The following is a 524,265-nucleotide window of genomic DNA, read 5'->3' as shown; positions in this document are numbered from 1 at the left end:
CTCACTGGAAGACAATCTGACCCCGCCCACCTGTGGATAGCTGCAAGAAAGAAGAAATTTACACATCCCCTCACCGAGGCTGGCCACTCCAGGAGATATTTGCAAAACTTATGGCCTTTTTACTTTACTTCCTCATCTCCTCCCCCTCTCTGTGCTATAAAGGAAACTGGCATCCAAACCCTGAGAAGACGGTTTTTCAGAGACAGTAATCTGCTATCTTCTCGGTCTGCCGGCATTCCGCATAAAGTCGTATTCCTTGCCTCATCACCTCCTCTCCGATTCATTGGCCTGTCGTGCAGCGAGCAGAGCGAGCTCGGACACGGTAACGTGGGGATCTGCTCACGAGCAGGTTGCCCCACAGGGCCGCTGGGCTTGATCGGAAGCTCGGGGATCTCTCTCTACGCCAGCCTCCTTCAGGAGAGCAGAGGGTCGGAGAATATCTCTGAGTCCAGATTGCCAGGGACTCCCTGCCACAGGGCTGTGCCCGGGTCACACCCCGCCCGCCGACTCGGCTGTGGAACTCCGAGGCTGCGGCGTAGAATGGGGGAGAGGCTAACCTAGCAGCTGCCGAGGCTCCTTTTGCCTTGAGGACACCTTCTCTTCTCATGCCCGCGTCGGCCTGGACTTCCACTCCAAGAACACACTAAATATTGGAGGATCAGAAAGAGGGCGTTTGGAAGTCGAGACGCACCTGTCAGCACCTACGGTGAGTCTCCCGGAGTGTACTCCATGACCTTTGACTGTCCCCGTACGGGAACTTCGGTTCCAATTTGGGAATTTCCCTGCAAGGGGAAATCCTTATGTGGAATTCTCCCTGCAAAGGGAAAATTCTGATGTGGAATTCTCCCTGCAAAGGGAAAATTCTGATGTGGAATTCTCCCTGCAAAGGGAAAATTCTGATGTGGAATTCTCCTTGCAAAGGGAGATTCTGATGTAAGGCGCCGCTTTGGGGCAACGGTCCAGGTTGAGTGGGACTCGGAAGTCACGTTTGGGTGCGGCTCCGCCATATGTTTCTCCTTTTTCTTTTTGAGCATCCCTTTGCTGTTTCGTCTTACGGTTTATGTTTTATGTGCGACTTCCAGCTGACGAGGTGAAGGTTTATGTTTTGATTTGAGCGCGCGAACATCTAACGTCTGTTACCAACTGCTCGAGCCAAAACAGGAAGCGCTTCCCCTAAGGTTCCACCCCAACATGGGAACCCTTGGGGAAAATTTTAAATGACTGGTCGACCTATAGCTATGATCCAATGACAAAGAAAAATGACCTGAAAATGGGTCTCCTACAATTAAATCTCTATTGCCACAGGATGGGAAAATGGACTGAGGCTCCCTTATGTTCAAGAATTTATGTCCCTTTTATTATAATCCTGCTCTGGGTGGCTGCATAATCAAAAGCCTGAGGGAAAAAACCCCAACTCTCCTGACATTCTAAATGATCCCCTTCTAACTTCTCCCAACTCTCAGGATGGGGGAACCAAGCTTCCCCCACTCCTACAAGTTCCCTTACTCCTTCAGATTCTTCTGATCATACTAAGACCCCACCTCCCCAGAGGGACAATCCCTGCTGGGACAACATTTTATCAGCCAGTCTGCCCCTGTTATCAGAGCCAATTTGAGCACTATCTGGTTTAACTTTTAGCTATGAAACCATGACCACAGAAAGAGAAAGATGATTTTCGACAGTATGGCCACAATATTGTTTAGACTCCAGAGAAAATTGGGTAAAATAAATTTTTTCTTAAAATTGCAAAAACCAGTCCTTTTGGCATGTGCAATTAGAAAAAGCTACCTTGTTAAACTACTTCTCTTCAAAATTCTGACCCTGAGAGAACAAAAATATGCCTAGGACAAAGCTTGAAGTTAACTCTTATCATGTCCTTGAGCTACAAACACAGCCCACTTACCTGAGACTTCAGCCTTGGGTTAGTTAGTAGAACTTCAAGCCAAGAAGAAAAAAAAAAAAAGAGGCAAAGAGACATTTTAAATCTCAAGTGAAAACTATGAGAGCTCTCTCTGGATATATGTGTATGTCTCAGTATGTGTTTTTGTCTTTGGATAATATTGCTGAGGTTAATTTGTAAATGAGCTCTATTTAATTGGCTTAAAAGAAAAATAAACAATTCTAAATACAAGAAAAATCAGGCTAAATAAATTTCAGGTTCATGTGACCTGGGAAATATTCAATATTAAATTAATACCTGGTATTAATGTTTAAGTTTGTTGATCTAATCAATATAGACATGTCTTTAGAGCCAGCAACATTAATTATAATACTTTTATTGTGCCTAGGTTTAATATAAACTAAATAAGATCTTATTATATGTGTTACAAATTTGTCAACAATGAAAATAACTCGATGTGAAGAAACTTCCAAGACAAAAAAATGCAAATAAGATAAGAGCCTTGGGTGAACTTTTTAGGAATAATTATGCTTTAGGAACGTCTACTTAAGAATAATCTCTCTAGATATTCGACAACATAAAACATTTAGAGTTGTGCTAAATTAAGTTAAAGGATGGAAGTTTATTAAATAACTAGTCCATTTCCAAATAAAATAAGATACTGAAACTGTAATTACTGAACATTGGCTTCCTTTTACAGAGAATCAAAAGGTTTAGAACTATTAAAAAATGTGTTTGGTGCCACACTGAGATGTTTTCTATAAGAAAGCACATTCTTCAAAAATTATTATTTGGATGTATATTTACCAACCTACAGAGTGCTGATATAAAAGGATAGTTCATGGTTGCTTAAGGAAAGTAGGATGTATGTTTTTAGTAAAAAAGGTATGAGGGGGCTTCCCTGGTGGCGCAGTGGTTGAGAGTCCTCCTGCCGTTGCAGGGACGCGGGTTCGTGCCCCGGTCCGGGAGAATCCCACATGCTGCAGAGCTGCTGGGCCCGTGAGCCATGGCCGCTGAGCCTGCGCGTCCGGAGCCTGTGCTCCGCAATGGGAGAGGCCACAGCAGTGAGAGGCCCGCGTACCGCAAAAAAAAAAAAAAAAAAAAAAAATCCGCTACCAATGAAGGTGACACGGGTTCGAGCCCTGGTCCGGGAAGATCCCACATGCCACGGAGCAACTAAGCCCGTGCGCCACAAGTACTGAGCCTGCGCTCTGGAGCCCGCGATCCACAACTACTGAAGCCCGTGAGCTACAACTACTGAAGCCAGCGAGCTACAACTACTGAAGCCCGCGCACCTAGAGCCCGTGCTCTGCAACAAGAGAAGCCACCGCAATGAGAAGCCTGCTTACTGCAACCCTCCAGTTCGCCACAACTAGAGAAAGCCCGAGTGCAGCAGCGAAGACCCAATGTAGCCAAAAATAAATAAATTTATTTTTAAAAAAGGTATGAGGAATGGAATTGCATTTTATTAAGGAAAAAGGAAGTAGGACTAACTTACAGGTGGCTGTTTCTGAATGGGAAAATAAAGTGATGGATACAGAAAGTGATAAAAAAAGTTTGTGGAAAGTGGACCCCAAGAAAAGAGTTTTGTGCATGGTACAAGTTTTCTTAAGATGTTGAACTGCCTTGGATGACAGATTTTAATTCTTTACCTTTTAAGTGATCAGGTCTATATTTGCCTTTAAAATCTTTTACTGTTACTTTGGCTAAGTGAATAATTGTTGTTTCACAGTGACATATGATCTTATCTGACTGAGTGTTCTAAACCCTTTTGTTTTTTTGATAAAACTTCCCAAACCAAACTGTAGTGGAGTTTCTTTGACCTCTAGCTAACTTTGGGATGCTTCAAAGGGCCACTGAAACATCCCAAAGAGAGATATTACACTAATTAGGTTCATTTGGTATTTTAAAAGTACGTGGGAAGTATTGTCAAATGTGTAATAAATCTTCTTAGGTTATATTGTATGGTAATTGTTACTAATACAGATATTCTAGAAATTATATATGGAATTTCAAAAAATTCTGATATGTCGTGGTAAACTGTTATCAGTTATAATTCTAGTTATTATCGTAAGTGTCATATGTCACAACAGTAACCAAGTTACCTTGTTAATTACATTGTAATCAGATTTTAAACGTGCCTTAAGTCTTTTGTCATTATAGACACTTACACGGTTTTACTCTGATGCCTTTGCAAAAATGCTTCCTCTTCAAGAAGATTTATAAAAAGGACTTTTGGATAAACACAAGTTTCTGACTTTCAGACCATAATGATAAACTGGATATAAAGAAGCTCTTCTCCTCAAGGTACTTATGATTTACAATAATTTGGTAATTTACATCTGTGTGTAAAATTAAAGCATTTATCTTTTCTCTCTATCTGCTCCCTCCAGAGATTGGAAACTCTTAGGTCCCCAGCAGCTTTATCAGATAAATTAGGAAAGCTATCTCACAGGTACAGAAACCTCAAGGTATTTCGGAGAACTTGAAAAGGGAGGAATTCACCTAGATCTGGTAAGCAAAATCTGTGACAAGCCCTTGGTGTGACTTTCCTGAGAGGTCTTTTAAAAGTTCACTCTGAGACCCCTTATAAAAATTTCAGCAAGCAAAAAAGCCTATATGATCAATTACAGTTATATAAATCATCAGGCCAAGTTTGTTGAGACCAGACTGAAATTTGGTTCTCTCTCTCTCTGTTAAGAGAACAAAGTTTTCTTGGAGTGCTGCTTTTAATAACAGACTATGTAAATTTCTTTGCCTTCAAGTGATTTGTATGTGCTTTTAAAATCTCTCGTTATTTTGGTTAAGTAAATAAGTATTATTTCACAATGATCTATGAAGATTTTGACACATGTAGATAAAGTTCATTTGGCTTCTACACAAATTAACCCCTCATTGTCAGACTTTTGCTATCCTGATGTCTTTGTAGCATGGCAACGGTCTATTCCTAAGTCAGAAAGTTTAAAATGGGTAAACAATAGCTGTAAATTAAACAGTCAGGGCTATGGAAAATCCAAGATGGCCACTTGGCTTTTTCTGTCTCCCTGATAAATCTCACTTTATTTGATAGGATAAAGCCTTCCCTGGCTACAAGATTAATGCCCTCACAATGGAAAAAAAATTATGTTTCACTAAATATTAAATTCTAGTTTTGTTAATTAAGGTCTGTGTTTACCAAGACTCACTTCCCAGATAGTTCCTTGCTGTTATGTTATATTGCTAAAAGTTTAATTAGATTATTAAAGGAAACTCTTAAGTTTGTTTGTAAAGCTTATCTCAGTAGTCTATCTTTAGATGAAGATCGGATGCCCTATGACTTACAACCAGGGGATTATACATACTGGAAAAGACACAATTTAAAGGACTATCTCCAACCTGGATGAAAGGACCCTTATCAGAGAGAATGGCTGACCTCAAAATCACCTTAAAACAACGCTCAAGGGCTTCCCTGGTGGCGCAGTGGTTGAGAGTCCGCCTGCCGATGCAGGGGACACGGGTTCGTGCCCCGGTCCGGGAAGATCCCACATGCCGTGGAACGGCTGGGCCCGTGAGCCATGGCTGCTGAGCCTGCGCGTCCGGAGCCTGTGCTCCGCAACGGGAGAGGCCACAACAGTGAGAGGCCCATGTACCGCCAAAAAAAAAAACAAACAACAACGCTCAAACAGAGGAGAAACTACACTCACACCAGGATGAGAAGAAGACATCAAAAGTAGACAGCTTACCCATGATCCTGGACCTAACTTGTATGACCATTTATAATGTTTTCTTGTCTTCTTGGACCTTTGTATATGAATCAAATGTTTTTCTATGATAGGCACGATCCTATGCTAGTTTTAAAAATCAATCCAATTGTTGATTTGTGGCCAATTACCTACGTCTAGTACTTCTGGGTTACCTGAGTGGATTTCTCTACTCCAAGGCTATAATTGGTTGACTCTTAGGAAACTTATCTTAAAAGGAAAATTATAGTCATGTTCAGGCCACTATTGATATTACTAGATGAGATCCCCTCACCTGACCAGTTAATAGTACCTGTTCTGATGCTGACCATAAGTATGAATTTTCCTCTGTTACTCAAAGTTCAATCAGAACAACAAGCAAAATTTCAGCCAAGGAATAAAACCTCCCACAATTATGGGATGGATTTATGTAATTAACACCAGGCTATGGTAACTTAAGTTTAAAGACTCCTCTATGCTAGGAACAAATAAATCATACTAAGGATAATCAGTCTAGTAACGCTAAGAAACTGGACTGGATGCCTTATGGACAGGGCTAATATATAGTTTCCCTGAAAGATAAGGATTGGTACAGAAGACACTAATAAGTTAGATGACGTGGGATATACTGGGCTGCACCTAATGGAAGTTCTTGGCTTAATTCTTGCTTATGACTTTACTAATACTGCTAGCTATGTTGTTTGTATTTTGCCTATTTCAAAAGAAAATTGTTGTTTCTTACGTTACCAAATGTGTGACTGATCCTCTGATAAAATGGTGATATATAGTTCCATATGAGATCAATGATTGCAGTAGTCTAACTCTAGATATGGGGAAAAGCAACAAGAGGGATTATTCTCCTGGACCATGAAAGACTAGGAAGACAGGTCCAGAGACTTTTGGATACAGTAAAGGCCTAGTCCAGTAATAGCACATGGAGTGCCCTATCAGCAAAATCTTTGCCAGACCTGGGAATGAGCATTCCTAGCACCATGGGACAAAAACTGGTCATGAAATGCACCAAACCATGGTTGAACTTATGACCATAAAGGGGCCCTGCTGACTAAAAACTGACACTTGCCATCTACTTCTACAAGGCTTAAATCATGAGCCGCTGTAGCTGGTGACCTTCCACACCCCCTGTTCAAAATCAGTGCTGTTTTATTGACCAGCACTGATTCCTTCAAAGGAATTCAGGGTGGAGATCAGGAATGAGGCACTCTGTGCTCTGGGAAAAACAGAACAGTCCTTCAGATGGTTAGATATTTTCAGGAAAAGATTTTATGAGCCCCAAATCTTGCATCTTCTCATACCTAGAGAAGCATAAAAAATTGTTAATGGTGACAACTGCTTTGTTTTTTGTGTTAATACCACATCAAAGATTAAAACCTACTTGGATAAACCTAGCCAACTGGCTACCTGCTTACAGTTCTCCTCAAAGTACCAAGTCTCGACTGCGATTCAGGCTTATTCTCCTAAAAAGAGATAAGATCTATTTTGTCTATAAATGTTCAGGTTGTCACTCCTCCAACTACTTCTGAGTCTGTTACACCGACATCATTCACACTGGGTTAATAAAAAGGACATCAAAAATTGGGCTTCCCTGATGGCGCAGTGGTTGAGAGTCCGCCTGCCCATGCAGGGGTCATGGGTTTGTGCCCCGGTCCGGGAAGATCCCACATGCCGCGGAGCGGCTGGGCCCATGAGCCGTGGTCGCTGGGCCTGCACGTCCGGAGCCTGTGCTCCGCAATGGGAGAGGCCACAACAGTGAGAGGCCCGCGTACCGCAAAAAAAAAAAAAAAAAATGTACATGACCATGCCAAATGGCTCCATTCCTTTGGACAGGGTAACCCAAGTGCTGACTTTATCTGGACTAGGATCAAAATTACTACCAAACAAAACGTGGCTCTTACTCTTGCTTGGGCCCCTGGTTACAATAATTCTTTTACTAATCTTTGACCTCTTTTTTTTTTTGAACTACTTGTTAAATTCTGTCTCCTCCAGAGTACAACAGGTTCACATCAAGATAATGATGATGCAAAGATTCCAGCTATTTCTAAGAACAGATCCTGCCAAAATAACAGCAGAAGTCACCGTGGGGCCCCTTTATAAAACAGGGCAAGAGCTCCATGACCCCAACTAGGTGGGGTCTGTGAGCCCCTTGCCAGCCTGATGAAGCTACAGAAGACAGACCGTAGTCCCTCATCCTCCCAATAAAGATTTCTTGGGGTTCATGTCTCGGGGGATTTGAAATGGAAGATAGATTGGCCTCTGGGCTGGACAGCTGGTGTTTGTCAAATGGAGCAAAACTGAAGTTTTGTCCTCAGTCAGACAAGAAGGGCGCCGTTTCCCTTCCTCCATTGATATGGAGGGAATGAACTAGCAGTGGGGAATTTGTTGCAGCAAAAATAGAAATGAGACTTCTGATAAACAAGGAAAACAAGCAACAGTGAACAGGTTGGGAAAACAGCGTAAACAGGCCTGAAAGAGTTAAGCAATCTTGGTTATTCTTTAGCTGTTACTACTAATGAACACTTGTAACTAGACTTGTACTTCACAAAGCTAAACAAAGCTAATTACTCTGATTCCATATGAATTGTTCCCTGCCTCTAGCATTTACCCTCGCTGCATTCTCTTGTAGCAAATCACCCCCTGTAACTGTTTACTCAGGCCATAACCCAGAGATAAACGGACCCAATTACCAGGTTGCCTGACGCCAGCAGTGACTGTTTTAAAATACTGCAAGAAGAAGAAGAATGCAAGACCTTCACCACTTTGATCCTTATCACTTATCCTGGACTGCGAGTTCCACCTATAAGACACCCTGTGATTCCCCAGGACAGGAGGGCACAGTTCTTGCGGCGCTAGCCTGCTGTGTCTTCCCTTCTGCCTGGCAGAAAAATAAAGCCATCTCTCTCTTCCTCCAAAATCTCTGCCTCCGTGTTTCTGTTCGGCATCGGTGCACAGGGAAGCCGATATTTCGGCAACATCAACACCTCGTCTCCGATTCATTGGCCTGTCTGCGGCGAGCAGAGCAAGCTTGGACTCGGTAACAAGTGCAGGTGTAAGATATGTCTATTACAGAAAGTTTTATTGAACAGCACTGATTTAGAATTACATTTCTTTACCATTCACCTTTAGATCTATAATCCACATACTATTGAAACTGAGTCCTCCTAAAATCAAGTTCTGCTGACAAATTTATGATTAACCTCTCTATCCAAAATGTTATTCTCTTTCTTGTTCAACACCTGTTCCCCTCAAGATTGAAGAGTATCAAAGAAAAGGTGGGGGGCGGGGGTTGAAACTGAGCAGGCCCCTGTGGGGCCCTCTTGGGCCCAAAAGACTTTTTGTGTCCCCCGTTTCTGGTTTGTAGGAAGAAGGTTTTCAGACTCCTAGACCTTACCTGAGTTCCAAAGAGCATTATCAAGTAGTTACTAATTAGGGCAGTGAAAGAATACAGAAAGAAACGGGAGTACAGCATGGGGCAGGGTCCTGGTTCCTCCTCAAGGAATATGCATAACAATATGTCTCTGCGTTCTTCTGCAGGAACTAGCCTCCCCGCCAGCAGGTGGAGGATGGTAACTTCAGGCTGAGCACAAGCACCTGGGCCCAGACTGGTAGGAACCAGGAGACTGATGATAGAGATTCTTGGAACCCCACCCCGTTACCTCACCACCAACCAAATCAGGAAGGTTACACACCCTGCAGCCCTTCCCTCAACTTTTTCCTGTAAAAACTCTTCCTTGAAAACTATTGGGGAGTCTGGTCTTTTTGAGCACAAGTCACTTGTTCTCCTTGCTTGGCCCTTACAGTAAACCTTTCTCTGTTCCAAACTCCGATGTTTTGGTTTGGGCTCATTGTGTTTTGAGCACACTAACTAGGGTTCAACAACACTATTAAGTTTGTGAATAAGATAAGGAAAGGATCAAGTTTTATTTTTTATATATATATACACGAAAATGCAAGTGAAAGAATATTCATAGCGGCATTCTTCTTAATAGCCGACAACTGGAAACAACCCAAATGTTTGAAGGGATAAATAAATTATGATGTATTCACATAACAGAGTAATGGGCTGCAATATACAACAATATGAGTTTATCTCCAAATATAATGTTGAATGAAAGAAGCCAGACACAAGAGAATATATACTGTATACTGTAGTTATTTAAAGTTTTTAAAATGCAAAAATAATCTACAGTGTTAGAAGTCAAGATAGTGGTCACGTTAGCTAGGCAGCAGTAGGGAAAGGATAGAGTTAAACCAAAGTGTGATTTGTTTTGCAGAAACTATCAGTTAAATGGCAGAAACACACCATGTTCCAAAAAGGTTACAGTGCATTCCAGTCAAGATACCACAGTGCTAACAACCAACCAAGAACCTGCTTGCTTGCAGTTTTTGGCAACCTAGCATAACCTTTGCCTCATTATAATGATCATGCCTACCCTTTCATGAATATGTGTGATACCCGCAGGCTTAAAACTTCCCCTGTCCAGCTGTTCATGGAGAGTTATGTCCCTGTCTCCTTACTTGTCAAAACTAATAAATGCCTCTGTTTCAATGGAAAGTACTTGGTGTGTTCATTGGCTATGCACCCCAAGGAGGGACCAATAGTGTCTAGTAACAGTTACCTTTGGGTAGAAGGGATGAGGTAGTTGTTGGGAGGGCATGAGGGGAGTATTTGGAGTACTGAAAACATTCTATTTCCCTGCATGGCGGTTATATAGCTGGATGGTGGTTGTGTTATGGAACCAAACTTTGGTCTGCTAGCCTGCAGGCAGTAAACCAATCTACTATACTGGGTTGTGGTGAAGGAAAGTGCGGTGTCTACTGTAAGGCACCAGACAAGGAGTCTGGGACAGCTAGTGCTCAAAAAGCCCAAACTCCCGGATGGGTTTCAGCAAAACATTTTTAAAGGCAAGGTGAGGGAGGAGGAGTCCCAGGTCTGTGATCAGTTCATGCACAATTTTCTGATTGGTTGATGGTGAGGTAACAGGGTGGTATCACTGGGGTTAACGTTACCAATCCTCAGCCACCAGTAGGCCTGGTGGCCACATGCTCATGGTCATCAGGTAGTTAATTTCTTCCATTTGGAGGGGTTTTAGCATTTGCAAAACAACTCAGGAAATGTGCATCAGATACTATTATATAGGTACTTCAGAGAGGAGCTACAGCAGAGGATATAGGGGAGGGATCTGTCCCAGGAAGGTCCCATAGGGTCCTGCTTGGTTACAGTTATATAGCAGTGTTAACTTGTGATGACCCATTAAGCAGTATGCTATTAAAGAATAGGGCTTCTTTTTTTAAGGTAAAATTATGACTGTCATATAGGTATAAAATGAACAGATTTTAAGTTAACTAGTGAGGGAACAAACAAAAAGTTACAAATGGTGCAAAAGACGTGAAATGAATTTATAAACAGATACAGAACTGGTTTTTTTTGTGTGTGGGGGGGGTGCTGGAGGGAAATCAGTTGTCGCTCCACCAGACAATTTATTTGCCAGTGTACAGAAAAGAATAATTTGTATTGTTTTCAGCTGTCTACTGATATTTAAACTTACAGACTTTTAAAATAGCTCAAAGATAATGAAATGTTCATACCTTATAGAATCAGATAACCTGGAAGGGCATGCTCTAGACACATAGTTTTCTCCTGCAGACACCAAATAATCCTTTTGGTCCATTTCACAGTCTTTTACATAACTTAAGAGTTGTCAGTCTGTATATTATACTTCCATGTTAAAAAAGTTTATTAAAAAATAAAATTAAATAAAGGAAAATAGTTCTGTAAACCATGCATCAGCTTTCTCAGGTGTTCCCCAGGGCTACTTTAAATTCCTGAGACTTCCGCACTGACCAGCTTTCTTTAAAGCTTCAACCTCTTGCCACATGGTTGGCCTCTGTCTTACTTCCCTCTTCCCAATTCCCTCTCCAGAGACTAACTATCCAGATGTCTACTTGGTGGGGCAGGGGAAATTGACTGTAATGTTGATTGGGAAAGGAGATCTAAAGATTTGCCTCAAAGAGTTTTCTCCTTGCCCTCTATATCTTTTTTTTGTTTTAGCCTCCACCTTCAGTCCCACTTCTAGAAGTATCTGGTATTACCACTCCTGTTTGAGGTTTCTGAGATATAAAGTCAAACTGGCTTTCAGCTTTTTTTATAGCTGTCTGGGGATTTGGCATTTTTCAGGTTTGCCAAGAAAATAACATCCGTCTACTTTTCAGGTCCAAAATGTTGCTGGTGTGTCCTTGCCTGATTCTTCCTGAACTTGTGAGTTAACTTTTCAAATAATACCTTAATTTTGGCTTTACTAGGTTTTGGAAGGGAACAAAATTTGCTGTATTGTTAGAGCAAAAAGTATTATCCTACCTGTTAAAAAAAATTGTTCATGATATTTGTTAAAGAACAGTAAGGCAGAGTTTATTCAAGGGGGGCCATTGTGATTGGGTATAGGGACCACTGCAATGGAATCTTGCAGTTGGGAAGAGGGACTGGGATCAATTCCAAATACAGCATAAGCAAGTAGGAATTTATAGCCAATGAGCCAGGTGGGGGTGGTCAGAGAATAGATAATTACTACGAGGAAACATCAGGGGTGAGGGGGGACCAAACTAACAGAATACTTGCTGAAAACAGACATCACCTGAGGCATGGTGGAGGAGGAATTACCAGATATCAAGAGTGATAAGATATGGAGGATGGGGTATTCTGGCTAAACTGATTTAGTAATATTCTTGCTAAAATTTGACAATGCAGAAACAAAAATGAGAACCCGACTCTTGAGGCCTAGTTGAAAAAGAGCTCAGAGGAGCCTGATTAGAGTGTGACCGGCCTAATCTCTAAATATTCCGTTTACCTAAATTTTTAAAAACTTTTCTGGTACTTTTAAAAATGTCTAATTGTATTGTTGTCAAAGAATGTGGTACTTATGATACCAGTTCTTTGAAATGTGTTGAGACTACTTTTATAACCTAGCATAAGGTCATTTTTTATAACCATATGATTAAAACTTATTTTCATTAATTTGGGGATGCAATATTCTATGTGTTTGTCCATTAAGTAAAACTTGTTAATTTTGCTCTTCAGATATTCTATATCTTTAGTGATTTTTTTGGTGAGATTTTCTGTCAATTTCTGAGAAAAATAGTTTAAAAATAACTCAGTAGATTTGTCAGTTCTCTTCTGTCAATTTTTGCTTTATATATTTTGAAACTCCATTATTAAATACATAAAAGTTTATGAATATTTTCTTTTCTTGGTGAATTAACTTTTATTGTTATGTAATTACCTTTTCCACATCTAGCAATATTTTTTGCTTTAATGTGTGTGTGTGTGTGTGTGTGTGTGTGTGTGTGTGTGTTAGTAGCTACATTAACTTTCTGGGGTTAATATTTGCCAGGTTTATCTTTTGCCAGTTTTCCACTTTCAAGGTTTGTGTATCCTTATGTTTTAGCATATAGCTTAGATTTATAAAAATGTAGTCTGCCAGTATTTTTCTTTCAATTGGAAAGTTCGGTTCATGTGCATGTGTAGTGATTACTAATAGACTTGGCATTATTGCTATCATCTTCTTGCATATTTTTTATTTACCTGAGTTTTTATGTTTGCGGGTTGTTGCGTTGTGGGGGGGGGGTGTTGGTTTCTTTTGGTCCTTCTCCCTCTCCCTATTCTACATTCTCTGCCTACTTGTTGGGAAATTGCACACTCTTATGTTGTGAATTTTATCAAGGGCCATTTCTCCCCAAACCATGATGAATATGTTCATGCAGTTTCTGATGTACGAATGACCTTGTAGTCCTGGAACAACTGTCTGATTCAAGGTATTTGAATCGAAAAATACAGTGGTAGATTTTTACTTTGTTTGTTGCTATCTGGGTTACCTTCACTTGATTAAATGAACTGTGATTTTCATGTTTTTCAATATTTTGAAATAGTTCAAACATCTCTCAAAAAGAAACAGAGTTGGACACTAGTTTAACAGAGTAAGGACATATTTTATTCAGTACTATTGCAATAGGGGCTTCAGTAAAACTGAACTCAACTCCCAGTAGAGCAAAGACAGCTGGGGATTTACAGCTCCAACAAGCAGGGTAAAGGGGGTCAGTGGATGGAAAATTACTAAAAAGGAGACAGCAAATTTGGGGGGATCCTTGCCAAAGGCTGGCCAAGGACTTAGACATCAAGAGTAGGGGATGAGGAATTTGATCAGATATTAATAATGCGGGATTCTACCTAAACTGACTTAGCGGTATTCTTGCTAAAACTGGGCTCCACAAGCCAAGGACAGGGCTCAAGGAGGAGACCTAGTAGAAAAGAAGTCTCATAGGAACCTTCCTAAAGTTTAGTCAAAGGTGGAGTCTTTGTCACATCGACAGAAAGAGGCAGATGAAACTACCGGTTATTTTTAGAAAAACAAATATTACAATCCAAGCTACCATATAGATCTGCCCCAAATGTCATGTACTTCTCCAAATTCCAGCGGCAGACCCAGCTGTAACTGACAGCTCTGGCCACACATTTAATTAGAGATTTTGTCTGCATTCCTTTTTTTAAAAAAATTAATTTATTTTTGGCTTCGTTGGGCCTTCTTTGCTGCGCGTGGGCTTTCTCTAGTTTGCGGTGATCAGGGGGCTACTCTTTGTTGTGGTGCTCAGGCTTCTCATTGCAGTGGCTTCTCTTGCTGCAGAGCACAGGCTCTAGACGCATGGGCTTCAGTAGTTGCAGCACGCAGGCTCAGTAGTTATGGCACACGGGCTTAGTTGCTCTGCCGCATGTGGGATCTTCCCGGACCAGGGCTCGAACCTGTGTGCCCTGCATTGGCAGGTGGATTCTTAACCACTGCGCCACCAGCGAAGCCCTTGTCTGGATTCTATACAGTGATAATTCTGAAGCAAATACGGCAGCACCTGACACTGAGCTAGGAAAGGAGGTACAGTAGCCACCATTCATGGAGTGCTCACTCTGCATCTGGTATGTTAACTACCACATCTACTCAGTCTTCTGACAACTTTGCAAGGGACTCCTCTAGGCTCCCTTTATTTCAGAGGAGGAAAGTGAGGCTTATCCAAGGCTGTCTGCCCTTTCTTCCTTACCCATGGGTTAGGAACCCACAGGTTCTAATGAGAGGCTTCTTTAGGGTTGCCGGGGTAAGGTTACCGCGCAGTCAACTCCTGGCTTGGCAAGCCACAACCCCACCAAAATGAGGTAGCCATTCGGGAAGCCACCACCTTCCGTCCCGCTGGAACCGCCCCTCCCCCCACCATCCGAGGCCCGCGCCTGCGCACTCCTGACGCCCGCGCCGCGCCCCCGCAGCTTTGTGGGAAATGTAGTCCGGCTCCCCGGGGTGGAGATGCTGGGAGGGGCGGCATTGGTCCGCTGGTTGCTCTGGCTCCTGCTGGGAGAGGGTGAGTGCGGGGCCACGGCGGGAGGCACCGGGTCTGGAGGGCGTCGGAGGGCCTGGCGGGAGGAGTCCAGTACAGCCGGGCAGGCCCCTTAGGGGCGGGGCGGGGCGGGGCGGGGCGGGCTGCAGATGGGCCGCGACCTCTCGGACCCTGCGCAGCGCCGGGCTTCTAGCTCCAGATGTTCCTCCTCTCGCCCCGGGGGCCCAGCCGGGTTGGGAACACCGAGAGCTGAGGCGCCGGACGCGGTCCTTCCACCACCTGTCCCCCGAGTGGCGAGGGCAGGGGACCCGACGCGGCGGCCCCGGGTCCCAGGGGCAAGTGAGGGACCGAAGGCTCTGGAAGTCTCTCGGACCCTGGGTTCCTCCCCGTCGCGGGCTGTCCCCCGGACCCACGTCGAAAGTCTCGGGGGATGCTGGACCGGGGTGCGGGTCTCCGGGCTCCAGCACCTGCCCTTTGTGTAAACCGCATCTCGGGGACCGCCCTCAGTGATTTACGATTCCTAAGGGTGATGGCGTGGGCTCCCCTTAACTCATCTCTCTGTAAGAATGGGGAGGCCAACCCTGTGCAGATTTCTGCTTCAGGGAATCCTTTTCTTTCTTTTCTTCCTTCCTTTATTTATTTATTTAAAGCAGTTTTTCTCTTACCAAAAAAAAAGTTCACTGTAGGACAACTAGGAGGAGCAAAAAGGAAAAAATCATTTGAAAACTGTCAGAATCTGCATGTCGGCATGTATATACGTATAAACACAGAAACGCTTTGTTTTTAAGCAAATATATGGATATTAGTATTCTTTTCTCCATTTACTTCAAAAATGAGTGCACAAGTCTTAAGCTCCGTGATTTTTTAATAAATATTTTTATCTGTGTAGTACCACTTAAGATGCAGAATAAACTTTTGTAAGTTTTGAAACTATCTACTTATACCAATTTTTAAGAACAGCTAAGTCTGCTTGTTAATGAACATGAGGAAAAGCATGTCTGTGCCATATTTAATCCTCTCTTTAGGCCTTTGTGTTCTTTCTCAGGGCTGTTGTGGGGTTTTTTGTTTGTTTAGTATTATAAACAATATAGGCCATCTGGCTACATATATCTTTGCATTCTTGTCTCATTCTATAAATCTCTTCAAGTGAAATTTCTAGATCATACTGTAAGGCTTTTGATACCTCCTGTCCTATTCTCTCTAGAAAAGTAGTAGTTTGTAAACATTGCAAGGTAAGGGTGCCTGATAGACCCACAGCAAGTCTGAGTGTTACTATTCTCTAACTTTCTGAGAGGTGCAAACAATAGGGTTGTTTAGATTTGCTTATTGAAAACTAGTGAATATTTTTATGCAGCTTGCATTGTGTTTTTAAATTGTGTCTGATACACAAGTATATTTCCAATTCCTATGCAGAAATGTTACATTTTCATATGTTCAGATGTGCAAACCTTCCCTTCATGTTTGGGCCTTTGACATCATTGTTAGGGCTCTTCTATTCCGTATGTTACAAAATGTTCATCTTCATTTTCTTGTAGTACTTTAGTTTCACTTTATATGTAAATTTTTATTCTTTTCCAAATGGTAAGTCCTTGTTCCAAGTTACTGAATCATTCATCCTTTCTTCATTGATGTGAAATGCAACTTTTTTCATATCCTGAATTCTTATATATAAATTTTTTTTCTGAACTGATTGTGTTGGTAGGATTTTAATTTGTTCTATTCACCCTTTTCCCTGGTAGACTATAACATCTGCGAGGGTAGAGAGTTTATCTATTTTGTTTACAGCTGTATTCATCCCTTGCCCTAAGAATGGTGCCTGGTACACAGTAGGTGGTCAATAATATAGCTGGTGAATGAGTGACACTATACAGTAACACTATGTTCTAATTATCATAGCTTTATAATATCTGGAGGGCAAGTTCTCACATCCATTGTTATACAACACAATTAACTTTTTTAAAAAAATCATTTTTTCCATAATTAACTTTACAAGATTATTATTTAGCTGTAACTTGGTTGGGAATATGTTAAGTTTATAAATTAATTTCAAAGAAGTGACAACTTAGGATACTGTGACATCCTATCCAGGAGTATGGTATGTCTCTCTCTGTTCAGCTTACTTTATATATCTAAATAAGCTTAATAAATAAAAAGTATAGTTTTCTCTACATTAATACTATACACTTCTTATTTGGCTTATCTGTAGGTATTATATTGTCAATGAGAAAAGATATTCACAACCTAAAAGTTGAGAGTTATGTTTTATTCGGCAGGAATTTTTAGGACTTCAAGCCCAGGAGGCAGCATCTCAAGTAACCCTGAGAGAACTGCCCCAAGGAGGCGAGGGGTGGGTGGGGGCTGGGGGGGGCAGGATATATAGGAGTTTTGCAACAAAGGGTAGTCTGAATGTCAGAAGATTATGGTTAATTAAAGAAAACCAGATATCTCAAGTTGAGGAATTTAGCACTTTTCTATGTATGGGAAGATGTAAGAGTCTGGGTTCACTGAAATCATTCCTTTGATATCTGGGGCCAGTATCCTGTGTTTTCACATCCTGAGTTTCCTCAGGGCTCACTGTGGGGAGTGGCTGCAGTCTGATGGCTGCTAGACGACAGGTATTCTCTTCCTTGCTAAGTTCCCTCAGGGCTCACCAGCTCACTGGTGGTGGCTGCAATCGCTGATGACTGTGACATCCTTTGTTTACTGATATGGCAGGCAGTATTCCATTTCTCAATATTTTTTGTTGTTGCTGGAGTCTTGTTTCTCACATCTTTTCCTTTCCTCAGCTCTGCCTCCTCTGATCCTGCCCACCGCCTGGGAAGGACACCACAGGAAGGAAGGAGAAGGCAGTGGCTGCTGGGCCTCTACTATTGGGAGTTCAGGTGAGCTCATTTTTCTCTCTTAAACCTCTCCCTTACTCCTTGTTCCTATACTGTAGGTGGGCCTCACCACAGAAAACAGGGCCATTGAGATCTCTGAATGTTGGATGTTTTCCACAAAACTCCCCCTCGGCATCCCTCAGCTAGGTTCTCAGCTTCCAGTTCCTTATTCAGCAGGATGCCTTGGCCTGCTGAGCTGTTGGTATTGTCCAAGTGTCAGAAAAGGAACAAAAATCATGTGAGAGATGGTCCTGGTGCTTATAGGGCTATGGACTTTCAGGGAACATAAAAGAGGTCACATCTCTACAAGGAACAGTCATGATGATTGCACGTGTATATGATAATAAGAACAAGTATGGTTAAGTACCCACATTGTCAGTGTTCCAAGACCTGGAAAGAGAGAAGATCAGTGTGGTGACCAGAAGTAGGGTTGGGTAGGGATACCTGGAGAGGATTTGCTGTAATGGAGTCAGAGTGTCCCAAGTTTAAATTCCGACTACCATTTAATAGCTGCACTGTCTTGGGCGAGTGACTTGACTTCCCTTGAAGCATCTGTTCCTCATGTGATGATAGAAATAACAGCATTAACTGAGTGTTTGCCACATACTTGACATTGATAAGAATTTCACCGGACTTATTTCATTTGAACTCTCAACAAACTTATGAAGTAGGTATTATTAAATGAAATAAGTAATGTAAGTAAAAAGAGCCCAGCTTTGGTTCCTGGAATGTTGAAGGTACTAGCTCAGCGGTAGGCATTCTTAGCGTTATTCCAGCCACTAACTTGGTGTTTTAGAGTTTGTCGACTGAAAAAAAAAAGCACAACATGAGGGTTGTGAGTTAAGTTTTATTTGGGGCAAATTGAGGACTATAGCCTGGGAGACAGCATTTCAGATAGCTCTGAGAAACTGCTCCAAAGAAGCAGGGGGGAAGGTCAGTATATATGTGATTTTGGTGAGGTGGGGGAGGTGCATGCAATCAAGCACATATTTTTTTTTTGTAGAAGGTTTCTGCTAGTCTTGTGAAGGTTACTGCTAGTCACGAGGAGCAGACGTCACCATGAAGGATTTTAGTGCTTTTCTAGATGTGAGGAGATATAAGAATTGGGCTCATAAAATTGTCTCTTGAAAATATCTATCTGAAGACCTGTACTAACAGTTTTTCCCAGAGCAGAGTGCTGATCTCCACCCTGAACTCCTTTCAGGGGATGTTGAAAGTCAGCAGCTGTAGTGGCTCGTAATTTGATCCTTGTAGGGGTAGATGGCAAGTGCCAATTTGTAGGTGACAAGTTTTAGAGGTGGAGCGAAGGTAGAAGGGACTGGAAGGGAGAGGGAATCAGATACAGTTTGGGGTCAAGTACCAGGAAGGAGGAGTTTGTGTGTTTGGTGGGGTGGTAGGCATGGGAGTAGAGGAGGAGTCAGAGGAATTTAAATAAGGGAGTTGGCATGATAAGAGCTTTTCTAAGAAGTGTTAGACCTCCCTGGTGGCGCAGTGGTTGAGAATCTGCCTGCCGATGCAGGGGACACGGGTTCAATCCCTTGTCCAGGAAGATCCCACATGCTGCGGAGCAACTAAGCCTGTGCACCACAACTACTGAGCCTACCCTCTAGAGCCCGTGAGCGACAACTACCGAACCCGAGCACCACAACTTCTGAGCCTGCCTGCTGCAACTACTGAAGCCCACGTGCCTAGAGCCCGTGCTCCGCAACAAGAGAAGCCACTGTGATGAGAAACCCGCACGCCACTCACCGCAACTAGAGAAAGCCCGCATGCTGCAGCAAAGACCCCGCATAACCAAAAAAAAAAAAAAAAAAAAAGAAGAAGCAGTGTCTGTCAGCTAGAGGAAATCATAGAGGAAAAAAAGTGAGTAAGGAGCCTAGGCTTTTTTTGCCCTGTGAGATTGCTTGAAAATGGAACCTGCTAGTTTTTGCTAGAACCTGGAGTTGTTCCTTCTCTGGAAAAGGAAATAAGACATCGGGGCACTTTACCCAGGAAACCTTAAGTTCTTGGGTTGTTTTTGTTTTTGTTTTTAGGATTAGGTTTACTTAACTTTGTCTGCCATCCCAAAGGACTTGTGGTTTTTTTTTATTCATAAGATCATATGTTAGGATTCTCTTAAATATGTCACTTGGTTATTTACAAGAGGAACCAGTTTAAAGGCTTCATGAAGACAAGCACTAACTGTTGTGATTTTTTTAAATTAATTAATTTATTTTTGGCTGCATTGGGTCTTCGTTGCTGTGTGCGGGCTTTTCTCTAGTTGTGAGAGGGGGCTACTCTTCGTGTGGTGTGTGGGCTTCTCATTACAGTGGCTTCTCTTGTTGAGGAGCACAGGCTTTAGGCGCACAGGCTCAGTAGTTGTGGCACACGGGCTTAGTTGCTCCGTGACATGTGGAATCTTCCCAGACCAGGGCTTGAACCTGTGTCGCCTGCATTGGCAGGTGGATTCTTAACCACTGTACCACCAGGGAAGTCCAACTGTTGTGATTTCTATTTGTACTACTTTCTCTTCTCAGTGTTATCAAGCTCAGTTTTAAAAGGCAACATAACTCACAAAAATAGGTATCAGAGAGAGGGAGTTTCTGGAAGAGGGGAAGCTTTAAGAGGGGAGCACTCAGAAGATTTTGGTTGATGTAGGTTGTGGTATGGTTGTCAATAGCCTTGATTTTATTTTATTTAGTTAAAATAGCACTAACTAAATTTTTAAATCAGCTTTATTTTTCAGGTATAATTTACATAAAATAACCCACTTAAAGCATATAATTCATTGAGTTTTGACAAATTTATGCACCAACATCATCACCACCCCAGTCAAGCTATAGAACATTTTTATCACCCCAGAAAGTATCCATACCCTTCCTGTCCACGATCCCCATCCCAGGCAACCACTGGTTTGATTTCTGAATACTTCAGTATGTGTTTCCTAAAAATAAGGACCCTGGTTTTTTTTTGTAAAAAAAGGCACATGTTTATTTTTCACTCAGGCATAAGCAAAGCAAGGTCATTCCTGGGAGAGGGGCATGACCCACCAGCAAAAGGGCTGTCATAGTGTCAGAGGGTGGGAATGGTGATAGCTTGAGGCCTGCAGTAAAAATATATATAGTGTAAGGGCTGTGCTGAGCCCCACCCAGGGAATGCAGTGGAGAATATATTGGCTATTATTAACTTGACAAATATTTAATAGTTTAGCCAAAAGGCATTTGCTGAGCAAAGGACCCTGTTTTACATAACCAAAATATAATTATCAAAATGAGGAAACTTACTCTGATACACTACTGTTAACTAATCTACAGACCTTACTCCTAATTTGCCACAAATGTCCTTTATCTGGTCCAGGAACTAATCCAGGTCACATCTGGCATTTAGCTGTCCTGTCTCCTTAGTCTCCCTTAACCTGGAACAGTTCTCAGTCTTTGTCTTTGATGACTTTTGACACTTTCGAAGAGTATAGTGATTGATTTAGGAGGTATCAGTGCAGCATTAGAGCTGTATTCCTTTTGTCATCTTTACTAATATTTTCATCTTTCCTACATTGGCCAGTGATGTGCCTGTGAATTGCCCGAGTATGACTTGTGTTTGCCTTTAAATTTTATCTTCCTTTTCTGAATATAAATATTAGGCATATAGTTCTAAGAAAAAATTAAGGCCATAAGATATATTTCTAGGTCTCAAATCCTCAAAAATAACTATGGATGTACATTCTTCTAGCCTTTAAGATAGCTTTTTATATCCTTTGCCCCTTTTTATATTGAGTTGTTTATATATAAAAGAAGCCTTTTATATAATGTGGATATTAGTCCTTTCCCATAAATTGTCATTCTTGTTCTCTGTCATTTTTCTTCTAAAATTTTTTATAATCTTCTACAAATAAGTTTTGAAGTCCTATGCAGTTAACTTTCCTTTTCCCTTGTTTGGCTTTGGGATCGTTGCTGTGAAAGGCTTTCTGTACCCTAAGGTTATAGAAATACTTTTCTACATTTTTTATTAGTTTTATCATTTTAACTTTAGATTCTTGAGCTATCTGGAATTTATTGTATATATGTGAGGTTGTATTCTAGCTTCATTTAACATGGTGTGGTGAGGCATTTCATCATCCATCCTTTCATTTAACAGATTTTTAGCACCTCCCTACCATGTGCCAAGCAGCGTTCTGGGTGCTAGGAAGGTAGCAGTGAATGAAACAGGTAACACCCCTTCCTCCTGGATCTTCTCTTCTAGAAAGAGGAGGCAGCAGTGAAGAAGAAATACTGCTGAGGACGAGGTTACGTGCTGTGATGGCCACGCAGCAGGGTGGCCTGGCTGAGTGTGACGGGGCACCTTTGAGGAGATGGCATTCAAACTGTTGTAAATCTCTTGAAATAATCTATTGAATAATCTGCTTATTCTCCATTTATTTGAAATGCTACCTTTAAAATATACTAAATTTATATATGTATATAAGATGTGCACATATAATATATTCACACACATACATACATGCATAAGTTTATTTTTCTGGATTCTGTTCTATTGCTCTATTTCTACTATAGTAACACACTGTTTGTTTTAGAATTTATTTTGTTATTTTATAAAGAAAATCCACCCCCCCCTTGTTTTTCTTTTCAAAATTTTGGTTACTGTACTGTTCTTATACATTTATCCTTAGGGTCAAATTTTGTTAACTGTAATCAAGTTCTAACAGAAACAGTTAAAAAGAAAAAATATGCAATTTGGATTTGGATTCATTAAATCTGTATCAATTTGAGGAAGATTACCATATTTACAACGTTTATTCTTCCTACTGAGTAAAAAAATTAACCCTTCATTTTATTTGGATCTTTCATTATGGATTTTGTTAACTTTGATCATGAGGCTCTTGCTTATTCCTAGTAAGTATATTCTGAGGTGTTTCATTTTTGTTGCACTGTGATTGGGATTTATCCATGATTGTGACTTTGTTAAAAAAAAAAAGAAGAAATTGGGTTGCTAAGAATTATATTTGAAGACACTTTGCTGTTGTGGTGCCTAAAACTTCATCGCTATTGTATCTTCTTTATAAAGTATACTTTCATTATTAAAATATCCCTATTTATTCCATTTGATAATTCATCTTTTTAAAGAATAACAATATCAAAAAAGCCCGTGTTTTAGGTTTAAGAAAACCTCTGCATAAAGGAGATAAACCCATGAAGCTGCTTATTTCAAACACCCTGAGCTACCCCGTGCTTAATGTAGTGCTGGGGAGAAAAAACGCATAATAAGTGGAAAGGAGAAGGGCAGAACACATTTTAAGGGATTAACAACAAATACATTTTATGAACGATACAGTTAAGTTTCACTTCAGCCTTTTAAAATGCCTTTCTGTACTAATCTACCCAGGGCTCCATAGTACGTTACATAGTAGGGACAAGCTCTGCAGCACGAGGGCTGGAGGTTGGGGGTGGGTAGGTTCTGCACTTAAGGGAATCTAGGGAATAGAAGAATCTAGGGAAGTGGGGAAGACCAGCATATAGTCCATAGGTGTCTGAGTTTGGGCTTTTAATTTTGCCCAATATGTTCAGCTAAAAAGACGATTGCCTTGTAATTAATTTACTGAAAGTAGAGTAATTTTTGGAAAGAGTGTCATATTTCTGATCTGTTGTTTTTCAGAAAGAAGGGGCTTATGTTTTGTTTCCACATATATTCTACCTTATCTGATATTGATATGGTCTCCTCCATGCCTTTTTGTTTGTTTGCTTTTGTCTGCTATATCTTGTCTCTATCACCACCCCTTTTTAACAATTTTTTGGTTTGTGTTTTAGGTGTATCTCTTGTATGTGCCATATAATTGTGTTTTAAACCAATTTTACAGTTTTGTCTATTAATAGACAAAGTCAACCCATTTACATTTGTTGTTATGCATGTATCAAGTCTTTTTCTGGTTATTTAATGATTTGTCCTTATGATGCTTTCTTGTTTCCTTTCTTCTCCTTGCTTTAAATTTTTGAACCGATGATTTTTCTTGTTTCCTTTTCTTCCTTTCATAAGATGAAAATTCTGCCATGTATTTATATCCTGCTAGTAGCTACTTTTACTTTTCTTGACACTATTTGTCAGTGATTTTTAACATATTTTTGTTATTTTGATATATTGATTTAAAAGTATTAGGAGAAAATAATGAGGTAGAAAGATATATGATAAATTCTGTGCCTCAGGGTTGACACTTTTTCTGGAGTTCATAGCCAGTAGGATGTAAAATACACAACTTGCTTGGAAATTGATTTCATTCCATCTCTGGTCTCTCCAGTCCTTTTCTTTCCACTAACTTTCTCCCCTTTGCCTATTCACATATTACAGTGCTCTCTGTCCTTAAAGGAAAACCTTTTCCATTGCTTTATTTACATGACTTATTCCTTACTTCTTTTCATACAGTGTTATCTCTCATCTTCACAAAAAGTTTGAAGTAATTTCATCTGGCTGCTTCTGATTCCTGATCCTATCTTCCTCATCTTCTCCACTGTAAGCTGACTTCTTCCTTCACGACTCTTCTGAAATTAGCTAATTTTCGAATCAGCAGATTCTTTTCAATCATCATTCTGTTTGACCCACCCAGCTTCTGATAGTGTTGACTAGTCTCTCCTCTTTGAAACCCTCTTTCTCCTGAGCTTCAATCCTGAGCCTCCTTCCATCTCCCTTTCTGTCTTTCTCTCGCTCTTCCTCTTGCTGAGGATTGCTAGGGTCTTTTCTTGGCCTTCTCCTCACAACATGAGGAGTTGGATGGCCTTGGGTTCAAGCTGTATGATCTTGGAGAGGTTATTTAACCTTTTTGTTCCTCAGATTCCTCATCTGTAAAATGATGACTTTAATTCTGTCACTTTAGCAGGTTGTCCTTTGGATTAAATGAGCTGAGGCATACGAACCTCCTGTTAGTACAGAACTGAGTACAATGTGAGTTATCATTTATGGTAACTGCCACTCAGTTAGTGTTCCCTCCTTGTATTAGTTAGGGTTCTCCAGAGAAACAGAACCAATAGGATACATGTAGATATACAGAAAGAGATTACGAGGAATTGGCTCACACAATTATGCAGGACGAAGAGTCCCCATGATCTGCCATCTACACTCGTAGGGCCCAGGAAAGCCAGTGCTGCAGTCCCACTCCAAACGCGGAGGCCTGAGATCCAGGGACCAATGGTGTTAAGTCCTGATCTGAGTCTGAAGGCTCAAGAGGTAGGAGCATTTATGTCTAAGGGCAGGAGAAAATGGCTATCTCAACTCAAGCAGAGAGAGCAAATTCACCTTTCCTCAGCCTTTTTGTTCTATTTGGGCCCTCAGCAGATTGGATGACGCCCTCCCACCTCTTTGCTCAGTCTACTGATTCAAATGGGAGAACTCTCACAGAAATACCCAGAAATAATGCTTTACCAACTCTCTGGGCATACCTTAGCCCAGTCAAGTTGACACATGAAATTAACCACCATACGCATCAAACAAATAGTGAATGCTTACAGAGTTTTATTTCCTAGTCTAAGGGCTAGAAAACAAAGCTCAAATGGGCTTATAAATTTGAAATGCCATTTTCAAGTCCAGCTGGGTGTTTTGTTGGTTGTCTCATAGACCAACCACAGTCTAGATTTATCCTGTTTGCACATGCTTTCCCCGCATTAACGGGAATTCACACCCAGTGATTGTAAAGCCTAAAATTCCATGTGCTGCTTCTACAACTCTGAGCCTTAGGGAGCTCCAAAGACCTCGTTGTGAGTTCCCCTGCTCTCCCTGGATAGGCCCCCACCCACTGGGAAAGGCTCCACACCCAACTAGCTCCCCTGTCAGCCTGGCCAGGTACACCCCTCCTAATCCTCAACCTAATGGTTTTCACCTCCCTAGCAGCCCACGAAAGTGTTCAAACAAGCCAGTCACATCTTCCCGTGGGAACCAAGGGTCACCTCAGCCTCCTGTCAGTACCAAGTCTGCCTCCCACAGCCCCTGCGGTTCACTGTGCCTGAGTACAGGCCCCGAGTGGTCTTGCATGGCGTGGGGTTGTGAGGCCAACTTGTGACTAATGAACTCCTGTCAGGCTCATCTGTCCAGTGCTGGGTGTCATATATTCGGTCACTGTGTGCTATTTAGGGTGGGGAATCCCTCCTTCATCAATGGAGCGAATAGGGTACAATCAGAACACCACCTACTCTTCTCCAGCGCTAATCTAGAGCAGCCTTCACTATCCTTCCCTATGACTCCTTCTGCCTCCTCTTCCTGTCCTTAAATGTCAGAGCACTTTGTATATTTGTCTCCGATTATTTCATGATAATGTCGGTTTTTGTTGCGGATGTTTTGTTTCTTTTGGAGGATAATATTTTTCTCTCACAGATCTCTTCTGTCCCTTCTAGTGCTGCTTGTTTTTTTGTTTTTTAATTTCCATAGAGGGTGTTATTGGCATAATCCTTTGTTCAGCAGAAATTTATAGTTTCAGGAATCAGTGACATTCAAGGATGTGTCTGTAGAACTTACCTGGGAGGAGTGGGTCCAATCTAAATTCTGCTCAGAGGAACTTGTATGGGAAAGTGATACAGTAACCTGGTTTCGCTGGGTAAGGACTTCGCCTTGTAACTCAAGACCTACCTATTGCCATCTTCCCCACTATTGACATCTTGTACAGCCTCTGAAATTTGTGAATTTGGACTTGAAATCCTGATAGTACAGGACATTGTTTTAGGGTAGTTCCTTAGTGTCCTGTCTTTCAAGGTGAAAGGCCTTCTCTATAGAGAATGGAAAACTGGGAAATCTCAGAAGCCACACCTTCCTTTGTTACAGAAGCCCTGAAGATGAAGGGATAAGACATATGCTGGGAGTGGTTTTTATACTCAGTTCAGAAGTCAAATTTAGTGTTTTTCCTCCCGAGCAGGGCATCAGCTTTCCAAACCAAATGTGATATCTCAGCTGGATTGAGAACTGAGCCTGATGACAAAAGAACATCCAGGGTGCATTTCCCCAGGTAAGCATCTGGCTGCAAGAACTTGTTCCATGAGTGTCACCTTGGGGAGAAACCACTACAGAGGTCCCTGGGTCTCTTGAGACCTGTACCATTTGCTGTGTGTTTCTCAAATGCCTCTGCATTGTTGATGTCACTCATCCTGCCGAGGTCTTGCATGTGTCCTTACCTCAGTGGGAGGTAATATCTTATGAGGATTAAATGAGTTACTACATTTGTGACTCTTTTAAATTGCCTGGAACATACTGAACATTCAGTAAATATCAGCAGTTATTATTTCCTCTTGTCATCTTTTACTTTTTTTTTTTTTTTTTTTTTTTTTTTTTTTGGCCATGCTGCGCAGCTTATGGGATCTTAGTTTCCTGACCAGGTATCCAACCCGGGCCCTTGGCAGTGAGAGCGTGGAGTCCTAACCACTGGACCACCAGGGATTTCCCTCATCTGTACTTTCAATCCCTGTCTTTCTATCCCGCTCTACTTTATTCTCTTTATTTTCTTTCGTGAATCTTCTCGGCCATTACCTATATCCATAGCTTCCTTTCCATTATTCATTTAAACATTTGTCAGCTTTTTAAAAGGAGACTAACATTTCTCTTCCTGTGAATTATATAGGTGTTTTATACAGTCTTCATTTAAAAACAAATGACGAGTGAGTTTAGCCCTGTTCTTTTTACTAGTAACCTTACATTTTATGTATTTCCTTTCTCATTCCTAAATTTTTAATCTGAATCTACTAATTTAATCCCATTCTCCTCTAAGCATTTAATGCTTCGTAATCTTTGTTATCTGCCTACTAATCCCCCTCACAACTGAAATTTCTTTATTAGATGTTATCGTGACTTTTCTCTGAAAAAATGCATTTTACACCTTTATCTTTTCTACTCATGTGAAAGTGTTGATCACTTCTTTTCATACACTGTTTAAAGAGTTAGGCACATATTTTTTGGTGTCTGGATGGTGTATGGCTATCTAAGTACAGAGCAATAAAAGAAATCAGTAAAAGAACGTTGATAGGAAAAAAATCATCTTGTGACCATCGCTGCTTGTTTCCATTAAGCTTTCTAAAGAACAGGATTCTGGAAGAGTCTCTGTGTCAAAGGATATATACATTTTTCTGGCTCTTGCTACACATTGTACAACTTTGGATATTATCTTATGCTTTTCATGCTAATTTTTAGGTATAGAATGATTGCTTAAGGTAGCTTTAATTAACCTTATTACAGATTTCTGTGGATTCAATTACTATTGCTATTTGTATTCTTACATAAATAACAAACAAATGTTTTTTGAGCACTGGGCCCTGTTCCTAACATTGGGTGTAGAGCAATGAGCAAAACAGGCAGAGTTTCCACGTGGAGTTTATAGTCTAGTCAGGGAAACAATAAATTAATCAAGAAAGAAGGCAGGGAAGGAGAAGGGAGAAGAAAGGAAGGAAGAAGGGAGGGACTGACTATTCATAGAGTCAGGTGCTGCGTAGAAAAACAAAGCATCATAAGGGAAGTAATCAGTTAACAGGAGTGCTGTTTTGTAGGGGTGATCAGGGAAGGCCTCTTCTTTAAGGTGACTACTGAACAGATACTCAAAGTGATGGTCATGTGGGAGCAGATTCTGGGCACAGGGAGCAGCAGGTGCAAAGACCTTGTGGTAAATTGCATGGCATTGTTTGAAGGGAAAATGTGAGATGTGAAGATTTCTTTAAACTTTGTCTTTCAGTCCTGTGAAAAAATTGATTTCTACTATCGTATTTTTTATTTCTATGAGCCTTCTCATCTCTAAGTGCTCCTTCTTTTTTAATAGCAATCTTTTAAAATGCATGTATTAACTTCTCTTGTCTGTATGAGGATATATAAATTATATTTTTGGTAGGGGTTTTTTGTTTTGGTTTTGGTTTTCTTTTGCAGCATTTTGCTCCCTAGATTATTTTAGTGCATTTATTTGTGACTTTTTCATTCTTTCACTGTCATGTTGGTGGGTTTTCTAGAAGCATCAAAGGCAAACAAAGGTATGGCTCATACTGGATTTTCCTCTCCCAGTTTTTTACCCACCTTCCAACTTCTCTATTGGGCTGAATCCTAAAGATTTATCACTTGAATATGATTACATTTCACACTGTATTTCTCTTGTCTCTTTGAATATCTATCTAGCCACTAGTATGTAGGCTCACTGAGTTGTCATGATTGAGCTTACTTTTATTTATATCCCCTGCCTAGCATGTTGTCTGCGAGAGTAGGTATTTAATATCTTTGTTGAGTGAATATTAGATGACATCAAGTAGAATTTTTAGTAATCAGGTAAAACTATAGCTTTGAAAATTATATTTATTACACTCATATCAATGAATATTTTAATTATCAGGAAGAGCGAATAAGAAGGGCAAAGCAGCAAGGATGGAATCTTGAGGAATAACATTTGACTGGGGGCCAAAGATGCTCTAGCAAAAGTGACAGAAAAAGTGGTCAGAGGGAGAGGAGAGAGTTATGGAGAGCTGGGCCAAGGGAAGAGAGAAAAACAGAGAAGAGTGCAACAGTGCTAAGTAAGAAATGAGAAACGCTATTGGTCTTAGTGTAGAGGAAGTGGCCTGTAACCCAGGGAGGAGCACTCTGGTGCTGCAGGACATGTGCCTGGGGAGAAGAGTGAAGAAGTAAACGAGGACTTTTATGGGGAATTCCCTGACGGTCTAGTGGTTAGGACTCTGCACTCTCATTGCCAAGGGCCTAGGTTCAATCCCTGGTCACGGAACTAAGATCCCACAAGCCGTGTGGCAAGTCCCACCACCACCACCCCGCCCCCCACCTCCCCAAAAAAGAGAGACTTTTAAGTACAGACTATCCTTTCAACAAAGTTAACTTTGAAGGAAAAGGAAGAAAGGGCAGGACCTGAAAGAAGTCAGATGTAGAATGCCTCCGATTTGTTTTTTACTGAGATAGAGACTTGAATGTATTTACAAGAGCAGAGAGGTACCTGTTGGAGAGAAGGAAATAAAGACACAGAAAAGTGGAGGAAGAGAACGGAGCTCAGAAAACATGATGATGTGCAAATTCCAGATCTTGTTCTTTCTAGATTTTCTTTGATGTTACTGCCAGTTAGTCTCATTATGCTGTCCAAAACCAAGAGGGGAAAGCGGCAACCAAGTGCTGTGCTCAGCTCTTCCCCAGGTATCATCTGATTTACCTCCCTGTGTGAGTAAATGTATATGTGTGTACACATGCACACACAAAGGGAGAGAATTTATGTGCTCTTACCGAGTCCCCATGTACCTTCATGCCACCTTCATAATGAGCCTCATTAATGGTTAGTACAGGCACATATCTTTGCTTCCAGTAGGAAAACTAATCTAAAAGACTGTAATCAATGTAGGTGAATCCAAAAAGTTTGTTCATCCTTGCACAGGCTCTCAGCACTGGTGGTTCCTTCTGCCTGGGATGCTCTCCCTTTGATAGTCCTGTGACACCCTCCTTGGCCCCTAACGTCTTGTCTTCAGTGTCACCTTGTCAGTGAGGCCTTTCCTGAAGATTGTATCTAAAATTACAAACTTTTCCCCTTACCCATCATATTCCCTATTTCCATTTTATTGCTTTTATTTTTTCCATAAGGTATACCACTTAAATACTAAGTGTTTTACTTATTTATTATGTTGATTACCCTTCTTCCTCTCACTAAAATATAAGTTCCTCCAGGGCACTTTTGTTCATTGCTGTATCCCTAGCACCTTGAACAGTGCCTCACTCAATAAATAGTTATTGAATGAATGATTTATCATGTTCAGAAGATCGATCTGGCTGCTTTGTGGAGAATGCACTGTAGGGTAGCGAGAGTGTTACGTAGGAAGTCCAGTCAGGTGAGTACTGAAATAGTCTGGTTGAATGGAAGGAGTAACTTAACTGTTAGGCTGGAAGAAATATAAAAGGAGAAAAGAAAGAAATCAGCTTGCTCTAGGAAGAGCAGGGCCTGCTGCCCAAGTCTCTCACCCAGGCCCCCAACCCCTGGTCAAATACTCTGCAGGCTCTTGGCCTCTACTATGGCCAGTCCCAGCCATAAATACTGAAAGAGCTGTGCTTTCCCATACCCCTTGGTCCTGGGGGCTCTTATGTCCTGATGAGTACCAAAGTTAATATAAATCCTAAAGGACTATAAGGGAGTATGGGCCATCACTTGAAAGAACTGCTTAGGAATAAAGGAACGGAAGAGAGAGCTGTATATTGTTTGACATAAAATAATAATGATAACCTCTAACAATCATTGACCTCTTATTGTGGCCAAGCATAAAGCTGTGCATGTTACAGGTCCTTATTTAATGAGAGCAAAATGGTAAGGATTGGAAATGTCGTCCAATCCTGAAAGAGCTATGGTTTTGATATTTAGTGCTCAGTTCCAGGCTTCAATACTTCACTAATATGAGTAAAGCCACCTTAACAAGTTTATGTTTTCCACAGAGACAGTTATGTAATCTGGGAAAAATGAAATTTCCTCCCCTCTCATTTGTCTAAAAGTGGTCACACTTTTGGAACAATATTAAATAGTTGCAGTAATAGTAAGCATCCTTTGCTTGATTCTGTTTTTTAGTGTGAATTCTTCTAGTGTTTTCTTTTTATGCTTGGTACAATGCTAATATTTTTGTCTTTGAATCAGGATTGGATGTTGGATATTATCAAACACTTTGAAGCATCCATCAGGTTGATCATATGCCCTTTTTTCCATGACCTATTAATATATTACTAGATTCCTAATAGTGAGCAGTCTGGAATTCCTGGATAAATCCTTTGTTCAAACATATAAACATTTAAGTAACATTTCAGGAATGCTTTAGGAGTATTGCAGTTTCTGAATCTTTCATATTTAAGAACATGTATTGTTTTTTCCTATGCATGTATAGCGTACTGGCTATGTGGAATTCTTGAGTCACATCAGTTTTTCCTCAATCCTTTGTAGACATGACTCCACTGTCCTTCGCCATCCCATGTTCTTGGAGAGATCACTTAGGCCAGTTTTAAAAAAATTTGTAGGGCAGTCTATTTTTTTTCTTTTTCTTAAGCAACCAATCTTCAGAGGTAACTTTTTAAGTTAGGTCTCTAAATTCCATGAAGATATACTGAACCCTTACTATTAAGTTTTCTGCAGTATATGTTTCAACTTAAAATGATCAATATTTTCCAAAATAGAAAATATTTTGTTGTTCTTCTCATTTGTTTTTTGAAATGTCATATATACAGAAGAATGTGTAAAATATGGGTACTACTTAGCAAAAACCTGCCTAGTCTTCTAAGCCCTTTATAAATATCAGCTAATTATTGTTCACATATCAACACTAGATAGGTACCATTTAACAGATGAGGAAACTGGAGCACAGGACAGGTTAAGTAATCTGCCCAAGGTCGCACAGCTAACAGTGATGGAGCCAGGCGGTCCGGCTCCAAAGTTGTTGTCTTAACTGTACTGCTTTTCTTATAGTTCATGATGATAAAAATGAATGAATAATAACAAAAGAAAACACCCAGGCACCAGAGCCCAGAGTCAGATTCAGAAACGGAACACTGCTAGTACCCTAGTAGCTTTATATGCACCTCCTCATTCCCATCCTCTTCCTCTACCCAAGACATAACCACTGTTCTCACTTCTGTGATAAATCCCTTCCCTTGCTTTTCTTTATAGTATTGCTATCCACAGATGAACAATATATTTATAGTCTGTTTTTAAACTTTATCTAAATGGACTCTTACTGTATTTATTTTTCTGTGACTTTGCTTAAATTATTCATTTATATTGATATGTGTGGCTTTAGTTTATTAATGTTTACTGTCTTAGGCAGTTCAGGCTGCTATAACATAATACCATAGACCAGGTGACTGAATTTATCAGACATTTATTTCTCATAGTTCCAGACGCTGGAAGTCTGAGGTCAGGGTGCTAGCATGGATGGGTTTTTGGTGAGGGCCCTTCTCCTGGTTCACAGAATAGAGCAAGTTCCCTCATGTGTGCCACTTCTTATCAGGGACTAATTTTATCAGGGCTTTACCCTCATGACCCAAAGACTCCCACTTCTTAATATTGTCTCACTGGGGATTAGGCTTCAACATATGAATTTTGGGGAAAAGCAGACGTGAAATCCGTAACATTCACTGTTTTCATTTCTCTTGTATAAGTATTTGACAATTTAGTTATCCTTTCTCTTGTTGGTAGACATTTGGGTTGTTTCCAGTTTTTTGCTATTGTACACAATGCTACTTTAAAAATTATGAATCATGGTGAACCTTTACAATATAGATTTACCTAAGTGTATGTACCTACTAGTGGATTTGCTAAATCTTATAGTCTGTGTGCCTGTTCTACATTCTAGGTAGTGCTAAACTGTTTTTCAAATACTTGAACAAAATTACACTCCTACCAGCAGTATGTGAAGCTCCCCATACTGCACATCTTTCTAAATTCTGAGGCTGTCAGTTTGAATTTTTGAATTTTGTTTCTCAGGTGGATGTGGTAATAGTATCTCACTGAGGCTTTACTCAACCTTCTCCTGGTTACTGTTGGATTGGCATCTTTGCTTACGTTTACTCACTATTCAGGTTTCCTTTTCTTTTTCTTTTTTAAAAATAAATTTATTTATTTATTTTTATTTTTGGCTGCATTGGGTCTTCGTTGCTGTGCATGGGCTTTCTCTAGTTGCGGCGAGCAGGGGCTCCTCTTCGTTGCGGTGCGTGGGCTTCTCATTGTGGTGGCTTCTCGTTTCAGAGCACAGGCTCTAGGCGCGCAGGCTTCAATAGTTGTGGCATGTGGGCTCAGTAGTTGTGGCTCACGGGCTCTAGAGTGCAGGCTCAGTAGTTGTGGTGCACGGGCTTAGTTGCTCCACAGCATGTGGGATCTTCCCAGACCAGGGCTCAAACCCATGTGCCCTGTGTTGGCAGGCGGATTCTTAACCACTGCGCCACCAGAGAAGTCCCCAGGTTTCCTTTTCTTAAGTGTCTATTCAAGTCTTCTGTCCATTTCTCTAGTGGGCTTAGTGTTAAACAGATATTGTTTTCCAAGTCTAAGTTCTAGAGCTCTTTTTGGGTCATGTGTTGCAAATCCCTTCTCCCAGTATGTAACTTTTTTTTTTTTTTACATCTTTTTTTTTTTTTCACATCTTTTGATGACTGGAAGCATTTATTCTTCCAATGTTTATTCTCCCATTTGGTTTTAATGCTTTCCCCCCAACCCCTTGTTCTCCTGCTTTTATTATTTTAAAATTTTCTTGAACCTCTACCTAGTTTCCAAATTTGATATTTTCTGTGTGTCATTCATCTTTGAATAGTTTTGTCTGTCTGGACATTGTATTTGTCTAACAGTGTGAATAGATGTCCCATGTCCTTTATGTTGTTTACTGGGTAGCACTTGGAATGATCTCAAAGAACTTCAGTTGGATAGCTGGATATGATAGAGTGAAGTGGGGCAGGAGGCAGCCTCCAGTTCATGTGTTGCCTGTTGGTATTTCATGCTTGACTGGATAGGTCTTCTCTGAGGTTACTTGGTGGTGTGTGTGTTTTACAGGTGGAGCCTGCTTGGCTTTCCACTTTTTCTGTTTTATGTAACCAGGTCAGATTGGAAGGAGGAAGTCCAGTTCATGTGTATCTTTTGCTTCATAGTAAACCTCCTGCCCACAGACCTTTGGTCTGTTGGTTCAGTGTTGATAATTTTGATCAAGCCGACAAGGTGATTCTTGGATTGTAGTCCCTGTCCTCTGCCTCTCTGCCTCCAGGATGTTTTGTCTGGGATAAGAAATGGGATCTGAGAAAATAAAGTCTGAGTGGCTACAAGGCCTTTCCTTCAGCCCCATCTCAAGCAGTTCAACAGATTCTCCCCTACCTGCCTCTGCCACCAGTTCTTATCTGTAAGGAATGGATATTTAGGAAAGGGTAGGGCCCTTTAGGACTCTCTTACCTAAAGAGAGTGAGAAAATCACATGCTCCTTGTGGAGAAGAGGAGCTTTTAGATTTTGCCATCCTCCCTTGAGAGTTTAAGTTTCAAGTATGTTCTGGTATTTTATGTTCCAGACAAGTATGTTCCCTAAGCATAGTTTATATACATTAATTTACTTAATCCTTATCAGATTATTTTATCCTCATTTTATATCTCTGAAAACTCAGAGAAACAACTACTTAAGATGATAAGTGATTAACAGCCAGTGTTTAAACCCACGTTTGTCTGACTCTGGGGTAAACAATCTTTTCACTGTGTCACACTGTGATGTTTTATGAAGATTTAGTATCAGAATTATAGGCAGCCTTCGGGAGGGAAGAAACTGCTGGTAGGAGTACCAGATAAATGTTCCAGGGCTTTGTGATCTGCCTCTCCCAATCCCAGCTCGTCTGTATATCTTCCCTTAGTTCCATCTTCATTATTTAGTCTTGTCCAGTGGTCAGTGATTTCAGTATCTATCCCTCCTGCATAGGCTCACTCTTTCCTCTGCTTACCCTGCTTCTAGTTTCCCTGTTATTTATGGACGGCTCACTGTTTTTCCCTCCCTTCCAATTCTCTTCCTAATTATAGGGACATCTCTGAAAGCTCTCAGATGTGCCCTATAGTTATTCTCAGTTTCATTCTCTTCTTCCTGCCTTATACAGTTTTCAGCACAGAAACCAATGTGTATTTGAATTTTTATTTTTTTCAGACTGGGAGATAAGACTTGAAACCAAAGAGTCAACTACAAAGCCCTAATTACTGAAGATTTATCTTATGGGGTAATAATGGAAAGAGAAGGTCTCTGGCATTCTTCTTTAGGGGAAACCTGGGAACCTGATAATTGGTTAGAGGGGCAACAGAAAAACCAGGATAGACATCTGGGCCAAGTGCACATTACGCATAAGGAAACCCTCACTGTGAGAAGGACATGTGGAGGTAATGAATTTGAAAGATGTTTCAGTCAGGGTTCAATCATTGATACACAACAAACTATTCCTGTGGGGAAAAGTCCTCACAGTTGGAATTCACATGGAAAAGACACTAAACAAAATGCTGAATTAATTAAAACTCAAAGAATGTTTGCAGGAAAGAAAATCTATGGATGTAATGAGTGTGGGAAAACCTTCAGCCAGAGTTCATCCCTCCTTAAGCACCAGAGGACTCATACAGGGGAGAAACCCTATAACTGTAATGTATGTGGGAAGCACTTCATTGAACGCTCCTCGCTTACCATACATCAAAGAATTCATACTGGAGAGAAACCTTACAAATGTAACGAATGTGGGAAAACCTTCAGTCAGAGCATGAATCTTACTGTTCATCAAAGAACTCATACTGGAGAGAAACCATATCAATGTAAAGAGTGTGGAAAAGCTTTCCGCAAGAATTCATCCCTTATTCAGCATGAAAGGATTCATACTGGAGAGAAACCCTACAAATGTAATGAATGTGGTAAAGCTTTTACCCAAAGTATGAATCTCACAGTGCATCAAAGAACTCATACAGGAGAAAAACCCTATGAATGTAATGAATGTGGAAAAGCCTTCAGTCAAAGTATGCATCTTACTGTACATCAGAGAAGCCATACTGGAGAAAAGCCCTATGAGTGTAGTGAATGTGGAAAAGCCTTTAGTAAGAGTTCAGCTCTTACCCTGCATCAGCGAAATCATACTGGAGAAAAACCCTACAAATGTAACAAATGTGGGAAGTCCTTTAGCCAAAGTACATACCTTATAGAGCATCAGAGACTTCATTCTGGAGTAAAACCTTTTGAATGTAATCAGTGTGGGAAAGCTTTCAGTAAGAATTCATCTCTTACTCAGCATCGGAGAATTCATACTGGAGAGAAACCTTATGAGTGTATGATATGTGGGAAACATTTCACTGGGCGATCATCCCTTACTGTACATCAGGTTACTCATACTGGAGAGAAGCCTTATGAATGCAGTGAATGTGGAAAGGCCTTCAGCCAGAGCGCATACCTTATTGAGCATCAAAGAATTCATACTGGTGAGAAGCCCTATGAATGCAATCAGTGTGGAAAAGCCTTCATTAAGAATTCATCCCTTATAGTGCATCAGAGAACTCATACAGGAGAGAAACCCTATCAGTGTAATGAATGTGGAAAAGCCTTCAGTCGGAGTACAAATCTTACACGGCATCAGAGAACTCATACGTGAGGGAAGCTTCCATGGGATCCTTCACCGTGGTGAACCCTTCAGTGATAATCAGATCAGTCATGTGATGTAGAAACCTAATAAATGTAACGATTGTAGTAATCTTTTAGTTGAAGTATAATATACCATATCAGAAAATACAGACCACTGCAGAGAAACCATATAAAAGTGGAGAAATCTTGATTCAGAAAGTAAAACTTTATACCAGGTTTAAGTAGCTAATGTTCTAAGCAATGAGGATTCATGCTGAAGATAAGTTCTATTGTATTATACTGCAGATCCTCCTTTGGACATCAGAGACTTCACACTGGAGAGGAAATGTGAGAGTGCTTAACTGGATAGCCCAAAGACCTGGTATGTAGTCCTGATCTGCCACTAACTTGGACAAGTCACCTACTTTCACCAGGTCCCAGTGTCCTTATTTGGTAAATGAGGGATTTTAGATTTAGAAGGCTCCAAGATCCCTATAAGATCTAAAATGCTACAAACATAAATATGCTTGATTTTTCACCTATGTTATCTAGATGTTCCTATTCCATAATCTGGTTTCTCTGAATGTTTTGAGTCAAAACTCTCTACCTCTACCAACTTCTATTATCCCTCCATGTCCTTCCCCCTCTCCCTGTTATTTTCTCCTCTGAAATATTGGCTGCTTGCTACCAGATGATAGAATAATTGTGCAAATCTTAATGCAATAGCATGCTGTTTTAAGTTCTCAATTAACAGTCATTAAACTATTGTTAAATAAGCTAATTACTTAGAAAACAATATAACAAATATAGTCTTTGAGTACATAGGATTCAAATACATCTTTGTGTTGTACTCTAACTATCAGAGTGGAAAGCAGAAGAGGCTGAACACTAACAGACATGAAAATTTGACATATTAACAAAATCTTTGCTACTCACAACATATTCAAAACAATCATAGAGAAAAATTTTATAGATCTATAGTTATGAGAATAGTTAAGGCAATTTATTTTATACACATTTAATAAGTGCTAAATAGGTGCTAAATATGATTAGGAAATCAAACTGCATAAGATTGTTTTGTTTTCTAAGGGCTGAACCGAGAAACTGGCAGTGGGATGGGAGAGGAAGGGAAGAATTCAAGCAATAATAAGGCAGAATCTAGGTAATGTAATCAATTAAATGTGAGCACTTGAATTTATCTGGGTGGATGGGTGCCATAATTAAGAACACAAAACGTTGACTGACTTTGTGGGGCAATGATGAGTTTGGTCTGGGGGTATTTTATGAGTCTGTGGGTATCCAAGTGAAGATTCCTGATAGGCAGTAGAATAAGTAGAAGGGGCAGTGATAAAGGGTTTTTTGGGAGTACTGTCTTTGAATGAAGTGGAAGGCATCATCAGTAGAAGCTGAGGGGAAACAACAGGCAAAAGAAAAATGAAAAACAAAGAAAAATCAGGAGAAGGTGGTGGCATAGAAAAAAGAATTTTAGCATAGGGATAGGAACATTTCATATTTTCAAATGTCACAGAGGATTAAAGTAAGATAAAAATAGAAAATGGCCTTTGGTTTTGGTTATTGGTAACCTCTGTAAATTTTAGTGGGTTGAAGAGTGACTTAAAGGTTGAAAAGGACTTAGTAGTTTGAGAAAGGAGAGATTTAGGAAGATAACTAGAGAGAGATTGTGGTTGAGAGAGGGTGTATATATCAGAAGAGCTTTTGGCTACAAATAATAGAAAGCCCAGATAACAATGGCTTACAAGCAAATAGGGATTTGTTTTTCTCCCATAACAAATCTGGAGGTGGTTGGCATTGGTTCAGACAAAATAATTCAATGCCTTGAGTTTCATGACTTTTTCATCATGTCACATGATGGCTCCTATAGCTTCAGGTAAAATATCTGCATTCAGAGCAGGAAGAAAGGGGGTGTGTAGCACCAGCAACATCTGTGCCTTTTATCAGAAAAGGTTTTCCCAGAAGCCCCTCAGCGGACTTCTGCCTAAACCTCACTGACCACAGCTGTGTTGCATGGAGGCTAGGAGCAAAGGAGGCCGAAAAAAATAAGTACTTAGCTCTTCCAGCCTCTATAGAGGAGGTAGGCAAGGAAAAGGGGGGATTGAGAAAGGTGGTGATTTAGCCAATGAATAATCTGCCAAGAGCATTTGTATGATTTAAGGTAGAAGAACTGAGCATGTTTATCATCACTGCATGGGAGAGTCTGAAGGTGCAGAAAGGAGGGGATGTGCAGCTCAAAGTGGGGAAATAAGATTTGGGGCACAGGTGGAGGCTGCAGGGACCTTTTTTCAACAGGAGGAAGGAAACTTTCCACTGGGAGAGGTGGGAATCAAGAAACGATGGGTACAGAAGATATCTGTGGGTGGCAATGGAGGAGGTTCCCCATGGACTCTGAGTGTTTGGAATTTGAGCAGTTTGGTCTCTTTGGGCTACAGGACCTCTATGGAATTAGAAAAGGCAAGGACTAAGGAGGAATGAAACACTGAATTAATTGTAACCTCAGAAACTTAAGATTTTAAATAATGTCTCTCCCTTGCATCCAGCTTCTTCCTTTCTCTTCATGTATCTTCTTGTTCCCCACCTGATCTCGAGACAGAAATGGAGGGGAAGAAGGAGGCAGAGAGATGGGTAGAAAACAGATGGAAGATTATAAAGACAGTAGCAAAATTAAAGGCTCAAAAGAAGGCAGAAGACAAGGGGGATAGGAAGAATAAAATGTGTTGAAGCCTAAGATGGATGCAATAACCCCAAACTGGTAAAATATTAACACTTAGAGGGAGCAGCAGGAGAAATGGGTCAGACAAATGGGTCAGTAGAAGGTTTCACTACTTTTTCAGGAGTTTTGGAAGCTTCGGGCCCTTGTATGTCAGTGCTCAGCCATTCTGGGCAACAAGTCAGGAGGAAACTTCTGCACCTTTCCTCTATCAGCAGGAGCAGGACTCCTGGTCCCACTTACTAGACATGAGACCTTGGGCAAGGCACTTAATATATCGCTGTCTCAGTTTTCTTATTTGTTAACAGTGCAAACCTCATAGCTTTGGATTACATTCAATACTAATGTAAAGTGCTTATGAAAGTGCCCAACACATATTTAGTGCTCAATAAATATTTTATTATTATCCTTACATATCTGAAAACAGAACAATATCCAAACTCCTTAGCATGGCATCCACAACCCTTAGTTATCTTAGGCTCTCAAAGCAAATGCCTTGTAGGAAGGTGATATAATTGTAGGAGGCTCTCTCTTCCCCCCACCCCACCCACACTGGTGTAACAGCCTCCTAACTGGTTTCCCTGTATTCCCTCTAGCCGCACCACAGCCTGTTCGCCCCACAGCGGACCAGTGATTCTGTCAAAATGTGTTCAGCCAAGCCACTCTTTTGCTCAAACCCCTTCAATGGTTTTCTGTCACACAGAGAATACATGCAAACTTTTTACGATGTCCTTCAAGCCCTCTAATTACCCTTCCAACCTCCTCTCCCACTCTCCCTTGTTCACTATGCCCTCTCCTGTCACACTGGCCTTGCTAAACCACAGGCTCACCAAGCACACTTCTATCTCTGGTCAGCATCTGTTCTCTTCCCAGATATGCACATGGTTTCCTTCCTCACTACATTCAAATCTCTGCTCAAATGTTACCTCCTCAAAGAGAACTTCTCAAAACGCTGCTGAAAATAATTCCCACCTCCCCACCCCCGTCACACTCTAAACCGTAACACAGCCTCAATGTGTCATCACTACCTCATCAATATTTTCTGTTTATTGAGTACCCCCTCTAGTAGAATTCCACCTGCATAAGTTCAGGGTTTCACTATTTCTCCAGCCCCTAGAACAATGCCTGACACATAAATGCTCCAAAAGTGTCTGTAGAATGAAATCTTCAGTAAAAGCCAAAACAGAATGCCATAGTGTTACGTAAGTAAAGTCACTGACACTGCTCACTAAGAGGTCCATTCTTGGCTTTTTTTCCGCCACCGACAAAGTTAAAACTCTCTCATCTTTCCTTCCGGAGCTCCGTGAAAATTCAAAGGCAACTAAGTATCTCCAGTCGGATCTTTCTATATTTTACCTCATCCTTGCCCGCCTCCGCAAAATACTGTCCACAAAAATAAATACCACCCAGTTGTACAAGACAGACTCCTTGGCATCCAGCTCCTTCCTCCTGATAAGTCGTGGAGAACCAAGTTTATTCTACCTGTCGACGTTTCTCGCGCCGTGCCCTTGGTCCCGTGGCCACCACTCTGGTCCCAGCCACTATCCGCTGGGTCCTGAACTGCCGCAGCAGCCTCCTCACTGGTCCGCAGGCCTTCTGCCCGCACCTCCGTCCTCCCGGTCCCCGGGCCCCACTCATCGCCCGAACCACGCCCCAGCACGAACGCCAGGCCACACTGTTAGCTTTTTTTGCATCCCCGTGGCCGAGGCACAGTCCCGCTGCCTTCTCAAGTCATCTCCGCGCGGTCCTCCCTCAGGAACGCTCCTTTTCGACTTGTCGCCTCCTTCTGAGTCCTTGGGGGCCGTCCTGGATCAGCTCTACTCACCGGATCAGGTGCCACTTCCTCGGACTGACCTTCCTCATCCCTTTGTTAACTTTTCGTTGGTCTCTGCCTTCCCTAGTCTGCCCCAAACGGAACCAAATCCTCACGTGCGGGTTAGCGCGCGGGTGGTTACCTGCCTAGGGAACCGTGACGCCTCCGCCGAGGTCCCTGGGAAATGTAGTTTCTGCAAGGAAACCCCCTTGGCCTGGGGCGGGTGGGGGGTGGGAGTGTTGAGCGGCGGGGCCCTAATCTGCTCAGGCGCGAAGTATCAGTTTCTCCGCCCGGCGCTGGTGCGGGCGCTTGCCGCCGATTCGCCCTCTGGGAAGTGGAGTCTGCGAAGCAGAAGCGCTGCAGCTCTCTGACTTGAGGGAATCCGGCTCGGCGGGTCTCCCGGCAATGCGCAAGCGCAGTTCCGATACGGACTGCAGACTCCACTTCATTGTGTTCTGCCTGCGATGTGGCGGTGGCGGTCTCTCGCCGCGGGCAGAGGCTCCTCGAAGGGCAACCCAGTGGTGACTAGACACGGTGGCCGAAGCCGCATCGGGAGAGCGGGAGCAGCCTTGGGGTGGTGGAGCCCGGTGGGAAGGGCGGATGAAAACCGAGTAGGTCTGGGTCGTGGTCCGTTCTGAAGGACGGTAATCTGATGCCCCAAACTTCCCGGGACGTATGGCTAAGGTTTGATTCCAAAGACAAAAAGGCCAGGTGTGAGCTCTCGGGTTTAGGGTCCGAATCTGCGGGTGCATGTGGAAAAGGATGCGGTCAGGGCCTCTGGCGTGTGTTTTGGAAACGACTCCGGGAAGCCCATTTACGCTCTGTGGTAGATGCTCCCGGTGTGGTCCGGATCACAGTATCCGGAACTCGCTGAGGCCGGGTCAGCAGCTGCGCAGCCCCTGCAGCAGCTTCCCAGGGGACCTGGCAGAGGGCGGGAGGGTGGGTTGTACGATTAACATTCGTGGCGCCCAACGCCCACTCCCACCCCCACCCCGCACAAATACACAGCTTCTCTCCCACCTTTGACTCCAGGTCTCCCAAACTGGGCGCCAGAGAAGGAGAGGCTTGAGGCCAGAGAACGGCATGGCCTTGAGAGACGTCTCGACAATGAAAATCCAGCCTTCTTAGCTTCTTTTCTAGGAGAAAGAAGACGACCCTCCTTCTCTACTTCTTTCACTCCCCGCCCCAGGATTAGGCAGCCGTCCAGGCAGGAGACACACTTTTCTTGAGATCTCTCAGCATAATTTAAGGGTAAAAGGCTGGAGAGTGTGTAGAAAGTGTGAAAACGGGCTGGAGGATGCTTTCTTCAAGAAAAGTCAAAGTATTTAAATACAGAAGGGAAGATATGGAGGATCTGACTCAGATTGCTAGGGGGAAAATTGGTGCGGGGTGCTGGGAGTAGCTGCAAGGTGAGCTATTCCCTTTACAGGGGAGACCATCAGAAAGACCCTCCAGGAGGAGAGAGGATTGGGAGCAAATAGGGACTAAGAATTCACTACCTGGAGTATTGGAGGATTCCCAGGGTGTGAATGCTCAAAGCCCCACTCTGGACTGCTGTGTGGTATCTTTTGACCCAGTCCTCTCCTCATAAACAGTAGAAGGTGTTACCAGCCTGAGGCTCATCAGAGAAGAAGGAATGGCAGTCAGGTGCCTGCCAACCGTGGTCCAGGTGAGTGAGGGATTGCTGTGGGCTTCCCCCTCTAAATTGCCTTAGGAGATTTGAATGTAGTAGTTGAGGAGGGTGGGCCTGTTTCTTTGCCCTGACCAGGAGCTTTTCTCCCAGTCCAGTCTCACTCAGGAGCCTGACCCGCTCCTGCCCACCCCCCCATCTTGGGCACATCCTGGTGGGTGTCAGAGCTCAGGAACTTCCTAAAGCTCACCTAAGTGACACAACTGGAAGTGAAACCCAGGTTGGTCCAAAGTGGAAACCTGTGCTCTTTCCACTAGCAAGTAAAATAAGGGTCTAAAGTGGTAAAGGCAGTACCTAACATAGGAGTGATAGAAGAGAGAAATTGGAATGCTTTCTTAGAAAGGTGGGATTTACTGGGCTTTTAAAGAAAATTATATTTGGCTTTTTACTTCAGAGGAATATTGGGTACAAATGAAATCATTCAAGTGGTATGTTTTCAATTTCAATAAATTACTGAAAAGCTTTGAGCAGTGCTAACTTCATTAGAATAAGGGTATGGACTCCACTTTGAAGGAGACAACATTCATTTGAATGTACAAATTCTGATGAATTTGGTAAATTTGTTCTAATTCATTCACACTTAAACCTGTCCAGGGCAGGAATCTGTGGCAGAAATCACTGGAAGGGCTGAGCAGCCGATTGAAAGTACCATGTCAACCCAGTCCCAGCTCACTGGTTGCTCACCCTTCTCCTTGGTTTCTAGCTTGTCCTTTAGAACCCATCTCAGGCACCACTTTTGTTTTGAAACCTGTCTTCACGGTGCCAGTCCACTGTGATATTTCTCTTCCCTAGCCTTTTCCTCAAATTCATTGTTGGTGTCACACAATTATCTTGTGTTTACAGGCTGCCATAATTTTGGTTGCCATTCAGCAGACCTGTATTAGGGATGTAAAATGTGCCAGGTATTAGATCTATGCCCATGATAGAAAGGTGAACAATGTTCCCTGACAGATTGGTTCATGGGTTCAGTCCAACAAATGTTCCTTGGTTCAGCCTACTTTGTGCAAGGCTCTGGGTGCAGGTAACAGAAACCTAACTCAGACTACCTTAAGCAAAAGCAGGTCTTTATTGGAAGGACACTGGGATATTGCCCAAAATCCAAAGGCCAAAATGCACCTGTACTTCAGCTAGGCAAGTGGGGTCTAGAATAATCTAAAAGTCCTTTCTCTTGGACCCTTGCCTTTCTTCTCTGGGCTTCTACTTAACTCTTCCTTCTCAGTTCACACCAGCTCTCTTGGCCTCTCAGCCAAGTGTTTCCACAGAAGGTACTAGCTGTGATCAGAGGGAACAAGGTCACATTGTCCAGAAGGACTGTTTCCATGGGAACCGTGTATGTGTGTTGGGTTCAGCTGAAGAAAAGCAGGAGTTGCTGAGTAACACATTTGTAACAGGTGCTGGGTACATCGGCCATGTTCTAGAAGACATGATGGGAAGACAAGGGAGATGTGGAAATGGTCCATAGCTTCTTGGAGTTAACACTCTAGTGGGGGAAACCAAAAGTAAACCAAAACTCAGTAAAGTGGGACAGTGCTTGGATGGCCTTGCACAGGTGATCTGGGAGCAGTTGAGGAGGGATGCTGAAGAGGTAATGCTGAAGCCAAGACCTGGGTAGGATTGGTCATAGGGGTGGGGGTACAGGCAGGGCTGTGCAGATTGATGGAGATGGGAGAAAATGTTTTGGGCAAGATGAACAGCCAGTGTGAAGTCCCAGTGCTGAGGAGGCCTGTCCTCTCCACAAGGTATTTTTCTTCAGGGGAACGAAGTCTGATAAAAGCTTGACCCCTAGGAGACCCTGAGGAAGTGCTTCCCTTGTCACAGAACACCATCCCCCTTCTATGCTAACAGCCCTGCAGACGGTCACAGCATTTCCCAGAGAGTCATGTGGGGGAGTAGCCACCAGTCAACGGGGATGGGTTTGCCCTTACAGGAATCAGTGACCTTCAAGGATGTGGCCGTGCTTTTCACCCAGGATGAATGGGTGCAGCTGAGCCCTGCTCAAAGAGCCCTGTACAGGGATGTAATGCTGGAGAACTACAGCAACCTGGTGTCCCTGGGTAAGTGGGAGCCTCTGAAGTCTCATCTTCATATTTGGAGATTTCTTTGGGACCCGTAAACTGGTTCCATACAGAAGTTTGGGCTGGGAGTGAGCTGTTCTGAGGATGTTATCTCAGTGCCTATCCTTTGTGTCCTGGGCACAGGGCTCTTTGGAGTCTAAGTGCAGATGTCTCAAAGGTGACTAGAGGTCGAATCCTCCCTCCCTTCCAGCAGAGAGAAAGACGGGAACAGATTCTCTGTGTCAGGCCCAAACCATCTCTTCCTCCTTCTGGGAACTGTTGTCTACCCTGGGCCCCTATCAGGTCACCTTTTCCAGGAAGTTCTATGGACCATACCTCATCCTTGCAATGATTTTATCTCTGGTATGAACAGATATGGCCCATTTTTTTTTTCCCCTCTAAAACAGGACTCTTAGGACCCAAGCCAGATATGTTTTCCCAGCTGGGAAAGGGGGAAGAATGGATGCCGGAGGACTCCTTGGGAGGCTTCTGTCTTGGTAAGCATGCTGCATGTGGGAGGCATTGGGAGGAACACAGCACGTGCGCCAGGCCTGTGGACTGAGAAACGAGCATCTTTTCCCTTCATGTTCACCCCAATACCTTGTTGCCATATTTGTCCCCACGTGCATGTGGCACTCCTTTCTTGTGGCAGTTTGTGCTTCCCTGGATCCTCCTCCCCATGATTTTTCTTCTCTCTCTATTTGGCATAGATGGACAGCTCCCCACTGTGCTTGTGTGTCCTGTTGTTCCCTTCAGCATCTGACCGGGCAGTCTCTGCTCACACTTCTCCAGTGAGGAGGAACAGCATAGGTTACACACAGCTGAGCAGCTTCTGGTCCTCAGGGCCAGTCACCATGTGCCTACTGAGGCAGCTCTTCTAGCTAAACATTGCACATTTCTTCAACCACCTTCACATTTGTTCATCCATGTGTACCTACATTCAGCATTTAATTATTCTCCACCTTCTGCTGGTGCTGCACTGGGCTGTAAGCACCATACGAGCACAGCCAGATTTTTTGCCCATTTTGCTGTATTGCTCATGCCCAGCACAGTGCTTGGCACCTAGTAAGTGGCAAAGACTTGGTGCCTGGGGATACAGAGAACACGACAGTTTAGTGGCTGTTACTTGTTTTGAGGAACCCATTGGATCTGGTAGCTTAAGAACGGGAGCAGGGGTGTCTTTCCCTAAATCCCCCAATATTTTAGAGAGCTATTGGCATGTTCAAGACATTACATTTCACTTTCTGCCAGCATTTGGCCAATTGTAAAATATTTTTAAAAACCTTTTGTTACTGATTTTTCACAGGAGCCCAATGAAGTAGGCAGGACTTTATATTCCTACAGTAAGTAACTGTTTACTGGAATGTCTAGGATCTAATCTGTTATGGAATTTATATGTCTTAACTCCAAAACTCAGTTATCAAAAAAATCTTTTAACTTACCCCAATAGCATTCTGAATTTGTATGTTCTATTACACCCAAACTAAGGCATTTTTAATATTTCACTCAGTATTATATTATACAAGCAGTGTTATAACAAAAAAAGACAAGGGATGGGAATTAAAAGAAATTAATCCACTGTCCCAGTACTCTGGCCTAATAACATCATTTATTCTTCCATTATTCATCATTGACACTAATTCTTTATTGCACTTCTGAGGGGGGATTGTGAAGATGAAGAGGACTTTTATGCCTAGAAGGGATTTTATAGTCAGGTATGAGTAATGACATGAAAAACCATGAGGTCATGGTTCAGTCCTTCCCAGATGCCTTTCACGATCCTCTGTTCCAGCACCTCTTGTTTCCTGGACACCCTAAGCTGTGAGCTGATTCACGAAGGATGGTTAGTGGTCAGCCAGTCAGACATGGAAAGAAATCTTATATTTCCCAATAAACTTTTGTGTTGCTGTTGTTGTTGTTTGTTTGGTGGGTTTTTTGTTTGTTTGTTTTTAGTTTTTGGCTGCACCATGCGGCTTGCGGGATCTTAGTGCCCCAACCTTAGTTCCCCGACCAGGGATCGAACCCAGGCCCACAACAGTGGAAGCACAGAGTCCCAACCACTGTATCACCAGGGAATTCCCCCAGTAAAGTTTTATAGTTGTTCCTTCAATTTCCTATTAAAATTATAGTTCTGTTTTTTAATAGAACTACCTCCTTGTTTTTCAACTGGAAATTGCTGCTGTAAAGAAGTGGTAGTCATTTCCAAATATTTATTCCCCTTGTCACTCTCCAATTCTTAAAGTGTTCACTGAATCATTTTTAGTATAGTTTTTTATTTCTGTTTCACTTCTTAATGACTGGCTAGGACTTGAAAAACCATGTAGAACAATGATAATAGGTTTATCTCTTCCCTGGGCCATGATCTAGTGTAGGCAGGGAGCTGACATTTGAGCCCCTGTGGATCAGCACTGTGCTGGGTGATCTCCGGGGATTTGTTAGCTGCCCCATTTCAACCTTACAACCTGTGAGGCAAATATGATTAACCCCACTACAGAAAACCCAGAAAACTCAACTTCAGGGTGGTTAACTAATATCAATGTATTTAATGTTGCCATTTTGTTGCAAGTCAGGATGAGGGTTAAACCAGTGTGACCCTCAAATGGTGTCATTCCCCCCCGCTTCTCCAAAATAGCTTTAATTTTACAGAAATTGTTTACCCAGTAAACCTAAAGAAAATGACCTGATCCCTTAATTTGAGTAGATTGCTAATAACTTTTTACATTTCTTCCTTATTTATTAATCTGTTTAGTTTCTTTTTGTTATATCAATTGTACATTTGCCCTTTAGCTTTAAATTATCTTTTCTTGAGCCATAAAATGTATTCATTTACAACTGTGCATGGTATTCATCTATAATTTTTTTTTACATCTTTATTGGAGTATAATTGCTTTACAATGGTGTGCCAGTTTCTGCTTCACAACAAAGTGAATCAGTTATACATATACATATGTTCCCATATCTCTTCCCTCTTGCGTCTCCCTTCCCCCCGACCCCCACCATCCCACCCCTCTAGGTGGTCACAAAACACCGAGCTGATCTCCCTGTGCTATGCGGCTGCTTCCCACTAGCTATCCATTCCACGCTTGGTAGTGTATATATGTCCATGCCACAACTCCCGCCCTGTCACAGCTTACCCCTCCCCCTCCCCATATCCCCAATCCATTCCCCAGCAGGTCCGCGTCTCCATTCCAATCCTACCCCCAGGTTCTTCATGAAATTTTTTTCTTTTTTTTTTCTTAGATTCCATATATATATGTGTTAGCATACGGTATTTGTCTTTCTCTTTCTGACTTACTTCACTCTGTATGACAGACTCTAGGTCCATCCACCTCATTACAAATAACTCAATTTCATTTCTTTTATGGCGGAGTAATATTCCATTGTATATATGTGCCACATCTTCTTTATCCATTCATCTGATGATGGACACTTAGGTTGTTTCCATCTCCGGGCTATTGTAAATAGAGCTGCAATGAACATTTTGGCACATGACTCTTTTTGAATTATGGTTTTCTCAGGGTATATGCCCAGTAGAGGGATTGCTGGGTCATATGGTAGTTCTATTTGTAGTTTTTTAAGGAACCTCCATACTGTTCTCCATAGTGGCTGTACCAATTCACATTCCCACCAGCAGTGCAAGAGTGTTCCCTTTTCTCCACACCCTCTCCAGCAGTTATTGTTTCTAGATTTTTTGATGATGGCCATTCTGACAGGTGTGAGATCATATCTCATTGTAGTTTTGATTTGCATTTCTCTAATGTTTAATGGTGTTGAGCATTCTTTCATATGTTTGTTGGCAGTCTGTATATCTTCTTTGGAGAAATGTCTATTTAGGTCTTCTGCCCATTTTTGGATTGGGTTGTTTGTTTTTTTGTTATTGAGCTGCATGAGCTGCTTATCAATTTTGGAGATTGATCCTTTGTCAGTTGCTTCCTTTGCAAATATTGTCTCCCATTCTGAGGGTTGTCTTTTGGTCTTATTTATGGTTTCCTTTACTGTGCAAAATCTTTGAAGTTTCATAAGGTCCCATTTGTTTATTTTTGTTTTTATATCCATTTCTCTAGGAGGTGGGTCAAAAAGGATCTTGCTGTGATTTATGTCATAGAGTGTTCTGCCTATGTTTTCCTCTAAGAGTTTGATAGTTTCTGGCCTTACATTTAGGTCTTTAATCCATTTTGAGCTTATTTTTGTGTATGGTGTTAGGGAGTGATCTAATCTCATACTTTTACATATACCTGTCCAGTTTTCCCAGCACCACTTATTGAAGAGGCTGTCCTTTCTCCACTGTACATTCCTGCCTCCTTTATCAAAGATAAGGTGACCATAAGTGTGTGGGTTTATCTCTGGGCTTTCTATCCTGTTCCATTGATCTATCTTTCTGTTTTTGTGCCAGTACCATACTGTCTTGATTACTGTAGCTCTGTAGTATAGTCTGAAGTCAGGGAGCCTGGTTCCTCCAGCTCCGTTTTTCGTTCTCAAGATTGCTTTGGCTATTCGGGGTCTTTTGTGTTTCCATACAAATTGTGAAATTTTTTGTTCTAGTTCTGTGAAAAATGCCAGTGGTAGTTTGATAGGGATTGCATTGAATCTGTAGATTGCTTTGGGTAGCAGAGTCATTTTCACAATGTTGATTCTTCCAATCCAAGAACATGGTATATCTCTCCATCTATTTATATCATCTTTAATTTCTTTCATCAGTGTCTTATAATTTTCTGCATACAGGTCTTTTGTCTCCTTAGGTAGGTTTATTCCTAGATATTATATTCTTTTTGTTGCAATGGTAAATGGGAGTGTTTTCTTGATTTCACTTTCAGATTTTTCATCATTAATGTATAGGAATGCCAGAGATTTCTGTGCATTAATTTTGTATCCTGCTACTTTACCAAATTCATTTTTTAGCTCTAGTAGTTTTCTGGTAGCATCTTTAGGATTCTCTATGTATAGTATCATGTCATCTGCAAACAGTGACAGCTTTACTTCTTTTCCTATTTGGATTTCTTTTATTTCCTTTTCTTCTCTGACTGCTGTGGCTAAAACTTCCAAAACTATGTTGCATAAGAGTGGTGAGAGTGGGCAACCTTGTCTTGTTCCTGATCTTAGTGGAAATGCTTTCAGTTTTTCACCATTGAGGACGATGTTGGCTGTGGGTTTGTCATATATGGCCTTTATTATGTTGAAGTAAGTTCCCTCTATGCCTACTTTCTGCAGGGTTTTTATCATAAATGGGTGTTGAATTTTGTCGAAAGCTTTTTCTGCATCTATTGAGATGATCATATGGTTTTTCTCCTTCAATTAGTTAATATGGTGTATCACATTGATAGATTTGCGTATATTGAAGAATCCTTGCATTCCTGGGATAAACCCCACTTGATCATGGTGTATGATCCTTTTAATGTGCTGTTGGATTCTGTTTGCTAGTATTTTGTTGAGGATTTTTGCATCTATGTTCATCAGTGATATTGGCCTGTAGTTTTCTTTCTTTGTGACATCCTTGTCTGGTTTTGGTATCAAGGTGATGGTGGCCTCATAGAATGAGTTTGGTAGTCTTCCTCCCTCTGCTATATTTTGGAAGAGTTTGAGGAGGATAGGTGTTAGCTCTTCTCTAAATGTTTGATAGAATTCGCCTGTGAAGCCATCTGGTCCTGGGCTTTTGTTTGTTGGAAGCTTTTTAATCACAGTTTCAATTTCAGTGCTTGTGATTGGTCTGTTCATATTTTCTATTTCTTCCTGATTCAGTCTTGGCAGGTTGTGCATTTCTAAGAATTTTCCATTTCTTCCAGGTTCATCTATAATTTTAACATTTTATATTATATCCTCTTTCTCATTTCCAACTTTATCTGTGTATTTTTCCTCTAAAATTTGTTGAGACTTTTTGTAGAGAACCAGCTCCTATTTCTCTTACATGCTATAATTTTATTTCGACACTTAGCATTATCATTTCCTTTTTTTACTTAAAGCAAATATATTTTGATACTGTAATCCTATCTACAGAACAGAATATGTAACATTTTTGAGCAGCCTGAAGAATGGGCAAACACCCTCCATACCCCGCTCTCCAGCTGAAGAAACAGAACAAAGCTGCATATGTGAAATTCGATGTGTCCCTCCTCATCAGTTCTTCCTCCTTTCATACCAGAGAGCCGCTAGCTTGAATTTTACATTAGCTCCTGTGCTGCTCTTCTTGCTCTTTACCACTTTTATCCATAGCTCTGAGCAATATTGTTTAGCTTTGCACACTTTAAAGTTGATATATATGTATTGTACTATAGATACCTTTCCACAGCTTGCATTTTTTTTAATCCTTGTTGAGATGTGTAGCTCTAGTCATTTTTAACTGCACTCTGATACTCCTTCAATGGCTATACCTTTATTTAACTATTTTCTTGCTGATAGACCTGTACGTTGTTTCCAGACTTTTTGCTGCCTTTTGAGTGCTGCTGACCTGAATATTCTTTTTTTATAAATTTATTTATTTAATTTTGGCTGCGTTGGGTTTTCATTGCTGCACACGGGCTTTCTCTAGTGGTGGTGAGTGGGGGCTACTCTTTGTTGTGGTGCGTGGGCTTCTAATTGAGGTGGCTTCTCTTGTTGCAGAGCATGGGCTCTAGGCGTGCAGGCTTCAGTAGTTGTGGCACGAGGGCTCAGTAGTTGTGGCTCGTGGGCTCTAGAGTGCAGGCTCAGTAGTTGTGGCGCATGGCCTTAGTTTCTCCACAACATGTGGGATCTTCCTGGACCAGGGCTTGAACCTGTGTCCCTTGCATTGGCAGGTGGATTCTTAACCACTGCACCACCAAGGAAGTCCAGACCTGAATATTCTTGTACATACTTCCTTATACACATGGGCCTTGTTTGGGAATTTCTTTAGGTGTATTCGTAGGTGTAGAAATAGTGGGTTTAAGAGTATATGCTTCTTCACGTCTACTACATGGTCCCAGATTGCTGATTAAATTAGTTGATCCAAATTATACTAATAGTTGATGCAGGTTAGTTGATGTTACTTTGGCAAGTAACAGGAACTGAACCAAAATTCCTAAGAAATGGTATCTCATTGTGGTTTTAATTTGCACTTCCTTGTTTACTGGTGGACTTGAACATCTTCATATGTTGATTATTTGTGTTCTGTGACACATTCTTATTCTTCATTCATTTTTCTGTTATAGTTTATCTTTTTCTTATTCACTTGTAAGACTTCTATATATAATTAGGAATTGAATACTTTATCAGTTAATATGTGTGCCAGTCTATAGCTTATCTTTTCTCTTTCTTTACTAGCAGAAGTTTGTAATCAGTCTTTGTCTTAATGATCTTTATCTTAGTGCTTTCTGTGTCCTGTTTAAATAATGCTTTCTATCCTTAGCTCCATGAGGGAAGGACTTGGTCATGTTTGCTCTTGTATCTCAGCTCACCAGGTCCCAGTATGTATTTGTTGAATGAAATCATGAATTTTTTCTAATAATAATTTACTTTTGTCTTTTTTTTCTGTATAAATCTTATCAGAGGTTTGCCTTTTTAATAAATTTAATAAATAATTTTTGACTTTACTGATCGTTTCTATTTTATCTTTATTTCATTAATTTTTGCTCTTCATTATTTCTTTCCTTTGAATTTTTTGGAGCTTATTCTGTCCTTTTTCTTTATTTTTAGTATTAAATGTCATCACAATAATGCATTTAGTTTAACGAAACTACAATGTTTATTATGAAAAGTGATGGCCTCTTATCCCCCCTTATCCCCATTCTCTCCTCTTTAGAAGTAACCATTTTCTCTTCTTTCAGTTGATTATTTGGTACATTTGTTTCCATGTCTTCAAGGAATGTGTTTATATTGCTACCTCTTGACTTTTCAGTTTTAGGCATTATTTACTGAATTCCTTCTATAAAAGTGAGGATTAAACTCACCTCCCCGACTATTCGTCTTACTACCTTTTCCATTCCCTGTCCTTCCAGTAGGGTTATAGTGTACTTAATGGTCAGAGAAATAGTCATTGTTTACATTCTGAAGCACTATTCACAGCTGATCCATGAAGTAAATCCTGGCAACTTTTGCTTTTGCTTTCCTAAGCAATCTTTCCCAGGGTTCATTTAGTTTAATTTAATTTAATTTAATCTCAGACCTTCTCTAGTTGTCTGCATCTCGATTCTCAAGACTTTTAGATCAGAAGTCATTCTGACAATTTCATTTTCCTGGAAAAGTCTCTTCTGGAGCCATCTGACCTGCTCCTTTCTGGAATGGCAGGTGCCTAGCTGTCATCCTCCTGCAAATCTCGTCTTTCCCGGCCTGCACGTCCCACATCATCCTTTTTCTTGGCTTATCTCTTCATTTGCACATGGCTTCCAGTAGCTTCCTAAGAAAGGATGCACAGGAATAAGTTTTTGGTAACCTAGCAAGTCTGTAAATGTCTTTTTCCTGCCCTAACACTTTCTGGATAGTTTGACTAGATAGAATTCAACACTGGAAATCTTTTTTCTTCAGAATTCTGAAGACATTGCTCTGTTGTTTTCTAGACCTAAGTCTGCTATTGAGAAATCCAAAATCTTCAGGTTCTTCATCACTTGTGACCTGAAAGCTTGCATGATCTCCTCATTTACTCCAGTGTTTCTCAGTGGTGTACCCTGGTTCCTATACTTGGATCCACTGAGGATTGGTGAGCCTTTCCATCTAAATTTCTGCCCTGTGGATCTTGGACATTTTCTTCTAGCATTTTTTAATTTCCACCTTCAGTTTTCTCTGTTTTCTCTTGATGGAATGTCTGATACCACCTGGACTGGTCTTCTAATTTTATCTTTTTATATATATATATAAATCTTACTGTATATATATATAAATCTTACTGTATATATATATATATAAATCTTACTGTATATATTTATATATATATATAAATCTTACTGTCCCTAGTAAGTTTTTTTTGTTTTTTAAAAAAATGTATTTATTTATTTATTTATGGCTGGGTTGGGTCTTCGTTTCTGTGCAAGGGCGTTTCCGTGCGTTTCTGTTGCGGTGAGCGGGGGCCACTCTTCATCGCGGTGCATGGACCTCTCACTGTCGCGGCCTCTGTTGTTGCGGAGCACAAGCTCCAGACGCGCAGGCTCAGTAGTTGTGGCTCATGGGCCTAGTTGCTCTGCGGCATGTGGGATCTTCCCAGGTCAGTGCTCGAACCCGTGTCCCCTGCATTGGCAGGCAGATTCTCAACCACTGCAAAACCAGGGAAGCCCTAATTTTATCTTTTTATTAAAATTTCCATCTTTATTTTTTTTTGTTCTACTTTTGACAGGTTTCTTCAGTTATGTCTTCCAGTTCATCTATTGAGATTTTAAAAATATTTTTAATCAGCTTCATTAAAGTATAATTTACATGCAATAAAATTCACCATTTTAAGTGTAATATTTGATCAGTTTTGACAAATTTATCACCAAATCAAAGGAATAACATTTTTGTCATCTCTAACTAAAAATGCCTTCTTACCTCTTTGCAATTAATCCCGTCCCCTGTTCCCAGCCCCTGGCAACCACAGGTCTGCTTCTGTCACTGTGAGTTTACTTTTCCAGGATTACTTTTCCATTGCCTAAAAATAGTTGTTTCATTTTTTCCCTGGTTTTCTAATTGTTTATGGTGGGAATTCTCTGTTGAGTTTTCAAATTCTGCCATCCTTTTTAATTTCCAAAAACTCTTGTTTTATTTGTAAGCTCTTATTCGTGTTTTACAATTGTAATATCTTACCTCTAAAGGTAATGATTTCCAAAAACACTTTCATCTCCCTTTATAGGCACTGTGTTCTCAAATTTTCTCTTTGATTGTTTTGATATCTCTTTGGTATCTCTTTCTTGTTAGAGGCTTTCCTCAGTTGGGAGAGGGAAACCTTCCAGCTCCTCTGAGTTGGGGAAGGGATCTGAGGGCATAAAGGCTTCATAAACTGACCTTAATCCAAAACTCCTTATTTTATCTACCCCCACTCTCAGATGTACTTGATAGTGCGAAGTCTTGAAACTTTTGATGATTTGGAGGAAATTGGGTCAGTTTCTGGTCCCTCCCTGGGGGTGACCTCTTGACTACATTGTATAGGGTTTGGATCATACTACTTGCATACCTTGTTTGATACCCTAGAGTTATCGATATATAGTTTAAAACCATACTTTTTTTTTAGTGTGGCCCAATGCAGCTACAGGTACTGCTCCTAATTCAGCCCACATGAAGTAACCTGGGCCCCAGTGAGAACTGACTCTGAGGGTCCAGTCTTTCCCCATCTCAGTTCATCCTCAGCGTCGTGAAACCAGGGTGTGTTTGACCCCCTCTTGATAACACAATTAGATGAGTGTTTTCCTGTAACACAAAACATTAAAAAGCCAATTTTCTCTTATATATAGGTGATATGTTTTATGATCACAATCAAGAAAAGGCTTTAATAAACATAGCTATCTAATAGCTGCTAGAAAAGAAAGCTAGCAATTGGTTGTTTTTATTGAGCCAAATTATTATTTTTGAAAGCCACTCCCAGATTTTTTAAACTTTTATTGAAGTAATACTAACACAGGAAAATACATAAATTATAAGTGTACAGCTCCTCAGATTTTTACAGTATAAATACATCTGTATAACCAGCACCTATATCAGGAAATAAAATGTTCCTAGAACACCAAATATCCCCTCCCATCCCCTCTGTTTCTTTTGTCCTGAAGATAATTACTACCCTGACCATAGCTTTGTTTTGCCTATTTTAAAACTTTTTATAAATGGAATCATATGTGTCTACTCTTTTGTGTCTGGCTTCTTTGCTTTCACAGTGTATTTGAGATTCATCCATGTTGTCTTATGTAGCAATAGTTGGTTCATTCTCATTGAGGTATGATATGTCACTCTGTAGACCTACCACTATTTATACATTCTACTGTTACTAGACATTTGGTATATTTCTGACTTGGAGCTATTATCAGTAATACTGGAACTATTATGAACATTCTTGTACATCTTTTAGAGAATGTACGTTATACATTTCTCTTGAGCATATAGCTAGGAGTACTATGTTCATGAGTAGACAAGCTTTTTTTTTTAATTTATTTTTTTTGGCTGCGTTGGGTCTTAGTTGCAGCGCACGGATTTCTCTCTAGTTGTGGTGTGAAGGTTTTCTCTTCTCTAGTTGTGGCGCACAGGCTCCAGGGCACGTGGGCTCTGTAATTGTGGTGTGGGCTCCAGAGTATGTGGGCTCCATAGTTTGCGGCATGCAGGTTCTCTAGTTGAGGGATGTGAGCTCAGTAATTGTGGCTTGTGGGCTTAGTTGCCCCGCAGCATGTGGGATCTTAGTTCCCTGACCAGGGATCGAACCTGCGTCCTGTGCATTGTAAGGTGGATTCTTTACCACTGGACCACCAGGGAAGTCCCTGCAAGCTTTAATAGACACCGCCAAATAGTTTTTTTAAGTGGTTATACCAGTTTATACTCCAGCCAACAGGATACGAGGGTTCCATGTCCTCTTATATACTTAGTATTGTCATTAAAAGTTTGTTTTTCACCATTCTAGAGGATATATGGAGTATCTCATTGTATCTTAACTTATGACTAATGAAGTTGATCATCTTTTTATTTTTTTATTGATCATTTAAATATCCTCTTTTGTAAAGTATCTATAAGTCTCTCCCCTATTTTCTATTTAGTTGTCTAATCTTTCCTTATTGATATATTTTAGGGGTGTACATTTGGGATTTGATCCTCTGTCATATAGATACATAATGCATTATAAATATTATTTCACACTTCGAATAATGGTGTTATTTGGTAAACAGAAGTTCTAAATTTTTAGGATAGTCCAATTAATTGGGGGTTTTCTTAAAGTTAATGCTTTTTGTGTCCTACTTAAGACATTTAATGCCATGAAGATCTTCTTTGTTTTCCTTTATTCTTTTGTTTTTCATATTTAGGTCTACAGTCCACATGGAAGATTTATTTTCATTATTTTCCATAAAGGTATTCAGTTGACCCAGGATCATTTACTGAAAAGACTATCCTTTCTCCCATTGTACTGCAGTGTACCTTTGTCATACATATGGGGACTGCATGGGCATAGGTCTGATTCTGGGTCTATAATCTGTTCTGCTGGCCTGTTTGTATACAGACTGGACTTCCTTAAATGTTCAGAAGAATTCACTAGTGAAGCCATCTCTGCTTGGAAATTTCTTTGTGAGAAGGTATTAAATGGAAGATTCAATTTATTTATTAGATGTAGGACCATTCAGATTTTCTGTTTCTTCTTGCATCTGTTTTGATACACTATACCTTCCTAGAATTTAGTCTTTTAGTTTATTGGCATAAAGTTTCCTCATTATGCTATTATCTTATAAATCTCTTTAGAATTTGTCTTGATGTCACCTTTATCATTCTTGATAGTGGTAATATGTGCCTCCTCTCTTTCTCCATTAGTCTTGATAGAGGTCTATCAATTTTTTATTAAGTTATCGATTTCTGTTATTTTTATTATTTCTTTCCTTCTCCTTTGTATTTAATTTGCTATTTTTCTGATTTCTTGAGATTGATAATTGATACAGATAGATAGATGTACATTTCCTTCTAACCATGCTGTAGCTGCATTTTGTAAGTTTCATTTCATGGTTCTATTATCATTAAGTTTAAAATATTATCTAATTTTTGTTTTGATTTCTTCTTTGCTTTATCAGTTATTTAGAAATGTATGGACTAGTTTTAAAATATATGGATTTTCTAACCATCTTTTTGGTATTTTGTTATTCACTTCTGGCATAATTCCACTGAGTTCAGAGTACACATTCTGAATGATCTCTGTCCTGTGAAATGTGTTCATACTCCTTCACATCCCAGTATATGTTCAGTTTTGGTAAATGTTCTATATGCATTTAAATATGTATATTCTGTCATTGTTGGGTATAGTGTTATAAGTATATCATTTAGATCAAGTTTGTTTATCTTGTTATTCAGATCCCCTATTCTTAATGGTTTGATTTGTGAGTTATTGAGAATGGTATGTAAACATATCTCACTATCATTGTTAAGGTTTCTCTATTTTTCCTTTATACATTTTGAAGTTATATTATGTGAAAATGTAGATTTGTTATATTTTCCTAGATAATTGAACCTTTTGTCAATATGAACTATCTTAAAGCCTGTTTTCTCTAATATTATGAGATTTGTCTGATATTAGTATAGGTATACCAGCTTTCTTGTGGTTAGTGCTTGCTTGATAAATCATTTTCCATTCTTTTCTTTCCTTTTAATTCTGGATCTATATTTTTGATATTTCTCTCCTGAGTGCCATATAGTTGGATTTTATTTTTTTAATCCAGCCTCACAACCTTAGTTTTTTATTTGTTTGTTTGTTTGTTTGTTTTTGCAGTACGTGGGCCTCTCACTGTTGTGGCCTCTCCCGTTGCGGAGCACAGGCTCCGGACTCGCAGGCTCAGTGGCCATGGCTCACGGGCCTAGCTGCTCTGCGGCATGTGGGATCTTCCCGGACCGGGGCATGAATCCATGTCCCCTGCATCGGCAGGCGGACTCTCAACCATTGCACCACCAGGGAAGCCCAACCTTAGTTTTTTAATAGGAGAATTTAGACCAATTACTAATATGTATAGGATTGGACGTCTGCTATTTCATTATTTAATTTTAATTTTACTCACCTGCTTTAAGTCCATTTTTTTTCTTGTCTTCTTTTGAATCAACTATTTTTATTGTTGCATATTCCAATGAGCTTGTACCTTCTTTAACTAGTCTTAAAGACTGTATGAGCGTGTATCTTCTTTAACCAGTCTTTTATTGGTAAGTCTAATAAGTAAAACCAGCTTATTACTATCCAAAATAAATAATTCCCAGGCAATGCTAGTAGCTTAAAACAATACTATTTTCTTTCTTTCATGTCTTGTGGTATTTTTGCTATGTATTTTAATTATGTATATATTTTCAACCTCTCAAGACATTATAATTATTGTTTTGTGCAATAATATTTTTATTTACTCTTTCCATTGCCTTTTCTTACTTTTACACCTGGGATTATCTTTCTTCTGCCTCAACACTCCTTTTATTGTTTTTTTTTAATATGGGCCTGCTGGTGACACAATCCCTGTTTTTATTTGTACAGAAATATCCATTTCATATTTACCTTTTTGGGACATTTTGTTTCTATTGGGTTCTAGTTTAGCAATTATGTTCTTTCAGCACTTCAGATGCTATTTCATTGTCTTCTTCTTTTTTTTTTTAAGACAATTACAGAGCTATTTTAAAAAATTTATTTAATTTATTTTTGTCTGCGTTGGGTCTTCATTGCTGCACGCAGGCTTTCTCTAGTTGTGGTGAGCAGGGGCTACTTTTTGTTACGGTGCGTGGGCTTCTCATTGCCATGACTTCTCATTTTGCAGAGCACAGGTTCGAGGTGTGTGGGCTTCAGTAGGTGTGGCATGAGGGCTCAGTAGTTGTGGTTCATGGGCTGTGTAGCGCAGGCTCAGTAGTCGTGCTACACAGGCTTAGTTGCTCCACGGCATGTGGGATCTTCCCAGACCAGGTCTTGAACCCATGTACCCTGCATTGGCAGGCAGATTCTTAACCACTGTGCTATCAGGGAAGTTCCTATTTCATTGTCTTCTGTTTTCCCTTGTTTTTGGTTGAAAAGAGAGCTATCCGTTTTATTTTTTTCTCTTTTAAAGGTAATATATTTTTCCTCTCAAGGAAATTTCAAATTAGTCTTATGTTTTCAGTAGTTTGACTATGGTATATCTAGGTGGATTTTCTCTGAATTTATCCTGCTTGCAGTCTGTTGTGCTTCTCAAATTCATTTTTCAACCTTTTTTTTTAAAAATAGTGTTTTTTGCCCCATTCTTTTCCTCCTCCCATTCCAGAACTCCAGTCACACATGTGTTAATAAATGTTTTCACCATGTCTTATATGTCTTTTTAAATTTTTTCCTCCAGGTTTTACCATGGATATTTTCTGCCTATGTATTTTTTTTTTAGTTCACTATTCCTCTCTTCTGCTATGTCCGATATACTGTTTCTTAAAATATTTATTCATTTTATTTATTTATTAAAAAATTTTTTTTTCTCTGTGTCAGGTCTTTGTTGTGGCATCCAGGATCTTCTTGTTGCAGTGCAGAGGCTCTTCGCTGTGGCACGTGGGCTTCTCTCTAGTTGTGGCGTGCGTGTTTTTTCTCTCTCTAGTTGTGACACTTGGGCTCCAGAGCACATGGGCTCTGTAGTTTGTGACACACGGGCTCTATAGTTGAGGCACACAGGCTCAGTAGTTGTGGCACACAGGCTTAGTTGCTCCGTGGCATGTGGGATCTTAGTTCCCTGACCAGGGATCGAACCCCTGTCCCCTGCATTGGAAGGCAGATTCTTTACCACTGGATGATCAGGGAAGTCCCAATGTCCAATATACTGTTAAAGCTATCTATTGAGTTCTTAATTTCAGTTATATTTTTCAGTTCTAGAGTTTTCATTTGATTCTTTGGTTCCAATTCTCTGTTAAAGTTCTCGTTCTTATCTGTTTTATTGAACATGTTAGTCACACTTATTTCAAACCCCATGTCTGATAATTTTGGTATCTGAGTTCTGAGGGTCTTTCTCTATTGTCTGTTTTTTCTCTTGATTCAATAGTTTCTTAGTACTCCTGGTACTTTTTGACTGAATCCTTGACATCATGTGTGAAGGAGTGAATACACTCTGGATGATGTTATGTTCCTCCAGAGAAGATTTTCCTTCCCTCTGGTAGACAGCTGGAGTACAAGCAAACCACCCTAATCCATCCACCCAGGGACCCATTAGCTGGAGATTGGGTTGAATGTTTATGAAGCTTTACCTATCTCTTGTTTGCCCTTGCTGTTAGGTTGTAGCCCTCCAGGAGTCCCAACCGAGAGCTTTACATGTTTATTCTGACCACTGTTCACCCCACAGCCCCCCAGAAGGTCCTGAACTCCAGTTTTTGGCTCAACAGTACTATAAGACTATAGAGAATTCTGAATTTCTGCTTAGCTTAGTCTCTTGCCCTGAGAAGTTTAAGAATTCAGCAAATTCTCTGACGAAAAAAAACACTGTTAGAATCACCTCTATATTTCCCTTCTATCCCAAATATTAGACTATCAAGTTGGCCTCAAGTGATATCTGATGCCTTTAGACAGATTTTTTTTTTTTCAATTCAGATTTTTCGGGTGTTTTTTGCAAGAATCTGGTCTTCCACAGGCTACTTTGTCAGGTCCAGAAGCGAAAGTCAGTTCTTAAGATTTTGAGATTTGGCAAAACTGGTGTTTAACTTTAAACATTCTTTGTTTTGAGCAAGGATATATTATTGTAAGCTCACAAGGATTTTAGCCTTTAAGTGCACCTGTTTAACTTTCTTTTCCAGGTAAGTACAAGGAGTTTTATTATTATTATTATTATTATTATTATTATTATAGTTCTTTATAGATTTTCTGGAGTGAGTAGGAGAAAAAAGCATTGAGGGAGGCTTGTTCTTGATAGGCTTTCCCAGGAATCTTTGCATCATCTGTGTTAGTATCAAGTCCTTATCATTGCATTTCTTAGTACAAAGTCTTAAATAGACTTAACACAAAAGACAGATATTCACAAATACGTACAGAAAACTAGTATGCATTCAGAACTCTACTTGTTAATATCAGGATACCCATGAGACCAAGTGAGACTGTTGTTGAGTAAGTGTGGAATTTGTTTTTTGGGAGAGGAATCATTTTGTCAGACAATTCATGGGACCTTGGGCCAGATCCCAGTAGCAGAGTCCCATTTCTTATGACTATTATACTCCTTTCCCCAAATTCAGGGCCTTGCCTCCAAGACATACTGGATATATCCTGGCAGATTTGCTGCTTTGTTCCTAATTTTTTATGCTCACATATACATCCTCATGGTACATTTTCCTTATATCAATGTCACATTATTCATATAGGTTTGAAGATGTTGCTTCCTCACTGGTAGCAGGAGGTTCTAACTTTATTAGTAGGTATCAGTGTTTCACAGGCTCTATAGTAGCCTAAATTTTATTTTCCATCTGAATGCTAAAATGTGTCTATAAAACATAAATGCTGGTTTTAGTAGTTACTCTGAAGCTGAACTTTTTTTCTACCAAGAGCTGACCTCTAGTTTCAATGGTTTCTTAAGGTCACATCTAGGTTATTTTAAAGACCATATCACGAAAACAGATAAGGTACATTTTTTTCTTATCTGTTAGCATAGTGTGGTCTTAGAGGTGTTTTTGAGGCTTCAAAATTCAGGTAACTTCTCTGTAATCACAAAGAAAATAAATATTGTACTCAGGATCCCAGCTCAGGCCTGTAACTTCTGAATGCCAGCTCCAAGCTCTCCTGCTTCATACATTGTATAGTTGTCAACCCCTTCCTGCCATGTCCTCTGTTCACCTCTTCTCCCTTTTCCTGTTTTATCTTCACTTCAAGAAATCTTCAAAATTACAACCTCTCTGTTAGCATTATAAACAAGGTCACGTTCTTATCCCAACTAGATGTTTTACTAGGATAAAACAGACATTTGAATTTTTGATGTCTTTCAGATTGGATGACTACACCTGTGGGTAAGAAATCAACTCTCAAGGCAGATATTCCTGAAGGAGAATTGGGTCAGTGGATGATAAAGGAAAAATTCACGAAAGATACTCACTGGAAATATGATACACTGTTGGAATGGCAGCATGGAAGCCAGGAGATAAAGTTGCAGCAAGTGATGCTTGCTCATGAGAAAACTTCATCTGTGGTTGGTGTCCAGAAATGTGATGAATCTGGGAAGCACTGCACCATGAGCTCATCCTTTGTTCAGAGTCAGGGATTTCAATCTAGCAAAAAAGCCTTTGAGTGTAGTGAGTGTGGAAAAGTCTTCACTAAGAGTTCAACCCTCAATAAACATCAGAAGATTCATACTGAAAAACTTAATGCAAATCGGAAAATTCTTATTAAAGAGAAGCGATATGAATGTAGAGAATGTGGGAAAGCCTTTCACCAGAGCACACACCTCATCCATCACCAAAGAATTCACACTGGTGAGAAGCCATATGAATGTAAGGAATGTGGCAAGGCCTTCTCAGTGAGCTCCTCACTTACTTATCATCAGAAAATTCATACTGGAGAGAAGCCTTTTGAATGCAACTTATGTGGAAAAGCTTTTATCCGAAACATACACCTTGCCCACCATCATAGAATACATACTGGAGAGAAACCTTTTAAATGTAACATATGTGACAAAGCCTTTGTGTGCAGGGCACATCTTACCAAACACCAGAATATTCATAGTGGAGAGAAACCCTATAAATGTAATGAATGTGGGAAGGCCTTCAATCAGAGTACAAGTTTTCTTCAGCATCAGAGAATTCACACTGGGGAGAAGCCTTTTGAATGTAATGAATGTGGGAAGGCTTTCAGGGTGAACTCTTCCCTTACTGAACATCAAAGAATTCATACTGGAGAGAAACCTTATAAGTGTAACGAATGTGGGAAAGCTTTCAGGGATAATTCATCCTTTGCTCGACATCGGAAAATTCATACTGGAGAGAAACCTTACAGATGTGGTTTGTGTGAGAAAGCCTTCAGGGACCAATCAGCCCTAGCCCAGCATCAGAGAATTCATACTGGGGAGAAACCTTATGCGTGTAATATATGTGAGAAAGCATTCAGTGACCATTCAGCCCTCACTCAACATAAGAGAATTCATACTAGAGAAAAACCTTATAAATGTAAAATCTGTGGGAAAGCCTTTATCCGAAGTACACACCTGACTCAACATCAGAGGATTCACACGGGAGAGAAACCCTATAAATGTAATAAATGTGGGAAAGCTTTCAACCAGACTGCAAACCTCATTCAGCATCAGAGACATCATATTGGAGAAAAGTGATATGGAAGAGCTTTGAGACTAAGTGTATTAATTATTGAATGCAAGAGAATTTCCTTTCTACAGAATAACCATGAAAGCTTACATGAAGATAGTCATTTTATTTACTGAGAGTCAAGGCTCACAGTAGTGTGGGTTTTGAGAACTTAAGAATGTCAAACACTCCTCATAATTCAGAACTGCCTCAGTTGAATAGTCTGAATTAGTCTGAATTACCAAGTATCAGAACCAACATGGACCTTCATTAACAACATAGAAATTAGTTGACCATTAAGATAAATTATAAAATTGTAAAAATTGAGAAGCACGGGAACAAAAAAGTAAGAAAATGGTCTATAAGCATTTTACTGTACTTGATTCTCTTATATAGGAGGGTTTCTACCTTTAATGGAACCCTTTGTTTTCCTCACCCCCACTGCTTACACCCAGTGTAAAGAAAGTGCAGTCACCTGTGCATTGGCCCAGGAGTTACTTAAATTATGCTTCCCGCCTTCTGCTTCAAACCAACTTTTGTCAGATTTCCCTGGTTCGTGTGTCCACTGGCTTCTTACCTGTATTCTTCTCCTGGGACAATTCATTTGAACTGTGTGTCCCTTTTTGATTTAGCAACTCCTAACTGATAACATCACGTCAGTTACTACCACCCAGTTTGCCCTTGAAGACTGTGGTTATCTGACCTCACACACAGTCCATGATTCTGGATGTTGTTCCAAACCCAGCTTTCAGAACTCAGGACCCCTATCTGGAAGGCAGAGGTTGATAAAAATTCCTGAGTAACCCAGGTCCTCTGGGCTTCAGTTTGACTCTGACCCTCGGATAATCCCTAAAGTAGGGGCTTAATCTGTGCACACATTCCCCCCGCCAGTTGTTCTGCACTGTAGTTATGCTACACACGGCAGTCAGGGGCATGCTCAGCTTCGGGTGTAACGATCCCAGCCACCTAGAGATGTTCTGGGCACTGCTACTTCTGTGACTTGCCATTTCCTGATGTGCATCTGACAAGGGAGGTTAGAGCCTCAAGGGAGTTGTCAAAAGGCTCTCACCCACTTTTTCCCTTGGCTGGGCAAACCTCTGTGTCCACTGCATTAGTGTATATTTGTTACTCCCAGAATATTGAACTGCTGCATCCTGGTTCTTGCCCTGCTTTGTCTACTTTTCTGAAGGTATCAACTCTGTTCACAGAAAACACAGAGAGCTTTGAATTTCTGATGTTGCATTTGGAAGTGGCCATTTCGTGTCCTCCACCTGGGTATTCCACACTTAAAGATTACCCCGTTCTGACAGTGGTGAGCAGCGTGTTGAGTAATTCCATGGAGTAGTCAACAGCACCATGACATTCTCTGGCAGGGGCAGTGTCCATGCCCAGAAGTCTGAGTAATACTCTAGTCCTGCAGGTACAGTTCCTTCACTATCTTTAATTCTTCAGTGCTGTCAGTAGAAGTCACAGATAAAATAACATCTGTGTCCCTTCACACACAGCCTCTGGGGGCACCTCCCCTTCCCCACCACAAAGAATGTGGAGCCTGCACTACTGCAGACTGGAGCATACTACAGCATGAAGATGGAAGAGCAAGTCAACTGTTGTCTGGGAAGCAGTGTGACAGGTTCCTGGTCTGTGGAAGTGCTCTCTATCAATTTGGGGAACTGCCGGCCCCTACGAATGCTGCACCTCAGCTCCAAGTTACAGGAGAGGATAGTCTGTCATGGTGGAATCAGGACTTCAGGTTGAACATGGACTTGGAAGCTTCCAGCAGCTTTAAATACCCAAGTTCTCTAAATTCAGCTCCCACCTAATAAAGGCCACCAGTGTGGGTAGGCATCTCCTGTTAGATCAGCAACTCATCCTTTCTTCCCTATTGAGCTTCAGGTGAAGCAGCATTTCAAGAGATTGCTTGGAACTCTCCATGCCCTGGGCCCACACATGTTCATCTGCAGCCTTACATGGCTGGCAACTCCAGATTCCACAATAAACTTGGAAAGCTGCTCACTGCTACAGAGATCTGCCTTCAGTACTATCCCTATGGCCCTCCTTGTCCTCGCTATTACCTCCTTGCCCTGAATCCCTCACAAGGAACATATTTCTCAGCTAACTTTGTTGTTCCTTTTTTTTTCTGTATGCAGGCCTCTCACTGTTGTGGCTTCTCCCGTTGTGGAGCACACGCTCCAGACGCACAGGCTCAGCGGCCATGGCTCACAGGCCCAGCCGCTCCGCGGCATGTGGGATCTTCCCAGACCGGGGCACGAACCCGTGTCCCCTGCATCGGCAGGCGGACTCTCAACCACTGCGCCACCAGGGAAGCCCATTCCTTTTGTTTTTAATGAGAGCTGCTGCCCCTTGGAATGTGCTTGCATTTGGGCTAAGGCCAAGACCTTCTGCCACTCATCCCAGTGGCAGCTCCAGCAGCTGTGCTTCCACCAGCATTAGTGCAGTCTGAAGGCCCTCCATATGATTACAGTCCACTTTCCCTGAGCCCACCACTGTCAGGCTTGGGTCTTCATGAAATTATACCTCTGAGATGCCTCTGAGATGCCCCCTGGCTGGGGAGGCAAAAAGTAAATGGCCTATTAGAAATGCCTGAATCAACTTGGATATATTTATGATAGTACTGGTCATCTGACCAGACCATTAGCACTGGCTTTATTCCATTGTGCCATATGATTAACACCTTATGGTATGACCACCTCAACTAAGTGAGCCAAAATTTGCCTGGGTGCTATTTCATACTTTTAAAATCTGAAGTAGGTTCTCCACACTGACAGTCTGACCTTTGGCTTAACCCCCCAAAAGTGCGTTTTTGAGAACTCTGAGTTAAAGTCCCTCAGCCACCTTTTCTTCTGCCAGCTGATCTGCATGGTATTAGACAAGAGTTGAGCAATTATTTATTTTTTAAAATTTCTTTAACATACTTTATCTCAAAGTATTTTTCGTGAATACATTGTTATAGAAAAAGTCTAAAGTAATGTAGATAATATTAAGCTTATATTGGTGAATTAGTTTATAAAAAATATATTCGTATGAATTGTCTTATCTGTGCCTAACAAGAGTTGAGCAATTATTGACAGGGACTTTTCTCTACCCCAACCTCCTAGGAGAAGCAGTTCATTCTGCACCTCGCTTTTCTAGTTTTACTGATAGACACCATGACAGAAGATGAGGACCACTGTTTGGGACACTCCAGGGTTAGATGTGCCGTCCTTAGCCCATCCAGCCCATCCCCCACTACTCCCTACTGGCACAAACACTTCCCAGCACACCCACGACTATGCCATCTCAAGATAATGGGTCTGGGGCTTCCCTGGTGGTGCAGTGGTTAAGAATCTGCCTGCCAATGCAGGGGACATGCATTCGAGCCCTGATCCAGGAAGATCCCACATGCCACAGAGAAACTAAGCCCGTGTGCCACAACTACTGAGCCTGAGCTCTAGAGCATGTGAACCACAACTGCTGAGCCCGTGTGCCATAACTACTGAGTCCGCATGCCTAGAACCCATGCTCTGCAACAAGAGAAGCCACCGCAATGAGCCCGTGCACTGCAAGGAAGAGTAGCCCCTGCTCGCTGCAACTAGAGAAAGCCTGCGCAGCAACGAAGACCCAACGCAGCCAAAAATAAAAAATAAATAAAATTTTTTTAAAAAGTGGGGCGTGTGGGTAGAGAGAGTTGGGAACCATGTGAGCAAGATGAGATTGGATGGGAAGAGGCAAGACCACACAGCCGGACCAGCCTGTGCGATGAGCTTTGGCAGTTTAACACAAAGGAAGCTACTGCCAGGTTTTAGCTTTTGCATTTCAAACTTCTAAGCTACAGAGAGTTCCCACTGATATATAAATTTTACTAGAGCATAAAAGATTGTAAATTTTTCTGATTTTTTTCTTTCCCAATTAATTTCCCTTGTAATGAATAAGAAATTCCAAAATTGGAAAAACTATTTAACCACCTAAAGTTCAATTGCTAATTTATTTCAGCAATATACCTTAACCAACGTACAGGGTTGCTCTCTGACACAACCCTGATTATTGCCTGATGTTATTTTATAATTTCTAGCTCTTAGATACAAAAAATAAAGAATTATAAATATATTTTCAGGCAGGCATATGCCAGATTACCCCTGGTAAGTTGCCCCAGGCTCCTGACCAATTTTCTGGTGTGCTCCAGTCCATCTTCCACTCCAGCAACCAGTGATGTGTCCACCCTGTAGATGGTGAGGTCTCACCTGCTTAAAAGCAAGGCCTTCAAGACCCTTCACAACCAGATCCATGTAGACTCTCCAGCCTCATCTCCCTACCTTACCCTGCAAAAATGGAACTGCCAGTAGCTCCTGGCATGCCAGATTGGGTTATCATCATCTCTTTGTCTAGTTCCTCAAGAAGGCTGTGAGCTAATGTTAAGAACTTGGCCCAGAACCCAACTCAAATTGAGCACATAGTGGTGTCAACAGATATGTGTTAAATTAGTAAACAGGTGATCCTCACTATTTCCAACAAATAATTTGCTGAGGCCTGTATGGTTTATGACATATCTCTTTAAAGTAAAATGCCTTCAGTTGGCTTATGGGTTATAAAATGCACTTCTATTCCCAGGGCTACATTATAAGGGAAAATTCTGTACTCAGCCAGCTACCCTGTGTATAAATGTTGGGGAGGAGAAAGGAAGTGGGAGGAGTGGCTGCGTTATCCTCTGAGTGTTATTCAGTAGATATATCACTGTTTTTAAAGTGATTTCTTTTTTTCCTTTTTGATAGCACGTGGTACAAATTCAAAACTTGTACAGTGAAAAGCAACTGCCTCTCTCCCATTCCTCCACCTTCCCAGTTTCTCTCCCCAGAGGCAACAGCAGTTACCAGATTCTATGTGTCCTTCCAGAGATAGTCTATACATATACAAACCGCAAATTTTTTTTTTTTTTTTTTTTGCGGTACGCGGGCCTCTCACTGTTGTGGCCTCTCCTGTTGCAGAGCACAGGCTCCGGAGGCCCAGGCTCAGCGGCCATGGCTCACGGGCCCAGCCACTCCGCGGCATGTGGGATCTTCCCGGGCTGGGGCACGAACCCGTGTCCCCTGCATCGGCAGGCGGACTCTCAACCACTGCACCACCAGGGAAGCACCCCCCAACTTTTTTATAACGCAGATACTAGATATGTTGTCCTGCGTTTTGCTTTTATTTAACAACATATCTCAAAGATGTTTTCATTGTAGTACATATAGAACTTCCTCATTCTTTCCGGTGGCTGCAAAATATTCCATTGCTTGTGATAAAGGAAATATTCACATATTGAAGTATGGGGAAGTCATTCTGGCTTATACATGTGTTAACTTGAATTTGATGCTAACTAAAACAGCCTGTTTGTGGCCTATCAAACATACATTGTACATCTGCTTTAATTATTAAAGAAAAGGACACATTGACCAAAAGTAATGTCCATATTAAAAATAAAGATTAAATGCCTCCCTTCCTGGGACACCAATGCTGGTACTCCTTCTATGATAAGGCCGCTTCCCAGGTGCCAAGGCCATACTGACTTACTGTGTATGTGCTGATCTGTTTTTTGAAAACTTGAAGGAATGTATCCCTGCCTTGTTTAATGTTCTTTGTTCTAACAAGATATAAAACTGTGCTGAAAGCCATGCTTCTCCGGAGCAGTTCCTCAGAGTTATCTGAGAGGCTGTCTTCTGGGCTATGGTCCTCAGTTTGGCTCAAATAAAACTGTTTTCTATTCTTATTATAGATTATTTATTGGTTGGCCTCATCGACACATGGATGCACCATAATACACTTAAATCAGTGCTCCCAACTGAGGTGCAGTGAGGTTGTTTTCAATCTTTCATTATTTCAAACAATGCTGCAATTAATGTTCTTAGATATGTGCCATTTCATGCAAGTATTTCTGGTGGAAAAACTCCCTGAAGTGAGCTGCTAGGTTCAAAGGGTGTGCGCATTTTTAAATTTAGCAAAACAGTGCCATCTAGCTCCCCTTAGAGGCTGTACTGTGTGTATTCCACGGGCCATGGGAGGTGGGGGCCATGCCCCACAACTTGCCAGCACAGAACAATAGCTAACTCTTTGATCTTTGCCAATCTGATAAAAAGGGTGTCTTAAGATGGGTTTTTGTTCCAGCTTGATTGAGATATAATCAATATACAGCATTCTGTAAGTTTAAGGTGTATGATGTGATGATTTTTTTGTTGGTGGTGTATAATTTCTTTACAATATTGTGTTAGTTTCTGCTGTACAGTGAAGTGAATCAGCTATGTGTATACCTATATCCCCTCCCTCTTGGACCTCCCTCTTACCCCACCCCCAATCCCACCCATCTAGGTCATCACAGAGCACTGAACTGAGCTTCCTGTGCTTTATAGCATGTTCCCACTAGCTATTTTACGCATGGTAGTGTATATATGTCATTCTTAATCTCCCAATTCGCCCCACCCTCCCCTTCCCATCCTCTGTCCACATGTCCATTCTCTACTTCTACATCTCTATTCCTGCCCTGCAAATAGGTTCATCTGTACCATTTTTCTAGATTCCACATATATATGCATTAACATACGATATTTGTTTTTCTCTTTCTGGCTTACTTCACTCTGTATGACAGACTCTAGGTCCATCCACATCTCTACAAATGACTCAATTTCGTTCCTTTTTATGGCTGAGTAATATTCCATTGTATATATGTACCACATCTTCTTTATCCATTCATCTGTCATTGGACATTTAGGTTGTTTCCATGTCATGGCTATTGTAAATAGTGCTGCAATGAACATTGGGGTACATGTGTCCATTTGAATTATGGTTTTCTCAGGGTATATGCCCAGTAGTGGGATTGCTGGGTTGTATGGTAATTTTATTTTTAGTTTTTTAAGGAATCTCCTTACTGTTCTCCATAGTGGCTGTATCAATTTACATTCCTATCAACAGTGCAAAAGGGTTCCCTTTTCTCCACACCCTCTCCAACATTTATTGTTTGTAGATTTTTTTGATGATGGCCACTCTGACCAGTGTGAGGTGATACCTCATTGTAGTTTTTATTTGCATTTCTCTAATAATTAGTGATGTTGAGCATCTTTTCATATGCCTCTTGTCTATCTGTACCAATGGCATTCTTCACAGAATTAGAACAAAAATTTTTGTTCTAATTTTCTAATTCCATACAATTTGTATGGAAACACAAAAGACCCTGAGTAGCCAAAGCAATCTTGAGAAAGAAAAACGAAGCTGGAGGAATCAGGCTCCCTGACTTCAAACTATACTACAAAGCTACAGTAATCAAGACAGTATGGTACTGGCACAAAAACAGAAATACAGATCAATGGTGCAGGACAGAAAGCCCAGAGATAAACCCACACACCTATAGTCACCTAATTTATGACAAAGGAGGCAAGAATATACAATGGAGAAAAGATAGCCTCTTCAATAAGTAGTGTTGGGAAAACTGGACAGCTACATGTTAAAGAAAGAAATTAGAACTCTCCCTAACACCATACACAAAAATAAACTCAGAATGGACTAAAGACCTAAATGTAAGACCAGACACTATAAAAACTCTTAGAGGAAAATCACTCTTTGACATAAACCAGAGCAAGATCTTTTTCGACCCACCTCTTAGAGTAATGAAAATAAAAACAAAAATAAACAATGGGACCTAATTAAGCTTAAAAGCTTTTGCACAGCAAAGGAAACTATAAACAAGACGAAAAAACAACCCTCAGGATAGGAGAAAATATTTGCAAATGAAGCAATGGAAAAAGAATTAATCTCCAAAATATACAAACAGCTCATGTAGCTCAATATGAAAAAAAAAGCCCCAAACAACTCAATTAAAAAATGGGCAGAAGACCTAAATAGACATTTCACCAAAGAAGACATACAGATGGCCAAAAAGCACAATGTGATGATTTGATACACATATATATTGCAAAATGTTTACCACAATAAGGTTAGTTAACACAGCATTCACCTCACATAATTACCATGTTGTTCTCATTGTATGGTGAGAACATTACAGCTCTACTCTCATAGCAACTTTCAAGTGTAAAATGCAGTATTGTTAACTCATTCACCATGCTGAACATTAGATCCTGGCACTTACTCATAACTGAGAGTGCAGTTGTCTTACTATGAATTAGATTGGGCATCATTTCGTGTGCTTAAGAGCCACTGTATATCTCATTCTAGGTTTGTTGGTTTCTAGAAATCAATTTGTAGGTTCTCTTCCATAACAAGGTGATTAGCCCATTGTCATGAGTTGCAAATGTATTTTATAGTTTTGTTTTTGGTCTTTTAACTTTGTACATAATGGTGTTTTTATTTGTTACAAAGCTTTATTTTTAAACAAAATTGATTAATTTTTTCTTTCATGGCTTCTGAGTTTTAAATCACAGGTAAAAAGTACTTATCCACACCAAGATTACTTTTTAAATTGTCCACTGTTTTCGAGTTTTATTTTTTACTTTAAAATCTTTGAGCCCTTGAAATAATTTTGGTGTAAGATGTGAGACTATAGGACAAATTTAAATTTTTTCAAGATAGCTATCCAGATGTCACAACATTGTTTATTAATTAAGCCATATTTCCCCCCACTGATTTAAGATGTCATCTTTATCTTTTACCACATTTCACACATATTTTGGTCTTTTTGGACCATTCTGTCCCATTGGTCTATGATCTATGAAGCAGTACTTTGAATTATTATAGCTTGATATATATGTGTGTATATATGTATATATGTTTATATAGATTGACCTTAAAATACAGACAATAAAATTTATGTATTTCTGAAGTAATTTATCTCAAAATCTTTCTTCACTTTACTTAAGAGGATAATTATAACTTGATTTTTTTTTTTTTTTTTTTTTTTTGCGGTACGTGGGCCTCTCACTGTTGTGGCCTCTCCCACTGCGGAACACAGGCTCCGGACTCGCAGGCTCAGTGGCCATGGCTCACGGGCCCAGCCGCTCCACGGCATGTGGGATCTTCTCAGACCGGGGCACGAACCCGTGTCCCCTGCATAGGCAGGCGGACTCTCAACCACTGAGCCACCAGGGAAGCCTTATAACTTGATTTTAATGCTGGGAAGAATGTCGATGAAGATTTTAAGTCTTTCACTTCAATGGAGATTTAAAAAGCGAAAAACTGGGTCTTACCTTTTAGACCCAGTTTTCAAGGATGTGTTTCAGTCCTTTGTACACATCCTTTTCCTTCACAGTTGAATTCCCTGACAACCAACCTAGTCTAGGGAGCATCTCTGAGTCTAAGGAGTTCAAGAGTCACTGCTTTTGGCACATTTAAGGGTGTCCATGTGTCTTTGTTTCTATGTGGTTTTAGCCCTTTATCTTTTCTTGCTTTATTTTTAACTTGAGTCATTGGACAAAAAGTCAGTATGATATAAAAAATCATGGTTAACAAACTTGACCTTATGGGACTATATACAGAATGCATCATTGACCCCTGCAGAAAACTGATGGTAATGAAATGTTACATATCAAAGCTAATGTAGACCTTTTATTCTACTTGAAATGCTAGATTGTGTGTGATCCCCTTCATGGATGATATTTTCAAGCTTGTCTTCATAATAAGCAGGTTATTTTATTATTTTTTCTTGAAAATGTGGTCTTTTTTTTCATGTGAATACTTCAAGGGAAGTCATCACTAGCTTTTGTTTAGTATAAAAAAGGAAAAAAGAAAGCTACAAAAAATAACCTTGGACTTAAAGGAAACCTAAGTCTGTCACTAGGAGCCTGGTTGAAGAATTCATATTTTTATAAAGGTAATAGAATTCAGATTTTTCTACCTAGCAGTTTTTAAAGAAGCAATGTTAGTAGAGGGTTTGAAAGGCTTATTTCCGAGGCTCAAAGTGATTTTGGGAAGGTGTAGCAGGTTATTTTTTAATTTGTGTCTGATAATTTCAATATCTGGAGTATTTGCTCCAGATAGTTTTCTGCTGGTTGTTTATCATGGTGCTTTATTTCCCTCTTTGACTGATTACTTTTTGATGCTATGCTGTTCCTTGTCTTTGAATAACTATATTGGAGGAATTCTGAAGCCTAGTTGAAGGTGCATTCTTCCAGAGAAGATTTGCATTTGCCTGTGTGAAGCATCTCATGATCTGGGATATTTAAAACACTCAAGGGAGGTAATAGCTCTCTTCACTAATTTCTTGGATTGGATCCATTGTTTCTTGGATCCCATGTACCCTTCTCTCTTGGTTTACCCTGTAGGTTTTGTTTGTTTTTTTATAAATTTATTTATTTATTTTTGGCTACGTTGGGTCTTTGTTGCCACGTGCGGACTTTCTCTAGTTGTGGTGAGCAGGGGCTACTCTTTGTTGCAGTGCGCGGGCTTCTCATTGCGGTGGCCTCTCTTGTTGCAGAGCACGGGATCTAGGTGCGAGGACTTCATTAGTTGTGGCATGTGGGCTCAGTAGTTGTGTCTCACGGGTTCTAGAGTGCAGGCTCAGTAGTTGTGGCGCACGGGCTTAGTTGCTCCGCGCCATGTGAGATCTTCCTGGACCAGGGCTCGAACCCATGCCCCCTGCATTGGCAGGTGGATTCTTAACCACTGCGCCACCAGGGAAGTCCCTACTATGTAGTTTTTGTTGGAGGATATCCTCCAAAAGCATTCTAAGGAAGCATGAGAGATGAACTTCATGTCCTTGCATGTCTGAATATGTCTTCATTCTGCCTTTGTTTCAGATTGGTAGTTGATTGATTATAGAATTCTAAGGGTGGGTGAGGGGCAGATGAATTTTTCTGTAATTAGGTTTGTAAATAATACCCTTGTTTCTAGTCCCCTGCCTCACCCCTGTACCCTGCCATGCCCTGCCCCTGTATCTAAGACCTCAGTCTTTCCCAGTCAATGTCTCTAAGAAAAAAATCTATCTTCTTCTCTCATCCCTGGTGAGTAGGTGTCTGTTGATGGCTTTCTGCATCTGGTGTGAATGTAGAGGTGTACTGTGTCATAGATGGACTTTCAAAATAACTTCCTGTTTTCTCTGCCCCTGCCCAGGCACACTCCCCCTCTTTTCTTTACCTACTACTTCTAAGCATTCAGTCTTTATGGGAGACTCTTGTGCAAATTAGCCCTCTCTGCTTTCCATTTTCCATAGTACTGTTGCTTACTTTGTCCCTTTTTATACTCTCTTTGTTCATCTGAGTTTATATAATTTTTATACGTGTCATTTGAGTGGGGCCTTAAGTAGGTGAGAAGATAGGTGTGTGTTTAATTGGCCACTTAAACCAAAAGGTTATGTATCATTTTACTGAGGTGAAGACAAAAGAAAAGTAGGCCTTTGTCATAGCTTTGTGTTATGCTATTTAGAACTGAAATTTGTTCTGTATGCACAAGTCCACCCTCATTCTTTTCGTGACATTATATTAAAAGTTGAAATGGGCATTAATATCCAGGGATCAACATTGAAACCTAACAGTATAGCAAATCAGAAGCTTTCCATAGGTCAGTACATTACATGGAAATTATATTTTAGGCAAAGAATATCTAAAATTGGAGTAGAATAGTTGTAAGTAGAGTCTGGCTTTCATGTAAACAAGGATATTCAGTAACCTGTTTCTGGAAAATATGTGTTTCCAGAAAACTAAGGTACTTCATTTGGGAGAAATTGTGTAATAAGTTTTGAACATAAGGTGAAGTTAAATTTCGATCAATTCTAATGGGGCCAATCTTGATTAGTTAATCATATTGCCTCTGATGTTACTGTATTATTATGAAGCATTTGTATGAAAAAATTCTGAGATGAATAAATACTGAATGAAAATTACTGGGCCTTAGTATCAGCAGAAGTAATTCCTCCACCTTAATGTTATTGTTCACACAGTTCTGTTATTTGTCCTAATACTAAGTTTTACCCAATTTGTTTTTTAGAGATGAGAATTGTTAAAAAATTAAGGGTTTAAATTTAATATATTTGCAAGTATTTTCTCCTGAGATTTGATTATGAATGTTCAGAATCACTGGGGATGAAAAAGATGAATGAGCCATGAACTATTAGAGGTCATTTGGTTTGATGGTCACAAGCAGCCACAATACATGAGGTGCCATGAGGAGATAAGAACAAATTGTTGTTGGAATTCACAGAAATGACAGAAGTCTTGGCAAAGGCTTCATGAAACTTGGTTACATACAGTAAGATCTTTAAAACTGAAATCAAGTGGTAAGCAATGTGGAAGAAGCTATGCGTGGGTACTTTTGAAAGAGTCATGCTGTTTTTGTAGGGGTGATGCACTCAGAGACACAGACTTGCCTTTCATTTCTGGCATTTCCTAGGTGTGTTACTTGGGGCAAATCTTATATCTTCTAGTATTTAGTTTCTTTACTGATTAAAAAAAAGGAGCAGACCAGAGAATTTTAAATATCCTATCCACTTATATTATTTCTGCCATTCTTTGTCAATGAGGATGTAGTCTGAGAATGGATCTTAAAGGGCTTTTGTTACCAATGTTACGTGTTTGATCTTATTAAGTAGGCACTGGGGATGGACTGGGATGATAAGAGCAGAGAAGGTCATGATTATGCATTTTCATTAGGGAAGTGATTTGTTAACAAGGATGGTTATCAGGATTACCTGTGGAGGTGTTAAAAAATGCAGCTATTTATATCTTTGGCCCTACTCCAACAGATTCTGTGGTAGGAAATTATTGTGGATACCTGAAGTTAGGGGGAGACTGGATCTTGAGAGTCCAGTTATGCAGCTGTTACTATAATTTGTGTGAGTTAAATGATAATATCGGTAAAGAAAGTGTCTATGGCTATTCTTTGAGAAGTAAGCCGTGATCCTCATCTTCATCCTCATCTTTTAGGTTTTCTTTAATCATCAACTTTTCTTACCCTTTCTAGTTGTTTTTATTCATACCATCATAGAGTCACAGATGTGTTCACATCATAGGTAATATTCACTAAGCACGTACTATCGGTCAGGCTCTGTACACTTTACCTACATTACGCCAAGAAATTTATACAAAACCCTCAGGTTTGTGGGGATGGATGATTATCTATCAGCTAGATACGATTATCATACTCACATTATAGATGAGGCATCTGTGAGTTGTCCAAAGTCACAGTGTTAGAGTAACAGAAGTGTTTAAATGTGAAGTCTTTTTGAGTCTAGAAACCAAACCCCTAAACACTAAGCTGCACTGCCATGGATTGGAGACTTTGTCACTCTGGCTGCCAGAGTCCTCCACTCACCTCTTCTCTCTCTTCCTTTTTATACCCTTCCCAAAATATAAGGTGACATCAAAAGGTGTTTCTAAGAATGCTAGTGTGTACGTGATTGAGAACAGTGTTATTTCAATGAATGAATGTGTCCACCACACTGGTCTGCATGTAATATACTCTGAAAAGACACATGCACAGAAGATGTTTCTCTCTCTTTTTTTTCTCCAACATCTTTATTGGAGTATAATTGCTTTACAATGGTGTGTTATTTTCTGCTTTATAACAAAGTGAATCAGCTGTACATATACCTATATCCCCATATCTCTTCCCTCTTGCGTCTCCCTCCCTCCCACCCTTCTAGGTGGTCACAAAGTACCGAGCTGATCTCCCTGTGCTTTGCGGCTGCTTCCCACTAGCTATCGGTTTTACCTTTGGTAGTGTATACATGTCCATGCCACTCTCTCGTTTTGTCCCAGCTTACCCTTCTCCCTCCCCGTGTCCTCAAGTCCATTCTCTAGTAGGTCTGGGTTGTTATTCCCATCCTGCCCCTAGGTTCCTCATGACCTTTTTTTTGGATTCCATATATATATGTCAGCATATGGTATTTGTTTTTCTCTTTCTGACTTACTTCACTCTGTATGACAGACTCTAGGTCCATCCACCTCACTACAAATAACTCAATTTTGTTTTTTTTTATGGCTGAGTATAATTCCATTGTATATATGTGCCATATCTTCTTTATCCATTCATCTGTCGATGGACACTTAGGTTGCTTCCATGTCCTGGCTATTGTAAATAGAGCTGCAATGAACATTGAAGTACATGACTCTTTTTGATTTATGGTTTTCTCAGGGTATATGTACAGTAGTGGGATTGCTGTGTCGTATGGTAGTTCTATTTTTAGTTTTTTAAGGAACCTCCATACTGTTCTCCATAGTGGCTGTATCAATTTACATTCCCACCAACAGTGCAAGAGGGTTCCCTTTTCTCCACACCCTCTCCAGCATTTATTGTTTGTAGATTTTTTATGATGGCCATTCTGACTGGTGTGACATGATATCTCGTGGTTTTGATTTGCATTGCTCTAATGTTTAATGATGTTGAGCATTCTTTCATGTGGTTGTTGGCAATCTGTATATCTTCTTTGGAGAAATGTCTCTTTAGGTCTTCTGCCCATTTTTGGATTGGGTTGTTTCTTTTTTTGATATTGAGCTGCATGAGCTGTTTATATATTTTGGAGATTAATCCTTTGTCAGTTGCTTCATTTGCAAATATTTTCTCCCATTCTGAGGGTTGTGTTTTCATCTTGTTTATGGTTTCCTTTGCTGTGCAAAAGCTTTTAAGTTTCATTAGGTCCCATTTGTTTATTTTTGATATTATTTCCATTTCTCTAGGAGGTGGGTCAAAAAGGAACTTGCTGTGATTTATGTCATAGAGTGTTCTGCCTATGTTTACCTCTAAGAGTTTGTTAGTGTCTGGCCTTACATTTAGGTCTTTAATCCATTTTGAGCTTATTTTTGTGTATGGTGTTAGGGAGTGTTCTAATTTCATTTTTTTACATGTAGCTGTCCAGTTTTCCCAGCACCACTTACTGAAGAGGCTGTCTTTTCTCCATTGTATATTCTTGCCTCCTTTATCAAAAATAAGGTGACCATATGTGTGTGGGTTTATCTCTGGGCTTTCTACCCTGTTCCATTGATCTATATTTCTGCTTTTCTGCCAGTACCATACTGTCTTGATTACCATAGCTTTGTAGTATATTCTGAAGTCAGGGGGTCTGATTCCTCCAGCTCCATTTTTTTCCTTCAAGACTGATTTGGCTCTTCAGGGTCTTTTGTGTCTCCATACAAATTTTAAGATTTTTTATTCTAGTTCTGTAAAAAATGCCATTGGTAATTTGATAGGGATTGCATTGAATCTGTAGATTGCTTTGGGTAGTAGAGTCATTTACTCAATATTGATTCTTCCACTCCAAGAACATGGTATATCTCTCCATCTGCTGGTATCATCTTTCATTTCTTTCATCAGTGTCTTATAGTTTTCTGCATACAGGTCTTTTGTCTCCCTAAGTAGGTTTATTCCTAGGCATTTTATTCTTTTTGTTGCAATGATAAATGGGAGTGTTTCCTTAATTTCTCTTTCAGATTTTTCATCATTAGTGTACAGGATTGCAAGAGATCTCTGTGCATTAATTTTGTATCCTGCAACTTTACCAAATTCACTGATTAGCTCTAGTAGCTTTCTGGTGGCATCATTAGAGTTATCTATGTATAGTATCATGTCATCTGCAAACAGTGACAGCTTTACTTCTTCTTTTCCAATTTGTATTTTTTATTTCTTTTTCTTCTCTCATTGCTGTGGCTAGGACTTCCAAAAGTATGTTGAATAATAGTGGTGAGAGTGGACATCCTTGTCTTGTTTCTGATCTTAGAGGAAATGCTTTCAGTTTTTCACCATTGAGAATGATGTTTGCTGTCAGCTTGTCATATATGACCTTCATTATGTTGAGTTAGGTTCCCTCTATGCCCACTTTCTGGAGATTTTTTATCATAAGTTGGTGTTGAATTTTGTCAAAAGCTTTTCCTGCATCTATTGAGATGATCTTATGGTTTTTCTTCTTCAATTTTTTAATATGGTGTATCACACTGATTGATTTGCATATATTGAAGAATCCTTGCATACCTGGGACAAATCCCATTTGATCATGGTTGGATTCTGTTTGCTAGCATTTTGTTGAGGATTTTTGCATCTATATTCATCAGCGATATTGGTCTGTAATTTTCTTTTTTTGTAGTATCTTTGTTTGCTTTTGGTATCAGGGTGACGGTGGCCTCATAGAATGAGTTTGGGAGTGTTCCTTCCTCTGAAATTTTTTGGAAGAGTTTGAGAAGGATGGGTGTTAGCTCTTCTCTAAATGTTTGATAGAATTCTCCTGTGAAGCCATCTGGTCCTGGACTTCTGTTTGTTAGAAAAATTTTAATCACAGTTTCAATTTCATTACTTGTGATTGGTCTTTTTGTATTTTCTATTTCTTCCTGGTTCAGTCTGGGAAGGTTATACCTTTCTAAGAATTTGTCCATTTCTTCCATGTTGTCCATTCTATTGGCATAGAGTTGCTTGTAGTGGTCTCTTAGGATGCTGTGTATTTCTGTGGTGTCTGTTGTAAGTTCTCCTTTTTCATTTCTAATTTTATTGATTTGAGTCCTCACCATCTTTTTTTTTGATGAGTATGGCTAATGCTTTATCAATTTTGTTTATCTTCTCAGAGAACCAGCTTTTAGTTTTATTGATCTTTGCTACTGATTACTTGGTTTCTATTTCATTTATTTCTGCTCTGATCTTTATGATTTCTTTCCTTCTGCTAACTTTGGTTTTTGTTTGTTCTTCTTTCTCTAGTTGCTTTAGGTGTAAGGTTAGATTGTTTATATGAGATTTTTCTTGTTTCTTGAGGTAGGCTTGTATTGCTATAAACTTACCTCTTACAACTGCTTTTGCTGCATCCCATAGGTCTTGGATCGTCGAGTTTTCATTGTTTGTCTCTAGGTAGTTTTTGATTTCCTCTTTGATTTCTTCAGTGATCTCTTGGTTGTTTAGTAATGTACTGTTTAGCCTCCATATGTTTGTGTCTTTTACGTTTTATTCCCTGTAATTGATTTCTAATCTCATAGCGCTGTGGTCAGAAAAGATGCTTGATATGATTTCAATTTTCTTAAATTTACTGGAGCTTGATTTGTGACCCAAGATGTGATCTATCGTGGAGAATGTTCCATGCACACTTGAGAAGAAAGTGTAATCTGCTGTTTTTGGATGGAATGTCCTATAAATATCAATTAAATCTATCTGGTCTATTGTGTCATTTAAAGCTTCTGTTTCCTTATGAATTTTCCTTTTGGATGATCTGTCCATTGGTATAAGTGAGGTGTTAAAATCCCCCACTATTATTGTGTTATTGTTGATTTCCTCTTTTATAGCTGTTAGTAGTTTCCTTATGTATTGAGGTGCTCTTATGTTTGGTGCATATATATTTATAATTGTTATATCTTCTTCTTGGATTGATCCCTTGATCATTATGTAGTGTCCTTCTTTGTCTCATGTAACATTCTTTATTTTAAAGTCTATTTTATCTGATATGAGTATTATTACTCCAGCTTTCTTTTGATTCCATTTGCATGGAATAACTTTTTCCATCCCCTCACTTTCAGTCTGTATGTGTCCTTAGGTCTGAAGTGGGTCTCTTGTAGACAGCATATATATAGGTCTTGTTTTTGTTTCCATTCAGCAAGCCTGTGTCTTTTGGTTGGAGCATTTAATCCATTCACGTTTAAGGTAATTACCAATATGTATGTTCCTATGACCATTGTCTTAATTGTTTTGGGTTTGTTTTTGTAGGTCCTTTTCTTCTCTTGTGTTTCCCACCTAGAGAAGTTCCTTTAGCATTTTTTGTAGAGCTGCTTTGGTGGTGCTGAATTCTCTTAGCTTCTGCTTGTCTGTAAAGCTTTTGATTTCTCCATCAAACCTGAATGAGATTCTTGCCAGGTAGAGTAATCCTGGTTGTAGGTTCTTCCCTTTCATCATTTTAAATATATCATACCACTCCCTTCTGGCTTGTAGGGTTTCTGCTGAGAAATCAACTGTTAACCTTATGGGAGTTCTCTTGTATGTTATTTGTCATTTTTCCGTTGCTGCTTTCAATAATTTTTCTTTGCCTTTAATTTTTGCCAATTTGATTACTATGTGTCTCGGCTTGTTTCTCCTTGGGTTTATCTTGTATGGGATTCACTGAACTTCCTGGACTTGGGTGGCTATTTCCTCTCCCATGTTAGGGAAGTTTTTGACTATATTCTCTTCAAACATTTCCTCTGGTCCCACCTCTCTCTCTTCTCCTTCTGGGACCCCTATAAATGCGAATGTTGTTGCCTTTAATGTTGTCCCAGAGGTCTCTTAGGAGGTCTTCATTTCTTTTCATTCTTTTTTCTTTATTCTGTTCTGCAGCAGTGAATTCCACCATTCTGTCTTCCAGGTCACTCTTCCGTTCTTCTGCCTCAGTTATTCTGCTATTGATTCCTTCTAGTGTAGTTTTCATTTCAGTCATTGTATTGTTCATCTCTGTTTGTTTGTTCTTTAATTCTTCTAGGTCTTTGTTAAACATTTCTTGCAGCTTCTTGATCTTTGCCTCCATTCTTTTTCCAGTGTCCTGGATCAACTTCACTATCATTATTCTGAGTTCTTTTTCCAGAAGTTTGCCTATCTCCACTTCATTTAGTTGTTTTTCTGGGGTTTCATCTTGTTCCTTCATCTGATACATAGCCCTCTGCCTTTTCATCTTGTCTATCTTTCTGTGAATGTGGTTTTTGTTCCATGGGCTGCCGGATTGTAGTTCTTCTTGATTCTGCTGTCTGCCCTCTGGTGGATGAGGCTATCTAAGAGGCTTGTGCAAGTTTCCTGATGGGAGGGACTGGTGGTGAGTAGAACTGAGTGTTGCTTTGGTGAGCATAGCTCAGTAAAACTTTAATCTGCTTGTCTGCTGATGGTTGGGGCTGGGTTCCCTCCCTGTTGTTATTGTTTGGCCTGAGGTGACCCAACACTGGAACCTACCTGGCTCTTTGGTGGGGCCAATGGCAGACTCTGGGAGGGCTCACACCAAGGAGCACTTCCCAGAACTTCTGCTGCCAGTGTCTGTGTTCTCATGGTGAGCCACAGCTACCCCCTGCCACTGCAGGAGACCCTCCAACACTATCAGGTAAGCCTGGTTCAGTCTCACTGCTTCTTCCCCCTGGGTCCCAATGCACACACTGCTTTGTGTGTGCCCTCCAAGAGTGGAGTCTCTGTTTCCCCATGTCCTGTCAAAACCCTGCAATCAAATCCTGCTTGCCTTCAAAGTCTGATTCTCTAGTAATTCCTCCTCCTGTTGCTGGACCCCCAGGTTGGGAAGCCTGTCGTGGGGCTCAGAACCTTCACTCCAGTGGGTGGACCTCTGTGGTATAAGTGTTCTCCAGTTTGTGAGTCATCCACCCAGCAGTTATGGGAATTGATTTTATTGTGATTGTGCCCCTCCTATCATCTCATTTTGGCTTCTCCTTTGTCTCTGGATGTGGGGTATCTTTTTTGGTGAGTTCCAGTGTCTTCCTGTTGATGATTGTTCTGCAGTTACTTGTGATTCTGGTGCTCTCACAAGAGGGAGTAAGCACACATCCTTCTATTCCACCACCTTGAACCAATCTGGGAGCCATTTCTTAAAGTATATGTCTTGACATTATGCATAAACACACACACACACACACACACATCCTATTAGGTATAAGTTAGACAGATAGTTAGAAAGATGATAAGATAGATAGATAGATCGATCTATCCATCTATTTTTTAGCCTTTCTATCTATATCTATACATACTATATATTTTCTCTATCTCTATCTCTATCTAATCTATCTATCAGCGTTCTCCAGAGAAACCAATATGCTCTATTGGTTCTGCTTCTCTGGAGAACTCTGACTGATATACCTCACCTACCTTTCTCACATTGTTTCCTCCACTTGGCCTGCTGCAACCACACCAGCCTCTTGACTGGGTCTTCAGACACACATGCATGCCCTTGTCCTAGGGCTTCTGCACTGGCCACTCCCTCCACTAGACCGTTCTTCCCCCAGATAATTCCATGGCTCACTCCCCACTTCCTTCAAGTTCCACCTTCTCAAGGAAGCTTATACTAACCACTTTATTTAAATTGCAGCCCATCCCCTCTAGTCTTTCCCTTTCTCCCTACCCTGCTCTGCTTTCTTTTTTCCACAGCACTTTATCACCTCCTAACATATTTCATAATTTATTAGTGTTACATATTGTTTATTGTTTGTCTCCACAACTAGGATGTAAGTTCCATGAAGGAGACAATCCTTGTCTATTTTATAGACTGATGTACCCCAGGTGCTTAGCACAGAGGAAATACCCAATGATAATTGTTGGAGCAGCAATGAATGAGCAGTCTGTGGAGGTCAGTGAATCAGAGGGCTAGTGGGTCTGAGATGGGGTGATGGGACTTGTCAGCTGAGGACTTCGCTTAATGAATGGGGTCTGCATGGACAGTGATTGGTAGGGCTAGGAGGGTCAGTAGTAGGTAAATGGGGTCAATGGCTTGGGCATCTCTGTGGAGATCATTAAGGAGACTGGCTATGGGAGAGGCTAATTATCTTGCCCAAAGTCACCCATCTAGTAAGTGGCAGAGCTGGAATTGATCCCAAGATGTCTTAACCTCAGTGTGGTACAAGTCAAGATGTGAAAGCTGAGTGAAGGAAGTATACAGGGGCAGGGGCAAGACAAGGTCTGTGGATCCTGGAAATTTTCCCTGTGTAGCAAATCAGAATGGGGAAAAAATTAGAAAGTTGATACTACAGGTAAATTCAGCACTCAAGAGCTCTGGTAGAATAACCTAATGATGCTTAATCTGTCAGATTATATCAGTGAACAGTGCATGAGGCCATGATTCTCTAGACTAATGCACCCTTCCTGCGATTTCTGCCTCTGAGTCTGCAGGTAAATATGAGAATGAATCACAGCCTGATGCAGGTGTTGGGAGAGGGCAGGACCCACAGCAATGTTCCTATAAATGTGGGTAGCTGGTGCCCTGGCATGATGATTTTGATACTGGTGTGTAGGATGAGAGGGGGGAAAATACAGAAAGCAGAAAGACTAAAGTTTTGCAATAGTAATCCATGAATGAACTGATGAGGCTAAAAACGTCCAAACCCAGTCCCATCACCATTAGTGCCTCTCTCCACCTTTCTTTGCCTTTTCCATCCAATCCTCCCACTCAGTCTTCCCCTTTCAGAGCTGCAGCCCATCTTGATTCCTACTCTTTGCTCCACAGATTAAAATGTCATCTCTGAAACTCCCAACCTGCTTGTCATAGCTTTCAGTACTCTGCTCTGTCCACACTGGAGCAGATTTCTCCCCTCAAAGCCCAAGAGGTAGGAAATGTTTACACTTAGGAATTTTTCATATTTAGAGGCAAAGACGTCAATATAACAGTATTCCTGAAGAGGTTTCCTTCTATAAAATGATGGCGAAAAGATTCACTTGGAGTTATCATTTTATTCCATTTTACAGGGAGTCTTGTAAATCAATAACTATATACAAAAGGAACAGAAAACCCAAGTCAAACGTTTGGGAAAAGTTACATTTATTTACCAAGAAATTACTGAATAAGGTGAGAGACAATGAATGTAATGAATTTGGGGGAAATTTCCAAAGACCACAAAATGTAATAAATGTGACAAAGTTGTAATAAATGTTATAAATGTGTCCACTAAAAACTACACTAGTGAAAATGCATAAGAATATAAGTAATATAAAAAAATCCCTCCTGTATAAGTCTCAACACATTGAACATGGTGAATAAAAGCTTATAACAAAATGTAATCTTACTCTACTTTAGAGAACTCACACTGGAGAGAAATACTGTGATTGTAATGTGGAAAAGCCTCCAACCAGAATCCCATTTTCACTGGAATATATAATCCATACTGTGAGAAATCATTCAAGGACAATGAATGTGAGAAATCCTATAGGTATAGCCTGGCTCTTATTCAACAGAAAATGAAACACATAGGCAGAATGCCTTATAAATTCCACAAATTTGGGGGAAAATCTTTTTTCAGTGGTTCAAATTGATTGATTGGACATTGGAGAAGGCAAACTATGCATGCAAAGAGCATGGAAAAACCTTCAAGGATTTTTCAACCCCCGCTGAACATCAAAGAAATGATCCAAGGTAGAGACCTTATGTACACACTGAATGTGGAAAAGCCCTCTTCCAAGAGTCAGAACTTTTTGTACACATTAGAGAATTCAGAAAGGAGAGAATCTCACAAATGTACTAAATATGACAATGCCTTTAGCAATAGAGGATGCCCCCACTGCACACAAAATGGTGCATGCATCTTCTACAAGTGGACTGAATGTGAGAAGGCCCAGAAGAAGACGACAGAACTCACTGTGCATCAAAGAATCCACATCAGAGAGACCAGTCTGAATGAATGTGGGGGTGTATGAAAGTCTTCAGCAGGAATCCAGGACTCTAAGTCTGAAACTTCACATGGGGAGAAAACCTCTAAATGTGGAAAAGGTTTTACTAAGAAATCATCCAAAATCTAAGTCACAGAGTTCAGAGTGGGGAAAACCACAAAAATGTAAAAACTGTGGAAAAGTTTTCAACTAGAAGTCAAGACTAACTGCACATCAGATAATTCATACCAAGAGAAACACCAAGAAAATAATAAATACAGAAAAACCTTCATTTGGAGATCAGAGCTCATTTTTCTCTAAGAGTTAATATAGGAGAAAAACCCTATCAAAGCACTAATGTGGAAAAGCCATTAGTAAGAAAACACATCTTATTGTACACCAGGAAACCCACACAGGAGCAAAGCTGTATGAAATAATGAATTTTGGTAAGCATCCAGCAATATATGAAATGTCATAGTTCACACTGTGGAGAATTCCTAGGAATGCAACAAATGTGAGGAAGGAGAATCTGTACACCAAAAATGTTATTCTGAGGAGAAGCCCTATTAAAGAATGCGGAAACACCTAGTCCCAAGGTCAAAATGGATTATGCAGAGACTCTGTCTAGGGAAGAGTCTCCATGTTGTATGAAGTGTTGTTGATCTTCAAAATCAGTTCCAGGCATTAGATACTAGAGAATTCATACTGATAAATAAAAAGTGTCAATTTAACAAATTTAAATTCTACCCCAGGGAAATAAAATTCCATTAACTTAAACTGAACTTCTTGTTAAAAAAAGATTACTGAAAAATACATTTGAAGTCCAAGCATCTTCCTTCCCATGCCTCATGCTTGCCTTTCAAAGGGGATCTCCCCAGGAAATATTGGAAGAGAACGGTTTTGATGTTCATCCTAAGTTATCCACTTGGAATTAATCTTTGCCATGGACACAACTCTCTCGTCACTGGTCCCAACCTAGAACTTGTGAACACCATCCCTTACAGGCATCAGAGGAGGGCAAACACCACCCTTGCTAGTTTATTCTCACACCCCTACCACCACACAAGTGTATCTGATTTTCTTAAAGTTCAGGGTTCATTTAAGGGAATACACACGGGAAAGGAAAAAAAAAGCAGTTCTCTAAGTGTGACATTCCCCAGATTCCAGGAGAAAAGATCTCGAGGAAAAGACCCTGCCACAAATAATCTCATGGGAGCAACCCAGTTCCCTCTGCTCATTCCCCTGTCCTGTGCAGGCCCATCTTCTCTCACAGGTCTCTCACCCAAGGCTCGATCCCTCTGTACCAGCAAAATATTTACCCAAGCCCAAGTTACTCAGTCCAAAATACAGACCCACAGAGCTCTTGTGGAAACTGCTCCTTCTTAACTCCAACCCTGAATTTCATTCTGGGGTCTACATATTCTTACATGCTGCCCAATCCCCAAATTCTGGTGGTTGATCAAGGGGTGGAAATCCACTCACACTGGGCCAAGCCCAGGGCTTCATCATGATCTCTGAACTTCAAACCAGTGAGTATAAGTTTAGTCCCTCTCCAGAGTAGGATTCTCTCAGTGGCTGTTTCCCACCATGAGTAGAAAGTCTGGTCTGCAGCAAGGAAGTGTGAAGCCATCATGCACAGAAAAACAGAAAAATGTGTCATGTGGGTCCAGGCCAGCTCCATCCTAGTGGCCGTGGCCTTTGTGGACTCCCCACCCTGATTGCTCACTGCAGATCTGGACTCTTCACAGCTTCCGCCATGAAGCGAGGGAAAGAAAAGAACAGAGGACGAGGTGCAATTGTCCCATTCATCCCCTACTTGCTACTTGGGGGCCTCTGTGCCTTCGCCCTTGGGTGGGGCTACCACTGTAGAGGTTGTCTTGAGGCTCCGTTTCCGCTTCTGCACGTTCTGCTCCGGGTGGAACAGGATGACGTAGGTTTTGGGTACATAGAGCATGCCGAGGGACACCGACGCACTCAGGCTTAAGGACACAGTCAGTGTGGTGGTTTGGATGTAGATCTAAGCCACAGAGGAAGGGGCCAGGTGGGACTCAGCCCAGGTGTCTCCCGCCCTCCACCCCCACACAGCCTGGAGGTGAGTCTATTTCAGTCAAGTGACTGGGAATGAGCACTCAATAAAGGAGAGCAGTGTAAGCAAAGGCCCAGTGGCATGAAGAATTGGTAGTCACTGTTTGGCTCTGGTATAGGCAGGAAGAAGGGTAAACGACACAGGACTGAGTGGACAAGTGATCAAGGGAAATGAGAGATTCATTCACAGAGAGCGACACCTGGGGAAATGGTCCATATGCCTAAAAAGTGTTAGAGAATGTTAATGAATGAATGAACATGTTTTCAAATGTACAAATGAATGGATGAACCAAACCTGAATAAAGGAGCAAGTAGGCAAACAAAGGGAAGACGAAGGTGAATAAACAAATGCTCCACTGTACACATGAATAAATGACTGTCAAACAAATAGACCGACAGATGAATGGATTGGCAGATATAAAGTATATGAAAAGATAATTGAATAAAATAAAGTTAACTGATGGTTGGAAGAAGCATGGATGAAAAAAATGAATGAATAAACAATGGAAAGGGGACTGAGAGAACAACTGGAGGGAGACTGGAAAGACAAATGAGTACATGAATTAATCAGCCAACCAAGCAAGCATTCATATGGGTGGCCCAGCTCTTGGAATAATCGAGCCCTTCCATGGACAGGCAGGAAACAAACGAGGTCATGAAACTGACGGGGGACCCAGATTACCTTTTCAGCTGACTGGGCAGTGCCAAAGAAGATAGGCACAAAAGCCAGCCAGATGATGCAGGTGGTGTACATGGTGAAGCCAATGGGCTTGGCCTCATTGAAGGTCTCAGGCACGCCACGGGCCTTGATGGCATACACCGTGCATGTGACCATGAGCAAGAGGCTGTAGCCCAGGCAGCCGACAAGGGACAGATCTGACATGTCGCACTTGAGCACCCCTCTGGCCTGCTCTGGCTCCACCGTCCGCTGCTCTTCATAGTCAATCACACTGTGTGGGGGCTGGGCCCCCATCCAGGCCATCACTCCCACCACCTGCAGGAGCCAACATGGTATCAAGGACACACCCAGCCTCACCCTCGACTGAGATCTCTAGCAGGTTAGGGTCGCTTTTAGGCTCCTGCCCTATTGAGTGGGATGCTCAGGCCTGAGAGCCACTGTGGAGAGGGGAGGGTTGTCCAGGAGGGGACTGCCTGGGCAAAGGCCTGTGACACAGGCAGGTGGAGAGAAGGGGCTGCAGTGGAAGTATGTGCTGGGGACATCTGGGCTGATTGGGGAAGGGGCCCTGGATGTCCTCTTCCTGTATTTCAGCCATTACCACCACCGTTTACTGAGCCCAGCAAGGTGCAGTGACTGCAGGCAGAGGCTCTGGAAAGGTGACCCTAATCACATCTCCTCTATCTACCAAGTGGGAACCCTCATAATCTGTTGTGAAGACATGATGCCAGCTTGGGGGAGGAGTCAGTGCATGTCCCACTGATTAGAAACCAGGCCCAGCAGAAATGTTTCCCTTGACAACCGTCCAGGGAGGCAGTATCATGTATTCCGTAGGTGGGAAAACACTAGCTTTATCTAATCTAGCAATATGGCAAACCAAGTTCCTGAGGACCCCCTTCCTTCTCCAGATCCAGAGAACTGTTGAACAAGATATAATGAAATTGTGTGTGAATGCATAGTGAGGCTCAAAATATAGAGGCACTGAATAGAGAGCAGTAAGAATGTGAACTGATGCCAGGTGGCCAGGGAGGTCAGAGTCAGACACAGGCCCTAACAAGGAGAAGATGGAGTATGAATTCCTTCACAGTGAGGGGAGACATGACCTCGAGCCAAGGGAAGCTGGGGAGTAGGAACTAAGACACCTGCATAAAGGCAGGACCCTGGAAGGGCCGTCCCCTACATTTGTGCAGGTGGTTCACTGCACAAGATGCTTGACTTGGGAGGAGCGGGGCTGAAACCTAGCCAACACTTCAGTGCCATACTGTGCACCTGGAGTAGGGCCATGTGATCCTAGAGGAAAGGATGCTTTTTAAATAATTTGTACACCCAGAAGGAGCACCTTTTTGTGATTCTCCCAAAGGCAGCAGCTCCATGAACAAGGGACTAATAAAATAAAACTCCACCCACTGTCCAGGAAGGAAACATGGAGGCTCCTCTTAGAAATCCTCTAGCTGGGGGGAAAAGTTGCCCAAGAGAAACTAAAACCCAAGGCCTATGATACACGGGAGTAGCAACCAAAATGCGCCCCACTGAATTTGCAACCCACGTACTTGGTAAAAGAATTAGCATCCAGTACAGATAACAAAAGCCTACAAAATAATAGAAAGTGACCAAAGCACAGGAAGAGGCACAGACACATCACAGAAGAGGAGAGTACAAAGGCTAGCTGCACTAGTAAGTAGAGACAAATTAAAACAATGAGATACCATTTCACATCCATCATATTGTTGAATAACCTTGTAAAGTTGAAGGTGTGCATCTTTGAAAAGATTTGGGATTTCTAGAAAGAGAGGTATAATGTGGGGAGTCCATAGGTGAGCCGGACGGGGGTACTGAATGAAGTCTAAACAGCTCTATCCTGGGGCAAGAGGTGCCACGGGGGTTTCAGGCAGGAAGCAGTGAGGTGCTTTCTGAGGATGGGCTGTGCACTGAGATTCCAGCCCTGACAGAGGACGCTCAGACCCTGCTATGTGTCAGAAAATGGCAGCACCTTCCAGTTGTGAAGAATTGCATGGACTGAGGCCCATGGGTGGGAATGACCATGTTATATGCAGAGCTGGGTAGGAAGAAGGGCTCTCCTGGGGTGGAGAGTGAGCCGTGTCCAAATGAGCTGAGCATGGGCCATCCACCTGGCCCTGAGAACTGGGCTGGCTCTGCAATGTCATACAATGTCACACACACTTGTCTCTTAGCACCCTTTACACAGAAAACATCCAGTGCTTTCCAGACCACAGGAGCCATTTCCAATGTTGTAATATTACCATCTCAGAGAAAACCCTAAAGGAACTCTGCTTTTGCGGCACATACAGCATGAAATTCTGGCCATCTATGGAATTGGATGCTTCACTCCACATAGTATCATTAGACCCTGTGCCTCTTATCCAAGTTACTCAGTGACTGGGCAGCAGGAACTGCCTTTATGGAAACAGATTCTCTGCTTGGGGGAAACTCATCAGATTGTCTTTGCCCTGGGAGCCAAATTATGGAAGAGCACGTTCACTTTATGAAAATAATTTCACTGTCTTACAGAAAAATAACGGGATGCTTGCACTACCCACCTTACTGATCCATTTTCCTTCAAGGATGAAGCAGGAGGAAACAGCTGCTCCTAAATGAGTTCTTCTAGTTACAGAAATAGTAGCGCCCTATCTCCTGGGACTTTTTCTTTTTTTTTTTTTTTAACATAGAGGCCAAAATAGAAGAGGGACTCTGTTTGTTTTTTTTTCCCGGTACGCGGGCCTCTCACTGTTGTGGCCTCTCCCGTTGCGGAGCACAGGCTCCGGACACGCAGGCTCAGAGGCCATGGCTCACGGGCGCAGCCGCTCCGCGGCATGTGGGATCTTCCCGGACCGGGGCACGAACCGTGTCCGCTGCATTGGCAGGAGGACCCTCAACCACTGCGCCACCAGGGAAACCCGGGACTCTGAGTTTTAAGGTGGAGGTCAGTGCCCGTACCCCCAGCCCCGACCCCGTCTGCCCACCCCGTTACTCTGGGAGCCCAAGGACCCACCTGCACGGAGGTGAAGCTGAAGGTGATGACGAGCTGCGAAGTGGGGCTGATGAAGGGCGGGGGCGTGACCGAGCGCTTCCCTTGCTCAAAGATGCGGTAGATGCGGTTGGTCTTCGTGAGCAAAGCAGAGTAGCTGAGGGTGGTTCCCAGGCCGAGGAAGAGCCTGCGGGCAGCGCAGACAGCCGCCCCGGGCTCAGCCACCATGAGGAAGGTGACCGTGTAGATGAGGAAGATGCCGGTGAGGAGGACGTAACTGAGCTCGCGGCCAGAGGCCCGGACTATGGGCGTGTTGTTGTGCCGCACGAAGGTGGCCACCACTGTGGTGGTGGCCATGATGCCCAGCACGGCCAAGAGGAGGGGCGGGGCCGCCCAGGGCGAGGACCAGGACAGGCGGACCACTGGCGTGGGGCGGCAGCCCGTGTGGTTGCGCGTGGGCCTCATGTCCCCGGGGCAGGCCTCGCAAGTGAACTCGTCCACCTGGAAGCGGTACCCGTCGCAGGCCTCGCAGTGCCAACAGCAGGGGACGCCCTTCACCATCTTTTTCCGCTCTCCCGGCCCACAGGGGAGGCTGCACTGAGATTCGGGCACCTCTCGGGGGTCTCCCGACCACTGCAGGGCTTCCACCTGGGACACAGGGGACACCGGGACCTGTGACTCCCACCTCCAGGAAGGTGGGTCCGCCTCCCTGTGCCCAGAGCTCGTCCTGTGCCACTCACATCCAGTCTGAGGGTCTCCGCCCACTGGCCCACAGCCTGGTAGCTGCCACTGCCCGCACTGCCATTGGTAACCTGGTACTGGAAGATGTCGTATCGCCCGGGTGCATCCCCGTTCTCATTGAACATCACAGGGGTTCCTGCGCTGCCTGGAAGGAGAGCCTGTCATCCTCAGCTGGTTCTCGAGCCCATCAAAGGCCCAGCCAGGACAAAGGAAGAGCTTAGCAAGCACGTGAAAAGGTGCTCAGCATCACCTATCATCAGGGAAATTCGGATCAAAACCGCAGTGAGATACCACCTCACACCCACTTAGGATAGCCACTGTCAAAACAACAGAAAGTAAGTGTTGGCAAGTGTATGGAGACATTGAAACCCTATACTTCACTGGTGGGAATGCAAAATGATGCAGTCACTGTGGAAAACAATATGGTGGTTCCTCAAGAAATTAAACAGAATTACCACACAATCCAGCAATTCCTTTTCTAGCTATATACCCAAAATAATGGAAAGCAGGGACTCAAAGAGATATTTGTACACTTATGTTCACAGCAGCATATTCACAGTAGCTAAAATGCGGAAGAAACGCAAGTGTCCATCAACGGATGAACAGATAAGCAGATTGTGGTCTATACATACAATGGAATATTATTCAGCCTTAAAAATGAAGGAAATTCTGACACATTCTACAACATGGATGAACCTTGAGAACATTATGATAAGTGAAATAAGCCACTCACAAAAGGACAAATACTGTGTGATTCCACTCATATGAGGTACTTAGAGCAGTCAAATTCATAGACAAAATGTAGAATGCTGGGGGAGGGGGAAATGGGGAGTTAGTGTTTAATGAGTAAGAGTTTCAGTTCTGCACAATGAAAAGAGTTCTAGAGATTGACTGCACAACAATGTACACCACTAAACCGTACACTTAAAAATGGTTAAGATAGTAAATATTACGCTATGTGCATGTTACCACAATTTAAAAAGAAATAAGAAAGAGCTTAACTGCGCAGGCGAGAGGATGAGTTCAGACTTACAAAGGTACTGATTTGAACAATCAGCGTGCCTTATTTCTTTTAGAATCTTGTTCTACCAGCTTGCAGAGCTGTTCTGGAGTGCTATTAAGTCATGCTCTTTATTTATTTATAACTTTTTGGCCATCGGCATGAGGGATCTTAGTTCCCTGACCAGGGATCGAACCTGTGTCCCCTGCAGTGGAAGCACAGAGTCTTAACCACTGGACCGCCAGGGAAATCCCTAAGTCACGCTCTTTAACAGAGAGCTTGGCAGAGGAAAGGTGCTCAACATTTGGTGGAAGAAGAGAGTTCTTAATTTACTAAAGGATAGTAATTGAACACAATGCGAAGCCCCCCCCCCAGCAAACCATAAGCACAGCTGAGTCCATCTGGGCCTTTTCAGAAACCCTTATTCTGAGCCCTGACCATGTGCCAGGCCCTCCACTCGTATTGGAGGGACACAGACTCATGCCTTGTGCTCAGGCAGCACAGGGCCTGGCTGGGGAGGCATTCGGAAACCTGAGACTCGGAGTGGGCTGCCTGTCCACTGTGTAAGCAGTGCCTTTGCACAGTCTGCACTGTGCCCCGTGCGTGCCCTCAGAGACCAGACGACTACAAACTCTGTGCAATGGAGAGGAGAGTTGTGTGTGACCCTCTGAGGGATCCAGGCAGAAGGGGTCAGAGAGAAGTTCCCCAACACATGGAATTTGCAGCCTGTGGCAGGAGGTACTGAAGCCTGGAGAAGGAGGAGTGCTAAAAACTGTTCCCCAGAACTTGGCTCGAGCCTCCAGCTCTCAGGCCCAGATGCTCCCACTATACTCTTGTGCTCTCCCATTCCTTCCATCCTGAGTCGTCCCAGGTCCCAAGAACTCCATCCCAGCAGGCTTCCCCTCATTCACGTAGGGGCTCTGGCTCCCACTCACCATTGAAACGTACAGCTCGAATATACTGCAGCAGTGTCCGCCCGTCGGTGGGCTCCATTGCCGGGCACAGGCCTGTGTGCCCGGGGCAGAGAGCCTGGTGCATGCTGTGGAGGGCGTGGGCAATGGCATACACAGCATCAATCACAAACTGCACCTTCCCTTCCTGCTCGTAGGCAGAGTCCCGGCCGATGCGTTCCTCACCTGTCCTAGGGATGCCCAGAGGAAGTGTGCCTGGCTCCCAGATGCCCAACCTGGCCTCCCACCTTCTCCCTCACCACCCTCGCCACCCTGGGCAGCTCTCACCTGTGCATATGCGGGTGGAATCGTCTGACTGGGTACCTGAGCTGGTCAGTTTGCAGTTAAAATTCTCTTCCCAGAACTCAGCAAACCAGATGTTCCGGCGGTTGTTCTCCAGGGAGCGAGTCATGAAGTACTGGTCAAATCCTGAGAGACGGGAAGGAGGGAGGGGGCTGGCAACAGTCTGAGCTAGCCACAGCTCACTACTTGTGTCCCTTCACCGCTTGCTCACCTTGCAGCTGGGGATACCCATGTGACCAATTTCTGGCCTGGCCAATGAGTTCAAAGCCATCTAGGGGCTCCACAGTAAATTTGCATCCTGATACAAGCTCAGAGCCTCACCACATGAGAGAATTTTTTGCTGCCTTTTCTTTCCTGGTTAGGATGCTGCTATGAAGATGTAATGGGTGGAGCTTCAGCAGCCACTTTGTGAATAAAACACCACAATCAAGAAGGCACATGGGACTTCCCTGGTGGCACAGTGGTTAAGAATCTGCCTGCCAGTGCAGGGAACACGAGTTCGAGCCCTGGTCCAGGAAGACCACATGCCGCGGAGCAACTAAGCCCGTGTGCCACAAATACTGAGCCTGCGAGCCACAACTACTGAAGCCCGCATGCCTAGAGCCCGTGCTCTGCAACAAGAGAAGCCACCGCAATGGGAGGCCCATTCACCGCAACGAAGAGTAGCCCCCGCTCACCACAACTAGAGAAAGTCCGCACGCAGAAACAAAGACCGACCGCAGCCAAAAATAAATAAATAAATAAATTCATTAAAAAAACAAAAACAAAAACAGGTTGACTTTTAAAAAATAGAAGGCATATGGCAACTACAGAGGATGGTGGAACAGAAGGGGAGACAGAGCTCAGGGCTCTGAGAACATCATTGACTCACTGCCCCAAGCATGAAGTTGCCCCTACTTTGAAACCTCTTGCCTTGTAATGAAATGCCTTTATTGCTAAAACCACTCTCAGTCTAGTCTGTTGCCTGCAACTGAATGCATTCTAAGGGAAAGAAAGAGCGTAAGCGTGGGTGTACACCTCCAAAAGGCTGGGAGCCCCTGCAAGTCAGGGCTCAGCATTTACAAGGGTCTGCACTTCATAAAATACCCCGAAGTGCCTCATCAAAGCATGTTCAGTTTAGCCTTTGGGGAAATGAGCAATCCTAGTGTAAAGTGGCCATCTTTCCTGCATTCTTCCAGATATTCACAGGCGGGATGGTGGAGGAGGGGTGGAGAGGAAGGCCTCATTAATTGATCAACAGGACAGTATGACCCACATCCTTGGTTTCTATCCCTCCCACAGTCACCCTCAAATTAGAGTGCCTTTGGCAGAACCAGGAATACAGGCATTGAATTAACACAAAACTAAACAAACAAACAAAACCTAACAATTCTTCACCCTGTAGAGTGGGATGTGCATTTCCTCACTTGCCAATTCATTCAAACACTGCTTGGAGGGATGTATTCACAGAATCTCAGAATTCTAGAATCTGGGAATCCTAGAAGGGACCCTGGATCATGGTACAATTTTATAGAAGGGGAAAATGAGCACCCCCAAGAGGGGATCATGGGGAAGGATAAATATGGGTGGGAGATGCAGTAGGGAAGGGCGTTCCCCCACTCACCATCAATAGAGGCCCTTTTGGGCAGGATGGTGATGGCTCCCACGGCCACGTCCTCGAGGTTCAGGATGGGTGAGATCTTGGCTCCCCAGCTGTCTGAGCCAACCCACAGGAAGTAGCTGGTCAGGTTGGCCTGGCGTGCAGCCTCCAGGACCCTCCTGGTAAGGATAGGGTAGGGGTGAGCGAGGGCCAGGGAGCCTCCTCCAACTTAACTCTGGTCACTTTCCATTCTTCTCTCTCCATCTACCCCATTCTGCATCACTCATCAGACCCTTTGTTTATCAGGAAAGGTAGGATGTAGGGAGTTTAGGACACTTGCCTTGGGTTTTTCAGGTAGTAAAGTGTCCAGCCAGGCTCTGACCCCAGGCCTGCCCTCTTGTTCTGTGAACCATAGTCCACTGCCTGCTGCCTTTAAGAAGGGCCTACCTTCTCTTGCTGGGGCTCATGGCCTTCTGCTGATACCCTCCTACCCCTGGGGGTCCTTCCCTGACAGCTCATTTTCTGCACTTACATGCACCCACCAGTCTCTCCCCCACTGTTAATTATAGAAACAGACATATATTCTTGTGTTTCCCTGGCTAGGTTTGGAGCATCTTCACCCAGACCAGGCCTGGTTCATTTCTGGGGGCACCAGGCAGAGAGGTGGCAGTAGAAAAGATATGTGGGGGCAGGAAGGTAAGGCGAGGTGAGAAAGAGGGAAAGGAGGATGTACGTGGCTGGGATAGAGAAGAGGCGGCAGGGTCTTCAAGGACAGCCTCTGAAGAACACGGTGATTGAACATGCCATCTGTCCCACCTGATGTCATCCTCGTTGGCAAAGATGATGATGCCCCGGGCATTTGGTGTCTCCATGAGTCTCCTGATCACCTTATTGAATTCTCCTGGCTTTGGCTCCCTGGGAATCTTGATGGACTGGGCAATACAGACCCCCCCTGGGTGTCGGAGATGCCAAAGTCAGCTGCGGTCCCACCCATTCACCCACCAGGGCCACCACCACTCATGACTGTGGCAGGGGCTGAGTCTTCCAAAGGACCCCCACAGGGGGCACCATCCAGGCTCCCCATCATGAACCCAGTGCCCTACCTCACTGCTTATGCCCTGTCCAACGGACCCTCTATAGGCTCCTTCATGCCTCAGATCCCCCTGCCCCAAGCTCACCAGCCTCTCGGGAGATCTGCACAAAGGCGTCAACCCCACTCTCGCCATAGTTGCCCTCGGAGGCCAGCGTGGACACGTAGTTCCATCCCAATGCCCGCACGATGTCCACCATGGCCTGGGCCTGGTAGGAGTCAGGTGGCACCACGCGGGAGAAGAAGTCATAGCGTGTGGAGTCGCTAAGCTCAGGGGCCGTGGAGGCGTAGCTGATCTGGGGTATCTGGAGTGGGGAAGGACATCAGGGCTGTGAATGGAGGGTCAGTGACCCTAGGGAGGGAGGGCAGTGAGGACCCAGGACAAGGACGTTTGGGGTTACAGTGCTGGGGGCAAGCTGGAACAGCCACAAAGAGAGGCCAGGAGGGGCAGATCAGGCAGGAGAGCTGGGGAGGGGTTATTTGATTGAAGGCTGTGTCTGGACTAATGGAGGGGCCTGTTTAGAACTGGGTTTATCTGTGTGCATTAGAGTGATTAATAGCAGGGATTACAGCTGAGCTGATCCAGGAGAAGGAGTGGGGGCAGTAAGTGTGAAAGCAGAGTGGAGAATGGTGGCTGGGGAGGCTGGGAAGAGGGCGGCTAGCAGAAAGGGGGTGTATCCCTCATGTTAAAGAAAAACTCACGAGCAAAAAAAAAAAAAAGAAAGAAAGAAAACAACAAAAAACACACACATAAAAGGGAGCATGTGGGAGCTGGTATGAAGGTCAGAGATGGGGAGGTTCTGGAAGAAGCGGGCTGGAGCTGGTCTAGGGAAGACAGAGATGTTTGAAGCTGAAACAGAAAGGAAGGGTGGAGTGTGAAGACGTTATGGAAAGGAGAGGGGAAGAGAGAGACAGGGAGATGGAAAGAGAAAATCAAGAAGAAAGACAAAGAAAGAGGGAAAATGAGAGAAAACGAGGCAGAGAAACGCTCACGGGCTACATTGCAATTAATGGCCGACTTAGTTACCCCGGGCACTCTAGACGCTTTAATTCCGAACAACCTTCCCTGACAGGCTTGTGTCTGGCCCAGGGGACAAGGTTTCTTTGCGAACTAGAGTGATTCTCGCAAGGAGGCCAGACCTCAGCCACGCCCAGGGCAAGGACGAGGGAGAGAAGCTGCAACCCGGGCGCTCCCCCGGGCCCTCACCGCAAACAGGCGCAGCACGTTGGCGACCATGATGGAGACGGAGCTGGCCGAGGCGCCCACGACAGCCACCACGCGCTCAGGGGGCGCGGCGCGCACCGGGGGGACGCCGCCTGGGCAGCGCACGGCTGCCGCGTCGCCGTCGCCGCGGCCGCGGATCAGCGCCTGCACGAAGCTCAGCGCCTGCTCCAGCGCGTACGTGTCCCGCGAGCAGGTGTCGAGCAGCCGCGCGCCCAGGCGCACCCCGGGCAGCAGCTCGGGGTCGGCGTTCACGCGGTCCAGCGCGTACAGCATGGCCTCGAGCCTGTGCACTCCCTGCTCCTTCTTCAGCGGCCCGCACGCTCTGCCCGCCGCGCCCCGCGCGTGCACCGGGAACAGGCCGCCCAGCGTGAGGCCGCCCGCCAGGCGCACCGAGCCCGCGGCGCCCGCCACGCGCGCCTGCGCCAGCGTCAGCAGCAGCGTCAGCAGCGGCAGGATCCCGGCCATCGGCTCGGGGGCTGCGGGAGGAAGACGGGGTGGGGACGGGAACAGAACGGGAGAACGCTCTGAGCGCCCGGCAGAGGAAGGACTCGGGTCGGCGGAAAGGCGAGTGAGCCCCAAGCCTTCGGGAGAGGGGAGGTGCGCAGTATATAAATATTGGCCGAGTCAGCTGGAGGAGTTATGAAGCATTAACTCGGCCAGCCTTCCCGGGCCACATGGCTCTCACACCCTCTGAACCTCATTACCTGGGTCCCCCCTGCTCGACCACTGGCTCCAGTCCTACCCCTGCCCTCCCCGACAGCCCTGGGCCGCTCTTACTGGGAGTCCACCCCCAGCGCACACCCAGGCCCCCTCTGTAGCCACACTCACCCGCGCCAGCCGCTGTCGGTTCAGGACGGGACAGTGAAAGATGCCGAGGGCCCTGAGGGAGAGAGGATTTAAGGATTCTGGGGAAGGGATGAGAGGCCGCCCTGAGGGCGGAGACCCGTCCTGAGCAAGGCGTGTGCGCAGGACTGGCTCTCTCCACATCTCCTTTCCCTCCCTTTCCTACTCCCTGGGTCTGTTTCTTTCCTGTCTTTGGATATGTGTCTGACATACACACTCTGTCCTTTTCTGTCTTCTGGTCTCTCTATTTCTCATCTCTGTCTCCGGCTTCCTCTACCCACCCCTCTCCCTTCTCTCTTTCTTCTCTTTCTGTCTCAGTCTCATTCTCTCTCTCTCAGTGTCTCTTTCTCTCATTGTCTCTCTCTCTGTCTCTTACCCGTTTTCTGTTACTCTTCCTCTCTTCTGGCCACCAGTGTCTTGGCTCAGGCTGCTTAAGGCACTTCCCAGCTTTCTCCTTGCAAATCCCTGCAATAAACCCATGAGTGGAGTGAGAAAGGAACACTGGCTGAGCAAACAGGATTGCGCCTGAACAGGAGGAGGGAGAACAGGGCTGAGCTGGAAGAAGGCAGGAGCAAGCAGACCTTTAATGGTAGCACACACACAACCCTACAAAGAAGAGACTTCTACCATCAGGCCCATTTCACAGTTGGGGAAGTAGAGACCTCAAGGAGTTAAGTGACTCACCCAAGGTCACACAGTGGACATGTGTCAGCATCAGGATTTGTACTCAGGTTGGTGTGAAACGAGCAGCCCTCACTGCCTTTGATGGAGGGAGGGGACAGGGCAGGCTTGCCCTGCAGTTCCCACCCCTGCCTCTTGCATCTGATGATGGAACCCTAAGGAGTTGCTCTTCTGGCGGTTCATAAAGCCTTCCTGGCTCTGGGGTCTGAAGCAGTGACACACCGTGTGAGGCTCTTGGTACCTGAGTTTCCTCATCTCAGGTTTTGGGCCAAGGTGATGGACACTTTTACCGCCATCCCCATCTGAGGCCCTGGATTTGCCTTTCTGACACTGAGAGCAAAGTGCATCCTGGAGACAGCTGGTGCGCTCCAAGCCCCAGGGATTAGCAAGTTCGTGCTAAGGGGGGCTGAGCCGGCTTGGGCTCCATTAGAGAGGGTGGATTAGGGCAGCCACAGGGATTTGGGCAAAGCTGGCAGAGGGAGCAAGCAAAAGCTATGTCACCCTTCTGCCTTCCCTCACCACATCCAAGGGCCCTGATTGTCTCTGTTTTCAGAGCTGTCCAGACACCTGTCCCCGGCAGAGTTGGGAGGTCCAGCTTGGCCTCCACCCATTTTACCAGTTGGGAAGGATGGAGCACTTAGCTGGTGTTAGGCCCCAAGCTTGATGTTGCAGAAGTCTGTACAAACTGGGCATTTGAGGTAGTAGTTTCCTGCCGCTGGGCTCACACAGCCCCCCACAGCCCTCCCCTGCTCAGGACAGGTTAGACAGGGCCACAGCTGACTTCACAAAACAGGTTCCTGACTTACAGGATGAAAGCATCTCACTGGTTCCCTGAGTGTAGGATGGACCACCAGGGAGCTGGGGCAGTAGCCCTCACAGTGGTACAGGAGGGAAGTGAGTGTCTGACCAGAGTGCGGGAGGTGGAAGGGGAGAGAAGTAGGTGAGTTCCAGGCAAGGGGAAGAACCAGCTCTGAGGATGAAGAGGGGGGCATCATGGCTGGGGCACCTGGGAGGAGGGAGTAGCCACCCGTGAGTATGTGAGGACCAGGACCAGGGCAGAGCAGATCAGAGGAGGGCAGAAACCAAGACTTTGGTTTTGGACACAGGAAAGCCAAAAATTTCATTTGAGATTTGAGAGGTTAGGTCAAGCTCCTGGTTAGATTCAGTAAAGGGGGAAATTTAATATGGCAGATTCCACAGTTTAAAAATTTCAGTTCAATGTTTTGAGTACCAGTGTCTAGACTCCATAATGTTCTATTCTGTGGCTTATAGGAAGTGTTGAGGATAGTAATTAAATAATTACAATGAGTGTTAAAAGCTTACACTTACTGTGTGAAATATATATATATATATATATATATATATATATATATATATAAATCTCCTTAATTCTCACAACACTCTCTGTGAAGTTGGTGTCAGTATCATCCCCATATTACAGATGAGAAAACTGAGGTACTGAGGAGCACAGAGAGGTAAGGAACTAATTTACCCAGGATTGCACAAACGTTAAGTAACGGAGTTGGGATAGTGAAGCCAAGTCAGGCTGACTCTGAACTAGGCTATTACTCACTGGGCTATACAGATGACATCAGTGCATATACATCTTTCTAACTATACATTTCTCTTTGCACCTCCCACCACGCCCCTGCTTGTTGTAGATGTAATCTTGGCAGAAAGGGAAGAGAGTGTTACAGAAATGACAATTTGTTTATTTTGAACATGTGGTTTTTTGGTTCCTGGGGAATTCCAACACTGGAATTCCTTTGGAAGCAATAGTCTCTCACCACATATATTTTGATAGAGCTGCCATAACAAAGTACCACAGATCTGGTGGCTTAAACAACAGATGTTTATTGTCTTATGGTTCTGGAACCATAGACAGGGTTGGTTCCTTCTGGAGGCTGTGAGGGAAGAATCTGTCCCAGGCCTCTCTTCTTGGCTTGTCTTCTCCCTGTGTCTCCACATTGTTTCCCTATGTACATCCAAATCCACTTCTTATAAAGACACCAATCATATGGGGACAGGGCCCACCCTAAAGACCTCATTTCACCTTGGTTACCTCTGTAACAACTCTATCTGCAAATAAGGTCACATTCTGAGGTACCAGAGGTTAGGACTGGAGGTTAGGACTTCAACATACGAATTTGGGTGCAGAGGGGCAGGGGGTGACACACACAGATCAGCCCATAACACCTCGAAAAACTTTGCAAATGAGCTTTCTCCCTAGTCTGCCAGCCCTTTGCTTTGGGACAATAATAACTGATAACATGAGTTGTGATGTGAGTAGAGGCAGCTTGAGCCAAGGATTTGACACTGTGGACTCAGTGATATTACTCAGGTGTGAAATATACTTGAGAAACTGTTCATTTTAAGGGAACTATTTGCTAAATAGCATGGTATTCATTGGGAGATACTGCCTAATTATTGTTGTTGTTGTTGTTTATGATGGCAAACCTTTAACCAGAGTATACATTTTCTTCAAAATTAGAGAAATCAAATTGAGGAAAGCCATAGAATGAATCTCAGGGAAGTTATCCCTGATATAGTGTAGAACAGCAGTCAGAAAAAAGTTTTTTTAATTAATGGAACTTAGATTTAATGGAATTTTCTCCATAATACATGGTGTCAAGGTATGATGATCACAGCAAAACACTTTTTTTAAAAGGGCCATATGGTAGGCCGAATAATGCACCCCCCCCACCTCAATCTGTCCAAGTCCTAATCCCCAGGACCTGTGAATGTTACCTTATATGGCAAAGGGGACTTTGCAGATGTGATTAAATTAAGGATTTGTGATGGAGAGATGATCCTCGATTATCCTGGTGGGCCCCATGTATGCGTAAGTGTCCTTATAAGAGAGAAGGTGGTGTGAATATGGAAGCAGAGAGAGATTTGAAGATGCTAAATGCTGGCTTTGATGACGCAGAAAAGAGCCACAAGCTGAGGAATACAGCCCTAAAACCTGGAACAGAAGAGGAAATGGTTTGCCCCCTAGAATCTCCTGAGGGAGAACAGTTCTGCTGACACCTTGATTTTGACCCAGTGATATTGATTTTACAACTTTGTAGGAGGATAAATTTGTGTTGTTTTAAATAACTAAGTTTGTGGCAATTTGTTGCAGCAGCAATAGAAAACTAGTGCAGGCCAGGTAGTAAATATTTTAGGCTTTGCAGACCATACAGTTTCTGTCATAAGTATTCAACTCTGCTGATGTGGTGTGAAAACAGTCACAGACAGTTCCCAGAGTCAGCCTCAGGGTCATGGCCAGGAATGCAAACAAGGCACTAGCTGGTTGTGTGAATGGGATTCCCCTTCTCTGTATCAACTTGGGTCAGGAGCCCCAACTAGTAGGCCTGATTTGGGTTCTGGAGGGCCAGCTGGAGGCTGAGAGAAAGAGGGAGAAAGAGTGACAGAGAGTGAGGAAAGTGGCACTGCAGAGATTTGGATAAAAGACAATCTTTTCAGTAAATAATGTGGAAAAACCGTGTGTCCATATGAAAATAAATGGAACCTGAACCGTACCTCATTCCAGATTCCAAAATTAATTCCAGATGCATTATTGACCTAAATAGGAAATGGAAACTTACAAAGCAGGTAAAAGATTATATATGAGCATGTTTCATGACCTTAGGGAAAGATATCATAAAATGAACATGAAAAGTACTAACCATAATAACTATAACTATAATTCGACAACTTTAAAATTCAGAACTCTATCAAAAGATATAAGGATAAAATGTTGATAATTATAGAAGATAAGTGATAGGTTTATGGGAGTTTATTACACTATTTTCTCTATAAAACAAAACAAGAGAAAAAGACAACAAAATGAGAGTGAAAAGGAAAGCCACAGTGGGAGAATATATTTAAAACTCATATAACCAACAAATAACTGTATCCAGAAAGTAATAAAAAGACAAATTACACATGAGAAAAATGGGCAAAAGATTTGAGCAGTCACTTCACAAAAGAAGATATCAAAATATGAAAAACCAAATGAAAAGTTATTCAACCTCATTAAAAATTAGGAAAATTTAACTTAAAATTACAATAAGCAGGACAGGCCAACTAGCAACTGGAAACTCCATGTGTTAATGCAGATGGGGAGTAATAGGAATTCTTAGACACTGCTAGTAGGAGGATAAATTGATATAATCCTAAGGAGCACAGTTTTGCATTATAACTAAAGTTGAAGATATACATGCCCTATTTCTTAGCGATTTTACTGCTAAGTATCTTCCCTGGAGAAATGAATGCATACATGCATGCAAAAGAATATTCAAAGTATTATTATTCACTAGAGAAAAAAATTAAAAATAAATCAAAAGTGAGTTAACAGTAGAGTGGATAAATAACTTGTGATATATTCATGTAATGGACTGGAATATTACATAGAAAAATGAGTGAGCCAAAACTATGAATAACAACACATCTTACATATTGTTGAATACATACACTGTGATTCCATTTTACATAGTATTCATAAGTAGGCAAAGTAAATCATAGTGTTTAGAGATACATACTTCAGTGGTAAAACCACAAATAAATGCAATGAAGGATTGTAATAGGGAAGTGGTTTGTGAGGATGCTTAGTTCTGCTAGGGATCATACAGGTGTTTGATTTATACTAATGAGTTACACTGCACATTTATTCTCTTACATTTTAAAAATTTATGTGTTATTTTCACAATTAAAAGATAGTAAAACATGGAAAATGTAGAACAATTAGATAGGAAAAATAAGATGTGAGAACTAAATTGAAATATATCAGTAATTAGAATAAGTGTAATTGGACTAAGTGCTTCCTTTAAAAGAAAAAAAATTGAGGTTGGGTAAAACAAAATCCATTTTGGGTTGCTTTTAAAGGACACACCTAAAACATAAGAGTACAAAGTTGTGTTCCCAAAGTTGTGTACCTCTCTGACCTATCTGATGGTTCCCTGGAAGACCCTACTTGAAAGGCTTGTCTTTACTTTACCTGATTTGGTGCTCAACCAGTGCTAAAAGTCTTTCCCTGAGGAGCACTTGTGAAAAAAATTTGCAAGCAAATGTCAAAATATTGTGGCTAAGGTGATGGATAACAGTTGGAGCAAAAAATAGACAAGCCAAATAAGGATTTTTCTAAAAACTGACAACTGAGATGACTACTGGAGCTTTGAAAGGCTCTGACATATTCCTGGGAATCTAGAAGTCCACACACATGTGTAGCCTGTGCACATACTGAGGAAAGATATGAGAAAGCCCTAAGCCCTCAACTCTGGCTGACCTTGAGGCACTGCAGAAGCAGGAAGCAAAGGTAAGGCAGAGTTATCAACTGCCTGAGTGCTGAAGATGTACACCAAAATGTACCCAGAGCCTCTTGGCAAGGACTGGGAGATTATTAGTTCCAGGTGTTTGAATAAATCTCCATCCAGTCATTAACTGATCACTAAGCTCACCAACAGGCAACAAAGAGTACAGACTTTACAGAACTAGTTCAAAATAGTCACTAAACAAGTACAACAAATAAAAACAACAAACCCTGGGGAAGGGGAAACTCTGATTCTAAGAGCTATCACATTTTAATATCCAGTTTTCAACAACAACAAAAAAAATGAGGCATGCAAAGACAAGAAAGTATGGCCCATTCATGGGGGAAAGAAAAATAAATCAACCGAAAATGTTTCTGAGGCAGAACGGATATTGAAATTTCTAGACAAAGCCGTTAAATCATCTATTTTAAAAATGTTCAAAGAGCTAAAAGAAACCACATCTAAAGAACTAAAAGAAAGCATGAGAACAATCCCTCACCAAATAGAAGATATCAATATTGAGATAGAAATTATAAAAAGGAAACAAGTAGAAAATCTAAAGCTGAAAGTTATAATACCTAAAATGAAGAAGTCACTAGAAAAGCTCAGTAACAGATTTGAGAGAGCAGAAGAAAGAATCAGTGAACTTGCAGAACTTGCAGGACAATTGAGATTATCCAATGTAAGGAAGAAGGGGCAGAAAAGGAATGAAGAATAATGAACAGAGCCACAGAGGTTTGTGGGATACCACCAAGGATACCAACATGAGAGAGAAATGAAAATGAAAGCACAACATAACCAAACTTATGGAATGCAGCATAAACAGAGCTCAGGGGGAGATTTATCATTGTAAATGCCTACATTAAAAAAGAAGACAATCTCAAATTAATAACCTAATTTTACATACTAAAGAACTAAAAAAAGAATAGTAAAGTAAATTGAAAGAAGAAAGAAAATACTAAAGATTAGAGCAGGCATCATTGAAATGAAAAATAGGAAAAAATGATAAAAATGAGTAAAACCACAAGTTGGTTCTTTGACAAGATCAATAAAATTCAAAAACCTTTAGCTAGACTAAGAAAAAAAGGGAGAAGATGCAAACAATTAAGATGAAATAGGTGCGTGCACACATGCATGCATGTGTCCTGTTGTTCTGTTTCTCTGGAAAACCTTGATTAATAAAAGCAGGATTGGAGGAAGTTTTTGGGAAAATGCAACATCTGACAAATTTATGAGACATGAGCAGGATTTATACGCAAGGGGAAATATTAGGTTAAAAACTGTGCTCTCAAAGTATGAGGAGATTCAAGATGGTGGAGGAGTAGGTGGACGTGGAGTTCATCTCTCTCTATGGATGCATAAGGAATACATCCGTAGATGCAACAATACTCACAGAACACCGGCTGAAAACTAGCAGAAGACCTTGGACACTGGAAAGGACTATAAATATCCCTGCATAATTGGGTAGGATGGAAAAAAAGAAGGGAGAAGGAGGAGGAGAGGAAGTGGGACAGGACCTGCACCCCTGGACGGGGTTGCTGAAGCAGAGGAGAGATTTCCAAATTCGCAGAAACCCCCTCTCTGACAGGGGAACCACCTCTCCGATGGGGAAATGGACTGGGACAGAAGGGAAGCATTTGAGGCTGTCATAAGTGGGTGAATTGGCTTATCTGTAGCAGACGGGACAGAGTGAGAAATACACAGATGGTCCGTACCTCAGCCTTATGTGCCATGGACTGGGACGTGTGTTCACAAGTGTGCAACGGGGCTGGGAGCTGGTTCATGGGGATTGGAGAACAGGCACCGAGCAAGAACTGCTGCTGGCTGTGGGGAGACAGACTGATGGGGCAGGAGGGAGGAAATCTGCAGCAGGGAATGCCTATGGAGGGAGACTGGACTGCCATGAAAGCAGGGCGCTACTGCTGAGTCACACGCAGGAGGAGGAGCCACTATTGTAACCTCTCTCTCCCCACATGCCGGTTCCTGCTGATGACAATAAAAGAAGCCTGCTCAGGGCTGGCTCTTGTGCGCTGGCTGCTGAGCAATAAAAACAGCCCCCTCAGAGCTGACCCTCACATGCCAGCTGCAGGGCAATAAAAAAAAAAAAAGAGTCCTCTCAGAGCTGGCCCTTGCAAGTCTGCTGCTGGGTGCCAGAAAAATCCCGGCTTGGGTTGGCCCTCATGTGCCTTATGCCAGGTGCCAGAAAAATCTCTCACTAGGGCCATATCTCTTGTGCCTGTGGCCACTGGCTTCCCTGTGCATTTGGTGCCACTAGGGCTCCTGCTATCCAAGCAGTCATACCACCTCTGTACCAGGTCCTCACAGGGGCAGACCCAAGAGCTCCAAGGCAGCCTCAGGACCAGACTCCTGTGGGTGGACCACATGCAGAGGTGGGGATAAAACCAAAGCTGAACCCCAGGGACAGGGTGACTAAGGAAGAAGATCAAAAATCTTTCCATCAGCTGTACAAGCTGCAGATTAACCCACTGTGATCAGCTAGGTATACCCTGTGTCTATGGAATATCTGAGTAGGCAATGAGTGTTCCCACAGATGAAAATGGTCTAGCTCTGGCAGCTGTGGACTTTGGGGTCAAGCACAGACAGGAATTGGGCTGAATCAGAGTCTGAATGGTGCCCACAGGGCCCACAGCAGGTCCAGAGTCCAGCCCAGAGGCAGAGGAGAACTTCTTGGGGAGGTGGAGGTGGGCTGTGGCTCATGGCATGTTCAAGGACACTTACAGCAGAGACCCCAGGGAAGCATAATTATTACTATTAATTTTAGGATATTTTGATTCATTCTGTTGTTTGTTCTAGCTCTTTTTTGTTTGTTTTATAACATATTTAAATTTTTAAAAAACATTTCTATTTTTACTTTCCTCTTCTGTTGTTCTGTTTTTTTCCTTTATTGTTTTCTTCCTCTCTCTCTTTCATATATATATTTATGTTTATATTTCTACTTTGCTTTTCTGTTGTCCTGTGTTTTTCCCTTTTTATTTTATTATTGTTATTTTAAATCACTTTTATCAGTTTGTTCTGTTTCCTTGCTTTATTCTTCAGTTGGCACACTGCTTTTGTTTTGTTTTTAAGTTATGTGTTTTTGTTAGTTTTAGTCCTAATTGTTTGATTTCATTTTTTGAGTTCTTCTATTTGTCTGGTTGTTCTCTTGCTTTTTGTTGTATTTGGTTCTATTTTTGTTTCTTTTACGTGTGTGTGTGTGTGTGTGTTTCTTTGTTTCTATTTTTGTTTGTTTTTACCATTTTTTCCAGGGTTTTGCTTATCTTTTTCTTTCTTTAATATATTTTCTTTTTTTATATATATTTCTGTTTCTACATTGCTACCAGAATGCAGGTAGCAGTCCCTTCCATCAGGAAGCCTACACAAGACACTGGGCCAACCCCACCACTGGGGGCAGAGAACAGAAGCAAGAGGAACTACAATGCTGCAGCCTAGGGAAAGGAGACCTCAAATACTGTAAATTAGACAAAATGAGAAGACAGAGAAATATCTTACAGGCAAAGGAGCAAGATAAAAATCCACAAGACCAAATAAATGAAGAACAAATAGGCAAACTACCTGAAAAAGAATTCAGAGTAATGATAGGAAAGATGATCCAAAATCTTAGAAATAGAACAGAGAAAATACAAGAAATGTATAACAAGGACCTAGAAGAACTAAAGGGCAAACAAACAAAGGTGAACAACACAATAACTGAAATTAAAAATCCTGGAGAAGGAATCAATAGCAGAATAACTGAGGCAGAAGAATGAAAAAGTGAGCTAGAAGACAGAATGGTGGAAATAACTGCCACAGAGCAGAATAAAGAAAAAAGAATGAAAAGAATGGAGGACAGTCTCAGAGACCTCTGGGACAACATTGAGCACACCAACATTTGAATTATAGGGGTCCCAGAAGAAGAAGGAAAAAAGAAAGGGTCTGAGAAGATATTTGAAGAGATTATAGTTGAAAACTTCCCCAACATGGGATAGGAAATAGTAAATAAAGCCCAGGAAGTGCAGAGAATCCCATACAGGATAAACCCAAGAAGAAACACGCCAAGACACATATTAATCAAATTAACAAAAATTATACACAAAGAAAAAGTATTAAAAGCAGCAAGTAACATACAAGGGAATCCCCATAAGGTTAACAGCTGATCTTTCAGCAGAAACTACAGGCCAGAAGGGAATGGCAAGATATAGTTAAAGTGAAGAAAGGGAAAAACCTACAACCAGATTACTCTACCCAGCAAGGATCTCATTCAGATTTGATGGAGAAATCAAAAGTTTACAGACAAGCAAAAGTTAAGAGAATTCAGCACCACCAAACCAGCTTTACAACAAATGCTAAAGGAACTTCTCTACGCAGGAAACACAAGAGAAGGAAAAGACTTACAAAAACAAACCAAAAACAATTAAGAAAATGGTAATAGGAACATACATATCGATAATTACCTTAAACGTAAATGGATTAAATTCCCCAACCAAAAGACACAGACTGGCTGAATGGCTACAAAAACAAGACCCATATATATGCTGTCTACAAGAGACTCACTTCAGACCTAGGTACACATACCAACTGAAAATGAGGGGATGGAAAAAGATATTCCATGCAAATGGAAATCAAAAGAAAGCTGGAGTAGTTATATCTTCTTTTTCAATCCAAGAAGAAGATATAACAATTGTAAATATCTATGCACCCAAAATAGGAGCACCTCAATACATAAGGCAAATGCTAACAGCCATGAAAGGGGAAATCAACAGCAGCACAATAATTGTAGGTGACTTTAACACCCCACTTACACCAATGGAGAGATAATCCAACAGAAAATAAATAAGGAAATACAAGCTTTAAATGACACATTAAACCAGATGGACTTAATTGATATTTATAGGACATTCCATGAAAAGCAACAGAATACACTCAAGTGCACATGGAACATTCTTCAGGATAGATCACATCTTGGGTCACAAATCAAGCCTTGGTAAATTTAAGAAAACTGAAATCATATCAAGCATCTTTTCTGACCAAAATGCTATGAGATTAGATATCGATTGCAGGAAAAAGCCTGTAAAATATACAAACACATGGAGGTTAAACAATATGCTATTAAACAACCAAGATATCACTGAAGAAATCAAGAGGATATCAAAAAATACCTAGAAAAAAATGACATTGAAAACACAATGACCAAAAACCTATGGGATGCAGCAAAAGCAGTTCTAAAAGGGAAGTTTATAGCAATACAATCCTACCTCAAGAAACAAGAAAAATCTCAAATAAACAACCTAAACTTACACCTAAAGCAATTAGAGAAAGAAGAAGAACAACAAAAAAACCCCCAAACTTAGCAGAATGAAGGAAATCATAAAGATCAGATCAGAAATAAATGAAAAAGAAATGAAGGAAACTATAGCAAAGATCAATAAATCTAAAAGGTTGTTCTTTGAGAAGATAAACAAAATTGATAAACCATTAGCCAGACTCAACAGGAAAAAAAGGGAGAAGACTCAAATCAATAGAATTAGAAATGAAAAAGGAGAAGTAACAACTGACACTGCAGAAATACAAAGGATCATGAAAGATTACTACCAGCAACTATATGCCAATGAAATGGATAACCTGGAAGAAATGGACAAATTCTTAGAAAAGTACAACCTTCCAAGACTGAACCAGGATGAAATAGAAAACATGAACAGAGCAATCACAAGCACTTAAACTGAAACTGTGATTTAAAATCTTCCAACAAACAAAAGCCCAGGGTCAGATTGCTTCACAGGTGAATTCTATCAAACATTTAGAGACGAGCTAACACCAATCCTTCTCAAACGCTTCCAAAATATGGCAGAGGGAGGAACTCTCCCAAACTCATTCTATGAGGGCACCATCACCCTTATACCAAAACAAGACAAAGATGTCACACACACAAAAAAAGGAAAATTACAGGCCATTGTCACTGATGAACATAGATGCAAAAATCCTCAACAAAATACTAGCAAACAGAATCCAACAGCACATTACAGAATCCAACAGCACATTACAGAATCCAACACCACATTAAAAGGATCATACACCATGATCAAGTGGGGTTTATCCCAGGAATGTAAGGATTCTTCAGTATACACCAATCAATGTGATACACCATATTAACAAACTGAAAGATAAAAACCATATGATAATCTCAATAGATGCAGAAAAAGCTTTTGAAAAAATTCAAAACCCATTTATGATAAAAATTCTCCAGAAAGTGGGCAGAGAGGGAACCTACCTTAACATAATAAAAGACATATATGACAAACCCACAGCCAACATCATTCTCAATGGTGAAAAACAAAGCATTTCGTCTTAGGTCAGGAGCAAGACAAGGATGCCCACTATCACCACTATTATTCTACATGGTTTTGGAAGTTTTAGCCACAGCAATGAGAGAAGAAAAAGAAATAAAAGGAATCCAAACTGGTAAAGAAGAAGTAAAACTGTCACTGTTTGCAGATGACATGATATTATACATAGAAAATCCTAAAGATGCCACCAGAAATCTACTAGAGCTAATCAATGAATTTGGTAAAGTAGCAGGATACAAAATTAATGCACCAAAATCTCTTGCATTCCTATACACTAACAATGAAAAATCAGAAAGAGGAATCAAGGAAACAGTCCCATTGCAACAAAAAGAATAAAATACATGGAATAAACCTACCTAACGAGAATAAAGACCTGTATGCAGAAAATTATAAGACACTGATGAAAGAAATCAAAGATTATACAAACAAATGGAGAGAGAGACCATGTTCTTGGGTCAGAAGAATCAACGTTGTGAAAATGACTATACTACCCAAAGCAATCTGCAGATTCAATGCAAGCCCTATCAAATTGCCAATGGCATTTCTCACAGAGCTAGAACAAAAAATTGTACAATTTGTATGGAAACACAAAAGTCCCCGAATAACCAAAGCAATCTTGAGAAAGTAAAGGAGAGCTGGAGGAATCAGGCTCCCTGACTTCAGACTATACTACAAAGCTATAGTAGTCAAGACAGTATGGTACTGGCACAAAAACAGAAATATAGATCAATGGAACAGGATAGAAAACCCAGAGATAAACCACACACATATGGTCACCTTATCTTTGACAAAGGAGGCAAGAATATACAATGAATGAAAGATGACCTCTTGAATAAGCAGAGCTGGGAAAACCGGACAGCTACATGTAAAAGGATAAAATTAGAACACTTCCTAACACCATACACAAAAATAAACTCAAAATGATTAAAGACCTAAATGTAAGGCCAGACACTATTAAAACTCTTAGAGGAAAACATAGGCAGAACACTCTTTGACATAAGTCACAGCAAGATCTTTTTAGACCCACCTCCTAGAGTAATAGAAGTAAAATCAAAAATAACAAATGGGACTTTATGAAACTGCAAAGCTTTTGCACAGCAAAGGAAACCATAAACAAGACAAAAGACAACCCTCAAAATGGGAGAAAATGTTTGCAAATGAAGGAACTGACAAAGGATTAATCTCCCAAATATACAAGCAGCTTATACAGTTCAATATCAAAAAAACAAACAACCCAATCCAAAAATGGGCAGGAGACCTAAATAGACATTTCTCCAAAGAAGACATACAGATTGCCAACAAACATATGAAAAGATGCTCAACATCACTAATCATTAGAGAAATTCAAATCAAAACCACAATGAGGTATCACCTCACATCAGTCAGAATATCCATTATCAAAATAATCTACAAACAATAGATGCTGGAGAGGTTGTGGGGAAAAAGTTACACTCCTACACTTTTGGTGGGAATGTGAATTGATACAGCCACTATGGAGAACAGTATGGAGGTTCATTAAAAAACTAAAACTAGAACTACAATATGACACAGCAATCCCACTACTGGGCATATACCCTGAGAAAACCATAATTCAAAAACAGTCAGGTACCGCAACGTTCACTGCAGCACTATTTACAATTGCCAGGACATGGAAACAACCTAAATGTCCATCGACAGATAAACGGATAAAGAAGATGTGGACACATATATGCAATGGAATATTACTCAGCCATAAAAAGGAATGAAAGTAAGTTATTTGTAATAAAGTGCATGGACCTAGAGTCTGTCATACAGAGTCAGAAAGGGAAAAACAAATACCATATCCTAAGGCACATATATGGAATCTAAAAAAACGGTACTGATGGACCTAGTGGTAGGGCAGGAATGAAGACGCAGATGTAGAGAATGGACTTGACACAGGGAGGGAAGGGTAAGCTAGGACGAAGTGAAAGAGTAGCTTTGACCTACATACACTACCAAATGTAAAATGGATGAGTTGTGGGAAGCTGCTGTGTAGCACAGGGAGATCAGCTCAATGCTTTGTGATGACCTAGAGGGTGGGATAGGGAGGATGCGAAGGAGGCTCAAGAGGGAGGGGATTTGGGGATATATGTATATTTATAGCTGATTGACTTTGTTGTACAACAGAAAGTAACATAACATTGTAAAGCAATTATACTCCAATAAAGATATATAAAAAAAGATGAAATAAAAGTGGGGACAGTACTACTAACCTCACGGAGATAAAAAGGATTATAAGAGAACACTACGGACAATTGTACACTGACAAATTAGATAACCTAGCTGAAATAAACTACCAAAACTGACTCAAAAGGAAATAGAAAATCATAACAGATATATAGTATTATCAGTAATGAAAAATTTTCCAAGAAAGAAAAATCCAGGGTCAGATGGCTTCTCTGGGTGAATTCTACCAAACAGTTAAAGATTAACAACAATCCTCCTCAAACTCTTCTGAAAATAGAAAGGAAAAAGCACTTTCTAAACCATTGTATGAGGCCAGCATTAACCTGATACCAAGCCAGTCAAAGACTGATGTAGAGGAAAACTATAGACCAATATCTCTTATAAATCCAAAACCCTCTTGACAGAATACTAACAACACTGAATCTGACAGTGGATAAAAAGGATTGTGCACCATGAGTACATGGGACTTATGCCAAGAATGCAGAGTGGTTCAGCATAAGAAAATCAATCAATATAATACAGTATGTAATAGAATGAAAGAAAAAAATAATATATTATCATCTCAATTGATGCAGGAAAAGCATTTGACAAAACTGAACACCATTTTACTATTTTTTTTTTACTATTTTTTTTTTTAAAGTCTTTTTTGTGTGTGAATTCTAGGTATCCTTTTTCCAAAAAATTATTTATTTATTTTTGGCTGCTTTGGGTCTTCAATGGTGTGCACGGGCTTTCTCTAGTTGTGGCGAGTGGGGTCCACTCTTCATTGTGGTGTTTGGGTTTCTCATTGCGATGGCTTCTCTTGTTGTGGAGCACAGGCTCTAGGCAGGTGGACTTCACTAATTGTGGCATGCGGGCTCAGTAGTTGTGGCTTGCGGGCCCTATAGTGCAGGCTCAGTAGTTTTGACACATGGGCTTATCTGCTCTGCAGCATGTAGGATCTTCCTGGACCAGGGATTGAACCCATGTCCCCTGCATTAGCAGGCAGATTCTTAACCACTGCACCACCAGGGAAGTCCAACACTCTTTTACTGTTCAAAATATTCAGAAAACTAGAAATAGAACATGGTAAAGGGAATTTATGAAAAACCCCCAGCTGAGGCTTCCTCTGGGAAGAGTGTTTGCAGCAGAAATGCCTTGGGCCTGAGTCCATGGTTCTCTGAGCCACCCATGGGGTTTGGTGAATCCCAACCGACCCTCTCCCTGTGGCTCCATAGGACCTGCAGTTACTGCCTGAACATACCTGAGACCACTTAGCGCACCCTGCAGGCTCCAGCTGTGCCCTGTTTGCCCCATTCCACCCACCCAAACCAAGCCCCACCCAGGGCCTGCAGGCAACCCTGGTAAAGCAAGAAAATAAATACTTGCTGGTTACTCAGAGAAGTCCACTGTCAGATAGTTTTTACATTCAGTCCTCTATAGTTTGGGAAATACTGACCAATATTCAAGTGATCTAATTCTTTCCTCAGCTGTGACCAGTCTACAGTTCAGCTCATCCAAGTTGTTTACAAATATAAATTCCCCTCTGAACACTGCTTTCACTGTTTCCCATAAATTCTGATGGTGGAGTAGAAGCTCACCTCCTCTATGGGCACAGCAAAATCACAACTAACTGCTGAACAACCATCAATAAAAAAAACTGGAACCTACCAAAAAAGATATTCTACATCCAAAGACATAAAGAAGAAACCACAACGAGTTGGTAGGAGAGGCACACTCATTATATAATCACATCCTATACCCCCCAGGTGGGCAACACACAAACTGGAGAATAATTATATTGCAGAAGTTCTCCCACAGGAGGGAGTGAGAGTCCTGAGCCCCACATCATGCTCCCCAGCCTGGTGGCACTGCATTGAGAAAATGAGCCCCCAGAGCATCTGGCTTTGAAGGCCAGCAGGGCTTAACTGCAGGAGCTCCACAGGACAGGGAGAAACAGAGACTCCACTTTTAAAGGGTATACACAAAATCTCATGCACACCAGAACCCAGGAGAAAAGCAGTAAATTCACAGGAGCCTGGGCCAAACCTACCTGCTTGTCTTGGAGGGTCTCCTGGGGAGGCAAGGGGGAGCTATGGTTCACCATGGGGACATAGACACTGATGGCAAAAATATCAGGGAGTATTCATCTGCATGAATTCTTGCTAGAGGCTGACCTCTTGCTTGGGTCATTAGCACTGGCCCAATGCAACAGCCTGTAGGCTCAGTGCTGGGATGCCTCAGGTCATGCAACCAGCAGAGCAGGAACACAGCTCCACCCATCAGCAGGCAAGCTGCCTAAAGACTTCCTGAGACCACAGACACCTCTAGATACACTCCTTGACATGGCCCTGCCCATCAGAGGGCCAAGATCCAGCTCCACCCAAAAGAGAGCAGGCACCAGTCCCTCCCACCAGGAAGCCTGCACAAGCCTCTAGACCAGCCTCACCCACAAGGGTACAGACACCAGAAGCAAGAAAACTAAAATCCCACAGCCAGTGGAACTGAGTCTGCAAACACAAGTCAGAACCTACCTGGGGACCAGCTGGTCCCTGGCCCTTGAGTGAAGAGAGGGGAGTGTACTTCTGGGACACATACGACATCCTTAGAGAGGGCCACTTCTCAAAGGTCAAGAAACATAACTAACCTTCCACATACATAAAAATACAAATAGAAACTTAAACAAAATGAAAGGGCAAAGGAATATGTTCCAGATGAAGGAACAAGATAAAACACCAGAAGAACAGCTAAGTGACATGGAGAGAGGTAATTTACCTGAGAAAAAGTTCAGAGTAATGATCATAAAGGTGATCCAAGAGCTTGGGAAAAGAATGGATGTACAGAGTGAGAGGTTACAAGAAATTTTTAACAAAGAGAAAATATAAAGAACAACCTAACGGAGTTGAAGAGTACAATAACTGAAATGAAAAATACACTGTAAGAAATCAATAGAAGAATAAATGAGGCAGAAGAACAGATAAGTGACATGGAAGACAGAGTGGTGGAAATCACTGCCACAGAACAGCATAAAGAAGAAAATAATGAAAAGAAATGAGGACAGTTTAAGAGGCCTCTGGAACAACATCAAAGCACCAATATTCACATTATAGGAGTCCCAGAAGGAGAAGAGAGAGAGAAAGGGCCTGAGATAATATTTGAAGAAATAATAGCTGAAAACTTCGCTAACATGGGAAAAGAAACAGTCACCGAAGTCCAAGAAGTGCAGAGAGTCCCATAGAGGATTAATCCAAGGAGGGACATGCTGAGAAACATAGTAATAAAGTTGACAAAAATTAAATATGGAGAGGGCTTCCCTGCTGACACAGTGGTTGAGAGTCCGCCTGCTGATGCAGGGGACACAGGTTTGTGCCCCGGTCCGGGAAGATCCCACATGCCATGGAGCGGCTGGGCCCGTGAGCCATGGCCACTGAACCTGCACATCTGGAGCCTGTGCTCCGCAACAGAAGAGGCCACAACAGTGAGAGGCCCGCGTACCGCAAAAAAAAAAAAAAAAAAAATTAAATTAAATATGGAGAGAAATTTTAAAAGCAACAAGGGAAAAGCAACAAATAACATACAAGGTAATCCCCATAGGTTATCAGCTGATTTTTCAGCAGAAATTCTGTAGGCCAGAAGGGAGAGTCATGATATACTTAAATTGATGAAATGGAAAAACCTACAACCAAGAATACTCTACCCAACAAGGCTCTCATTCAGATTTGATGGATAAATCAAAAGCTATATAGACAAACAAAACCTAAAAGAATTCAGCACCACCAAACTAACCTTGGAACTTGTCTAGGTGGAAAAGAAAAGGTCACAACTAGAAACAAGAAAATTATGAAATGGGAAGTTCTAAAGGCAAACATAAAGTAAAGGTAGGAAACCATCCACACACAAATATGATATCTAAACCAGTAATTGTGAGAGGAGAGTACAAATGCAGGATATTTGAAATGCATTTGAAACTTAAAGATCAGCAACTTAAAACAATCATATGTTTATATAGACTGCTGTACCAATACCTTATGGTAACTGCAAACCAAAAATCTGTAATGGATATACATACAAAACAGCAAAAGAAATCCAAACATAACACTAAAGATAGTCATCAAATCACAAGAGAATAGAACAAAAGAGGAAAGGAAAAAAAACCCCTACAAAACCAAATCCAAAACAATTATCAAAATGGCAATAAGAACATACATATCAATAATTACTTTAAATGTAAATGGATTAAATGCTCCAACCAAAAGACATGGATTGGCTGAATGGATACAAAAACAAGAGCCATATATATGCTGCCTACAATAGACCCACTTCAGATCTAGGGACACATACAGACTGAAAGCAAGGGGATGGAAAAAGTTATTCCATGGAAGTGGAAGTAAAAGAAAGCTGGAGTAGAAATACTCGTATCAAACAAAATAGACTGTTACAAGAGACAATGAAGGACACTACATAATGACCAAGGGATAAGTCCAAGAAGAAGATATAACAATTGTAAATGTATATGCAGCAAACATAGGAGCACCTCAGTATATAAGCGAATGTTAACAGGTATAAAAGGAGAAATTTTAAGTGGGGGAGCTTAACACCCTACTTACACCAATGGACATATCATTCAGACAGAAAATCAACAAGGAAACACAGACCTTAAATGATGCATTAGACCAGATGGACTCAATTGCTATTTATAGACCATTCTATCCAAAAGCAGCATAATACACATTCTTTTCAAGTGCACATTGAATATTCTCCAGGATAGATCACATGCTGGACCGTAAAGCAAGCCTTGGTAAATTTAAGAAAATTGAAATCATGTCAAGCAACTTTTCCAACCACAATACTATGAGATTAGAAATAAATTACAAGAAAAAACTAAAAAACACAAACACATAGAGGCTAAGCAATATGCTGCTAAACAATCAATGGATCACTGAAAAAATCAAAAAATACCTAGGGACAAATGAAAATGAAAACACAATAATCCAAAACCTATGGGACACAGCAAAAGCAGTCCTAAGAGGGAAGTTTACAGAGTTACAGTCTTACCTCAGGAAAGAAAAATCTCAAATAAACAACCTAACCTTATACCTAAAGCAACTAGAGAAAGAAGAACAAACAAAACCCAATGTTAGCAGAAGGAAAGAAATTATAAAGATCAGAGCATAAACAAATGAAATAGCGAAGAAGAAAACAATGGAAAAGATCAATGAAATTAAAAGCTAGTTTTGAAAAGATAAATAAAATTGATAAACCCTTAGTCAGACTCATCAAGAAAAAAAAGGGAGAGAGCTCAAATCAATAAAATTAGAAATCAAAAAGAAGTTACGACTGACACCACAGAAATACAAAGGATCATAAGAGATTACAACAAGCACCTATACGCCAATAAAATGGACAACCTAGAAAAAATGGACACATTCTTAGAAAGGTACACTCTCCCAAAACTGAATCAGGAAAAAATAGAAAATATGAACAGACAAATCACAAGCACTGAAATTGAAACTGTTATTTAAAAACTCCCAACAAACAAAAGTCTAGGACCAGATGGCTTCACAGGTGAATTCTATCCAACATTTAGGGAAGAGTCATCGCCTATGCTTCTGAAACTCTTCCAAAAAATTGAGGACGAAGGAACACTTCCAATCTCATTCTCTGAGGCCACCATCATGCTGATACCAAAACCAGACAAAAATACCACAAAAGAAGAAAATTACAGGCCAATATCACTGATGAACATAGATGCAAAAATCCTCAACAAAATATTAGCAAACGGAACCCAACAATACATTGAAAGGATCATACACCATGATCAAGTGGAATTTATTCCAGGGATGCAAGAATTTTTCAATATCCACAAATCAGTCAGTGTGATACCCCACATTAACAAATTGAAGAATAAAAACCATATGATAATCTCAACAGGTGAAGAAAAAACTTTTGACAAACTTCAACGCCCATTTATGATAAAAACTCTCCAGAAAGCAGGAACAGATGGAACATAACTCAACATAATAAAGGCCATATATGACAAACCCACACCTAACATCGTATGCAATGATGAAAAGCTGAAAACATTTCCTCTAAGATCAGGAACAAGACAAGGATGTCCACTCTCCACTTTTGTTCAACATAGTTTTGGAAGTCCTAGCCATAACAATCAGAGAAGAAAAAGAAATAAAAGGAATCCAAACTGGAAAAGACGTAGTAAAACTGCCACTGTTTGGAGGTAACATGATACTATACATAGAAAATCCTACAGACACTACCAGAAAACTACTGGAGCTCATCAATGAATTCAGTAAAGTTGCAGGATACAAATTTAATACACCGAAATCTGTTGTATTTCTATACACTAACAACAAAAGATCAGAAAGAGAAATTAAGGAAACAATCTCATTTACCAACACATCAGAAAGAATAAAATACCTAAGAATAAACCCCTAAGGAGGCAAAAGACCTGTACTCCAAGAACTATAAGACAGTGATGAAAGAAACAAAAGATGAGAGGAGCTTCAAGATGGCAGAAGAGTAAGACACAGAGATCACATTCCTCCCCACAGATACATCAGAAATACATCTACATGTGGAACTACTCCTATAGAACACCTACTGAACGCTGGCAGAAGACCTCAGACCTCCCAAAAGGCAAGAAACTCCCCACATACTTGGGTACGGCAAAAGAAAAAAAAAAGGCAACAGAATAGGGAAGGGACCTGCACCAGTGGGACCTGTGAAGGAGAAAAGGTTTCCACACACTAGGAAGCCCCTTCATGGGCGGAGACTGCGGGTGGCGGACGGGGGAAGCTTCGGAGCCACGGGGGAGAGCGCGGCAACAGGGGTGCAGAGGGCACAGTGGAGAGATTCCCGCACAGAGCATCGGTGCCAACCAGCACTCACCAGCCCGAGAGGCTTGTCTGCATACCTGCCGGGGCGGGCGGGGGCTGGGAGCTGAGGCTCTGGCTTCGGAGGTCGGATCCCAGGGAGAGGACTGGGGTTGGTTGCGTGAACACAGCCTGAAGGGGGCTAGTGCGCCACAGCTAGCTGGGAGGGAGTCCGGGAAAAAGTCTGGACCTGCCGAAGAGGCATGAGACTTTTTCTTCCCTCTTTGTTTCCTGGTGCACGAGGAGAGGGGATTAGGAGCGCAGCTTAAAGGAGCTCCAGAGACCAGAGCGAGCCACGGCTATCAGCGTGGACCCCAGAGACGGGTATGAGACGCTAAGTCTGCTGCTGCAGCCACCAAGAAGCCTGTGTGCAAGCACAGGTCACTATCCACACTGCCCCTCCCGGGAGCCTGTGCAGCCTGCCACTGCCAGGGTCCCGTGATCCAGGGACAACTTCCCCGGGAGAACGCACGGCGTGTGCCTCAGGCTGTTGCAATGCCACACTGGCCTCTGCTGCCGCAGGCTCGCCCCACATCCGTACCCCTCCCTCCCCCTGGCCTGAGTGAGCCAGAGGCCCCGAATCAGCTGCTCCTTTAATCCCGTCCTGTCTGAGTGAAGGACAGATGCCCTCAGGTGACCTACATGCAGAGGCGGGTCCAAATCCAAAGCTGAATCCCGGGAGCTGTGCGAACAAACAAGAGAAAGGGAAATCTCTCCCAGCAGTCTCAGGAGCAGCGGATTAAATCTCCACAATCAACTTAATGTACCCTGCATCTGTGGAGTACCTGAATAGACAACGAAGCATCCCAAATTGAGGAGGTGGACTTTGGGAGCAAAAATATATTTTTTCCCCCTTTTTCTCTTTTTCTGAGTTTGTATGTGTATGCTTCTGTGTGCGATGTTGTCTGTATAGCTTTGCTTTTACCATTTGTCCTACGGTTCTATCCATCCATCTTTTGTTTTACTTTACAAATGCTTTTTCATAATAATTATTTCTTATTTTAATAACTTTATTTTATTTCATTTATTCCCTTTCTTTCTTCTTTCTCTCTCTTTCTTCCTTTCTTTCTTCCTTCCTTCCTTCCTTCCTTCCTTTCCTTCTTTCTTGCTTGCTTGCTTTTTCTTTCTTTCATTCATTTTTTCTCCCTTTAATTCTCAGCCGTGTGAATGAAAGGTTCTTGGTGCTCCAGCCAGGAGTCAGTGCTGTACCTCTGAGGTGGGAGAGCCAACTTCAGGACACTGGTCCACAAGAGACCTCCCAGCTCCACATAATATCAAATGGTGAAAATCTCCCAGAGATCTCCATCTCAACACCAGCACCCAGCTTCACTCAACAACCAGCAAGCTACAGTGCTGGACACCCTATGCCAAACAACAAGCAAGACAGGAACACAACCCCATCCATTAGTAGAGAGGCTGCCTAAAATCATAATAAAGCCACAGACATCCAAAAACACAGCACAAGACATGGACCCATCCACCAGAAAGACAAGATCCAGCCTCATCCACCAGAACACTGGCACTAGTCCCCTCCACTAGGAAACCTACACAACCCACTGAACCAACATTAGCCACTGGGTACAGACACCAAAAGCAACAGGAACTACGAACCTGCAGCCTGCAAAAAGGAGACCCCAAACACAGTAAGTTAAGCAAAATTAGAAGACATAAAAATACACAGCAGATGAAGGAGCAAGGTAAAAACCCACCAGACCTAACAAGTGAGGAGGAAATAGGCAGTCTACCTGAAAAAGAGTTCAGAATAATGATAATAAAGATGATCCAAAATCTTGGAAATAGAATAGAGAAAATACAAGAAACATTTAACAAGGACCTAGAAGAACTAAAGAGCAAACAAACAATGATCAACAACACAATAAATGAAATTAAAAATTCTCTAGAAGGGATCAATAGCAGAATAACTGAGGCAGAAGAACGGATAAGTGACCTGGAAGATAAAATAATGGAAAAAAATACTGCAGAGCTGGAAAAAGAAAAAAGAATGAAAAGAAGTGAGGACAGTCTCAGAGACCTCTGGGACAACATTAAATGCACCAACATTCGAATTACAGGGGTCCCAGAAGAAGAAGAGAAAAAGAAAGGGACTGAGAAAATATTTGAAGACATTATAGTTGAAAACTTCCCTAATATGGGAAAGGATATAGTTAATGAAGTCCAGGAAACACAGAGAGTCCCATACAGGATAAATCCAAGGAGAAACACACCAAGACACATATTAATCAAACTGTCAAAAATTAAATACAAAGAAAATATATTAAAAGCAGCAAGGGAAAAACAACAAATAACACACAAGGGAATCCCCATAAGGTTAACAGCTGATCTTTTAGGAGAAACTCTGCAAGCCAGACGGGACTGGCAGGACATATTTAAAGTGATGAAAGAGAAAAACCTACAACCAAGATTACTCTAACCAGCAAGGCTCTCATTCAGATTTGATGGCGAAATTAAAACCTTTACAGACAAGCAAAAGCTGACAGAGTTCAGCACCACCAAACCAGCTTTACAACAAATGCTAAAGGAACTTCTCTAGGCCAGAAACACAAGAGAAGGAAAAGACCTACAATAACAAACCCAAAACAATTAAGAAATGGGAATAGGAACATAAATATCGATAATTACCTTAAATGTAAATGGATTAAATGCTCCCACCAAAAGACACAGACTGCCTAAATGGATACAAAAACAAGACCCATATATATGCTGTCTACAAGAGACCCACTTCAGACCTAGAGACACATACAGACTGAAAGTAAGGGGATGGAAAAAGATATTCCATGCAAATGGAAACCAAAAGAAAGCTGGAGTAGCAATTCTCATATCAGACAAAATAGACTTTAAAATAAAGACTATCAGAAGAGACAAAGAAGGACACTACATAACGATCAAGGGATCGATCCAAGAAGAAGATATAACAACTGTAAATATTTATGCACCCAACATAGGAGCACCTCAATACATAAGGCACATGCTAACAGCAACAAAAGGGGAAATCGACAGTAACACAATCATAGTAGGGGACTTTAACACCCCACTTTCACCAATGGACAGATCATCAAAAATAAAAATAAATAAGGAAACACAAGCTTTAAATGATACATTAAAAAAGATGCACTTAATTGATATTTATAGGACATTCCATCCAAAACCAACAGAATACACATTTTTCTCAAGTGCTCATGGAACATTCTCCAGGATAGGTCATATCTTGGGTCACAAATCAAGCCTTGGTAAATTTAAGAAAATTGAAATTGTATCAAGTATCTTTTCCGACCACAACACTATGAGACTAGATATCAATTACAGGAAAAGATCTGTAAAAAATACAAACACATGGACGCTAAACAATACACTACTTAATAACGAAGTGATCACTGGAGAAATCAAAGAGGAAATCAAAAAATACCTAGAAAAAAATGACAATGGAGACACGACAACCCAAAACCTGTGGGATGCAGCAAAAGCAGTTCTACGTGGGAAGTTTAGAGCTATACAAACCTACCTTAAGAAACAGGAAACATTTCAAATAAAAAACCTAACCTTGCACCTAAAGCAATTAGAGAAAGAACAAAAAAAAAACCCCAAAGTTAGCAGAAGGAAAGAAATCATAAAGATCAGAGCAGAAATAAATAAAAAAGAAATTAAGGAAATGATAGCAAAGATCAATAAAACTAAAAGCTGGTTCTTTGAGTAGATAAACAAAATTGATAAACCATTAACCAGACTCATCAAGAAAAAAAGGGAGAAGTCTCATCAAGAAAAAAAGGGAGAATTTAAATCAATAGAATTAGAAATGAAAAAGGACAAGTAACAACTGACACTGCAGAAATACAAAGGATCATGAGAGATTACTACAGGCAACTCTATGCCAATAAAATGGACAACCTGCAAGAAATGGACAAATTCTTAGAAATGCACAACCTTCCAAGACTGAACCAGAAAGAAATAGAATATACAAACAGACCAATCACAAGCACTGAAATTGAAACTGTGATTAAAAATCTTCCAACAGGGCTTCTCTGGTGGCACAGTGGTTGAGAGTCTGCCTGCCGATGCAGGTGACACAGATGCATGCCCCAGTCGGGGAAGATCTCACATGCCTCAGAGAGGCTGGGCCTGTGAGCCATGGCCACTAAGCCTCCGCGTCTGGAGCCTGTGCTCTGCAACGAGAGAGGCCACAACAGTGAGAGGCCTGCGTACAGAAAAAAAAAAAAAAACTTCCAACAAACAAAGGCCCAGGACCAGATGGCTTCACAGGCGAATTCTATCAAACATTTAGAGAAGAGCTAACACCAATCCTTCTCGAACTCTTCCAAAATATAGCAGAGGGAGGAACACTCCCAAACTCATTCTACAAGGCCACCATCACCCTGATACCAAAAACAGACAAAGTTGTCACAAAGAAAGAAAATTATAGACCAACATCAGTGATGAACATAGATGCAAAAATCCTAAACAAAATACTAGCAAACAGAATCCAACAGCACATGTAAAGAATCATACACCATGATCAAATGGGGTTTATCCCAGGAATGCAAGGATTCTTCAATATAGGCAATACACCATATTAACAAACTGAAGGAGATAAACCATATGATCATCTCAATCGATGCAGAGAAGGCTTTCAACAAAATTCAACACCCATTTATGATAAAAACCCTGCAGAAAGTAGGCATAGAGGGAACTTTCCTCAATGTAATAAAGGCCATATATGACAAACCCACAGCCAACATCGTCCTCAATGGTGAAAAACTGAAAGCATTTCCACCAAGATCAGAAAGAAGACAAGGTTGCCCACTCTCACCACTCTTATTCAACATAATTTTGGAAGTTTTAGCCACAGCAATCAGAGAAGAAAAAGAAATAAAAGGAATCCAAATCAGAAAAGAAGAAGTAAAGCTGTCACTGTTTGCAGATGACATGATACTATACATAGAGAATCCTAAAGATGCTACCAGAAAACTATTACAGTTAATCAATGAATTTGGTAAAGTAGCAGGATACAAAATTAATGCACAGGAATCTCTGGCATTCCTATACAGTAATGATGAAAAATCTGAAAGAGAAATTAAGGAAACACTCCCATTTACCATTGCAACAAAAAGAATAAAATATCTAGGAATAAACCTACCTAAGGAGACAAAAGACCTGTATGCAGAAAATTATAAGACACTGATGAAAGAAATTAAAGATGATACCAGCAGATGGAGAGATATACCATGTTCTTGGATTGGAAGAATCAACATTGCGAAAATGACTCTACTACCCAAAGCAATCTATAGATTCAATGCAATCCCTGTCAAACTACCACTGGCATTTTTCACAGAACTAGAACAAAAAATTTCACAATTTGTATGGAAACACAAAAGACCCCGAATAGCCAAAGCAATCTTGAGAACGAAAAATGGAGCTGGAGGAATCAGGCTCCCTGACTTCAGACTATACTACAAAGCTACAGTAATCAAGACAGTATGGTACTGGCACAAAAACAGAAATGTAGATCAATGGAACAGGATAGAAAGCCCAGAGATAAACCCATGCACTTATGGTCACCTTATCTTTGATAAAGGAGGCAGAAATGTACAGTGGAGAAAGGACAGCCTCTTCAATAAGTGGTGCTGGGAAAACTGGACAGGTACATTTAAAAGTATGAAATTAGAACACTCCCTAACACCATACACAAAAATAAACTCAAAATGGATAAAGACCTAAATGTAAGGCTGGACACCATAAAACTCTTAGAGGAAAACATAGGCAGAACACTCTATGACATAAATCACAGCAAGATCCTTTTTGACCCACGTCCTAGGGAAATGGAAATAAAAACAAAAATAAACAAATGGGACCTATTGAAACTGGAAAGGTTTTGCACAGCAAAGGAAACCATAAACAAGACAAAAAGACAACCCTCAGAATGGGAGAAAATATTTGCAAATGAAGCAACTGACAGAGGATTAATCTCCAAATTTTACAAGTGGCTCATGCAGCTCAATAACAAAAAAACAAACAACCCAATCCAAAAATAGGCAGAAGACCAAAATAGACATTTCTCCAAAGAAGATATACAGATTGCCAACAAACACATGAAAGGATGCTCAACATCATTAATCATTAGAGAAATGCAAATCAAAACTACAATGAGATATCATCTCATTCCGGTCAGAAAGGCCATTATCATAAAATCTACAAATAATAAATTCTGGAGAGGGTGTGGAGAAAAGGGAAGCCTCTTGAACTGTTGGTGGGAATGTAAGTTGATACAGCCACTATGGAGAACAGTATGGAGTTTCCTTTAAAAACTACAAATAGAACTATCATAGGACCCAGCAATCCCACGACTGGGCATATACCCTGAAAAAATCATAATTCAAAAAGAGTCATGTACCAAAATGTTCATTGCAGCTCTATTTACAATTGCCAGGACATGGAAGCAACCTAAGTGTCCATCAACAGATGAATGGAGAAAGAAGATGTGGCACATATATACAATGGAATATTAGTCAGCCATAAAAAGAAATGAAATTGAGTTATTTGTAGTGAGGTGGATGAACCTAGTGTCTGTCATCCAGAGTGAAGTAAGTCAGAAAGAGAAAAACAAATACCGTATGCTAACACATATATATGGAACCTAAGGGGAAAAAATGGTCCTGAAGAGCCTAGGGGCAAGACAGGAAAAAAGACACAGACCTACTAGAGAATGGACTTGAGGATATGGGGAGGGATAAGGGTAAGCTGTGACAAAGCGAGAGAGTGGCATGGACATATATGCACTACCAAACGTAAAATAGCTAGTGGGAAGCAGCCGCATAGCACAGGGAGATCAGCTCAGTGCTTTGTGACCACCTAGAGAGGTTGGATAGGGAGGGTGGGAAGGAGGGAGACGCAAAAGGGAACAGATATGGGAACATATGTATATGTATAACTGATTCACTTTGTTATAATGCAGAAACTAACACACCATTGTAAAGCAATTATACTCCAATAAAGATGTTAAATAAAAAAGAAACCAAAGATGGCAAAAACAGATGGACAGATATACCATGTTCTTGGACTGGAAGAATCAATATTGTCAAAATGATTACCCAAGGTTATCTACAGATTCAAAGCAATCCATATCAAATTACCATGGCGTTTTTCACAGATGTAGTACAAAAAAATTTTACATTTGTACGAAAACACAAAAGACCCCAAATAGCCAAAGCAATCCTGAGAAAGAAAAACAGAGCTGGAAGAATCAGTCATCTGGTGAGTTTGAGTTGAAGCCAGAGCTTATTTACTATTCCCCAAATCCTAGGGCCCTTAAAAATTACACTAAATCTACTCTGCTTATGTTCTATAAATGGAACAACAAAGCCTGGATGACAACACAACTATTTACCCCACGGTTTACTGAATATTTTAAGCCCACGGTTGAAACCCACCACTCAGAAAGAAAAGATTCTTCTCAAAATATTATTGCTCATTGACAATACATCTGGTCACCCCTGAGCTCTGATGGAGATGTACAATGAGATTAATATTGTTTTCATGCCTTTAACACAACATCCATTCTGCAGCCCATGGAAGAAGGAGTAATTTGAATTTTCAAGTCTTATTATTTAATAAGTACGTCTTGCAAGTCTATAGTTGCCATAAATAGTGATTCCTCTGATGGATTTGGGCAAAGTAAGTCGAAAACCTTCTGAAAAGTATTCATCATTTTAGATGCTATTAAGAATATTTGTGATTCATGGGAAGATGTCAAAATATCAACATTAACAATAGTTTGGAAGAAGTTGATTCCAACCCTATGGATGACTTGGAGAGGTTCAAGATTTTAGTGGAGGAAGTCACTGCAGATGTGGCAGAAATAGGAAGAGAATTAAAATTAGAAGTGGAGGCTGAATATGTGATTGAATCGCTGCAATCTCATGGTAAAACTTTAATGGAGGAAGCGTTGTTTCATGTGGATGAGCAAGGAAAGTGGTTTCTTGAGATGGAATCTATTCCTGGTAAAGATGCTGTGAAGATTGTTGAAATGACAACAGAGGATTAAGAATATTACATATTACATAAACTTATTTGATAAGGCAGTGGCAGGGTTTGAGAGGATTGATTCCAATTTTTAAAGAATCTCTACTCCAAGTAAAATGCTATCATTGCATGCTACAGAGAAATCATTTGTGAAAGGAAGTCAATGAATGTGGCAAACTTCATCATTGCCTTATTTTAAGAAATTACCACAGCCATCCCCAAACTTCGGCAAACACCACCCTGATTGGTCAGCAGCCATCAACATCAAGGCAAAAGCCTCCACCAGCAAAAAGATTATGACTTGCTGAAGGCTGATGATGTTTAGCATTTTTTAGCAATAAGGATTTTTTTTTTTTTGCGGTATGCGGGCCTCTCACTGTTGTGGTCTCTCCCGTTGTGGAGCACAGGCTCCGGATGCGCAGGCTCAGTGGCCATGGCTCACGGGCCCAGCCACTCCGTGGCATGTGGGATCTTCCTGGACTGGGGCACGAACCCGTCGACAGGCAGACTTTCAACCACTGCGCCACCAGGGAAGCCCAGCAATAAGGTATTTTTTTAATGAAGGTATGTACATTGTTTTGACATAATGCTATTACACACATAATAGATTACAGTATGGGGTGAACAAAACTTTTATATGTACTGGAAAACCAAAAAAAGTTGTGTGACTTGCTTTCCTGCAATATTCACTTTATTGCAGTGGTCTGGAACCAAACCTGTGATATCTCTGAGGTACACCTCAGAGGTGTGGCAGAGGTTCAGCTTCAATTTTTTGCAAGTGGATAACCAGTTTGATATGTAGATCTCTATGGCAGGTGGTACTTGGGCAGAGACTGAATGAAAAGTGTGATAAAGCAATGTTGATATCTACCAGGCAGAGGAGACAGCAATTGGAGACTTCAGGTACAGACAGGTGACACAAATTAATCAAGGAGTGAATATAGGTGCTTCTGCGGGAGTACAGTATAGATATCTCTGAAAAATCTTCTGTTGAGTAAAAATTCAGACAAAAAAATAACTGGAGTTATGGGAAGAATAGGATTTGAACAGAACACTCAAACCTTAGCAGGTTTGGAACAATCCTAATAAAAAACAGCATAATTTAAAAGACATAATTAGTTATTAGATACCTATATATGTACACGCATGAGAGAGAGAGAGAGAAAGTGAGAGAGAGAGAGAACTTCTCCTATTAAGAAAGGTGAAAGTGGGAGTTCTCTGGTGGTCTAGTGGTTAGGATTCAGCACTTTCACTGCTGTGGCCAGGGTTCAATTCCTGGCCAGGGAACTGAGATCCCATAAGCCCTGTGGTGTGACCAAAAAAAAAAAAAGGGTGAAGGTACGTTGGATAAAGAGAAATTGATGAAGGGTTGATGCCACTGAGTCATGAAGACTCAGAAGTGTTTCTGAGAGAGAAAGCAGGCGGCCACACTGAGTTAGGAGAGAGATTGTGAGAATTAAAGGCATATCAGGAACAGTCCTATTTTCTCCAATTGCACTGCTCTCAGCTGTGTTGGTTTACCTTCACTCAGAATCCTGTTAGTTAAGACTAACATATTAATGTGCTAGAGGAAAAAATCTCCTATGAACCAAGAAACCTTCCACATCACACTAAACTGATGCATAATACAGAAGCACCTGTTGCAGCAGAACATATTCTTCATAAAAATTCAAAATAGGCAAAGAAAACATCTTACAATATATTTTATAACATATTATAAAATATATTATATATATTTTATATAATATAAATACTAATAATTACCTAGGACAAGAAATAAAATTTACATCCAAACCAAGGAGCACAAATACAAAAATCCTCGTCAAACATTTGCAAGCTGAAGAACATAAAAATATCATTATCAAGACTGGTTTGTCCCAGAAATGCACTTTAGCAGATTAAGGACTTAGGAAATTATTAATGTAATTCATGGCATTAACAGATTAAAGGAAAAAACATTATCTAAATGGATGTGAAAAAGCATTTGAGAATATCCAATATTCATTCATAATTTTATAAACTTAGTAATCTATGGATCTTCTTTAACCTGATAAAATTATCTACCAACATCCTCCAGAAAAAATTGTATTCAGTGATGAGTCATTTCAAGTGTTTATTTCCTTTAAAACCAGAAGAAGACAATACAGTTGATCCTTAACAATACAGGGTTTAGGGACACTGACCCCCTTCACATGTATAACTTTATGTTTAACGACTGACCTGCATCCACAGATTGAACCAACCACAGACTGTGTAGTTCTGTAGTACGAATTCACTGAAAAAAAAGTCTGTGTATAAGTGGACCCATGATTTCAAAGCTGTGTTTTTCAAGGGTCAACTATAATTCCAATTATCACCCCCTGTAGGGGGCCCTAGTCAGTGCAAGAAAAATAAGCATAATAATCTAATTTAAAAATATACAACTATCGGGGAGCATCCGGGCACTTCCGCAGCCAAGTGGTGATCCTGGCGATGGCAGCAGCTGTGGCGGAAGCAGTTGAGGAGCTCCCACGCCTGGGACCAGGAGGGGGGAAGGCAAAAGGGGGGCGAGGCCTTAAGCCTGAGCCACAGCGGGGTGGGTCCCGAGGGAGGTGGAGTGGGAAGCACTCTTGTGGGTGGAAGGGAGCAGAGAGTGGGGCTCATTGAGTCTCTAGTGCATTCACCTGGCCAGCCGGGGCTCCAGAGATGCATTTGCATCAGGTACTCACCAGAGCTGTCAACCCTGGAGACAACTGCTATTCCATGGGCAGCCTTGAGGATGTCCCCTTTACGGAGAGAGGAGCCTGAACCAAGATGGTGGAGTAGAAGCATGTGCTCTCACTCCCTCTTCTGAGAACACCAGAATCACAAATAGCTGCTGGACAATCATCAACAGGAAGACACTGCAACTCATGAAAAAAGATACCCGACATCCAAAGACAAAGCAGAAGCCACAATGAGAAGGTAGGAGGGGTGCAATCACAGTAAAATCAAATCCCATAACAGCTGGGTGGGTGACTCACAGGCTGGAGAACACTTATACCACAGAAGTCCACTCACTGGAGTGAAGGTTCTGAGCTCCACAACAGGCTTCCCAACCTGGGGGTCTGACAACAGGAGGAGGAATTCCTAGAAAATCAGACTTTGAAGGCTAATGGGGTTTGATTGCAGGACTTTGACAGGACTGGGGGAAACAGAGACTCCACTCTTGGAGGGTACAAACAAAGTAGTGTGCGCACTGGGACCCACGGGGAAGAAGAAGTGACCCCATAGGAGACTGAACCAGACCTAACTGCTAGTGTTGGAGGGTGTCCTGCAGAGATGGAGGGTGGCTGTGGCTCACTGTGGGGACAAGGACACTGGCACAAGAAGTTTTGGGAAGTACTCCTTGGCATAAGCCCCCCCAGACTCTGCCATTAGCCCCACCAAAGGGCCCAGGTAGGCTCCAGTGTTGGTTTGCCTCAGGCCAAACAACTAAAGGGAGGGAACCCAGCCCCACCCATCAGCAGTCAAGAGGATTAAAGTTTTACTGAGCTCTGCCCACCAGAGCAAGAGTCAGCTCTACCCACCACCAGTCCCTCCCATCAGGAAATTTGCACAAGCCTCTTAGATAGCCTCATCCACCAGAGGGCAGACAGCAGAATCAAGAAAACCACAATCCTGCAGCCTGTGGAACAAAAACCATATTCATAGAAAGATAGACAAGATGAAAAGGCAGAGGGCTATGTACCAGATGAAGGAACAAGATGAAACCCCAGAAAAACAACTAAATGAAGTGGAGATAGGCAAACTTCCAGAAAAAGAACTCAGAATAATGATAGTGAAGATGATCCAGGACCTCGGAAAAAGAACGGAGGCAAAGCTCGAGAAGCTGCAAGAAATGTTTAACAAAGACCTAGAAGAATTAAAGAACAAACAAACAGAGATGAACAATACAATGACTGAAATGAAAACTACACTAGAAGGAATCAATAGCAGAATAACTAAAGCAGAAGAACGGATAAGTGACCTAGAGGACAAAATGGTGGAATTCACTGCTGTGGAACAGAATAAAGAAAAAAGAATGAAAAGAAATGAAGACCACCTAAGAGACCTCTGGGACAACATTAAATGCAATAACATTCACATTATAGGGGTCCCAGAAGGAGAAGAGACAGAGATGGGACCAGAGGAAATATTTGAAGAGACTATAGTCAAATACTTCCCTAACATGGGAAAGAAAATAGCCAACCAAGTCCGGGAAATTCAGTGAGTCCCATACAAGATAAACCCAAGGAGAAACACACCGAGACACATAGTAATCAAATTGGCAAAAATTAAAGACAAAGAAAAATTATTGAAAGCAGCAAGGGAAAAATGACAAAAAACATACAAGGGAAATCCCATAAGGTTAACAGCTGATTTCTTAGCAGAAATTCTACAAGCCAGAAGGGAATGACATGATATACTTAAAGTGATGAAAGGGAAGAACCTAAAACCAAGATTACTCTACCCGGCAAGGATCTCACTAAGGTTCGATAGAGAAATCAAAAGCTTTACAGACGAGCAAAAGGTAAGAGAATTCAGCACCACCAAAGCAGCTCTACAACAAATGCTAAAGGAACTTGTCTAAGTGGGAAACACAAGAGAAGAAAAGGACCTACAAAAACAAACCCAAAACAATTAAGACAATGGTCATAGGAACATACATATCAATAATTACCTTAAATGTGAATGGATTAAATGCTCCAACCAAAAGACACAGGAGTGCTGAATGGATACAAAAACAAGACCCATATATATGCTGTCTACAAGAGACCCACTTCAGACCTAGGGACACATACAGACTGTAAGTGAGGGGATAGAAAAAGATATTCCATGCAAATGGAAATCAAAAGAAAGCTGGAGTAGCAATACTCATATCAGATAAAATAGACTTTAAAATAAAGAATGTTACAAGAGACAAGGCAGGACACTACATAATGATCAAGGGATCAATCCAAGAAGAAGATATAACAATTATAAATATATATGCACCCCACATAGGAGCACCTCAATACATAAGGAAACTACTAACAGCTGTAAAAGAGGAAATCAACAGTAACACAATAATAGTGGGAGACTTTAACACCTCACTTACACCAATGGACAGATCATCCAAAGTGAAAATAAATAAGGAAACAGAAGCTTAAATGACACAATAGACCAGATAAATTTAGATTTAATCAAAGAGGATTTCCAAAAATACCTAGAGACAAATGACAATGAAAACACGACAATCCAAAACCTATGGGATGCAGCAAAAGCAGTTCTAAGAGGGAAGTTTATAGCTATACAAACCTACCTGAAGAAACAAGAAAAATCGCAAATAAACAATCTAACATTACACCTAAAGGAGGTAGAGAAAGAGGAACCAAAAAAACCCAAAATTAGTAGAAGGAAAGAAATCATAAAGATCAGAGCAGAAATAAATGAAATAGAAACAAAGAAAACAATAGCAAAGATCAATAAAACTAAAAGCTGGGTCTTTGAGATGAAAAACAAAATTGATAAACCATTAGCCAGCCTCATCACGAAAAAGAGGGAGAGGACTCAAGTCAATAAAATTAGAAATGAAAAAGGAGAAGTTAAAACAGACACCGCAGAAATGCAAAGCATCCTAAGAGACTACTACAAGCAACTCTATGCCAATAGAATGGACAACCTGGAAGAAATGGACAAATTCTTAGAAAGGTATAACCTTCCAAGACTGAACCAGGAAGAAATAGAAAATATAAACAGACCAATCACAAGTAATGAAATTGAAATTATGTTTAAAAATCTTCAAACAAACAGAAGTCCAGGACCAGATGGCTTCAGAGGTGAATTCTATCAAACATTTAGAGAAGAGCTAACACTTATCCTTCTCAAACTCTTCCAAAAAATTGCAGAGGAAGGAACACTCCCAAACTCATTCTATGAGGCCACCATCACGTGATACCAAAAGCAGACAAAGATACTACCAAAAAAGAAAATTACAGACCAATATCGCTGATGAATATAGATGCAAAAATCCTCAACAAAATACTAGCAAACAGAATCCACCAACACATTTAAAGGATCATACACTATGGTCAAGTGGGATTTATCCCAGTGATGCAAAGATTCTTCAATATATGCAAATCAATAAATGTAATATCCTATATTAACTAACTGAAGAAGAAACACCATATGATCATCTCAATAGATGCAGGGAAAGCTTTTGACAAGATTCAACACCCATTTATGATAAAAACTCTCCAGCAAGTGGGCAGAGAGGGAGCCTACCTCAACATAATAAAGGCCATATATGACAAACCCACAGCAAACATCATTCTCAATGGTGAAAAAGTGAAAGCGTTTCCTCTGAGATCAGGAACAAGACAAGGATGTCCACTCTCACCACTATTATTCAACATACTTTTGGAAGTCCTAGCTACAGCAGTCAGAGAGGAAAAATAAATAAAAGGAATCCAAATTGGAAAAGAAGAAGTAAAGCTGTCACTGTTTGCAGATGACATGATACTATACATAGATAACTCTAATGATGCCACCAGAAAACTACTACAGCTAATCAGTGAATTTGGTAAAGTTGCAGGATACAAAATTAATGCACAGAAATCTCTGTCATTCCTATACAGTAATGATGAAAAATCTGAAAGAGAAATTAAGGAAACACTCCCATTTACCATTGCAACAAAAAGAATAATATACCTAGGAGTAAACCTACCTAGGGAGAAAAAAGACATGTATGCAGAAAACTATAAGACACTGATGAAAGAAATGAAAGATGATACCAGCAGATGGAGAGATATACCATGTTCTTGGTTTGGAAGAATCAATATTGTGAAAATGACTATACTACCCAAAGCAATCTACAGATTCAATGCAATCCTTATCAAATTACCAATGACATTTTTTGCAGAACTAGAACAAAAAATCTTAAAATTTGTATGGAGACACAAAAGACCCCAAGTAGCCAAAGCAGTCTTGAGGGAAAAAAATGGAGCTGGAGGAATCAGGCTCCCTGACTTCAGACTATCCTACAAAGCTACAGTAATCAAGACAATATGGTACTGGCACAAAATCAGAAACATAGATCAATGGAACAAGATAGAAATCCCAGAGCTAAACCCACGTACCTATGGCCAACTAATCTATGACAAAGGAGGCAAGGATATACAATGGGGAAAAGACAGTCTCTTCAATAAGTGGTGCTGGGAAAACTGGACAGCTACATGTAAAAGAATGAAATTAGAGCACTCCCAAACAGCATACACAAGAATAAACTCAAAATGGATTAGAGACCTAAATGTAAGACCAGACACTATAAAACTCTTAGAGGAAAAGATAGGAAGAACACTCTTTGACATAAATCACAGCAAGATCTTTTTTGATCCACCTCCTAGAGTAAGCGAAATAAAAACAAAAATAAACAAATGGGACCAAATGAAACTTCAAAGCTTTTGCACAGAAAAGGAAACCATTAACAAGACGAAAAGACAACCCTCAGAATGGGAGAAAATATTTGCAAACGAATCAATGGACTAAGGATTAATCTCCAAAATATATAAACAGCTCATGCAGCTCAATATTAAGAAAACAAACAACCCAATCCACAAACGGGCAGAAGACCAAAATAGACATTTCTCCAAAGAAGACATACAGATGGCCAAGAAGCACATGAAAAGCTGCTCAACATCACTAAATATTAGAGAAATGCAAATCAAAACTACAATGAGGTATCACCTCACACCAGTTAGAATGGGCATCATTAGAAAATCTACAAACAACAAATGTTGGAGAGGGTGTGGAGAAGAGGGAACCCTCTTGCACTGTTGGTGGGAATGTAAATTGATACAGCCACTATGGAGAACAGTATGGAGCTTCCTTAAAAAACTAAAAATAGAATTACCATATGATCCAGCAATCCCACTACTGGGAATATACCCAGAGAAAACCATAATTCAAAAAGATACATGCACCCCAATGTTCATTGCAGCACTATTTACAAGTGCCAGGTCATGGAAGCAACCTAAATGCCCATCAATAGACGAATGGATAAAGAAGTTGTGGTACAATGAATATTCTGCAGTGTAGATCATACCCTAGAACATAAAACAAACCTCAACAAAATAGAAAGAACATACAAAATATGTTCTCAAACCACAAAGGAATTGATTTAGAAATCAATAACAAATAGAATTTGGTAAGTTCATAAATATGTAGAAACTAAACAACACAATCCTAAATAACCAATGGCTCAAATAAGAAATCAAAAGGGAAATTAGAAAATTTTTTTTTTTTTTTTTTTTGCGGTATGCGGCCTCTCACTGTTGTGGCCTCTCCCGTTGCAGAGCACAGGCTCCAGACACGCAGGCTCAGCGGCCATGGCTCACAGGCCCAGCCACTCCGCGGCATGTGGGATCTCCCTGGACCTGGGCATGAACCTGTGTCCCCTGCATCGGCAGGTGGACTCTCAACCACTGTGCCACCAGGGAAGCCCTAGATAATATTTTGAACTGAGTAAAAGTGAAAACACAGCATACCAAAATTTATCAGATGCAGCTAGAAGGACATTTATACTGGTAGATGCCTCCCTTAGAAAAGAAGTAACATCTGAAATCAACAACCTTACTTTCCAAATTACGAAAATAGGAAACAAAGTGCAACCTAAACCTAAAGCAAGCAAAATGAAGACAATAAAATAGGACGTAATAGCTAACGGGATAGATTTCTCTTTGAGGTGAGTAAAACATTCTAGAATTGACTGTGGTGTTTGTAATTGTGCAATTTAAATGCGTGAATTTTATGTTATGTAAATTATATTTCAATAAAGCTGTTTTTTAAAAAAACTTAAAAAAAAGAAGTTGTGGTACATATATACAATGGAATATTATTCAGCCATAAAAAGGAACAAAATTGGGTCTTTTTTTGAGACGTGGATGGATCTAGAGACCGTCATACAGAGTGAAGTGAGTCAGAAAGAGAAAAACAAATATCGTATATTAACGCATGTATGTGGAACTTAGAAAAATGGTACAGATGAACCAGTTTTCAGGGCAGAAATTGAGACACAGATGTAGAGAACAAATGTATGGACACTAAGGGGGGAAAGCCACAGTGGGGTGGGGGTGGGGGTGTGATGAATTGGGTGATTGGGATTGACATGCATACACTGATGTGTATAAAATTGATGACTAATAAGAACCTGCTGTATAAAAAAATAAATTAAATAAAATTAAAAATAATACAACTCTCATCATTTATATATATGATTGTCTACTGTATTATTCGGGGTTCTCCATAGAAACAGAACATGACTATATTAAGAGGAATTGGCTCATGTGATTATGGGGGCTGAGAAGTCTCAAGATCTTCAATTGACAAGCTGGAGGACCGGGAGAGATGATGGTGTAATTTCAGTTCGATTTCAAAGGTTTGAGAACTAGGAGAGCCCATGGTAAAAATTCCAGAACAAAAACAAAGAACCTCAAGATCCAAAAAGAGCCAATGTTTCAGTCTGAATCTGAAGGCAGGGAAAGACCAATGTTCCATCTTAAGACAGTCAGGCAGAAGTTCCTTGTTCATCATGGGAGAATCAGCCTTTTTCTTCTATTCTGGCCTTCAATTGATTGGATGAGGCCCACTTACATCATGCAGGGTAATCTGCTTTACTCAGTCTGCCAATTCAAATGTTCATCTCATCTAGAAACACCTTCACAGACATACCCAGAATAATGTTTGACCAAATATCAGGGCGCCCTATGGCCTATTCAAACTGAAACAATAAATTAACCACACTTTGTCAACTTGGCCCCCATATGCATCTCTTTAAACCATATTCAATCTTGTCAACTTGGCCCCCATATGCATCTCTTTAAACCATATTCAATCTCTAAATAAAGATAGTAACAAGGTCATACTTCTACCCCAAATGATACAAGTATCCTGCCTACAATCAAAAACTCACTAAGCCCTTCCACAAAAGAGTAGGTAATGTCCTTGAGGAATGTTTACTCTTCCTGATATCTTGTAACTTAAATACTATGATGTAAAATCAATACATCTTATGTTACATGATAAGAGTATAAGATAAGGAAGAAAACATATTCATAACCAAAAAATGAACTCATAATATTACAGTCCTCATTTCTATAACTCTTCACTTGGTCATAGTTGGTATTTATAACAATCTTCTACTACCCATTTTGTATTCCCTTTGCTTTCAACAAGCACCTCAGCTGGTATCAGTTTCTGATGTGGTTGGGTGACCTAAACCTTCATTCCTAAAGGGTCTGGGCAATTAGTAATCTTGCCTGGATTTGCTTGTTGTAGTTTTCCACTGACCTTAATTGCAGGACACGGTAATACTAAAGACATCCTAAGGGATCTCCTGTATTCCAGACATACTCTTCTTTATGTCCACTTGGAGTAACTGTTTAATTTCCCCTTGGTAGTCAGAATCAATCACCCAGCCAACATCATAACTCTTCTTTGCCTGATGATACAGAGTCATGAGGAACTCAAAGTGACCATCTTAACTTCCAGTTCAATGGAATCATTGTGTCTTCTGGTGAAAGTTTTCCTCCCTCTGGAACAAAGACCTCTAGTCCAGTAGAATGTAAATTTGCAGGAACAGGGAGCAAAAATTTTGCTCGTGGCTTACTAGGGGTAATAGTGGAGGGTGCCACTATTTCCCATGTCCTCCCCTTGATTCCTGGACCTGTGAATTTTGGCTATGGGAAAAACCGAACTGTATATTGGATGCTGATTCAGAGCATATACAGCCTTAGGGAGAAACTTGCCTCAGCCCTGCTAGGTATTCACCTAGTTGGCAATGTAACTAGATCTTCAAAAGGCCATTCTGTCAAGCTGGCTACTTCAGGATTGTGAGAAATATGGTAAGACCAACAAATTCCATGAGCATGGGCCCATAGCCACACTTCATTTGCTGTGAAGTGAGTTCTTTGATCACAAACAATGCTGTGTGGAATACTATAATGGCGGATAAAGCATCAAACTGCCTGATCACCATGGGAATGGTGCTATATCAAGGACTCAGTGTTGGCCTCTACTGCTGGCAGATTGGGCATTCAACAATGGCCATAGCCAGGTCGGGCTTGGTGAGTAGAAGTCCATGCTGCTGAGCCCGCATGTAACCCCCATCTTTGCTACCATGACAACTTTGTTCACGAGCCCATTGGTTGATGACAGAGGTGGCTAGAGAAAGATACTGACTGGTTTCCACAGAACAGGTTACCTTATCCACTTGATTATTGAAATTCTCCTCTGCTGAAGTCACCCTTTGGTGAGAAATCACATGGACACAAATACCTTCACATTTTTTGCTCATTCAGAAAATATATCCATGTATCTCTTCCCCAGATTTCCTTGTCATCAATTTTCCAATCACGTTCCTTCCAATTCCCTGACCATCCAGCCAAACCAATGGCCACAGCCCATGAATAGGTATATAACCTCACATCTGGCCATTTCTTCTTCCAAACAAAGTGAACAACTAGGTGCACTGCTAAAGTTCTACAGGGAGGATTTCCCTTCGCCTAAGTCCTTCAGGGATGTCCCAGAGAGGAGGAGTAGTGCTGCAACTATCCACTTCCAGTGATGCCCAGGACACTATGGACTTCAGACATGCAGGTTGATGTTGGAGAGCAGAATAAAGGAGTGCTGCAGGATGTGGAAGATGAAAATCAGTGAGACATAAAAGCCAACAAGAGAAACCATCTCTGACCACCCCACACCTTCCCATCCCACCCCTATTGGAAATTCCCCCATTGTCACTGAGAACCACCAGATCTGACTTTTACAGTTGGTCTCAGAATTTAGGTTCCTGCCCTGTTGTGCTTTTGTTTGTTGGTTTGTTTTTTAAACAGTTTTCAAAAGTTCTTAAAGGCAAGGGTGAATTTCTGTGGATTTTACTGGTCCCAGTTTTTAGGCTCTTTAAGACACTAACAGGACTGCATAGAGGCTTTTTCAGCATTACTGTATTGTCTCCTGCCAGATGTGGCAAGATCACCATTAGAAATGGAAATTTTATTGAACAGTCAAAAGTGATTAGACTCCTAGGTGATGCAAGCATCTAAGAAAAAGGTTAATCACACTGTAGAGGCATAAGTGGTATATCATTTTTACTTTTTCTAATTGTTTAAATTTAATTTGATACCAATGTTTAAAATTAATTGGATGTTAGCTTGAGGTGGTTAAAGGTCGTTTGGGGAGACTGTTGTAATGGTTTTGCTATAAGAAGTGTTTCAAACTCTGCTGAAATGTTGCTGAAAAGCATGGTGCTGGTAACAGTTCAATAATCCATGGCTGCTCATTCTTGCCTACTTTTACTTTCCCTCTGAAGCAGGTTAGCACTGAAGGTGGTATGGAAAAGCCTGCATGCATGTTCAATTCTTTGTTTCTTCTCTTTCCCTCTCCCCCTGGGCCCCGCCCCTTCCTCGCTCCTCAACCTCTTTTGTTAAGTATGTATAACTTGAAGCTATTTGTACTACTGGATATCTGACTGGAGCCACAGATACAGAATCTGTACTGTTCTTACTGAAACACTTCCAGTGATGCCTCCATATTGTGCAGAACCATCTGCAAACCAGGCCCAAATTTTCTTTTCCTTTGTCCACTGATCAGAGGGAACTCCCTATGAAGGCATGGGTGCAGGCTGTGAGAGAAAGGCAGTGTAGTAGGAGTGGCGACCATAGGACAACTGACAGAATAATGGATAAATAAATTGTAGTAAAGTCACACAATGGCATCCCAAAGAACAATGAAAATTAAGAACTTCAGTCACGTGTATTAAGATAGATGAAGCTTCCAAACAAGGCTATGAGAAAAATATTTAACTACGGGAGACTAGGCAGATATTTTAGGGATACGTATTTGTAATATTTGTTTTTAAAAAGCAATGGTATAATAAAAATGAATCCAGGAGAATGGTATCACTGGTGTGGGGGGAGGGGAGGAGGGGTGTTGATGGTTGGACTGAGAATGGAGATAAAAAATAATGACAATAATAGTATAATAATGTCTAATACTTGTATAGTGTTTAAAATTTGCCAGTGTTCTAAGTGCTTTTTATTCTTTAGCTCATTTAATCCTCACAAGTCCATAAGTAGTTACTAGTACTTTCTGCATTTTACAAAGGAGACCAAGATATGCTTCCGGACCATTGTACCAAATAATTCCTAAATTAAAAACAAATGAAACCATGGATAAAACATTGTCAATATTTAATATCTTAAAGTAGAAAAATAGCAGCATAAGTTTGCTTTTGCTTTTGTTTCATTTAATTTGGAAATGTAGAGGTAAATTCCAGGAAAAACAAGGGAACTTGAAAGAGGTTTCCTCTAGATATGGTACTCCATTTTGGGAAGGAGTTGTATAGGGCCCTGCCTTTTGATGATAAAAATTGCCCCTCCCATTTGACATATATACTATAATCATGCATTTTTTTGATAGAAGGAAATTACTGAAAAATATAATTAGAATAAAAATATGCGAGATCTAGCTGGTCTCTGAATGGTAAAGGTTTTTTTATGTTTTCCTCAATGGCATAAATGACACAGAAAATATTGTGATACTTGAGTTACAAAAGTATTTTAAATTTCTGAATATCATATAAGAAAAATTAAAAGCCTAATAAAATATTTGAATGATTCAAAAAATGAGAGAAACACAAAGGCCTTGTTAAGGAATAAAGAAAACAGGTAAGACCATGGCTCTCATAGAAATATAAAATGAATGCATGCCAAGGATTTTATTTAACTTATTAACTAATGAGGGAAAAAGTAAGATTTTAAAATCAACTCACAGGAAAATTCAAAGGACCACACATATATAGGCAAATCCAGAATGCGGAAATCTGGATCTACAAATAGATGCACAAAGTTTCTATTCATAGGAATGAAGAATCAATTGCACTCCCCAGACACAATTTATTTGCATTTCTGTAAATAAGAACAGCTTGCATTATTAACAGTTTTTTACAACTTTCAGAACTGTGAAATGGCTGAAAGACAATGAAAGGCTTAAATAACCCAAAAGGACATTCAGTAAACTTTTTGGTCCATTTCAAAGTCTGTCTCATTTTTTTCCTATAGCTTACAGAGATAAGCAGGAAAAGAAAGGACTATTTTTTTTTTTTACAAAAAGGAAATATAAATGAAAATAAGAATATGAGAAAATGTTTTATAAATCAAAGAAATCCTAACTGTTCTATGAAAATATTTAAACACATATAATGCTCTTCTGCTTAAAATTAAAGCTAACTCCTTATATTGGGCCAGGACTCATTTTTAAAATAAATTTTTATTTTAAAAGTTGCAAAAATAGTACAGTTACCATACAACTCAACCCATAGTATGAACATCTTGCATTCACACAATGAACCAATATTGATAAATTATTATTAACTAAAGTTCATACTTTATTCAGAATAATTTCTTAAGTTTTTTCCATTCCAGGATCCCATCCATGACAAATTACACTTAGTTGTCATGTCCTCCTTAGGCTCCTTTTTGCTGTGACACTCTCAGACTTTCCTTATTTTTGATGATCTTGCTTGATAGTTTTGAGGAATACTGGTCAGGCATTTTGTAGAATCTCCCCTTATTGTGATTTTTTTGATGTTTTTCTCATTACTAGGCTGGGGTTATGGGGTTTTGGGAGGAAGACCACAGAGGTAAAGTGCTGTTTTCATTACATTGTTTCAAGGGTACATACTATCAACATAATTTACAACTATTGATGTTGACCTGAATCACCTGGCTGACATGTGTTGTCATGTTTCTCCACTGTCAAGTTATTCTTTTTTTTTCTTTAAACCTTCCTGTACTGTCCTCTTTGGAAGGAAGTTATGTTCCACTTCCTTGAAGACAGAGTTTCTATAATAACTGCATGAGTGATTTATCTATTCTCACCCATTTACTTATTTATTCAAACATTTTTTGTGTCTCTGGGGGTGAGGCCAGGAAATGTGTTTCAATTAGTCCTCCAGATGATTCCTATGTGAGCTAAAATTTGAGAACAACTGAGATATTGGGGTTGTTAACTATAGCATAACTTCTTCTAAACAGACTGATGCAGGATCCAGTTTCTTTTTTTCTTTTCCATATGGTATCCAACTATCCAAATTCCATTCATTGAGTAGTTCATGCTTTCCTCAGTGATCTGCCATGCTAAAACTGTCATATATTAAGTGGCCAATTACACATAGGTATGTGTTTGGGCTCTTCAATTCATTTCACTCATCTGTTTATGTAATCTTGCAACAACACATGTCATAACTATTCTATCTTTATCATAAGGCTTGGTATCTTAGAGAGCAATTCCTCCCATATACTTCTATTTCATTATTGTCCTCACTATTCTTGACACTACGCACGCTGATACAAATTTTAGTATCAACCTGTTAACTTCAGCAAACAACCTGTTGGGATTGCACTGAATTGGTAAATCTTTTGGGGGTAATTGAACATACTTACAATTTTTAGGTTTATAATTTGTGAATATGGTCTCTCTCTCCATTTATTTAAAATTTTTAAATATCTGCCAATAAAGTTTTATAATTTTCTTCATCGAGGCCTTGAACATCTTTGTTAGATTTATTCTTAAGGACTGCATATTTTTGATGCTATTATAAATGGTGTCTCTTTTATTTCACTTTTTGATAGTTTGTGGCTGATATATAGGAAAACAAATTATTTTATATCAGTTTTACAGCTATCAATTTCACTAACTCATTAATTCTAATAATTATCAGTAGAATTTGCTGGATTGTGTATATACAGAAGCATATCACCTACAAATAATGTGATTCCTTTCATTAAATCCTTATGCCTTTATTTTTTTAACCACTCTTGATTGTTTATGATCTCTTAAAAAACTCAAATAGAAGGGATGATACCAGAACCATTGTCCTATTCATGATCTCAAAAGGAAAATTTTTTTCACTATTTCATCATTTGGAATGGTGGTAAGCTGGAGATATTTGATAGAAATCCAGTATCAGATTGAGTTCCCTTCTATCCTAATTTGCTGCAAATTTTTATTATGAATGGTTGTTGAATTTCATGAAACTTCTGCATCTATTTAGACGACCATGTGATTTTTCTCCCTTCATTTTTTAAAAAGTGTGGGGCCCCTTATGTAAGAGTGGGCCCCCCTTAATTTTTAGAAAAAATACGTATTAATTTATTTGGCTGCACTGGGTCCTAGTTGTGGCACGCGGGATCCCCATTGCAGCATGCAGGATCTTTTAGTTGCGGCATGTGAGATCTTGTTCCCTGACCAGGGATCAAACCCAGGCCCCCTGCACTGGGAGCGCAGAGTTTTAACCACTGGACCATGAGGGAAGTCCCTTTCTCCTTTCATTTTTAAATATGAATGATTATATTAATTGCTTTTTTTTAGGGATGTACTCATTTTTAAAATTCAGGTTTATTGAAGCATAATTTACTTACAGTAGAATACACCTGTTTTCAATGTTGTTTGTTGAATCTTGGCCTACAGTCATGTAATTGCCAGAAAAATCTAGATGTAGAACATTTACATCACCACAAAAAGTTCCCTTGTGCCCCTTGGCAGTCAATCCCTTCCTCCTCCTTCTACTCCCTGCACCAGGGAACCACTGATTTGATTTCTGTCCATATAGTTTTGCATTTTCTTGTTTGTTGTATAAAGGGAATTATACACTATGTATCCTTTTTCTGTCTTGCTTATTTCACTTAGCATAATGTTTTTGAGATTCATCTACATTATTGCATGTAACGGTAGTGGGGTTTTTTAAGAAAAATGTATACCAAAATTTGTTTATTCATTTATCAGTGGGTGGACATTTGTGTTTCCAATTACGGGTTATTATGAATAAAGCTGCTGTAAAATTTTCATACAGCTTTTTGTATGGACATATATTTTCATTTCTATTGAGTAACCTAGAAGTGAGATTGCTGAGTCACATGATAAGTGTATGTTCAACTTTATAGAAACTGACAAACTGTTTTCCAAAGTATGAGAGCTCTAGTTGCCTCACATTTCACCAGCATTTTGTATTATCTTTTAAATAATTATTTAAATAATTTTAATAGGTGTATTGCTGCCGAAATTCAGTGGCTTAAAAAAACATAAATTTGTTCTCTTATAGTTCTGGAGGCCAGAAGTCCAAAAAAATTGTTTCACTGAGCCAAACTCATGCTGACTCTAGATTAGAATCCATTTCCTTGCCTTTTCCGAATTATAGTGGCTGACTGCAACCTAGTGGCATACTGCAATCTTGCTAAGCTTACTTTCTAGTTCTAGTAACCTTTTCATAGATTCCATCAGATTTTCCTATAAAGAATATCGTGTTGGTTGCAAATAAAGGTAGTTTTACTTTTTCCTTACCAACCTTGATGCCTTTTCTCTCTTTTTCTTGCCTTATTGCAGTGACTAGAACCTCCACTAAAATGATGAATAGAAGTAATGAGAGTGACATCCCTGTGTTGCTCCTGATTGTAGAGCATTTTGTCTTTTATCATCAAGCATGATGTTAGCTGTAAAACCTACTGTTAACATTGCAGATGAGGAATCTCCTTTCTATTTCCAGTTTGGTGAGTGTTTTTAATTAGAAATGGATGTTGGGTTTTGCAAATGCTTTTATTGTGCCTTGACCTGAAAACTCTGTCAAAGAAGTAAGCTTGGACGGTTTTGTAGGGCTCTTCTCCTTTGTTTCTTGTCTCTCAGGAACCAATGTCCTTTGTCGCCTGATGTCTTGTGTCTAGAAAATATTATTTCATATATCTCATCTGTGTTTGTTGTTATTGCTGTTGTTTAAGGTGGGAAGATAACTCTAGTTCCTTTTACTCTGTCTTAGCCAGAAGCACAGGTAAACAGATTTTTCTGGCATCAGATGCATTTCAATCCATTGTAGTTAATATTCTTTTCTGATGCCCAAATTTTTCCATCTTTGTCCAACAGAAACTCTTCAAGTTGCTTCCTGTGTCCTTTTGACATGACCCAGTAGTCGTGGATAGTTTTCCAGCTTTCAAGCACCAGACTTATTTTGTGAACTCCCTGTCTTGGATTTGTAATCAGCCATTTCTCTATGGAAACTTTTCTTATTAAATGCTACTTAGAGACCATAATTTGTTATTGCTATTGGATTGTCATTCTTTCTAGTCCTTTACAGTAGATAGAGACAGGAAAAACCTTTTTTTTTGAGAACCAAACTTTGATTTCTGATATTTTCCAGTTCACATGTTAGGCAAAAGGCTTTTCCACTTAAGTTCTTTGAAGTAACATTTAAAAAAATCTCAATAAGATAATTGAGAGCCGGCCCTGGAGGTCTCCACCTTCTCCACAAGTCTTGCCTGGGCCCTGAGCCTCTGCACAGAATCCGGGTGGGGGTGTGGCACCAGGGCTGCCTAGCTGCTCTAGGTGGGGAGAAGAGCTGAGTTTTAGGGTGCCCCAGTTCTGAGCGCCCTCTCACTGCCCTAGGACATGCCAGCCCATCCAACATTTCTGCGTTTGGAGGCGTGAGCCTGAGACCTTGGGAGGTAATGCTGGCTAGGCTTTGAGTGGGCTTGGTGAGAGTGAAGAAACACCCTAAAGGAGAACTTTTCTACCAGGACCTAAGGCACCAGTGGCTTGGACCACAGGCCTCTTCCGAGAAACCTCAGCTAAGGAACAAATTAACACTTTAGTGGTTGGCAGTTTAACATCCTTATTGATTCTAGCTCATCAGTGCTTTTGTTTCCCCTCAACTACCTCCAAAATCCTGGAATGTATTTTTTGCTGTCTGCATCTCGTGGAGTAGTATTACTGATACCAACCTGGGTTCTTGAACTCTTTAATCAATGGAAATTTATAAGGCCAGATGAGAAATCCAGGCAAGGCTTTATTGGGACTGGTGGGACATGAGGGAGCAAAAACAAGTAACAGGTTCCCTTGCTCACACCCCAAGGGGTAGCAGGAGCAAGCTGGTTCCTTAAATGGAGTGAAGGTGGGGCAGACCAGTGGGTCCAGCCAGAGGAGTGGCTTAGGTCGTCTGCCCACCCATTTGGTGGTGCTGTGTGCAGGGATCATGCACAGTACCCTGCTTTTGCTCAGGGAACCTCAGAAGTGGCTGTTGGGCTTCCCTGGTGGCGCAGTGGTTGAGAATCTGCCTGCCGATGCAGGGGACACAGGTTCGTGCCCCGGTCCGGGAAGATCCCACATGCCGCAGAGCGGCTGGGCCCGTGAGCCATGGCCGCTGAGCCTGCGCGTCCGGAGCCTGTGCTCCGCAACGGGAAGGGCCACAGCAGTGAGAGGCCCGCGTACCGCAAAAAAAAAAAAAAAAAAAAGAAGTGGCTGTTAGTTTGTGCGCTTTTTATAGTTTATTGTTCATAATTGCCCCAATTGCACAAGAGTGTTGCTAATTTTAGTCCCATTTAGTTTCTTTGTATTTTGTTGCTGGAGGAGACCTTTGTCCAGGTGCAAGTGCAAGCACTCCGGTAAAGGGTCCCAGGTCCCAGTCTATCTTATTACGGCCAGCATACTTAAGTACTAATATCAACAAGGAGACTTAGAACTGAAATTTAGAGTGCTAACTTAGTGATTTTATTTTCTATTACCATGTGTACGTGGGAACCTGTGCTTCCATATGTGGGAAAGTGAGGTTGGCAAGGTACGTACCAGGTATAGGACTATGAATATGCTGGAGAAGGTATGCTGAAGAATCTCCCACTGAAGTCTGATACAAGATTTTCATGTTAATTGTATATCTAAATACCCTCTTGCAGGGGAGACATATCATAGATCATTTTGCTTTGTCTTTAAGGAGCTGATGTTGTACTTAACATTCCAACCCTTAAAGCTCAAACAGCACAAGTAATTGTCACTTTGAAACTGAACTTTTTTATACTGTAATTGCAAGGCCAAAGGCTATGTAACAATCTTGCATTTTCAGACACGAATTCTTTTATTTCTGTTAAACTGAATATACAATTTTTGTTTCCTAGGCAAACAAATTTGCTTATAACTACCATTTAATTTCTTGTTAACAGAACATAGTGAAAAGACAACTTTGATTGTAAAGATATAATTACTATAATAAATAAAGTAATTTATATTAAAAAAGAATGTTGAATGTAGTTTAAGATTACTCAGGGGAGTCAAGATGGCGGAGGAGTAGGAGGACGGGGAGTTTACCTCTCCTCACATATGCATCAAGAATACATCCACAGGGACTTCCCTGGTGGCTCAGTGGATAAGAATCCACCGGCCAATGTAGGGGACACAGGTTCAATCCCTGGTCTGGGAAGATCCCACATGCCAAATAGCAACTAAGCCTGTGTGCCACAACTACTGAGCCTGTGCTCTAGAGCCCACATGCCACAATTAATGAGCCCGCATGCTGCAACTACTTCAGCCTGAGCTCCTAGAGCCCATGCTTCACAACAAGAGAAGCCACCATAATGAGAAGACTGTGCACCGCAACGAAGAGTAGCCCCCACTTGCCACAACTAGAGAAAGCCTGCACGCAGCAACAAAGACCCAACGCAGCCAAAAAAATAAAAATCAAATCAAATCTTTAAAGAATACAAGTGGAAAAATACAGAGCACCTGCTGAACACTAGCAAAGGAAATTAGACACCTAAAAGGACAAGAAAGATCCTCGCGTAAGTGGGTAGGATGAAAAAAAAGAAGAAGGGAAAAGGAAGAGGAGAGGAAGCAGGATGGAACCTGAACCCCTGGGAGGGAGCTGAAGGAGAGGAGAGGTTCCCGCATCTTGGGAAGCCCCCTCACCAGCAGGGAGATCAGCTAGAACAGAAGAGGAGCTTTGGGGGCTCGGAGGAGAGCACAGCCACCAATCTGTGGCAGGTAGGACAGAGTGAGACCTACACAGATGGTCTGTGCCACAGCCATGTGCGTCCCAACCTGAGACATGTGTCTGCCAGTGTGGACGGGGTCTGGGTGATGGAACACGGGGATTGGAGAGTAGACCCAGGGAAAGGACTGCTGTTGGCTGTACAGAGATAGACTGAGGGTACAGGAGTGAGGAGCTCTGCAACCAGGAATGCTCGTGGAGGAAGTCCAGACTGCCATAGAAGCGAAGTGCCATTGCTGAATGATGTGCAAAGGGCAGGGCTGCCATTGCAGCCTCTATCTCCATGCACTGGTCCCTGCCTCCTTGGACACTAGAAAGTGCTCCCACCAGGGCAGGCTCTCATGCCCCTGGCTGCCTCCTCCTCCTCTGCACCTCATCTCCCATAGGGTGGGCTTTTGTGCTCCAGGGCATCCTTGGGAGTAGATGCCTGTGGGCGGCCCATATGCAGAGGTGGGGCTGAAACCACAGCTGAACCCCAGGGGCCATGCAACTAAGGAAGAAGAGCTGAAATCTCTCACAACTGTACAAATTGCAGATTTACACCCCTGCTACCGACTTTGTAAACTCAGCGCCTGCAGAACATCTGAACAGGCAATGAGTGCTCCAACAGCCAAGACAGGTCTAGCTTTAGTAGCTATGGACTTTGTGGGCACGTACATGCAGGGGTTGGGCCAGGCTAGAGTCTGAGTTGCCCCCACTCACCCAGAGCAGGTCTAGATCCATGATTACTGCAATCAGGGACCTGACTTCAGTGGGTCTGTACTGGTGGTCTGCTGAAAACAACATCTGAGAGGCACCAGGACCAATTGCTGACATACTCACAGTTAAGATGGGGCCAAGAGCAGTGCCAACAACAGTGAAATCAGAGAGTTCACACAACAGGTGAAAGGTGACACAACAGAGCACACCCACAGGTGAACATCTCCAGAGGAGGAACACTCAGTGTCTTCTCTCCCAGTGGGAGTTCTCCAATCCCACCTACCTCACACCACAGATCAGAAACACAGCTATGAAACAGATCTGGGGTCCTCTACTCCAACAACTAGGGAGCGGACCCAGCCCCTGACAGGGCAGTGGCAACCACAGAGCAAAAGGGAGACCCTGCTCAATATTCAGTGCAGGCTCTGGTCACCACAACATCATTTGCACCTCCTATCAAGGGGGTAATGGCAGCATAAACTGAGGAAAGAGGTGGCAGACTTCTATACTAAAAACAGCCCTTGCACCAAAAAATATTAAACCCACACAGGCTACACAGGGATATTCTCACATAAAAATAGCCCTCCAAGAGTGTCTGATGGTCTGGCATTGGGGGGAAGTACCCCCAGAGCATTTAGCCTTGATGGCCAGTGGGGCTTTAGGGCAGGAGCCCCACAGAGCTGGGGGAAACAAAGACTCCACTCTTGGAGGGCACACACAGGTTTCATGTGCACTGGGACCAGCACAAAGCTGTACATCCACAAGAACCTGAGCTAGACCTACCTAGGGGTTTTGGAGGGTCCCCCAGGGAGGCAAGGGTCAGCTGTAGCTCACTGTGGGGGCAAGTACACTGGTAGTAGAGGCCTCTGGGAATATTGATCAGCCTGAGCTCTCCCAATTTGGCATCGAGGCCTGGCCCCACCCTACAACATGCAGACTCCAAGTGCTGGAAAGCTTCAGGCCATACAACCAATAAGATAGGAACACAGCCCCACCCAGCAGCAGACAGGCTGCCTAAAGTCGTGCTGAGCTCATAGCCACCTCAAAACACTCCTTGACATGGTCCCCCTCACCAGAGGGGAAAGACCCAGCTCCACCCACCAGAGGGCAGGCACCAGTCCCTCCAACCAGGATGCCTAAACAAGCCTCTGGACCAACCTCATCCACCAGGGGAAGACACAAGAAGCAAGAACTACAATCCTGCAGCCTGTGTAAAGGAGACCACAAACACAGAAAGTTAGACAAAATGAGACAACAGAGGAATATGTTGCAGACAGTGGAACAAGAAAAAACCACAAGAACAACTAAATGAAGAGGAGATAGGAAATCTACCTGAAAAAAAATTCAGAGTAATGATAGTAAAGACGATTCAAAATCTCAGATAAAGAATGGAGTCACAGGGCTTCCCTGGTGGCACAGTGGTTGAGAGTCTGCCTGCTGATGCGGGGGACACGAGTTCGTGCCCTGGTCTGGTAGGATCCCACATGCTGTGGAGCGGCTGGGCCCATGAGCCATGGCTGCTGAGCCTGTGTGTCCAGAGCCTGTGCTCCACAATGGGAGAGGCCACAACAGTGAGAGGCCCGCATACCACAAAAAAAAAAAAAAAAAAAAAAAGAATGGAGGCACAGACCAAGAAGATACAAGTAATGCTGAACAAACACATAGAAGATTTAAAGAAAAACCAAACAGAAATGAACAACACAATAACTGAAATGAAGAATGCACTAGAAGGAATCAATAGCAGAATAACTGAGGCAGAAGAACATATAAGTGACATGGAAGACAGAGTGGTGGAAATCACTGCCACAGAACAGAATGAAGAACGAAAAGAAAAACACACCAACATGAATCCAGGAGAATGGTTATCACTGGTGGCGGGGTGGTGGTGGTGGAGGGAATGTTGAGGATTGGATTGAGAATGGAGATTAAAAAAATAATTGAAATAATAGTATAATAATGTCTAATATTTTTATAGTGGTTACATTTGCCGGGGCTCTAAATGCTTTTTGTACTTTAGCTCATTTAATCCTCATAAGTCAATGGTAATTACTAGTACTTTCTGCATTCTACAAAGAAGGAGACCAAGTTATACTTCCTAACCATTGTACCAAATATTTCCTAAATTAAAAAAAATAGAAACAAATGAAACCATGGATAAAACATTAAGATATTTAATATCTTTATTTATTTATTTTTTTTGCTGTATGCAGTCCTCTCACTGTTGTGGCCTCTCCTGCTGTGGAGCACAGGCTCTGGACACACAGGCTCAGCGGCCATGGCTCACGGGCCCAGCCGCTCCACAGCATGTGGGATTCTCCTGGACTGGGGCACAAACCCATGTCCCCTGCATCAGCAGGTGGACTCCCAACCTCTGCACCACCAGGGAAGCCCGAGATATTTAATATCTTAAAGTAGAAAAATAGCAACATAAGTTTGCTTTTGCTTTTGTTTTATTTAATTTGGAAATGTAGAGGTAAATTCCAGGAGAAACAAGGGAACTTGAACTTATAGGGGTCCCAGGAGAAGAAGAGAAAGGAAAAGGGCCTGAGAAAATATTTGAAGAGATTATAGCCAAAAAATTCCCTAACATGGGAGAGGAAACAGTCACCCAAGTCCAGGAAGCACAGAAAGTCTCATACAGGATAAACCCAAGGAGGAACACACTGAGATACATATTAATCAAACTCACAAAAATTAAATACAAAGAAAAATTATTAAAAGCAACAAAGGAAAAGCAACATACAAGGGAATCCCCGTAAAGTTATCAGCTGATTTTTCAGCAGAAACTACAGGCTGGAAGGGAGTGGCATTATATATTTAAAGTTATGAAAGGGAAAAACCTACAACCAAGAATACTCTACTCAGCAAGGTTCTCATTCACATTTGAAGGAGAAATCAAAAGCTTTACAAACAAGCAAAAGCTAAGGGAATTCAGCACCACCAAACCAGCCTTACAACAAATGCTACAGGAACTTCTCTAAGCAAGAGGGAAAAAAAGAGGCCACAACTAGAAATAAGAAAATCACAAATGGGAAAGCTCATGAGTAAAGGCAAACATAAAGTAATAGTAGGGAATTATCATACACATATATGATATCAAAACAAGCAACCATGAAAAGAGGAGAGTACAAATGCAGGAAATGGGAAATGCATTTGAAATTAAGAGACCAGCAACTCAAAACAGCCTTGTGCATATACAGACTGCTATATCAAAACTTCATGGAAACTGCAAACAAAAAACAACAATAGATACACACACAAAAAGAAAAAGCAACCCAAACACAGCACTAAAGATGGTCATCAAATCACAAGAGAAGAGAACAAAAGCAGACCAACAACAAAAAAATCCAATACAATTGAGAAAATGGCAATAGGAACATACATACAATAATTACCTTAAATATAAATGGATTAAATGCTCTAACCAAAAGACATAGATTGGCCGAATGGATACAAAAACAAGACCCATATATATGCTGTCTACAAAGAGACCCACTTCAGACCTAGGAACACATACTGACTGAAAGTGAGGGGATAGAAAAAGATATTCCTTGCAAATGGAAATCGGAAGAAAGCTGGAGTAGCAATACTCATATCATAAAAAGTAGACTTTAAAATAGAGACTGTTACAAGAGACAAGGAAGGACACTACATAATGATCATGGGATCAATCCAAGAAGAAAATATAACAATTGTAAATATATATGCACCCAACATAGGAGTACTCAATATATAAGGCAAATGTTAACAGCCATAAACAGGGAAATGGACAGCAACACAATAATAGCAGGGAACTTTAACACCCCACTTACACCAATGGACAGATCATCCAGTCAGAAAATCAGTAAGGAAACACAAGCCTTAAATAACACATTAGATGGACTTAATTGCTATTAGATGGACTTAATTGCTATTTATAGAGCATTCCATCTGAAAGCAGCAGAATACACATTCTTCTCAAGTGCACATGGAATATTCTCCAGGATAGTTCACATCTTGGGCCACAAACCAAGCCTCAGTAAATTTAAGAAAACTGAAATCCTATGAAGCAACTTTTCCAACCACAATGCTATGAGATGAGAAATAAATTATAAGAAAAAACTATAAAAAACACAAGCACGTGGAGGCTAAACAATATGCTACTAAACAATCAATGGATCACTGAAGAAATCAAAGAGGAAGTACCTAGAGGCAATTGAAAATGAAAACATGACAATCCAAAACCTATGGGGCACAGCAAAAGCAGCTCTAAGATGGGCGTTTATAGAAATACAATCTTATCTCAGGAAACAAGAAAAATCCCAAATAAACAGCCTAACCTTATACCTAACGTAACTAGAGAAAGAAGAACAAACTAAACCTAAAGTTAGTAGAAGGAAAGAAATCATAAAGATCAAAACATAAATAGTTGAAATAGAGATGAAGGAAACAATAGAAAAGATCAATGAAACTACAAGCTGGTTCTTTGAAAAGATAAACAAAATGGATAAACCTTTAGCTAGACTCATAAGGAAATAAAGGGAGAGAGCTCAATTCAATAAAATTAGAAATGAAAAAGGAGAAGTTACAACTGATACCATAGAAATACAAGGATTATAAGAGACTAGTACAAGCAACTATACACCAATAAAATGGACAACCTAGAAGAAATGGACAAATTCTTAGAAGGGTACAATCTCCCAAGACTGAACCAAAAAGAAATCGAAAATATGAACAGACAAATCACATGTATTAAAATCAAAACTGTGATTTTAAAACTTCCAACAAACAAAAGTCCAGGACCAGATTGCTTCACAGGCAAATTCTCTCAAACACCTAGAGAAGAGTTAATAACTATCCTTCTGATACTCCAAAAAATTTCAGAGGAAGGAACACTACCAAGCTCATTCTATGAGGCCACCATATCCCAGATACCCAAACCAGACAAAGATACCACAAAAGAAGAAAATTACAGGCCAACATCACTGATGAACATAAATGCAAAAATCCTCAAAAAAAATACAAGCAACCTGAATCCAACAACAAATTAAAAGGATTGTATACCACGATCAAGTGGAATTTATCCCAGGAATGCAAGGATTCTTCAATATATGCAAATCAATCAATGAGATACACCACATTAAAAAATAATAAAAACCATATGATCAACTCAATAGCTTCAGAAAAAGCTTTTGACAAAATTCAAAACCCATTTATGATAAAAATTATCCAGAGAGCTGGCACAGAGGGAATATACCTCAACATAATAAAGGCCATATACAACAAACTCACAGCTCACATCATTCTCAGTGGTGAAAAACTGAAAGCATTTCCTCTAAGATCAGGAATAAGACAAAGATGTTCACTCTCACCACTTTCATTCAACTTAATTTTGGAGGTTCTAGCCACAGCAATCAGAAAAGAAAAAGAAATAAAAGGAGTCCAAACTGGAAAAGAAGAAGTAAAACTATCACTGTTTGCAGGTGACATGATTCTCTACATAGAAAATCCTACAGACACTACCAGAAAACTACTAGAGCTCATCAATGAATTTGGTAATGTTGCAGGATACAAAATTAATACACAGAAATCTGCTGCATTTCTATACACTAACAACAAAATATCAGAAATAGAAATTAAGGAAACAATCCCATTTACCATCGCATCAAAAATAATAAAATAGCTAGGAATAAACCTACCGAAGGAGGCAAAAAACCTGTACTCTGAAGGCTGAGATGCTGATAAAAGAAATGAAAGATGACACAAATAGATGGAGAGATACACCATGTTCTTGGATGGGAAGAGTCAATATTGTCAAAATAACTATCCTATCCAAAGCACTCTACAGATTCAATGCAATCTCTATCAAATTACCAATGACTTTTCAACAGAATTAGAACAAAAATTTTACAATTTGTATGGAAACACAAAAGACCCCGAATAACCCATGCAAACCTGAGGAAGAAAAATGGAGCTGAAGGAATCAGGCTCCCTGACTTCAGACTATACTACAAATCTACAGTAATCAAAAAAGTTTGTTACTGACACAAAAACAGAAATATTGATTAATGGAACACTATAGAAACTCCAGAGATAAACCCATGCACCTATGGTCAACTAATCTATGACAAAGGAGGCAAGAATATACAATGGAGAAAAGACAGCCTCTTCAATAAGTAGTGCTAGGAAAACTGAACAGCTACATGTAAAAGAATAAAATTAGAACAGTCCCTAACACCATACACAAAAATAAACTCAAAATGTATTAAAGACCTAAATGTAAGGCCAGATACTATAAAACTCTTAGGGGAAAACATAGGCAGAACATTCTCTGACATAAATTGCAGGAATATCTTTTTTGATCCACCTCCTACAGTATGGAAAATAAAAACAAAAATAAACAAATGGGACCTAATGAAACTTAAAAGCTTTTGCACAGCAAAGGAACCCATAAACAAAAAGAAAAGACAACCCATAGAATGGGAGAAAACATTTGCTAATGAAGTGACAGACAAGGGATTAATCTCCAAAATATACAAAGCACCTCATGCAGCTCAATATATTAAAAAAATGACCCAATCAAAAAATGGGCAGGGCTTCCCTGGTGGCGCAGTAGTTGAGAGTCTGCCTGCCGATGCAGGGGACACGGGTTCGTGCCCCAGTCCGGGAAGATCCCACATGCTGTGGAGCGGCTGGGCCCATGAGCCATGGCCACTGAGCCTGCGCGTCCAGAGCCTGTGCTCCACAAGGGGAGGGGCTACAACAGTGAGAGGCCTGCATACCGCCTAAAAAAAAAATGGGCGATGATCTAGATGGACATTTCTCCAAAGAAGACATACAGATGGCCAAAAAGCACATGAAAAGATGCTCAACATCACTAATTATTAGAGAAATGCAAATCAAAACTACAAAGAGGTATCGCCTCACAGTGGTGAGGATAGCCATCATCAAAAAATCTACAAACAGTTAAGTGCTGAAAAGGGTATGGAGAAAAGGGACCCCTCCTACGCTGTTGGTTGTAATGTAAATTGGTACAACCATTATGGAGAACAGTATGGAGGTTCCTTAAAAAACTAAAAATAGAGCTACCATATGATTCAGCAATCCCACTGCTGGACATATATCTGGAGAATATACTTTGAAAAGTATACATGCTAGTTTGAAAAGATACATGCTAAAGCAACTATACTCCAATGAAAATTAATTTTAAAAATATAAAATAAGATACGTGCACCCCAATGTTCATTGCAGTAGTATTTACAGTAGCCAAGACATGGAAGCAACCTAAATATCCATCGACAGATGAATGGATAAAGAAAATGTGATATATTACTAAGCCATAAAAAAAAAAGAATGAAATAATGCCATTTGCAGCAACATGGATGGACCTAGAGATTGTCATACTGAGTGAAGAAAGTCAGTCAGAGAAAGACAAATATCATATGATATCACCTATATGTGGAATCTAAAAAAAAAAAAAAAAGGTACAAAATGAACTTATTTACAAACAGAAATAGAGTCACAGATGTAGAAAACAAACTTATGGGCTGAGGTGGTGGTGGCAGCAACGGCGGCTCTGGAGGCCACAGTCCCAGTCCTGGTTTTGGCCCCAGCCCCACCATGGTGACACTCGCTGAGCTGCTGGTGCTCCTGGCTGCCATCCTGGCCATGGCCTTGGACTACTTCGTCAGCATTGACGTGCATGCAGAGGAGTGCTTCTTCGAGTGGGTCACCTCTGGCACCAAGATGGGTCTCATCTTCGAGGTGGCCGAGGGCATCTTCCTGGGCATCGACGTGGAGATTACAGGGCCTGATAATAAAGGAATTTATAAAGAAGACTGGGAGTCCAGTGGGAAATACACATTTGCTGCTGACATGGATGGAACATGTAAGTTTTGTTTCAGCAATAGGATGTCCACCATGACTCCAAAAATAGTGATGTTCACCATTGGTATTGAGGAGGCGCCCAAAGGACAAAACATGGAAACAGAAGCTCACCAGAACAAGCTAGAAGAAATGATTAATGAGCTCACAGTGGCAAAGACAGCTGTAAAGCATGAACAGGTATACATGGAAGTTCGGGAGAGAATACACAAAGCAATCAATGGCAGAACAAACAGCAGAGTGGTCCTTTGGTCCTTCTTTGAAGCTCTTGTTCTAGTTACCATGACATTGGGACAGATCTACTACCTGAAGAGATTTTGTGTGTGTGTTTGTGTGTGTGTGTGTGTGTGTGTGTGTGTGTTTTCTTCTTTAATCTGTTAATGTGGTGAATCACATTATTTTTAGAGTTAAAATTATCTGTATTCTGGAAAAGCCCAACATGGTTATCATATATTATTACCATTTTTATGTATTGCTAGTTTGTGTGTCCTAATATATTTTTTTTAATTTTTGAATTTTATTTAATTTATTTTTTTATACAGCAGGTTCTTATTAGTCATCAATTTTATACACATCAGTGTATACATGTCAATCCCAATCGTCCAGTTCATCACACCACCAACCCCACCCCACCGTGGATTTCCCCACTTAGTGTCCATACATTTGTTCCCTACATCTGTGTCTCAATTTCTGCCCTGCAAACCGGTTCATCTGTACCATTTTTCTAGGTTCCACATGCATGCGTTAATATACAATATTTGTTTTTCTCTTTCTGACTTATTTCACTCTGTATGACAGTCCCTAGATTCAACCACTTCTCAACAAGTGACCCAATTTTGTTCCTTTATATGGCTGAGTAATATTCCATTGTATATAAGTACCACAACTTCTTTATCCATTCGTCTGTCGATGGGCATTTAGGTTGCTTCCATGACCTGGGTGTTGTAAATAGTGCTGCAATGAACATTGGGGTGCATGTGTCTTTTTGAATTATGGTTTTCTCTGGGTATATTCCCAGTAGTGGGATTGCTGAAAAATATGATAATTCTATTTTTAGCTTTTTAAGGAACCTCCATACTGTTCTCCATAGTGGCTGTATCAATTTACATTCCCACCAACAGTGCAAGAGGGTTCCCTTTTCTCCACACCCTCTCCAACATTTGTTGTTCGTAGATTTTCTGATGATGCCCATTCTAACTGGTGTGAGGTGATACCTCATTGTAGTTTTGATTTGCATTTCTCTAATAATTAGTGATGCTGAGCAGCTTTTCATGTGCTTCTTGGCCATCTGTATGTCTTCTTTGGAGAAATGTCTACTTTGGGCTTCTACCCATTTTTGGATTGGGTTGTTTGTTTTCTTAATATTGAGCTGCATGAGCTGTTTATATATTTTGGAGGTTAATGCTTTGTCCGTTGATTCATTTGCAAATATTTTCTCCCATTCTGAGGGTTGTCTTTTCGTCTTGTTTATGGTTTCCTTTGCTGTGCAAAAGCTTTGAAATTTCATTTGGTCCTATTTGTTTATTTTTGTTTTTATTTCACTTACTCTAGGAGGAGGATCAAAAAAGATCTTGCTGGGATTTATGTCAAAGAGTGTTCTTCCTATGTTTTCCTGTAAGAATTTTGTAGTGTCCAGTCTTACAATTAGGTCTATAATCCATTTTGAGTTTATTTTTGTATATGGTGTTAGGGAGTGTTCTAATTTCATTCTTTTACATGTAGCTGTCCAGTTTTCCCAGCACCACTTATTGAGGAGACTGTCTTTTCTCCATTGTATATCCTTGCCTCTTTTTTCTTAGATTAGTTGACTATAGGTGTGTGGGTTTATCTCTGGGCTTTCTATCCTGTTCCATTGATCTATGTTTCTGTTTTTGTGCCAGTACCATATTGTCTTGATTACTGTAGCTTTGTAGGATAGTCTGAAGTCAGGGAGCCTGATTCCTCCAGCTCCGTTTTTTTCCCTCAAGACTGCTTTGGCTATTTGGGGTCTTTTGTGTCTCCATACAAATTTTAAGATTTTTTGTTCTAGTTCTGTAAAAAAAATGCCATTGGTAATTTGATAGGAATTGCATTGAATCTGTAGATTGCTTTGGGTAATATAGTCATTTTCACAATATTGATTCTTCCAATCAAAGAACATGGTATATCTCTCCATCTGCTGGTATCATCTTTAATTTTTTTCATCAGTGTCTTATAGTTTTCTGCATACAGGTCTTTTGTCTCCCTAGGTAGGTTTACTCCTAGGTATTTTATTCTTTTTGTTGTAATGGTAAATGGGAGGGTTTCCTTAATTTCTCTTTCAGATTTTTCATCCTTAATGTATAGGAATGACAGAGATTTCTGTGCATTAATTTTGTATCCTGCAACTTTACCAAATTCACTGATTAGCTGTAGTAGTTTTCTGGTGGCATCTTTAGGATTCTCTATGTATATTATCATGTCATCTGCAAACAGTGAAAGTTTTACTTCTTTTCCAATTTGGAGTCCTTTTATTTCTTTTTCTTCTCTGACTGCCATGGCTAGAACTTCCAAAACTATGTTGAATAATAGTGGTGAGAGTGGATATCCTTGTCTTGTTCCTGATCCTAGAGGAAATGCTTTCAGTTTTTCACCATTGAGAATGATGTTTGCTGTGGGTTTGTTGTATAAGGCCTTTATTATGTTGAGGTAGGCTCCCTCTCTGCCTACTTTCTGGAGAGTTTTTTATCATGAATGGGTGTTGAATTTTGTCAAAAAGCTTTCCCTGTATCTATTGAGATGATCATATGGTTTTTCTTCTTCAGTTTGTTAATATGGTGTATCACACTGATTGATTTGCATATATTGAAGAATCCTTGCATCCCTGGCATAAATCCCACTTGACCATAGTGTATGATCCTTTAATGTGTTGTTGGATTCTGTTTGCTAGTATTTTGTTGAGGATTTTTGCATCTATATTCATCAGTGATATGGGTTTGTAATTTTCTTTTTTTGTAGTATCTTTGTTTGCTTTTGGTATCAGGGTGACGGTGGCCTCATAGAATGAGTTTGGGAGTGTTCCTTCCTCTGCAATTTTTTGGAAGAGTTTGAGAAGGATGGGTGTTAGCTCTTCTCTAAATGTTTGATAGAATTCACCTGTGAAGCCATCTGGTCCTGGACTTTTGTTTGTTGGAAGATTTTTTTTGTTGTTGTTGTACACGGGCCTCTCACTGTTGGGGAGCCCAGGCTCCAGCTGCACAGGCTCAGCAGCCATGGCTCACGGGCCTAGCCACTCCATGGCATGGGGGACCCTCCCGGACCAGGGCATGAACCCATGTCCTCTGCATCGGCAGGCAGACTCTCAAGCACTACGCCACCAGGGAAGCCCTGTTGGAAGATTTTTAATCACAGTTTCAATTTCATTACTTGTGATTGGTCTGTTTATATTTTCTATTTCTTCCTGGTTCAGTCTTGGAAGGTTATACATTTCTAAGAATTTATCCATTTCTTCCAGGTTGTCCATTCTATTGGCATAGAGTTGCTTGTAATAGTCTCTTAGGATGCTTTGTATTTCTTCGGTGTCTGCTGTAACTTCTCCTTTTTCATTTTTAATTTTATTGATTTGAGTCCTCTCCCTCTTTTTCATGATGAGTCTGGCTAATGGTTTATCAATTTTGTTTATCTCCTCAAAGAACAAACTTTTAGTTTTATTGATCTTTGCTATTGTTTTCTTTGTTTCTATTTCATTTATTTCTGCTCTGATCTTTATGATTTCTTTCCTTCTACTAACTTTGGGTTTTGTTTGTTTCTCTTTCTCTACTCCTTTAGGTGTAAGGTTAGATTGTTTATTTGTGATTTTTCTTGTTTCTTGAGGTAGGCTTGTATAGCTATAAAATTCCCTCTTAGAACTGCTTTTGCTGTATCCCATAGGGTTTGGATCATCGTGTTTTCATTGTCGTTTCTCTCTATGTATTTTTTGATTTCTTCTTTAATTTCGTCAGTGATCTCTTGGTTATTTGATAACGTATTGTTTAGCCTCCACTTGTTTGTGTTTTTTATGTTTTTTTGTTGTTGTTGTTGTTTTTGTTTCTTGCGGTACGTGGGCCTCTTACTGTTGTGGCCTACTCCCGTTGCGGAGCACAGGCTCCGGATGCGCAGGCTCAGCGGCCATGGCTTACAGGCCCAGCTGCTCCGCGGCATGTGGGATTTTCCTGGACCGGGGCACGAACCCGTGTCCCCTGCATCAGCAGGCGGACTCTCAACTGCTGTGCCACCAGGGAAGCACTGTTTTTTATGTTTTGTTTCCTGTAATTGATTTCTAATCTCATAGCTTTGTGGCCAGAAAAGATACTTGATATGATTTAAATTTTATAAATTTACTGAGACTTGATTTGTTACCCAAGATGTGATCTATCCTGGAGAATGTTCCATGCACACTTGAGAAGAAAGTGTAATTTGCTGTTTTTGGATGGAATGTCCTATAAATATCAATTAAATCTATCTGGTCTATTGTGTCATTTAAAGCTTGTGTTTCCTTATTTATTTTCACTTTGGATGATCTGTCCATTGGTGTAAGTGAGGTGTTAAAGTCCCCCACTATTATTGTGTTACTGTCGATTTCCTCTTTTATAGCCGTTAGTAGTATCTTTATGTATTGAGGTGTTCCTATGTGGGGTGCATATATATTTATAATTGTTATATCTTCTTCTTGGATTGATCCCTTGATCATTATGTAGTGTCCTGCCTTGTCTCTTGTAAAATTCTTTATTTTAAAGTCTATTTTATCTGATATGAGTATTGCTACTCCAGCTTTCTTTTGATTTCCATTTGCATGGAATATCTTTTTCTATCCCCTCACTTACAGTCTGTATGTGTCCCTAGGTCTGAAGTGGGTCTCTTGTAGACAGCATATATATGGGTCTTGTTTTTGTATCCATTCAGCACTCCTGTGTCTTTTGGTTGGAGCATTTAATCCATTCACATTTAAGGTAATTATTGATATGTATGTTCCTATGACCATTGTCTTAATTGTTTTGGGTTTGTTTTTGTAGGTCCTTTTCTTCTCTTGTGTTTCCCACTTAGAGAAGTTCCTTTAGCATTTGTTGTAGAGCTGCTTTGGTGGTGCTGAATTCTCTTACCTTTTGCTTGTCTGTAAAGCTTTTGATTTCTCCATCAAACCTGAATGAGATCCTTGCCAGGTAGAGTAATCTTGGTTTTAGGTTCTTCCCTTTCATCACTTTAAATATATCATGCCACTCCCTTCTGGCTTGTAGAATTTCTGCTGAGAAATCAGCTGTTAACCTTATGGGAGTTCCCTTGTATGTTATTTGTCACTTTTCCCTTGCTGCTTTCAATAATTTTTCTTTGTCTTATTTTTTGCCAATTTGATTACTACGTGTCTCAGCATGTTTCTCCTTGGGTTTATCTTCTATGGGACTCACTGCATCTCCTGGACTTGGGTGGCTATTTCCTTTCCCATGTTAGGGAAGTTTTCAGCTATATTCTCTTCAAATATTTCCTCTGGTCCCATTTCTCTCTCTTCTCCTTCTGGGACCCCTATAATGCAAATGTTGTTGCATTTAATGTTGTCCCAGAGGTCTCTTAGGCTATCTTTATTTCTTTTCATTCTTTTTTCTTTATTCTGTTCCACAGCAGTGAATTCCACCATTTTGTCTTCCAGGTCACTTATCCGTTCTTCTGCCTCAGTTATTCTGCTATTGATTCCTTCTAGTGTAGTTTTCATTTCAGTCATTGTATTGTTCATCTCTGTTTGTTTGTTCTTTAATTCTTCTAGGTCTTTGTTAAACATTTCTTGCAGCTTCTTGATCTTTGCCTCCATTCTTTTTCCAATGTCCTGGATCATCTTCACTGTCATTATTTTGAATTCTTTTTCTGGAAGGTTGCCTGTCTCCACTTCATTTAATTGTTTTTCTGGGGTTTCATCTTTTTCCTTCATCTGGTACATAGCCCTCTGCCTTTTCATCTTGTCTATCTTTCTGTGAATGTGGTTTTTGTTCCACAGGCTGCAGGATTGTAGTTCTTCTTGATTCTGCTGTCTGCCCTCTGGTGGATGAGACTATCTAAGAGGCTTGTGCAAGTTTCCTGATGGAAAGGATTGGTGGTGGGCAGAGCTCAGTAAAACTTTAATCCACTTGACTGCTGATGGGTGGGGCTGGGTTCCCTCCCTGTTGGTTGTTTGGCCTGAGGCAACCCAACACTGGAGCCCATCCGGGCTCCTTGGTGGGGCCAATGACAGTCTCTTTGAAGGCTCATGCCAAGTTGCATTTCCCAGAACTTCCACTGCCAGTGTCCCCGTCTCCATGGTGAGCCACAGCCGCCTGCCCCCTGTCTTTGCAGGAGACCGCCCCCTCCCAACACCAGCAGGCAGGCCTGGCTCAGTCTCCCCTGGTGTCCCCGCTCCCCCTCCTGGGTCCCGATGCACACACTACTCTGTGTGTGCCCTCCAGGAATGGAGTCCCTGCCTCCTCCAGTCCTGTCGAAGTCCTGCAATCAAATCCCAGCAGCCTTCAAAGTCTGATTCTCTAGGAATTCCTTCTCCCATTGCTGGACCCCCAGGTTGGGAAGCCTGATGTGGGGCTCAGAAACTTCATTCCATTTCGTGGACTTCTGTGGTACAAGTGTTCTGCAGTCTGTGAGTCACCCACCCAGCAGTTATGGGACTCGACCCTACTGTGATTGCACCCCTCCCACCATCCCACTGTGGTCTCTCCTCTGTCTCTGGATGTGGGGCATCTTCCCTGGTGAGCTCCAGTGTCCCACTGTCAATGATTGTCAAGCAGCCAGTTGTGATTCCGGTGCTCTCACAAGGGGGATTGAGAGCACATCCTTCCACTCCTGAAGAGACTTTTTTGAAGTCCAGAGGGTTGTTTAAAAAGGCTTTTTCTAATGATCCCAAACTCATAATTCGCTGTTTACCAAACGTCTTGGTCGTAATAATGTCATTAGTTTCTATGTTTTTATTTTCTAAACTGTACATTCACAGCTTATGTTTCTTTGTGATTAATATATATTGGGGAGAAACATTTTTTAGGAAAGTCATAGTGAAATTTGAAATGTGATTGGCATGATACAGGTCCTTCCAGAACTCAAGCACTGTAAGTGGAATATAGGTGCATAGTCCTTATTATATCTTCTTTCCTTTGTTTTTATAATAAAATGCAGTCTGGTCAGGATTGTACTTTAATGATAGTACTTTACTAAAAATGACTGCATTCTTGGGATCCCTAATCCTGCAGTTCAAGTCATTAAAGATTCATTTTGTTGAGTACTTATCAGAAACAACAATCTGAATCTTGACATTTTCTATCCAGCCTAATGGCAGAGCTCTGTGACTAGAGTATGCTACCAGGTTGGTACTTTTATACTTTGTCTATCTTGTTTTTGCTTTAAAGATAAGACTTAAACCAACAACCTTTTTCCCCTTTAAAGTTTTACTTTGAACCTTAGAACTCAATCACCTCCACTTAAAATTGTTGACACAAGCAGCTAATAACCATTTTTTTGTTTCTGCCTAACCTTTTAAGAAGTTGCTACTAAAGCCAATTCTCTGGGTGTTGCAGTGAACGGTAGTTCTTTTTCTTTCTATGATGGCCTATCCACTTTCTCTACTCTTAGCATGGAGGAGGTATGCGTTCACATAATTGGAAAAATCTGGATTTCTGATGCCAAAGGGTTAAAAGCCTCTTGGATTTCTTTGCAGTGATATACAGCCACTATTTTATTTTTGATCAGTGGCATTTTGGCCACTGTTTAATTAGTGTACTGAGCACTACTGTCAGCACTAGGGTGTTTGTTTTTCTTGGGTCTTTCATTTTTGGCACATGTGAATTTTGCTTCGTATAAAACAAAATGACTTTCTCTTGGCCTCTGATGATGGGTTAAAATTAAAGAAGCATCTAGTTTTGGTGGGGATGATCCAGGATTATGTTGTGACTGATGCATATTAGTTACTTGTACATTTTTTTTTTGGATCTTTGCAAGGGGAAAACTACAAGTAACAAGTTTTATATAATTAATTTAAATCTGTTACAGGTTTTCATGTTCAGGATAAATAATTTTTCAACCTTGGGTGAAAATACTTGCAACAGTTTATGGTGACTGTGTTTTACCTTAGGACAACTGTTGCATGCCAATTTGTGTGCGTGTGTGTGTGAAAACACTTCAAAATTGAGTTAAAAGATGTAAATTTAAAATTGGTTGTGTATCTAATCTGCCCCAGGTCCAGTAAATAAACAATTCTTTTTAAAAACAAAAACAAAGTGAAACAAAAACGTATGGTTCCCATGGGGAAGGGGAGGATGGATAAATTCGGAGACTGGGATTGACATATACACACTACCATTTATAAAATAGATATAATAAATACCTACTAATAAAGACCTACTGTGTAGCACAGGTAACCCTAATCAATACTCTGTAATGACCTATATGGGAAAAGAATCTAAAGAACAGTGGATATATGTATGTGTATAGTTGATTCACTTTGTTGTACACCTGAAACAACACAACATTGTAAATCAACTATACTCCAATAAAAATTATAAAAATAAATAAATAAGTAAGATTTGAACCTACAAAAAAAAAAGATTATGCAGTGGCTGGTTAGATATTCATATATTGATTTGCTTAGTGGGTTCTATTGAATATTTAACATACACATTTAAAGATTTTTAAAACTTATTTCTGAAGTTACGTCATTCTCCTGAATAATCAAGAACACTAACCTGCTACCATATTCTCTTTGCCACTCTCTTTTGTAATATTTTGGGTTTTAATTGCATGATTAATTACCCTCACAATATGCCTCAACACTAATTTTGACTCAAATGTTTTACTGATTAATTTACTTACTTCATTTCCTTGTAATCCATACAAATTTTACTTTCTTTGATTTTGTAATGAATTATATTCATAATTAATTCCATCAGAGCTATTCTAGGAACTATAATCTGTGTAAATACTTTTGTTACCCAACACAAGTTCATGTGCCAAACATACAGAAAAGTCGGAGTTTGGAGCAGAAAAAGGTTTATTGCAGGGCCATGCAAGGAGACATAAGGCTCTGTTAGATGGCCTTTGTCTCTCAGGGCACATATCTGCTGCATGCCTTCCAAGATTATCAATTTCTGGTGTTCTGGTGGTATTTTTCTAGAGTTGTATGGTTTTTATTACTTTCAAATTATACATGTGTTTTTATTATTTTAAAGAATATGAAGAGAAAAAAAGGAGGTAATTATGTGTATTCAGTCTGCCACCTTGTTTTTACTTTGTAAATCTCAATGCTGTCTTGCCAGTAATGGTCATAATTGTTATTTTATTTTATATTATTATTTTATTGTGGTAAAATACATATAACATAAAATTTACCATTTTAATCATTTTTAAGTGTATAGCTTAATAGCATTAAGCATATTTACATTGTTGTGCAATCATCACCACTAGTCACCTCCAGAAAATTTTCATTATCCCAAACTGAAACTCTGTACCCATTAAACAATAAATCCTCATTTCACTCTTCCTTCAACCATTGGTAACCACTATTCTACTTTCCTTCTATGAATCTGACTCTTCTAGATACCTCACATAGGTGGAATCATACAATATTTGTCCTTTTGTGTCTGCCTTGTTTTACTTTGCATGTCTTCAAGATTCATCCATGTTGTAGCATGTATTGTATTTTCCTTCATTTTATGGCTGAATAATACTTCATTGTACGGATAGACCACATATTGTTTATCCATTCATACATCCATTGACACTTCAGTTGTTTCTACCTTTTGACTACTGTGAATAATGTTGCCGTGAACATTAGTGTACAAATACCTGCTTGAGTCCTTGCTTTCAATTCTTGGGGAATATACCTAGAAGTGGAATTGCTGGATTATATGGTAATTCTATTTTTAATTTTTTGAGGAACCACCTGTCAACTACAAATTGGCACTTGCCATTGGCACTTGCCATCTACCTCTACAAGGTAGATGTGCTGCTGCAGCTGCTGACTTTCAACACCCCCTGAAAGGAATTCAGGGTGTAAGGCAGAAATGAGGCACTCTGTGCTCTGGGAAAAACTGGCAGAACATGTCTTCAGATAGTGATATATTTTCAGGAGACAATTTTATGAGCCCAATTCTTGCATCTCCTAATATCTAGAAAAGCACTAAGCACCTTCATGGTGATGATTGCTCCTCGTGACTAGCAGAAACCTTCTGCAAAAAAATATGTGCTTGATTGCATGTACTCCCCCTTCACCAAAATCACAAATATACTGACCTCCCCCAATACCTCTTTGGAGCAGTTTCTCAGAGCTATCTGAAATGCTGTCTCCCAGGCTATAGTCCTCATTTCGCCCCAAATAAAACTTGACTCACAACTTGCACGTTGTGCATTTTTTAAAGTCGACACGCCGTACTATTTTCCACAGCAGCTGTACAATTTTACATTGTCACCAGCAATTCACAAGTATTCATTTTCAACAAGTCCTCACCAACACTTGTTTTTTTCTGTATTATTTTGTTTTTGTCTTTGTTTGTTTGTTTTGATAGCAGCTATCCTAATGGGTGTAAAGTGATAGCTCATTGTGGTTTTGATTTGCATTTCCCTAATGGTTAGTAATGTGTATTGTTATCTTTTATCGATACATAACAACCTATTTTGTCCAACTTAACTATTTTTACTTTGAAATATATTTGTCTTTGTAACATTGTGATCCCAGATTTCTTTTTCATATTATTTTTCCGGGTATATCTTAATTCATCTCTTTATTTTCTACCTTAAGGTACCCTTTGATTTTAGGTCTGTTTTCGTAAACTGTAATGGTGGATATTTTAAAAAGCATTCGTTCAACACTTATTGAATACGTATTATTTGGTATGTACAGTGCCAGACAATGAGGATGCAGTTGTAAAGAAGGGAAGTACAGTCAATACTGGAAGACAAGCTTTACAATTTAAAGGAACCCTTTTAAAAGAAGTAATGAGTGTCATGAAAAGGGCAATACTAGGTCTATGTTTTTGTTTTTACCCAGTGTGTCAGTTAAAAAATATATCTTTTATCATAGGCTACAAAATTTAGACAATTTTTTTAATTCAAAAATTTGTTAGATTCTAAGTTTCCTCAATAACCAATAAGGAGCAGCAAACTTCTAGTCGTCCACATTTGCTATTACATATTCACTTTTCCCTCCTACTATCATTGTCATCATAATTATGAATAAAAAGGGTGCGCCAGAGGACATGTGGTTACAGCAGAGGCTCCAACTTCCTCTGCCTTCTAGCAAGACTGCTTTTTCTAGCAAGACTCTAGCCTTCCCACCGTTGGCCCTTCTCGTACCCCGTAGAGTGCCGTAGAGTGCAGACGTCTGGGAAGTATAGTTCGAAAGGAAAAGCCCTGCGGTTCTCCTTTGCGCACGCGCATTTTTGTCCGGCGGCCTGGCGGCGGCGGCGGCGACAACAAATATCCCTGCGCTAGGTGTTCCCCTTGCCTGCAGTAAGGGCCGCAGCTTCGAGTCCCCGTCCTGGCGAGCCCAGGTACAGACTGCCGGTGAGAGTGGGCCCGGGGTGTGCGCCTCCTACGGCGGGGCCAGGACAGAAGGCCAGCCGCGGCGCGAGCCCCAGCTCTGGGCGTGCCAGCCCAGGCGGCCTTGGCAGGTGAACGCAGCCCGAGGAGGGGGCGTTGCCCGGGGAGGTCTACCCGCCCGACAGCTGGGCCTATGCCTGGGGCAAGGCTCCTGGAGAAACGGCACTCGGAAAGAGATTGCAGCAAGCTGTGCCTTGTTTTCAGGGTTCGTGAACCCTGGGGCGGTTTTCACCTTTTTCCGTTGGTTGGTTTTTTCCCCCCGAGAGTTTAAACTTTATGTTTATCCGTTTTTGCCAACCTTGTTTTTTGACATTGTTCTAGAGTGAATCCTAAATGATTTAACTGTTTACTTTTTTGTTTAGAGTAATTTTGTACGCTTGCAAAGTTACTTCCGTTTTCTCTAAATTTTAAATTCATTTCTAGCCAACGAAGCTATTTCTTCTAAGTCTTGTATTTTTGGGGGTGTGGGAGTAGGGAAGGTGGATAGGTAATGTTTCCTTTTACGTTTAAGGAGCTTTGATAACTCTTTCTTCGAAAGGAAACAGTTTCCAAAAACACAGCTAATTTTTGGTTGACTTTCTGAAAAGGACGTCAATTCTTAAAATGACTTTTGAAGAATTATTATATCATAATTATTATAGCTCAAAGTACCTAAATGCAGGTGTGTGGAATATTTATGTCATTTCTCTATGATTAAACGTTTCTGTGAGCCCGGTGTGACTGCCCTTTATACTGTTAATGCATATCAGATAGTTCTAAGCCCTTAGTTTGATTCCTCTTTATTCATAAACCACTGGCTGAAAGGTAGCAGGCCCAGTGACTGGCAGCCTTCTTACTGCCCACTCCTGGTTTTGGTGATCAAGCACAGGGCCCCTCCCACTCAGGAATGCCTAGGCTTCCAGGTTCCTTCTGGTTTCCTTCTGAAAGGTGCTCAGTGTGTGGAGACTTCTTAACCTAGCCTAACCCTGATGAGGACGGGAGTGCAGACAGGATGGAGAAACCTCACAGTTTCTTTCAACGTTTCAGGTGCCTTCTCCAAGAGGAGCAGCAGGAGGGAGACATGGCCACAAGATTGCTGCCAGCCCAGGCTCTGGTATGTGAAGGCTTCTTTCTTGAACTACCTTCTGGGTTCAGAGGTGGGGAACATGCTTCATCCATTGTTGAGCTTTTCTAGGTAATGAAGCGCACTGAGGGACTAGAAGGCCTGGTAGTTGAGGAACTTCAGAAAGAAGGTGTTTCCCTTGCTGCAGGGCCAGTCTCATTTTGAATTTTCTACGTAACAGTTAGTGCTTGTTGACTAGGAAATGAATGGGCCCACAGGCCCCATGCCAGTGCCACTCCCAGAGCTTTGTGTGGGATCCAGGTCTGTTTTGCCTTGGGGAGGGCAGAGACGTGGGGGAGTCAGATCTTTCCATAATGCTAGGAAATCGAAGAGGAAGGTCTCTATCCTCAAGGTATTGAGAACCAGTCTACTCCAGTAATACCTGGTGAGGGTCCAGGTGATTTTCTAAGAAGATCCTAGAAAGAAGACCTCTGAGTCAGCAGGTGTGGTCAGGGATACTCCCTCCTATTGTGCGATTTTGCACATGCAAGCAGGATTAGGCTCGTACAGATGGTGAAAGGAAAAGAAGTCGCAGTTTGGGCAGTGGCTTGCGGGGACAGATTCGGGAAGTGAGCCTTCCCTGAAGTGGGAAGCATCTGGTTCACAGTGATTTTTTTCCCTTCTTTGCCCTTTCACTTGGGGAACTATAATTAAAAACATAATCTCTTCCCAACCCAGGAAACCTTTCCACAAAGGTAGAAGAGAAAGAAAACACTTTTATTATTGAATAAACATTAAGCCAGAATGTAATGTGCATCACAGGCAATCCACTAAAGAGAGTGCAAAGACAGAAAACTCATTCTTATATAGGTAAGTGCTATAACCCAATTTCGCAATTTGGAAATTTGTCAGGTGACAAGTTAGGCCCATCTCCTCCCAGGAATTGGGAATGTTGGCACATTCAAAGAAATGGTTGCCAGGTCCTTGAGGAAACAGTCCTGAGTTGTGAGACTGACAGATGGTTTATTTAGCTATTAAAAAGATTTACATACATTTGGTAAGGACGAAGAAAGAAATTCAGAAAGAAAATGGAGATTGGAGTGGGAGTCTTCTCACTTATTTCCAACAGCCTCTTAGTTTTGTTTTTGCCCTTATCAGTCAGAGAACATCCCTGGCCTTGTGATCTCCTTTCTGGGTTTTGGGGATAAAGAGAAAGTGTGGAAGTATTTCTGCCTCTAGAAATGTGTCCTAAGGAAATAGGCTTTGCACGCTTTTTTGTGATGTGCAGGGATGCTCAATCCAGAATTTTTAGGGTTACAAAAATGGAAACAACCTAAATGCCCACCAGTAGCTTAGTTACCTAAATGCCCACTAGTAGATTAGTTAAGTAAACCATCTAATAATCTATAAGTAATCTATACAGTGAGATACTGGGCAGCAAATAAAAAATGTTGTTGGATAAAGTTACCTGTGTAACATTTTATTTTTGTTTAAACTTAGAGCCATATTATCATGTAAAAGTCTGAAAGAACATACAGCAAGAAGTTAATAAACCTTGTTTCTAGTGGTAGAAAGTTAGATTAACATTCCTTTTTCTTTTGCTTATTCCTAATTTGCTTAAAGAAAAAGATTCTTAATAATAAAAGAAAGGGGCCACTACTTTAAAAGAGGTGACTTGTGATGCAGTGAAGCGGGAGATGTTACTGAAGGCAAGTTCGTGTCCCTGATGCACAGTGAGGCAAAACTAACCAAAACGTCGGAGTTTGGAGTGGAAAAGGTTTATTGCAGGGCCAAGCACGGAGAAAGGATGGCTTGTGTTAAAAAAAACTTGAACTCCCTGACTGTTTTCGTGGATAAGTTTTTTAAGGGAAAATTTGGGGTGAGGGCTGCAGAGTGTGTGACTTTCTTCTGATTGGTTGGTGGTGAGGTAACAGGGCAGTGTTCCAGGACTCTTGCGCTCAGCCTTAAGTAACATTCTCTACCTGGATGGGGGCCTTAGTTCCTGCAGAAGAACTCAGAGATACATTGTTATGTATGTTCCTTGAGCAGGAACCAGGACCCTACTTTTTGGCTGCACTGTTGTTTCTTGACAACAGAAACAGTTTCCTTTGTTTGTTCCTTTGTTTCTGCATTCCCTCACTTCCCTGATTAGCAACTGTTTGAATATGCTCTTTGGTGTTCAGGAAGGTCTAGGAAGCTGAAGCCCTTTTTCTACAAACAAGAAATGGGGGACATGGAAAGGCTCTTTATATACAGGAGGGCCCCACAGGGTCCTGCTTGGTATCAGAGAGAGGTAGAACAAAGACTTCTGGGGTGGGGAGAGAGAGTCCCAACTGCAGCCTTCTCACATGGCTCTTCAAACATTGTGCAGCTCACCACGCTGGGCCCGCTCCTGGGAAAGCCATGCTTGGGGCATTCTCCGAGCCTCCCTTACTGTGACTGTTAGTGTCCTCTTGCCCGGGACACAGATGGCCCACGGTGATGACAGAATCCAAGCACACCTATTCCTCCTTGAGTGAGTGTATTGGAGGCTCTAAAACCTTCTAAAACCCAATTCTCATGTCTCACCTGTAAAATGAGTTTGGTCTAGGTGATTGTACATGTCCATGTCTAGAGTTCAGTGTTTCTGTCATTCTGATTTTATTTAATTATTTCAAGTGCTTTACCTTGTTTGGCTGCTGTGTTTCATTTTTCTGGGGACACAGTGCATCACTGACAGTAGGTAGGTGACAAATATATATGTGATCAGTAATTGAGGGGTAGTAAGGAAGTATTCAGCCTGAAATGCTCAGAATCTAGAGTGGTGACAGTGTTGCTGCCCAGTCATCCCACAGAGGGTATGGCCCTGGGTGAGCAAGAATGGGTTTCTGTTACAGGAGTCTGTGACATTCAGGGATGTGGCTGTGTTCTTCAGCCGGGATGAGTGGTTGCATCTGGACTCTGCGCAGAGAACCTTGTACCAGGAGGTGATGTTGGAGAACTACAGCACTCTGTTCTCGCTGGGTAAGGACCTTTCCTTGTGATGTAGAATCTGCTAGGGGAGCACCTTGGTGCCCTCTCCAAGGAGGACACTTGGAGGGCATGGCCAGGTTCAGCCCACAGGTGGACTCAGAAAGCAGCGGTTGCTATTGCCCTTGGCCGCCGGGACAAGTCTTGGCTTGGTAGAATTGGTGATGGGCATCCTCTCTGTGCTTTTCCTGTCTTCTGTCCCCTGAACTCTGTCCCTCTGGGTCTCACAGGAGGTTCCAGCTTAGAGGAGTGCACAGCCAGAGCCCTAACTTTCTTCCTGAGACCACCTCCTGGCCATCCTCTGGGAGCCCAATTTTAAACCCTTCTCAGAACAAATCTCTTTCCTCTCAACTGTCCCTCTGCCCCAGACTCTGGGGCTGGATCTGAGTGTCAGACTAGCCACTCATGTCTGCACCATGGATTCATTCTCTTTCTTGCTCATGAACAGGGATTCTGTTTTCCAAACCAAAAGTTATCCTCCAGTTAGAGCAAGGGGAAGACCCCTGGATGGTGGAAAATGGAGTTTCTCAAAGCACATGTCTAGGTGAGTGACAGTAATTGGGAAATGGGTATAGCATTTTCTGACTGCTTGGGCTTTGCTGATCAGTGAGGAGGCTGCACGCAGGAGATATTGATGAAGGCCCTCCTTGATGTACCAGGCCAGGTGAGAAATGCTGGGAAGGGCATATCCTCACTTGACCTTTTTGAGTACTTGGTACAGCAGGTTCAGAGGGAGAGTTGAATTCTTCCAATATGGGTTGCATTTTTGTCATATGTCCTTTGTAATTTGAATGCAGAATATGTAATGCAGTATGTAATGTGTAAAGGTTTGTGATTCATACCTTCCCCCTTTTTTCTTGCTTTTACTGGATTATTTTCTTAAATTATTTTCTTTTTATGGTCTGAACAAACCTTTTATCACTACAGTGCATTTCTCGTTGTCCCATCTTGGGTTTTTGCTTTGACTTATCTGCAACTTTTTACACATGTTTCAGCTAAAAAAAATACAAAAAAAGAAAAAACAAACAAAAAAAAGATGCATGAATATTTTGTACTATGCAAGAGAGAGAAAGCAAGGTTAGCAAAGTGGTAACAATTACTGAATTCAGGCAGAAGTTTTGCAGATGTTCAACATGGCTTTTTCCTAATTCTTTTGTGTGAAAAATTTTAAACTAATATGTTCCAGACCCTGGCTTCTAGGACATATCTCTCAATCTCTAAAATCCCTGTGGGTTGCTGAATCATAAGCTCTTGCTTTCTGTTCTACTTTGAATATTGTCTTTGTTTCTGACACCAGAGGATGGCTCGCTTTTTGAGTTTTGCTGCTTGTCCAGAATTTATTTCTCTTGATAGCAAGAGATAGCCTTTCTATGTCAGTTCAGTCTTGTGTTTCTATTCATGAACTCTGTCTTCAGATATTTTCCTTTGGTCTGACTAGAATATTTACTGAGTAATGTTTTCAGAAAGGTTCATGTGTACTGTATTTGTGCATGTCTAATATCAATTCTTTTACCTCTCCTGTAGGAATTATGTTTGGGATCTAGAATTCTGGCATCAGTTTTTATTCCCAAGAATTGTTCAGACTTTGCTCCACTGTGTTGGGGCACTAAGTATTGTTGATTAAAAGTCCTCTGGAGTTTTTTTCCCCTCTGTTTCCTGTATAGAAAACCTTTTCCCCCTTTTTTGTCTTCTGTCTAGAATATTATAAGATATCCTCTTTGTCTTTGGAATTCAGAAGTTTCATTAAGTTATATCAAGGAGGTTTGACTTTTTTGTTTTTGTTTTTAATATTATTCGGCATTCACGGGGCCCTTTGCTTTGAAGACCCAAGTCTTTTTTCAGTTCAGGGATCTTTTTTCTACCACATACTAAAATATATTCTGCCATATTCCATGGAGAATTGGAGAAGCCTCACTGTAAGAATAACAATATAATAAAATAGAAATTCAATCAGAACTGTAGAAAATAAATGTATCTATTATAAGAACCAGGATGGTAGCCAAGGATGAGTTTCAAATTTGGCTGTGAGCTTTCTAGTTGGCAAAGAAATCATTAGTTTCAAATTGACTGTGTTCTTCTTTTGAAAGCATTAAAAAAAATTAATTATTTTAAATTCGTTTAAGGTGTGCATGGTATTGTAAAAAAAACAGAGGAGTAAAAAAAGGAGATTCACTTGACATTTTACCAACTGTGCTGAGCCATTGTTAATATTTTACTATTTATCTTTTCAGACTGTGAATATTTGTTTGAGTGTATTTGTACATGAGAGAGAAACACACATGCACGCAGAGAAACAGATTGATTATACATATTGTTCTTGAGTTTGTTTTTAATTATGAATGTCATTCAATTATTTAGCCATCATTGAATAGAGGTCTACTTCATTGAAAGAACTCTAGTGTATTGTTAAGCCATATTTTATTAAACAATCTTCCTTTTGGAAATTTTAGTTTCCCATTTTTCCCTATTAATATTGCTGTCATGGCTATGGAATACAAAAGTAAATATAAGGGGAAGAAGGTCTGAATAATTATAGCACAAAGGTATGAGCATTATGATTAAAAAGATTTCTTGAAAAACTACTCAACTTCATTATAAATCAATGAAGTTCAAACTGAAGCAATGAGATACCATTTTTCTCTTTAATAGGGAATATTACCAAAGGTTAAGAAATACACATCCAGTGTTTTGCTACTGTTCTGAGCAATAAGCAATATCTTTAGTGGGATTTTGATTGGAAGTCTTTCTGGCTTTATTAAAATCAATCCCAGGCTTAGAAATTTATCTTAAGAAAATAATTCCATAATTGTGCAAAGTTGCAAAGATAGTGTAAAAGAATGTTTGTTATAACATGAGGCATTACTAGGAGTAACTAAAGCTAAATGACTCCAAAGGAGATTTATTAAATATGATATATTCATGTACTGGAATATTATGCAGCCATCAAAATGATGATGTCAGCCTACATTTATGGACATGGAGAGAGTTCATGATTTTTTTTTTAAGTGAAGTGGGGAGGGGGAAGTTTTAACCACTTTAATTTTTTAGGTAAAAATGTTTTCTTTATATACAGAAAAATTTTGGTGAGCTGAATTCCACATATAGCAGTGATTATATTTGCATGATGTGTTTATGGGTAAACTGTATTTTCATTTTTATAGTTTTCTGTATTTTCTTAATTTTTCTTACAATGATTATATATTTCCTTTTTAGTTGAGAAAATGAAAGCTCATTCATAAGGTACATTCATTCCTTTTGAATCAGTGATCCCATTTCTTGCACTGTATCCTAAGTGATCAAAAAGGTAGACAGAAAATCATTTTCAAAAATGTAGTCTTCTCGCAGTATTTCCTATATGGCACCCATCTCCATTGAGTTCCCCAAGCCAAAAGCTAGGTGCCATCATTCTTGAGTCTTCTCACTTATTCTGTACCCCCTATTCACAGGTGAACATACCTGTCATCTCTGCCTTTAAAATATCTCAGTGTGCCTGATTCTGCTACCATGCCAGTGCAGACTGCCATCACCTTCCTCCAGGAAGACTGTGGCAGCCTCCTAATTGGCTGCTCTATACCTGTCTTTGTTCTGTTTTCCTCTGCCCCCAATTACAGCCCATTTGTCACACAACCATCCCCCAGTGATCCTTAGAAGAAATTCCAAACACATTCCTATATCTTACAAGATGCCACATGATGTGGCCCCTGCCCACCTCATTTCCTCCCATTGTAGCACTCTCCCCTAGTTCCCTCTTGCCTAGGCCACACTTGTTCTTTATCTGCAAACACACGAAGCTTACTCCTGCCTTAGTGCCTTTGTAATGGCTCTTCTTTCTAGGTGGAATCATCTTTATACCCATGTTTTTTCATGGCTAGCTCTTGTGTGTTATTTAGATCTCATGTTTAATTTTATTTCCTCACCACCCAGTTTAAAATATCAGGTTGTTCACTTATATTACACATTGCCTTGTTTTTGTATATTTTCTTACAGTTCTCATTACTCCCAATACTTTATTTGGTTACTTGGTTATTGTCAGTGTTGGCTACTAGAATGTAAACCTTGTGAAAATTTGACTCTTATCTGGCATGTTCCCCGTAACCCTGAGTCTTGACCTTTGCATGGTAATACACAGTGGATACTCAGTAGATATTGTCTGAGTGAGTCAGTGAAGTTCATTACAACATTATGCATAGCACTCAAATGAGTCCCAGAACTTCAGTAGCTGAGGTCTGGTGTTTCAAAGAGCCTTTTAAGGGCAGTGCTTCTTCCACTTTTTGTTTATAGCCCCTCTGCAGTTTTCTCTTGGATTTGGCTTGAGTACACTGGTGGCTGACCTGGGAGATGAAGCTGAATAACAGTACAACCTGCTGTACACAGAAATGCTGTATACCCTGCTGACCTCTGCTTTGTTACTAGATCAGGCCTGGCTCTACTGGAAGAGCTGCCCTCTCAGTTCCTCAGCCCACCCACACATAGGTTTCTTCAGACCCTTTCCCACCCAGGCACCTCTTCCATCCTGCTTGTTTCTCTTGCTCTTCTTTTTTCATCCTTTTCTAAGGACTCCCAGGATACATTTGTTAGCCATCCTTGTATATGTTAATGTCATTTTTCTTTATTCTCAGTGCAAGAGAGACTTACATGTTTCATTTATTTTAGGATGGGAGAGCTTGTTTGAAACCACAGTTTCTGAAGAAGAAAATCAGGAAGTAATGAATCAACTCATAGGTGATGGTCCTTTTTACTTCAAGTTGGGAGAAATTTACATAAATGAGGAAAAACTAGAGAATCAGCAAGGCAAAAAGAACAGACCTTTGAGGGGAGTCTTAGTTACCATCAAGAAAACCTGTATGAAGGAGAAGAGCTTTACAGGTATTGACCTTGGGAAAAATCTTGATCTAAAATTATCACTTATTAGAAAACCCAGAATTGTTTCCAGAGGAAGGAAACCCTGTTCACAGCAGTATTCAATTCTATTTAAACAGCTGGGAATCAACACAGTGCGTAAGTGTTACAAGTGTAGTATCTGCGGGAAAATCTTCCTCCACAGTTCTTCTCTGAGTAAACATCAGAGAATCCATACTGGAGAGAAGCTCTATAAATGTAAGGAATGTAGGAAAGCTTTTAGCCAAAGCTCATCTCTAACTCAGCACCTGAGAGTTCATACTGGAGAGAAGCCTTATATATGTAGTGAATGTGGAAAAGCCTTCAGTTTCACTACATCTCTCATTGGACATCAGAGAATGCATACTGGAGAGAGACCCTATAAATGTAATGAATGTGGAAAAACATTTAAAGGTAGTTCATCCCTTAATAATCACGAGCGAATTCATACTGGAGAAAAGCCCTATAAGTGTAATGAATGTGGGAGAGCCTTTAGCCAGTGCTCATCTCTTATTCAGCATCATAGAATTCATACTGGAGAGAAACCGTATGAATGTAGTCAGTGTGGGAAAGCCTTTACTTCAATATCACGGCTAAGTAGACACCATAGAATTCATACTGGAGAGAAACCCTTTAATTGTAACGAGTGTGGAAAAGTATTTAGTTACCACTCAGCTCTTATTATACATCAGAGAATTCACACTGGTGAGAAACCTTATGCCTGTAAAGAATGTGGGAAAGCCTTCAGCCAAAGCTCAGCTCTTATACAACATCAAAGAATTCATACTGGAGAAAAACCTTACAAATGTAATGAATGTGGGAAAGCTTTCTCCTGGATTTCACGGCTTAATATACACAACAGAATCCATACTGGAGAGAAACCATATAACTGTAAGGAATGTGGAAAAGCCTTCAGTTCCCACTCAGCAGTTAATACTCATCGAAAAATTCATACTGGAGAGAAACCTTATAAATGTAATGACTGTGAAAAAGCCTTCAACCAAAGCTCAGCTCTCATTCAGCACCAGAGAATTCATACTGGAGAGAAACCATATAACTGTAAAGTATGTGGGAAAGCCTTTAGACAGAGTTCATCCCTTATGACACATATGAGAATTCATACAGGAGAAAAGCCTTATAAATGTAAAGAATGTGGGAAAGCTTTCAGTCAGAGCTCATCCCTTACAAATCATCAGAGGACTCATACTGGAGAAAAACTATAAGTTAAATGCATGGGGAGAAACCTTCCAACTGAAGTTAATTCCACATGAAATATCAAAGAATTCATCTTGGGGAGAAAGTCATGAAGATTAGTTAATTGTGAATTAAACTTCAGAATTTAGACCTCATCAAACATCAGAGACTTTATGATGCAGGAAAACCTTAGGAATATTAGGAAAGCTTCTATAAGATGTTGTTTTCATAAATTCTTAAGTTATTACTGACTATAAAATAGAAAATTTGTCAGATCAAAGGGTTAGTATTTTATTTTCTTTCTAGTGATGTATGATAACAGCCACCAGCTTTCACAGGCATCACTGGGAAGCATGTTGATTTATGGAAAAGTGCAGCCATAAAATCCAGACTTCAGATTAATCTAGTATTCTATTTTTTTGAAACTGCATTTGAGTGTTACGCAAGCCAGTTGTACTAAGAAGAATGTATTGGAGAGGAAATGTAAGCAGGTGACCTGGAGCTACCTCACTGTCACTAAAATTTGTTTTTGTAAGAGTTTAAAAGCAACTTCTGTACTTGGTGGTTGTTAAAACTTTTGAGTTATTTCTCCCCTGCTTCCTAAGCCATTCACCTGAAAATAAAATCACTCTGTAAACTGCAGGTGTAAGTCCTGTGAGTTTTCTCCCCAACTATTCCAAACTCTGAATCAGATCTAAAGTCACATGATTTCAAATCATGGAAGGCATGATATTTCACTTGTTTTTCTCATAAGTTGATTACCTTTGCTGTATTAAGCTGAGAATTAGAGGTTGTTTAGATAACTGCTTTTACAAGTTAATTTACTGATAAATGTTGTTAAAAATCATCTTGCAATGTAGCCATAGGGAGTATGACTCTTGGCTCCCAGGTTGTGCCTGCTTCCTTGAGTTCTCTGGTTACCAGCCACCAGTAAGGCCCAGGAACAACCTGGAACTTGGGTTGTCCTCCTAGGAGGTCAAGTGAACAAGATAACTTTCACTCTTACATTCTACCTTCACCTCCATCACGTGATGCTCTCTCCCTCACACACTCTGAGGGCCACTAGACAAAAATTCAGGCTCTAAGTTCAGATGCTTTTTCCTCCAAAAAATGGGCTATGTCTTTTAACAAGTTATTTATCCCAGTAAAGCATTTCTAAAATGTGAACAATAATTTGAGCAAGCTAAAAACAAATCATACTAAAATTGTTGAGCTTCACAGAAGTTCAGAGGTTAACATCCAGTTTTGCCAATTTTATCAGGAGTAGACAAGCAGTTAAGGACAGGAATACTCATTTCATTTTAAAAACTGTTAGTTTTTTTTCTATTTGCCAAGGTGCTAAAACAAAACAAAACAAAAACTCCAAAATGTTATTATTTCGGATGGAGATTAAGCAAAGCAAAAATCAGTGAATTCAGCTTTGCCTCCTAGGACTAATCAGTCTCATTGTTTCAGACTTGTGAGGAACAAACTCTTCTGGGTCATTTAGTACTCTACCTGCAATGTCTCTTTCCCAACAACCATTCTTTTAAATTCTCTAATTACCTAAGGAAAATTCCTAGGAAACACATAACTTCCCTATCTTAGTTTGGAGTGCTATACCAAAATACCAGAGACTGGGTAGCTTATAAACAACAGAAATTTATTTCTCACGATTATGGCTGGGGAGTCCAAGATCAAGGCACCAGCATGGCTGTATTGTGGTTAACCCTCTTCCTGGTTCATTTCTGGTGACTTCTCACTGTGTCCTCACATGGTGAGGGAGCTGTCAGGGACCTCTTTTATAAGGTCATTGATCTATTCATGAGGGAGGTACCCTCATGATCATCATCACCCAATGATGTTGAGTTGAATTTCAACATGAATTTTGAGGGGACACAAACTTTCAGACAATAGCATTCCCTAAGTATCAATAGTCCTAAAATCATCAAAAAATTAAATAAAATCACACAAAATATTAAGCCTAGTTATTTTTAAGGCGAGGTCTATCAAACTTGAGTGTAACAGATTTAAGTCTTTTGCAGGATCCTTCAGAGGAGATAATCTATAAGCATGATGATTCTAATATAACCCAGTACCAAAATCAGACAAGGAAAATACAAGACAGAAAAATTGCAGGCCAATATCATCTATCAACAGAAATGTAAAAATCCAAACAAAGCATTAGCAAATGTAAACCAAAGTACCTAAACATAGATAACACATGATAAGTACAGAATTTTCATGGGAATGCATGGGTTATTTTAACATTAGCAAACTTACAGATGCTGTGCACTACCTTAATATTAACAGAAGTCCATATGTTCATCTCAATACATGTAGGAAAAAACCCAAAATACTCAGTACCTACTCATGATAAAAACTTTTAGCCAAGCAGCAGTAGAAAGGAACTTTCTAACCAGATAAAAAGGTATTTAACAAAAAACCTGCTGAAAAAAATAATAAAAGGTTAGAAGTATTCATGACATGATGAGTATGGGGAAAGAATGAACTACCCAATAATGGTTCTAAGAAGCAGAAATGGTTCATGCACATACAAAAAAAAAATGGATGCCTACCCTCACCATATCAACAGTTATATAATTTTGGAAGAATATGTAAGGAATAACTTTATGACCCAAGATAGGGAAGGAATTTTTTAAACAGGATACAAATAAGCTATATAAAATGTTTATATTATTTGCTCACATTGAAATAAGGAACTTATGCTTATCAAAATATACCAAAAAGGAAATGAAAAATCAAGACACAAAACAGAAGGAAATCTTTCCACAGCATGCCCAATATGTTTTCTGGAAATTTTGAATAATTTGTATGGATCAATTAAAAAGAAAAACTTGGGACTTCCCTGGTGGCACAGTGGATAAGACTCCGCACTTCCAATGCAGGGGACCTGGGTTCAATCCCTGTTCAGGGAACTAGATCCCACATGCATGCTTCAACGAAGGAGCTGGTGAGCTGCAACTACGGAGCCTGCCTGCCACAGCTAAGACCCGGCACAACCAAATAAATAGTAAAAAATAAATAACAACAACAAAAAAGAAAAACTTAATAGAAAAAAGTGATCTGAATACATGACTACTTATTTCATAGAAGAGGAAATACAAATTTCCAAAAACATGAAAAGATGCTTAACTTCATTAGTTTAAAAATGTAGATTAGGACCACAGGCATGATTTTAAAGTACACATGAGCAAATATAAGATGTATGACAATACTGAGTTTTGGAATGTATGTGGAATAACTGGCATTCATACTCTACTAGTGGGAGTATAAATTGATACAGGTCATGACATCTTGCAAAGTTGAACACCTGCTTGTTGTAATACACAGGCACCTATACATGCTACATAAATGTTTGCAGATGAGCACCAAGAATTATGTGTAAAGGCATACTGATCATAATAGCAAATATTTGGAAGTAGTCTTCTGAATGTCCATTAGTAGGAGAATGGATACACTTTAGAGTATTAACACGGTAAACAGCAATGAAAATTGATGAACCAAAGCTATATACAAAACTTTGATGAATTGTAAAACATGCTGAATTCTAAAGTCAGGAAACTACATGTGGTATATCATTTTTTGCAAAATTAAGTTTATACTAAGTGATATGTACATGTGGTGAAGATCATAAAAACAGCAAGTGATTGGATGAGACAGTGTTTTAGTTATTGTTAACCCCCAAAATGCAGAAGACTGAAAATAAGAAAAAAGAGTTTGTTTGAGGTCCTAAGAATTGCAACTCGAGAGGCATAGATTCTAGCAGCCACTCAAATATGTTCGGAGGGAAATACAAAATGGCTAGGGTTTATAAAAGCAACAGACAAAAACATCCCAGTAACATTATATACACGTTATTTTTAGAGAACTACGATTGGTGGCATTCAGTCACTTGGGGACAGCAGATTGGTTGCTAAGCTGTGGTCTCGAGGGAGAAAAGAAAACAAGTTCCATAAAAAAATAAGTTCCAGATGGTCTCAGGATGGCTGTGTCAAAAGTTTATATTGCATCCGGGGGTGGATGTGTGTAAGTTCTACTTCCTTAGTGGCCTCCTGGCTCCATTTTAGATCCCTTTGACATAAGTAACCCCATTTTGTTGTTCATGGTCCACATTATCCACTACTGTGTAACAACTCTCCCCAAAATTTACTGGCTTAACAAGTTATTAATATCTGTCTTGGTTCCACGTTTGGGCTCAGCTGGGCAGTTCTTACTTAGTGTGTCTAATGTGTTTGCGTTCAAGTGGCAGCTGGGGCTAAAGGCACGACTGGGCTTGATACCCAAGGTGGCGGGCCGTTGTTGATGACTGACAGGTGGGAGCATGGTTGGGCTTCTGTGTGGCTTGAGCTTCTCACAGAAAGGTGGCTGGTTTCTGAGAGGGAGTGTCCCTAGAGCAAGCATTCTGAGAGACGTAGGTAGAAGTGGCAAATCTTATAACTCAGTTTTGGAAGTCACAACATTAATTCTGCTGAATATTATTGATCAAAAATTATTCACAGATTTGGCCCAGATTCAAGGGGAGAAGACTATAGAAGGGCATTAATACCAGGGGGCATGGTTCATTGGGTGAACATATTTGGTGACTAGCTACCACATAAACACAAAATTCTGGATGGTAATTACCTCAGGGTGTGAGGCAAGGAAATGACTTGGGAAGGAGCAGAGAATTCCTCAGCTTGCTTGATGCCTGAAAGAGGCTCCCTTGTCAAGAAGAGGCTGCCCAGGCCATCTAGAATGATGGCCAGTGTGTATGTCAGTAAAAATAAGTATAAATTTTGGGTCCAACACTGTACTGGGTGATTTGAGAGAGAATAAAGCAGACATCTTCATGCCTGATCACCCTGGATAAAGTGAACATGTAGTTTAAGGTAAAGTTTAAGGAACAAATAGTTTAAGGATAAAGTTTAGGATAAAGTTTAAGATGTAATGACCTCAGATGTTGTACCAAGGGCTATCCCAAAGTGATTAACATTCTTCAGGCCACTGTTAAATTTAAATGTGTCTCATTAACAGAACCATCAACATCTCCCTCCTGTCTGCACCTTCCCCTTCTTATTCATCTCCCTGGATCACCAGAGGAAGAGAATATTGGTTCCTATCACAAGTAAGGAAACAGTAGTAAACCAAAACATGTGCATCATAAGAGAACAAGGCAAAGAAGTAACAATCATCATTAAGCTATCGATAGGTTTTTCTTTGCCTAATTTCTCTTATTCTCAGAGACTTGTTCAGAATCTAGGCAAAAGAGAAAAATGTCCATTTTCATAGCTTCTTAATAGGCCATTTTCAAAGCAGCCTGAAAAAGCAAACTATGCTTTAATTTTTGTGATAATTGACATGCCTGATATATTTACAGTGTTCAAAGTGATTAAATTATTTAAAATATTCATCTTTTCAAGCGCTTTGGGTTGCATTATCAAACATGTTTTCTCATGAAGAGATCTGTGAAATGAATAGATCATTTTATTTCTCAGCTGTCGCTCCGTTGAATTTATCAAATATTTCCTCATGATTAGATTTTGCTTTTTGGTAAGAAAGTCACCAGAGTAATATGGTATTCATCTCAGTACATTATATTATCACATTAGGAGGCTTGTGATGTTGAGTTAACCTATTCCTGGGAAATTTAACTTTGATCTGTTGGTTAAGGTGGTATCAACCTAATTTCCCACTGTAAAGTTACCGTTTTTCTCATCGTAATCTTTAGTATCTTGAGAGAAAATCCTAGAGTGTATGCATGTATATTTTTACTGGTCAAACTCCCCTCCACTAGTTTTAGCATCTATTGATGGCACTTGCTGTAATCAATTATTATTATAATGGTTTCCAAATGGAAATTATCTAATTCCATCATTCCTTCTACACTTATTAACTGGCTTTCTACTTTAGGGAAGAGTTTTATCTTCTATTTGTTTCTATGACTCTGGAAGCACAGTTTCTTATTATATTCAATGGACTGTAATCTGCTAATATCATTATTTATTTTGATGCTGAAATTGTCACAGACTTGGCCTCTGAGATTCCCTGCAAGCTGGTATCTGTGTCCTTTCTGTCACAACAAGCTTGGAATTGTGTCCAAGATTTGTAATTCAAGTACACCTACTTTGCTGTTTAGCAAAGTATGATTTATTAACTAGATGACTTGAGGGTTGGGGAGAAGAATTGTGGGGTCAAAAATAAGTGGGGGGATTTTCTCTTTTTCTTCTGCAGTATCTTATATTTCCTCCTCTTGCTACTTTCCTCCTTGAAACATGGTTTCCACACCTCTATTTTCTGTTAACAATGTTCCCCCGAAGCATTACCTTCCCACTAATGCCTCCTTGCATCCTGCATGTACTTAAAAAAATTTTGTAAAATATTTATAGCTTAAAATATATCATTTAACCATTTTAACGTGTACAGTAGCATTGAGTGCATTCACAATTTGGGTGTAACTATCACCAAAATGTATTTCTAGAACTTTTTCTTCATCTCAAACAGAAACCCTGTACTCACTGAGTAACTCTCCATTTTCCCCTTCCCTCAGCCCTTGGTAACCTCTATTCTGCTTTCTGTCTCCAATAATTTGCCTTTTCTAGCTAGTTCATATAAGTGGAATCATACAATATACTTCTTTTTGTGTTTGGCTTATTTCACTTAGGGTAATGTCTTAAAGATTCATCCACGTTGTAGCATGTTATCAGAATTTCGTTCCTTTTTTAAAGGCTGAATAAAATTCCATTGTATGTATAGACCACATTTTGTTTATCCATTCATCTGTCAATGGACATTTGAGTTGCTTCCACCTTTTGGTTATTGTAAATAATGCTGCCATGAACACTGGCATACAAGTATCTGTTTGACTCCGTGCTTTCAATTACTTTCCCTATAGTTTTGCCTTTATAGAATATCGTATGTCTGGCTGCTTTTTCTTAGGCTAGTACATTTGAGATTTCCCCCATGTTGTATCAGTATTTTGCACCTTTTAATTGCTGAGTGGTATTCCATTATATGAATGTACCACAGTTAGTTTATCCATTCTCCACTTGAGGAACATTTGGGTTATTTCCGCTTTTTGGAAGTTATGAATAAAGCTGCTACAAACAATTGCATACAGGTTTTTGTGTGAACATTAAGTTTTCATTACTCCTCGTGTAAATACCTAAGAGTGTGGGATTGCATAGTCATTTGAGAAGTGGATATTAACCTTTATAAGACACTGTCAAACTGTTTTCCACAGCGGCTGCAGCATTTCACATTCTCATCAGCAATGCACAAGGGTTCTAGTTTGAATGTGGATTCTTCTACATCTTCACCAACACTTGTTAACACTTGCTTTTTTTTTTTATATAATAGCCATTCTAACAGGTGTGAAGTGGTATCTCATTGTGGTTATGAGTTGTGTTCCTCTAATGACTAGGGATATTGAGCATCTTTTAGTATGCTTATTGGCCATTTGTGTATCTTATTTGGAGAGCTGTCTATTTGAAACCTTTGCCCATTTTTGTTTTTTTTAACCATTTATTTAATTTTTAAATTAATTAATTAATTAATTATGACTGCGCTGGGTCTTAGTTGCAGCACACAGGATCTTCGTTGCGGCATGCAGGATAGTTTTTAGTTGCAGCATGCGGTCTTCTTAGTTGTGGCATGCAAACTCTTAGTTGCAGCATGCATGCGGGATCTAGTTCTCCGACCAGGGATCGAACCCAGGCCCCCTGCATTAGGAGCGCAGAGTCTTACCCACTGGACCACCAGGGAAGTCCCCGGCCCATTTTTTAATTGCATTGTTTCTTTGTTGTTGTTATTGAGCTATGGAAGTTGTTTATATGTCCTGCATGTACTTTTAAGCGCTTACTTATATATAGTTCTCTTATATACCGTAAACTTTTGCATATTTTCACACATAGGCTGTACTTTCTCTTTCTGGTGGTGGTTTTAATATCAATTTTAGGAACACCACTACCTCTTCTCTTTTCTGTTGCATATCCTTTATTTTTTTTTAAAGGATATAATGGAAGTTTTAGATTATACCACCATCGCTACCTCACCTCCAAGAATTACCTGAAGAAACATTTTTGTTATCCAATTTCCACAGAATTTCTACCTGATTTTTATTTCTCTTTATTCCAACAATATTCTTTAAGTGCTTATTATGTGCCATATCCAAAAAAGTTTGTTGTTTCTGTAACAGAGGAAACCCTTGTCATGCCTGTGGCAAGAAGTCTAAAAGCTGCCAGTGCTCCAACATTGGCTTTGTGATCTCTGCTTCAGTAACAAGATATGGGCAAAGGGAAACAAGCTTAGCAGAGCTTCAGTTTCTTTCAAGCAAATAGATTATACACAATAAAAAATTGTAGGTTTTCATGACTCACCCCATAAAAGTTGTGATGGAAAAACCAGGATAGAATTACACCTTGGATTCCTGTTTTTCAATACCATCCAGCCTGCACACTTCTTCACTTAGGTCAATGGGATTATTTTTTCTAAACAAATATTTGCAGTCATTCTTAAATGTGCTTGTACAAAAATCCTTTAAACTTCTATGAGTTCATACAGGACAGGAAGATATAAATAACTTATTGCATGTTTCTATCACTCAGGTTTGCAGTAGTATCTGTATGGCATTTTAAACAGTATACACCCTTGTGTCTCCCCAGTCTAGCCAGTCCATCATCCTCAATTCCACATGTACACAGGGATGGATGTTGTTAAGATCATCAACTGATTAAGAGAATAAGATGGAAGAGGAGCTGTAATTTAATTTTAAACACTATGCATGTACTTCAATTTAGCCTTTCAAATTTTGAATAGTTGGGAACAATTCCCATTTTTCCTTTTCTAAAATTATTCTTTTTATTTCCCCATTGTACAGAAAAGGAAGGGAAGAAGGGAGGAAGGGAGAGAGGAAGGAAGGAAAAAAATAGTCCACCTTCAGTTACACCACAGTGGACCCAAGGAACCTGCTGGGTCAGGATATTGGGTTACTTACTATTTCATGGATATCATATGCAGTGCAGACATTTTTTCAAACAAAGTAGACGGTCATTTCTTTTAAAAGGATAAACTACATTAGAAAGAGAAAGTGGAGAAGGATAGTCACTTTGTAAACTGGATTCTGTAAGCTTGGAAGATAAATTTGAAGATTCTTCCCTGAAAATGGAGAAAAGGACAAAGAATTAAATGTGAGGTTTGCACATTGTCATGAAAGCCAGACATCAAGAATAACAGTTTAATATGTTGCCAATGAGGAAAGCAGAAAAAAATAGAACAGAGTCTTATCCTTTCTTTGTGCCTCAGACAATAATAATGGAAAAAACCCAGATCAGAAATAAATGAAAAAAAAAATGAAGGAAACAATAGCAAAGATCAATAAAACTAAAAGCTGGTTCTTTGAGAAAATAAACAAAATAGATAAACCATTAGCCAGACTCATCAAGAAAAAGGAGAAGATTCAAATCAATAGAATTAGAAATGAAAAAGGAGAAGTAACAACTGACACTGCAGAAATACAAAAGACCATGAGAGATTACTACAAGCAACTCTATGCCAATAAAATGGACAACCTGGAAGAAATGGACAAATTCTTAGAAATGCACAACCTGCCAAGACTGAATCAGGAAGAAATAGAAAATATGAACAGACCAATCACAAGCACTGAAATTGAAACTGTGATTAAAAATATTCCAACAAACAAAAGCCCAGGACCAGATGGCTTCACAGGCGAATTCTATCAAACATTTAGAGAAGAGCTAAAACCTATCCTTCTCAAACTCTTCCAAAATATAGCAGAGGGAGGAACACTCCCAAATTCATTCTACAAGGCCACCATCACCTTGATACCAAAACCAGACAAGGATGTCACAAAGAAAGAAAACTGCAGGCCAATATCACTGATGAACATAGATGCAAAAATCCTCAACAAAATACTAGCAAACAGAATCCAACAGCACATTAAAAGGACCATACACCATGATCAAGTGGGGTTTATTCCAGGAATGCAAGGATTCTTCAATACAGGCAAATCAATCAATGTGATAAACCATATTAACAAATTGAAGGAGAAAAACCATATGATCATCTCAATAGATGCAGAGAGAGCTTTTGACAAAATTCAACACCCATTTATGATAAAATCCCTGCAGAAAGTAGGCATAGAGGGAACTTTCCTCAACATAATAAAGGCCAAATATGACAAACCCACAGCCAACATCATCCTCAATGGTGAAAAGCTGAAAGCATTTCCACTAAGATCAGGAACAAGACAAGGTTGCCCACTCTCACCACTCTTATTCAATATAGTTTTGGAAGTTTTAGCCACAGCAATCAGAGAAGAAAAGGAAATAAAAGGAATCCAAATCAGAAAAGAAGAAGTAAAGCTGTCACTGTTTGCAGATGACATGATACTATACATAGAGAATCCTAAAGATGCTACCAGAAAACTATTAGAGTTAATCAACGAATTTGGTAAAGTAGCAGGATACAAAATTAATGCACAGAAATCTCTGGCATTCCTATACAGTAATGATGAAAAATCTGAAAGAGAAATTAAGGAAACACTCCCATTTACCATTGCAACAAAAAGAATAAAATATCTAGGAATAAACCTACCTAAGAAGACAAAAGACCTGTATGCAGAAAATTATAAGACACTGATGAAAGACATTAAAAATGATACAAATAGATGGAGAGATATACCATGTTCTTGGATTGGAAGAATCAACATTGTGAAAATGACTCTACTACCCAAAGCAATCTACAGATTCAATGCAATCCCTATCAAACTACCACTGGAGTTTTTCACAGAACTAGAACAAAAAATTTCACAATTTGTATGGAAACACAAAAGACCCCGAATAGCAAAGCAATCTTGAGAATGTAAAACGGAGCTGGAGGAATCAGGCTCCCTGATTTCAGACTATACTACAAAGCTACAGTAATCAAGACAGTATGGTACTGGCACAAAAACAGAAATGTAGATCAATGGAACAGGATAGAAAGCCCAGAGATAAACCCACGCACATATGGTCACCTTATCTTTGATAAAGGAGGCAGGAATGTACAGTGGAGAAAGGACAGCCTCTTCAATAAGTCGTGCTGAGAAAACTGGACAGGTACATGTAGAAGTATGAGATTAGAACACTCCCTAACACCATACACAAAAATAAGCTCAAAATGGATTAAAGACCTAAATGTAAGGCCAGAAACTATCAAACTCTTAGAGGAAAACATAGGCAGAACACTCTATGACATAAATCACAGCAAGATCCTTTTTGACCCACCTCCTAGAGAAATGGAAATAAAAACAAAAATAAATGGGACCTAATGAAACTTCAAAGCTTTTGCACAGCAAAGGAAACTATAAACAAGACCAAAAGACAACCCTCAGAATGGGAGAAAATATTTGCAAATGAAGCAACTGACAAAGGATTAATTTCCAAAATTTACAAGCAGCTCATGCAGCTCAATAACAAAAAAACAAACAACCCAATCCAAAAATGGGCAGAAGACCTAAATAGACATTTCTCCAAAGAAGATATACAGACTGTCAACAAACACATGAAAGAATGCTCAACATCATTAATCATTAGAGAAATGCAAATCAAAACTACAATGAGATATCATCTCACACCAGTCAGAATGGCCATCATCAAAAAATCTAGAAACAATAAATGCTGGAGAGGGTGTGGAGAAAAGAGAACACTCTTGCACTGCTGGTGGGAATGTGAATTGGTACAGCCACTATGGAGAACAGTACGGAGGTTCCTTAAAAAGCTACAAATAGAACTACCATATGACCCAGCAATCCCACTACTGGGCATATACCCTGAGAAAACCATAATTCAAAAAGAGTCATGTACCAAAATATTCATTGCAGCTCTATTTTCAATAGCCTGGAGATGGAAACAACCTAAGTGTCCATCATTGGATGAATGGATAAAGAAGATGTGGCACATATATACAATGGAATATTACTCAGCCATAAAGAGAAACGAAATTGAGCTATTTGTAATGAGGTGGATAGACCTAGAGTCTGTCATACAGAGTGAAGTAAGTCAGAAAGAGAAAGACAAATACCGTATGCTAACACATATATATGGAATTTAAGAAAAAAAATGTCATGAAGAACCTAGGGGTAAGACAGGAATAAAGACACACACCTACTGGAGAACGGACTTGAGGATATGGGGAGGGGGAAGGGTGAGCTGTGACAAAGCGAGAGAGAGGTATGGACATATATACACTACGAAACGTAAGGTAGATAGCTAGTGGGAAGCAGCCGCATAGCACAGGGATATCGGCTAGTGCTTTGTGACCGCCTGGAGGGGTGGGATAGGGAGGGTGTGAGGGAGGGAGATGCAAGAGGGAAGAGATATGGGAACATATGTATATGTATAACTGATTCACTTTGTTATAAAGTAGAAACTAACACACCATTGTAAAGCAATTATACCCCAATAAGGATGTTAAATAATAATAATAATAATGGAAAAAACCAATTGCTAGATACAGGGAAAAAAATAGAAATACTTAAAGATACAGGAAGTAAAGGGGGGGATTTATAAAAGTCAATGTACAGAAATAAATAAACAGAAGAAGATTACCTATAAGAGAAGAAAAATCAAATTGGCCACAGATATCTCCAGAAAACTAAGTAAAAGAGGCCCATGGAATAACTGAGAGGACACAAATAAAAACTAGGCTGTGACAATGTGAAAAAACCCAGAAATGTCAAGACCAAAAGAGGAAATTCAGGAAGTGATGGTATAGACATGGTCAATAGAGAAACAGATTAAATATAAATTTAATTACAAATAAGTATAAATTATAAAACTCAAGGAAATTGCCAAAATTCATAGTTGAGAGAGAAAATGGAATATGGAAGTACTAAAATTAGATAGGCCTATTAGCTCATATTTTTAAAAATTTTAAAGGGGACAGAAAATTAAATTGCATTTGGTTTAAAATATAAAGTGTAAGAAATTAATAAACAGAAAACTCAATTAAATAGAAATGGGAGACTAGAAGGGGGTGCTCTCACCCCTACAACAGGAAGAACCCAACAGGGAAAGAAAAGACTTCCCCTTCTTTCCTGGAAGGAGCTCAGCCAATGAGAGTCTGTCAGGACTCAGCCAATGAAAAAGCCATGGGCTCTTTCTTTATAGCCCTATCAACTTCCTTTTCCCCTCTATAAAAAAGTTGTCCTCTCCATTTTTGCTGAGGACTTGCACAACCATATTTACAGACCCCAAATTGCAATTCTTTGCTAATCCTGAATAAACACATTTTCGCTGGAGAAAAAACTGGCAGTCTATTTGTTTTAGGTCAACAAAAGGAAGCCAAGAGATAAGCTAATCCTTAATTTTTATAACCAGAAAAACAGAACATAAAGAATGTTTTTTAAAGTGTAATATTACCAGGACAATTTAAAAGGAATATATATAATTCATAGTTGAGAAACATTATATTCCAATGTTCTTAACATCTTCATCTTTTCCATATTTTGAATTTTTACTTTTTCCAACCACTTCTCATAACTTCTACTCAGTCCAAACTGCTGTTTTCTCTCACAGATTTACCACAATAGCCTTCTAACTAGTCCTAGTCTCTCTACTTCTTACTTTGAACTTTTAGTTTATTCTCAGCACAGCAGTCAGCATGATCACTAAAAAAAATGGACATAAGAGTATGTCTCTCCAGTGCCCAGAGCATTCTCTTGAGAATAAAATCCAGTGACATAATGACAAATAAGAGCCTATAAATTCTAGTCCTCTTGCTGCTGATCCCCTACTTCTCTTTCCCTCCTTATTTCTGTTTTCCTTATTGTTCCTTAAACAGGCCAGGCATGCTCCCACCTCAGGGCATCTGCTTGTTAGTCTATCAGAAACCCTTCCCCCAGATATTTAGCTTGGCTCACTTCTCATCTTCTGCTGGTCCTTCTTCAAATGTCACTTTGTTGGTCAAATGTTTCATAATCACTTTGTGTAAAATTGTAAAATTCCTCTCCCACCAAGGTTCCTATTCCCCTTTCTTGTTCTTGTTAGTACTCATCACTTTCCAAACACATACTATTTATTTATTTACTTTACTGAAGTATAGTTGATTTACAATGTTGTGTTAGTTTCTGGTGTACAGAAAAGTGATTCAGCTATGCAGCTATACATATTCTTTTTCACATTATTTTCCTTTATAGTTTATTACACAATATTGAATATAGTTCCCTGTGTTATAAAGTAGGACCTTGTTTATTTTATATATAGTAGTTTGTATCTGCTAATCGCAAACTTCTGATTTATCCCTCCTCCACCCCTTTTCCCTTTGGTGTAACTATAAATTTGTTTTCTGTGTCTGTGAGTCTGTTTCTGTTTTGTAAATAAATTCATTTGTATCATTTTTTAGATTCCACATATAAATGATATCATATGGTAATTGTTTTTCTCTGCCTGACTTACTTCACTTAGTATGATATCTCTAGGTCTATCCATGTTGCTGCAAATGGCATTATTTCATTCTTTTTTATGGCTGAGTTATTTTTGTTATTATTTTTCTTCTTTCTCTCCCATGAGAATTTAAGCTGCATGAATGCAGAGGTTTTGCCAGGTTTATTTACTGGTCTATTTCTAGCATCTACAACAATGCCAGGCGCAAGACAGGTGTTAAATATACTTTGTTCAATGAATGAATAATGGAATCATACAACAGTGAAAATGAAGTTTTCATATATCAAGATAGGTGAACCTAATAAGTGTTCATGTTGAGCATGTAAGTCACAGAAGAACATATAGCAGATTCTGTTTATATAAATATCAAACACCTTGCAAAAGTAAACACTGTTTTAGGGACACATACATATTGAGACAGACTGGGACTGGGACCTTTTGCTGTAGTGCTGCAATGCTTGCACCTGGACACACCTCTCCTCCAGCAACAAAGTACAAAGAAACTATATGGGACTAAAAATAACTGCTTGCATGTGCAGTTGGAGCAAATTCTGGACAAAAGATATAAAGAGACCAAAAAACCCAACTGCCACTTTTGAATAGCCCAGAGCAAAAGCAGGGTACTGCCCATGTCCCCTGCACACAACACCATCTAAGGGGTGGGCAAACCACCTAAGCCACCCCTCCCGCTGGACCCCTGGACACACCCCTACCCTCACCCCATATAAGGAACAAGCTACCCCTCCCCCCCAGCAAGTGAGCAAGGAAACCTGTTACTTGTTCTTGCTCCCCCCTGCTGCAGCAGGGGCCCCAATAAAGCCTTGCCTGAATTTCTTGTCTGGCCTTTTGTCAATTTCTATTGATTGGGGAAGGCCAAGAACCCTGTTTTGTATCAATATGACCTACTACTCATCAGGCTAATGAAAGGAATGTTTAACAAAATTTAGAAAAATGGGGAGCACCATGGACAAGTCTTCCAAAATTCTGATCAAGTTCTCTTTTGTGGGACCAAGAGCTCCCCAGAGGCGAGAACTTTCACCTCTCGGAAGTGGCCGGCGCCAGCGGCGCCCCCTAGGAAGTGTAGTCGGCGCGGGGCCAGAGGCATGCCGGGAGTCGTAGTTCTCCTGGGTTCGCGGGGCGGCGGGGACGGCTCGCGGCCTTTCTGGGGCTTTTGGCGCGGGTGATCCCGGAACTGCTAGGGCACCGTGCCTGGGACTGAGAAGCTCCCGGTTGCCTCTTTCGGGTGGCGGTCGGAGCCAGCGCCTGTGACCGTCTGGGCTGGCAAGTGCGCGGGCCGGGCGGGGACGCGCGCTGGGGCACCAGGGAGACGCCACGGGCGGGTGGGTCTGGAGGCTGTCTGCACGGCCCGAGCCACGGTGCTTCGAGGGCGTCGCTCCCTCCCTCCCCACCCCGTACCCCCCAGACTCGCGGGGAGGGAGCACCCCTTCCAGGTGAGCTGGGGCGGGCCCGGGAATGCTGTCAGTGGGGGTCTTTTGTGGCTGGCTTTTCTGAGACTTCTAAATGAAACAGACAATGAAAACAATAGCTAATGCCTATGGAGACTTTATGTGTGCCGGCACTAGTCTGGCGCCTTGGATGAATTAACTCATTTCATCCTCAGATAACAGGTAGGTCCCCGTTTTACAGATGAAGAAAATGAGACGCAGAGTGAACAGGTAATTTGCCAGCCTTGGACTCAGACTATGGTCACTTTTTGCCTCTACTACTTACCAGTTTTGTTTCTTTGGACAGGTCACTAGACTCCCTGGTTCTCAGTCTTCCTCACATCCGTAATACGGAGTAGCAATATTTTTTAGAGTCGTTGTGAGGATTAAATAATACATGTAAAGCATGCAAGATTCCTGGCGGGCAGAAGATGTGCATCATAGAGTAACTATGATACTTGTACAGCAGCTTCCCTTCCCTGGCTGAGTTTACACAGCATACTCAGCTTGTTGAGCTTTCATGCCAGGTGCTATACCTGTAGAACCCGCTGCAAACTTAGGCGGCCAGTGCAGGCAGCTGTGGCCACGGCTCTTCTCTGACGGTTGTCTGGCTGCTCCTCTTACCTTGTTTTCCCTGTTGGGGTTTGTATATGAAGAGCAAAGGACTATTTGGAGCTGTGGATGCTGCAAGAGGTGGCACCTGTGGAATTTGTGTTTGGGAGTGGCAAGCAATATGGCGTGCATTGTGTGAGAGTTCCCTAGGAAGAGCACAGCACTCCAGGAAGGAGCCACTCAGGAGCGCCTGCGTTGGTCATTCCGCAGAGAAAGAGAGGGCACATGTGGGCAAGTTCCTTTATTGTGGTTTCTTCAGGAACGAAAAGGTAAGGCAGGGCAAATGGGCTTAGGATTGACTAGTTATGTTTGAAAGTGGGAGCCCAGGAATCACACGCTTGCTGTGACTGTCTGAGTGTGTAGTTTAAAGCTATCTTAAGGACTCCAGAAATCTGTGGTGAGTCACAATTTGCTTAGATGTAGCTAATAGATCCCAGATGGATGTTAAAGCATCAGTTTATGGAAATTAGAAGTATGGTTAATACAAGGAGGAGGTGGAGGTTGGCAGATTGTCTTAGAACTTCATTGGCTTAGTAGGCACACACTTGGTTTGCATCATTTATGTGGGGTGGCTTTGTAGGGACCTGATGGACATTATGGGTGGTTGTAACTTCCTTTCTCCAAGCCATCCCTTGACGCCAGAGTTCTTCACAATACCTTTTTCTCTCTGCAGACCTACCTTGTCAAGCACGCTGCTCTCCCTTGACAGGAAAACTAAGAAGGAAAGAATGGCTGTGGATTTGCTGCCTGCTCAGGTGACAGTAAGTAAATTTTGTCTTTTTAATGAATTGCCTTCTGTGTTCAGAGATGGTGGACATATTTCCATTCTTTGTCCAGGTACTTTGCTTTCCAGTGAAAACTATTGAGAATCCAGAGCCTGATAGGTTTTTTCCATGGTCCTGGCCTTATCAAGGGGTTGCTGAGGAATGTGCATCCTCTGTCCCCAGACAGAGGTCACTCTTAATTCACCCCAAAGTCATTTCATGACCAAAGATTGAGTCAGCTCTGAACATAGGCTTCCAGATAGGATAAGTGCTTGGTGAGGAGTATGAAGTATTAGGGAGTCTTTATCTTCACAGATGATATAGTGTCACTTGGAGCAAAGCCATGGAAGGGCCAGAAGAGACACCCTCAACAGATATTGAGCATGACAACGTACAGGATACTGTGTAGGGCACTGGAGCTACAAAGAGGAAAGTTGTTATTTCTGTCTTCAGGGAGTTTTTGGTCCTGATCTTAGGAATGAATGTCCAAGAGGATTCAGGGAAGAGATTCAAGAAGTGGAGTTATTTTGAGCTAATACTAAAGGTCAGGGCTGATACCTGATGGGCATCACAGAAGGAGTTCAACGTGGCCTGGGCTCTGAGACTGGCACTGGGGAGGACAGAGAGCTCCCTCTTTATTGGGAGTTCCTCTGTCTAGTGCAACTGTGATACTAAACCGTCCAAATGTCCTTCTCATCTATCTGACTGATGCCTCTATCTCCTTCTATGATTGTTTTTTCCCTGCTACTTCAGACTCCCCTCCTGGGCTCTTGTTTTTTGGTCTTTCCACTTTTGAGATCTGTTTTCATTACTTAACCCTCACTTTTCTGAAGATCTTTCTCAAATTTCTCTCCCCAGGCCTGAACTTTTTCCTAAAGATCCAGTCTGTCATTCCCAAACTCTTATGCAATATTTCCACATGGACGTCCCATCTTGCCCCCAATACCAGCTTCCTTTCCTTCTGTTTGTCACTGGCTGCTTTTCTAAAAAGTAGTGATAGCCCACAGGTTAAAAATGTGAACTCTGGAAGTTGATTTTTGGAGTTCACATGCAGGCTAGAGACGTGACTGGGCAAATTATTTTCTCCCTCTGTGCCTCATTTCCTCATTTGTAAGTGTGGTTAGTAATACACATGCCTCATTTAATCCTTACAAGAGGGCTGCTAATATCTGCATTTTATACATGAGGAAACTGAGGCACAGAGAAGCAAGTAACTTAAGGTAGTACAGCTGGCTTTTGAACCCCAACAAAACAGTCTATACAGTTAACATGCTCTAAGAAAGTATATGTAAAGTGCTAAGAACAGCTCATAGTACATATTAAATCTCAGTAAATGCTGGCTGTCACTACTGTTAGTAACAGCAGCAGCAGCGTTATTTTAGGACCTGCCAAATTTGGTACATATCTCCTCACTAGGCTAGACTTTACTTTGATTCTTTAATTACAAGAAGATGGGTGTTTCAGGAAACCAAAATATAAAACCAGCAAAATGCAGTGCAAAGCAAAACCCAGCTTTCACTGTCTGAGCTTTCCCACACTCCCAAGCTGGAGAGACTGACTTGATTTTAGCTAAAGGAAGATGTAGAGAAGTATGTTTGCAACTCAGAGCCAGTTTTTGTGAACCACTAATTCAGTATCTAACCCTTTTGATTAAGTCTCTTAGAGACCCCGAGGTGACCCAATCACAGGTCTCATTACCCCATTTGAATCAGTTCAGTGGTAATATTCAATATCAACTTCTTTCCTCATTAACGGTCCTCAGAGGTGAATTTCTCTCTGCTGTCTGTTAGAAAAATCAAATAGCAAATAAACAATTTTTGGAAAAAGCAGGATATTTTCAGATTTTACAAATATTCTTTATTCTCTTCTGTTTCCATGCAGCATATGATTTACCTTGTGGGGAAAAGTTCATAGGACTTGGTGTTTATTGATTTATAGTCATAGTTTGTCAATTAACTTTTTTTTGTAGTAAATCAGTATTTGTTTTTGTGATTGTCACTATTTTTTTAAATTATTTTTTAGGATAGTTTTAGATTGAGAGAAAAATTGCAAAGATAGTACCATAATTACCGTATACCCTGCACCCAGTTTTCCCTATTACTAACTAACATCTTCCATTATTATGAAACATTTGTTGTAATTAATGAGCCAGTATTGATATACTATCATTAACTAAAGTCCATACTTTATTCAGATTTCTTTAGTTTTTACTTAAAGTCCTTTTTCTGTTGCAGGATCCCATCCAGGATAACATATTATGTTTAGCTGTCATGTTTCCTTAGGCTCCTCCTGGCTCTCAGTTTCTCAGCCTTTCCTCATTTTTGATGACCATAACAGTTTTGAGGAGCATTGGTTAGATGTTTTGTAGAATGTTCCTCTATTGTGATTTGTCTGATATTTTTCTTAATGTTAGGCTGAAGTTATAGGTTTTGGGGAGGAAGACCACAGAGGTAAAGTGTAATTCTCATCACATCATCAAAACTACATATTAAATAACATGACTCATCACTGTTGATATTGACCTGATCACCTGACTGAAGTGTGTTTGCCAGGTTTCTCCACGGTAAACTTCCTCTCTTTTTCCATCTTCCCACACTGTCCTCTTTGGAAAGAAGTCACTATGTGCAGCCCACACATAAGGAGTAGAGAGTTATGCTCCATCTCCTTGAGGGCAGAGAGTCTACATAAATTATTTGGAATTCTAAATGGAGGATTGTCGCTTCTCCCCCATTTATATCAGTATAGACTCACAGATGCTTATTTTATATTTTGGGTTATAATCTAATACTGCTTTATTTTGTTGCTCAAATTGTTCCATCTTTGGCCAGTGGGAGCTCTTTCAGTTTGTTCCTCTGTCCCTTTGACATACCCCTATCACTGTGTAGTTTTTTGTTTTGTTTTTGGAGCACTTCCTTACCTTTGGTACTGTAAGGTGCTCTAGGCTTATTTTGTGTCTTCCCTGGCCCAGAAATCATCTATTTCTCTAGTGGCCTTGGTTTCTTTTCCTGGAGAATCGTATTAGAAAGCAAGATTTGGGCCTTAGGTTTACTCATTGCTACTGGGGTGTCTTTGCTTTTAGATCCTCTCAACTGACAGAGCAAGGGAATATATATGTATATACTAACCTCTGTGTGTGTGTATAAATATTTTATATGTAACCATGTGTGAGTGTATGTGTGCATGTATATTTCTATATGTAACCACTTGTGTCTGTGTTAAGCTACATATTCGTTCATACTAATGTCTCCAACTCTAATTTATTACCACACGGATCATTCTAGCCTGCTCCCCTTCCTTACTTATAATGTGCCATTCCAACAACAGTGAGAAACCTAGCTCCCACCATCTGCCATCCTTTGACTTTAACCATTCAGTTCCAGTCTGCATGTGTAGTAGTATCTGAATTGTTAATCCATACTGCCCAGAAAACTACTTTATTAACCAGAGTACAGTACTTACGTGCAGTTCCTTTTGTCTTACAGACTCCACTCATTTCCAAAGTTAGTAAGGTCAGCACCTTTTCCACCACCTCCTTCACTGGTTTTTGTCATACATTTGTATTATATTTAGATCATTGTGTCAGATTCTGTGTTCCATTCTGGGACCCCCCCAACATCCTAAATGATTTTTTTTAATTTGCATACATTAAGTTTAACTCTTTGTGTTGTAAACTTCTATGAGTTTTCAAAAATGCCTTGTGTCATGTATCCACCATTACAATATCATACAGAATAGTTTCACTAAAAATTTCCCTTTGCTTCACCTATTCAACCATCTTCCCCTGCCCCACTCCAAACTTCTGGCAACTGCAAATCTTCGTACTGTCTCTACATATCAGTAATACTTCTTTTTTATTTTAAATTAATGGTTGTCCTGCAGTTTGCAATATAAATTACCACTAATCTAAGTCTACCTTTGAATAATACTATATTACTTCCTAGGTATTACAAATACCTTGTAATAGAGTAATCCCGATTACTCCCACCCATCCCTTATGGCATTACTATCAGTCATTTTACTCATCATATGCTATAATCACCCAATTCATTGTTATTATTACTTTAAGCAAACAGTTATCTTTTAGATCAACTAAGAATAAGAAAATACCTTGACTTATTTCTTCTTTGTCACTCTTCCTTAGTGTAGATTCACGTTTCTGACCTGCATTATTTTCTTTTCTCCCTGAAGAACTTGGTTCTTCATTTTCTTGCACGGCAGGTCTGCTGGTAATGAAGATTTTGCTTGTTTGAGAAAGTTTATTTCTCATCCCTTTTGAATTCCTTGAATATGGAATTGTAGATTGGCATTTTCTTTAACTATTTTAAATATTTCTCTTCTTATTTGTGTGGTTTCTAATGAGAAAATCCACTGTAATTCTTACCCTTGTTCCTCTATGGGTAACATGTGTTTTCTCCTTATCTTTGGTGTTTGGCATTTGAATATGATATGCTTAGGTGTACATTTTTGGTTTTTATCCTTTTTGGCATTCTCTGGACTTCCTGGATCTGTGGTTTGTGTCTGTCACTAATTTTGGAAAATTCTCAGCAATTATTATTTCAAATATTCCTTTTATTTTATTCTCTTTTTCTTCTCCTCCTGGTATTCTAATTATCAAGTAATTTTAAATGATCAAATTTAAATGTTGTATTTTTAACATGGGAGGATATATATGATATATCAATAAGAAACTTAAGGGCATGAAACAATAATCATTTATTATTTTTCACAGTTTCTCTGGGTCAGGAATGCAGACAGGCAGCAGACACAACTTATCTCTCCTGTACAAAGCCTGGGGTCTCAGCTGAAAGACTCAAAGTTTAGAGGCTAGAATCATCTGAAGTGTCTTTCACTCACATGTATAGTAGTTGATGCCAGCTCCTGGCTGAGACCTTAGCTAGGGCTGTTGGATTAAACATCCACTTGTAGTCCCTTTGTGTGTCTTGGGCTTACAATATGGTGGCCAGATTCCAAGGGTGAACATCAAGTGAGCCAGGTGGAAAGCGTATTCTTTCCTCGGAAGTCACATAACATTACTTCCACTGAATTCTACTGGTCACGGCACCTAGAATCCCCTGCACAGATTGAAAGGAAGGAAACATAGACCTCACTTCTTGGTGGGAGAAGTGTCAGTGTCACATTATAGAAGAGCATGTGATATGGGAGGTATATTGGTGTGGTTATCTTGGGAAAGTACAATCTGCCACATCTGTCAGAATTAAAAATGCACATGTACTTTGAGCCAATAGTTCAACCTCTACCAGTTTATCTTATAAATATAGATGTACACATACCCAGAGATATCTGCATGAGAATGGTCATTGTGCATTGTATGTGACAGCAAAAAACAGAAACCATCTAAATACCCATCAATAAAGGAAATGGTAAATAAGTTTTGGTATCTGTACAATGGCATATATCATGTAGTTGTTAAAAACAATAAGGTGTGTATATGCAGATGTGGCAAGATCTGTAAGATACAAGTTAAACATTCAGAATTTTTCCATTAAAAACAAGAATACGTATGTGTATTTGCACAAAACACTTCTGGAAAGAAAGAAGAAAAACTTGATACCAGTTACCTATAGGATGGAGCTGCTAACATATCACTGTGTGCTCTTTTGTGCTCTTCATATTCTTTACCATGTGTCTGTTTTCCTCTTGTTTAAATAAATGGCCAAAAGAACACATGGATATGCAATTGGATATGAATTTTGTAATATGTTCTTAAAACTTGTCTGTAATAGGATTTAGTGTGATATATATTTTGTTCTTTTTGTTTTCAGTTTTTTTCAGATTTTTCTAAAGTGTTTATGTTGAATCTGTGTACTTTTTTAAAAGCTAATGAAATTTAAAAAGAAAAAGAATGTCATTTTGGTGGCAGTGTTCTAAGGCCCAGGGAAATGGGACTGGAAGTAAAGATAGAATGTGGGGTTGCCATGGGTATTCTGCTTACAGCAGCAAGAAGCCTGCTCAGGCTGCTGTAACAAAATGTCACAGGCTTAAGCAAAAGAAATTTATTTTCTCACAGTCCTAGAGGCTATAAGGCTATAAGGCTAAGATCAAGATGTTGGCAGGTTTGGTTTCTTCTGAGGCCTGTCTGCTTGGCTTGTAGAAAGGCCACATTCTCAGTGTCCTCACATGGTCTTACCTCTGTGCATGTGCCTGTCTGTGTCCTAATCTCCTCTTATAAGGACACTTATTAGGGCCCAATTAGCCCTTATTAGGGCCCAATCTAAAGACAATCTTTTAACTTAATTACCTCTTTAAAGACCTTAACTCCAGATTCTGAGGGTACTACAGGTTAGGACTTAAACATATGAATGGGTGGGAGGGATAATTCAGCTCATAATTAAGCCCTTTCATTGGGTCCTATAGAAAGATTGCTTTTCCTATCATCCCATTCATTCTTTCAATTCAAACATATTTGACATAGTTCTGTGGCCTCTCTCTGTAAGGCCTTTCCTGTGATCTCTGGATTATATAGAGTGTGTGGTCTGTAAGCCTAATAAAGGCTAGGCTGAGGCAGAATCTCTGAGCCCATGGCTGACCCTGGTTCCAAACACCCAGGTTACCTGTTCTAGTCCCAGCAGAGCTAAGCAGCTTTTCTCAAGGAGGCCATGACCCAGAACTAGAAATTTAAGTAAATAGGGAGTTAGCATACAGCAGATTTTTTTTTTTTTTTTTTTCGGTATGTGGGCCTCTCACTGTTGTGGCCTCTCCCGTTGCGGAGCACAGGCTCTGGACGCGCAAGCTCAGCAGCCATGGCTCACGGGCCCAGCCGCTCCACGGCATGTGGGATCTTCCCGGCCCAGGGCACGAACCCGTGTCCCCTGCATCAGCAGGCGGACTCTCAACCACTGCGCCACCAGGGAAGCCCCAGCAGATATTTTTTGACTGCATAACATCTAAACCATATTCCTGTGTTTGGGGAATTCTCTTCTTTTTCAGTCTTAGTAGGAAAGAGAGACCACTTCACATTTGAGAGGCTAAAATGACCATCTACTTGATTTTCCATCTTCCCTTATACATCAAGTACAGGTGTGTGATCCAAGTTTGGTCATTTAGTTGTACTCACCGTGGACTTTGAGACAGAAGCTAGGAATGTAAAGGAACAGGAACAATGTTGAGTGCACTCTGGTGGTTGTGGTGGCAGCAGTAACATTGAGTTTGTAGAGGAAGGAGGAGGAGGAGCTCAGCAAAAGCAGAGTCTGTCTACTGGGTGTGGGAGTGGTGGTAAGGCTGTACCATCCACTTTTCAATAGCAATAGTGTTCTCACAAGTCTGGTTTTCTAGTGTGATCCTGACTGTAGTCCAGAATGTTGCCTGGCCTCCCTGGTTTATGCTCATTTTCCAAGCCTAGTTCTGTGACTGTCAATGCTCTTACAGCTCCCCTGTCCATTTTCTTTGTACATGAGCCAGAGTCCATTTCTGTTGCTTGAAACCGAAGAAACTTGACAGATATACTTCTTATGAAGCTACCTGCTGAAACCCAGAGTTGTATTTTACACCTTTAAAATACAGCTTAGATTACCAGTGTTTCTTTTTTTTTTAATTACTTAATTAATTAATTAATTTTTGGCTGCATTGGGTCTTCATTGCTGCATGCAGACCAGGGCTTGAACCCTTGTCCCCTGCATTGGCAGGCAGATTCTTAACCACTTCACCACCAGGGAAGTCCCACCAGTGTTTCTAAATGGGGTCGTCTTAGCATTTTGGATGGAGCCATCTTTCATTGTTCAGGACTGCCTTGAGCATATTTAAATGATTAACAACCTTGATCCCTTCCCTTAAATGCCACTAGCACCTCCCTTAGTCATTGTGAGAAAGAAAAAGGCCCTCACACATCTCCAAACTTAACCTGGGGAAGGGGGAGGATACCATACACTCATGAGAGCAACAAGTCTAGATGATTGATATCTTTCAGGTCTGCATTTCTAGGATTCCATCATTTTGTTATTTCTTGATATCTCATGAACTTGCCTAGACTCACTGAATATTTTGTTTTATACTTAAAAAGTAATACATGGGCTTCCAGCTTCTGACAATAGAAGAATAGCTCCTATCAGACCAATTCATCTGTGGATGAGAACCAAGCTCTGGACAAAATATGAGAAACAACCACCTGAAGGCATTGAAGAGAAACCAAAAGCAGACAGATATTGGACAACTGTCTGCATTTGGCTGAAGAGACTGTCACGGTAAATATTCTAGTTTTCACAGCTTTTGCCTAGGGACAGGCCACAGTCAGCGCCAACAGAATGGTTAAAACTTGATTAGAAACCTGTAATCTTACTATCATGAAGAATCCCAAGACAGAGTTTGGGGCAACCTTAGCATCTGGAAAGTGGAGGGGCCTTAAAAAGGAGAGAGCCAGAGAGGGGGAGCCCTGTATCCTGTGCATAAACTCTGCCCAAATCTCTGGCTCACCCCTGAACCACACCATGCACAAGACAGACTCACAGTAACCCAACAAAGAACTGAAGAGATATTTTTGCTGCTGCCTATTACTGAGATGACAGAGTTTGATATTTGAGCACTGTTAAATTAACTACCTGCTTAAAAAAAAAAATCAGTACTTCTTAAAGAAACATAACAAAATCCAGAGTCTACATTATAAACTATACAATGTCCAGGATAAGGTAGACATGAAGAGATGGGAAAATGTGACCAATATTCAAGAGAAAGGCAATCAGCAGAGACCAAACCCAAGATGACTCAGATGCTGGAATTAGTTGACAGATATTATTTTACTTTTATATTTTAAAATTTCTATTGGAGTGTAGTTGATTTACAATGTTGTGTTAGTTTCAGTTGTACAGCAAAGTGAATCAGTTATACATATACATATATACACTCTTTTTTAGATTCTTTTCCCATATAGGCCATTACAGAGTATTGAATAGAGTTCCCTGTGCTATACAGTAGGTCCTTATTAGTTACGTATTTTATATATAGTAGTGTGTATATGTCAATCCCAATCTTCAAATTTATCCCTCCCCCCACCCCTTGCCCCCTGGTAACCATAAGTTTGTTTTCTACGTCTGTAACTCTTTCTGTTTTGTAGATAAATTCACTTTGTACCCTTTTTTTAGACTCCACATATAAGCAGTATCATATGTTATTTGTCTTTCTCTGCAGCCGGCAGATTTTAAAACCACTGTTTTAACTATGTGCAGGGATTTAAAGGAGAATATGCATGCAATAAATAAGTCAATAGGAAATCCAAGCAGAGAACTAGAGACTATGAAAAAGTAATAGAAATTTTGTAACTGAAGAATAAAATATCTGAAACATAAAAAGAATCACTGAATAGGCTTAACCTTTGGAAACGAACATAAGAAAATGTTAGTAAACTTGTAGATATGTCAACAGAAAATGTCCTAACTGAAGAATAGGGATAAAAAGCTTCAGTTACCAGTAAAACAATGTTACAGGTCTAAGATACATGTAGTTGGAATTCAAGAAGAAGAGGAGAGAGAGAGAATGGGACAGAAAATATATTGAAAGGAAATAATGGCCAAAATTTCCCCAAGTTTGTTTAAAAAAAAACAAAAACAGATATTTACAGATTGACTACACTCACTGAACCTCAAGCAGAATAAATACAAAGGAAACCATAGCTAGGCACATCATTGACCAGTGCTGTGCAACAGCAATATAATGTGAACCATGAATGCAAGTCACATGTAATTTAAAATGTTTGGGGAGCGGATCCAGATGGCAGAGGAGTAGGATGTGGACCTCACCTTCTCCGCAGAGATACATCAAAAATACATCTACATGTGGAACGACTCTCACAGAACATCTACTGAATGCAGGCAGAAGACCTCAGACTTCCAAAAGGGCAAGAAAATCTCCACATAACTGGATAGGACAAAAGAAAAAAAAAAAGAGAGAAGCAAATTCGTACAGGACCTGCACCACTGGGAGAGAGCTGTAAAATAGGAAGGGTTTCCACAAATGGAGAAGTCCCCTCACTGGTGGGAGGTCAGCCAGGACACAGGGGGAGCTTTGGAGCCTCAGAGGAGGGCACAGCAGCAGGTTTGCAGAGGGCAAAGCAGAGAGACAGACCTGCACAGACAATTGGTGTTGACAGGCACTCCCCAGCCTGAGAAGCTCGTCTTTTGGGGTGGGCAGGGGCTGTGTGCTGACACTCAGGCTTTGGAGGTCAGACCCTGGGGAGAAGACTAGGGTTGGCTAAGCAAAGATAGCCTGAGGGGGCTAGGGTGTGGTGCACCACAACCAAGGGAATCCGGGAAGAAGCCTGGGCCCACCAGAGAGGCAAGACACCATTGTTGGGGGGCATATGAGGAGAGGGGCATGCCCACCATAGGAGTTTCTTTCTCCTAGTGCTCTCAGGCAGCAGGGCACCACCTACACAAGCTACAGGGGCAGGTACAAGCCACTGCTGCCATATCAGACTCCACAGGTGGGCGTGGACTGCTGCCGCCACCAAGGGTCCTATGAGCAGGTGCAGGTCACTGTCCCTACCTTCCTGGGAGTATGTGCAGCCCACCAATGCCAGGGGTCCTGTGACCTGGTGCCAACCACTGCCCCCACCTCCCCAGGGGTGCATGCAACCTCCTGCAGCTGCCAAGAGTCCCACAGCCAACTGCCATCCACTGCCCCTGCCTCCCCAGGAGTATGTGCAGCTAGCTGCCCTTGCTGAGGGACCCGCAACCGGGAGCCAACTGCTGCCCCTGCCTTCCTGGGAGTGTGCGCGCAGGCCATGCACCTGCACACCCCCATCAAGGGGATAATGGCCAGCACATGCTGAGGAAAGAGATGGCAAGCAACCAAACCAAAAACAGCCCTCACACTGAAAAAATATTAAACCCACACAAGCTATGCAGGGAAGCTCCCACATATAAATAGCTCTCCAAGACTACAGTAGATATTTGCTTCTCCTAAACTCACAGAGTAAGAGAAATATAAGCAAAAGGAAGAAGCAGAGGAACCACTCTCAGTTAAAGACCAAGAGAATTCCCGTGAAGGAACAAACCATGAAACAGACCTCTTCAGTCTAACAGACAATGAGTTCAAAAAGGAGGCAATGAAAATAAGTAATTAAGAAAGGCTATTGACAGAAATGCAGATTACTGTGAAAAGGAACTAGAAACTATAAGAAGGAGCCAAGAAAAATTAGAAAATTCATTTGCCGAGATGAAAGCTGAGCTCAAGGCAAAGAAGAAGAATGATTAATGCAGAAGAAAGAATAAGTGACCTGAAAGATAGAATGGAAATTACCCAATCAAACACCAGACAAAAGCCAAATGAAAAAAAATGAAAGCAATATGAGACATATGGGATAATATAAAGTAGGCCAATCTATGCATAGTAGGGATTCCAGAAGGAGAAGAAAGAGAAAAGGGGATTGAAAATGTATTTGAAGCTATTATGGCTGAAAACCTCCCAAACATAAAGAAGGAAACAGATATCCAGATCCAGGAAGCACAGTGTCCCAAATAAGATGAACCCAAAGAGACCTACACCAAGACATATTATAATAAAATTGGCAAAAGTTATAGAGAGGATTCTAAAGGCAGCAAGAGGAAAAACAAAGAGTTAATTACAAGGGAACCCCCATAAGGCTATCAGCTGATTTCTCTACAGAAGCAATGCAGGGCAGCAGGAAGTAACAAAATGTATTCAAAGGCTTGAAAGAGAAAAATTTCCAGCCTAGAATACTCTGCCAAGCAAGATTATCATTTAGAATAGGAGGAGAAATAAAGAAGTTCTCAGAGAAGCAAAAACTAAAAGAATACAGCGATACTAAACCTATCCTAAAAGAAATACTGAAAGGTCATCTCTAGAAAAGAAGCAAGGAGATATAGGTAGGAGGAAATCACAATTGGAAAGTAAATCACTTAAATTAGCTAGTATACAGATCAAAAAGAAAAAAAAAAGCTATTTGTGAAAGCAATGATTAAACATAAGCAACAGCAAAGGGATAGACATGAAGATGTAAAAAGGGACATCAAAATCATAAAACATGGGGAAGGAGAGTAAGAAAATGCAGATTCTTTTTCTTTTTTTGAATATGTTTGAGACTGTATGACTATCAGTCTAAAGCAAGCAGATATAGTAAGGGGTTAACATACTTGAAAAATGGGACAACCCACAAATCAAAAACACAGTAGACTCACAAAAACCGAAAAGAAGAGAATACAAACATAAAAGGAAATCATCAAATCACAAAAAGAAAAAGGAACAAAGAAGAAACAAAGAATCTACTGGGAAAACAGGTTTGAAATGGCAATAAATACATATGTATTGATAATTACCTTAAATGTCAATGGACTGAATACTCCAATCAAAAGACATAGAGTGTTAGACTGAATAAAAAAACACCAAGAGCCTACAATATGCTGCCTACAGGAGACCCACCTTAGAGCAAAGGACACACATAGTTTTTTTTAATTTAATTTGGTTCTGGGTCTTAGTTTCAGCAGGTGAGCTCCTTAGTTGCAGCAGGTGGGCTCCTTAGTTGTGGCTCGAGGGCTCCTTAGTTGCAGTTCACCGGCTACTTAGTTGTGACACATAGGCTCCTTAGTTGCAGCACACGGGCTCCTTAGTTGTGGCATGCAAACTCTTAGTTGTGGCATGCATGTGGGATCTAGTTCCCTGACCAGCGATTGAACCCAGGCCACCTGCATTGGGAGTGTGGAGTCTTAACCACTGCATCACCAAGGAAGTCCAGGACACACGTAGATTGAAAGTGAGGGAGTGGAGAAAGATATTTCAGGCAAATGGAAATGACAAAAAAGCAGGAGTTGCAATACTCATATCAGACAAAGTAGACTTTAAAGTAAAGACTATAAAGAAAGATAAAGAAGGACACTATATAATGATAAAAGGATCAATACAAGTAGAGGATATTACCTCATCAACTTATATGCACTTAATGTAGCAGCACCCAAATACATAAAACAAATACCTACAGACATAAAGGGAGAAATCAGTGGGAATACAATAATAGTAGGAGACTCTAACACCCCACTCACATCCATGGACAGATCTTCCAGACAGAGAATCAGTAAGGCAACAGAGATCCTAAATGATACAATAGAGCAGTTAGACTTAATTGATATTTTCAGGACGTTACATCCAAAACAAAACAAAATGGAGTACACATTCTTTTCAAGCGCACACAGAACATTCTCTACGATTGACCACATACTAGGGCACAAAACTAACCTCAGCAAATTTAAGAGTATAGAAGTTATTTCAGGCATCTTCTCTGATCACAATGGCATGAAACTAGAAATCAACCACAGGAAAAGAAATGAGAAAAAAACGACTACATAGATACTAAACAACATGCCACTAAAAATCCAGTGGGTCAACGAGGAAATCAAAAAGAAAATTTAAAAAAATACCTTGAGACAAATGTCAATGAAAACACAACCATACAAAATCTATGGGATGCAGCAAAAGCAGTTCTTAGCTGGAAGTTCACAGTGATACAGGCCATCATCAAAAAAACAAGAAGAACCTCTAGTAAACAACCAAACCTACCACCTAAAAGAATCAGAAAAAGAAGAACAAACAAAACCTAAAGTCAGCAGAAGGAAGGAAATAATAAAGATCAGGGAGGAAATAAATAAAATACAGATTTTTTTAAAAGTAGAAAATAATAAAACAAAGAGCTGGTTCTTTGAAAGGGTAAACAAAATTAAAAAACCTCTGGCCAGATCACCAAGAAGAAAAGAGAGAGAACCCAAATAAACAAAATAAGAAATGAAAAAAGAGAAATCTCAACTGATACTGCAGAAATACAAAAAGCCATAAGAGAATACTATGAACAATTATATGCCAACACATTTGACAACCTAGAAGAATTGGACAACTTTCTAGAAACATACAGCCCACTGAAATTGAATCAAGAAGAAATAGATGATTTGAACAGACCAATCACTAGACGTGAAATAGAATCTGTAATTTAAAAAACTCCTTACAAACAAAAGTCCAGGACCGGATGGCTTCACAGGTGAATTCTACCAAACATATAAAGAAGAACTTAAACTGATTCTTCTCAAACTCTTCCAAAAGATTGAAGAGGAGGGAATACTCCCAAAGACATTGTATGAAGCCATCATCACCCTGATACCGAAACCAGACAAAGACACCACCTAAAAAGAAAATTACAGGGCAATATCTTTGATGAATATAGATGCAAAAAATCTCAACAAAATATTAGCAAACCAAATCCAACAACACATAAAAAAGATCATATACCATGACCAAGTGGGATTCATCCCAGCTTCACAAGGATGGTTCTACACTCGCAAATCAATCAATGTAATACGCCACATTAACAAAAGAAAAGTAAAAAACCACATGACCATCTCAATAGATGCAGAAAAAGCGTTTGACAAAATTCAACATCCATCCATGATAAAAACTCTTACAAAAGTGGGAATAGAGGAATATCTGAACTTAATTAAAGCCATTTATGACAAACTCACAGCCAGTATAATACTCAATGGTGAAGAGCTAAAAGCCTTCCCACTAAAATCTGGAACAAGACAAGGATGCCAACTCCCACCACTTCTATTCAACATAGTATTGGAAGTCCTAGCCACAGCAATCGGACAAGAAAAAGGAATAAAAGATATCCAAATTGGAAGGGAAGAGGTAAAATTGTCATATGCAGATGACATGATACTATATATAGGAAACCCTAAGGACCCAACACAGAAGCTACTAGATCTAATAAATGAATTCAGCAAAGTAGCAGAATAAAAGATTTAACATTCAAAAATCAGTTGCATTCTTTTTTTTTTTTTTGGCTGTGTCAGGTCTTCATTGTGGCATGCGGGATCTTTTGTTGTGGTGTGCGGGCTCTTCATTGTGGTGCATGGGCTTCTTGCTAGTTGTGGCATGCAGGTTTTCTCTCTCTGGTTGTGGCATGCGAGCTCCAGGGCACGTGGGCTCTGTAGTTGTGGCGTGTGGACTCCAGAGTGTGTGGGCTCTGTAGTTTGTGACACACAGGCTCTCTAGTTGAAGAGCAGGCTCAGTAGTTGTGGTGCACGGGCTTAGTTGCCCCATGGCATGTGGGATCTTAGTTCACTGACCAGGGATTGAACCTGCATCCCCTGCATTGGAAGGCAGATTCTTTACCACTGGACCACCAGGGAAGTCCCTTGGTTGCATTATGTACACTAAAAATGAAATATCAGAAAGGGAATGTAAAAAAAAAAACCTTTTAAAGTAGCACTCCCAAAAAATAAAATACCTGGGAATAAACCTGACCAAGGAGGTGAAATACTTGTACACTGAGAACAATAAGACATTAATAAAGGAAATTAAAGAGGATTCAAAGAAATGGAAAGATATCCCATGCTCTTGGATTGGAAGAATTAATATTGTTAAAATGGCATTCTACCAAAAGCAATCTACAGATTTAATGCAATCCCTATCAAAATACCCATGACATTTTTCACAGAACTAGAACAAATAATCCAAAAATTTATGTGGAACCATAAAACCCAGAATTGCCAAAGCAATCCTGAGGGGAAAAAAAGCAGGGGACATAACTCTCCCAGACTTCGGACAATACTACAGAGCTACAGTAATCAAAACAGTGTGGTATTGGTACAAAAACAGACATATGGATCAATGGAACAGAATAGAGAGCCCAGAAATAAACCCACACAGTCAATTAATCTTCAACAAAGCAAGAATATAAAATGGGAAAAAAGACGGTCTCTTCAGGAAGTGGTGCTGGGAAAGTTAGACAGCTGCATGTAAACCAATGAAGTTAGAGCACACTCTCACACCATGCACAAAAATAAACTTAAAATGGCTTAAAGACATAAACATAAGATGTGACACCATAAAACTCCTAGGAGAAAGCATAGGCAAAACATTCTCTGACATAAATTGTACCAATGTTTTCTTAGGTCAGTCTCCCAAGGCAATAGAAATAAAAATAAACAGATGGGACCTAATCAAACTTACAAGCTTTTGCACAGCAAAGGATACCATAAAAAACCATTAAAAAATGAAAAAACAACCTACAGAATGGGAGAAAATATTTGCAAATGATAAGACTGACAAGGGCTTAATCTTCAAAATATACAAACAGTTCATACAACTCAACAACAGCAACAACAAAACAACCCAATTGAAAAATGAGCAGAAGACCTTAATAGACATTTCTCCAAAGGAGACATACAGATGACCAGTAGGCACATGAAAAGATGCTCAATGTCACTAGTTATTAGAGAAATGCAAATCAAAACTACAATGAGGTACCACCTCACACCAGTCAGAATGGCCAACGTTAAAAAGTCTACAAATAACAAATGCTGGAGAGGGTGTGGAGAAAAAGGAACCCTCCTACACTGCTGGTGTGGATGTCAGTTGGTGCAGCCACTGTGAAAAACAGTGTGGAGGTTCCTCAGAAAACTAAAAATAGAATTACCATATGATCCAGCAGTCCCACTCCTGGGCATATACCCAGAAAAAATTATAATTCAAAAAGATACATGCACCCCTATGTTCATAGCAGCACTCTTCACAATAGCCTAAACATGGAAACATGTCCATTGACGGATGAATGGATAAAGGAGATGTGGTACGTATATACAATGGAATACTACTCAGCCTTAAAAAAGAACGAAATAATGCCATTTGCAGCAACATGGGTGCAACTAGAGATTATTGTACTAAGTGAAGTAAGTCAGAAAGAGAAAGACAAATATCACATGATATCACTTACATGTGGAATCTAAAATATGGCACAAATGAACTTATCTACAAAACAAACAGATTCATAGACATAGAGAACAGACTTGTCATTGCCAAGGGGGAGGAGGGTATGGGAGGGAAGGACTGAGAGTTTGGGATTAGCAGATGTAATCTATTATATATAGGATGGAGAAACAACAAGGTCCTACTGTATAGTGCAGGGAGCTATATTGAATATCCTGTGATATTCCACAGTGGAAAAGAATAAAAAAAAAAGAATGTCTATATGTGTATAATATAAAAAAGAATGTCTATATGTGTATAACTGAGTCACTTTGCTGTACAGCAGAGAGTGGCACAACACTGTAAATCAACCATACTTCAAGTAAAACATTTTTTTGAACTTTCTAGTAGTCACATTAAAAAATAAACAGAAGCAGATAAATTAACTTTAATATTTTACTTAACACAGTATACCCAAAATATTATTTCAACACTTAATAAGTACAAAATTATTATTGAAATATCATGTATATATATTTATTTGTGTATATATAAATATTTTCTAGTATATATTCTGGTGTGTATTTTATATATAACAGCACATCACAATTCAGACTAGCCACATTTTAAGCACTTAATATCCATTTGTGGCTAGTGCCTATGATATTAGGCAGAGAAGTCATAGACAAATCACTGAAAACCAAAGATTTTAAAGCAGACAGAAAAAAAAATCACATTACATATGGAGAATCAATATTTGAATGTCCATTGGCTCCTCATGAGAAACAGCAGTGGCCAGAAAACAATAATGACCTTTTATATGCTGAAAGAAAAGAACTGTCAACCCAGAATTCTATAACCAATGAAAATATTCTTCAGGAATGAAGATGGGGCTTCCCTGGTGGCGCAGTGGTTGAGAGTCCGCCTGCTGATGAAGGGGACATGGGTTGGTGCCCCAGTCTGGGAAGACCCTACATGCCGTGGAGTGGCTAGGCCTGTGAGCCATGGCCACTGAGCCTGCACGTCCGGAGCCTGTGCTCCGCAAAGGGAGAGGCCACAACAGAGAGAGGCCCACGTACCAAAAAAAAAAAAAAAAAAAAAAAGAATGAAGATGAAATAAAGGCATTTTCAGATAAAAGAAAACAAAGCTAATTCATTGTCAGCAGGCCTGCACTACAAGATATTCTAAAAGAAGTTCTTCAAGTTAAAAGGAAGTAATACAAAAAAAAAAAAAAAAAGGAAGTAATACCAGACCTAATCTTAGGAAGGAAATGAAGAGTATTAGAAATGGATAAATATAAATATATATATATATTTATATTTGTCTGGATAAATATATTTATATTATAGAAATATATAACTAATTTTTCTTCTCAGTTTCTTTAAGATGATATGATTGTTTAAAGCAGAAGTATAATACTGTGTTATGGAGTTTATCGTGTAAGTGGATGTAATGCATATAACTACCGTGGATATAGAATTCATTTATGCCTGGACTGGAAAAGCTCTATCTTTATCTTTGGAAAAGCTCTGTCTTTGTCTCCAGGGATGCCTGGATGGCTGTTTTTGATTCCTGGCCAAGATAAGGGAAGTGGATGTGGTCCTTAAATGCCACTGACCACCCCCGGGGTCATCTTCTTCACTGCTGGTTTGCAGCTGGCCTATATGGTTTGACAAGCCTTGCTTGATACACAAAAGGCCCCTGCCGAGCGTTTCTCCTTTGAGCTCCCCCAACCCAAAATTTCTTATATAGCTCCAGAGACACAGCATAGTCTGTGCGTGCGGATAAGGGGAGATTGCACATGGAATATCTCTGACTTCCATAAAGAATTTCTTGCACAGTGTTTATCTTGCTGCATTGTACCCTTTGCCTTCCATGAGTAGTCTCAGAGCAGTCTGATGAGTCCTGTCAACTATATGAACTGAGAAAATCTTTGTAATAACTGTAGCATGAAGAAGAACCATATATTTGCGAGGTTCTTGCATTCTATGTGAAATCATATATTAGCTCTAAATACACTATAAAGAACTAAGAATGTGTATTCTAATTCTCAGCAACCACTAAAAATGCAAAGAGGTATAGCTAAAGGTGAACATGTAAATTAAAGTGGAATCTAAAAAAATTTCAAAACAGGCATACACCCTGTAAAAAAATGTAAGCCTAATTGAACGGTATAACATAATAAGTGAAAGGTTGCCTTTCTGTCCCTTTCTAAAATATCAAAGAGTAATCTGGGTGGACAGCTTGTTGTATTCTTTCAGATATTTTTGTAGGCACATATGCATATATAGATAAAGAATGTTTCAACACATACAGACTGGCAGCTTGCTTTTTCATATGAATCAGTAATATATCACGGTCAAATTCCAATGTCAGGCATACAAATTTATCTCATTCTATTTAATGGCTATATAACATTTCATGGACTAAATGCAGTATAAATTGCTTATACTGCTTATGCAGTATAAATTCCCTTATTGATAACGTAGGTTGTCTTCAAATTTTCACCATTGTATTAGTTTCCCATTGTTGCTGTAACAAATTACCACAAACTCTATGGCCTAAAATAACATAAATTTATTCTCCTACAGTTGTGGAGGTCAGAAGTGTGAAATCAGTTTCACTGGCTTAAGGTCCAGTTCTCAGCAGAGCTGCTTCTTTCTGGAGGCTCTGGGGTGAAAATCTGTTTCCTGGCCTTGTTTTCACCTTCTGGTGGCCCCCTATGTTCCTTGGTTTATGGCCCTTTCAACCATCTTCAAAGCATATCACTTCAGTCTCTGCTTCCATCATCATATAGCCTTCTCTTCTTCTGACTCTGATTCCTTTTGTGTTCTTCTTATAAGGACCGTTATGGATCCCCCTGGATAATAATCCAGAATAATCGTCCCCTCTCAAAACCCTTCAGCAGATCCTCAGAGTCCCTTTGTCATATGTATAATGTTTACAGGTTTATTATTCAGCCTACCATAACCATTATCTTAAAAGTAATGTTTTAGTGAACATCCTTGAACAAATATCCCTACACAGTGTGTGATTATTCCTTGAAGTAGAATCCTAGAAGTATTTAGAAATGCAAGGTCAAAGTAATATACCTTTTACATTTTGATAGATTCTCAACAAAATACCCACTAAGCATTGTACTGTTACTCCCTTAGACTCTTTCATACAAGAATTGGTGGCTGTCCAACCCCTGCTTTCTTACATTTTGGGGTTTAACTGGGATTCTTTTGGAAGAACTTACCTTCTCAGCAGTTCCCTTTTGCACCTCTATAGTCTTGCAGGTAGTTTGGTTCTTTTAATTTTCATAGTCAATGGAAACCCATCTGACAATATATCTTAGAGACCTGTCTATCTGAATTCAGTTAGGAGCTCCACCACTCTAACAGTTTTACCTTGGGAAAATTTTGTAACCTTTCTGAACTGTTTCTTTATCTGCAAAATGGTTTAATTATAGTAACTTCCTAATAGAATGTCTGTGAAACTTAAATGGGTTACTGTATACAAAGTTTCTATCATAGTCCCTAACATGTAAGTATTCAATAAACATTAACTAATATTATTTTTATTATTTGCTTTATGTCTCAGAAATTCCTTTTTATTTCTGTTCTACTAATGATATTTTCCCTAGTTTTCCAGCACTGCTCTAAATGTTCTCTGATTTTTTTCCTTTCATTTAATTTGGATTTTGAGTGGGAGGGAGGTAAATGGATGTGTTCAGTTATTCTGACAGATCCCAGGGTGGGATATAAATTCCCTCTTGGCAGGAAATTTGCCCTTTTTTCCATATCACAGCACATGCCATGTGTCTTTGCTCCAAGTGGGTACTCAATAAATATTTGTTTAATAGTTGATGGGTGGTTCCAAAAATAACATAAATAGTTGCTTTGAAATATTTAGAATCCTGAGACATTTTCAGAATGGTTGCTACACATCCCAGTGTCACCTTCTTACCAAGTCTTCCAGAGGAGAAGATGTTCCTGGGTGAACAGGAATGGGTTTCCCATTACAGGAGTCAGTGACGTTTAGGGATATAGCTGTGCTCTTCAGCCGGAACGAGTGGTTGCACCTGGACTCTGCCCAGAGAACCTTGTACCGGGAGGTGATGCTGGAGAACTACAGCACCCTGGTCTCGCTGGGTAAGGAGCCTAGCTTGTCATGGAGAGTCTGCCGTGGGAGCACTTTAGAGCTCCCTCTCAGGTTCAGAGTGGAGGTTTCTATCCTGTGTGCCCCTGGGAAAGGAAAAATCGGTGTAGAATTGAAAGTGTACCTGTTTGTTGTGACGCCCTTCATGCTGCTGTTCATCCTCTGCCTTCCTCCCGCCCCACCTCCTGATCAGTTCCCTCCTACTCCAATGACTAGAGCCCAGTTTAGATTCTGAAAAACATGTAGGACTCCCGTCTTAGAGGGATTCATAGCCAGGGCCCTATATTGTTTCCTCCATCCCCCTAAAGGCCTCAGTCCCCCTCAGGAGTGCTTATGCTGCCTTCTCTGCCCTATAGGCTCCAGTTAGTTAGTTCTGGGGTTGCTCTTCATGCCATTTGTTCAAACTCCATTTCCTTACTCATGAGCAGGGATTCCATTTTCAATGCCAAATTTGATCTGCAAGTTGCAACATGGAGAAGATCCCTGTATGGTGGAAAGAGAAATCCCTCAAGATACCTGCCTAGGTGAGTAAGTGACTGGGGGGTGGGCACAAGTGTCTTTATACATGAGCAGGTCATGAGGAGTGCTCTGAAAACTTTCCTGGAAATTCTGAGCCTTATTGAAATGCTCAGGACCCCTTGACAAGGCTCCTTGGTTGTAATGGTTTTCTTTGCATCAAGAAGGTCCTTGTATTGACATCTTCCTTCTCATACCACTCCCTGCATTCTCTTTCCCTTTCCCTTTTTTTGCAGCCTCACTCATGTTCTTCTACCGTCTTTGGCCTCTTGGTCTTCATGGTTTTCTTTCCATCTGCATTAACACATGTTCATGTCTGATAGATATTAAATACTTTACACCTTCTGCCATATTTTGAATTTTTTATAATTTTTTTCATTTCTTTTACCACCCACACATTTCAGAGTATTGCCAACATTCCTTTGTCTCTGATTTCTTAACATTTCCCTTTTATTTTCTTGGAGACTGGGTTGTCATCTCCCACTATTATATTCAATCAGCTGTCATTAACATAACCACTGTAGCCTTTCTAGTCCAGGGGTCAGCAAACTTTTCCTATAAAGGGCCAGATTGTAAATATTTTGGCTTTGGGGGCCATAAGGTCTCTGTTGCAACCATTTAACTCTGTGGTTGTAGTGCAAAAGCAGCCAGAGACAGTACTTAGACGAATAGGTGTGGCTGTATTCTGATAGAACTTTACAAAAACAGGTGGCAGCTGAATTTGTTCCAGAGATCCATAGTTTGCTGACCAGTCTTCTAGCCTAGTCTAATCTAGTTGGTCTTTATCATAAAATTGTAGGTTGTCAGGATTGGAGGATCACTTAAAGATGATCAAATTTATATACTTCTTTTTATATCTGAAGAAACAGAGTACCAGAGATCTTAAAGTACTTTGGTCACAGAGCTAGAAAGCTGAAATCTGATGAAAGAAACCTAAATAGATCCCCAATGTCATTTCTATTCACCATAGGACATAGATTTGCCAATATTTTGCTTCCGTCTTTGTGGCTTAACCTTTAATCTATGATTCTTGCTTTTGTTAACATCTTTTTTTCACTCTTCTCTCAACAAATAGTTTTCAACTTTATTAAAATACAGTTTTCTACAAATAAAGAGTTAGTAAGCAGTGCAGTATAACATTCAAGATCATGGTTTGAACTTAGACATTCCAAATTTCACTTTACCACTACTTACAAGTTTTATGAGCTATGGGAAAGTTACCTACCCTCTCTGAGCCTCTCCTCACCCACCTTCCATGCCATCAGCACAGTGATCTTTTTGAAACTCAGGTGTTAACCCTATACCTTAAGGGACTTCATTGTTTCTCTGTTATCCTTGGAGTAAAGTAAGATTCCTTAATGTGACGTTAAACCTACTTCATAGCCTGTCTCCATATTCCTTTATGGTCTCATCAATGGCCACTTCCACTTCAGATCAGTGTTCTGGCCATATCTGTGTACTCATTATCATTTGTGTGTTATTCCTTCAGCTTGAGTCACCTCTTCCATCTTATCCACTGGAAGACTACTTATCCTTCAAGATCCATCTGTCTACCTAAAATGCCACTCTTATCTCTAGGTTTTCCTTATCTTTCCTACTTCCCAGTCAGCATTAATTTTCCATCATTTGTGTTCATATATCACTTTCTACATACCTTGAGCACATTTATTGTGGTATCTATCATGATGAATTATAGTTATTGTGTTTATATTTATTAGTATTAGGTATTTTTCTAATAAGATTGTGCATACTTAAGGGAGAGGCCAGGTCTTTGAATTTTGTGCCTCTAGCATCTAATATATTGGCTTTAGTAATATTTAAAAATTTTTTTCAAATTCAATTTTAATTGAATTGAGTTGCCTCTGTGATTAACTCAGTGCCAGTGAGGCTCAAAGTACTCAGTCCAGCCAGATCATTGCAGCTACATTATTTTTCAGATTCCATTCTGTCCTTCCTCTGATCCAAGCTGTTCAGTTTACCAAATATGATCACTTTTCTCTTATTATTATCTAAGAACTTATGACACCTTCTGTTATCTAGATTTTTCTAAATTCTTCTACTAGTTATTCAGTAACTCTATATTTGTCCTCACTGTGCTTAACCAAAATTTTAACTAATTCCAACCTGGATTTCCTTCTTTAGTCAATAAGCCTCCCCTAAATAGGTTTACTTTCCCCACAGATGACTTTGACAGGCCTTCTTTCTGACTCACAGGGTCCTCTTTTCTTTTTCTATTGAAATCCAACCCATCTCTATTGTCCATCTTCCTTCATACAACCATTCTTTACTAATATTGTTGATATTTGTATCTTCATTCTCTGAACCTCAAACCTGAATTATGCAGTTGAGGCTTCTCACATCATGTAGAAATGAACTATTACTGTTTGGCCATTTATTTATTTCATATTATCATTGCTGATTATTCAGTATTTGTTCAATAAATGACTGATTGAGTCTCAGGAGTCCAGTAAGAGAAGAGAGAATCTCTTTTCCTTTTCAAGGTCACCTGACCTTCAGAATAACTTTTGCACCTCATTCCCTGTGCTCGTTCATTTTTTTTTTTTTTTATCTAAGACATTCTAATTGTGTACTTGTCTTGTACACAATAGGGAATTAACAAATCATCATAAGACATATCCACTGCTCTCCTGGAACAAATACTTGAATTATTTTCACAGACTTTATATATATGTTAAGTAATTAAATATTTTGAAAATGTGTTTTGAAATTCTAAGAAAGAGGTGGATTATTTAGGCTTAAATAATTGAGTTTCTGTAAGTAAATGAGATTAGAGTAGTAGGGTAAGTTTCTAGATGGGCAGGGAAGGTCATATTGTGGGAAAGGATAAAAAGAGAAAGTACCTTGGTTGATCCTTGAAAATCCAAACTGTTAGGTTTTCCATGGATCATTAAGAAAAATCTATATTTGTATACAGATTTATAGCCTGTATTTCTTGTTCTTATTTAATTTTAATAAAATATATTTTAATACTAAAGCTGGATGGATTTTATTAACATAAATAACCTATATTTTACTTAAGTTTTATAGTTTATTTAAGTACATACAATTACCTAATTACAGTGATCTAATTTTAATCTATTTTCAATCATGGATTGATTAAAGTAAGCTAAGAGTTAACTCAGAGTTTCTTAGAATCAGCTCAAACTAAATCTTTTCACTTAGAATCAGATCTGAGCTTGGAGCTTGGGCATACTTCAGAACTTCACATCTCTTGTAGACTTTCATTATTCTCAAAAGATTCCTACCTTTACTTCTGTCAAGTGGCAGTGTCTTCACCATCACTGTTAATTTGTCCACTGTATTCTCCCACACTATTCCTTAACCTATTTACTTCTCCTTCCATTCCATTTTGTTTTTCTCCAGATTCAAGTTCATATTTGAGATCAGATGGTATCAAACCTCTTTTATATGTATCATTGCTAATGTTTTTGTCCCACTGATGCATATTTATCTCTTCCAGCAGAGGAGCCATTAATTCTTCTGATTTATTCCAGGTTTCAAGACATGGCCTGAAATAGAAGCATTGCCTCCTGAACAGGACATTTCTATAGAAGAAACATCTCAGGGAATAATAAAGAAAAAATCCATTAAGTTTGGTCACTTGGATGTCACGTTTGGAGAAACTTTGGAATTTGAGGGCAGGAGACAGCAAGAGCAACAGAAGAAACCTCTCAGGCAAATGATGGCCTCACACAAAAAAACCATCAGTGAAGCTGGAAACCAGACAAGTCTTGAATTAGGGAAAGGCTTATTTATAAATACAGTTCTTGTTAGACAACAAAGTGCTCCTATAGAAAGGATACCCAATATATATTATACTTCTGGGGGAGATTTTAAACAGAATTTTGATCTAATGAGATGTTTCCAGATTTACCCAGGAGAAAAAGCTCATATTTACAGTGAATATGGAAAAAGCTTCAACCAGAGTCTACATCTTACTGAACACCAGAGAATTCATACTGGTGAGAAACCTTACAAATGTAATGAGTGTGGGAAAACCTTCAGCCACAGATCATCCCTTCTTGCCCATCAGAGAATTCATACTGGAGAGAAACCTTACAAATGTAATGAATGTGAGAAAGCATTTAGCAGTAGTTCAACCCTTATCAAACATCTGAGAGTGCATACTGGAGAGAAACCCTATCAGTGCAAGGAATGTGGTAAAGCCTTTAGCCAGTGTTCAACCCTCACTGTACATCAGAGAATTCATACTGGAGAGAAACTCTATAAATGTGGAGAATGTGAGAAGGCCTTCAATTGTAGAGCAAAACTTCATAGACATCAAAGAATCCATACAGGTGAGAAACCCTATAAATGTAGTGAATGTGGGAAAAGTTACAGCCAGTTTACATCCCTGGCTGAACATCAGAGGCTTCATACTGGAGAACAACTGTGTAAATGCTTGGAATGTGGGAGAAACTTAACTCGCATCTCAACCCTTATTGAACATCAGCGTATTCATACTGGACAAAAACCATATCACTGTAATGAATGTGGGAAAGCCTTCAACCAGTATTCATCCTTTAATGAACATCAGAAAATTCATACTGGGGAAAAACTTTACACATGTAGAGAATGTGGGAAAGCCCTTGGTTGCAAATCTAACCTTTATAGGCATCAGAGAATTCATACTGGAGAGAAACCCTATCAGTGTAATCAGTGTGGAAAAGCTTTCAGCCAGTATTCATTCCTAACTGAACATGAGAGAATCCATACTGGAGAGAAACTCTATAAATGTATGGAATGTGGGAAAGCCTACAGTTACAGATCAAACCTTTGTAGACACAAAAAAGTTCACAATAAAGAAAAACGCTATAAATGGAAGGAATATGGGATCAGAGAATTTCTTAGAGGAGAAAAGCCCTGTGAGGTTTAATTCATCTCTCAAATAATTTAAGATTTCTCATTGGAGAATAATCAGGAGAATAATAAATAGGACACAGACTTCTGATAGATCAAGTCTTTTTTTTTTCTTCTTCTAGAGAAAATAGTTACCATTAAGTAATGGTAAAATTAATCAACGAATATTAAGAGCACTGACTTGTCAAATTTTATAAGAACCAGTAAATTCTAAGGTTTCTAAAAACATAAAAATTTTAAATTCATAGAAAAATGTAAAAGTCCTAAGTTTAAAAAACATGAAAATAATGGAATGTAAGTTTTATTTCCTTCATTAGATTTTATTCCCTTTCTAACAGTAAGCTTCAATATGAATTTTCTTTTGAAAATAGTCATTGTGTTATTAATAACGTGAATAAATATGGAGCCTTATTTTCTAAAATGGCAGACAGATGTAGGACATGCTTTCTTTCATAAAGAGAAGCTAAAAATAGAAAGGAATTCTTTAAATTTAGATTTTCACATGGAAATAATCAAGCTCACTTTTTATGAACTGCCTCACCAGCAATTTATACTTATACATATGTCCACATAAATGTGTATGTATGCATGTTTATATATACACACACAGAATTTTGGATTATATGTATATTTTCCCCAAAAGTCTTTGATGATTAAAAAATGTGGTTTTATTAATTTAGAATTTAGTTTTGAAAATTAAAATTTTGCCCAGTGGTGTTTCTTCCTTTTCCTTATATTATTTCTTATATGATATGATTGCTGAATAGTCTTTAGAAGTTGGAGTAAACTGAAACAAATGGAGAGACTGTCATGCAAATACTCTCTTATAGGTTGCAGAAGGGATATATTTCCAGAATCTGATTATACACCTGGTAGCTCATTAGAGCCAGGAGAGATTTTAATTTAGTTTATTTATAGCCTTTCATTTTACTAATGAAGAAATTGAGCTTATTGAGTAGCGTTAAGACTAGAATCTAGGTCTTCAGTTTTCTGTGGTAATTTTAGGTTCATTTCCAACCTCAAGTCCCTAGAGTCCAAGTCCCAAAGCTATTTGTTTTGTAAACTGGTTAGGCACAATTGCATTAATTTAATCAGTTTTATTTTTATATTTGACAAGTTCCCCCTGACTTTAATCTTAATAATTGACTTAAAATCATGTTTTTCCTTTTTATTATATGTCCCTAATTATACCTGCTGTTTTAGTAACTGTACATAAATCCTGAAACCCAGCTGAGGTACGGATGGTGAAATTGCATTTGGGGGTTTCACATACAAGATTACCTTTTTGTTTATTTTTGTTTACACATCTTTTAGGACTTCTTTTGTGTAAAGTGATACATGAATATTTTATTATTAAACATTCTAATCATCAGTTAAAACTGGTTATCCAAACATTTTCCGTGTTTTTTAGAAAGACTTCATTTTCCCCTGGGCCTACTTCCTCCAATTTTATATTTTACTTTCACAATTGGTATCATTCAAAAAATTGTTCTAGTAAAATTATCTAGAACTCTCTATCCGAGAAAGGTTTTAGAATTAAACTCAAGCATTCAGCATTTGACTTGTCTTAGCTCATTAGAAAGTGTTTTCTTGGGAATTCCCTGGTGGTCCAGTGGTTAGGAGTCAGTGCTTTCTCTGCCAGGGCCCTAGTTCCATCCCTGGTCAGGGAACTAAGATTCCGCAAGCTGCATGACACGGCCAAAAAAAGTGTTTTCTTATATATTTAAGTATATTTATAAGGAAAATGAAGATTTTAAACCCCAGTTTTTAACATCATACAGAGCCATTTGCAAGATATTCTAGATAAAAACATATTTGATTACCCAATAGCAGTGACCAAATTTAGTACGAAGATTTTGGTTTCTAAATGCCATTTCCCACTAAAAGGAACTAGGGCTCCTTGGAGAAATGGCTGATTCCATATTTGGAACATGGAAAATGTAAGGTATGCCTGGAATATTTTTAATGAAACAAAGCACGCAGAGACTAATGGGATAATGTCAGAAGGACCTGGGGGACAATTTAAAGGAGCTCCCACAGGTCAAATTTAGGACAATTTAAACATCAAAAAGAATAATCACAGTAATTGGTTATAACATGTTAAGTAAAATAAAATGAGCCTATAATGAAAAAACAGAGAAAAAAAAGAAAAGCTCTTTATGTACTTATTTGAAGAATGTCATCGTTCATTGTACATGGAGTGATAGATTTAGAAAAATCACCATCTTACAACCCTTACTGTAATTAAATCAGGCATGTTCAATGGATGGGGAAACCCTATTAGGTGAAGAAAAATTAACAAACATTATTTACATGATGTCAAAAGATCACAGATACCAACTGCAAAGGAAAGATATGCCTTTATAATGGAGAGATCTGGCTGTCAAACTTAATTTCTCTACTAGTGGGACAGCCTGACATGTGACTCGTGACAAGATGCAGTATGAAGTACACATGATCATTGTGATGTATTCTTGCCAAAAAAATTTTGATGAAAATCTAATTAAATCTCTTATCTAGACTGATCTTCCTGTCACAAGAAATACAAGGAATAGAGGAACAAGTTGAATTACATAGTAAGGAATTAAACCCAGAATGTGAGTTACTACACATGACAGCTTGTCTGGACTTTTCAAAAAGCCAATGTAATAAAACAAAAAATGGAGTCTTCTAGATTAAGACACTCGAAATATAACCAACTGCAAGGTGTGACTCTTATTTGGGATCTGATTCAGAAAAATCAGAACAACTGTAAGGACATTTGGGGGGACACTTGGGGAAATACGAGGATAGAATTGGTATTAGATAATGTGGTATGTTTAATTTTCCTAGGTATAATGGGGGTATTGAGGTATAAAAGGCAATATCCTTATTCTTAGGAGATGCATGCAAAAGTTTTCAAGTTTGAAGAGTCATGATGTTTGCAGCATATTTCAAATAAATATGTCAAAAATTAGTCAACTGTTGTCTCTTTGTGAAGGATATAGTTATGTTCATTGGCTAAAATTTTAATTAAAAATTGAGGCAAAATGTGATTGGAAAAGTGATGAATATGAAACTTCCAGTCAATATTCTTCCTTTGTACTTATAAATTTCCTGTTTGAGAGTTTATCCCATATGGATATAATCATTGGAAATAACTTTGGTTGGTTCTGGTTCCACCTTATGGAATAAGCACACACCACCTTATATCTCCCACTAAATCTGACTAAAAATCCTAGAGAATGCATGGAGCCGCTGCCTGAGGATCCTGAAAAGTAATGGTAGCAGGCAGATTTGGGAAGGAAACCAGATTTTGAAATAAGACCAGTCTGGCACTCCCAGACATTCCTGTGGTGAGGACACTGGTGGTTGAACAGACATCTAAACCTCTGAGAGAGGAGAACCCTTATCTCTGGTCAGAGGAACTGTGGGCCAAAAGGTTGGAAGAATCCCCACTGCTTTTCTTCTCTCACTATCTTTTTGCTACTTGGACTTGGAGGTAGATTTATCCATTAGGTATGTACCAGAGAGGAGAACCTAAAGCCTTGGTATTTTAACCAGAAGACCAGGAATAGAGGTGGCCCCTGGGAGCTGGAATGTGTCAGGGTGGTGACAGAAAAGAAAACTCAGGAAAGCCATCTCATAAAGTTGTGTATATAATCCCAGACTCACCCCTGATCGGGACCCAGAGTCTCATTCAAAACGCACAGGATATAATGCAGAATTGCACAAAGTATAAAAATCAGGAAAATTGCAACAATTCATAAGGAAAAAGAAAACAGGCACTGCCCCAAGATGACACAAATGTTGAAATTATAAAGTAGGTGTTATAAAAATGTTTCCAAAAATGTGAGCATTCTTGAATGGAAACTTCAAAATTCTCAGCAGGAAAATAATATATTAAAAGGAACCAAATGGAAATTTTAGAACTGAAAAATACAGTCACAAAATTTACCAAAAAAAAAAAAAAATCATTGGAAGGACTTAGGTAGCAGAATAGAGATGACAGGGAAAAGAGTCAGTAAACTGAAGATAGGTTGGCATATATCCAAACTGAACTAGAAAGAGAAAAAAATACATGATCATATCAATTGATGCAGAAAAAAATTTTGACAAAATTATCCATTTATGATAAAAACTCAGAATATTACAAATAAAAGAGAAATTAACCTAATAAAGACATCTACCAAAAACTCACAACTAACATCATGCTTAATGGTGATCAAGTGAATGAGGTTAAGATCAGGAACAAGTCATGATGTCCACTCTGAACACTCCTAACTGACTTCATACTGGAAGTCCTTGTAATGCAATCAGGCAAAAAAAAAGGCATTCAGTTTATAAAGGAAGAAATTAAATGGCCTCTATTCAAAGATGACATGATTGTCCCAAAGAATCAACAAGAAAAGCTCTTAGAACTAATGAGTTTAACAAGGTCACAAGATACTAGATTAACATGTAAAAATTTTTGTATTTGTGTACTTGCAATGAACGATTAGAAAATGAATTTAAACAAGATACTGCATTTGCAGTAACTCTGAAAGGAAAAAAGTGGAAAGTAAAGAAATATTGTACATAGATAAAAATACTGCAAACTACAAAATGTTGATGAATGACAAAGATCTAAATAAATGGAGAGACATACCATGTTTACAAGTTGGAAGACAATATAGTTAGTATGGCAGTTTTCATCAATTCTACAGATTTAACACAATTTGAATAAAAATTTCAGTAGAATTTTTTTGTAGATACAGACAAGCTGATTCTAAAATTTAAGTGGGGAGGCAAAGGAAATAGGGTAGCCAAAACAATTTTGAAAAAGCAGAATAAAATTGAAGGACTCAAAATACTCAACTTTGTCTTACTACAAAGCTACAGTAATAAAGACACTGATATTGGTGAAAGGATAGACATGTAGATTAATGGGACAGAAAGAGAGTCCAGAAATAGACTGGTTAAACAGACTGTGGTACATCCATATATTAGAATACCACTTAGCAATAAAAAGGTATGAACTGTTGATACATTCTACGTGGATGAGTGTCAAAGGCATTATGCTATGTGAAAGAAGCCTGTCACAAAGCTTATATGCTATATGATTTCATTTATATGGCACTATGTAAAAGGCAAAAACTATAGGCACAGAGACTAGATCTGTGGTTACAAGGGACTAGGGGTGAAGAGAGGGTTTGACTAGAAAACAATAGCACAAGAGAGTTTTCTGGGGGATAGAACTGTTATATATCCTGTGTAGTAGTACTTACACGGATCTATAGTGTGAAAGTGTTAAAACTCATAGAACTCTAAGAAAATGCAAATTTATTGTATGTAAATTTTAAACATAGTTTTTAAAAACAAGAAAAACATTTGTGTCTGTTCAGGACCTGTGCGTTTGTGTGTGTCTGCGTGATGTTGTTGCATTATACTATGGGTGAACAATGGAGGAACTAGGCATTTCAAGACCAACGAGGTGAATCTTGTGCCTTAGTTAATATGACAAAAGCAACCAAGAGAAAAAAACATGAGTCTGAATTTATATCAAAATTCACAGCTAATGGAAAAGTGAAGTTGGTATAGAGTTCACGTGTAACCCTGCAAGGCCACACCTAATGAGGAAAAGTGAAGGTAGAACAGAAATCTTACAAGTGAAGGATATCACGGCCCATATGGGAAAATGCTAGGGTTTACAAGTGAAGCTACAGAAAAACTTTGTGAAGATGTTTTGGTTTCAAACACAATTCTAAGATATAGAAGGAAAATTGTTTTCAGAATCAAAAGACTTGAGTTAAAAGAGCTAGTTTTTACCACTCACTGTTGTGAACTTGGGAAAGTTTGATACCCTTTCTGGATCCTAGTTTTATATATCTGTAAAAATAACTATATACACATATAGATAAGTAGATATATAGGTATGGACCAGATGAGTTGACAGAATATTTTCATTTATATCACTGAAATATCCTAAACCAAAGAAAACTGCCTCACCTGTCTATGTTTCTGCTGAGTGATTTCCACTCATTATTGTACCAAGAAGTTCCTACATTGAATCCCCGGCAATTAGTTACTTAATGCAAGAAGCTGTCTCACTTTTATTGATCTACATCCTGTGTCCCCTAGTGAATTCGTTCTCCCATTCCCTATCCCAACCCTTGCTCTTCCCTCTTATAAGAAAGATCTTTAAAGAAGACTGTGGCAGGATAAGTGAGAATAAACCTTGTCAGAATGAATGCAGGATGAAAATAACGCTTTCTCTCAACCCTATAATTAGTACTTAGGAGGTCCTGGTGTAAAAGATAAAGAGTTGTATGATGAACACAAAACAAGGTGCTGGTGGCCTTTTTATGTCTTGTTGGGAGAGTAACGTAGAGAGATTAGTTTGCTTCATGTAACACTGTTTGCTATGATAGCTTTGTATTGTTCTCCACTGCTCCACCCACTTCCCCCAGTTATTTCTTCCTTCAACCACAGAAGTCATATTTACCACACCAGAATTAACAGATATTTTAAAGGGGTTTATTTGTTAAATATGTTATGTTATACTTAATAACTTATTATATAGTTTTATAGCTATAACATAATTATAATATCGTTATATTATATAAATTATATTGATACTTAACAAAGTTAATGAAGGGGCTGAAACTGGAGATGCACTCTGAAAACCTAGACTGGGATAAAAGTTGAACTACCTTTAAAAGGCAGGAGAATCCATGCTTATCTTGGAAAAAGCTGCTCCCTCTGGAAGGAAAATTGATTTCTTAGGGTCAGCATAACACTGCCCCTATAAGACAAAGAGGCAATCTGCTCCCACCTACAACAAGTGAAGAGATGGAAGATAGCAAGTGTAATGGAACCCAGGGAAGAATTTGCTCCCAGAGGAAAAGAAAGGCAACATCACTCTCCTTGGGTCTGGGATCCCAGCACAGCAAAAAGTTTATAGGGTGAAAGGCTATCCCAAGCAGTGCAGCTCCCTATTGGTCCTCAACCTAGCATCAATATGAAATATCCTCCTCTTGATCTAGAATGTGTATGGCTCTGCAACTTGAGCTCCAAAACAGTATTGGTGATAGCTGTGCTGTAATGAACTGCATGTATATCATACTAAGCATTTATTAGTGTTGTAGATGTGAGTTGTTTCTGAAATGTCATAAGTCATTCAGTAGTGACTTAAAAGTTATACATTAATTTGAGTCCTGTAGCATGTAGCTGATCTAAGATTCACCATGGAAGACATTGTATAATGATCAGGAATCAGAAACCAGCAAACTTCTGGGGCTAGATAGTAAATATTCTAGGTTTTGTGGACCAAGAGGCAAAATCAAGGATGTTATGTAGATACTTATATTTATTGTATTGCAAGAAAGAAACAAATTTCCACAAATTTTTAATGATGAAATTCAAAACACAACAATTGAGTACAGTTGTTATATTTTACAAATCTTTTGTGGGAGGGAATAACTGTTTTGCTTAAAGTTAGTATTCCCTATCATTAAAATTGACTATACCAAGATAATCCAGTGGGAATAGTCTTTCAACAAATGGTGCTGGGACAACTGGATGCAAAAGAGTAAAGTTGGATCCCTACCTCACCATATATGAAAATTAACTCAAAATGTATCAAAGACCTAAATGTAAGAGCCAAAATGATAGAACTCTTAGAAGAAAATATAGGCATTAATCTTTGTGACCTTGGATTAGGCAGTGGTTTCATAGATATGACACCAAAACCACAAAAACAAAAGAAAAAAATGCATAAATTGAATATCGCCAAAATTTAAAATGTCCGTGAACCAAAGGACACCATCAAGGAAGTACAAATATAGTCCATAGAATGGAAGAGAAATTTTGCAAATTATATTATCTGCTAATGTATTGTCTAGAATATATAAAGAACTACTACAACTCAATAATAAGACAAATAACTCAAATAAAAGTGGGCAAAGTATCTGAAAAGATATTTCTCCAAAGAAGATATTCAAATGGCCAAAAACACATGAAAATATACTCAACCTCATTAGCCATCAAGGAAATGTAAGTCAAAACTACAAGGATATTCCAGTTCACACCCACGAGGATGGTTAGAATGAAAGAGAGGTAATAAAAAGTGTTGACAATCATGGAGAAAAATTGGAACTCTCATACACTTCTGGTTGGAGTATAACATGGTGTCACCTCTTTGGAAAATAATTTGACATTTTCCTGAAAGCTTAAATATAGAGTTACCATATGACTCAGCAATTCCACAGCTAAGTATATACCCAAAAGAAATGAAAACATACATCCATTGAAAATTTTGTACCTGTATATTATTCACAACAGTCAATAAATGGAAACAACCAAATATTCACCAACTGATGAATGAATAAGTGAAATGTGGTATATTCATGCAATGGAATATTATTTGGCAAGAAAAAGAAGTGAAACACTGATATATTCTACAATATGGATCGACCTTGAAAACATTGTGCTAAGTGAAGGAAGCCAGTCACAAAGGATCATGTATTGTATAGTTTCATTTATATTTGATGATCAGAATAAGCAAATCCATAGAAACAGAAAATAGATTATTGGTTGCCAAGGGCTTGGATGGTTGGAAAAATATGAGGTGACTGCTAATGGATATGGAATTCGTTTTTGGATGATGAAAATGTTCTACAATTGATTGTACTAATGGTTGCACAACTTTGAAAATATACTAAAGAGCATTGGATTGTACACTTTAAATGGATGAATTGCATGGCATGTGAATTCTGTCTTAGTAAAGTTGTAAAACATTGATTGCAAATGCTTATCTGTTAATGTTGATCTATAATGAAGTTTTATGTATTTCATCTTTGAAAATGTTCTTTCACATTTAGGTATTGCCAAATACAGATATCAGTCCATGAGCACATGATTTTATTTTTTTTAATTAATTTTTATTGGAGTATGGTTGCTTTATAATGTTGTGTTAGCCTCCACTGCACAGCAAAATGTATCAGCTATGCACATACAGATATCCCCTCCCTTTTGGACTTCCCTCCCATTTATGTTACCACACTGCACTAGGTGAGTTCCCTGTGCTATACAGCATGTTCCCATCAGTTGTCCATTTTATACATAGTATCAATAATGTGTATGTGTCAAATCCCAGTCTCCCAATTTGAGCATATGATCTTAATTACACATATTCATTGCTTGAAAGTCATTTATAATCCATTAGCTTATTCGTTTGATATTTTCCTTTTAACGTATCATTACACTGCAGATTATTTCCAATAGAAGATTAGGTAGATGCTGCTCCATTGTACTGTTAAATGGATTTTGAAATACGGAAATTTCCTTTGTACCTGCACTGAGATCCAAAAAAAAAAGCACTGCTGAACTGAAGTTTGTGTTCAGAAACTGTATCTGCAGAGAATATTTGTGGGAGTGGAGATATCACTTTTTCTTTTAAATTTTGACAGCATGGAACATGTATAAAGCACCTTAACATTACTTGTGATTCAAATATTAATTGTTGAAATGACTTTACAGCAGAATAAAATTTTTTAACATCTTTATAGGAGTATAATTGCTTTACAATGGTGTGTTAGTTTCTGCTCTATAACAAAGTGAATCAGCTATACATACACATACATCCCCATATCTCCTCCCTCTTGCGTCTCCCTCCCACCCTCCCTATCCCACCCCCTCTAGGTGGACACAAAGCACTGAGCTGATCTCCCTGTGCTATGTGGCTACAGCAGAATAAGTTTTTTGTTTTGTTTTGTTTTGTTTGCGGTACGCGGGCCTCTCACTGCTGTGGCCTCTCCCGTTGCGGAGCACAGGCTCTGGACGCGCAGGCTCAGCGGCCGTGGCTCACGGGCCCAGCCGCTCCGCGGCATGTGGGATCTTCCTGGACCGGGGCGGGGCACGAACCCTTGTCCCCTGCATCGGCAGGCGGACTCCCAACCACTGCGCCACCAGGGAAGCCCCAGAATAAGTTTTACATATTTTTACATATAAGCTCTCACTTGCCTTGTAATTTTAGGCAATTGAATTCATTGAGGAACATTTATTAAGTTTGCAGCAAAAGCTAATTTCCAAAGCCATGCCGTGTTTAAAATAGTGATTGAATACAATTCACTTTCAGAAAAATTTCATCCCCAGCCTTGAGGTGAAAAAAATTGCAATAAAACTTCACTACTGCTGACATTTAACTGCTATGTAGCAGAGCAAGACAGGGTATTCAGCTTCTATTTCTGAAAAAAAAAAAAATCACGGAACTGACAATAGTTAAGTCCACAAGAGCAAGTAAAGTTCAGTGTTGCCACTACTTGTTCAATAAGACATGATAAGCTCAAATATTTTCTGCATGTTACCTGCTGATGAATATCCACAGGTTTAAAAAAAACTTACATTTTCACAAGCTTTGTAAGTTTGTTCAACTAAGCCTCCTTCTGCTCTTTACATATTTTTACTATCATCAGCTGGAACACAGCAGATTCCACTTCAGGTTATCCTGAGCATTTTTTCAACTTTAAAAATATTCTGGTTTGTTTATAGTTGTTTCACACAGACTATTTATAGAGGCTGATTCTTCAGTTGTTTTAAACGCAATAGTGACTCATCAAATAAACAACAATCAAGCAGTGTCATTGACATCTGTTGATTCATCAAGAGCAAAGGAAAACCACTTAAAACCATATGCCTTGGGACTTCCCTGGTGGTGCAGTGGTTAAGAATCTGCCTGCCAATGCAGGGGACACGGGTTCAATCCCTGGTGCAGGAAGATCCAACATGCTGCAGAGCAACTAAGCCCGTGTGCCACAATTACTGAGCCAGTGCCCTAGACCCCCGCGAGCCACAACTACTGAGCCTGTGTGCCACAACTACTGAGCCCATGCGCCTAGTGTTCCATAAGAAGAGAAGCCACCACAATGAAAAGCCCGTGCACCACAACGAAGAGTAGCCCCCTCTTGCCACAACTAGAGAAAGCCCGCATGCAACAACGAAGACCCAATGCAGCCATAAATCAATAAATCAATCAATAAATTTATTTTTAAAACCCCATATCTTTAACTGACTATTGACATTGTTCACAATGCCCTCAACTTTTTGAACAATTGTTCTCACTGAAAGGCTTAAACAAGTTTATTTTCTCTGGAAATATTTCTTTAACTGCTGCAATTAAATGTGATTTAATTAACTTATCAGTAAACAGATTTCCTTGATTAGCTGACAAATGATCCATTCAGAAACTTACTTATGTTGCAGCGTCATTTTCAATTTTTAATTATCATGAAGAAATTATGCTGTGATGAGATATTCCATGTCAGAAATTCTTCTCTTCATTATTTCCCGGTGAGCAAGAATACTGTGTCTTCTCTCTTTTTTTTTCTTGCTCAGCCTGGCTAGAGGTTTATTAATTTTATTGATCTTTTCAAAGAACCAGCTTTTGCTTTTGTTGATTTTCTTTTTTGATTTCCTGTTTTCAATCTTATTGACTTCTGCTCCAGTTTTATTTATTTTTCCTCTTATTTCTTTCCTTCTGCAATAAAGATTTATATTGCTCTTTGTTTTCTAGTTTCCTCAGGTGAAACCTTGAATTATTAAACTTTCTTCTCTTGTAATATATGCATTGAAAGGTATAATTTTCCCTCTAAACACTTCTTTCACTGCATCCCACAAATTGGGTAACTTGTATTTTCACTTTCATTTAGTTCAAAGTACTTTTATTTTCTTTTGAGACTTTTCCTTTGACCCATGTGCTCTTTATAGAAGTGCACTGTTTAATCTCCAGATGTTTGGGGGAATTTCCAGCTGTCTTTCTATTATCAATTTCTAGTTTAATTACGTTTTGCATGAGGGCATACTTTGTATGATTTCTATTTTTTTTAATTTGTCAAGGTGCATTTTATGGCTCAGAATGTGGTCCATCTTGGTGACTATTTCATGTGAGCTAGAGAAGAGTATGTATTCTGTGTTTTTGAATGAAGTATTTTATAGTGTCCATTAGATCCAGTTGATTGATGGTGCTGTTGAGTTGAATTATGTGCATACTGAATTTCTGTCTGTTGGATCTATCGTTTGCTGTTGTTGAGGTCTGTAACTGTAATAGTATATTTGTCTATTTCTCTTTGCAGTTCTATCAGTTTTTGCCTCACCTGTTTTGATGCTCTATTGTTAGGTGCATACACATTAAGGATTGTTATGTTTTCTTTGAGAACTGATCCCTTTATCGTTATGTAATACCCCTCTGTGTTCCTGATAATTTTCTTTGTTCTGAAGTTTGCTTTGTCTGAAATTAATATGGCTACTCCAGCTTTCTTTTGATTAGTGTTAGCATGTATATCATGCTTCATCCTTTTATTTTTATTCTGTGTGTTTATAATTAAAGTGAGTTTCTTGTAGACAATGTATAGTTGGGTCTTGTTTTTTGTCCATTTTCAGTCTCTGTGTTTTAGTTGGTAGATTTAGACTATTCTCATTGAAAGTGATTATTGATATCATTGGATTAATATCTACCATGTTTGTAACTGTCTGCTATTTATTGCATTTGTTCTTTATTTCTTATTTTCCCCTCTTTTCTGCCTTTTCTAATTTTAATTGAGCATTTTATATGATTCCATTTTCTCTCCTTTTTTAGCATATCAGTTGTACTACTTTTAAAAAAATTTTAGAGGTTGCCCTAGAATTTGCAATATAGGTTTACAACTAATGTTGTGTTCACTTTCAAATGATACTATACTATTACTTCACAATGTAGTATTAAAACAATATTCTTGCATCCCTAATTACATTGCTGCCATTTATTTCACTTATCCATATGCAATAATTACTCAATACATTGTTGTTCTTATTACTTCGGACAAACAGTTATCTGTTGGATCAATTAAGAATGAGAAAAATAGAAGATTTTATTTTACATTCATCTATTCCTTCTCTGATGCTCTGCCTTTTGTTATGTAGATCTGAGTTTCTGACCTATATCATTTTCTTTCTCTTCAAAGAACTTCTTTTAATACTTTGTTCAAGGAAGGTCTTCTGGTGACAAATTATCTCAATTTTTGTTTGTCTGAGCAACTCTGTATTTCTCCTTCACTTTTATTTTATTTTTTATTTTTTTTATTTTTTTATTTTTTTTAAACATCTTTATTGGGGTATAATTGCTTTACAATGGTGCGTTAGTTTCTGCTTTATAACAAAGTGTCTCCTTCACTTTTAAATAAGAATTTTACTGAATACAGAATTCTAGATTGGTGGGTTTTTTCTTTCAGCACTTTGAATATTTCACTCCACTCTCCATGCTTTCATGGTTTGTTGTGAGAAGCTGATATCATTTTTCTTGTTCTTCTATAAATAATGTGTTTTTGCCTCTCTGGCATTTTCCCCTTTTTTTTTGTTGGTTTTCTGCAGTTTGGATGCCTAGGTAGGTGTTAGATTTGGGGGTATTGATCCTGCCTGTTCTCTGAGCTTCCTTGGTCTATGATTTAGTGTCTGTCATTTGATTTTGGTAAATTCTCAGCCACCATTACTTCAAATATTTCTTCTGCTCCATTCTCCCTTTCTTCTTCTGGTATTCCCATTATGCATATATTATACTTTTCGTCTTAGATCTTCTTAGTCTTAAATCTCCTGTTCTAGTGTGTGTGTGTGTGTGTGTGTGTGTGTGTGTGAGAGAGAGAGAGAGAGAGAGGTTATTTTTATTTTTACTGGGTAACTGTCTAGGAATAGGATTGCTAGGTCATGTTGGAAATGAATGTTTAACCTAACAGGAGGCTGCCAAACTGCTTGTCAACCAGTCATTCCATTTTGCATTATCACTCCATATCCTTACCAGCACTTGGTATTGTCCGGGTGTATTTGTTTTGCTTATTTGTTTGTTTCTCATTTTAATCATACTAATAGGTTGGTAATATTATCCCATTGTAGTTTTAAAATGCATTTCTCTAATGACTAATGACTTTGATTATTTTTCACGTACTTATTTGCCATCCATTCATCTTCTTTAGTGAAGAGTCTGTTCAAATCTTTGCCCAGTTTATGGGTTTCTTTGTTTAATGCTGAGCCTGGAGAGTTTGTATATAGTCTGCAAACAAATCTCTTGTCAAATAATTGATTTGCAAATATCTTATCCCAGTTATGCAGCTTCACTTTTTATTTTTAAAGTGTCTCTAGCAAAGCAAAAGTAATCCACTGATTATATTAGAAGATCCAAGAACATTTCATAAGTAATAATAACCATTTTTTCTAGTGCTCCGGATTACTACATCTGAAATATAGTGTGCCATGTGGCAAATATGGAGCCGATATTAGAAGTCCATAAATCCTTTAATCCCTGTTGGCGCAGTGGTTGAGAGTCCGCCTGCTGATGCAGGGGACACGGGTTCGTGCCTTGGTCCGGGAAGATCCCATATGCCGCAGAGCGGCTAGGCCCGTGAGCCGTGGCTGCTGAGCCTGCGCATCCGGAGCCTGTGCTCTGCAACGGGAGAGACCACAACAGTGAGAGGCCCGCATACCGCAAAAAAAAAAAGAAAAATTATAAATCATATCTAAGGAATTTTTACCTAACCCAATGCTACAAAGATTTTCTCCTATGCTTTCTTCTAGCAGTTTTATAACTATGTATTTTATATTTAAGTCTATGATCCACCTTGAGTTAATTTCTATATAGGGTGTGAGGTATAAGGCTTTTCTTGTTTGTTTATTGCTTCATTGATTTTTTAACTTGAGGTATAATTGACATACAATGCTTTATTTTTTCTCGGTTTAGTTTAGTTTTTGTTTGCACATGGATATCCAGCTGTTTCAGCACCATTTCTTGAAAAGGGCTATCCTTTCTACATTTAATTGCTTTTGTACCTTTTTATTTTTAAAAATATTTATTTATTTATTTTTGGCTGTGTTGGGTCTTTGTTGCTGCACGCAGGCTTTCTCTAGTTGCGGCGAGCGGGGTCTACTCTTCATTGCGGTGCACAGGCTTCTCATTGAGGTGACTTCTCTTGTTGCGGAGCACGGGCTCTAGGTGTACGGGCTTCAGTGGTTGTGGCACGTGGGCTCAGTAGTTGTGGCTCACAGGCTCTAAGAGCGCAGGCTCAGTAGTTGTGGCGCACGGGCTTAGTTGCTCCATGGCATGTGGGATCTTCCCGGACCAGGGCTCGAACCCGTGTCCCCTGTATTGGCAGGCGGATTCTTGACCACTGCGCCACCAGGGAAGCCCACTTTTGTACCTTTAAAAAAATCAGTTGATTATGTATGTGTGGTTCTATCTCTGGGCCCTATTCTAGTCCACTGACATACCTTTAGGGGTATGTCTTAGTTGGGGCTGCTATAACAAAACAACAACAGACTGGGCTTATAAACAGCAGACATTTATTTCTTACAGTTCTGGAGGTTGGGAGTCCAAAATCAAGGTTCCTGGCCGCTTCCAAGTTCACAGATGGCCGTCTTTTCCTTGTGTCTTCACATGGTGGGAGGTTTGAAGAAGATCCCTGGGACCATTTTTTTTTTTTAACATCTTTATTGGAGTATAATTGCTTTACAATGGTGTGTTAGTTTCTGCTTTATAACAAAGTGAATCAGTTTTACATATACATATGTCCCCATATCTCTTCCCTCTTGCATCTCTCTTCCTCTCACCCTCCCTATCCCACCCCTCTAGGTGGTGAGACCTCTTTTATAAGGTTCCATTCATGAGGGCTCCAACCTAATGACCTAATCACTTCCCAGAGGCCTCACCTCTAAATACCATCACACTGGGGACTATGAATCTGGGGAGGGACACAAATATTCAGTCTCTAGGAGTTGGGTCTAGAGTGCCCTTTACTTAGGGCTAGAAGCTCCTGAGGCTGTCCTTCTAAGCCATCAACTGAATGCTTGGGCTTTCATCAAGGTCTCTTATCTCCAGCTATCTGAAACTTCAGTGTCTCCCAGCCTTGTGTCAACTCCAGAATCTTCATTTATTTCACAGCTCCCAGCTACTTGATTTTTTTTTTTTTTTTTTGCCCTTCTTCAGGCACTTTTTCACCACATATTTGGAGCATATCAGCCCAAAGCTCGGGAACCCTGCAGACTTCTGGAGCTACATCTCTGTGCAGCTACCTTCTATTCTTGTAGTTGCACCACAAATTCCTAACACCTCAGCAGCTAGCTCTGATCTTTGATTTATATCTTTTCAGCTCGGTAACACCGTTGTTTTCTGATTGGGCTCTTTTTCTCTTAACCATGGTCTGAAAAGTGCCTCCAGGTAAAAAGCTGGGCTATTAAGGGCTTACTTCTGTTTCCTTTCACTTGGGGATTAGAGTTCTGTGTTGCCTGTTGTCCAAAATCTGAAAACAAAAATGTTTTTCTAGAGGTATAGTTTCTTTTTCTTGGAAAGCCTAGTGTAGTAATACGTTCGTAATTGTGGATGGTAGTGTACATGTACAGAAGTAATCCTTAAATTACAATTTTGATAAATGCTATTAAAGAAAACCACCGACTATCACAAAAGCATTGATTAGAAAATTGTAAGTACTCCAGAGCATGGTATGAGGTCAGAGTGGGCTTCCTTGAGTAAATACTCTTAGGCAGAGATCTTGAGGCAATTGAGAAGCAGGACATGTTCTATGCAGAAAGAAGACTGTATAAGAAGGTCCTATTCCATTTTGTTCATTCTTTTTCCTCTTTGCATTTCAGTTTGGGAAGTTTCTATTCACTTGTCTTCAAGCTCATTTATCTTTTCTTTGGCTCTGTCCAGTCTACTATTGAACCCATCAAAGGCATTCTTCACTTTTGCTGCAGTGTTTTTGATTTCAGCGTTTTCTTTTGATTTTTTTTTTAGAGTTTCAATCTCTCTGCTTATATTACCCATAAGTTTTTAGCATATAAATCATAGTTATTTTAAATTCCCTATGTGATAACTCCAAAATCTGTGTCCTTTCTGAGTCTGATTCTGACACTCGCTTTCTCTCTTCAGACTGTTTTCTTTTGCCTTTTAATTTTTTTTTTTTTTTTTTTTGCTGTACGCCGGCCTCTCTCTGTTGTGGCCTCTCCCGTTGTGGAGCACAGGCTCCGGACGCGCAGGCTCAGCGGCCATGGCTCACAGGCCTAGCCGCTCCGCGGCATGTGGAATCTTCCCGGACTGGGGCATGAACCCGTGTCCCCTGCATCGGCAGGCAGACTCTCAACAACTGCGCTACCAGGGAAGCCCTAGCATGCCTTGTAATTTTTTGTTTCAAGCTGCACTTGATGTATATGGTAATAGGAAGTGAGGTACACAGGCTTTTGTGTTAATCTCTAGGAGCTGGGCTCCTAGACCTCTAATCCGCTGTAGCTATAGGTGCCAGAGGCTTTATTTTCCTCTACTTTCCACGTGTGTGTGTGTGTGTGTTTTGTTTTGTTTGTTTTTTGCTTCCCTGTTGTCTTTGGGTTTCTTCAGAATTTCTTCTTAGGGAGAGTCTGTCTTGCAGCTCTCTCAGTTTTAATCCACTATTTTTATACTGGGGCCCTAATGATGTGGTGGGAAGGTGTGGGGGAGGGGAAGCAATTCTGTAATCTCATGATTAGGGACTTCCCTGGTGGTCCAGTGGGTAAGACTCCGAGCTCCGAGCTCCCGGGGCCCAGGTTCAGTCCCTGGTCAGGGAACTAGATCCCACATGCATGCTGCAACTAAGAGTTCGCATGCCGTACCTAAAAGATCCTGTGTTCTGCAACTAAAAAAAATCCTGCATGCTGCAGTGAAGATCCTGCATGCTGCAATGAAGACCTGGCACAGCCTAATAAACAAACAAACAAACAAACAAATAAATAAATAAAATCTCCTGATTAAATCTGTTTTTTAGTGGGCCTGGGTCCCTGGGCTGTGACTTTCAGAGGCATTGTTAGTCTTTTCTTCCTCCCCCTAGAGAGGAGGCTGGAAGGGGCTGACTTTGTCTAATTGCCTTTCTCCAGGTCAGATAAGTTTCTGATCAAGTATTGCTCTTGAAGGCAGACCTCTATCTTAGAGGACACTCTGGGTGTATTTCAAAATGGTAACTTTTCTCCTAGGCATATTTCAAAAGGACTACTTTTCCCTTCTTGCTGCCAGAAGCACAAGGGGATTTTTCTCACATCTTCACTGTGAGAACCAGTGAGGTTTCTGGAAGTAAAATGCAGGAGAGTAGGGGACTCCCTAAGACTGTGGACCCCACCCTTAAACCAGTCCACACACTGCCTCTAGAAGTTTGTCAACTACCATTTAAATATTTCTATCAGTTACTGGCTCCAGAAGCTTCTGCTCCCAGTAAGCTGATCTTGGCTGCAATTCTCTGTAGTCACTTGTCACTTGAGTTCCAGGGTGACAAAATGACCTCAATTCTCTGATGGATCTAAAAACAGTCATTGATTTTCAGTCTGTTTAGCTTTTATGAGGTTGTGAGAATGGGAGTGATGGCTTCCAAACTCTTCACATGTCAGAGCTGAGACCAGAAGTCTCTCTTCTTAGCTTTCAGTCCAGCTGCCTCAGGGTTAGAAGGGAGTGGAGCTGACCAATCTGCACCTCTTTCCACCAGTTTCTCATTTTCTTTGGGTTTAAATGCTATCCTGACCTGTCACAACTGACATCATCTAGCCTGAGCTATTGCTAATAATTTCTGGGTGAATGCAGCAGAAAATGATCAGTCCAAAGCAAGGTATGGGAAGAAAGAGGTAAAAGTTATAAACTCTCGCCTAACACTGTCTTCTCACTGAGGGGACTGGCTTGCTCCACACCCCAAAGTTTTGAAAAAACAAAAAAAAAACCCAACAAGACAGAAAACAAACTAACCCTCTGCCACAGGCACACTTGTACCACTTCAAAACAGCCTTCTCAGGCATTCTCATAGTATCTATGTTCATTCATCAGATCAATAATCCCATGTCAGTTTTGTACCTACTCTAGAGTTACAGTGGGGAGGAAGCTGGAAACTCATGCTAGTTCACCATCTTGCTTGGAAATCAATAGGTTTAAAGTTAAATCATCCTTAATTTCTGAGAATAAACCTAACTTAGTCTTATAGAGCATCTTTTTGGTTCATGACTGGATATGGTCTAGTGATACTGGGGTTAGGATTTTTGCATCCATGCAATTTTCTTGTGCTTTTTTTTCTTTTCTGGTCCTTATCTATTTTTGGTAAGATAGTTATCTTAACTTCATGGAATAAACTGAAAAATGCTTCCTTCTGTTCCTATTACCTAGAAGAATATGTATGATGTTAGAATTGTCTGCTTGTCTGAGCCTGGTATTTTATTTGTGGACTATTTTGAATTGCAAGTTCAATTCCTTTCATGATTATAATTCTAACTAGGTTTTCTATTTCTCCTTATGTAAATGTTGACAAATTTTATTTTTCTAAGAATTTATTCATTTAATTATTTTCAATTTTTTGGCATTAATTTGTTCATATTATTTATTTATAAACCTTTTAATCTCTACCTTTTCAATATTAAGTTCTGCTTTTTATTCCTAAAGTTGTTGATTTGTACGTCCTGTCTTTAATCCTTGATCATTATTACCAGAGTCGGTAAATATTAAATGAACTTTTGGCTTTGTTGATCTTTTAAAATTTCTTTTTTATTAATTAAATTCTATCCTTATAAATAATATCGGTTATTTATTTCCTTCTACTTTCTTTGGGTTTACTCTGTTACATAGTTCATTAATTTATTCTCAAACTTTTTTCTTTTCTAATTTTTGTATTTAAGACCATAAGAACCTCCAAGCACTTCCTTGACTGCATTTCACAAGTTTCGGTAAGTGGTATTCAATTATAAGTATTTCCTAATTTTCAGTATGATTTTCGACCTGTGAGCTATTTAGAAGTGTGAGTTTTTGCATTTCAAATGTATGTTTTAAATTAATTTTTAGATGTTGATTTCTAATTTAATTACCTGTAGTTAGGTTAGATTAATTACTAAATCTATTCAATTTCTTATTCTTCCTTAATGGCCCTATATATCATCAATTTTCATAAATATGTCATAGTATTTGAAAAGAATGTGAGTTGTTCAATTGTTGGGGGAACAGAGATATATGTGTGTTACTTAGATCAAGCTTGTTTACTGTATTATTCAAATATTCTATATGTTATTGTTTTCTTTTCACTACTGATCTATTAATTACTGAGACATGTTCAATGTTCTCCTTAGGATGGGGGCTTTGTCAATTTCTCCTTGAAGTTATGACAACTTTTGCTGTATTAACCTGGTTAATTGAAATTTTACATTTTTATAATATTTATATGATGACCTTTCTTTATCCAGTAATGTTTTTTGAAACATTAATAGTAGGAAGCCAACTATCTACATAGAATTATAATTCTTTATATATAAAAATTTTAGTTTAAATTGATTTAGGAATAGAGAAAGAATTGTTATATTTGGGCACTTTGGTAAGAATTCAAAGGCTTTGAGTTCTCTTCTCTTTTACCGGTAAAACCTTGTGTTAAAAGTTTGCCTAGGCTTTCCCTGGTGGCACAGTGGTTGAGAGTCCGCCTGCCGATGCAGGGGACACGGGTTCGTGCCCCGGTCCGGGAAGATCCCACATGTCGCGGAGCGGCTAGGCCCGTGATCCATGGCCGCTGAGCCTGTGCGTCCGGAGCCTGTGCTCCGCAATGGGAGAGGCCACAACAGTGAGAGGCCCGCATATCACAAAAAAAAAAAAAAAAAAAGTTTGCCTAATGTTATTAGAAATGGTACCTAGCCTAATTCCAACAGATAAAAATAGACAACCCTGTCTTAAAAACTGATAATGGGATTCCAGAATTGTCAGATTAGATAATTCAGGCCAAACATCCTGTTAAAAGCAACTAAAAAGACTGAACAAGGAAAACGAAACTCTTGAAAGTATCAAATAGCTAAAAGGATATTTAGAAATTCTTAGCCAACATCAGGGAGAGGATTAGAATCCAGAGAGGTGAACCATGGCCACTGGAAAACTTAAACAACATTATCAACCAACTTGACCTGACATCAATAGAACACTCTACCCAATAATAGCAGAAAACACATTATTTTCAGACACACATGAACTATGTATGGGTAAACCATATACAAGGCCATAAAAAAGTCTCAATACATTTAAAAGGATTGAAATAATACAAAGTAGTTCTTTTTTTATCCACAGTGAAATTAAATTAGAATCAACAGAATTAAAAAATTGGGAGATACCCAAATATTTGGAAAATTTTAAACGCGCTTTTAAATAATCCACGGACCAAAGAAATCACAAGTGAACTTTTAAAATATTTGAACTGAATGCAATGAAACACGACATATCAAAATTTATGGACTTCAGCTAACATAGTTCATGAGAGAAATTTTATAACTGTAAATGGCTATATTAGAAAACAAGAAGGGTCTCAAATCAATAACATAAACAAATGTAAGCTTTCATGTTAAGAAACCAGAAGAAGATAACTGCTTCTAGGTTACTGGATGACCTTGAGGCCTTGGGAGCAAGACGGTGGTTCTCTGGAGGCTGAGTGTCCTCTATCATACCCAAGGAGACTGAGGTCTGTTCCTTCAAACCCAGTGGTCATACCTGCTCATGTCTCAGCATTTCTCCAGGACCAGCCCACCCCAGAATGTTGTGGAGCACAGCACATTTACTTGTTACCCAGCCGCCATCCTGGTTCCAAAGCTGCATCTCTACCCTGGACTGGTGAGAGGGTTGTCAGTGTTTGCTCCTGGGCCTGCTCCCAGCTGTGTATTTGAATCCTTGCTCTGTGATGGACTCCTGGCTTCAGCCTATGTTCTACATAGTCACTGGGGCCTTGGACAAGTTGTTACTGACTCTGTCTGTGCGGTACATCTCAGAAAGCTACCAAGGCAGGCCTTTCAGATGCTCAGCTCTAAACTTTGCTGTGCCTTGTTATTTCAGCTATCATGATGTGGGCATCTGAAAGCTGTTGTCATGCTGTGGAAGCCCTGGGCTTTATGACTTAATATCTTAAGAACTGGTTGTACACCTCTTTGCCTCTGCTCTGCCATGCCATTCCACTGACAATAAAGAGGAAATAACATATAAGCCATTGGTGAGACAAACCTTTATCCTAATCACATGGTTATTTTCAGAGGTTAATCTTTGAGGACAAGGTTTGAGAGGACTTGTATCTGAGAAATTGTAAGACTGAGTTCCGCGTTCCGATGCGTTAATGGGGTTGTCTCCCAGCTTCTCACAAGACTCAGAGTATAACTTAACATTATATATGAGCTTTGGCCTTTTAATTTATCAACCTCTTAGAGTAAATTCAGCTTTCTTACTATCAATACATGATCAAGCTTCTACATTTGTCTTGAGAATGATGAATAAGGGAAAGACTGTTAATTCATAAGTAAAGATTTTGCAGAAAATTAAAGTGTTTAATTTTTGAAAACTTCCTCCTCTGTTTAGTTGGTACCAGCTACTGATAGTTACATGTCCTGGGGAAACTTTAAAATTGGGAAGTGCTGATATCTCACATTACTAATTTCTAAATCATAGCAAGAAGAGTGTGGAGAGGTTCTAAATATAGATAAGTCCCATTTAGGGAAGAGGTCCCCCTTGCTGATGTGTCAAAATATTGCAGATTCTAAACTAAGACCTGATCCTCAAATGTGTTTATTTGTCCTAAAATAACCTGTCCACAAATATAAAACTATTGGTAATAAATTATTATTTTCCCACTGTGGGACTTTCTAATGTGAAAATATGTTCTATGAAAATAAAGTTTAAAAAACAAAAATGCTGGATTAAAAAAAATAAGAAACCAGAAGAGCAAACTAATCTCAAGCAAGGAGAAAAAAGGAAATATATTAGATGAAAACTGAAAATAGAAAATAGAAAAGCAAGAGAGAAAAATCAGTGAAACCAAATATTGGTTCTTTGATAAGACCAACAAAATTGAAAAAGCTTGAACTAGATTAACCAAGAAAAAAAGAAAGAATACAAATTTCCAAAATAAGTAGTAAAAAAGAGGATGTCATTACTGACTCTAAAACAAACAAAAAGATTATAAGGGAATACTATGAATAACTGTATGCCAACAAATTAGATAATTTAGATGAAATGGACAAATTCCTAGAAAGACACAAACTACCAAAACTGATCCAAGAAGAAATCGACCTATAATAAGTAAAGAAACTTATTTGTAATTTAAAATCTTGGTATAAGAAAAAGCTCAGGCCAGATGTCTTCACTCATGAATTCTATCAAACATAAAAATAAAAGAAATAATATCAATTCTTCACAAACTCTTCTGGAAAATAGAATAGGAGGGAACACTTCCCAACGCATTCTATGTGGCCAGCATTCTCTGATACCAAAGCCAGACATGATGAGAAAACTATGGGATATAGGTACAATCACCCTCAATAAAAAATATTAAGAAACCAAATTCAGGAATAGAGAAAAAGAATTACAGACCACGACCAAATTGGATGTAGATCTGGAATGCAAGGTTGATTTAACATTTGAAAATCAGTTAATACAATGACAAAAGGATAAACGACAAAAAACACATGACCATCTAAATAGATGCAGAAAAAGTATTTGACAAAATCCGATACCACTCATAATAAACACTCTCAGTGAACTAGGACTATAAGGTACCTTCCTTCATCTAAAGAAGTGTATCTACAAAAAGCCCACAGCTAGCATCATACTTCATGGTGAAAACCTGTATGCTTTTCCCGTGAGATCAAGAGCAAGACAAGGATACCCATTCTTGCCACTTCTATTCAGCATTGTTTGCAAGTTCTAGCCAGTCCAACGATGAAAAAAAGGAAGTCTAGATGGAACAAGAAGACGTAAAACTATATTCATAGACGGCATGATCCTGTATGTAGAAAATACTAAAGAATCCACACCAGGGGGCTTCCCTGGTGGTGCAGTGGTTGAGAGTCCCCCTGCCGATGCAGGGGACACGGGTTCGTGCCCCGGTCCGGGAAGATCCCACATGCCGTGGAGCGGCTGGGCCCGTGAGCCATGGCCGCTGAGCCTGGGTGTCTGGAGCCTGTGCTCCGCAACGGGAGAGGCCATAACAGTGAGAGGCCCGCATACCGCAAAAAAAAAAAAAAAAGAATCCACACCAAAAACAAAAAACAAAACTAATTAATATGTTTAGCAAGTTGGAGAACCCAAGATTAGAATAACAAAAAACCATTGTACTTCTATATACTAGTAATGAACAATCTGAAAATAAAATTAAGAAAACATATTTCTATTTACAATAGCATTGAGAGAATAAAATGCTTAGAAATAAATTTAACAAAAAATGTGCAAGACTTGTATATCAAAAACCAAAAAATGTTGCTGAGAGAAATTATAGAAGATCTAAATAGATATTCTGTGTTCATGGATTGGAGGGCACAATACTGTCAAGATGTCAATTTTTCCCAAATTGATCAATAGATTCAGTGTAATCCTCTCAAATTCCAGGAGGCCTTTTTGAAAAAATTGATAAGCTGATTTAAAAATTTATGTGGAGGGCTTCCCTGGTGGCGCAGTGGTTGAGAGTCTGCCTGCCGATGCAGGGGACACGGGTTCGTGCCCCGGTCTGGGAAGATCCCACATGCCGCGGAGCTGCTAGGCCCGTGAGCCATGGCCACTGAGCCTGCGCATCCGGAGCCTGTGCTCTGCAACGGGAGAGGCCACAACAGTGAGAGGCCCATGTACCGCAAAAAAAAAAAAAAAAAAAAAATTTATGTGGAAATATATACAAAGGACTCAGAAGAGCCAAACAATTTTCAAAAAGAAGAACAACTGAGCTATTTGTAATGAGGTGGATAGACCTAGAGTCTGTCATACAGAGTGAAGTAAGTCAGAAAGAGAAAGACAAATCCCGTATGCTAACACATATATATGGAATTTAAGAAAAAAAAATGTCATGAAGAACCTAGGGGTAAGACAGGAATAAAGACACAAACCTACTAGAGAATGGACTTGAGGATATGGGGAGGGGGAAGGGTAAGCTGTGACAAAGCGAGAGAGAGGCATGGACATATGTACACTACCGAACATAAGGTAGATAGCTAGTGGGAAGCAGCCGCATAGCACAGGGAGATCAGCTCAGTGCTTTGTGACCACCTGGAGGGGTGGGATAGGGAGGGTGGGAGGGAGGGAGACGCAAGAGGGAAGTGATATGGGAACATATGTAATATGTATAACTGATTCAATTTGTTATAAAGCAGAAACTAACACACCATTGTAAAGCAATTATACTCCAATAAAGATGTAAAAAAAAGAACAAAGTTAAAGGAGTTACACTTTCTGATTTCAAAACTTACTAAAATCCATAATACTCAAGACAGTGTAGTACTAGTGTAAGGAAAGACATATAGATCAATGAAACAGAATTTAGAGAAAAACCTGATTTTGGAAAATACGCCAAGGAAAAGGTAGTCTTTTAACAGGGACTACAGGGAAAAGGTAGTCTTTTAACAAATGATACAGCAAGGTGGATATCCACATGCAAAAAAGATGAGTTTAGATCCTAATGTCACACCACATTCAAATACTAAATCAAAATGGAGAATAGCCCTAAATGTGAGAGCAAAAACTATTCAATTTTTAGGGAAAAAAAGTAAGAGGAAATTTTCATGACCTTTGGTAATTTAGTGGAGAAAGGAAAATCTTTTCAAAAAACAGTGCTGCAACATTTGGATATCCATATGCAAAAAAGGTGAACTTGGATCCATATTTCACTTCATATACAAAAATTAACTCAAAATATATCATAGATATAGATATAAAATCTAAGAATATAAAACTTATAGAACAAAACATATAAGAAAATCTTTGTGGCCTTAGGTTAGGCAAAGATTTCTTAGACACAACATGAAAAGTACAGTCCATGAAAGAACAAATTGATAAGTTGAACTTTATTAAAACTTATGCTCCTCAAAATACATTGTTAAGAGAATGAGGAGATAAGCCACAAACTGGTAGAAAATTTGCAAAGCATGCATCTGATAAATTACTTGTATTTGTAATATATAAAGAACTCTCCAAACTAAATAAGAAAACAAATAACGCAATGAAAATTTGGCAAGATTTGACATACACCTCACTAAAGAAAATTGATCAATCTATATCTCTCTATCTATCATCTATCTATCTATTGATCAATCTACATCTATTTGTTGATCGAGTGATTTATCTACCTATGGCAAGCAAGGATATGAAAAGATGCTCAACATCATTATTCAGTAAGGAAATGCAGATTAAAACTACAATGAGATATCTACTAGATATCTTTTAGAATGGCTAAAATTTTAAGATTGACCGTATCAAGTGTTGGTGACAGTGTAGATGAACTGGAAGTCTCATATGCTGCTGGTTAAAAAGTTAAACATACACCTCCCATATGATCCAGCCATTCTACTCCTAGGTGTTTTGCATAAAGGAATACACACACCATACAAAGACCTATACACAAATGATCATAGATCTTTGTTTGTAAAAGCCACAAGTTATAAACAACCCAAATGTCCATCAACTGCTGAATGGATAAACCAATAGTAATGTATTCATACAATAGAATACTACTAAGTAATAAAAGGGAATGAACTACTGATATATGCAATAACATGTATGAATGTAAAAAATAATTATACTGGCTGGAAGCAGCAAGAGAGAGTAAATACTGTTTAATTCTATTTTTATGAAATTCTAGAAAATGAAAACTAATCTGTAGTGACACAAAGAAGATCAGTGGTTGCTTGGAGATAGGAATGAAGGGGAGGGAGATTACAAAGGGGTGGGAAGAAACTACTGGGTGTGATGGGTATATTCACTATCTTGATTGTGGTGATAATTTCCCATTTGTATATATTTCAAAACTTGTCAAATTGTACACCTAAGTATGTGTGGTTTATTGTACGTCAATTATACCTCAAAATTATTTTAAAATGAAGCTTGTATTTTGTATATCTTTTTGCTTTTTTACTTTTCTATTAATTCCTTTATATTTTATTAGTCCATGATGAAATGAAAATTTTAAAAATTTATCTTTCATCACATAGAGCTTGAGACCACTATTCTAAGGATTTGCATTGTTGGAAAGAAGGTCACTTTAAGAAGAATAATAGATTATGGTAAATTAAGAGTGTGTGTTGAAATGTCTTGAATACTCATTAAAATAAGAGAAAAGTAGTATGTAGCTTCAAAACTAACATAGGGCTAAGATGGAATGGAAAAAAAAGCACCCAATCCAAAGGAAGGCAAGAAAGAAGAGAAAAAAAAATTACAGATCACAAATAGCACAAAAGAAGGTAGATATAAGGGCACTGGTGTCAGTGATGACATTAAATGTAATAGACTAAATGGTCTAATCAAAAGATTAAAGTGTTAGATGATATTGAAAATTATATGTTTACAAAGTACAAATAGCACACATAAGATCTAGGAAATTTGCAAGTAAAAGAATGGAAGAAGTTATATTGTGCAACCACTAACCAAAAAGAAAAGCTGATATAGCTATACTAATATTCGGGGGGAAAATTTCAAATTTTTTTAAATAAAATTGATCAATTCATAAGGATGAAAGGATAATGTTACCAACAAGAGATACAATTAGAAATTTGTATGCTCCCATTATGAGACTTCAAAATAGTAAAATAGCTTATTTTTTAAAAAGAAGGGCAAAAATGGATAAAACTGCAAGGAGAAATAGAAAAATCCACAATCAGTGGGAGGTATTAAAACAACTCTCTATCAAATTAATAGAACAAGAAGAAAACTAAGTCAAGATACAAAAGATCTGAATAATAAATTAACCAATTTGACATCACAGACCTATATAGAATACTGTATTCAACAATTGCCAGTTGTGGGACTTTCCTGGTGGTCCAGTGGGTAAGACTCTGCATTCCCAATGCAGGGGGCCCGGGTTTGATCCCTGGTCAGGGAACTAGATCCCACACGCATGCCGCAACTAAGAAGTCTGAGTGCCACAACTAAGAAGCCTGCATGCCGCAACTAAGAGCCTGCATGCCGCAACGAAGATCCCATGTGCCGCAACCTAAATAAATAAATAAATAAAAAACAATTACCAGTTGCATATTCTTTCAAGCACATGTGCAATAAAAACAAAACAAAACAAAAAAACTGACCACATCATGGGCCATGAAGCCAGCCTCAACCAATTTCAAAGAGTTGGAATATTCCCCAAAATGTTTTCTGACCACAATAAAATAAGCTAGAAATCTATAACAATCCATAACCAGAATACCCCCTAATGTTTGGAAATTAAGCAACATGCTTAATAACTCTTAGGTAAAAGAGGAAGTCACAATGGAAGCTAGAAACTAGTTGGAATGAAATGACAAAAAATGTATGAAATATCAAAATTTGTGGGGTGCAGCTACAGCTGTATAGATGGAAATTTATAGCCATAAATGCATGGAGTTTTAAAAAAGAAAGGTGGAAAATCAGTGATCTAAGTGTTCACCTAAAGAAACTAGAAGAATCTTATTTGAACCAAGGCATTTGTTGCTTCGGTGCCCCATGGGGCACTCACACACTGTCTTTGTGTAACTTTTATGTGTATTTGAGGTTAGTCCCTGAGGGAGCCCCCAAAGATGAAGCAACAACAATGTGGGGTCATGAGGTTCGGGGGGAACTGGCTACACAGCCTCTAAATGGGAGTGTACTGTGTTCCCCTGGGCTAAGAATTCACAGTGGAGTATAAACCCCTGGGTATGACCATGGCATGGCTGCTCTGTGCATGCAAATCAGGGACTCACACGGTGCCCAGAGGAGGGAGTGGCGGCCAAATCCTCAGTAATGACATCATTTGGCTCCTCCTAACCATTTATCAACATTCTTCAGGAAGCATGGATTGGGCCTTCCTTACCACTTCCTCTACAACCCAGGGCCTGTTTTCTAAAATAACCTTGCTGGGTTATCCAGTTATGAGTTACCTTTGCCAGGTATTTAGTCTCAGCCAGTTTCTGCTCACCCAAGGCTCTTTCTCTCCACTGCTAACAAACACATTCACACATACCCATTCCGAATTCCTCTTCCCCGTTGTAAATAACTAACTGTACTATAAAAACAGAGTCAAGGGGCTTCCCTAGTGGCGCACTGGTTAAGAGTCTGCCTGCCAATGCAGGGGACATGGGTTCGAGCCCTGATCCGGGAAGATCCCACATGCTGTGGGGCAACTAAGCCCGTGCGCCACAACTGCTGAGCCTGTGCTCTAGAGCCTGAGAGCCACAACTACTGAGCCCACGTGCTGCAACTACTGAGCCCGTGCACCTATAGCCTGTGCTCCGCCACAAGAGAAGCCACCGCAATGAGAAGCCCGTGCACCACAACAAAGTGTAGCCCCCACTCTCCACAACTAGAGAAAGCCCTCGCGCAACAACGAAGACGGAATGCTGCCAAAGATAAATAAATAAATAAATAAATATTTTTTAAAAAAGGAGTCAAAACAAATTATAGCAAAGAACAAGGAGAAATACCGTGTATTCCTAAGCCACGTATAACCCCTGTACAAACTAATAAGATTTCTGATTGTTCCCTCTCCCCGGCACTGTGTACACATTGCCTGATCCCTACTTGGTCAGGGTAGCAGAAGAAATCACCTCTTCTGTCCTTCAGCCTCCCTCCTCCCCAATACCTGCTAATATCAGAGGGCCAGAGAGCATGCACCTGTCTTTAAAAGTAGAATACTGATTGTAAGTAGCGTTACCAAATGTAGCAAATAAAATTTCAAGATTCTCGGTTAAATGTGAGTTTCAGAGAAACAAAAAATAACTTTTAGTATAAGTGTGTTCCATTTTCATACTCAAAAGTTATTCGCTGTTTTTCTGAATTTAAAATTTACCTCAACATCTAGTATTTTTTTTCTGGAAACCCTAATTATAAGAGAGAAGGGATTGCAGTCAGGGAGGAGGAGGTGTCTCCTCCTTGAACTAAAGTTGACTTGGGAGCCTTTGGCTAAGTCGTGTTGCCTGGAGAACTGACTCCACGGGGAGCTGGGAGAGAGGTCGGTCCTTCTGGGCACCTCTCGCCCCTCATGGGATCCTGACTTGTGCAGCCTTGGCTCACTGCCTACTGGTGTCCCTCCACATCTCTTGGCTTTGTGAGGGAAGCATATCCTTCTGTCTGCCCAAGTTTAGGCTGGGAATGGGGGACAAGTGTAGTCAAGGTAACAAACAAACACAGGCATGATGTGCAAAAACACAGACATTTTGACTTTAATAAGTTATAAAACCAAGGAGCCAAATTTTACTATACAGAAAAACAAACGTACTGATTGCTGTCACCAGTAAGATAAAATGTTGTGATGTGAGTTCAGCACCAAAATGACCCATGTGGCAGCTGCCTGTCAGACAGGAGTACATAGTCGTAATGCTTCATCTGATAAAGACTTTGCTATTGAGCACCATTTATAATATACTCCAGACAAACAAACAAACAACTTTAAAGTACACATGAAAGGCTTATACGTGAAATTCCATGGGTTTTCCAAAAGGAGTAGATCAGAGAGCCAGGACCCAAAACTCCAGCACTAGTCTTACCACGAACATGAAGTGACTCTTGGGCCCCTCAGCTGACTTTGCAGAGCAGTGGACAAAGAGGACCTCTGAGTCTCAACCTGGTGTTGGGAAACCTTGGCTCAAAGACATCCTCTGCCTTCCCCAGGCTGCAGAAGCCTCTCAGCCAGCTCTGGAAGCTCCGGACTGTTGCTAAACCAGCTCTCCACCTGTCTCAAGCTCAGTGGAAATTTGCAGTGTCTCAGAGCGGGTGAACACTGCCCTCATACACAGAGAGACTTCTGAGGACCATCTAGTCTAGAGAACTTTGTGGATATATGGCCCAAGGCACTGAGTATGGCATATGGGGCCGTGGCCACCTGGCCTACAGTTCCCAGAGGGCATCTTTCTTCCTGCAGCAGAAGAGAGATCCCCCTGGGTGTGTCCCGCCTGGGGCCCCTCCCTAAAGTCTTCCAGCCCCCAAGACACACAGCCCTGCTCTGCTGTGATCTGAGAAGGGAGTGTTCCCATTCTGTGGCCCCCAAGCTGGGTAAACTGAGTAATACTCTGGCTAGGGTTAGTCCGGAGCTTCCTCAACATTCTAGGATGGACCCAAGCAAGCACTGCCCAGTCCTTCAGCCCGTGAGTAGCACCAGCTGCCATGGGTTCAACCAACGAGGGAAAGCCATGGATACATTTCCTAATGATAAAGAGACGAGGGTGCAGAAGTGCTTCACACTACATCTTGTTAAAGAAGTGATACTATGAGACAATTCAGAAAGGTTTCTCCAGTTTGGTTCTTAGGAGCCAGCAAGCTCCTTGGAGACACTGGGACATGTATGAGCAAGTGTGGAACATGGTGGCAGAGGGGAGGGAGGTAGGCTACGCTGGGGAGATGGGGAGGCTAGTTTTCAACCATTTCGAAGGTTAAGCATCATCCCAGATGTCCCTTCACTGTTTCTTACCCCCTTACTCTGTCCCTTGGACCACTTGCAGAGGTTCACACACACACACACATGCACAGGTTCCGATAAAGGTTTTTAGCACCCATCCTGAGCCCAGTATTCTCATCCACAGAATGGGGAATGAAGTAAGAAAGAGTTCTCTAAGATCTATGACTGGTGAGAATACAAAGGCTTTAGAACTTTCCTGGACATGAAAAGCTTAAGAATTACATGGCAGGCTAGGCCCAGCTAAGGAGCTAATGTGCTTGGGTCTTGTCATTTTGGGAAGTTTAAGCTGCATGTTCACACACACAAAAAAGTGAGCCTTGCCCACTCACTGGACTTTCCAGCAGAGTGCATGCCTCCCTCATCCTTCCAGTGCACTTGGGGAAGGGGAGAGCCTCTCTGGGGAGCCCCGGGTCTGAGGCCAGTCTGGCCACAGGCGACAAGCAAGGCCAGGGTTAATGAAGAAAAGAGAGGCCTGGGAGAGCCTGGGAGTGCCAGCTGGCCACCACACTCATCTTCACCACCTGCCTCACCACCTCGAAGACTGGAGTTCATGGCCTCCACTTCACCGCACTCATCTTAGTGACTGGTCACTTAGTAAATAAATCATCGTTTCTCCCAAGAGTCCCATGGGGCTTGTGTCTCAGTCTGCAGATTGGCAGGAAATGTCCTGCGTCTCCAGCAGGGTTGTCACCACAAGGAAAAGAAGATTCCCAATCACTTGCTCAGAAACTTGGGGCAAACGTTTTCTCTCTCCGAGTTATCCCTCCTGCCTTCCCTCATCAGTGGGGGTTGTAGAACCGCTATATTCCTCTCCAACCCACACTCCACCTCAGTACAGGACATATATATATATATATTTTTTTTTTTTCTTTTTACATTATTCTCCCTCTTTGTTTTCCCCAAACCTGTTGGAATCAGGAATCTGACTTCATCTCCACAACACAGGAGTTGCCATCCCATGGAATATCTCTATAAGCAAGAAAAAAAAATGCTATTGATGCTATCTTTTATTAGAACTTTCCGAGCATCTCTTTCTTCCTCATCTCATCAATGAGCTCTTGGATTCTTTGGTTCCTGGTCTTTTCGTATGGGCTCGGTCGTCGAGGGATTAGGTTGGGTGGCTGGACTTCATCCTCCAGGCCCTGGATTTTGTAGGGCACATCCACAGCGTTGGTTTCCGGATGGTCCTCGGTGGCACTGGTGCTGGAAGTATTGAGAGGCACCTCCAGGGGTGTGCCTGGCGGAGGCTGCACCTCCATGACTAGAGTGGGCACTGGGAGGGTGGGCATGAGCTCTTCAATGTCATTGTGCTTCCCAGAGGGTGGTTCTGCCCTGTCGTCCACATTGGTGAGGTTGTCTTGCAGGTTACAGGATTTGCAGCACAGCTTATTGTAGCCTGGGATGGAGCAATAGCGAGACAAGACTTCCATCCTACAGAACATTGACTTGTCACCTTGGCAGCGGCCCTCTGAAAGAGAAAAGTGGGACAAATAACCAAAGGACAGATAAGGGGGACCTTGTTCCCCCACAGGAAGCAGTTTTCTGGAGGAGGCATTTGAAAGAGCCCAGAGACAGCACAGAGGCAAGCGAGCTCACACAGAAAGCCTGTGTGGTTTTGATATCGGGCAGCCCTTGGGCAGGGTGGATCCGGGGACCCCACCCTTGAGTGCTGCCACACAAGCTGTGAGCAATGCTCCCCTCCTCCAAGCAGGCCCTGACTGAGTGCAAATTTTTCAGTATCTCTCAAAGTCTGAGACAGAAATGAGGCCTGTCTATTCTCAGGGAGTGATTCCAAGCTCATCTTCAAGAATGGGACTTTATCAGATGTTCACATCTGATATCCCAGTGGTAACCCCAATGACATTCTTTGGCACAGTTTGACTCTACAGTAATCTTTAAGCAGTAACTATAACAAAATTAAACCTAAAAGAACCAATTCCTAGCATGCAAAAGAGCACATCCCAGAGCCTTGGCTGTGGCCTCACCATACTCTTCCACATTTTGTTCCCATCCTCACCCAAACTCTCCAGATGATCTTTGTTTCTGAAAAGGGACTAAATAGAAATTAAAAATCATGCAGACTTATCTGGGATTTCTTCCACTTGCCTCAACTTACTTGAGAGCCTTATGTCCTGTCACTGCTCCATCCACCACATGGCCCTGCCACATTGAGCTTCTGGACATTTTCCAAAGTGCTCCAGAACTTGATGCCTTCACATAGACTAATTCTTCTGCCCAGCACATCCTCCCCTTTCTTTCCCACCCAAGATCTGGTCATCCACGGTCTGTCTTGTATGGAGAGCCCTGACTCTCTGCAGAGGCCATAGTTGTCTCTCCCTTTCCCTCTTTCCTCATGGCTGTCTTCTCCCTGGCCTGGCTCCAACCCTGGCTGCTTTCTTCCTGAATTTTTACCCCCTTCCCTTTCCCTTAACACCTAATTTCACACACAACACAAAAATTGAGATGATTTACAAAAATTCATTCAACATGAAAGAATAAGTCATTTAACAGTATAACGGGATATTTGGTCCATTATAAATTCCTGATCACTGACTTCAATGGGCCCAACCCTCCAACTATGTTCCCTGCTCAGTCACTCTCTATTCTTCATAATGGGCATTTCAAACTTTTCCCACATAAACCTCTGCTGTGCCCTCCTTTCCCCTCAGTCTCCCAGGTGAACTCATCTCCTATTTAAAGGAAGGAAAGAGGGGAGGTGTGAAGGAAGGAGGGAGGGAAGGGGCAGCCACTGATGGGGACCACATCTGACATGGTTACTCTGTGCATGAACACAGGGCACGTTCTACATCTGCATGTGAAGCTATGCTAGTTCACTGAAATTTCTCACAGTAACAGACAGGCAGGCCCTCTCCCATTCAGGGCCTGTGGTTCTGACATCTGCCGTCTGCATGGCCAGTGCTCCAGCTTATAATTTTCCCTTACAGGCTGGCAACCTACTTAGTTGGACACCAACCTCAAACTCCCGGAGCTTCAAACACTTGGACACAGCAGGCTTCTAGATACCCCTCAACCCCTGTGGTCCCAAAAGTGGATTCCACATGTCTGGCCCAAGCCCATAGCCTTCACTGGCACCACCCATCTCAGAGAATGGCCCTTCATGTGCACAAGCCAGACCCCGGGCATCCCCTGTGCGGTCATCTCCAGGTCTGTCAGTATTTCCCCTGATGCTCTCAGATGTGTCCACGCTCCCCTTTCTCCTGCCTCCACAGTGCCAAGCTACCTTGCCTCTTGGCTGCAACATGGTAAGAGCTTCCTTTCTGCCTGCCTGTCTCCATTCTTCCTCCTTCTTATCTAGCTATCCTGCTGCAAGCAGAATGATGTTCTTCAGCCGGAGATGTGACCTTGTCACTGTCCAGACTGAAGCCCTTGTATTGCTCCTCCATTGTTTTCAGGGCGAGGACACGTCCCTTTCACCTCTCCAGTCTCATTCAGGCCTTGATTGCCTTGCTCTGCAGTGTGCTCTCTGTGGCCACAGGGCCTTTGCACATACTGTGCCTCCCCTCTTCCTCTTATCCCTGAGGCTCAGCTGAAACACATCTTCCTCAGGCAAGCATCCCTTGACTTCCCTTGCAGGTTAAATCCCCCAGTATGTGGTCTTATGGTGCCATGGGTCTCCCTTTCCCAGCATTCAATCCCAGCTACCAAGTCCACATTTAGTTGTTGGATAAGGTAACTAATGCCTGACTTTTTCATTATCTTGAAGCTCCAAAAGGCAGAGCCCCGAGCTGTATCTGGATGCACCTTTATACCAGAGCCTAGAACAGTGAATTGAAGAATGCATAAAGGTGAAAAAAACCAATGTGAATAATTGAGCAAGTCCAAAACAAGGAAATCATGGTTTTAGAATGTCAATGCTACAGGGAAGAAGAATACACAGAGGCACGTATCATTAGAGAGGGACCCAACCTGGACTCTGAGCTTCTAAGTGGCCAAAATAAGGAGGAAACATGACTAGGTGCAGGACCCAGGGTATGAAGAGATAAGGACAGATAGGCTGTTTAGGAAAAGCCCTGGTCTTCCTAACCTTGAGATGGAGAAATAGGCCCACATGTGGAGGGGAAAGGCAGATGGCCTTGTGCTGAGGGTCGATTCCAGAAATCAGACTAAAAGATGCTGAGATGTGGCTTTCAGGGTTTTAAAACCTTGGATAAAATTTTACACAGATATCCAATATCTGAGACAGATGAAACCAGAACAGTCCTGTTTGAAGCTGGGCAGGTCATGCTCAGAGCCCCTGCTCCCTTCTCCCCTCCTGGTCCCTCCCCCCTCCCTGGCAGTCACTGGGGTAAGCGAGTGGAAACCACCATGACAGCCCTCAAGGAGACACAAGGGGGCTTTGGTAATACTAGGTGCACTCCCCCAGGCTTTGGCCATCAGCTGGGGCAGGGAGGCCAGAGGCATAGGCCTCAACAAGGATGCAGCCAGGCCTAGCTGTGCTGCTGGGACTGGGGTCACCCCTGCCACACAGACACCCTCTCCTGTCACCTGTGCCTCTGCCTTCACACAAATAACAAGCATCTCCCTCACTTGTCTTTCACCAGGCTGGGATCCGAGAAGCGGGTGTCACATCAGTCTAGGGTAAGGGTCTGCCAACCACTCTTGTGGGCCAAGTCAGTCCCTCCACCTGGTTTTGTAATCAAAGTTTTATTGGAGCAGCCCTGTTGGTGGCCTGCCCACAGCTCTAGGCAAGGTTCCCTCAGCAGGTATTTCTCCTGATCTGTCTGGGCAAGGAGACTTAGTGGATGCAGTTCATCAGACACAGTTGTCTTGGTCTCCTGTCTCTTGAGCTGGGAGTCTTTCAATGATCAGAGCTCTGGGCAGGCTGACCCCAGCCACAGCTACTGTGACCCCCACCCGAAGGCTGGCATCTGGAACCCGGCCCTGTGCCCTGATGCCCATCTCCATGGCGCTGGGTGGTCATCCTTTCTCATGACCTCCCTCCTCCCTGGAACAGGACCCCTTCATGGGAAAGGGAGGGAGAGATGCCCCCTGGCAGGACATGGCCCAGGCCCCAGATTAGGAGGTCCCTGGTTGGACCCTGACCTGCTGTGTGGTCCTTGTCAGCAAGGGGAGTGGACACACAGGCCCTGTGGCTCCTGAGGGTAGGCCTTGGGAGACAAGGCAGGCACAGCTGAGCACACCCGTGTGTGAATGTTGCAGGCCAGGCACTCAGACCTTCGGCTGCCTTGCCCTTCTCCCAACCCAGACTCTCCTAAGACAGACCTGTTCCCTCCCTGAACAGGTAACCCAAGGCTGACAGCTGTGCCCGGAGCCAGGGTAGTGGCCTGATGGTGGCTCAGGGCATGGTGACCTGGACACTGTCTCAGCTACTAACCCCATATTCCCACTCCATGGGCTGGGATCCCAAAGATGGGGAGAAGCTCACATGGGGCCCTTTTCCCAACTGTGAGAACTTATCTGCAAGGAGACAGCCAAGGTGTTCCTGCAAGGTGCTTGTTTAGCACTAAGGATTCAAAACTCAGAATGCCGGTGGGGTGTCTGCACGAGCTGCTGTCACATTTTGAAAAATGCCTGAGGAAGGGGCACATGCCTCAGTGGGGGAGGGGCCCTCAGTATCTACGTTAGGCAGGGTAAGGGGGACAGAAAAGTCACTGGAATCAGAAACCAAGGAAGTAATGGACCAGAACGGCACCTGCATCCCTGCAGCACCGTTGGTCACAGAGATGAAGAGAAGGAGGCAGCAGTGTGCCAGACCCAAGCACCCAGTTTCACTGAACTTTTATTGAGTTTATTTGTGGGATGCATGACAGGAAGTCTTTCCACTGTTAGTAAGAGTAAAAGGTCATTTTCACAGTCACTTTGGCACACACTAACGTTGTCTCATAAAAAAACCAGAAAAGCAACGACAATGGAACCTATATAATACGTCATTGAATACATACAAAACACTAATAAAATATCCCTGATAAACCAAAGTGCATATAGACAGAGAGCACGATGCTCAGGACCGTATTGCACCTTCCCAGAGTCACTCATGTCACTCACATTGCCTAAGTCAAAGTTGGAAGTTAACAGTCATGAGAATTAGTATGGGTTACACCGAGTATTTACATAACAGTAACTAGTGCCAGGGGAGGGCTGGGCGCTGTCCAGCGGGGATGCTATGAACAGGGGACGGGGCTGGGGAGAGTGCGGGGTGACCGGCGGGAGTGCTACACTGGTCACGCCCAGGGCCAGGCCAGTCGCCCTCTGGTGTAAGGCAGCGCCGGCAGCAGAGTGCCCGGGGCTCCAACAACAGTCAGTGCCGAAGGGCCGCTCAGGCCATGGAGCGGGTCTCCTTTCCACAGAGGTGAGCCCGTGCCTGGGGCCCTGTACAGACTGGACTGGGAAGCCTTACCCTTGACCAAAGGTGGATGAGCGGGCCACCTCCCTCTAGATTGCACTGCCTGCCTCCTGCCTGGGTTGCTAGCAGCCAATTCTGTTACCTTTCAACTTTAAGGCATCTTCTACATAGTTTTATCTAAGCAAAAAAGCGATAAAAATTGAGGTAATTCTGTAGTTGTTCACATGGGTAGGTGGCCGCATCCACGTGAGACAGCCTTTCACTCTCACTGTCTCGCGCCCGTGCACGGGGTCGTGTGTGCACGATGAGAAAGGCCATTGGAGCGAATGGACAGAGAATGCAAGTGGTGGTGTGTCCTGATGTCCCACTGCGGGGACACGTCCCCTGCCTCCTCTGCTTGACCTGAACCCCCAAGGGGACAGGGTACGGGGGCCAAGGGTTGTGTGAGCTGGACACAAAGGCCACAGGAAGCAGGCCACAGTCACACGAGTCAGGAGGACACACAGCACAGGGTCAGCAGCAGCAGCAACAGCAGAGGTGGCCAGGGAGCCGCCGACACACTGCCGGAAACGGGCCGGGCGCCCAGGATGGCGAAACAAAACTGCACACCCGCGAGACCCCTCTGGCCTCGCCTCGCTGGTAAGCGGCGTTTGAAAGAGGACGGGCGGGCTCCGCCTCGATTTCCGACCCGCAGCTCCAGCCTGGAGGGATGTGGCCCCGCAAGGCGGTCACCAAGTGGTCACATTCAAACTTTGGCCTCTGGCCCCTCCAGCACCGCGACAGATCTTTGCCCCTTTAAAAGCCATCACCGCGAGGTCCTGGCACCCCCACAAGAGGCCGGTGCCCCGGGCCGTGCCGCTGCGAGACTGGCCCTCCCGGCCAGGCAGCTCCAAAGGGGACAGCCGAGCACAGAGGCCCGGAGAAAACAGATTCAACCAAGAGAGCGCTCAGGAAGAGTCAGGGCAGTTTTCCATAGAAAGAGAGGAGGGGAGCCCACGGCAAGCTCCACAAGGCGCAGGGCATGCACTGGAGGGCAGAGACAGAGTTATAAACGGGCCGGTTACTTGACGAGGTCTTCTGGACTGGTGAGTTGGGGTCCGGTCGGGACAGCCATTGAACTACGTAGCTCTTCTTGGAGGGATCGGAGATGTTTCCTAGAGGGAAAAGAAAGGAGTCTTGGCTGCTGGGGCACCAGGTCTGGGCACCCAACCCACCCACCCCAGGCAGAAGGGCTCCCTGGATTCTGGCATCCCAGGGAGGGGGTGACAGGAGGGCCCCAACTCCCCAGTGTGGCCTGCAAGACCTCCCTCGGCACAGATGGGCCCCAAGCACCCTGTCCAGGCCCAGTCCTGCCTCTCCCACACCAAGCATCCGGGTCTCAGCTACGCAGAGTAGCTTCAGCTACTATCCCCACACACAGGCCCTACCAGCGCCTCCTTATCTCTGTACTGTCCTCCAAGTCCCCACCGTGCCCTGCTCTGGGCTGAGCAGTGCCCTGAGTGCTGGCTCTGGAAGTGCAGGGAACAAGTGAATCCTGGATCTACCCTCTCCTCAGCTGGGGGAGGCACACCTGACCCCCCGAGCTCCCTGCTCTGCAGAAGGGACTCATGACTGGATCTACGTCTTCAACTGTTGTGGGGACCGAAAGAGCTGACGTGTGTCCAGCACTTGGCCAGGCATCTACACGCAGCCAGCATTCTGGTTGCTCTCCTTGCAGGGCGGCAGGCGCCCCCTACTCATATAGGCACCCCCTACTCGCATGGGCATGGGCTGAGCCCCGATGTGCAGTCACTGTGAATCCGGTTTCTGTCTCCCAGACCAAAAGGGAGTGCCAGGAAGGCAGGGATGGACTGAGTCCACGCCATCCTTCACTAGGGCCTGGCCTGGAGATGAGCATGGCAAATGCCAGTTCCTTCCATTTCCTGCCAGAGAAAGGTCCCAGCCTAGGCCTGGGCGGGCTTAGCTTCTCCTTCAAGTTCATAGATGCTGAGTTCGACCAGTTGTGGGAAGAGCCGCATTTGCCTGGACCGCCCCCCTCCCCTGGGCTTGCTGCATGCAGAAGGCTTACGCGGACAGGGGCCAAGCCTGCAGATCCTGGCCGTCTCAGGCCGCTCCTCCCGGCAGACACCAAAGCTGTCGTCCATGGTTCGGCAGAGCACCGGCCGTTCCTGGGTGCCGTTGCCACAGGTTACCGAACACTGCAGGCAGAGCGTTACCAGTCAGGGCCCGCTTCCCATGCTAGGCTGGGTCTGAAAGGGCTCCCCAAGCGGGTGACCCCACAATATGTGGAAGGTGGGGAGGCACAAAGGGTAGAGGGTGAGCTAGAGGCCTGCCCTGCCTAGCCCTAGCCCCGGGCAGCTGCCTCAATCTCCTGGGCTCTAGAGTGAGTTAGAGAGAACAAATATGCAGGGCCAGATAGGGCCTGGCACTTCTGACTTCTCAGCGAGCGCCTCCCTCCTCTGGCTAGAGGAGGCCCAAGGCCCAGAAGAACTGCTATGCACTGGGGGCCACTGGGAAAGCTCTGCCTGGGTCCAGGAGGCTTCGGCAGAGGACCCTCCCTCCCTCTGGACACAAGGTTCTACACCACCAGCACCCTCACTGTCCCCTCCAGTCTCGGGCCCCCTTGGCCTCACCACATTGGGAGGGACCCGAATAAGCAGTCATGCCCAGACTCGTGGCTCTGCTCACAACTCAGCCCAGCCCTGCCAAAGGGTGATTCTCAAGTGTTCGCCTTGTGTGTGACAAAGGGTTGACTCAGCAGACAGGGTTGCTCAAACCTGCCCAGTCCCAAGAATGGCTTATTTTCAGGGCTGGCCCCTGGGCAACTCCTGGGAACCAAGTTCATGGAATGGTTTGTCTGGTAAGAGCGTTTTTGCGTGCCTGAGGCCTTGGATCAGGCCGCACCAATTTGTTCGGTTGGTTTACACCAACAAGATGATTTATGGTGAGAATCCGCTTTCGCTCTGGGATCTGGGGCTTCAGTAACTGATGTCAGTCACGCAGGCACCCGATGCCTATGTGACTGATCCCCAGTGGATATCCTGGGCACCTAGATGTTTGTGCCTGGTTTCCTCCAGACTTCACCGAAACAATTTTTCCCTTTGCTGATTCTACGCTGTGTGCTTTCATTGTAATAAAGCATAACCATGACTACAGCAACTTCTGAGCAAATCTTTGAGCCCAAGGTTGGTCCTGGCAACTCCTGACCCACCAGGCCCGGAGGCTAGATGTCAGTGCTCACATCAGCTCAGCCCTGACCCCAGAACGGCTCCTGCAGCCCGAGACTATCCTTTCCAGCCCAAGTCTAAGCCCTCCCTTGCCCGTGTTTCCTCCTGCAAGTCTGACCGGCCTTCTAGCCGCACCTCTGGCCCCCAGAGACAAAAGCCCAGGCTTCCCTTTGTTTCCTGGAGCCCAGGCTGTCCCCAGTCTCCTGGGGGTCCTGTCCCCAGGAGCATGGGAGCCTCTACCCTGCAGAGTAAAGATACATATTCCACTGAGTTTCCCATAGCCATGTGGAACCACGGGTGCCCTGAGACCTACAGGACGTGGCCCAGGGCAAGAACTGCATCCAGGCCCAGGTGCAACGCCCTGGCCACTTCAGTCCCACCCAAGCTTGGTTTGGGGGCTGAGGACACAGGGCCGGGGCACTGCTTACCTGGGACCAGGGTCCGGCCCGCCACCGACCAGGACAGAGCTCACGGTTGCAGGCCCGGCGGCCCTCGGGTCGGGCGTCATTGCAGTGCTTGGTGTGCACGGAGCGGGTGGTGTTGTTGTGCAGTGGCTGAACGCAGCGCACGGAGCGAATCTGCATGCCCGTCCGCCCACAGCTCTGACTGCATGCCTCCCACTCGCCCGTGACCCACCTGTTAGGGCAGAGCAGCACACGGTCAGCCCCTGGAGAATCACCCTGGCTGAGGCCCTGATGGACAGAAGCAAGGCAGCCTGCTCCTCCAGGCGCATCTTTACCTACGGTCAGGAAGACGCCCTGGAGGCTAGCTGGGCCCCTGCCTGAGGTCCTGCAGACCCAACCATGCCCACGGCTGGGAGATCCTGATTGGGGTGTGGCCATGGAGAGCCGGCCTCTGTCTCTTCTTAGGCTCCTGGCTCTGCCCTCTGGCCTCAGCTTCCGCTGACATCACCAACCCTTCCGGGCAGCAGCATGGACACACTCAGCACCTGTCCCCGAATGGCCCCCACCTGCCTTTTACCCACCATCTTCCCCACTCAGGGTCCTGAAAAAGGAACCTGGGCCCAGAAATGCAGCCCTGTCAAACCCCGGAGCCAAAGGGTCATGGCTGTGGCCATTCCAAGGCCTCAGCCTCTGGAATGAGCTGCTTGGGAAACATCTACCACAGGACCAGAAGCAAGCCCTGCACCCTCGGAGCCTCAGTTTCCCCATCTGAGCATTACCACTTGTTGTCATTTCTAAGATGCACATTATTGTTTCCGTCTAGCAGGTCTGAAGCAGGGGGGCACTGCACAGCCTGCAACATCTTAGACTCCATAGAACGTGGTGAGTGAGGAAGAATCTGTCAAACGTCTCAGGGCACGTGAGGCTCAGAGCATCCAGGGAACCCGATCCTGCACCACCCTCCACAGGAGCCCCAGGGTTCTCCCTCCCCTCCTCTAGTGGGGCTGGGGGGCCGGGGAGTCCTGGCACTCACACGGGCTGGGAGCACTCCTGTGGGTTGCAAGCCCGGCGGATGGCTTTAGGCTTCGAGAGGGAGTCGCAGAAGCCTCGGTGCACCATCTTGTGGTCCAGCCTCCGGCGGCAGCCATACTTGGTGAACTGGGACCCTGAAGACGAGAGCTCGAGGGGGCTCAGTGGGACAGTATGGGCCCTCCAGCAGGCATGGAGGGGTGGCTCCTCAGGTCACTTAGCCCTGTTCTCCCCGCCCTGCTAATGGGGTGGGGGGGTCGAGCAGGGACACATCTAGCCTGGTGTCTACCCAGCACCCCAGGCCAAGTGAGGGTGACAGGCCAGGGAGAGTAGCCCCCTTCTCTCCTGCCCTTTGGCTGGCTTCCTGGGACAGGAGGGAAGGTTCTATTTCCTCTCCCACTGTTTAGTCACTTACTCCACCTTGAATTAATGTGCTCTGAGGACCTAGCTAAACATGGAATACAGTCTGCAAGGCTCCTCCAGCCAGTCTAGTGTAGCAGTTCTCAGCTGGTGGAGATTTTGCCCCAGGGACATCTGGCAATGTCTGGGACACTTAGTTGTCACAACTGGGGGAGGAGATGCCACCAACATCTAACAGGTAGAGGCTGGGGATGTTGCTCAGCATCCTACAATTCACGGGACTACCCCCCACAATGGAAAATTATAGACTCCAAAATGTCAACAGTGCCAAGTCTCAAAACCTCAGCCTAGTGGGTTAGACATGAGAGAATATGACCGGGCAGCCTGATCTAGCCTGGGCATCTGGGTGTGTCCCAGGAAACAGAGGATGGAGGTGTGCTGATTTAGTGGGAAAGTGGTGGAAGGGGCTCCCCGGGGAGGAGATGGCCTATGCAGAGGCCCTGAGGCAGGAGCACAGCGTGTCCAGGAAAAGCACTTAAGGCCAGTGTGGACAGGGCTGAGTGAGCAAGGGTTGGGGGTGCCAACGGCAGTGGGAGAAGTCAGCAAGTTGCTTGTACCTTGGAGGCCATGAGGAGAATTTTGTTTTTTATCCCAAGAGCAGAAGGAGCTGCTGAAAACTGTGATCACAGAAAGGGGTATGGTCTGATCTGCCCCTTTAATAGGTCACTCTGAGGGCAAGAGTGGACACACGGGGCCAGTTGGGTAGCGAGGATGGTGCCAGGACTGGGAAGATGGTAACAGCAGATGAGTCCAAGAGATACACAGGAGGGAGACTCAACAGGATGTGCTGATAAAATCCAGGGGGGCCGGGAGGCTCAGTGGAAGCCTGGGGTGCCATCTGCCCAGGCAGGAGCACTGGAAGATGAGCCCTCCATCTGCCTGGGCCTGGCAGTGGGTGCCCCACCCACTGGGCAAACTCCCTATGTTGTCTAGGTGTGGGACACTTCATGGCACCTGAAGGAGGTCTGTCCTGGCCACCTGCTCCTGCAGGCTGAGCTCTCTTCTCCTGCCTTTTATCTCCTCCATCCCCCTAGGAGCAGTGACTACACTGAGCAGATCAGAACTTCCTGTCTGTCTGTTATGTCCCACCCAACTGTGGACTCTTTGAGGTCCAAAGCAGGTGGGACCTCTCTGCACCCAGCCCTGCCCCAGGGAGGAAAGGCCTTTCTGCATTCGGAAAGGAGGGATCTTAGGAGGAATCTCTGCAGAGGGGGCCTCTTCATTGGTCTCCAGCATGGCCTGAGCCTTTCCTGTGACCTGCCTCATGGTGTCACAGTAATCCATCCAAGCCACACCCTCACAGCCACCTCCCGCCAGGCCGGACCTCCCTCTCACGCCATGCAGGTGGGTGCTGGTGTCATCCAAGCCCCACACATGCCCCCTGGCTGCCCTGAGCACCTGCTCTTCCTGCCCACCCTCTGGCACCTCCCTAGTGGGGCTAGGCCCTTGTCACCCAGGCAAAGGTCACTGGTTTGGGTCTAGTGATCTCATACCTGGCACATCCCTCATGCCAGGCGGTCAGCAGGGACCATGGACTTAGGAAGCTCCTCATCCAGGAGACCCCTCCCGCTCGGCCCCGACCTCCTCTGGGGCCCCAACTCTGAGAAGGCCCCTCACCTCCACCGCAGGGCTTGGAGCAGGGAGACCACTTCTTCAGGGCCCACTCGTAGCCCACGGAATTGTCCTCCAGGACATTGTTGCCATCCACATTGAGCGAGTCCTCATGGATCATGTATTTGTAGGTCAGCGAGATGCGGGCGTCCCCCTGTGGGATGACCTGCCCCGGAGACAGACGTGAATGTGTCTGCCCACCACCACCCTCCCTCGGCGACCAGGTTAGGAAAGTCAGCCCGAGGAACATGCGCGGCCAAGTCTCATTATCCACGGTACTCAGGTTCTAGAAAGTCCCGGCAAACACCGAATCTGCCAGTACTGAACCGCTGCTCGCAGGGGAACATGGCATCAGGGCCTGCAAACCTCTGGTCATGATAGTTTCATTAACAGTCAATGCATAAGCTTATTCTATGTGCGTTTCTGTTTAAAGACACCTTAATTAGTACATGCCATTGATTCATTAACACTGAACTCACGGCCAGCACCTGGTTACTTGTGCCTGGACGCAGCTCATCTAACACATGCGCTCTCTCCTTAGGGTAAACCTGCAGCTTCCTGATCAGAGGAACACCAGACCCATGCTTGGGGCCATTTTAAACAATGAAATCATCCCCCAAAAGCACAAAAATGCAGACAACATGGCAGTAAATAGAGTGTGAAAAAGACGCTTGTTTGCAGTAGCAGCTGAAACAAGAAGCAGAGCCTTGCCTGTTTCCGCCTCCTCACATTTTCCCCTGCTCCACTGCAAGTACAGGCAGACCTTGCTTTACGGCGCTTTGTTTTACTGCGCTTCGCAGATATTACGTTTTTTTGTTTTTTTGTTCTTTTTTGCGGTATGCGGGCCTCTCACTGTTGTGGCCTCTCTCGTTGCGGAGCACAGGCTCCGGACGCGCAGGCTCAGCAGCCATGGCTCACGGGCCCAGCCGCTCCGCGGCGTGTGGGATCTTCCCGAACCGGGGCACGATCCTGTGTCCCCTGCATCGGCAGGCGGACTCTCAACCACTGCACCACCAGGGAAGCCCCGTTTTTTTACAGATTAAACTTTTGTGGCAGCCCCACATCCAGCAAGTCTATTGGTGCCATGTGTCAACAGGATTTACTCACTTTGTGTCTTTGGGTCACGTTTTGGTAATTCCCACAATATTTCAAACTTTTTCATTATTATTACTTTTATTATGGTGATCTCTGATCAGTGATCTTTGATGTTATTGTTGTAACTGATTTTTTGCTTTGTATTTTTAATCAAGGTATGTACATTGTTTTCCTTAGACCTAAGGCTATCACACACACTGGGAAACCAAAACGTTCACGTGACTTGCGTTATTGCCATATTCACTTTACTGCGGTGGTCTGGAACCAATCCTGCAGTATCTCCTGAGGTATGCCTGTATTGATTTTGGGATTAGAAATACTTTCAGTAGGTGAATTTACCAATACAGAAATAGCAGATACTGAAGCCTGACTGTATATGCACTGACAAAGGCAGGGCACCAAAGGCATTTCTGGGGATGAAAAGTACATGCAGCCGAGGTGAGCAGAGCAGAGCACAGCGCACATGAAACACCCCATCCCCACAGCTGCGCACTCTGGTGTGGGGCGCTGGGTCCGGGTGCCTGAACCCAACCATGGTGTGCTCACCTTAACGGAGGGGCAAAAGTCATCTGAGCCTTACCTGTAGTGTTTTAACTTTTTTTACTGATAAAATGTATTATGTGTGCAATTAAAGTTAATTTTTAATAAGTGAATCAGGAAATCAAGCCCCCTCTGTACTCCCATCACCAGGAGCAGCCTGTGGTCCTGGACTCAGGAGACCTGGGGTCCAGTCCTGTTCAGGGACAAAGTCTAGTGTGACCTGGGTCTAGCAGTCCAATTTCCTGAGCCCCATTGGTCACCCCCAGAGAGTGGCTGGGTTTGGATACAGTGGCAGACATGAATAAGCATGATGAAAAGTGGTCATGAATGTCACCCAGAGGGGGAAACCTAATCGCTTGCAGGGGATTTTGTCTTTAGTCACCCAGGGGTCGATACAGGGCCCAGAGCCCAACTGGTGGCTCCATGTCTGTTCCTTGCTCTGACACAGAGATAGAGACCCTTGGTCCAAAAGTCAGGCCAGAGAGGCCATTCAGAGCATGGTCCGAAGTATGCAGGGAGGCTCAGGGTTCCCAGGCACCCCTCCATCCCTTCCCTAGCAGCTACTTGCCCCCTGTCTGGGCAGCCAGGACGCAGTGGGCCTGGCCCCTGCCTCGACTTACCAGCACAGTGATGGTCCCGTGGAGGGGGCCCATGGTCTGCAGCGTCTCCCGGCCATCCTCATCCCGGTACTCCCACTCCACACCCATGGCAATGAAGGATTTGGAGTTGGGATCCACGTCATTCTCTTCATTTAAAATGAACTTGCCTGTCTCCAGGTTCTTGACGGCTGAGAATGGCAGAAGACAGCCAGTGTCACCCAGGGGCAGAACTGCGGGAAGGCTGGCAGGGTATGCTGGTTTGAACAGGTTGGGGGAGTTACAGGGAGCAGAGCCCCTCGTCTCCCAGCTGTCTTCTGCCAGGGGCCCGTCAGTCCCACTGACAGCCCAAATCACCTTGGGAACCTGACTTGCCCTTTGTCTCTCAGCCAAAACTAAGTTTCCCTCTAACCCTGCCCTTCTGCCAGGCCCAGGGCCCTTTCCTCGATCTGCCCCTCAGGCCCTGAAGGAGATGCTACATGGCAAGGGACTCGGCAGGCATCAAGGCCACCTACTTGCTGTCTACTTGGAACACTCAGCGGGCTCTCAGAGCCACTGCCCTCCCTGCCCCAGCCCCCCGGGTGAGGGGCATCTGCTGGACACCAGGGCACAGGGCTGGGTGAGGGCTTCCTTCCCTGGGGTGAGCATGCGTCCCATATGTCTCCCCACCCTGTTGGTAACTGTGGCTCGGCCTGGGTCCCCACCAGTTCCCTACAACCCAAAGAGGCCTGACCTGGCCTGGGGACCACTCAGGCCACTAGGCATCCACAAAGAATGTCTAGGAGCCGAGACTCCACTGGTCAGGAAGCCCCACGCTTCCCACAGTGGAAGGTGTCTGCTGGGGGTCTGCTAGAAGATTTTAGGTGGTGTCACAGACTGGGCACAAAAATCATGGGATTACAGAGTTAGGAAATCATTCCCTTCACAAGTCTCCTGGAATCCCCTGAGAGCTTCAGCGGGCGCCAGGAGGTCCTCAGCTTGTCACTAACCCTCCCTACTCTTGTGCAGGGAGAGCAGGAAACAGTGTTTAGATAGAAGTGTCTTTTTTTTCAGGGATCAACTTTCATATTTGCCTTCTACTTAAGGCAAGTGCCACTGGCTTTGCATTTTGGGATAGCAACATAAAGTCTCCTCTTAAAATAAGGAAGAAAGAAAAATTCATATTAAAAAGAGTGGTTGTCTGTCTCACGTCAGTGGCGGGGACCAGATGGAGGCAGTCATGGAGCCCCTGACCCAGTCTGGCCTCCAGGGCACAGGGAGGAAGGTCGGGGCCCAAACTGGAGGAAGAGACTTGTATGGGGTCCCCTCAGTGACCTACTTCCTACTTCACTTCCTCCTTCAGCCTTACATCTTGGTGGGGGGCATGGATGGGTGAAGCCCCTTTGAGGAGCCCTAGGCAGCCTGGAGGAGCGCAGCCCCACAGGGGGCTGCCATGTGAGAAGGGGGCATTCAGAGTTGTTAGAACATCCAAATTTTCAACAGATGCCAGGAATCCCTATTCCAAAAGAATCACTTGAATTTAAAATGAAACTAAATGGAAAAATGCAAATACGTCATAGAAGTCCATCTACCAGCTGGCCTTAGCAGCCTCTGCTTAAGGACCTTGCCTGCCTTCCAGTGGACAGGGGGCCTCCCCCTTGGCCTCGCGATGGACTTAGGGTGGGGAGGTGTGGCATGTTTTAAACACATGTCCCTCCACAGCTGCTGCCAGGGAAGCCCTCTGATCCCAACCCCTGGCCTCTCCATTGGGAAATGACTCCAGGAGACGTCCACCAGGTGGGCCAGGCCAGGGACAGGGGAGATGGGGCTGCAGGCACGCCTCTCAGCTGGGCCCCTGATCCCTGGAAGAGTGAGGCTGCAGATTCACCACACTGCCTGGGCTCCGACACTCACCCAGGTGGTGGCTGGTGGTGTCTGCCTCCTGGATAAGCAGGTGTCTGGCTCCTGCCGGGATCTCAAACATCTTGATGTAACCTTTGTTGGGATGTGGGGAGACAAAGCCAAATGAGAAGGGAGAGGCCGTCGAATGCAGACAATGCCAGGAGGGCCTTGCCCTCGAAGGTGGTTCCAGAGCCCCCAATGTTTTATGGGCTCTGACTGCCCACCCAGAGAGGGGTCCACGGGAAAGCTAGCACACCCCAGCCAGCCACAGCCCTTTGCTCATCTTCAAATCCAGGTGCTCCTTCAGCTTCCTCCATTGAAAACTTAGTGGGCATCCTCGTGAGTGTGCCTGGAGTCACACCTGGGCACGGAGCTAAGATGCCACATCCGGGAGGGAGGCCTTCAGCAAACTGCTTGCCCTCCCTGGACCTCGGCGGCTTAATCCGCAAACTGAAGACAGCCTGCTCACGTGGGGCGATGCAGAAGGTCAGCTCCTGGCACCCTGGCACCAGCTCTGAGTGGAGTCTGGCAGGTTTGTCCCATGGCCTTCTTCCAAAAGAGGTGAACCAAAGTGGCTTCTCACCATTTCGGACAGAGGTAGAGCAGTCAGCTGCTGCAAGCCCACCCAGAGCACCGAAGCCAGACGGAGGTACCACTGTGGAAGGAGGCTCACCAAGCGGTCTGTTTTCCCAGAGCCCATCTTGGCCAGGGACCCCAAGTTCCCCAGCCCCATCCTGTGGCCCTGTGGGGACAGGCTTACATGTCCCTAGGCCATAGGCTGCACTGACAGCCCATCAAAGTCCTGCTGACAGGTGGCTGGGGGTAGCGAGCAAGGGAGGCCAGCTGGCGACCGGAAAGCCTTGGAGGGCTGGGGAGGGTGCCCTCAAATAAAGACTTCTAAGACCCACCCTGTGCACATATACCCTGGCATTATCCCTGTCCCTGCCCACCCTGGGGCCTGGCACAGCTGCCCCTGACCTGATTCTCTCTCCACCTCACCCTCCCAGACGTACACCCCTTCTCCCGCAAACCTCTGAGAACCCAGTCAGAGCCACCCAGCCAGGTGCTGTAGACATTCAGGCCTGGGTGCCCTGGGCAGGGGGAGGGAGTGGCGTACTCACCGAGCTTCTTGGGCGAGCGTGTGAATGTGCCCTTGACCACCTTGCAGTGGGAATTGTCCCCTCCACACACACCACACTTGTCCTCCTGCTTGCTGGAGCCGATCACCCCGTCGCAGCCCACCTTCTGCAGAGGGGTGGGGAGGTGCAGTGTACACTCGAGACTCCCTCTCCCTACCTGCTCCCTCCACAGCCCAGGTCAGGGCACCCCTTCTTAGCAGTTCCTGATGCAGGGGAAGGAGAGGGGGCTTTGGAGCAAGACAGACCCTGTGTGCCCACCCAAGGACCAGCCTTTCCCCCTCACTTATCCACTTGTCTGGACAGTGTGACCTGTGGAGGGCTCTGTACAGCCTAAACAGGGCCTGGTCCTGAAGCTGCCCTGCCATAGCACGCTGGTGTCCTAATGGACATATCAGACATGGCCTCTGCCCCTTCTCCCGGCTGTCCACGCAGCGCAGCCCCAGAGGCGGTCCCTCCATGGCTCGCACCTAAAGCTTAGGCCAAGATGTCCCTCCCTCACACTGCCCCCAAGAACAATGTCCTCTTCAGTCTGTCTCGGGGTGTCTGGGAAGGAGGTGACAAGAGTTGGTAGGAACACTTTTACCTTCATTCTCTCAACCAATCCTCTCAACACTGTCCACTCTAGTATTGAAAATTGTTCCACACAGAGCAGGGACGTTCCTTGCCCAAGGCCACCTGGCAGAGGCAGTAACAAATTCCGGTTCTGTTACTCTCTATAGCCCTGCCGATAGCACACCATTCCCAGGGCCCCAGAGCTCTGCAGGGAGCAGACCCTGGGTCTGAACACACTGCCTGAGGCCACTTTCATATCCATGACCACACTCAGCAGGGAAGACAACCTCTCCTAGCTGGTCTGCTCGCCGTCTGATCTGAGTGCACCATAGCACCACAGGTTTCCCTCTTTGCCCTGGCTGCCAGAAAGCCCAGAGCCAATTCACCCCTCAGGATCCTCCTATCACCGCCTCTTGTGAGACTGCTTCCTTTCCCTTTGCTCTTTATTTATTTTTTTTGATACATCTTTTTCGTATTTTACTTTTGCTTTTTTAAAATACACACTTAAAAAAATTTTTTTATTGCTTCACAATATTGTTAGTTTTGCTCTTTGATTTCTGACTTTTGTCTTACAAAGACCTTTGAGGGCAGGGTCTCTAGACTATGAAGGGGCTACAGAGCCACTTCCTGGCAATGCAGTCTCAGAGAAACTTCGAGCTTGTTTCCACATTTGTGACATGGACTCAAAGCAGCAAGGCCTGCCAGGGCTGTTGCCCAGATGAGAGGATATGGTCCTTGTAAACAGTCACACGTTGCCTGAAGGATGAAGCTGATGCTGAGGAGGAGGGAAGAGAAAGAGGGGAGGAGGGAGAGGAAGGGAGGGAGGGGAGAACCTCCTGTCCAGCCAGGGCAGTTGTGATATTGTGATTTATGATATATATATATATATATATATATATATATATATATATATATATATATATATATATTTGGTCTTCATCCAGTTTCTGGCTAGACCTCCTAAAACCCTTGGAATTTTCTGTGGTGAGAGCCATAAAGCTGTCTTTATTGGGGGGGGTTGAGTAGGTGGTCAGTGACCCATTATTTAGTCAGTCATGCCTGTAATGAAGTCTCCATAACAACCCAAAAGGGTGGGGTTTGGAGAGCTTCTGGGTTGGTGAACACAGAGATTTGGGGACAGCAGCATGCTCTGGAAGGGCCTGGAATCTCCATCCCTTCCTACATACCTTACCCTAAGCATCTTTCATCTGCCTGTTCCTGAGCTATATCCCTCTATAATAAACTGGTAATCTAGGAGCTGTATTTTGAGTTCTAAGAGTCACTCTAGCAAATTAATTGAACCCAAGGAAGGGGTTGTTGGAACCTCCAATCTACAGCCGGTGAATCAGAAGCACAGGTGACAACCTGGACTTGTGATTGGCATCTGAAGGCAGGGGGCCGTCTTATAGGACTGAGGCCTTAACTTGTGGGATCTGATGCTATCTCTGGGTAGGTAGTGTCAGAACTGAGTTAAATTTTAGGACACTGCCAACTAAAAATTGGCACTTGCCTTCTGCTTCTCCAAGGATTAGGTCACTAGCCACTGCAGTCGCTGACCTTCAACACACCAGAAAGTTCAGGGTGGAGATCAGGAATGAGGCACTCTTGTGCTCTGGGAAAAACTGGCAGAACAGGCCTTCAGAGAGTTAAATATTTTCAGGAGAAGATTTTATGAACCCATAAATTCTTGCATCTTCTATCTAAGAAAGCACCAAAATCATTAATGGCGACATCTGCTCCTGGTGACCAGCAGCAAGCCTCTGCCACAATGTGTGCTTGACTGCACGTACCCGCTTTCACTAAAATCACGTATAATACTGACCTCCGCTTACCTCTTTGGAGCAGTTCCTCAGAGCTATAGTCCTCATTTTGCCCCAAATAAAACTTAACTAACATCTCTCACATTATGCAATTTTTTTCAGCCCACAACATCCAGCTGGTGTCAGAGAATTGCTTGTTGGACATGTAGGGGAAAATACCCCAAACTGGGATTGGAATCAGAATCTTTATGGCCTCATTTAATTCTTGATTCCCTGCTCTGTGTGTGTGTGTGTGTCTTTATTCTCCTGACATGTCTTTTGCTATCATTTCTCTTTGAAACTTCCTGAGTCATTGTGTTTTGATATTCTCTCATTGACAGCATCCACTTGGATATTAGATTCTTTTAAGAGTTTCACATTCACATGTATTGTGAGGACTCCTACATTTCATCTTATCACTCCCATTTCCTTTGTGTGTTTTCGCTCTTTCTGTCTCCTTTGTTTTCTAACTTTTGCAATGTGACCATATATAAATGTAAACATTTTCTAATTATGCAAAACTCTATCATTCTACTGTTATCTGTTCAAAGTCACCATTAATTAATGAAATACCCTATTCTTCTCCAGTTGTCAACATCAGGAGTGAAGCTCTAGACATGCCCACTAACCAAGAGGGTGAATTAGTGTTCCTACTTCCCTGTTATGTTTGTACCATACGCACAGCTGCCATCTAAAGCTACTTCCACTACTAAATGTTTCCCATGCTACGGCCTCTCTTAATCAGAGTTTTTAATATTTTCTGTGTGTTATGATGTTTTGACATCTTAAAAATCTTGCTAGTCAAGAAGAGCTAGCCAGTTCTTAGGGACAGCAATGGAAGCACACCTTTCATACACAAACCAACTGATTCCTCCCTTTATCAAACTCTCACACACTAAGCCAATATGTCTCTGCCCTAAATCATCCCAGGGTCAGATACCAGGAATCTAGAGACCACTCCTGCCAGAATTATTCAAACTGGCCAATCCCAAGCTGTTTACTCTGCTTGCCTTGCCTTTCCCATGGAAACCCCAATAAAACTTTGGCCCAGACTTTCTCCTGCTCCCTCTGCCTCGCAGCTGAATCTGGTGCTTCTCCATGTGGCCCTGCACAGCATGCCATACCCTTCCCTCAGGAAATGTAAGTAATCAGTTCTTCTTCCAATGGCACTGACTTCTCTGTGTCATCATTTGGTCACCTCCATCAATTAAAACCCCTCAGGTACAGGGGAGACACTGCTGTCTTTAAGTATTTGGCTGAGTGTTTGGAGTGTGAGCAGACTGTATGGCCTGCCCTCCCTGCTGGCTGCAGTCCTACTGAAATCACGTGGTTGGAGAGAATCCCTGAGCTTGCCTCCAGCTACTCCACACCCCACCTCCCTGCTCTTCCAGCCTCACCCGTCTCCACCAGGGGCCCTGTGGCATTCTGCCAGGCTCTCTGCCAGGGACATCCTGAGGATGCTCGTTTCTCAGGAAGGTAAGATGAGAATCAGCCTCTTTGACACCTACAATCAGTCTCATCTACACAGAGGCTTCCAGGTATTTCTAGGGGACGGGCCAGTTCTGCACTCATGTTACTATTTTATGCCAAGTGTGCCCCACAGTTGTCTCTTGTAACAGCCTAAGATCGAAGCCAAAGACAATAAAGTAACAGAAAACACAGCAGGGCATTTCTACAAAGAGCCAAACCAACGAGAGCCATGGTGGGCCACCCTGTTCGAGGGTAAGCTGTCCAGTGCCCAGAGGAGTGCAAGGACATGGCAGTGCTTCACAAGGGGTCCCCCAGGGACCATGTGCATCAAGATCACCTGGTAAAACTGGTAAAACTCATGCTCTGGGCCACAGCCTCAACCTACGTAAGCAGAATCTCTGAGGTGGAGCCCCAAGCTCCTCAGGTGGTTCCTCAGACTCGAGTCTGAGAACGCTTGTCATGGAGCGGGGCAGCAGGGAGCAGGGGGTGGGAACCAACATTTGCTGAGAGCCTGCCCTGATCTAGATGCTGTTTGCAACACTTTGCAAGCTCAACCTCAGTGAATCCTCCCAAAGCCCCAGAAAGCGGAGGCCGTGAGCTGCGGCTGCCCCTGCTCCTGTGGCACCGCACTGGCCTCGTGGCACTCACCCTGCAGTCCCCGCGCACACAGAGGCTGAAGGCGTCCTTGTAAGAACAGCGCGTCCCATCATGCACCATGCGCTTCATGGACACCACCTCCCCAGTCTCCTTGGACTCACAGTAGAGGTGGCATCTCTCTTTGGCTGGAAGGGAAGCAGTGGGGTGTTGGTGAGGAGGGCCAGCTGCACCGCTCACTTTGCTTGCAGTTTCCTTCCCAAGTTTGCTAAAGGGAAGCACCCTGCAAGGAGAAACTCTCACCCAGGAGGGTCTTCTTATGATTCATCCAGCCCCCTACATGCCTGCCCTGGGCCGGGAGAGAAAGCGAAAGGGGGCAGATAACTGCAACACCCTTCGTGACCCTGTTGTGTGGGACTTAGGAAGAGCTTTTCCCAACTGAGCCAGGCTGTTGTTGGTGCAGCCAGGTCTCAGATTCCCGAGGCCCTGCCCAGAGACCCCCATATCGAGGGGAAGGGAAAATGGCTGTTTGCCAGGTCTCTACCTGGAGACCCTTTTCAGTCAACCTCTGAAACCCCAAATAAGTTGCCCCCTGATTCAGTCTCGGGTCTCTGGCACCTTCCCTTCTCAGTATTTACCTCCGTGGTCACTATGACACCACGTCATTATTTGATTTTTCGCCAGACCAAAGCCTCGCTCTGAGAGGGGGATCTGTCTGCTCTGGCACCGCCTCTTTGAATGCACATGTGGGGCTTGCAACAGGTGCTCAGCCGGTGTGACACACATGGGGTGATGGAGACAGCAGAGCATGCCCCAGTCCCCACTCCCCTCCTCTGCCCAGTGCCTGGAAGGAACAGAAACTGTGTTTCTCATCATTTAGTGGGAGGGGGACCCAAATGAAATATAAACACTCTCATGCTTGAAACTACCAGACTTTTCAGTTCTAGGAGCCAACAAATGCCTTTTGACGCTTAAACCAGTTCAAGTCCCTTGGAACTGAGAGCTCCCACTGAAAGATGAGAGGCCAGAAGTAACCTGATTCCTTGGCAGGCTCCGCCCCTGCCCTCCGCCTCCTGGCTGAGCCAGGGTAAAGGCGCAACGCTAGCCTTGCCCACTGGGTGGCGAGCACAGGAGCCTGGGGCCAGCTGGGCCCCGCCCTCTTCGCTGCATCCTTGGCCAGGTGCAGTTGTCTGGCTCTTCTGGGATTGCAGTCCTGCCGTGAGCCCCAAGCCGGCAGCCACCCTGCCCAGGGTGGACTCTGCTGGCATGCCCATGCAGAATCAGTGGTCCAGTGAGCCCTGGCCTGTACACTGAATGTCCACTCCCCTTAGGGCTCACCATCCCGGTGCTCGTGGGGCAGCCAGTGGTGCTGGGCGTCACCATGCTCGAAGTATAGGTCCCATTGCCGGCACTGCTCCTCACGGAAGTCAGCCAGGGCGTCAGGGCAGTCCTGGGAGTTGCAGAGCTGGAAATCGTAGGCAAGGCCTGAGCAGGTGCGGCCCCCATTGGCTGGGCTGGAGGAGAAAACAGAAAGGTCTTGCAGCTCGGTGCCAGGAAGGGGCCAGCACACGGGGTGCCACTTGTGGGATCTGGGGGGAATCCCTGATCCTTGAGGGTCAGGGGGCAGCTCTGTTGAGTGAAGGGACGCGGCCCTGCCCTGTCCCAGCCGCAGGACCTGGGCTATCCCCCAGCCTCCAGGGCCTTGGAGCATCACTGTAGAAGGCACTGGTAATCCTCTCTCGGGGGCCCCATGGGAAGGGAGCATCTACTCAGCCCCTGTGCACCCCCCACCCCATCCCAGCTCCTGTAGCTGTGGCGGTGAACCAACAGTGAGCTGTAACAGGGTGTTTAGGTTCTGCTGTGCCTCCGGCCATAAGCCCCAGGGTGGTGGAGCTGTGTGAGCTCCCCTACATCTGGGCCTGGGCCTGGGCCTCACACACGCTGGGAACTCAGAGCAATTCTGAAGTAGTGGAATCTTGTTACAAGTGTTCTTAACAAGTGTCAGGTACACAGTGGACACTCCATCTCCAGCTTTCCTCCACCTCAAGAAAACTTGGGCCGTGTTTCTGTAATTTCCTTACTTTGTTGAGAATACCAGCAGTCCACAAAGCACTAACCCCACAGGAAAGGCACCAGCTGGTGGCCAACAGGTGCCCATGGCAGGCAGGGTGATGGGGCGTGGCAGGCCAGCACCCTGGGAGGAGCTGGGGAGCTTCAGCCAAGCAGAACCCAAGGCCCCCCCTGAGACTTGGGCAAAAGTCATGTTCTGCTGTGATGATGGATGTATAGCATATAGCACTGTAGAGTGAATGATGGAAGGGGCTGGCTTCCATGAGGCTCCTTGCACAGTGCCATGTTCTCAGGGGAAGTCGGTGGAAATAACAATCTGAGAAATTTGTGGAGAAAGAACCAAGAAGCCTCAGTGTTTGATGGGGACCATGAAAGAAAGGGTGATTTTGAGATTTACACCAGGGCCACTGATGGGACCACAGACCAATGACAATACCAACCAGGGCATCACCAAGAGGGGGTGCAGCCCTGGGTGTAGGTTGGGGAGCCCAGGGGCATTGTGCAGCAGGAAAAAGCAGGAAGGGGTCAGGCTGTCGCTGGAGCCCCGGCCAGCCCAGACAGGAGCCATACAGATTCAAATGGAAATCCATGATAATTCCAAAAGAGAATGTGAGTTGGAGAATTCAGGGGAGGCCAGGGAGGAAGAGAAGTTGAAGAGCTTGAGCTCATGCTGTAGATTGTTTGCAGTTCTGCAATCAAAAGAGTGGCGAGGCAAAGAACACAGAGGGAACTCAATCCAGTGAGCGGGGGCCCAGCTGGGAACCTCAGGAGTCTTCACACTGGCCACAGTGTCCCAGGAAAAGCTACTGAGCCAGGGAGCAGCAACTAAAGATGGGGCAGCATAAGGCCCAGCTGTCATCTTCAGGAGGACACAGGAAAGGGGAGGCCCACGGGGCGCACTGGCATTGCTGTGGGGCCTGTGGGCTCTGAAATGCTCTGGGCGCTGCAGCTGTGCGTATTCCCCACAGATGCAAGTGAGGCTGGCATAAATGAACCGTGCTCAGAGCTCTGTGTGGCGCATCTGTGTTGTCTGATGGTCACTGATGTGCACGGAATGCTGGCACCGACCAGGGGTTAGCTACTCTCCAGGCCCAGCGGTGTTTGTGAACAGATGGAATGGCAGGCAGCTCTGGCAGTTTTGCTCACGTCACTGCTGCCCCTGTCCCTTGCTGCCACCAAGAAGGCTGAACCAGCCAGAGGGGTAAGAAAATCCCTAGAGTGCGCAGGTGGGGAGGGACAGAACATAGAGCACCCAGAACCTGCATGATCTCCCCCAGGGCCAGACCTGGGGGTGAGTCCCCTGGACCCCAAGAGCCCAGCATCAGACACCACGAGGAGTCAGGGCCTGGTGGGGGGAGAGAGGGGTTGTCAGGCCAGATCTGCTCTTCTGACTGTGCACCCTGGACCAGAACCTGGAAGTCCTCACCCAGCACTGCCTGGGAGGCAGGATGGGGAGCATGGATGGAGGTGGGAGTCCAGCGGGCCTTCAGGCAGCCTCTCCAGGCTGTTTCTCCCCTGGGCAGCTGGGAATGGGTGGCATGTCACTGACCCTGCCTCTTGCCTGATTGCAAACAGCTGCTCTCCTGCTCAGGCTCCCGGCATCCTGGGGCCCGAGAGAGCCCTCCTCTTTATCCCCATTGCCCCATCTCTGTTCCGCCTCCTATTCTTTTTTTTTGTGGTATGCAGGCCTCTCACTGTTGTGGCCTCTCCCGTTGCGGAGCACAGGCTCTGGACACGCAGGCTCAGCGGCCATGGCTCATGGGCCCAGCCGCTCCGCGGCATGTGGGATCCTCCCGGACTGGGGCACGAACCCGTGTCCCCTGCATTGGCAGGCGGACTCTCAACCACTGTGCCACCAGGGAAGCCTTCACCTCCTATTCCTGATGCCCTCAGCCAAGAAGAGCAGAGGAGGTCGGTGTCTAGAGTAGGATGCAGGCCAAGTGGGAGGAATGGCCCTAGGCCACCAGGTCAGAAGACCAGGTTTCCAAGTCTCCAGAGCTGGCTCTGGCCCCAGCAGGCTATGTGGCATGAGCCCTCCACTCTCTAAGTCTCAGTCCCTCCCAGGAAGATGAGAAGGGGCCAGAGCTGCCTGCCCTCACATCGTCTCCAGAACTGACATCCGCAGGGGCCTTGCAGGATAGGGTTGGCTAGCAAGGGCCCTTGGGGACCGCAGCTGCCACCGAGGAAGGCTGGGAAACATCAGGGCCAACTCACTGTGGGTTGTCGCACTGACGGGTCCTGAACTTCACACCTGTGCCGCAGGTACGTGAGCAGGAGCCGAAGGGACTCCAGGCGCCCCAGTTGCCATCTCGCTTGAGGATGTCAGGTGTCAGCCAGATGCAGTGTCCTTTAAAGCAGTGCTGAAAGACAGAAGGTCACATGCCCCCCACCCTTCAGCTGCAGTGCCCGTGATGACTGCCTGGCCCTCGAGGCACAGGGAGAACACGCCCTACTCACCCCTAGAAGCTCAGAACTTCGCTGGGAGGCATGGTAAGGTGTTGGCCCACCCAGCTTCCCCCGACCACCACCCTGGTCTCCCACCATCCTCAGTGCCTTGTTCAGCCTACTCTGTCCCCGCAGCCAAAGCCCACCCCACACCGTGTCTGCAGGATGAAACCCCCGGCCTGGTGTGCCCACACAGCACCATTCATAAAGATGTAAGCGGCACATCAAGCCAGTGACTCTAGAGACATGTAAGGTCTACTGTTTAAGTAAAAATAAGCAATTTAAAAGAAATATGGAAACGAAGGATAGGTGATATGTTGACATGGTAAAAATTCATGAATATAGTAAGTAGAACGCTGGAGTAGAGGAAACTCAGGTCTACAACTTGAATCTATCACTAATCCAGAGAGGAAGCTTATACAATTTAGGGCCCATTTGAATAAGATTGCAAAATTTAAAATACTAAGTTTGGTATAAAATGGAATATTGATTTAGAATTAGAAAATATAAAACAAAAAATTTTAAAACTGACAAATACCACAAACCACCAAAAACAGAGAACAATGATATTTTTCAGATTGATTGATGGACACAACATTTCCTGCAGTTCTAACTGTATACTCTTTCATGCCCTCTTCATATGACAATAATTTTGTAGGATTGTATTCCATAGGGAGAATAGAAAGATAATGCGGTCATTCCTCAGGGCCAGATAGTAACTGTTTTAGTCTTTGCAGGCTACATGCTCACTATTTCAACTATTCAACTCTGCCATTAGAGCATGAAAGTGGCTACAGACAACATATAAATGAATGGAGATGGCTGCATTCCAATAAAACTTTGTTTATAAAAGCAGGCAGCAAATGGAAACTTCTAGAATGGAGCTGTAAGAAACTTGGTGAACCCTCTCCTCAGTAAAACAACTATTTAACTGGTGAAAATTATTTTCTAAACAAACCATTTAAATTATCTGGACAACAATTACTGACTGTATAGCATGGGGAACTATATTCAATATTTTTTAATAACCTATAATGGAAAAGAATCTGAAAAAGAATATATATAACGGAACCATTTTGCTGTAAACCTGAAACTAACACAATATTGTAAATCAACTATACTTCAATTAAAAAAAATAAAGTATCTGGAAATTGTCCTAAGGTCAATACAACAAATGGAGAGAATTTACTAAACCTTGGTAAGAATAGTAAAAGTCTATACATTTGAGCCACAACCCTCTCCCATTCCTTCCCCATCTCAGTGTGATGGAGGCTTTACTGCCTAAAAGACAGAGGTCTTCGTCTCCTCAGCTCCCAGTCTAGGGCTATAGTTTCACCCTGGGAAAGGCAGGCCACTGGCATCTCCCATACCTCCCAACACTGTGTTGCAGAAAATCTGTTCCAGTCAGGGAACTCCCTTTGCCCACCCAGTCCTCACTCCCAGACTGGAGGCTCTACTCCAGGTGTGGCAAACCAAGAATACAGTACTCTAGTAGCCCCTTCTCTGGCTTCCTTGTAGGGCAGAGGTTCCATGCTGAAAGGGAAAAACCAAGAAGACTAGAAGCTACTATCTCTATCCAGTGATCTATTCGTAGACCAGGAGTGTCACTCTGTAAGTGGACCACCCTGCTCCTAGCTCCAGCGCAGTGGTGCAGTAGTCTTCCCAGAGGGAGAGGCAGAACTGAGAGCTCCACAGCTCACCCTAAGAGGACTAACTTTATTTGGAACAGAGCATTAGGAAGTTCATGCCTAAGGGCATTGTCAAAAACAATAGAAATCTTGGTAGTGAGCAACTAAGAGGAGGCCAGTAGCTCCACAATACTAGTAAGCAGCAAGTAAAATGGTAAACCAACTAGAAGCGTAACCAGGGAAAAGACAGCTAAGAGCCCTCCTGGAGTCTGAGCAAGCCTCAAATATTGGTAACACCCTGCCTCTGTGAAGGGTCCAGAATCTGATTAGGTCAGGCTGTAGACAAGTTGTACCCCAGGGCAACTGTATCAAAAACAATACAGCATCATATAGCAGCTAGTGAAAGCTAATTGGGTGTGATAACAATAGAGGCAGAACAGCCAGAAGTTTAGCTGGAAGATCAAAGAAAGAGACAAAGAGAACCTGGCTAATCCCACTGTTCTAGGGGTGGAGGTGGGAAGCTGTGTGGCCTGGGTGACTATGCATATGCCCAAGGCTGTGATCTCTGAGGGGCAATATCAACAGCTGCATGCTGCAGGGCAAATAAAATTTATTGAAACAGTGCATCCAAGTCACTAAAGAAATAAACAGGTAAACAAGCAAACAACAGCACAACAAGGTCTAGGGGAATCACTATCCAGAGAAACATGGAAGACCATAAGTTCACTGAAATGTGCACAGTAAAAGTGCCAGAAGGAGAGGACACAGAGAAAGGAGTAGAAAATATTCAAAGAAATAATGTTTGAAAACTTCCAAAATTTTATTAAAAACATTAACATACACATCCAAGAAATTTAACCAAGTAAGGTAAATGCAAAGAAATCCACACCCAGACACAATATAGTCAAATATAGAAAGGCAAAGGTAAAATGTCAAAAGAAGCAAAAGAAAAATGACTCACTGGAAGCCCAATAAGATTAACAGCTGACTTTAATCAGAAATAATGGAGGCCAGAGGTAATGGTGTCAACCAAGAATCATATCCAACAAAACTACTTCTCAACAATGAAAGTGAAATAAAAATATTCCCAGATAAACAAACACTGGGAGAATTCATCACTAGCAGACCTGCCATATAAGAAATACTAAATTAGGAGTTTGGGATTAACATACACACACTACTATATATAAAATAGATAACCAACAAGGACCTACTGTATAGCACAGGGAACTCTACTCAATATTCTATGATAAACTATATGGGAAAAGAAACCGAGAAAGAATGAATATATGTATATGTATAACTGAATCACTATGCTATACACCTGAAACTAACACAACACTGTAAATCAACTATACTCCAATAAAATTGTAAAAAAAGAAATACTAAAGGAAGCTATTTAGGCTGAAAGCAAGTGACACCAGAGAATAATTCAAATCCACATGAAAAGACAGAGTTCTGGAATGGACAAATTTCTAGAAAGACACAGACTACCAAAACTGATTTAGTAAGATCTAAAAATTGGAATAGACCTATAACAAGAGATTGAATTAGTGATTTAAAACTTCTCACAAAAAATAGCCAAAGCCAGATGACTTCACTGATAAATTCTACCGAACGCTTAAAAAAATTAATACCAATCCTTCAAAAACTCTTTCAAAAAATGGAAGAGAAGATTTTCCCAATTCATTCTATGAGGGTAATATTACCCCAATACAAAAATCAAAGATATCAAAAGACAAAAACTACAGAACAATATCTCATGAAAATAGACTTAAAAATTCTTCAACAAAATTCTAGCAAATCAAATCCATAGTAAAAGATTATACACCATTACCAAGTGAAATTTATCCTAGGAATTCAAGGTTTAACATCTGAAGATCAATCAATGTAATAAACCATATCATCAGAATAAAGGAAAAACTGTATGATTACCTCAAGACTCAAAAGATAAAACTGGCAAAATCCAACATCCTTTCCTGAAAAAAGCACTCAAAAGACAGGACTAGAAGTTCCTCAAGCTGATAAAGGACATCAGTGAAATACCTCAGCTAACATCATGCTTAATGGCAAAAGAATGAATGCTTTCCCCCTAATCAGAAGCAAGACAGGGGTGTCTGATCACACCACTTCTAGTCAACATTGTACTGAACATTCTAGCCAGGACAATTAGGCCAGAAAAAGAAGTAAAGGGCATCCAGATTGGAAAGGAAGAAGTAAAACTATCTCTATTTGCAGATGAATTGACCTTCTATATAGCAAGTCCTACGGAAACCACTAAAAAACTATTAAAGTTAATTTAAAAAGTTCAGTGAGATTGCAGGATTCAAGGCCAATATACAAAAATCTATTGTATTTCTATAAACTAGCAATGAATGAACTGAAAATGAAATTAAGAAAACAGTTCTATCAGGGACATAGAGAACAGACTGGTGGTTGCCAAGGGGGAGGGGGGGTGGGAGAGGGTTGGATTGGGAGTTTGGGATTAGCAGATGCAAACTGGTATATATAGAATGGATAAACAACAAGGTCCTACTGTATAGCACAAGGAGCTATATTCAATATCCTGTGATAAACCATAATGGAAAAGAATATGAAAAAGAATATATATATATATTTGTATAACTGAGTCACTTTGCTGTACAGCAGTAAGTAACATAACATTGTAATTCAACTAAGAAATTAGAAGTATTTTGAGTTAAAAAAAGAAAACAATTCTATTTACAATAGCATCAAAAAAAAGAAAAAAGAAAAGGAAAAAAACCTTAGGAATAAATTGAAGAAAAAAATGCAAAACTAGTACACTGAAAACTACAAAACATTGTCGAAAGAAACCGAAGATCTAAGTAAATGGAAAGACATCCCATGTTCATGGATCAGAGTTTAATATGGCAGCACAGTCATACCTCAGAGATACTGCTGGTTCGGTTCCAGACCACCACAATTAAGCAAATATCAAAATAAGGAGGGTCACATGAATTTTTTTGGTTTCCCAGTGCATGTTAAAGTTATGTTTACACTATACTGTAGTCTATTAAGTGTGCCATTATGTCTTAAAAAAACAATGTACATATCTTTTTTTTTTTTTGCGGTACGCGGGCCTCTCACTGTTGTGGCCTCTCCCGTTGCGGAGCATAGGCTCCAGATGCGCAGGCTCAGCGGCCATGGCTCATGGGCCCAGCCGCTCTGCGGCATGTGGGATTTTCCCGGACCGGGGCACGAACCTGTGTCCCCTGCATCGGCAGGCGGACTCTCAACCACTGTGCCACCAGGGAAGCCCAACAATGTACATATCTTAATTTAAAATATTTTATCGCTAAAAAATGTACATATCTTAATTTAAAATATTTTATCGCTAAAAAATGGTAACCATCAACTGATAATGCAGGGCTGCCACAAAATTTCAATTTGTAAAAAAAAAAAAAAGTAATGTCTGCAAAGAACAATAAAGCAAAGTCCAATAAAACGAGGGATGCCTGTACTCCCCATACTGATCTGTAGATTCAATGCAACACTTATGCTGGAATTTTGCAGAAATTGAGAAACAGCTCCTAAAATTCATATCAAATGTCAAAGGATCAGAAATAGCCAAAACAATCTTTAGAAACAACAAAGTGGAAGGACTCAGACTTCTGTATTTCAAAGCTTACCACAAAACTACAATAATCAAGACAGTGTGGCCCTGCCATAAGGACAGACAAAATTATTCATGGAACAGAATGCAGAGTCCCTAAAAGAACCTTTACATATGATCAACTGATTCTTAACAAAGGTACCAAGTGATTCAATGGAAAAAGAATAGCTTCTTCAACAAATGGTGCTGAGACAACTGGATATTCACATGCAGAAGAATAACGCTGGACTCCTTCCTCACACCTTACACAAATATTAACTGAAAATGGATCATAGATCCAAATGCAAGAGCAGGAATACATCTTCTTGACCTAATGGCAATGGTTTCTTAGTTACAACAACAAAACACGAGTGACAAAAGAAAGAATATCTAAATTGGACTTCACCAAAGTTAAAAGCTTTTGTATATCAAATGATACGATCATGAAAGTGAGAAGACAACCCACATAATGGGAGAAAATATTTGCAAACCATATATCTGAGCAGTCTGATAAGGGATTTGTACCCAGAATGTATAAAGAATGATTATAACTTGATAATAAAAAGATACCTCAATTAAAAAATAAGCAAAGGATAATGAATAGACATTTATCCAAAAAAGATATATACAAGTTGCCATTAAGCCCATGTAAAGGTGCTCAAAACCACAATGAGATAACACTTCACATCCACTGGGTTGGTTATAATAAAAACACAGGTAATAAGTTTTGGTGAGGACATGGAGAAATTGTTAGTAGGAATGTAAAAAGGTACAGCTGCTTTGGGAACGAGTTTGGCAGTTTCTCAAAATGTTAAAAATAGTGTTACTATAAGAGCCAACAATTCCACTCCTAGACACATATTCAAGAAAAATGATACATCCACGCAATAACTTGGACACGAATGTTGATAGCAGCATTTCTCATAATAGCTGAAAAGAGGTAGCAGCTCAAATGTCCATCAACTAATAAATGGATAAATAAAAAACAGTATATGTATACAATGAATTATTATAGAGCAACGAAAAGGAATAAAGTACTGACACATAATACAACCTGGATGAACCATGAAAACATTAAGCTAACTGAATGAAGCCAGTCACAGAAGGATGCACATTGTACAATTCCATTTGTATGAAATGTTCAGAAGAGGCAAATCTAAGGAGACAGAAAGTAGACTAGTGATTGCCGAGGATTAAGGGGGAGGGGGGATGAATCGGAGTGACTGCTAATGGTTACAGGGCTTCTCTTTGGAGTGACAAAAATGTTCCAAAATTTGATTGTTGTGATGGCTGTACAACTCTGTGAATATACTGAAAACCATTGAATTGTACATTTTAAATGGGTGAATTTAAATGTGAGTCACATCTTGATGAAACTGTTAGGGGAAAATAAAACAGGTGGCAGGTGGAGTTGGTATGTGTGCTCTAGCCTGCTCTAGAAGGTTGAGCAAAATATTTTTAAATTTTCAGTAATTTAGAGAAGTTATTGATGATGTTATGTGAACATGTAGATGATCAAATTTGCTATCTAGTGTGCTTCTGGATATGGATTTCAGGATATTTCAGGTTTTCTTGGTAAGAGCCTGATTTAAAATGCTTTTTGGATTAGCAACTCAGTAACTGTTGCTGTCAACATTCTTATTGTAGGGGCAATATTCTGAGCTTTACATTGCCTTTGATGTTGTCAACATTTCATGTCAAAATCAGAAAGAAGTTTAAATGCTTTTCCAATGTGTTCTTCTGATTCCCTCCTCTTCATTAACTGCATTGTTAAATGCTTCAAGAGCCTGTTACTTATTTCACTTTGATATTTATCTCTTCCTCCTAATGAATGCTTTAGTTTGATCTGAAAACTTATTTCGTTATAATTAAATTTTTGAAGTCAGATTTATTGCTACTGATTTCTTTACTCATTTTAAACTTTTATTTATTTTCTACTGATTTTTATCTGAATTTTCTTTAATAAATATATTTGAAAATGGTAAAAAAAGGTATCTTTATACATATATCTAAATCAGAAGTCTGTCGTTTCTCCCTTACTTTATTGAAGCATTCTGAAACAACTTTCAAAATTGCAGTTAAACTAGTAACAGCTTTATCAACATTTTGAATAAACTTTTTGCATCCCATCTGCATTCAGGTTTCTCTCCTAGACTTTGAAAATTATTTTTAGTGCTCCTTGTGTTTTGTAATGTGTATGTTTGGAGGTCTGGACAGTTTTTAAATAAACGAACCATCTTATTAAACTTAGCATTTCCAAAGAAGTATCCAAGTTGGATCTGTGTTAGTGTCCCATCTACAAGACAAACCCCAGAAGAAAACAAACTATTGCTAAGATAGAAGTAATCACAACCTCTAGTATATGTGAGGCCCCTTTTCTCCAATCAATTGAGGAGACTGTGCTAAACACAGCACATATTCTGCAGCAACCCTGGGTGAGTTGGCACAGAGGCAGTAAGAGTATTTCTAGAAGCTATTCTTACACCTGTATAGAAACAACAACCTAACCGTACACATACGGTACTAAAAACCATGTAAATAAACCAATAAATATACCCCAAATCCAATTTATCCTTAGCCAAAGCCACAAAACACCCACGGCCCCTCTAATGTCAACAGGAGAAATGTATCAGAGGGGAAGGAGGAGTGATCCCAATTGATTATGGTCAGTGAAAATATATGACCATGTGAACACATTGTGAGGCCTGTCCCAGGGCCCTGGAAGGGGCTTATGCAAGTATGGGGCCCTGAAGCTTATGCATCGTCAGCTTCATGGTAAACCCATCTCTGCTCCCTTCTGAAAACCTTCTGGGGTTCCCCACTGCTGCAGGATTTAGACTAGCCCTGTGGCCTGGCTCCTACACACCAACCCTGCTCCATCTCCCACTGCCACACCAGGCACGGGAGCACTGACTGCTCTCTGAACAGACCACGCTGCCTTTGGGAGCTCCTCTGCGAAAGAAGCCCTAGCTCCATTTCCTCCCCCACCCCTGCAGTAATGCAGGGATCCCCCTGCAGAACAGAGACGCTCACTCCCCCAGCTGTGGAGAGCTGCTTGTTGCTCATGGCTGACAGCTGAATCCCTTTATAGGAAATGCCCTCAGCCAAAGACAGCTGCCTAGCCCGGAGTCATGCCCTTTTCCTGGGGACAGCCACGGCCAGAGGTCAAGGTGGGGGACAACTCTGAAAGGCCAGCCCCGAGCGCCGGGCAGGGTAGGCTGAACCTACGTTGTGACCACACCACTGTTCAATGACTCTCTCTCTCTGCAGGTGTTGATACTGAGCATGCTCCTCAGGAAACACCTTGCCATCAGATCTCTGTCTCAGAGCCCACTTCCAGGGCAGCCAAGCTCCCGTCTCCATGCCCACGTTGCTCCCATGTATCCCTCCTGGTTCTCGGCTCTTGTCTCCTTAGATTTGTGCACATCTCTGCTTGGGAGCTCACCTTGCCTCTTCTTCCTTACACAGGCCTCTCACTCCTCCCAACCAGCTGAAGCGCTCCCAGGCCTGCCTTTGCACCAGTCTGAGCCCACAGGAGGCTCTGCAGAGGCTGCCATTCCCTGGATTCTCCTTCCCGGGCTCTGGGCAAGTGATCAAGGGCTCCACCACCACCAGATTGGGCACCCGGGCACATGGCCAACAAGCACAGTCATGAGCTACCTGGGGTCCGGCAGGCCTGGCTCCAGGTCACCAGTGATGCTGTTCACATCCTTCCCGGGCCACAGTTACCTCATCTCTCACCTCAGAGCTCCCCTCACTCAACCAGGGAAGGCAAAGACCCACAGAAATTCTTGCTAGTGTCCCCCTCAGCTGGTGGAGCAAGGGGAGGGCTGGCAGGAAAGGAGGAGGGCCCAGGCAGGGGAATGCTGTGGACCGAATATTTGTGTGCCCCAAAATTCACATGTTGAAGCCTAACTCCAAAGTGATGGTATTAGAATGTGGCACCTTTGGGAGGTGATTAGGGTGGAGCCCTCATGAATGAGATTAGTGCCTTTAAAAGAAGACAAGAGAGAGATGATTTCTCTCTCCAAAATGTGAGGACAGGGAGAGAAGATGGCAGTCTGCAACCCTCACCAGAATCTGACCATGCTGATACCCTGATCTCGGATTTCCAGCCTCCAGAACTGTAAGGAATAAGTGCCTGTTGTTTAAGCCACCCTAGTCTCTGGCTTTTTGTTATAGCAGCCCCCATTGACTAAGACAAAGAGGATGGGAAGGGTCCTGGCACCTCTGAAGGTTGTGACGGGGTCCAGCCTCTAAATCACTGGTGGGCATGGAAACCAAGGGCCAGGGGGATGGCAGAGGCCACATAGTGGTCCCCCTGTCCCCACTGAACAAATTGGTCCCCAGTTTGTAAATGGGGAGCTGGGCATGGGACAACTCAGGACACTCCACAGGCCTATGGTGTGATGGATCACCTCCTCCGCAGACTTGGGTCCAACCAAACGCACAGAGGCAACACACGTGCACTGTAGAAAATATGAAAGCAAGGCAAAGCAGAAAGACAGGAAAATCACCCTTAATTCCACCACTCAGAAGCTGTCCCTCTAATATTTGATTTATTTACTCCTGGATGATGATGAGCATTTAAAAGAGTGCAATTATCCCAAATGAACAATTTTATACTCTGATGCCTCAGTGTTATTATAAAAGAAACATATTTAATATTATTAAAATGCTTTATAAACATATGTTTAAATGCCTACAAATATTTCATCCAATAGAGAGGTTTAAACATTTAAAAGCACAAAGTCACATGTCATGAGTGAATTCAGAGCCCACACGTACCCATGGACAATCCTGACCAGGGCTGCCTCCGGTACCAGGATAAGTACCACGGAGAGCGCTGGTGCACCTAAGCAGGGCTGGGAACACTGCCAGGTTGGTCTGAAAGCCTGAAAGGCAGGCTGTTCTTTTCAGGAAGTGCACATTTAGCATTTCTGAACCACTGTGATCCTGGGTTTCCGTTCTCCACCCGCCAGCATGTCCCAAGCTGGTACCATGTGCCAGGAGCCTGGGATGTGAGGATAACTGAGTCGGACACTTAGGTGACTCACCCGAGGGGTAAAGGGTGGCTCAAGGTCACACAATGAGGAGGGAGGACCCAGGGCTTAAACTCCCATGCCCAGCCCGTGGGCTGTCCCTGTTGCTAGGCCTGCCTGCCAGTTCTCGACTATGCAGCAAAACATGGGGCATCACAGGGCCTCTGCACTCTGGATAAGCACCGTGGCACATGTTTCTGAAACAGTCCTTCTGATTTCAGGAAAACTTAGGGGGGGCGTTGCTTCCCCAAGACACTGCCGTTGAATGTGAGACACATGAAGGACTCTTCCCTGACAAGACACACTGACGCAGGAGCCATCCTGACCCAGCTGGATCTGCACCCCACCCATGACCCTGACCCTGGCTCAGGCAAGGAGGGCAAGGTGAGCCCACCAGCCTGGCCTGCAGGGTAGAGGCACCTGGGGGGACCCTCTGTGCTTGGCCTGACCCTGCCTCCAGGGTATCCAGGGCATACACTGTGTGGCCACAGGGCGCACCTGTCTGAGAGCAGATCTGAGCCATGTCCCCAGCACCCTGGACAGGGCAGGTGATGAAGCAGGCTCAGGAACAGCCATCATCAGTTCAATCAGTCCTTCCCTCTCTCCCACCATCACCCAGTCTCCTGCGGAGCCATGTGTGTTAATCGGGTCTTTTGTTTTCTGGGTTCTGATGCTTCGACTTCTGGGCCTTGCTGACCCTGGGGGCACTGTCCCTCCCAGGGTTAGCCAGTTCCTAGAAATAGTAAACAACTCATCCACAAGTGCAATTTTCAAGTGCAAACCAATCAATCCAGAGCACACAGAGCCACCTCCTTCATCAGGGCTCCTAAATTCCAGGCCACCATCCTCCATCCTAATCACTCCAGGGCCAGTCAGGTACCAGACAACTAGGGGCAGCCCCTATGGGCCAGAGCCCACTGAAATTATTCACAGCAGCCAAACCTAAGCCTGCTTACCTTGCCTTGCCATTCCTTTCTGCAGAAACTGGAGTTCCTGCCGCCCTCTGCTCTCCAACTGATCCTGATGCTTCCCTGTGTGCCCGACAGCCCCCCTTCACCCCCCTGCCATGGTGTGGTGTGGCCCCTCCCTTTGGGATTTGTGAGGAACAAACTATCTTGTCAATGGCAATTGTCTTGATCTGTTGGCCCTACTGTACCTCAACTTTTCTACTAATACATTATATTTTAAAACATCATGCTCCTCTCATCCACCCTCCCCAGCCATCCTCATCACGCTCCCACCCAATGAGGCCCCCCCGCCTGAAGCACTGGTCCCACTTCTCTCTACCCTTTGGGATTTGGCTGGGGCCGCTGACCAGGAAGCCTCTCTGAGCTCCCGACAGGCCCCTCCCCAACCCGTTCCTCACCACCATGTCATGGCTGCCTCGTCACGTTCGTGGCCAACCCCCACAGACAGCGAGGTCTGATGGAGGCAGAGGGAGCCTGACACATGGATGGATGGATGAATGTGAAGCTGACGTGGCTGATCAGCCTAATCCTCAGGTCCACTGCCCACATCTACGTCCAAGAGCAACGAGCTCACCTCTCCCCTCTCAGCCAAACACGCCTGCCCACAACTCCTGATTCCATGAGAAAAGCCGTGTGCCCACTGGCCCTCATCCCTCTCCACTTGATCTCACCAACACATGCACTCTGCACCCTTCACACCCCATTGTGGGAACCCAGGCAGACAATGAAAAAGCCATCAAACTGAGGGGCAGGCAGTGGAGTTGGCTCATCTGTAGTTTTGTTCCTTCTCCCCAGGTCATCTCTGTGGATGGAATATAGATACATTGTTCCGTCTCTGGGAAATGGTGGGTGTAGGAAACTGTGAGTAAGCAGCGATATAATCCAGTGCTGGAGGCCAAGACGGGAGAATGTGCTTGGGATGACCCACTGTGGACATGAGGACCCCAGGCAGAGCCTGAGTGCTGTGTGAGCCCCTGCCAGGGGTCTTGCAATGGGGGCAGAGAGGGACGGAAACGGACAGCTGAGCTTGGCAAAGCCCTGGTCCCTGAGATGACCTGCTATTTCTCCAACCTGCCTAGACTTTCCCCCTGCTCCCTTCTGCCTCTCCTCTCTCCCGGGCCCTGTGGCTGTTCTTGCAGGAAAGGGAGAGACAAAGGATGATTGCTTTCCAAATATAAGATTACATTGCAATAGGAAACTCATAGAGGCAGAGGGTTCTGATAGGCCCCCCCTGGAGGTGCCCTGCCCGTCCTCCTCTCTCCCTTTGCCGCTCCAGCCCCACTCCACACACACACCAGGAATCCCTCACCTAGGTCAGCTTTCTACCTATGCTCCTTGTGAACGAGGGCAGGCTGAGCTAAGCCCCAGCTCCACCCCCTCAATCAGCACAAGACTGTTTTTTAATACATAAAATGATGGGGTTTTTACTGGGCTAAATGAACTAAGGGTCCTACCACCAAAAAGAGTGAAAGGTCGTCACTGAGTCAGTGTTTTCTGTGAGAAAGGGTACTTTGGCCACATCTGCCCACCTTCCTCACCAGACCCCACACCCACACCCACACCCTGCCCAGGAGAAGTGGGCCAATCAGCTGGCGGTCAGGCACTCTTTGGCCCACATTTTGTAGTGGTCAGTGGTCCTGTGGGTGAAGACCAGCCACACACACCCCTGGGTGAGCACACTGTGCAGGGTCTGCTCCCACTCCTTCTCTCCACCCAGGGCTGGACTTGGAGGGGCAGACCGGGGGAAGGAGGCCATGCTGAGCTAGTCTCATTCACCAGTTTAGCACTTACTGGGCTCCCCACTGGGGTTAAAGCAGATGTTTTGGGGCCCCATTCCCTCCCTCGAGCTCCTGTGGGGAGCAGGGCTATGAGGTCAGTTCTGGCATTACTAAGTCCCTGGAGTATTACTAACAACATTTCATTTCCAACTTCTGACAGTTCATTAAGTCTAGGGGCACAGCTAAATCACCCGGGGCACCTCTTAAAAATACCGTTCCCCACGTCTTCTAACAGAAACATACGCGTGAATGTTCATTAGCGGCACTATTCACAAATACCAAGAGGTGGAAAAAACCCAAATGTCCATCAAACGATAAACAAATGTGGTATATCCATACAGTGCAATGTTATTTGGCCATAAAAAGGAATGAAGCACTGATATCTGCTCCAACACAGATGAACCTTGAAGTTATTATGCTAAGTGAAGAAGGCCAGACACGAAAGGCACATAGTATATCATTCCACTTATGTGAAATTCCAAAATAAGCAAACCCATAGACAGAGAAAGCAGATTAGTGGTTGCCAGGAGCTGGAGAGAGGAGAGAAATGAGGCGCCACTGCTTAATGCAGTCTCTCTTTGGCGTGATGAAAAGTTTTGGAAACTGGATAGCGGTGATGGTTGCACAACATTAGGAAGGTACGAAAAGCCCCTGAAAGTGGTTAAAGTGATGAATTTTACGTTATGTGAACTTTACCATCATTTTACAAATAAAGAACCAAACAAAACAATTCTCAGTCCTCATCCCAAATCAAAATCTTCAGGGTGGACCTGGAAATCCGTAACTTTAAAAAGCTCTGCCAGGGCTTCTAAAATAAAGCAGCATTTAAGACCTGCGGTGTAGGAACCTCAGGCTCAGGTGGTTTGGGTGCCTTTCTAGGCCTGACTCTGGGGGACATGTGCTGGAGTCTTCTCCTGGGCCTCACTGGATGCTGCTGTGTCTGCGTGTCTTCCCTGGGCTGAATCCTCCTGGATTAGGCTTAGGCTCACCTGCATAAGCCAGCCCCCTAGCAAGTGCTTGGCGGAGGAGTGGGAGTGCGATTTCATCTGAACCGATGAGAATCAGGCCCGGAGTTTGGGCTGGAAGGAGAAGCCCTTTGTTCTGCTGCTTTGGAAGTAGGAGGTGGGAAGGTGGGAAGAGGGCCTGGGGCAGCAGGCAGGCGCTGGTGGGTGGCCATCCACCTACCTCCAGGGACAAGTCTGCCCGCCAGGGACCAAACACCAAGGCGCCAGAGAATAGAAAGGCCAAGCCTGATGTTGGGCCTGAGGATCCTGTGGTCACCAGAATGTTGGCCAATATTGGCCTCAAGATGAGGTGACCCAGTCACCCACAGTGTGCAGGGGGAGATGGAAGGCTGCTGGAACCCTGAAACTGGTCCTCAGAGGAGGGGATTCCTGCAGTGGGGCTTGAAGCACATTGAGGGACTCTGAGACACCAGGTTCCCTCCTGTAGAAGAAAGAGTGCACGGGGCAGAAGCTGTGGAGTGTGGGGTTTTTAGAAATGAGGAAGGGGTCCCCTGAGAAGACCCCTGGCCCCACTCCGAGGGCCCTGCGGGGCCTGTCCCTGGAGACCTGTGCATGTCACAGTGCCTGCCCTCTGCCCCAACTCACCTTGCCGGGTGCACACATGGTCCCATCCAGGGGAGGCCCCTTCTTCGTCTTGCAAAAGTAAGGGTTGTCAGGGTGGCTGCACCACAGCTGCTTGCAAGGGTCAAAGGTCCGGAACTGGAAGAGAGCACCAGGAGCTAGCCAGGCCACCTCCCACTTCAGGGACTCTCCAGGGGTGCCGCCCTGTCACCCAGAGTCCTCTTGCACAGCTGTGGAGCCAGAAATGACTTGTCCACACATGACAGGCCTGTGTGGTGCCCTGAGCTGTGTGTGACTCTGGGGCAGTGAGGACCTCAAGCAGACAGCACGGTGCTTCACATCTTTGCAGGCTGCTTGGCCTCCCCGGCCTCCAGACCTTGGTGGCTGCACCTCTCACAGAGCCTGGACAGAAAGCTGGGCACAAGTGTGCTTGGCATGAAGGCTTGGTGGCCTTCCTCTGGCCCAGGCAGGAGGGGCGGTCATTGCAGGGTCCCATGAGCACCCGCTGTTCACCTGCTGAACACTCCACTGCCTCAATCCCTCCTAAAGCCATGTCTGGGCCAGCCAGGAGGGCACTGGGTACCGACTGGGGAAAGAGCAGTGGGTATGGAGGGAGAGGCTGCTGTTTTGGAGGGCTGCTCCACCCTGTGCCAGGGAGCCACCCAACACCAGCCGCCTCCCAGGAAGCCAGGCCGATCTGGGGCAGACTCCCCCCGCCCAGCCCTTGGAGGTGTCGTGGGCTCCCACACTCACCGCGGTACACATCATGTAGCCAAGGCCGAAGTCAAAGCGGCACTGTTCGTTCATGGAGTAGTGCAGCCCCGGGAGCTGGGGCAGTGCTGGCCAGTCATGGGTGAAGGGGTCATCCCGCAGGCAGTCATAGGAGCTGGGAGGGGACACATGGGTGCCACAAGCTGCCTTCAACAGAACTGGCCATCTAGCCCAGGAGGCAGCTGAGGCCCCTCATGGAGCCTTGGGGGTGGGCCTGCCTGCACACCCCAGCCCTAGGCTGTGCTGCCTCAGTTTCCCTGCTGCACCTGTTTTCTTTGGCATAAGCTACCCAGGACCAGGCGTCCATTAAAGGTACAGCTGTCATAACCACTTTCCATCCAAAACCTAGCCCCCAACAATGGGATACCCCCGTCCTGTACTGCTGTCCCCCTCTCCCCTTCCCTGCACCTCAGGCTGGAGGTGCTGAGACCGGCACTTCGGGTTCGTCTTTGGGAGACACAGGTGGTACTCACTGCAGGTAGCGGCTCAGCTCCTGCTGGCTGCAGCGGGACCAGTGGAAGCGGTGGAAGGCTGCCTGCACCAGGGGCGCCATGATGCTGCCCAACCGCACCTCATCACCGCAGCGGTTGCCCTGCCCATCGTGCTCCATGCCCAGCCTGTGCGGGAAGACAAGGCAGCCTCACTGGACCCTCACCTGGCCGCATTCACCTGTCAGCTCCACCCCACCCTTATCCTCAGAGGGCACCCCTAACCTCCCCGAGCTGCCCCCCCCACCTTAGTTGGCTTGGTCTGCCCTGAGCAAGGTGGTACCCATTTTCTACCAGCTAACTTTAAAGTCAGGGGCACTCTGAGGTGAGAGCATCCAGCAGCAGCCCCCTCAGGTATCCTGTCCCCAAGGCAGAGCACTGTTACATGAGAATGCAATGGAGGCAGAGGCATCCACAGCCCTCTCTACACACCCAGCAGTGTGCACACCCAGGCGGAGTAACTTCCCCAACTCCAGCTCTATGCTCCTGGGGAAGGCTCTCTCAGAGCCTCAGTTACGCATCTGTAAAATGGGGTAAGAAGACCCCCCCACCCTGCCCAGGTGCTTGAATGGCATAATGGGTGGAAAGCCCCCAGCTCCTGCCTGGGGCCTTCAGCAGAAAGTGGGCCTCCAGCTTGTCCTGTGCAGCACGGAGGCAGGACATCACATCCCAAGGGCTTTTCATACAGGGCCTGTCCCTCCCAGGGCACAGAGGAGAAGTGGGGCCCTTTGAACCCCGACCTTCCTCAGACAACAAGGATGGTGAGCCCACTTACACGTGGCCAGTCTCATGGGCCACGACAAACGCTGAGGAGAAGCCATCCTCGTGGTTCAGGGTGCAGCTGCGGACAGGGTGGCACATCCCAGTGACAGGAGCATAGCCTGGAAGGGGACAAAGGGTAGTTCCAGGTCCCAGGCTCAGAGCCCTGCCCAAACCTGGGGGCCCTGACCCCAACACCCCCAGAGCAAATGAGCAGAGCCAACTGCCCCCGTGGCTGGCATGGTTCAGGAGACCACCTGTCCCCTCCCCCAGGGCAGCGGGCCTCGGCCCTGCCCGTCTGTGGCCACACCGCGTTAAGCTCAGTTTCCCAAGCCCAGGTCTCACCTGCTAAGGCTTTCTGCCACCTTCTTCCCGCTATTCCCTTTCAGGCCACCTCCCGCGCTCCTCCCCCCCGCTTGGCTGGGTGGCCTTCTGGCCCCTGGGTAGCACATTGTCTCCACACCCGCTCCTGGTGCTGCAAGAACCCTGGCCCCGGTGCCCGGCACCATACCCTGAGCCCACCCCTCGGGACCTTCCCTGGCTCCCTCGTGGTCCATAGGTCCTTCTCTGGGTCCTCAACTGGATGGGTTTCCATAGTGCACAGAAGGCTACAGTGAGGGTGGCCCTGAGCTGTTCATGGGCAGGTCAGGCAAGGACAGCCGAGGTGCTACGCTGCCCTGCTGAGTCATGCAGAGGGGACTGGCTGCGTGGATTGGGGGACAGACCAGCCACAGACAACGGGGCCCTCGGAGCCCTTGGCCCGGCAACTCTGCACTCTGACTGAGGAGATTATGAGCCACATTCCGGCTGAGGGGTCCAGGGGTCTGTCCCGGGCAAGGTGGAGAATGAGGAGGGGCAGCTGCAGCAGGCCAACCCCCGACATGAGATGCCACGGGCCCTCCAGCAGCCCTGTGGGCCCACCCCACCCCTTCAAGGGCTTCTGAAGAGCCACTGAATTCACAGGTAACAGTAAGGAGACACAGTGGGTTTTGCCAGCCCAGTTAGAGTGTGTGATCCAAGGAAGCAGTCGGGAATGGAGCCTGACAGGGAATGAGGGCAGGGCTGAGGAATGAGCCTGAACCACCCGGGCAGGAAGGCCAGGAAGGCCTCCCTGTGGCATGGCTGGTCCGTGGAAGAATGACCCCCCTTGACTAGGCTGAGCCTGATCATGGGATGTCTTAAGATGTCCCCAGGGAAGCCTTACAGGACAACATTCTCACCCATGGGGAGGGGGAGGGTGATGGGAGTACATGATGACCCCACCCAAAATGGAGGAAATCCAGAGAACAGGGCCTAGCCACTTGCCCCTGGACAAGATACAGAAGTACATACAGACCTTTGTGTGCCAGAGGGGGCCTCTGTTTAGAAGCCTGGGCGTCCTAGTGGCCCACCAAGTGAGAAGCCAGCCTGTCCTCTGATAAATGGAATATTTATAAATGGAATATTTCCTGCCATATCGATAAATAAAGGATGTCACAGTCACCAATGATTGCAGCCCTCCAACATGAACTGTTGAGCCGTGAGGAAACTCAGGGCTGAAAAGAATACCTGCCATCTAGCAGCCATCAGACTGCAGCCACTCCCTGCTGTGAGCACTGAGGAAACTGAGGATGTAAAAATACTGGCCCCAGATAGCTAAGGTGCATATCAAAGGAATGACTTTAGTGAGCCCAGACTCTTGCATCTTCCCATACATAGAAAAGCACTAAATTCCTTACCTTGAGATATCTGGTTCTCTTTATTTAACAACAATCTTTTGATGTTCCCAATTACCTGCTCTTTGTTGCAAAACTCCTCTATATCCTAGCTCCTCCCCTCACCTCCTTGGAGCAGTTTCTCAGAGTTTTCTGGAACGCTGTCCTCCTGGACTGCAGTCCTCATTTTGCCCCCAATAAAACTTAACTCGCAACTCTCACGTTGTGAATATATTCTTTTTTAAGTCAACAACCCCGACTCAGTCTCACTCTTCTGAGACCCCACAGGGAGGTCCCAGGCAACGTGCTCCCAGAGAAAAGCACAGAAGGGAAGGAAGTGTGATGGGGGAGTGCTGGTTTTAGACTTGTCTGTAAAAGCATCGTATTGTCTTTTTCCCTTCTAATAAACAGGAAAATCTATGTCATAAAGCATTTTTTGCTCTGTAGATTTTGAGATGATTGTTCTCCCATCAGCGCCAGAGCAAACATTTGTGGTCTTCTCTTTGTCCTTTGCATGCAAAGCTTGCACATGAATACGTGCCTCAGTATGAGTATTTCTCATTCACCTACATTAGCATTACATGAACCTTTAGGATCTGAAGACTTGAAAATGTACCTGTATTTTTTGCTTTATATCCTTATTTTATTCTGCTGTTATTTTCTTTCTGGAAATCTTTTTAGATAGATATTGTATTTCCTGGATTGAGCCTCTACATCAACTTTTCTCTCATATTTTAATCTTTTTGGGTCCATTGACTTTTTATTTCAACTTTTGAATTTTCTATTTTACCCACTGAGAAATGGAATATTGCCTGCCACAAAGGATGTCACAGTCATCAGCGATCGCAGCCACCACCAGTGAGCTGGTGAGCCCTGAGGCAAAGAATACCTGCCTTCTAGCAGCCATCAGACTTCAGCCAATCCCCACGGTGAGCCCTGAGGAAACTCTGGATGTGAAAACACAGGATACTGGCTCCAGATAGCTGAGGTGCATATCAAAGGAATGACTTTAGTGAGCCCAGACTCTTGCATTTTCCCATATACAGAAAAGCAGTAAATGCCTTAAATTGAGGTTTCTAGTATTCTTTAATTAACAGTAATCTTTTGTTCTTATTACCTGCCCTTTGTTGCAAAACTCCTGTGTATCCTAGCTACCCCCTCGCCTCCTCGAAGCAGTTCCCTCAGGGTTACTTGAGATGCTGCCTCAAGGGCTTGAAGTCCTAAAAATTTCTGTGACTCAGCCTTTAGGTTGGGCATTTAATTTTTTAGTCGACACCGTCAAATCTTTTATTTAATGAAAACCCTTTGTTCTCTAATTCTTCCTTGCAACCTGTTCTGGGTTTACAGATGTAGTTCCTCATTCTGGGGATATTACTTTATAAACTGTGCTTTTCCCTTCTTTAAATTATCTGTTTCCTCCGGCGTCAGTTTTAAAATTTTATTTTGCATCTTGGTCCATCCTTTTCATCCTATCGTTTTTTTTCATGTCTGGTAATCCTTGGCTATCCTTTCACAGTTTTAAATGAAGAATGAGGTCACTTAATACAAAGGTTGTATTGGCTTCTCTCCTATGGAACAATTCTGCTCCCTATTAGAGCTCTCACTTGGACCAAGGGCAGACAGGGTGCTCTGTCTGTCAGCTGGCCACACTGGTGTAGGGCTTGAAGGGGAGCTAGCAGCCCCCTCCCAGTGGGGAGGCACCCACACCAACTAGGAGCCATATTCTGTGCTTGGTGGGATCTGGGGTCACACTCTCTGTTCCCATCTGCTTCCCACTGTGGTGCTGATCTGCGTGGCAAAGGGGGCAACAGTAGTGCCTTAGAGGTGTTCTGTTAACATGAACTAATCCTAGCTCTGATCAGGGGTCACTTAAGAAGTCTTTCTATTTACGTGAATATGACAAGTGGTTGGCAGAGAGAAGCTGCAGGTTAAGAGAGCAGAGCGGTGCATATGAAATAAGTCATGGAAGAAAGTGCTGGAAGGAATCAGCACCTATATCAGATAAATATGCTTATTTTTATAAAAAGGATCACTGGGGCTTCCCTGATGGCACAGTGGTTGAGAGTCCACCTGCCGATGCAGGGGACACAGGTTCGTGCCCCGGTCCGGGAGGATCCCACATGCCGCAGAGCGGCTGGGCCCGTGAGCCATGGCCACTGGGCCTGCGTGTCCAGAGCCTGTGCTCCGCAACGGGAGAGGCCACAACAGTGAGAGGCCCGCGTACCGAGAAAAAAAAAAGGATCACTGGAATGATCAACTAGAAACTAATAAAAACGACTATCTGTAGAGGATAGGGGTGAAGTGAAACAGGGTCCACTCCCCTGAATATACATTTTTATATAGGTCGTTAAAGCTCTTTCATTTGAAGTATAATATATGCCATAAGAATGCACAAATCATAAGGACACAACTAGTGAATTATCACAAAGTGATCACACCTGTGTAGCCACCTCCCTGATCAAGAAATGAAACTGTCCCCACACTGCAGAAACCTCTTCTTTCTTCCAACAGCGACTCTCTCCCTCCTGACCACTCCTGACTGTTAACACCACAGATTAGTTTTGCTCACTTCCAAACTTGAAATAAATGGACTCATAAGTATATATTCTTCTCTGACTGGCTTATTTCACTCAACATTCACTGCAAGAGATCCATCACGGTGTGGTGTGCAGTCCTTGCTATGTGTGAAAATCTTCAACGATGATTGTAGACCTTCAATTTTTTCTTTTAGATCTGTCAGTTTTATATAGTTTGAATTTTTAAGTAAAGTTTCTTAACTGTTAAAGATTGAAAACTTATTCAAATTTGTTTTGTGAAAGCTGGAGGAAGCAAAAAACTCTGAAACCCAGCCTCAGATCCTGTCTGGTCTGAGGCTGCCAGCCCCAGACTCTGCCCATTTCACTACCTTTGATCCTCTCTGTCCCTCCCAGAGATGCAGTTTCCTGGGGGAAAGGTCAGAGTTCCTGGTGGTTTGCAAGAGCTAGGAGGTCACTAGCACTTACCCTTCCCCCTCGACACAGGCCCCCTTGCCCAGACACCCTTCCCAGCCCAGGCCAAGGTTGCCAGGGGGCCCTCGCAGGGCCAGGGGCTCACCTTGCATGCCTGAAGGCCCGAAGTCCTGCCGTGTGAGGAATATGGCGTGATCGTGGTACTCATCGTGGCCGGAGTCTGGCTTCTGCTGGAGGTAGGCCCAGCGGCAAACGTTCTCCAGACTCTGAGAGGGGTTCCCAATCTCAATGAGGCTCAGGGACTGCAGGGGCAGGAGAGACAAACAGAGGGGTTGGCGTCTGGTGGTCCTGATGGGAGCTGAGCAGACCCCATCTACCGGGGACCTGGGCCAGGTGGCGCTAAGCCCAGTCCATTCTCAAGACCCCCTCTCACTTGGCTCCATTCTCCTGAGTGGATGGAAAGGCTCCCCGGCCTTTCCACATAACTGCACGAGTTTCCACACAAAGTCACTGCACAATTTCAGGTGAGACGTGGGAGCCAAGCTCTGAGGCTGTCTAAAGGCTCAAAGAGTCCATTCAGCCCACCCTACCTCCAGGGCCCCTGCATCCTATTTAGCCCCTGCTCTGTGCAGGCCCTGGCCAGGAGGCAAATGCAATGAACCTCGGTCACCCTGAAGAGCTTACATTCTGGCAGGCTCCAGGACAGGGGAGACAGAACTCTCAGTATGACCACAAGCCCAGAGACCTGTGCTTTCCCCTTGATAGAAGCTATTTGCAGAAAACGACACAAAGGAGGGAAAAACCCTGCAGCAAATACAGCAAAGGAGCCACATAAGGAACAGGAGCACAGGGATAATTCCCTCAGGATCCACGGACAGGAAGCCACTGGGAGCAACCACATTCCATTTTGTGTCATGACACATACCTACTAGCCAAGGCTGGCTGCTGGACTGGCAGCAGTGCAGCCTGATCTGCACCATGGCACTGGCATTCACTCTCTCATTCAGTCTTCACAACCACCCGAAGAGGCAAGAAACTGAGGCTCAGAGAGGTCAAGTAACTTGCCCCAGGTCACACAGCTAGGAAGCCTGAAACCAAAGTTTATTTTCAATCCACTGCCCTAAACTTCCTCCACAAATAAAACATACGCTGTATCATCTCAAAATCAAGTCTCCTATAAGCTGCGCTCATCCCTTTTCTCTCCACAATCCTCACAGCAGACACTCCAGTTTCTGCTCTCACCACATACTCCCACCATCAAAGTAGTTCCCTCTAGGCAGAGAGTACTGGGCACGTTCTGTTCCACTTTAAGGATACATCTGTCCATAAAGTAGAACTATGCATTCTTTGGTAGACACGTAAGCAGATGTTTTGTCTCTTCTCTTGCATAAATATATCCATCAAGCAGAGCCACATATTTCTCTTTTTGTGTATAAGTAGCAGAGAATAAGATATAGGGTATTGTTAGTAAGCCAGCATGTTGCAGAAGAAGGAAGAACGATTCAAGGCCAGGGAGGACTAGTCATTGCCAGGCATCTCGTGAGTTACCCAAGTCAATGGCTTACAAGATCGCAGACCAGTTCCCAAGTCCTAAGCACAGAGCCAATTGCTCCTGAGAGATGAGATTACTTGTTTTAATAAGATATAGTTGAGGGGCTTCCCTGGTGGCACAGTGGTTAAGAATCCGCCTGCCAATGCAGGGGACACAGGTTTGAGCCCTAGTCTGGGAAGATTCCACATGCCACAGAGCAACTAAGCCTGTGCACCACAACTACTGAGCCTGCGCTCTAGAGCCTGAGAGCCACAACTACTGAGCCTGCGTGCCACAACTACTGAAGCCCACGCACCTACAGCCCGTGTCCCGCAACAAGAGAAGCCACCGCAATGAGAAGCCTATGTGCCTCAACGAAGAGTAGCCCCTGCTCACCGCAACTAGAGAAAGCCCGCGCACAGCAACAAAGACCCAACGCAGCCAAAAATAAATAAATTTTTTTAAAAAAGATGTAGTTGAGTCCTAATGAAGTCAGTCATAGACTGGAGCGAGAGGTCTGGTGGCCAGGACCTGTTAGACATTGGCACAGAGGTGGACAGCCCAGAGGATGCTGGAAAAGGGGAAGGGAGGTACACTCCTGCCCCCCTTGTGATTCGGAGAAGCATGTGACGAGCTCTGGCCAATTAGCTGCGAGTAAAAGTGACGTGTGTCTCTTCCCGGTCCAAGCACTTAATTGCCCACATGAGCGCCTCCAGAGGTCTCTCCTTGTTGGCATGCGAACCAGCACGTTGAGATGGTAGCTGCTCTGTCACCTAAGACTTGAGTGACAATGAGACCAGAGTCCTCTGCCAATTCACAATGAACATACAAGTGTGAGGGGGAAATCAATCTTTGTTGTTGTAAACTGCGGGGACATGGAGCTTGTTTGTTCCTGCAGCACAGCACGGCCCACCCCACCTGACACAGAAAGGGCAAAGGAAGGGGACGTGGCATCTATATCTCATCCAAGCAGGTCAGCTCAAGACCCTGCCAGGTGATCACTGTCTCCAGAAAACCTTGAGAGGCCACAGCTCTGGAGGAGGAAGTGAGTGAAAGACTCTCCTTTCTAGGGAAGGACCTTTGGGTGGAATGAGAAGGAAGGGACCCTCATGGGTGGATCTGATTTGGTGCTTGAGTATGGACCCCACTGGGCTTCGGATTGCCAGCCCAAGTCCCGATCAGAGGGTGATCACAAAGGCCACTGATGACCACTTGATCAAGGATGGCCACAGAGCCCCCACTGGAGTGGGACTCCCCCAGTTCCACAAAGCCCAAAACCAGTTCAGAGCCTTGTTAGTCCATCTCCAACAAAAGGGCCTTGTTTCCCTCAGGGCCATGTCTCTCAGCCCAAACATCAGGGGATTGTTCCCCTGCTAGATTGCAGCTACTTTTGCCTGGGCTCTTCTGACAACAGCAGCCCAGTCCCCCTTTGGTAAAATATCCTCTCTGTTAATCTGGGTCTGACCCTAGGCTCAGGCCCAGCCAACCCCACCCTGCACCTTCCCAGCAAAGGATGGTTGGGGCCAAGGAGTTGGAAAGGTGTGAGACTGCACGCCTGGAGCTGCCACTAGGGGAGGAGACCCCAGGGGAGGAAGAAGCCAGCATAGATAGAGCAGGGCCTGGGGTGGAGAGAGGTCAATTCCTGGTATCTTCACACAACCACCTGGCTCCCCCAGGCCTGAGGCCAGCCTACCCCAGGCCTGTTTGTTATCTATTGCCACAAAATGAGTTACTTCCAAACTTTATGGTCTGAAAAACCTCAAACACTTATCTCATGGTTTCCGGGTTAGGAATCCAAAGGCAATCTAGTAGGGTCTTCTGGCTCAAGGTCTCCCGTGAGAGTGCTGGCAGCTGAGACTGGGGCTGCGATGTCATCCGAAGGCTCCCCTGGGGAAGACCCACTCCCACATTCACTCACGTGGTTACTGGCAGGATCCAGTTCCTCACGGACACATGGACCTCACCACAGAGCAGTCACACGGGGCAGCTTGCTCCCCCCAGCACGAGTGACCCAAGAGATAGCATTGATAGGGCACATCCAAGACAGAAGTCTCAGTCCATTTAGACGCAAATCTCAGTCCTGCCCAAACCCACAGGGAGGGGACCACACCGGGGAGTGAATACCAAGATGCGGGCTCACCAGGGGCCATTCTAGAAGATGTCTGCAGCAGATATGTGTCTCACATATTGTGTGTCAGGAAATTCCTCCCATGAAAGTCAATTTGAGTTGTGTTGTTGTCACTTGCAGCTGAAAGAGCATGAGCAGGGGACTTCCTCCTTGGAGAATCGTGGGAAGCTCAGTCAAGGGCACTGGCTGGCAAAGGAAAGCCAGTGGCTGTTCTCCAGGGTCCAGCTGGTATGTCCAACACCAGTGGGAGAGAAGCTCTGGTCACATCTTTGACAAGGAGTCAAGGGCCCAGTCAGAAAGACACACTGTGTCAGGGCCAGAGAGCAGAAATAAGGCCATGGAGTTGGGGACAGAGGCAAAGGCTGAAACAGGGTGAGGACAAACAAGCTGGGGGCTCAGAGAGAGGCCTGACTGCTCAGTGGGTGGGCTCGTGGGAAGTGCTGGGTGGGTGTTGCAAACCCAAATGCCCACAGGCCAAGGCCGGTGATGTAAGTCAGTGAGGCAATTTGGTTCTAAGGAAAAACGAGTCTGTCTTTTATTTGCCAGTTCAGAAGGGGTAAGGTTACAGAAGAGTATTTCCCTGTTATGGTAAAGAAGTTGGGGGGATAAGGAGTGGCGAGGACTGTGGCCAACCAAGGAGCCTACGCCCAGCTGAAGGGGCAACAACACTCAGCGCCAGCCCCATCGGCATGGCATGCAAGGACAGAGCCCAGGGCTGCCAGATCTCACTACTCAGGCCAATGTTCACATTTTACAAAGAAGCGTACCTCCTGGAAAACACTGACTCAAGTTAAAATAAGTTCTGTGGACAAAAGAAAACACATCTCTCAGGTCACCAGGTTGAGAACCCTGGAGAAAAGGCCTTAGCAGTTTGGACCCGACACTGGCACGCTGGCGAGCGCCTCTTGCCTCCCAGACACCAGGCTCCTGGGTTCAGCCCAGGTTCCCAGCCCCTCTCAGCAGCCACCGTGATCTCACTGCTGCGGCAGGATAGGATAATTTATTGAAATATTGATTTGCGTTTTGTTCTTGCCTCGTCTTCCTTCCTCCACTCCAAAAAACAGCCTGCCACTTCCATTCTCCAGCCCCATGGGGGTTTGCATTGCAGGGTCCAGAGCAGAAGTTGTCTGGGACCCCCTCCTGGCTTTTGGGTTCTGAGGAGACTCCCCAAGAGGAGGGGCAGAGAGAAGGGCTTGGAGGGTCTACACCAGGACGAGGTGGCCCTGGGGAGGCAGGTCACAGAAAACAATGGCCACGCGCTGGGCCCTGGGAACCTGCAGCCTAGACAGGACCCTGAGACATGGAGGAGGAGGGTGATGTCAGTGTTCCGGCATCCAAGGTGCAGAGCTGCTTACTGCCTATTTCTCTGCTAATGTCCCAACTTTCTCAAGGATCTGACCCATCTCAGATGGCCACCAAGGAGCTAAGGGCTGGGATCCTCATAGGGTCTGGAGAGTTCAGGAGGGCGCAGTGTGCCTTGTGCTCTGTGGCAGGTGCCAGACGCATGTGCATTTTAGAAAGAGCTCTCTGAGTCAGTGAGGAGGGAGGGGGGAGGGGAGGGGGACATTTGCTGAGATGGATGGGGGTGTTGTCTGGTGTAATGTCTCAGCAGTCAGGACCACGGGGTGGCAGGAGATGAGCAAGAGAGGTGTCGCCTGGTAAGAGAGGGAGGATGGTTTCTGGCAGTGGGACTTGCAGAGGAGGCATGGGGAGAGGACCACACACTCGCAGGGAAAGGTGGGGTCTGCAGCACGCCGGGACACAGGCCATGGATCATCCTTTTGGGCCCAGCTTGTTTGCTCGGTAAAAGTTCAGCAGTTTTCCTTTGGGGAGCTCTCCTGCTTCTCGGGGTGCAGCTCCTGGGGGAACAGTCCAGAGCCAGCCTGGGACTCAGGTTAGGTCAGTAGAACTGAGGTTCAAAAGAACGAAAAAACGGCTGAAGCAGGCTTGCCTAGTGGCAGCCTCCAAACAACCACCCACGAGCTTCTAGGCAGAAGCCAGCACCCCAGGCTCAGCCTTTCCTCTACCTACTTCTCCTGCTTCCTGAGAGCTGCCAGCCTTCCCATAGGTTCCGCCTGCCTTGAAGGGCTCCTCACAGACAGAGATGTCCAGGCAGAGGGCCCAGGAGGGAGGTCTGGGCACCCACGAGGGTCACTTGGGCTCTAGTGGGATCTCCCCATACTCTTCTGCCACCTGGCCCACATCCACAGCCCTCAGACGCCTCCACCCCGTGCCTTTGCTATGTATCACACAGCACGTGAGCTGTAGTCCTCATCTGAGCGAGGAAAGGAGACGTGTCTATTTCTCCTTCAGAAGTGATGGAGAGAGGCTGAGAGAGCTGCTATTGCAGTTAAGATTCTCACACCCAGCTCACTGGAGTCATCTGCAACCTCCTGGCCCCAAAGTCGTCTATCTGCTCCTTTTTGCATTGGCTTCTCTGCCTGTTCCCACCTGTGCTGGGCTGAGGACTGCACAGAGGGCCATGGTGTTCCAGGGGGCAGCACCCCAGGCCCAGTAAGGGGGTGGCCCCAGAACCGGTCGGGATCTCACAGACCAGCCTCCCTCCCCCCGAGGGAGCCAAGGGTGCCAGCTGTCCATAGTGCATGGAACTGTTTTTATAGTACACAGGGCATTTATGCACCCTGGGGCTGGGTGGTAACAGTGGGCTCTGCGTTCACACGTATCATCTAATTTAAAATGTATAATTGCCTTAAGATATAGATGCTGTTATTGACCTATTCTCCGAATGAGAAACCGTGTCTCAGACAACTGAAGTAACTCACCCCAAGTCCTACCGCTAGAAAGAGGTGGAGGTGGGCCTGGAAGCCACACCACCTCTGAAGGTGTTCTGTCTGCAGGGCCATCTCCCCTAGGCAGGCGGGACAAGAAAGGAAGGGCGAGAGCCAAGGTGGCCACCAGGTGGCGCTGCTGCCGCAGGAACAGCAGCGCGGGGCCTCAGCCGGTGGGACGCCTGGATCCCAGGGCTCTGCTCTGAGACGCCAGGGCACCGGTTCAAGGGGGACCACGGAAGCTCCTGACAGCCTCTGTGGTCCCACATTAAACAAATCAGTTAAGACCTGAGCAGAAAGTTCCGTTCTCATCACTGCTCTCTGACATTTCCATTGTTTGCTCCAGAATGAGCTGAATTACAGTATTTATGCTCTTACCTCCCTCAGTCAAGGAGACAGGAGAAAAGTGGCACCAGCAGCCTGGAGGCTCTGCAGGCTTGGGGGCATATCAGGGAGCCCCTCAGACCACAAACCCTGCCCACCAGGGCACCTGCAAGTGACAGGTGGGGCTCACCTGGGCAGCTCAGGGCCCTGGGGTTGGAGGCCTGCTCATCTGTCAACTGCCCTGTGTTCTTGGACAAGTTACCTCACTGTCCTGGGCTTCCCATCTCCAAAGTGGGCACAACCGCAGCACCGAGCTGGGAGCTCAGGCGCTTCTGTCCATGGTGATCAGCACCCACAATGTTCTTTGTCTCTGCCCCTTGGCTCATGTCCCATGGATCCAGCTGAAGCCCACCGAAGCCTTCTCAACTGCCATGACCCCAGAGGGTCTCCTGCCCAATCCGCCCTCCCAAAGATGCACAAAACAGGACAGCGTGCACAGAGTGGAGTCCAGATCGGCTGGGTTCAAGAAAGCAGAGGTCCAAGAGGGAAGAGATATGGGAACATAGGTATATGTATAACTGATTCACTTTGTTATAAAGCAGAAACTAACACAACATTGTAAAGCAATTATACCCCAATAAAGATGTTAAAAAAATAATAATAAAATAAAAATAAATTTAAAAATAAATAAATTAAAAAAAAAAAAAGAAAGCAGAGGTCAATTCTCAACCTTGGCACTGCTGGTCCTTGGGGCCAGGTGATTCTCTGCGGTGGGGACTGTCCTGTGCACTGAAGGATGCTGAGCAGCATCTCAGCCTCTACCTGCTACATGCCACGAGCATCCCCAGGGTGGGGGGCAGCAAAATGCCCTCTGTGGGGAGCATAGCCAAAGAGCCCAGAGCTCATGTTCCCCAGCCTGTGGAATAACAGCCCAGCAAAGCTGCTCACCGCTGTGTGACCTCGGTAGGCCACTCACCTGTCCTGGCAGGTGGGGCTGACGAGGTGACTGCCCCAGAGAGCTGCTGTGAGGGTGAAGTGTGTGACATCACATAAGGGGCTGCAGACAGGGTCTGAGCCAAAGAGGGCACTGCAGGCTGTGACTTGCATGAATACCCTTGTTCCTGTTGTCATTGCTAGTGTGCACTCCCCTTACAGGGGACACTAAGGCTCAGTGAGAGTAAATAGCTCACTGAAGCTCCCACAAGGATCAACAGGGCCAGAATTAACACCAAGCCCCAGGCTGGGTGCAGCACAGGCTCCCCCGAGGCTGGGGGTCTTCTCCAGGCAGCTCCAGCGGACAAGGCGGTGCCTGGAGCTCAAACCTCATGACAGGCATCTGCGACCCCAACACCAGTGAGGGCTGGAAGGCATGATCCTTATTTCTCTGCTCAGGACTCCCATATCATCAAGGAACATTCCAGACATCCTCCCAGAGGCTGGGAAGCTATTCCCAGAGAAAGCCAGCTCAGGATTCTTCACATGAACCTTCCCAGCTCAAGCCTATGGGGCACATCTGGCCCTAATGCTTCCTGTTCTTCTCTGGACCATGGAGAGTCTGGCTCAGGAGGTGGGCCGCAATGACTGGGGGTGGGGGTGGGGGCTGGACACCATGCTTGGCCCCCATCTGATTGGGGGTTGGGACCCAGACTCTGGGGAAACCAGGGGCTGTCCCTGGGGTGTTCTGAATCCCCTACACTGCCCCTCACACAGTCAGGGAAGCGGAGGTCCACAGCAGGTAGGCAATGGCCCAGGACATGCAGTAAGCAGATGGTGGCACTGGGCCTTGAACACTGAGCCCTGCCCCAGCATTCTCTTCTCTTGCCTTCCCCTAAGAGACTCACAGTCAGAATTTCTCAGACCCTTCCCCTCCAACGCTGAAAAATTTCTAAGAGCATTCCATATTTTGTCTTGACCTGACAAGATACCTTATGTTCTTTGATTGTCCCCAAGTCTCTGATTTCCGTTTGCTTTGATTTTAATCATCTTAGGAAATATTTAAAATGAGAACAGTTCAGTAGCTTTGGTGCCTTCTCAAAAAAAAAAAATCAATTGAAAAGCCAGTTGCTATGCAACCCTCAAGTGTTGCCGGTGTTCTGCTCCCTGGCTGATGGCATATTGTATAAAATAAGATAATCTCTTTTCTTCTGCTGTGTTTTTTTTTTTTTTTAAGAAATGGAGAAAAACGTTGTTTTAGGCAAAACTTGAGATAACTCAGAGGCTTCTCATAAGCTGGAAGACAAACAACATGTCACTTGCACAAGTGCTACTGATTTTATCCCCACTGGAGCCTTGGCGAGGCCTGGGGACAGGCACAGGGGGAGCGGAGGGTACGGAAGCTGCTCTATTTCCATCACAGCTTGGAATAAATAACAGCATCTGAATACCGGGCCACTTTCTGCCCCAAGCCTGGGTCTCGGCCTCACAGCCCCTAGAGCGCTTCCGGCCGGGCCTTGGGGGACACAGCTCAGGCCCCTCTCCTGGCAGGGCTCCTGGCTCCAGTCACCTCGGCCTTGCTATGCTTAAAGTCTTCCAGGGACAGGGCCTCACTCACTGACAGGAAATGCGTGGCTCCTTGAGGAGCAGCTCATCAGAATCCATCCTCTCCGTGAGCCAAACTGTACTCCCCAACCCCATCTAGAAGCCCCTCCTGGCTTTTCCTTGAACAAGCAGAGCTCATTCCATTTACGTGAATCCCAGCCAGGCAGTCTCCTGCTGGGTCACCCCATCCAGGGCACCCCATGGTGCTCACCACTCTGAAACAATCTTGTTTACTGCTGAGTTCATGGGGAGCTGGTGCTCCAGTCCTGGGAGCAGGCAGGCAGGTCCCAGGATCCACCTGCTCAGGAGGCATGCTTCCCACTTCCCTGAGGTCCCTCAGACACCTAAAAACAGGGCCTCATCCCCAGCACTGTGCCAAGTGGAGTCTGTGACCAGTGGACACAAACTTATCGCCCACAACGAGATAGGCACAAGCACAGAAATGGGAAACTTTTATAGCAGTTTGATGGAGTGATTTTATATCTGTGGAATTTAATAATAAAAAGTCGGGGCCGGTATTTTTTTTTTTTTTTTTTTGTGGTACGCGGGCCTCTCACTGTTGTGGCCTCTCCCATTGCGGAGCACAGGCTTCGGACGCGTAGGCTCAGCGGCCACGGCTCACGGGCCTAGCCGCTCCGCGGCATGTGGGATCTTCCCGGACCGGGGCACGAACCCGTGTCCCCTGCATCGGCAGGCGGACTCTCAACCACTGCGCCACCAGGGAAGCCCAGGGGCCGGTATTTTTGTATAATCTTGGTTTTTGTCACATTTCCCTTTTCTAGAAAATTCCTTTTAGATGTACTTACAGAAATATTGGTCCGTGATGCGACCTTTGGCTCTGAGGCATTCTGTGTGTCTGGCTTGGCACCCTTGGCCCTGACAGCTACTCTCCATGGACTGTCATGTTCAGACTTATGGTCTGATTGCTCCAGGTCAGTGGAACAACCCCTCCTTTCTCACGGGGGTTGCTCCTGAGCCCACAGCCAAACACGCCGCACTGTCCCTAGGCTCCTATGCTCTGTGCAAGGCACAGAATGCTCCGTTCCAGAGACGATGGGCCAGCAGGTGGGGCCACAGTCCCTCTGCGTCCGGATATCTGTCTAGTGCCAGCCCTCCTGGATGTGGTTGGCCAGCCATGTCCTCCCAACTCTACTCTCCCCCTACCTGTACTTCTGCAGTGTGTCCTCCCCAGAGAAAGTGAGATTCACACCCTGGACTCCACTCCCCACTCACAATCCTGCCACTTGCTGGAGGAGGACCAAGTCTGGCCCTATAACTTTCTGGAATCCCCCAGGAAACAGAGGCCCTGATGGGCGCCAGCCTCCCCCATGGCTTCCCGAGAAGAGGTGGGCTGGGGAGGTGGGAGAAGCTGGGCAGAGTGTGGGGTGGGCTTTGCTACAAGATACTGGTCAGCCCCGCTGCCATCAGGGGCTGGGGGCCAGCAGAGGGGTGGCAGCATGTTGTCCTTCCCGGCCAGGCTTCAGGGGCTGGGGATGGATGTGGGGTTCTAACTCCACATCATGGTACCTCTTTTATCTTGACACCTCTGAGGTCATCGGCAGAAGTCTAAGGCTGGTCTGCCGAGCCCTGCTGGAGTGCGGTGGGTGCAGCCTGGACTCGGTTCTGAAAGCACACATCCAGCTCCACATTCTCCCTTCCTGTCGCCTCACCATCATGGATTCCCAAACTCCTTCCCAGTGGGAAGTCATGAAGGCGAGGGAGGCGTTGGTCCCCCTGTGCCCTCTCACTTCTCACTGTATTGGTCCTAGTCTCATTGAAGCTGCTCCACTTGCCCAAGTGTGCTGTGGCCACCCGTCTTGTTGGCCATGGGCTCGAGGCAGCCCCATGGCCTGCCCTCCTCCCCATACTGTCCCCAGGAAGAGTAGGCCGTAGCCTCACAATGGGGTCCATGCCCGCTTCCCTTACCCTCACTCTGCCTATGGGGGACTCGGAGGGTACCAACATGGCTCACGCAAAGCAGAACCCCTCCCTACGAGGTGGAACATAAAGGACCAGACTGGTCATGGCCATGAGGGAGGTGCCTGCAACACCTGGGTAATACAGCCTCACCTGTAGGTAAGGCCACGTACTTGTGGCAGCCTGCATCCTCCCTCTGGCCAAGATGGCTTGCCCAAAGTTTCCACAGACACTCAGGTGACAGAGTTCCCAGGCAGAAGAACACAGATCCCTCTCCAAGTGCCTCCAAGCCACCACAGAGAAGAGGTGCCAAGCAAAAGCATGAAGTCCTTTCTACATGCTCCTTCAAATCAGAAATAAAATGTTGGACATGACAGAGCCCTGTGGCATGCCACTGGAGACCCTTCCCCAGGTGCTAGCATTCAGTTAAACAGAATTACTTGGACTCTACCATTTTTAAATGATTTTTTAAAAATATAAACAAATTTTCCATAATTAAAAATGCACTATTTCAATTATAAAGGAAACATCCTTATCATGATAAATTAAGAAAATTCAGTAAAGTACAAAGAAGAAAATAAAAATCCATCACCTACTACCCAGAGATAAGTACTATTCACGTCTGATGTATTCCTTGAGTCCCTTCTGTGTATATATTTGCAAACAAAATTGAGATCCTACTACTGTAAGCTTATATCCTTTTTTCCAAAAAGCAAACAAACTTGACTTAATGCTGTAACCATTTCCCCAAGCCCTTAAACATGCTTTGAAAATGGGATTTATTGGCAGTCTAATAATCTACCACATAGACATATTGTAATTTATTTAACTAGACCCCTATTGGCAGACAATTTAGATTGCTCCCAGTTGTTTACACTTAGAAATAAGGCCATGGCGTTTGTCTTGTTCCTAAAACTTCATCCACAGCTCTGTTAACTGCTTTGGAATAGAATCATAGAAACGAATGACTGGGGGCAAACATGAAGAACATTTTTAAGGGAAATGACAAACTGTCACATTTCCTTCCAGAAATGTGTACACATTTATACTCATACCAGGGGAGTGTACTGCTACATTCACCCAAGCCAGCAGTAAATCCCTCGTCTTAATCTTAACACAGCTGATGCTTTTAAAATGGTAAACTTTTATTTCTTTGATTAATAGTAAAGTTCAATGTTTTCTCTTTTTTTGCCATTTGTATTTTTTCTTCAGTTAATTGCTTATGTCCATTGCCAATTCTATTTTTCCTAGGGCTCTTCATATATTAGGATATCTTTTCCATATTGCAAATGCTTTTCCTGATTGTGGTTTGCCCTTTGTTTGTGTTTTTTGATGATTTTATATTTTAAGTATTCAAATATATCTATCTTTCTCTTTATAATCCCTTCTACTGTATTTATGCTTAGGAAGTCCTTGACAATGAATATTTTCTTCTTGATTTGTATGGTTTAACTAGTTGAATTTTATTGGCCTATGTTTATCATCTGATGTATTTAATTTGCTATATATGAAATTTATATTTATCATAGATTTATTTATAACACTTTATAACCATTCCATTTATATTTATCGCATGTTATTTATATGAGAGGTATTTTCAGAGCTATATATTTTATTCAGTTGATCTGTTAATGCTTATGCAAATATAGTATATTTTAATTATTTTTGCTTTACAAGGTGTTTGAAGTAAATCCTTTTTATTTGCTTGGCTTTCAAGGTTTTCCCAGCCATTCTTTTTTTTTTTTTCTTTTTAAATTTATTGATTTATTTTTATTTTTGGCTGCATTGGGTCTTCGTTGCTGTGCACAGGCTTTCTCTAGTTGCAGCGAGTGGGAGCTACTCTTAGTTGTGGTGTGCGGGCTTCTCACTGCAGTGGCCTCTCTTGTTGCGGAACACGGGCCCTAGGCGTGCGGGCTTCAGTAGTTGTGGCATGCGGGCTCAGTAGTTGTGGCTCGAGGGCTCTAGAGCACAGGCTCAGTAGTTGTGGCACACGGGCTTAGTTGCTCCGCAGCATGTGGGATCTTCCCAGACCAGGGCTCGAACCCATGTCCCCTGCATTGGCAGGTGGATTCTTAACCACTGTGCCACCAGGGAAGCCGCTCCCAGCCATTCTTGACTGTTTATGCTTCTAGATGAATCTTAGAATCATTCCATCAAGTTTCCAATTATTAATCTGGGAAAAGTCAACCTCACTACTATACCCAGTGTTCCTGTAAGGAATAGCATATGTCTCTTCATTTATTTTTATTTTTTTCCTATCATTAACAATGTGCAATTTTCTTCTTATACGTAGGTCTTATAGCTGTCTTGTTAGGACTATTCCAGGTATTTTATGTTTTTGGTTACTATCGTTAAGGGAACTTTTCTTTCCCTATTATCTTTACTACCAGGGCATTGTGGGTTCACACAGAAATTATTGGGTTTTGTGTAATTATCTTATATTTGGCCATGTCACTAAACTCCTTGGTTTTCTGATGGATTCTTTTAGGTTTTCCGGGCACATAATTATTAGCAAACAATTATAATTTTATCTGTTCTCCTCTGATACTGGTTTCATGTCATACGACATTGTCCAGAATTCCAAAACCTCAGTAACAAAGTTATGCGTCTCTTTCTTGTTGCCAATTTTACTGTAACTGTTTCATAAGAGCAGCATGTCCCAAAGCAAATTCTGTAGAATGTTGATTCCACGAGGAAAAGGGTTCTGTTGAGAAATAGTTTGGAGAAACCATGCATACTGATCCATCTCCTAGAGATTCACCCTGCACATTTTCATAGTAAAGTCTCTGAGAAATTTTGCTGTCAGGAATACCTGTTTTACTTTGTTTTATAAGCATTTCCCAGACTCATTTGACCATGGAACCCCTCTATTCTCCTGTGAAAACATCTATGAACATCCTGAGAATTAGCTATGCAGAACACTTTTAGGGACAATGTGCTTCTTTTTCTACCTTTAAATAAAATTTGGGTTGTCATGTTACCATCTGTTACTAGTTTCACAGATCTTTTAAAAACCATGAGATACCCTCTCAGTTCCTATGGAGCTGATCACACTCCTTGCCCTGCTGGTGCCTTCAGCAGAGCCCCCTGGGGCTCTTTCTCAGTTGCCCCCGACTCGGTGTGCTTCTCTGTGCACCCCCATCCATGCCTTTGCAAAACACGCTCATCTCTTCTCTCCAGGCTCCAGTTCCCCATGACAGCATCTCCCTGGCTATCTCCACTGGGATGGCACAAAGCACCTCAAACTCAGCACGTCTCCCCTGAGCTCACTGCCTTTCTTCCCCACATGCCACTTTCCCCCGGCTCCGTGCTCTCCATCTCAGGGGTCGGCATTATCATCTACCAGGTTGCCCAAGGCACGGACTCAGCGTCCCTCCACATTCACCCGCGTAGCACCCATCCGCTCCTGGTTTGGCCTCCTAAAGTTCTCTTTCATCTTCTCTCCTTTCTTCACCCTGTGGCCACGGTCCCAGGACAGCTCACTAAGGTCACTAAGGTCACTAAGGTCACTAAAGGGAGCTCACTAAGCTCCCTTTGATGCCTCCCACCCTCTCCTAAGCCACCGCTCCCTGTGCTGGTTCTTCCCCTTTTCACTCCCTCCCCATGGCTGAAAAGTCACTGCCTCCAGTCGCTTGCCCTAACCTCTAAATAAGATTGCCTGCCCCCCTTGCCCTGACCAAGTCCCTGAGCCCTCAGTTGTAACTGTTTCCTCATCTGCACCTCTGCTCTAGAGCAGCCCCTGAGGTCAGGGACCACGTCAGTGACACGGCACAGTGCTTGGCACAAAAAACCCTCAAAAAGTATTTGTTAGGGACTTCCCTAATGGTCCAGTGGCTAAGACTCTGTGTTCCCAATGCAGGAGGCCTGGGTTCGATCCCTGGTTGGGGAACAAGATCCCACGTGCCTCAACTAAAGATCCCGCATGCCATAACTAAAGATCCCGCATGCCCAACTAAAGATCCCGCGTGCCCAACTAAAGATCCCACATGCCGTGCATGACCCTGCGCTAAGACCCAGCACAATCAAATAAATAAATAAATATTTTTTATAAAAAGTATTTGTTAGATGACGAGCTTTGTCATTAGGCAAATGGATGTGATGAATTATATGAACAGACTTTCTAATATTAAACAATCATCACATCCCTAGAATAAACCCTATTTTATCATGGTGAGAGTTTCTCTTTATGCATTATTGAATTAAATGCTTAAAGCCTCAGGAATTCTTACATCTATTTTTAGAAGTGAAACAGGTCTGTACTTTGTCTTAGATATGCTACCTTTGGCAGCTTTGTGTGTAGGAATCATGTTGGCTATAAAGATAAATTGGGTGGATTTCAGAACATATATATATATATTCTGAAACACTTTATGTGGTATTGTTTTATCTTTGCTTAATAATTCCTTGCAAATGAATAAGAATAGACTGGCAAAAATATATTATCCGACTCTCTATTTAGAGGTAATTTTAAGATAACTTTGAAAACAGAGAAGAATTTGAGTTCCCACCATGGTTATGAGGCTTATTGTGGTATTTTCTACATTTTTTGGAGTCAGCTTTGAAATATTCCCATTTCCCCAGGAAACCCTTGTTTCCCAGGATTTCCAGGTCCCTGACGGAGGTTCTCAAAATCTCACCTTCAGGTTTTCTACCTGGTTTCTACCTGCCTGTGACACTTAAGGAACGAAGAATAAGAAGAAACAGCTTTGGGTGGGGGCAATTTAGCACAGAGCCTGCCAGGAAGTAGTTAAAATAAACAAGGCCTTGTTCCATTGAGTAATCAACACTGGGAGAAGGAACCAGACAGTTTTTAGGTGAAAAAAGAGCCAAAGCTTTGCCAGTGCTGGTAAGCAATTAACCATGCACAATTCTCCAATTTTTCTTTTTAGGGCTCAGACCACTTGGTGGCTCTCCTCCCCTTCCTACCCCACAACGTGAAGTTTCCCATGTCCCCTCTCCAGAGGTAGAAAGTGGGGAGGGAGGTTGGATATAATCATGCCCATCCCTCACACTACACACCTAAAAATTCCTCAGACCCTGGAGGATGCTAAGGGGGTCTCAGGCCAGGAAAGGAGGGACTGGTAGGACCCAGCCTGAGGAGGGGAAGGGATGGCGAACATGTTGATGGCTGCTGCAGTGGGGATGGGCAAAGTCCCATGGGACGTTCCAAGGATGGAGGCTGGAACTGTGTCACTGGGCCTGGGCCACCCCAGCCTTCCCTGGCTGTGTACTGTGTCTGCATGCCCAGAGTGCACTGCCATGCCACAAACCTGCCTGCTTACATGCAGAAGAAGGTGTGCACACTCCTCCTCCATTGACCACCACTGGGTGTCAGAGTCGAGGGATGGGGAGAAGGCCCAGGTGGAGATCTCCCAACAGCTGCCTAGGGCAGCAACCTCCTCCAAAGCTTTCTCTTCAGCTGGGATAAGCATCCCGCTGTGGGTTGCATTATACGCACTCTTTCTTTTAGTTTATGCTTCCTCTCTTTTCTTCTAGACTGAATATGCCAGAGATTTGCTTTTTCCAAGGCTCTCCTCTTGATTGATCCTATTGTTTCTTTCTATTTTCTAATGTATTGATTTCTGCTTTTTTCTGAACTATTTCCTTATTTTTACTTTCTTTAGGTTTTTGGTTTTGGGTGGTTGTTAACATCTGTTCTAACTTACCGAGCTGAATACAGGGTTAACTTGTTTTCATTCGCTCTGTGTGATCTTGGAAAGCACCTGCCTATGAATACAGCCTTGGTCACATCCCACAGGTTTTGATCTGTAGTACTCTTGTTTTCATTAGTTTTCCCAATGGTCTGCAACTGAGGGTCTAATATTATTCTTCCTAGGAGATTTTTTTTTTCAAAGAGACTGGATTTATTCTTTTTATATATCCCTTCTCTCCACCTAGTTTTAGAGCACCGAGTCAGAGAATAGCCCAAACTATTTTTGCTGTATAAAATTCACTAAGGGCTTCCCTGGTGGCACAGTGGTTGAGAGTCTGCCTGCTGATGCAGGGGACACGGGTTCGTGCCCCGGTCCGGGAAGATCCCACATGCCGTGGAGCGGCTGGGCCCGTGAGTCATGGCCGCTGAGCCTGTGCGTCCAGAGCCTGTGCTCTGCAACGGGAGAGGCCACAACAGTGAGAGGCCCGTGTACCGCAAAAAAAAAATTAATTAATTAAAAAATAAAATAAAATAAATAAATAAAACTCACTAAAATTTTCTTTATGACCTGAAGTACTTCTGTAATTTTTAAGTGTTCTATGATTCCTCAAAAAGAAGGCACATTTTTCCATAGGGCAAGGGGAAAAAATGATATAACTACTAATTTAACTTTATCCACTATATTACTTGAAACTCCTATGCCTTTTTTTAACTTAATAAAATATTTTATTTACTCCAATATATCCAAAACATTATTTCATTAATATCAAATTATTAAGAAAGTATCTTACATCTTTCCTTTTTTTTTTTTTTTTGTACTAAGTCTTTGAAACCAGGCATATGTTTTATACTTACAGAACATCTCAGTTTGGACTAAGTACATTTCAAGTGCTCAGTAGCCACATGTGTCTAGTGCCTGCTGGACTGGACAGTGAGCTCTAGACAGAAGAGATCAATGCAGGGATACTGTCTCTTAAAAATCATGAACATTTGTTATTGGCTATAAATGACTGAATAACTTATTAAAGAAGGCTTGAACTGAGAAGGCTTTTTTTTTTAAGCAACAAGGATACTGGAGGTAGGGGAAACTCCTATGCCTCTTAAAATATGATCTGTTAAAGGTCTTGAAAAGGGTATGAAAGACTCCTGCAGTAAGGTTTTTGCAAATTTCTCCCTTGATCTGACAGTCCACTTTGGTACACTTTATGTTCTCCATGGGGCATGAAGGACCATGACTGCTATCCTCACTGTGGTCACTTCCATCACTTTAGAGTGACACACTTCCCAGGGTAGGAAGAGTGGGCTCAAGGTCCACTGTTCCTGGAATTTGACCAGCCATAAAGTCCTTCATTGTCATTTCTGTACTGCAGGCCTTGTACATTGTGTGCAGTTCGATTTTATTTTGTGAGAATGAGATTCTCTCTCTTTGAGTAGAGGAGTTGACCCTTTGCATAATTCACAACTTTCTTTTTTTTTTTTTTTTTTGCAGTACGCGTGCCTCTCACTGTTGTGGCCTCTCCCGTTGCAGAGCACAGGCTCCAGATGCGCAGGCTCAGCGGCCATGGCTCACGGGCCCAGCCGCTCCACGGCATGTGGGATCTTCCCGGACCGGGGCACGAACCCGTGTCCCCTGCATCGGCAGGCAGGACCCTTCGCATAATTTACTATGCCTTATGTGCCTCATCTTATTATGACTTGACTTTCTTCATACTGCGTGGGGTCAGACCACGGACTCCAGAATTTGGCTGCCAGGGTGAGAAGCTGGACTCCTAAGGAGCCATATACCACTGGCTACTCATGCCACTGAGCTGCCTTAAACCTCAGTGTCCTTATCTGTGAAGTGGGATCCTCATAGCTCCTCTTCCCCATCTGTCCTTGGACGAAGTGAGATAATTTCATGTAAAGTGTTCCCGAGCTGCCTGGCATAGGCACTTGCTCAGAACACACTGGCCAGCACCATGGGGCTCCTTCCTTCCTCACCAGTTCTCCTTTTAGGCACCCCCTTATTTTTCCATCTCAGGTCTTTGTGCCTGGGGGCTTTCTAATCCTGGTGCATAGACCCGTGCATGCTGCTAGGAAAGACGGTTCCAAGTTTCACAACAAAGGGAAGTAAGAAGGGCAAGACTGCTCAGTTAGAACAGCAGCTACGTGGCATGAGAAGAGGAGGACACAGGTTGTTTCTGATGCTTTGACATCCAGGGCCTTGCTGACCTGGGAGGACCTGCTCCTCCCAGGGTCAGCCAATTCCTAGAGACAGTAAACAACTCATTCTGGATCATATGCTCTTCAAATGCAAACCAACCAATTCAGAGTCCACACCCCCAGCCACCTCCTTCATTGGGCTCTCACACTCCAGCCCACTATCCCCTGTGCAAATCAATAGGGCCAGGTACCAAACAACTAGGGGCAGCCCCAATGCTCCTGAGCCTGCTGAAAATTATTCACACTGGCCAATCCTAAGCCTGCTTACCCCGCCTTACCTTGTCCTTCCTGAGGAAACCACAATAAAGGTGCTTGCCCACAGTTTCCTTCTCCTTCCTTAGGCCTCCTGACCAACCATGGTGTTTCTGGTGCGGCCCTGCATGGCCAGAAACTGTGGGTAAAAAAACCATGGCAGGCGGGCTTCCCTGGTGGCACAGTGGTTGAGAGTCTGCCTGCTGATGCAGGGGACACGGGTTCGTGCCCCGGTCCGGGAAGATCCCACATGCCGTGGAGCGGCTGGGCCCGTGAGCCATGGCCGCTGAGCCTGCGCGTCCAGAGCCTGTGCTCCGCAACCGGAGAGGCCACAACAGTGAGAGGCCCGCGTACCGCAAAAAACCAAACAAACAAAAAAAACCATGGCAGTCACCTCCTGATCTGTTGGTCTCACCAAACTTGAATAATAACGAAACCTAAATTTTAGCCTCCAGGCAAGATAGCAGGGCAGGGTGGGGGGTGGGGGGCGTGAGGCCGGTGTGACTTTAGGGCAGCTGCACCTTTTTCAGCAAGATCTCAACACTTTGGATGTTACCAAGTTGATGCCACTTTCACATGATGTTATCAGCAGACAGTGCACAATTAATATAGGTACAATTGGTCATGTAGCTCATGGGAAATCTGGGATTGTAAGAGCTATTTCTGGAGTTCACATTGTCAGGTTCAAAGATGAACTAGAAAGAAATATTACAGTCAAGCTTGGCTATGCTAATGCTAAGATATATAAACTTGACGACCCAAGTTGTCCTTGGCCAGAATGTTCTAGATCCTGTGGAAGTAGTACACCTGATGAGTTTCCTACAGACATTCCAGGGACCAAAGGGAACTTCAAATTAGTCAGACGTGTTTCCTTTGTTGACTGTCCTGGCCACAATATTTTGATGGCTACTAGGGTGAACGGTGCCGCAGTGATGGATGCAGCTCTTCTGTTGATAGCTGGTAACGAGTCTTGTCCTCAGCCTCAGACTGCTGAACACCTGGCTGCTACTGAAATCATGAAACTGAAGCATATTTTGATTCTACAGAATAAAACTGATTCGGTAAAAGAAAGCCAGGCTAAAGAACAGTATGAACAGATCCTTGCATTTGTACAAGGTACAGTAGCAGAAGGAGCTCCTATTATTCCAATTTCTACTCAGCTAAAATACAATATTGAAGTTGTCTGCGAGTACCTAGTAAAGAAAATTCCAGTACCCCTAAGAGACTTTACTTCAGGACCCCGACTTATTGTTGTTAGATCCTTTGACGTCAACAAACCTGGCTGTGAGGTTGATGACCTTAAGGGGGGTGTAGCTGGTGGTAGTATTCTAAAAGGAGTATTAAAGTTGGGCCAGGAGATAGAAGTCAGACCTGGTATTGTTTCCAAAGATAGTGAAGGAAAACTCATGTGTCAACCCATCTTTTCCAAAATTGTATCGCTTTTCGCATAGTATAATGATCTTCAGTATGCTGCTCCAGGAGGTCTTATTGGAGTTGGAAGAAAAATTGACCGCACTTTGTGCCGGGCTGACAGAATGGCGCAGTTGGAGCTTTACCTGAAATCCTCACAGAATTGGAAATTCCCTATTTCCTGCTTAGACGGCTTCTAGGTGTACGCACTGAAGGAGACCAGAAAGCAGCAAAAGTGCAAAAGCTGTCTAAGAATGAAGTGCTTATGGTGAACATAGGATCCCTGCCGACAGGAGGAAGAGTTAGTGCAGTCAAGGCTGATTTGGACAAAATCGTTTTGACTAACCCTGTGTGCACAGAAGTAGGAGAAAAAATTGCCCTTAGCCAAAGAGTTGAGAAACACTGGCGTTCAATTGGTTGGGGTCAAATAAGAAGAGGAGTGACAATCAAGCCAACAGTAGGTGATGACTGAAGAATTAAAAAATAGATTTGGATGGAGCTGGAATTTCTCTTAACAACCTAGGGGTATATTTTCAAAGCAATAGTGAGGAATTAATTGCATAGCTCATTACCTTAGGAGTAGCTGTAAGGTTATTCTCATTTTTTGGTGATGAAAATTTAACCTCTAGTACTAACATAGGGTCTACAATAAGTGTAAAAATTGGCATAATGTTGGATTGAATCTACATTTTACCAGAAATTAATCATTCCCAAATAACATCTAATTTATACATCGGCACAGGTTTGAAAGGAAACTGCTACAACCAGCCTTTGCTGTAGCGCATATACCACTGAACCTGTTTGAAATAAAATTTTTCTTCTTAAAATAAAAAAAACCTAAATTTTGAAAGGAGTGAGGCTGAAAGCAGAGTAGCCGTGGCTCACAAGCTCCTTGTTTCTTGTATGAACCACAGGGCAGCCAGGTAGAGGTAGGGTGGTTTTGGGCAACACAAAGGCTTTTATAGGAGGCCTGCACCTCACTGGAGGGCCCCATTCATCCCACAGAGGCGGGGGCTCCGGTGTGTCTGGAAGGCACCAGCCTGCAGTGCCCACTCACCTTCCCGTAGCTCAGCAGGATTATCCGCACCAGGACGACATTGATGTGGGCCCCCAAGGACTCATCGTGATAAATTTCATTGACCTGAAAGACAATCAGGGACGTGTCAGCAGAAACCACAGGCCCAAGGACGAGCTCTGGCTTTGCAAATGGCCAGAACGCTGGGACCCAGCCCCACTCCTTCCTCTTTGCCACACTTTATACCCAGGCATCACCACCAACTCTGAATCCATCCCTTCCTTTCCCTCTAACCCCTGCCAGGATATTGCCACTCCCTCCTCAGCAGCCCCTCCCACCAACTCAGGGATTCTCCACCTGGAGCCTACACTGGGATGGGGACGCTGACCACTGTAAATGCAACATGGCCTTTCCTTCAGGGAGAACGCAGGCCACAAACCCCAGTGGCGGGGGCAATGCCGGGACTGTCACTGGCAGAAATCACTCCTCAGTTGCTGCTGGTGGTTGTGAAATGTCGTCTACACTCATCACAACTTGGAAAGGGGGGTCATTCTAGACACACCAACAGATCTAATTTTTAATGTCTTAATTAAGAACAGATATTGCTATATCACAAAATTGTGTTCTGTTTTGATAACTGCGACTCATACTATTGGCTTCATTTGTATTTCTTCACTCTTTTATTATCATGTATTTAATATTTTACATTTACAAACATTATTGGTGCAGGTGCCCAGGGGCCTCACCAGATGTCAAAGCGGTCCACTGCACAAGAAAGGTGAGGAACCCTTCCTTCCCCACAGCACAGCCAGCATGAATTTCTGGAAACACTAGTCAGGTTAACCCTGGGCTCAGGGCCGACAAAGCCTTCCTTCCCACCCTCACGCGCTCTCGGGATCTTACCTGAAACGGCCGCCTCATTGCCACCCACTTCATTCGTTCACTTCCTGACAAAACCCTACTCTTCTGGAGGCCCAGCCTCGTGGCTGCTTCCTCCTGGAAGGGCCCCCAGGTCTGATCTGCTTCCCAGCCAGCACCAGGGTCCATTGCTTCCTGAGCTCTCTGTGTCCCCAAAGGGACTGTGAGTTGCATGGCCACCTGTATTTTCCCTGCATGTCTCCAGCACCCAGGACGCAGCAGCACACAGCAGATACTCAGGACACACTCGTCAAAAGAACGGATCCACTCATACCATCACTCAGTGGAGAGGCACGAACTGGCCATGCAACCCCTCCCTGTATGCAGACCGAGCCCAGAGGCTGCTGACCTACCCTTTGTGAGGGCAGACCCCACCAAGCGTGCCTCCCAGAGCCCACTCTGTCATCTCAGGCCAGTGCCATACTCCCCCTGAATCCCAGCTTTTAGAATCTCTATCTGAGCAATGGTAATTGCTACCTATAAACAGTAGGAAAACCCTTTGGGAAATCTGAGCGTTAGCAAGGAAAATCAATTCGTGATGGATGGGACAGGCAGGCACATGGGGCATGCTAGACAAGGAGCCTGGTGGCTCCTGTCACCGTTGCTGTGTGTTGAGACGGCACCAATGGGAAGGCAGAGCTAATGTGCACGGTGGGGTCCAGGGAGGCCACCAGCCAGCCCTAAGTGCGGTCCCTGCCGGAAGCCTCCTGCCCACAAATCTACCTTCCAATTATAATTTGTTTCTCTGCCCTGACCTGGCTTTCCTGCAGGGAAGGGACGACTGATAGCCCTACGGGATGGTCACTGTGACTCGGTGCATGAGTCTGGAGAGGGTGGACACTGGCACTGAGAGCCACCTACCAGACAAGATGACACCAGCAGCTGACAAGGTGGAGCCCTGGGAGGCTCTGCCAACTCACCCCTGCCGGACCTTCCCTTCTGTACAAGAATGACAGTCCCCATGTCACAAAGCTTTGTGAGGACTAGACTTCCGCACATGCATGATGGAATGATGTTGGTGAAAACAGGAAAACTGTATTAGTCACTGCTGCTAAGTCATATCGCCCCGCAGCCTCCCATGAGGTCACGGTAACCGGGTGTACACCCCCTAAACACGGAGGTCCTTGCCCACTTTTGAGGGTCAAACTAGACTTTTTGGTCCACAGTGAAACAACAGCCCTAAAAACTACTTTTTCTTAAGAGAGAGGATTTTTTTGTCTCCACAGGATTGCTTTATCTTTCACAAGCAGAGCCTCGCCAATTCGGCTCATGGAGTTTGACTGATAGTCGTGGTGTAGAAAGGAAGAAGGCAGTGACACAGGGAGGTCCTGCTGCATCTGGGCTTGAGTTGGCGGACGGCGGGCAGGAGAGGAGAGAGGGGAGAGAGACAGGAGTGAATGGCCAGCTTCACTTTACTCCCTTCAACTCTGACTCCCAGGTCATGCTTCGAGTGGGGGGCCGGGGTGGGGCAGAGAGGGTAAAAACAGCCCCGATGTTTGGGAAGAAGATGAAAACAGAGAGAGCTTGAACCTGCTCTCTGGAACCTGGGAGGGGACAGGCTCTTGTCAAGGAGGGGTGGCTTCAGAGAGCTGAAATGGAGTCCGGCTCCCAGCTATGCCTAGGGCATCCAGGGACAGTGGCAGGACAGATTGTTATTTGGAAGGAATTCAGGGCTGAGTTCAAAGAATTACCTCATTTTATGCTCCCAACAGCCCTTTGAGGCCAGAAGGAGGGGTGTCAGCCCCTCCTGAGAGATGAGGAAGCTGAGGCTGGTCCCCAAGGGAGGAAGGAGATGCAGGGCTTCTTCTCAGTTCCTGGCCCAGACCCTGCCCATCGGGGCCCAGGATCCTCCTGTTCTGGTCCCACCACTGGGGCCGATGGCAGCCACTCTCATCTCGGGTAAGGGGTTTTGTGTCCTTCTTGGATGCTGGACAGGTCTGACCCTGACTCCTGATTCGAGAGACAGGAGGGCGCCAGAACCCTAGGATCCCCACCACCAGGCGCTGGACTCTGCGAGGCAGAGGCCCACCTCCTGCTGGGGATGAGGGCCAGGCAGTCAGAGCCAGGGGGTGTCAGGCTGCTGAGCGAGGGCCCAGCTGGGGAAGCACTGTCTTCTGAGCTGTCCATCAGCCACCAGCTCCTGTCAATTGGGCTGGGCACCCTGACTCTGCCCTCAGAGACCAACTGGGCCTCCGGGACTACTGAGGAGCTAGAAGAGGCACGTCTGGAGCACACCCAGCAGATAGCCAGCAAGGAGGCCAGGCCTGCTCTAGAGATGCCCCAGCCCCGCCCTCCCTGGTAGCCTTCCACTGTGGTGCACCTTTCACTGTTTTCTCCTAGGAAGCCTCTGCCCTTCCACACAGGGACACAGCTGCACACAGTTTGCTCCTCTTAGGGAGGAAGGGCTTCCAGCTGGGTGTGCCCCAGCCTCGCCCTAAAGCACAGGCACCTCTTGGCAACTGCTGGACCTTCTGGGTGGTTCCCAACCTGGATTCCCACTCACAAGCCCTCCCGGTGGCCTCACCTGAGGCCCAGCCCCCTGCAGCCCCCTCCCAAGCAGGTGGGACCCCCACAGTGACCAGGTGGCCTGGGACGTCTTCTTGCTCATTACAGTGGTGTGGCAGAATCCCCCCACCTGCAAACGGGTTCCCCTCCGGTGTCTGGCTCCCAATCCCCACGTTGCGACTCATCAGGAACAGAAAGGGCAGAATGCAGGGCTTGTGGGCCATGGAGGAGGCTGGCTCTGCTGAGGAGTGGGCCCTGCCCTGCCCCGCCAGGGCCACGCCAACTTTTCAGGGGGCTGTGAAATTGCCATAGCCCCCTGAGGCCAGCTGCATCCCACTCTCCACAGGATGCTGCCGGTGAGGCCAGAAGCCAGCAGGGCCCGCTGTGGTGTAGAGACCCCCGGGAATAAGATGCCCAGTAAAACACTTGCCTCCATAATAGGGACACAGCTACAACGTTTCCGCCAAGCAGAGAGCTAACAGACATGGCACAAAGAGCCACAAAGACAGAAGGCAGCTTCCAAACATCTCCCTCCCAACTCCCCCCCGCCTGTCCCTTGACTCCCATTCCATCTCCTCCACAGGTAGACAAGGAAGCAGCACCTTCCCACCTCGTGTCTCCCCCACGGTCATTCTTCACGGTGGTCACCACTCAGAAAAGGTCTGACCTCCTGCTTCCTCTGCCTGAAACCCTCAATGGCTCCCCGGTGCCTTCAGGAACAGGCCTCAGCCCTCAGCCTGGCACTTGGGGCCCTCGCTAAGCTGGCCCTGGCTGGCTTCTCTGAGCTCCACTTCAGCTACTTTCCTCCAGGAACCCTCAGTCCTGACAGCTCTGCCTTCTCGGAAGCCAGCTGCCCTCTCCTGCTGCTTGTGCTATGGTTCATACCTGGAGTTCCCTCTCCAGTCTCTGAATTCTTTTTTTTTTTTTTTTTTTTTTTTGTGGCGCACGGGCTTAGTTGCTTCGTGGCACATGGAATCTTTCTGGACCAGTGATCAAACCCGTGCCCTCCGCATTGGCAGGCGGATGCTGTTTTTTTTTTTTTTTTACATCTTTATTGGAGTATAATTGCTTTACAATGGTGTGTTAGTTTCTGCTTTATAACAAAGTGAATCAGTTATACATATACATATATCTCTTCCCTCTTGCATCTCTCTCCCTCCCACCCTCCCTATCCCACCCCTCCAGGCGGTCACAAAGCACCAAGAGCTGATCTCCCTGTGCTATGCGGCTGCTTCCCATACAAGAGCATTTGAAAAAACAAAGAGCAATCGATGTATTTCAAAGGAGGAGGGCAGTTACCCTCCCCCTACCGCCACCACAGGGCCTTCCCACTGCAACTGGGATAAAATCAAAGCCCTGCTCCCTCTTCTCAGGTTGCCCTCGCCTTGCTCACCATGGTCCAGTCACTGACCTGTGAGCTCCTTACGCAGGGAACCCATCCCTACCTCAGGGCCTTTGCACTTGCAGTGCCCTCTGGTTTCTCATTCTCCTCCCCCACCACGACTGTCCCCTGTTCAAAGTGAGCCCTTAAAGTAGTTGCTCCCAGGCTGGACTATGCACTTGATGTGGAGGCACCCCTCCTCCTCAGTCACTGCTGTGTCCCTAGCAGTGTCAAGCACACAGTAGGTGCTCAGTAAAGAGTTCTGAATGGGTGAATAACGTTGGTAAACATGAAACAAGAGGAAATGGGCAAAATGTGTGACAGCAGCAGGGTGCATGATGCCCTGTAATTATCAAAGACCCAGCTAAGTGCCCAAGTGCCTCCCCACCCCCACCTGCCCTCCCGAGGCCTGTGTGCTCACCTCTGCTGAGACCGCAGGAGGAGGGGAAGCAGGGACAACGTCCTTGAGCCCTGTCTGAGAAATTGATCCTGGAATCTTTAAACCTTGGGGAAAAGGTTCAAAGCCGCAGCCCTTCTCTGTGCAGAGAGAGGCCAAGAGCTCTCTTGTTTGGGGAAATACATCGTAATGCGCCTTTTGCTTATGCAAAGATGCAGCCAAGTTTCTGTTCTGGAATAGACAATAAGGAAGGACACAAGGTCTGCATGATAATGTAAAAGTTTGCTTTCTTTGTGGCAGAGTTCTGCCCTGGGCAACCACTGAGCCCTGGCAGGTGCCCTGAGGCTGCTGGGCAGAGGTGACTTTCTCCCCTACCAGGGTGGAGGGACAGAGGGGCTGGTCCAGGTCGTGGGGCTCCTACTGAGGCAGGCAGGGGCAGAGAGGCTGTTTGGGTTCCCAACGCTTACGTCCAACTTTCAGGAAAGTTACCACCTCTTCCCTTGAGCCAAGCTTTGGCAACTAAGAAGGAGCCCGAGCACCCTGTGGGGAGAAGCCAGATCTGGAGGAGTCTGTTGTGGGGCCTCAGGAGGTAGGCACATAGCCCGTTTTGCTTTGTGGCTTCTCCAGGAACCCTTGGCATAACTGGGAAGAAGGCTGCTCTCTCTGAGCCCCCCAGGAGAAGGCTTGGACCGCCACGGTGGAGATGGAGGTGAAGAAAGTGCTGTAGAACCTGGGGCAGAAAGTCTGCGGGCTTCCAGTGAGTATTTTCATTCGTGTGCATCTCATGACACATAAACGGGACTGCAAAAGCCCAGTCTCATTGTGAGAATAAACATTCCCTTTGCAGATCTTCTTTACCACTCGTTTCTCAGCAAATGCTTCGTAGGCAAAGCAAGAACAAACACGACTCTGGCCTCTGCTCAAAATATCAAACTGTCATGAAATGCAAATGGGCAGGACAGGAATTACTAAGGTCGTACGTACTGTGCACAAAAATGGGAGGCAGGTGGAGCCCCTTCTTCAGCCCCCAGGACCCCCACTGTGACTCCTCTCACGAAGGTGAAACCGTTCAGTCCCCAGTCCTGCATGAGGCCACACTCTCCTGGGCCTGGGGACATCTCTGCAGGTCCCCAGGGTGGGGACGGGCTCCTCCACCCCCAGGCAAGTAGGTGCCTTGAATCTAGGTGGAGGCTCAACAAATGTTTACTGTGCAAATGAAGGAACAAAGATGCCTTAAACAGCTGCCCATGTTGGCACTGATTACTTCCAAGAAGCTGCCCATACCTCGTCACTTCATCAGGTTGCGTGGGTTCCAGGGTGGGCTCGGCCACCATCTTACCCTGTGACTTGGGCTTGGTACTTTGCCTGTTTGAGCCACAGCTTCCTTATCTGTGAAATGGAGGCAATACTAGTTCTAGCCCCTCAGGCTGTATGGAGGACCGACCTCAACACTATATTTAAAGCATCCAGCAAAATCCCAGGCACACAGCACAGACTCAGTAGAGCTGTCATCAAATGACAGAAGGTCAAATACCCTGAGTCCTTTCTCTGGGCCCACCCTGGGCTCTCCTCAGGGCCATCGGGAAAGGCCTACCTGGACTGCAGTGCACAGCCAGGCTGTTTTCCAGAGCCCATGCTGGGACTCACCAGGTATCCGTGTGTGACCCAGACCCGGGGTTCTCCCTGCCAGCTCCACCACAGGGTAACCAACAGCCACACCACCACTTGGGGCCCAACCTTCCCACTCATCACCCGAGAACTCATCAGAAAGGGATAATGCCGCAGAACAGGGAAGGACGGACCCTGCTGAGGCCGCAGGACACAGAATAACTCATCTGAGGCCAAAGGCTAGAGCCCACCGTCCCACCAAGGCCAGTTTGGAGGGCACAGACAGGAAGGAGAAGAGAGAAGGCAGGGATCTTGATTCTTGTTGGCAGCGGCCCTGGCCCTGGAGAGCACTGGGATGTCACCCATGAGCTCCTCAGCCCTCCCTGACCAGAGCCCTGAGGGCCTGGCTTGGAGTCTCCTCCAGAGGAAGCACTTCAGGGAGGCCCCTGGTGGTGACACCTCATGGCATCCTCCCTGGTCCCCCACCCCATCCCTGTCTCAGAGCCTGTGAGCACAACCCCACCCCTGTGATGTGAGCAACTGGGCACCAGCATGTCATTAGAAAAAACAATGATTTTTCGTCCCTCCTATAATTCATATTCTTCTGCTTCCCTATCACCATGTGACCCAAGGAAAGAAAGAGGGAAAATGCCACCATGGGGAGGGGGGCCATGGCACCTGGGAGGTCCCTGGGGAGGGGAACAGGGGAGAAGCAACTGCCCTGGTTTATGTAGGTTAGGGGAGGAGGCTGAGGAGAGGCAGGAAGTCAGACCCAGGGTTATGGCCCCCCACCCCTGCTGCTGCCCCTCACACACCTTTAGGGTCAAACACAGATCCTGAGAGCTACAGCTCCTGCTCCCCACTTGGACCCTAAGATGAGACCACATTGCAAGAGCAGAGTCCCCTCCCAAGGTGGCTCTAGCAGGAGGTGAGAAACGGGAGGGTCTCTTGGGAGTAAACTGGCCTGGAACACCCCCAGCCCCAGCCCCAGCCCCTGAGAGGTGTGTGTGGGCTCCAGAAGCTCTTGCCTATGCTGGTCAGGGTGGGAGAGGCTTCAGACTGGATGGGTCATCACGGCACCAGACCTGGACCAGGTGGGGCTCAGCATACCGGAGCAGTCCAGGTAAAGAGTCTGGGGCCAGACCTGACAGCAAAAATGGCGAGGACTCAGGCCAGTCTCTCCCCACTGCCACTAAGGCCCCAGGGTCCCCCACGTGATGAGAAAGGGAGGGATCCTGCCTACCAGGCACTGACACAGAAGAGACTAAGGAAACCCTGACCGTTCACACTGTCACCTGTGCCTTTGGCAAAGGCAAGGGGCTCACCGGGAAAGGTGAGCCTCCCAGAAAACTTCGCAAGCTTCAGAGCAGCCCTCCTTGCAGCATCACAGCTCACTGCCAGAGTTGTCTGCTGCGAATATACCCCTCCTCCAGAGTGAAATCCCTCGGCACTCACTATTCCTAACACCCAGAATGTAAGAAGTCACCTCGGAACACAGTGGGGAACACTCCTGTCCTGCGTGCACCACATGGCCCCTCGCACCACGAGATTCTGTTTGAGTAGCTGCACTGTCTTTGCCAGCCTCTGTCCCCGGGCAGGGCAGTGTGTTAACCACCTGGGCCCAGGCTGGGAACGGGCGCCCGGAAACATGGAAGAAGAGAACAAATAGGCAACTGAGAAGATGGATGAACATACCCTGCTACACAGGGAGCCCAGAACCAAAGGCAGAGGGGCTGAGTTCTTGGACACGCAAGTACCTGCCCCAGGTCACTTCAGGGTCGGAAGGGCCACGGGAGCCCACAAGGCCCATCTCATTGCTAGGCTCAGGTGGCAAGGGGCATGAGGACTGCCCCACCCCCGCAGCTGGCTGCCTCCCACTCACTCTGCGTGTACAGTGGACATCCCCCCAGAGCTTGCTGGGCTCACCTGGATGCTGCTCGAGGATCCTCCAGGCCGTTCCCTCTGCTGCACCATCACGGCCTCATATCCCTTCATTTGTTTGTTAGTCTGCTAACTGCCACCTCCCTCCACTGGACCTGTCTGTGCCCACTGAGAGCTGGGGGCTCTTCTGCATCCTTAGCTGTTGCATCCTCAATGCCTAGAACCCAGCTGGCTCCCAAAGCTTCAGGATCAATCCAAGCTCCCCCGTTCTGGCCAGCTCTACCCTCCGAGGCCTCCCTGCCCTGCACCCCCATGTCTGTCCCACTCCAGGCCTCCCATTCCCAGGACACGCTGAAGGTCTACACAGAATTGCACCCTCCCCACCATGTCCACTTCGGAAGTACCAACTTGTGGTCAATCAGCTCAAGGCTCACCTCGGCTCTGACCTCCCCAGCCAGGCCCTTGTCCTTCTGGCTGCGCTAAGGCAAGCCAGTGTGTCCCCAAGAGAGCCAAGCTTCTCGAGGACAAGAGCTGGGCTGGTTTGGCAGATGTCGTGGATGAAAGAACAACGGCTGCACCTCGTTGGTCAGCTCTGACCTTCCCAGACCTGTGCCAGGTGCCTCCTGACAGCACTACCTTTCACCTCCTGCACCCTGCAAGTGAGCATTACTACCCCCGTTTACCTACTGGGGAACAGAGGCTCAGAGAAACTGGGAGATTCACCCATGTGAGCATGCGTGGGAACCAGGGCAAAGGGCTCTGGGGAGCAATTTGGCAAACTTGCTGAAATTAAAACTGTACATTCCTACGACCTGGTGATTCAAACTTCCAGCATCTATGGTGGAGACAAACAGCCTTGAGCATCAAGGAAGAAGGGACAAGAACACTTATGCTACTGGTACTTCTTTTCCACGGACAGATAAAGCCTATTTTTTAAAAAAATATTTATTTATTTATTATTTTGGCTGCACTGGGTCTGAGTTGCGGCATGCAGGATCTTTTAGTTGCAGCATGTGGGCTTTTAGTTGTAGCATGCACGTGGAATCTAGTTCCCTGACCGGGAACTGAACCCGGGCCCCCTGCATTGGGAGCACAGAGTCTCACACACTGGACCACCAGGGAAGTCCCAGATAGAGCCTATTTTTTATGGGAGTCGGTGGGACCACAGTCACTCTATGAGAATTCATTTACTCATTGATTTGTTCATTCACAAGACATTTCCTCAACACCTACTCTGTGCCTGGCTCGTCGCCAGGTGCTGAACATGCAAAACCAGGTAAGTAGACCCTCTGAATCTGACATTAAATTTCTGGCATCTTTGTGTGAACCCCTAACCCCCCTGAGACATGCCAACAAAGGGCCCCCTGGGCAGTGGAGGAGAACTCAAGGGTCACTCAGCTACAACTCCTGCAGCACAGAGGGCAGCCAAGGAGGAACCTGGATGGGAGGGACAGCCAGATGGGAAGTGGTGCTCTCTACTCTTCTGGCTTGGCTGTCACCTTGCTGGAGCTTGCAGGAGACAAGCTCTGCAGCTGCCCAGAGCTGTCACCAAGGAGTGACACTACCCAGCCCTCCTCGTTCGGGGGGGGACTCTCACTCCTGCTTTGACAACTGCCAGCTCCCCAGGGAGGCCAAGGACAGGCTGCTCTGAGGCTTCCCTCATCAGCTGTCAGGGGGCCTCCCAGAGTGGGGAGGGAGGTGTGGGGGAGTCCAGGGGGCAGGAGAGTGCTGCACACTTCAGGGAAGAAGAGGCAGAGGTAAGGACAGGCCTCGGCTCCCCCCAGCAGAATGTTCTCCACTTGCATCATCATCCCTGGGAGGAGGGGGCATCTACTGTCCACCCCCGTCCCCACTGGAATGTGACTTCATGCAGGCAGGGCCTCAGGCCTGCTAACACGACATTCTCAGCACCTAGAACTGTTGTCTGGCACATAGCAGGTGTTCTAGAGACATGCACTAAGTGAATGAGTGGGTGGGTAGGTGAGCAAACCCTAGAGAGAACAGGAAGACACAACAGATGAAGAAGCCAAGGGGAAGAGCCAGGAGAGTCATAGATGGAAAAGACAGTCGGGGCCGTGGGCAGCAGGGAGAGGACTCGCACCCAGGCCACACAGATATGGGAATCTCATCTTCCACACCCTACCTGCGCCACCCAGCCTCTCTGAGCCTCAATGACCTTACCCAGGAAAGGGAACCTCACAGGGCCACCAGGGCAACGTAGAGCCATCATATAAGTGCCTCCTTGCCTGGGGCCAGCATGTGTGAAAACTCAGCCTCTTAGGCCATAGGGAGAGGCATTTCCAATAGTAAAAGGCATGAACGCCAAACTCCCTAAGAGAGATGTTTCTGTCTCTTTAGACCCCAAAGCAAACTCATGACTCCCCTGACAGTATGTTGGTGGATCCCAAGCCCCTTAGCCTGGCACAGAAGGCTTTGCCAACTTCATTCCTGCCTCTCCCCAAGCACCCTACACTCCAGTCGGGCCCAACCTTGCACTGTGATGTGGAGATGTCGCTGAGCCTTTACACCATGCTCCCCTCCTGGTCAACTCTGCCTCTGCATTAGGGGCAGCGCAAGGGGCCCTCATCTGGGGCACCCTTCCCTGTGACCCTGTGGTACTTGCATGATCAGCAGGCATATTAACCAGGATGAAATTACGTATTCCTTGCCCTGCTCCCCACCCCTCCCGTGTTCCAATCTCTCTGAGCATAGGAACACGACTGCCTGCTTCTGCACCCCAGTGCCCAGAGTGGGGCCCATTTAGACCAGGGTTCTGAGAGCGCCCAAGGAGCAAATACATGACCGGGGACAGCTCACACTTGAGGCATGCTCTCCATGTGCCCAGAGTGCCACTAAGCAGTTTTCTGGTGTTTAACTCAAACCACGCTCACAACAGCCCTAGGAGGTGGCACTAATTATCCCCCATCACGGCATACAGCAGGGCAGGGCAGGCAGTCGCTTCCTTTCTTCTAGGCCTGAAGGAACAATCCACCCGCTGATCGGCCAGTCGTGTTCTGATTCACTAGTGCAGTGTGAGGTCTTAATTTCAATTTGTTGCCAACGTTGAAAAGTAATTAGATTTCCTGTAAAAGCTGGATTTCCAGCTTCTCGGCGGGGTGGGGTGGGGAGCTCACAAGAGTGTGCCTGTTTATTCCTAAATGACCGCAAGTGAATGGAACCCAGGAGGGGATCTCCAGAGGTGTAGCCTCTCCTGTCGCTCCAGTCTCCACCACTCCCTATTGTCCACAGCCTGGACACCCTGATTAGGCTTCCTGCCTGGCTCCTGCCAGCATCTGAGAGCGCTGCCCTCTTCTAAGTACTGTATCAGCCTCACACACTGCTGGCCCTGATAGTCATACTTCCTGGTGGCACACAGGGCCATGCTCTCAGGCCAGCGGGACAAGCATGAGGAACAGGAACAGTGCCAGGAACGTCCGGCTGTGGCCACAGCACCAGCAGACCCTGGGGCCTGGGGAGCTGCCGTATGACAGTGGGAACTTCTTCTCCGCATCCTCACATCCTTTGCTACGGCCAGGCCCAAACCCAAATGTGTCTCTCTTGCCCCAGGAGCGCTGCTTGCTTCCCTTCAGCTTAAGGGAACCAAGTTTTAGTGTCCAGTTTCAGAGATGTTTTTCTCTTCCCCAGACACCAGAGCCAGAGACACGTAAATGGGACTTGGGTCTGCGCTTTCCCCCTGGCGGGTTTGCAGCTCTGTGGCCAGTTCACGAGATCACCCCCGAGAGAGCAGAAAACATTCCTGTCCTGTCACTGCCTTCCCCACCATCACCACGTGTCCCCAGCATTCTTGGAAGTTGATGAGAACTGGAGCCCATGTGCCTCTGATTGTTTGCAAATCCTGGCAAGGCTTTGGTGAGCCCAGGCCAATTTCTGGATTAAATTAGAAAAGAAAAGAGGGAAAATATCTGAATCCTGGCACAGACAGAAATCATTCAACAAAAAATGTTTAAGAACATACTGTACAGAGGACTGATCCCACACTAGGAAGGGTCAAAGGGTATGGCCTCGGCTCTGAAAGCTCAGAAGCCCCTTTGGATCCCATGTTCTCCATGAGCCTAAGGAGTGTGTCTGCCCCTGACAGAAGAGATGCTTGGGGTGGGGGTGGGGGCAGAAATTCTTCCAGAACATGAGCAATTAGCCCAGGTGGGAGGGGCAGATCTGCTGGCCCAGAAATCTTGCTCCTCCTACTATGTTGTTTTAAAATGCTCACTCAGTTGCTTTAAAAAGAATCCCCAAAGTGACCTCACAGACCCATTCAGCTGGCAAAGCTGGGGTGGGGGTGGGCTGGGGTTTGAGCAGGCAGAGGGTGGAGCTCAGCTCACGTGTGAGGTTCCTGCAATGGCCAGCAAGAAAGGGTTGCTCTAGCTGCCGGGGCTCAGAGGCCTGAAGAGGGAGAGAGGGAGCTTGTCTCCAGGGGGTACCCGGGTGTGAGTGTGCCAGTCTTTATGGGTCAGAGTGTGCGGGAGGTTTAAAGATGAAGAAACCAAGTTTAGGGCAAGGTGGGAACTTTGCCAGGTAGGTAAAAGCCAGGATTAGGGTGCAACTGCTTCTGACTCCAAAGCTGGTCCTCATTCTACGCCCAGTGCTTCCCTAACACGTATGCCCATGTGCACGGACAACAGTGGGAGGCAAATGCAACTATAAAGCGCTGGGGCCACAGCTCAAGGTGAGCCCTAAGCAAGTAGAAGATTTCTTTACACCCTGAGAGAGAATACTTCTTGACACCCAGATAGTGGTTTTGTGGGCCGTATGATCTCTGTCCCAACTACTTAGCTCCACCATTGTAGTAAAAAAGCAGCCATAGACAATTCATAAATGAATGGCATGGCCATGTCCCAATAAAACTTTATTTTCAAAAACAGATGATGGGCCGGATTTGGACTATAGTTTTGGCAACCCTGCCTTAGATGCTCCAGTTTATCTTGAAAAATTCAGGCGAATTTTGCTTTAACTCAGTAATATGTCCCAGTTTACTTTCATATAAAATTGATGTTTTAAAATGCTTGCCATTCAGAAAAAGTGGCACTTTAGGGGGAGACACCTCACATCTGTACCGTGGCCTCAGCAGCCTCTGGCAGGCCTGATGAGAGGACGTGCTCCCACGAGCAAAGAGCCGTCTTCTGGGGCAGGTCATCACCCAACACACTGGCCTGTCTCACACCTAGAAGTAGTGCAAGCGGACCAGCAGCTCAGTCAGGCAGCAGTGCTAGGTCTCTATGGATCCTGAGAGCCCGAGCAACCACCAAGGCCTTTGGTTGCTCAGGGAAGTGTAGGATTGAAATTAATGCTTTAGTTAAATGCTATAAGCCATATAGGAAGCACTAGTCTTGTGCCTAAGTTTTATATTTCTTGAAGTCTTGGCATGAATAGGTTTTACTTTTTAAAGTGCATTTGTAAACATATTACTTTAATAATGGCTCTTGAGTCTTCCCCGAAGGCATTCCTCCCTGGCCTCCCATTCACCTGAGCCCAGAGAAGACCCACTGTCCACGCCTGACAAGGTAACTGGAGGTGCCGCGAACATGAGGGCTGCGTCACTGCATGGCTCCTTGGGGTGCCAGGCTTGCACTGCCACAGCACTGAGTTTGAAAGCACAGACTAGCTCAAGGGCTGGCATCAGAGTCAGCAGCAGGCACATTCAGGAGTGTTGACTGCCTCCCAGCCTGGGAGCTCCAGGCTAGGCAGGAAGCCCGTTTCCAAGGAAGAGGGGTCAACAGGACCGCAGTTCCCAGTGCAGAGGGCGGCCCGGGCAGGGGGGAGTTCCTTGTCCTCAGAACTGAGCCTGGTGAAGGTCAGAAGATGAGCCACAGTTGAAGACTCGGGAGGAGCAGGAACGGGATGGCGGCAGGGGGTGGCCAGCGCTGGAGAGGCACACCTAAGTAGGGGACCAAGGCGGGACCCAGCAGCAGTGTGGGGCATGGGCCCTGGAGGAGACAGCATGGCTGGAGGGGCCGCACATCTGCCAGTGCTCCCCGCTCCATCCTCACAGCCTACTGGTGGTGGGATCGAGACCCCTCCTCCCTCAAACATGTGGATGAGGCTGTCCGGCAGCCTTCCCCAAGGGGTCCCAGCTTCTCTGGCCCGGTTAAAGGACCCTGGGCCCAGGACACAGGGCCTCATCCTGGGTTTGCCAGCAATCTCAAGGCTATGGTGTATGAGAGGTAAAAATCAGTGCAGAGGACCCCAAGGGATGAGGCCTCAGCCCACAGCCTGGCCTCAGTGCTCAGAAGGCACCAGCTTTCTTCATCTGGGCAGAGAGCTGAGAGCGGTGGTAGGTTTGAGCTGAGCCTCCAGATGAGTAGAGGATGGGGATGGGCCATAAGAATGGGGCCTGAGGCAAGAAGCACAGGCTCAGGTTCCTGGGTTCAGAGGCGAGTGACCAGGGCCCACGCCCAGGAGGGCTCTGCACTTGGGCTTAACGCTCTGTGGTTACCATCTTGAAATTCATTATTTTATCTCTGAATTTGTGTTTTGTGAGTGAAATCCGCTGGGATGGGGAAGCCTTGGCTCACACGTGGTCCCACTTCCACAGGACAGGCTCTTGTCTTCCTACTCCCCACTCAGTGACCACTACAGGGACCTGCATGCAGGTGCAGGGAGGGTCAGGTGGACACATGTGCCCTGAGGCATCTTGGGGCAGGGCATGACCTGGGTTGGGGCTGGGAGATGCCCTGTGTTCTTTCAGTGGCAGCTGTCGGGAGACAGGACAGGCAGCTGTCAGGCCCCGGGGGCACGCCCTGCATCACTGGCCAGGACCGGGGGCCCTCAGGGAGTGCTCCCTCATGGCTCCACTCCTGGGGGGGCCTGTCTTCCTCCTCCCAACCTTCTTAAGTCTGGTTGGTGCTTTGTCTGAACTTCTGGTAAGCCTGCAGCACCCTTCGGGCACAAGCCATAAAGTACAAATCTGTTTAATTTTGGTGATTCCCCATGCTGGTTAAATGTTCTAATATCTGCATTTAAAACAGGCCTTGTACAATATAAAGATGAATGGTAAAACGCATGATTGTAATTAAAAATCCTAATTTTTCTTCGCTTAGAGTGATAATAAATAGAAAATTTTAAAATCTTGACAAGTTGAAAGGCTGTATACGAAAGGAAAAGGCTTTGTATAGGTACCTCTTATGACACTTTTTCCTGCTCTTTGAATAAGAGAACCACATTTTCAATTTGCACTTGGCCCCGGGAGTTTTGTACCCAGGAGACATTCTAGGTGTGGGGTTGCCGCAGCTGAATGCACAGCAAGAATCGTCAGGTGGTCAGTGAGGGCTGGGGTTTGGGAAATGATGCTGCTGACAACAGGCCATGGGAGTCACTGTTGGGGGCAACCAGAAAGAAACTCCAAGAAGATTAACTTCTGGAGAGGGCATGAAATGCCAAAGACAGCCCCCAAGGGAAAAACCAGGGCGGAAAAGATCTCAGGACATGACTACACACAAAAATGTAAGCCATCAACAAACCAACCCCAAACAAAATAAAACAAAAGGCAAACAACAAAACTGGGGAAAACATTTCCCACACAAACATCAGACAAAAAATTAACCTATTTTAATATAACAGTTCTTCAGATTAACACAAAAGAAGCTAAAGTCCCAGTGGAATAAAGAACATGAATAGGCCAATCATAAAAATATAAGATGATCACTGTTTTAAAATATATATATATATATATATATATATATATTTAAATGGTACCTCCTTACCATCAAATACCTACAACTTACAACAAAAGTATATCCCTGTTGTAGCTATCAAACTGCCAAAGCTAAAAAGGATTTGGTGGTGTGAAGAGGTGAGGAGATGGGCATTTACTCAATGGAACATGAATAGGTGAAAATGAACAGAAAGCTTTCTGACACAGAAAACTTTAAACTGCACATAACTGTGGACCAAGAATTGTACTTTTAGGAACTTAGTTTAAGGAAATAGTAAAGGATGAGTAATAGTTTCAGCTATAATGATATTCATTACTATTAGTGGCCAAACTAACATCTAAAAGGGAAATAAATTTTGTTACATGAGTCATATAAATAATCAATTACCTAAGAAGTATGCTACAGTCACGTGGTGCAATGTTATGCCATCATTAAAATGAAGTACTAGGCAATAATTGATAGGAGAAAACATTCACAAACCTATATGAATATATTCTAATTTTCCATCATAAATAGTATATGGTACATGTTAAATATAGCATAGTTTAAAGAATGTTACTTTTCTAGACTTGAGGAAGAAAAGAAGGAAACTGGACCTCGAAAGAGGTGCTTGAATGGGTTTGTGGGAGGGTTCTGAACACCATGAGACCCCTTCTACATCCAGGTGGCTCTTTCGAAATGCTCAGCAAATATTTCCAACCCTTCTGACCCTCGAGAGTCTGAGGTGGAAAGAGGGGATGGATTAATTCCCATTTTCCTATGAAAAAAAGGGCATTAAATGTCTTGCCCATTAATGTTGGAAGGAAGTAGCACCTCTAGCAATTTCCTACTGCCCTTAGAGTCACATCCAAGTCCCTCTATTGACTGGCCTTTCTTGCCTCCAACTTCCCCTCTTACTTGGGCCCCTTGTTCCCCACATTGGCCCTATTTCACGGCTGACATAGAGTTGATGCCCAGTAAACATCTGTTGATTGTACTGTATGGACAGGAGCTGTGTGTATTAGAATAGGATGGGCTGTGTTGCAGTTAACAGAGAATCTACCACATTTCAGTGGCTTAATACAGTAAAGGCTGGTGTGTGTTTCCTTGCACACATCACAGACTTATGCAGGTTGGGCGGCCCTGCCCCATTTTGCGGCTGCAGCTACTGGGACATGTGACTTCCAAGGTCACTGTGGTGGGACAGAGAGAGAGGGAGTGGACACACTGGCTCTCAACTGCCTTGGCCAAGAGGTGACCTACGTCATTTCCTTCCACACAGGTCGTTAGCTAAAACTAGCCACACAGCCCCAAAAATGAGGTGCAAGGGAGGCTGGGAAATGGAAGGGAGGGGAGCATGTGGATATTTGATGAACCTGAAATGTCGGTGTCACACCAGGACCCACGTCCCAGCCCAGGGTCAGCCACAAAGAGACCCCAAAGGGAGTCCTGCAAGCAGAATAACTGAACGATGAGGGAGACCAAGCTGGCTTAGAGCTGCCAGGGCTGAGCCACGCCGACACCTGGCCCGACACCTTGGCCTCTGCTGCTCCTTGGAGCCCACATTCCCCAGGTCTTTTGCCATTGGGACCCCCCACCTGACCCTCCTCCCAGGGCTTCTGTGACCTCCCTCAGGGGACAGACTGTCCGCCCAGGGCTGGCCCCCAGCCTTGGGAGCTGGGAATACTTCCATCCTGGTCCTGGCTGTCCTCACTGCTGACCAAATGCCTCACTTGGAGCACAGTCTGGGCCGGCTGCTGCCACATCTGTCCTGCACGTTGCTGCTTTGGCTCCAAATGCTGGGAAGCCCCAAGACCAGCTGTGTGCTTACAAGAAGAGGGAGCCCTACCCTGGCCAGGACTTGTAGGGTCACATGGGGCTCTGGCTGCAGCTTCAGGTGGGCCAGCACCTACCGGGTCTAAAGGCCCCCACACCCAGGGCCACCCACACTGCCATTTAGCGCCATGTGCTGGTCAAGTTCAGAGGAAGGGCACAGCAGGCAGAAAGTAGAATGGCGCTTCCCAAGGGCTGGGGAGAGGGAGCAATGGGAGTTATTGTTTAACGGGTACAGAGTGTCAGTTTTGTAAGATGAAGAGAGTTCTGGAGATGGGTGGTGGTGATGGGTACGTAATAATGTGAGTATACTTAATGTCACTGAGCTGCTCCCTTATAAACAGTGAAGATGGTAAATTTTATATATTTTTTCATAATTAAAATTTGTTTAAAATTCTATTGGAACGTAATTAAATTAAAATTTCAGTTCTTCAATTACACGCCACATTTCAAGCGCTCAAGGGTCAGGGTGGCTAGTGGCTGTTGTATTGGACATGCAGAATTAGAGCATTTCTAGCAATGCAGAAAGTTCTATTGGACAGTACCGCTAAAGAAGCTCATCTTTTCTCAAATATTCCTGCCTCCTCAATCCCCCTCCTCCCCAAGACCACCAAAGGGCTCATGCGCCTTAGATCATCCCCAGGGACTCTTCCCAGGGCATGCATGTACCCTGGATGAAGACACTGAGCCTTAGAGGGTATTGTCAAGGCAACACAGGATCCAAGCAGGGGGCCTCACCTCCCTCAACCACACTGCACTCTTACTGTGGGAGCTCAGGTTGGAGGTACAGATACCCCCCCACTGCCGTGTCTCCCTGACCCCAGGAGTGTCCACCAGGCCCTCTGTCTCTGCAGGACCAGCCGCTGTGCCTGGAACAAGCACCACTTGCAGGATGCAGCAGGGGAAAAAAGACACGGCCCAAGTACTCTTTCTCAGCTCCTCCGATTCATCTCCTAAAATCCCTTTCTGTTATAATCAAATTTGTTTCAATTTAAGAATTTTTATATTTCTCATGCTTTTCAAGAAACTAACCAAACCACACCCTTATCCAAAATTGAGGTACAGTTGGATCACGGGGGTGTAAATGAATAAATTGAAGTTAACTGGCAAAACCAAGACAAAGTTCTAGACTTCCTCCTACCAGCTCATGGGCATAAGGTGTGTGCGACAGAGGGACCCTCCACACCAGGGAAAAGGTGGATTTGATCCACCAGCCTCAGGAAGACACTCAGAGTCCTTGCTGTACTTGTCAAGAATAATTCTAAACCTGCTGTCGCTAAACTAAATATTGTCATCGTCATGATAGCAAAACCACATTTATTTAGAGACTGTAAAGCACGTTCACCTTCATCATCTCATTTAATCCTCACCGACAACTCAAGATGAAAATTATTGCCCATTTTAAAGATGAGAAAACCAAGGCTTAGAAGACTGAAGCCCATTCTCAGTGACATACCTGGTAGTGGTGGGGTCAGGGGTAACCCAGGTGCAAAATAATAAGAAATATATATCTGGCCTCTGCCCCTCATTCCTGGCACAGACCTCCTGAAACACTTGTAATTTCCTTAATGATAGGGGTGAGAGGAGCATCTTTTGTTATTCATAATGTGCCCCTTTCAACCTTACCTGAGTTTATGTTAATGAAGCGATTCTTGGTGGGCCCCTAGATAGTTCAGGATGGGGGCTGGTAGCCAGAGGAACCAACTGTATGATTAGAGAGTTGGAACTTTCAGCCCCACCCCCAACTTTCAGGGAGGAGAGAAAAGCTGGAGATTGAGTTCAATCACCCATGGCCAGTGATTTCACCAATCATGCCTGCAAAATAAAACCTCCATAAAAGCCCTAAACAATGAAGTTTGGAGAGCTTCCAGGTTGGTGAACACATCGAGTTGCTGGGATGGTGGTGCATCCAGAGAGGCCACGGAAGCTCCATGTACCTTCCCCATGCCTTGCCCTATGCATTCTTCCGTTTAGCTGTTCCTCAGTTGCGTGCTTTATAATAAACCGATGATACTAAGTAAAGTGGTTTCCTGAGTTCTGTGAACCGTTCTAGCAAATTATTGAACTTGAGGAGCTGGTTGGTAAGAAGCACAGCTGACAACCTGGGAGTTGAGCTCGGCATTTGAAGTGGGACCCATCTTACGAGACTGAGCTCTTACTCTGTGGGATGTATGCTAATTCCAGTGTGAAGAAACAAGTAGTTTACCAGGATTCAGGACTCTCGAATTCCACAACCAGTCCTTTTGTCCACTGGGTTGGAGGGCAGTATAATACTTCGGGAAAGACATATATTTTGAAGGCAGACAAGATTTTATATCTACCAATTTTACAGAGTTAGTGTGAAGATTTCCAAAGATAATGCATGATAAGTGACTAGCACAAGCCTGGCACACAGATTCACATATTAAGAGCTCAATATTTGTAGCCATCATGGTATTATTATTACTATTATTATATTAAAGGTACTTTTCAAAAATAAGTGAGATTAAGTGTGACAACACTCTCCAAAATAAAATAACACCTGCAAACAGACTTTGGCCCTGCTTTGCAGATGAGATGGCTGCATTCCAGAGGGTCAGTGACTTACCTAAGGCAGGTGGAGAGGAAGACAGGCCGGCAGGCAGGGGTTTACTCCTGGTCCAGTGACCAGCTCATTCATATCCTCCTTCTTGCCCCTGACCTATCTCTTCACTAGGGCTCTGGGAGGTCTTGCCCAAGGATCAGCTGAATTTCCAGGGGCTCACCATGGCCCAGGAAGCAGAGCTGAGAACCAGGCCAGGAGTAAATGTCCTACCCCCTCACTGCTCGCCACCAGCTGGACCTCTGGAGGACCCAGTTCACTGACAGGCTGGGGAGCAGCCCTGCCTGCTGTAGAGCCCCCATCCCCTGGGCTTCCCTGCCCACCTCCAGCCCCCTACAAGCCCAGGCTTCCTTCCACAAATCCACTCCTCCCACAATGCTCGGCCCACAGTGTGTCCTGGTTGCAGGCCCACTGCATCTCCCTCCAACCCCTAATATTCTCCCAGCAGGGCTCAACTGAGGCACCAGGCAGCGAGGGGCAGGACCTCCACACCACCCTGGGCAGAGGCAGGAACTGCATTTTCTACAAGGTCAGCATCCTATACCTCCTGGGGTGGAAGGGGCTGGAATGAGGGGAGGGGTAACAGCTTAATCTCTCAGGATTGGGTAGACAGGGCAGGTGTCCCGTGGCGCCACAGGAGGCTTAGGTGGCACCCAGTCACCCAGTTAAGGAGCCCAACCTCACAGGGAGAAACAGATGCTCTCTTCCATCTTCACTTCCTCTAACTACCTCAAGGAGAAACCTCGGATGGGTGTCGGTCTGTCTGTCCTCCTCTCTAACACACACTAATCTCCCATTTGAACATCGCGGGCTGTGGTGCAGACCCGGCAGAAGGCAGGACTGTCTAGCTGGATTTGAATAACATCGCTTTACATTTTACTTCTAGGTTACCTTTACAATAAAGCGAGGTTGCCTTTGTGAATAATTTTAAGTTTTAAAAAAGTCAGTTGATTTACAGGAAAATACACAGCCTATACCATGTGGGTATGATGAAAAATTAAGAAAATTGGTACACAAATGACGAGTTTCTGGAAAGCTGCCTTAGTATGTAAACAGCCTTGCCAAGTCAGAACCACCCCCCTCCACCCGCCCTTTGCAGAGGAGAAAACTGAGGTTCAACAAAATCGATGGGAGGGTCACCTTTTCTCACCTGTAGACCCAGACAGCCTCCCTGTGACCATGTCACTCACCCCCAGCTCCACCAGGAAACCGTGGCAAGCACAGCTGCCCTGGCCCACCTGCACCCCTAGCCTCTCAGCCCCACCCCCAGTGCCCTGCCCCTGCCACCCCACCCCCACTCACAATGTTCATGAGGGTGAGTAGGTACTTCTGCACATGCTCCTTCCCGTGGAACTGGACCACAGAGTCATCCACCCCCAGCAGGACCTCGATGTTGTAGTCGTCGTCGGCAGCATGTCTGCGCACCCTCTGCCTGGAGCTGTTGACTCGCTCCTCCAGGATGCCCAGGGCATGGCTGAGGCTGTCCAGGCTGCCTGGGAAGATCCCTGGAAGGAGAGAGGACAAAGCCTGTAGCAGCAGCCCAGGCTCACCAGGGACACCGCAGCAGGACAAAACCCCACTCAGATGCAACTCGGCACCTGCCAGGTGCCAGCTTGGCCATCAGCTTGTCATCATCACAGCACCCTAACCGAGGGCATTTCTGTCCCCATTTCACAGGAGAGCAAACTGAGGTTCAGAGAGGGCAGCAGTGATGTACCAAGTCAGCTCAGACCCAGCAGCATGCAAATCCACAGCTCGGCCATCACAGAGGCCAGGTTTGGCACCCAGCAGTGAACAGAGAGGGTGGGAAGCTGGATGGGCAGGGTGGACTCTTTTCACTCATTCACACACTCGCACACTCCCCAAGGGCCACCCAGTGCCAAAGAGCTGGTCTCCCAGGCTGGTCTCCCCATTTATAACCGGGGAAACTGAGGCCCAGCCCAGGTGGTATGTGTTTCACAGTGTCTTTTCAGACAGCTCCTCTTCTGGAACTTCCTGCTCAGTCCCTGGTTGGAGCTAGGTCCCTCATCTCTGTGCCAGGCCCACCCACTCAACTCCTGGGTTGGGGCCAGGCCATGGGTGACCCCCGACCCCAGAACTGTGCCTGCCCCTGATGCCAAGTGCCAAAGAGATGAAAGGTTGCCTGACTGAATCATGCAGGAATCAGGATGAGCCCCTCTTATGACAACTCCACCACAGTCTGCCTGGCAGGGGCTCACTCCGTCCCCCACAGGCTAAACACCTGGCTCAGAGCGGGGCAGACCATCTGGGGCATGGGGCCTTAGGGGCCACAGTTGAGGGGGCCAGGGGCTGGATCGCATCAGGCCCAGGACCCCAGGATGTCATTGCACCATCTGCAGGGCTGCAGCATCTGTCTCAATCCCCTTCTACTTTCCCACTGGGCCTGGAGCCTACCATGGACCAATCCTGGCCCCTACCTCTCAGGATTGCAGCTGAGCTGGCCAGGCCGACCTTCAGCATTGCTGGCAGCCACAGACCACATTGTCCAATTAGTCCCAGTGCCAAAGTCTCTGGAAGCCCCTCACAACCTTGCTCTGGTCTATATGTCCACGCCAGGTCCTTGACCCCAGGGTCCTGCCCCTCCTTGGCACTCCTGGTAGGGGGAGGAACAGATGTGTCTCAGAGACCCTTGCCCTGGGAAGGACCTAGGACCTCAGGTTATCATGACATCACCAAAGAGTCTTCCAGAACAATTCTTCTCACTTGTCCCCTAAGCTCTTTTCCACGGTCTCCTCTGGAGGCACAGTGAGGCAGCCAGGCCCTCCGAGTATGTCTCCTCATCCAGTGCTGACAACAGGCCTCTTTGATGTGTGTTATTGCCTCCATTTTACAGACCAGAAGACTGAGAGAGCTCCCCAGCCAGCCAGAAGCTCTCTTCTTTACACCTGCTGTCTGTTAGGTTTCAGGCACAAACCTGCAACCTGGCTATGGAAGGAAAAGTGGAAGTGAAGGAGCAGCAGAGGGGGAAGGGCTGCACAGAAAAGAGGAATGGGCTAGTGCCAGGGCTGAGCATCTGCTGGCATTCCTTACCTCCTGGGGTCCTTGTGCCCCCGCCCCAGCCCTGTAGTCCCCCATGTCCCCCCAGTATGCACAGGCACACACACACTCTCCACACACACGCACACACATGCACACGGCAGGCACTGCCCAGGGCCACTCCAGGGAGAGCGCCAGTGCAGAGCTCATCCTTCTGCTGCACTGTCTGGAGGTAATTCAGGGCCATCCTTGCTGCTCCCAGGGGAAACATCAGCTACTTAAACCTGACAGTGGGTTTGAGGAATTGCTACTCTATTTTTACACATTTATTTCTTTGCATTTTCAACAACCAGGGACAGCTCACCTTCAGAACCACCTTGGGAAGCAGAAAGATGGTAATTTCCATAAAAAGCTCTTCCCAGGGAAGAGGCTGAATGTTACCCCCTGCCCCTGTCAAGCCAGGGGTCACTGACAGGTGGTCCCCGAGCAAAACCAGACCATGGGGGTGCCTGTTAGGGCCATGTGGTGTTTTTTAAATACCTTATTTGGTTGACAGTATTTCAAAATTTGGAGATTTCATGTTAAAACCTAGAATAGCCAGCTTGTCTGAGAAATTAAGAAACGGAGTCACTGTAGAGGGGGAGGGGAGTTTACACTGAGCTGTGGAGTGACAGCCATGCCTGGAAACAGGACACAGGGGCCCGCTGCCTGGCCTGCCGCCCTTGCTGCCCACTTAACCTCTGAAGGCAACAGAGTGCGCCCCCAACCCTAACCCAAGAAGTCACTGTGCAGTGACTCCTCTTGACATTTTCTGGGGGAGGGAATGGGGCTGCCACCAGGCCAGGGCTGGCTAGGGTACATCTTGTAGCTGCTTCTGCTGAGCAAGCTCAGTTTTTTGTGTTTTTTTTTTTTTTTTTTTTTTTTGCGGTACACGGGCCTCTCACTGCTGTGGCCTCTCCCGTTGCGGAGCACAGGCTCCGGATGCGCAGGCTCAGCGGCCATGGCTCACGGGCCCAGCCGCTCCGCGGCATGTGGGATCTTCCCGGACCAGGGCACGAACCCGTGTCCCCTGTATCGGCAGGCGGACTCTCAACTACTGTGCCACCAGGGAAGCCCGCAAGCTCAGTTTTTAACTAAATTGTATGTTACAAGCCCATTAAAAACAGCAATGTTTTCTAAGAATGCATTAGAAATGTTAATTTCACCACAAGCATAATTATTGTTATCATTATTATCTCGAGCATGATAATTTTAGAGGGTGGCTTGGACATTATGTTCTAGAACACCCCTCCAAGGCCCAGCCCCTGTAGAGATATGTCCAAATCCAAAGTAAAGTGCAGATGAAGGGAGGAAGACAGGGCCGCTTGGGGTACCTTGAAGGTGACAGCCCCACCCTACAGTCGGGTCCCTGGAAGCCCCAGCCCTGCTCAGGCCTGGCAGGACGTAGGGAACAGCTCCAAGGTCAGCAGGGTCTGTCAGACGCCCAGACCTGGGGCCACATGAGTGTTGATGGGACCCAGCAGCCAGGCTGTCGTTCCACCTTGTCATTCTTGGATGTCTCCTGAGTCTCCCTACCATGGGCCCGATCCTAAAGGCTAGGCCATGCAGAGATCCCAACCACACTCTGGTTCTAGCGGGCCTATCCCTCAGGCTGAGTCCTGCTCGGGTTCTCAGCTGGCTGCCTAGTGATTTCCTGAAACCAATCCCGGCCTTCAGGGCCTGTCCACCTGCACTGGGCTGCCTCCTTGGTCTAAAGGCCTCAGTTCTTCTCAGTCCCTCAGACCTCTCTGTCACCCTCCCCTCCTCCCCCGGAGCTCTTGCATGCTTGTAACTGGCCCACTAACGAGCAGTTAGCACTGCCCATCTCCTGTTGAGGTGGGAGGACGATGCTGCCCTGGCTCCTGACTCAATCGCCCTCTGTGCACAGCCTCCCCACAAGGAGAAGCCACTGGTACCCCCTAGGTGGCTGATCCATGGTAGATGGGAGAAGACTGGACCCCGGCAGGCTGAGGCTTCCCTGAGCGGAGGTGTCTATGGCAGGACCCTATCTTCTCAATGGGTAACCACAGGGGTTTTAGTTCCTGGCATTCCCTGTGCTGGGGAGACCTTTCTGGACTGTTCATGTCTCAGGCAAAGGATGACACAACAGGAAGCTTCCAAAAGCTGTCCCTCATTTTAGAGTCTCTACAGCGGCTCGGACAGAATTTCTCAAAGAGTCAATAACAGTCTGTGGAGAGGACGGAATAGGGGAAGCAGAATTGCATCCAGGGCATCCTGAACTACCTGCCCTCCAGGGGAATAAGTGGGTCACAGCAGCCACAGCCCCTGAATCACACGCCCCTGCCAGACCCTGCTGCCCCTGCATCTGGTGGCAGGGTGGGGCATGTGCACAGCCCCTCACAGTAACAAACCTCCACTATGTCCAGCAGCCATCTGATCCTCACAGCAAATGGGAGGCTCCACACTATCCTCATTACTGTCCCCGTTTTAGCATCAAGGAACCCCAGGAAGATTAAGTGACTCAGACAAGTCACACCACAGAGAAGGGGCTGGAACCCAGCCCAAGTCATGTCATCCAAAGTTGTTAATGTGCCCCAGAGGGACCTGTGTACTTCACCAGCACCAAGGGATGGTGTGGGAAAACTGAAGCTGATAGAAACAAGCATGTTTATTCCCGAGAAGAGAAACCCCAGGGACCTGAGTCTGTAAATGCCATGGGAGCATCATGCAGCAAGTGCTGGCTCTGTAGGTTCAAGGGTGCCTGGGTGTTTGCTGTCCCTGTGCACATCCCACGCCCAGGCCTTTGCTGCACTGGCCTCTCCTAGGATGTCCTTTCTGCTGCTGCTCCTGCCCAAACTTAACCTTCCTATTGTTAGGGGAACCACTGACCAAAACTGCCCACCCTGGCCAGGTAACCATTTGCAAAAAATTTCTTTTTTTTTTTTTTTTTGCGGTACGCAGGCCTCTCACTGCTTTGGCCCCTCCCGTTGCAGAGCACAGGCTCCGGACGCGCAGGCTCAGCAGCCATGGCTCACGGGCCCAGCCACTCCGCGGCATGTGGGAGCTTCCCAGACCGGGGCACGAACCCGTGTCCCCTGCATCGGCAGGCGGACTCTCAACCACTGCACCACCAGGGAAGCCCTGCATGAGATGTTTTACGACAGGAGGTCCTGGTAAGGAACACAAAACTAACAAGCCACCACCAACTGGAAGAATTCGGGAAAGGTCAAAAGGAGATGCCAGTCCATATGTCCTCCCAACCTCTCAGATTCCTCCTCGCTGGAATCCATCTTGGCTGAGCGATGTGTGGGCCACCAGGAAGGACCCTGAGTCAGAATGATTGGCCAGAGACAACCCGGAAACTAATTCCATCACCGTAAAACCTGAGACTGTGAGCCAAATGGCAGAGCAGCTCTCCTGGGTTCCCTTACCCTGCTGCTCTCCACCGGGCTGCCCCTTCCCAATAAAGTCTCTTGCTTTGTCAGCATGTGTGTCTCGTCGGACAATTCATTCACTCTCGGGCCCTGGAAGGGGTCTCCCTTCCTGCAACACTATCAGGTCCAGTAGAAGCCCCCCCCCCAAAAGGTCTAGAGGGAAGGGGACCTGCAGCCCTTGGTGCCAGGGACCCACTGCCTCCTGCAGTGGACTCAGATGTGTTGGTCCCCCTCTGCCTCCCCGCTCAGGGCCAGCTGCACACCGACAAGGGGAGGAGGGGCACGGAGCCTTGAGACGCCACTGCTCAGTGATGGGAAAGACTGCTGTCCCCTCTTCATGGAATGATCTTCCCCTCATTCCTCACTGGGCTTCCTCCCTCTCACCCTCCAGGTGTCAGCTGAAATGTCCCCTCCTCAGGGCAACTTGCCTTATTTCATTCTAAATTAAAATAGGCTGTTCCTTCCCCCAGTGTCTTCCTTCATGGAACATACCACCATTTGCAGTTCGAATGTCATTTGTGAATTTACTTGGGCATTATCTGTCTTCTCCACTTGAGTGGAGGGCCCCTCAGAAGACAGGGGCCCAGGGTCTTGTATGCCTCAGTGCCTCACAGATAATCGCAGGGCTGTGAGGGGTAGGAGCCAGTGCAGAGATACGATGGGAGGGAGCAAAGGGCCAACAGTGGGGAGGCAGAGGGTGCCCTTGGGAGCTGGGAGCTGGGCTGGAAGGAGAGGCAGGTACAGCAGGGCCAGGAAGCCCAGGCTGGGGGCGGCAGAGGGGGGTGGGCAGCAGGAGCAAAAGTCAGGTGGCTGGCAAAGGAGCAGGAGCTGGCACAAAATCCTGCTGTAAGTTACTTATAGAAGGTGTAACTACAACAAAATTACCCAGGAGGAGTTCAGACAAACGGGGTGAAGAGAGAGTTACCATTTAATTGCCAACAAAAAGAAACCAGGCCTAACTACATTCATGAGATAAAATATAATCCAAGACATTAAGGGGACAAACTGATAAACAATTCATTGAGAAGATATAAAAGATATGAACTTTTTTCACCTAACAGAGCTTCAACCTGATACAAAGAGAAATAGGCAAAGCCACAGTGCTATGTGCTTTTTAATACATCTATTCCAGAAAGAAACATGAATTAGATAAAACATTAGGCAGGATTTGCATTACTGTAGAAGATTTGAATTACTAAAGCAACCTAATGTTTAAGCCCAACAACCATAAAATGTGTCCTGTTCAAGCACGTGCAGAACAAGTTCCAAATTTTACTGTATGTTAGGACAAAAAGGAAACTCAAAAATCATGTCCACAGCTGCTACCATAGAGCAAAATCAGAGAAAACAAGAAGGAGGACCCTCAAACCCTAAACACCAGAAATTAAAAACACAGTTCTAATAAGCCTAGACTAAATAGAGAATATACACTCTAACTGTTGGCTCAAGTAGAAAACCTGAATAAACCTTAGAAGAAATGGAAAAAAGCAGTCAAAGAAAAGCCCAGAATGTTTTATAGAAGAGTTTTACCAAACCTACAAGAAATAGTTAATTCTCATCTTACATAGAATCAGTATGCAAAGATCAATAGCTTTCTTGTACATAACAGTGACCAGCTAGGAAAGAGAATGGGAAAAGAGGCTTATTGACTATAGGAACAAACCCCACAAAATATCTAGGTATAAATAAAAATAAGGAATGTATGAAGACTACACAGAGAGTAATACAATATAGTCAAGGCTCTCCCCAAAAACAAAAGAAGACCTCAGTAATTGGAGACACAATGACACTATCCTGGATTGCAGGTTGACTCTCCTCCAAATTAATCTATAAATTTAACACAATCTCCATCAAAAAGACTGTTAAAATCCAACAGAATAATTCCGAAATTCAACTGGAAGACTACATATGAGAGAATAGTCAGAAAAAATATTAAAAAGGAATAATAACAAGAAGGTATTTACCTTTCAAATTTTCAGAAGACACTACAAAATAACATTAATTAGATCACAGTGGTACGAGTGTCATGAAAAGACAGATTTTGGAACTGAATACAATGTCTAAACACAAATCCAAGCATAGGAGGGACCTTGAGTAAAAATGCATTGAACACATACATCTAATTTTGCTCCTCCCTGGAACCCCATTACAACTTTAGAAAAGGTATGATTTTTTTTTTTAATCACAAGCCTACACGGACAGGGGGAGAAGGAGAGGAAGAAAATAACAGAACTGTTGTAAACTGGAAAGCAGGTGGCCATGTGGCGATGGACTTAGTATATCTGAGAAGCTGGCCAAGACTCTTCCAGTCTGTACTGCAGAATCCTCCAAAGGCACCAAGTACCTCTGGAAGTGGGATGATGGGTGGATCGAAATAAGGACTAGTTGATGGCCAATGCCAAATCCCCTCCCCACACCCTGTGTCCCAGTAACAGCCCAATAACTAGCACTGCATTGGTCTGAAAGCTCATTCTCTCTCAAAAAGGTGGAAAAGAAGGTTTCTGGGCTGCAGGCACCAGGTGTAGTTGAGAGCACAGGTACCATGCTAAGAACAGGAAAATGAAATGAATGCTGAGACACCAGCCCACTTCTACAATCCACTCCCAGAACGTTGGTAGTCAAGCCTTTACCCCTCAGGCAGGACATTGGAAGGAGGCTTCTCTAGGGAATCTGACCAAAGACCAAAAGGCAATATTACTGTGCATGGTTCCCCCAACTACCTGCATCAAGCTCCCAGTCACCTCTTTTGTTGCCCAGCTTTACACAGGGGCAGCCAGCCAAGGATATCCAGCTCTCTGGGATTAGTCCCAGACTCAACAGATGGAGACCAAGATACAACACAACAATCAAAATGAGGAAAATGGAGGAAAAAAAGACTACCTAGGAAGGTGGGGAAACCTATCATTAGTGACCTCTGAGAGGTAGAAGGAAATATCGCATTCACTAAACAAGAACAAAATGAGAACAATCAAAAAGGTTCTTTGAAATTAAAAACATTTCAGCAGAAATAAAAAAACTTAATGAAAGGATTAGGAAGACAAAGTTGAAAAATCTCCTAGAAAATAAAACAGTAAGACCAAGAGACTTGAACCATCAGGAAAAAAGATAAGAAAATTGGAGGACCAGACCAGAGGTGTATCATCCATATAATAGAAGCTCCAAAAAGAAAGGAGAGGGACTTCCCTGGTGATGCAGTGGTTAAGAATCCACCTGCCAATGCAGGGGACACGGGTTCGAGCTCTGGTCCGGGAAGATCCTACGTGCCATGGAGCAACTAAGCCCATGCGCCACAACTACTGAACCTGCGGTCTAGAGCCCATGTGCCACAATTACTGAAGCCCCCGCGCCTAGAGCCCGTGCTCCGTAACAAGAGAAGCCACCACAATGAGAAGTCCACGCACTACAACGAAGAGCAGCCCCCACTCGCTGCAACTAGAAAAAGCCTGTGCACAGCAACGAAGACCCAATGCAGCCAAAAATAAATAAATAAATAATTTTTTTTAAGAAAAGGAGAAAACAGAAAGGAAAGAATTAACGAAATTACTCAAGAAAATTTCCTACAACTAAAAGGTGCTCCCAGACTGAAAGGGCCCAGTTAGCACACAACTCAGCAGATGAAAACAGACCAGCACCATGGCACATCATCATGAAATTTCAGAACACAAGGAAGTTTCTACAAACTTTCACAGAGAATAAGAAGGGGCCGGGGGAAGCAGTTACAGAAGAGGTCACAAAGGATTGGAAGCAGAATGGCTGTAGACTTCCCCAAACCAGCATTAGAAGCAGGAAAACAATAGAGCAAAGCCTTCAAAATTTCTATACCCAGACAAGTTCTCAACAAGTATGAAAGATATCTCCAGACAAGTAAGTTGTCTGAAGTTTTATCTGTCCAGCACCCCTTTGAAGGTACTGAAGGATGTGCTCCTTCAAAACAAAAGAGGTAACCAAGAAAGTGGAAGACTAGAGATAAAGGAAACCCAACACGAGAGATGAGGAGGGAATCCCCTGGAGGATAGTGAAAGGTGATCCCAAGGTGGCAGCTCTGCAGCAGCTGTGGAGGGCAACGGAGCCACACTGCAGCAGTGTGACCCAGCATATGGACTGTCATCACCAAGACCCCCCTTTCATCAGGCCATCTTCTTAACCCGAGGACAGAACGCCCAGGACAACTTGGGCCAGCTTCTCATCAGTACTTGTCTTGTCTTGACCATGTGCTAATGAGGGTCTCTCCCCTCAGGCTCTGCTGAAAACACACATGTCACTCACAGAAGTTTCCAGCTTTGCCCTGAGAGCGGGAGGTAGACCATGGTGGGCTCAGATATAGAAAGGACAGAGCAGCCCACTCTCACTGACCGGACTTCTGCTGCATGTCCAGCACCTGGTCTACACCTCGGTCTTGCCAGGCACCCAACTGTGGAGAGCCCAGTGTTTCCCAAGACTCACTCATGACCTTGCTCATGAGTTCCCCAGAAAGGGCCTTGTCACCTCCCAGAGAAGCCAAGTCAGACCATGACCCAAGACTGCTCCACTCACCTCCTCCTGGAGCCTCTGCCCAGCGGGGACAGTGCTGCCCACTCCTTGCATGAATGGTGTGTGCTTGCCCTTAGTTTTCATATTAATCACCTTTGAGGGGTGGAGTCAAGATAGCGGACAAGATAGCGGAATTCGTGTCTCCACACAACTAGGCACCAGTGGGGGACCAGTGGGGGACCATGGGCACCTAAGGGGGTGGGAGGAACCCCCAGTGACCGGGTAGGACGTGGGCCGTGGTGGTTAGTGAGGGAGGAGAAGTGGAGTTAGGATGGGGCTGGCACCCCTGAGGGGTGGCTGGGGGGAGGGGAAGGGATCCCACGCCTGAAGGGGGGAATTGGGGGAACACTGGGAGGGCAGAGGATCAAAAGGGAGCGTGGCCAGATTTCCCCTGCCCACTTGGGCCCCTGGGAGCCTGCTGAGATCCAGGGCCTGATCCAGGCCCACCTAGGCCCCCTCCAGCCACGCGGGTCCTGAAGGAGTGGGAGGGAGGGAAACGGGAGCAAAAGTAAAGGCCAGAACTACAGGACTGGCACCCCTGAGGGGCGGCTGAGGGAGGGAAGGAGTTCCTATACCCAGCGGGACCCACCCATGGTTAGGGGTCCAGCAGGGATGAGGGAGACCCTGGGGGAGACCATGGTGGGGGGGCGGAGGAACAGAAGGGAACATGGCCAGTGCTTTCCCTGCCCACTTAGGCACCAGGGAGCCTCCTGGGCTCCAGGGCCTAAACCTCTGCCCTCAGAGCATCCCTCCTGCCGTGCAGAGCCCAAGCCCCGCCCCTACACCCCCACCCAGGGCCCTACCTCTACACTCGGAGACCCCCTCCAACATGCTGGGCCTAAACCCCACCCACACACCCTCACTCAGGGCCTTACCTCCAAACTCCAGAACTCCACACTCAAGAGGCCCTGCTTTGGAGGTACTGCCTCTCCCCTTCCACGCAGATCCTAAGCAGAGGCGCTGCCCCATGCTTGAACATCACCGGCCTAGGCCCCGCCCCCAAGGCCTTTTCCTGCTGGTTGGGTCCTGAGCCTAGGCCCCGCCCCACACTCAAATGTCAACCCCCTGCCTAAGTTCCACCCCCACCTAAACGCCCCCCATAGCCAAGGCTTTTTTATTTTTTTTTCTTTTTTCCTCTTTTAGATTGGGGTTCTGTTTTACCATGTTGATTCATTTATATTTTTGTATTTCTAATAAATCTTTTATTTTTCTAATTTTATTTTATTCCTTATACTTTGTTATTGTTCTGCTCCTTTTGGCTTGTTCCCCCCCCCCTTATTTTTTCTTTTTTCTGTTGTGGTTTTATCTTACCTTTTTGCAGTTGTTTCAATCAATTATATTTTTATTTTTCCTAATATATTTTTTATCTTTCTCATTTTATTTTGTTTCTTATTCTTTGTTATTGTATTGCTCCTTTTTTTTTTCTTTTTTTTTTTTTTTTTTTGCAATGCCACACAGCTTGTGGGATCTTGGTTCCCAAGCTGGAGGTCAGGCCCAAGCTCCTGTGGTGGGAGCTCCAAGTCCAAACTAGTGGACTAACTGAGAGCCTCAGACCCCAGGAAATATTAATTGGAGTGAGGCCTCCCAGAGGTCCTCATCTCAGCAACAAAGACCCAGTTCTATCCAACTGTCTGCAAACTCCAGTGCTGGATGCCTCAGGCCAAATAACCAATAAGACAGGAATACAGCCCCACCCATCAAAAAAAAAAAATGAAACGACAAAAAAATACGTTACAGACGAAGGAGCAAGGTAAAAACCTACAAGAGCAAATAAATGAAGATGAAATAGGCAACCTACCTGAAAAAGAATTCAGAGTAATGATAGTAAAGATGATCCAAAATCTTAGAAACAAAATGGAGAAAATACAAGAAACATTCAACAAGGATCTAGAAGAACAAAACAGCAAACAAACAGCGATGAACAACACAATAACTGAAATTAAAAACACTCTAGAAGGAATCAATAATAGAATAACTGAGGCAGAGGAATAGATAAGTGAGCTAGAAGATAAAATGGTGGAAATAACTGCCAGGGAGCAGAATAAAGAAAAAAGAATGAAAAGAATTGAGGATGGGGACTTGCCTGGTGGCACAGTGGTTAAAAATCTGTCAATGCAGGGGACATGGGTACGAGCCCTGGTCCAGGAAGATCTCACATGCCACAGAGCAACTCCAGGAAGTTCCCACATGCCACAGAGCAGCTAAGCCCATGCATCATGACTACTGAGGCTGCGCTCTAGAGCCTGTGCTCCACAACAAGAGAAGCCACCACAATGAGAAGGCTACATACTGCGAGGAAGAGTAGCCCCCACTCGCCACAACTAGAGAAAGCCCTTGTGCAGCAATGAAGACCCAACGCAGCCAAAAAAATTTTTTTAATAAATTAATAAATTTATTTAAAAAAAGGAATTGAGGACAGTCTCAGAGACCTCTGGGACAACATTAAATGCACCAACATTAAAATTATAGGGGTCCCAGAAGAAGAAGAGAAAAAGAAAGGGTCTGAGAAAATATTTGAAGAGATTATAGCCGAAAACTTCCCTAACATGGTAAAGGAAATAGTCAATCAAGCCCAGGACGAACAGAGAGTCCCATACAGGATAAACCCAAAGAGAAACATGCCGAGACACGTATTAATCAAACTATCAAAAATTAAATGCAAAGAAAAAAATATTAAAAGCAGCAAGGGAAAAGCAACAAATAACATACAAGGGAATCCACATAAGGTTAACAGCTGATCTTTCAGCAAAAACTCTGCAATACAGAATGAAGTGGCAGGACATATTTAAAGGGATGAAAGGGGAAAACCTACAACCAAGATTACTCTACCCAGCAAGGATCTCATTCAGATTTGATGGAGAAATCAAAATCTTTACAGAAAAGCAAAAGCTAAGAGAATTCAGCACCACCAATCCAGCTTTACAACAAGTGCTAAAGGAACTTCTCTAAGCAGGAAACACAAGAGAATAAAAAGACCCACAAAAACAAACCCAAATCAATTAAGAAAATGGTAATAGGAACATACATAGTGATAATCACCTTGAATGTAAATGGATTAAATGCTCCAACCAAAAGACACAGACTGGCTGAATGGCTACAAAAACAAGACCTTTATATATGCTGTCTACAAGAGACCCACTTCAGACCTAGGGACACATACAGACTGAAAGTGAGGGGATGGAAAAAGATATTCCATGCAAATGGAAATCGCAAGAAAGCTGGAGTAGTAATACTCATATCAGATAAAATAGACTTTAAATTAAGTCTGTTAAAAGAGATAAGGAAGAAAAAAAAAAAAGAGATAAGGAAGGACACCACATAATGATCAAGGGATCGATCCAAGAAGAAAACATAACAATTATAAATATGTATGCACCCAACATAGGAGCACCTCAATACATAAGGCAAATGCTAACAGCCATAAAAGGAAAAATTGACAGTAACACAATAATAGTGGGGGACTTTAACACCCCACTTACACCAATAGACAGATCATCCAGACAGAAAATAAATAAGGAAATACAAGCTTTAAATGACACAATAGACCAGATAGACTTAATTGATAGTTTTAGGACATTCTATCCAAAAGTGGAAGAATACACTTTCTTCTCAAGTGTACACAGAACGCTCTCTAGAATAGACCACATTTGGGGTCACAAATCAAACCTTGGAAAATTTAAGAAATTGAAATTGTATCAAGCACCTTTTTTGACCACAATGCTATGAGATTAGAAATCAATTACAGGAAAAAAACAGTAAAAAAACAAATACACGGAGGCTAAACAGTGCACAGCTAAATAACCAAGAGATCACTGAAGAAATCAGAGAGGAAATCCAAAAATACCTAGAAACAAATGACAATGAAAACACAATGATCCAAAACCTATTGGATGCAGCAAAATCAGTTCAAAGAGGGAAGTTTATAGCCAATCAAGCTCACTTAAAGACACAAGAAAAATCTCAAATAAACAATCTAACCTTACACCTAAAGCAACTAGAAAAAGAAGAACAAAGAAAACCCAAAATTAGTAGAAGGAAAGAAATCATAAAGATCAGAGCAGATATAAATGAAATAGAAACAAACAAAACAATAGCAAAGGTCAATAAAACTAAAAGCTGGTTCTTTGAGAATATAAACAAAATTGATAAACCTTTAGCCAGACTCAACAAGAAAAAAAGGGAGAGGACACAAATCAATAAAATTAGAAATGAAAAAGGAGAGATTACAACTGACACCACAGAAATACAAAAGATCATAAGAGACTGCTACAAGCAACTATATGCCAAAAAAATGGACAACGTGAAAGAAATGAAAAACTTCCTGGAAAAGTACAACCTTCCAAGACTGAACCAGGGAGAATTAGAAAATATAAATAGACCAATCACAGGTAATGAAATCAAAACTGTAATTAAAAATCTTCCAACATACAAAAGTCCAGGACCAGATGGATTCACAGGCTAATTCTATCAAACATTTAGAGAAGAGTTAACACCTATCCTTCTCAAATTCTTCCAAAAAATTGCAGAAGGAGGAACACTCTCAAACTCATTCCATGAGGCCACCACCACCCTGATACCAAAACCAGACAAAGATATCACAAAAAAAGAAAATTATAGACCAACATCAGTGATGAACATAGATGCAAAAATCCTCAACAAAATACTAGCAAACAGAATCCAACAGCACATTAAAAGGATCGTACACCATGATCAAGTGGGATTTACACCAAGGATGCAAGGATTCTTCAATATACGCAAAACAATCAACGTGACACATCATATTAACAAATTAAAGAATGAAAAACATATGGTCATCTCAATAGATACAGGAAAAAGCTTTTGACAAAATTCAATGACCATTTATGATAAAAACTCTCCAGAAGGTGGGCATAGAGGGAACCTACCTCAACATAATAAAAGTCATATATGACAAAGCACAGCAAACATCATTCTCATTAGTGAAAAACTGAAAGCATTTCCTCTAAGATCAGGAACAAGACAAGGATGTCTACTCTTACCACTATTATTCAACACAGTATTGGAAGTCCTAGCCACAGAAATCAGAGAAGAAAAAGAAATAAAAGGAATACAAATTGGAAAAGAAGTGAAACTGTCACTGTTTGCCAATGACATGATACTATACATAGAAAATTCTAAAGATGCCACCAGAAAACTACTAGAACTAATCAATGAGTTTGGTAAGGTTTAAGGATACAAAATTAATGCACAGAAATCTCTTGCATTCCTATACCCTAACAACAAAAGATCAGAAAGAGAAATTAAGGAAACAATCCCATTTACCATCACAACAAGAAGAATAAAATGCCTAGGAAAAAACCTACCTAAGGAGGCAAAAGACCTGTACTCAGAAAACTATAAAACACTGATGAAAGGAATCAAAAATAACATAAACAGATGGAGAGATATACCAGGCTCCTGGATTGGAAGAGTCAATATTGTGAAAATGACTATACTACCCAAAGCAATCTACAGGTTCCATGCAATCCCTATCAAATTACCAATGGCATTTTTCATAGAACTAGAAAAAGAAATTTTACAATTTGTATGGAAACACAAAAGATCCCAAATAGCCAAAGCAATCTTGAGAAAGAAAAATGGAGCTGGAGGAATTAGGTTCCATGACTTCAGACTATACTACAAAGCTACAGTAATCAAGACACTGTGGTACTGACACAGAAAGAGAAATATAGATCAGTGGAACAAGATAGAAAGCCCAGAGATAAACCCACACACATATGGTCACTTTATTTTTGATAAAGGAGGCAAGAATATACAATGGAGAAAAGACAGCCTCTTCAATAAGTGGTGCTGGGAAAAATGGACAGCTACACGTAAAAGAATAAAATTAGAACACACCCTAACACCATACACAAAAATAAACTCAAAATGGCTTAAAGACCTAAATGTAAGGCCAGACACTATAAAACTCTTAGAGGAAAACATAGGCAGAACATTGTATGACATAAATCACAGCAAGATCCTTTTTTACCTACTTCCTAGAGTAAGGGAAATAAAAACAAAAATAAATAAATGGGACCTAATGAAACTTAAAAGCTTTTGCACAGCAAGGGAAACCATAAACAAGATGAAAAGACAACCCTCAGAATGGGAGAAAATATTTGCAAATGAAGCAACTAACAAAGGATTAATCTCCAAAATATACAAGCAGCTCATGCAGCTCAATATCGCAAAAACAAACAGCCCAATCCAAAAATGAGCAGAAGACCTAAATAGACTTTTCTCCAAAGAAGACATACAGATTGCCAACAAACATATGAAATGATGCTCAACATCACTAATCATTAGAGAAATGCAAACCGAAACCACAATGAGGTATCACCTCACACTGGTAAGAATGGCCATCATTAAAAAATCAAGAAACAATAAATGCTGGAGAGGGTGTGGAGAAAAGGGAACCCTCCTGCACTGTTGGTGGGAATGTAAATTGATACAGCCACTATGGAGAACAGTATGGAGGTTCCTTAAAAAACTAAAAATAGAACTACCATATGACCCAGCAATCCCACTACAGGGCATATACCCTGAGAAAACCATAATTCAAAAAGAGACATGTTCATTTCAGCTCTATTTATGATAACCAGGACAGGGAAGCAACCTAAATGTCCCTCAATAGATGAATGGATAAAGAAGATGTGGCACATATATACAATGGAATATTACTGAGCCATAAAAAGGCATGAAACTGAGTTATTTGTAGCGAGGTGGATGGACATAGAATCTGTCATACAGAGTGAAGTAAGTCAGAAAGAGAAAAACAAATACCGTATGCTAATGCATACATATGGAATTTTAAAAAGCAGTACTGATGAACCTAGTGGCAGGGCAGAAATAAAGGCGCAGACATAGAGAACGGACTTGAAGACACAGGGAGGGGGGAGGGTAAGTTGGGACGAAGTGAGAGAGTAGCATTTACATATATACACTACCAAATGTAAAATGGATGGCTAGTGGGAAGCTGCTACATAGCACAGGGAGATCAGCTCAGTGCTTTGTGAGCACCTAGAAGGGTGGGAGGGAGGGAGACGCAAGAGGGAGGAGATATGGGGATATATGTATACATACAGCTGATTCACTTTGCTGTACAGCAGAAACTAACACAACACTGGAAAGCAATTATACTCCAATGAAGATGTGAAAGAAAATAACATTAATCACCTTTGATATTCATTTATATGTAAACTTTAAATAGCTGATCAAAAAATAAAACAGTGAGTAAACTGGATGACTTGGTAAATGGTGGAAGTGGAGCAGGCGTGGACATCCTGGCAATCTGGCAATACTCACTCAACAATGTGTAAGAACCTGATAGCCCAATAATTTCACTCTACGTCCTAAAGACATAGGGCGTCCTTAGGATATCCCAGTCCCCTCCCTGTACTTACCCTTGCCCCATTGGCAATTTTTCTCTCCCCTGGACTAGGCACACAGATGGTCAAGCTCACACAGGTCTCTCAGGAGGCAACTGAGAGCTGTTCATGGCAATGTTGTTTGGGTATGTTGGGGGGAGTTGGAGGCAACCTGGGTGTCATCAGTGCGCGAGAGAGGCAAATGCGGCATGTGCACTCCACACAGTGCTATGCAGAGGTTTGAAGTTTGACATCCACGTAGACAGATGGATCTTAGAAACAGAGTCAGGGTGAGATAAATGCAGCACCATTTGTCAATTAAAACACTGTCAGGGGCTTCCCTGGTGGCGCAGTGGTTGAGAGTCCGCCTGCCGATGCAGGGGACACCGGTTCGTGGCCCGGTCTGGGAAGATCCCACATGCCGCGGAGCGGCTGGGTCCGTGAGCCATGGCCGCTGAGCCTGCGTGTCCGGAGCCTGTGCTCCGCAACGGGAGAGGCCACAACAGTGAGAGGCCCGCGTACCGCAAAAAAAAAAAACTGTCAAAGACCAACACTGATTTTGCAAAAATATACACTAACAAAAGGATACCTTTTGATCACCTTAGAATGGTTGTTCATTGCAAGGGAAAAGGAGAGAAAGCTGGTTGTGGAGATAAATGGTTTCTTTTTTTTAATGATATTGGGACAACTGGTTAGATAAAGGAGGAAAAGGTCAAACCCTGGCTTCACACCTCAAGCAAAAACAAGTTCCTGGCCGATTGGTGACCTGGGATGATGATAATGAAGTCATAAAATTGCTAGAAGAAAGTTCAGCTAAATGCTTTTTTACAATCTCCGTGTTAGGCAGGCTGTGAACTCCAAGGCCAGTGCACTTTCCAGGTCCCCCTACGACTGCCCATTGCCCATGAGCAGTTTTCACACGCCTGGCCTCTGCTGGACAAGCACATGGGTGGATGGGTGGGTGTGCTGAGGGCTCTGCTATGTGGATGAGAACAAATCACTCTCCCTTCCCCAGTGCTCAGGCACCCCTGAAGCTCGAATCCCTACAACTGCCCTGCAGAGCAGAAACTGCCGTATTGTGAAGAAGGGGAGAGTGACACTTATGGAACTAGACCAGGGTCAGAGGCAAGCCCAGCTCTCCTTCCACAACCAGTGCAGGCCCCTGCAGGGGCAGTGGACCGGGCCCAGGGTCCTGGGCACCAGCAGCCCATAGGAGTACCCTGGCACCTCCACCTAGGGGAGGTCATCTGGAGGAAAGTCATCCTCTTTATTAACGACAGAGAAACAAGCCCTCTGTGACTGCAAATTCCCCTAAAGATGATCATTAAGATAAAATATGTTTACATAGAAGCATAATTAGGACACAGCAAAAGCCCTGTTTGGAAGCAGGCTGGCTCTTTGGAGGCTCTGGGAGCAGAAAGAGACTCAGCCCCACGGGGGCCATCAGCACAGAGCCCCACTGGTGAGCTTTATTAAAAGAAGCTCATTAGGATTATTTCATCCCAACCCGTTCTAACTTTATTACCAAGTCGGAATTAATTTTTGCAACTCTGGCAGCCAGTATCATTTTTATGACTCGAGGTGGAAAGGAGGAGAGGGAGGGCTGCTGGGGCCAGGCCAGCCCCTCGGCACTCGTCCATCAGGGCCACACCAGTAACAGGTGCACCGAATCTGAGACAAGAGCTGGAAGATGCATAAATTGTCTGGAGTCCAGGCTTGCTTACCCTTCTAGCACCTCCAGGGGGAAATGGGAGCTCTTGAGAAGGGGAAAGAAACTGCCCCCAGGGCATGCCCTCCCAGGGATGGGGCAACGATGCTCCTCGGTGGTGGACATAAAACACCTGGCCTGCCCAGCACCCCCCTTCCCTGCTGGAGGTGAACAGAGCCACCTAGAGCTGTGCTGCATGGTGACCCACCCCTTCTCTGGGTGCTGCTCCCTGATTTTCCTTTGGTGAACCACTCCCCGCTCCCAGTTCACATGGCTCAGGGGGAGCCAACCCCACTGTACCCCCAGATCCAGGAGCACCCACATGGCCCAGACTGGCCAATGAACCCCAATGCCAAGCATTTGTTGGAGTACCTGGGAAGACACCCTCTCCTTTCTCTCTGCTGAGATTGCTGAGGTGTACAAAGTGGGCCAGGGGCTGCTGGACACCGCTTGCTCCCAGGAGAAGCAGAGCTGAGAGATGAAGGGAACAGGTGATACCCTTTAGGTCCCTATTTCAGCTGTACCTGAAGCTGATATACCCCTGGACTCTCCAGCTCTTTGAGTCGATTCATTTGGATTTCTGTCTTGAAACTGCAAGAGTCCTGACATACACACACACATCTCATGCACTGGCCTAAGCTAGACACCAGCTTTTGGTTTTGTAGCCAGAGTGCCCTCAGACTGTTAGTATCACATGGTGCTGCCCTGTTGCACCTCCTACTTTTAGAGCAACCCCAGTGTAGATGGGGCAGAGAAAGTCCCCTGTGAATTTAAGGTTTGTGGCCGAGAGAAAGGGGCCAGGATCTGGTTCAGCCCTCCACAGATACGTGTCCTTGGGAAGTGAGGGTGCCTGCAGAAGTGTTGAGGCCACTGAGGTTAGGCCCAAACCGGCGGAGCCGCCTGAATGGCCAGGAGCTCCTTGCAGCGGGGCCCGGGGCCTGCCGTCCTCAGCCCTCACACAGCCTTGGCCTGCCCTATACTCCCGCACCAGCTGAATGGCCTAGGCTCCTCTGCACCTGCTCGCCACCCCCCGACCCATGCTCCAGCCGCCTTCTGAAGCTCACCCAGCGCCAGGGACACATGAGGTCTTCTTCAGCAACCAGGCCCCTGGGGTCCGGGGACTACGAGTCCTTCCCTGGTGAGCTCTTGCACATGGCCAAGGCAGGCAGGTCCCTAAAACCGGCCTCAGCCTCCAGGGCACCAAAGTCCTTTCTGCGGCAGTCAGCTGAGGGAAGGAAAACTGCCCCTGAGTTACCTCTATACTGCCTCTCACCAGCACTCAGCAGCCAGATGGCGGGATACAATGGAGAGGCTGGCAGATCGTTTAATGAAAATATTTACTGTGAACTTCAGAACAAAACACAGACACCCACAGGTCCCGACAGAAGGGAGGATTCCCTGGGATTTCGCCTTGAATGTAGGGGAAGTGAGAGGCTGGCAAGTGGGGCGCTGATGGCCAACGTCGAGGGGCCACGGTCCTCATGGTTTCTGTGTCCAGGCACAGCTTGTACAAGCGCGTCACTGACAGGGAAATCCATGTCGCCAGCCCCACACGCATTCCAGAGTCCTAGATTTGGACATTCAGTGACCTCCTAGGCATCGCTCCCTGGAAGGTCCTCAAGCACCCCACACTCAGAATTAAAGGACTGAATGCCTCCTCCACGCCCCACCCCACCCCTTCAGTTGCAGCGCCCACCTGGGGCCATGGCACCTGCAGGGCACCAGGCCCACACCAGGATCAGGGGACTGCTTCTCCCGAACCCACACAGTCGGCTCCATCCTCATCCTAAGCGTCTCTGAGCCTGCCCCCACCCCCAGCCCTCTGTCATTGCCCTAGTTCATGCCTCCACCAGGAACCAGCTACTCAGTCTCTGGATTCTCCAAATCCAAGTTCCAAGGCATTTCTCTCCAGCTGCCAACCTGTTTCTCCTATTGGGCCTTTCATCTTTTCAGATATTGAGCCCCATGTCATGCAGGGTGGGCAAGGACACTGCAGGGTGGTGTTCCTGGTGCTTTGAGAGGGGCCTGGTGCCAACAGATGCAGCAGGTGCAGGGTGCTGCAGAGCCCTGCTCAAGGCCCTCTCCTGCCAGACCATGATCATGGGTGCAGGAACTCTCAGCAGCCTGCCCATACCCCCACCCCCAGCCCGGGGCATTGTCCCCTGTTCCCTGCCACCTGCTGTACCCATCCTGGTCCTTCCTACCTGGAGCCTGTCACACAGAGGGGCTGGGGCCAGGACAAATGGCTCCCCCCAGCTGACGCTGGGACTCAGGGTGGCAATGCAGGATGAGCCACACTGTAGCACCAAGCCACCTTCCAGGAGGGAGAATCCTCCAGACACCCCCATCAGCAGCGTGATGGGAAAAGGCCTCCCACTGTTGACGATGAAGATGACATTGGCAACACTGGGGCTTTACAGACATCCCTTATTTATTCTTCACACCAGCCCCGTGGAGCCGGGCTGGACTTCCTCCTATGCAGATGGAGGGACAAGCCCAGGAAGGTCATGCTCCAGCCACTGCCTCATGGCATCAAGGGCGGCAGGTAAGGTGTCTGACCCCAGAATCCAGCCCACTGCACCTGAACCCCGGACAGCACCCCTCGGAGCCAGCTGCACTGGGGCTGGTAGACAAGAAGCAGCTGAAAGCTCCAGGGGTACCCCGCCAAACTGGAGACCTCATCCCACAGCCACACCCACCATGACCCTGTAGCACAAAGACCCACACTCCGCCTCACCGTGTCCACTCACAGCCCTGAGGTGTGGGGCTCTAACAAGGACCGAGAGAGGCAGGACGGCGTTTCTTTGGCAGCATAAAGTAGCCTTAGCTGCTCAGCATCCCTGCCCGCCTCACTCTTTGTATTGTTGGTGTTTCGCTCTGAACTGGAACTTTTAGATGTTTTAAAGGAGAGTGTGTGCTGGACGGTAGGAGGGAGATGCCGAGGGCCCATATTCAGGGCCACCACACTCAGTGGTACCCTGCACAGTTCTGGGGGTGAGGGTGCCCTTAGCATGGACTCCGCTCATAAGTGCATGCTCGGTGGGTGCACAAGCATGGGGCCCTACTGCTTTAAAATCTTTCAGTGGACTCCCCTGGCTGTCCAGTGGTTATGACTCCGTGCTTCCACTGCAGGGGGCACAGGTTCGATCCCTGGTCAGGGAACTAAGATCCTGCATGCTGTGTGACAAAAAAAAAAAAAAAAAAAAAAAAAATCTTTCCGTGGACTGAGCAGGAAAATGGACAGAATGATTCCAAATATCCCAGGTTGGGCAAGGCTGAGGGAGCAGGGATTTCTGACAGGAGAGATGGTCTGCTGCCTGATGTTCCTCATGTCTATTCCTGTCCAGGGCCTGCTCAGAGAGCAGAGCCAGTGACCAGGGACTGCCCCTGCCACCCTCATGACTGGGGCCAGAAGGGCAGTGGGGCAGCCCTGGAGGCTGAGGCCTTTTGACTGACATTCGGGGAGATTCATGGGACTCTCCACACCCACGGCCTCTGGGTGGGCAAGGGACACCTGGAGGAGTGGTCACCTTGGGTCTGCCCAGAAAAGCGCTCCGCAGAGGGCTGGTGCTCATCCTTTCTTGCACGCTGCTGGCCCAGGAACTGGGAGCCTGCAGCCCCCAGCCTCCCAGTGAGTGCCAGGGAGATGTCGGCCCTCCCTCCCCAGGCAGACTCGGCCTTCCTCTCTGTCTTTCTGGCCTTTCTCCATCCTCCACCAGCAAGAGACCCACCTCTGCCACAGGTAAATCGCAAGGTGCAGAGACAGGAGATGGCACTGAGAGGCCCCCGGTTCAGCCAGCCGTGGGCCCCAGCCATATCACCCAGGCCTGCAGACACTGGGTTTTCCTCCTGTTGTCTTCCTGTGTGAGCTCGGTGGGTTCAGAAGCCTGTGGGGCTGGGGAGGGGACACTGATTAGCCCTGATGGACCCCACATGTCCCTCTCCCGTGATGCTCCCTGCCTTGAAAGGCCACAGCCTGCAGTCACCGAGGAGGAACTCCCTGGAGACCAGGGACTGCCGTGCTTCCACGGTGGTCATGAAGGGACACTCCCCGTGCTCCCTACACAGTGCCAAGCCTCCTGTCAGACCACGGTGTCGACAGGGCTTAATTTGATCAGTCCCATCTGAAGAAGGGAGGAAATGAGAAATCAGAGCAAGTGCTGAACGCTGTAAATTTAATCCGTGATGCAGCCTTACATGGGTCTTTCCTAACAGACTGGGGGGCGGTGCGGGGGATGCACTCCAAGCCCGAGTCCCGTGGCCACCAAGGGCTGCCCTTTCTGCAGACAGGATGGCACAAGACCAGTTCACCAGGCCCCTGGCTGCCCTGGACACCCCTGGCTGCCCTGGACACCCCAAGGGCTCCATAGGACAGGCCAGTGGCTGGGCGCACAGAGACTACAAGAAACATCACATTCTACTTTAAAATGTCTGGGGTTTCCTTTCCTGGTTTAAAAGCAGATGTGACCCAGCCAGGGTCTGTGCAAGTCAACTCCTGGACCACAGTGCTCCCGCCTGGCCCTGCAGGACACTGGGGCCACCATCACAGCTGTGCGTGCTGTGGACTGCACAGGGCACCCAGCCAGTGCAGCAGGCAGACACCAAGAGGGCTGCTGGGGCCCGCTGCTCCCGTCTCCTGCAGTTCCAAGTAGGACAGGAAGGCCCTAGATGACCCCACCCCGGCCCACCTGCCCATCTCCACTTGCTGGCTTCTCCCACCCCTAAAGCTTGCACACGCTGCTCCCTGGGGCAGAAACAGCCAGAGTGCCAGACCCAGCTACCACTCTCTGCCTGGCAAATTCTGCCCCTCCCTGAAGGTCCAGCGCCACCCTTCCTCCTGTTTGGGAAGTTCCTGACTGGCTGCCCCTCCCCATGCGCTCCACCGGGCTGAGTTAGTGGCTCCTTCCCTGGCCCCCCAAACCCATGTTTTCATTCATTCATTCATTGGTTCATTCACTCCTCCAGTATTTCAGTCCCAGTGATCTGCCAGGCCCCCTTTACCTGAAGAATCACCTCCACTACAGCCCTCCAGGGCTACGTCACCTTCACAGACTTGCTGACTTGCTCTCACTTGTTCCCCGACACACACACATTCACATGCGTGCACACAAGTGCACACACGCACTCACACACACACGCACACATGCTCATTCACAACACACACACACCCTCTGTGGGGAATTCCTGGAAGACTGAGGCCCCCTTTGACCTCTCTCCGGGTCTCCAGACACCCAGAGGGGCTCGGCAAAAACAAATCAATAAGCCGGGGGCCAAAACCACCTGTTGGATACGTGGAAAACAACTGTCTCTCTTACGCTATGTCTGAGCAACTGAGGCTGGGAGAGCCCGAGGGGCTGCACGCATGGAAGAAGCCACAGCCAGCATTTCCTTGATAGGAGCAGTTGCAGGCAGCACCTTGAAGGGAGGTGCGTCTACTTCTTTCCCGGCCATGGTTTACGGGAGTAAAGAACGGGGGCGGCTGGGAGGTTAGGGGCTGGTAGGTGCTGCATGTTCACACCAGCTTGGCCGTGCAGTGGGTGTTGCTGTTACTGACCTTCCCTATTCTCCTGGGAGAGCCACTGCCATGGCTGCTGGCACATCCCGACAGCCTGCAGGAGCCATCTGAGAACATACTGCCGGCCCCAGCCACGGGCCACACGTCACTCCAAAGCGATCCTCACTGGGGATCCCCAGCCCTCAGGGTCCCCGCTGTGCCAGCGGCAAGGATTCGGTGCCTGCAGGGCCGGCAGGTGGCTAGGCTGGGCATGTCACAATGTCCCCTTTCTCTCTTTGACCAAGACACACCTTGTTTACATATTGAACAGAGAGAAATGGTCTGTATTTCCAGAAAGAAATATGTTATCTCATTTTTCCTGGAAACAGGGAGACCTCTTGGCTTATCTCTTGTTTTTTTCACTCTTAACTGCGAAATATTGCTCCCCTAAGAGAAGCCAGGTGGGAGTGCCATCTTGGGCCAGGTATGAGGGGGCACAGCGGGGGCAGGGAGGGGTGGGGGAGGTGGGGGGGTGGAATGGCCGGAAGGCAGTGGCTAGGAGAGTGTAGGTCTGTGTTACTGGCCCTTATGTTTATAAAGAAGCCTGAAATCTGGATTTGCATGTGAAGTCTCTGTTCTTTAGATATCAGAAGGCAATTAAAAACAACGTGAGCCCTGCACCGCCTGATAAAACCAGCCAAAGCTGGGCTCCTAGGTCAGTCTGCGACCTCAGCTCCGTACCTGGCACGCCCATTTCCTAGGGGCCCCTCCTACCTGCCTGGGAAGCCTGTGAGATGGTTAGGGTCTAATAAGCCAGACTGAGTCTACAGTCCGCAGCCTCACGGTAGCTGAAACTTACCGGCCTAAAGCTTCATCCACTGTTTACCAGAATCCCTTTCTCCTTGAAGCCAGGTTCTGGTGGCTGTGATTTGTTGTGGGATCCTCACACAAGGACTCATTATATACCGCTGGTTATCCACACAGCAACAAACACTCAGTGTGCCCCAGGCTGTTCCTCTCTCAGGGGTCTTGGCTCAGTCCCACACACAGCCAAGGAATCACCCAATATCACGGGCACTACACACAAAGGCTTGATGTCCTTAAAAAGTAAAGTGCTCTTTCAAGTCAACAAGAAGCAGCCCAGCAATCCAAAAGGAAAATGGTAAGTGGTATGAATGGACAGTTCTCAGAAAAGAAAATCAAGCAGCTTTTAACTATATGAAAAGATGTCCAACCTCACCCTTAATAAAAGGAATACCTGCTCAGATTGCCAAAATTAAAATGTGTGGATCAGGAGCACGTGTTGGTAGAAACATATCCCGGTGTGGTGAGTGAGGGAAGCCATAAGCAGGGTGTGGCGTGGAAAGCCAAGGAGGGGTGAAGCCAGGGAGGAGGGCGGAGGGGCAGAAGCCATCGGAGAGGCCACTATGTGAAGGAGCCGGGCGTCATCTGGAGGACATGGCAAGAGAAGTGGCAGCTTCTGTAAGGAGGTGGAATGGGGCAGCAGGTGGATACAGCATGTGGACAAGCACACAGAGGGCCGAGAGGCAGCATCACTGTTGTGATGTGATGCAGGGAGTGGGGGACTGAACTGGGCACCCCGCTACCCTGGGAAGCCCTTTGCAGCAGGGGGAACCTTGGGAGGAGTCACGTGGAAGAGGGGAGGCCAGTTGGGGCATGTTGGGCCTGAGGCTCCTGAAGGGCCCCAAAGACAAACGTCCACTAAGCACTTGAGTATAAGGGGTCTGGGGCACAGAGAGAGGGCTGGGCTGGACGGTGGTCTGGGGTCTGGGTGTATGTAAGCCACGGGGTTTGGCTTCCGGGATGCATAAGGGGAAGGACATCAAAGTGACTACAAAGGCAGACAGAGAGTGAGAAGCATCATTACTGACTCCTGCCCACTCCCCAGGATCCTGTCTGGGCACCAGCCCGCTGTCCTGTCCTCTCCATCCTGGCAGCCCAGATGGGGGCCACCTCACCACAGTGCATGCCTCCAGCAGCACGGGCCAGGCAGGGGCTCCCTCTACCCACCGCAGTCCAAGGCCAGCCTGGGTGTGAGATGGAAGGAGTCCCTGCCACAGGTCCCGGCTCTCAGCCCAGCATGGCTGCTTCCTTGCATCTGGCTATCTGATGCCTCTCAGAACAGCAAGTGTGCCCATGGCTGAAGCACCCACCAGACATGTCTGGGTCTGCCGGCCCCGCCCTTGGCACCAGCAGGATCCCAACCAACCAAACGAAGGCGGTGTTCACTGCACTTCCAGGCTGATCCTGAGCATCTACAGGAGACCCCAGAGGTGGTGCCTTCACACCTGTTACCTGGTTCAAGGTCTACAGCCACTCAACCTTGTACCCCTTCCAAGGTGAGCACTGGGTCTCATAGTCTGGATGGAAGTCTTAGCAGTGAGCACTGACCCTGGCCAGACAAATTCTGCCAGTCCAGCGAGACCCTGTGCTCCCTGCCCACACCTGAGAGGCACCCTGGGTTCTGATCCCAGCTGTGAGACGTGGCTAAGCCACACCCTCTCTGGGCCTAGGTTTCCCCATATGAAAAATAGGCATAATGATCTTGGCAACAGCCCACAGAGTACATGTTCAATGCACATAAAACAGCTGAGGCTCAGGGAAAGTAAGCGGGCCTTAAAGGCCCTCTGTCAGAGAATTGAGGGAAAGAAGGCGACAGCCAGAGAGTCAGATTCAAATGGCTTGGAACTGAGCAAAATATGGGAATTGGTCACAAACCTCAGACCCCTGTTTCTTTCTCCACCGGTCAGTGGTACCCAGCCTGGCCTGGGCCTCCAATTGCTGCCAGCAAAAGCTCTTTTGAGGGGTCCTGCCCCCAAGTGGGGCTCAGGGGCAGCATCCCCCAAGGTCCAGCCCTCCAGGAAACCCTCCTTCCCAGGCTGCTCTTGAAATCACCTCCAAGAAGAATCACTTCTGCTTCCAAAGACATCCCCAGGCAGGAAATGGGTCGCAGGCACCACGAATGTTTAATTACATTAATTGTCCAAGTTCAATGCGTATCATCACTCTTTAGGTACTTTATGGGAAATTGTAATTAAGTGTGAAATGGCTCGTTTTTACAACTCCCCTTTCTCACCCTTTTCCAGGCTCCTGGGAGCCCCTGCCCGCCTGCCAGGCTCTCTCACGAATGCTCACCTTCCTTCTTTCTCATTTAATTTTCTGACTATTTCTCTTGACATGCTTGCCCCACACATTCCTGTGCCTTGGCACACATACACCAAGCACCATAATTACTTAACTATAAACCTCTCGTGGAAATTTGCTTTTGACTTTGTTAGAAAGCACTGTAATCAAGTCCCTGAGAGTCCCGATCGATGGGCTGGCCTGTCGGAGGAAATACGCTGCAGGATTAAGTGGTTCAGCAGAGGAGGTCCAGGTGGGCAGGTGGGGCCGGCTAGCAGGCAAGGTGGGCAGGTGGGGGGACTAGAAACTACGGCCTGGCCCTCTCTGTGCCAGTGGGCATCACGAGTGCTCAACCAGATACTCACAAGGCATGCACCCTAAAATGCTCCCCTGGGCTCTGCTGTGACAAGCATGTGCAGGTCTTGAGGCAATGTACACAAGGATCTATCCAGGGCCTGCTCCTGCAGAGGCCAGAGGGAGACCTGGAATCAGATACACATCAAATATACACCTGTGACGTTATGCCAGGAGGCTGTGCATACAGGTGCACAGAGAGGGTGGGGTTTGGAGGGGAAGATCTGGGGTCCCTTCTCTGGAACCCCTGCCTGTTGGAAACCATGGACTTGGTTGGCACTGGTGCCCGGCAGTGTGTCTGCATCTGGTACAAGACTTCCTTTATTTCATGCACACACTTAAAATGTACCTCTGTGGCACTCCTTCACCTTTTAATACAGTGGGGCTTTCAAAAAATGAAAGGGAGTCAGGCACATCCCAGTCCACGGCCATGTACCCTGTGCTTGGACCCACACACCTGCACACACATGTCCTTCCTCATGCGGAGACCCCTGGGTGCTGAGCAGGTGCCATGGACCAGACACCAAGGTTTGGGGGACTGATCAGCATCTCCCCTTTCCTGGAGAAGCACCCCAATTTTGTTCCCAGGAATCCCTGGTCCCTCATGTGCACACAGCCTTCCTCTAGCAGGGCGTCCCTCTCTCACTGGACACCCGCTTGAGCCAGGCGGGTCAGGAGACAAAAAAGCTATGGAGTCACCAAAAAGGGCTCACAGCTGTCGAGCCCCTCCTTCAGTGAGGACCCAAGCTGCCTGGCTCCCAGGTCCTTCTCCAGCCTGGCCCCCTGGCTCCCCACTGATTCTGGGGGTGTTTCATCCTCCCAGGGCAGTCAGACTCCATTCATGCTGTCTGCCACCATTAAACCTCCCTGTTGCACAGGTGTCCACAGCAGGCGCCCAGAGACATCACTTCCCTACAGCCCAGGCACCTTGGGACTTAACCCCCACTCTATAGGGAATTCTGCACGTGCTGAATCTCATCTCCCAGGTAGGAAGTCCTGGGTGAAATCTGCCAGCTCTGCATGGCTAAGCTCAGAGAGGGAGTGAAGCTGGATCCCCACGGGAGACAGAGTGCGGGTGACTCTGGCCCCCCACACCTGGATCTGTTCACCACGGAGGGCTGCGCATCCTCTGGGCTTTACACTCACTCTCCACTCCCCTCCTTCCTGTCTGCTGCCTCCACCTACAGGACCATGCGAAGGCTGGAGGTGCCTGCCCACCTGCAGCCTGCACTGCCCTTGGGCTCCAGACCTGCTACCTAGCTGTGCGCAACTGCCCCTAAGCATCTCCATGTCAACAAGCTCCAGGAGAACTGGCGCCTCTCCTACCCTAATCCTGGCAGATGCCGCCCATCGCCCATCTCCCCTCCACAACCATGAAGTCATCACATCCCTGGCACCTTTCCCCTCTGTTCCTCATAATCTGCCCCTTCTCCCCCCCGGGGGGGCTGAGGTCACGCCTCATTACCTCCACCTGGTTGGCAGCAGCCTCTGCACAGACCTGGCCATGTCTGTAGGCCCGGCAGCAGTTCCTGGGCAATCCAGACCCCCAGGAGTGGAAGCCTCACTGGCCAGGGGCTGCTGACGGGCCTGACGCTGTGCCCTGCAATGCATTTACAGCCGTGGGTCCTAGAAAACACTGCTTGCTCTGCCCGGAATGTCCACCCCTGCCTTTTCTGACAGACTCCTATTCAGTCTTTAAAATCCAGGCCCATGCTCAGTTCATCGCCCCTGCAAACAGAGAAAGTCACTCCCGTTTCTAGACTCTCATAGCTCCCTGCACTTTCCTCCGTTAAAACACTGATCACAAGGAATTGTTAAATTCAAGAGCTCCTGAGGAAAAGTGTGTGTTGGATTCCTCTCTGGACCACCAGCGCTAGCCGAGAGGAAGATCTCAGTGAAGACTTATGCATGACAGGATGAAGGCATCAACAAAGAGCAAGAAAAAGAGCCTGCTCTCATGTTACGGGACACCATGAAATGCTCAGGGTGTGTGAAACAGAGAGAGGTCCTTCATGCCTATGGAACCAAGTGCCCATCTCTCTGTGTGTGTCCAAGTTCTGCCAACTGTGACAGGCCCAGGCCAAGGGCAAATCAGATGGACACCAAAGAGAATCAGCTGGGAGGCCTTAAAGAAATTCACCTGCTCTTTGTCTCAGCCTGTTGGGGTTGGTGCTGCCCTAAGTTCTAGGTAATGGAGGAGAGGGCCTTCTTCCCATCCTGAGCCCAGGTGTCCACCCAGAGCCACTGGAAGGGCTTGGGTGCCAGGCCTTGCCTTGGCAGGGAAAGGGGAGGGGGAAGGGAGGCAGGAAGAGGGGTGGACCACCTCTTCCCAAACCTCAGATAGAATCCAGTCCTGGGACTTCCCTGGTGGCGCAATGGTTAAGAATCCGCCTGCCAATGCAGGGGACATGGGTTCGAGCCCTGGTCCGGGAAGATCCCACATGCCGTGGAGCAACCAAACCCGTGCGCCACAACTACTGACCCCACTCACCACGACTATTGGGCCCACTCACCACAACTCCTGAGCCCACGTGCCTAGAGCCCGTGCTCCGCAACAAGAGAAGCAACTGCAATGAGAAGCCCACACACCGCAGCGAAGAGTAGCCCCCACTCACCGCAACTAGAGAAAGCCCGCGTGCAGCAATGAAGGGCCAACACAGCCAAAAGTAAACTAAAAAAAAGAAAAGAATTAGAATCCAGTACTGACACCCACCAGTTTGGTCCTGTCTATTTCTGGAACCCCCCACCCCATCCAACCTCATGAACCATGTGGGTCCAGGCAGAGCTCTTACTAGTCCCAATAGTAGTCCCTCGTAAATCCTAGAGTAGATCCCTCCGCACCAAGATTGCTCCACCATGGCACAGGTTGCCCCTCATCTGGTTCAGCCCTTCTCAGATATCTTTCAGCCTCAGCCCTGCCTCCTGTCACCTCTGTGCCCACCAGCCCTAGTCCTGGTCCCAGCTGCCCTCCTGTACCAGCTGCACAGATCAGACAGGAAAAGCCTCTGCCCCCAGCCCTGAAATGGTGCTCAGCCATGAAGCCCCCCTGCCACACCCTAGCTTCCAGGTATCACTGGGCCTTGCATCCTGCCCAGTCCTCTGCCCAGGGTTGGCTTGACTCTGGTAGGGGGAGCAGCTGCCCCGGGAGAGAAAGAAAATGGAGAGCAGAGGGATTGGGAGTGCCAGGGCCAAGAAGGTGGGGGTGGGGGTAGGTAGGTTACAAAATATTCTAGTGGTCCAGGTAGCTCTCACCGAAAGAGGGCACGTGGGCAAAGACCTGAATGAGGGGAGAGAGGGAGTCATGGGAGCATCTGATGAAAGAGCATCCAGGAAGGAGGAAGAGCCTGTGCTGGGCAGGGAGGACAGGAGGAAAATAGGATCAGAGAGGCAAGGGGGCCAGATCACCCAGGGTGAGTGATGGTAAAGACCATGTCTGAAGGCATCAGAGAACCGGTGGGAAGTTTTGTGGAACCCGACCCTCTGTCCGATGAGCTCCCGTGATGGTGCGGGATTGTCGCACTGTGAGGCAGAAGCTCCAGCTCCCTGTGCCTTGCTGCCACCCGGCAGCCACTGCTGTGAGAGGCACTGACACAAGCCTTGGTCACTGCTGTGGAAACTATAAACAGTCTCAAATTTAGAGTTCACATCCCATCTCTTCTGGGGTTTTTTGTCCAGAAAGGGAAGTGGAACTCCTGGCAGTACTTGATAGACTTCCCAGAGCACAACTCTGATGCACTCAGCCCAAGTCGGAAGGGGGGTCTCAGGGTCAGTGAAGGAGGAGCAAACCCAATTCTCAGGAGAATTGGGTGGGGTGACTTAGCTTGAGTCTTGGTTTTGCTGACAGATGGGCTTGGCTGTATGGATGAGGTAAACCCAGGCCCTTTGTGGGAGCTGCTGGAGAACAATGATGTCCTTTGGCCAAGAAGAAACTGAAGTGTGAGAGGAAAAGAGGGGTGAACCCTCCAGAGGCAGAGGCCAGGCCGCTGCAGGCTGGGCTGAGCTGAGCAGCAAGTCTCGTTACCATGTCAACCAAGACAGTGTGCAGACACTCGGAAACTCCTTAGGACAGTGCGGACACTTCCTCGTCCCAGGCAGCCCTCCTATGTGACCCCGACCAGCGGCCAGTGCTTCCGCCTCAGGCAGCCTCCGTGAGGCACACCTGCCAGAGATGACCTCACACTCATGGAAAGTGAGGCCACAGCAAATCAGCCCAGCGAGGCATCCCCTCTTCCAGCAGAGCCAGGGGGGATCGGTCTGTTATACTGCACTTTTGTGAGTCAGAGTTTTCAGTCTCATTGCCATCAAAACAGATCAAAATCAATTTCATGTCCAAAATAACGTGAAAATTGCCATGTCAAAGGCCATTCTGTAATTTCAATTTATTAAAGTCGAATGATAGCAGCCTCTTAGAGCAGTTTGGGGCAAGATTCAAGTTTGCTCTTTCTTTTACTTGTGCAATTTGCATTTGTTTCAGTGTTTCAGGAAGTGACCAATCATTTTGCATGAAAAGTGCAGTTAAAGGAGCTATAACTCTCAAAAAGTTTGTTTTTACGTTCTGAGTATGTGAAAGAGATTTACAGCAGGTGAAAATTAATTGTACACAAAATTGTGTGTGTACCTGCCTGTGTGCACTTTTTAAAAGGGGCAACTAGAGGCTATTTGTTAATTTTTCAAGCCAGCACCCCTCTTTCTGTTGGGGAAAGAGCCCCTTCCTGGGTCAGGAAGTTCACAGCACAAGCCTGGGGCTGCTTATGTGGAGAGCCAACTTGAGGGAATGTCTGTGCAGAAGACAGCCAAGTCAGGAAAGAGAGGGAGAGACCGAGCCTTGGCAGCGTCCTTTGGGCCAGCTGTGCACACTGTCTCAATCTTGTGAGCCAGTACATTTCCTTTTCTGGCTTAATTAGATTTGTGTCTCTATCACTTACACTTTGAAGGACCCCGACAGATACAGGGTCCTCTATCTTCCTCACTGCTGTGGCCCTAAGAAAGATTAAGAATGACCTGTCCCAAATTCCACTTCTAGAATGGTGGTGTGAGAAATCCCATGGACCCATTTCTCAGCAAAACAACAATAACTGGCAAAAATAGTTAAAAAGAAAACCAACAACAATAATCTAAAGTCTCTGGAAATTGTCCTAAGGGCATAGAGCAAATGAAGAAACATTATTTATTCAAGAAATCTACTGAATCTTGGTTTTAAAAAAAAACTCAGTAAGAACAGCAAGAGTCTGTGGCACTTGAACCATAACCCACTCCCTACTCTCCCCACCCCATCCCATCCTCACCAAATCAAAAGGAAGCTCCACCATGATGGGTGGATGTGGCCAAGAAGATGGAGCTTCCTCTCCCATCAGATTCCAGTCAACGGATACAGTATCTCACTGGAATAGGCTGGCCACCAACTCCAAGTGGCAGAGGCAAAATTCCTGGTGAGTCTGGCTGAAAGGTCAGTGGCTCCCTTCCTCCATCCAACCCTCACTCAAAGGGAAGAGGCTCTACTACAGGTACAGCAAAATGAGAATACTGGGGTCCCAATCCTCACCCCAGCTTGCCTGTAGGAAAAAGATTCCATGTTGGGAAAGGCAAGCTAAGAAGCTCGGAGGCTACTTCCCCTGCCTAGCACGGGGGCAGAGTGGCTCACAGATTTTCACTGGAGAAAGACAGTTCCTAAGAACAGAACACTCTGAAACTCTCCCCAAAAGGCTGACTTTATTTGAATCAGGGTGCGGACAAGTTCAAGGCTGAGCATGCTGTCAACAACAATACAGATTTTGGTGGTAAGCATATAAGATGAGGCTGGTAGCTCTATGAGCAACAAGTTAAACATAAGCCTGATAGTTTTCTAAAGAGAATCAGGAAAACAGACAGTTATGAAGCCTCCTTCTACAGGTAGCAGAGATGTCAAAGACTTGCCTCAAAAACTAGCCCTACTAAAATTCAATTGAACCAGACTATAAAGCAATTTATTGTTCCCAGGCATTGTCAAAAATAATAATCAGGCATCAATTAGTGGAGCCTAACAGCTGGGGGTGATACCAAATGAGGCAGATAGCCAACAGAGAGATGAGAGAGAGAGAGAGAGAGAGAGAGAGAGAGAGTGTGTCAAAGAGCCCCACTAAAGCCACTATTGTCCCAGGGTGACTGTGTACATGCTCAAGGCTGTGCCCTCTGAGGAGCAACATCAGAGGCTTCATACTGCTGGGAACTAGACTTCACTACAATAGTCTAGCCAGGTTAAGAAACAAATAAACAAGCAAACATCAACCAAAATAAGCCCCAGAGCAGGGGAGGAGAATCAGCATCCAGAGTTGTTATAATACATTACCTAAAATGTCCAGTTTTAAAAAAACAGAGAGAGAGAGCGAGAGAGAGAGAGAGCGAGAGAGAGAGAGAGAGAGAGAGAGAGAGAGAGAGAGAGAAATGCAAAGAAAAGAGAAAGTGTGATCCAAATACAGGAACAAAAAGTGGGCAACAGAAACTGCCTGTGAGAGGGCCCAGATGTTAGATTTAACAAAGATTTCAAGGGAGCCATTTTAAATACATTAAAAAAACTAAAGGAAATCAAGCATACAGAAGTAAAGGAGCTATGTATTATGACAATGTCTCATCAACTAAAGAGTGTCAATAAAGAGATAGAAATTATAGGGACTTCCCTGGTGGTCCAGTGGTTAAGACTCCATGCTCCCAATGCAGAGGGCCAGGGTTCAATCCCTGGTCAGGGAACTAGATCCCACATGTCGCGACTAAGAGCCTGCATATCACAACTAAAAGATACCACATGCTGCAACTAAAGATCCCACATGCCACAACTAAAGATCCCACATGCCACAACTAAAGATCCCACATGCTGCAACTGAAGATCTCACATGCTGCAACAAGATCCCATGTGCCGCAACTAAGACCCAGTACAGCCAAATAAATAAATAAATATTTTTTAGAAAAGAGAGAGATAGAAATGATAAAAAAAAGAACCAAATGGGAATTCTGGAGTTGAAAAGTACAATTAGCAAAGGGCACAAGAGTATATTTGAACTGGCAGAAGACATTTATGTGAATTGAAGGACAGAGAGAAAAAGAATGAAGAAAATTGAACAGAACCTAAGAGAAAGGGGGAACATCATTAAGGACACAACTATATGCATAATGGAAGTACCAAAAGGAGAAGACAGAGAGAAAGGCATGGAAGAAAATAGAAGAAATAGTGGCTGAAAAATTCCTAAATTTGATGGAAAATATTATCTATCTATCCAAAAACCCCAAAAAACTCCAAGTAGGACAAATTCAAAGAGATCCACACCCAGAGACATCATAGTGAAAATGCTGAAATACAATGACAAAGAGAAAAATGTGAAAGCAGCGAGAAAAACAACTTGCCACGCATAAGGGAGCCCCAGTATGATTCACAGTTGACTTCTCATCAGAAGTAATGGAAACCAGAAGGGAAGTGGAGCGGCATATTCAAAGTGCTGAAAGAAAAATATCCATCAATCAAGAAACATACCCAGCAAAGCTATCTTTCATAAAATGAAGTCATGAAATATAGGCAGTTCCAGGTAAACAAAAACTGAGTGAAATTGTAAGTACTTACAAGACATCTTAAATGAAGTTCTTCAGGCTGAAAGTAAGTGACTCCAGATATTAATTCAAATTCTCACAAAAAAACAAAGAGCACTGGTAAAGGTAATTATACAATTATAAAGACAGTATAAATGTATATTTCTTCTTTCTTTCCTTAACTGACTTAAAAAGCAATTTTATAAAACAATATGCATATAATTGTATTGTTGGTTCTGTGTCATATAGAAATGTAATTTGACAATAAGAGTACAAAGGAGGTAGATGGGAACAAAGCCATGTTGAAGTAAGGAAATGATACCATATGGCAACTTGAATCCATAGCAGCAAAATGAAAAGAGTAAGAAATGGTAAATAAAATGGTTAATATAACAAACTATAAATATTTATACTTGTTCTCCTTTCTTTTCTCAGCTTCTTCAAGCATAAAATTATATAAAATAATAATTATAACAACGTGTTGTTGGGTTTATAAAATATACAGATGTGTATATTTTATGTGTAAAATATACAAATGTGTGGTAGGAAGAATTACGGCCCTTGAAAGATGCCCATATGTAATTCCCAGAACCTATGTATATGTAAGGTTATATGGTAAAGGGAAATTAAGGTTGCAAATCAGATGACTTTAAGATAGTGAAATTTTCCTGGATTAGCCAGGTGAGCCCAATGTAATAACAAGGGTCCTTAAAGGTGGAAGAGGGAGGCAGAAGAGAGAGAACCAGAGAAATGACAGCATGAGAAGTACTTGGCCTGATGTTACTGGCTTGAAGTTGGAGGCAAGGGAACATAAGCCAAAGAAGGCAGGTGGCCTCCAGAAGCTGGAAAGGGCAAGTAAACAGATTCTCCCCTAAAGTCTCTATAAGGAACAAAGCCCTGCCAATATCCTGATTTTAGCCCAGTGAGACTCATTTCACACTTCTGACCTCCAGAACTGTAAGTCAATAAGACTGTATTATTTAAGCCACTAAATTTGTGGTAATTTGTTACAGCAGCAATAGAAAACTAATATAGGGACTTCCTTGGTGGCACAGTGGTTAAGAATCCACCTGCCAATGCAGGGGACACAGGTTCGAGCCCTGGTCCGGGAAGATCCCACATGCCTCAGAGCAACTAAGCCCGTGCGCCACAACTACTGAGCCTGTGCTCTAGAGCCTGCGAACCACAACTACTGAGCCCACGTGCTGCAACTACTGAAGTCTGCATGCCTAGAGCCTGTGCTCCGCAACAGAGAAGCCACCACAGTGAGAAGCTCACGCACTGCAACGAAGAGTAGATCCCAGTTGCCACAACTAGAGAAAGCCCACGCACAGCAATGAAGACCCAACACAGCCAAAAAAATAAATGATTTTTTTTAAAAAAAGGAAAGAAGGAAAATTAATATAAGATGTATAGGAACAATAGTTCAAAGAGGGCAAGGAGAAATAGAGCTACATAGGAGTAACATTTCATAGCTCACTGGAATTGTTAACATAAATCTGAAGTCCATTCTGATGAGATGTATATGGTAAGGGAGAGGACATCACTAAAACAGCAGAGTAGGGTACTCCAAAAATCTGTCCTTCCACAAAAGCAACAAATAACCTGGTAAAATCTGTCAGAATCAACTTTTTTGGAATTCCAGAATTTGACAAAAAATTTACAAGGGAAATGCTTAATGAAGAAAGACGCTGCTGAATTTCAGTAAGAGAGTGCTGTGGCATTTTAATTTATCCACTTACCATCCCCTACTCCCCACCTCAAAGCTGGCCATGAAGAAGGCAGCCCACATTCCTGGGGCAGGTTGTTGGTACCAGTGAGAGCAATATGAACCCTATTCCCAAAGAATTGTGATTTTGTGTTTTGACCTATCTGGTGGCTCCTTGAAAGATCAGCTCAAGGGCTTGCTTTTGTTTCTCCTGCTTTGGACCTTCCCCAGGGCTGAAGTGGCTTCCTGGGCAGTGTTTGTTGAAAGCATTTAAAGGCAAATGTATTAGCCACAGCCACTTGGGACAAGGGACAACAGTCAGGGCAATGCAAGCAATACACAAATCAAAAAGCCTGGGAAAGAAGAGGCTGGGGAAGGAGATACTTGGAGAAATAAGGTCTTTGGAAAACTCCCACATATACCAAGGAGTCTGGAAGGCCACACACATACCCAGGGCTAGACAAATGCCCAAAAAGACCTGAGAAGACCCAAAGCTTTCACCTCTGGTTGACCCTTATGCTCCATGTAGTAGGAAGTGAAGGTTAAGACAGTTTATATGTCCATGCCTCTCTCTCGCTTTGTCACAGCTTACCCTTCCCCCTCCCCATATCCTCAAGTCCATTCTCTAGTATATATACACTACCAAACGTAAGGTAGATAGCTAGTGAGAAGCAGCCACATAGCACAGGGAGATCAGCTTGGTGCTTTGTGACTGTCTGGAGGGGTGGGATAGGGAGGGTGGGAGGGAGGGAGACGCAAGAGGGAAGAGATATGGGAACATATGTATATGTATAACTGATTCACTTTGTTATAAAGCAGAAACTAACACACCATTGTAAAGCAATTATACTCCAATAAAGATGTAAAAAAAGAAAAAGACAGAATTTAAATAGTTAAATAGGCTAAGCATTGAAGGAGTGCTGCCACACAGAGCCCATCTGGAAAGACTGAAAGAGTATTATTTCTCCTTTGGCCCAGGGTATTTACCAAAATCTGTCAGACCACTAGCTAACAGGACAGAGATTTCAATGGCCACACACAACAAAGGGTACAGGGTTTTAAAAATATAGTTTAGAAAAGTCACTAGGCAAACAACAAAAACCCACAACAAGCCACAACAAACCCTGGAGAGGGAGGCAAATCTGATTTCCAGAGTTGCCACATTATAATACTCAAAATGTTCAGTTTCCAGCAAAAACTTATTATGAGGCATGCAAAGAAATAAGGAAGTATGGCCCATTCTCAGGAAGAAAAGAAATTAAGAGAAACTTTCCCTGAGGAAGTCCAGACACTGGACTTAACTTTAAATCAACTGTCTTAAATATGCTCAAATAGCTAAAGGAAACCATGGACAAAGACCTAAAGCAAACCAGGAGAAAGATGTCTCACCAAATAGAGAATGTCAATATAGAGGTAGAAATTAGAAAAAGTACCAAAAGAAATTCTGAAGTTGAAAAGTATAATAACTAAAATGAAAAATTCACTAGATAGGTTCAACAACAGATGTGAGCAAATCAGTAAACTTAAAGATAGGCCACTTACCCAGTATGAGGAGCAGAAGGAAAAAAGAATGAAGAAAAGTGAACAGAATCTAGGAGACCTGTGGGAAACCCCCATGTGCACCAACATACACTTAATGGGAGTCCCAGAAAGAGAGGCAAGAGAGAAAGAGCAGAAAGAATATTTAAAGATATAATGGTCAAAAATTTCCCAAATTTGATAAAACATGAATCTACACAGCTAAGGATCTCCAAGTTGGATAAACTCAAAGAGATACATTCTGAGACACATTATAATCAAATTGTCAAAAATCAAAGTCAAAAAGAGAATCTTAAAAGCAACAAGAGAGAAGCAACTCCACACTTACAAGGGATCTTCAATGAGATTAACAGCTGATTTCTTATCAGAAACTATGGAGGGATGATAGAAACAGAGGGATGACATATTGATATTTAAAGTACTGAAAGAAAAATATTGTCAAGCAAGAATTCTATATCCAGCAAAACTATTCTTCAGAAATGAAGGAAAAATTAAGACATTACCAGATAAACAAAAACTGAGGGAATCTATTACTAATCAGCCTGCCATCCAAGAAATGTTAAAGGAAGTCCTTTCAGTTAAAATAAATGGGCACTAGACAATAACTCCAATCTATATGAAAAATAAAGAACAACATATTCTTGGTTTGTAACTCCTCTTTTTTTCCTATGTTATTTAATAGACAAATGCATAAAACAACAGTTATCTATGTTAAAGGGCATGCAATGTATAAAGATGTAATTTGTGACAATAATATCATAAAAGGTGGGGGAGACCAAGGTGTATAGGAGCATAGTTTTTGTATATTGTTGAAGCTAAGTTGGTATTCATTCAAACTAAATTTTTATACATTTAAGATAATAATTATAATCCCCACTAAGAAAATGACTTAAAAATATACAGATAAGGAAACAAGAAGAGACACAAAACAGTACACTAGAAAAAATAAATTAAACACAAAAAAGCAGTACTGGTGGAACTTAGGAACAAAAAGATATGAAATATAGAAAACAAATAGCAAATGGCAGAAGTAAGCCCTTCCTTATCAGTAATTACTTTAAAGGTAAATGAATTAAACTCTTCAATTAAAAGGCAGAGACTGGCAAAATGGATTTTTTAAAACACCACGATTCAGCTACGTGCTGTCTATAGAGACCCAATTTTGATCCAAATACACAAATAGGTCAAAGTGAAAGGCTGGAAGAACAAATTCCATGGAAATAGTAAGCAAAAAGAGATCTTGGGTAGCTATACTAAAATCAGACAAAATAAACTTGTAGTAAAAAATGTTTATAACAAAGAAGAACATTATATATTGACGAAAGGACCAATCCATCAAGAAGATATAAAAATGATAAACACATCTGCATCTAACAACAAAGTTCCAAAATATACGAAGAAAACCATGACAGAATTGAAGGGAGAAATAGACAGTTCTACATTAGTAGTTGGAGGAGACTTCAATACTCCACTTTCTTTCTTTTAAAATTGGACTATAGTTGATGTACAATATTATATGTTACAAATGTACAATATAGTGATTCACAATTTTTAAAGGTTATGCTCCATTTATAGTTTGTATAAACATACTCCACTTTCAGTAATGGATAGAACAACCATCCAGAAAATCAGTAAGAAAACAGAGGACTTAAACAACACTATAAACTAACTAGACCTAACAGACATATACAGAGCACCCCACCCCCAAACAGCAGACTATACATCCTTCTTATATACAATGGAACTTTCTCCAAAAGACCATATGTTAGGCCACAAAATAAGTCTCAATAAAGTTTGAAAGACTGAATTCAAATGAAGTATCTTCTCCAGCCACAATGGAATAAAATTAGAAATCAGTAACAGAACAAAAACTGGAAGAATTCACAAACATATGTAAATTAAGCAACACACTCTTAAACAACCAATGGGTCAAATAAGAAATTACCAAGGGAATTAGAAAATACCTTGAGAGAAATACAACATACCCAAAACTTATGGGATAGAGCAAATGCAGTACTCATCAGAAAATCTATAGCTGTAAACTCCTACATTAAAAAAAATAAAGATCTCAAATCAATAACTAACTTACACCTTAAGGAACTACAAGAAGGAGAGCAAACTAAAACCAAGGCTGGCAGAAGAAAGGAAATAATATAGACTAAAACAGACATAAACAAAATATAGAATAGAAAAATAATAGGAAGAATCAATGGAACCAAAAGTTGGTTCTTTGAAACTGACAAAATTTAGCTAGACTGACCAAGATAAAGAGAGAGAAGGCTCAAATTACTAAAATCAGAAACAAAAGCAGGGACATTACTACTGACTTTATAGAAATAAAAAGAATTATAAGAGAATACTATGAACAATTATATAGTAACAAATTAGATAACCTAGATGAAATGAAAATAATCCCTGGAAACACACAAACCACCAAAATCAACTCAAGGATTAATAGAAGATGTGAACAGATCTATAACAAAAGAGACAAAATTAGTATTGAAAAATCCCCAATAAAGAAAATCCAGGACTGGACTGCTTCACTGGTAAATTCTACCAATCATTTAAAGAAGAATTAACACCAATCCTTGTCAAACTCTTCCCAAAAATCTCACCACGACCATGTGAGATTTATTCCAGGAACGCAAGGGTGGTTCAAAATACAAAAATCAATCAACGTAATACACCACATTAACAGAATGGAGGAAAATAAAACATATGATCATCTCAACTGATGCAGAAAAAGGATTTGGCAAAATTCAACACCCTTCATGATAAAAACACTTAACAGACTAGGAATAGTAGGGAACTCCTTCAACATGACAAAAGTCATGATAAAACTAACATCATACTCAATGGTAAAAGACTGAAAGCTTTTCCTCTAAGATCAGGAAGCAGACAAGGAAGCCCACTTTTGCTACTGCTATCCAACATAATGCTAGAAGTTCTAGCCAGAGCAATTAGGCACGAAAGAGAAATGAAAGGTATCTAACTGGAAAGGAAGAAAGTAAAACTTCTTGAGGGGAAATGGGAAACAAGTGCTAGTGAGTAAGAGGTTTCTTTGGGGGGCAATGAAAATGTTCAGAAGTTGATTGTGATGATGGTTGCACAACTCTGTGACTACCCCAAAACTCATAGAATTTTATACTTAGAATGGGTGAATTATAGCATATGAATCATATCTCAATAAGCCTATTATAAAGAAAAAGTAAAAGAATAACCTGCCCCTTGACCTCCGATTTCTCTGAGACATTCCCAGTCAGGACCAGACCCCAGGTGATACTTGGTGGTGACCCACATGACCACCCACACTTCAAGCACCAGCTAACAAGGCCTCTTGGTCCTGCTTTGTGGCTGTTCAGTGCTGCACAGTGCAAAGTCGTGGGAGGCCACTGGGTTAGTTGAGTTCTCACCACAAAGGGGGGTGAGTCCTTCTGGTGAGAGACAAGTACACTCTTCCTCACCATACTAACTCCCTCATACAACAGCTTCTGCTTGTGTTCCAAGAGCTGTAGTCAGCCCATGGGCACCTTCCATTCTGCCCTCACAGGTGGCTTCTGCCAGAGGGGCCCTGGCTGACTGAACAAGAAAGACCCAGAGACATCCAGGGTTCGCCAGGGGGAGAGGCAAAGACCTCATCAGCTTGTCCTCTCTCTCATCAACTCCTGGGGGCTCAGGAAGTACCTAAAGCTAGTGTAGCAGAAAGAGCCCACTTTCTGCATCAGACAGGCCTAGGTTCAAGTCCCAGCTCCTTCAAGTGCCATCTCTGAGCCTCCCATTTCCAACCCATTTATGGGGTTCTTCCTATCTCTCCAGGCCCTTGTGAAACATCATGAACTGTGTTATGTGAAAAGAACATCCACATGATACTGGAAGTAAAGCTGTGTAAAGGCTCGGCAGCCAGGGAAGATTTGAGCTTGCTATCCCAGAAAAGCCTCAGGAATTGTATTTCTGCCAATTAGGGATTCACTTCAACACAGACCCAATGTGGAAATTATTCTCCAGCCAAAAGAAGCAGAACTCAAACCTTCTCCGCCGCCTCCCCAGTTTCTGGATAAAACCAACAGGCCGGGGCCTGAGAACATCATGTCCTCAGATGAGAGACAGAAACCTGCACAAGGAGAGGCTGGCTCCTGCTAATGAGGAACAAGCAGCAGGCCTTCTCAGGCATCCACACAGGAGCCCTGAGATGAAGTCTGAGAACTCACAGTGAGCTGAGCACACATCCATAGACCTAGAAATGTTTTGGGGATGGTAACCGGCCCTGACACCACCCCCCACCAATCCCCAGGAAAGGGGACATCATGCTCAGGACACGCTGGAAAACAGTCTGGCACTTTTCTCAAAAGGATAAAAGTAGAGTTACCATATGACCCAGCAATTCTAGGTTTGTACCCAATAGTAATGAAAATATATGTCAACACAAAAACTCATAGAGGAGAAGACAGCCCCGGGGGAGGTATTGTGTGCAGAGGTGGCTCCCTGGTCCCTGGGAGCAGGGCCTGGGGCTGAGGCTCAGTTCCTGCCCAGAATCAGGTTGGCCATTCTCCTTGAGTCACCTTTGTCATCCCCCGTTAAATGAGGTGAACGGCCCCTCCAAGTGCTGTTTAAAAGAAGGCAGGGCTCATAAAAGAGGTGCACAGGCCCAATTTAGGCTACCGACATGTTTTGAATGGCCCACATCATATTTTTTTAACACAGAAATTTCTTGCAGAATTACAAATTTCTGACTTCTCTTGAAAAACCAAAAGATCTGGCAACACTGACCCTGCATCCTTGTAATAGCAACAATCATCAGAAGAGAGAGGTTTTCTGGTTCATTGATTTCTGATCTTATCTTGTATTATCTTTCCCCTTCTACTTCCTTTGGGTAACTTTTGCTTTTTTCTAACTTCTTATATTGGAAATTTATTTCCTTAATTTGCAGTTTTTTTCTTTTCTATTGTAAATTTCCATCCAAGTTTTGATACTTAGTGCTTTTATTATCATTCAGTTTTAAGTATCCTTGAAGTTTCATTATTATTCCTTCTTTGATCCATGAATTACCTGAGTTTTTTTATTTCCAAATAATGGGGATTTTTATTTGGGGGGTTATTCATTTCTAGCTTACAGGCATGATGGTGAGGGAACAGGACATCATAATTATCATCATAATTATTCTTTTAATTTTCATGAGACTTGCACTTAATTAATTTTTTTTCAAGGGAGTTATACATGTGCTTGAGAAGAATGAGGGACCTCTACTCATCAGATGAAAAATCTATCTACTTCCATTAAATCAAGCTCGTTATTTGTGTTATTCAGAACTTTTCTTGTCTTTGCTGATTTTCCGTCGACTTAATCCAACACTAATTGGAAAAGAATGGCTGAAAATCTCCCAAAATGATGATAGATTTGTCAATTCCTCTATTTCTAACAAAGTTTACAACAAATACATTGAGGCTGCTTTATTGAATGAGTGAAACTTTAAAACTATTCTGTCGTCTTGGGGAGATGAACCTGTCCTCATTAGATCGTGACCCATCCTTCCCTGAAAATGCCTCGAGTCCATGGAGTCTGAGACTGATGTGACAGCCTGCCTTTGGTTGCCTGATATTTGTTTCCATTCTTTTCCTTTCAACCTTTTCCTGCCTTTGCACTCGTAGCTCTGGTGATAGCACAGAGCTGGATTTTAGATTTGGGGTTTTGGTTTGGTTTTGTTCCTCTAATATGACAACATCTGTCTTTGAACAGGTGAGTTTAATCCATTTACATTTACTCTGATAATTGATCAATTTAGATTTGCTTCTCCCATATTCCTCTATTATTCTGTCTCATTGTTTTGGCTTCCCTGTTCTCCTAGCTCTTCTTGAAAAAAATGATACCCCCTTTTCTCTAACACACCCTTTCATGGCTATGCTGGCCGGCCGGGCCCTGACTGCAGCCCATGGACATGTGCATACATGTGCACATACAGACACACAATGTCCACACCAGCTCCAGATCTGAATACCAGCACCAGGTTGGCCTCCGTAGGGGGCTCTCATAGTTTTGGTATTTTCTCTTTGGGAATGGGGGTGTAGTGGGGGTTGGTGGTGTTATTTCTCAGATTCCACGTTTCCTGGTTTAGAACTTGTCCAGAGCTGATCCGTGCCAGTGTGAGCATATCATCTTGGGAGGAATCTCAAGGGCCACTTCAGAGTCAACACAGAACTCATTTCAGGAGTGTGGAGGAGGCCACTCCTTTGATGGAAATGTGCTGGATTTTTTTTTTTTACCACAGTCCCCACTGCTCCCTACTGTGTCATGCCCCTGGGCTTCATAAAAGCACGTAACTGCCTATTTTAGGCATGTGAGATGCAGGCAGGCCCTGAACCCTGCCCCAGCAGGGCCTTCCTTCTGCCGCTGAGTGCTACTTTGTGGATTCAAAGAGCAGCAGCAGTAGTAGCATTTTACATTCATGTCACTGGGCACCTTAAACTCCCATGAAGAGGGGCCCTGGAACTACACACCCTCCCTGGGGACTGGCTTAGAAAATGTATGTGACAGAGCCTTAAACTAAATGTTTTCTGAAGAAATAAGTAAAGCTCCTTCATGCCAGTTTCTGGAGAGTACCTGGAATCAATAGAGAAGTGGTTATAGTCCTAGGCAAGTCAGAAGAAAGAGCCAGGAGGCTGGTCCACTGCCCCTGCCAGGAGCCTGAAGAGTGGTCAGTGTCACAGGCACGAGGCTCTAGAAGGCACAGCACGACCACCTGCCCAGAAGAACCAGGGCACGGGCAAGGGCATCAGAGACCCACAAGGGACAAGATCGAGCTGGCACGGCATGGGGTAAACCACGGGCTTGCACACCAGCAAAACAGATTATCTTAAAAGACCAGGAGTAAAGCCAGACCCAGAAGGCCACATATTGTGTGAGTTCATTTAAACGAAGTGTCCAGAATAGGCAGATCCATAGAGACAGGAAGTCAATTAATAGTTGCCAGGGGCTGAGGGGAGGGGGGGATGGGGAGTGACTGCTAGTGGGGGTGGGTACAGGGTTTCCATCTGGGGGGATGAAAATGTTCTGGAACTAAATGGTACTGATAGTTGCACAACATTGTGAATATTCTAAAAGCCACTGGATTATATACATTTTTAAATGGTTAAAATGTTATGCATCTTATGTTACATGAATTTTATGTCACAAAAAAATAAAGACCAGGGGGAGCAACTCAAATGTTAACAGGAGTCCAGGGGAGACCAAAATGAGTGACACCAGCTGGAAGGCTGCAAGTCAAGCCCTAAGAATACTCTCTACGCCACCAGGTCTCGCACACACTGCCTCTCACAGGCCTTCTCTGCTTGGCTGTCCTATATCAACTTGTGATAGCATCGAAGGCCCAGAGAAATATATTTTGACTAAAAAAAAAAAAAAAAAAAAGACAACAGGGCACAATGATGAAAGATCCCGAGCCCCAGACTCCAGGCCAGGGAGTCAGTGGAAATGGTGGGGACTGGGAAAGTAGCACACTTCCCCCGACCCAGGGGCCCTCAGCACCTACCCACTGGAGACACAAGGGAGGGTAGTGCAGGCCCGGTGCTGCCAGGGGTCCTGATCTCTCATGGAAAGCTGGAAATCCATATGTGTATATAAATCCTCTTAAATATTAGTTCAGTTTGTTCAGTTTATTGTGTGTCACTGTGATAAACATACCACGGGGTCTGACAAGCTCTACGGCTGGCAGTTTGCATCTTCCGCTCGGTGTATAAGGTCCTGGGTGCACGGGGAAGGCTCTGATGAGAGGTTCTACCATGTTTCAGGACTACCCAGTGCCACATTCTCCAGGAAGCCTGTCTTGGTGCAGCAGGCAGAGTCAATGACACCCCCCAACACTCCCCCAGGGCCTCAGTGCCCCCTCTACATCAGGACCCATGGCCCTGCACTGTACCTGCTCCCCTCACCTGACCTGACAAGGCAGGAGGGCAAAATGGTCTGGCCCAAGGCTGCCCCACCCAGAGCCCGCCTGAAATGGGCACGGGACAGCAGCCCAGGAACCATCTGCTGAAAAAATGTAATGTGGGTGGCAACCTGTGAGAAGGAGCCTGACAGTCTGGCGGCTACGGACAGGTGTGGGGCTTCTCTTCTGCTCAAGGCAACACTTCAGTGCTCAGCACCCACCAGGCCCACACTGGGCTCTTCACAAGTTTGATGGGGACTAATCCACCCAACAACCCTACCAGGTAGAAATCCCCTACCTCCATTTTTCGATGACGAAACAGAGGCACAGAGGTGGAGGGAGAAGCCAGGATTTAAACCAGGTAGCAAGACCTCAGAGTCTGTGCTTTGAGCTAGCACACCCTGCTCTTGTCTCTGGAGCCCTAGCACAGCCACTTGGCCTTGGGGCCTGGCAGCCACGCTCTGATGAGCTTCCTGGAGCTCACCCCACCAGGGTACATCAGCTGTTCACGCCCTGGGCCTCTACAGCGTGTTAGCAGCACTTGTCATGGTTCATCCCCTTCTCTGCCTCTCCCCTAAACCAGGACTCCTCAGAAGCAGAGACCAGATTGTGCATGTGCAATGCTCAGCACAGGGGTGCTTGCAAACACTTGTTAGATGGATGGATGGACGGACAGATGGATGGATGAGTGAGTGAATAAACTAATGAGTGAGTGAATGAATTAATGAGTAAATGATGAGTGAATGAATGGATGAGTGAATGAACAAGTGAATGAATGGACTCTGACACTGGAAAGTGAATTCTTTGCGTCCATGACAACCGAATCAGGGAACAAAGTCAGGGGCAGAAATGGTGGTAGTGCGATTTCTAGGCATTTTAAGGGTAGAACTGGTTAGGCTTGTTCACAGATCAGCTCCAGAGGGTGAGGGAGGGGCTGAAGATAATAGCCCAGGACACCTTCTTTGGGGATCAGCAATGCCAAGGGAGTCACCGAAGCTGGACAGGAGAAGGAGCCTGCCCATCAGGGAGGAGAGATTCAAACTTGAATTCAGCTGCTGTGCACTCAGTTTAGGCCAGGACTGCAGGGCTCTCTGTCCCTGAACTTGGAATCCACAGTAAATCAAAGCAACCAGAGCCTGAGGAGGGAGCAGAGGACTGCTCAATGGCTCAGAGCTTGGGGCTTGGATTTGGGCCTGGGGCATCACAGCCTCCTGGCAAAAACCTCCAGGAGGGCTCCGGGGTGTGGGTCTGAGGCTGGGGAGACGGGACAGGGCTGGAGCGGCTGATGTGGACTCTGGGTCTGAGAGTGGGCTGGATTTAGATCAACCTCCTCCCCCACCTTCCCTCCATCCATGTCCCCCCGCTACTGCTTCCTCTCCTGGGAGCCAGCCAGGTCCTAGCTCAGAGCAGGTTGGCAAATCCCTGAGGCAGGGCTGGCTCCCAAAGACAGTGCAACTGGGACCCGTTCTGCCTCCTCTCAAGGCACAGCAGGTGGGAAAACCACTGTGTTCCTAGGGAATTGGCCCTCAGCCACTGCGGGAGCCACACGTGACACAAACACGAATTACACAAGAGGCCAGAATCTCCCTCTCTCCTGCTGCCAGCATCCAGGGGGAGCAGGTGACTCTGCAGAAGCAGATGCGGGGCCAGGCTGCCAGGGCCTGGAACACGCGGGCACAATCGCCCTCTACCCACCAGGCCACCAGCCCCAGAAAGTCCCTTTGCACAGAAGCTCCCAGGCCAATCTGGCAGGCCCAGGAGCTGTCTACGTCCCCACACATAAGCTTTGGCAAATCACCCCATCAGTTCCCCATCACTGTCCCCCAGTGCCTCCCACAGCTTGGCCTGTGCCCACCATGGTGAGCTCCCTCAAAGGCTGTCCTTCATCCCGCAGAGACCTGGAGGGTCTTGTTCTGCCCTCAGAGTACTGCAGCCCCACATCCCCTTCAGGTGGTAGCACAGGTGCCTCTCGCTCAGGCTGAGGGCCCAGCAGCCAGCTCGGCCCAGGGCACAGTGAGTCCTTATGCCCCAGGATGTCTAGTCCTGTGACCCCTCACTTGGGTCTTGGGTGTCCAAAGGGAGAGGGACCTGGGAAACCCCTCAGGGTCCCAAGGTTCATTCCATAAAGATGTCGATGTGTCTGCTCTGTGCATATGTGTGTGCGTGTACATGTGTGTGCACACGTGTGTGCATATGTACACCTCTGTGTGTACATGTGTGTGTGAGAGACAGAGAGTTTGTGAGTGTATAACTACCCACCAGAGGTCATCTTTGTCCTGGAGTCTCTCTCCTTTCCAACGAGGGCAGGTGGGGCCAACGTGAGGCGGGCAGCCAGACAGGAAAAACTGGGGAGAAGAGGTCTGGCACCTCCCTATAAATATAGTCTTCAGGAACAGGGCCAGGGTTGCTGGGCCTTCTGATCTTTCTGAGAAACTGAAAATTGAGATTTTAATGTGAAACCTCCTGACTTTTAAGTGTACTCTCACAGTTTTTGAAGACATTGTGTAAATCAAATAACACATGCGGGGAGGGGGTTAGGTTATGGGGATACAGCCTGTAAGCTAACAGATGAGCCTGGCTTTGGTCCAATGCCCCTGATTTTATAAATGGGGAAATTGAGGTTGGGCCAGAGCAGGGACCAACAAGCCAGGGCCATGCTGAGCCTCTCGGCTCCCTCACTCCCTCTGGGCCACCATAGCCCTTGAGGAGCACCCACACGTTCCAGGAACTGAAGACACCAAGAGAGGGGGACTTGGGCCCTGGCGCCTGCTGTCTCTGTCACCAAGGGCCCAAACTGAATTTTCTGAGGTAGCCCAAGGTGGGTTCTCTTCTCTGCATGTGAAGACCTTGTGCCCTTCCCAGTCCAAGATCCCAGGACAAGCACAAGCCCTGTTTTGTCCTACTGGTGACTTTGCCAAGAATGTAAGTAGCTTCTGGGACACAGCCCAGAACAGAGGAGCTCAGTCATTTGACCAGAGTCCTTTCTTTCTTTCTTTCTTTCTTTCTTTCCTTCTTCCTTCCTTCTTTCCTTCCTTCCTTCCTTCCTTCTTCCTTCCTTCCTTCCTTCCTTCCTTCCTTCCTTCCTTCCTTCCTTCCTTCCTTCTCTTTCTGTCTTTCTTTCTTTCTTTCTGTGTGGCTGCATCAGGTCTTAGTTGTGACATGCAGGATCTCCATTGTGGCACATGGGGTCTTTCGTTGCGGCACTCTGGCTTCTCTCTAGTTGTGTCGTGTGGGGTCCAGAGTACGAAGGCTCAGTAGTTGTGGCGTGTGGGCTCTCTAGTTGTGGTGCATGGGCTCCAGAACGCATGGGCTCAGTAGTTGCAGCATGTGGGCTCTCTAGGTGTGGGGTGCAGGCTCAGTAGTTGCGACGTGCAGGTTTAGTTGCCCCGTGGCATGTGGGATCATAGTTCCCTGACCAGAGATCGAACCTGCGTCCCCTGCATTGGAGGGCGGATTCTTAACCACTGGACCACCAGGGAAGTCCCTGACCAGAGTCCTCTAGCACCTACAACTGATCTTTGCTCCCCAAGCTGCAGGGACCCTGAGAAGGGACGATCATTCTGGGGAAGCAGAACTTCAGGCCCCTGGGACTCAGCACCAAGATGCAATGAGCACAGGGTCTGTCCCCTCAGCCCCATGCGGCCTGGCCAGTGGGGCGGGGCAGACCCAGCACCTGGTGGGCAGGGGGCCCATCTCCAGGGGTCTGGGGGCTGATCCCAACCAAAACCCCCCCCCGCCCAGACTCTGTCTGGAGGCCTGGGATGGAGCCTCCCCAGCCACGCGCCCTTCCCACTAATGCTCTGCAGATGGGCTTCCCCAGCGGCCTCCAAGAAAAACACAACGACAGCAGATCTCTCCTCACAGAAACGGAACCGCTAGAAAGGTCTCTCGCAACGTTCCCAAAAGGAAAATAAAAATTCCTCTGAAGTGCATTTCAACTCCGTGGCATCACCCGCCACATCAAGAGCTCGGTCCCAGCCACACAGGGTCACCGTGGGCTTGGGTTCCCTGGTACTGAAGCCATCCTGTGACCCTCTCACCCCTGCTGCTGCCAGGGGCCTGCTTGGCTCATACACAGCTTTTGAAAATTTTGAATTAGCTGCCAACATTTGAAAATGAAAAGGTTTTACATAAAATCACAATTTCCGGCTACTCCTGAGAAACCGGAATCCCTCCTGTGACTGACCCCACATTGGCCTGCACCCCAGCGATGCTGGCATCGGAGACCCCTGCAGAAATATGCCCCTCACTGCCCTCCACAGATAGCTGACCCCAGGCTCTGCTCAAGGTGGCAAGGAGATGAGCTCTTGTCCTTGGGGGTTCTGGCCCATCCGGGGTCCGTGTTGCTGCCCACCCAGCCCAGCCCTCCTGAGTCTGGGCACTGGGCACACTATGCCTGCACCCCAGCCTGCGGCTGCCCACAACTGTGGCTCTGGGTTGGGTGGGTGGGGTCGAGCAAGCCATCACTCCCCTTGTCCCCAACCTGAGCCCCCTTGAGCTCCTGGACCCAAACAATCTATACTGAACTTCAGTCAACTTGACCCCCTGAATCCCACTTCCCACAGGCCACTAGGGGCTCGCACCTGGGGGCTCTGGGGATCCCAGGGCAGCCCTTGGTCCCTTACTCTGTTGGACAACAGCAGACTGGTCTGGTGTCCCAGCTCTTTGTTTCCCTGACTCCATCACCTGCCAAGCCTACTTGTCCCCCTATGCCCGTCCAGCCCTGGCCCTGGCCCTTGAACCACCAAAGCACTGAGAATAAAGAGGGTGATACTGGCCCCTGTGGCATGCCCCAGCCCCCGCCCCCCAAAGTCCCTGCAGTTGGCCAAAGAAAAGCTCCAGGCCCAAGGCAGCATTTCTCCTCAGCCAGGAATCTGCAGATGGCATTTTTACTCGTCCCAAACATGAGTTCAGAGAGATCTGGATAGAAGCCTTAAAATAAAAAGAAGCCCAGAAACACAAAGACTTTCCCAGGCCTGGACCTCAGCAAAGATGATTCTGGCAAGCATCACCAACCTGGATCTGCAGGGTCAGAGCTGGGCAGAGGTAGGGATGGGAGGGGCCTGGCTGGGAGCTGTGGTTCTGGCTCCTCCCTGATCCTGGGAGGACCCTGCGAGCCTGGATCGGAATGTGGTTCTGCCCAGTGGGCAGCAACCCCCTCTGACCACCATGGGGAATACCTAACAGGACCCACAAGACCCTTGCTGCTCTATCGCTCCATGTTGCATCTGGCCATCCCTCTCCACTCCCAGGGCCACTCTGCCCAGGCCACAGTCTCTCTCCGGGCTCATGGCAGCAGCCTCCTCCTGGCTTCATGCCTCTTCTCCTCTCACCCTCCTCCAAAGTAACCGGGCCACGCTGCTTCTCTACTTAGAGTAGAGGACCACCCCTCCGCACCAAGACAGCCCACCTCGGACCCCTCTGCCCTCCCCAGTCCCTCCTGCTGGACCCCCAAACAGGCTAAGTCCACTCCCCTCAGGACACTCGCCCCTGCTGCCCCCCCGCCCGCCTCCTAGTGAACTGCAATCCACACTTCAGATCTCAACTCCAGCCTCCAGTTACTGTGTGGTCACTTTGTGGCATCTCCCACTGTTTCTAACTGTGCAGGCATCTGCAGACCCACCAGTTCACCATGAGCTGTATGACTCTGGGCTTGGGGATGCTGTGTCTGTCTGGTTCCCAGGGTTCCAGCGCCTGGCCCAGTGCCAGGCCCTGTGTGGGCCATAAGTAAATATCAGTTGAATGAATTGAACAAATGAGTACATGGGATATGGTTTCCACCGGGAATATGTGGAAAGACAACAGCACGGTCTTTGAATGGTAGCCAGAGTGCACTGGGCGAAGCGAGGCTGACCTCCCCCTGGCCCCCAGGCACTGTTGCCCGGCTCATCTCCCCAGTTCAGCAGTGAAGGTGCACAACCACCTGACATCCCAGGGGGGGCCTGAGGCCCCAGCAATGTCCCACCTGTACAAACCCAAGAATCCAAAGCCAGGAGTGTAAGAGCTATTGGAACAATAAAAGTGGGCTTCAGTGGCAAGCCCTCAAGTGCCTGCCAGGGACAACAGCTCCCTCAGGAATGACAAACGTGTGGCCAGGCTTTCCAGGCAGCCGAGTTCCTTCTTTCTTTTCATGGATATTTAAGCAGCAACTATGTGCCAGGCAACCCACCCAATGCTGGGAATTTTGCAGCAAGCAAAAGATTCTCCCCACAGCTGATGTGCTAAATGACCTGAGACACTTCCTCACTCACCCTCTCTAGGCCTCAGTTCCTGCAGCCAGTAGGCAGAGCCTCAGGGCTCGGAAAGCCCCAGGTGTCCCAAAGATGGCCAGCCTTCAGGTGGGGCCCAGGCTTTGGGGGTGGACAGGAGGTGCTGCACAGGGGGCCAGGCAGTCCTGGCTCCCAGCCTTCTCCTCCCTGCACACACAAGAGTGGACAGCCTGGCTTCAAATGTGGCTCTACAACTCATGAGCTGTGACAGTCAGCGCCTCAGTTTCCTCATCTATAAAGTAAGCACCATGATGGCACCAACCAAGCCCATGGAGTCGTTACAAGAATCCATGAGAGGGCTTCCCCGGTGGCGCAGTGGTTGACAGTCTGCCTGCCGATGCAGGGGACATGGGTTCATGCCCCGGTCCGGGAAGATCCCACATGCCGCGGAGCGGCTGGGCCCGTGAGCCATGGCCGCTGAACCTGCGTGTCCGGAGCCTGTGCTCCTCAACGGGAGAGGCCACAACAGTGAGAGGCCCGTGTACCGCAAACACACACACACACACACACACACAAAAATAATCCATGAGATGATGTGCCTGCAGCGCTCTGGGGACACCTGCAGAGGTGAGCTCCACCAATGCTGCGTTCTCCTCTCCTTATATTCTCATTATTGTTCACACAGCAGTGCTCCTGGGCCCGGTTCTCTGTCTGCTCCCAGGGCTGCCGTACAGATTAAATGACACACAGATGCAGAGCGCCTGTCCTCACACAGGCCCTCAATAAAGGTACATGTCCCCAAACGACTGACCGGCTCTAATGGGGGAAAAGACTCACCCACAGACTGGGCTATGGAAACACTGGCTTTTGTGCAACAAAAACTAACAACTGAAAAGGAAAAGGGAAATACAGCCTGGGGAAAAGGCTTGTATCAAACATGACAGAAAGTCAATATCTAAAGCAGATAAAGGGCTTATTCCGATATAAAAGACCCCAGGAGATGAACAGGCAAAGGACTTAAACAGGAAGAGGAGACACACAAAGTAATCAAACGCGGGGAGATCATTTGTCCTTGCCGACCATAAAAGCAGCACAAATTAAAGCAAAAAGCAGCACGGCTTCACTGCTGGATCAGCAAAGTATCAGCTGGCAAAGCCCCTGTGCTGGTAAGGACTTGGTGTCTCTGGGAGCTGCAGTGGGAAACCAGTCTGTCTCTGCCCCAGAACTGTGAGTCTGTCGCGCTTGGATCCCTTAATTATTTCGGTCACACAGCAAGTACTCCCTGTTTACAGCCAGGGCTCAAGGGTGTCCGGGCTGGCTCAGGCCGTACCCTGCAGGGTCAGCCACAGATACGTATTCACAGGAGAAGAACTGAGGCCCCCTGGCCAGGAGGTCCCCAAATTCAAATTCCAAGAGAGGTTGCACAAAGGGCAGGGTCATTACTACCATCCAGGCTGTGTGAGCAGCTGGTCAGCACTGCCCCCAGCCCACTGGGTGGACAGCAGACCTCTGCCTGGAGGGCCTGAGAAGCAGGCACACAGCCCATCATGCCCACTCTCACAAGCTGCCATCCACCCCAGCAGGTCCGGGCCCCCTCGCCAAAGTGGCAGGCTGGGAAGGAGGACCTGGGCTACCATAGACCCTAGACTTTACATGCACATCCAAGGGACCCTAGACTTTACACTATGCCCAGCTACCCCGTCCCACAGAGCAGGGCCTCTGACTCCCGGGGCAAGAGCGGCTGGGAGCACACCCCAGAGCCTGCCCACCTGTATGGGGTCAAGTCTGGGATCCCTGTCCCCTTCCGCAAGAGTCTGGAAGCCAAATGGGCTTGGCCCATGGCCAGCACTACCTCTCCTGGGAAATTCCTTCCTCTGAGCCAGGGCAGCAAGGAACAGCAGGAGGGTCACAGCTCTGAAGTCTGAGGATTGGGCCCCAATCCTGGCTTCTGCACTTGGCCGGGCCGCCTGACCTGCCTCTCCTCCCCCAGCATCCCCACCTCAGGCTGTGTCACAACCATCCACCATCCTCCCAGTAGCCCAGGCCTTTCAAAAGCCAGGAGCCGTCCTCGATCCTTCCCTCACACCCAAGTCCTGTGAGCCCTACCTCCAAAAGCATCCTGAAATCATCTACTTAGCCATCTGTCATCGGCCACCAGGACCACCCAGGGCCCGCCCCCCAAGGACCTTCCTGCAGCCACTCTCCCCACTGAGAGTCCTCCAAAGGCTTCCCACTGTGAGGAGAATAAGAACTCACCTCCTTCATGACTGGACACAATCCAGCCCTCCCCACCGCTCCAGGCCCAGCCTTTCTTCTCTCCCCATTAATCCCTCAGCGCCAGGCATGTGGCCCTCTTTCTGCCCCTCAGCCACACTGGGGTGACTCCTGCCTCAGAGAGTGCCAAGTGTTTACGTCCCCTCTGTCTGGATCACTCTCGCAGGCTGGGCCCTCCCACCAGCCAGGTGCATCTTGTCTCTGACCCAGAAAACCTCCCCCCGACTCAGTCTACCCTTTCCTGGCTTTTGCTTTGTTCATGGCTTTACCCCTCTCTGCAGCAGTGGGCAGGGTGCCTGCCCTTGAGCCTGAGTGCCCCATCAAGGAGTACTACTGTTATTCTTATTGTTCCCCCCACGACTGGGAACATCACTAGGCGCCTGGTCCCTTCCAGTCCAGGTCAGCCCCACCCTCCTCCCTATGCAAGCCCAGCTCCCAGGCCACCTCCTCCACCAGGTCCTGGCCCTGGACTCCCCTGAATCCTGTGCCATCCTACAAGCTATCACCTGAGCCCTGACCTCATACCAAGTGTGCACCTTCATCTTGCCTGGACACCCCTCGAAAGGTACCCCAGCTGGACTCTGCCACCAGGCTCTCCCATGAGCTCCAGTCATACTCCCTGAGGCCTTGCTCCGGGTCAAGGTGAAGCCCACACCCCAAGGCTGAGCCCAGGCCAGTGGAGCCAGGTCAAGAGCTCTGGGAGAAACATCCCAACTCAAGAATCCAGCCCAGGTTCCAAACATGTGCGCATGAGTATGTGTGGGTGAAAGAGAGGGCCAGACTGAGGGAGAGAAGAATAAAGCCTGAGCGGGGGAGGGAGAGAGAGCCAGAAACCAACACTTCCATCTAATTGCATGACCTTTTCCCAGCTCAGAGTTCCTTCAGGGCCAAGTGCACAGCGCTGCTTGGTATTAATCTGAAAGAGAAATAGGTCAAGGAAAGTTGGAAATTTTTATAGAAAACGCTTCAGGCTTGGAGCTGGCTGAAGTGTTTGCCAACCCGCAGATAATTCTTAGAGGAAACAGGCCTTGGTCAGAGGTCTCCGACTGGTCCAAACTGGCAGAGTTTGGACCTCGGGCCCAAACCCAGCTTCTGAGCTATGCCCAGCCTCACTGCTTCTGGGGAAGGGCCTTCTCTCCCCTCCATACGTCCCTGGAGCTGTCTCTGCAGCCCGATCCCTCTTACGCTGGGACCCAGAGCCTCTCACCTGTCATCAGGGCCCACCGCTTCTCTGAGAGGCCTCTGTCCAGGGACCCATTGTGGGACACCTGTCCCCCTGTCCCCCATCATGTAGATACAGCATGCAGAAAGCCCAGATCTCTTTCACAATTGCCCCATGGGGTGTGGAGGGAGCCTTGTCAGGGTCCCGATGGATGTTCGGGCCCAGCTGCTCCCACCCTGGCAGGCCGGCCGACACGTGAAGCACAAATGCCACAGACATGTAAAGTTGCCACTGGAGACATCATGTCTCTCCCAGAAACATCCCGGTCTGCTGTGCTGGGGACCTGCAAAGAGCAGACCCGCAGAGCCCACAGCCGATGTGACAACCAGGCACACCACTCTTGCTAATTAAACTCCAGACGCACCCAGAGCAGAGCACAGCTTCGCTCCTGAGACGTTGTGTTATCTGGAAGCCTGGCGTGGTTACCACGTGCCGACAGAAAGCTCTTTGGGGGACATTCACTACACAATCCAAGGGGAAGAAAGAAAGCGTATCAGTGAATTTTGTCTAGGAGAGGAGCTGAGCTCGTGGGCTGTCTGTGCCAGCCAGGTCCAGTATCGTCACAGATTGCATCTGGGCAGCAGGGAGGAGGGGGGCACACCAGGCAAGTCTCCACTGCAGGATGAGGCGGGCCCAAGCCCTTGCCTGGTTGCAGGCATCACCTCTGCCTTCATAGCCCCTCGGAAGAGCCCCCAGGCCGCAGACCCCAGTCAGAAGGTCCCCCAGCTCAGCCAACAGCTCTAGAGTGGTCTCCTAAGTCTGACCCCAGACAGCATCAGGCCTCAGAGAATGTGCAGCCTCGGCTGTCCCAGCACTGGCCCCTCGCCCACCTCCCCGGCATGTGGCCACATCACCACACTGGCATCTCCAACAGCTGTGCAGGGGGCCGGCCGCAAGCAGTGGGAGCACCGAGGCCTCTGCCAAGGATGCACTCCGTTCTGAAACACGCCCCCTGGCAGTGGTCAGGCCAACTGCCTTGGGTTTCACAATTGGTGCTTCTCTTTGGGTTTCCTCTCATCCCCAAGCTGTAGGCACAACTCAGGGGTGGAATGAGGAGGAGGAACTGAGAAGGCCCTGGGCATCTAGTACTGAGGTGCCCAGACTTTCAGCTGCAATTCAGTGAGCTGGCAATGGCCGGCTGGGCAGGGCACGGGTCAAGTCCAGTGGGAGAGCCCCTGGGTCACCACCTGAAAGTGCCAGGTCAGGCCGCAGGCTCCTGCAAATGGCTCAGGAAGTACCTGGGTTGGGGACACAGAGAGAGGTCCCAGCACTTGGACTCTGGCCAGATCTGGGAATCAGGGTGCAAAGCCTGCCGAGGGCCTCTCTTCCACTTCTGCCAGGACCTCAGCCTTCAACACTGTGATATCACGTAGGCTGAATCGTGGCCCCCAGGATGTCACATCCTAATCCCCAGAACCTGTGAGTATAGCCTTATATGGCTAAAGAGACTGCAGAAGCTTATTAACGATCTGTATTTCCCTCTGTTAATGCATTTCCTATTTGCTTCTTAATATCTGTGGCTCAGTTGTTTTTTCAGATAATTTGTAATTCTTTATATTGATCTCTGGGAGCTCTTTATATAGTTGGGATATTAAACTTTTGTTATATCTGTTATAAGTAAAACAGAGACTCTGCTCAAGAGAGTGATGCAGGTAAGGATCTTGAGATGTGATGCAGGTAAGGATCTTGAAATAAGAATATTCTGGATTATCCCGGTGAGCCAAATGTAATCACAAGTGTCTTTATAAAAGGGAAACAGGGAACAAGCTCAAAGGAAATCAGCAGCACTTCGTCTAGGGTTTCACTCCTGCCCTCGGCTGACACTCAAACCACTTCTCCAAGGGAAGTTAATTAAAAGAACAATCCGCACAGAAATCCACCACCAAAGCTCGAGAACTATCAAAGTTAGAAGACTGAGGCGCTGCTGCTGATGGTGAACATCTGCTCGTCGCTGGGGCTCACGGGTAGGTGGCGGGTATGAAAGGGAAGCAGCCAAGGTCCAGCTGGAGGGTCAGACGTTGGCCACCCTCTGCGAGTCTACACGCTACCGAAGCCGATGAAGACGGGCTTGGAGGCAGCGAGGCAGGCGCAGAACACCCCTGGGAGAGAGAAGTGGAGTGGACAGGCGGGGTGTCACGGAGGGCAGGTGCCAACGGGCGCGCAACAGGCAGCGGACGTACCCAGCACGAAGAGGGAGAGCTGTCCATCCGAGCCGTGTGGATGAAAGGCTCTTGGTGCTGCAGCCAGGAGTCAGTGCTGTGCCTCTGAGGTGGGAGAGCCAACTTCAGGACACTGGTCCACAAGAGACCTCCCAGCATCACATAATATCAAACGGTGAAAATCTCCTAGAGATCTCCATCTCAACACCAGCACCCAGCTTTACTCAACGACCAGCAAGCTACAGTGCTGGACACCCTATGCCAAACAACTAGCAAGAGAGGAACACAACCCCACCCATTAGCAGAGAGGCTGCCTAAAATCATAATAAGTTCACAGACACCCCAAAACACACCACCAGACGTGGACCTGCTCACCAGAAAGACAAGATCCAGTCTTATCCACCAGAACACAGCCACTAGTCCCCTCCACCAGGAAGCCTACACAACACACTGAACCAACTTTAGCCACTGGGGAAACATACCAAAAACAATGGGAAGTACGAACCTGCAGCCTGCAAAAAGGAGACCCCAAACACAGTAAGATAAGGAAAATGAGAAGACAGAAAAACACACAGCAGATGAAGGAGCAAGATAAAAACCCACCAGACCTAACAAATGAAGAGGAAATAGGCAGTCTACCTGAAAAATAATTTAGAATAATGATAGTAAAGATGATCCAAAATCTTGGAAATAGAATAGAGAAAATGCAAGAAACATTTAAAAAGGACCTAGAAGAACTAAAGATGAAACAAGCAACGATGAACAACACAATAAATGAAATTAAAAATACTCTAGAAGGGATCAATAGCAGAATAACTGAGGCAGAAGAACAGATAAGTGACTTGGAAGATAAAATAGTGAAAATAACTACTGCAGAGCAGAATAAAGAAAAAAGAATGAAAAGAACTGAGGACAGTCTCAGAGACCTCCAGGACAACATTAAACGCACCAACGTTAAAATTACAGGGATTCCAGAAGAAGAAGGGAAAAAGAAAGGGACTGAGAAAATATTTGAAGAGATTATAGTTGAAAACTTCCCTAGTATGGGAAAGGAAACAGTTAATCAAGTCCAGGAAGCACAGAGTCCCATACAGGATAAATCCAAGGAGAAACATGCCAAGACACATATTAATCAAACTGTCAAAAATTAAATACAAAGAAAACATATTAAAAGCAGCAAGGGAAAAACAACAAATAACATACAAGGGAATCCCAATAAGGTTAACAGCTGATCTTTCAGCAGAAACTCTGCAAGCCAGAAGGGACTGGCAGGACATATGTAAAGTGATGAAGGAGAAAAACCTACAACCAAGATTACTCTACCCAGCAAGGATCTCATTCAAATTTGATGGAGAAATTAAAACCTTTACAGACAAGCAAAAGCTGAGAGAGTTCAGCACCACCAAACCAGCTTTACAACAAATGCTAAAGGAACTTCTCTAGGCAAGAAACACAAGAGAAGGAAAAGACCTACAATAACAAACCCAAAACAATTAAGAAAATGGGAATAGGAACATACATATCAATAATTACCTTAAATGTAAATGGATTAAATGCTGCCACCAAAAGACACAGACTGCCTGAATGGATACAAAAACAAGACCCATATATATGCTGTCTACAAGAGATCCACTTCAGACCTAGAGACTGAAAGTTAGGGGATGGAAAAAGATATTCCATGCAAATGGAAACCAAAAGAAAGCTGGAGTAGCAATTCTCATATCAGACAAAATAGATTTTAAAATAAAGACTATTAGAAGAGACAAAGAAGGACACTACATAATGATCAAGGGATTGATCCAAGAAGAAGATACAACAATTGTAAATATTTATGCACCTAACATAGGAACACCTCAATACATAAGGAAATACTAACAGCCATAAAAGGGGAAATCGACAGTAATACATTCATAGTAGGGCACTTTAACACCCCACTTTCACCAATGGACAGATCACCCAAAATGAAAATAAATACAGAAACACAAGCTTTAAATGATACATTAAACAAGATGACTTAATTGATATTTATAGGACACTCCATCCAAAAACAACAGAATACACTTTCTTCTCAAGTGCTCATGGAACATTCTCCAGGATAGATCATATCTTGGGTCACAAATCAAGCCTTGGTAAATTGAAGAAAATTGAAATTGTATCAAGTATCTTTTCCAACCACAACACTATGAGACTAGATATCAATTACAGGAAAAGATCTGTAAAAAATACAAACACATGGGGGCTAAACAATACACTACTTAATAACGAAGTGATCACTGAAGAAATCAAAGAGGAAATCAGAATATACCTATAAACAAATGACAATGGAGACACGACGACCCAAAACCTATGGGATGCAGCAAAAGAAGTTCTGAGAGGGAAGTTTATAGCAATACAGTCCTACCTTAAGAAACAGGAAACATCCCGAATAAACAACCTAACCTTGCACCTAAAGTAATTAGAGAAAGAAGAACAAAAAACCCCCAAAGTTAGCAGAAGGAAAGAAATCATAAAGATCAGATCAGAAATAAATGAGAAAGAAATGAAGGAAACAATAGCAAAGATCAATAAAACTAAAAGCTGGTTTTTTGAGAAGATAAACAAAATTGATAAACTATTAGCCAGACTCAACATGAGAGAAAGGGAGAAGACTCAAATCAATAGAATTAGAAATGAAAAAGGAGAAGTAACAACTGACACTGCAGAAATACAAAAGATCATGAGAGATTACTACAAGCAACTCTATACCAATAAAATGGACAACCTGGAAGAAATGGACAAATTCTTAGAAATGCATAACCTGCCAAGACTGAATTAGGAAGAAATAGAAAATATGAACAGACCAATCACAAGCACTGAAATTGAAACTGTGATTAAAAGTCTTCCAACAAACAAAACTCAGGACCAGATGGCTTCACAGGCGAATTCTATCAAACATTTAGAGAAGAGCTAACACCTATCCTTCTCAAACTCTTCCAAAATATAGCAGACGGAGGAACACTCCCAAACTCATTCTACGAGGCCACCATCACCCTGATACCAAAACCAGACAAAGATGTCACAAAGAAAGAAAACTGCAGGCCAATATCACTGATGAACATAGATGCAAAAATCCTCAACAAAATACTAGCAAACAGAATCCAACAGCACATTAAAAGGATCAAACACCATGATCAAGTGGGGCTTATTCCAGGAATGCAAGGATTCTTCAATATACGCAAATCAATCAATGTGATACACCATATTAACAAATTGAAGGAGAAAAACCATATGGTCATCTCAATAGATGCAGAGAAAGCTTTTGACAAAATTCAACACCCATTTATGATAAAAACCCTCCAGAAAGTAGGCATAGAGGGAAATTTCCTCAACATAATAAGGGCCATATATGACAAACCCACAGCCAACATTGTCCTCAATGGTGAAAAACTGAAAGCATTTCCACTAAGATCAAGAACAAGACAAGGTTGCCCACTCTCACCACTCTTATTCAACATAGTTTTAGAAGTTTTAGCCACAGCAATCAGAGAAGAAAAGGAAATAAAAAGAATCCAAATCGGAAAAGAAGAATTAAAGCTGTCACTGTCTGCAGATGACATGATACTATACATAGAGAATCCTAAGATGCTACCAGAAAACTACTAGAGCTAATCAATGAATTTGGTAAAGTAGCAGGATACAAAATTAATGCACAGAAATCTCTTGCATTCCTATACACTAATGATGAAAAATCTGAAAGTGAAATCAAGAAAACACTCCCATTTACCACTGCAACAAAAGAATAAAATATCTAGAAATAAACCTACCTAAGGAGACAAAAGACCTGTATGCAGAAAATTATAAGACACTGATGAAAGAAATTAAGAATGATACAAATAGATGGAGAGATATACCATGTTCTTGGATTGGAAGAATCAACATTGTGAAAATGACTCTACTACTCAAAGCAATCTACAGATTCAATGCAATCCCTATCAAACTACCACTGGTGTTTTTCACAGAACTAGAACAAAAAATTTCACAATTTGTATGGAAACACAAAAGACTCCGAATAGCCAAAGCAATCTTGAGAATGAAAAACGGAGCTGGAGGAATCAGGCTCCCTGATTTCAGACTATACTACAAAGCTACAGTATTCAAGACAGTATGGTACTGGCACAAAAACAGAAATATAGATCAATGGAACAGGATAGAAAGCCCAGAGATAAACCCATGCACATATGGTCACCTTATCTTTGATAAAGGAGGCAGGAATGTACAGTGGAGAAAGGACAGCCTCTCCAATAAGTGGTGCTGGGAAAACTGGACAGGTACATGTAAAAGTATGAGATTAGATCACCCCCTAACACCATACACAAAAATAAGCTCAAAATGGATTAAAGACCTAAATGTAAGGCCAGAAACTATCAAACTCTTAGAGGAAAACATAGGCAAAACACTCTATGACATAAATCACAGCAAGATCCTTTTTGACCCACCTCCTAGAGAAATGGAAATAAAAACAAAAATAAACAAATGGGACCTAATGAAACTGCAAAGCTTTTGCACAGCAAAGGAAACCATAAACAAGACCAAAAGACAACCCTCAGAATGGGAGAAAATATTTGCAAATGAAGCAACTGACAAAGGATCAATCTCCAAAATTTATAAGCAGCTCATGCAGCTCAATAACAAAAAAACAAACAACCCAATCCAAAAATGGGCAGAACACCTAAATAGACATTTCTCCAAAGAAGATATACAGACTGCCAACAAACACATGAAAGAATGCTCCACATCATTAATCATTAGAGAAATGCAAATCAAAACTACAATGAGATATCATCTCACACCAGTCAGAATGGCCATCATCAAAAAATCTAGAAACAATAACTGCTGGAGAGGGTGTGGAGAAAAGGGAACACTCCTGCACTGCTGGTGGGAATGTGAATTGGTACAGCCACTTTGGAGAACAGTATGGAGGTTCCTTAAAAAACTACAAATAGAACTACCATATGACCCAGCAATCCCACTACTGGGCATATACCCTGAGAAAACCATAATTCAAAAAGAGTCATGTACCAAAATGTTCATTGCAGCTCTATTTACAATAGCCCGGAGATGGAAACAACCTAAGTGTCCATCATCGGATGAATGGATAAAGAAGATGTGGCACATATATACAATGGAATATTACTCAGTCATAAAAAGAAACGAAATTGAGCTATTTGTAATGAGGTGGATGGACCTAGAGTCTGTGATACAGAGTGAAGTAAGTCAGAAAGAGAAAGACAAATATCGTATGCTAACACATATATATGGAATTTAAGAGAAAAAAAATGTCATGAAGAATCTAGGGGTAAGACAGTAATAAAGACAGAGACCTACTAGAGAATGGACTTGAGGATATGGGGAGGGGGAAGGGTAAGCTGTGACAAACTGAGAGAGTGGCATGGACATATATACACTACCAAACATAAAATAGATAGCTAGCGGGAAGCAGCTGCATAGCACAAGGAGATCAGCTCGGTGCTTTGTGACCGCCTGGAGGGGTGGGATAGGGAGGGTGGGAGGGAGGGAGACACAAGATGGAAGAGATATGGGAATATATGTATATGTATAACTGATTCACTTTGTTATAAAGCAGAAACTAACACACCATTGTAAAGCAATTATACTCCAATAAAGATGTAAAAAAATAAAAATAAAAATTTAAAAAATAAAAAAAAGGGAAACAGAGAGAAACTTACTATAGATGAGAAAACACTGTGACCACAGAGCAGAGGTTAGAGTGATGCAGCCACAAGCCAAGGAATGCCGGCAGCCACCAGAAGCTGGGAGAGGCAAGGAACAGATTCCCCTCTCGAGCCTCCGGAGGGAACCAGCCCTGCTGACACCTTGATTTTAGCCCCTTAAGATCCATTTTGGACTTCTAACCTCCAGAACTATAAGAGAATAAATCTGTGTTTTTTTAAGCCACTGAGTTTACGGTAACTTGTTACAGTGGCAACAGGACACTATGACATAAACTGCTATAGCACAGAAAGCCTCTCCAATCTGGCTTCCAGCAAGTTAGTGACCCCTCCACATCGCCTACCCCATTATCCACCCCTCACCCCCCACCAGGCCTCACCCTTGACTGGGCCCTCTCCCTTAAGACTCATACCCACTGCATCACCAAGGAATGCCTGGCAACCTACTACCACCAAGTGGAGCCTTGCCCACTTCCCACCCATGACCTGTCCTGACAGGGCTGCACTCTCCCTGCACCATCGCTCTGGCCTCCCTGCCTCCAGCCTGGACCACAGCAGGCTGGCTGAAATACAGCACTATCTGTCAGGTCCCTTCCCTACTGGGGCTGTCTACAGGACACCACACAGCCTCTTCAAGCTCCCAGCATCAGCTCCAGCCCTCTGGCTCCTGCCCTGAGGGCCTACATGAGCTTCACTCCTGGTTCCTCAGCAGCCCAGAAAACTATGTGGCTCAAGGCAATGGGACGGGGCAGAGACACGCAGCAGGTCAGGAGGTGAGGAAGGGCTGCAGGCCGCCGGGTGGAGACTGTGTGGGCTGGCCACGCTTGGTCACGTGGAGAAGCCACGCAGCACTGGCACCCTGCCCTTCCCTCCTCACAGGCTTTCCTTGGCAGCAGCAGGGCAGAGCGCTCCCGAGGGCAGCATGTCTCCTCTGCCCGCCAGGGAGGACGCTGCAGCCTGACAGCAGCGGGCAAAGGCTTGGCACTGGCTGTTTCCGAGAAGGAGGCAGCCAAGGTCACAGACACTGAGCTGTCTGGCTTCTCTTCCTTCAGCCCAGGGCCAAGTGCAAGGCAGGGTGGGAGACACTGCAGCCCAGCAGCAGCTCGCGGGACGGGGTACCACCTGCCTAGCAGGAGCTCACAGCCCTTCCTTGGTCCCAAGGCTATGCCCAGGGACTTCAGTAGGCCTGTGGAGGAGGGTAAAGGACACGTCTACCTCTGCCTCTCATAAAGCACATGTTGTCAATGGGGGTCATGTTTTATTTGGCCCATGTGGTGCTTTTCAGAAATTTGAAGCAACAATTTAAAATCAGGAGGGTTCAAATAAAAGTTCTGATGCCTGGATTCTCTTGACAGTAAGAGGATTGGCTGCCCCAGGCCCAGAGTCCCACCAGGTCTTGTTCAGGGGAGCTCAGGAGGGGCTGCCCCTGTGGACGAAGTCTGTCATCTGTGCTGTGCCCACGGTGAGGCCAGGGCCAAATGCCATGTGCCACTGCACTCACGCTGCCGTTTCCATTTTAGCAGAGACATTCTCTCTGTGTCCGTGTTTATATCAAAAGCAGGGAAATTAACGCCAGGCCAAGGGTGGGTGTAATTCTTTTTCTTACCCTCTGCCATTGTCCTCATTGGCATTGCCTGCCGGGCACTGCAGGTCTCTTGAGTTTGCAGCCCTTGTCTTGGGATGGCAGAACTTCTTGCAAATGTGCCTGACAGAGAGACCACATGCCCAGTATGTGACCCAGGGGTCTTTCCCACACAGTGGGGACTTTCCCAGAGTCCCAAGTTCAGCCCTCCTTGGTGTGACCAGCAAGGCCACATCTCCACGCACTAGGTCTTAGGGTCAGACCAACCATAGCACACCAGGCCTCACAGTCTGGCTGAGATGGCACTAGGGTCCAGCAGAGGCAGAAGAGGGGCAAGGAGTCTGCCTGGGCTGTGCCTGAGCACTGTCCCCTGAGAAGGAGTGAAGGGTACCTGCAGTGTTTCTCCTCCATGGGTGTGTACCCCATTCATTGCATAGCCAGCCTTGAAAGGGAGGCTGATTTGCTTCCTATATAAGCTGAATGGTGGCCCCCAAACATACCAGATTCTAATCACTAGGACCTGTGAATGTTATCCTACATGGCAAAAAAGAACTTTGTAGATGTGATTAGATTATGGATCTTGAGAGGTGGAGATCATTCTGATTATCAGGGTGAATCCCAACGCCATTACCCGCATCCTTTATAAGAGGGAGGCAGGGGGAGATGGACATCACACAGAAGAGGAGGAGGTGATGTGACCACGAAGGCAGAGATTGGACTGGTGCAGCCACAAGCCAAGGAATGCCAGCAGCCACCAGAAGCTGGGAGAGGCAACGAACAGAATCGCCTTAGAGCCTCCAGAGGGAACCAGCCCGGCTGACACCTTGATTTCAGCCCAGTGACACTGACTGACTTCAGACTTCTGCCCTCCCAAACTATGAGAGAATGAAGTGCTGTTGTTTTAAGCCGCCCAGTTGGTGGTAATGTGTCAGCAGCCTGAGACTCAGAGGGGCGTGACATGCCAGGATCACCCAGTGCAAGCTGTGAGCAGGGCTGGGCTCCTTATCCTGTACCCACTGGCCCTGGCTCCCCCTCAACAACCCCAGACAGTGTTAACAGATGGCAGCCAGGGTGGTGCTCAGGCAGTGGCCTAGAACTGGGAGTGAGGCTCTCTCCATGCTTGTATACAAATGCAAACACACATGCATGCACACAAGTGCAAACGCCAGAGAGGCCAATGTTACACAGCACACCTCCCAACATATGGCCCTGGGCACAGGGCTGGCTCTGGGGAAGGCTGAGAAAGGGACTCAGGGTGCTGGGGAAAGGTCCAGTCCAGCAGAGGCCTGGAGATGCCTGAACCTCCTCTCCCCAAAAGGCCACACTGGCACCCTGGCCTTGGAGCCCTGCCCTTCTGGCCCAGCCAGGCTCCCAGGCCCAGCAGAGCCAAGCAGAGACACTTCTGCAACACCTGTGAGTCCAGTGAGGGAAAAAAAGTCATCCTGGTCTCCTTCAGTCCCTTGCCCACCCTGGTACCCTCCTCTAGGACCTGAGGGTGAGATTGCTGTGGGCTAAGCTACCCAGTGCAACCTCTGACCGTGGCCTGAGTCCTGGAAGACACGTTAAAAGCATCATTTTCCATCCTTTCCCTGGGCAGTCTGCAACCCAGTAGCTGAACTAAGATGATGGAGACCGTTAGTGACAATGATGCTCTGAGGGTCCGGGAGCCCCTGAGACCACCCCAGGAAGCCTGTTGGCTGCTCAGGGAAAACAGGGCAATGGCAGCGTGTCTCAATGCTCTGGAAGAGCTGTGTACAACACACGCTCCCACAAACACCCCATCCCACAGGCCCCCTCACCCATACCCTCACCACCCTCCGCAGGCACCCCCACCCCAACTCGCACACCCACACCCAGCCAGATGCTAATCTCCCAGACCAGCAGGCCCAGGACAGGTGTTTCCCCTTCCGCTTCCTCCGAGAACCCATTATATCCATTGTCCATTGATAAATGGCCAGGGTATTTCAAACCTGCTTCCAGGAGTTGCCCTGCGGGGGCAGGAGAAAACTTCCAGTCAGTACCTCCTGCCTTCTTTGGCCAGAGCCACATTGACATATCAGGGTTCCCATCAGAATTCACCAGAAGAAAGGGTCTCCTAGCCTTATACACACACACTCACACACACATCCTGAGAGCCTTTGCATGGAGGTCCTGGTGTTCTGTCCCCAGTAGGCCATGTCCTCTTGCAGGAAAGAGCACGGAGCAAACATGCTCAGCCAAGTACACTCCTTTTACATATCTCCCAGCTGCCACCGTGGGCCCTGACAAGGCCTGGGCTGACGGAGAGCAAGACTGTCGGGGGTCACCGCGGGCCCTCAGACCAGCTCCAGCATAAAATATGTCTGGACCGCCTCCAGTCAGTGAGTGGGCCTCAGCCCTGTGCCCAGTGGAAACAATCAAGCACATGCAGGGAGAAATGTGCTTTCTGTGGAAAAGTCACCCACACAGGGTCACGCTGACACTGGGCAGGGATGTCAAGGAAAGGGGGTCTGGCGCCAGACTCTGGGCCTGTGGCCGAGACCTACTGCCCTCGGCCCACAGCCTTCAGCCTACACACCCGCAGCCCCAGGCTGAGGTCTAGAGCTCATCCCACCCCATTTCAGTGCAGCCTCAGCCCCAGACCCATGCAATTGGCCTTCCCTCTTCTAAGGTCAATGGTTTCTGGGCTTATTCTGAGTTTGAAATTCCTTTCCTGTGTTCTGAGTTCCAAGCTCTCACGAGAGATAGCCAGATGAGAAGGTTGGGGGAAGGATTCAAGAGAAGATGCCAAAAGACCAACAGAAGCCCAGGAAATAAGGCAAGGCCCGTCAGGCCATGAAGGAGGGCTGCCATGTTCAGGAGATAGGTACCACATTGAATTTGGGATTGGCACCCTGGCCCAGGGCACCTGGCAGCCTCACTGTGCAGGCTCCACCACACCCAGCCTAAGTGGGCCCCCAGGGAACCCCCTGAATCTTCCAGTAGAGATCAAGCCCAAAGTGGCCAGGTCCTCAGCTCTGTGAGACACAGGCATTCCTAATCCCACAGGACAGATGAGAAGGCAGAGGCCAGAGGCCCAAACTTGCCCAAGGGCAGACAGCCAGCGAGGAGCAACACCAGGGCCCTGATCCCTGGTCTGGGGCACTTCCCTTGCTCCATTTCCACTCCTGCCCTCACCCAATGGGCTTACTATCCATTCCTCCCCATGCAGAGAAAGAAGCCCAAGGGTGGGAAAGAGGTAGGAGGGGCTGAAGCTGGGGAAGGCCAGATGGGCAGTGCCTGGGGTGCCCCCTCCACTGTTGGCAGGAGACCTACGATTTATCATCTGGGAAGAAGGGGCAGCTGGAAGTATTGATCGGCTCTAGAGAGCACTGGGATTCCTGATGGGACAATTCCTTTGCAAAAGTATCTGATACCATTCCTTGAAATTAGAATGGTGCCTTGCCAGGCCGCACCCAATTGATCTGCCAGCTGGGAACTCAGAGAGACCTAAATTAAATGAGCCAAGGCTACTTGGGGCAATGGGGGTGTCTCGGCTAATCACAGCATAGCTGGGCTGGCCCAGTAGGGCCTCCGGGGCTCACTGTAAACATGCAGATGAGCCTGACTCAAGACCCAGGCCTCAATGCCCTGCCTGCTGCCACCTGCCCTGGCGATGGGCGAGTGCAGCCAGGAATCTAGAACCCAAAACTGAGGGCTAAGCCCACCCTGCAAGAGCCAAGCACAGAGCCTGGGCACTGCCAGGACCACAGCCAGACCCCAACCTGGCCTCACTGAAGCCTGGGACCTGAGATCCTGAGAATGCTGGGGAGGTTTGGGCTGAGGGTAGGTGTGTCCTCCTGGAGGGCTCTGAGAGGCTGCACCGCCTGCCCAGTAGCTCCTTCCATGCTCCTGGGCCCAGAGCGCACTTTGATTCTAAGCTGAAAAAGATAAAACCACATGAGTCTGTGCATAGGTTGCTGAGGCTGCTGGGAGCACCTCTGGGGTCTTTCTGGAGCACTTCCCTCCCCTCCTGGCATCTGAGCTGTCTCCCAGAGCAAGCAGGGTCCAGTCGGGGCCAAAGAAGCACTCAGGGCCTTTCTCTGTGAGCAGCCAGGGAGGTGTGATCACCACTGCAGGGAAAGCACAGCACAGAGGCAGGGGAAAGAGGCTAGGGATGGGGGCGAGGGGGCAGCAGACGTCTTCTTCAGAGGCATAGGCTCAGAGTCACGGGCGCAAGACTCAGGCCAGGGTACAGGCCTGGTCTGGGTCTTGCCTCTTCCCTGACACTTGCCAGCCCTCAGACAGCCAAAGGTAAGACCCTCAGGCAGCCTTTACTGCCTGCTGTGGAGGCCTCAGACCTACAAGCTTATGGCCCACATACACCCAAAGCAGAGGTCCCTGACCCAGCATCCCAGCATGCCCACTGTGCTATGTGGTCAGCAAGGGCAGGTCTCAGCCTTGGCCTGAGACCAGAGCTACAGAAAGGGTGCCTGGGTTCCCCAGGGGGGACATTCAGGGTCCACCATGCAACCCTCCCACCTGCAGCAGCCTTACCTGTGTCCAGGGCCTGTGGCCCCCCCAGAGGAGGGGGTCTGGAGGTGGGCGGCCGGCGATACACCACATGCACACGGCCCTGCTCAGCCTCATTTGCCGCCAGACCCTTCTCCAGGGGCTCGATAAAGAACTCCTCCTCCTCCATACGGATCAGGCCAGCCTGCAGGGCAAAGATGAGACAGTTCAAATTCCCAGCACACAGTAGACCAAGGAAGAGAAGCAGTGAGGAGGGCCGCAGAGACCAGAACCTCCAACCTGGCTGAGCAGGGTCCAGTGAACACTGCCCAGCACCCCAGCTAGGTGCAAGGCTTGAACCCCAGGCTGGGAAGGGCACAAACAGGTGGGCCTAGAGGCCCCATCATTCCAGAAGCTCCACTTCCAGCCACCAAGGCCAGAGCCATTTGGGGGTGATGAACCCTGTCTGAGGAAGGGGTTCTTGCCTGGGTTATCCCCCACCTTCACCCCCAGGAGCCCAAAGTCCAAGACAAAGGCCAAAACTGTCAGGACTGAATCTGCCACATATATGTTCAGTTGGACCCAAAGAGTGTTTTCAAATTTCTGAACCCAACACTCAAAATGATGAGATTTCATGTTTCAAAAATGGGATTCCATCTTTCCTTGGAAAATGCAGGCTCTGACCACAGTGCATGGCACACAGCAGTGGACACCACGGATGGAGCACGCACCACTGCAGCTGGCCACAGTCCCCACTGTCTATCCTTGTATCCACAACAGTCACCAGCCCAGACTCTACAGCAACTGAAGCCTCCCCCAAAACTGGCTATGGCTCTTCCATGCTGCAAAGCCCTCGATGAACCCTTGTCCCCATCAGGATTCAGGCTACTCTGTACTCTGGCATCCAAGGCTCTCAGCCTGCCACTGTCCTCTTTGCTCCCAGCTCACACCTAGCACCAGTCGTTGAAACAGTCCTGTCCGTCCAATACAGTGCACAGTGCCTGGCCTTCAGGCTCCTGAACCCACAAAGCCCTCAGCTTGGAAGGCCCTGCTCCTGCCCCCAGCCTTGGCCATCCGGTAAACTCTAATTCTCCCTTCAGTGCTTGGCTCAGACCCCCAAATGCCATGCCCCTACTGCAGGTACATGGCCCTGCCCTCCCCTTGAGGCCATCCTGCCATCACTGCCCCATCCAGCTCCCACACTTTTGACTTTTTGGTCCATTATCCATAAACCAATAGTCTTACACTAGGAGTCCCCACTGTGTCAACCTGCAGATGTATTTCCTTTAGATCACACACTTATGACCCACTCGGGGTTTATGGGTTTTTTAAAACCACTTTTTTGAGGCATGACTGACATGTAAAAAGATGTACATAGTTAATATATACAACTCAGTGAGTTTGGGAATGAGTATACATTCATGAAACCATCACCACTATGAAGGCCATAAACATATCCATCACCTCTCACAGTATCCTCCCACCCTTTTTATTGTTATCATTTTTTTGTGGTAAGAACACTACATGTAATATCAACCATCTTAGCAAAATTTAAGTATACGATATTTTTGGATAGAATGTTGTTATAGGCACTGTGCTATATAAAAGATCTCCAGAACTTACTTATCTTGCATAACTGAAATTCTGTGCTCTTTGACAATCACCTCCCATTTCCTCCTCCCTCCAGCCCCTGGCAATCACCATCTGACACTCTACTTCTATGAGTTTGACCATTCTAGATTCTACACGTAAGTGAGATCTTGCAGTATTTGTCTTTCTGTGTCTAGTTTATTTCACTTAGCATAACATCCTCCAGTTTCAGCCATTTTGTCGCAAATGGCAGGACCTCCTTCTTTATAAAGGCTGAATAATATTCCACTGTACATATGTACCACATTTCTTTACCAATTTGTCATCCACAGATAGACATTTGGATTGTTTCCATGTCCATTGTGAATAATGCTGTAATAAACATGGGAGTACAGATATCTCTTCAGTATCCTGTTTTCATTTTCTTTGGGCACATTGCCAGAAGTGGGATGGTAGTTCTATTTTTAATTTTTTGAGGAACTTCCATATTGGTTTCCATAGTGACTAAACCAATTTTCATTCCCATCAACAGTGCACAAGGGTTTCCTTTCTCCACATCCTCACCAACACTTGTTATCTCTTGTCTTTTTGATAACTATTCTAACAGATGTGGCATGATATCTCATTGTGGTTTTAACTTGTGTTTCCCTGATGATTAGTAATATTGAGCACCTTTTTACATACTTATTGCCCATTTGTATGTCTTCTTTGGAAAAATGTTTGTTTGGGTCCTTTGCCCACTTTAAATTGATATATATATGGCCTTTGAGTTGTATGAGTTCCTTCTATATTTTGGATATTAATCCCTTATCCAATAAGAGGTTTGCAAATACTTTCTCTCATTCTCTAGGTTGCCTTTTCATCTTGTTGATAGTTCCTTTGCTATGCAGAAGTTTTATAGTGTGATGTAGTCCCACTTGTTGATTTTTGCTTTTATTGCTTATGCTTTGGTGTAATAGCCAAAAAATCATTGGCAAGACCAATGCCAAGGAGCTTTTCCCCTATGTATTCTTCTAAGAGTTTCATGGTCTCAGGTCTTAGGTTTAAGTCTTTAATCCATTTCCAAATTAATCCATTTAATTTTTGTGAGTGATGTAGGACAGGGGTCCAATTTCATTCTTTTGCATGTGAATATTCAGTTTTCCCAGCACCATTTATTGAAAAGACCATCTTTTCACACTAATTATTCTTGGCTCCCTTGTCAAATATAAGTTGACTGTATATGCATAGGATTATTTCTGGGGTCTTGATTCTGTTCCCTTGGTCTATGTGTCTGTTTTTATGTCAGGACCATACTGTTTTGATTACTATAGCTTTGTAATATAGTTTGAAATCAGGACGTGTGATGCCTCCAACTTTGTTCTGTCTCAAGATTGCTTTGGCTATTTGAGGTCTTTTGTGGTTCCATAAAAATTTTAGGATTTTTTTTTCTATTGGAATTTGTAATTTTGATAGGGACTGCATTGAATATATAAATGGTTTGGGGCACTATGGATATTTTAACAATATTAACTCTTCTGATCCATGAACACAGTATATCTTTCCGTTTATTTGTGTCTTCTTCAATATCTTTAATCAGTATCTTATAGTTTTCGGTGCACAGATCTTTCACTTCTTTGGGTAAATTTATCCCTAAGTATTTTACTATATTAGGTGCTATTGTAAATGGAAATGTTTCCTTTATTTCTTTTTCAGATACTTCACTATTAGGGTATAGAAATGCAACTGATTTTTGTATGTTGATTCTGTATCCTAAAACTTTACTGAATTTGTTAATTAGTTCTAACAGTTTTTTTGGTGGAGTCTTTAGAATTTTCTACATACAAATCATGTCATAGGGAAACAGGGATAATTTTACTACTTCTTTTCCTATTTGGATGCCTTTTATTTCTTTTCCTTGCTCTGGCAAGAAAGCAAGTTCCAGTACTATTTTGAATAGGAGTGGTGAGAATGGGCACCCTTGTCTTATTCATGATCTTGGAGAGAAAGCTTTCAACTATTCACCACTGAGTATGATATTAGCTATGGGCTGTCACATATGGTCTTTATTATGTTGAGGTATGTTCCTTCTATACTTAATTTGTTTAGAGTTTTTATCATGAAAGATGTTGAATTTCGTCAATTGCTTTTTCTGCACCTATTGAAATGTTCATATAAATTTTATTTTTCATTCTATTAAGGTGGTATATCACATCTATTGATTTGCATATGTTGAACCAAATTTGCATCCCAGGGATGAATCCCACTTGATCATGGTGTATAATCTTTTAAATGTACTGTTGAATTCGGTTTGCTAATATTTTGTCAAGAATTTTTTCATCTATATTCATCAGGGATATTTGCCTGTAGTTTTCTTTTCTTATAGTGTCCTTATCTGGCTTTGGTATTAGGATAATGCTGGCCTCATAAAAATGAGCTTAGGAGTGTTCCCTCCTCTTTAAATTTTTGGAAGAGTTTGAGAAGGGCTGACATTAATTCTTCAGTAAATGGTAGAATTTACCCATGACATCATGTAGTCTTGGGCTTTTCTTTGGAGATTTTTGATTACTGATTCAATCTCCTTATTCATTATTGGTCTGTTCAGATTATCTATTTCTTCATGATTCAGTCTTGGTAGGTTGTATGATTCTAGTAATTTATCCATTTCTTCTAGGTTGGTCAACTTGTTGGTGTATACGTACTCATAGTAGTCTCTTATGATCCTTTATATTTCGGTAATATCAGTTGTAATGTCTCCTCTTTCATTTATTATGAGTCTTCTCTTTTTCTTGGTAAGTCTAGTTAAACGTTTGTCAATTTTTTTTTCAAAAAAACCAAGTCTTAGTTTTGTTTCTATTTTTCACTGTTTTTCTATTTCACTTATTGCTACTTTGATCTTTGTTACCTCCTTCCTTCTGCTAACTTTGGGCTTAGTTTGTTCATCTTTTCCTAGTTCCTTGAGATATAAAGTTAGGTTGTTTATTTGAGATCTTTCTTTTTTATTGTAGGCATTTATTGCTATAAACTTTCCTCTCAGAACTGCTTTTGCTGTGTCACATAAGTTTTGGTATGCTGTGTTTCCATTTTTGTTTGTTTCAAGATATTTTCTTTATTCCCTTTTGATTTCTTCTTTGACCCAGTGGTTGTTCAGGAGTGTATTAATTTCTATGTATTGTAAATTTTCCAGTTTTCCTCCTGTTACTGATTTCTAGTTTCATACCATTGTAGTCAGAAAAGTTACTTGGTATGATTTCAGTCTTTTAAATTTGCTAAGACTCATTTTTTGACCTAATAATATATGACCTATCCTGGAAATTGTTGCATGCAGGCTTGAGAAAAATGTGTATCCTGCAACTGTTGGGTGGAATGTTCTGTTAAATATCTGTTAGGTCCATTTGGCCTACAGTATAGCTCAAGTCCGATGTTTTCTTATTGATTTTCTGTCTGGATGATCTATCCATTGCTGAAAGTGGGGCACTGAAGTCTCCTACTGTTATTGTATTGTTGTCTATTTCTCCTTTCAGATCTATTACTATTTGATTAATATATTTAGGTGTTTTGATGTTGGATGCATGTATATTTACAATTGTTATATTCTCATGATGAATTACCACTTTATCATTATATAATGACCTACTTTGTTTCTCGTTACAGTTTTTTGACTTAGTCTGTTTTGTCTTATGTAAGTATAGCTTACCCCTGCTCTCTTTTGGTTTCCCTTTGCATGGAACATCTTTTTCCATCCTTTCACTTTGAGCTTATGTGTGCCCTTAAAGCTGAAGTGAATCTCTTGTTGGCAGCATATAGTTGGGTCTTGTTTTTTTTTGTTTTGTTTGTTTGTTTGTTTTAATCTATTCAGCCACTCTATATCTTTTGATTGGAGAATTTAACCCACTTACATTTAAAGTAATTATGGATAAGTAAGGACTTACCAAAGCCATCTTGCTAATTATTTTCGGACTTTTTTGTAATTCCTTTCTTCCTCTCTTGCTGTCTTCCTTTGTGAATTGATGACTTTCTGTAGTGGTGTACTTTGATTCCCTTCTCTGTATCTTGTGTGTATTTTTATCTTGTGTGTATAAAGGTTTTTGTTTTTTGGTTACTCTGAGGCTTACTTGAAACATCTTAGAGATATAACAGTTTATTTTAAGTTAATAACAATTTAATTTCAATTGCATGCAAAACCCCTGAACTTTTATTCCTCACCTCCATATTTTATGTTTTTGCATTACAATTTACATCTTTTTATATTGTGTATCCATTAACAAATCGTCGTAGCTATAGCTATTTGTAATACTTTGGTTCTTTAACCTGTATACTAGAGTTAAGTAGTTAACACACCACCATATTACAGAATTAGAGTATTCTGAAGTTGACTATATACTTACCTTTACCAGTGTGTTATATATATTCACGTGTTTTCATATTACTAATTAGTGTCATTTTGCTTCAGCTTAAAGAACTCCTTTCAGCATATCTCATAAGGTAGATCTAGTAGTAATGAGCTCTCTTTTTGTTTGTTTGGGAAAGTCTTTATCTTCCCTTCATTTCTGAAAGACACTTTGCCAAGTAAAGCATTCTTTGTTGGTAGTTTTTTCCTTTCAGCACTTTGAATATATCATTCTACTCTCTCCTGGCCTGCAAGGTTTCTGCTGAGAAATCCACTCATGGCCTTATTGGGATTCTCTTGTATGACAGAAATTTTTTCTCTTGCTACTTTTAAAATGATCTCTTTGTCTTTGCTTTTAGATAGTTTATTATAATGTGTCTTGGAGAAGATCATTTTGGGGTGACCTAGTAGCTTCATGAACTTAGATGTCTAAATCTCTCTCCAAGGTTTGGGAAGTTCTCAGCTACTGTTTCTTTAAATAAACCCTCTGCCACTTTCTCCCCCTATTTTCCTTCTTGGGCTTCAATAATGCATAGATTGTTTCTCTTAATGAGCCCCATAGGTTTCCTCATTCCTTTTTATTCTTTTTTCTTCTTGCTCCACTGATTAGATAGTTTCAAATGATCTGTCTTCTAGTTCACTGATTTTCTCTTCTGCTTGGTCCAGCTGGTGTTGATGCTCTCTATTGAATTCTTCAGCCATTGTATTCTTCAGCTCCAAAATTTTGTTTGGTTCTTTTTATGTTTTATATTTCTTTGTTGAAATTTTCATTTTGTTCTTGTATTGTTTTCCTGATTTCATTAAATTGTTTATCTGTGTTATCCTGTAGCTTTCTGAGCATCTTTAGAACAATAATTTTGATTTTTTTGTCAGGCAATTCATGTATCTCATTTCTTGTGGGTCAGTTACTGGAAATTTACTGTGTTCCTTTGACGATGTGATGTTTTCCCAATTCTTCAAAATCTTTGTGCCTTGCATAGCTTTCTGCACATTTCCAGATTTTATGGCCTGACTTCAGTAAGAAAGACCTTCACCTGCAGTGGGGTGGGGGGCACACTGGATCTAGTGATGCAGAGCACCAAGTGTGGGGAGTATGGTGGCTTTGGGTCCAGAGGAGAGGTGATGTCTCATTGGTTCAGGCTGCTAGATCCATGACATCAACAGTTGTGTGGTCCTTGGTGACAGCTGCTGCAGGGAGTCCACAATGGCTGCAAGGGCTCTCGAGGTCTTCAGTGGGGCCTCCAGGTCCAGCAGCTAGGGACCAGGTTATAGAGTGGTGGTGGCTAGAACCAGTGGTATGCACATACACAGCTTCAGGGGCCAGCTGCAGGTGCCTGGGTAGTAGCAGTGTTCAGTTACAGACACACTCATGACAAGGGTCAGGGCCAGCAGGAAGGACAAGTGTCAACTGTGGGCACACTAGCAGCTACCTGAGCCCTGGCTGTTGATGTGCACTCTTAGGGCTGCAGGGTCTCACCATGGGGGCACACACGGCAGTGGAGGCTGGTGATGGGAATCAGGTTGATGGCATACATGTGCACAGCTGGAGGCTAGTCCTGAGTGTATGCACAGTGGTAGGGGTCAACCATAGTGGTCTAGGCTGGCGTTTTGCACTTATGCAGCTGCAGAGGCCTGGGCCAGTTGCCCGTGCAGATCCTTGTTGAGGGCAGGGTGGGGATGGAGGAAGCAAGAGGGCTCAGGTGCCTGGTGTCTGTGAACGCAAAAACCTGTAGAGCAAAACCTCAGCTCTAAAATCTGCAGGAGGTTTGCAGCAGCGGTGCTGGCCATTGGTTTCTTCAGTAGTGAAAGCTGCTGGGGTCCTCTGCAGAGCAGGCCACAAAGAACCATGATCGCTCCCACTACATGGCTGGTGGGAGCCCCTGTCCTTCTTCCTTGTTCCTAGCTGTTTCTATTCATCTCACCTTTGCTGGTCTCTGGGTGGGGTGAAACCAAAGTGGGTCCTTTGTGCGGTGCCCAAAGAGGCTAGGGAAACTTGTCGCTCACCCCACTCTCCCTTTCCCAGTGAGGGAAACTCTTTCTTGCTGGGGATGACAGGATGATGCAGGCAGAATGAAGCTGTCTTCCCTCTCTTCTTGTGCAGTTACTCTCAAGTTTTTTGTTCCACTGTGTTACTGAAGTGTCTTAAGTGGACTCCTGAGCTCTCCTAGAGTTGTTTTTGTTCATGGATAGCTGTTTAATTATTCATCTTTGTTGGGGGATGGAGGCTGGGGTCCCCTAACACATCAACTTAGTGATTTCACTCAGGGGGTTTTAAAAGCTTCAATTAGTTGCTCCGACTTAAGAATCAGAGGGTTCCACGTAAATGAGCAGATTTCCAGATTCTCTCAAAACATCAGAAAGGCCGGCATTTCCTGTTGTCCATCCGCTTAGCTGGCAGTGGCCAGAGGTCCCATTTAGGGTTCTCCCCTTGAGCATCCAGGGGGAATACAGCCCTGCCAGCAACTACTTTGGCCTCCAGACCTGTGAGAGAGAAAGTTTCTGTTGTTTTCAGTAATTTCCAACAGCTGCAGGAAATTAATACATGGTTCCAGTGGGTAGTGGGATGAAGTGGGTGGCCATTCACTGAACAGCACAGAATGAGGCGCAAGAGCTGCAGACCCCTGGGGACACAGGTTTTAGGCATCTTGGACTTCTGGGGAAGGAGTCCAGGACAAAGAGGAAGGGCAGGAGCCAGAGCGATGAGGGCCAAGATTGGGACACCAAGGTCACCAGACTGTGGGAAGGTACAGGAGAGGAAGGACCCATGGGAACCCTGCAAGCCCCCACACTCTGACTCATCCCTGGGTCCCAGGGCCCTTCCAGGCCTGGAGAGGGTGAGCAAATGTTTGCAAGATGAGTAAATAAATGACCCCAAAACTGCAGGACGTGTTCTCTGAGAGAGAGACAGATGGCAGGGTGAGTATACTGTGGGCCATCCCCTTCTACTGGCACATGGTTAGGCATGGACATATATACACTAACAAACTAAGGTAGATAGCTAGTGGGAAGCAGCTGCATAGCACAGGGATATCAGCTCGGTGCTTTGTGACCACCTAGAGGGGTGGGGTAGGGAGGGTGGGAGGGAGACGCAAGAGAGAAGACATATGGGAACATATGTATATGTATAACTGATTCACTTTGTTATAAAGCAGAAACTAACACAGCATTGTAAAGCAATCATACCCCAATAAAGATGTTAAGAAAAAAGTGTTTACAATAGCAAACATTTCTCTACGCAGCCATTGACATTTCCCATGTTTGTGGTTTGGGGGAAGACTGGTGTCTCAAACTCCTCTAATTAATGTAACCCATTCAAGGACATGTGGCAGGGTGGCAGCAGGTGAACGGTTTGGGAGTCTGGTGTTCTGAGTTCCCAGCACCATTTCTGTCTGCCCAGGTTGCCTCGGCCCAGGTGCCAAAGTTCCTGGGCCTCCAATTACTCGCCTGTAAAGGGGGGCGGTTCTCACTCCCCTCATGTGGTTGCTGCAGGAGCATATGCAGCCTGGGAGGCACTCAGAACCAGGGCACACGTAAGAAGCGCTCTGCAACCCAAGTGATGTCATCCACCTGCTTGCTTCCCAAAGGAGAAAACTGAGACTGAGGGGCGGGAAGGCCTGTCAGGGACTCACGGGGTCTAGGAATCCAACCCCAGACCCCAAATGGAATGACTATCTCCTGGGTGGAGACCAGGCCTATCCTGACAATTAAGGCAGGGCACTGGGGCATCAGGGTCCAGCAGGGCAGCCCCCTCTTCTGGAGGGACACTTGTACCCCAGGCTTAGAGCCATCTATGCCACAGGCCCAGCATCCTGGGGTTGTTCTGGAGGGACCCAGCGTGACAATGACCCAGAAGCCAATCTGGTGAGGAGCAGTCCTCTCTGGCCTGAGAGACCCCAGGACAATTTGGAGTCTCCCTGTACACAGGAATCGGGTTCTTCTCCTTGACTGGCCTAATGATGAAAGGCTGCTGGGCTGATGAAAGGGCACGGGATCTCTTTGATGCTGACCTCTACCTTGCTGTTGTCAGGAAGCCAGGGCCCAAGTTGGTCAAGATGCCTGGCAGGGAACCTCCCAAGGGCCCATCTGAAGGGCAATGAAGTGCCCTGAGATAAATCGGAAGTATGGCACCAGCTTACTCAGGTTTCCTCATGCAGCCAGAGACTTCAAATTGACGGTTCTCTCATGGAGAAGTTATATCCCTCACCAGCATCAGCCCATCTCTGACAGGTACTATGGAACATAACTGGGGGTCACATTGATGAACATGGATGGCACCTGCCCCAAGAGCAGAAGGTGACCACTCGAGACCAGTGGATGACCACCCCAGACCAGCATTCGGTCACCCTGAGGCCACCTCAAGACCAGAACTGACCATCCCAGGAGCAATGGATGACCACGTGAGCCCAGCAGTTGATCACCCCTCAAGGCCATTGGCCAGAGTACTGCCTGGTGAGGGGCTCTCCACAAAGAAAGCAGGGTTCCTTTTATTGCCTGATTTTCAAGCATTTTAGTATGCATGCCAGGAATAATCTGTCTGAAAAACTGCAAAAGAAAATTGACAAGAGGACAAGGTACAGAACGTGGGCTATGTTTTGCTGAGTTTTTTCCAGGACTTTGATTTTCCTGCTGCCAGTGGTAAGTATATCTGGTTTTACATGTAATTTTTATTAATAAGAATCAGTTTCTTCTCTCCACTTGGTAAATATTAAAGAAGTCTCTGAAGCACACTGAGATGAAGGGCATTCAATCAGGAGCCTGCCCGTGTCTGTCCAGACTGGTGTTCCACGGAGGGGCTGACACCCAGACCCTGGCTCTCACCTGAAATCCACTCTGCTCTTGAACTCTGTGACTGTCAGCCTAACCTGGCCAGGAGGGAGGCTCATGGGAGGACTCTATTCTCGAACCTCAGGTGCCTCCACAGAGGCCTGGAACCTGGCAGTTCTTTGGTCATCAAATCAAATCACTAGTTCTCAGATCTTGGTGAATTATAAGATGCCTGCCCTACCTCCTCCTTCCTCTATGCCCTGTTCCTTTGCTGTTTGGTTTTTTACTTTTTTTTTTTAAGCTGCACCACACAGATTGTGGCATCTTAGTTCCCCGACCAGGGGTTGAACCTGGGCCCTGGCAGTGAAAGCACCAAGTCCTCACCACTGGACCACCAGGGAATTCCCTGCTGTTTGGTTTTTGATGAAGTAGTCACTAGAAATGGAAACTAAAAGTTAAACATTTATCAGAATCAAGAGACTTGACAGATATCCTCTGTTACTTTGAATTTTAAAGCACTAGAGATACTGACACTCTCAGCGTTGGGGTCTCACAGGCAAGCAAGTGTGCATCCTGTTCCTATGTGTGAGGTGCCCAGTTTGCCGTCCCCACTGGCTCCTTCAGTGGAAGCCACAGGCTGCAGCATGTGGCAGGCACCTGCGTGTGTGTGATGAGGACCAGGTCTGTCACTCAGCCTTGTCATTCTTGCAACCTCTGGCACCAAGACTGTCAGGTGTCTGTCAAGGTTGCAGAAGTGACAATCAAGAATAGAGAGAAAAAAAGAAGTTGCTCCAAAAACAGAAGGATCTAGATTTTGATAGAGGACAAGACAGCATGCATCTGCATCAGCTCACATTCGCCCCAAACTCAACCTTGCTCTGATACACATGCATGTGCACACACACACATACACACACACACACACAAACACACACACACACTCTTGCCACAGGAATTCCCCCAAAATGCTGGCATCTGGTAAGATTCCTACTCCTGGAGATATTTTAGCTCTGAGAGAACTGTATCCTTTCTTCCATTCTTCCTTTTGGTAATGAACCCATGAGATTCAGTTGGGCACCAGCCTCCCCTGCAGGGAGAGAGGCCACATGGCGAGACCTGGTCTGATGATGGTGTAGTGGTGACACTGCCAAAACAGGGTCTGCCACTTCCAGGGCATCTCACCCAGCCTGCTTGGGCACTCTTTCCCCTCCCAGCTCCCTGGGGAAGACAAGGGCAACCCTGGAAGCTTGATGGAGAGGGGACTGGACCCCAACCGCTGATCCCTCATAGGAATTAGAACCAAATCCCATTGGATTTACGCCCCTCCATCCTAGCTACTAAGGGCTCCTTCACAGTTCAGCATCACAGCAGATGTTTTGCATATTGATTTTTCCACTTTTCCAAAAGTAGCACCAGACATCTCTTGGGGGGAACTGGCCACTAGCAAGTGACAGCAATTCCATGGAGTCGTTTGTCTTCTCCCCTGTGTCTCTGTCAGCTACTGTTCTAACCCTTCCAGAACATCACCTTCTGGAGCTGTCTGTCTATGGATGCCCTTGCCTCCCCTGCTCTCTGCCTCATTTGGTGGATCCACGGGGCATTGCCATGTGCCATCCACACCCCTCCTTCCTCTTGGAAAGCCATTCCTCCTCCTGGTGTGTAGGCCACAGCCTGTCCTCCCAGTTCAGAGGGGAAGCTATAGCTGGAACTGGGCCTTGCAGGGTTCTACTGAGCTGAGTGACCACAAACAGAGTCATCCCTGAGCGCCACAGAGCCCCGACAAGTTCATTTGACAGGTCATGCCCCTTCTTGGAACTGGTTTCAGGACCTCTGGATCCTTTGCTCCAGAAAGTCCCTCTTTGGCCCTAAGATGGCCAGAGTCAGTTTCTGAGGCTCAAAAGCATTAAGCCCTGTGCTCAGCCGGGTGCTAAGGAAGGCCAGACCCCACTTTGAAGGGCAAGGTGGAGGGAGAGATGGCCACAGGGAGCAATCACTGGATTCAGAACCAGGAGACCTGGCTCCAAATCCTGGTCTTGGGCCAGCCCTGTTCCCTCTGCAGCCCCCTTAACTGCAAAGTGAGGAGCGGAGCCAGATGACCTGCAAATTAGGGGCGTGGTGCCACCTGTGTGACCCCTGGGCTTCAGTCCCCGCTGTAAGCCAGGTGTTCTACAGGAGCCTTCAAATACAGTGTGAATTCAAACCCCCCTAAAATTCTTTAAGGCAAAACATTTCATTTCCAGAGGACTCTAAGGTTCAAAGAAGTTAAACTACTGCTCAGATTTCCCAGCAGGGCAGGAACAGTCTCGGGAACATAGCCTTGCCCTCCCAACACTGGCCCCCAGCAGATCCAGCAGGGAGGGCACCAAACCCCAGCATTCTCTTCACCACCATTGCAGTTTTTGCCTTACTCAACTTTGTTAAATTCTAGCTCGATATTCCTAACTGCTAAGACTCTGAGCCTGAATCCTGATCTCTCCCCTTATAAACAATTACAGAGGCATTAAAGATCTGTTAGTATCAAACTGAGACTATCCTTGACTCAATCAGAAAGCTTAAAATAGAGTTAAAAAGGGAATAATTTTCTCACTATGAAACTCATGCTTTTTAAAATATATAACAGCTTTACTGGGCTATAATTCACATATCATACAATTCATTCACTTACACTGTACAATTCAACTATCACCACAATCGATTTTAGAATATTTTCAAAACACCCCAAAAAGAAACCCCGTACACATCTACGGTCCCTCCCCATTTTCTCCCAATACCCCCACCGACCCTGCTGCCACGCGCTAGCCCCTGCAACCGCTAATCTACTTTCTTTCTCTATGGATTTGCTTATTCTGGACACTTCATATAAATCGAATCATATAGTATGTGACCTTTTGTGACTCGTTTCATTCACCTAGTAAAATGTTTTCAAGATTCCAAATAATGTCAGTACTTAAATTCACTTTTATTGTCCAATAATACTCCATTTTACAGATATACCACATTTTATTTACCCATTCACTGGTTGACGGACATTTGGGTTGTTTCCACTTTTTGGCTTTTATGAATAATGCTGCTTTGAACATGTAAGCACAAGTTTTTGTGTGGACATATGTTTTCATTTTTCTTGAGCACAGATCTAGGAATGGAATTGTTGGGTTATATGGTAACTCTGTGCCAGGCTGTTTCCCAAACGAGCTGCACCATTTTACATTCCCACCAGCAGTGTATGGGGGTTCCAATTTCTCCACGTCCTCACCAACAGTTGTTATTATCTACCTTTTTTCTCCTAGCCATCCCCATGTGTATGGAGTGATATCCCATTGTGGTTTTGATTAAAATTTTCCTGATAACTAAGGATGCTGGGCATCTTTTCATGTGCTTATTGGCCATGTGTTTCTCTTCTTTGGAAAAATGACTATTTAGACTCACTGCTCATCTTTTAATTGGATTAATTTCCTTTTTGAATTGTGAGAGTTCTTTATATATTCTAGATACAATTCCCTATTAGATATACAATGTGCAAATATTTTCTATCATTCTGTAGGTTATCTTTTGACTTTCTTGGTGGTGTTCTTTGAAGTTATAAAGGACATTCATAAAGTCCACCTTATCTATTTTTTCTTTTATCATTTGTGTGCTCTTGCTGTCATATCTAAGGCTTTGCCTAAGCCAAAATAATAAAGATTTACTCCTACATTTTTTAAGAGTTTTATAGTTTTAGATCTTATATTTAGATCTATGATCCATTTTGAGTTAATCTTTCTATGGTATGAGGTAGGGATCCAACTTCATTCTTTTGCTTGTGGATATCCAGTTGTCCCAGCACCATTTGTTGAAAAGACTATTCTTTCCTCCACTGATGTCTTGGCACTCTTGTCAAAAATCAATGTGAAGTTATTTCTGGATTCTCAGTTCTATTTCATTGATCTATATGTTTATCATTCTGCCAGTACCACACAGTCTTGACTACTGTAACTTTGTAGTAAGTTTTGAAATCAGAAAGTGAGTTCTCTAACCTCATTCTTCTTTCTCAACATTATTTTGACTATTTTGGGTTTCTTGTATCTTCATATGAATTTTAGCTTGTCAATTCCTGACAAGAAGCCAACTGGGATTGTGACAGAATACAATGTTTTTTAATCTCATGTTTGGTGTCACATTAATTCACCTCTTATGCTAACCCTCGAGGAATGCTTGCCTAGAGAGAACACTGCATTAGAAACCAAGAGATTGGGATGGGAACCTTAATTCTGCAGACTAACCAGATATGTGACCTTGAGCAAATCAGAGCCTTAGGAAGCTGCAGTGTATAGAGGCACTGTACTCACCTCTACTGCTAGAGAGAATTCTCTCAATAGCATCCACCTCAGCTCCACTTTACATCTCTCTCCATCATTCCTCACCTGCCACTTAATGCAACCCAGACTTGAATTAAAAATCTAAAATCTAGTCCCCACAAATAGGGAAATCACAGGTTAAAATACCAGAATTGACCTCTTCATCCATTCTGCTGTGATAATTATGGTTACAAACCAAAGTCATTTACCATATATTCTGGAAAGGAAATCTATGCAATGTAAAAATAATTCATAATTTGACTTTAATAACGTGGGGCAAAAATTGTCAAACAAGTCAGCAAAAATGAAAGAAAAGGGTAGAGGAGGTAGAAGAAATAGTTAACTGCATTAATTTCTTAAATTTCCATAGAAGGATCAATAGTTACTGACAAGCTGCTAAAGTTGATAGCCATAAGTTTAAGAATACTAAAAAAAGCCACAATTAGAAAAATTAATATATTCCTTCTGAATAACTGAAGATGGAGAACAGATCATACAGCAAATAGAAAAACAGCAAAAAAAGCATAAAAACAAAAAAAATAAGTAAGTTGACAGAAGTAACAACAAATATATCTGTTATAATAATAAATGTAAATGGTCAGATTACTTCCAAAAATCTCTATGACTTGCCAAAAAAAAAAGACAAAAAAGGCCAGGCCAAAAGAGTTTTACAGGTGAGACTTTTCACCACTTAAGGAACAAATATATCCATGTCATATTGTTGACTAAGGAAGGCAGGCCCTTCTCCAGATGATGCACTTATGTAAAGGCATCTGTGTCTCCATGCCTAATGCCAGCACAGCCTAACAATGCAGGGCAAGTCCACCAAGTCACTCCGCTTTGATTCAAATGCTGTCTTTAGCACTGGCTAACCGTGGACTCTGAGCTTCAGTGTTGCCAGGGTACAACAAGGATAATAGAAGTATTTGCACAGTTGGTTTGAGGGTTAAACCAGATAAAGCACCTGGCACACTGCATAATAAACTAGACCGACATCATCATTATTAGTAAGATGAAATGAGAGTTGTCTGGACACACATATAACAAAGAGTTAACAGTGTCAAGGTTTGGAGTGAGTTTTGCTTTTTTATTAGTATTTTCTGTAGTTTTTGAGGTTTTTTTGTTTTTTTTGGTTCTTTTAACAAAAGGCACACATCAAAACAGACAATTTGTTTAAAGAAAGGAGCAGGGAAGGGGGAAAGGGGCAGGGAGAGAAAGATAAGGGAGAAAAAAATAGGATAAACAAGATGCTGACAAGAACCCTTCACAGAGACCAAAGTAGGGCCTGGCCAGTCAGTGTTCTCACTAAATCAGGCAGCACCAGGATGGCTCCCACGGGAGCTGGCCTGTCCAGTCTGTGAGAGTCCACACCAGTGCCGGGGAGGGCCTCCAGGAGCTGGTCTCCCAGCCTGGCCAAGAGAGAGGGGTCAGCAGGTCAGGCCCAGACCCCAGGACCACAGCAGTCCTGCCCATCCATCACAAGACCTGACACCCATCCCTGCCAGATGCTCTGGCTGACATTTCCCAGGTCTTGCTCAGCATGAAGACCGTGTCGGGGAATGTCCCCAGTCACAAATTAACATTCACATAAATAACAGGGAGCTCACCACTGGAGAAGAAAAATGACTCTTGCTGTAGGAATATTTGCCAAAATATCAAAAAGTGGAATTTTTCTTTCTGAGCTCCCATATCTCACCAGCTGGGCCCCAGCAGACTGTGGCCTTGAGACTCAAGGTGGAAGTGAGCTAACAGGATAAGGTCCAAGTTCCTTGATCAATGTCAAGGTCTGTCAACAGACACTCCCCTGAGCTGGCACCCAACCCTAGGGCATCCCAGCCTGCATAACACACACACCACCAGCTAGAACCCGACACATTTGCACTGCTGTCCCAGCAGGCCTCCCTGCCTCCTTGGAGGCCATGCACACCCTGCCCTTCCTCCCATCCTCCGACTTGGCTGGGACCAGCATGTCTGAGCCCCACCACCACCCCCAGCCTGGTCCAGTCAGGGTCTGGTCGGGGGCTGGGGAGCTGGGGCACTTGCCTAACAACACCGATGTCTGCTTTTTCCCTAGATGTGTGTTATTTGAGGTGTTGAGGACTGCTATGAAGGGGCTAATATCCCCATAAGCAATGTTACTGGTGGCAGGGGCCCTGGGCCAAGGTGTCACCAACCACCTGTACCCATGAAGCCCCAGACTCTGCACACACTTTCACTCAGTCATCCTGGACCTCCAGGAGACTCACGCTGGCAAGCAAAGCCCACAAGGCTCACGTGCCTGGCAACCCCAGGACTACCCCTTGGCATTCAAACTGGCTCACTCCACACCTGCCAGCTCCGATACGCCAGGAAAAAGCTTTTGACACACATCCTCCCACAAGATGCCAGGGCCAGCACCTCCTCCATTACCTCTGCCTTAGTCTGCTCAGGCTGCCTCAACAAAATACTGCAGTCTGGGTGGCTTCAACAGCAGAAATTTATCTTCTCACAGTCGTGGAGGCTGGAAGTCAGAGATCAAGATATCAGGAGGGTTATCAGCAGGGCTGGTTTCTTCTGAGGCCTCTCTCCCTGGCTTTTAGGTGGCCATCTTCTCCTTGTGTCCTCACATGGTCACCCCTCTATGTGTGTCTGTGTCCAAATTTCCTCTTAAAAAGGAAGTCACATTGGATTAGGGCCCCACCCACATGACCTCAATGTAACTTAGTTAACACCTGGCAAGACCTTATCTCCTGTTTGGGAGTCACATTCTGAGGTACCGGGGGTTAGGACCTCAACATTTGAATGGGGGTTGAGGGGACACAATTTAGCCCAGAACAGCCTCCATGCACCAATGCTGCCCAGATTCAGAGCTGGCTGCTGGCAGAGGTGCCAGGTGGTCCCTGGGCCCAGAATGACAGAGCTGGGCAGGTCTGCTGCTCAGAGAGTGACTCTGGGCAGCAGAAAGGAGGGTCAACCCCTGAGTCACACCCAAGTGGGCCAGCATTCAGGCAAGTTGGAGCACACCCAAGGCTGGCCTCATGGGACTCCTGACACTCCCTCCTTCTAGAGTGGACATTCTCACTCCCATGAGACAGAGCAGTTACCGCAGGCCCAAGGGGATGGGAATGCTGCACAGCCAGATAAGCACATGTGAGGACCCTGCCTTCCAACCCAACTCCCTTTCTGGGAACCAGAGGGAGCCTTGCTCCAGAACCCCACTTGGGGCAGCTCCAGGCTGGCATCGATCCTCCACTCTTGCAGAGAGGAGCTAAGCCTCCTGGCAAGGGGAGCCCACATGCCCACAGTACCCCAGAATTTTATGGGCTCCCAAGGCTGAGCCCACCCAGTTGTGGAAGACATGGGGATGTAACTCTAGATGGGCAGAACATCTGAAGATGCAACGCCCCTTCTAGAAAGGAAGCTCTCAGTTCCAGGGGCCCAGGAGGCAGTGTCCTGCTCCTTCCCACGTGGGATGCTGCTCCAGGAGGATCCACTCGGCCAGAGGGGAGACACGGGCTCACCAATGGTCCAGTGGCCTGGCTGATGGACAAAAGTTGGTTTGGTGGGCCAGGCTGCTACCCAGGTTGCTGTGGGGCAGCTAGACTCCATGGGAAGCCTACAGCCTCAACCCAGAATCCCCTTAACACAGATCTGGTTGGGGTGGGGGCAGGGTGGGAGCAGCCAGGGCCACAGCAGGAAGCAGGGACACTAGGACTTGCTCAGAGCAGCAAGGGGAAGATGCACTGCCCAATGGATGTGTCCCTCAGAGACACAAAAACCCTGGCAGGGAAAGCGCAGGCTACCACTCAGGCCCCAAAGCAAGTCCCTGTGCTTCACTGTGTGGTGCTGGCTCAGCCTTCCTCTTCCTGAGCCTCAGTTTCCCCAAAGGTAGAAGGCAATGTCACAAGGGTGAGGTTGGGGGGTGTCTTATGTGCCCACACCTGCTGGGCACCCAGGTCGTGAAGTTTTCCGGGCAGAGGATCCTGGCTTTCCGTGTTCACCACAGGCCATCGCCTCCCTGGGTCTCTGGGCAACCAGCCCCTCTCCGGGCACCTCAGGCCTCACGCTCACAGAGAACCTGGCGCCCTGCCTGACTTTGGTTTCTTTCGAATCCGGCTTCTTTTCCTGCTCGGATCTCTAGGGCTTGCGGTGGTATCCGGGGCAGGCTGACCGCCAACCGTCCTCTGTCAGCCTGTCCAGCTGCTTCTCCTGGGTGGGCAGCCCTGCCAGGGCCCAAGGCTTTCCACTGTCCCTTCTTGTCCAGATTTCCCAAAACAAAAATCAGGCCACGCCATCTGATGAAGGATCTTGTCTGGTTTATTTATGGGGAAAGACAGGGCTATAAGGGCCAGGTTCTCTGGGCTGTGGCCAGGCTACTCCACAGGCCCTCAGATGCTGCCTATGCTGCATCCTCCCTTGTCAAGCATTGAGGTCTTGGGTTAGGGAATGGGCCCCAGCACCAGTGACCTTGAGATGTTTATTAATTCCAGAGCCAGGATGGCAGCCCATATGCCCCTGGGCCCTTCTGTGAGTCATCACTGCCTAGACATGGAGCCTGAGCAGCAGGGCCAACAATGACCAAAGGCACTACATCCAAAATAAAGGCAGGCTCAGTGGGCCCACTGTCACTTGATGCCGCGGGGAATTCAGGGGATGTTCCCACATGGAATCAAGTGCCCCATAGGCTCCTGCTCCCAACAGGGGACCCCCATGCGTTGCACTAGGAGACAGTGGTAGAGTCCCAGAGTATAAAAGGTGACATCAGACAGATGTCTGGTCCCCTCCCTACTCCAAATTCACCCATGGAAGCCCAGGCATGGCATGGCATGGCACACACACACGGCAACACAGCCTGCCCACCGGCAGCGCCCAGCCTGGCTCTTGGGGTCTCCACTGGAAGCCGGCAGGAGAGCTGACGGCAGCTCCAAGCAGGTACAGACCACACGTACCCCAGGCCAACCCTAAGAGGAGACTGCTGCTCCAGCCATCTCTCACAGCCCTGGGAGTGCCTCCCCTCCTTCACGGCTCCACTCACAACAATGCTCCCGCTTCAAAGACAGCTTGTCTCACCACCGCACGTGAAATGATGCAGCCACTGTGGGAAACAGTATGGCGGTTCCTCAAAATTAAAAATAGAACTACCGTATGACTCAGAAATTCCACTTCTGAGTATGTACCCAAAAGAACTGAAAGCAGGGTCTCAAAGAAATATTTGTACACCCATGTTCACAGCAACATTATTCACAATAGCTAAAATGGGTAAGCAACCCAAGTGTCCCTCAACGTATGAATGGATAGCAAAATGTGGCATATACATACAGTGGAATATTATTCAGCTTTAAAAAGAAAGGAGGGCTTCCCTGGTGGCGCAGTGGTTGAGAGTCCGCCTGCCGATGCAGAGGACGCGGGTTCGTGCCCCGGTCCGGGAAGATCCCACATGCCACGGAGCGGCTGGGCCCGTGAGCCATGGCCGCTGAGGCTGCGCGCCCGGACCCTGTGCTCCGCAACGGGAGAGGCCACAGCAGTGAGAGGCCCGCGTACCGGAAAAAAAAAAAAAGGAGATTCTGACACATGTTACAACCTTGATGGACCTTGAAGACATTAGGCTAAGTGAGGCCAGACAATCACAAAAATACAGATACTGTATGAATTCACTTATATCCTAGAGACAGAAAGCAGAACAGTGGTTGCTAGGGGCTGGGAGGAACGGGGAAGTGGGGAGTTATTGTTTAATGGGTATAGAGTTTTGGTTTCACAAGATGAAAAGAGTTACAGGGATGGATGGTGGTAATAGGTGCACAAAAATATGAATGTATTTAACACCACTGAGCTGTGCTCTTAAAAATGGTTTAAGATGGTAAAGCTTTGGTTAAGTGTATTTTACCATAATGAAAAAACAACTTTTTAAATCATACCCGAGCATGTCAAAAGGATAGAGGATCCAAATTGAAGGTGCTCTCATTTGCCAAATCTGGGATAACTTTAACAAAATAACAAATAATAATAGTAACAGGTTATAACCCATAGAATAAAATACATATCCACAAGTCCATACTGGTATAAATAAATAACTGGCTTTTTGGTGCGGCTCATGGCACGCTCTGGCAGGCCTAAGCCAAGGAGTACTTCCCAGAACTTCTGCTGCCAGTGTCCTTGTCCCTTGGTGAGCCATAGCTGCCCCCCGCCTCGGCAGGAGACCCTCCAACAGTAGCAGGTTCACCAAGCCTATATCCTCAAAAAGAATCATATAAAATTAAATCAGCGGAGAGAGGGGGAAGATGGCGGAAGAGTAAGACGCGGAGATCACCTTCCTCCCCACAGATACATAAGAAATACATCTACACGTGGAACAACTCCTACAGAACACCTACTGAACGCTGGCAGAAGACCTCAGACCTCCCAAAAGGCAAGAAACTCCCCACGTACCTGGGTAGGGCAAAAGAAAAAAGAATAAACAGAGACGAAAGAATAAGGAAGGGACCTGCACCAGGGGGAGGGAGCTGTGAAGGAGGAAAGGTTTCCACACACTAGGAAGCCCCTTCGCAGGCGGAAACTGTGGGTGGCGGAACGGGGAAGCTTCGGAGCCGAGGAGGAGAGCACAGCAACAGGGGTGCAGAGGGCAAAGCGGAGAGATTCCCACACAGAGGATCGGTGCCAACCGGTCACCAGCGCAAGAGGCTTGTCTGCTCACCCACCAGGGAGGCGGGGCTGTGAACTGAGGCTCAGGCTTCAGTTGGAGCGCAGGGAGAGGACTGGGGTTGGCGGCGTGAACACAGCCTGAAGGGGGCTAGTGCAACACGGCTAGCCGGCAGGGAGTCCGGGGAACAGTCTAGACCTGCAGAAGAGGAAAGAGACTTTTTCTTCCCTCTTTGTTTCCTGGTGCGCGAGGAGAGGGGATTAAGAGCGCAGCTTAAAGGAGCTCCAGAGATGGGCGCGAGCCGCAGCTATCAGCGCGGACCCCAGAGAGGGGCATGAGACGCTAAGGCTGTTGCTGCCGCCACCAAGAAGCCTGTGTGTGAGCACAGGTCACTCTCCACACCTCCCTTCCGGGGAGCCTGTTTAGCCCGCCACTGCCAGGGTCCCGGGATCCAGGGACAACTTCCCCGGGAGAACACACGGCACGCCTCAGGCCGGTGCAACGTCGCGCTGGCCTCTGCCTCCGCAGGCTCGCCCCGCACTCCGTACCCCTCCCTCCCCCCGGCCTGAGTGAGCCAGAGACCCCGAGTCAGCTGCTCCTCTAACCCCGTCCTGTCTGAGCGAAGAACAGACGCCCTCCGGCGACCTACACGCAGAGGCGGGGCCAAATCCAAAGCTGAAACCCGGGAGCTGTGCGAACAAAGAAGAGAAAGGGAAATATCTCCCAGCAGCCCCAGGAGCAGCGGATTAAATCTCTACAATCAACTTGATGTACCCTGCATCTGTGGAATACATGAATAGACAACGAATCATCCCAAATTGAGGAGGTGGACTTTGAGAGCAAGATTTCTTATTTTTTCTCCTTTTCCTCTTTTTATGAGTGTGTATGTGGATGCTTCTGTGTGTGATTTTCTCTGTATAGCTTTGCTTTCACCATTTGTCCTAGGGTTCTATCCGTCCATTTTTTGTTGTTGTTGTTGTTGTTTTACTTTTTAAAAAAATTTTTTTCTTAATAATTATTTTTTTATTTTAATTATTTTATTTTACCTTACTTTATTTTTTCTTTTATCCTCTTTCTTTCTTTCTACTTTTTCTCCCTTTTATTCTGAGTCTTGTGGATGATAGGCTCTTGGTGCTGCAGACAGGAATCAGTGCTGTGCCTCTGAGGTAGGAGAGCCAACTTCAGGACACTAGTCCACAAGAGACATCCTAACTCCACGTATATCAAACAGCGAAAATCTCCCAGAGATCTCCAACTCAACACCAGCACCCAGCTTCACTCAACGACCAGCAAGCTACAGTGCTGGACACCCTATGCCAAACAACTAGCAAGAGAGGAACACAACCCCACTCATTAGCAAAGAGGCTACGTTAAATCATAATAAGGCCACAGACACCCCAAAGCACACCACCAGACATGGACCTGCCCACCAGAAAGACAAGATCCAGCCTCATCCACCAGAGCACAGGCACTAGTCCCCTCCACCAGGAAGCCTACACAACCCACTGAACCAACTTTAGCCACTGGGGAAACATACCAAAAACAATGGGAACTACAAAACTGCAGCCTGCAAAAAGGAGACCTCAAACACAGTAAGATAAGCAAAATGAGAAGACAGAAAAACACAAAGCAGATGAAGGAGCAAGATAAAAACCCACCAGACCTAACAAATGAAGAAGAAATAGGCAGTCTACCTGAAAAATAATTCAGAATAATGATAGTAAAGATGATCCAAAATCTTGGAAACAGAATAGAGAAAATGCAAGAAACATTTAAAAAGGACCTAGAAGAACTAAAGATGAAACAAGCAACGATGAACAACACAATAAATGAAATTAAAAATACTCTAGAAGGGATCAATAGCAGAAAAACTGAGGCAGAAGAACAGATAAGTGACCTGGAAGATAAAGTAGTGGAAATAACTACTGCAGAGCAGAATAAAGAAAAAAGAATGAAAAGAACTGAGGACAGTCTCAGAGACTTCTGGGACAACATTAAAAGCACCAACGTTCGAATTATAGGGGTTCCAGAAGAAGAAGAGAAAAAGAAAGGGACTGAGAAAATATTTGAAGAGATTATAGTTGAAAACTTCCCTAGTATGGGAAAGGAAACAGTTAATCAAGTCCAGGAAGCACAGAGTCCCATACAGGATAAATCCAAGGAGAAACATGCCAAGACACATATTAATCAAACTGTCAAAAATTAAATACAAAGAAAACATGTTAAAAGCAGCAAGGGAAAAACAACAAATAATATACAAGGGAATCCCCATAAGGTTAACAGCTGATCTTTCAGCAGAAACTCAGCAAGCCAAAAGGGACTGGCAGGACATATTTAAAGTGATGAAGGAGAAAACCCACAACCAAGATTACTCTGCCCAGCAAGGATTTCATTCAGATTTGATGGACAAATTAAAACCTTTACAGACAAGGAAAAGCTGAGAGAGTTCAGCACCACCAAACCAGCTATACAACAAATGCTAAAGGATCTTCTCTAGGCAAGAAACACAAGAGAAGGAAAAGACCTACAATAACAAACCCAAAACAGTTAAGAAAACGGGAAAAGGAACATACATATCGTTAATTATCTTAAATGTAAATGGATTAAATGCTCCCACCAAAAGACACAGACTGCCTGAATGGATACAAAAACAAGACCCATATATGTGCTGTCTACAAGAGACCCACTTCAGACCTAGAGATACATACAGACTGAAAGTGAGGGAATGGAAAAAGATATTCCATGCAAATGGAAACCAAAAGAAAGCTGGAGTAGAAATGCTCATATCAGACAAAATAGACTTTAAAATAAAAACTGTTAGAAGAGACAAAGAAGGACACTACATAACGATCAAGGGATTGATCTAAGAAGAAGATCTAACAATTGTAAATATTTATGCACCTAAAATAGGAGCACCTCAATACATAAAGCAAACACTAACAGCCATAAAAGGGTAAATCGACAGTAACACATTCATAGTAAGGGACTTTACCACCCCACTTTCACCAATGGACAGATCATCCAAAATGAAAATAAATAAGGAAACACAAGCTTTAAATGATACAGTAAAAAAGATGTACTTAATTGATACTTATAGGACATTCCATCCAAAAACAACAGAATACACATTTTTCTCAAGTGCTCATGGAACATTCTCCAGGATAGATCATATCTTGGGTCATAAATCAAGCCTTGGTAAACTTAAGAAAATTGAAATTGTATCAAGTATCTTTTCCGACCACAATGCTATGAGACTAGATATTAATTACAGGAAAATATCTGTAAAAAATACAAACACATGGAGGTTAAACAATACACTACTTAATAACGAAGTGATCACTGGAGAAATCAAAGAGGAAATAAAAAATACCTAGAAACAAATAACAATGGAGACACAATGACCCAAAACCTATGGGATGCAGCAAAAGCAGTTCTGAGAGGGAAGTTTATAGCAATACAATTCTACCTTAAGATACAGGAAACATCTCAAATAAACAACCTAACCTTGCACCTAAAGCAATTAGAGAAAGAACAAAAAAACCCAAAGTTAGCAGAAGGAAAGAAATCATAAAGTTCAGATCAGAAATAAATGAAAAAGAAATGAAGGAAAGGATAGCAAAGATCAATAGAACTAAAAGCTGGTTCTTTGAGAAGATAAACAAAATTGATAAACCATTAGCCAGACAAATCAAGAAAAAAGGGAGAAGACTCAAATCAATAGAATTAGAAATGAAAAAGGAGAAGTAACAACTGACACTGCAGAAATACAAAAGATCATGAGAGATTACTACAAGCAACTCTATGCCAATAAAATGGACAACCTGGAAGAAATGGACAAATTCTTAGAAATGCACAACCTGTCAAGACTGAATCAGGAAGAAATAGAAAATATGAACAGACCAATCACAAGCACTGAAATTGAAACTGTGATTAAAAATCTTCCAACAAACAAAACCCAGGACCAGATGGCTTCACAGGTGAATTCTATCAAACATTTAGAGAAGAGCTAATACTTATCCTTCTCAATCTCTTCCAAAATATAGCAGAGGGAGGAACACTCCCAAACTCACTCTACGAGGCCACCATCATCCTGATACCAAAACCAGACAAGGATGTCACAAAGAAAGAAAACTGCAGGCCAATATCACTGATGAACATAGATGCAAAAATCCTCAACAAAATACTAGCAAACAGAATCCAACAGCACATTAAAAGGATCAAACACCATGATCAAGTGGGGCTTATTCCAGGAATGCAAGGATTCTTCAATATACGCAAATCAATCAATGTGATACACCATATTAACAAATTGAAGGAGAAAAACCATATGGTCATCTCAATAGATGCAGAGAAAGCTTTTGACAAAATTCAACACCCATTTATGATAAAAACCCTCCAGAAAGTAGGCATAGAGGGAACTTTCCTCAACATAATAAGGGCCATATATGACAAACCCACAGCCAACATCGTCCTCAATGGTGAAAAACTGAAAGCATTTCCACTAAGATCAAGAACAAGACAAGGTTGCCCACTCTCACCACTCTTATTCAACATAGTTTTGGAAGTTTTAGCCACAGCAATCAGAGAAGAAAAGGAAATAAAAAGAATCCAAATCGGAAAAGAAGAATTAAAGCTGTCACTGTCTGCAGATGACATGATACTATACATAGAGAATCCTAAAGATGCTACCAGAAAACTACTAGAGCTAATCAATGAATTTGGTAAAGTAGCAGGATACAAAATTAATGCACAGAAATCTCTGGAATTCCCATACACTAATGATGAAAAATCTGAAAGTGCAATCAAGAAAACACTCCCATTTACCATTGAAACAAAAAGAATAAAATATCTAGAAATAAACCTACCTAAGGAGACAAAAGACCTGTATGCAGAAAATTATAAGACACTAATGAAAGAAATTAAGAATGATACAAATAGATGGAGAGATATACCATGTTCTTGGATTGGAAGAATCAACATTGTGAGAGTGACTCTACTACCCAAAGCAATCTACAGATTCAATGCAATCCCTATCAAACTACCACTGGCATTTTTCACAGAAGTAGAACAAAGAATTTTCACAATGTGTATGGAAACACAAAAGACCCCGAATAGCCAAAGCAATCTTGAGAATGAAAAACGGAGCTGGAGGAAACAGGCGCCCTGACTTCAGACTATACTACAAAGCTACAGTAATCAAGACAGTATGGTACTGGCACAAAAACAGAAAAATAGATCAATGGAGCAGGATAGAAAGCCCAGAGATAAACCCACGCACATATGGTCACCTTATCTTTGATAAAGGAGGCAGGAGTGTACAGTGGAGAAAGGACAGCCTCTTCAATAAGTGGTGCTGGGAAAACTGGACAGGTACATGTAAAAGTATGAGATTAGATCACCCCCTAACACCATACACAAAAATAAGCTCAAAATGGATTCAAGACCTAAATGTAAGGCCAGAAACTATCAAACTCTTAGAGGAAAACATAGGCAGAACACTCTATGACATAAATCACAGCAAGATCCTTTTTGACCCACCTCCTAGAGAAATGGAAATAAAAACAAAAATAAACAAATGGGACCTAATGAAACTGCAAAGCTTTTGCACAGCAAAGGAAACCATAAACAAGACCAAAAGACAACCCTCAGAATGGGAGAAAATATTTGTAAATGAAGCAACTGACAAAGGATTAATATCCAAAATTTACAAGCAGCTCATGCAGCTCAATGTCCAAAACACAAACAACCCAATCCAAAAATGGGCAGAACACCTAAATAGACATTTCTCCAGAGAAGATATACAGACTGCCAACAAGCACATGAAGGAATGCTCAACATCATTAATCATTAGAGAAATGCAAATCAAAACTACAATGAGATATCATCTCACACCAGTCAGAATGGCCATCATCAAAAAATCTAGAAACAATAACTGCTGGAGAGGGTGTGGAGAAAAGGGAACACTCCTGCACTGCTGGTGGGAATGTGAATTGGTACAGCCACTTTGGAGAACAGTATGGAGGTTCCTTAAAAAACTACAAATAGAAGTACCATATGACCCAGCAATCCCACTACTGGGCATATACCCTGAGAAAACCATAATTCAAAAGGAGTCACGTACCAAAATGTTCATTGCAGCTCTATTTACAATAGCCCAGAGATGGAAACAACCTAAGTGCCCACCATCGGATGAATGGATAAAGAAGATGTGGCACATATATACAATGGAATATTACTCAGCCATAAAAAGAAATGAAATTGAGCTATTTGTAATGAGGTGGATAGACCTAGAGTCTGTCATACAGAGTGAAGTAAGTCAGAAAGACAAATCCCGTATGCTAACACATATATATGGAATTTAAGAAAAAAAAATGTCATGAAGAACCTAGGGGTAAGACATGAATAAAGACACAGACCTACTGGAGAACGGACTTGAGGATATGGGGAGGGGGAAGGGTGAGCTGTGACAAAGCGAGAAAGAGGTATGGACATATATACACTACCAAACGTAAGGTGGATAGCTAGTGGGAAGCAGCCGCATAGCACAGGGAGATCAGCTCGGTGCTTTGTGACCACCTAGAGGGGTGGGGTAGGGAGGGTGGGAGGGAGACGCAAGAGAGAAGACATATGGGAACATATGTATATGTATAACTGATTCACTTTGTTATAAAGCAGAAACTAACACACCATTGTAAAGCAATTATACTCCAATAAAGATGTAAAAATAAATAAATAAATAAATAACTGAATAATAAATAAATGGGGAGGAAGAGCAGTTCTTCCTCACAGTGGAATGCAATTAATAAATGTAGAAGAAATGATGGAGACAGAAAATCACAAAGGTAAATACCACAGTAAGGATCGTCGCAGATAAGAATCACCCACGGGTGCTAAAATCAGTGGGTGAAAATACGACGAGAAACAGAATGCTTGCATAATCTCCAAGTACCTCCTCACAAGATATTTATGAATTCGAAAGGAAAAACCAGTAAGTTTACAGAGGAGAACCCCACAGATGAGGGCAGCAGAGGGAGTTCTGAAAGTGATGAGGATTATTGTCTCCAGCAGCAAGACAATTCGACATCGTGTGGCACAATGTGGAGCCAACAACTCTTCTGTGATATTGATGCCCCAAAGGCATAACTCAGTCTAACCTGAGGAAACACCAGCCAAGCCCAGGTGCAGGCCCATTCTACAAAATAACTGACCAGTCCTCTTCAAAAGAGCTGGGGCCAGGAATGAGAGAGTGAGGAACTATCTCAGTCAGGAGAACACCTCAGAGACACAACAACTAAATGCCACATGGGATTCTGCATGGGATCCCAAACCACAAAAGGGACAGGAGTCGGAAAATAGGTGAAATTCAGATGCAGTCTGGTTTCTAAGTGATGACACAACATTGTTCAAGGTGAACCTCCTGGTTTCAATCATCGTTCCAGGTCACAGACACATTAACATAGCGAAGCTTGGGGGAAGGGCACACAGGAAATCCCTATGCTGTTTCTGCAACTTTGCTCTATGTCTAAAGCTATTTTAAAATAAAAAGCTTAAACACATAAAATGGCATGCACCCCAGGCCGTTCTTGGCACCCTCTGGCTAGTTCATTCTTCACTGATCACTAGACACTTGCTGGGCGTGTGTTGGCTGCCTCTCCCCTGGAACAGGCATATTGGGCTTCTCTGCGGCATCCAGAGTCTAGTAATGGACCCCGCCAGAGTGGTGAGTTCCAGGGGACAGGGCAGCGAGTGCAAAGGCCCTGAGGAGGAAGTAAGCCTGGCATGTTCCACAAACACCAAGGAAAACTCTGTGGCCATAGCAGTGCTCTCAGGCAGAGGCCTACACCTGACCAGTACCCACACGCGCCCTGTTGCTGCCCTCTGGACACTCTCCAACCCTCTGCCATGCACACACAGTCCACCAGGAGCCCCAGGAACTCCAGGACTCGTGTCTGAGAGGTTGTCCCAGGGTCCCGGACAAGCAAGTCACTGCCACTAGCTGAAGGGATATTTCCTTCATGGACGTGCATGGGGCTGAGCCACCAGAGCAGTGCTGACAGTCTCCTTTTGGTGACTCTCCTTCACATCAGACACACTGAGTGAGTCCAGAGCTCTAGGCTCTGGTGCCAATGGCCTGGCCTTCCATTTGAGATGCGTGTGTAGGCTCGGGCATTGGCTCTCATCCACCCGTGCTTCAGCTTCAGTGGCACCTCCAGTCCCCAGCACCCAGCAGCAGGCATCCTTTGCCCTGTGTGCCCAGAGCGGTGGCTCACAGACTCCAGGCCACGTGCGGGCAGGCCTCGGGGGCTGGCCACACTCATCGACTTTGAGGGCTTTGGAAGCTCTTGCCCTGAGTCCTCTCTTGCATCTGAGCCACGCTGAATGCCGCACTCTCACAGGTTGGTCTGCCGAGGGATGGCAAGCCTTGCACAGATGGGGCGGCTCTTCTCTCTATCTGCTGGTGGCAGCGTGCAGAAGGCAGGGAGGAGATCCTAGTCTAGGGTGCAGGATAACAGCCCAAGGACTGTAAGGAAGATGTGGCTGGATGTGTGGTTCCTTGCTTACACTATAAAGTTCCAAACGGTAAATTTAATATGACCAGAAAAGCACAATGGTTCACATTTTCCTGCATACCCTGGGTCAGAACTGAACTGGTGGTCATCATCAACAAAGCACGAGAGCGCCACAGAAGCCAGCATTCCCAGATGGATGGATGAAACTGAGTCAGCAGAAACACCATACGTAACCAGCACTAAATACATAGAATTTTCGGGAATGGGGAATCAAGAGATCTCTGGCATCTCTACATAAGCAGGTTCCATAGAGCCATGCACTGTAAGTAATAACCACGTTGCTATTTTTCCCCTCACTGTGGGAGATACATGAAATTAGATAGGAACAGAACACTCGACAATAAAGAACACAAAGAGATGCTTCCTGGACCCAAACAGGAAGAGACAGTGAGTACACACCAAGAAGGATCTTTGCTGCATGGATTGGGCAGTAAACAAACAGGCTGGCACCCCTTCTTCCCCATTCCTCTACATCTGCATCAATATATCACGATACCTCCACATGGGCTCATGGATCTTGGAATACACTTTAATCAAATTGTTTATATAGACAAGGGCCCTGAAAAAAATATCTGCCCAGGACACCTGGACACCCTAGAGACAGCCATACCTCTGGAAACAGTCTAGAAGAATCGTTAATAAGGAGCCTGGGTGGGGAGAGGTGGGAGCCATCTCACCCACTGTGACGCTCTCTTCCTGGAATGTACATCTGAGACAGAAGAACTACAGTGTGGCCAACCCGAGCCCCGAGCCCCACCCTGGAGCCCTGACCACTGCCCACGCAGCTCCTGAGGCTCTGGCTGGGGATCTCCAAGGCACCCCATTTCCAAGTCTCCATCACCAGTCCCCAAGCCTTGCCTTTAATTCCCTTCTGCTTAAGTAAGGTGGGATCTGCCTGACACTGCCAACCTCTGTTCCCGTCTTCCTAGAGGCTGTCAGGAGCTCTGAGCACCAGAGGTCCCCAGCCACGCCCCCTGCAGCCCCTGGCACTCTGACCTCACCGGTGAGGGCCCATGGCTCCTCTTTCACACACACGGAGTAAGTGCTAACCACAGGCTCCCTCCTTGTTTACAGACAGGTAGATGCGGGAAAATAGTCTGGCCCCTCATCCCTCTGCTCTCCCAAAAAAGGGGGCACGACATTCATGGTGTTGCTTTGTCCCTACAGACTTCTTCGAAAAGTGCTAATCTTCACAAAAGAGTCCGGGGCGCTATGCGTCCCTCTAAGTAAGTCAGATTAATTAGCCAATTCACACATGAGGAGCCTCTTGTTCTTGCAGGCTTTGTTTACAGGTCAGAAATTAGACTTGAAGCGAAAATTGACATCTCAGTGTGAACAGTGTTTTCCTTCATAATACGGTCTCTCAGGGCCCTGGGCTCAGACATATGTGGGACATCGCCTTCCCTTCACCGTGGACCAGAGTGTGGCAATGGCTAACAGGCCATGACATGGAGGGACATTAGTTTTCCATGGCTGTGGACCAGAATGTGCCAATGGCCTGATAGGACCCAGGCCAGGATGGGAAATAGAAGTTGCTTTCCAGAGTTGTCTTGTTTTGTTTAGTTGTTTGTTTCTTTAGGTGTTGGTGCATCCTGAGCACTCAGCCTAATCCCTGGGACACGGGTGTGTGGTGCTGATGAAGGTGTGTAGCCTGTAGCCAGAGCTGACAGCCCAGAAACACATCCATCCAGCCAATTATTTTCAGTTAATGCTCTTTTCCTTAGCAACTCGATCCAATGAACAGGGATGAGGCGACCCTGACTGGGAGCTCCACCTACGTTCTGAGCGTGGTCCTAGCAGGAACACGCCTGGGGATGCTGGGCCCAGCCTGGCCCAGGGATGCCAAGTTGCCCCAGCCAGTCTGATCTGCTCGGCATAGCCTCAGGCGGGTAGTTTATGGAGCTCAGGAGTGGTGACCCTGGTACACCCATGGTACCACAGGCTCTGGGAAGTGGCAGGGCTGCCCCAGGCCCTGGCCCTGTCCCCACCACCAACATCGCTGCAGCCAAACCCACAGGGTGGCCTCAGCACAGCGCCCCAGCTTCTAAGGCAGGCTTGCTGGCCGAGTGGGGAGGGATATACAGTCAGCAGGAAATGTTAAGATTATCCCTGAATAGCCCTCCATTCCCCCATCAGGTTGAATAGATGTGGGTTTTGTAGACACTCAATATGATAACTGTTTTTCACACAAATGTGGAGACCCACCGAGGCAGTCTAAAGAGGGAAGAAAAGAAATACCATGTGCAGACGTCCAGTGCTGCTACCCTTTCTGTCTGCCCGTCACTACTGCCTCCCAGGTGATCAGGGCAGGGGTGGGAGCTGGGAGGGCTCCTGCTGGCTGCATGGTGCATTGGTTTCTGCTCCAAAACCGGGCCTCTAGCACCCTCCTGGAGGCTGCTGGTTGGTTTGTCATCCTCACAATGTGACAGCATCCAGCAAAAGGTGCTGAATAAATAGGCTCTGGATTGGGAAGGAAAGCTAACTTTGAAAAGACAGAGAGAATGTGGCCCCAGCTTCTCTCCTTTCAGGTTGAAACTCGGGACTGGTTGTTCTCCTTCTGCCACCCAACCTGCTTCACCTCTGTCCTGTCCTGCGCTGGAGGCTGACAGGGTGGGTGGCCTCTCCCTGGCTATCTTGGCAAAGGGAGGTGCCAACAGGAAGCCAGGGGCTGGAGAGAGGCTTTTCTCTCTGCTTGGCCCTCCAGGTCCAGCAGCAGTCCGGGCTCCCACTGTCGGTGGTCCCTGAGCTCCACCCACCCTGTGGGTTCCCTAATCCTGCCCAAGGTTCAATGAGGTATGCCAGTGGACTCCCGGGTCCTCTGAGACGCTGGCTGATGGGCATTCCCACAGAGCCGTACCGTCTCACGGTGCTGGTCCCATCTCTCCGGTTCAGGATGGGACTCCACCACGCCAGCCCAGTTCCCGCCCTGAAGCACACAGGGTTAGCCTGCTCCCCGCAACCATGACAGACTCAGGCAGACAGAATCCAAGACCCGCCCAGAACACTCTGAGCAAGGCACGCACCCCCCCCTCCTCACCCCCCCAGCCCCCGCCCCCACCACCACTGCTGCTGTGGGCGGTCCCAGACAGGAGGAAAGAGTCAGAGTGGGATGACTGGGTGCTCTGAAAGGAATTTAGGGACGGCGCATTGAGGCCACCCTCCACACACAGGCCCTAAACATTCAGTTGTTTCCAACTGAAACAACTTGATAGATCTGTGCTGGGAACGAGGGGGGGTGTAGACCACGAGCCTAGGGAGGAGGCTGCCCCATGAAGAGGAAGGACCCTCCAACCCAGGACACCCCATCTCAGGAGGAAACACCCTGCTGGGCAGTGGTCTGGGGACCATACACGTGGCTCACAGACCTGCCGAGGATATCACGCCCCGTGGAGAGGGTCACCATTCTTTCTGGCTACAAGAGGGATGCCTTGCCACCAGGAGGGCCCCCAGCCAGCCGGGGAGGAAGGAGAATGAACTGGTAGAGAGGGAAGGCTTAAGCCAGAAGGAGCAATGCCAACAACTGCCCAGGACTATGCAGGTCTACATCATCCTAGAACAGTTGTGAAACTTAACACAGAAATCAAAGACAACTATTGAAATAGAAGATGCATATTAATTTTTTAAAACGTAGTGATAACAAGTATAAGAAATCCATATTCTATCCACAGTGAAATCGGTTGGGTTTGTATATGGTTGGAAGTGAGATGCTCCCGTCCTTTTGAACAGAAACAGTCCACGGCTTTGTTTAATTCTTAAGGCAACTTAAGTTTAAGAAGGTTTTAAAAACTGAAAGATAATAGCTAGCAGGATAATAATAGGATGTGTATCTTATAAGAAGTCACTGCAGAAGGGAACAAAGTAGAAAACATAGTCTAGATAACAAAAGATAAGAAAAGAATTTAAAAACCATGAATTAACAAATCTTTGCTGAGACCTAAGGAAGGGAAGATGCAGGCTGAGGCCCAGGGCAGAAAGGAGCTGGGCCAAGCTGAGTTGTGACATTCGCAGGCAGGGGAGGGGGAGGCGAGACAGCGGGAGGGCTGCTGGGCCCTGGCCAGAGCTGTGGGATTTCCTCTGAAAACAGTGGTGTCCAACAGAGGGTGTTCAGGAGGGGAGGGTGATCTGACGCGGCTGTGGAAGCGCCAGCTTCGAGGCACACTTTGGAGGCAGCATGAGGAGACTTGCTAAGGACCAAGTGGTAGGGCAGGGACGGTGGAGATCAAGACCAAGGCCAAGCCCCCCAGTGGAAGCCCCTGCATGGGGGTGCCATTACCGAGATGGTAAAAGCTCAGGATTGGAGGCAGGACTGGAGTCTTTTTTTTGGTTTGATTTGGGGGTTGAGGTTGAAGGAGCTGGGTGGGAGGAGTCAAGACTTCCATTCTGGAATTACTGCCCTCATGAGTGGGCGAGCAGGCACATAGAGTCAAGACCGACCTCAGGGAAAAGCCAGCCAAGCCATCAAATGGTGGAGGATGGTCACGATGGCTCTGGGAGGAGGTGCAGGGAAAGGAGAAGGGGTCAAGCCTCCAGGACTCCCGCCATGGCCAGGTGGGTAGAAGAAGGCCAGTGGAGTGGGAAGAAAGCCAGGAGACAGGGGTGCCGAGGTCAACACTGTGATGGCAGGGAGGGAGCATGGGAGGCCTGAGACATGGGACAGACGAATGACCACACCCCATGGTCGCTGGGGACCGTGTCTGGACACTTTCGATGATGCAAGGGGGCAGTGGAGGAAGTGGAGGATGGAGGCAACACTTCTGAGAAAGCGGGGAACTGGCCAGTAACCCCAGGGACTGGCAGGCTATGGTTTAGCAGCAGTACCAGGCCTAATGTACCCTGAAGTGGGAAATGGCCTTCAAGGGGGAACTAAGGGAGAGACAGAGAGCAGCTTCTGAGCAGGTGGGCTGACAGGGCCCTGGAGCAGGGGGAAGGGCCGTCCCACCAGGAGGGGACACTACCAGCCTGAGGCCTGCAGTCAGGAATTTAAAGGTAGATCCTTCAGCTAGACTGGAGAGTTTCTCCTGCTTACAGGCAGGAAAGTTAGGGGGTGGGATAGGGTTTGGCCCGGTGATTCATTAAAGAAGACAAGGACCGGGGAGGCCTAAGCATAAAGAGGAGCAGTGGCGGGCATCCAGGTTGGATGAGGAAGGACAAGAAGGCAGGGCAGGTGGAGCTGGGTTGGGCTGGGCGGACAGGGTCCTGAGAGGGCAGGACGGAGGTAAGGGGGTGGGGGGGGGCGGCTGCAAAGTGAGGGTCGGGGTGCAGTGTCTGGTGAGACCAGCTCCCCTGTGTGCTCCTGGGGGTTGGGGGACAAGTCACACTTATAGATACAGGCCAAGAAACAATGAAAACATCAAGACCACGTGGATCACTAATAACTAGCAATGGGTTTACCTTCCGGTTAAAGATCGATCAGTTTGGGGTTTTTTCTCTGTTTTATTGAGATATAATTGGCATGCAGTACTGTACAAGTTCAAGGTGTACAGCATAATGACTTGACATACATAAATTTCGAAATGATCACCACGATAAGTCTGGTTAACATCCATTACCTCAAATATCGGGTTGGCCAAAAAGTTCGTTCGGGTTTTGCCGTAACATCTCATGGCAAAACCCAAATGAAACTTTTGGCCAGCCCCAATAGTTATAAAAATTTTTTTCCTTGTAATTAGGTTAAGTTTTAAAAAATAAATGACAATGCTGTTTAAAAAACTAAGTAAAAATGCCAAAAGATAGACAAAGAAAATGTACTCAGAGAAAGCAAGGGATCTTTAATATCATAAACAGAGAATTCAGATCAAGAAGCATGAAATATCTCTGAGACCCCTGTTTTATTGACAGTTCATGGTGAAAATAGCCACAAAGTTTGCAAAGCAAGTAATGCAACATCTGCCACTGTTAGAAATATGAGGAGAGAATGACCAAAAGACGGTGTTGGTGGGACTTCCATGGCATGCCTCAGCTGATGACGGATCTTCTGACAGGAGCAGAGAGGTGCAGGTTATTTTAATAACAAAACAAGTAGGGCTGATTTACGAGTGGACGTGACAACTTATGACTGAAAGCACATGGAAGCATTTACAAAAATTGATCCAGCTGCTCCAGCCAGCCCAGGCTAAAAGCCCTGATCTGTCACCCTGGCCCCCCAAGCCCCTCATCCTCGGCCTCCCAACCCCCTGCCTCACAAAGCCACAACCTAGACCCCCACCAGATGCTGCTTCTCAAGAGGCTAGGGGGCTGTCCCCACCTGGCCCCTCTCCTGCCTACGCTCCCTGGCCAGAGGTTCCCACCCCCCAGCAGGGCCTGCGAGGCCTGTCTCTTGACCTGCCCTCCTCACACCCACTGCCCCAACATTCAGAGCCTGGACTGTGTCCTAGGGCCCTCTCTCAAGAGCCCCTGCTCTGGCATCATGGGGCATAATGCCCAACTCTCTACCCACCAACTGATGAAACCGCTAGTGGCATGGCCCCCTCACCCCCTTTTATGCAGTCTCATAGGAGGAGGAATTCCTCTGAGCCAAGACAACCCACAATGCTCCACCACCCTGACTTGCCCAAGAATTGCATGGCATTCCTTGTCCCTTGCCCAGCTGCATCTTCAGCCACCTCTACTCCAGGACTCCTTTCTCTCAGGCCAGCAGCACTCTAGGGTCTGTCTCTCCAATTCTAAGCAAGAAAACCCTGCCTCGCCCTCCAGTTACCACCAAAACCTCTGCTCCCCCTCACCCACCCTTCCTAGCATGCTGGCCTGTGTTGGCCCTAGATCTACATCTCCTACCCTGCACGTCCAACACCCATGTCCTCTGCCCAACCTTCAGGGACTTCTCACTACTCTCTATGAGCTTCTCTCTGGTCCCCTTTGGTTTCCATGGCACCAGAGGCTACAGGTTCCCTTTTACTGCATTCGTCTTGTAACAAAGAATGTGCATTTCCTTGAAAGCCCCCTAACATTTACAAAGCTGAGCAAACACCAGAGACAAGGGCAATTTCAGAAATTCCCAAAGGCTCATAGCACCCAGGTTGTCTGCCATGCTCATAACTCAGAATGTCTTGGCCTGGACCAGGGCATCTCTGCCAAGTCTCCATGGAGACTGGCTCTTCTCCTTCCTCTGGAGTTTGGCAGCTGAGGAAGGTGCCCAAAGCTCCATGGAGCCTGGGGTGCTGGCTGGGAAGTATGGATGTCCAGACACCTGGCAGGAGGGTGCAGACAGGCTCTCTGGAACTGAGATAGAATCCAGAGATGCCCAGAAGTGTTTGATCGTGTTGGGGTGGAAGTAGAAGCAGGCCCTTGCAGGAAACTGAGTCTGGGATGGCTAGAGGTGGGTGTCATTGAATGGGTGAAGAAACCTGATTTAAACCCGCAAGAACTGAGATCTAAAAACACTTGGCTTGTACTAGGAAGTAACATTAAAGGAACAACCTAACACCCAACCACTTGGAAGTTTTTTAAACTTTCCCCTAAATAACTCAGGTTATTCAAATCAAAAGCACAAATACTTTTTTAAATGACAATGAGAATTCAGCATAATAAAGTTAGTAGGTAAGAACAAAGCTGCCACCAGAAGCAAGTTCACAGCCTCAAATGCTCCATAATTATAGGAACAGAATGATAATAAATGAAGTGGACACTCAAGAAGGCAGAAAGAAGAAAAACGAACCTAAAGTAAATAATTAAAATAACATGTGTGATATGAATCCCATTTATGAAAAAATACATATATGTAAAAAGAAAGGAAAATGGTCCCCAAAATATCAATGGTGGCTACATTCATTTCTGTGGCTGGTGTAACAAATTACTACAAACACACCTTATTATTCTATAGTTCTAGAGGTCAGAAGTCCAACATGGGTCTCACTGGGCTAAAATCAAGGTGTTAGCAGGGCTAAGTTCCCTCACGAAGCTCTAGGAGAGAATCTGTTTCCTTGCCTTTTCCAGCTTCTAGAGGCTACCACATTCCTTGGCTTGTGGTCCCTTCCTCCATCCTTAAAGCCAGCATCTTCAAATCTCTCTCTCACTCTGATCTCCTCTTCTGCCTCCCTCTTCCATGTTTAAAAAGACTTGTGATTCCATTGGGGTACTGGACAATCCAGGAGAGCCTCCTTACCGTGAACTCAGCTGATTAAAACCTCACTTCTATCTGCACCATTGATTCCCCCTTGCCACATAACAGAACATGTCTACAGGTCCCAGAGACTTGGACATGGGCTCTTTGGAGGCTATTATTCTGCTTCCCATAGTGGCTGTGTCAAAATGGTAGGATTTCATGTTTTTAATCTTCTTCCTTATACTTCTCTACACTGTTTGATGTTTTTGGTTTACAATAAGCATATATTTATATGCTCAAAAAAACTTTTAATAGTGAACATAACAGAAAACTAAAAAAAAAAAGGAAAGAAAAAAGAAATAATAACATCCTCTTACAGGCCCCAATGATGTTGCTTTTGCAACACCATTTTTGGCTGGTTTTCTTGTCCTCCTCCCCTGACTGTGACCTGCCTAAAGACAGGGCAGACCCTTTCCCTTCTGTGTCCCTAGCACCAAGCAAAGGCATTTTTTTTTTAGCACAGCAGGCTTAAGCAAACGTTTCTTGAACTTAGGGTAAATCCCTTTATCAAAGACTCTGGTTCTGGGGGAATGATGTGCACGCTCAGAAACGCACTTCAAAGCCGAGATCCAAATAAACACAATGATATTATTGAAAAGGCCTCATACATAAAACTTAATTCAGAAGCAATCTGGGTAGGACAATCCAGCAGACAGAGAAAGTGTTATTGCTTGGACTCTGGAAAAAACCCTTCCTCTGTACAGAGCCAGAATAGAGATGCTAAAAGCCAGAAGGCCCCACAGAGCACAGGCCTTCTGGAAATCACTTAACTCCTCAGCCTAGCCAAAAAGGACACATTGGTCCCACTGCAAGAACACCCCACTGTGACCTGGGATAGGCTCTGGGGGCCTAGCCTATCCCTGCCCCCACAAGAAAAAGCCCTAGAAAGCAGAGGGCATTGCTCAGAGGCTCAATCTGGCTGTGCCATCCCCGAATCCCCCAGGCTGGAAGAAAGAGAAAACTGGGCCCAGCTGAGACCTGTATGAGGCTTCTAGATCAAATCCCTGCCCTGTCACTTCTGAGCTATTTGACCTTTTTTAGCCTCAGTGTTTTTACATGTAAAATGGAACAATATTACCTACTTTACAGAGTTGTTAAGGAATAAAAACAAGATGATGAAGGCAAAGTTAGTGAGCTCAGCATCACTATTCCCATTTTACAGATTGGGAAGCTGAAGTAAGGTTATATGATTCTTTCAGGGTCAGACAGCTAATGACTGGCTGACCCAGGTCTGCTGACCCCAAAGCTGACTCTTCCCCCACCAAACACTGTGACGGGGGTCCCCAGAGGTTTGCCCTGTGGTTCATGGATGCCACCCAGATGCAAAGCTGTACAGAGATCTCCCTCCTCACCATAGCACCTGAGTAACTGAGGGACTGAAGTGGATTTAAAGTGTCCCCTTCATGAATGCTTTGGGTTTGGGTACGCTGAATTCTGGATGTGATGCAGAACTTGAATCCAACCCACTTCCTGGGAAAGGAATACAAATTAAGACAGAACCCCCTGGAAGTGTCCTCTTACCCAGTGGAGGCTTTAAGAGGGAGGGAACAGCCAGAGACCTAGACAACAGTGGGGGATGCTGGGGAGAGGAGAAAGAAAAAGCCTCCTACAGCTCCAGACAAGCTGGGCCCACACACCCAGCCTGTCGGCACCCTCTGAAGCAACCCAGGCTCTGGGTTCAGGGACTCCCTGAAAGGAGCCTGGAAAGTCAGGGCCACTCAGCATGGCCCTTCAGCCAGCCTCTGGCCAGTTTTAGGAAGGAAAGTGTAGAGTGAATTGAAAGCCCATGCAGGCATCACTTGGGGCAGAGCCCTCAGCAGAGGTTGGGCTGCCAGGATGTCTGCCTCTTACCCAACCACATTTATGAAAATAAATGGAGTGGTCAGCCCAGGGTACCCCAAGCTGAGGTCACCAAGATTCTCAGCAGAGGAGAGCTGCCTCCTACTGGGGTCCTCTGGACCAGGAAGGATCCCTGAGGGCCTGGGGTCCAGGGCATCTAGCTCCCCAAACCAACCTTGACAGCAACACCATATAGATGTATCCACACACATGCACACACATGGCCAACATCTGTGACCTGGGGCTGGATGCAGACCATGGGCACCACCTCCTAGTGGCGAAAATGGGCAGCAAACAAGCAAGCAGGAAATAGGGAAATATAAGAGAGTGACAGAACCATGAAGATAACAGTGCAGGGCAATGTCGTGGGAATGGGGGCAGGGAGAGGTTCCCAGAAGAGGTGACATTGGAGCTGAGGCCCAAATGACAAGGAGCCAGCTATTCAGAGATCTAGGGAAGCAGGTTCCAGGCAGAGGGAACAGCAAATGCAAATGCCCTGAGGCCAGAATGAACCTGACATGTTTGAGGAAGGGAAAGAAGGCCAATGTGATTGGATGGTGGGCAGGTCATGAGGTCATGAGTGGTGGTCCAGACAGATGGAGTAGAGCCTCATCAGCTGTGGTTAGTTCCCATTTCTCCTTTCTGTAGTGGGAAGCCCCCAGGAGGTCTTAGGCAGGGCCTGATGAGATCTGATTCCCATCTCATTTGCTCTGGGCGTGCTGTAAGAATTGCAGGGCAGCAAGTATGAAAGCAGGGGGTAAGTGAGGAAAAGCTACAAAGCCTCCCTCCCCTCTCTCTATGAAATGCCCTTACCCAGGTAACTAGTCATGCCTGTGTTTCTGTGGATAAAGTCCCACCCCAGATTATAAACTACCCAACACACAAAAGGTCTCCTAAGAGTGAGGTTCCAGTTCTGGTTCCAGGTAAGATGGAGTAAGCACACTTCGCCTTGTCTCTCCCGCTGAATGCAGCTACATAATATGGACTGAAGGCATGGAGCAACTATTTGAGGACTCTGAAAAGTAAACAATAACATGCAACTGGAGGAAGAAGACCAGAATCTGAAGTACCACCAAACTGACAGTGAGTTTACTATATTTTTAATCTTCCAGTATCTCTCAGTCTGGATACGAGGCAGGTGAAACCCCAGAAGTGGGCACGGGGTTGCAGACAGAAAGAGCTGAGAGAAGCCCTCTAGTTGTGGGTCAAGGAGAGAGAAAGGACCTCCTAATACTCAGAGTGGGGGAAATCCCCCATTTTTCTTTTTTATTTCCCTTTTCTCTTCTCCATTCTCTCACATTCCAGTCCTTGGCAGCACACTCAAAAAATAAGAGAGAGGGGAGCCTTACTCTCTGATTAGAGTAACTGTGGTCCTAGGAAGGTGAAGCAAACACCTGTTGCTCTTTTCTTTCTGTGTCCTCTCATGCAGTTGCAGGAAGTGTGCAACAGAGCAGGGTAAAGAGAGCCCCAACTTTCTGGCCAGAAAGGCTTAGGGAGCACCAGGAAACTGGAAAATACTAGGGAGATGGTTGACAAAGTGGAGCTTGGGAAACTGATGTCATAAGTTGTTTATAATCTCCTGGGCTCACCCCTGAGCTGTGCATCCGTGGATCTGACTCTAAACAACACACTACAGGCTTTGGGAACTGAATTATGAGACAAAACAATGCCCAGGTCCCAGACTGGCCAGTGGGTGGTGCACACATGGGATGGATACAAATAGCACTGCAGAGGCTTCAAAAATGGACCTGACATTGAAACCACAATCCATAGAAGGCAGGTTGCAACTTGCAGTCTGAACTTAGCTGGGTCAATTATCTAATAAAACAAAAATATCGACCTTCTCCATAGAACTTAAATAAGACCATAGCATTTAAATAAAACCAAAAGTTTCATAGCATAGTATCAAAATGTCCAGGATCCAGTCCAAAATAACTTGGCATCTGAAGAACCAGGAAAATCTCAACTTGCATAGGAAAAGACAATTGACAGATATCAACACTGAGATAACACATATGTTGGAATTATCTGACAAAGATTTTTAGGCAGCTGTCATAAAAAGTCTCTATAATGTAAGGGCAAAAACTCTTGCTGTGAATGGAAAGATAGTCTCAGCAAGAAATATAAGATATAAAATAAAGAACAAAATGGAAACTTTATAACTGAAAAATACAATAACCAAAACAAACAAACAAACAAAAAAAAAACACCTCACTGAACAGGCTCAACAGCAGAATGGAGATAACAGAGGAATTTGTCAACAGTGAACTTGAAGACAGATTCACAGAAATTATCCAATTTGAAGAGCAGAGAGAAAAAATATTTTTATAATGAAAGGAGCCTTAGGGACCTGTGATAAAATACCAAAAGAATCTAACATTGATGTCATCAGTGTTTCAGGAGAAGAAAAAGAGTACAGTGATAAAAAATAATTGAACAAATAATGGCTGAAAACTTCCCAAATGTGGTGAAAGATACAAACTTACAGATTCAACAGCACAGTGAACCTCAAACAGGATAAATCCAAAGAATTCTACTCTTACATGTTATAATCAGATTTTGAAAACTATAGACAAAAGGAAAGTCTTGAAAGCAGCCAAAAAAAAACAGTACATTACTTATAGGGGGAAAAATGATTCAAATTAGCACAGATTTCTTATCAAAACCATGGAGTCTAAAGGAAGTGGGAAAACATTTTTAACATGCTGAAAGAAAAGAACTACCAACACAGGATTCTATTTCCAGCAAAAATATCCTTCAAGAATTATGGTGACATAAAGACATTCTCAGAGGAAGAAAAACTAAGAGAACTTATTACCAGTAGACCTACCCTAAAATAGTTGCCTAAGGAAGTTCTTCAGACAGAAGGGAAATGATACTAGAAGAAAATTTTGCACATCAGGAATAAGGGAAGAACAATGGAAATAGTAAATATCTGGAAAAATATAATAGACTATTATAAGTAAGAATTATAATATTGTCTAATGGCGAGGTCGCTGTATGTATTTGTATAAAATACAACTAGAACAGAAAGGAGGTAGAGTAAAGGGACCTATATGATGCTAAAGTTTCAACATTCAAATTGAAGTTGTAAAAATATTGGTTCTAAGTAGACAGTGAAAAGTTAAGTATGTTTATTGTAATCCCTAGAGCAACCACTAAAACAACTACACAAAGAGTTACAGTCAAACACAAAGATAAGTTTAAATACTAAAAAATGTTCAATAGTTAGAAATATAACAGCAAAATAAACCCAAAGCAAGCAGAAGGAAGGAAATAAAAATTAGAGTAAAAAAATCAATGAATCTGAATACACAAAAATAATAGAGAAAAATCAATGAAGTTCTTTGTAAAGATCAATAAAATTGATAAATCTCCATCAAGACTAACTTTTTTTTTTTTTTTTTTTGCAGTACGTGGGCCTCTCACTGTTGTGGCCTCTCCTGTTGTGGAGCACAGGCTCCGGACGCGCAGGCTCAGCCGCCATGGCTCACGGTCCCAGCCGCTCCGCAGCATGTGGGATCTTCCCGGACCGGGGCACGAACCCACGTCCCCTGCATCGGCAGGTGGACTCTCAACCACTGCACCACCAGGGAAGCCCTAACATTTTTTTAAAAAGGAAAGAGCATATAAATTAACAATAGTCAGGAATTTTTTAAAGGATATCACTAAAGACTTCATAGGCATTAAAAAGATAAAGGAACACTACAAACAAATCTGTGCACATAATTCAACTTTGACGAAATTCATGATTTCCTCAAAAACCACAAACTACCAAAACTCACCCCAAGATAAAGTAGAAAGCCTGAAAGTCCTATAACTATCAAAGAAATTGAACTCACAGTCGAAAAGCTTCCAAAACAGAAATCTTCAGGCCCAGACTATTTTACTGGCAAATTCTACCAAATATTTAAGGAAGAAATGTCACCAATGCTACACAATCTCTTTTAGAAAATAGAAGAGGAGGGAACACTTCTCAACTCCTTTTATAAAGCCAGTATTACCCTGATACTAAAACCAGACAAAGAAAGTTCAGGGGAAAACAATTATAGACCAATTTCCCTCAAGAACATAGAGGCAAAAATCTGAAACAAAAATTGGTGCATTTAATCTAGCAATGAATAAAAAGTATAATACATCACAAACAAGAAGAATTTTACCTGGAATGTAGGCTGGTACAATATTTTAAAGTCAATGTAATCTACCATATTAACAGACTAAAACAGAAAAAACACATTGTCATATCAACTGATGCAGAAAAAGAATTTGATAAAATTTAACATTCATTTTTGAGTAAAAATTTTAAACTCTCAGCTAACTAATTTAGAAAAGAACTTTCTCAACCTGATAAAGAGCATCTACCAATAAACCCTAAAGTTAACATGATAATCATGAAGGACTGAATATTTTACCCCCTAAGATAGGCAACATTCTCCCTACTCTCATTCAGCATTGTACTGGAAGTCCTAGACAGTGCAGTAAGGCAAGAAAAATAAATACAAGGCATACAGATTGGAAGGGAAGAAATACAACTGTCCCTATTCCCAGGTAACATGATTGTATATGTAAAAAACCTCAAAGAATCTATAATAGGAAATTCTAGAAATAACAAATGAGTTTAGTAAGGTAACAGGATACAAGGTCAAAACACAATAAATCAATCATATGTCTATATTCTAGCAATAAACTCTTGGAGACAAAAAAAAAAGTAAGCCATTTACAACACTTAAAAACAAAATACTGGGACTTCCCTGGTGGCGCAGTGGTTGAGAGTCCGCCTGCAGATGCAGGGGACACCAGTTCGTGCCCCCGTCCGGGAAGATCCCACATGCCGCAGAGCGGCTGGGCCTGTGAGCCGTGGCCACTGAGCCTGAGCGTCCAGAGCCTGTGCTCCGCAGCGGGAGAGGCCACAACAGTGAGAGGCCCACATACCGAAAAAAAAAAAAAAACTTAGATATAAATCTAAAATACATATGCAGGATTTGTATCCTGAAAACTAAAAAATGCTTATAAAAAGAAATTTTAAAGGAACTAAATAAATGAAGATATATACTATGTTCATGGATTGAAAAACTCAAAATAGTGAAGATGTCAGTACTCTGTAAACTGGTCTATAGATTTAAGGCAATTCCAACAAAAATATGAGCAGGACTTTTTACAGATATAGACAAAATTATTCTAAAATTTATATGGAAAAGCAAAGGAACTAGAATTAGCTATGACAATTTTGAAAAAGCAGCATAAAGTGGGGCCAATCACTCTGCCCAATATCAAAGCCATTAGGCTATAGGCAATTTAGCTATAGTAATCAAGACAGTGTGGTGCTGGCAAAAGGATAGACACATAGATCAATGAAGTTGAGGTTGATGGGGGTTCTGCAGACAGCAAATATGGCCAGGACCCAGGTGTATGTCCCCAGAAAACTGTAATCATGCACCTCAGCCGAGGGCCACAACTTCCAAGGTGGTGCAGCTAGCAGTGAGAGACATGGCACAGGGAGGGTGGTGCTGACTGATTTGGAACAAGCCAGAGCAGATAGGTCTGAGATGCCTCTGGAATCCTACCACACTCACTGGTTGGCTTTCTCAGCAACTGTCCTGAGTGAGGCCAGGGAAAATACAACTTGTGCTTACAAATGCCCATGAGTGAACCTTGCCTGTGAGCTTCACTAGTGTCCTAAGGAGGGACAGGAGGTTGATAACCACTGGATGGAAGGGCCAGGTCTCCCATAGCTCACACCCAGGGCCTGTGTGCTTGGCCTCTGCCTCTCGAGCCCTATCACATTCTACACCCCTCCACAATTCGGGTTCAGAAAGCTAAAAATCTGGCTGTCTCTGCACAGCTTCTGGAATACCCTGACGCTCATCCCCACTTGGCAAACTCCTACGCAACCTTCAGGGCCCAACTCCAATGTCCCCCTCTTCCTTCTACAGACACAACCTTGGGCCTAGACAGAAAGTGGGAGGAAGAGCAGGGCAAGGAGGGCAGTAAGGAGAAAATTCAGTGAGCAAATAATGTGCTGTGGGAGAGGCTAGAAACAGCCCCCTTAGTGCCCCCACTCCCCATGCACGGGAAAGCTAGACCTGCAAGAACCAGCCCACCACACCGAATCTCTGATCATTAAAACACCCACAAACAAAACAAAACAAAACAAAACAAAACAAAAAAAACACCCACAGGCTCTGTTCCAGCAGTTCCACTCATGATATCCACCCTACAGACACAACTGCCACCTCAGAGCACCAGGAGACGGGCTCACTGAGCTTCGCTTTTAATGGCAAAAAGCTGGAAATGACCCAAGTACCCAACCACAGGGGCCCATTAAATATTCTGTGAGGTATCCACATGATACAATGCTGGGTGAAGGGTTATAAAATGAGTTCAATCTCTGCACATCAACATGGCGAGGTCCCCGGGATATACTTTTGAGTGAAAAAATGTAAATTACAGGATGACAATTATAGAATGTGTTTTAAATATATATGTAATATTTTTAAAGGGAGGAGAGAAATATACAAACAATTCTATGTATTTTTCTCAAAGTGCATTTAGGAGCATGTAAACACATAGAAAAAGATCTAGAAAGATATTTTTCTAGGGCCTCCATTCTCTCAAAGGGGTGGGGGCTAAGAGTCTGGGCGTGCCAGCCAGGGCTTTGGCCTAATCTGCACAGCTGTAGGCTTTACAAAAAGAACATATTCAGATGATTTGGGTGACTAAAATATAATGAGAGCAGATGAATTCACTGCAATTAGAATCTTTTTCAAAAGAGAAAACCCTGCCATGAAATCTCCAAGGCTGACCTTGGTGGTCAGGGCCCCGTAGGGTGAGGCCGGGGTGCACACACAGGATTCCCAATCCTCGCCCTGATGAGATGAGATGGCACTGGCACAGGAGACAGGAAGGCTCAATGCAGGGGCCCCACCCAGGCCACAGGGCACAGTTAGATTTGTCTGGGAGCAAGCTGGCCTGGCAGCTTAGAACACACACATGCACACACGCTCACATGTGCATACACACATCATCACACTCACGCGCACATACATACAAACACACACCACACACGTACATATCATCATAATCACATACACGCACTCACATGGATGTACATATATAAACATACACCCACACACACACATTCACAGTGCACAGTCTCACACACATACCACTTAAACACAGGCACATAGACATACACCACAAATTTATGCTCACACACCACTCACATGTGCAAACACACACTCACAGGCACATAAGCACACCACTCAAACAGATGCTTGCACACTCTCTCAGGGCCCACACTTATGCTTGCTCACACACACATTCACACACACCCAACACTCACAGACCCTTGGGGCCAGGGCAGCCTATGGGCAGGAAGAGGCCCCAGAGTTCTCCTCCAAGCCTACGTTCTTGCGGGAAGGAAGATGCCCAGGGAACAAGCTGCAGGGAAAGCAGGGAGCCCCTGCTCCATCCTCCAGCCTTGCTGGACTGCTAATCTCTAGAGCCAGGCCCCATGCTAGCAGAAAGCCGTGCAGATGAACCTGACCTTGGAACTGACACTCCAGGAGGAACAAAGCTGTGAGATGGTCTCCTATAGCACCAAGTGCTCCTGCAGGTGCTGGGACAGTATTCTGCACTGGAGACTCTCAGGAAGGGCCCCTCTGAGGACACAGCACTTGTCCTGGGACAAGGCCCAACTGGATCTAGGGCCCTAGGGCCTCAGAGAGCATAGCTGGGCAAGAGGCCAGAAGGCATATAGGGGTCAGCCAGCTGCCAGGTGGGGGATGAGCTGAGAAGCCCATCCCAGGAAGCCAGTCCCACCCTTGTTATATCCCCAGAAGCTTCAACCCTGGGCCTGAGTCCTTGGGGCTGGTGAGAGAGCCCAGTACATAGCAGAAGATGAGCATTCACCAGGGACAACAAAGGGAGGTGAACCCTGAGATGAGCCAGCGGCCAGCCAGCCTGAGCCCAGCCCAAACTCCCACTGCCAGTATGGGGCAAACACTGGCACCCACACAGCACCTTTGCCTCCAGGTCACCTGTCCCTGCTGTGCACTGCCGTCCACCCCAGCAGGTGCTGTGAGGGTATCACTACCCTCTACGAAGCTCATCAGCCATCCCAGGGTTCCAGCACCAGACTGGCCCAGGGGAAGCATTGCTCATCATGCGAGGAAAGCTCTGTGACACAGCAGAAGCTTTGCTCAACAGCTTAAGGAGCCCAGTCCTGGAGCCCACCACTCTGCAGTGGCTTCCCAGGCCAGGCTGCACTGTTTGCTGACAGTGCCATGGAGCACTCCAGGCTGGGAGCCAGGGCACACTGAGCCCATGTGACCTCATTCTCCACATAGTTGCCCAATGGAATCTCTGAAACATGAATCAGACCTGTCCCCAAATCCTCCAGAGGCTTCCCACAACATGACTGCTCTGTCACCTGACTTCTCCTTCACTCAAAGTTCCTGCCACAGATATCTTCTTTCTGTCCTTAGCACGCTTCAACTTAGTTCCTGCCCCAGGGCCTTTACACCTGCTGTTCCTTTGACCTGGAAGTCCAGGTCTCAACTCAAATGTCTCCTCCTCAGAAGGACCTTGGCTATAAGTGCTCCTTCCCTGTCACACTCTATTCTGCCATCCTGTTCTATATTTTTCATAACACCATTTCCCAATAATTGACATGCGGGTTCTTTACTGGGTCACTGTCTGCCCTCCAACCAGAAGACCCCAGGAGAGTGGAGTCTTCCTTGCTGGACCCTCAGCCCCCAGACCAGTGCCTAGCACCTCAGAGGTGGTCAATAAATGTGGGAAACTCGCTTCACCTTTGAAGCCTCCATTTCCCCTACTTGCATGGGGCTTCCTTCTCAAGGTCACCATCTCACACAATGGGCCAAGTACACTGCCTTCTGGCATGAGCAGGGCATATACAAGAGGAAGTGTAAAAGAAATGTTTATATTGAGAATTCTGGTGCTCTGATTTCTCTCTGGTGTATAAAACATTCAGGTTGCTTGCTTGGAGGTGGGAAGACAGGCACTGGGAGTTGTCTGACATGGATTATCTTAGCAGCAGGAGAATCTGAAGGGATGTCGGGAGGCACCAGGACCATCTGACAAATGACCGCCTCGGGGATCCGCAGAACTCAGCAGCACCGGGAGAAAGCACTTGAAATGCCAGCTGGAAAGGCCACGCACACCAGCTGGCAGGGGAGCTGCATAGCCCCACGAGCAGGCAGAAGGTGGGCCTCAGGCAGCCACCACTGCTCCCAGAACAAGGGTGCAGGAGGGCAAGGGGCCTTGGAAATCCCTGCGATGTGATAATCACCCACTGCAGACCCCACGCAATAGATCACCTCATTTTCTTTTTCTAGACAAATACTTGGAAGGAATTTTTTAACTGTATTCACAGAATAAATTCTCTCAAAATGTGCATCGATAGGGAGGGAGGGGGTAAAGCCTCGAGCCCTCCCAGAGAAGTGCCTCTTCCTGGGGGTGGTGGGCCCAGTGAGTGTGTCAGCAGCCCCAGACCAGTGTGTCACCTGGGAGCTTGTTAGAAATGAGAAATCCCAGCTCCAGTACAGACCCGAGAACCAGAATCTACAATATTGCAAGTTCCTAGGTGATCTGATGCTTATTAAAGTCTGGGACATAGTTACCTTTAAGGGTGTGTATGTGTGTTTGTGTGTGTGTGTGTGTGTGCGCGCGTGCGTGTGTGTGTTTTGTGACAGCACCTGAAATCTACCCTGTTAGCAATTTTCCAGCGTTCAGTACAGTTGTTTTTTTTTTTGTTTTTTTTTTTTGTGGTATGCGGGCCTCTCACTGTTGTGGCCTCTCCCGTTGCAGAGCACAGGCTCCGGACGCGCAGGCTCAGCGGCCATGGCTCACGGGCCTAGCCACTCCGCGGCATGTGGGATCTTCCCAGACCGGGGCATGAACCCATGTCCCCTGCATTGGCAGGCGGACTCTCAACCACTGCACCACCAGGGAATCCCAGTACAGTATCATTAACTATAATGTGCATGCTGTACATTAGATCTCTGCACTTCTTCATCCTGCATAACTGCAACTTTACACCTCTGACCAACATCTTCCCATTTCCTCCACCACCTCAGCCCCTGGTAACCACTGTTCTACTCTCTGCTTCTATGTATTTGACTTTTTTAGATTCCACATATCAGTGAGCTCATGCAGTGTTTTTCTTTCTCTGTCTGGCTTATTTCACTTAGCCTAATGTCTTCCAGGTTCATCCACGTTGTCACAAATGGCAGGATCTCCTCCTTTTTTAAGAACAAATAATATTCATATATATATATATATATATGTCACAATTCTTTATCCATCCATTCGTCTGTATGATTACTGGAATAATCACTTCACTATGTATATGTATATCAAATCATCATGTATACCTTAAATATATACAATTTTTATTTAAAAAAATAAAATTTAATTTAAAATAAGTCTGGGACATGCCACTCTACACTCTCCAGGGCCCCTTGAAGACCAGCAGAGGGCCCCTGGAGGAGCCTGGGCTGCTGAACCACGCCCCGCCTTACCAGCTATGTGGCCTGGGTAGTGAAGCTCTTCCTGTTCACCGAGTCTCACTTACTCCAGCAGTAAAATGAGAGGAATCTCTCGGGCTGGCAAAGGCCCAAGGGAGAGGAAGCTGGAGAAGCGGGAGCCCCAGGGCCTTGGTTCGCCTCCTGGTGATGGTAAGAGGGCCAACACACCACACCAAGGCCACACTGTGGGGTCAGGGAGGCCTTATCCTGGACAGGCTGCCCACCCTCACCACACAGCACCCAGGACCAAGCCACCCACCTGCCCCAGCCCGCTGCCACCCAGCTAGCTCATTCCTCATGGCCTTTGGCCCCTCTCTTCCACTTTGGGGTAGGGCCAAGGACCCCCCTGAGAGCAGGACCAGTGCTTGCTGTCCACCGGCTCAACAACAACAGGAAACAATTCTTCCAAACCAGATTACATAAGGGAAAGATGCATATGTTCAACAGATGTTTGCCCAGATGCCGATCCTCCCCAACCCCTCTGATCAGGAAAGCCTTGCCCACTTCCGCTCAGGGCCCAGCCCTCCCGGCCCAAGAGGAGCTAGCCTCTGGCTGAACACGCCTCTGGTTCTGCACTGTCCTGAGCTGGGCTGTAAGCCCAGCCCCTCTCCGAGTGCTCTCACTGCTCTCGATAACCTAAGGGCAGGCACAGGCCCTTCACAGAGACGTAGTGAGTGGCCAGGGTCAGCCGGCTGTGAGCAACACACAAAGAATCAGACATAAACCTGTCGACAAAGGCCCAGCCACAGAGAAGAATGTGAACAGTGGACACCTTGCCATGCAGAAGAAGTAGAGATGACAGAAGGGGCACTGGGACCCTGATCACACTAAGGGAGGTCTCTAGACCTCCCTCTCATACTCTTATATTAATGGGCATCCTCACATTCACACACACTCACACCCACACATGCACTCACACACCCATGCACACAGACACACACACATACACTCAAAATGCATTCTCACGCTTTCATGTATCCTCACATCCATTCACACCCACCCGTGCACACACACACTCATACACCACACAGAGCCAGAGGGGGAGCCAGAGGGGTCCCTGACCAGAGCCAGGGTGTCAGCTCTGGGACTAGGGGTTCCCGACCAGAACCTGATGACAGCTCCCTGCACCCAACACACACACTGCCACCCATGGCCCACCCCTGAGTGCCGTGCTTCTGCACCCACTCAGAGCAGGCAGGGCTACGCCAAAGCCAGGCCCAGGGATGGCACTTCCTGGGCTCCGGGCCCCTTCCTGTCCCCGCCAGGTCGGCCCCTGTCCTTGTCTCACTCAGCTCTTGGGAAGCACCTCTCACCAGCCATCTGGGGCTTGGCTGGGCCTCAGCCTCCTGGCTGCCACGTCTCACTCAGAGCTGGGCAGGCGCCAACTCTGAGCTAAGTGAGTGCGGGCAGTGGAAGGGGGGTGTAGGGAAGTAGGCAGGGACAGGGCTGCTCCTCCTCCCTCATCGTGGCCAGCACAGACACTGTTTTCCCATCCCTTTTGAAATAAGAGTAATAAGTCCACCGAGCTTTACTCAGAGCCCCCAGGCTCACAAGCCCTCCTGTCTGCTCGCCCCTCCGCAGGCACCAGGCCATGTCCCTCCTCTCATGGCGTGTACTCTGCCACATCCCCATGGATTATGGACCCATTTTATAGATAAGGGAAACAAAGCCTTTAGAGGCCAATGTGCCTGCCAGGTCACAGAGCCCATCGGGGGTGACCCCGGCCAGAACCCAACCCCCAGCTCTGGGGGCTGCTCCCTTCCACCTGGCCCTCATGGCCTCTGTACATCCAGGTCATGTCCTGCCCCAGCCTCCATGACAGCCGACTCTCCACCCAGTTGTCCGGGGTCCCCACACCTCCCTGTGCCAGGGCCAACCAAGAGCCACTGGAACACAGGACGCTCCCTCAGCATGGCCCTAGGAGCCTCAAGCCCAGCCTATCCAGACAGAAACTCTCCTCTTCCTCTCTACCCTACTCCTCCCCTCCCTGGGAGCCTAATCACAGTCAGCCGTGTGCCTTCCTCCCAGTCATGCGAGCCAGGAGCCTGGAAGTTGTCCTGGATTCCTCCTCCCTCCCACTCATGTCCCCAAGATGCAACCCTACCACTTCCCAATTATCTGCCACCACCACAACCACCCCTCCTCTCCCTGTCCCTGCCTCAGCACTAGCCTAACATCTCTCTCTCCTATTCCTCCAAGGGCCTCAGCTCAGGCCCTGTCCGTCTGGCACAGCCTCTACCCCACCCCAGAGAGCTCTTCCCAAGATGCACATCACAAGGTGACCATGGATGAGACTAAATACCCCACGTTCTGGAATGCACTGAGACCAGATCACTGTGCAAGGGTCATGTCAAGGTCCTGAGGCCAGCTGACTGCACTCCTGTCAGTAAAATGGGGGTGTCCCCAAGAGCATTCATTCCTGCCACTGTTAATCCAGGGAGCCGGGATCAAGGGTCAGGAAATGGGAGCTGGGGTCAGGAGGTGCACACAGGAGTGGGAAGAAAGCCAGGTCCGGGGACATTCCTCCCCACCTCCCTTGTCCCATTCACAAGAAAGGACGTGAGCCCTCCACCCACATAACCAGCCATGGTCATACTCCCTGGGGAATAAGAGGTCCATCTGATCTGAGCAGTACTGCTTTAAAAGAAAAGCCATGCCCAGAACAGCCACTGATGAGGGAAAATTGAAATAAAGATAATATGTATTCTCAGAGAGGTAACAAACAACATTGGGAACACAGAGCAGGAACGAGCAGCTACAAAAAAACCTGGTTAGGACAAATGTTTATAATTGGAAAAAGACCTAGTCACTGCACAGAATAGCACAAAGAATGAGCCAACCAACCAACTCAGAAGCTGAGGGTGTGGTGGGAGCACTCACTCTGGATGCTCAGGGGTCAAGACAGAGAAGGCATATGAGAAAACTTAAACGATGTAGATGAACCCACATCGTCCACATGAAGTAGAAAAGGGGAGAGAAAGAAGAAACATTTGAAGAAATAACGGCCGAGAATTTCGCAAAATTAGATGAAAGATTTCAACTTCAGTGGATTCACAGAGAGCTAGCTGATCAAGACATATCTAAGGAAAAAAACCACCTAAACACATTATCATGAAGCCCAAGAATATCAAAGACAAAGAGAAAGTTCTGACAGCTCCCAGAGAGAAAGAGCAGATCAATACAGAGGAAAGCATCTTCAGACATGAGACTCTAGGATCAGAACCAAGCACCAGTGGTGACAGACAAGAGACAAGCATCAGGAAGTAATATTTGCAAAGAATTCAAGAAAAGGGTCTCGTGGGGGGTGGGGGGTGGGGAGGAAGGACGCAGCCCATTCCCTGAGGCCAGAGTAACAGCAGAGGCGGCAGAGAACAGCCAAGTCCCCTCAGGAGGGGGGGCAGTGGCAAAGGCCACAGCAGAGCAAAAGAGACCCAGTGACCCAGGGGGTCAGCACCCTGGGGGACACCTTAGCAGGTGGAATGTGGGGCCTCTGAGAGAGGCCCAGCCGCTGCGTCAGAGGACTCATACCACCGTGAGCACGTGAGGTTCCTGCCTAAGTCCCTTAGGGGTTCCCACCCACAGAACGCCCCCTCACTCCCTGGGATTTCAGACCCGCCGGATGCTGTCTCCAGGACACTGTGCTCCCAGAGAACACTGCCTCTTCACAGTTTCCACAAGGTCTGGTCAAAGGAAGGATGGAGAAATGTGGTTGAATAAAGGACAGGGAGGAAGGAAGGAAAGAGAAAGAAGAAGGGAGGGAAGAGGGAAGGAGGAAACCACAAAAGGAAGGAAAGAAAGAAATTCCAGCTAACTCTCAGCAACACACAAGTGCAGTAATGCAAGGACAAAAGCAGAGCCCCACCCTCCTGCCAGCTCTGCCCAGAGGCCACCTGTGGGCCACTGGAGCCAGCCTGCAGCCAGCAGCTGTCAGCCCTTCCCCCTTGGTTTCTTTCTTCCTGATGGCTACCTGATAATTCCTCATAAACCTGTGCTTGGGCTCTGGCTTGAGCCGTCCTTGTCCCTGAAGTCCCTGGCAGAGCAGCTGACATCACAATACAATATCACACCGCGGGGCCAGCCTGCTCAGGTGGTGCACTTCTGACCCCGATTTCTGTCACCAACGCAACAGGGAGGGAGCATGAAGGCCCCAAAAGCCCAGAGCACAGCTTCACATAGAGAGAGAGACACAAACAGGTGGGTGTCCAAGGAGGCGATGACACTGGTCCACAGTGAACCTCATCCACAGGGAGGGAGACCCCAGGGACACAAAGGAGCTGAGTGGGCGTCCCTCCCCATGTTTCTCACATCACCCTGCTGCCACCCAACTGTCCAGAGGGGAGGCCAACTGTGGGAAGGAAACAGGATCTCACACCTTGGACCAGAGCCAAGAGCTCTGTGGCCATCGAGGACCACTGGGCTCACTGGCTGGACACGCACACTGGGACTTTCCAGGAGTGCTGTTGGCATTCAACACCACGTGCCCCAATAATTACAGGGAAACCTCACTTACTTTCTTGTATTAATTACACAAGTATTATGTAAACATACTCTCCTGGGCATCACTGGTGTGTCAGCTTGCCGTCCACTCCTCCCTTCCACTTCTACCTGTGCATCCTTGTCCACCCCTGTGCCCATGCCTCCACCTCACTCCTCGAGGTTGCTCTGCTCAACTCGGGGTATGCAGTTCATTTGACCTTTCTCCTCCAGACGGACATGGTGGTACTTTAAGACGTCTTATCTCGCAGGATGGTGCCCTGCGCGTCTGCGTCTCGAGGAGATCTCAAGGCCTGGAGCACAGGGTGGGCGGCCACGCAGTGGGTGATCCTTGTCCACATACACAGCAGACCAGCCTCCTCGCTGCTGCCTACCCACAGGTGACCAGCAGCACCGCAGCACTGGGGTAATTGATGTTTCTCTAACAGCCAGTGCAACTCGGAGCTTATGCTTGTTAGGGGAACATCCATCTCAGCACACATCTCACTGAGGACCTGCCCTGTGGCCAGCACCAGGCAGGATGCCCTGGCCAGGTGAGGAGAGTGGTGCAGGCACGCAGGGTGGAGGTAGGGCTGGGCCACAGTGAGCAGGAGGCGGGTGTAGACCGAGGTTTTCTGGGGTCCCTGGGGGCCTTGCCCAGGGCTGACACAGAGCTGGGACACGAAGAATGGGCAACAGGGAGTCCAATCCCTGCCCCCCCAGCAGGATCCCCACTTGCAAGCCCTCCCCAGGTCTCGAGCAGGCTGATCCTGGGCCAGATGGCTGCCCTGGCCACTAGAAAAGGGCCCTCCCTGGACCAGGCAGGTGGGGCAGGCCAGCCCTTCTGCCCTCCTAGCTCAGAGCCCCACCCCAGGGCCCACAGGGCCCAGCCTGGCATGGCCACCCAGACGGAGGTCCTGGGCTAACACATCCCCAGCAGAAAGGGCCATTCATCTCTGAGCTTAACTAGCCTCTTCCAATTAGTGAAGAATAAAATGGCAGCGTTTACTCTGAAGAATTGCAATGTAAGATTATTAATTAAATGCACTGCTGCTGAGCCTCCCCACACAGGAGGCCAAGCCCTCATTAAAACGGCATGAGACTGAAGCCAGGAGAGGGAGCAGAGGCAGAGGGGGAGCCAGACATGAGATGGGGAGAAGAAGAGACAGTGTGAGGGAGAGACATGGGGCAGACAGGGCCAGGAAGGCCATGGGCCCTGTCGCGGGGAGGGGCCCCACCACAAACCCCTTTTGGAGAATGTGCCTGCTACAGCTGCTTCCAGTCCTTTCTCAACAAGATTGCAAGGGGGGAATAAACCAAGCGCATGCTGGAGGTGCTCCAGCAACACTGGGCCTCCTCTTTTTGAAACTGAACAGTGAGAGACAAGGGGCACAGCCCAGCAGCTGGCATTCGTTCCCATGCGGCAGAGGACAGCTCCCGCCCTGGACCCGGGTTCGGGGGTAACCCTGAGGCCCCTTGGCTCAGGCTGGAGCTGTCCTCCAGGGCAACTTCCTGGGAGGAGCACTGATGTTACTCTCTCGGGCCCTGAGACGTTGAGCCCTGGCCTCTTCTCGGGGAGAGGGCTGAAGGGCCATCCAGGAAGGTCAGACCCCAACCCGAAGGAGCAGGTCACAGACAGAACCAGCCACTGGGCAGGAAAGCCTTCTTCAACTGTGCACTTGGGGAAAGGGTCGATGTTTGCCATGTTGACTTTGCTTTCCCCCTGCATGTTATTTCTCTTCTGTTTTCCTCCAGCCATGAGTGAGGTCTTATGAAAGATTATAGGTTGTTCTCAGTTACGAGTGCAGGTGCCCAGCAGCTATGCCCTTTGACACGTACACGTGCACCACATACATGCATGTACACCCGTGTGCACTCACACATGCCTCACACATGCATCCACATGCACCACACAGGCACTTGTACACACGTATCACATGCACACATGTGCGCCCACACAACACATTACACGTGTGCACACATCCATCACACGTACATGTGTTTACACATACACAAGTGCATGCACGTGTTGTTCCTGCACAGGTGTCACACATGCACCTACATGCACTCGCATGCACATACGCTCACCCTGTTAGCTGCTCTTGGCCTCTTTATCTGCTTACCTATTTTCACGGTTCTTACCACTCTCTGAAATGTTCATTCCTGTCTCCCCACCTCTACCCTGCCCACATTCATCCAGCAGAATAAAACCCCCCACCCTCTGCCAAGCAGGGCTGTGCCCGTCTTTTCAGCGACAGTCACACAAAGCATGTCTGCAGGATGGGCTCAGCCCCCGTGAGCCTCTCCTGGGCAGCTTGGTCACGCCTGGCTCCCCAGCACTCTTGCCTGTCTCTCTGCTGGCCAGCACCTTCCTATCCAATGTACCCCACCTCGGACTGGCCCTGATAATTCCTGGTCTCTGGTTCCTGAGGTAGGCAGACAGCCCTGCCTGCCCTGGTGCGTGTTGTTCTGCATTCAGCCCACTCTAGCTGCCCAGCCTGAAGGTTCCCAAGGTGGCCAGTGGTCGGTCAACCTCCCCCAGCCTAATACTCTCCTTCCAGGGCCGGCCAACTCCCAGGAGAGCTGCACAGCCTCATTGGCAACCTCGGTGTACCTGCCCTGCCCAGTGAGTGAGGGGAGGCCACAAGGAAACTCCCTCCTGCTCTCTATCCTCATCCTTCTCTTTCCTTCCATCCTGTGGGGCAGCAACTGCCTCCTCCAGCCATCTAGGGCTCCCAATCCCAGCCCCGCCTCTTCCTTGGGGACCTCAGGCCTGTCTAGAGTCCACAGCCTTCCTCCTGATAACACAGCCCTGTGTTTGTCAGAAGCCACTCCCCGCTGCCTCCCTCCAGGTCACATGGGGGGAAAGGGGGCACATGACCCAGGTCAGGCCAACCTAATTGCAGTAAACACAGCTCAGGGATGAGGACTTGACACTAGTCCATCAGATTAAATCCAGAAACTATTGCTGTAACTATTAGAAAAGAAGAGCTGTTTCCCCTGGGGTTGTTAAACTGTACGAATGTGAGGTAGACCCTGCCTGCAGCCTTTTTTTCATACATGAATAAAAGAGCATGAATGAAATTAACACTGAGGGGAGTAGAGCCAAGAGCTGGAGAAAAGTAAGAGACTAAAACTTTATTTGGTTACCTGGATCCAGCCATACCTGAAGTTAGTCAGCCCTGTATTTTTTTTCAGACTTATTAACCAATAAATTCTTCTTTCTTTAAGCCAATTTCATTTGGATTTCTGACACTTGCAGAATAACTCCTGACTAATACACCCGTTCTTTTCCATATCTTCAAACTTTCCCTCTCTCCTAAATCCTTGTCCTCCATCTATGACCAAACTTAAGCCAACTAAAATCCTCTGAGCATGTAACCATGGTGACAGATATTAATGAGACTTATTTTGATAATAATTTTGCATTATATAAAAAGTTGAATCATTATATTGTACACCTGTAACTAATATAATATTGTATGTCAATTATACCTCAATAAAAAAATTAAAATTAAAAAAATTTTTTAAGTGTCCAAAAAAAAAATTCCTCTGTACAAAGAGGCAGAGGTCAAACACACGTATACATATGTGCACATGTGACTACTACATGCACATATGTACATTCAAATCTTTCAAAAAGGAAAAGTCCTCTTCACCCGGACATCTCCCCCGGCTACAGCATCTGTCCCCATGATGCACTCTCTTTCCTCCATTTCCTTACCTCTCCCGGGCCCCTCCCCTGGTCAGTCTCACTTCCACCCGCTCCCCACACCCTGGTCCTGAAGTCTGCAAAGCCCCCTCTCTGATGATGGACCTCGCGCGCACTGCATCTGGGAGCCTCCTGCCTCACCGAGCCCCACGCCCTTAAATCTCTCTCATCCATTAGCACAGCAGCGCACCCTGTGTGTCTCAGGTGTCCACTGCCTCCCCCACTTGTCCCCGAGGTGGTGAAGGGCCAGGCAGTGTCCTCCTCCTGCCCTTCTCTCCTTTGGTGCTCACCCTCCCTAGGCAATGGCACCCTCAGCCCTCTGCACAGACAGCTCCCTCGTGAGCTCTGCCCAGACTCTGTTCCTGCACATAGAACCTGCACTTCTAACTGCCTCAGGACGCCTCCTGGGAAACTGCCCCAGCTACACGCTCTCCTCCAAGCTGCTCCTCCTTGCCAGCCAGCGTGCCTCTCACCCTTCCTCCCACCCACCCGAGTCAGAGGCCTGGGAGTGTTTCTCCTCATCCTCTCCCTCACCTACCGGGTCCACATCTGCCAGCATCCAGGCCTCTCCACATTTCCTAAATAGATTCTGCTGCCTCTGGCCCAAACATTAAAGCAGAACATAAAATGATCCAGAAATATGTTCATTTTATATATACATATATAGAGAGAGAGAACAAAAGCAGGTTACAGGATGTACAATATGGCTTTTTTTATAAGTATGTTTGTACACATGTGCATATATGTGCAAAACACACAGTAAAATGTTGATGGGATTACAAGGTATTTCAATTTTCTTCCTTTGGTTTATTTATGCATTCTGTTTTCAATGCACAGGCACTCTTGGATTTAAGACAGACAGAAAAAAAAAAACATTGTAAACCACTTAAAACCATTCCAGTACCGCTGGTGCCGGGCCTCCCAAGATCTGATGGGAGATGTACACGTGGGGAGAGGACCAGAGGCTGTGCCCCCAGCCCAACCCCTCCTTGGATTAGTCCTCACTTGCAGCCTCATGGTTGAAGCCCCGGAGGCTCCAAGAAGTGAAGTGACCTGCCTGAGGTCACAAAGGAGTGAGCCCGGAGCCCAGTCCTCCCTCCACCACCAGGTCCCCACTACAGGCTGTGAGCTATCTCCTCAATTTGGGGCAACCCCTGAAGCAATCCCAGGGCTCCCGCAGGCCCTGAAATAGAGCTGCATTGCCACATAAGACACCCAGGGGACACGGGGAGGCCGGGAGCCAATTCTAGATGGCTCAGCAAGGCTGCCACCAACCACAGAGTCAGAGAAGCCTCTGGCTGCCTCTGAAATACAAAAAGCAGGACAGGAGGCCCCTCTGGGAGATAAGGACCTTGGCAGCTCCACAGGCAGGGGGGCCCAGGCCAGGCAGGGTATTAACCCAAGCACAGCATTTGAGGAGCTGGAGTGGTTAGAGCTCCTTCCAGCGGGGGCCTGAGAAGGAGCGCCACGGGGAGTGTTGGTCTCTCATATATAGGCTGAAGCCTGATCCTCAACTGCAGGTGTCCCCAAGGAAAGGTGCCTGGCAAGGCTTCTCCCAGTCATGGGTGCTCTCCCTCCTCAGTGCCCGCATGGGGCCAGGAGGGCTGGATCCTGCCCGTAAGCAGGAGGCAGAACCCAAGCCTCCCAGGCTGAGCCCACCCCAGAGGCAGGAGCCATGGCCGCCACACAGCCGAGGAACCCTCAGCAGCCCCGTGGCTGGCAGGGACTGCACAAGAAGTGACAGAGGCCCAGTGCCCTCAGCTGGTGGCAGGGAGCTGGGTCTGTGTGTCTGACGTACAATCCATTGGCAGTCCCCTGCTGACAAGCCTGCGGTGGTGTTCCCTCCTAAGCAGCTGTGAAGGGAAATGACCTGGCAAGTGGGAAGACAGTGAAGGGAAGGGGTCCCCAGCAGTCGAGGAGGGCCTGGGCCCCCCACCTTCCAGCTGCAGGACTCCCAAGCCAGAGTCACAGAGAACACCTGGGGGGAGGAAACAGTAGCAGGACATCACCCCTCACAGCAGGCTGAGAGCAGAGCAGGACAGCAACCACCTTGATCTGGACACTCCATCCCACCACAGGCCACAGCACTCACCAAGGTCTTTCTGTGCCACTGTACCAGGTGCCAGGCACTGGGCACCCACAGCAAGAAGTCTACCACTGCCCTCGGGGAGCTTCCTGGATGGCTCTTAAAGCAACCGACATTTCCTTCCACCCTGGGCGGAGGCAGCAAGCCCAGCAGAAGTAGCAGAACCTGTGCCCATCACGACAGCCATGACCGGGCTATGCGTCTCTCACTCCCGCTGGTGTGGATGAGACCAAGTGGCGTTTACACAACAGCACGATTCAAATGACAGAGGTTGTGACACATGTATCTGGGTCTTGTTATTTCATGCATTAATTGAAAAGCACATGAAACACTGGCACACAAAGGTTCATGGTGGCACTGTTTATAAGAGCCAAAATGTGGAAACAACCCAAATGTCCACTGACCGATGAATGGATTTTAAAAATTGAGGTCTATCCATACCATGGAATATTATTTGTCCATAAAAAGTAAGGAAGTTCTGACACATGCTACAACATGGAAGAACCTTGAAAACAAAAGGATAAATATTGTGTGATTCCATTTATACGGAGAGTTCAGTATAAGCAAGTCTATAGAGTCAGAAGGTAGATTAGTGGTTCTCAGGGACTGGGGGGAGAGGGCAATTGGGTGCGATAGCCAAAGGGTATGGGGTTTCTTTTGGGGGTGATAAACGTGTTCTAAAACTGGTGGGTGATGGTTGCACAACTCTGTAAACATACTAAAGCCGTTGAATTTTATTTTAAATGGGTGAAATGTAAGGTATGTGAATTATATCTCAATAAACCATTACCAAAAAGAAGAAAAAAGCATGATGACAATAAAAAATTTTAAAGCACACGTACTGCTGTATTATAAATTGTTTTCAATGTTAACAGCTTTATTTCAATAGTATTGGTGTTCTTTGTATTTTAAATTATGCCTTAAAAACATTATTCTTTTTTTAAAATTATTTATTTGGCTGCGTTGGGTCTTAGTTGCAGCACACGGGATCTTTCGTTGTGGCACGTGGGCTCTAGAGCGCGCAGGCTCAGTAGTTATGGCGCAGCCTTAGTTGCCCTGAGGCACATGGGATCTTAGTTCCCCGACCAGGGATCGAACTCTCGTCCCCTGCATTGGAAGGCGGATTCTTAACCACTGGACCACCAGGGAAGTCCCCAAAACATTATTCTGATAAAGGGTCCATGGGCCTCAACAGACTGCTAAGGTTCATGACACAGAAGGAGTCTGTAGGCCAGAAAATGGGTGCTGTGATGCAGCTGTGTCACCTGCCATGACACAGAGAACAGGCAAGGCCTCCTGGAACAGGGATGGTGAGGAGTCGGCCAGGCATGTGGGATTCCCAGCACTTAAGACAAAGGCACAGAGGTCCTTGGAGACCCCCCACTCCATCTGCTCTCCCAGTGCAACCCCAGATGGGCCCACAGAATCCCAGCTTCCTTTCCCAATCGCACCCTTGATTTGTCTTAGGCCCCAGTTAAAACTTCTCACCCTCAGATTGTTTTTAGTTTTAACTGCAGCCCAGACAATCAGCCCCCTCCTAGTGCTGCGACAAGGGCTATTTTCAACATGGGCAGAGCCTACATTCCCATACCTTGATGGGAATGTATGATCTTTGAAAGCTCTTGCCCCAGGCCCACAGAATGGAAGAGAGGGAGGTGGGTAAACTAAGTCAGAAATGCTGCCTGGTCACGAGGGTTCTTAAATGCTGGTCTCCGGGCTTGTGCTTTACCCAGTGGATGAAGAAGCCATTGGAGGCACTCAGGGGGAAGGCACGGCAAGGCAGACAAGAGCAGGAGAAATGGGAGAGCGGAGCAGTGCTCCCTGTCTGTGTCCCAGCGCTTCAGACCATAGACTCTACCCCCTGGAGCCAGCAGACAAGTGACCGGGCCTGGCCAGTGGAAGCCCTGCTCCCTGCCCTGGCCACAGTGATTGCTCAGAGCTTGACCCATGACCTAGCCTAAGCCAATAAGAACCAGACTCAGGATGCTTGCTGAAACCCCAGGAGAAAAGAAGGTCTTTCTGCTGGGCCGGCAGTTGGTGCCAGGTGAGCCTGCAGCTCCTTTCTGGGGAGGGCCTGCTGAGGCCAAGCCAAGGAGGAGGGAAGTGGAGCTGAAACAGGGCAGAAGGCCTGAGCATCCCCTTCTGGCCTGAGTTGATTCACACTGGGTTTTCTGTACTTGCAGTGGCAGGGGTCTGGACCTGGGGATGGCCTTCTGGAAGGGACAGGGCAGCAGCACCAGCTGCACAGGTGTTGGTGAAAGCACAGGAGCGACGGCTCAGCCTCTCAGTCACACCCTCCAGATTCACGTCCAAAGAAGAAATTAGGGGACAGGCTCTCCCCCTCAGGGGATGGTGGGAGGAAAGGATATGTGCCCCCCCTTCCCTGGCCAGTGGCTCCAGACAGCTCTTCACCCCCAAAACCTGCTCCTCCGTCTTACAGAGTCTACTCACCAACGTGCCCTGAATTTCCCCTCCCCAGCCTGCCTGCCAACAAGACAGTCTTCTCTCCTTCCAGGCTGGAAATCTTTCCCACATCCTGGCTAATTGTATTCAGGTGGGGAGGATTTGGTGTGTGTGTGTGTGTGTGTGTGTGTGTGTTGTGTGTGTGTGTGTGTGTGTGTGTGTGTGTGTGTCCACCCCCAGCCCTGGCAGCTGCCCCAGGAATGCTGTGTCGGCAGGAAGGCACGGAGGATACTGGGCTGCAGTCTGTGTCCTGACGGGCTCTCAGTGATGTCAGCGGCTCTTGGCCTCGTCCAGTAAACATCTGTTCTCCTTATTCTAACCCGGGAATTCCATTTCAGAATAGTCACGGCCTCATCTGGCAACATAACCGTCCCAGGCTGGTTACGGCCTGGGGCAGGGAGAGCATCCTACCCAGGGGCCTGCCGGCCCCCAGCCCTGCCTCCCCACTCCGCCCACCCAGCCCAAGCCCAGCCCACGGAGCACTCAGAAGTGATGAATATTTGCACTGCACTTCATGCATCTCCAAGTACTTTCACACTTTGGTTCCTCCTAACAGCACCATAAGGAAAATACTACCTCGTAGTAACAAGGGCCATTCGCTACTAAGTGCCAGCCGTGGGCCTCACTTCACTGAATCCTCATAATAACCCACCAGACTGTTTGCTGCCATCAAATTTACCTTTCACAGATGAGAAATAGGAGGCTCTGCGAATGAGGGAGCCAGAATCAAATCTGACTAACGCACCGGGCCTCACACAGAGACAATGGTCTGTAAGCCGAAATCCTGAGACAGAGGTGGGAGGAAGAGACGGCCAGCCGCAGAACCCCTCCGGCATCCACCGCAGCATAAGAGAAATGCTCAGGTGCCGACACAGGGCCCACGCAGGAAATGATAGTGACTGAGGCGGGAGGGCGGGGGGCGGGGTGGGGGGAGACCACAGGGGGCAGCAGAGAGCGTGGTGCTGAGGCTGTGAGATCCCTCTGGAGGGCTCTGGCCCTGCTCAGTTCCAGCCCTCTGGAATACAGGCCTAACAGCTCTCCCAGGTCCTCCAGAGAAACTGGAAATCTGGAGCTCTGTGAGAAATTTGTCAAACACTGGGAAGGCCAAACAAAACTCATCTGTGGGTGGACATGGCACACAGCCCGCCAGTTTGCAAACTCCGCCCTGCACGATGAGAACACTGAAGTTCAGAAATTATTACACTGCTAAGGGGCAAGGCAGGGACTCAAAACAAGGTTTCAAAGTTCAGATTCATTCATTCCCTTCAGAGTTTCAGGTTATACATCTGGATCTACCTGCCAGCCCTCCCCTGAAAGTGTCTCACTGAACCACTTCCCCAGCTGAAACTCAGGACAGTCTTTCAAAGACAGTCATTTTCCTGCCAGCCCTGCAAACAATCCTGCCCGGGTGCACAGCTCCTCGGCTGTAGGGGACACCTAACAGGCCACACTGGGCTGAGAGAGACTCCCTGACCTAATGGTGGGCCTAATGGGGACCCACCAGTCACTGCTACTCATCCCCTGCAAAACCACCACACATCCATGTTCTATGCTCAAGCTCTACTTGATGCAACAGACCAGGAAAAGAAAAGTTGCTCCACCAAGGGTAAGTGAAGGCGGGAGATCACTTCCACCCAGACTTGTCCACTTTAGGTCCACTGTCTGCAGCATTCGCAGAAAGAGAAGCAGGACCTGGTCCTGCTCTCCCGTAGATGGCGGCAGGCCAGGTGATCTGAAGACATGGTTGTGGCTCCCACACAAAATTACTAAAATTCAATTTTATACTCTAACCAACGTAATAAGACATAAAATGAATAAATATTGAAAAAGATGCGAAAATATTATGAATTGCAGAAATAACTGCATACTTAGAAAATCCTCTCCTGCAAAAATAATCCACCAAAAAGGACAAACATAATAATATGGAAGTTCATGAAAATGCCTAGATGCGAAATAAATATGGAAACTTGCATATCTAGAGTGCAAACATGGGAAACATCCAATCGAGAGATTTATTTTAAAAGGATTTTTTGTGATTATCCACGTTTTGCATCTGTGCCACTATGATAATGGAAGATTGATTTTGCTGAAGTGCAAGAGGAAGATTCAAGTCATTGGGAGCAAATGAGAAGGAACCAGTGAGGCCTGATGGAGCTTGAGTTTGGTAACTCAACAATGGCTGTCGTGTGTTTAGCTGCAATTGTGTAAATGCATATATAATTTGTACTCACATGCTGTTTTTATTTCCGTTGGCTCTTTGGGAATGAAAGTGTCTAAACTCTGAGAATATTATTAATCTGGAACAAGTAGGTCCCAGCTATTCTGAGTAAAGGATCACCTGCTGTATCCTAGATTAAAAATGTTCCTAGACATCTATAATAACCTACTATAAAATATAATGGAAAAGATCCTGTTCACAATGGCAATAAAATTCTAACTCTTGGTAGTAACTAAGGGATATATTTTAAAAGATTTGAATTAATGTTCTTATTTCCCTGAGAAAATTAACCGTCATGAAGATGTCATTCACTTGTTCAGTAAAGATTTGCTGAGGCCCTGCTGTATGCTGGACACTAATTTAAGCATGCAATATCATCCAAAATAAAGATCCTTTTATGATATTGTTTAAAACCATAAGAAAACAAACACAAAATCCTTTTAAAAATGGACAAAAATAGCCATTTTTTTAACATCTTTATTGGAGTGTAATTGCTTTACAATGGTGTGTTAGTTTCTGCTTTATAACAAAGTGAATCAGTTATACATATACATATGTTCCCATATCTCTTCCCTCTTGCGTCTCCCGCCCTCCCACCCTCCCTATCCCACCCCTCTAGGTGGTCACAAAGCACCACGATGGTGATACTTGCCCTATTAGGTATCACAACATATTGTTAAGCAAAAGTAATTAAAAGACCCTAGTCCTGTTGCAAGAAGAAGAGCAGAAAGGCCAGAAATAAGCCAGATCACTTCCATGAACTTCATAGATAGGGAATATGCACCCCAAAGTCAGGAGGAAGGGTGAATTAGTAAATGAATGGTGCTGAGACCCCAGAGAGGCAATTTAGAAAAAATAAATACTTAAAACCAATACCTTATACAGTACAGGAAACACACTTCACTGGAATTAAAGAAGTTAAATATTTTAAATTCAAATCAGAAAAAAATCAAAACCTCTGAAGCACTTCTTTGAAAGGCTGATTATATTCTACAGCTTAAATAAACAGAAGAAATCAACAGGAAGGGGCTGGCAGAGTTGACCAGAAGAAATGAAACTCAGCAAGGTAAAATAAGAAAGGAAACTTCATGAATATAAATCTGCCCAAGATAACAAAGGGTTAATGTTTAGCCCCAAGGAGGACCAGCCAGCTTCAGAAGAGGAAAAGGCATGTGAGGGAGGGGGGAGGGGGGAGGGGGTTGGTGAGGAGCAACCACCAGTTATCACAGAAATACAAGTTTCAGCAACAATAGGAAGGGTCATACACACACCCATATCATTAACCCAAAGCAAATGCCCAGGGCCGAGGGGCCCAGCCCAACCCCTGCACTCAGGAGCCGAGCTTATTCCACTGGAACCAAGGAGCACCTTCAGGTTGGGGAGGACTTCGAGGACCCTGCCCCCAAGCAGGACAAGCTGACCCCTGGACAGAGCCTACCATCTGCCCTCCCCCATCATGCCCAGTCCCAGAATATCCACCCAGGTCACCAGAGCCATCATCCACAGAGAGCAGCCCCCTGCGACTGGCCCTGGCTTTGGTTCTTGTACTCCAAATCCTGCAGACCCAGGGGCTCCTCAGAGGGAAGAATGCAGCAACTCCAGTGACATTGATGGTGGGGGCAGATGTCTGGCACACCCTTCCTTCCTGTCCCTCTGGTGTCCACCACTCAGCTTTGGCCACCCTCTCCCTTCTACTTCAGACACTGAGCAGAAGCCAACCTCATTCGTCCCTTTGCCCGGATGCCCTTGTGCAGGACACCACCTGCACAACCTTCTATGGCACCCCTGGGGCAGGAACACAGCTTGGTCCGACCAGCCTCCCTAGTAAGGACACAGTCAGCAAGGGCCTGGGCACCCTGGCAGGAAAGATGGCACCCAAAGGCCAGGCCACACTATCTGAAGTGGGGGCTACTCCAGCAAGGCAGAGCAAGGCCTTGACCTCATTTGCTGGGAAGTGCACCAAGAACTCAGCCCTCCCCCGGTAGCAATTAACCCTGTTTGTGTGGATGGTGTGTGTGTGTGTTGGGGGGGTGATGTGTACCTCTGAGGATCACAGGGGCTGGATCCAGAGCAGAAGGAGCCCAGGCTCTGGACTTTGTGTGACTTGAGCTAGGTCATTGCCCCCCTCTCTGAGCCCTGCTTTCCTCCAAGTACGGCGGGATAATGTCGCCTTCCCTGAGTGTGCCTGATGCCGGTGGGAGCTTGTGAGCATCACAGGAGGTGACTGTAAATAGGACAATGCAGGCACAGCCTGAGGCCAGCGATGAAGAGCCCACTGCCCAGGAAGGTCACCCAGGAAGGGTCATCCAGCGTGACGAAGGGGGCTCCCCTTACTCTGGGAAAGAAGGGGAGGACATAGAGAGGAGGGAAAGGAAGGGAGGGGGAGGGAGGGAGTGGAAAGAAGGGAGGAAAGAGAAGAGGGGAGAAAAAAGGAGGGAGGGAGGGGTGGAGTGAGGAGGGAAGGGGAGGATGGGGGAAGAGAGAAAGAGACAGAGGGGAAGCAAGGGACAAGAGGGGAGGGGAGGGAAGGGTAAGGCGGGGAAGAGAGAGGGAGAGAAGGGATGCCAGGGGCCTTTGAGCCAGGATCCAGCACTACCCCCAGACCCTCCACCTCTCCCTGTTTGGTAGCTGCTCAGGAGACACAGGTCCGCCCTCTGTCAGCTGAGCTGAGCCCAGAGCCAGGACCTCTCCTTGCTCTGTGCATGCGGGTCTCAGACAAGCCACTCCAGGCTGTGACGGACCCACACACCCGGATGCCCAGACCCCAGCTTGGAGCTAGTGAGCTCAGGCCAGTGGCTAATGGCCAGCCGGCGGGTGCAGAGAACAGAAGGGAGGGGATAAGGTTGGGAGCCTCATAGGGCCTGTGGTCTGGTTGCGGGGGCTTCAAGGAGGAGGACGCCCCTGTGCCTACCCTGCTGACAGGATCTGTGGCATCAGTGTCCACTGAGTTCCACGTGCCTGCAGCGTGCAGAGCCAGCCTTTGGAATGGCCATGAAAGGCAGGGTGTCCTCCCTCTGCCAGACTCTGAACTCCTAGGTGAGGGACCCAGGGCAGAGAGGGTCAGGAGCCACCACCCCAAAGGCAGCTCCCCTGGTCCCAGGCCACCTGGAGGCCTGGCCGTCCCTCTTGGCCATCATCTCCTTTCTCCCCAATCTCCCCACGACATTCCTTTGGACTGAGGCCAGCCAGCCTCATTCCCTGTCACTCCCTCACAGACAGACGCCCTCTGAGGCAGGTGGCATCGCAAGTAGGGAAACTGAGGGTCACAGGCCAGCAAAAGAAGTGCAGGGTCCCGAACCTGGTTCTGTCCTCACACCTCCTGACCCCCAGGTCCTGCCCAGGTCTGATGAGTCAGAATGTCTCAGGGTGAGACCTAGGCACAGGCATTGTTCAAAGCTGCCCAAAACCCATGCCTGTCTCTGAGCAGACAGATAACATGATGGAAAACAAATTTATTTTTACAGGCCACAGATTTCCTCTAGGGGGCAACAGTCTTTGGAAAAAGACCTTCTAGAAGCATGTGGAAATAAAGGTAACAGCGGGACGTAGGGGGCCTGGGTCGGCAGGTACCAGTGACTCAGAAAGGGGGACAAAGTCTTCTGTAAGACTCAGGAGAGGAGAAGCCAGGAGGCTTGCCCCAGAGAAATTGGAGGATGGGAGAGACATCACTGAGAGGAGGGGAACCTGCCTTCAAAATGACAATTCCCCCACAGATGGGCTTTCTAAGAACCAGTCCCTGTTCTACAGGGAACCACCTGCACGGCTGGGCGGTGCAGCCTCCTCCACCTTCCTCGGCAAAGCTCCCCGCACCCCACAAACGCTTCCTGTGAGTGGCTGACAGCTGTACACAGGGGCTGGCTTGTATTCTGGGCCAGCAAGCTTGCAACTGAGGAGAACTGGCAGCAGCTCTGAGGTCCAGGACAGCAGGAGACACAGCCCCTGGGAGCTGCAATGCCTTTAGCCTTTAAGGAGGGTGGTGGCAGTGTGAGGGTTAGACATATTTTATCTAGATTTCAGCTCCTTTGCTGATGAAAACTAGAATTCAAAGGATACTGCCTTCGCATGAAATCCATCTTAGTCCACGAGCAAGCAGAGAAACACCAGGGGTGTCCCCATCAGAGTCAGGCGCAGAAAGGGATACGCAAAGCCGCTGCTGTTACTTAACGTTACTCCAAAGGTTCTAGATGGCACAGATTGAAAATGAGCCTCCAGAATTACCATAGTCTACAGATAGTACAACTGTATACACAGAAAACCCAAGGGAATTCACAAAGATGTATTAGAATTAATGAGTTCAAGACAAAAAAATGAATGAGTTCAATCAAGCATCCTGATAAAAGATAATTATATAAAAATCAATAGCCATCCTGTATACCAGTGATAGATGGAAATGATTCAATTCACAATGGCAAAAAGAAAACAATCCTTGAAATGGCCGTGATTTAAAACTATAGGTGACCCATATAAAAAATGTGTAATACTTTACTAAGCAACATCAAAGCAGAATTAAATCGATCGAAAAACACACCATGTTCCTGGTAAATACTACAAATTTTGTCCATTCCTCCTTTAATTGGTTTCTAAGTTTAATTTAATGTCAATCAAATTCACAAGGGATTTTTCTAACCTGACAAAACAATTCTAAAATTCAATTGAAAAAATAAACAGATGTGACCAGCCAAGAAAATTTTGCAAAAGAATAACAGCGAAATGGGGAGTATCCAGCCAGATGTTTCAAAGCAGCAGTATCCAACAGAAATGTAATAAGAATGTCACATGTAGCCATGTTAAAAAAAAAAAGGTGAAATTAATTTCGGCAATATATTTTACTTAACCCAATACATCCAACCTATTATTATTTTAACCTGTAATCAATACTTTAAATTTATCAATTAGATATTTTATTTATTCTTTTTTTGGGTACTAAGTCTTTGAATTCTGGAGTATATTTTACACTCAAGAGCACCTCTCAGTGCAGACCAGCCACATCTCAAATAGCCAACGCTTCAAGTGGCTTGTAGCTACCATAGTAGTGAACAGCACAGCTGTCAAGTAGCCAGTACTTTAGATATTAGAGCTTTAAAGCTCTTATAATGAACAGAATTCAGTACTGGTACAAGAAGAGGATGAAAGAAAAAAGAATTTATCTGTGATATCAGACCTGAGGTTTCATTTGCAACTGACTGGAGACAGTATGTGGCATAATTCATTTAAAAAATTATACATACTCATAGCTCTTGAGCCAGTTTCTATCATACCTCCAGAAGCTCTGTGTCAATCAGACTGGCCACCGCTGAGCCTTAGACATACCTTGAGTGAAATAAATGCACCTTATTTGCCACGTGGTTCCAATCCCTGTCTTCAAAGGAGAACTATCCAGGTTCAAAGATGAATCTTTTTTTGTTGTCGTTTTTCTTGTTTGGCTGCGCCGTGTGTTAGTTGCGGCACGCGGGATCCTCATTGCAGCACGCAGGATCCTCGTTGCGGCACGCGGGATCCTCTTTGTGGTGTGCGGGTTTAGTTGCCCCGCGGCATGTGGGATCTTAATTCCCCGACCAGGGATCGAACCCGCGTCCCATCAGGGAAGTCCCTCAAAGATAAATCTTTGAATGTTCTGCTCACAGAGCTGGCAAGGGCTTGTCCCTCCAGTCTGAACAGCCCAGTCTCTGCCGCTGCCCTGCTTCCCCAGCATGGGAATTACGTGCCAGCTCTTAGGTCCTGAAATCACTTGTAACATCATCATAATAATAAAACTATGTGTCTGGGACTCTAAGACACCCATTTTTCACCTTTACCACATCTAAACTCAGGATGAAATCAATGGGTCTTATCACTGCCAGCAGCTGGCAGCAGCCATGGGGTGGCTGGCATTGCCTGGCACACACCAACTCTGCCACGGTGTTTCGTACTGCCATTACTTCGCTTGAGTTACTTGTAGGGTCAACATTTCTTGTGTTGAGACCCTTCCCACCCAAAATGTCTTCAAGAAGTCACACTGTGATGTAAAAAATTACAGTGTATGCAGAAAGGCACGGAGACGACACAGTGTGTAGCTTTGGCATCCGTGAGAAATGTCCCTGGAGGAAGGACTGTAACCTCATTCCTTTGCCAAAGAGAGGAAGACACCCAGAAGTGGACGAAGCCAGTCACACACTAAGTAAGCAAAGTGAGCAAGCCAGGAAAAACAGCCCACCACTCAGAGCAACTAGAGGCGGGGTGGCTGGTGCCTACACCTCACGGGACTATGGTTAAGGTGCAGTGGTGTGGTTTAGTTGGGAGTGTCCCCTCTTTCTTGTGGCGCCCTATAATTGATGGCACCTTAGATGCAATGAAACACAGAAACGGCCAACACTTCCCAAACCCAGGGCCTGGGCTAAGTGCACCCACCCTTCCAAAGCCCAGTGAGGTTGGCAATCCAAGGAACTGATGTTTGGCAGTGTCTGTGGCCCTTGTCCAGGCTGCCCAGCTGCGCAGGGGAAAGCTGACCATGTGACATGGCAGCCTCCAGCCCACAATAAGTCTACTGCTCACCATGTTGAACACTGAAATGTAAAGGGCAGGGTAGGGCAGTGCAGAGCCTGCCTGAGCCTTGGTCCTAGACGCTAGGGTTTCCTCTGCCTCAGAGCAGAAGCTGTGTGCCCCTCTCCACAGGCCCTGGAGTAGACATGCAGTGTAACTGAAATCCACGGATCAGCCTGAGGAGCCGGCTCCAGGCTCAGTAATAACTGCTCCATATTAATGGCAGCACAGCAGACCCAATGGACAGCTGACATTTAATATGAAACATACGCAGCAGAGCGAGAGGCTCCTACCTGGGCCCTCCCATTCCAGAATGCCTGCCACTGTGGGGAGGGGGGGCTCAAGGCGGCACCAAGATTCAGGGGGCTGGAGTCCTCCCCTAAGTATCTCCATCCCACCTCAGTCCCCTCCCCTGCAGGAAACCCCTGCCAAGAACATACATGACCACACATGCACACTCACACCTGAATACACACACTCGCACACATGCTTACTTAAATGCACACAGGCATATGCACAGATACCCACACACACTCACACGCACACACATCATACTCATACAGATATGCATACACATGCACACATTTCCACATACCTATACACACACATCCCATGTATAGGAACATGCACACACATTCACATACACCAGCAGCCTGCTGTGTTCTGGCAGCAACACAAAACCCCCCAGCCTGCCCAAGTGCAGGAGGGCAGTAGGGGTAAGCAAGGACACATCTGCCTGCCAGTACAGACCCATGGTCCCAAGAGAGGCCCCATGCATACTTGACCCTACAGATCTCAGATACCAGAATGAGGAGGCCCAGGCCACAGCTCAGGCCACCACACAGCAAAGCCATCCTCTATGCTGAGTAGACACACTAGGCCATGGTGGGGGGGCGGGCGGCATCCCTGTGGCTCAGAGCAGATGAGCCCTTCGATGACTCCTCTACTCATGCAGGTTGTGGCGTTTGTGGTCCTCACAGCAGGCCTGGGTGAAGACCCAGCTTTCCCCCGCCTCCCAGCTGATGCTGGGTCACTCCTCACTCACTAAGTGCTGGGGATATGGGGGGATAGGCAGTCAAGGCTGGCCATCAGGCAGGGGAAACCTGAAATCTGCCAACACCTGAAGGAGCAGCATCCTTACACTTGGGAACCAATGCCATAAACACACAACCAGGCAGTGGAGTCAGGGCAGGGATGGCAATGTGACAGAAGATGGTCCAGAAAGAGCTGGCCTCCTTGGGCTGAGGCTCAGGGCTCGGTGACCAACTATGCTGGCCTTCATGAGGGGTCTAGTCAGGCTTCACTATGCTCCTGCACTATGCATTGCTGGGCCACAGTGATTGGCTATGGAAAGGTCCCATGACCTAAGCCTGTCCATTCAGAGTGAAGTCAGAACTGTGGCAGGAACCTCCAAAAAGTAGTCTGTTTCCCTTTTGCACCTGGTTATACCTGGGAAATGTGAGGGGTGTGGGTGCAACTACAGCCAATGGTCCACCAAGGAACAGAGTCACACTGGGGAGAGGGAGCTGAGCGAGCAGGGGCGCCACTCCACCCCTGAATTACCTACCCAATCCCACCAGTCCTCAGATGCCTTTTGTGTGTGTGTGGTAAAATACATAAAACAGGGACTTCCCTGGTGGTGCAGTGGATAAGACTCCGCGTTTCCAATGAAGGGGGCCTGGGTTCAATCCCTGGTCAGGGAACTAGATCCCACAGGCATGCCGCAACTAAGAGTTTGCATGCCACAACTAAGGAGCCAACGAGCCACAACTAAGGAGCCTACCTGTCACAACTAAGGAGTCACGTACTACAACTAAGGAGCCAGTGAGCCACAACTAAGGAGCCCACGAGCCGCAACTAAGACCCGGCACAACCAAATAAATAAATATTAAAAATAAAATAAAAAACGTATAACATAAAATTTACCATCTTAACCACTTTTAAGTGTACAATTCAGTGGTATTAAATATATTCATAATGTTGTGCAACGATCACCACCATCCATCTCCAGAACTCTTTCCTTCTTGTAAAACTGAAGTTCTGTACCCACGAAACAACAACGCCCCATCTCCTTCCTTCAGCCCCTGACAACCTCCACTCTACCCCCTGTCTCTAAGATTTGGACAACTGTAAGTGCCTTCAGATGCCACATTTGCTGAAGCCTGCTGAGTCTGGGTTTCAGACCACAGACATGCCTACACCATTCTGAGGGGCCACCATGAGGTGGGCAGGGGCCGTGGGCTGCTGCCATCCCTAGCACAAACTCCTGACAAGCCAGCCTCCACCATGGCAGCCACAGGTCAGTGCACATCCCTCCCCAGTCCCAGCAGGGAAGAGTCCCTGGGAAGCCGCTTCCCTCCCGCCAAATGGCACTCAGTGAGAAGTGGTGAGGAGGCCAGACAGGAGGTTGTGGATGCCCCAGAAGAGGGCATGGGGTAGCTGTGATGAAGTAAGGCTGGGTTCTCAGCAAGTTCTCAAAGACAGCCCCTGCCTGCAGGGAGCCCAGGCCCATCTAATGATCCTGCTGCCAGCATAGCTCTCAACATTTCCACATATGCCTCTGGAGGTCCGGTCAGGGGACCTCAGAGCTCACTGGATTCACACTGGATTCATTTGCCCACGTGATATCAACAGACTCAGAAATGCAGCTTCTCTGAAGAAACATTTGTAGGTCCGGCAGCAAGGAGCCCATGCTCCTGAGGGCCGACAATCTATCAAGGGAGGCAGGGCATAGACTAGCCAGGGTCCCCACCTCTCCATCAGCCCGATCCCCTCAACTGGTCCCCATTTGGCCCCTAAGAAACCCAGAGTTGCCCTAGAAGGGTCTCAGAAATAATTGATCCAGCCTCACTTGTCACTGGACAAACCGAGGCTCATGGTGGGAGTATTTGCCCAGAGTTGCATGATGACCTGCCAGAGCCCAGTCCAAGGTCTCTTCACCACCTCCAACCCTCCTCCAAACAGGCCCAGAGGGGCTTCCCTCCTTACTTAGTTTCATTTAGACCACGGGTTTTGAACTCACGTTTCGTGAACCCCAAAGTGGGGGCAAGAAAACTGTGCAAAATCACACGTGTGCACAAGTGCTTTCCTGTGGGAAAGGAAGCAGAGCTTTTGGCCGTTCTCCAAGGGGGCCTACCCCACTGAGTGTGGACATTCTGGGGTCTGCAGCAAAGCATACAAGGAGAGGTGGGCCATCCCTGGGCATGGGGCACAGGGTCTTAGGGGGCAAGGAACTTCACGGGCTTCCAGCCCCCACTCCCCAGGCACACTCATTTCATGGCCCCCAGCTGAGCTCCACCCAGGTGCAGCTGGGCCCTGTGGGCCCAGGTACAAGTTGCTCATAGTACAAGTTACCGAAGAAGCATGGGGTACAACGTGGCATGTGAATGTCCAGGACAGCTTCCTGGATGAAGTGCCATTTAGCTGAGACCTACAGAGTGAGCCAGGTAAAGAGGGAGGGATAAGAGTGGTCCAGGCGAGGGCACAGCCTGTGCAAAGACCCTAGGATGGGAGTGTCCAGTGGTGGAGAAACTGAAAGCTTGATGTGACTGGAGCACAGGCATGAGGTGGGACACAGTGACAGACGACGCTGAAGGCTACTGGGTCATGTCATGAAAGGCCTTGTATGTCAGGCCAGTGGTTTTGAATTTTTTTTCTGGGCTTGGATTTTTTTTAAGGGCAATAAGAACCACTTAAGACCACCACTTAAGAAAGACTTAAGACCACCACTTAAGAAAGGTCTTAAGCAAAGGAGTGACATGATTGAATGTGTGGTTTACAAAAATCAGTCTGGCAGCTGTGGTGGGAAAGAGTTGCTCCAATTTGGAGTGGCTAAGGATCACATGGGCAGAAGTCGGGGCTTGGAGTTAAGTGTGGTGGAAAGATGGGAACTGGGATGACGTCCGGAGATGTCTAGGACGATGACTGGCTGGATGTGGCGGTCATGGAGTGGGAGGGGAAGGGCGATCCTGGGATTCCTGCCCAAGTGAAGGGTGAGGTCTGGAATTGAGTAGAGAGACCTGTGTTCCATTTCAGAAGCATGGGGTCACTCAGGGAAAGAGCCCCCAAGGCAGCTGGGCAGGCAAGTCTGGAGCACAGAAAGAGATTCAGGCCAGATGCAGGGCTTGAAGTCTGGGTGGAGAGTGGCAGCCCGGCACACTGGTCCTTCCTCTTGCTTTTATGATAAAACCCCAATCCATTCCAGAGTTTGGGGATCTGACCCTCACTCTCAACCCCAAAGAGGGGCAAGAGACTGGCCAGGCCCACATCACAGTGATTGATTTAAAGGTGGGCCTATAACCTAAGTAGGACCCAACAGAATCCTCTCCAGGACTCTAGCAAGAACCATCCAAAAAGGAGTGCTCTCCATTTCCAAGACATTGCTACCGTGGAAGACAAGTTAAGCCAGGAGCTGCTGGTGGACCCCACATGGGGCGAGCCATCCTGAGATGAACACAGACACTGACAGAGCTGAAAGGCAGAAAGCATGTTCTAAAAGCAGCCCTGAATCCGCTAGATCCAGCCACGCCTGAAGCTGGAACTCCTTAGGACCCCAAGGATAACTGGGCCCATGACATCCCTTGTTTGTTTCATCCAAGTTGGTTTTCTGCCACTTAAACTGAATGAGTCTTAAACAACAAGGAGAATAATAAGCCATGGAGGAGGCTGAGACCACCCTGGGCAGCTGTGTAGATTGCCAAGAACAGGGGCCAAGCGGGTACCTCTGCTCCTCTGACCTGAGCAGCCCCAACACCCAGGGAACCCAGACATTCCCGCAGCCCCTCTTTGGTGTTCCTGAGACCTTCTCATTGCCCTCCAGGCAGTGCCAAGGCAAGGTGAAAGGTAGGAAGACCCTACAAAGGGCAGTTGCAAGTCCCACATACCTCTCACCCCCAGCCCTGCAGCTCAAGCCTGCTGCACCTGCCCTCCACATTCCAGCACCTGAACCAGCTGGAGCCCAGTGTGTGGCCTCAAAGATAGCAGCCTTTTTAGGAGAAATGAAACTCAATTAATTCAGTCCCTTAGTCCAGGAAATGACTTCTCTCTGTGGCCCTTAGTGACTTTTAATGCCCATCAAGACTATACAGAGCAGGTGCCTGGCCAGGATGGCAGCCCAGCAGGGGAGCGCCAGCCCACAAGGCAGCAACCCTTGAGCCTGCCTCACAGAGTCACTGCCCAGCCCATGGACTCTTCCACCAATGGCCTTGCCAACCAGAAACATCAGGCCAGAGAGGTCCCCTGAGCTGCGCTGCATGAAGGAGACAGAGGTATGGCTGGGTGCTTCCATCCTACTGGAGTCCCCACTGCCATCACCTAGCCATGAGGACTCAGGCCACCTGAAAGGAGCTGCAGCCCAGAGCAAGTCAGCGCCAAGTCACCAAGCCACTTGGCCACCAGACCTGCTCTCAGCTCCCACTCAATGACACTGACAACAGTCAATGCCGCTGACTGAGAAGGTCTCCAGGAGTTGACTAGAAATGTTTTAAAGAAATGCATTTCTTCATTTTTATTCTTTTTGTTGGTGTGCAAAAAATGCAATAACATGTAGTGAGCTGGGCTTGGAACCAAACAGACATGCGTTTAAATACAGACTGCAAAACTTGAAGTAAGCTATCTCGGTTTATTCATCTGTAAAATGGGGATAATATCAGCATACACCATAGGGTGTTGTGAGGATTAATCAAGGTGATACAGCGTAAGGTGCTCAGAAGAAAGCCTGGCACATAATAAGGGCACAGTGAACTGTGACGTTCTGTTATTACTTTTTATGTCAACAGGCTTCTCATTGGGTTTTTAATGAGCATGTAAGAATGATGTGAAATTAGTACACCTATCATGTGGCCTGAGAGGTACTAGAAAACTCTTCCATAGCAATGAGATATACAAGAATCCTTTGTTAAGCATTACTTTCTCACCCATTGTGAAAAGGCAAATGTTAACCTTTCCCTGTGAATATGATGAACAATACCTGTCTAGTGACCGTAAAAGAACCTGGAAACTACACCTACCAACCTCTCTGGAAATAAAGTATATGGTATGTCTTATGAAGCATGTGGCATTTCCTGAATCTGTACGTCTACCTGACTCTAATAAAATTTTCACCTTGGCACACCCAGGTTCCAACCTCATATCATTATAGGGAGCAGAACCCCTTACACTCTCCATCCATGGGGTTCTGCAAACCTCATGTCCTGATTCTCATGGGAGCATCTGGCCCCAGCCTGAAGAGAGTACTACCCAGGACTCAGCTGGAATTATCAGAAAAAGATGTCAGCCAGCACCAGTGGGGCCCCTTGACTTACCACAGAAGGATTCCACCTGAGAACAAAGCCAACACATAAGAAGGCAGAGGCAAGAGACAGCAAGAGTCCTAATGACAGGAGCACCTGGATCCAGCCATGCCTAAAGACTGACCATTATGTGAGCTGCTAACTGCCCGTTTCTGTTTAAACTAATTTGACTTGAGTTTTCCTTCGCTTGTGACTGAAAGGATGCTGACCCTAAGAATCCCCTCGTGCTGAATAGATTAGGAGACTCCGGCCCACAGAAAACAAAGCTACTACTGCCTTCCTTTAAGGCAGAGAAACAAATTCGGGACCAAGCAAGTATATGAGCAAATGTGCGTCCCAGGCCAGGAGCAGGACGATAGGCCTGAAAGGGCCTATGGCTCTTGGGAGAGGCTTGTCCCACCTAAGCATCTAAACTTAAGCTGTAAGACCACAGCTGCCTGCTGTGACCCTGCTCCATGGTTTCTCCACACGTCTTCCAGGAAGGCTAGTTCCACATGTTCTGGAAAGAAGGTGTTGATGGTCCCATCTGCATGGGAAGTACTGCATTACATGGAGTTCAAGAGGTTTCTTTATTACAGAACTTCTCAGAGAACCCAGTGGGCCTCCTTAAATCTCCCAGGCTGAAAGCAAAGGTGCAGCGTTTCCCACACCAGTTGTCCACTGAACCGCACTTGCCCAGAGAAACTTGTGGTGTAATCCTGTAGTACTCCTTTGCAGCAATGGGGGTGTAGCGCTTTGCTTCTCAAAGGGCAGTCCCAAAGCCCAGGAGCACAAGCCTGGTAGCTTATTAAAAATGCAGAACCTTGAACCGAACCCCAGACATACAGACTCAGAATCTGAATTTTAACAAGATCCTTGGGGATCTGCACACACTGCAGCCTGACACACCTGCTTCAGTGTGTTTCACTATCTATGAAGGAAGAGTAGGGCTGCAGAGGAAGGGGTACTGTGTGGCATGGCTGCTGGGAGGGTGAGATGCATGTAGCCTTGTAATAACTATTGAGAGGGAGTGCCTAGGGATTGCAGCTTCTATTACTACACCTCAGGTGCTTCTACCCACCCAGACTTGGGAGCACCATGGCAGAAGGGGCTGGACAGAACCAGGCCAGACTCCTGCCACCACAGGCTGTGTGGCCTTGGGCAAGTCACTCAACCTCCCAGAACCTCAGCTGCCCATCTGTAAACCAGGGATGAAGAATCCTCCCCCACAGGGTCTCTGTGGACCAGAAACATGATGTTTAAACCCCGGGCCCTTAGCAAGTGGGCCTATCACTGATGCAACAGAGGGACTTAACGGGCTAAGGAATTAAGTGGTATAAGATCAGAACAGACACACACACGCGAAAAAGAAAGAAGGAAAAAGAGAAGAAGAACTAATGATGCTGCCCCACTATCTCAAGGCCAGTTTTCACTGACAACATTCAAGGCCACTCAGGTAGACGCCAGTCCCTCTTCCAACTCCAGTCTTCTCTCCAGCTGTGTCTTGCACTTCTGCCGGTGTGTGTCCAGTACATGTGACATCTCACTGCACCTGTTCTGACCAAGCCGATACACACCTGGTACTTCTCTGCATATGCTCTTCTCTATGTGCATTTGCCCCCGGCAACTCATTCTTCAAATAGCCGCCAGGAGCACGTTTTCCAAGCCCTGACCAGAGTGGGCCCCAGCCCAGCAGCTGAGCATGTGTGCCCCAGGTGGGCACCAGGCCAGCTACATCTCTGACCAGCACAGTGGACAATGGCGCTTGGAGGTGCTGGCTGAACAAACAAATCACAGAATGAATGATGCATGTACAAAGCCTCCCTGAAATGCTCTCCATCAAGTATTACTTAGCACACAGGAGTTGGCCCAGCAACAGACTACCTCCATGTCAACTCCCCCACCCCAGCCCAGGCCACCCCCCGAGCCCCCAGCACCAAGTTCCTTTTATTTAGGAAATTCACCTCCAGTGTAAAATGAGACACACATATGAGGTCCAGGGCAGCCTCAGAGGCAACAAGGATATAAAGGACTGCACCGTGTTAACCCAACTCCTCCAAGGACATTTATAGTTGTTTGCAGTACACCCAGGTTCTAACTAAATCCAGCCAAAGGCAGTGATTTTCCGAAGCAACAAGTGACATTTCCTGTGTCTCCATAAAAAGAACGCCAGCGGTTGTGGGGCTCTGTGTAATTGCTGGCTCTGCAGCCTGCAGGGCGAGACGGAGGACAGGGGGCTTAGGGGCCAGCAGGACTGGGAGAGAGGCCATTTGCTCAGAGTAGGAGTCCCCTGAGCAGCAATTAGAGCGGAACCCATGGTGGGCGGCTTCAGATGTCTGGCCAGCACAGCCAGCCTGACCACCACACACCCAATCCAAAATAGAAAACTGCAGTGGCTTCTGCCACGTGCCAGGCCTCAGGGTGGCCGGACGGAGCACCGCCAATGTCAGCCTCCTCCCTGAGCATTGATCCAGCCTTCCTCCGAGGACCCCTTATGCCAGGCCATGGTCCCCCTAGGCCCTCAGAAGCAGGAGAACTTCCCAGGGCTCTGGTCACATTAAGTGGCCCAGGCAGTCCCAAAAGGGACCCACTCCCCAGCCTCTCCTGTCCTTCAGGGCCTTCCCATGGGCACCAGAGCCTGCATTTCCAAATGCTCCCCTTGGCTCAAAATAGAGAGAGAAAAACAACTTTTCAAATAACCAGCTGAAGTCCAACAGGAAACCACAGCATAAAAATCAGTGGTTCCCGGTCAGCCAGGGGGCAGAGGGATAACTGGGTATTTCAGCACCACTGCCTGGTCTCTAGGCTGGCACCACTTGCACACACAGAAACGAGAAGACCAACTGCCAGCACACATGCCCCCACACAAATGTCACACATGCCACAATGCACAGCAACACACACGGACACACAAATGAACAGAAACCCGCAGATACACACATGGACAAGACACAATGGCACATTCACATGTTCACACAAGTACACAGGTACTCAGATACTAGTACCCATTCCAAAACACATGTGCAGACGCACGCACTCACAGAGATATACACACACCTGGATGCAAGATGAAGACCTGTGCCTGCAGGCATAAGGGAGACCACACTTTGCTACTTGATAAGTGCTTTGGAAATGTGGCCTTCCCTCTGCATAAATCACCCTCTCTGTCCAATTGAAACAACTTGCCTTACAGCCAACCCCTTCAGTCTGTACCCAGTGGTCCCTAAGCACAAGGGTGCAGAGAAGGTCCTCAGTACAGGCCTTGCCCTCCCAGGGGGCTCCCAGATAAACAGCTTCCAAAGCCCAGGAGAGGGCAATGGACAGAAAGAAGGGAGAGAAGTGCGTACTTACCAGCCCGTCGCAGTTGCTGAGCGCCACAGAGGAGGCTTCAGCCAGGCCGGCCACGTCTCCGATGTAGAGGCAGGTCCCAAGCAGGGGCTCCACGCGGGTGGCGCCCGACTCGCTCTGCCACTCCACCGTGGCCCCGGGCGCCACGAGGCGGGCATTGGGCCGCAGCCGCAGGTGCAGGTCTCGGCCGAAGACCGTGACGTTGTAGAAGAGGCGGCCGCCAGGGTCCTCCTCGCTGCCTCCAGAGAAACCCGGGATCTGGACAGGGGCGGCCCTGCGGGCCCGTACCCCAGCCTGCGCCGTCGCCGCCGACACCACGTGGGACACCAAGAGGCCCTGAGCGTCAGTGCGCACCGGCACCGCCAGGATGCGCTCCGCTCCGTGCCCCTGGGGCCAGCCTGCAATGGGAAGGGACGTTAGACCAGTCGAGACCTGGGACCCGCCACCGAGTCCAGCATCCTCACAAACCCCTCCCCCACTGCGAAGGGAAGGGCATTCCGCTAGGCAACCCCCAGAAACTAACCTTCTTCCAACCGGGAAGGGGCGTTAACAGGGCCGCCACTCCCGACCCCCGCCGACCCCGGGCCGACCCCCTCTAGAACCCGCCCAGCCAAGAGCTCTGCACCCTGCCCCGTTCCGGGTTGGGGCTCCGCGGCTCCTCGCAGTTCCCCAAGGGACGGCCCGGTCAGAGCATCCTCCGCCCCTTGAACCTACCGTCCTCGGCAGTACGTGGGGCTGCTCCGAAGCCATTCCCGGCTGGCCCCCTACCCGTATGCCTCTACCCCTTCAGCAGTCCCCGCCGCCCGACTGCCCTCACCGCTCGCCTCTGGAGCGGCGAGGACTCGGCTCCCCCGGGCACTGGTGGCCTGTCCTCCGCGTACAGCTCCGGGTTAGCCCGCTGCCGGCCCCCCTCCCCGCGTGCCCGAGGGCAGGGAGGGTGAAGGAGGGTCCCTCAGATCTTCGAGGATCCCCTCCGGGTCGCCCCAACCAATCCTCAGGGCCCAAGGCGGCGCGCTCCTCACCCGACTCCTCCCGAGCGTCCCCGGACGCGAGCCGGGGCGCAGCCTCTCCCTGGCTCCCCCGGACACGCTGGGGCTGGCGCTGCGCTCTCCGCCGCGGGGCTTTCCCGGCCCTCCGTCTCCACGCTCCGCGTCCCGGGAGCCGCGAGCGCTCCGAGGCTCCCCGCAGCCCGAGACGCCCAGGTGCGCCGCAGGGCGCCCCCTGCGCGACCAACCCGGCCCCGAAGTTGGCCAACTTGGCCCCGGGCGGGGCGCGCGGAGTTTGCCCAAGTCAGGCTGGACGACGCCTGGGGAGGGGGCGGTGGGGCACGCAGGGCGGGGAGGAGCCCGGCCGACTGGGGTCGCGAGGCGTGAGGGCCGCGCCGCACCTACCTGGGGGGTCGGCGGCGGCGGCGAGCCGGGCGTCCGCGGGCAGCGGCGGTAGCAGGAGCGGCAGCAGTAGCAGCAGCAGCAGCGCGGGGCAGAGCAGGCGGCGAGCGGCTCCCGCCGGCGGATCCATGGCAGCCGGACCGCAGCCGGGGCCCCGCACTCGCAGCCGGCGCGAAAGTTCCCCGCGCGCCGCCCAGCCCACATCTGGGGGCAGCTGGAGCCGCCCGCAGCTGCAGCACCGCAGGGCGCGGGGCGGAGGAGGCAAGGCGCGGAGAAGAGGGCGGGGGAGAGCGGAGGGAGGCGGGGAGAGGGAAGGAGCGAGCGAGAGAGGGAGGCGGGAGGGAGGGAGAAGGCGAGAGAGAGGGAGGGCGGGGACGGCGGGCGCCTCAGCCTGCGGTGACCCGGCGCTTCTTGGCGCGGCCGCCGCTGCCGCCGCCGCCACCGCCGCCACCGCCGCCACCGCCCGCTCCCCTCCTCGCGCCGTCGCCGCCGCGGTTCCCGGCTCGTAACGAAGCAGAGACACCCCGAGGCGGCGGCGTAAAAGCGCCACGGGCCGGGTCGGGAGAGCCCCGCTGCTGGCCACCCTCTGCGGCGCCCCGCGCACTCGTGGCGCGAAACCTCGGAGGAGCTAAAGCCCGCCCGAGCATCCCCACCCAAAGAGTCCTCGGAGCACCCGGGTCCCAACCGTCAGCCCTGGGGCGCGAGGGGCCGCCTCTCCCTCTCTGTGCGCCCTGGGGCAGAATAGGGAGCAGAGCTGGGAAGGGGTGGGGAGGCCTGATTACTGGTCCATGGGGCTGAGCCAGGCCTTTTGACCAGTTAGAGACCCCAGAGGCTGAAAAACAGTTTTACCAGGAGGGTGCATGCACCACAAGAGCCACCCCAAAGATCAACTTTTACCCTTACAGAGAGAGGCAAGTTTCCCTCAGTCTCCAGCTCCTCTTTGCCTGAAGTCCCTCTCCCCCTCCATCTGCCTCCCCAACCCTCCATTGCAGCCTCTGAGCACAGTCTCCTCCACCTAGACCTGGGCTCCACCTGCTAGAGCTCAGTCAGGTTGCCTGCCTCACCTGTCCTGAATCCTACATGGGAGTCTAGACGCCTGGTCTTTGCACACCCCCAGGCTCTGCCTGAAATAGCCTCTCTACACTCTGCCCACCTTTCCCAACTCAGCATCCAAGGCATCCCTCTCCATCCTGGAGCCAGTTTGCTGTCAAAGCCCATTCCCAGCTGGACTCCTCTCCAGCACAATCCTCATTGCCTGTCCTACCAAGTCTGATGTCCCCCAGCACAATGACCTTCCCTCCCCTTGGGAACCCACTCCCAAGCATGTGTCTGTGGGAACACCTCTGCTATGTGACCCCAGACTTCTGCCTCACTTCCCTGGAGGGTGGACACCTGTCCTTTTGGATTTTCTCATTCACCCTGCCCCAGGCCTGTGTGGCCAGTGCTTTGGGGCTGGCCTTGGTCAGGCAGGGCCTGATGACTCAGGTCCCTCCCTGCCCACCAGAAGGGCCCAGTCTTATGGGTAAAACACATGACTTACACAACTTGCTCTAGCTGTGATTTCATATTCTCAGTTCCATCATTTTCAGGACCCATCATTTTCAGAGGGCACTGAAGCTTGATGGCCATCTTCACCTGGAAGCTTTCCTCTGTGACACCTGAGGGTGCCCAAACAGGATCCAGCCCCCAGGCATGGTGAACATCTGTTGTCCGTGTTAAAAATGGTAACATTTCACATAAGAATTTAGACTTCTGACTTCTTTTGAGAAATTGGAGTGTGACCACACTGGGCCTGCATTTCTGCTTATCAGCCATTAAGTGGGGCAAATGCCCTGCAGGTTGCTGTAGGATCCCTTCCCTTACCCCCAGCAGGCATCCACGTTTGTAACCTCTGATGGTTCCAGAGAAAGTGGATGGTGATCAGTGTATGGGAAGAGAGATGACTCCAGAGCCAGGTATCCTGGAGGACTTCCCATAAGAAGTGGTATAGGTCGAACCCTGAAGGCTGAGGAAGCCAGGCAGCCCAGAGCTGGGTCCAGCTAGGTGCTGTCTTGGAATCCACGACACTTCCACTCATTCCCCCTGTGGCTGTCGTGCTTTCATCCGCCTCAAAAGATCAAGCAGCAGCCAAGCAGCAGCCTCGCCTATTTGATGAGGGTGATGTTCTACTGCCTCATTTGCTTCCCTGCCAGGTTTATGGTGACTACCATAATCCTCCTACCACCACCATTATTTCTTTATACTGTACTTAAGTTTTTAAAGGATACTTTAAATCACTACCGTAAATGGGAAAGCCAACATCTTGCCATAAATCAAAGATAACTGCCAAAAATAAATACATGAAACAAAAAGCTGTTATCAAATTGTAAATACTATTGCCTGCAAAAGGCACGGAGGCTGAAGCTGATTAACAAGTGTTGGAAAAGTGGTGAGACAGACTAGAAGAAGCAAAGCCCTTTCCTTTGATGCAATCAGAAGGACAAAAGGAGAATTGAAAATGACCGACTCTCTCACTTCGCAAGTTGATATTTTCTGATGGGTCCATGTAACAAAATTACGTTGCACACTTTGGAAAACCAGCTCTAGAATATCTTTTTGGAAAGAAGGTTTGTCTCTCTGACACTCCTGAGTCACTCCTGGCAACTGTTCCTTCCCAAATTACCCCCAGCTTCTTGGGGCTCCACCCAGACAAAGACCCCTCATAAGTGGAAGGCAGACCACGGCCCTTAACCATCCTATCTTTAGTCCCTACAATGACACCCCTCTAGGCTGAGTGGAAGGACCAAGCACACATGCATCACAGTTTATGGTTGAATCCTCCATGTAGGGGGCCCTTGTGGACTCATCCCAGCTTCCTGATCACTTGTCCTCAGCTCAAAAAAAAAAAAAAAAAAAAAAAAGAGTCACCCCTACTTCTTCAAACCTCCATGGTTCAGATCTCTCTTATTCCTCTTCTGGAAAATGCTACCCCACCCACTGGTGCTTGCCTCTCTGTTCCCCCTTCTTCTACTTCAGGTGAAAGTGGAACACAGAAATCCCCAGTGGTTCTTTGTTCAAGTCTACTTATTCAGTCTAGATCCCAAAGACAACCCAAGAACCACAGAAAAAACTCAGCTGGAACACTTATTAAGTGCATGTCATGTGTGTTTGATTTTAATTGAACTTGAATGTCCTTAGGTCTGGCTTTCACTCTCCTACTTGACAGTCCCTACCACTCCCTATTGTCCTATACCTGCCTTTTGTTCATGGTTGTTACCAGTCTGATCCCTGAAGGATGAGTTGCAACGCTGATCTAGAACAGCCCCATGTTGTGGGGAAGGGATGAGAACAACTCAGGGTGAGCTTGAACCCTCCAGTCCCTTTAAAATCTTCCCAACAACGTGAGGAGCAGAAAGAGATGGGCACATTTCCTGGTCATCTTGGGTGTCATAAATCGCCACACATGCCTCCGAGCAGGAACGTTAAGAAACGTTTCTTGCCCTGTGCCTGCCCAAGCTCTCTGGTGGGAGCAGTGCCCTGCGTTATTCTGAAAAGAAGCAGGGCTCTCAGCCCATTTCTGACTTCCGGGCCACATGTGCCAGCACAGACTTCATCAGAGCCATTCCTGTCCCCTGGCGGCCACACGGAAACTAGAAGTGCTTCTGCCCTTTGACGAGGTCACCATCCTTGGCAGGACCTGCCCGCACTGCAGGCTACAAGCAGATGGAAGTAGTGAGGGTTCGTTGTCCTCTCTCCCGACAAGCAAGCTCCCGGGGGTTGTGGGAAGGGATCTAGACTTTTCTAGTCCTCTGGGAACCCGTATGCTGAGCATAACAAGCCGTGAGGACTTGGTGACCTTGTCAAAGGGCCTCTGAAGACAGCAGTTCTGCCCCCCTCTGCTGTTGGCAAACAGCGGGTGCAGTGGTCCCGTCAGATGCACAGGCAGAGTTCTGGCCAGGAGCGGCCTTGGTAAGCAATAATGCTAATTAAACAGAATATGGTGGCCAGGTGGCCTTTGGGGGTGTGGTTCTCGCAGTTTCTTGAGCATCCCCGGACAGGGATCTGTGTCAGGCAAAAGAGGAAATGTAGGTGGTGTCCAGGCAACAATTGTTTTCATTGCCATGTTTCACACAGAGGTGTCCCACCCCCATTGCAGTCAGTTCTGCCTGGAAGTAAAAAGCAAGGTGCTTGAGGTTTGGAGGCTTGGGGATCCTGGCTCATTCAACACTTCCACATGGAGACACAAGCTGGAGGCTCAGGCTCAAAATAAGCAGTAACGACCTGGGGAAAAAGATAAAGCTCAGTGCCCATCTATGACTGTCAACATGTGCTCAACATGGCAGAGAGGCAGCAAGTCCCAAGATATTTCAAGGAGGTGTCTGGATGTGGCAGGTGCTGAGTCTACTTGGATCAGGGTCTAGCTGTGTCTGGCCTCTCACAGAGGTCAGGAGGGACATTTGGTCCAGGCTTCCCGTTTGAGAAAGGCCTCTGGGTCCCTTAAGATGCCCCTGGATGCAAGTAACCCTGCCTGCTTAAACCATAAGGAAATGCGGGAGGTCTGCGGGTATGACAGCTCCGGAGCTCAACCAGGTAGCAGGATGACCAATCCACACGCAGGTGTCCCCCGCTCTCCCAGGTGGACCAGCTGACTCCCCTCTGATCTGTGGGCCAAGACTGGCTCACATGCCCATTGCTGAACCAGCTGCTGACAAGGGGCAGGGGTGTAACAATCTGGGGCAGAAACACGTTAAGGGTCAGCCCCAAGGCCCCCCAGCACTTTGCTTGCCCTTATGTCCAAATGAGAGCATGGCACAGTCCCTGGCTTACCCCGTCTGTTGAAAGAATATGTTCTTCACTGGACATTTTGTTTATCCCATTCCCAGATGACATCATCAACAGAGCCTGGAGAATTAACTTCTTTACATATAAATACTGTATGTAACTTGTGAAGGACACAATCCTATTACATTGTGACATTTTGTGTTCAAATCCTTTGTAAGTTTAACTGGACATTTCCTCACTTACAATCTGGGGAATGTCAACCGGTGGCCCTGGCCAATGCCTTGCGAAACCCCAGGATCCCTGGCCTCCAGAGCTTTATTCTCTTTCGATTGCCTTCCCTTTTTGTCAAGTTCCTTCCACTGCAGTCCTGCCTAACCCTGCAGGGTTCACGGCATCTAGGATGTGGGCCTTAAAGAGGCCAAAGCTTCTGGCTGGGGCTGGCAGTAGCACTAACCATGGAATCCAAAGGCCAAGACCCAGTGGGAAGAAATTCTGGATGCAGGGTTGAGGGCCTTTGGCCATCACTGCTGCTGTTGGAGACTCCCTGGGGACCCTCTGCCCCTCCGGGGGGGTGCTAGGAGGCCTCTCCCTCAGCAAAGTCCCCATCGCTAACAGGAGGGTGCTTCTTGACTATCTCCCTCCCAGTTTCAGATGGTTCCTCCTCTGAAGAAATGCTGAGACCCGACACAAAGTCTGCAGGATATTTAAAGTGGAGTCCTGCAAATTAGTGTCCCCATCTTTTGATCATTCAAAAAATAAATAAATAAATAAATAAAAAAGAGAGATATACCTGTATCTTTTCTGCAATGTTTTAAAGTTTCTTTTTGTTTTGGGTAAAATAAATCATCCCTTGCATGCTCTCTACAAATCTGGCTCCAGGCTGCCCCTCAGGAAAGGGCTTTAACCTTCACACTGTCCCCAAAGCCTCTGGCCACTCCTCAGGGCCAGTCCCAATGGATGCCACTCTCTCTTCATACACATGACTCCTCTTCATCTATGTCCCAGCCCCACCCATCCTGGGCAATCTTACCCTTTCCCATGGGTTCAAGAGTCTATTCACAGACCACCCCAGCCAGGTCCATCCACCTGTAAATACAGTAACCCCTAGGCATCTCCATCAATGTGTCTCAGAGACCCATCTCCTCACAGCCCCCATCTCCACCCCACCCGCAGCCTCCTGGGCTCACATCTGGCACCTCTTCTCCCTCCTGGGCCCCAGGGGCATCTGAGGCCCCTCCTTTCCCTTACCCCCACAACAAAGCAGTCACCGCTCCATCTACCCTCTCATTAGGAAAAGGAATCCGTCCCTCTTCCCTGCCACTCCCTCTAGCCCAGACCTGGCCACCTGTCTCTGGCACAGTGGCAACACCCTTAGGATCAGGCCTGAAATTGAGCTGTTGAGTCTAGTGACTTTCTCTCCCAAAAGTCGGATGGGGCATCTCCAGCCCCTTGCACACTGTGACCTCACATGGTGCCCAGTCTCTCCACTGCCCATGTCCTCATCTGCAGGGCAGGGACCACACGCCTTCCTCCCAGGGTCAGGAAGAGCTTGGGGCCTGGCACATCCTCATTTTCAATGCAGGATGAACGTGAGAGCCCTCAATGCACACTGGCAGCCGAAAACATAGGTGTTACTTTAGAATAACAAGGCAGATCTCCTAATGAGAGTGTTCCCTCCCATACCCTGTCAGTGTTGCCATCCTGGGCAGTGGAGGCCTTGATCCCTGAGGGCTGCTGGGAGGGGAATTTCATGATGGCTCTCCAGGATATTTGATTTAAACTCCTCATAGCAGCCCTGCGACAGGTTGCTCGGGCTCTCTCAGTCACTTTCCAATCATGTGACCTTGAGAAACTTACTTATCCTCCCCATGCCTCAGTTTCTTAAACTGTATAATGAGCAGAGTAATATCACCTACTTCACAGAGTGGCTTGGAGAATTAAATGATTTAACACAACATGAAGCCCTCCATACCTTAGCTAGTTTTGCTCTCCATCACTCCCTGTACCCAGCTGTGCATAGTTCAACGTTGGCCTATAGATGCAAAGCTGTGTGGATTGGAAATTTTCCAAAGTATGTTGACCACGTGCTTTTTTCATATCATCACTGACTTTAGAACTAAACCTTGGCTGTACTGCAGGACATGGGTGACTGGGATGCCATGGCCTAATAAGGAACCTTGCTGAAGAATTGCAGGAGATACTGTGATTGACAAAAAACAGCCTGGCACATAGTGGGCACTCAGTAAATATTTGCAGAGTGAATTTTAAAAAATAAGATAAATTTGAAAGATAGATGCTATGAAGAAAATAAAACGAGGTTCATGATATAGAATGCATGGGACAAGGGAGAGGAAGATGGAGGAAAGATGAAAGCTGATCAGAGAGAAGTTACCAGGAAAGGGCAATCTAAGCAATGAACATCTCAAGCAGAGAGACCAGCACATGTAAAGGCCCTAAGGCAGAAAAGAGCTTTTACTGCTCCAGGGAAAGAAGAGTGGTGAAGCCAGAAGGTAATGAAAGAAGGAAAAGATGAAGAGAGAGAGGCAACCAGGGGATCATAGATGAGGCAGGGCCTTGGCCTAAGTGGGAGATTCAAGTAGGAGAATGAAGCAAGATCGTGTTCATCTCAAAATGCTCTGGGAGTTGGGAGCACTCACTAGGACAATGGTGAGTCCTGGGGCTTCCTGGCCCCCTTTTCAGGACAAGGATCTCACACATCCATGTCCCGTGACCATCCCTGTGTGCCCTGGTCAAATGTGACTGGCCAACATGGGCCCCACAGTTTCCTCTTCCCAGTGAAGACACTGGGGGCAGTGTGCCCTTGGGAAGCATCTCTATGTGCCAAGCTGTGTTTTGTCAATCACAGTATTTCCTGCAAGCCCACAGCTCTGTTGGCGAATTAGCAGAGCTCTTAAATAAACTATCTCCCTTGATCCTTACTACATCCCACCAGGTGGAAATGCAACATTCCCACTTTCAGACGAAAAAGCTGAGCCTTAGAGATGATAGCCCCCAGGGACAGAGCCAGACCAGACCTCATGACTCACTCCAGAGCCAGAGAGCTCATCACCCACAAGGTGAGCTTCTCTGAGTGCTCCTCTGAGGCCTTCGGCGCCTCCTTCCTATCAGCCCCTGCTTTTTGCCTAAAGCAGTGGAGCCATTAGCTAGTGCTTATAAAGTCAAGTGTCATAACTGATGCATAAGGGGCTGCCAGCTAGCAGCCCACAGGGTTTTGTTTGTTAACTCAAACTATTTGCTAAGATTTTTTTAAAAATCAAAAGATATCTCATTAAAATATGCACCTCTCGCTTCTCTTGGAGAAAAAAAAAAAAAAGCACATCTGGCCACACTAGGACTTACCAGGCCACAGGCAGGCTTGAGCCGGATCTGAGGGGCAGCACAGCCTTTAGATGCTTTCCTGACGTCATGGTCTCCACCCAGCTGGCTTCACCAAGGGGGTATCAGGGCCACCACCCTGCACTGCAGGGCCCACCTCTGGTTTCTTCAGATGGGGAGGCTAGAACAAGGGCTTCTGTGCTCAACCAGCCCCTGCATGGCCTTTGAGGCACCTGCAGCCTATGCGGGCAGCTCTCCAGCGCAAATTGCCTTTGCATCCCCTCCCCCATCCCAGGTTTCTCTGCTATGCCCACTCAGGACCTCCACGAGGGCCTCAGGTTGCTGGAACTTTGCAAGACACTCTTTTTCATGGTCCCCACCTGGCACCATTGGCCCCCTGCTGCCCACCAAGATTGTTTCCTCTGGCTGAGAATACAGGGCCCTCCAAAGATGAGTCTGAAAGCACAGGCTGCTACTGTGGGATACTGGGAGCAGAGGTGGAGGGGACCTGGGGGTGCAGGGTTTGGGGAGCGCCACAGGAGAACCGTCACTTCAAGGTCTGGGGACTTGACAACAAGTTCATATGAATGGAAAGCAGGAAGCCAGCTCGAGGCACCTGATAGACGACTGTCCCGAGAGATGGGAGGCAAGAGTGTTCATTTGCACCTATGAACACGTGTGCACGCACACACACATACACTCACACACACACACAGTGCCACATACATGTAGTGATACATGTGCACAAACAAGCACACAGACGCACGCTGACCCAAGCCCACAAACACGCACAGACCCAGACACACAGACACTTGCTCCAGAGCCCATGCAGGGCCTTGGCCTCCCTAATTGCATTTCTGAAAATGAGAAAGAGGAAACTGAATGAGTCCAGCAGCACTGTTCCCCCATGGCAATTCCCATCTCCATTCTGAGTGGCCGTGGCAGCCCAAGTTCTCAGCTGAGCCCCAGACTCCTTAGCAACCCTCTGCAGGGTCCACACGGCAGCAGGTCCCCAGCCTTGGCCAGCCTACGGGCTCTGCCATGTCCTGGCCTGCCCTGGCCACGAAGGCCGTGAACAGGACCTGCCAGCTCACCCAGGAGCCACTGGCCTGCTTGCTGGGGTAGCCAAAGCCCCCAACAGGCTTTCTGTTCTCAGTCCCCCTCAGAGCACAGAACCCCTGATTTTCCCCATCATTACTGGGGAGAGCCCAATAGCCCTGCCCGTGTCTCTGGGTAAATTCAAACCCTGTGCCAAGGGCTGGGCTCCAGCTTCACAGAGGCTCTTCCCTTCCCCATGGGGCTGTGCTGTGGTGTCTGTCCTCCTCCTGACCTGCACCACAGACCCTCTGATGGGGAGTCCCTCCTCCAGCACGTGCCAGGCTCCCTACTCCACACAGGCTGTCAGACTGAGCCCAGACAGAAGGTCACTGCTGACCATAATGTTATCTTAAATTGTTGAGCAGCCAAATTACATTATCGGCCACCCTGTTATACCTGAGGTTGACTGAGACTCTAGGATCTTTTTAATGTATACATAGTAAAGCCTTCCCCCCACCACTGGATGTCGGCAATGAGAGATTTTGAACTCAGTTGCAGGATTCACTGGCTCTAACCTGTGAGACACAGATGAGGTACACAGCCGAGCAGTGTTGCAGGGCTTGATGGCTCCAGGGATGACCCAGCCCTGGTCTGAGGGCCCAAGGCCCTACTCTCCTGAATCTTCCTGGGGCATGGGAGAGACCTGAGAATTGCAGAACCAGGGTGGTGCTGGGCAGCCGAAGACCCTGAGCTTTGGGAGCAGCAGGCAGTGAGGGACCACTTGGCTCCAGATCCATCAGAGGCTCTCTGTCCCCAGGATTTCCCAACACAAGGCAGCAGGGACATGGATGCCTCCAAAAGGTCAGACCTCCTCTCACTAGAAACTGGGCCTCAGTCTTGCTGGACCTTGGACTTCAGTCTCTCTGGACCTTTGGCCTTGACCTCACCAGACCACTGGAGTTGCCTCCAGCCCTTCGACAGCCTCCCCTGGGCTGCAGCCTCTGCGCTCCCAGTGCAGCTCCAGCCTCGCCTCTCCCTTCGAGGGGAGTTTGAGGCTCCTGAGGAAATGCCTTCTGCAGAAAGCCTACTCCACCATGCAAGCTGTCACCCTGGAGAAAAAATAAAAACCTCCCAGCTTCACTTATAACAAACTTGGTCTGTTGTGCAACTTTGCAGTACAGAATGTGAATGTGCCCAATCTCCTCGCTGTTGCATAATTTTCCAGCTGTTTCAGGACCGTTTCATTCTTCGTCTGGCATATTTCACAAGACATATATAAAAATTCGATATATGTAAATATAAAGTGGAGCATATGTGTGCAACGAAACGATAAGTGTGAAGTGAAGGGAAGGAGGTGGGGGACCAGGGTTAAGCAAAAAGGCAGATGAAACAAGTGTAAACATTTTGAATGCCACCTTCTAGAAGTCTGGGAGAGAAAATGAACTTGGACTCAATTTAAATTTAAAGTGAGATGTTCATCCAGTAAAATCAATTTCACCTTGGTGGTGTTTGATTTCCCCCCTTCTCCAGTAATTGTTTTGGCTTTATTTGGTTTGGTTTGGTTTTTTAGAGCAATCCCTGAAACTCCACCATTTTTGTAAAAGAAATACCATGGGCATCTTCTTGCCAAAAATTTCTTAACAGCATAAACTGAGATGCCCTTGTAAGGGGCAGAAAGGCACCAAGATGACAGATCCCCTAAATGGTCTTATCCTATGCACGACCATCCACAGAGGTGGGCTCTGTGCTTCCTCCTGATGGGAATCCTCGGTTGCTGCTGGGCCCACTTGGGTTCTGTGTCACATAGAAGGACCCTCTCCTCCTCGAGTCAGGATCTGCCCAGGATGCTTCCTCTGACAGGAAGCAGCTGAGCAAAGGGATCCCCCTGGCCAGGCCAGTCTGCCCAGGCCATAAGCTGGAAGCTTACAGGCAGAATCCTAACCTCAGGTGTGTCTGGTTGGGAAAGCACAGTGATATTTTTAATTGAATCAGATACACACATATAAAAATTAGGAGATTATGGATTTGAAATCTAGATTCTTGTCTCCTTTTGATAAAATAATATACTCTGGCAACACTGGGCTCACATTTCAGCATGGTAGCCAGAGCAGGGCTTGGAAAAAGCTGCCCCTTTCCCACCATATTGATTAACTCCTGTCCCAAGAACACTGCCTCACAAAGCACCCTAGAACCTAGTAGAGAAAGACAACAAGTGTTATCCCCCGGCTCACAGCTCTTCAGCCTGGCCAAAGCAGCTCTCCTGACAGGGCAGGTCTGCGGGGCAGCTGGGGCAGCTTATATGTAGGCCAAGGTGCAGGGACAGCAGCTCTGAGGGGGAGATCTCATGGAGGAGATCAGAGGCTTCTAGAAGGGTAAGCATGAATGCACGATGCCTCTAAGACCTGGGCTCCAAACTGGCCCACAGTTTGTTTCACCCACGTCTCTTGGCCACGTGAGACACATGGACAAGCCCCGTGAATGGCGCAGATATACTCTCCATCCTGGAGAGAGAAGCTGCAGAGTCACAGGGCAAAGGGTGTGAATATAGGGACGTGTAGTAGACTGAATCGTGTTCCCCCAAAAAAATGCATGTCTGCCCAGAACCTCAGAAAGGGACCTTATTTGGAAATGGGGTCTTTGCAGAAGTAATTAGTTAAGATGAAGTCATAAGGAATCAGAGTGCACCTCTAATCCAATGTCACCAGTGTCCTTATAAGAAGAGACAAGGGGAGGGAGACACACAGGGAGAACGCCATGTGACAGTAGAGACAGAAATGCCAAGGATTGTTGGCAACCACTATAAGCTAGGAGAGAGTCATGGGACAGATTCTCCCTCAGAGAAGAAACTAACCTTGCTGACACCTTGATTTCAGATTTCTGGCCTCCAGAACCATGAAACAATGTCTCTGTTGTTTAAAGCCACCCAAGTTTGTGGTAATTTGTTATGGCAACTCTAGGAAACCACTACAGGATGCATGAGGAATTGGGAATAATGATAAAATCTACCACAAACTGCCCTCTTGGATATAGTTACTCAAGACCCTCCCACTTGCAAAATACACTCATTCTCACCCAAAACACCCAATCATGGCATCAAGCTTGAAGATGAGAATCTCATAGTCTAAGTCAGATCTGAATGCAGCTCGCCTTGCTCCTGGGACCTATGCAACAAAAGGAGAAGCTGTTTGCACCCCTCCTCCCCTCCAATGTCTCACACACAGCCCCGATACGCCATGGTAGAACAGGGACAGATCACGGAAAAAACACTCCCATTCAAAAAGGAGGAGGACAGGAGGCCCCAAACAGTCACTGGTCCACAGCAATTCTTACGTCCTGTTGGAGAAACGTTGCCAGGAACTGCTACCCTGGAGTAAGGAATGTTCTGGGATTAGGCTCCAGGTTCACTCCCTGGGCCTGGATCCTCAGTCCTTTGTTGTCAGTGGTTCTTGGCTCTACTCTCTAGGATATCTTTCCTTCTCCATCATTTTCCTTGGTCACTTCTGAGAAGGACACTCCAAAATATGCCCTTCATGGCAGCTGAATGTTTACTCAGCCTGCATCTTGCCCATAACAAATTAGTGGCCCAGAGATTGTTTTTTCCATCTTGAATAATCTCAGTCTCTTTTGGTCCGGATTGGTGGGCTTTTGCCAATACAGCCCTCTCAAAAATTGTGGATTTCCTATATATTTGATATCACGTGCCAAAAGCCATATTCACGATTCATTGCAAGACATGTCTCTCTCTGTACTTAATTACAGGTACTGTGGGAAACTCAGGCTGCTGCGGGACCACACCACTGATCTTTTAGTAACTTCTCGGCACCATTTAATCCTTCCAGAGGCCTTCACATGAGTGCAAGTGCTATGCCTTTGATTCACTCTAGACCCCCAAGCTATATCTTAATAGCCATGCCCTTGATTTGACTTTTCTCTCAGGCTGTGCTTAATTTGAGACTCTCTTATTGAATGGAGAAGCTGGAGATTAGAAATAGTTTTATTTTTCAACCCAGTAAATCCCAGATTTTCCAGACTTTCTTCCTTCCCTCTAATTCTTTCTGAGATCTGGCCAGGTTTTTCCTGAGCTATCTCTTCTTTGTAGTTCCATATTAAATGCAGACAGCAGGAGCCTGCTCGTGCCTGCAACATTCTACCTGGACACTCCCAGCCCAAGGCCACAAGTGTATTAGGTACACTTTCCCTTTCAGCAAATGTTCTGCTACTCCATAACACATGCCATTATTTTCCCAGCCACCTATAACACTTTCTGGTTCCAAAGCCAATGCCACATATTGCAGGTTTCTTATCAAGGTACCAATTTCTGTAGCAGTTACCCACTGCCATAGTAACACTGGATATTAAACCACCTTAGAACCTGGAAACTTAGAACAACAATAATGTCTGCTCAGGCCCACAGCTCTGCTCCCTGTATGTGCACCCTGGGGCCCAGGGGAAGCCCGTCTCATGGAGGAGGTCAGGAGCTTCTAGGAGGCTGAGCGTGAGAGCACGATGCCCCTTATGGACTGGGCTCCAGACCAGCACACGGTCACTTCCACCCATGTTCCATGGGCCAGGAAAGCCACATGAATGGGGCAGAACACCTACTCTATTCTAGAGCGAGAAGTTGCAAAGTGATGTAGCACAAGGCATGGACAAAGAGATGGGCGTGGAACTGGGAAAGATCTTAGATTCAATTTTCCTTATTTGACATTTTTCAGATTATGAAAGTACCAGTTGTCGTAACAAGTGAAACAATTCCAAATCATGTGAAAAAAAAGCAAGTATCTCTTCCCTGTGAACCTCCCACTTTCTTCTCCTTCTGGTTAGAAAAGAATGGAGCATATGATGCACGAGGAAGCCAGGGAGAGTGAGGGGGAGATAGACGGAAGCAGGTAAAGGGCTGTCAGGTCGCCGGCATCTCTCTGGCCCTGCTTCCAGCCCTAGGAGGGTAGAATGCTCTTTCCACTCTGGGTTTCACAAATTACCCCCTCCACCATCCTCAAGACAAAGTCCCTGGTTTGCGCAAGATAGTTCAGATGGCCTTCCCTTCTGTATTAGTGGCCTATGGCTGCTACAACAAATCAACACCAAACAGGTGGCTCAAAATAACAGAAACGTATTCTCTCCCAGTTCCAGAGGCTGAAATCAAGGCATCAGCAGAGCCAAGCTGTCCCCAGAGACTCTAGGGGAAACTCCATTCCTCAATTCTCCCAGTTTCTCGTGGCTGCCAGCAGTTCTTGGCTTGTGGCTGCATCACTCCTGTCTCCGCCTCCTTGATCTCATTGCTTGTGTGTGTTTGTGTCAAAACTCCCTCAGTCTCCCCGTTATGTGGACACTTGTAATTGTATTTAGGGCCCCCTCAGATAAATCTGGACAATGTCGTCATCTCGAAGTCTTCAAATTAAATCATACCTGCAAATAAGGTCATACTTACACCATTTTGCAACCAACCAGCCCTGGCAAACCACGGAAGCTGCTCAAGACCACACCCAGAATTGGCAGAGGTAAGCCAGCAAGCATGGGATTTTGCCTGCTGTGAGCAGAGGGAGGACATCCAAGGAGAGGCAGCAGCATGGACAAAGTCAGGAGGTGTGACCATGCATGATGTGTTCAAGAAATTACTCCAGATTTCAGCTATATTGCCTCCTCAGGGACCATGAGGGATCACCAAAGGGCACAGGCATTTCCTCTCTGCTCTCTGAACCTACAATTAATTCCAAGCCAGGCGCCACTTTTTCGTAATGAAAATGTCTTTTATGGGTGGAGCTGACCCTGTAAAGGAAAGCCCTGCTTTGATGAAACCAGTCCTTCAAAATGAAACATTTTATCAAAAGCCATAACACAATCCCCATGAAATTAAACCAGGAAGACAGACATTCTAAATGCCCAGGCGCTGGTTTTGATTTTTAAAATTGTCAGTTAAATTAAAGTTGGGCCATGGAGACTCAGCTCTCGGCTTGCCTTCCTGAAGGGAAATGCTCTGATATGCCTTTCAACGCATCTTCCTCATGCAAAGTTCTCAGAGGTTGGGTGCAATTCTCGCCCACAGGGCTGTTTCAGCTCTAGGGCTGGAAGTCAGAAAGACACCTAGTGTACCAAAACTAGTCACTAGATAAGTAGGGAGCCCACTCCATGTCAGGACAGCAGAGGGGTCCCACCCAACCACAGGAAGGATCAGAGGTTGAGAAGAACTGGTGGCTCAGTCATGGTTATATAACAAGTGACAGGAACTGACTCGGGCAAAAAGGGAATTTATTGCATGATAAAATTAAAAATCCAGGGATAGTTTGGCCTTAGACATATGAAATTATGTCCCCAGAACCCAGGTTTTTTCCCTACAACTTTCTTCCCCTCTTCCTTTGGGTCACTCCCTTCTTAGGCAAGAAGTCTCTTCATGGTGCCAAGAAGGCTGCTGCAGTTGCCGCTTCACATTCTCACATTCTCACAACCTCAGACACTGAAGGAAAACTGGTGCTGCCCCCAAGAGCTCAGATTGAGTCCCAAGTATCTGATGGGCCCAGATGGGGTCAGATGCCCATTCCTGAATCCACCCCATGGTCAAGATGGTGAAATTCACTGAGAGGCCAGGACTGGGCCATGTGATTCACCCTCTAAGCCAGGGCTGGGTCAATTTCACCCTAATTATATGACCCATAGTAAAGGGGTATAAGTGGCCACAAAACAGTAAATGTCCCCTGTACCACCCTAACAGTTCTGACTTAGAGTGTGCCTGTTAAGTCACAAAAGAAGTTAATCCTTATAACCTGAATTGCCCGGTTTAATGGCTGTATTAGTCTACTCAGGCTGCCATAACAAAATACTACAGACTGGGTGGCTTAAACAACAGTATTTATTTTCTCACGATTCTGGAGGCTGGAAGTCTGAGATCAGGGTACTAGCATTGTCCACTTCTGGTGAGGTCTGCCTTCCTGGCATGCAGACTGCTGCCTTCACTCTGTACCCTCACATAGCCTCTTCTCTGTACACACACACATCTGTCTCTATTGTCTGTTCCTGTTTTATAAGGACACCAGCTCTATCAGATCAGAGCCCACCCTTATGGCCTCATTTAACCTTAATTACCCCCTTAAAAGCCCTATCTCCAAATAGTCACTCTGGAGGTTAGGGTTTCAACACCTGAATTTTGGGGGGACACAATTCATCCAGAATAATGGTCAAACTAACCAGCTAATTGTGTATCTCGACTGGGTCCTCTATGAGCATGGCATGAAATCCCATGAAATACGAACTTAGCGAGCAAGTAAGGAGCTGTCCCAGATCAAATAGGAGTTAAAGGTCAGGGTTATGACCTTGACTTTGACTGTCTCCTAACTCCTACAATTCTTCCTCCCTCACATCACCACCAGCCAGCCCAGCCTTGCTCCAGGACCACCATCACCCTGGGGGAGAGAGGAGCTCTGGCGCAGTCAAGGGCAGGTCAGCTGGTGCTGGGTCCACCCTGGCCTTGGACCCCAGCCCTAATTGCTGCACTCACCTCCTTTTAGAGTCCAGTCTCAGAATCCCAACCTGGAGGTCTCCTTGCCCCATCGAAGCCACCTGCCTCTCTTGCCTCTGTCTGTGCTACACCCTCACCCCTGGTGACTCCCAGCTCTGGCACAGCCCACCCTCATGGACATGGAAGGGTCTTTGAAGGTTTGTCAAGGGTGGAATCACATCATACATATCAGCAACTAACAGTTCTCACTTGCTGACACATCATAGCCATCCCTCCAGGCTGGTAACTAGAGGTACCTACCGCCTTCTTGCCTTCTCTTAGCAGCTGGTTGAAAGCCCATAGCTGCAGTTTGTCAACCACTTCCAAATTTATTGACATCTTTAGGTTGTTTGCAGGCTGTGTGTGTGAGTGTGTGTGTGTGTGTGTGTGTGTGTGTGTGTGTGTGTTACTACCAGCAGTCCTGCAATAAACAGCCTTATTTCCTTGTAGGCTGGTGCTTTTATTTCTACAGAATAAAATCCCAGGGTGGGATTGCAAGTTAAAGTTAATGCGTATTTTAAGTTTAACAGATGTCACTAGCCTTTTCCAAAAGGACCGAACAATTCTCACTTCCATCAGCTGTGTGCACGAGTGGCCCTTCTCCCACATCATTTTTGCTAATCTGATATGTGACCATGGCACCTCATTGTTTTAATCTGCACCTCCTGACCACCAGAGAGGAGGCTGAAGTGGTTGTGTGTGTGTACAGGCCCCTGGGGCACCCGACGGAGACTGAGGGGTCAGAGAAGGCTTTCCTGAGGCCATGAGCTCTGGATATGCATTAACTGAATGAGACTGGAGAAGAGGGCAGGGAGGGGAGGGGATGAAGAGCAGGAGAGGCCACACAGAGGACTCAGCAACAGCTCTCAAGTTGATTCAAGGAGAGCCGTGTGGATGGAGTGACCGGAGGACTAGGGTGGGAAGAGCAGCGGCCAGTGGTTGTGAACAGCACCAGGGTTGTGGCCTTTAAAATGCCTTTAAAAGGGATCCCTGGGCTTCCCTGGTGGCGCAGTGGTTGAGTCCGCCTGCCCATGCAGGGAACACTGGTTCGTGCCTTGGTCCGGGAAGATCCCACGTGCCGCGGAGCAGCTGGGCCCAGGAGCCATGGCTGCTGAGCCTGCGGTCCGGAGCCTGTGCGCCACAACGGGAGAGGCCACAGCAGTGAGAGGCCCGCGTACCGCAAAAACAAACAAACAAAAATGGGATCTCTGAGCTCATATAAGCAACTCGACAGGGATTCCATTCCAGCCCAGCTCTGCCATCAAGTAACCATCAACTTAGGCATGCCCCTTCCCCTCTGGGCCTCCGTTTCCCTACCTGTAAATTTAGGAGATCAACTGGGCCAACACCCTAAGTCCTTTTAGCTCTAAGATAATCTGAGTGGTCCAGTAAAAGCCTGAACAAGCAGCTCCATCTTATAAACATTAATTAGAAAACATGTTTAAAGGCTTTGGGAGCCCCAAGAGGGAGCCATGCAACAGAGCAGGTTTTCAAGGGAATTCCTATGAACCAGTTCTGTGACTTTGGGCCCCTCACTTTCTTCCAGGGTGTGAATGTGAGAGGATGGCCTCAGAGCAGTGGAGCCTCGAGACTAGGGTGGGACCCCTGTGGGGGTCCTTTTACATGGAGTCCTGCCCCAGAGGGGGGCCTGCTAGTCAGAGGGGGTCAGGAGTATACATCTGGAGACTCCCTGCTGCAACAAGGAATGGGGGGAGCATGGGGCTGGGGTAAAGATTCCAAGAATAGGTGAACAGCAGGGCCATCTCTCAGCAATGGCCCTCACTTGTGAACACTCCCAGCTGGCCCAGCTCCCCACCACTGCACTGCCCAGTGAGTGACAGAGAGAGGAATACAACCCAGCCCCTTCCCCAGGCAGACAGCACCCCAGCAGGGCAGGAGGCATCTTATTATAGAAATGGTGACGAATACGCTGGACAGGACACCTAAAGGTATTTAAAAGACACAGTATGTGACATGGAAAGTAACCATGAGACTGCTTGTTACCAAAGGGCCAGCCTAGGTGAGGACACAGACAAGGTCAGCAGACTGGATGGGTCAGCCATGCTGGAGCCCTGAGGCCTCAAGACTCAGGTTCTCCCCAAGAGGAGACCCCTCAGCTCCTACTCTCAAACCAGCACCCTGCGTCCTGTAGGCCTCAGCACCTCTGGGCATTTCTCCTCTGATGAGATGCATGAAACGGCCTCCAGTGGGTTAATTCCGGCTCTAATGGAGGTATCCCCCTCCTCGCTGCCCAGATTATCAATGAAAAGGTTAACAGATTCCACACTGGGCCAACAGCCTGGAAATTTCAGGGCCCTGGCTCTCCTCTGTCCATATTCCCTGTGTCCCCCTGCTCAGACTGGAGAGATACAGGCACAGGCCACCAGCAGAGAGAAGCTGGGGTGGCCCAGGAGCCCCGGTGTGTGCAGAGGACAGAGAGCCAGGCGAGCACAGCACCATCAACATTGTCTTGGGTTTCGAGGGACTGGAACTCACTGGAAGGTCCCAGCTGAGCCTCATTGCCTCCTCCAGGGCATTTTCTCATCCTGCCTCTGGGACCAGGCCATTCTCTTCTTCGTCGCCATCCCGCATTCTCTCCTCTCTGGGCCAGTGTCCCAGCCCCCTCCACCTTTGCCTTCAGACGGGGACAGGAGGTAGGGCAGGGTGGTGGGCTGTGTTGATACCATCTGAGAGATCTTCTGAGCCTCACTTTCCCCACCTGACAAATGGGCCTCATGCCCATTCAGGCTGACATGCAGAGATAGTGAGGAAAGCGGTCTGTCTACCACAGCTCTCAACATGCAAGCTCCCCAGGCCGCCCCTCGGGCTGGGCAGGGGCTGGGGGAGGATGCAGGGGAAGGTAGAATGAGCCAAGATGGAGCCGCCAGCCTGGGGCAGCAGCACCTCAGGCTGAGGCCTCCGAAGGGAGGGGGAGCACAGCCTATATGAGCCCCCATGAGCAGGGAGGGCCTGGGGTACCTGTCCCCAGTCACTCTCTCTGAGGATATGGGACCAGAAATTATCGTAACCACACACAAACAGTGCAGTGACACACACTCAGGGTAACACTGTAAAAGTACTGGGAAGTGTCCATGGGCCCCCAGCCCGTACCCATGCAGGGCCCTCGTCCTGCAGGAAGTGGTCCGCTTCTCCACGCTCCCGAGTCACGCTCACTTCTGGTAAGGAAAGCACACCTTGTCTCCCATTCTCCCACGCTAGCCAAACACTGGCTTGTGAAAGGCCAAGTGAGCAGATGATCCCCGTGCGTCCCCTTCTGAGCCCTGTGCAGTGCTGCCCAGGTGCAGCCCCATGTACCCTTCGCTGGAGTCAGCGACTCCTTCCCATGGCTCTGCATGGCCCAGCCCTGGACCTCGCTGGGCCTGAGACCCCAGTTTTATGAAATTAGGTGTGTCTACCCGACGCACAGCAAGCCAAACGCTAAAGCAGAGAATGAGTTTATACGTGAGGCAGCCAAGCAAGAAGACAGGAGAAGAAATTTCAAATTGGCCTCCTGGAAGGTGAGGGGTTCGGGATATTTATGGGATAAAGAATCAGGCTGGTCTGAGGCATGAGGAACGTGGGGAAAGTTTATTGGAGATAAGAAAAAGGTGAGATAATCATTGTTCTGCGCAGGTGCAACTTAGCAACAGGCTTCTCCATGGGATGCATGCTCAGAAGATGGCAGCGGTGGCGCACACTGAGGGTGGAGTGTTCAGCCCTCTGATGTCGAAAGGTCATTGAGTGGACACTCGCAGGGGCCCGTTTGCAGGGTCGGTGGTCTTAATCAGCCTTAACTGGCTGGAGCTCGAACTAGACACAGCTGACTCCAAGTTCCTGGAAAACAACTCAGGCAAACATTGTTTAGGCTGCATGAGCTCTTGGAGGGCATGCAAGTTTTTTTGTAGCAAAAATTAAAATGAGCTTGATCTGTGAAGGCAGGTTACAGGTGTAACGGATCTAACAGATGATCCCTCTCGGTTTCACAGGGAGGGTGCAGAGAGATGGGTGATACTCAGCCCCGCCCTCAGCCCGCTCAGGCCCATCTCGCTCACTCCCCTCCACTTCCCAATGTCCACTCCGGCGCAGATAGGTGAGAGGAGTCCATGGGACCTAGAGAAAGTCTATTCCAGCCCCTCATTTCTGCAGGCTGGACTAGAACATCAGGAGGCTCTGAGACTGACATCGGAGCCCACAATGGATTGGGTCAGAACAGGTGAGAAGATGCACCGTCCTGCCTTTCATCCAGCCAGACTTCTTGCTGCCCCACGATCCTGCCGCCCTCATCCCAACCCCACACAAAGGTCGTACTAGGCTCCTGCTCATCTGGGCACCCACCCATGCCCTGTGCAGGCCTCCAGGGAAGCCCCTGTGTGCCCCTCAGATGGGGTAGGGGTGTCTGACGCACATCTGGGTCACCAGTGCCTGGCACAGCATCAGCACATAATAGGTGCTCAGTTTATCTCCCTTCCTCTGCAGCTCTTTCCTTCCTCAGCTCATTCACCAGTGGGGGCAGGATCATCATCCCCAGAGCTCAAATGCACAGCACCCTGTGGTTGGGGCTAAAGTTACGTGTGCACAAGTCCAGATCACACCTGGGAGCTCCTGGGGGTCTGAGGTCAGACCTGAAATCAGAGGCCTCAAACAGACCATTCACAAGCCCAATCCAATTCACGGGCAAGTTCGTTTGTCGCTACAGAGCTTTTGAATTTTTTTAAATGAAAGCCAACATTTAACCGTTAGGGAATGTGGTGCCTGAGTTGTGTCTCCCCAGAAATTCATGCATTGGAGTCCTCACCCTCAGTACCTCAGAAGTGACTGTATTTGGAGATAGTGTCTTTAAAGAGACATAAGATAAAATGAGGTCATATGGATGGGCCCTAATCCTATCTTGCTGGTGTCCTTATAAGAAGAGGAAATTTGCACACACAGAGAGACACCAGGGATGTACACATAGACGGGTAACCGTGTGAGGACACAGTGAGAAGACCACCTGCAAGCCAAGGAGAGTAGAAGAACCAAGGCTGCCGCCACCTGGATCTTGGACTTCTAGCCTCCAGAACGGTGAAAAAATAAATTTCTATTGTTTAAGTTCCCCAGTCTATGGTATTTTGTTATGGCAGCCCTGGCAAATAAATACAAAAGGATTTCACATGGAAATCTGGATTTGCAGCTTCTCTTGAAAAATCAAGAGTAGGCATCCAAGGGCCCATGTCCTGATGCAGTAACCGGCTGGAGCCCCGAGCCAAGAAACGCCACTCACTTTGTCACAGCTTACCCTTCCCCCTCCCCACATCCTCAAGTCCATTCTCTAGTAAGTCTGTGTCTTTATTCCTGTCTTACCCCTAGGTTCTTCATGGACATATATACACTACCAAACATAAGGTAGATAGCTAGTGGGAAGCAGCCGCATAGCACAGGGAGATCAGCTCGGTGCTTTGTGACCACCTAGAGGGGTGGGATAGGGAGGGCGGGAGGGAGGGAGATGCAAGAGGGAAGAGATATGGGAACATATGTATATGTATAACTGATTCACTTTGTTATAAAGCAGAAACTAACACACTATTGTAAAGCAATTATACTCCAATAAAGATGTAAAAAAAAAAAAAGAGTTATTCAAATAAAAGGCTTTAATAGTGAAAAAAAAAGAAAAGAAAAGAAACGCCACTCCCTCTCCACCAGGCTTGAGCTCCCCCACCACTGCCCTGGAGGGCCACTTGGCCTGGGGACTTTTGAGTTTGTGACCCCACCCCAGTGAAGGGTGGGGCAAAGTTACAGAGCAAAGAGCCAACCAGGAAACACATTCCTGCTGACCTTCCCCCCTCCCAGCATATCACAGGTGCGAGGGCGGGACAGCTCCGCAGATGGTCCCTCCCCATCCCCAAGGCAATGACCCTGGTGAATTCCCTGACACAGAATTCCCAAGATAATACTGGTCTGCCACCAACAATTGTCAGGCTCTAAAGCCACATTTCCCACCCCAAACAATTTCTCCTCCCATGCTCCCAACGGCTCACAGGTGAGCACCAGGGGCCCCCTAGACTGGCTGCTCCAGGAACCTGGTTCAGGGCTATTTCCACAAGGCCTCCTACTGCAAGTCAGAGAGACTTACAGAGCCCGAGGCAGTTGGAGCAGGCTCAGCCCTCTTTTCCTATCGCTGGGCAAACAGAAGGCCTAAGGTGGCTTGGAGGGGACCCGGCCACTACCGGCAGGCCATGCTGGGGCCAGTGGAAGTAATGGCTCAGCAGGCTTGACGTCCAGGAAGCCCTGAGTGGTTTCCTGGGCCAGTGCTGCAGGGCGCTGCTGTCACTTCAGAGCCTCAGCACCTCCTACCTATACCTCGACACCTGTCAGTCAACTGTCCCCTGGGGCTACCCCTGCATGGCCTCTCAGGCCACTCCCCTCACTGGTCCCACTGCCTGGCCACACTCTGGCTGCTCTAGGCAGGCTGCTGCCTCCCCCCTCTCACCCCCAGCTCCCAATCCACCCTGCAGCAGCCTGGGAGCCCACCTTCCTCCCTCGTCCTCCTGACTCCCTCTGCCCTCAGGGTTGGGCCCAGGTCCTTCCCTGCACTTCCAGACCTGCAGGCTGCCACCCCACCCGCCCTCTGTGCCTCAAACTGGCCTCACCTTCCAGCCCTCAGCACTGCCCCTGTTCTTGGAAGACACCTCGTATGACCCTGCCTCTCTGCTTTGCCTGGACTTCTTCTTCCACCTGGAATTCCCACCTCTAGTTCTGCCCCAATCCTACCCATTCGACAGGAGAAGAGGCCCACATAAACCAGGGCAAAGATGCAGGGCCTCACCCATAGCCAGGGATGTGCAGACAAACCACCAGCCAGCGTTTGTCACTCCTCAGCTGGGAATGGCATTGCCAGACCGCAGGAAATGGGTCCTCTCCCAAGCTGCTGCGGGAATATAAATCAGGGCAGGCTGGCTTATTGAATCTACTTGAACTCATTTGGAGTCTTAAGTCCTTCCTGGGGGCAAGGAGTACCT

General features: G+C 45.0%; 6 protein-coding genes and 3 pseudogenes across 7 annotated transcripts; 7 read left to right on the top strand and 2 right to left on the bottom strand.

Moving 5' to 3' along the window:
* The first annotated feature begins 16,512 nt into the window (after positions 1 to 16,512).
* On the top strand, positions 16,513 to 39,033 carry ZFP2 (ZFP2 zinc finger protein). Its single transcript, XM_089909834.1, has 3 exons — positions 16,513 to 17,885; positions 26,746 to 26,835; positions 35,474 to 39,033. Exon 3 carries the CDS (start codon positions 35,550 to 35,552, stop codon positions 36,942 to 36,944), a length of 1,395 nt encoding a protein of 464 aa, XP_089765960.1. The 5' UTR covers positions 16,513 to 17,885; positions 26,746 to 26,835; positions 35,474 to 35,549; the 3' UTR covers positions 36,945 to 39,033.
* A 5,906-nt stretch (positions 39,034 to 44,939) lies between these two features.
* ZNF454 (zinc finger protein 454) lies at positions 44,940 to 71,193 on the top strand. Its single transcript, XM_030760574.2, has 3 exons — positions 44,940 to 45,195; positions 45,603 to 45,692; positions 62,725 to 71,193. Exons 1-3 carry the CDS (start codon positions 45,021 to 45,023, stop codon positions 64,056 to 64,058), a joined length of 1,599 nt encoding a protein of 532 aa, XP_030616434.1. The 5' UTR covers positions 44,940 to 45,020; the 3' UTR covers positions 64,059 to 71,193.
* A 17,485-nt stretch (positions 71,194 to 88,678) lies between these two features.
* Positions 88,679 to 99,317, bottom strand: GRM6 (glutamate metabotropic receptor 6). The gene is made up of 10 exons (XM_089909832.1): positions 98,835 to 99,317; positions 97,716 to 97,932; positions 97,354 to 97,489; positions 96,562 to 96,716; positions 94,944 to 95,084; positions 94,641 to 94,841; positions 92,705 to 92,850; positions 91,989 to 92,612; positions 88,984 to 89,296; positions 88,679 to 88,773 (listed from the first exon to the last, which is right to left on the bottom strand). The coding sequence occupies exons 1-10, from the start codon at positions 99,315 to 99,317 to the stop codon at positions 88,682 to 88,684; spliced, it is 2,508 nt and encodes an 835-aa protein (XP_089765958.1). The 3' UTR covers positions 88,679 to 88,681.
* Positions 99,318 to 152,100: 52,783 nt separating this feature from the next.
* Positions 152,101 to 159,447, top strand: LOC111169288 (transmembrane emp24 domain-containing protein 2 pseudogene; annotated as a pseudogene).
* A 10,929-nt stretch (positions 159,448 to 170,376) lies between these two features.
* Positions 170,377 to 180,838, top strand: ZNF879 (zinc finger protein 879). Of its 2 annotated transcripts, XM_030760557.2 has the most exons (4): positions 170,377 to 171,166; positions 173,992 to 174,118; positions 174,573 to 174,668; positions 178,778 to 180,838. In XM_030760557.2, exons 1-4 carry the CDS (start codon positions 171,065 to 171,067, stop codon positions 180,223 to 180,225), a joined length of 1,773 nt encoding a protein of 590 aa, XP_030616417.2. In that variant the 5' UTR covers positions 170,377 to 171,064; the 3' UTR covers positions 180,226 to 180,838. The 2 variants fall into 2 exon arrangements, with proteins under 2 accessions (XP_030616417.2, XP_030616418.2); XM_030760558.2 differs by lacking the exon at positions 174,573 to 174,668.
* A 15,316-nt stretch (positions 180,839 to 196,154) lies between these two features.
* On the top strand, positions 196,155 to 226,635 carry ZNF354C (zinc finger protein 354C). Its single transcript, XM_030760553.2, is given in 6 exon segments — positions 196,155 to 196,945; positions 197,350 to 197,437; positions 218,149 to 218,275; positions 218,711 to 218,806; positions 222,314 to 223,662; positions 223,664 to 226,635. Coding segments are annotated over 6 exon segments (1,752 nt in total). The 5' UTR covers positions 196,155 to 196,901; the 3' UTR covers positions 223,712 to 226,635.
* Positions 226,636 to 242,244: 15,609 nt separating this feature from the next.
* LOC149749879 (succinate dehydrogenase [ubiquinone] cytochrome b small subunit, mitochondrial pseudogene) lies at positions 242,245 to 249,689 on the top strand (annotated as a pseudogene).
* A 3,833-nt stretch (positions 249,690 to 253,522) lies between these two features.
* On the bottom strand, positions 253,523 to 500,900 carry ADAMTS2 (ADAM metallopeptidase with thrombospondin type 1 motif 2). The gene is made up of 22 exons (XM_022563351.2): positions 500,647 to 500,900; positions 499,259 to 499,653; positions 417,480 to 417,639; positions 347,324 to 347,526; positions 325,311 to 325,394; positions 303,655 to 303,811; positions 298,884 to 298,989; positions 298,094 to 298,237; positions 297,603 to 297,735; positions 296,874 to 296,987; positions 282,004 to 282,149; positions 279,058 to 279,233; positions 277,774 to 277,907; positions 273,287 to 273,410; positions 272,178 to 272,258; positions 270,309 to 270,475; positions 268,060 to 268,219; positions 266,027 to 266,159; positions 265,018 to 265,225; positions 263,431 to 263,560; positions 262,427 to 262,516; positions 253,523 to 256,505 (listed from the first exon to the last, which is right to left on the bottom strand). The coding sequence occupies exons 1-22, from the start codon at positions 500,771 to 500,773 to the stop codon at positions 256,048 to 256,050; spliced, it is 3,630 nt and encodes a 1,209-aa protein (XP_022419059.2). The 5' UTR covers positions 500,774 to 500,900; the 3' UTR covers positions 253,523 to 256,047.
* LOC111169261 (eukaryotic translation initiation factor 2 subunit 3 pseudogene) lies at positions 322,948 to 325,550 on the top strand (annotated as a pseudogene).
* Positions 500,901 to 524,265: the final 23,365 nt, after the last annotated feature.

The sequence above is a fragment of the Delphinapterus leucas genome, chromosome 3 (assembly GCF_059928025.1).
Source record: "Delphinapterus leucas isolate spDelLeu-1000000601 "Yukka" chromosome 3, BTC_Dleu_Yukka2, whole genome shotgun sequence".
Lineage (NCBI taxonomy): Eukaryota > Metazoa > Chordata > Mammalia > Artiodactyla > Monodontidae > Delphinapterus > Delphinapterus leucas.
The sequence above is the reverse complement of the archived record's forward strand: the minus strand, read 5'-3'. Positions and strand labels throughout refer to the sequence as shown.

Excerpts from the sequence above, each read along its gene's own strand:
- ZFP2 (XM_089909834.1), top strand. The coding sequence starts at position 35,550 with ATGGAAAGAGAAGGTCTCTGGCATTCTTCTTTAGGGGAAACCTGGGAA.
- GRM6 (XM_089909832.1), bottom strand. The coding sequence starts at position 99,317 with ATGGCCGGGATCCTGCCGCTGCTGACGCTGCTGCTGACGCTGGCGCAG. Across the intron at positions 97,933-98,834 it reads ACGTGCTGCGCCTGTTTGCG|ATACCCCAGATCAGCTACGC; the intron begins GTGAGGGCCCGG and ends TCCCCACTCCAG. Across the intron at positions 96,717-97,353 it reads GCCAACGAGGATGACATCAG|GAGGGTCCTGGAGGCTGCAC; the intron begins GTGGGACAGATG and ends TATCCTTACCAG.
- ZNF879 (XM_030760557.2), top strand. The coding sequence starts at position 171,065 with ATGGAGAAACCTCACAGTTTCTTTCAACGTTTCAGGTGCCTTCTCCAA. Across the intron at positions 174,119-174,572 it reads CAGCACTCTGTTCTCGCTGG|GGATTCTGTTTTCCAAACCA; the intron begins GTAAGGACCTTT and ends GCTCATGAACAG. Across the intron at positions 174,669-178,777 it reads TTCTCAAAGCACATGTCTAG|GATGGGAGAGCTTGTTTGAA; the intron begins GTGAGTGACAGT and ends CATTTATTTTAG.
- ZNF454 (XM_030760574.2), top strand. The coding sequence starts at position 45,021 with ATGTGGGGGAGTAGCCACCAGTCAACGGGGATGGGTTTGCCCTTACAG. Across the intron at positions 45,196-45,602 it reads CAGCAACCTGGTGTCCCTGG|GACTCTTAGGACCCAAGCCA; the intron begins GTAAGTGGGAGC and ends CCTCTAAAACAG. Across the intron at positions 45,693-62,724 it reads CTTGGGAGGCTTCTGTCTTG|ATTGGATGACTACACCTGTG; the intron begins GTAAGCATGCTG and ends GATGTCTTTCAG.
- ADAMTS2 (XM_022563351.2), bottom strand. The coding sequence starts at position 500,773 with ATGGATCCGCCGGCGGGAGCCGCTCGCCGCCTGCTCTGCCCCGCGCTG. Across the intron at positions 297,736-298,093 it reads GAGCTGAGCCGCTACCTGCA|CTCCTATGACTGCCTGCGGG; the intron begins GTGAGTACCACC and ends GTCCCCTCCCAG. Across the intron at positions 277,908-279,057 it reads GCCCCACGAGCACCGGGATG|CCAAAGAGAGATGCCACCTC; the intron begins GTGAGCCCTAAG and ends CTTCCCTTCCAG.